At 39.9% G+C, this 576716-nt stretch overlaps 7 protein-coding genes and 1 long non-coding RNA gene across 9 annotated transcripts; 3 read left to right on the forward strand and 5 right to left on the reverse strand.

Moving 5' to 3' along the window:
* The first annotated feature begins 40653 nt into the window (after positions 1-40653).
* Positions 40654-42804, forward strand: LOC127396040 (PHD finger protein 7-like). The gene is made up of 8 exons (XM_051643590.1): positions 40654-40793; positions 40915-41053; positions 41138-41239; positions 41520-41644; positions 41714-41876; positions 41962-42097; positions 42183-42399; positions 42552-42804. The coding sequence occupies exons 1-8, from the start codon at positions 40654-40656 to the stop codon at positions 42802-42804; spliced, it is 1275 nt and encodes a 424-aa protein (XP_051499550.1).
* Positions 42805-124569: 81765 nt separating this feature from the next.
* Positions 124570-136975, reverse strand: CETN3 (centrin 3). The gene is made up of 5 exons (XM_051642569.1): positions 136866-136975; positions 133883-134018; positions 131981-132095; positions 129171-129362; positions 124570-125015 (listed from the first exon to the last, which is right to left on the reverse strand). The coding sequence occupies exons 1-5, from the start codon at positions 136880-136882 to the stop codon at positions 124972-124974; spliced, it is 504 nt and encodes a 167-aa protein (XP_051498529.1). The 5' UTR covers positions 136883-136975; the 3' UTR covers positions 124570-124971.
* Positions 136976-144141: 7166 nt separating this feature from the next.
* Positions 144142-151208, reverse strand: MBLAC2 (metallo-beta-lactamase domain containing 2). Its single transcript, XM_051642566.1, has 2 exons — positions 150743-151208; positions 144142-147744 (listed from the first exon to the last, which is right to left on the reverse strand). The coding sequence occupies exons 1-2, from the start codon at positions 151203-151205 to the stop codon at positions 147359-147361; spliced, it is 849 nt and encodes a 282-aa protein (XP_051498526.1). The 5' UTR covers positions 151206-151208; the 3' UTR covers positions 144142-147358.
* POLR3G (RNA polymerase III subunit G) lies at positions 151125-166791 on the forward strand. Of its 2 annotated transcripts, none has more exons than XM_051642567.1 (9): positions 151125-151174; positions 151615-151758; positions 153939-154067; positions 156165-156294; positions 160128-160190; positions 160930-160980; positions 164146-164213; positions 165045-165173; positions 165656-166791. In XM_051642567.1, the coding sequence occupies exons 3-9, from the start codon at positions 153948-153950 to the stop codon at positions 165740-165742; spliced, it is 648 nt and encodes a 215-aa protein (XP_051498527.1). In that variant the 5' UTR covers positions 151125-151174; positions 151615-151758; positions 153939-153947; the 3' UTR covers positions 165743-166791. The 2 variants fall into 2 exon arrangements, with proteins under 2 accessions (XP_051498527.1, XP_051498528.1); XM_051642568.1 differs by lacking the exon at positions 151125-151174 and adding an exon at positions 151341-151366.
* Positions 166792-166841: 50 nt separating this feature from the next.
* LYSMD3 (LysM domain containing 3) lies at positions 166842-174829 on the reverse strand. Its single transcript, XM_051642565.1, has 2 exons — positions 174422-174829; positions 166842-172423 (listed from the first exon to the last, which is right to left on the reverse strand). Exons 1-2 carry the CDS (start codon positions 174677-174679, stop codon positions 171830-171832), a joined length of 852 nt encoding a protein of 283 aa, XP_051498525.1. The 5' UTR covers positions 174680-174829; the 3' UTR covers positions 166842-171829.
* A 14803-nt stretch (positions 174830-189632) lies between these two features.
* ADGRV1 (adhesion G protein-coupled receptor V1) lies at positions 189633-468185 on the forward strand. The gene is made up of 90 exons (XM_051642551.1): positions 189633-189660; positions 201418-201602; positions 203342-203491; positions 203985-204080; positions 205184-205288; positions 206599-206712; positions 209361-209926; positions 211221-211491; positions 212293-212622; positions 215816-215992; positions 217078-217301; positions 225331-225457; positions 225558-225743; positions 226647-226827; positions 227409-227572; positions 228259-228382; positions 228724-228990; positions 232446-232572; positions 234506-234723; positions 235874-236617; positions 238491-238864; positions 240722-240898; positions 242628-242808; positions 243489-243691; positions 244302-244431; positions 245510-245590; positions 246886-247025; positions 247448-248057; positions 248987-249202; positions 250421-250636; positions 251763-252007; positions 252220-252401; positions 253106-253917; positions 255217-255426; positions 258234-258364; positions 258643-258742; positions 259790-259969; positions 261524-261684; positions 262237-262330; positions 264925-265003; positions 265624-265762; positions 266302-266443; positions 266873-267135; positions 268889-269064; positions 269748-269872; positions 271362-271528; positions 271611-271754; positions 272218-272325; positions 272784-273036; positions 273664-273810; positions 274016-274238; positions 274722-274926; positions 275927-276073; positions 279841-280096; positions 281663-281865; positions 282537-282710; positions 283075-283257; positions 284000-284179; positions 284812-284976; positions 286279-286396; positions 288787-288910; positions 290076-290214; positions 290353-290538; positions 290893-291125; positions 291614-291762; positions 291862-292063; positions 292653-292872; positions 293996-294235; positions 295015-295164; positions 296010-296483; positions 297241-297384; positions 297771-297942; positions 298820-298955; positions 299897-300744; positions 302550-302667; positions 303540-303711; positions 306321-306563; positions 308963-309370; positions 310275-310459; positions 311996-312245; positions 312425-312564; positions 314225-314385; positions 315687-315787; positions 377585-377701; positions 387456-387634; positions 411555-411712; positions 427838-427959; positions 456951-457142; positions 458811-458988; positions 467700-468185. The coding sequence occupies exons 1-90, from the start codon at positions 189639-189641 to the stop codon at positions 467816-467818; spliced, it is 18678 nt and encodes a 6225-aa protein (XP_051498511.1). The 5' UTR covers positions 189633-189638; the 3' UTR covers positions 467819-468185.
* Positions 386296-428003, reverse strand: LOC127395482 (uncharacterized). Its single transcript, XR_007891814.1, has 4 exons — positions 427912-428003; positions 409792-409928; positions 408786-408913; positions 386296-387050 (listed from the first exon to the last, which is right to left on the reverse strand). It is a non-coding gene; the product is annotated as an uncharacterized LOC127395482 (long non-coding RNA).
* A 69173-nt stretch (positions 468186-537358) lies between the features above and the next one.
* On the reverse strand, positions 537359-551585 carry ARRDC3 (arrestin domain containing 3). The gene is made up of 8 exons (XM_051642835.1): positions 551070-551585; positions 547249-547330; positions 544656-544803; positions 543355-543457; positions 542704-542960; positions 542128-542290; positions 541202-541356; positions 537359-539795 (listed from the first exon to the last, which is right to left on the reverse strand). Exons 1-8 carry the CDS (start codon positions 551347-551349, stop codon positions 539739-539741), a joined length of 1245 nt encoding a protein of 414 aa, XP_051498795.1. The 5' UTR covers positions 551350-551585; the 3' UTR covers positions 537359-539738.
* Positions 551586-576716: the final 25131 nt, after the last annotated feature.

Genomic DNA, 576716 nt, shown 5'->3' on the forward strand with positions numbered 1-576716 from the left:
TCTGCTTCGAATGATGCAGGTCTTAAGTCATTTTTCATTGCCTGACATGGCTTACTACACAAGCCAGCAAACCCAGTTTCTCAAGGGTCATCTCACCTCTGCCGAGGTTGGACCTTCCTGGGTTTTGACTATGGCGACACCCGCAGCCTGCCAGAACCTGCTAATGTTGGCACTGCTCAGCAGCTGCCAGAGATTTAAAATTCCTTATCTTTGTCACATCCCCTTTCAATGATGCCATCAAATCATAGACTCAAGGAAAGGTATGAGCTGGAAGAGACCTTACAGACCATATGATTGTAACACCCTGAAATAACCAGGGACACCTCCCAGCAGCCCAGGCTGCTCCAAGCCCCATCCAACCTGCCCTTCAACACTGCCAGGGATGGGGCAGCCACAGCTTCCCTGGGCAGCCTGGGCCAGGGTCTCACCACCCTCACAGCACAGAATTTCTCCTTCAGATCCCATCTCCATCTCCCCTCTGCCAGCTGGAAACCCTTAAACCCTTCCCCCTGCTCCCATCCCTCCCTGCCCTTGTCCCAAGCCCCTCCCCAGCTTTCCTGGAGCCCCTTCAGGCACTGGAAGGTATCTAAGGTCTCCCTGGAGCCTTCTCTTCTCCAGGCTGAACACCCCAACTCTCCCAGCCTGGCTCCAGCCCTCAGATCATCTTTGTGGCCTCCTCTGAACTTGCTCCAACATCTCCCCTAGAGCACCAGTGTGGTGTCACTCCTTCCAAACCATGTGCTCTAGTCTACTGGAGAAAAAATAGTGGATTTCTACTTTCATTTTGCCAGTTCTGTTTTACAAAAAATATATAGAATGAGCTAGTTTGTTTCTAGACCTCAGTGGTCTGCAGGGCTTTTGATGTCTGAAATGGTTTCAAACTTAAGACCTTTTCCACTTTACACAATTCAGTTTCCAGCTTCCTTAGCCTCTCAAGTTAGACTTTTTTTCTTTGCACAGAGAAAAGTCCTCCTCAGCCGTTCTTTAAAATGTGAGACAAGGATTAGCTGTCAGGATAAAAACCACTGCACTAATCAGTTTACAGAGGTGTAAATTGTTTGTCAGAACACAATGCCAGCAGGGCAATTTTGTTTAACAACAATCCTAACAGCAAGGGTCCCTGGGGCGGAAATAAGTAATCAAGCAACCAGAGAGGGCTGAAATTTTGAGAAAGCAAGGAGCCATCTCTTTCCAGAGCATCTGCAGTGTAATGAGACCTTGCACAAAGCACCAGGAAAGGAACTGGGCTTCTCTTTCTGTGATCCTGAAACCAAGGTTTACGTGATTAATCTTTATTGACAAGAGCAAACTTATTCTTTAACGTGAGAAAGGAAGAACGGGGGGACCAGGTCTTTGCCCAAAGTTTTCAAACATGTCCAGCACAAACTCGGTTGTCCTCAAATTCAACAGTTCTATTGCTAATCATGATGGGATTAAAATAAAATAATCAGAATTAAAGCCAAACCAAACAGCCCTGGAAATCCCACCCTCAGAGTATCGAAGTTAGGCAGAATTTCATCCAATCACTCTTAAGTGTCTTAAGACATTTTAAAGAGATCAGAATCAAGCCATTCCAGTTTTAATGTCTTGGTACTGACATTTTTTTTGTTCCTATGCCCATATGGGGCATGTCCATAAATCCGAAGGAATGCTCAATTCCCTTTGCAAGCTGCTACATTGATAAATCAAAATTTATTGAATAAAAGCTGCCCTCTTTCCATACAAATTTTGCTTTGCTTCTGTCTTCAGACCATCACAGGTCCCATCGTGCTATACAATCAGTCAGCACACCGAAATGATTGAAAGGCAACTCTCAGCTGAACTGCAACAGACCCTTCATTTTTTATTTCTGACTTTCATGTGTGTGAGACAGGGGGAGAGAGAGAGACTATTGAACTTTAAACTTCCTGATAAGCTGTATTGTGGGAAAGTGCCATTTTTAGGTTTACATGAAGGAGCTACCTCTGAGAATGGCCTTTTAGCCTGTGAAAAAACTAGAAACATCCCAGGAAGTCTCCAAAACATTGTAGCACTGTGAGAATTTGTATAAAAATAAACATTGGATTATTTCAGTCCTACTCCCTTGAGAAAATGAGACCAAATTACTCAGAGCTACTAGCATAAACTTGACAGAGGAAGGGAAATTAGCAATTGATGCCAGGGCTTTTTGTTTTGTTTGGGGTTTTTTTTTTCCCCTTCTTTCTAGTGTAAATTAATACTTGGAAGAGGCAGCAAAGGCAGGTTAAGCATGTGAGTGAAATGGGCTCAGAGGTGAGACCAAGCTCTGAAGGAGAGCAAACCAAACCAGAAGGGGTACTGACAAAAGAAGGAGTACTTATAAAAGGTGTAGACTGGAACTCACAGAAAGATGAGAGTTTGGAAAGCATCACTAACAGACACAATCCAAAAGCAGATAAATCCTGGTCTCTAGAGCTCAGGGGATTATTATTTTTTTTTTTTTTTAAGCTTTTTGTCCAGCACTTTTTCTCTGGAGAAATTAAGATGTAAAAGTCACAAGGAATCCAGCAGGGTCCCATGTCACTGCAAAAGCTGTCTTTAAGTCTGGTCAGGAAAGCCTTTCATTTCATGGAAAAAAGTATTCTGATTAATCTGTCTTCCCATCAGGAAGAGCTGAGAATCCTACAGGGTAAGAAAGCCACATTTTATTAATTGTTGCTCTTAGGACTAATAAAGTATGATAAGAGAGAACGTGAGACATTGTGATTTTAATAACTATTGCAAAGTGATTGCTATAAACCAAAAGAAATCTATGTAAAGCAAGGGGAAGGAAGTCAAACATAAGGCTATGTGAAGCTATACTATTAAAAATGCGCTTGTAAGAAAAAAAGAATGAAGACACCTCATCCACAGGGATGTCTCCATAGCTGTGAACTGCTCCCAGGTACTGATCAATTATCTGATGGGGAATGCCCTGCACCCTGAGAGGGTTTGTAGGCACTCAGAGTAGAGCACAAACTTGCATTGTCACCATTTCAGAGCAATGGTTAAAAGCAAAGGCTTCATTAATGGTCTAACAGATGAGACCTGGAATTCTGCTGTCTCTCTCCATAGCTGACATGGCAGCATGGAGACAAGGAAGAGAGCATGATAAGCTAGAAAAGGAGAGAACGTATTCTGCCATCTGTTTTGGCTGACTCTGGAGTCAAGAGTAGGAAAGAGTTAAAAAGCATGAGTTTCTTCAATCCAAATTAGAAAGATAGATTTAGTAGCTGGACTTCTAACAAACTTGCAGTTCCCACCAAGTGCTGTAAGAGGACTGCAGAGCAGTCACCATTACCTACATCTCTTTCTGCAAAAATCATTCCAGGCAATTCAGGAGTGGCAGCAGTCAGGACCTGGCCCTTTGGCTGTCAGATTGGCCATCCAAGGAAGACAAATGTGAGGATCTCCAACAGGAACAAAATGAAGGCAAAGAAGTAGCTTCACAACAGGGAGAAAATCAATACCGTTAGAAGCAGGAAAAAAATATATTATGCATTTTTAACTTCCCTGCCCAATCAAGTTAATAAAACCTCAAAAAAATCACTATGCAACTGTATAATATCTGCAGTGAAAATTCAATATCTACTGCCATTAACAACATAATTAATAACAAATGTCTGTTTAATTACTCTTGCTAAGATTAAAAAGGCCATTATTCTTGTAGCTTGAGAAATTCATTAGCTGGAAAGTCTGTTTAATGCCAAATGCACACCCTTTAAAGGCACAGGGTTTAATACTTGAAGATATTTCTGACATACAGGTATTTGTGTTACTTGAAGAAGCACTACCCAGCTGGGCTGAAATTCATGCTATGACAATCAGCAAGTGCTGTCACATTCAGAAATTCAGATGAAGCTACAGAACTTTTAATAGTCTTTCCTCCAGAACAGCTGAAGATGCAAAGGGACAACGTAGTATTCTCAGAAGTACCTAAACCGCTTAGAACCCTTCATCCATATGAGTGAAAAATAATGCTTCTGAAAAATGGGCTTTGGTAGCTAAATCCCCTGGCAAACTTTGAAAATGCTGCCCCAGAACCTAGTCTATATAGCTTTGCTTTTTCTCGCTATGTGCTGACAGGGTCTTGGATCACCATTTTAAACCCCAACACTGTAGCTTGTGCAATGTGGATCTATCATAACCAAAACCTCACGACACCTAACACTCGTGTGTGCCTTGCTACTGAAGAGAGGAACATATAGCAAATGTGGTAGCTCCTGTTAATGCAGCAGTTTGGTTAATATCCACTTTTTAATGGGACTACACTCTTAACTCATATTCAATCTCCAGAACTGACTGTGGCTGTACAAGCAAGTGCAAACACTGCAATTACCTCCTCTTAAAGCATGAAATGCTGTAATCCTTCCTGTCCAGAGTCCAGGGCAGGCAGAGGAGCTGATCTGTGGCACATTAACAAGGAAAGGTAAACACATTCCCCACCTCTGAGCACTATGGATGGTGCAGAAAGGCTAAAAGAGTCAGAAAGGAAAAATATTGCAGTTCACATTAATTGCAAACAGGGATGCACTCAGCAGTGTAAATCACTCTAAGAGGTAAGAGGCTGCATACAGGAGCAGACCCCAGTACATGTGCCCCTCCAGCTGTCTAACCTCCATATCACACATGTCTTGGAATTGTAGAATGAATAAGGGAAACATACAGAGACAGGAGTAGGACATGGAGCTTTCAAAGAAAGCAATATGCAGTGGCAGTCCAGAAACCGTGTCCTGAGTTGCTTCCACTGCAGTGGGACCAGCAGGGCCAGGGAGGGGATTGTCCCCCTTTGCTCTGCTCTAGGGAAACCCTTCTGGGGCCCACCTCTCTGGTTGCCAACAGAAGGACGTGAAGCTGTTGGAGTGAGCCCAGAGGAGGCCACCAAGATGATCCAAGGGCTGGAGCAGCTCTGCTCTGGAGACAGGCTGGGAGAGTTGGGGTGTTCAGCCTGGAGAAGAGAAGACTCCAGGGAGAACTTAGAGCACCTTCCAGTGCTTAAAGGAGATCCAGGAAAGCTGGGGAGGAACTTTTGAAATGGGCATGGAGTAATAGGACAAGGAGGGAAGGGTTTCAAACTGAAAGAGGGGAGATTCAGATTGGAGATTGGGATGAAAATCTTTGCTGTGAGGGTGGTGAGACACTGGCCCAAACTGGCCAAGGAAGCTCTGGCTGCCCCATCCCTGGAAATGTTCAAGTTCAGATTGGATGAGGCTCAGAGTAACCTGATTTAGTGGGAGGTGTCACTGCCCAGAGCCGGGGCTTGGAACAGATGATCTTTATGTCCCTTGTAACCCAAACCATTCTGTGATTTTATGGTTGCTGTGCATTTTAGAAGAGCTGAATTAAATATCCAGTGTAACACATTGTTAATACTGGGTTGAGGAGCATTAGAAAATATAAAGGTGCATTAGAAATTCTAAAACTGCCAATTTTGTCTCTGAGTTAAGGGCAGTGACTCATTCTCTTTCCTGCATTTCCTCATAAATTGACAACAGTCCCGACTGCCATGATCATTGAAGAGATGGTAGCAAATCATGAAGAGGTAAGCAGCTACTTGGTGCTATACAAGGACAGCAATTTCAGACTGAGTAGTCATGTTCTGAAAATGTTGTAGAATCTTAGATCTGAAGAAGGTCTCTGAATCACCAGCCCCACTTCATAATGACTATTTATTCTGTTGGGTTCTTGAGTAATATTTTTTTTTCTCCTTCTGGTGGAGACAATTCCCAAAAACAGAAGTCTAGCCTTTTCATGTAGATGTTGCTGTTGCTTCAACCTCAAAACCTTTCATGCTGGGGTCACCTCCAATCCATGTCTGTTTGGAGGTAATTCCATTTTTCCTATCATGCTGCCTAGGGAACTCGGCTATAGTGGATCATAGCCAGTTTTCCCTAAAAATAAAACTTTGAACTAATAATACATCACTGATTAGCATTTACTGCCCAGGAATAGTCCTACCATGTGACACACTGGGCACTTTTATATAATGAAAGCAGAATGACTTGAGATTATAAGGAAGTAGGTGTCAGGAGATTCAAGCAGTAATTCTGAAAATATTCAAGTTTGGCTCCCAAATACTCATCTATTTGCCCTGCCCTTATAGGAGGGTTCAAAAGCCTTGTCTTTTCCAGCCACTCTCCAGCAGCATATAAAAACTTCTCCTTCAGCTTGGGCACCAATATATGAACATCTACCACAAAGTCACAAACATTTGTTAAAAGAGCTTTTTATAAGCACTTCTGCTCCATTTCTAGGTCATGCAAGAAGGTACACTAATTCAGTGTCAAGAGTAGTGGTATTGTGGGCTGGTAATTATGTTAATACAGGTAATGATATGTACTTGTATTACAGAAGCTTTTTCCAGAGTTAATTTTACAGCCAAGCAATTGCTTTGCTCTGTTTAGCTTTGTGTTTGGTTAGTGAACGAAGCAAAACAACAACCATCATTTTGGTCAGTCAGGAGAGCTGCATCACAGAAGTAAGATGTTGTCTGTGAAGTGAGGGCATTAATCATTTTTCTTCCAGCTCAGTTTTCTACTGCCTTGCTCCACTTTCTGAGCTTTAATGGCTGGCTTAGAAATGCCATACCCACCCAATTATACCTTGTTTATCTGAGAAATGTTACATCAGAAGTATGAATTGGTCTTGCCAAAGTGGAATGCAGAAAAAAAAAAAAAGATAGGTAGATAGATAGATAGATAGATAGATAGATAGATAGATAGATAGATAGATAGATAGATAGATAGATAGATTAAAAAATCACTATAGGTTAACTGCAGTAATTGACTATTTTCTGAAATATGTGTCTATCCCAGACCAGAGCTGTAAGGAATGCTGGTGTGTTGTTTAAGCCCAAGTGAATGGGTAAGGGAATTCATATGGCCCAGTTTGCCTAAAAACGCATATACTCAGTGTAGTTGTGTGTTTTACTAAGTGAGGAGCTGGAAGCAGAAGTGCTCCTGAGCCATCAGTCAGCCCTCATATCCAAAACAGGAAAGTCAGGTTTCCTAGGCTTCCGTTTTGATTTTTAGAGCTTAAACCCAAATGTGATTAGTAGAAACAAAACCTCACTGCATTTTTGTTAACATCCTCAGCCAACTAACCACTTGAAATATGTGTAAGCATAATATACGAGACATAAAGCTACAAATGAAAAAGTGTTCTATGTGTCTATGATTGCCACATCCTTTTTCTCAGGAGGAGTATAATTACCATATATATACAGCTATCATATGCTCTGGGTTAAATTAAATCATGGTAGAAATACAACCAGTTTAAATGATATTACCCTAGGGGTCAATTTGGCCCATCACATGCTAATTACGTCTCTGAAAATTAATACCTTTTTTTACTTTTAAATTTTTTTTTACAAGGCAAATATTCTTTTCTAAAATTATTTTTATGGAAAACAGGTTTTGTTTGTTTTTTTCAAGAAAATTACATATTTGCAGAGTTCCTGGACTTTTTATGCTGTTACAAGTTACATCTGGTTTTCTCCACTGGTGTTGTCCAAGCCAACTTTAAAGGTAAAGCTAATACACAGCAAGCCAAGGATCTGACTAAATTCTATAAGCCAAGAAGCAGCCAAGCCACAGAGAATATTTAGGCATGAGGTTCCTGCCCACAGCCCAGAGCTGCAATCCCCAGGAATGCACTGTGATTCCTCTGCAACCTTTAAAAGCCCAGAGACAGCTGCTGGTTCCTGGCTGCAGCTTCCTCTGCTGAAGCATTTTTTTCCAGCTTGGTTTCTTCTCGTCCCTGTCAGGTCCAGCCCCAAGCCATGAGCCCTGGGGTAGGATTTTGGTGGCTGCCCCATTCCCCTTCTCCCTGCAGCAGCTCTTCATCACCACCCAACAGCGTTAGGCAGGAGGATGGACAAACTTCCTGAGGCTTGAGCCTCTGCAAACACTTGCTCTTCCTTCTTTGCAAAAATAACCCGTGTCCCACAAGCACCTCTTCTTGCAAAGCCAAATACCTGCCCTGTCAGCTTGGTTTGTTTTTTTGGTGGGTTTGTTTGCTTGTTTGTTTGTTATTACATGGAAAAGTAAGCTGTGTATTTCCATTTCTTGTAAGCTAGGCTGGGAGGAGGAGGTAAACTGGATATGAAGTGTCTAGTTGTCCTCTTGGCTCACTTATTTTTTATATGTTTTCCTCTCTCCCTATGCTTTTCTCTGTAATTTCATTGGCTCTGGTATGTCAGCCTTACAACAGAGTCTGAGCTTGCTAAGCAAAGCTCTAGCCCAAAAATGAGTTCTTCAAGAGCAAAGAGAGTATATATATATATATATGCCTTGCAAGAAGACATATTAACTATGTAAATCTTAATATAGCCTCTGCGTTTATTTGTAGTGATATGGCATGAAAACAACCAGTATCATCATAGCTGCAGGGCAGTATTCATGTGTAAAATCTTACTTTACCCTGTGACAAGAATCCTGGCTAAGGGCAATTGAATATTCAGCATGAAAAATGGGCATGTAACTGAAGGAAAGGCTTCTGCTTCTGTCTCTGCTTGCCATATCTATCTGAATAAGTTTTTTCTGTCTTCTCTTTAGAAGGTAGATCGTGTGCAGGTGGAGCTGGAAGAGCCAATGAAGTGTTTTACTGGGAAAAAGTCCACACCAAAGTAGCAACAAGAACCAACTCATTAAATAAATGGGATGATGTTTGCCAGTCTCATTTGCCTTCTGTAGTCACTTGCATACACTTGTGTGTATGTACATGGATCTTCATATGTCCCTGGGCAATGTGAGCATCTGTAGACATAATGTGGCATTGTATTCTGCTGTCCCATGGAAGATTTAAGCTTCCCACCAAAATGCAATAATTTTTACCAACCTGTCTCCATTTTGTTCTCTACTGCCTTCCCCAGACTACAGAAGATGCAGTTTCCCTGTCTTTTCCACGGGTGTTTCAAAGCCAAGAGGCTCACACAGTCAGCCCAGATGGACAGAGCCAGTCGTTGCCCGTCGTGCCCTGACCCGACAGGACACCACGTGCCGCTTGTGAGCTTTTTCATCCTTCCTGTGTGTCTGCTCTCACTTCACTGTTCCCTTCCTCTCCCTGTTGTTTTCTCAGTACTTCAGCATATGTTTCTGAGTCCCCCATCAAGTGTTTCCATCAAAAGATAGCCTTTCTTTCAATGGGGCTTGCCAGGCAGGGTTGGTGCTTGGATCTGAGGAGGTGAGGAGAAAAATCTCTGCTGCCCAAAGTCCAGGCTGTAGGGTGCCAAAGCCAGAGCTCAGTGCAAATGTTCCTGACAGCTCCAGGTTGGATGGATGGGCAATGGTCCTCAGCCTGAAAAGCAGATGAAAAGAAGCTGTATTCCTGACAGACTCTTAATTTTGGGGAAGCTGTTCCCCTTTCCCAAGCACCTACATCTTCCGTTTAGGAGCCACTTTGTTTTTAACTACCTCCAGGTCCCTAGGAGATCCCATTTTAAACATCTTTCACTTGCAGCTTCCCCTTCTGGTCTTCCCCACACTCCTTAACAGGGCTGTTGCGCAATAATCTGCTTCCAAGTACTGTGTCACAAACTGCAATTATTTACATTAACGTTTTAATAGATTTTCTGCCTCTGACATCTTCTGCCTTTCTAGAAAGAAGGTTGCAGGGCTAGAACAGATAACAAATTTGTTACCCTTTAAAAAAAAAAAAATTTCTTAAATAACTTGCCAATCATGATTACAGAGAAAAAGTAACAGTTGCAGAGCCCTACTATTCACATGTTTTTTATAACTTTTTCACTCACTTGCTTACTGTTCTGTGGTTTGCAGAGTTCTGCTTTCCGCTAGTAGCCTTCTTGGTGGTTATCAATATTGTTTAATTTGAAAAAAAAAAAAAAAAGCCATGTTCTTTGCTTCTCCTTTGTAATTTAAACAAATTGAAAACTAGTTATTCCTAAACAGGACCATCTTTCATTTGAGAAAGCAAGAACCAAAAGATTTTGCCTCAAAGTGGCAGCTCCCTGTTTCGTTAAGACAGATGTGTCTTATTCTCTAGGAAAAAAACAATAGCAAATCTGAAGTCCACACTGTGTAAACATAATTTTTAATGCCATTTTGAGAAATAACTGGTGTAATACAGATGAAGTGAAAACAACTCAGATTTTAGATGCATATTATAAATACGTGTCCCTTTTTTAACATCTTTGTTTTATCCATGTTCCAAATAGCTAGCTTACATTTAAATATTCTTCCTTAAACCAGTTTTTCTTAACATTTTTAAAGATTATTTTAAATAGCATCAATAATTTAAAGTTAAGCCTAAATTTATATGAAACACCTTCTGTGCCTATTGCATTCCAGCCTTTTTTTTTTTTTTTTTTTTTTTTTTTTTTAATTAAGGAGATTCTAGCAGTCATTTCTGACTGCTGTGGCATCTCTCTGCAAATCCTTTCTTCAGCTCTGCTACACTGAGGTTCATTTGTGTCATTCAAATCTTTGCTCTTTAAATATCCTCTTATAAATTTATTATGGCAATACATTCATATCTTTAAGTTTAATCTGAAACTCCGATAACAAGCAGGAGATTGAATAAATGAGTAGAAAGGAGACCAGACAAAAATTAAAATACTGTTCTGTCATTGCCCATATAAACTATTAGGGACACTGACAGGATGGTATTTTAATTTTGTCCTGTTCTCCCTTGCTTCTACCAACTAACTTCACTCTTTCTTCTTCAGCTTGTTACCAAAGCTTCTGATTAAGCCCAGGAACAGGGTCCCATACACAACATGCTCAGCAGGTCTTTAGAAATCAGGAATATGAATGACACCAGGTAAGCATTTCTGTGCTACAACCCAGCAGAAAGGATCTTTTCTTTCATTAATTAGATATCCAAGTGATCCTTGCAGAAAAACTCCCTTATTGCCCAAAAAATGATGAAAATAAACTAGCAGCATTTAATCCAGTCTCTCCACCAGCCCATGATTCACCTTGATATTATGTGATCAATTGCTTGTTGCACAATTCACATTATGATGCTAATGCAAAAATCTATTCATAAGATTCTTCCAGCCCTCTCTCAAACAGTTCAGAAGTGCTTGTGCTGTGCAACTAAGAATCTGAAAGTTGTGGATTTTTTAACACTCAGGTATGACTGTTTTCTCTTTTCTTCAGTTAAAGAAGAAGAAAACATGTCTTTTTTCAGTTTTCTTATTTGTTGAGTATCCAGGTAACAAACTACTTAAAATCAAGCAAACAAAACTTGATAATTGGCCCCCATCCCCATCTGAGCCACAGAAGGATGTAACCATGGTAACGTGTGGTTTAGAGCAGACCATTTCGTGTACCTTTCAGGATTTAAGCTTGTGAGAATCTAACCATTCCTAAGTAGAATTATCACTCCAGGAGCAGTTTGTTATTTATTTTAAAGGATGTTTGAAGCTGGGTCCAGAAATAGTCCTTGACAGTGTATTCAAGTGGGGTGGGGGGTGAAGAAAAAGTGAAGGGGATACAGATGCACATACAGAAAGGGAAACAAAAACAACAAAATAAAAACCCCTGAAGTTCCTCAGTGCCAAGGAACAAATAAGAATGGGCACTGCAAAAGACAATAATTAAGGGTGAGTCAAGCACAGTGGGATGCCAGAGAGCTCTCCTGCAAATGTGTTTTCTTGTGAGTTAAGAAGCCTGGAACAAAGTTAGTCATATCTCAGCCCTAAGGCCCAGCATCTCTTTTCTTGCTGTAGGTTTCTCTCACCAAAATTGTATGTATATGTATCATTGAAGAAGAATTATGTCCATGGAAATAAATGTTTTAAAAAAGAATCAATAAACACAACCAAGTCTGTAGTGTGGCAACCTCTTCTAATTCATGTGGATGCAGGACCTGAGGAAGCTAAGTCAATTTCATACTCTTATGCCTTTTTTCCCCATTACATAAGGTTTTCTGGGTTTCTTTTATATGTGTAATCCAACCATCCTTGTGTGTTTACAGTTAATACCTCTGTAACACTACTGTGTTCATAGAGCTGTGCATATAATTTTGCTTTCTCTCTGCATATCCCTAATTCAATTTTATTTTTTAATGTAATTAAGAGTTGGTTCTTGAAATCCATCCTGCTAGTGTTAGGGGTTTTGTTTTCTTTTTGAAATGGAAGCTACAAACACAACAGATTGTAGCTGTCTCTTTCTACATGAGACAAGTCACGTTGTTTAACCAGAGCCTGATTAGGCAAATCAATTGACACAAGAATGGGTGTTTGCACTGAAGAAGTAAGATGCTGCACAAGGCAATGCTCAGAAATATCTTGACATAGAAATCTAAAGGAGAGATCTGTATTCAGATTTCAAAGGAATCAGATTTGAATCAGAATAGAGAATATTCTGAGTCAGAAGGAAACATATTCCTGATTTCTCACATATTATGCTGTTACTCTCTGCAGCACCTGAAAAGGAAAACACCATTATATATAGGATCCTCTTCAAGAGTGGGTATTCTTTAAGTGGGTAAATTCCAGGTCATCTCCAGGTCTCTAAGGTTGGAGACCACTTGGGTTGCTGGCATGTGACATGGAAAACTACATTGCAGTCCATGTAATACCATAAAGTGGAACTGTACAATAACCAGAGCTGGTGTTATTTACTGGGACCACACACTACTTCCCCTAAATAGAACATGGCATGCCCTTTTATTATTTTTTTTCATTTTTTCTTTTTCATTTTTTCAATTGTTGATAACCCAGGTATCCCATGCATCTTTCTAAAAATAGTATTTATCAGAAAAAAAGGAACAGGGGGGAGGCATTTGCAATATTTAGAGGTGGCCACAGTCAGGTCTGAGTTTTACATGCCTAAAATCAGGATTTACACCTGCAGAAGCAGGTATTCTTCATATATTTCTCTAATTTCAAGGTGAAATCTCAGTTAAGACTGTCTGGTTAGATTATTGTTACTGTGCTCCTACCAGTATTACTGCCACTACTATTGCTGCTGTTACTACTACTATTACTAATACAATTTTTTTCAAGGAATAAGCAGGATTTTATTCATCAGCAAATAAATATTGCTTGCTGTTTAATTTTATCCTTAGAGAATTTTGCATCTTGCATACTTTGATAGAAATATAAGCTCATTAACAGAATATTTTTTAACCAGACCATTATGACTTCATTTTGAATCAAAGCTCATTAAAACAATTATAATCAAATGTTTCATTTTCTTTTTCCCTTGTGAGGAACAGCTGAAAAGGTTATGTTTGTTTTTCTTTATCTGAATCTCTAGGGCTATATAAACAGACTACATGGACTTGTTTGTGCTCCTTTTTCTTTACATTTAAGGTTTTGCTCAGCAGAGTATGTATGAGTGCTGCTCTGGGGGTCATCTGAAAAGAGTTGCACCACAAAGATTTGCAAATCAGACCTCACAAAAATCAGAGGCAAGTTTCATCTTTTGGCCTGTGAAACTTGCCTCACCACCAAACACTGGCCATCTCTTCATGTTGTGTCACTGACAACCCATTGAGGCTGTGCACACTCAGGAAGGGTTTGAAATCTTTGTGTTCTCTTTGCTTTCTCTTGCTCCACTTGCAAGAACGAAGTTGTTGGAGTGAGTCCAGAGGGCTGGAGCAGTTCTGCTAGGGAGACAGGCTGAGAGAGTTGGGGTGTTCAGCTTGGAGAAGAGAAGGCTCCAGGGAGACCTGAGAGCACCTTCCAGTGCCTGAAGGGGCTACAGGAAAGCTGGGGAGGGACTTCGTATAAGGACATGGAGTGACAGGACAAGGGGGAATGGTTTCAAACTGAAATTATTTCCTGTGAAGGTGTTGAGACCCTGGCCCAGGTTGCCCAGAGAAGCTGTGGCTGCCCCATCCCTGGCAGTGTTGAAGGGCAGGTTGGATGGGGCTTGGAGCAACCTGGGCTGGTGGGAGGTGTCCCTGCCCATGCAGGGCGTTGGAATAGATGGTCTTTAAGGTCCCTTCTAATCAAAACCTTTCTGTGACTCTATGCGCTATGCACTGTGAGCAGGAGCAAGGGGTAGGGTGGTGGAGAGGATGAGGTGGAGAAGTTGATCACCTTAATCTGCTCTCTGCCACCCTACAGGATAGACAAAGAAAGCTTCTCTGGGTGTTTTGCTGCTGCACAGCAAAATTACCGTCATGCAGACAGAACAGGGGTTCATCAAATGGATAGTTCATGTTTTGCTGGTCACAGGAATCCTACACAGACTGTTGCATGCCACAGTCACTAAGTATAAACCCCACTGAACTTTAACATTTAAAAATTTCTGCGGTTAATTCTTCAGTGCAGAAAAATATTTCTTTTTCTTCCACACAATCACTGTTGTTAAGCCTGAAATTGTGTTTTCAGAAAAGCATATCTCTATTAAACAGTCTGTAATTCAAAGCAAAAATGACCAGCTCCAATTAAGAGAAAATAAATCTGTACTCAAAACCTAGCAAATCTGTGTAACAATAAATTTAGAATGAATGGATTTTACTCTGAAAGAGCTTTGTCTTCTTTATGGAAAATGGTGATTCCTTTTTTCTCTGAAACAGCTAACATGTACCCAGTGTTCGCAAGCCACAAAACCAGCCCTTAGCTCAGTACAACATCACTTACTGTAACATCAAACATTAATTGTCCTTCAGCCATGAGGCTAAAACCTGAAAGCCGAACATGGGCTAACAGCTGAAGGATCCTTCTTCAGGAAGGAAGTATTCCCTGTTTCTGTTGAAAATATGAATCTGCTATCCTCATACAGCAAAATTTCAGGAGTAACCCACTGTAACCTCCATTGTCATGCAAACAATCAGGCAGTACAAGGCAGAAGATGTACAAAGTTGTCTATTGAAAAAGCCATCAGTAACGGAAACTAACACAGAGTCTTTTCTGAATAAATTTGATGTCTAATTTTCAGACAAGAGATAACACAATATAAAAGGCCATATTTTAAAGTAGATAATATCTGAGCACGTTCTAGAAGCAAACTTCTTTATGACTGGTGTGTTTCTGGAAGCCAGGGTTAAGGTAAACTCTCGGATTTATGGGTTGAAGCCATCCACCTGAACATAAGACACAAGATGGCAAAGGGGACAATGGGGTCAGTATTCGCTCAACACCATGAAGGACTGAGTTGTTTAGCCTGCTTTCCCAGACATTTTAGGTATCCTTTTCTTATCTCCCATTCGTGGACCGTTTCCTAGGTTGTGAGGCACTGACAAAACAGTTTAGCTGGAGTCTCACAGCCTGGTGTTTACATAACCTCTGTGCAATAGATGGGAATGGCCTTTCCAAAAAACTTCTGAATTAATATATTTGAGTCACTTAGTCTAAGCATGGATATGCAATTCCAAAATTCCATGCTTAATTTTTAAATGCTCTGTAACTACATTGATAGCCCAAGCAGAATAAGCACAGTATTTATTATTTTAATCTTCTTCTATTTTGTGTTGTGTTTTTTTGCCCCAGTCTCAGCAAGACCAAAGGGTTTCAGAAGCACAGATCATTAATTCATATTCTGGGTCTCCTCTACCATGGAAATAGTAGATCTCCTCTTTCTGGGTCACCTCTATACTTTCCTATAGAGAGACTCTCCACAGGTGAAAAGTAAAAGTCAGGTGGGCAAGCGACACTGATTCAAGTGACAGCACATAAGCATTACAGAATAGTCCACTGTTACAAGCACAACTGATTCCGTAGAGCAATAGCCAAAGCAAGCAGGTGTCAGGAGGGCTGCCCCTCAAATTAACAGAGTTTATTTTGACAATAAAGTTCTTTTCCTCAGACTGTTTCCAAATGCAGACCTCTAAACCAATGGACATTAGATTTATTAAATCAGTTTAGCTTTCAGGGTAAAATTGTCACCCACTTTGTCAGTCATCATTAGTAGGGTGCTAGGACTAAAATTAAAAATTAAAAAAAAAAAAAAAAGAAGAAAGAAAAAAGGAGGATGGGGAATGGAGGAAGATGAAGAAAGAGAAATTTTGAAGTGTCAGCTCTCCTGTTTACACCAGTCCTTTTCTTGGTCCTCTTTCATTAAAAACTTGCTTCCCAGAGACAACAAGGATGTGAGATATGACAGACATCATATTACATGATGGAATATGTGCCTTTTTAGTTGGTTTTTGTTTTTTTTTTTCTTTTTTCAAACTCTTTTAGTTAGGAGAGGCAAGCATGATCCTTGTGTCAAGTCTGGTCAGCATCTGGATCATTTTGCAATGGTCAAAGAGGAGGCTTGTTTCTCCCAGGATAGTGCTGCTCTATCCACTCTTCTCCAGCTCCCACACCATGGCCCCAGTCCTCTCCATCCTTCTCAAAGGCTGCCAAATGCATTCAAGATCCCCTCACCTACAGGAAGGCAAGGTTTTCCCCTTCACAATGAGCTTTGCCCGGAGGATCTGATTTTTCTATAAACCAGCCCAAAGATTTTTAACATATCTTTTGGTTTTATTGTTCCGAATTACTTGTTTTAAGGAAGACAGCAGACTGGAAGGCTGCGACCTACTTGAGGATGCTGAGATCATCTAAAACTGTACAATGCATGCAGCATGGACAAATCCAGACATTCCAAACTCATGAATCAGGCCACATAAGCCATGAGGTAGTCACAAAATAATTATATTTAAAAAAAATAAAAATCCAAAACAAAACCAGAATGTTGGGTTCTCTCCACTGCCTTCTGACTTTGTCATCTTTTAAGGTACACATGAGAATAAATTTTCAAATTTTCCTCATAAAGCATGAGGAAAATATTATCTTTTTAAAATTATTTTTAATTTTTTAAAGGAAAGTTAAATTTGTCAAAATACTGCATAATACAAGGAACTTTGGTGTTTTTTTTAAAAAAAAAGTCAAATATTACCACTCTTCTGATAACATCGCAAGGGCTGGCAACAAAGGAACAACATCTATACATTGAAATAGTCTTTCCCAGGAACTTTAATAAGACTTAGACATTTTTTATTCTAGCTGTGCTTTAATTAAAACCAGTTACTTTCTTTTGTTTGAAATAGCTCAAACAATTCAGCACTTAAAAAAGAAAGGGAAGAAAATAGAAGAAAGAAGCTATCTGGATGGGTTTCTAATAGTGGGTGTAAATCCAGTCATAATCAAGATTTAGTTGTACAAATCATTTCAGTGGGAAAACACAGCCTCCAAAGTGTGTGTTCAATTAAGTATCATACCAAAACTTTGTTATCCTTCTGTTAGACCTGGCTAGTGTCTATGTTCATTGTTAGTCAAACATAACAATATCATAATCATAAATAATTCTTATTCTCATGAAAAGCTGACTCCGGTCTAAACAATTGGGGGTCTGCATTTCCATTGGTACTTATAACTGCCTGAAAGCTAAAGCAACTATATTATTACAGATTTAATCACAGTCAAATATTAGCTTATGAACTCTCTTCTGACTTCACAAGATTGTGCTGCATTTTTTTCTGTTATCTGAAATCTTTAATAATGCATTAGAAGACCAAAATTTCAGAAGAATTTGAGATTTCTTCTTTGGCTTCATCTGCAGTTCTCAATGAGCAATGCATCATCCAAACACATTATAGAAATTAGAGTCTGCATTCCATTATGCATTCAGACATTTATAGCAGAATGATAAACCTGTCTGTACCTCAGGGAGCTGGCTTTATAAATCAAGGCTTCCTGTAAAAAGATTACATTCCTATTTGAAATTATTTGGGTTCTATATCTTCTTTCCACATAATGTTACACAATACATCAGAAAAAGAAAGGAGGATGGAATTGAAGTGGGGAGAAATGATGTTCTATTAGACGCAAAATGTGTTCTTATTTTATTTTGATTTTTTTTTTACAGAAAGCTGACATTCTGGAGTTTCAGATTTAAATGCTTCACTATTCTGGAGCTTATATATAAAAAAAAAACAACACAACAACAACAAACAAACCAAAAAAAAACAAAAAAAACCCAAACAAAAACAAACAAACAAACAAACAAAAATTTATCTCTCAATCTATTTTTGTAACTTATCTGCCTCTGTAGTACCAGAAAACCTCAGAAGTCTTTCACGTATTGATCATCACTGGACTCCTCTGAGGGAGGAAAATACTATTATCACTATTTTAGAGATCAGATGTTAAAGCACAACTCCTCAGCTCTTGCAGGCAAGCTCTATGGGAGCAGGGGGTTGATCCAGTGTCTCCCAAGACCCAGGGAAGAGCAGTGACAGGAGCATCCCTCTCAGCAACCAGGACATGACGGGTTGGGACGCACTCCCTGCAATAGGAAGGCACTTTAAGGGGCATTTTATGGTAGGGGATCCTAGAAGCACCATAACATGATGCCTCCAGATGCCATTCAATCTGTCCCCTGGATAAGATGCTTCCATCAAGCTCATGATTTGAGCTGTTTCAGTAAATGTAATGAGAATTTAGTCTGCTAACATGCTAAGCTTACCCATGTTTCTACTTGGCTTTGTGTAAATCATATGTCAGTAAAGTTGATCATTCTGTCTCTTCCTCAGCAGACCTGAATTTTCACTGAAAAACTATTACAAAATGCATTAAATTGTATCCTGAGCCCATTCAATAATCAAAAGAAAGAGACGGATTTAAGGATGGAGATGCGTAGTAATTTTGGAGGTAAAAGAATGTCCAAATTCACCTGACTTAGTGGTGTAGCACTGGAATGTACACATAAAGTGGCAAACTTTCTCAGTTTTGCTATTTACATGTAAGATGAATTTCAGAGCTTGGAAAAACCCCACCACAAAACAATTAGCTGAACTGAAAAAGTGCTGTTCTCCTAGGTCAAATCATTTAGTCCAATGAAAGGCCTGAAATCCTGTGAAGACAGTTGAGCTGGGTCTTCTGGGTCTTTTAATTCATACCACTAGTGAAACACAAAGTGACTTCAGCAGCTGCACGTTAGCTTAATTTAAGCCACAGTGACTTGTCATCTATGCATTAACTTTATTTTGCTCTCTGATTTGAACAGAGCTCTTTAAGCCTAAAATGCCTCTTGAGAACCACAGGCTCCATCCACCCTAAACTAATTGAAAGGCTCCATGTATCTGAAAACCTCTAAGGGACACTGGTGTGTTCATAAGACACAAGACCCTTGCCTTGAAAAATAAAAACTTTTCACATGTCTAAGTGCAACGATCCTTCCTTGGTTTGTTTATTTGCTTGTTTGTTTGTTGCTGTTGTTTTATTCCTCTCTGGAAATAAAATCTAGTTCCTTGGTTCCACTGTGAAACATCTTTTTCACATTTATATTTTTCTACCTGGGAACAAAGTTTTCATTCACCATCCTTCACCTTCTCAAAACTTGAACCACTGGTTTGTTGTATAACACTGAGATATTCCATGTTAAATGTAAGATATTTACTACTTTACCATTAAAACCTTCTCCAAAAGCTAAGTCTGATGATTTGATTTGACCCAAAAAATTATCCTACATCATTCACTTAATCTGGGATTTAGACTCAGGAAGTCATGGAAGCAAAATCTGCAAGATGAATCCTATTTTGCAATCAATAATCCTTACTCTTTCCTAGTTTGTTACAATTAGAGGTGTAGCACAATATAGATAAGGACTCAGGAAGTTTAACATATACTGTATTGATTCCTTTTTGTGCTTGTTTTTTATTTTATTTTTACATTATAAAATACTCCCAAGAGATGCAAAGAAAGCCTAGGGAGGCCAGACATAGATGCTGTACCAGCACTACAGAGCAAAATAATTCAGCGTATGCAATCTTAAAACCATAACCATTAATCTTTTGATGCAGTGTATCTCTGAGTGAGGACTCATAAAGCACATAATAAAACACATGTAAGCCACAACAATTGAAGTCAAGTCCTGTCTTTTCTCAGCCTTGTAACTTACAACAGCAGAATAAGATCACAGGAACGAGCACAGGGTAAACTCTCAGGGAGCAAATTTATGCTTTTAGTCCTTAAATTCCCTTAACATTTTGAGATTTGCAAGTTGGACTGTGGAACCACCTATTCTATAGTGATGTTGTATTTTGACTGACTGACATTGTCCACTGCCAAGGTGTCAGATAGCTTCATTGTCTAAAAAAAAAAAGAAAGAAAAAAAAAAAGGTAATTGACTGAGTGAAACTCATCAAAGCTGTGCTTGAATTTGGGAAGATTTCAGAATGGGGATAGCCATTATCTGGGATGGGGGCTAGCAAAAAAAAATGCCTTATTTTGTTTCATCTGTCATCAGAGAAATCACCAAAGTATTTTCTCAGAAAAGTTCAAATTAGTCAATTTCTAAGGAATGTAACTGAAGTTTGACAAAGGTTGTCATTTGAATCACATATGTGGCTTAGGCTGCTTCTGGGAAAGAGCACCCAAATTTAGACAAAATCACAACCCTATTTTACAGCTCACAGCTGCAAAGGAAGCTGTTTGAACTGCTGTGCAAAGCTAAGGCAAATAAAATAACAGAAAACAGCCCAGAAAACAGTCTGACTGGGCATCTCTTTGCCCCAAAGTTACAATGGTTTTTCCCCCTTTTTCATGAAGTGGTGATGAGACCCATGCAAAAGAATGTTAAAAAGTAAATTACACTGTTTATACAGAAAAGCTTTACACAAAGAAAAGGGTAAAATATTGAAAAAAGGCAACAAAATATCAGCTATCTCATTGCTAATGACCAATCATCCTAGGCACTTAACGAGGTAGTCACTTTGAAAAGGCTAGGGTGTGATCATATGATTTGAGACTGAATAATAAAGCGTGGGCTTTTTTCTGCTATTTCCTTACTTTCAAGTGCCTCTCTTTGTGATCTTATTAATGTAGCCTCAGTGACAGTTGTGTTGTACTCAAAGAGAGCAAAGGTGATAAGAGCTGGATTTCTGGGAAGATGATGCATTTCATCAGACAAGGTTTGGGGAGGCATGCCTACAAACTGTTTCTCTAATGCTCCTCAACAGGGTTTGCACATGATTCATGTGTGTGTGTACCTAATATACAAATAATATAAGAAGGGTGCAGTTCACGTGTGAGAGAAAAATCCCATTGAACTATAACATTGCCAGATGTTATTTTTCTAGCCGTGTATATGCAGAGAGTAGCTCTCCATTAAATAGCTTGCAAACCTCCTAGTGCTGTTCACTGTACTTGTCATTTCAGGGCCACCAGAAACCAGCCAGAGCAGCAATATGTAGATAACTAGGTCTTACATGTTTGTGTATTTTTAGTAAACACAGTTATTTGGTACCCAGCTGTGCCCCTGTGGCTTTTTCATATTGTTTTTGTTGTTTAAAGATCAAAAAGCACAGGCATATACTGTACATTGTAAAGAAAGGAAATGAGGAGGCAAAACTTAGATAATTTAAAAATCTCTTTGGCACCTCTCCAAAACACAAAATGCAACTCTAGAGATATCCTTGAATATTACATTATGTACCTTGTGCAGAGCCAGGATCTCTGCACTGTTTGGTTTACATTACTCAAACTTCCAAATAGTTAAATTTTCTTAGTATTGGCTTCTGCAATGTCATTATCTTTTGTACCATCAGCTACAAGGGCCTCAAAGAAGCATTTTTTTAACTTTCAAATGTGACTAATGTAACCATATAACTCTAAAAGGCCTTTTGTTTCATGTCTGAATGTGAAGATGTTTTTCTTCTAATCTTTCTTTGACAATAATATGAACTGTTTCACAGACTGTTGAGAATTTTTTCTCAGTGAGAGGTTATTACTGACTTCCCCATTTACTCTGTGGGATCTTAAATCACAGGCAAGTATGTGATAAAGGAAGGAAAAAAAAATGCTTTAGAAATTTGGGAGGTGATTAAGATGTGTAAAGGTAATATTGATGTGAACTCTTCTTAATTTGAACAAAATGGCAGGAGTGAGAAGGTTGCTATATGTAGCGACTGCCAAAACTCTTGAAGTCCTAACCAAGAAGTTGTGCTAGTGGCAAGGTGAGAGCTCAGTGGAGTTAAGCCACATGGATGCAAGAGTTCAATGGGGACTCATAGCAAACACCATAGACTGGAGAGTAGCTGGTTGCAAGTCAGGGAACCTTATGAGATATGCTCATGAGCTTAGCCTAGGGGAGAGGTCATCTTTGCATAGAGTGTCCCAGAAAGGCAAAATCAGATTTGTAAGACAATTTACTATTTTTTGTTTCTACTGTGTACTGACCTAGATTTTTAGAGGAAGAAGTACCTTCTCTCTCTTAATTTCTGGAGGTTTTGTAATGGAAACATTGGCTTGAAATCTTAGGTATCACTTAAACCAAAGAGAACAATAGTTTCATATCTGAGTTCTGGAATTACCCTATGAGAAGCATGTGCATTCAACAGAAATCTGTGGGTTTCACATTCAATCTTCTGTATTTTCTGAGACTCATCTTTTAACCAACTAAGACTAAGAAAGTGAATCTTTCTGCAGCAAAATATCCAAACACTTCTGTGTGTGCTCCATCTGAAGAAAGGCTTCTGGATGTGGGTATACAATGTGCTTGTACTGTCATTTTCATCTTTGTTAGGCCCTAAATAAAGCTTGTGGATATGTGTTGATGTACTTCCACTGAAAATACAGATGCCACAAGTATTACAGACTATCATACATGGATCCTGTATTTGCATTTGCAGATTAAGATTCTTCCCAAGTGAAGTCTCAGAGTAAAAGTGTGCCCTTGAGAAGCACTTGGGGTTCCTGCTGACAACAGAGACCTGAATGCACGCACATCCAAAGGCAAGGTCTGGACCACTGTCACACCACAGGAGAAACTCTGACACTGAAACTATGTTTGTTTAAATTTATCAAAACACTGAGCAAGATATCAAAGTACAGTATGAGCACACTGGGAGCGACGGAGGTGCATGAAATAGGATGTGGAGCAAGAGCTCTGGAGGAAAGATGCAAAGTGACATGTTAGGAAAGCAAACATTTGGCATACATGGGAACAGAGTTTGTCTGGGTAAAGTGAAAAAGCACTCACTCAAAAGTGACTGGAGGATTATGTATAAAGTAGCTTTTGAAATTGAAATGAGAGGGCAGTAACTAAAATCCTAAAATGTAAAGGAAGCTTTTAAGAACCTAAATTCTAGGTGGGTCAAAATAAGTGCTGAGGAGGCTCAGTTGTCTTATTTATTTATTTTATCATTTTTAAAACATAGAGAAGGAAAAGGAATCGAAATTTGTGTTTGTTTAACTACAATGTCTCTAGATACCTCCATGTACAGTATAGACACATCCTAATGGGAGTTATATTTCTTTAGATACCTATCACTTCCTATTAAACTACATAAAGTAAAAAATTCTCATTTTTGCATTTAATTCCATGCAATACAAACTGTCTTACTGATATGTGGAAAATTACATGGAAGATGTATGTGGGTCTTTGTGCATGTCTAATAAAGACTGATGGACAGATGCAGATGCATGGCAACAGATACCTGTTAGAGTGGAAAAAAAAAAAAAAAAAAAAAAAAAAAGTTCTGTCTTACAATAGCACCTGAATAGTATAGGTAAAAAGATATGGCTTTTCTGGAACACCAATGCTGGAAGTTCATTGAGTCTCTTCTCCCCTGCAGATCAGCCCTATGCAGGACAGCTGTGAAGTACTCAGTATTATTATCATTTTCTTCTCAATCCTCTTCCCAGGGAACAAGCATCCACATTCAGAAAAATCTTTATGGCTACCTTCAATGGTCAATCAGGGAAAGCTGCCCTGTTGCTGCCTTCATCTCTGGACTGAGGAGCTCTGGAGTTATGGCTGCACCACCTGCCACCCACCCTGGGCTGGCCCAAGTGTCCCAAGGACACAGCACGAGATCAGCTAGCAACATATATTTATGGTTTTAAGGTTTGGCAGAGGGAAGGCCAAGGCCCTTGGAAAGAGGGCTTCACCTTCACCCACAGCCCTTTGCCTGTTCCCCTCCTCCCCTTCTCTGCTGCCCCACAGCAACGCTGAGTGCAGGCTGCCTTCAAGCAGCCCCAAAGCAGCACTCTGCAGCTTCTTCCACAGCAAAGCACAGCATGGTTTGATTCCCACTTAATTCCAGATGGCAGGAACTGGATCCAGGGTCAGTGATAGTAAAGAAGCTGAGCCCCTGACTGCTATACTTCTCGTTGGGACCAAGTCTCCATGTCCAGTGATGAGGTGGCATCACTCCACACCATACACCTGGGGTAGAGAAGGGGCCTGGTGTCTGCACCATCCACCACATTCACTTGGGAGACACGAGTGACTGTGGTGGTCCTGGCTGAGGGGCATTCAGCCCCATGGCACCTCCCGCCCTCCAGCACACCCATCCAACCTCTGCCCCAAAGGAATAACTGAAATGAAAATGCACTCTACTGACAAAAGTGAAAGAAAAGCCTCAAACTAAAAGGGATCGATTTTTTTTTCTTTGTGAGACATTTTGTTTTCAGACAGAAGTGCCTTTTCAGCTAAACAGACTAAAACATACCTTTTTTTTTTTTTTTCACAGAAATACTATCTCTCAGACAAAGCCTGAAAATAGAAAAATGTTTCTACAAACATTTTCATAGAAAAAATGCCCTCATGAGCTTTGCTGACAACAGTTTCAGTGGATTTACTGCATAACTTCTTTTCATGCAACAATCTCTTTGACCTTACTGCTGAGTGAAGTTTCAAGATCCAACCTTAAAAGTTTCCTTTTGGCCCCATCACAAGGAGTATGCATAGATTGCTTTACTCATACACAGAAAAAAAGTTCACTTTGAAAGACTATTTTTTTCAAATTACTCAGTCCCCATCCCCAAACATCTACATTTAAAGGCTGAAAAACAATAATCTGTTTTAATATAATCTTATGTACTGAAAAAAGGGAAAATATTGTTTCCATCTGTCAATTAAAATGTTCACATGAAGTGAACAGTTACCTTGTAGGTAATTCTCCTTAATCTCATTGCTCAAATAAAGCCCAAGATACTTGCTTGCCTATAGTAAAAGAATTCACAGCCTACTCCGTATGGTAACCTACATAAAATAATAAAAATATTTATTTAGTGCAGAAGGTTTCAGTTAACACTACCCCTATCATACATTTGTTTTAAAGGAGCCTACATGCTCTTTGTAAAGAACAACAGATTTATTATTTTAAGACAACTTTTTATCAGTTATTTGCTAATACAGCACTTCATTTAATGTGCCCCATTTTCTTGAACCACCTTAAACTAAATTGTCTTCCTTTAATCATTTCAGACATTTTAGCAGGCAATCATTTATGTATGTATGTATATATGTATGTATGTATGTTAGCAATTAAGGATACCTTTAATATTAACCTAATCAAGCTCAGCTTCATGGTTAAGTAATCATCACTTTTGCTTCAGTGAGATTTTAGCTTTTATACATTTTCCTTAACATATATACATGCATACATAAAAATAAAATGTAATAAAGGGGAGGAAAAGTTTTCTGTAGTTGGATTTTCTCCTTATTTTCCTAAATGTATTTTCAAACTGTGAAACAAGAAACAACTATACTCACAGTCTGTACTTGAAACTGTATAAGCAAGTTATATTACTTGTTGTCTCAAACCTCCTTTTCACTAACACTTTGTTCCAAATGCTAAATGAAATAATGCATTTTAGGAAGCTGCTGATACCAGCACATTAGTTTCTACAGGAGAAAACCTCCCTGAAATCTAGTTAGACCAACAGAAATTTAAGGGTCAGCAGACGTAGCAGAGTACAACATAAAAATATGTTACCTCCACAGCAGTGAGGACCTGATCTGAGACATCAGCAAGAATACTGAAATTTCCCCTCTGCAGTGATGAGTTGCAGAAAACATCTGCAAAACCCTGCTGGTGCATGCACTGGTGGAGAGAGGTTGACCACTGGTGGGAGAGCTGCTGAGGACCACAGGAAGATCTGTGACATGCAGGATGGTTTTACTGGGAGGGGAAAATAATCTGCAAAAGTTACTGCCAATTGTGGAGTCATAGCCAGATTTCTGATTTGCCTAGTAGACAGGTTTTACTGTGGAGGTGGTTCTTCAGGGTGCTGGACCTGATTATTTTACCTGGAAGGTGGAGAGAACATGGGTGTCCTAGTGCAAAAAGTCCTGCAGGGACTTCTCATTTAATTTCTGTCTCACTGTGAGGTGACAGCAGCCCCCTTCAGTCATGGGATGTAGAGCTCAGACCAGCCTCAATACCCTCCCCAGACACAAGAGCAGCTGTCTGAAGGAAGGTTTATTGGCAAACAACAACTCTGCAATCAGAAGTGTTTCTACAGAAGGGTCATTCCATACATGAAAAAAAAAAAAAAAAGCCCATCCATTTCTTCCTTAAAATAATTAGAGGGCAGAGCAGGGAGCAGAGAGACACTTTAAAAGGACAGAATATTTCATCATATAGACAATCACCTTCCTTTAATGCAATTTAGAAATTTCTGATATTGGACAGATAAATTAGAAAGATAAATTGTTGGTGACAGAGACAGGATCAGAGAGAGTCTAAGGATTGTGTCATTTTTGTTTTATCTCTGTGAACACAGATTTTAATACCTTGTGTTTTATTTCTGCACAAAATGAAGCTAGGTTACCTTTGCCTAGTAGATATAATTGTCTTTTATAAAAGGGAAAAAAATGTATAAATTCTGAGGGAAATGTAATATCTTTTGACATAGTTTTAGACCACCCACATGGCAAGCTAGGGAAGCCAATAATCTTCAGCCAAAATATGTTTAAATCACTGAACAAAGCTTTTGCCTTTTTACACATCTTGTATCATCTAATAAAAACAACATGAGATGCTTGTGAACTATTCAGAATTTCTGAGCCCAGTCTTTTATCCGAACTATGATGCATTTACTAATTTTCCAAATATAAAACCCATTTTCAGTAAAAATATACAATCTAATGCATTCTGAAAACAGGCTCCAATTTAGAAGGGAAAAGAATGTCATCTATATTTAGTGTTGCATATCTTTCCATATCTGATATAAGGTCAAAATCTGCTCTGATGCAAAGGATTGACAAAAGAAAAGAGTGCAAGGGTATATATACTCTTTATTGGAAACAGTTTTTTTAATTTACCTAAAAATCAGAATGACTGTTGACCTGATCCTCACCATACTTAGCACTGATTTCAGAAATTAGTGCTGTAAGAGAAGCCTCACAGCACTTCACAGCACTTAGTTTATGCTTAGGGGTTGAAAAGGGCATGCCCCATGTTAGGTAATTACCATCCACTCCCCTTCATGGCTGGCTTCTAGAAGGGGACATATTAGTAACTTGGGAGGTGAATTCAAGACCTGTTTCCCTCAGACAAGGATCTTTCTCAGCCAAAATCCCCTGAAAGCACTGAGAAAAGGTTACCCTGAATTCAAAGTAGCCTTCCTTTATGGAAAAGCAAGAACATCAGCAACAGAGCTTTAACTTGTGAAACTGAAGATTTTTGCAAAAATAGATGGAAAAAAAACACCTCATTGACAAACTATTTACCCAATAAGCTCTGAATACAGCCCCTTAGTTAGAGCCATGATCAGATGTAGTGCCTTTATCTGCAAGGAGTGGCACTGGCTTCAGCAGAGCCACGTGTCCCTGCATGGCAGAGGGGGTGGGAATTAGATGGTCTTTAAGGTCTCTTCCAACCCAAACCATTCCATGATTCTGTGATATGATTAGTGGAAGAAGCAGTCAGCAGCTCCCTGCAGGTGTGGATTGTAAACCCTAATCTTTTATTTCTCTGCATTGGTTTTTTGGGTATTGTCTATGGAATATTTACACCCTCTAGAGCAGGGAACTACTGGGGTTAAGGAAAGCAACAGTTTCCTCTTTCCCCTGTTTTATTCATGCCATAAGTAATACCGATAGTAGCAAAAATATTGCCAAGATAATGTTCCAATCCTGTACCTGAGGTTATTCTGGAAAATGTTTTTGCTTGCCAGAGCTGTGGCTTTGCATAAGGTAAGGAGCCCTGTGCTCTCTGCACTTTTTCCAGTAACAATGCTTTGATTCAGTCAGCCACCAGCTCAAGTTGAAAACAGTGATTAAGCTTGGCTTAAGTTGTGAGAATCATATCAAATCTCCTTAAGTTCAGACCAAACAGTGGAATGAAAACATATCTTTTCCTTTAATAAAAAAATTACGAGTTTTTTAAATGGAGCTTAGAACAAGTGGTCTGAATTAAGTTTTTGTTGTGACCTCAGGTACTGCTCTTTTACCTTGTGAAGCCTGGGATTTGCAAGTTATTTGGCTAAAATTTCAGTGCAAACTTGAATAAAGTAGATTCTCTAACTCATTTTTTTACACAAGATGGAAAAAAAAAATAAAATAAAATTGTGTGAGGCTGAGTAAAAGGCAGCAGAGAGGAGAGGTACAAGGAGCAGCAGCTGACCTCAAGTGTTTTTTCCTTCTCTTCAGGTTTATTATTTTGACTAGATGATCTTTCAAGGTCTCTTCCAACCCCTAAGATTCTGTGATTCTGTGTGATTCTGTGATTATTTTAGCACAAATGAGAGAATTACTCATATATAAGGAAAATAAATTGTTTGCTAGAACAGCATGTCTATCTGAGATGCGTGTAATTCTGTTTCCTGAACTTCTTCTAATAATGAGAACAGAAGCATCAGGACAAGTCCCGGACACTACTAATGCTGTGCAGGAGTGAGGTATCTGAACCTAACCCAGGTTCAAATGCTTGGTCCAGTGCCAGAAGTACATCTGTCCCTCGTTTGTACAGAAGAGAGCAGACTGCTTCTCCCTGGGTATCCATGCCTGAAATGCCACCTAGGGAGCCTGGCAGTTTCTGGGAGGAGTGACAGCATCCTGCTGAAGATGAGCAGGACCGTGGGATTTGTTTCGTCTCCTGAGGAGCAGCATCCAGCTGTGCACAGGCCATTGCTTCTGCAAGAGGGGATGGAGACCACATGGTGCAAGGGTGGAGGTGGCCCTGCCATGCTGTTGAAGCACTGGAGACAGAGAGCCCAGACACGGGCTTTTCAGGGTGTCCCCTCCCATGAGATAGTCTGCTTGATCTCTCCTGGAGAGACCTGTAAATGAAGGAAAATGTCTAGCTCAAGACATAATTACTTTTTAGGCTGGTCTCTTAGTTTCTCTGCTTCTTCATTCTGTCCTCTCCTGGTATAAGGAGGAGATTTCTTCACTTTGTTTTACCTCTTGTTGAACCAGAGGTTTGATTCATGGTATTCCCAGCAAAATCACTAAATAGCAAGAAATTTACATTTTGATGGGACAGTGACCTTTTTGGTGTTTCCTATCTTCTAATAGTTTTGAAGTATATTAGCAGTGTTTTGACCCTAGCAGTAGAGGCAGCAACACTTCCCATGCGCTGACAAAATCTAGCTCAGCTTAGCTCACGCCTGTGTGATGGAGTTTTGCTGCTAAAGAGACACACAGTGTTTGCAGAAACACAGGCACAAACCTGCAAAGCTCTTCAGCTTCAGCTCTGAACAGTTAAGCATTTTACTGGGGCTACTTGCATTAACCTGATAATGTGCTTAAGTTCTTTGCTGGTCTGAGGCTTTTAGGTATACTCAGGCTTTGGTGCCATTTATGCGTGGGTTGCCTGACAGTGCATGCCTGTTCCCCTGATGTGTAGGGTCATCAGTGTGCAGAAGCCCAACATGGGTCTAATTTTTCATGCCATGTGTGTCCATGGAGAATTGTCCATTCGCAGAGAGTCCAGCATAGCCAGACAGCCCAACAAGTGGCAGGGTGGAGTGGTGACACTGCCACCATGAACCATACACTGGGCCAATTTTCTGGGAGGATCCAGAGGACAACCTTCCCCAGCCATACTTTTATTGGCTTTTCATTCTTCTTATAACCAAAACACATGTCTGTGTGCCTAGAAATCTGCAACAAGGTTCATGCAGATCTATGGAGAGACCAAAGACTGCTTCAAAGCCTGACCAAGTCAAGGGATAAGAGTCTCTTTAATTTCAGCCTACATGAGAATATGCTCATAGGAGTTCTTGGTGAGGGAACGAGCATAATTCTCTCAGGTCAAAAGGAATGTACCTGTCTGCAAAGTAATATCTAATGGTAGAGCTTTTATCATCGAAAACATCCCACCTGATTTCAGTATTTAAGGGCCTGCATCCCAACAGAGGCAAATCCCCAGGTGCAAGAAGTTGATCTAACATAGCAGCAGCTCTTGGAAGTTTAACAATGAGCCATTTGCATAATTTCAATCAAATATCTGCCCCCCACCCCCCCCACCCACCACCCCACCCCCCTCCCTTCACACAGTGTGAGGATCCACAGACTGCCCCTAAATACAGATTCCCCTTTCCCAGCTTCCACCTCTTGTTTTTCAAACAACAAGAGTGAAAATGTTGTGTGTGTTCTTATGAGCGTACAGAGATTTAAAGAATTTCATCAGAATATTGTAGGTTTTTTACCTACTACTTCACAGTTTTAAAAGTGGGACAATGCAACAGTGGAAATGGTAAGGGTTTAGGGTAGAGATCTGTTGAAAAAAGATTTTAATATGGTAAAATCAATCTAAAATCTGTACTAGGCAGGCAAGTGGCAGGGGATAACATGAGCAAAGGGAATAAAAAGAGCTCTGAAGAGCCCATACCAGTTGCTAATACTTAATCTCTTTAAATAATGAATTAGCTGCTCATATCTACTGTCGCTGCTAAGAGAAAGCACTTTCTTTGTGAAGTGAAGTAAAGCTTGAATACCCATGAATTATTCAATATAAAGTGTGCCAGTTAAAATGCCTTGATATTGGAAGTCAAGTGTAAGATTATCTTTTGTCTGTCAGAAAGCACCTCTCCCATGTTACTAAGGCTTGAGGGGGTGGAAAAAGGGGCCAACCAGAGAGCAAACACATCAAGAAAAATAAGGGAGGTATTGTAGTAACATACAGAACCATTTCCACTTACGGAGAGCTTCAGTCACATGCAGGAATTATTCTTTTGGGCTTTTTTCTGTTTATTGTTTCTGTTCTTCTTTGCCTCCATGATGGCTCCATCATCTGTGACTCTGAGGAAATCACTTGTGATGCAGGGATGCTGCTCCAAGTTTTCTTCCAGCAGACAGTATCAGCTATTGATCTGTCAGCCTTTGCTGATGTGGAGAAATACATTTCCTTACTCAGGTTTCTAACAGCTTCCAGAGCTGAATAATGACCTTTCCACTGTATCAGAATGTGTAATCTAGAAGAATGGGCCTTGCAGGAGAGTCTGGCACAGAAAATTACTCCTTCTCAAGAAGGTTTAAGTTATCTAGCCCTGGGGTACCACACGGGCTTCCCAAAGGGCTTGGTAATCACCTTCTATTTTTCATCCTTCTGCTTTTCTGTGTTCCCTCTTCAAACAGTCCATACTTTTGGCAGCACCTTCAGATATCTCAAACATCTATCTTATTTTATGTTATTTTATTTTTATTTCTGTTTTGAATTGATTTTTTTTTTCTGTTTTTTTGTATGATTGCACTTGAGTTCGAAATAACATGAAGCTGCAGTGAAAAGCCAGCCGGTGTTTTGGAGAATAATATTATTATTATTATTATTATTATTATTATTATTATTATTATTATTATTATTATTATTATTATTATTATTATTATTATTTTAATCCCTCTACCTCATCCTTCACCTTCAAATTATCCCAACACTCAGATTCTCTCTACCTGAGTAGTGCCTCTGTGTTGCCTTTTAATGTTATGGGTTCATGGTTTGTGTTTGGTGATAGTTCAGGTTCAGTATGGCAACATTAGCAACTAAGCCACAGACATAGCATCCAAAACATTAGTCAACAAGCTGGACAATCAAAATGGGCTGTATACAGATTAACACTTAAAAATGCCTAATTTAAGCATCTTTATTCTTCATCAACTACCTTGGCAGACAGGATCTGGAAACAGATGTTAATCTGGACAGATCATCATGATACCAAACAGGGACACCATCATAGATGTGACAACCACACTGGGCATCTGTAAGTGGCTTAACTGTAGCCCAGTTTAACACTGAATATCAAGTTGAGATGACTTAGTCATTTCTGGAATACTTCAATTGTCATTGTTGTCCATGATCCAGTTTTTATTGATACTGGCAGAAGAGCTTATCGAAGTTTAAGACCTCTCAGAAATCCAACCTTTGGACTTTGAAGTGAGACTAGAGAAGAGAAAAAAAAAAAAAATTGCCTCTTTGTTATAACAGAGCCATTAATCTCAGATATTTTATGTATTTTCACATTTCTGTTGAAACTCAAAGAACCAAACTTTATAGCCAGAGAAAAACCTTGTAATTATCTTTCCATTTCCCCTGTGCTGCCTATGCATTAATAAAATAATAATTAAAAAAAAAAAAAAGTATTTCCAAATATTTAGTATTTCTATTTTCTCAGCCAACTTTTTGTATATTGGGTGTTATTCAACTTCACTTTTAACATACATTAGTCAAACTTAGCAGAGGTGGACTTGTTCCCTCTTCTTCAGCCCCAAATGTATCCAGTGAAAATAAAATCTGAATCAGTTCATATGCTGAAAGGGAAAAAAAAAAAAAAAAAAAGAAACAAAACTAGATCCCAGAACTTTTTGTCTGGACAAAGGCAGTTGCATGATTACAGAGTTTGAAGGTACTTTATGTCAGAATTTTTTCTTTATGCAGCATCGATATTTAATTAACATAAAGATTCTAGCCATAGCAAGAAGAATCGGAGTTGGAAAAAACAATCACTTTAATTCCCTTGTATTGAAGGGACATAGTTGCGTGATGTCTTTAAAAATATGGCTTGCAATGTCCTCATTCAACAGATTAAGAATATACAACATGTTGCATGACAAATCAAGACACAGTCTTTAGAGTCATTTAAGATTGATGTTTAGCAACAAATGAAAACCATTTACCATTCTCCCCAGAGAAATTTTGGAATGAAAGATTAATTATCCATATTATTGTGAAAGCTAGATCCAGAAAAACTGTCTTGGTTTACATCTTTTGTTCCAGAAATTAATTTAAATGTCTTGAAAAGATTGCTCAGAATTTATATGGTGCCTTTCCTCATTAAAATCCATGGATATAAATTTCACAGTATTTAAAAGTACACAGATTTTAGCAGGGAAAAATTAGAGGCCTGTGGCCTTTTAAATGTCAGGGACCAGATTATGGTCTCAGTTGCATGTATCTAATTCTTGCTGAAATGAATAGAAATCCCACATATACACTGTCTTTCTAACCAGAACCAATTGTTTTTCTGTTTGCACCATTCAGTCTGGGTGAACGAGAAAACACAGGAAACCAGGCATCACAGGGCAATGTCATTCTTCAGTTCTCAAAGCCTGCAACAAACTAGGTCTGATTTCACTCATTTGTGGTTTTACATTGAATTAACAGGCTTTTTATTAGATCTTCCATACTTTTACAACGAGAAGAATCTCCATCATTTCTTTTAATTCACCACTCTCCATGTCTCATTGAACTATTACTATTTTCTGTTTTTTCTTGCTGAATAACGGATTTTCCTTTATTCACTTAAGTGAATGTGCTTTTATGCCTTTAGAAGCACAAGAGCAGAGAACAGGCCTGTGCACACTTGAGTCCATTACCATGATGCTGGGGACAGGGTATAGCTGATTTTGGGTGTGTGGCACTTCTGAAATTTCCTCCCAAAGTGCCTCCAACTTGCGTTACAGATTTTGCTTCCAAGAAGCCCATGATCTATGTGCAGCATGGGGTTTCTTGCTCTGGTTTTGGGGTTGTTGGGGTTTGCTGTTTTGTCGGTTGTTGTGTTGTTGTTGTTTTTTACAAACTGACAACTGTTCCTGACTATTTACGCACCGTGCAATATGTATGTCTGTTAGATAACCTAGATCTTGAGGAATAAAGCCAGATGTCCTCTGCTCAAAAATACCTACACTAATGCTACAACCACCACTATGACTGTTTGTTTATGTAGTAATCAGCTGTTATGCTCCCTTTTTTTATCAGTGCTTGTATTGTTAGGAAAGATGTCTAGAAGAAAGAGAGGAAAACACACAATTTCATTGGGCCACATGCATCTTCGTAGAAAACATATTGAAAAAAGCCCACAATTCTCAAAGTACTGGAGCATTTTTGTCTCTGTTCTACCTGCTAAAAAGTCCAGAGACACTTTTAAGATGCTGTGTGAACACTTAAGGACCCTACTTTACAATGGAAATTTGAAACATGGTGGAAAAGGGGGGAAGGTCATACGTGGAACCAAAACTTAGACTTCTGTTTTTTTCCTTGACACACTTTCTTGACAGGGAAAAAAAGTTAGATAATGGAATATCCACCTATGGCAGTCAAGAGTTGCCCAGATCCATGTCTTAGCTCTGTTGGCTGATCTGGCTGACTGACTAAACTCAATATTGACTCCTGAGCTATAAAGAGAACATTTAGAATAAATCTTTCAACAAGAACAACAACATATATTCAATGGTTCCTCAAACAGATATAACTTGATAATGAGCTATTTGGTTGGAGGAGTACAACATGGGACAAATATGTTCTGCTGCCTCTCTCTAAAAAAACACTTGAACCTTCTTAACCCAGATTCTCTCTTCAAAATACCTTCTAGACATAAAAATCTCAAGAATTGTGTAATTGCTTTGAGGTCTTCTTGTGCTAGCATGGACTCTCAAGACCTGCTGATTATAGAAATGTTCCACTAATCTTTAAAAGTGCTTCTCACAGTTAATGGAGTAACTGTCATACATGCTAGCTTTATGTAGCCCATACCCAAACAAATGGCCATATCTGTAAAGATTGTTCATCTTCAGGAATATATTTGTTTTGCTAACATGCAAGATAGTACTGTCATCTTTTCCATCAATTTATAAATAAATGTAAAGCACCTCAATCTGAGTCTATTTTGGTGTAAGTACAGCAGTTCTTATTCCATTCAGCAAAGATGGGGACATATGAAAAAGAGAGGGGTGGAAAAATGTGACCTGAATTGAGAAAGCTGCCTTCCAGAGTTAGAGCAGAAAAGTGCTGCCCAAAAAAATCTCTCTTCTCTTATTTACACCAGAGTAACTACATTGCTTTCAGTGGAGCTTCATTCACTATTTTAGGGGATTATATCACATACTGACTGAAAGAGTTCAAAATGTTCCTCCTCCTTCCTTCCTGCCTTCCTTTCTTCCTGTCTATCTTCCTATCTATCTTTCTACCTATCTCTCCCCTTCTCCCTCTCTCCCTTTCTTCGTTTCTGCCTTTCAAAACGCAACATATTAAACCAGTAAATCAAGCAGGAGACAGTAAACATGGCCACACCATAAAGTAAATAACAATTTTGGCCAACCAGCTGCTGGCAGGTATAAAATCTGAGACAGCTTGTTAGCCAACTCCTTAGGGCTAACTGCTCTAAAAATCACTTCTTTTCCCTCTTTTTTTTTTTTTTTTTCCTTTTCACAGCACATATCCAATACAGAATCTCTGAGCTAATTATCAGGGCTGGGATTCTCAACTTAATCATCACTATCAATTCCCTGGAGTACAGTGGCATCGAAGAGCTAACCCCTGCCATGCTGAATCACAACCACACAGATGAAGACCCAAAATCCACTGAGATTTTCAACAGAAGAGTCCTGTACGCATATATAATATAAACCTGTACTTCACAATTCAAGTGTAAACTAGGAGACACTAGCTGATGAAATGCAATTAAAAGTTAAAGGATGAATGTTATAGATTATTAGTTTAACAAGGCTTTAGGGAAGAGAGAGTCCATCTGGCTGCTTTGTCTAAAAGCAATTCTACTGTGGGCTATCTGCAAGAATTAACTCATGCCTTGTTCTCCATGAATGAAAAAAGGTGGAAAGATAAATAATCAGTTGACTAAGTAGCTGTAACTTTGCACAGAGCATTCAGATTCTAGTTAAATTAAAAGCAGAGGAGGGTAGACTGTAGAATTATTTCTCTCCATCATCCTCATTAAATTTCATTTCAACAGGGAATGGTGTCACTGCTGCTTTAGTGATCTATTATGAATTCAACCCAATATTCAGCCTGAGTACCCTCTGTATGTTACTGCCTGTACTACAGGTATACAGAACGGCATGCAGGTATATCATGCCAATAAATGGCAGGCTTAATTGTTTTGTAATTCTTTAAATAAATAAATAAATAAATAAATGCATTATTTTGCATGAATAAACACAGATGCTTCTGTTCTCTGCTGGTGTAAATTGAAATTACCCCACTGACACCAGTGGAGGTGTGCTAATTTACACCAGCTGGAAATTTGGCCCAATTATTAAAGGACCTGAGCCATTTGGCAAATGCCCAATAGGCACAATGGAATTGTGCAGTTACCTCTTAGGGCATTTCAGCAGTAAATTACATTTTATACAGAAACTTCAACTATCTGAATGTAAAATCTTCCCAGAGTAACTGGTAAATTAGTTGGTCTGTCAGATGTATGCTATCTGCTACACCACTTGCAGATGTTCAGTACAATGTGAGATTTCCTTGGTGCAACTGCCTGTAACAAGAACATATTTATCACACTTCTAGCTGTCTAACCTTTAACTAACACTGCTCAGATGTAAGGCACTTATTTTCAAGTAATCTAAACTATACTATTATTTTTTATTGAGGTTTGGTGTCATCTGCAGCTTTGGCAGTTTACAACATTATTGTTCATAGTGGAATTTGTGTTCTGCTTCTTTTAAGGCTGCATCTTCTGGAGCTATGAAAATATGCCAGAATATGTGCTTAACTTCTTAAATTATAGATGTCTTTCTAGCATGCCTCAAAAAGGAAATGTCCCAAATGGACATGGAAAATCCAAAACCACTTGTTTAAGAAACTTCCCCCTCAAATTTTCTCTTTCACCTTGCTATACTTACAACAATCTCATCATTTTGGAGCATCTTCCCTATTGTTTGATTTGTTACTTTAGCAGCACTGCAGTAATACAATCTTGTTTTTCATAAAATTATAATAGTAGATACTAAACATCTGCCCAAAAAATCATCGCAGAACCTGGTGAGATTTCAGACTGAGTGGTGCAGCCACAAATGTATTGGAAGGATCACGTACATCTAAATAGATGATCGTGAAACAAATGAAGGTTTAAAGGATGTGAAAGGGACAAAGAAGGTCTGGATTTTATTCTCAATTATGCTACAATCATCCTAGTTCTCATTCTGTTTCCCTTTTTCTGGCCAAAAATATAAGAAAAGCAACATTTCTTCATTGGTGTTAATTTGTCCAGGTTTGGGGAATCCTCCAGAAGAGGGTCAGTCATACTAAGTGTCATAATAACTGTAAGAAATATATAAGAGCTCTATAACCTCAAAAAAACTGTTACTCTGCATGTTTTTAGGACATAAACCTTTAATTCTCATCATTCTCATCATTGTGTAACAAACTTGTCCTCTATTGTTGCTAGAGCAAATTCTGTATCCAGGCAGAGTTCTCCAGCAGTCAGGTTAAACTACAGGAATACTTGGTTAGTAGCTTTTTCACTGCTTGGAAAAATAATAATAATAATAATAATAATAATAATAATAATAATAATAATAATAATAATAATAATAATAATAATAATAATAATAATAACAACAACAACCACAACAGGTTTATTTATTGATTTCAGTATTCAGTGCAGTGTGATGAGCTAACAGCCTGAAGAAAAACTTTGGATAGATTATAGAGATTTTTCTGGTATACTTCTATCTTTCTACCAGCATGGTCCTGTTGTAGTAGAGATGCATTTTATTTTCTTTCATTCCACCTTCTGGAGAATGACCCAATCTCTACTTGCATTTCCCTCAGAAACAACAGAGGAGGGGAAGTGACAGTATTGTTTTCATTCCCTCTTCCTTCCTGGGCATATACAAACAGTTTAGAGGTTTTCTTCCAAATTACCCTTGGACTAGAGGGAATTTGACTTGGCAAATTTTTTTTCTGTTGCATAGTGTTATACCACAGCTAATCAGCAACTAGCAACCATTGTTGAAAGAACTATCTTCCATTGATTATTCTGGCCCAGCCTCAGGCAAACTGTAGTAATAGGAGCCAGCTTCTTTAACAATATAGACCATATTTTGAAATATGTATGTATATTTATATGAAGTCAAACATCTCAGAATGTTCTCAAGTGCTTTTTTTTTCAAGGGCTTCTGAAATTCTGCCTATGAAATTATTCCTACTTTGATAAATTAAGCATCTTCGCAAAAATCAGATCCCTGCTTTCCTGTGGTGGACAATGCTGAATGTGAATGCTTTAATATCTGATTCCTCAATTGTATGGGGAGGTTTCCTGGTGGTGCTGTCACCTGCTCAATTGCATGCACAGGTACTACAGAGCATGAGCTGTCCCTACTCTCATTACTTCATACATATGTCATTGAATTTTGAGAACAGGTTGGTGACGAAGAGGTCTCCTTGAGGGATTCGTATGAGCTTGGAAACAGGCTTATCTCTTTAAACATATCTTCCAACCATGTTATGAATGTAAACTTATATATTTTAATGGATTTTCTAACCAAAATATGATGAACACCCAGATTTTAACACTGGACATCAATGATTTGAGAACTCAAGTTTCTTCGCAGCCTTGGTAAAGAGAGTTCTAGCATACATCTTTTAGCTACCTGTTTCTGAAAACCAATTGCATCTTACAGTAGCCACCTGCTTGAACAATTACCTGCTTTGTTTCCTTCTGAAATATCCAATGGCAGCTCCAGTGACCACCAAGCAAGGAATGACAAAGATTAACATGTGCCCTGCTGAGGCACATTCCCTTTCAGGAAATCCATCTTCAGGTCCTCTGCCCCGAGATGCAGCTGCACCACAGGGCATGGAGCTCTTCTTTGTGCCTGTCACCTCAGGATGTTCAGATACATCACCTTTCCTCACAGCAGGGCACCACGCCAAGGTTTCACAGCTGGGTTTGGGGTAATTTTCCTCTAGCTGTTTTACATGTTTGTAAGGCATCCTTCAAAGCACAAACAGCTCTTGTTTTGCTTTTGTTTTCACAATGGCATGTGCTCACAGTCATCTCTTTTCCTGCAAAGCCCTATTATGTTTTACAACCCTTTGCTGCAGCTTTTCTAAGGATTTCCTCACAAAACCTTGTAGGAACAAGGTTTGAAGGTAGAGATCCACTGCAGACTGCTACTACTTCATTACAACCAGCCCTTGTTGCAAAGGTGTTTAAACTCGGTCACAAAACACATGCCTAGCTCTGATGCATTTGCTTCTTCCCACTTAATTAGCCTTAAGCAAACTAGTAATAGGTATCAAGTAAATCCCCTAACAAGCACAAGGTGATATGTTTGAGAGAGTTCTCTTTGAGCTTTGGTAAGGAGCTGTGGCTTCTTTCAACCCATTTGAGTCTTTGCCATCTCTCAGAACTGCAAAGCAGACTGTGCCAGAGGGTTTAGTTTAAAAAGGAGGGCAGCTTCGAGGCACAGCAGTAGCAAACATGTCCTGGAGGGCCTTGAACTGTCAGAGAAGTGGGAAAGGTTGAGAGCAAGGAACAGGAAATTCTAAGAGCCTGGATCCTGTAAGCAGACAAGGGGTATGCAGGACCTCATGGGACTTCAGGTGGTTCAGAGAATCGCTTAAACTTTTGGCTGTTCACCTGAAACTTGCTTCTGCTGGTATCACTGGCATCATTTCTGTGCTCCCTCGTCTAGCTACAAAATATCATGTTGTTCTTGTAGACATAATTATCTAATTGTTATTTGAATCCTCCTAAACCCTTTCGCTGTTCGTTTAGCAAGTTACCAGTGAGGCTAATGACATCAAGAAAATTGCTCTGAAAGGAGTTGCTTGTGTACTGTGATGTATCATAAATATAGATGAATGCAAAGTAAGATGCTAGGCATAAAATGCAAATGAGCGGGGAATGAGATTCAGTTGTTCACCAGAGATTCAGTGCTTGATGGAGAAGCCTCTGTAGGGCTACCAAGCAAAAAACAGGCTTATGTTTCAACTCCCCAGCTGCTGCTGAGTAGGGACCACAACCTGTCATAGAGCACTAATTGAACAGGATGCTGCTGGAAGGAAATATGTGTCAGTGCCAGTCCCCCAGTGGAAAGCCATAAGGCAGATTCATTGAGGAGCAACACACAAAGAACAGCTTGGGCCAAAAATGTAGCCTTGAATGCAAAAAAAGTCAGGAGGGCAAGCAGCCACAAGAGAGCTCTCCTGTGGCTGAGAGAAGTAAAAGAAGGTTAAAATGCCCCCAAGATTTAAACGGTCTCTGAGAGAAAAGCAGCAGAAAGACCACTGAAGGGGATGAACAGCTGTCTTGAGAGGCAATAACTAGGTACAGAATCACAGGCTCACAGACTCGGCATGGCTGGAAAAGACCGCTAAGATCACTGAGTCCAACTGTCTACCCAGGGGAAAGGAAAAAGAAGATGACAAAACAACAATCCCATAGCCCAGAAAACCAACAGCACAGAACCCCATCCTGAGCAGCACCTTTCAGCTAGCAGTGGCACCCTTGATGGTGGCCCCAATGGACCTGGCCTCAAACTCAGCATGGTTATGTGGGTTCCAAGGGCTCAGCTCCCACCTCAGCACTTCACAACCTCCCCTGTGAGGTGGGAGACAGGTGGCCAAGGGGGTCCCTTCTGGGATGCATAGGGCTGATGTCATAATGTCCATCACATAATGGCCACCTATAATAGGGATGCTGGGCTCAAGTCTGTGTGACCTGGTGAGGTGAGCAGAGAACAGGGGAGGGACGGGGCTAGTGCGGGACTGCTGAGGAAGGAGGGGGACCCCACAGCTCAGGGCTCTGGGCCAGTGCTGCAAGCACACATGCTTCTCCCTCAGATTCACCACGGGAGTTCAGACTTCATTGTTAGCTCCTCAACAAGGAGCCACCCCAGCGCTGCTGGCACCGTGAACTTCCAAACACTCATCGTTGACGTGCACCATGTCCATGAGCATGGAGAAAGGTGAGAGCAAAGTTGTTGCCCCTGCTTGCAGTGCCTCTTCTTCTCCAAGGCCTTCAGCCAGCTAGGAAGGGACATTGCAAGCCACAGGGACAGTCCCACAGGCATGTTTGTTTGCCCCCAGTCTGGCAGAGCTGCTCATTTCTGCCAGCATTTGCTCTCTCCCTCCAGGATGCATGCTCTGTCACCGGGCAGAGGACGACCCAGTTAGGTGTACAAACAGGGTGGAGCACAGAGGCATCGTGGCCCATGCCTTTTGCCTGGTGAGTTTACCCCAGGGGCTCCCTCCAGCTTTCCGACAGGCAGTCCCTGCCATGCTCTCCTCATCTGTCTCCTCTCTTCTGCAGCTTTTTGCCAACGACCTCTATAAGAAGGGGGTCAAGGTATCTAAATGGACAGGATTTCGCACCACAGATATTCAATGGACAATTGAGCAAGCAGCACAGAAGGTAAGAACCTGACAAAACCAGGGAGCTTTGTTCCAGAAGACATACGCAGGAGCTTAGCCCAGACCCCAGGAAAGAAATCCCAGCCCTTCCAACCAGCTCTGGGACAAAAGTCTTACTCCCAGCAGCTCCACAGAGGCTCCAGCACAGGACCCTCCTCCATCAGGCGGATTTGCAGGATGTGACCTCGTAGCAGCCACATCCCGTGCCCTGCCTGGAGGTCTGGAGCTGGCTGTGGAGGTCCTGAGGCTGCCAGCAACGGGGGCTGCTGTGCTCTTTCCAGCACTGCTTCATCTGTGGCGAGAGCGGGGCCTCCATCACCTGCCAAGAGATGGGCTGCGACCGCAGCTTCCACCTGCCCTGTTCTGTCGAGGGTGAATGCATCACCCAGTTCTTCCATCCATACAGGTATTTACCTCCTCTCCCCTGCTCTCCACCACCCATGCAGGGCCCAGCATTCATCCCTTTTTCCTCCAGGTCCTTCTGTTGGGAGCACCGCCCGCAGCAGGCAGTGGAGGCAGACCCAGAGGACACCACCACCTGCCTCATCTGCTTCGATCTTGTGGAGGACAGACAGTCCTACAGAACCCTGGTGTGCCCAGTGTGCAAACATGCCTGGTTCCACAGGGACTGCATCCAGGTAGGAGCCCTTCCCTCACCCCGTGGCATGACAGGTGCTCGGCAGCACCAGGGCCTCACTCAGGCTCCTCTTGTTTCTCCTGCAGGGACAGGCAATGAGTGATGGTTTTATGCGTTTCCAGTGCCCGCTCTGCAGAGATAAAGATCTGTTTCGCCAGGAAATGCACACCATGGGGATCCGAATCCCCAGGAGGTTGTCTTTTTTTAATCCTCAGCTCCCAAGTCTGGAGGGTGCAAGTGCTGTGCCTGTGCCAATGGCTGTCCCGGCAGTCCTGGCCCTCCACTGTCCCCTGAGTCTGGTCTTCAGCTTCACAGAGAACTTGGAAACAGGGCAGTGGGGGAAGAGGAGAGATGCCCTGCGTCTGCCTTAAGCTGGGGCAGCACGGCATCATCAATATTCCTTTCTCCATCAGACTGCCATCATTGGACCTCCAGGCCTTCTCAGAACTGTTTGCAAGGCACAGGCACTGCAATGCCAGTGAGTGCCTTTGCCCAGGAGGCAGGGAGCAGGTGGAGGAAGAGGGGTAAGTTGGCAAAGCTGCACCCCAGGGCTCTGCATGGGATCTCTGCCTCGCCAAGGGCTCAAAGTAGAAGGCTTGAGCACAGGAGCTCTGCTGGACAATCCCATGCTGCTGTCACTTTGTCCTCACAGCCATCAACCCATTTGCTTCCCTAGGCCCTGGCAACTGCTCCTGTGCAGGTCCTGCGCTGCTGAGGGTACCCACAGGTTCTGCTCCAACTTGAGGAACAGCACAACCAGCTGGGAGTGCAACAGCTGTGTTGGCCCAAGCACTGGTAAATGGCAAAGCAAACAAGCGTCCCTGGGCTGGGCAGCGTGCGCCCACGGTGGGCTTGGCAGTCTCTGCCCCAGGATGTCTGGTGGCTTGCTCTGGCCTGTCGTGCCCAAGCCTTGGGGACCATGCTCTTGACCTTCCTGCTTCCCCTTACAGCCTCCAGCATCACCTCAGGGCTCAGGGGCCACATGTCCCAGAGCCAGGTGGCACCAGGGGCCTCCTGCAGCTCTCCTGCACTGGAGGGCAGCAGCCGCTGCAGCCCCCCTGGGCTCATGAGGCTGCGAGACCGCACCCGCTTGCAGCATCAGGCCCCAAATCCATACAGCCGGCCCAGAGGACGCAGGACCTGATGTGTGCCACCACCAAGGGCTGGCCCTGACCCCCTTCCACGTGCACAGTAAAATTGGCTGTTAACCCCTGCACGGTATCTGTGACACAAAGATTTCTGTAGACGTGATTCTACAGCAGCCCAAGGGCATTCCCCGTTCCCCCGTCCTGTTACCCACCCTGATGCTGACAGCTGCTGTACCCACTGAAGGTTTCCTCTATGCGCTATAAGCCAAGAAAATCTTTTTTCACCGAGGTTGCAAGCCCCTGGTATGGAATTCACAGGGTCCAGGAGGGTCAGGGCAGTACCTGTTACTGAGTCCTTGAGTCCCCTCATACGCCCTTGACAGCAAAAATTCACATGTGCTTTATGGGAGAGTAACAAGGGGCCTGGGAAACATCAGTTATCTGAAAGGATCGCCCTCCTCTTAGAGATCAGCAAGTGCCTTTCCAGTGCAGGAAGGAGGAAAGAGTTGGTGGCAGAAGGGCTGCTAAATTTTCTGTCGAAGTTAGGGCAGATATGCTTCTATTGCAGATATGCCAGCTGCCTCCTGCAGCTTCCCTGCACTTGAGGGCAGCAGCTGCTCTAGCCCTTTCCCCAGACCTCCCTCTTTACGGGCTGGCCTTGGCCCACAGTTTGCCCAGGGGAAGTTCACACTCACCCCTGGGATCAGGGGTCTCTGTCCCTGCCCCAGGAAGGTAGCCCAGCCAAGCACAATCGGAAGTGCCACATGTCCATGCACCTGGAACAAAACTTTGTGTTTTGTGATCTTTAAAATTATTGTTAATATCTAGTTTCATTCCAAATTAGAACCAGTGCTCAGATCACTGATGTCTCCCTATTGGACAGCATGAAATACCCAAAGGGACCCTAAATTTCTAAGCCTTCTCTATTTGCCTTGACAAATCTCAGCTGAAGAAATAATCACAGCAGTTATGGGATGACGGGAGTAATTTGAGGTGGTGGAAGACTGCTTGCACCAATGGAGCCTGCCATCTTTGGTCAGATGTAGCTAGCAGTGTCATTCCACAAATCAAGATCTGAAATCTTTTAGTATCTCTCCATGTCTGTATCTCTCCTTGGACATATGGGGCGCTCCACTGTGTTAAAACCTACAGTGCATAGGCCCCAGAGATATGTAAAGGTTTTGAGAGAATTGCACTCCCAAGAATATCTCAGAAGCAGGTGTATACAGCTTAGGTATGAGTTTGCTGTTACAGGATTGCAAAGTCTTTGATCAGCTTCCTCGTTGTCTGAAACTATTTGCATCTCACTTTTTTTTTTTGATACGTTGTGAATTAGCTCCCAGGTGATTAGCACCTGGGACTGAGATCACTTTTGTGGTTTTAGTTCAGAGCATCTGATTATTTGCAGGCAAGATGATAATATGCAGTTCTTCTCCCACTCTTCCTCAAAACACCACCACTAAATGCCTCTGTATCCTCCAAAGCAGGCTGAGCTTTGCAGGGCCAGGCACAAGCCCAACAGCAGCCTGATGAACCCCTCAGCTGAGTCTCAAATGTACAACAGTCTGTGCTCCATTTTTCCACTGGTTCCTGACAGATCCTGGCTTGTACCGAAGTGAAAATAGGAGCACAGCATAAATTAGGGAGATGCGGCAAAAGAGAAAAGCATCCTGGGTTGATAATAGCAGAGAAAGAAATCCTGGGAGCAGCAGTGGGAGCTGTAGAAATGAAAGAGCTCAGAGCCTGGAAAAGATATAGGTGAGATGTGGGGGAAAGGATGTAACATGGGTAATAGGGAGCTTTGCAGGCCCTTTCAGTATATAATCAATACTAACTCAGAGTTTGAAGCAGAGTCAGTATTACTGTTCAGATAAACTGCATCATGATGTCCACTAAGAGAGTCTGATCTTCCTCAATCAGAATTAGTGTAATTCAGATATTTTTTATTCTTACAAACCATCTCTTCATTAATAAGCCTTGTTCTAAAGATGTTCTAGAAGTAGGTCTGCAAACAACTTTCACTAAGGTAAAATTTTGCATTTTGGATGATGTTTTCTGTTCCCTAAAACTTCTTCTGTCAGAAATCTGATAAATTCCTGGAATTTCCTGTATTGCCAGGATACTGGGGCAAGGCCCAGGAAAATAATTTGTGTTCCAGTTATATGGAAATGTATTTTGTTGCTGAATCTTTCGGTTTAGGTGACAGCTCTGTTAACTACTCTATCTGTTTCCTGCAGAGGAATAAAATCAACTCTAAGCCTATTTGAAAGAGGATAGATACAAAGGAAAACTTAGAGGGAAAATATGGAGATTTATTTCTCAAAGTGGCTGCCTTTTCTGAGCTAGCAGCTATTTGAATATGACTGTGGTGCAAGAATCCACTGATGTGATTTAAAAATAAAAAGACTCTAGGAAAATACCAGTGGTTTTCATTATTTCTCCATTGGGAATTTCTGGCTTCGGTAGTAGATTCAGACTTCATTGTTAGCAGCCAAATGTTGAATACTAAACAAAGCATTTCCTCCTAAATTAAATGGAGCTTTTGAATTATGCAGCTTTAATGCTCACTCCTCTGCAGAGAAGAAAGGGTTAACAGCATGAAATATTACCTCTGTGTGAGAGAGGAGGGATTTAATTTCAGAAGGCAAGATCTTACAGCATATCCTGACTCAGACATGCTTTTACTGATTCAGCCATAGCATTCACTTGGAAAGCTTTACATCATGGCCTTGGCAGACTCCCAGGCTTTCCCAATGCAGGCTGCTATTTTTCCTTTAGCTTACCAAAAATAACCATGCATAGATTTAGTGTACTTGGTTTGCTGGTGTTTACAGGCGTGTGAGTGTTGTCAGGATTGCTCTGGGCAGGTCGAGGAAGAATGAGGGAAACATGGGTTTGCTTTGCAGGCGGAGCCACCCACCCTACAGCCTGGGCCTTTTGGGGACCTCCAGGCATCTGACCTGTGCACTTCTCTTACTTGCTGCACTAGCCCCATCATCTGCATGTATGTTCCCATCTTAGGGCCAGCCTTTCTGCCCACTTGTGGTGGTTTGCAAGGGGTTAATGGCTCTCCTCTCCCCATGACTTTCATGGTGCAAAAAAAGAACCTGTGACTTTCTTCAAAGCAAGATGTGCCAAAACTCTGGCATTAAAACACTGAGGAAAAAAACAATAATAATTTAAAAAAAATATATATCAAATCACTTGCTACATGAAGGGCTGAGCATCATGATGTTTCTGTACAGACTTACTGACCTCTTTCTAGGCCCTTTTCCTGCAGCCGGGAGGACAGAGCCTCAGCTGCTATCAGAGCTGTCATGCATTACAGCTCCTGGGCGGATGGAGATGCCTTCTGCTTTGTGCACTGTGATGCAAAGTGACTGACACACCCGGGTGCAGAGCATCTTGGGGTCTGTGTCGCAGACGATTGTGAAGGAAGACCAGCAAGTCACTTAAAACAGGACAGCCTTAATGCTCAGCTGCCAACCCGGGCATCCCCAGCGTGCTCCTTGTCCGGGGGGCACAGCAAACACCAGCACTAGCATGTCATCCACCACCAGACTTCCTACAGCAAGATATCTAAAAGGCAGTGCTTCTGCTAGCATCCAGACTTGCTGTGTAGAGTGCAGCTTCAGAAGGCACACACAGTTGTTCCTTTATTTTAGAAGACAGCTGGAAACAGCAGTGAGCACTCAACAAGGTTTTCCTGAGACAGCTTGTCTAAAACACATCACAGCAAGAGTTACACCAGGTAACAGATTAGCAGGTATTTTTGCTCAAGCTTATCACCAGCCAGCTTCCTTAGCTTCCTAGCATGACTGTGGCAGGTTCTGTGTCCAAGCCCAGGAGCATTGCAACCAACACCTCCACTAGAAGGATGAAAGGATCTGGCAATCTGGCAACATTCAGTCCAAATTATTTCAAGCAAACTCTGAAAATCATCTCAAGGTCTGGAAGACTGGAGAACAGGATGACTGCAAAATGTCACAAGCTGTCATAGCTCACTCTGCTGCTCTTCTTGTTTTATGGGATCACAGAATGGTTTCAGTTGGAAGGGACCTCAAAGATCATCTAGTTCCAATTCCCTTGCCATGGGCAGGGATGCCTCCCACTAGAGAAGGTGAGTCCAAGCCCCATCCAACCTGCCCTTCAACACTTCCAGGGATGGGGCAGCCACAGCTTCTCTGGACAACCTGGCCCAGGGTCTCGCCACCCTCACAGCAAATAATTTCTCCCTCAGATCTCATCTAAATCTTCCCTCTTTCAGCTTCAAACCCTTCCCCTCCTCCTATCACTCCCTGCCCTCGCCAAAAGTCATTCCTCAGCTTTCTTGTAGCCCCTTTAGGTACTGGAAGATGCTCTGAAGGTATCTCTAGAACCTTCTCTTCTCCAGGCTGAACACCCCAACTCTCTCAGCCTGTCATCAAAGCAGAGCTGCTCCAGCTCTCAGGTCATCTCTGTGGCCTCCTCTGGACTCACTCCAACAGCTCCATGTCCTTCTTGTGCTGGGGACCACAGCACTGAACCCAGCACTGCAGGGGGGTCTCACCAGAGCAGAGGGGAAGAATCCTCTTTCTTGACCTGCTGGCCATACTAATTTTGATGCCATCCAGAATGTGTTTGGCTTTCTGGGCTGTTGGTGCACACTGCTGGCTCGTGTTGATCATCTCTACCCAACATCTGTGGTACAAATCCAGAGAGAAAAAAAAGACCGAGTCATTGTGACCATACGTTTTCATGTTTTGTCACCATAGAGTACCTGCTTCTCACTTTTTTAACTCCCACCAGACAAGCATAGTGTCAAGCATTGGTCTAAAAGAGACTTCATCTAGAACCTCACTTGGAGAATGAACCCTGTTGTGATGGCGTAAGTACAAATGCCTCAGTCAGAACTCACCTGAGGAAGGCAAAGATGTTGAGCAGATCTGGGGGCCTTGGAAATAGTTTGCTTTTGCTTGGAAGAAAAGTCTAGCAGGGGAGTTGAGTACCCCATTTAGTGACTGGAGTGTTCTCTGGTTTCATGTCACCCAGAAACAATATGGAGGAAGCTCTCAGTTTTCTATTAATTTACAGAAGAGTTCTCTTCCCAAGTGGACAGAAACATCTGTATATCCTCTTGTGATACCACTTGTCCCTATATTCTTTCAGTAGCATACTCTTCTTCCAACAACGTTCTCTCTTATTTCATCCTCCAACAACTCCTCTGTTTTTTTGTTGTTTGTTTTTTTTTTCTTTTTTCAGGTGTTGCCCTTAAGAGATGGAAAGAACAGGCTACCTGTGAAGCCTGACAAAAATGTTTCTTTTACCTAATTCAGTGTATGGAATGGAAGGCTGTGCACGTGCATTCATATGTACCTAGATACATGCACATATGTGTGTGTGTGTGTGTATTTGGTTTTCAAATGTGCCCTTAAATGCTGACAGTACAAAACCAACAGTTCCATGCAACTCTGGCAAGTTAGAAAGTGTAGGTTGGGCAGCCGGCATCCACTTTAATAACCAAAAATAACTGCTTGGGTCTAAACCAAGCATTTTCTCATCAGTATGCAGCACTAGGGTGTAGGAGGAGGAAAATGAGGAGTGGGAGGATATAAAACAAACAGCGAATTAAAAAAAAAAAAAAAAATGTCAGCTGTGCTCTGGCCTTGCTTTCTGCTTCTCACAGCCCACCCCAAGCAAGGCGGCTGTGGTCTGTGTGCCGGGCCAGCACGCATATGGCCCAGCACATCTGGTGAGCAGTCGCCTGGTTCTGTGCTGCACGTCAGCCAGCAGCATCCACTTTTCTCCAAGCGAGTCCTCTGCCATTGTTGCCGAGTGCTTTATGACTTAACTTCTCCTTTGTAATAGGTTCATTCCTCCAGCCAGCAATTCTGCTGTCACTCTTTCATCTTTGGCGCCCTGCTTGCTACAGCCTTCATCCACACATGGGCACATACAGTCAGATTCTGGGCAATTGCATCAGAGAGGGAGTCAGAGAATCCAATATGAAATGCTAAATACTTTCCCCTCCTAAGGCCATTCTCTTCAAGGCAAACCACATTTATTTAGGTGTGTAACACCAGTTCACAGGCCTGGCTTTGGCATCAAAGTGGAAAACTGTGGCTTCAGTGCTCACAGGTACAACACAAGATATATGTTAATGCATCTTGGCAAGCAGCAATTGCATAAGGAAGTGTAAGAAAGTGGAAGAATTCCCTTTTTCAGACTAGCCTCACTCAGCCAGAAGCAGCACATCTGTCCTTTCCCTCTTTTCTATTGCCCAATGTATTAGGAAGAAACTAGGGACAATTCCCACCTCTCCAAACTTCGTTTGATATAACAGAGTTGGTGGTGGGGAAAAAAGCCATCACACAGAGTGCTTCTTGTCTCCATTCTTCTTTTATTATTTCTGCTTTCCCACTCTGTTAAGACAACAGGGTTTCAGCAAGGCTGAAAGTTGACAGCAGTAGCATGAGGATGGTTCAGATAAAGAGAAGAAAATAGCTAGACAAGCAGATGCTTATCTGTGAGCTGGTCCATGTGTAGGAGAAGAAGAAAGGTTAGGGAAGAAACTGAGCACTGAGGGCTACACCAGACAAAGAACAAAGGCACAGCCATGGAAATACAGCTGTGCACATGGAAGTTGTGATAGACTGGCAAAGTCAAATCGCTTCAGAAGCAAAATTAACTGTGATTACTTGATGCAAGACATCACTCAAACCAATCAAATTGTTATTTTGGGAAATCATAAATTTGTATCCAGAGTCAGTTTGTCACTCATTAAAATCTTATAAGAATGATTAGGAAATGATCTTAATAAGTAAATGTTCTCTTCTTTTTCATTTAATAGCTTAAAATATAAGATGATCTCACCTGGCTCTTACATGACCCCTGACCACCTTGCAGGTAATAATTTTTATTCTCATCCTTGCTGCTAGGATTGGGCTCAGTCTAATTCTTTCTGGCTGAAGCCTCCTTGCCACTGTATTTATCTGGAGGAGGAGTATTGCCCCAGAACTGTACATTCATAACTCATTTATACCAGCTCATCACTCACTTCCCAGGGCTGGGGCAGGGCAATGCTGTGGTGACCATGAAGTATGTGAAGAAAAAAAGGAAGAGAAATCCTTATGGATCATTGTGAAACAAATGAAAGAGATGTAATCCAGACCAGTCTTGTGATTATAAGGTGAATTATTTTAGTGGTTATATGTAATAGATGGAAAACAGTTACTTAGGCCACTTCTACCAGCTTTTTTGTCTGACTTGAAGAGCTGTTCTTGCTAGAAAATTCCCCGCAGGAGAGACTTCACAGATCAGTTCAGTGAGTTTTTATGTGTGCTACAGATCTGTAGACTCAAAATGGGCATCTTATTTTATTTTAAGGAGCTTCTGTGAAATGCATCATTGTTAAGATATGCAGAAGTAGGCACAGTCATTATTAAAGTATTGCTTAAATTACATTTTGAAAGGGGGGGCTTAGGTGCATATAATTTCTTTTGACTACACATGGGCATATTTTGCCCATGAGCATATGTCATAATTCTGAGAAATATTCCTCTCTTTCCAAGAACTGGCCACGTGAAATGATGTACTGAATGTGTATATGAAAGAAACACAAATCATTCTGTATCCTTAAAATTAGAAAGTAAACCATATTGGAGAAACCATAAAACAAATTCTCCAGCAATAAATTAGGAAAATAATAATAATAATTAAAAAAAAAGATAACACCAAAACCACAACGAACAACTGGTTTTAAAAAGAAACTATTCCAAGTGCAAGTTAGAGTAATACAAATACAGCAGTGAATTCACTTTACCTTTAAATTTTACTTTTCCTTACATGGAGCTACAGGCAATTGAAAAGCTGTTGAAATCTGTACTTCTCAAGCCTCCTTTTCAATAGCAGAACTACAGGAAACCCAAGGGATTCAAGTGCCCAACAGGTTAAGAGCAGTTTTATTTAATACATTGTCCTGCTTTGCTGAAAGAGAATTGTGAAATCTTTAAGAGAGCTTTTTGATTTGCTTTCAGCTTATCCTTGCTTCACAGTGCAATTCTTTATTTCTTTATCTAGAAAAAAAAAAATGCCAGTATGACACATTTTCAGAAAGTGACAACATGGTTTAGAAACTGTCAGTACCTAATGAAGCATTTCAGCTCTATTTTATAAGCTGTGATTATCATGATCATTTTACTGATACATATATGGATTTGACATCTGCAGCCCTTTAGCCTTTTAAATAATCTGGTCAGCAAAACTGCTCGCATGTAGGTCAATTTAACCATTTATTTCTAAGTTTTCTTGTCCTTTTTTTTTAAATCTTATGCTCGGGGTATATTTTGCCTCTTCCTTGTAGAAAACAGAGCAGAGAAGACTTGGAAGATATTCAACAAACTCAATTATAAACTCAGAAACTTCTTATTAGTTACTATATTTGCTCAAGGCAATGCATCATATAAGTAGCACTGACAGAAAGTCTCTGACCCAAGAATTAGAGCACAGACCAGAACTATTGCTGCTGCTGCTCTAAGGTTATCAAAATGTTTCGTTAATTTTAACTCTTCTCATATAGATCTTGAGATGACAGGACTAATAACCTGGCTGTAGAGATGGTGAGAAGAGCAAAAGGAAATTAAAAACCCAGGGATTAGGTGCTAGACTGGCACATATCTGGAACCAGCAGTAGCTAATGCCTTTCTCCAGTTTTCAGACCAATTAACTTTGCTACAGTCGGGAAAAAAAACACCTGCTCTGTGTGTCTTTCTGCTTGCCTTTGCAGGGCATTAGCCTATCACATGATTAGCTGGGATTCAGTGGCAGGAGTTCAGTTGTCCTGGAAATGCTGAGTTCAACCAAGCTGATGGGAACCAGCATGGGGAGGAGAATGATGCAGGAGCTGGATGTGCAAACCCAAGACAGCAGCTGTGCAAGGCACAGACACACACCCCACTTGTGCATGAGGGTGCAAAGCAGCACACACATGATACAACTCCATGGCAGGGGGGTTGGAACCAGATAGTCTTTAAGATCCCTTCCAACCCAAACCATTCCATAATGACAGAATAATTTGGGCTGGATGGGACCTCAGATTCAAGATCAGTCAGCATGGGGATTTGTTCACGAAGAGTGGACTCATACTTGCAGATATTCACTGTGGTGACCTGCTTTTTCTTTCCCTGGCAGGCAGCTGATTTGGGTGTGGCATTATGGAAGTGACCACAACACTGAGTCAAGTGTTTAAGTATGTGATTCTTTTTAAGCATGCAGGTGATCCTGGTGAAGTTCAGATGCCTTCAGAACATCCTCAGTCCGATTTGGGCTGAACAGTATTCACTTGACAATTGTGCAGTCTGACACACAGCATGAGTGGACAGTTTGTTATCTTGTTCATAACAGAAATCCTCAAAAATACTGACTGGGCAGAGTCACAGAATGCCAGGTTAGAAGGCACCTCAAGGATCAAGGTCCAACCTTTCTAGGTAAGAAAATGGTTTAGATAAGATGACCCAAAACCTTGTCAAGATGAATCTTAAATTGTCCAGTGTTGGGGAATCCACCACTTCGCTGGGGAGATTACTCGAATGTCCAACTGTTCTCCTAGTGAAAAATTTTCTTCTGATGTCCGGTTGTTCTCTTCTCATGAGTAACTTGCACCTGCCACCCCCTGTCTTTTCTATGTGACTCCTTCTAAAAAAGGAGTCTTGGTAACCATGGTTTAAGTACTGGAGCTTTAAGCACTGGTGGTTGATTACCACTAACATTTTGCTGTTGATGTCAAAGGTCAGAAAGAAAATTACACATTATTTGCCTAATGATTTTATTTTCTTTAGAAAACTAGAGGTTTTACTTTGGAAATGTGCTACTGTGCTCCAGGCTGGGTGGGGATTTGTAACTAAACTTGCTCTTCAACAATTTTGAAAAGCATTTTCCAGAACAAGATTAAAAGCATTCTTTTTAATGTCTGTGATATGGTTTTCAGCTTGGCCTTGCTATTCTAACATTAAATTACTATCTCTTCATAGCAATCTATCTCTCTATTCTTCTCCACTTTGAATTCAAGCAACCAGACACAAGGAGTGCAGAAGACCTTAATCAACTCTAAACCTGGCTGCAGCAGCATAGCAAGAACTGTAAATGATGATTACAGGGTAAATGCCACAGCATTTGGACACCTGTGCTAGACATTCATGCTGTCCATGAAATGCTTTCCTGGACTTACACAGTCCTGATGGCTGGTCTGGCATGACAAGTCAACAAATTCAAGTGAAATTTACTAATTCACATGTGTGTGTCTGTGTGTGTCTATACAGACCTACTTGCACATATAATAAATAAATTCCAGCTAGATTTTAACGTCAATTTGTAGGTAGCTCGGCTTTCTGCAAATGCTGGTTTGTGCCTCTTCCTGGAAACCACCTACAGATAGCCAAGAGCTAAAGAAACCCTGAAAACTGTCATAGCAACATTTCAGATTGCAGTTGGGAAGCCTGTGCAATATTGGTGCCTTGTTTCAAAACTGACATCCAAAAATTCAAGTTTAACATCCAGCACCTGTTCGGTGCTTTTCTGAATCAGAGCCATCCACAATAATAGTCACTTGCCCATACTCTTACTGCACATCCAATTTTTAACCCATGGCTTGCTTTCTCAATAAAAAAAAAAAGAAAAAGAAAATAATAATGAAACCACATTCTCATTATTAATTGCCTCATGAACTTTCCTGAAATAAAATATGTTCGCTCTCTTTCAAATGAAACTGTAGCATAATGTTCATAAAGCAGTACTCACAGATGGGAACCCTTTACCCTTTTCAGTCTTCTTTGTAAACAGATTTTTCCTATAAGAAATTATGAGATGAAATTCATTCCTGGAACAGCAAGTACAACCCTGTGTCAAATCTTGAGGATCTTGTTTTCATTTTCCATTTATTGTACAAATGAAATTATCATGAGTGCCCAGTGAACAACTACTCTGGGTCAGAAGGTCTTCTAAATTATTAACAGTCCTTTGCACCACAAAATTCGCTACTACCCACCACAGTGTAACTGGGGATGTATGATAGATTAGCTGCTAATTAAGGACTAAACTCTCAGCTGAAGCAGTGGTCAAAACACTCTCTTCAAGACAAGCTGGTGTTCTGAATCCAATGTTCACAAACGGGTCTGGGGTTCAAAGTAGCAACACCTTATATTTTCAGGCAGCAGAACCAATGGATGAAGTCAGAAGCTCTAGTGCAAGAGACTGGAATATTGAGTGTTGCGGAAAGTACACATTATACATGTTACCTTGCTTGACAAAATCTCATGAATGTCTCTTTCCCTGTTGTTTCTTCCTAACAATGCTGTGGGTCTATGAGAGCCCTGGACAAGAGTGGTACACTGCTGGCATGCAGCAAACACTCCATGTAGAGCAGCCAGACACCCACTGCCCTCACTGTTACCATCACACCAGCAGCAGAAAGTTGTGGCCATAGCTCTGCTGCTCCAGAGAGGCTCTGACAACTTCCCTGAGGACAGCATCCATTTCCTTCCACCTCCATGTGCACCCAGAACTGCACACCTGGAATTTCATAGAATCACAGAATTGTTCTGGCTGGAAAAGACCTGTAAGATCATTAAGTCTAACCATTAACCTGACTCTACCAACCTAAGTCTACCAAGTCCAGTGTTAAACCATGTCCCTCAACAACATATCTACACATCTTTAAAACACCTTCAGAGGTTGTGATTCAACCACCTCCCTGGGAAGCCTGTTCCAGTGTTTAGCCATTCATTGAAGAAGTTTCTTCTAATATCCAATCAAAATCTCCCCTGGCACAACCTGAGACCATTTCCTCTTGTCCTGTTGCTTGTTAAATGTTTGTTTAAGCTCAGTGTCTGGGACCTGATGTGCTGCCCTGGCCATGTAATGTCCATAACTGTGCCACTGCTTTATGTCTCTGTGATCTTAGCCATCAAATGACCAATGGATTCAGAGTTCAAGATGGTTTATTTTACTTCCTTACTGTTCTGCAAGAAGCAAGGTGGTCTAGTTAAGCTTATAAAGGCTGAATCTCAGAGCTAGTGTGAATCAAGAAACTGTAATCTCTCTCTGCTTTTGATTGTCAGAATTTTCTGTATTCAAAATGCAAGTTTTCTTCCTTGTTTTTAATTTTACTTGGCCCCAGTCATAGAGTCAAGTCATTGACTTTCTGGTTAGCATTTGTCCAGAAGATAAAAAGCGGCCCGCTCTTTCCTTATGGTCGGTTATACATGATGGTCAGCCCAAGAGAGAGCAAACATTCATGAAGGGACTTTGGGCCAGGTCAAGGGAAGCTGGCTGAAAAGGACACAAACACTGGAAAATCCCTTTGGGTTTCTCTGTCCCATCGATTCAGCTGCTCTCAGCTGGACTAGCTTAAAATTAGTGTTCACATTGTTTGTGTCCTCTTCTGTTGGCTGAATGCTTGCAGACAGCAACCCTACAAAGCGTGTGTACTGTCTCTCTTTTTTTGCCCTCTTTTTGTCTCTCAAACAAACCAAAACACAGACACACACACGCACATGCGCGCACACGGACTCACAGCTTGTCAACAGCTTTAGCAAAGTAAAATACAAATGATAATTAGAAACATGTGACCCTAGAAAAGCAGCACAGAAACTAAAAGGTCATCTTTTTTCCAAATGACCTAATTAGAAAAGCCTGGAGTGTTGGCTACAACATAATGGTTTTACACAGCTTTTTAACATAGACTTCCTGTTTTAAAACAACGCAATTTAGTGCTCCTGCAAAAAAATATGAATTGACATTTAATGCCAGCAAAATTAGGCCTCACAACAGCACCTGCCCCAAGCAATCTCCAGCCTGTTAGACCCATCAACAGAGCATTGCAGATTTGCCATCCCATAATGGCCATTGAGAAGCCAGCAGCAGGACTGCTGCCAGCTTACAAGAGAGCCTGAAGAGGCACTCCAGCATCCTGTCTAGCAGGCAGGCACGTGGGGCTCCTGCACATCCCTGCCTGCAACCCCTGCCTGCCCCATCTGGCTGGAACAGCCTCGCCCACACAGGGGAGAAGGGACAATGGAACAAGGGCAGGATGTGGAGGCATGAAGAAATGCAGAAAAAAATGGGAAAAGAAAAGTTGGAGCCAGGGTGCAAGGGAAGGTGTGAAGGGAGATTTCTTGCCTGGAATCATTTTGCCCCCTCCTTGGAAGTGTTGAAGGGCAGGTTGGGTGGGATTTGGAGCAACCTGGTCTAGTGGAAGATGGGCCTCCCTATGAAAGGGGAGTTGAGGTTTAAGGTCCCTTTCAACCCAAACCATTCCATGATTTTTATGATCTCAGAGAGAAGAGCGTGCAGTACAGCTGGGGGATCTGCTGAGTTTAGTTTCACCTCCTCACTTCTCACTCCATGCTCCTGTTTAATAATTTTCTTTGTTCTGGTGAACATGCATGGCATTTACTTCTGCAAAACTATTAATCCCAACTTATTCATCGTTTAGCGAGGCTATATTTAGTTTATGGCTTTTCCCCATAAATCAAACCCTGCTGGCTCCTCTATTCTAAATGGTTTAGTTATGGCATCTATTCCCAAGCTGTAGGGCATGTCCCCACCACAGTGGGAGTGCAGGGGGCTGCAAGATCGGCTCAGGACAGCAGCAAGGGGAGGATGTGAACTGGCTCACAGGCTAGAAACAGAATAACCAGGACACCGTGGGTCTGGCCTGAGCTAATTAGAGAGAGGGACAGAGTTCATGGAGGAAGAAAGAGCTAGAGAAAATAGCTTGGGAAGCACCGAGTTCAGGCCGTACTCTGGATTATTAGAGGCAGCCAAAATAGGTTTCTGTGAATTCAGCTGAAGAGAAGTCCTAGTTTTCACATGGCAGACAGGCTTAATGCTTTGCAGCCATCGTAAAGGTGGGAGGGACATGAAGATTCTGCGTCCATATCCCCAGGGACTCAGAAGTTCTCCACTCGGAATGGTTTCATTGGGAATCGACAGTGTTGCCCATTTCTCAGGCAGACTCCATGTCCCATAGGATTGAGCTGGATGAAGCAGCATGGAAAAATAACATGTACTGTGCATGTAATGTGCTGCTCAACCATTTTTTTCCAAACTTACAAAGGCATGTGATCTTCATTGAAAACTGTACACATGCCAAGTTTAGAGCTTTACATTTAAACTCTATTTGAGAGTTTATAATGAAAAAAAGAAAAAAGAAAAAAAGAATACATTTATTTGGTAAAAAACCTATAATATTTCCCCAGATTCATTATTCTGAAATGGCTGCATGGGTTTTATTCAGCTGTTTATTGTTTTGTTTGCTCTGGTTTGAAAAGAACAAATGTCAAATTTTAGCCTCAAAGGTAATTTGACTATGAAAGCCACTGAAAATAGAGGTTGAAAAAATAAAAGAACTGCAACAATAGTAGTGACAGTACAGTGATATTATCATTGATAATGGCTTCCTCATGGCAATACTCTTAGTCATAGTGGGTATCTCACCCATAATTAGATGGGCATTCAGATATACTCAAAGCTTACAATATACAACCCAGAATGGAATAAAGAAGCATTGAGAAGATACTGTATCATTTCTAATACAAGTTGTGTGAACACTTATGGTTAGAGAGTGGCAATTTGCATCTTCCTTGTATCACACTGGAAACATAGTCATTATCCTCAAGACTCTTCTTTTTTTTTTTTTTTTTTCTCCGGATGTGTCAGGGGTACCAAGTCCCACTGAGGCAGAATCAGGTCCCTGTAAAGCATTCACACCTGCATGGGGCTGTCTGTTGATGTGGGGAGAATCAGGTCACTAAGACGTAACTTGGTTTCAAAGACTGAAAGGTACTAATTTTATATGCCAGTAAATCCATCAGATCACAAGGAGACTGAGGAAATGCTTTTATCTTTAAAATGACAGGCATTAATAACGTTACCAGAATTTCCCTTATGTATAACTTTAATAGTTTCAGGACTCTTCAATACCTGCACAATGTGAAAGCTTCTGGAATATAAAAGGCAGTGTCCCCTTCAGAGTTACTAACATTCCCAGCATGAGTGTGGGAAGATGAAATATGTTCTCAGGAAAAAGAAAAGGTTGGATAGAAGAGAGGAAAAGCCATAAACATTTAAGGAGAAGTATATTATATAGACACTCATACTGACAGCACTGAAGCTGGGTCTGCAAAGACAAGGACCAGCCCTGGAGAGAGGTTGCAGCCACCAATTCAAGCAGGGAAGATTTGTGCTGAATTTCTTCTAGCCAGTGCTCATGAGACATGCCTTTCAAAACAACCATTGCTAGCCAAGTTGCAAGCGCAGAAAGAAATTTACTACCCAATGCAAAGTGAAGTCCACAGCAAGTACTCTGGAAGGCCTGACTCACAAGCTTCAAGTATGATATTCATGAGAAATGTCTTGCCTGTTTACTCAGGGTATCATGGTCTCTGCAACTTCCCTTGTCCTTTCTTATATGAGGAAGCCAATAGCCAGAAAACAGCTGCTTAATCTTAAACAAAAAGTGGATGAATTAAGTACTCTGTTGGGATTGCAGGTCATATTGTAAGAATCTCAGGCTAATGGGATGCCAGTCTTTCCTCCACCTCAGGATAAGAAAAAATGACAAAAGCCATTTATTTTTATGTACATGCCATTAAAGGAGTTCTGCATTGTGTACTTCTGACACACATCTGCTTTGACCACAGGGGTACGTTCACGACCAGAACATGATGAAAATAACCTACCTTTGAGTTGACTCAAGCCTCTCATAATTTCCCAGCAGGGTGGCAACATGCATCTCAGCTGGATGAAGCTGGAATGAGCACATCATGACCTGAAATGGGACAAATTACTCCATGATCAACACCCAGGAAGAAATTCTCCCAATACACATGAGAGTTAACAGGGAGAAAATACCTCATGGGCAGAATATAATGAAGCAATGGGTCACGTAGGTTGAGTGGACATCCTTGCAGTACTTACTGGCTGCCCTGTGTACTGACCATTTATCAACCTGTCTGGGTCATTACCTTTTTGCTCTTTTCTTCCCAAGCTAATGGAGTTCCTGGGAATGGTTCAGTAATGGAGCTCTGCGGGGAGTTAGTGTGCCTGCTTTTTTGTCTTCTCACCTTATTTAATCACCTATCTAATATTGGACTTATATTAGCTCTCTCATATAGGAGCTGAACATTTGCCAAAATAAGGCAGAGCTCAGAGGGTGGGGAAGAGAGATCACAGAAGCAGCAAACCACACAACTTTTTGGTTTTGCACCGTGAATTAGTCACTACTACTCCACACCTGCTTCTCTTTAAAAATCAATGGAAAAAGTATCCCCGTAAAATGATACAGGTGAACCATCAGATTTATTTACTGAAGTTCCTGTAATCTGAACTTCTGTTCTTTAAGATACTTTTCATTAATATCACGTTAGTACAGCACACTGAGATTTTTACAACAGCAGCAGCGATTCATTGCCTTTGTTAAAGGTTATTTGAAAGTGTGTGCAGAGCAGATCTATAGAAAATCTACAGGATATTCCATTTGGTTCATATGATTCAAGCTCACTGCAGACTGTACAGTCACAGCTTCCCATTTCTGTTGGAAATACTACAAGCTATTATATTTTTTTTTATTAGCTATAAAGTGCAGATATGGAAACTGAAGGATACCCAGCTCCCTACACTTCTCACTTCCAGTCGCCCACTCTCTCTTTCTTTCCCTTTCACACACACATTTCATTGATCTGAATTCTACATTTATTTTCATCAGAGCACAGATTTAGTTGATCACAGAAAGCTGATCATTCCAAAGTGGAAAGATTTTTGCTTTGTTTGGCAATGAGAAACATTTTTAACAGGTTTGAGCTTTCAGAGCTTGCATTTCATAAACTAACTGTGTGGCTCGACAGAGGCAGTACGAGCACAAAAGGCAATAGATCATGCACAAGTAGCTCTGTAAAATAAGGTTCTTCTAATACTGATTGGTTATTGCCTCACTATCAGGTTTATGATGTTTCTTAATTCACAGAAATCCTGTTTAGGTATTAATTACTGATTTTCACAGTCTTTTTTTTTTTTTACTTTTGTCCTCAGCAAGCACTGAAGCAGAATACTGGCAGTATCAGCCTGATTATTGACACAAGCTGCAGCATGTATATGGTCTGCACAAGGGACTAGCATGTTTGTGCTGACCTACCAGAACCCCAAAACACTTTCCTTTTACCTCCACATGAAATACCAAGCACCAGCTGTGGCCAGTTAAACCCCAGCTCCTGGGTGGACTCATGCAATCATCCCACTTGTGGCTGACAAAGAAGTAAACGTTGCAAAGGTTATCTGTGCCTCAAAGGCAACACCAGACCCAGGAACTCACATTTTTGAAGCTGTTGCTTGGGGACTGCTGAACATGTATATTATGACTGTAGGAGTGAAGCTCAGAAGCGAGAAACTGAATTCTCACTATGTGATGGGAGGAAAATAATACAGAAGAAAATATTTCAAATTTATTTCTTGTTTCTTTACATAACCACTTCAAATAGCTATATTCCTCAATGGCCAGGAAATCAAACACAGATATAGTTCCCTGAGTGTATAAACTGGCATCCAGAATGTGCAGGAGGCTGAGGGGGAAGAGAGGGCCCCTGTTAGTTCTCCCATGGGGAAATAAATCGGGAAGCCACTCCAGCAGAGCCTGCTGCTGCTGCAGAAAAAGCTGCTTGCAAATCTAGAGCAGGTGAGGATACGGCTCTTCTTCCAACAAGTAAATCTTGCTCCCAGAGAGTATGTTTCCCCTCTGCTCAGGGCTGGGTCCAGTGCTGGGGTCCCCAACACAAGAAGGATGTGGAGCTGTTGGAGCAAGTCCAGAGGAGGCCACAGAGATGATCCAAAGACCATAGCAGCTCTGGAGATAGGCTGAGAGATCTGGGGCTGTTCAGCCTGGAGGAGGCTCCAGGGAGACCTTTAGAACATGTTCCAGTACCTGGAGAGGCTACAGAAAAGCTGGGGCGGGGCTTCTGACAAGGGCATGGAGTGATAGAATGAGGGGACAGGGTTTCAAGCTGAAAGATCAGAGTTTTAGGTTAGCCATTAGGAATAAATTATTTAGTGTGAGGATGGTGAGAAACCAGCCCAGGTTGCCCCATCCCTGGAAGTGTTCAAGTCCAAGTTAGATGGGGCTTGGAGCAACCTGATCTAGTGAAAGGTGCCCCTGCCCATGTAAGGGGCTTGGAACTAGATGATCTTTGAGGTCACATCCAACCCAAACCATTCCACAATTCTGCTTCTGAGTTTTGAGGCTGTTTGGTAGGGTTGTTCCAGGTTTCTCCACCCTTCATGGAGAATGGTAGCAAAATGCTGAGTGGTGGAAAAGCAGACAGCAACATAAAATACAACCCCACAGGCACTCGCGCTGGTCATTAGGAAGTGGCAGCACTGCCCTGAAGTTCCTATTTCCAAAGATTTTATTCCAGCAGCAATAAAATATGCTGCTGCAATCGATCACTGCAGCTACAGCACTTCTGAGAAGTTGCTCCACAGCTTGAAGGAGCCGTGCACATGGTGCGAGGTGAGCAGGAGGCTGTAAACTTGACTTTATCCCAAATTTTTAGGCATATTGAAAGATAATAAGTAACTCATTACACAACATTTGGAGCAGGCAGAGCTGCCTTGCACAGTGGGGGGCAGCAGGACAGTGTGCTACATCTTCTGGAGGTCACAGTAATTACTGAAACAAGAACTCTATTGTTTTAACCTCAGTATAAGACTAAAAGGTAGATAATATACTCCTTATCATCTACAAGGGTCATGATATCTGACATGGGGAGCTGTGGGCAAAAAGAGAGAGAAAATCTTCAGGCCATGGAGCTCAAAAATCAGATTTTCAGGCAGGTGTCTGGAAGCAGAGTCAAGCAGGGCAGTGGTTGGCACAGCAGGTAACAGCATCTACCCAAAATCCCTGCAGCTCACCACAGCAATCTGTGCACCTTGGAGGGTCTTGTGCTGCAGCTGCAATTGATTATCTCTTGTTTGGTCAATGCTGTTACAAAATACATGGTCTAGAATATATGGTTTATCATGGTAGGGTGGGATTAGGCACTGCCGTGAAGGTTTCCCATAGCCTGATTGGGGCTGGCACAATCTCCACAGCAAGGACAGCTCTGAGCTCAGTGACTCTGTGCCCTCAGTCAGAAATGACCCTGTAAACGCACATGGCTCTCAGGCTGGGCACATGGAAGCACATAACCTGTGGAAATGGTGTTTCCATCACCACTTCCAGCACTGCCTTTAGGGCTTTTTGCTGAGGGTAGGGGAGAAACTGAGGTGCTCAGAAGCACTGAGCACCTGCCAGCCTAACTGCCCTTGCAAACACAGGCCAAAGGCAGGATTTTACTATCAGCATTTCCTCTGTAAATCCACACCTGAAATTCTTTCTCAGGGCTTATTCAGTTATATTTCAGGCCAGCCTCTCAACTTCCCTGAGAAGGAGCTGTGGGGACAGGTGTAGAGATTCTGAACGAAGATCTCAACCTTTTCTTTTTGCCTTCTAAATTGTTTCCTTAGTTGTGTCTGGACCAGACATAATTTGGCTAAGACAAATGACAGCTTGAGTGTAACATGCCAGTGAAACATATATGCACGGTTTATGGCTTGTTAATAATAATAATGGTATTGTTGTGAATGTCCTTGGTAGGTGGACAACTTGATTGCAGTGCACCTTTGGAAGGCTCAGACAGAAGCAGAAACTCTTTCAGCAGAAACTTAGGTGTATTGTTTAATGGCATCTCATGTCGAGGATATGACATCACTGTATCTTATTGAAACTGGTAACAATTTACTGATTGTCACTGGGCTTCTGAAAAAACATTTTTTCTTTCCATTAAGTTTGTTTCTTACCTTTCCTCAGACACCAAACTAAATATTCACGTGTTATCAAATTGTTGTTAATTTGGCTTGCTGCTATTTATTTTTTTCTTCAGGTAGACTGTTAAGCCATAATTTTTAGGGTCCTTTTTACATTTGCTACATTTCCTGAGTCTGTTTAATTATGTGGAAGGTTGGATTTTTTAAAAGATAAATAAAAAATTTGTTCCATATCAAACATTTAGAGATTAAGAGCCATACACACAGTGTCTTGTATTTGCAGCTACGCTGAATTGTGTGACTGGAACCAACTGTACACAATATTTTGGCATTTGGGTTTATCAACATTTTTGAAACTGATCTTCAAAATTAAACATTTGGCCAGTCATAAGTACAGTTACACAGTTTGCACAAGTAATTGCAGTATTTCAGTATAAAGACTCAGAGTTCAGTTCTGCTCAGTTCAGCATCACAGGGAAAATCCCATTGATCTTTATGGCAGGAGCAGACTGGGACCATGTGGCCACTGAACTCTGATAACTTGATAAACCTTAATTTTTAAAAGCTGGGCTTCAATTGTCTGATCTCCCCTTACTGACGTGCATGTAAAGTATCCAGAGCTTTCTTCTAATTTGGTTAAACTGCACCATCACCACAAATATCTTCACTACTACTTAATTCTTAAGCTGAACGCCCTTTGAGCTGGGCACAACACAAGCAGAAGCCAATAATGACACACATACAAAAATCTATCGTCTATGTAAATTTTTACTATTCATGTTTTTATTTTCCCCATCCCAGCTTATTTATAGCAGAACTTAAGTCTTCGTGTTCAGCTTACCACTGAGGATAGCTCAGTTTATTATATCAGTTAATTTAATTTTCCAACATTATCTGAAAAATATTCTAGATAATATTCTAGATTTAATTTACACATAAGAAAGCCAGGTATGAAAAATCAAGTTATTCAGGTCTTGTTTGTCTTATTTGAGCAACAGACTGAACTTAAAAGAGGACGTGTAAGTTAAATTCTCAACTGTGCCAGAAATTCTTTGTGTACTCTCGGGAATTAATTTCATTTCTCTCTGAGGCTGCTTCCCATCTTTAAAAACAACATAAGAAAAACCTTTTCCTTTTTCTCTCCCATCTATTTAGATCTTTAATACATCCTTGGCCTCTTGCTGTTTCTAATGATCTTAATACTTCCAGATGCCAACATGATACAAGTAATAAGCACAGGTTTCATATGATTCCCGCTGGGGCAGTATGAAAAAGACTGGGTCTGATGCATTTGTCCAAAGGTCACAAAGGGCTTTTTGGAAATTAGATTATTTAGGAGAAACAGAATAAATAGTATTGCTTTAGGAACATTTGTCAGGTATTCAAACAAAGCCCGTAAATTCTGTATACCTTGGTTTCTCTGTATGTGTCTTATTTTCTCTATATATACAGGGTGGTGAAAAGAAAAAAAGAAAAAAATACCTTCCAAAAGGACTATCAGTAGTGATCCTCTCATGCTCATGAGGGTCTCTCATAATGGAAGTGAGCTCCTTAGAAAAAGCCCACCAAAAACAGAGGCTAATTTTCCCATCACATTCATTTTGCCTTCAGTTATACGATCATGGCCCCTTCCTCCATGATACTTAAACCTGGCTCTAGCTGCAGGAAGGCTTCTCAAAGCTCTTTTACAACTGCAAAATAAGAACCAGAAAATTTAAATCAGAAAGTAAGGAAATACTCTTAGGATGTCAGGAAGCATTAAAAGAGAAGAAATGGGAGACAGATTCACATTAATATGTGTGAGCTCTTAAAGAGGTTTTCTTTTAAAATTCCCCTCCAAAGTGGTAGTCTCTATAATGAGTTGGACTAGCAGGTATGCTATAAATGTAGCAACTACTGTAAAATGCCATAAAAATGATGGGTTAACAATCTAGATGAAAAAATAGTAACAAGTCAAAATAACAGTGATTTGATCTTTCATGTGAATACTCAGTTCAGTCTGTGATGAGAAGTAACATTAATGATGAGAGGATATAACTGTCAAAAAATCTTGGGAAAGAAACTTAATGGAAAGGAAAATATTATTCAGACCCTGATGCTAAGTAATAAGTAAATTATTACCAACTTTGATAAAATTGGACAATTAATATGTAGAAGTGCCATAAAAGCATGTAGAGTCTCTAGCATGCAACATGAGCTGTTGCTTAATAATAGAGGACCTGGTTTAGTCTAAAACTTTCATAAACAACGTCTTTTTATATTGTCCTTTATGTTTGGAAAATTATCCCATTTTTCTTGAGATCTTTTCTTAGGGTGTTAATAACAGAGTAGAGAGTTTTTGAAAAGGCTTTTCAGAGATAATCTTCTCAATTTTTAAGGAGTGACTGCACTTCTCCTTTGATAGCAGCAATTTTACTTTTAACTGCATGTAAGTTGCCCTTGACTATAATGAGGTATATTAAGGATGTAAATATTGCATAGGCACATATATATAAGTGAGTCTGTGGAGCATATGAAGGGTATGTACAGGTTATTCACCGTTATTCAGAATTGCTTATGCTGTTATTCAGATTGAAATGGTAGCTTTGACGCTGTCAGACATTTTTGGAACAGTACAAAGTGGTGGTGTGCAGGCAATGCATCCTGTAGCAAAGCTGGAGCAGACAGCCTTTAAGGACCCTTGCTGTAGACACAGAAACACTAATCCAAGCCATGCCTCACACTCAGCCCTGAAGACAGACCTCACATCTTATCACCCCAGCTGTAAACAGTTTGGGGACATTTAGGAGAGAAAGCAAAAAGCACCCAGATTTGAGCCTTTGTTTGCCCCTTCTTGAGGCACCTACTCTGAGGAGCCTTCAGATACTGTACAAAGGCACTAGCCTCAGGTGAGACTTTATTTAACATGATAATGATGAACATGTTCTTAAATGTTACAGGAAGGATATTTACAACACAAGAACATCTAGTGGGAAAACCTATTCCAGAATAGGTCTGTGCAAGAGGGGATGTTTTCCTTTCTGCAGAAGACTCAGTTTGCTTTCATAGCAAGTCCATGATGCATATCAGGGCTCACCCAGAAACAGGGTTCCTCAGGCAAACTCCTTTGCTTTGCTTTCCTTCATAGAACTGGCTCCAGAAATAAATAATAAATATTTTTCTCCTGTGACCTGGTATGTAGACGGAGCCTGTGGCATTAACCATAAAAGCAATAAGGTGAATTCCAGCTACATCTGATATATGCAGTTACCTAAAACATCTCAAATAGGTTGAATTGGGATGAGACCTGACATTAACCAGCTATTGAGGAGGAAGACCTTCTACATCTAGGAAATTATGCCAAAAATGTGGTGAACAGAAACTAAATAGTAAGTGAGAAGAAGCCAGCACAGAAGCGACATCCTTCTGCTCCCAATGGTTGTAGCTTGGGTCCGTTCAACTTGTTTTTCCTCCCTAAACAAGACCCAGCTAATAAAGCACTATATAATGTATTCAGATTCCTGTGGTAACAGTGGATCTTTCTTTTTTTTTTTTCTTTCTTTCTTTTTTTTTTTTGCGTGACATTTTTTCAAAGTCAGCTTTATGTATATGATCCCAGCCTGCCAAATATCTGCCCCATTTGAAATCTATATCTAGCCTGAAACATTGTGTTTTGCCCTCTGGTTGACCGTCTGCGCCAGTGAAAGACATCCTTGTGAAGAAGTGCCCCTTTGCTCCTGTGGTTACCAATACTGCTCCACACAGTTTCCAAGGGTGATGCTATTATATTGCTCCAGCCACTGTGTGCACCCTATTGAGTAATTTATTGGCCAGGATCCTAACAGAGGAAAGGCCTGTCTAGAATCCTGCTGCATTTTAAAAGGTAGGAATATTGCACTTCATAACAAGCAGCCATTAATGATAACCAACAATATAATTCTTATGGAATTATGCCTTGCATCTGCATCAAATTCCCAAGCATAATAAAAAGTGAACCAAAGAAGTTAACCTTTTCTGTGCCGTGCTTCCTGGAGCGTAATTACAGAATAGTGGAAAGAGCGTGACCCCGCAGCTTTCCAACATTATAATTAGCATTCCCCATACTGAAGCCTATTGTCTGGAGGACAGTTTTGTCTCTCCTCTGTTCTGACTTGTGCAAAATTACACCCCTAGATGCAAGTTCATGGCCCCATCTCAAAGCCAGCCTTTTGTTTTCAGTGTAGTCCCAAAATCAATGGGCTGGCAGGATGTGCAGCATAGACCCACAGGGTCAGTTTGGTGATCATTCACTAGATACATACAGTGCATTGTCAGGATCTATATGAGATAACAATGATTTTCCACTTTTCAAATGTAGCCACATGAGATTAGGGTACTAGGCAGAAAAAAATTCTGGCAACTCTTTATGTCATTCTATTAATGGTGCAGGAGCAGAATCTGTGCCTTTTGCTTGGATAACAGAGCAAAACCTGCTCAAAAATCTTCTCTTCTCATGTATAAATGAAGCTGTGCATTGTACCTCATTAAAACAAACTAAGGTTCCTCATTAACACCCACCAAGAAGTAGTTTGAACGTCAGAATTGGAAGTCTGTATAATTCTGACACAAAAAGTTTTACTGAAGAGAATCTCTGTTTAATTAAGGAGATACTGACAGGTTTTAGCAAAAGATTAACAATCAGAAGTTTAGCATGTTCCTTGACTGAGGTCTGGTGAAATATCATGATCCTTCCTCAGTCTGTTTTTTTCTTAAAAATTTCTGGCTGCGTTAATGAAGGGGGTTGATTTTTATTATTTTTTTTCCACGTTGTGTCTTTCTTATCTCTAAGGGGAACAAAAGGACCTGCACAGGTACAAATATAACTGTGGGGCAAGTTTTCCTAATTTCGGCACAAAAGAAGTTCCCTCATTTTCAAAAGCAAAGCTTGTGTAAAGCTCCAACTGAGCTCAAGTGAAGGAAGTCAGCTAGAAAATGTTTTAGAGACATTCACTGTTTATAAAGCTGTTTTCTCATGGGACCCTGACTGGTTCACCGGGTGAACAACACTGCTAAAAATCAGGCATTTGCTAAAGAACCTAACAAGGGTTTAGGAAAACAAATTAAGACTCCTGTTCTTGTACTAATCTTGTACTAATCTTGTACTGTTCTTGATAATCATGTACTGTGCACAGAGACAGTACATGTAAAAAAGTAGTAAAACCTCTCAACTTGTTTTTATGGTTTTTATTTTTCCTGCAATGGTGGTGCAAGAGAACATAAAATAAAAACGGTTTTCTCAGTCCTTCATTATTCCATTTGCTTTCATAAATTCCCAAGATAAGTAGGAATATTGTAGTCCTGGCAAGAGAGACAAGTGCTGCTAACTGCTCAGATGCACTGGTGTTATGCCCAGCACTGCACAACTTTACACGCGATTCACCTCAGGCTGCCTAGAACAGAAGAAATTCAAGCCTAATCCAGTCTGAGTACTCTGAGTACCCACCAGCTCGATATGTCTTCAATGAACTTTTTGTCCTTAGGAAGATTAAAGAGCTGGAAGTACTGGAAACTGAACTCTACCATTTATGGTAGCAGGGAATTAATGACAACTTTCAACATGATAGTGCTCCAAAGGATGCTGGGGCGATGTGCATCAGGCTGACTTGGTCCAGGGTAGGAGCTTCAGACCGTGCCAGAAACATGGAACATGTCCTTATCACACAGATATAGTACAAATTGGGCTGGAATCAGCCTCATTTTTTTGCCTGGGATTTCCAGGAAGATGTAAGCAGTGTGTTAAAGGTAGAAACCCAGCATCACACTAATGAAGCTTTTCCCTTACGTGGTTTCTTTTGACTCATTTCCCATCTCACTCATAGCCAGAGATGAGTGAAAAATTTGTGGTAAATAATTAACACAAGACATTTTGCCTTTTTTTCCTACTCTGCAACAAAGAGTGTTGTGGGTTTTTTTCAATCAAACTTCTATTCAGATTTATCAAATGGATGCTACACAGCTGTTTGCATTATTTCATGGCTGAACACAAATAGCCCTAAAGGCATATTAGATGATTGACTTCTGAAAGGTGACCTGTGCTGTTTAATTGTATCCAATTAGCCAAGAGTTTTAGCCTTATTTTCTGTACAAAGGATCAGGAACAAGGTGTACAACTTTCCACCTGTCTCCTCCTTTTTTCTTAGACTGGTGCATTACTATTTATTTTAACTCTGCTAGGTACAGTGAAATTAATATTTCTATTTTTTTCTTTTGGTATTTACTCTGAAGAGTGAATCACTCAATGTGCTCTAAAAATTTCCTTATTTTTATTGAAATAAATAATTTATTTTTAGTGTTCTTATACAGCTATCAGCTCTTTTTTTTTTTTTCTTTTTTTTTTTCCATAGGAATGAAGGAGCATGTGGCACACACCACAGTGGCAAATAGCTTTTGTGGCTGGCACTAGGCAAGAACTTTCATTATAAATTTATGGAAAAAAACATTACCAGCTAATTGCAAGAATAATTTCCAAAAATTTGACCTTCATAAAAAATATTTCATTTTCCCCTTGATTTGGAATCCAAGATTTTTCTGAAAGTTTTTTTAATATTCTCTCAGATGTACTTTTGTACAGTAAGACAAGTCAGATTCCTGAATTATTGACAAGAAAGTTAATATTGTGAACTTTTCATAATTGTATAATGAATATGTAAATAGCCTTCGTTCATGAGAATTTTCAGCTATTGTATGCAGAGGTTTTTGAGTCATATAGCTAACCCCTCCCAGATTTGCTCTTTCTGTACAAATGTATTCAAAGAAAATAGTTGATATTAAGTTTGTTTCCATTATTCAGTGCCAACTGAAAAAAAAAAAAAAAAAGACTTTGGAAAAAAAAGAAAAATTGACCTGTTTTTTAGCATCTGAAGTTCCCAGTCCAGTGTAGAAGTTAAATGTCTTTGCTTTTCCACTGTGCAATGCAGAGAATGTGGTGGGAACAAAATAGCAAGGCAACTCAGCTGGAAAATATCTCAGATAGATGAAATATTTGTCAAGCAGTTTTCTCATGTGAATATGCCTCTAGTTGGTATATGCCAGTCACTAGAGCATGGCATTTGTGTTATCTTCTGTCCCAAGGATTTATTTCAAAGGAAAAACTGCTGTGTAAGGCATCAGAGCCGTGAAGACAACAAAGAAATGCAAGTTTGAGAGGAGCTCCATCTTTCATGAGGCTAACAGAAAAAGAGACAAGTTTTAATATCCTTAAAGGTCCCTTTTTCAGATAAGAATTTTATAACAAAGGAACCTTGAGGCAGGTTCCCTTTCTTCTACTCTGTTAGATTCGTATTCATTATTGCCAACAAGGCATCATTTTGCATTTTTTAAAAGATGCAGACATCAAATATGATAGTGCTGAATTTAAAATTAATAACAACCATGATAATATTAAAAAACATGTTTTCCCCAGATGTCCTAGTGTTTCAATAGAATCTTTATGCAGAAAAGGAAACAAGGCACATATAAGTGTTTATCAGCTTTGCAGCTTACAAAACCAATGTCCTGAACAAAGACAGCAACATATCCAGTGGGTGTTATTTGATCAAAAACATTCCACATGTACAAATCAAAGCTAGTGGGAAAAAGAGCTGTATAAAGATGAGATAACAGAGAAAACAGCCACATTAGGAAAGGGTCTCCTATTTAAACAGTTAGGCTTTAAAAAAGGTGAAATGAGAGCTAAGTGAATCCCCCCTTGAGGTTCATGTTCTCACAAATGGGTCTCTGAATTGGGTAAAGATAAATAATGATTCTGTTTTCCAGCATGATGTGGACACTAACCTCTCTGCTGGGCATATTTGAAGGTGTGTGTGAACAAAAAAAAGAAAGAGTTAAGCCCCAAAGCACGTGCAGGCAGCAATTGGATTCAATTAATATTACAATTAATGTTACAAAAGGATATAATATTAACATTATGAACAGAAAGAGCTCTGTGGTACCCTAATGCATAATACCTGCACCATTCTAATTTACTGCTGACCCATATGAAATAAAACCAGCCTGTTACTCATCTCCTGGGTGAGGCAGTAAAACAATGTAAGGGGGGGAGAGGAAGGTGTCTTTGCTACACACTGATGAAATTCCATAGAAAATGTACCCATTTAGTGTCACTTTCCCCTCCAAGATGACTGTACTGGAGATTTTTTCAGCTCTTATTTGTAAGCTAATTGTGTCTCTGACCATAAGGGTTTCATAAATACTTCAATCAGTACTGAAACTGAAGAAGCTGCCTCATTTGCGTGTCCTCTTTGACGCACTTTCATGCTCAAAGTGTGAACTCCTCATAAAGGTTTTCCCATGGGACACATACATATATAGACTCTCTCCCCCCCACGTTTCTGATGATCCAGGGGATATTAAATTATGCTCATGTCCCCTAACCACCATGGAAGCACATTTAGGTATTTTCTTACCTATTTCCCCAAAATATGCAGGTTTTTTGATGGCCTTTTTGCTGCATATTCATTTTTGAGCTTCACATTTTTGAAGGTTTTATAACCAGCAACTTGATCGTGATAAGAAATTGGCAAACTAAAAAAAAATGACTGCTAAATTTACAATAAAAACTAATTATCATTATCACTGAACTTCTGAGTTTGAGGTCTTTAAAATAAAAAGAATGAAAATTCATAATTTTTTGTGTTCAAAATACAAAACAGCATTAGTGCTGGCAAAACCAAGGTAGTTCCCACATTTTGATTGCCAATGTAATCTTCCAGGAGCTGTTTCTAAGTAAAAAAAAAATAAAAAAAATCTCTTGCTGGGAGGATGAAGAGGAAAAATCAATAAATGTGGGAGCTGAAATTAGCCCTGAGTAAATCTTATTCAGTCCTACCTCTTTCATTTGTACAGATTCATTTTACTTTATGATTTCAAAGAGTGATAATTAGTACTCTATTGATGCAGTTGAGAGGAGGAGAATTGCTATTGATACCACTGAATCAAATATACTAGGAAGACCAAAAGTTTTGCATCATCACCAGACTGAATTCATATCCAGGAACTCATGTGCAATAGGAATTACCTGCTTACTTAGAAAAATAGGAAGTGTTGCTATTTAGCAGGATATTATTTGGACATGCAGTATCCCAATCAGCTTCAGAACATAAACTGGTGTAGAACCAAGATGATGGCCAACATTTTGCATTGAGAACTCTGGTGGATGGGGTGCACACCATGCAAGCCAAAGTGTGTCTGAAAACACCTCTTTCCATTTGTAGCCTTCTCTTGAGGAAGTAATCACCATTTTGAAGCACAGTGGCTTGTGTCTTCATCAGCTGTCTGTGAATTACGAGAAGTTATCAGAGGCAGATTAATGCAGTGTGGAATCATGGAGGCATTCCAGCAAAGATGCCACCAACGTAGGACTGGGACACTGAAGGTGAGCAGTAAGTCCATGGGAATGTCTCTTGCATTTGTCTCTGTAGGTAAGCACCAGATGATGGCAAACAGACTCAACCTAAATCATAATTATCAATTACATATCCTAAACCCTCTAGGTGCCTCCTAATGTATGAAATGAACACTGTATCTCCTACAGCTCCTGTGTCCAGAACCTTTAGTTTCGGAGTAAGAAGATGAGTGTGGGAGTGATGGTCACAGATGAGTGTGATGGGTGATGAGTGAGGTCATCTGTGCAGGATGGTGGTGACTTGGACTATCTATAACTCTTTCATTATTGGTTTTTTTGAGGGGTTAAGGGGAAAAAAATAATTTTGAAGTGTTTATTCAGCTCAGAACATACTTGCTTTGCATCTCACTGGCAACTGGGCAGTGTACCTGCAGCCCACCTCACCAGTTATGACTCACTCTCCTGATGACAAATAGGGCAGGAAAAGGCACCAGAAGAGGAAAAAAGAGAGAAAAATGGAGTGGTTATTACTCATCTGAACAGTGAGTGTGTGACAGGGTAAAGGAAGGAGGCAAAACTTTTGGACTTTTATACTTCAGAAATTACTTTGCTTTGCTTGCAGACCATGACACTACAAGCCACCATCCTGTGAACATTTACCCTAGACTCCCAGGAGCAAGGGGCTAATATCTTCCTCAAAAGTTCAGCCCATGACAGTCCCTCCTTTAGCTTTCTCTGATCTGAAGTTGGGCAGGGGTATTTCTTCACAATAACATTAGAAAGATTATGTTTTCTAACATTGTCTCTTACTTGCCTTTGTTCTCTAAGACAACGTAAAGCACGAGTGCCTTGGCATTTTAAAACATAATTTGCAGAGGACCTTATCATTTGAAGTTACCTTCCTTTAGCAGGCAGTGTCTGCTGCCTGTGTCAGATGCCTCATTTGCTGCAGGTAGCATGGGCAGCACAGCCTTCAGCTAAGGTTTCCTAAGCCTCTGCAGTGTAAGACCTTGTTTTCAACTGTTTATAACTCTGCCAAATACAATTGTACTAAACTTTTCACTGTGAAATTTTGTTTTCCTTGCCAGTGATGTCAGACGAGTTGTCTGCTTGCATCTGGAAATCTGAATCATCCCAGTCACCTTTCATAAAAGAACAAAGAAAGCTGAGTTTTGGCAAATGAAAAATATGAAGGAAGCATTATAATTGGCATCTCTTGGATCCCAGAGGCAGCTGTTACCTCCACCTCCTGCAGGTCCTCCCACAGCTGTAACCCCAGCCGACTCGTGTCGAACTTGCCTGGCAGTCAGGGCTGTGATACTCAATAGCTTTGAATCAGTGCTGATGGCTGAGATAAGGCAAACTACATCAAATGCTGGCTATTAGAGGCAGAACTTCTTTTGCCAGGAACATGCCAAACATTGCTGATGCACCTGTTTTATGTTCAGAGTGGGAAGACGGTCAAAAAGGAAGTGGCCAGCTTTAAAAGAGAAGCAGTGCTTTCAGTTTCTGAAAATAGCCCAGATACAGAACTGGGTAATAAGAATATGTTACTGAGCAAATGCATGTTTGAAACGTGCCTGGGTTTATTTTTCCTCATCATACACAAATAGTATCTGCAATGTTTTCAACTCCTAGATTCATTTTCACTGGTCCAGATCTCTCATCTCAAGCTGCCACTGGGAGGGTTAAGGTGCTGCTGGGTGACAGTGGTCAAAGGTTTGTGAGAATGCCTGCAGTGAAATCCATTATATGAATTGATTTGCCCTTTTTTAGTGATTTTCACTGCATTTCTCCCACAAGTATGACAGAGAATGCTAACAGAGATGTTACTGTGTACAAGTTAACATCTCCTGGCATACAGATTTTCTAAATTTGAAGGTGATTTTTCTGGGCAGCATATGCATTTCTTCAGTAGTCAACAGGAATACTGCCTGCAACTGCACTGCAGGCAGGGAAATTATAACAGGTCAGAAACTTGTAGGGGCGTTAGAGAGTAGAGGAAAGTGTTGGTCATTGGTAAAAGAAACCTCCATTAGAACATGAAAGTGAGCAATATCCCAGGATGCCAGGGATGAGGAAAAAAGCATTTGGCATATGATATACCTGCTCTCCTTTGCTGGCTAAATGCAGTTAGATGGTACACAAAAGTGTGTTATAATGAAGTGAACAAAGATTTTTCCACACCTACTAGGGTGGTAACCCTGGAGCTATGAAAGAAAAAAAAAAAAAAAAAAAAGAATCTCTTAGAAACCTCAGAACACTTGTTGGTACTTTAAAGAATTGTACAAGCCAGGAGAAAAGGTTTTTATGTTGACTAGTTGAAAGAGAGAAGAGAACTTACTAAGAAGTATGGTGTGATTTTGGGGGTTTTTTTTCATTTTATTTTTCCCCCCCCTCCTTTTCAGTTTGACCATGAGTCCCTCTAAACAAGACAGCATCTTTGCAACCTGTGAGCTTGGTGATGGGGTATAAAAGAGCATGGAATGTGTGGTGTTCATACTTGAAAAGAAATCTTGATTCACTCCCACAGGCCTATAAAATGTCTGTACCACACAGTAGTACATAACGGCATCACGGTGTTTTGTCTGTAGGTAAATACAGGTCTATAAGGTAAATGTGGCAGTTCCTCTGCCTTACAAAACACAGGTCTTAGAGATGCTTGGTGCTGAGCTCCCAAGCCTGCAGAGCAGGCAGGTTTCTGAACCTCCACACAGCACATGGGAATTGTGCAAGGGAGTGATTGCCAAGGGGAAAGGACAAACCCCCCGGGACAGCCCTTGAATCATTAGAGTTGTTGATCCAGCATACCACTTACAGTGTAATGTCAGAGCTGTGGGACCAGGGGAAGGAGAGGGCTGCTGCTGGTGCTACTCTGCACTGCAGCTTCTGACTTCTGCTGAGAAGTGACTCCCGAGGAGACTAAGGCACGAAAAAAAGTGTTGAATAATTACTTCTTGAAATGTTGGGGCTTTTTTGTTTTTTTCCCTCTGAGTTAAAATCTTATCCAATTTGATATGTTAATAAACATTCATTCCACATATGGAATTTAAAAGCAATATTCTGATTTCAAAAACACACGTGGCATCTGTACATGCTGCATATAGAAAATCAAGTAAATAGCTTTGGAGAAAATGTCTAATTTAGAGCAGAGTCTAGCGTTTAGAGCACCAGGCTTTGTTTAGGACCATCTCCACTCCAGAATTAGCCATCTGAATATTCCTCTAGTGTTCAGGACTAAGGGCCAAGTTTGGGTTTAATTCCCTTTGAGGACGTTGATACTTAAATATTATATATTTATATATATTATATATATATATATTATTTATTTATTATATTTATTATATTTATTTATTATATATTTATATATTTATATATAATATTTATGTTTATATATTTATATATTTAATTTGCTATAGGTACACAAATACATTGTGACACCCAGAAGGCCAGAAGGCTTTTGTCACCATACCTGGCAGTCTGTGCAGTAGGTGCAAGACATATACACCCCAACCAGTTCAAATTGTTAACCCTCAGCATGCATTTTTATTTTTTTATTTTTTCACTAAAAGGATGGATTTACACTTCCAAACGTCTTCTGTGTGCTTGATCTAGCTCATCCACTTGTTCTTTGGTGGATGATGTTTTGCTAAAAAGCTGTGAGCAGCTGTCAGAGATGCAGAGAGCAAGGATTTCAGTGCAGTTCTCCCACTTGCATCCTCCAGTCTGTATCCTCCACTCCGGTGCTTGGCCCTGAACCTTATCTGCTTGTGGTATGCTAACTAGATAGCGGGTATTTCCCATGTCCAGACAGCTGGAAACAACATCTGAAATATCTTAACTGTGCCCTTGAATGAGGCTTTGAACATGGATTTTGCTAACACGGACAACAAGCAATATAATTAATAGGTGTTATGGTTTGGTTTGGTTTTTTTACTGATGTTTGGTTCTTTGATTTCAGGACACTTCTGAGCCTTCTGCAGTTCCTGTTAAGGTGTGAGACCAAATGCAGGCTTGGCTTTCAGGGGTGGTAATCACCTCAGGTAACATCTCTGCCTGGAGCTGAAAGGAATCACACAAAGAACTACATCATCTGTCCCTATACATCAGCCCCATGATATCAACAGGGTAGGGCTGACCCACATTATCTAAGAATCTTTTGCCAAATTCCCCAGGTGTCTAATAACACTGAGAATCTGAGTTCTGGGATGCTCAGGTTTTGACTCAAATTAACCTTTCGCCTGTAGTTTTCTAACTTTAAAATCTGAAGCTCATCTGCACTACTACCTCCATGTCTCACACTATTTCTTTTTTTTCTTTTTTTTTAAGACAGTCATTTGGAAAATAATAAGTTGTCTTTATAGAAATCAGAAACATTAGAAAGATGTTCAGAGAACTCATTGTTGTAGTTAAAATAGAATCATAGTAAAACCAAATATTTTCTCACTTAAAAAAACAGCAACAAGCATGATGATATAAAATCACTGCAAGCATTCTTAACATAAAAGGCTGCAAGAGCCTAGAAAAGTTTTTATCACTTTTGAGAAGCACAGTCTCCTCTAAGCCTTGAGAGACCCCTGAGTGCTGTATAATTTTCCAACAGCCATGGCTAACACAGAAAATTTTCAGGATTAGCTGCCTTCCTTTATAAGCACGTTGTACCCCGTGTGGATCACACCAATGACTTGCTCTGCCATGGCTTCATATGCCAGTGTTCTGAATTATTCACACTCTGCTGTCCGAGTGGCAGAGTTTGCAGAAGTCTTTTAGAAGAAGTAAGAAAAGGGATGTGGTGAGGCTGGGGCAGCAGGGGGTGAGGGACAAGATTTGGACCATGAAAGACACCAGGAGGCACTTGCAGATTCTTGTGTTTTGATGTGGTAAACAATTCCAGCTATTACACAAAAGAACAATCTTTAATAAAGATGATAGCTAGTTAATAGCTACGCAGAGTGCAGTGAAAGGAAAGTGGAGTGGAAAAAGCTGACAGTCTGCCTCAAATTATTTATTTCTGGAAGCTACATTATTTTTTTATTACATCTACGTATAAAATTCTTCACACAGAGCAAGTTTAATCCTCCCAGATCTGTGAACAGTGTTTAGCATCAATATATTACTTCAGAAAACTCCCAAGATACTGCTTGTTGTTTCAACCGGGAAGATTTCTTTTACAATTGCATTGCAATGATGGAATTAGCAGGGTCAGAGGAGGTAGCACGAGAGATGGGAAACAAGCATATGTGACAACCTCCAGGAGACGATTTACATGCACAAAGGAAAATGTTTCCAAAATTAAGAGCCGTGCGAGCTTGACAAGCAAGTATGCAAGTGCAGTCCTTCTGCAAGCTGGGCTGCCTTCAGCAGATGGGCAGCCACCCAGCCAGAAGAGGGGTTTGTTTGCTGGTGGAGGTCAAAAGTTAGGGTCCTATTGGCACTGAGAGAGGGCAGAATTTGGGGCAGCACTTTTCAGGTTGGGGTCACTCTCAACCCCAAATTTTGGTCAATGTCTGTGACAGGAGGAGTTAACAGCTGTAGAAGGAACTGGTGTTAAAGGATGCTGGTGCATGTAACTGCCTCTGACCCTGAGGGGCTTGCAGCCTCCAGCACAGCCTGCAATGCCATGGCTGGTTTTCCCCAGCAGAAGTCAACATGAGTACTTGTGCTCAAAGAGGATTGAAGGTTTAGACTGAAAAAAAAAAAACCCTGCTTTCAGGCAGTCTAATCTCATAGAGTATTACAATGTACAAGGACAGTGAGAGTAGGTGTTCAGTCTGCTGCATCGAAGGCAAGAGCCTATCTCCAGTCTCCCATGCACTGAATTAAAAAAAAAAATCACATGGGGGGAAAAAAAAAAGAAAAAAGAAAAAAGAAAACCAACATCTTTGCTATAGAGACACTTTTAACAAGTATTCCAGAAAGAGCACCAGCTATCAAAAAGGCTGCCAGGACCAGAAGGAGCCATCAATCGAACAAGTTTACATTTCAAAGTTTTTTGAGAACAGTGAAAATGCCTTTACCCTCCTTGATGGGAAAACTGCAGTGATAGAGGAAAGTAGCTATTTGCTGCTTCTTACTGAAATGCATTTCTCTGAAGTGGCCCTTTAACCCTGGGAAGGGTGCTGGAATACATACATATATATATCTATATCTATATATCTACACACACACACATATAAAAAAAAATATATATATATTTATATATATATAAAAGTACCTCTCCTGAGAGTGCTGCTTGGAGCTTCTTTAAGACCATGGAGTGAGCCTTCTCTCTTTTCCCTTTGTATATGCCATTGTTCAGCTCCAGAGCCTCTCTCTGATATTAGGGATGAACTGGTTAAATTTTTAAAACCCTTTCCTGATAGTATTTAAGAGACGGCAGAATGCATCTGTCTAATTTTGACATTTATCAGATAATTCAGTCAGGTTCCCTCATGTGACACAGCTTTGTTCCCTTGAAAAGAACCTGCTGCAAACAAAAGGACAGAGTATATTGTACGGCATCGCTGCTCCCAGATGTTTCAAAATTAAACTACTAAGCCTCCCTGCCCCTGTGAAACCTGGAAGAATACAAAAAATGGAGTGACTCTTAACGAGCTGCATTTTCTGTTTCTGTGCTCCTTATTTCATCTTTGTGCTTGATTTTTCTGAGTCATTTGAAAATGATTAGGCAGCTCAAATAATTGTTTCCTGGGTATATTAGCAGCACTATAATTGTCATGTTTAGAGCTAAAGTTGGTAAAGACTGTAGTCTGCTCTGGAATATTCTAACTTCCAATATACAACAGCTCACGGATAAATATTTTGAAACTTTTATTACTAGTTTCCCTCCCAATTTTTTCTTTGTTTCTTTGACAGGACCCCATGTGGATTCAGTCTGAGGCTGTTCTTCATTACCCAACAGCACTGCCTGAACTCTGGATGGAAAGGTTGTCATCTAGCCCTTGGCCAGCATCTTGCATACATTGGCTGTTGCAGACTCTCCTCTTCTGGGTGGGAAGGGTAAATGATACGCTTTTAGTTCTCTGTAGATGCAGGGAAAAAAAAACAACAAATGCCATCTACATTGATATATAATTTATGTGAGCGCAGTCACAGCCTCAGACTGACTTATTGAAATAAATTATATTTGTTATAATTCATTTTTTTGGGAAAAAAAAAGTTATCAGTTACCATGCCAACACTCTTTGTAAATACCATTGGTTCTCAATGAACTCCTTTTGACCCGCTGGTCTGAGGTTGTTGCTGTGTGATGTACATAATTCTCTCAACACTGGTCCATTACTTCTGCTCAGGGTCGGGGGTCAAGTCTGTAGTGTAAAGTCAAAGACAATTAGCAGCCCTATCAATAACCAGCTGCAGGACTGCAGCTTAAATGATAGAACAGAAAAATCCAAGGAAAGATGAATAAAAAGTGGAGGAACATGCATGTATGTGCTATAGTTTGAGCAGCTGCTGTGGACTATCAACATCATCAGGAGACCTCGGTACATTAGCATAAATTCAAATGACAAATGCACAGTGCTATTCAGAGACTCATTAATTTGCAATGGGTGCAGTACTCATGACATATTAGTGAAAAATTCAAATGTCTTTGTAGCATCGTGAGTTTAGTTGCGCGACCCAAGTTGCTAAAATGAAAACGTGTGCAATTTTTTAGCACTTTATTAAATTATGAAGTGTGATGACTATATCTGTGCATCCTTTCAAGCAGATGAGGTCCAGTGAGCTCCAGCACCAAACTGCATGTTTTGTGTCGAAATCTCCCTGTCAGACACATTCCGAGCAGGAGCAGGCTGCGTGCTGGTGGCTGCAGGATGCAGGCCGAGATCTCCCCCTTCTGGGTGAATCGCATTGCCACCCAGAGAGAAGGAAAAACAGGCTGTCTCATGGCTTGTGCTTTGTTACGCCTGCCTTCTCTACCACTTTAGCCACCGATTTTGTTACGCGTTTAAGGGAGTCAGTGACAGCAGGAATAAAATAAAGCAGTAAGATGATGCATGAGTGCAATGGCTTCCTCTGCCTTTCCCTATTCACTGCCATAGCCTGTGTGAGGATAACTGATGTGTAGGATATGGAAAGCCTTGATTATGAGTATCTTGTCTTAAGCAGTGGCTTTGCTTATCTGCATGAAGAGAGAAAAGATTTGCATTTTTATATGGGGAACAACCTGGCCATAGTGCTCTTTCATATCATTTAGATCAAGCTTGTAATTACAATGTACAATGACCGAAATACACAGCAGTGTTGTTTATTCTTAGGGCCTTGACTCTGCCCTGTGTGTGCAGATCCAATACACTGCTACATCTTTCCAACTTCTATGAGCACTGCAAGCTCCACCTTATATTTCTTCTTCCTCTTGGACCTCAACTATATAATTGCCTGAACCTGAGCTTACATGTTTTTCTGTCCACCTGGCTGTTACATCTACTGTGGGTTTCCCTTACCAGGAAAATATACTGTAAGATAATTGCTAGTACTTTTTTTGAGGAATTAATACCCTAGTTTTAAAGTGCAGGAGCCACAATACCTAGCCAGTAAAAAATAGCTTACATTTTCAAAGGCACTAGTGATTTTAGCTGTATAACGTCCTGCAAAATTTTGAAGCTATGTGATTTTTAAAGGCAGGGGAATCAGCTGCCAGTAGCATGTCCAAAACCATTAGTTGCTTTTGAACATTTGGCTGTCTCTGTAAAACACAATAATATTTTATATATACACCAGTCATTAGGTAGCACAATAATAAGAGCCTTAATAAGGTTTGCAGCATCTCCCAGCATATGTCACGCCTTGGAGTGAAAGGAAAGCCATCTCTCACTCTGGCTTCTCATCTGTGTCATGCCACCTGCCACGTAGGATATGGTATGTCACAGCTAAAGGAAAAAAAAAAAAAAAAAAAAAAAAAAAAAAAAGACTAGAAAAGAAAAGGCTGGCATGCTTTTTGCATCCCTGTGAGGTGTGGCATATTCCTCCAAGCCCCCTGGTATTCGGATAACCATGGTGCTCACCGGGTGACCTGGGCTGCCTGTGAGCTAAGTGCATGTGGAAAGTGCTTTGTCCTCTCTACACAGGGAACAAAAGCAGTCAGCACATCACCTAAATAAGACTATAAATCACTAAAAACTTGTTTAAAGCCATAGTTTCCAAATTGCATGGACAGATTAGGATGCTTGTCCAGCCTGAGCTGCTGCCTCCTCCAAAGGTTTTCCAGGTTGGCATCTATGAAGTGAGACCATAAAAGTTCCCATTAAAGTCACTCAAAGCTTCTTCACACACTAATGTTGTTTATTTTCATTAACCTTGCCAAACCTGGCATGAACCTCCACATCACTTCAAGTATGAGTTGTTGCAGACAATATAAAGGAGCTCAAGAAGGAGAGGGCAAACTTGGTGGCGAGAGAGAGCAGCAGCAAAGGGACAGTAGGGATCAGCTCAAGCCACACCATTCTTTATCTCTCCAGGTTTCAGCCCTGGGAAATGCTAAAAATCTGGAGCACAGTCAAGACTGGACCTACAGCTATTTTAGATACAGAAGGGCAAATGTTCAGCCAGGCAGGCTTCTCCAGGGGATTGCAAGGAAGGAAGAGCAGGGACAAGTGAGCAGAGCCATGCCTCCCTGGCTCCCGCTGATGGCAGAGCACAGCAACCACCCCCTGACTTCCCTTCACCACTGAAAGTCCAGTGTTAAGCAACAGAGACTCAACACAGGCCTGTCAAACATTTCACATACAGAGTCCCTGTCCTGACCAGACCTGATGGAGTAGCTAAAGGTCCCTCTCCAGCAGAGAAAGCCTTTGGGCCTCCAGGACAAGACCGGAGTTAAACAGCACAGTGCCATGGGTGATTGTTGATGGCAGCAGGACCCCAAAGCTTAAATGACAGTCATGCAATCAGAGGAGCCTGTAAATGAATGAATTGCCCATCTCCTCACACCACCCACATCAAAAGTACTGAGCAGGATCTCAATGCAGCTGAGGATTCAGACCATTAGCTAAATGTCACTTCCACTGGCTTCTGTGGAGAGATGAAATTTTGTTTTGCATGTATCACTCAAAAGCCCCATTAAAGCAAACAGGGCTCAGAGGGGCTTTTTTTAAGAAAGCATTCTGTATTCCTTCTGAGGAACATCTTTCCTTCATTAACAGGCAACACTGGACAACAGGGTTTGGTTTAAAATATGATCAATGCCTCATCTCTGCAAACAGTTGCAGAGGTTTCCATATATTTATGACAAATGCACTTCAGGTTTAAGCATCAATATAGAAAGCATTTTGTACCAGACCAAGAACACAGGCAAAAGAAATGCTTAATTGCAAGAAGCTGTTTTCTGTTTTCTCTTCTGCTTTCTGCAGAAGGCAGCATTTTGCTGTTGGTTCAGAAAAGCCCCAATCTATTTTTCTTCTTGTTTTGTTTTGTTTTTACATGAAACCACTCAAAAGACAAGCCCCTACAAACACCTCATTTCCAGGGGAAATGCTGATTTTACTAATGTGTCTCAAGATAAGGTACCTCTTCAGAGATGTTGAGTGTCTGTCTGGCCAGCAACAGGATTTGAATAGGGGAATGACCCATCTTAAATCCTAGAGAATTACTGTTACCTGCAAAAGACTCCCAGCAGAGGGAGTTTGATAAGACAAATTAAAAATTATATTGTCTTTACAAGCTGTTAGATCCAGTGATCTCCACCCAAAAAATGTGGTCAGTGGGAAAATCTCTAGTCTGAGCTACAGCAGTGAAAATCCAGTCTGTCTACTGGCTTCAAAAGTTAAACTTGGTCAAAAGTGGATGGAAAGAAGGAAGTGACAATAATTTTAAGATTATGACACTGTTTATGTTAACATCTTTTTTTTTTTTTTTTTTTTTTTTTGTGCAGAACATGTTTGTATTTCAATTGGCAAAGTATTTACAGTGAGACTAGATATACTCACCACCAAGGGCAATTAATTCAGGGTTATAAAGCTTGTGTTTCAGAACAGGCATGAATAATTCAGTGTTAGGTTGTTTAAGTGTGTTTTGTAAAATAGAGCTGCAGCTTTTGTTTTTCTTGAAAGCTTCTGGAAAAAAAAAAAAAAAACAACACACACACAAAAAAACAACCCACAACAACCTGATTTTTGCTTCTTTTTCTTTTTCTCTTCACCCCTGGGGAGAGCAGTGGCCTTTTGATGTTCCATACTGACCTGCATTCCTTGCTTGTTTCCCACTATCTGGAAGCAAATACCATGCAAAATGGGAGGCTTGCATGAAAGGAGTAAGGAGTGCAGCACTAGCTGTGGATGTCAAAGTCTACCCAACAGGCTATGGTGCTTCAGACTGTTTTAATCACTTCCAGCCTTGCTGGATTGTGAACTTTTACAATGCTGATAAGCAGCAGCACACACACACAGAGAAATGCAGTTCTTGCTTTTGAGTGTGTGACTAACCTGATAAATGACTTTAGGGTGCAGAGGGGAAGGTGTCTGTGCATTCTGTCTCCATCTCTGCTTCAGGCACGTCACATTACCTTCAAGCTACTCCATGGGCTACACATCTAAAGCTTAAAAAACAAGCCTGGGTAACTAATGGCTGATGGCTGAATTTTGCCCAAAACAGTCTTCATCACCTGGACTCAAGAGACAGCAAAAAGGAGGAAAAAAATTATGTATTTATTTATTTATTTACTGCTTTTGCAAGCTGTTTTCATAGTGTAATGCATGTACAAATCTCTGACAATCCCTGTTAGCAGCTGAGATGTGTCAGGGAAGAAGCTGCTACTTCGTTATGGGTCCATCACGTTCTTCAGAACTTTTGTATTTGAAGCCCCTTCTGGAGGAGACTTTTAAATCAAGGAGTAGCAGAAAGCCAGAAACAATATGCCTGTGAGGAGTAAACTGCCTCATTGAAGTGGTCAGGCATGAGTTCAGAAAATGATTGTTCATAATGTAAACCTTGGTTCACCTGGCATCTTGGCAGAGCTTAGGGAACTTTAAGTTCCCACCAAAAATGTTCTTGCACAACAGGATAGGCATGACCAATCATGCCAATCTTGGTAAGTATTGTGTGCTGAAAAACAAAACACCTCAAAGGGCAGATAGCCTTGTTTTTTTCAATTTCTAGCTAAAATCTCTTCACAGGCTGAAACTTTATGGCACTTCTGTGGTGGCTAAGTTGAGCATTCTCAGAGCACACCACTAACCACTAGACAGCTAGCTGGAGATTGTCTCTGTCTCTGTCCCACCACCTCAGCCAGAGAGAGAGCCATGCATGGTACAGATGAAATTATGCATTTTCATACTTCTCAGGCCAAAATCCTTTGTGCAAGTACGCCATGAGGCTCCTGAGAAGGAAGGAGATATTGTGTACACGTCTACTGTCACTCAGACTGTGTCATGCTCACAGGCAACTTGTCCTGGGGGCCTCCACATGAGGGATAACATTTGCTCCCACAAGAGGACAATGATAGAGAAATATTGAGCCTGGAAACAGTATTTTCAAAAGACAGTCTTTCCTGTTTCTGTAAGGAATAAGATAACATGGCAGTAGACACAGCAAGTTCTATACCAGTTTTTCCTCGTGGGAAAAGGATAGATGGGAAAGTCAATATCAAATACTTGCAGTAAGTTGTGTAGCTTATACAGGCTGTCTGCACAGTTATTGTGATTAAAAATTATTATTTAAAGGGAAACAAATGTGTGCCCCAAACCAGCATTTCTCTTCAGAAAAAAAAAAAAAAAAATCTTTAATTGTTACCTCTGTAGTCCTTCTTGTAAGGTTGATTTATGGTTTTCCCCACAGTGACCAATCTCAAACAAATGCTTGGATGCTGTAGAGTATGGCAATGTATAGAAGATTTGTTTTCTTGTTAGCATTTTTTGTTTTTCTTCTTTTGTGCTGCAGTCTGAGAAGGACTGAATGAAATGTCCAGACCTCATGCATCCTAGGATCTTTGGCTTAAAGAGGGATACACCAAGCGCTGGGAGAGTGTGGGAAGGAAACAAATTGACAAACAGCCAATGGGAAACAGAGAAGAAGGCATTTTTACTGCACTATGTTTACAATTTGTACTTTCTCAGATCCTAAAAAATCTGCTGTTTTGCCTACATGTCTGCAAGACATTATAGTTTGACTTGGTAAAAAAAACATGCATGGCAGTTATTAAAGTAATAGCTTCCCTAAGCTAATGTGTACTGACATCCAGGTTCAGAATTGCCTGCAAATTCTGGTGAAAATGAAGACCTAATGAAATTATCTTCAGATTAGTGAACTTGAATGGTGAATTTGCAGTCTGCCACTTCTTACTGCCTTTGTTTCTGCATGACAGTATTTTATCTTCTGAAATAGCACTGAAGATCTCTAATGTGGCAGTGAGCTAACTCAAAAGGGAGGCTGTGCGTGTGTGCGTGTGTGAGTTTGGAAAAGAGCTGTAGTAGTACAAAGCAGCCAGGAAACTGCAGCAGAGGCACTTTGAATTATTCCTGGGTACACGTGGAGAGGGAAAAATAACACTTACAGGACTTCCTCCTTTTTTTCTCCTTGCTTTCCCACTGAGGAGAGGTGCTGGGGGCTGTGGGGGGTACCCTGTTTGCTCCTTGGGGGTCACTGACCAGCTGCATCCATCACTGGTGACATGCAGACAGCTTCAAACAGCAGCATCTTCTCTTTTTCACATTTTGAGCCTTAGTTATTTTTAACTTTTAAGGTCCAAGCCTTAATGGCTACAAAATGCATTCAGGAAACTTAATTTACACCCCTCACACTTCCCAGAAGAGGGATTTGTAAGTGATAAATAAATTATTTATTAGATAAGTTTGAAAATATTGACCCAGGGCTTCCTTAAAGCCCTTTTATTATGTGATAGCTTGTTTTCATCTAAATTACTGTAGCCTGCTCAGCCCTTGTTTCACCAACCACGCCGTTGCCTTGGTTTTCATCATACCTCCTGATTATATTATTTTTTTTTCTGCTGCTGTGTACCTGTCCTTTGTTGTCAAGAAACTCTTCTATGGCTTGCAGTGTGATAGAACTGCTGGAAATTCTGCCTTTTTTTTTTGTTTACTTTTGTCTTCTTTAATGAATCTGAACTCCTAGCCACTTTGCAATACTACCTTTCCAAGTCTGTAAAACATACATGGTGAAAGAAGTCCTGTGAGAAAAAAAACCCTGTATTTGTAATACCTCTGATAACAAATCTGGTACAGAGCTCATGCCAGAGCCAGTATAAGCGTTACAACAATAATTGAGCCACAAAACATAATCAGCCCAAAGTACAGTGCCTTATTAAAGGCTTGGGATATTTATCATTCTTTATAATCCTGTTGCTAGCAGCTGAAGTACTGCAGAAGATACAGAAATTTGTTATTGATTTTTTACCCAAAAAATATTTTGTAAAATAGATTTAAAGAAGGAACTGTATCTTCAATTTAATATAATTACTCAGGTCAATTGCTTGTCAGTCAGTAAGTAAGGATACGTCTAACTCTTAAAGATACTGGGAACTAGATTCTTTTCTTCTTAGGTATCATTTTTGTAAATGCCCCCAGGTGAGCCCATGGTTGTTTAGCCAGAAAGCGAGTATGGGTTTGAACTGTAAACACTTCAGCTCTTTTCATGGATGCTGCCTCTGCCCATGGCCTTACCCTCCATCCCTGTGAATGCAGAAGGGCTTAATGCTTTCACCAAGGGCTTCATCATCACAGATCATCTTTGGTTTTGGACTTGAGGATCATGCTGGTGTCACCAGGCTTTTGGTGGTGGAGTTCTCAGTAGGTGTTTTTTCACTCAGTTGCACTATCCCAGCAGTGTTCAGACCTTCTGCTCAGGTAGATGATGCACCTTCTTTCACTAGATAAAGGTTGGTGAATTTTGTGTTTTCTCACCCAAGGCATAACTAGATTAAGAGCACTTTCAATCTACATAGCCTAGTGCTTCTTGCCAGGGTTTTGCCTGGCCTCAGGAAATGGTCAGATTGGAGATGTCCTTAAGATGTTGCTTGGGCTCAGACTTTGAGTTTCTGTTCTTTCCCATCCCAGAAGCTCACAGTCCTGTGACTGCAGGAGTGGTCAGTTTCATCTTCAGTCACAGCTGAAAGAGGCAACCTAGTCAGATCCAAAGATCAAGAGCAGTTAGGGGGAGCAACTTTCATTTTTAAAAAGGAATTCTAATGCTATGAGTATTTTTTTATACTTTCTCATCCAATTCTTTTTTTTTTGTTTTCTTCAAGATGGCACAAAAATGAGCACCCTGTAAGAGGACTGTATTTCATGCTTTGATGCCAGCTTAAGACCCTTCTTGATAAACAAATGCAGAAGCTAATGAAGATAAAGGTTACATGAAGTTTGTCTTTCGACTTCATACAAAGGCGTTGCCTAAATTGTTTATTTTCTCAAAAATCTCTACTCAGTTGTTCAACAAGCCTCAGTAAGGGATTTTAAACTGGGTGTAAACAGTTTGTTAGTAATTTTGTTCCTCTCTTTTCCTCTTTTTTACAATTTTTCCTTTTTTTCCTCTCTTTTTTTCCCTATTTTTCCTTTTTTTCCCTTTCTTTTATTTTTTTTCCTTTTCTTTTTTTTTTTTTTTCCCCTCACGCATTGTAACTGAGGTGTTTTGCTTCAGAGAAACAGAGAGCACAGAGACACAAAGGTTCCTGAGACTCTTCTCTATTATATAGTGGAATGCATGAATGTTCAAAGCTGCAAAACAGTCTAAAGCGACCTGATTATGCAAATACATTGAACATGTCTTAAAATCTTCTGGAACTATACTGTATTAGCCACACAGTTAAAGAAAAAAAAAAAAATCACCTTGTTTCAGTGTTCACGGTCTTTACTAGTCACAAAAAACCCCATGCTTTTCAAAAGGAGAGAAAGGAAGAGGTTCATGACAAAAGCTTAAATCCAGGTTACAAGCTGGACTGCCAGTTGTCTCATGGGATACAACCCAGTGACAACTGACATTTTGTCCTCTAACCTTACCTCAGCCTTCACACAGTTGTCTGTTCCTCTTGAGCCAGGCAGATCTAAGCTGTCAATTAATGGATAATGTAAGTTTACTTAGATGTCATGTAATGCTGTTATCCATGTGGAAATACATCAAATGTCCTAGTTTGCTCTAAAGGCTACCGGGCTTAGTAAAAATCTTCTCCCATGGGAAGCCTAGGCTTGACAAATGCCTGAGGATTAGTCATAGTCAGCCATCTCTTTGTGATGCAAAATGACATAATCATTGACTTTTTCAAATAGTATTACACTTCTGCTTTCTCCAAATAAAGAAGCCATTCCCAGGTTTGCAAACAGTTTAGACTGAATAAATTTGTTATTGAATAAAGATGTCTTCTTAACTCTCAGGAAGAGAAGAAACACAGTAACTCTGAGACTTGTTTAAATTTTTTATAAATTCAAGGGTCTAAAAACCAATGTTTTCTTCCAGTATTTGTCATGGTTGGTTTTGTATCAGTGCTGCAGCACCAGGTAGTCAATAACTTAGACCATTCTCTCCAAAACCATCCTGGTTGTGCACACAAGCAGAAAAAAGTTTGTACAATGCAGGCTGATATTCTATTGCATTAATTGTGAACTTAATTTATAATATTTATCTTAAAGTAGGAGATCTCTAAATTAAAATTGTATGGTTTAATAGGACCAAAAAATCATTAAAATCCTTATTTTTCCTGAACCCCAACATCCAAAACATATGGAAAAAATTGCCTCTAGGTATTGAAAGTTGTTGCCTTTATCACACTGTGCATCTAAATTCCCAAGGATGATTGATTTAATGAGGTTTGCACATTAAAAATCTTTTTCTCTGTTACAATAGAGGAAATCACAAGAAAGATTAATGCCCTCTGCATGGTGCCACCGAATTAAAATGTCTTTCAAATGTCTTCACTCCAGGAACACTTTGCTATCCAGGCCTGTAGTTAGTAAAGCTTTTCTCAGTGTAAAGAATGTATTAGTCATGGCTGATGATGTTGGTGCTATTACCTAAATACCTGGAATATGCATATATTAGTACAAACTGGGCACTTCAGAAGGCTTTAAAGAAGTGTTCAATTTTTTTTCACGTTGGTATAATGGATTCTGTGTCAGAAGCACACAGGGCTACCCAAAGGTATGACATTCAGTCTTGACACATTTTCCCATTGCTGTGGTGTTATCTGACATGAAACAGAGTAATACACTCCACCATTGCTTCAAAACTTTCTTAGACCCTCAGCAGTATTTTCTTTGCCTGATGTGACAATGTGTCACTGTGGCATCTTCTGCATTAATGTTGTAGGAAAGCCCTTTTTTTCTTATTTCATCTGCTTTTGCAATCATAGAGTATGCTGCTGATCCAAATATTTTCTCTGTATTTGTATGTATATTCAAGCTGCCCTGGAGAGCACTTCAAAGGTAAAGGGACACAGACCAGCCTGAACATACTCTTTTCTATTTAAGAGCAGAGCTTTAATCCATACTGCATATTGAAAAGTCATGGACAAGAGCTTTCCATCATACCCCACTTTCAACAACACACCCTGGAGTAGATGTGGAGAAAGGGTAAAGAAACAAGACTACTGAGGTGGCCTTGAACTGCCTCTGCTGGAGATTATATCCATGATGGATACAGGAAGTGCTATTCTATATGTCCCACCAGAAAACCACTTAATTCACCCCCAGGGTGAATCTGTGTGGGACACAGATGATATAGCTGCAACATGGATGACTGAAGAGTATGTCTCTGTAGGCAGGCAGATAATCAGCCTGGTAATACAAAAGAGTCAGCCCAGCATACTGGCTGTTTATCTTTACGCCTTCCTCAAGAAAAGTATAGGTGCTATCACACTAATTCCTTCTGGAAAAAAGTATTAATCCCATACTTCCTTCAAGGAGTGCATTATATAGAAATATGTCTTTAGTGTTATTATATTGGAAAAATCATAGCTTTATTTAGGCGTGAAGTCAAGGTATGGATGTACTCACAGTGAGGAGAATAAACGAAATACAGGATCACAGAACCCAAGAGAACTCCAGGTTGAAAAATCTCTGTAGTTCTTCAGATCTGACTTTTCCCTGAAAGCAGGGTATTGGGTCAGGATATCCAGTCAAGCCTTCAATATATTGATCAGGTGAGATTCCAGTGCTTCACTGGGTAAAATATCCAATGTTTGAATAGTTTCTTTGTAAAGAATATTTCTAACATCCAGGCAGAATTTTACCTCAAGTAACTTGTGCCTCTTCCCTCATGTCTTGATACTTTGATCCTTATCAAGTAAGGATAACTCATTCTCCATAACCACCTTTAAAGTGTTGGTACACTGTGATTAGATCCCCCTGAACCTTCTGCTCTCCAGGCTGAGCAAACCCAGTTCCTCCAACCTGTCTCCATACATCCAGTTCTCCAACACATTCATTGACCTGGTGGTCTTCCTCTGGATCCTTCTCTCTTGAACCAAAGAGACTAAGTGAATTTTCCAAGGTAAGGCCTAAGAGGTGACAAGTGGAGTGGGATAATCACATTCCCAGTTAGACGGTTGTACTCATGCAGCCTAGGACACAGCTGGCCTTCACTTCTCCAAAATTCCACTTGTGTCCATTTTGCCATCCACAATGTCCTTTCCAGCATTTCCTCAGTAACCAGTCAGTTCCCCCCATTTCTGACCCAGACAGGTGAAGGAGATGCTCATGCAACACTTTGCATGACCATGGCCCTGGGGCTGCACAATGGCCTCAGGTGTATTATAAGGTTTGTTATTGTTATTATTAGGTCTGCTCCTGCAGATCTAACCAAGATGCCAGCAAGAATCACTCTGCCACCATGAAGTCACTCCACATCACATCCACAGAGAAGAGCAAAGGAACTTCCCCAAGGACTTCATGCATGATTACAGTGAAAATGCAAGACAGAGAGAATAAATGCCATCTTGATGTGAGATAGGGAGAATAAAGAGTGAAAACAGACAAAAAAATGGGCAAAAGTAGATATCAGAAGAAGATTCCAAGCTGAATAGTGTTGAAAAGTAAGAAACCAGAAAAGCAGCTTAGCAATTGAGGTGTACTTTCAACAACAAATACAGTTCCTCAAACAGTAAGTGGAAATTGGGTGCACTCTGCCATCTGCTATAACTACTAAAACTCAATCTTTATTTCTAGTTTAGCACTATGTCATGAGTTCCAGCCAGGCAATTTCCCATTATCCTTCATATTCTACAAACATATAGTAAGAGGCAGCACCTGTCATGACAAGCCTTAAATGAACAAGGTAAAAGATAGGAGAAAACATGGAAATTAATCACAGAGAGAGACAAGTTATTATGTGTGGGTTTTTTTTTTTTAAATAATTGAAGTGATTTTGAATTTTTTCACATTTGGTAACAATATCCCATGTGATTGGCCTAATAACAAATGGGAAGCCTGTTGTAGAGCCAGATATTTAGTAAATGTGTTCTGAGTCACCATCTGGAGCCTTCCACAGAGGCTCATGCACCATGAAAGACACTGACCATGAAGCAGAGGTGCAGCATTGCTGCCACATCCCTGACACCTTTTCTTAATATTTTATAATTCTATTTCAGGTAGTTTCTTTTTTAAACAGGGAAGACACTGGTATCAGAGGGATGGGATGGAGAGATACCTGCCATCCCGTTTATTTCATTACTTCTCAGTAGACAAAAATCTTTGAAATAATGGTGTCTGTTTCTCAGATCTGCATTGAAAGAGATAAAAAATTACATTATTGTAAATAAAAACATTTTGAAGAATGCAATAGAAACAAGAGATAAAGCCATAATGTAGGACATTTAGTTACATTTACCTGATAATGTCAATTATGAACATCCAAAAAGAATAAAAACAGAGAAGACTGTTGATGTCAGGCAATAATTTACTCTGCAACCACAAATGGGGAGAATTCTGCCTTTTAAGTATCCTTTTTTTCTGACCAATAGAGAAGGAATATCTGAAGCAGTAACAACAGCAATCATTTTAGTCTGCTCCTTACAGTGATACAGGAATGTCCACCTTTGTGGCTGTTCTACCAGCTCCTTGACCAAGTCAGAACAAACTCATGCACCGGATCACCTGCTTTGTCTGCCTGGGATGGGAGAAAGAAAAGGGCAGTAGGAGCAACCTGTTCATCATGCCTTGCCCCTCTGTGCAAGAGTAATAAACGTGCTGCAGGGCATGTGGTCACCCGAGAAAGGTTAGCAGAGACTGGAGGACATGGAGGTTGGAGGATGGTAACCCAGTGGAACATGGGAGTGGGGAGGAGAGGGAAGGAGGACATGTGAGTGGAAGAGGAGTAGACACAAGATGGGGAGGAGATGGGGTGTTGGTGATGACAAAGGTGCAGGAGTGGGATTTTTTCTCTGCCACAGAGAAGTGACAGAGTCAGAGACTGTGGCCCAGCAGACAATTGACCTTGAGAACTGTGTCGAGTTCTGGGCCCCTCACCTCAAGAGAGATACGTGCTAGAGCAGGTCCAGAGGAGAGCAACGAGGCTGGGGAAGGGACTGGAGGGAAAGTCTTAAGCAGAGAGGATGAAGGAGCTAGGGTTGTTTAGCCTGGAGAAGAGGAGACTCAGGGGAGACCTTATGACTCTCTACAACTACCTGAAGGGAGGCTGTAGTCAAGTGGGTGCCAGGCTCTTCTCCCAGGCAGACCAAGAGTGCCTGGCCTGAAGCTGCACTAGGGGGGGTTTAGGTTGGATATTAGGAAGTACTTCCTCATGGAGAGGGTGGTTAGACATTGGAATGGACTGCCCAAGAAAGTGGTGGAGTCACCATCCCTGGAGGTGTTTAAGGAAAGACTGGATGTGGCACTTAGTGCCATGGTCTGGCTGATGGGGTGGTGTTGGTCACAGGCTGGACTTGATGATCTCAATTGTCCTTTCCAACCTCAATAATTCTGTGACGAACTCAGCCACAGAGACAATGGATTGGCTGCGCACAAGGTCCTTTAATATAATTAAGCTAAATGCAAGAATGTTGCTTGCAGGGGCAGGACAGTGGTGCAGCACCTTTTAGGCCCCACAACATTCAATGCACCCTGAGCCAGCACAGAAACCACCTGTGACCACTCGTGTGAGCCCGGACTGCACTGCTCTGTGCTCATCCTCAGCAAGACCCTTCCCACCACCACCTTTGGGTTACCCATCTTTCCCAGCCCTGCAGAAGGGAGTGATGGAAATAAATAAACCAGCCTGGCACCCAAAGGCAGGATGGGGCAGGCAGGAGGCTGGAACCATCCCTTGAGCAGCCTGAAGCTCCACGTCCTCATTTTCTAACCACAAGAATGGGGTAGGATTTCTTGGGACCCACCTTGGCAACAAGATGTTTGACACGGCCCCTTCTACAAAACCCATTTAAGGAACGAGAGCTCTTTCTTTTCCCCAAAGTCACAAGCCATAATTCCGCTGGTACTTCAATCACTTGAGATTATTTGCCATCCATTCCACCAAAAATGCCCCCCGGTAGTTAGTGGGAAATGTTCCCTTTTCAATCCTAACTTAGATTAAGGGAAATTGGGGTCATGATTCACAAGATGATATTTCAGCTGTATGTTCTATACAGCTGAAATACCTTCTGTTTCCCTGGACGTCTTTATCCTCTCCATCAGCTGGTTGTCATCCTGCCCTTGCACTGCATGTGCATCCATGAAGCCATCTCATTTACCTCATTCTTTCACAAATAATCTCAGCTTTTTTAAAGTTCCATTGATCCAGAAAAAAAAACATAAATCCCACAGTATGTTTTTAAACATACATTTAGTTCATCCCCAGCTGAAATTATTAGAAATTCATAAAATGATAGAGTCCATTTATTGTGGGTGCAACTCGTCAGCACCTGTTGGCTCTGCTCTTCCTCCTCATGCTTCAAACTCACAGAAAGTAATTAAATAAATTCAATTTTTTGCACTTTTTTTTTTACATGTGGAGTATGTCTTTTGCTGTTTCCCACTTAATGCACACTTGCAATCTTTACAAAATGAGACTTTTGGTAACATCTTGCATGTCTATCATATCTGCAGCATCAGATCTCTTATTTGTGTATTTGTGTATTCAATAGTCTCATAAATTCTTTTTTTTTTTTTTTCTTTTTCTATCTGCCTGTCTCACTCCCATTTTTCACCCAACATTTTGTTCCAATCAGTAGATACTAGTCAGCTCTCTAAAAATGGAAAATTGGCTCATCTAAATTAGACTATCAACAAATTTCTCTGTATTTTTACCTTCTCCCTGCCTTATCTGTGTAAAGCCACATCTCAAGCACTTTTTAATTTTCATTTAGTGGGTTCTCAGGCTTTGTGACAGCTCCGCTGTTAGCAACTGCTGTCTCACTTCATGAAAACTCTTTACCAGATGAAGTGCTTCCAAACCAAGGCATGTCAGAACAATGCAACTCATTTTATTGCACTCCTTTCTGGTGGCACCCACAGAGAAGAGCCATTATTGCTTTCCCCATATATCTTCAGTAAGTCCAGAGAGCTTTAGCACAGAAATGGATTTTTTTTCCAACTCTCAATCAGGGAAGGAGCAACTTTGCCTTTTTCCACTCCTAATCCCATGTGTGCTTACAGAGTCACTCTGGCAGAGGCCACAGGAGTGTACACAGCATGTGACAAGCAACGTGCCATGCATGTCTGTTTGTTTGTAGTGATGTTTCCAGCTAGAAAAGTGCTGCCCATCCTATATTTTCCAAACCTGGCTGCGATTTCATCATCTGGTCCAATATTTGGTCCAGACCTGAACTGATCCTTCCTGAGCTGAGGTTAATCTGTGTACACTGGGTAACCAGCACAGTCCTGCAAGGGGCGTGCTACAAGCACTCTGCCCTCTATGGCAGCAGGGAAGTCCCAGGACTCTCAATAATGGGGCAGTTTGGGAAAAGGGAAAGGTTTCCAGTAGTTAGTTGTGGTGCTGGTTTGGTTTGTGAGGTTTTTTGGTAGTGGGGGAAGGGCCCCACCCGTGGCTCCTGTAAGAAGCTGAGAAGCTCTCCCAGCTCCAAAACCAGCCAAGGAGCCACTAGAGGAACAATAGATGCACCTCTGCCATTAATATTTGAAAGAACTAAGAGCTGAGCAGAGCAAGGAGAGGAGGAACAGCTGAGCTGGAGAGGCAGAGCAGCCCATGGTTGATGAGGAAGAAGGGGAAGAAGGGGAAGAAGGGGAAGAAGGTGGCCAAGCAGAAGTTTCCCTGCAACCCATGACAAGATGGCAGCTGTCCCCCTGCATTTGTGGAGGAACATGGTGGAACATTCCCTGAATGTGCCAGGAGGGGTGAACTTGGCCACTGGACTTGGATTTTGTGGCCAGTGGACTATGTGCTGCTGGTGGACTTGGATTATGCAGCTGTGGAAGACCCTGGTACCAGGGGAGTTTGTTCCTAAAGGAGCCCGTGAGTCTGTGGGAAGCCCAGGCTGGAGCAGCTCTGAGCCTGGTGGGAAGGACTCATGAGGGAGAGGTTCGTGGAGGACTTTCTGCCATGGGAGGGACCCCATGGGGAAGCAGGGAAGGACTGTAAGGAATCCTTCTTCCTGAGGAGGAAGGAGCAGCAGGACCCACCAGCCTGTGAACTGACTCTAAACCCCATCCCCGTCCCCCTGTGCTGCTGGGGGGAAGGAGGGAGAGAAACCGGGAACAAAGGGATTTGGGCCCAGGAAGAAGGGAGGGGTGGGGTAACATATGCAAGCCCTGCTCTGGGTGTGTCTGTGTCCTGTGGGTCTTTGATTAGTGTGAAATTAAATTATTGTTTTTTCCCCAGGGTGAGTCTGTTTTTCCCGGGAGCTTAATTGGTGAAGATCCCTCCTCGTCCTTTGTCTCCACCCATGAGCTTCTAGTTGGGGTTTTGTCTTCTCTATCCCAGTGTGTGTGTGTGTGGGAGGGGGGGAAGCTGAGTGAGCAGCCATGGGGCTGGTTCTTTCTTGCCCAAACCATGACAGCTGCTAAATCTATTTCCACGGCTGGAGCTGCCACAGTCTGGAGTGCTGCAGAGGGCTGGTGCAGTGCACGGCACCTCTGCTGGTGGGAGCAGGCGTGGAGCAGCTGTGCCAGGTGCAAAACCTGCTCTGAGAGACATCTGGGCTCCTGTCCCCAGCTGCAGAGGGTCCTGCAACCCAGAGGTCCCACCCTGGGGCTCCACAGGCTGGGGGAGCACAGCTGGGCAGGGGCACAGGAGCCACCTCCCCCACGTCACACCTGGAGCCCTGCCATGGACAGGGAAGGTGTCCGAGCGGATAATGTTGCTGGAGGAGGGACTGTGCAGTCCAGCTGCTCACCACGCTGGGATAGAGCTGCTCGCCTGCAGGATTCTGTTGATGCTGCTGCTCAAAAACCCAAACTTTGGGGAAAAAATGTGAATGCTATATCCTTGTGCTGAAAAATATATCTAACACTCGTGGCAGAGACACTGTTTCAGTTAGGCTACTGATCTTTATCTCTTAATGACCAGAATAACCAAGGGGGAAGCAGTGCTGCTTTCACAACATTTCAATGCATTTAAGGCTACTGTAGTATGTTAACTCAGCATAGCTAATGTGTCCTACAGAGCAAATAGAAAATGGGGTTTGTATGCATCTCCAAGAAAGCACTGGACAGACAGCTTTACCCATTCTGCCTCAACATGAAATATTGTCATGTCTGAACTAATTTCTTTATGACAGTGATCATATCTAGCATCCTGATAAGTGAATATTTGTAAAACTAGCTCTTGCATAGATCCTCGTGAAGATAATAAATTATATTTATCTTTTTCAGAGTTGTTGTATACTTCCTGTCATTTTATCTGTGATGTATCTAGCTACATATTAATGAATCCAACCATGACACTAAACAGCTAAATAAACCATCATATTCAGTGTATGACAAATCTCTTGCTATCTCCTGCATGCTCCCAGTCACAAATCTGCCTTTGTGTTAAACTTTTTGTGTCTGGAAATGCTTCTTCTGAAGATGGATTTTAAAGCCTCCCGAAGTCTGTACTTTCCCATCAACATTGTTATATGATGTAGAGGAGAGGTAGAAATAGGTTAATTCTTCAGTCTGGCTGGAAAACACAGAAGAGAGACCAAACACCTAACTGTAATAGCAATATTATAATAGATTATACTGGATCATCTCTTAAACTGCAAATTTTTTGTTAATTTCACCATTCAAGTTTCCACTTAGCAGAAAATAAGTTCATCAAATAATTCAGAAAGGGGTAATTCCTCAAAGTTACCACAGTTCTGTTTTCATTTTGTCCCTAAACACTTGTCCTTACCCTGAAGCAAGGCCAGACCTCTCAATAGAGATACTTTTCCTGTAGTTAGCTAAGAACTATAAGTTATCTCAACTTTTGAGATATTTAGTTAAGTCCTAAAAAACATTATGGTAAAAAGAGGAAGAGTTTCTCTGCTGGTGGCCTCATATCAAGGCCCAGATTTCTGCTGTAAAGATGAATAGCTGATACCCCAACTAGAAATGCTGCTATGTTAGCAAAAATACGAGGAAGCAGCAACAGCTTTTCTGAGGAAGCAACCCAAAACTTATCAACCTGGTTTGGAGACAGGTTTCCCTATTACTGTTACCTGTATGATGTTTTGTAGGAGGTAGATAACAGGAAAACTCAAAGTGTAGGTAAATACATCTATTTCAAAGTGTCCTGTGGTAAAGGGCAGGCTGTAGGACAGATTAATACAGCTTGGTCCTATCTGCAAGCTGCCAGTAGTCTGTGTTAATGCTCTTTTCCCAGCAGGTGGATATTTCTCATCCACTTAAATTCTGCAAGCCTCACTCTTCCCTTTGTCTTCACTCTGGACCATCCTCAAGGAACATAGAGACAAAACATGAAAATTCAAATTATTCAAGAACCATGACCATGCTGTGTTACATTTTATTGTCCCTGAGTTCTTCTCAAGTGTCTTGCTGCACTGACAGAGACTCAAGCAAATGCTTTTGCCTAATTCTGGGATTTATGCAATCCATACTCAGTGCCCAGCCATCTTCCTTGTTTATGTGAGCTTCTTTTTGGCTGGTTGGGCTGATGCTCGTGTGTATTTCTGCCATGTCTGTTGCACAGCACCAGCTGAAACAGTATGACAAGTGGGGTAATAGTAAGTAGGAATCTACAGTAATTGCTCTGTGTTTCTATTCCCTTGCTGTTGATCCTTTGGCAATTACTTCTATGCCACTGCCAAACAAATGACATATTAATGCCACTATCCATTAAAATAGCAAGCAACAAGCTTCAGAGTTTAGCATGTTGTCAGTTTCACTTGGAAATGAGAACTATGAATTTCTTGTAATTAAATAAAAACGGAAAATAATAATAATAATAAAAAAACCAAACCCTTTGGCTTCTGTTTGTCATAATCTGCAGACACTCTGGAAGAATCTCATCAAATTACACTATTTTCATTGAAGAGTGGCACTGTACAGGAGTCAGTGAGAAATGTTATGAAACTTCATTATATTTCTCAGAGAAAGTCTAGGCCTGTGATATGCAAGCAGGGGACATTAGTATTTTTTTAGTACAAGAAGAGGACAGAGAGAAGACCAGACAGCTTACTGTGATTTATGTGTGATCTCTATGGCACAATCTTATTATGGTGTCTGAGCCTCTCACAGGATTAAATATATTCTCACAACGCTTTCCTCAGCTCAGTTTTGGACACAGGTTTTATAAAGCTTAATCCCCAAACAGTTCCTAACAGTCCAGAAGTGGCTGTAGGTTCATTCCAGAAGACAAGGCTGTGCTGGCAGCAGCAGAGCCTGACAAAGCTCGAGTCTCTGCCCTGAGCACAGACCTAACTGCTTATAGCTCAGAGGTGGCCTCAACAGGGGAAATATAACCCTTTAGGATAAGAAAATCACTTTGTAGTGGGTATTTTCAGCATCTTCAGTGGTCATCAGAAGGGATGGGTCAGTTGCACTGGTTAGAAAAAATAACAATCTGAAAACTCAGTGAGGTTTGACAGAGTAACTACCTTTTTAAGAACTTTTTTCTTTTTTTTTTTCTTTTTTTTTTTTAACATCTGAAATGTTGTGGCTCATTTTGAAAGTAGAAATTTTAAAAGGATCTAAGAATAGTTGTTTCCAACCAGAAGCAGTCACTACTAGACATCTCCTGAGATCTGGGTGGAAAATTTCTAAGTCTCTTGATGTTCTTTTTTATCAAAGCTTCATTGTCTGAGTGGTGACTGCAAAATTCGTATCTGTCCAGATTTTGCATAAGTAGGCTCAAAGGGTTGATAGTCTCTGCCAATAGGCACCTGTACACTCAGACACTAAATCTGCAAGCACAGGTGTAAATTCTGGGCATGGTTTATGTAGGTGGAAATGATCCCTTCCATCACCAGTGCACCTTCCCATTACAACACACTCCTGTAAAGAATGACTGAGTCTCACAAAGTCAGGAGATCCTCCTGGGCCCATCACCAGGTCCTCTTGGTGAAAGTCACACAAAAACTGGTGGGTAAAGAAGGTTTCCTCACTGCTTCCCAAGGCACAGCCTTTCCAGGCTCACATTTATTCCAAAGGGACAAAACAGCAGTTTGTCAGGTTTTCTTTCAGACCAGTTTGAAAATCAAGTCATGGTAATACATGCAAAATAATACGGGGGGGGGGTGGGGGGGTGGGGAAGGAAAAAAAAAAAAGAGCTGAGGCTAATTTACCTCCATATAAGAAACTTCAGAGATGGATGATTCTCTTTTGGGCCCTTAGGTCCATCAGGTGTCTGGATTTAACACTGAATACCACTGAATTGATTAGAACTGAACCTGCAGGAGGGATGGTCATGGAAACTACCTCCTGGGTATCTCACTGGGGCTTGTCTGTGCTGCACATCTTGGCAGCTCTTGCAGGGTGGGTATTATTTGGGGAAGGTTTTCCTATTCTCAGTCTGCCCAGCTGCTCTTTGGGATAGAGGAGGGCATTTAAATTTTCCCTAAAGCTTGCAGCAGAAAACTAGAGTTATCTCCATGCAACCGAAGCTCCTGGTCACTGAAAGCAGAAATGTTAATTCCCTCCTCCCAAGCCATTCACTGCAATGATACTTGGGAAAACATTAAAGCCTGGGTGCAATCCCTCAGTTGTTCACATTAAAAAACACACACTTATTTTATTACACTTACATTATTTTAAAATGTAAATATAACAACTCATAATAACAGAGCTTTATCTTTCTCTGTAGTTAAGAAAATAAATTGTGAGGGAGAAAAGCAGAGCCCTTCTCCCACCTCCTTTTTCCACACAAACCAAGAGACCGAGGCTGAGCCAAGGAAACTGGAAGATGTCCGAAAGATATTTTAAGGCTAAAGGAACAGTCAGCTAGTAATGCAACCAGTATTAGCAAAACCACTGATACAACAATAATTTATAGAAAAATCATGGGTTGTATAATCTTCCAAAAGCTTCCTTTGAGTGGAAAGCAAAGACTCTTCAGTGAAAACTTGCACTCTTTTCAAGGGTGGATACCTCAAGGCAGGGTTCAAAGGATTTTCTTCATGGGTTTTTGTTGGCTTTTTTTTTTTTTTTTGGTGGTGTTTTCTCAATATATAATTTTATAATGATGTAACTTGCATCTCTGTAAATTATATTGCATGTGTCAGAATCAAATGCTCCCAAAATACTCTCAAAAGGCACTAAGTATATTTCATACATTCCTTACTAACTCTATGTTATAAAGTAATTGATACACAGCCCACAAAACATCTAAAAATACTCCTTCTGCTCAAGAGATGCCTGCAATTTCTTCTGCTGTGCATAGCTGCAGACCACAGAAACCAATTTGAAAATCCAGTTAGGGTAACATTCAGGAAGTTACAGAGAGAAAACAACTTTTCACAACCTGAGTATTTGTTTTGTTTTATACTGAACTGCCAGCATGTTCACAGAACTCAGGGACAGAACAAATTTACAGTACATCTTTTCCTAATGAAAGATATTTTTCCACAGTTCTTGACAGTATTGGTTTTCTACAGTTAATATTGTATAAATCTAAATAAAAAAGGAGATACAATTATAGCTAAATTGCTATTGTGGATGTTTGTTTATTTCAAGCTGTGTGTAATCTATCCAGCAATATTAACAATATTTCTAAAATGAGTAGGCCTCCATAATTTATTTTCTGAGGGTGCACAGGGTATTGGGGTTTTTTATTATTTTTCCCTCCCTTACAATAGTAGAAGCTGTTGGTTGTCCATCCCAATCCACAAATATCAAAAAATATCAAAAAAGGGGCCAGTATAATGGGGTTCATGAAGGCTTAAAATGCAGTATTTGTATCTTCCATCAGACCTTGACCTCAGATTTGTTTCCTTAACCCATGGAAGAAAGGTGGGGAGCATCTCCTGCTGCAAGTGTGGGGGCAACTGTACCCTGCAGAAGCAGGAGGTGGGAAGGAGCCACATGTGCCCAATGGGGAGAGCAACACAGGTGGGTACAACTCTTTCAGGCACCTGCAACTGTCTATTTACTTCATCATGGTGCTAGAGGACAGTGGGAGCACAACATGCATAGGCTTATTATTGCTCTTGTGCTCCAGGACCACCATCACTCCAGAACAGCACAGAATCACAGCATCACAGAATCTTAGGGGTCGGAAGGAACCTGGAAAGACCATCCAGTCCAACCCCCCTGCCAGAGCAGGATCACCCAGAGCACATTACACACACAGGAACATGTCCAGGTACGTTTAAATGCCTCCAGAGAAGGAGACTCCACAACCTCTCTGGGCAGCCTGTCCCAGGGCTCTGTCACTCTCACAGGAAGAAGCTTTTTCTGATGTTTACGTGGAACCTCCTCTGTTCCAGTTTGCACCCATTGCCCCTTGTCCTATCACTGGACATCACTGAACAAAGCCTGGCTCTGTCCTCCTGACACTGCCCTGAATGTATTTGTAACCATGGATGAGGTTGCCCCTCAGTCTCCTCTTCTCCAAGCTCAAGAGACCCAGCTCCCTCAGCCTTTCCTCATCAGGGAGATGTTCCACTCCCTTCAGCATCTTGGTGGCTCTGTGCTGGACTCTTTCAAGCAGTTCGGTATCAAAGGACGAAGGAAACAACTGCAGTTGTTACTTCCATAGCAGCATTATTGGCAGGGTTATGGATCATAAAAGTGTAAAGGAACAGAATGAAATAATATCTTCTCAAAAAATAAAATTTAAAAAAAAGAAAAACAAATAAAAGAAAAAAAATAAAAGAAAGGAAAAAAAAAAAAGGAAAAAGGGATGCACAGTGATGTGGGATTGCTAAATAGCTTTCACACCAAAATCATGCCAATCATTGTTACTGGACCAGGCTTTATATAATGTACTGTTTAACTATTTGCTAGCCCTCAGTGTGCTGAACAGCCCACAGAAAACTGTGCCCTTCTGCAGAAGCTGACAGGGAGGCAAGATGCTGTTTGTGGATATGAAGCTACTCAGCTCTCCAGCCTGCTGTATTTTACACTCTTTCATCCTTCTCTTGCCCTTCTCCCACCCCACCCCATCCTTCAGCATGAGGTGGGTGCTGGCCTCTTCTGCCTGGTGACCAGCAATGGGGCAAGAGGGAATGGGGTCAAGCTGTGCCAGGGCTGGTTCAGATTGGATATTAGGAAGAATTTATTCACAGCAAGAGTGGTGAGGCCTTGGAACAGGCTGTCCAGGGAGGTGGTGGAGGAATAGTCCCTGGTGGCATTAAAAAAATGGGGGGACATGGTGTTTCAGGAGATGGCTTAGTGGTCACAGGGGTGTAAGGCAGACAGTTAAGCTTGAAGATCTTGAAGGTCTTTTCCAATCTTGATGATTCTGATTCTGTGATTCTATGAATATCATTTATGAGAGGTTCCTGCATTTGGTTCTTAATGATTTGACACTAACACAGAGATTTAGTCGAGTTCAGGAGCATTCACTCATTTGCCCACATTAAAAAATTGTTACCAGTGCCAAAACAGATCAGAAACAGGATCCAAAAATCATTCGTCCAACAAGTCATCATGTGTTTACGGGTGTGTTGCAGATGGGGTGCAACCACTTGTGGGGGTGGAGAGCTTGTGGGGCTAAGCCTGGGAAGGTGAGGAGGGATGAGGGAGCATCATGTGCCAGCAGGTGGAAATCATAGAACCATAGAATGGTTAAGGTTGGAAGGGACCTTAAAGACCATAAAGTTCCAGCCTCCCTGAAATGAGCAGGGACACCTCCCACCAGACCAGGCTGCACAAGCCTCATCCAACCTGGCCTTGAACACCTTCAGGAATGGGGCAGCCACAACCTCCCCAGGCAACCTATTCCAGCACTTTCCTATTCTCATGGTGAATAATTTCTTCCTGATATCTGACCTAAATCTCCTCTCTTTTAGTTTAAAACCATCACCCTTTGTCCTATCACTGCCCTCTCTGGTGAAAAGTCCCTCCCCAGCTTTCCTGGAGCCCCTTCAGGCACTGGAAGGAGCTGTAAGGTCTCCCTAGAACCTTCTCTTCTCCAGGCTGAACAGCCCCAACTCTCTCAGCCTGTCTTCATAGCAGAGGTGCTCCAACCCTCTGATCATCTTCATAGCTCTCCTCTGGAGCTCCATGAACGGGACATAGCACAGCAGAGCAGAAGGACTGAATCCCCTCCCTGGCCCTGCTTGGCCACACTTCTTTTGATGCAGCCCAGGACACAACAGGCTCTCTGGGCTCCAGCCTTCACTGGGGGCTCAAGTCCAGCTTCTCATCTGCTACCACCCCCAAGTCCTTCTCCTCAGGACTGCTCTGCTCTCCAGCCACTCTCCCCCCAGCCTGTATTTGTGCCTGGGGTTGTGCTGACCCAGGTGCAGGACCCTGCACTTGGCCTTGCTGAGCTTCATGAGGTTGGCACTGGCCCACCTCTCCAGCCTGTCAAGGTCCCTCTGGATGGCATCCCTCCCCACCCCATTACATCCCATTCCTGTCCTATGTTCCTTGGGAATACCAACTTCAGGAATGATCTGGACTTTCAACATCCCTAAAAGTGATGATGGCCAGGTAGAAAATTCAGTGCTTTACAAAGCTTTTTTCAGGCTATGTGTAGCCACCGTTAGTGGGATTTTAGGGGCACCAATGCAGCAGTAAATCACAGGAGGTAGGAGTGTGGACTCCCATTCTGTTTGTGTCCTTATGTGCTGGGAATTTCATTTTATTTTTTTATTTTCTCCTCAAGTTGCTCCTTAAAACCTGCTTTTTTTGGGAGCTGATGCCACCCTGCCCATGACAGATGCTGCCCCATCCTGGCCCAGTGAGTGAAAATCACAAATCCACTGATATTTGCTGTCCTGCCCAAGGACGGAGCTCCACCAAACCACACACAGGGAGAGCCACTGGCAGCAAACAACACAGCCTTCTGCCTTCACCCCTCCCAAACCACCAAGCAATGGGAGGAGGCTCATGGCTGCATGTCCAAGCCTTTGTTCCCAGTAAAAGAAAATGTGTCTTCTCATCTTGTGGAGCAACATAAAAAGACAAATTGTCTACATTTTTACCTTCCAGTGATAGCTTTCTGAACCTTTGCTAAGAAATCTCTGAGGTTAAGAGAAACACACAGCTACTCTCTGCACAGAGAGACTTAAGGACCCTCTGTCCCACACAGACACTTTTTTCTTTTTAATTATTGTGAGAAATTACTCAGTTTGGGGGGTTGCACCCAGGACAGATACCCACATGAACTGGCAGGAAGAAGATGGTGTAATTTAGGAGGTCAGCTGTCTGCAGCAAGCTGGCATTGGCTAGCTGTGTGGGGTGACCAAGGAATCTTAAATAAAGTGGAAAAATACTTTGTAGTTGTCATTCTAGTTTTCTGTTTGCTTGAAAATAAGGGTGTTTTTTAAAAAAAAAAAATTACTCAGAAACTTACAAAAAATGCAGCTGCTGTGCAGCAGAGAGTAAAAACTATAAAAGAATAGAAAGGAGAAAAAAGAAAACCATTAACTTTAAGTAAATTGATGAAGTCCTGTAATTTAAGCCCTGATTAAATATTTAAGGTCATATTGAAGGGAAACACAAGGAACATCTCGAGACAAGATGCTGTAAAACCATTGTGCAAATGGACAGGCACAACCGCTTGTCCAGAGAGGCTTTGGTATGTATTATTTTGAGAAAACACTTTTGCAGGTCAATTTCAGATGGTGTTCTGCATTTTGTTTAGAAGGCCAAGGTTAAGAGGATGCTGCCAAATAACCTTTCTTGGAAATGAGCTACCGGATTGAAAAAGAGGGTTATGGATGGGCATCTCCAGGAGGTGCTACAGCACAGCTACTGACCATGGAGAGTAACAAACATAGAAGCACAGAACTACAGGCAAGGGGTTAGAACAAGCAAATCCAGTAGATCTTCTCAGCACAAGACACTTCTCTTATTTCTGCTTCCCATGGAACCTCCCCAGGTGAATTTGTACTCAGGAAAAAAAAAAGGTTTTCCCTAAACTTTTGCATTTTTTAAGCAGAGAGCTCTCCACCAGCTAGAGGCATGAAACAACAATGTCTCCTTCCCATGTTCTCCTTGGTTGGCCTCACCAGTCACCAGCACACCTCCTGATCTGGCTCCACATGAGCCAGCTTTCCTACAAAGGCATTTACAGAGGTGAAGGATCTCAGGAAGAGAAGGGAGGTACTTTAATGGTCTGAACCATTACCCACTGGTTCAGACACCTACCCTTATTGTTTCAGGCTGCTCAGCCTGATCCTACCAAAATGACATAACAGGGTCTAATCTTTTTTGTTTGTTTGTTTTTTGTTTTTGTTTTGTGAGAACTGTCCAGAGCAGGCTATCTGAACTGTTTGAAATGAACAGCAATCTTATAGTATCTATTAAAGGCCCAGTATCACTCTTTGACAGGTTCACCAGTAGAAATGCAGCCTGGGTATGGCTGTCTCAGAGGTAAATGGCATCAGAGACAATCACCAGAGGTGGACATATCCCTAAATGACCTGGCAGTCCAACCTGTGAAATTTCTGTGGAAAACCTGACAAGCAAGAGCAAAGGAACAAACTAAACAAACCAACAGCTGAAATCTGAGAATTTTCTCCAATTTTTTCCTTTCTGAAACTTTCTGAAACTTCCATTTTAATATTAGCTGCTTTCAAGCTGTAGTTACCTTAAGTTTCTGAGGTTATTTTGACTGCTGAACAGGTATCTTTTTAATTTAAAAAAAGAAAAAAAAGTAAAACTGATTTAGCCCAACAATTTCAAAACCTTATGTAAAAAGAATTTCTCCAATAAAATGTAACAAAAAGAGATAATTTTCAGAAAATTGTTTTGGTGTAGAAGCACTGATTTAAACAGCTTCTACACTCACCTTACAGAAAAGAAAAATAAGAAAATCCTCAGTGAACTCTCTTCTGGTCTCCATCAACTATATCAGGTGTATTGTATATTGCATTTATGAGGCTTCCCCATATCTGCATGGAGTTCCTTTCCACCTTGGGTTTTGGATGCCAACTAAAGATCATCCTGGGGTGATAATTATATCTGTGCTATTGCTGTGGACTACCCAGGATATAACAGGTAGGCTAAAGGCTCCCACGGACATTTTTTCAGATCTACATAATCACCCATAACTAAGTGTAACAAGCAAACTTCAGAAGTGAGGAAACCAAATGGACTGATACATGTTTCAGACAGAACAACACAGTAAGTCCATCGTTTAAGGTTTTATAACTTCAGTGCTTAGACACCTGTAGGAGACTTCAAATCTAAGTGTTAAAATCTTCAGATTTAAAAAAAAAAAAAAAAATTCCTCCACTTAATGCCTCCCTTCTTTCCCTCTGGATCCTCAGAAACACAAAGTGTTTCTGCCGTAACTTAAAAACATTTATTTGTAAAATAAGAGTAAAAAAATTAGAAGATATTTCACATACATTTGGGTAAAACTGGAAAACCTTTTATTACCAATCAAGTTACCATTTATTATGGATAAGCATATTTAGCTTTTGCAGCTCTTTTGCTCATGACAGTGTTTTTTTCCTTTCCCTTCCACCATTTAACTTTTTCTCTGTGACATTGCACATCAGTGCCCACCTTTATCTTCAGCATCTGTTTCCTATAAGTCTCCTCTCTTCTTTCCTGTCTTGTCCTAGATTATCAGATCCAGACCCAGGCTTGAGTAATCCTAGTAGATTTTTTAATTTATAAGCCAATATAAATACACACACACACACATATATATTCAACAAAAAAAGAAAATATATGTATGTATGTGTACAAATATATGTGTATATACATGTATAACAAGTATTATATGGATACATAATAAGTATATCAAACATATACACCCAGTTCAAAAGGTGCAACAAATGATACACAGACAAATGAAAACTCCAAGATTAAGGAAATATATTGACATAGATCAGACAATACAAGTAGTCTCAGAATACCACATTAATGAAATCCATACAGAAAATGTGATGTGGCCCAAAGGCCAGAGAAAGACCCACATGAACTTTTTTTCCATTGATATCAGGTCCTTCCCAATGTTTCAGCAGGCACTGAAGTAAGGTGGTCTAGCAGTGAGATGAAGAGCTTTTCAGAGCAGTTAGTCTCACAGCACGAGCTGCTCTGTATGTAAAATCACTGAGTTTATAATACATTCCTAATCTGCACATCTGACTGGCTCAGTAGACCTAAGTGCTCTATAATAAGATTGCCTGTAAGTGCACATATAAATACATAGGCTAAAAATGCTCCAAGTAGACCATGACACAATAAACTTAACTGCTGTGTTATGGGACAAAGTGTCAAGAATTCCTGTTTTAATAACCACTTGATTACCTACTTACTCAATCTGGTTAATGTTATGTGTTTTATGGTAGGGACCATTGGGTAAATACATAATTAAAGAATCCCTGAAATATTCATTCCAGGGATTTTTTCTGAAAAAAAAAAAAAAGAAAATAACAAGAGAAATGTAACTGAACTGGCAGAGGCAACACAACTATGAAGGGCTACACTCAAAAAAACAGTCAAAGTGATATTTTGGGAGACAAAGGCCAAAAAAATCAAAATTGTGGCTGAAATAACAATACTGATACACAAGTTGTTGTCCTGAAAATAAAGAAAACAAAATAAATAAGGAGAGAAGGAGAGAGAGAGGGGGAATGAGCTGTTGGTGTTATGCTAGAAATGTTAGAAAGTCAGCCGGGATTTTTAAGCTTAGTTCTAAATGTCCTGATTTATGTCAATTTAAATACGGTATGCTCTGTATTTATTAAAATATTAATTTATATTTCCTACTGCAGTACCAAGTGGCTCTATTAATCCACACAAGATATTTCAATTACATCTCTGTTGTGAGGCACATGGAATGGTGCACCATTATCTGCTTTCCTGCCTGCTCCTCAGCAACACCACAGTGGGACCAACACAGTCACTTTGCTTCAGCTTCACACGCTGATTCAGTGATAGAATAAAGTACTTCACAGATTAGCTTAGTCTGCAGCCCTTAAAGGTCAGGATTTATTGTAATGTAAATCACAAAGCAATTTTATCTTGACAGAGATTACATACTGTTACAATATTTCTCGCTGAATCTAGTCATGCGTTTGCTTTTTCTTTGCAACTGCTGTGCAAAATTGGACTTTAGCCCAGAAAAGGAAAAGGGATGGCAGACTGTTTGGTTTTTCAGCAACAACTTAATTTCTCTTCAGATTTTTCAGCACTTCAAAAGAAAGGTATTTTTTAAATAAAATTAAAAAAAAATAATTAAAAAAAAATTTAAAACCCCACACATAAAACACAACACGAAATCCTGTCCATAAGTACAAGCAAACCTTGCAGAATGAAAAAGTACTTTGCAGTAGGTGTTAGGCAGGACATCACCAAGTTACCCTGCAGTATAGCAGATATTTAACTCTCCTTAGCTGGAACCCAGTGATCTCGTTGCACAATGCTGAAGGGGCATCCTGTAATGTAATTCTAAATGCACTTAAAAATATATAATAATAATAAATTTTACGTTTGTTTCCTAACTAAGACTGCAATGGTAGAGAGCCAGTGCTCAAGCATCTGCTCCCCTCTCAGGTGATGTGCCTTTGGCTGCATAGTGCTGGGGCTGCAGGGCACCATCCCCTTCACAAGGGCTACATCAACTATTTTTTATCATGTTTGTTGACAAAAGTTCTGTCTGTCAGTGCATTACGTAGCTGCAATATTAATAACCTTGGTAACTTGCACTCATCTTCAGAGCAGCACCAGAAGCAACCAGAGGTGGGCTCTCTATGCATGTTCCAGCAAAGACCCCAGGGTTGTCTCAGGTACCTCCAGTTAACCTCAACCTGCACATTCCCAAGAATTAGACTGCCATGGTTCAAATCCATCAGGGATTTGAAGGGCTCAGCCTTACAGGATGAGCACAGCTGGTAGCACTGGAAGGATGCTGGGAGAAGGATGCTGCTCTGTTTGAATGGCTCCTTTAACACAGCCTGGCCTTAGCTTAGCAACGAGACAAGTTAACTACCTCCTTCATTTGAAAGCCGTGCTGCTTTCCCACTCTTTCTTTCAAAGGTTAGCAGTTTGGGGGCAAACCAGCCATTTCAGTGAACTCCCTGTTGTGTGGAAAACAGAAGGGAGGAGGACAGGAAAACACAATGCAGGGTGGAGAGGCTTGGAGGAAGGCGGCAGCATTTTTATAGCCCTGCACACCGCAGCCCTGGATTGATGTGGTGACTTGATAAAATGTTGAGTTGCGCAACCGCTCCCACAGATGTGCGATTAATCTCAGGCCCTTGAACGTCGCTAGACTTGCTGACCTCAGACTGAGCTTTCAGTGAGGATAAACAAGTCGTTGTGCCAGTGTACAAAATCAAGTCTGGAATTTGAAAAGTCATTAAGACAATAAACATGATGCTAAGTTTACAGATTCACTTCTCCAAGCGAATTCACACTTTAGGCTATATTAAGAAAGCTCTCTTTTTCAGTCAAAAATGCAGAGCTGCATATAAACATACAGTTGTACAACTGCTGTGCATATTTTATATTTAGATTAAATGGCAAGTTAGTAGGTGCTGATGTATACTCTGGATGTTTGGGGATTTTTTCGCTGAATTCCCACCCGTTACGTTTGTTTTTCTTTCATAAGCTAGGATTTTAAAACGCAAATATAGCAAAGAGGTAAAATTCATCACACACTTCTGGACTGAGCTCTGGAGCTGAGTGAGAATGCTAATTAGTATTCACAAAGCTTGTTTCTAATAAGCAGGAAAAGCAGGTGTTCATGGAAAACAGCAAATTTTAAGTATTTTTAAAGTTTATGAAACCTTGTATTTATTTCAGAATGCAGTTAACGACAACTGAAATGAGGGATTCTAGAGGCATATTAATTAGTGCGTCAGAATATGAACTAAGAGTAGGAAACTGACAGACACCAGGAAAAGTTTACCAAAAAATAGTAAGAACTTGCAATAATCATCATTGTGTTTGTATTAGGGTTTTGGCCTGAGTAAACAGTTCTGTTGACCTGGCTAGTTTGGATTTAGATGTATTGTTTATTTACATACTTTGTAAGCTACAAAAACAAACAAACAAACAAACAAAAAATGAAATAAATCTTCCACATGAGTTTGAGACCACTCTTTTGGCACCAACTCAGTTCTAAGCCAAAGAGAATGCATTTTAATCAATTTCAGAACATACAAGTTTCTTTCGGTCCCTCCAGAGCAAAGATTCCTTAGTTTATTAATTTTAGCATCATTGCCCTTCCAAGTAAATACTTCTTTCCAAAGCTGAAAAGAAAAACAGCCTTAGAAACAGCCACCAGATTCCTGGGTTTTCGAAAGCACACATTTTACAGAGTACAATCAAAGCAGGTTAACAGCATATTTAGGTAACTTTGATTTTTAGATCTGCCAATGCAAATAAATAATAAACTTTCAAATAGCTACCACATGCACATTTTTAGGTGGCCATTCAGCAATCAGAAGCAACAAGAAATTAAATGCCACTAGCTTGTGCTGAATTAAAACGAGGTCATATATTATTATTGTGGTATTATAACTCATTTATTCTTTCATATCTAGTATTCTTATTGATCACACATCTTCAGAGCAGCCTAAAAACACTTTCCACAGTTAGTTAGTAGTTCATACTAGATTGCACACATTTAAGCATGTGTCCTAACACAAACCAGCATGGTGTGCTCAGTGCAGCACCAGGAACTCACTGCCAAATGTTTGCAGGAGGATCCCATGGAGGGCCCGTAAAACTACTGCAAAAAAACCCACAGAGAACCCTCAGACCCTCTCCACCACTCCCTGGGGCTGCAGCAGGAGGAACAACAGCTCTGTTGCTCTTCATGCACCTGAAGAAGATGGACCACAAGAAAGATGTGGACCTGTAGGAACGTGTCCAGAAAAGGGCCACAAAAATGACCCGATGTCTGGAGCAGCTGTCTGATGAGGACAGGCTGAGGGAGCTGGAGTGTTCAGTCTGAAGAAGAGAAGGCTCCAGGGGGACCTCATAGTGGCCTTCCAGTACCCGAAGGGGACCTACAGGAAAGCTGGGGAGGGTCTTTTTACAGGGGCTTGCAGTGAGAAGACAAGGGCTAATGGTTGTAAGCTGAAAAAAGAGAGATTTAGGTTAGAGATCAGACATAAATTCTTCAGTGTGAAGGTGGTGAGAGCCTGGCCCAGGTTGCCCAGGGAAGCTGTGGCTGCCCCATCCCTGGCAGTGTTGAAGGGCAGGTTGGATGGGGCTTGGAGCAACCTGGGCTGGTGGGAGGTGTCCCTGCCCATGCAGGGGGGTTGGAACTCAATGACCTTTAAGGTCCCTTCCCACTCCAAACTTTCTGTGATTCTGTAAAGAAGCAAGGTTACAGGTACCAGCTTAATCAATGCAGCTGAACTTTTAATTAGCATGACACGAGGTTTCAACAGACAAATTTCAAGCAGGTGCAAAGATACAGTAATTTCAAATGTCAACATCCCTTCTGTCACTGAAGCCCCTGTGCCAAATATGGGTGTTTCCATAACAAAAGATGCAGAAGGAACGTGAGTTTGCACCTTACCTGGCTAAATCCACTCTAAAAAGTTGTGAGAGCACTGGGGTACCAGGCTGCACAACAGCTGAGGTCTGCTGGATCCCACCGGTGCAAATCTCATCCCTCTAGCTGCTCCAGTGCCACTTTTTGGGCCAGGCCTCCGGATAGATCCAGCATTGCAGGACCAGAGGAATTAGAAGTATTTAATTCCCACCTTTTCCATGTTTCTGCCATCCATTGAGTTTCATCTCAATGAAGTTTAGGGCAAATTCCTGCCTTCCACACCCACATTTGACACTATTATTTGTGTGGGAGGCACACAGGCTAGCATGGATCAGCCAACATTGGGTTCATCACTTCATGGCACTTTGTATCAACAGGGGTGAAGTGGAGGCAAATTTTTCCCTCAGCCATACCACAACCTCACCAAATTGCTCACAGTTTAATTATTTTTATGCCCTTTTTTAAACTCACGTGAACAATAAATTCACAGCAAAAGAAAAATACCTGGAAGTCTGGCACATGTAGAATATCAAAATTCCTGCACAGGATGAAGGTAATGATTGCAAAAGCAACTACATGATTTGGGAAGTTAAAGTGTCTTCCAAGGGGCATGCAGGTGCTTATTTTCCAATGGTAGCAGAGGAATTTGAAAGTCCATTAGGTTCAAGGGTCAAGCCCCTGGTGACTGAGATGCCCACCTCCTGTGGCTCACTGAGGAAATCAAGCCCAAGATCCATTAGTTACTCTGATGTGATCTGAATATTTCATCCCAAAGCTCTGCACAATGTGTCAAAAAGGGCCTTTGAAAGGAACCAAATAAGCACTTTGCTGAAACCGTTTTTTTAAATGGTCAAACAGCACAATTGCTCATCAGTATTTTATACATGGGGAGAAAATTTTACTTAAGTAAATGCAATTCAAGATAAATTTTCACTCATTTGAGCATATCTAAATAAAGAGTTCTCTTTGTTAAAAGAAGTTACTGCATCTTATTCTCATCACACTTTGGAGAAGAATTTTAAATATTCAATGTGTGAAATAACAAGAATAAAGCTTTGCGTTATTTCTGGGAAGAAGCATGGTTACCAGTAGCATTAGAAGCACTATTAAAACAACTTCACTTTAGGCAGTAAGTAGTAATTTTGATTGCTTTTTATTTTGGCATCCCCCATAAAAGTGCTGTCCCCAGTTTTTTAGAGCTTGGTGCCTAATTCATCTCAACACAAAACAGCAGAAAAGTAAACACAAGGATAGGACCACGTCAGGGGCCGAGGATGAGGAAGAAAGGTGTGACACCACCCAATGAAGGGATCATGGATCAAAAAATGTTGCGTGCAGAAATCTCCAGACTGTTTTATTGCCCATAATTTCTCTGCCTCCTCTCTCCTAATCTACCTAAGCAAGGTGAGTGTGGTCATGGGGCTAAAAGGGGGGCCAGGGGCTGCCACAGACCCTGCTCCTGGAGCATCCCAGAGCCAGGAGGAAAGCAGGGCTGTGTAATGTGCAGCACAGCCAGAACAAGCCCAGCACTGGGGAGATGTGGGCACAGGAGATTTTGCAAGCAGCCTTTTGAAAAGCAGGGCACAGAGTTGCAAAGCCCAGGGTGAAGGAGGGTGCATACCTGAGGCGAGAAATAATTAGGACATGGATTAATTATTTGGTTGTCTGGAAAGCAGAACAGATGTATCCCCCAACTGCTGAATAAAAGAAAATAAAATTACTAGAAAACCTTTGAAGAAGCCTGTATTTTCTTAGTGAATTCTGAACATGACAAGTAATTATATCTTTCTTCTGTCCATTTTTATATCAGAATACAGCTGCAAGGTGACCCAACCTAGAAACATGAGCTTTCTGGATACACAAGCTGCTCAGCTTTTATTTGTGCTGCATCAAAGCTGCACCTTAGCTGCCAAAATGCCATTATATGGGTGGAAGAGGCCCACAGGTTTTTAAGGTGTGTGTACACACTCAGAAAGTGAAAAGATTCTGGAATAAAAATTCCACCTGACATTTGATTATGCTGGTTTGTGTTTTGTAACTTCAGCTTCCACTTTTTAGTCGAAACAATGGGTCCCCCTAGTGGGTAAAAGCTTGAGGAATCTTGTCCTAGAGAGTTCAGTCTTCCCCATGCTATGTATCACATTTGATTACCAAGGGGAAGCTGCCCACCTGTAGAAATGTGAGCACAGAAAGGTATGGTTCAGTTTTGTTCAACTTCTTTAACGCATAAAGCACAGCTGAAGTGATATATACTCCTACTGAGCTGTTTCATTAAGCAACCAAGTCACAAAGCATCTCGGTGCATCCCTAACGTGGCACAGAAACTGCACCTCGTACACATCTAGGTTTTACCAAAAAAAATAATATAAACCAGTTTTCCTGTTAGGGCTGCGGTGGATAGGGTGTAATCAATTTTTTTAGAAAGAATTGTGTAGGAAAGACAAAAAATACTAACTTTCTTTTTCTTTTTTAATACAAAAATGAGTCACAATAGCACTTTTCCAAGTCATGATATTCAGTGTTTCACAAAGTAATGAATTAGATGTTGTTAGCACTGCAACTGTTTTTATAAATGTGTCAGCCATTATAAGCAGATATAATTATTTCAGTCACACAACTCCAGACATCAGTACCTATTTTATTATATGTAGAAGTCTCAGGTCAGATAGTGGGATTTATGTTTTGCTCTGTCAAAATGCCAAGGAATCATCTGACTTGCAGTGGGGACTGAAGAACTGACTTCTTTAATACATCTTTTAAACTTGAATAGAATTAGTCCTCAGCACTGAGCAATTCTGCAGAAAAGGGAGGGCCACAAACGATATACCTAAAGCTGTCAGAGAGGTTTGCTTTTTTTTCCTTTTAATGCCTTTTTATCAGAGGGCTGATTAACTAGCATTTTTTACTAATTGAGTTTTACTTTGCTTCTTTGCCGGTGATTGTTTTTTAATATGCACAGCAATCACAAATACCATGCAGATATTTTATCTCTTCCCTTTTTGCTTTCCTTGGCACAGTACATTACTGTGTGATTTCAACCTGCATTATGGTGCCTCTAACTTTCATTAAATGAGAGAGCACTAGCTGGTTGTGGGTTTTTTCTCCATCGCAACTGGATTAAAACAGATCTAATAATTATATGAGCTTGCACAGCTCCGTTTTCAATAGGTAACTGCTTCCTAAGACATTTCTCTCTTATCCTACATTTACAGTTGAGACAGTTGCTGTGTTGAACCCTGGTGCCTCCAGGAGAGGGCTAGGGAGGGCTCCTTCCAACACCTTAGAAAGCCCTCAAGCAAGAAAACGTTACAGAACTTGGTGTAAATTGTTGCAAGTTTCTGCCAACACAAATTGTGCAAATACTATTCACACCAATAAAACAGGCTTTATTGTGAGTTAAACGGCATTATCCCCTAAAACCAAAACCAAAAACCCACATCAACATGAAACCCCCCTCCAACCCTTTCAGAAGTTCATGCTATGAAAGTATAATAAAATGAGGCATTCATAATTAAGTTCTGCAATAAAGAGTTCATCCAAGTGTTATAACAAGAATTTCTGCAAAATATCCTAGGTAATCTTATTTACAAAGTGTTATCTAGCTACCCAGCTGGAAATGGACTTCTATCAGCAAAATACTCCTTTCCTAAGACCATTTATTCCTTTAGGAGGAAAATTTTAAAGAAATTATTCATTTTCATTTAAGTATTTATTTATTTATTTGGAATTCCTTTACATATTCCTTTATAAGTAGTTTTTAAAATAGTAACAGCTAAAAAGTGGCAAATACAGCCTCCACTGGCTGAACATTCATATGTCATTCCAAAAAGACCTACATATGGAAAGTTCCCACTTCCTATATATTCTGAGAGCTATCACTTCTGGCTGCCAGTAATTGCCAACATGTTCGGTTTGCTTAGCAACAGTTTTACAGTAGATTAACCACTTGCACTGTCATAAAAGTAAGATATTTGCAGATTCTCCAGAAGTTTATGATGTTTCTACTGACTTTCTGTTAATGTGTATGACATCTTAGTGGCACTATCCAAATGGATTTGTCCAGATTTTCCTTCAGTATGCCTTAGGAAAGGTAGAAGTACTCAAAACACTGACCTCTTTTTCTCCTCTCTGGAGTCATTTTTCTTTTGTTACTCAAGGATGAGAACATTCTCAGCATCCCTACAGACTTACTTCAGTGGCAATTATCGCTCTGCAAGAGCACTACAGAAAATGGCTTCTGCAGAAGTTTTGCTTGTGCCAGCCACTATCTGCTACAAACTCTTGACCTAATGGGAAAGTCAAAGAAATCTGCAACAGCTCCCACTTCAGATAAGGTCGTGAGCACAGCAAGGCAAATTGCAGTCACATCCTTTACCTGCTTAACAGTAGCAGCCAGTTTGACAAAAGGAAGTAAAGGCTTGTTTATGTGAGCGGTGCATCCACCAAATGTGAGTGGATTAAAAAAACCAAGTATGTGAGAGGTTATGAGCAGCCACAAGCATTCCACAGGGCAACAGGACTTAGTGCCAACTGTCCTTATCCTCTGCTCCAGTGCAATTTGTGATAAAAATCTCTGATAACAAAATTTACTAAGCTGTGACATCCCAGAGCTACATGTAGCCTGTAAGACCGCCCAGGACAGAAGATCAAAAGTTGAAGGATTTCTACACACAGCTTCATGCCAGAATCACCACCACACACAAACTCCTACCACACCAGTCTAAAGTGTCTTGTGGAGCTGCAGCCACAGTGATAGGGAAGATACACCCATGAGCTACACAATGAACCTGAGGAGAGCCCAGGGGCAGAGAGATCCTTGTGGACACAGATGTCCTCCTCCCCTTTGGGCTACCATTCCTCTTGCACAGGCTTGTGGCTCAGCACAGACCCTTTGTCCCTCTTCTCCGAGCTCAAGGCCAGCTGGGTCTCTTTCCAGTGCCTCTCTGCTCATTCATCCCTTTGCAAACTGCCTGTATTCCCTGTGCTTCATTGCCAGCCAAGTTGTTGTGGTTTTCCTTTTCCTCTTTGCTGAGTTCCAAGGGCATGGTTAAGCAGGGCTCTGCTGCATGTGGCGAAGATGGCCACGTCACCAAAGTGCTTCAGGGGTGTTTCTGAACTCAGGCAGAGACTCCACATCATGAGGCATATGTAACCTTTTCAGGACAACTGTGCCACGGAAACTTTCCCATGAAGAAACACAAACACAAAATGTTTGACATCACAAACTTCATACTGAAAAGACTGCTCTAAAATAAGCCAGCAGTAACATTTGCTAGACACTTCAACTTGCTATTTTAACCTGTTCAGATGTTCTAAATTTCCTGAAACTTACATACAATTAATTAGGGAAGTGGTGGACTAGTTGGCACAGTTAAGCTGTTACTGCAGACTCTTTAAAGGGAAGCTCCACTGGATTTTAGTGCAATGGATTATAACATTCCCTGAGCTGCCATTTCTGGACTCCCACCAGACATCACTGCCCTCCATAGCAGAGGTGAGAGAGCAGCACTTGTCCTAGGTACTGCAGATTTTTGACACTAACCCACCTTTGCAAGTCTAGAAATAAAGCACACACACATCCACAGTGCACCCTTTAAACACATAATGATGACTGTTGAACCTTGATACTACTATGTAATATACAAGATTTGAATGTGCCACCAAGTTACTCTCTTCCTTCTCCCTTATCAAAGAATGCAAGCTATGACATACCAAGGTGACTACCAAAAAGCACAGGGATAGGTGTGAGTCCTATGAAACACACAGGGTTGATGCTGAGGCCAACCAGACTGTTGAAAGTTCAGAGTGTAGATCTTACAAGGCTGTGGACTACAAACTATCACAGTTACTGTCAGCCAGTAAATACCAAGAGAAAAACAAAACAAAACAAAATTTGAACACTCCCTGTACAAGGAACAGAAAAAAGCCAGCAACTCAGGATTGGTGTATCCCTGAGAGCAAAAAATCAGGCAAGGGGAGCCAGAGACCTGCACAGTTGATCCGGAAGCTTCTGAAAAAGTTCAAGCACAAGAAGGAAGTTTACAGTAGATGGAAGAAGGGACTGACCACTTGGGAAGATGACAAGAATGCTGTCAGAGTAGGCAGGGTTAAAACCAGAAACACCAAGGCCTTGTTGGAATTAAACTTGGCAAGAGAGGTCAAGACCAACAAGAAGGGTTTCTTTAAGTATACTGAATGCAAAAAGGAAAACTAGAGAGAATGTGAGCCTGCCATTGAATGAGGCAGGTGTCATGGTGACATAGGATGCAGAGAAGGGGGAGATACTGAAGGCCTCTTCATCATAGAATGGTTTGCATTAGAAGGAACCTTAAAGACCATCCAGTCCCAACCCCCCTGCATGGGCAGGGACACCTCCCACCAGACCAGGTTGTTCCAAGCCCCATCCAACCTGCCCTTCAACACTGCCAGGGATGGGGCAGCCACAGCCTCCCTGGGCAACCTGGGTCAATGTCTTACCACCCTCATTGTGGGTGTCCATGGGTTCTGATGGGATACACCCACAGGTGCTGAAAGAGCTGGCATAAATTGTTGCTGGGCCACTCTCCATCATCTTTGAAAGTTCCTGGAGAACAGGCAAGGTGCCTGAGGACTGGAGGACAGCCATTGTCACTCCAGTCTTCAAAAAGGACAAGGAGGAAGACCCAGGAAACTACAGGCCAGTCAACCTCACCTCCATCCCTGGAAAGATAACAGCTCACTCTAGGCATCATCATGTCAAAGCATGTGGAGGAAAAGAAGGCTATCAGAAGGCAACATGGATTCACAAAGGGCCAGTCATGTCTGACTCATCAGATAGCCTTCTACAATGGCATGACTGGATGGATAAATGAGGGGAGGCCAGTCGATGTGGTCTACCTTGACTTCAGCAAGGCTTTTGACACCATCTCCCACAGCATCATCACAGGCAAGCTTAGGAAGCGTGGATTAGATGAATGGACAGTGTGGTGGGTTGAAAACTGGCTGAAAGAGTTCCAAGGGTTGTGATTAGTCTAGTTGGAGGTCTGTAACAAGTAAGTGGTGTTCCACCAGCGTCAGTACTGGGTTCAATATATCCATCAATGACCTGGACAAAGGGATGGAGTGCACCCTTAGCAAGTTTGCTGATGACACCAAATTGGGAGGGGTGGCTGACACACCAGAAGGCTGTGTTGCCATCCAGCATGACTTGGACATGCTGGATGAGCTGGAGAGCTCAGCAGAGAGTTTAGCAAAGGCAATTGTAAAGTGTTGCATATGGGGAGGAACAGCCACTTGGATCAGTACGGGTTGGGGCTGACCTGCTGTGGAAAAAGTCTTGGGAATCCTGGTGGACAACAGGCTGACCATGAGCCAGCAATGTGCCCTTGTGACCAAGATGGCCAATGCCATTGTGGGGGGCAATAAGAAGAGTATGGCCAGCAGGTCAAGAGAAGCTATCCTGCCCCTCTACTCTGGCCTGGTGAGGCCACATCTGGAATACTGCATCCAGTTCTGGGCTCCCTGGAACACAGGGAGCAGCTGGACAGGATACAGCAAAGAGCTACATTTTTTGATGACTACTAAGGGACCTTTTCAGCTATGACTTTCACTGCCTGCATAAAATAAAAAAGACCCTGAAAGAGTTTACATAAGAAATTAGAAGTAAAAACAGAAACTACTTAAATGGAAAACAGCCATACTGTTCCCAGAAAATGCTTTTTAAGAGCATTTCTTAGGCTCAGTCCCATAACATGGAATAATTTGTCCTAAATATTTACCTGCCAAGATAGCAAAATACTGCTTGAAAGTTGGGGGTTTTGGGGTTTTTTTGGGGTTTTCGGTTTGTGTTTATGTCTTTGTTGTTGTTTTTTATGTAAGTTTAACATTGTATGTGGGGTTTTTGCTATTGGATTCTAAAGCATTTGACTTACTTGTAAGAAGTTTGCTGCATTTCAGGGCCCTGGGATGGCTGGTTAGGGGTTCTGGAGCACAAGTACTGTTTGCCTCCACCTCTGTTGCAAGAAAGGATGAAGTGATAAAGGAATCTGCAGATCAATGCATGGCTACATGAGTGGTGCCATAGGCAGGGCTTTAGGATTTTCAATCACAGGCTGCTAAATGAGACACCTGGCCTACTGGTGGCAGGTGGGATGCACCTGTCCTAGAGGGGCAAAAGGCTTTTGGGGCAGGAGTTAGTGGGGCTCATTGACAGGGCTTTAAACTAGTTATGAAGGAGGAAGGGGAGATAACTGGGCCTGTCAGGGACAAGCCCAAGAGAAACATGCCAGGGCTTGAAGGCTGGTGGACTAGGGTGGATTCTCACTCTATTGCTTCATTTGACAGAAAGGATAGATGTTTAGAAATCGTGGAAGTACTTGAGAAGGCTCTGGTAGGAAATGGGGCCCACAGCAGACAAAAGATGTTGGAATCATTAACTTATCTGAAGTGCATCTATACCAATGCACCCAGTATGAACAGCAAACAGGGAGCTTGAAGTCATGATACACCAGGAAAACTGTGACACAGTGGCCGTCACAGGAATATGGTGGGATGCATCACACAACTGGAGTGCCACAAACAATGGCTACAAGCTATTCAGGAGGGATAGAAAGGGATGGAGAGGGGGTGGAGTGGCCCTATATGTTAGCAAATGCTATGAGAGCTTGGAAATCAAGTGTAGTCATGACGAGGTTGAGAGTGTTTGGATTAGGTTAAAGGCCAATAAAGCTGGTATCACTGTGGGAGTCTGCTATAGACCTCCCAGCCAAAGCAGAGAGGGGGGTGAAGCTTTCTATAAGCAGTTGGGAGAAATCTCCCAGTCACTTGCTGTTGTTCTTATGGGGGACTTTAACCTCCCAGACATCTGCTGGGAATACAACACAGCAGAGAGGAAACATTCCAAGAGGTTCCTGGAATGTGAGGAAGATAACTTCCTCACACAGCTGGTAAGTGAGCTGACCAGGGAGGGTGCCCTCCTGGAGCTGCTTCTTGTGAACAGGGAAGATCTTGTGGGGGAAGTAAAAGTTGGAGGCCATCTAGGGCACAGTGATCATGAAATGATTGAGTTTTTGATTCTTGCAGAAACAAGGAGAGGGGTTAGTAAAACTGCCACCTTAGACTTCTGGAGGGCAAACTCTGACCTGCTCAGAAGACTGATTGACAAAGTCCCTTGGAAGGCTGCCTTGAAGGATAAAGGAGTCCAGGAAGGCTGGACATACTTCAAGAAAGAAGTTTTAAAGGCACAGGAGCAGGTTGTCCCTGTGTGCCAAAAAAAAACAGTAAGCAGGGTAGGAGACCAGCCTGGCTAAATACGGACCTTTGACTGGACCTCAAGAACAAAAAGAGAGTCTATGACCTTTGGGAGAGGGAACAGGTCACTCATGAGGTCTATAAAGATGAAGTGCAGGGTGAAAATCAGGAGAGCCAAAGCACAGCTAGAGCTCAAGCTAGCTACAGCTGTTGGGGATATTAAAAAATGTTTCTATAAGTTCATTAACAGCAAAAGGAGGAATAGGGAAAATCTCCATCCTTTATTGGATGCAAAAGGAATCTTAGTAACAAAGGATGAGGAAAAGGCTGAGGTGCTCAACACCTACCTTGCCTCGGTCTTTAGCAGTGGAACCAGCTGTTCCATGGATACACAGCCACATGAGCTAGGAGACAGGGAGGGGATGCAGAATGAGGTCATCACGATTAACAAGGAAGTGGTCAGAGACCTGCTACACCACTTAGACACACACAAGTCCATGGGACCGGATGGGCTACATCCAAGGGTGCTGAAGGAGTTGGCAGACGTGATCACCAGGCCACTTTCCATTACTTACCTGAAGTCCTGGCTAACTGGGGAGGTCCCAATGGACTGGAGAGTAGCCAATGTAACACCCATCTATAAGAAAGGCAGAAAGGAGGATCCAGGAAACTACAGACCTGTCAGTCTGACCTCAGTACCAGGGAAGGTCATGGAGCAGATCATCTTGAGTGTTACTAGAAGACACAGAGGACAACCAGGGGATCAGGCCCAGTCAGCACAGGTTTATGAAAGGCAGGTCCTGCCTGATGAACCTGATCTCCTTTTACAACCTGATGACCTGACTATTGGACGAGGGAAAGGCTGTGGATATTGTCTATCTGGACCTCCAAAAAGCATTTGACATGGTTCTCACAGAACTCTCATAAAAACCTGGCAGCTCATGGCCTGGATGAGCACATGATCTGTTGGATCAAGCCCTGGCTGGAGAGTTGGGCCCAAAGAGTGGTGGTCAATGGAGTCCAGTCCAGCTGGGGCTGGTCACAAGTGGTGCTCCTCAGGGCTCAGTGTTGGGACCATTTCTGTTTAACATCTGTATTGATGATCTTGATAAGGACACAGAGTGTATTTTCAGTGAGTTTGCAGATGACACCATAGATTGGATCGTTGGGCTAATGTTAATGGTCTGGGCTTCAACAAGGCCAAGTGTTGGCTCCTGCACTTGGGCCACAACAACCCCAGGCAACACTCCAGGCCTGGGGAAGTGTGGCTGGAAAGTGTCTGGCAGGAAAGGACCTGGGGGTTCTCATTGACAAGTGGCTGAATATGAGCCAGCAGAGTTCCCAGGTGGCCAAAAAAGCCAATGACATCCTGGCTTGTATCAGAAATAGTGTGACCAGCAGAAGTAGAGAGGTGATTGTCCCCCTGTCCTCAGCACTGGTGAGGCCACACCTTGAGTGATGTGTCCAGCTTGGAGCACCTCAATTCAAGAGAGATATCGAGGTGCTGGAGGGAGGACAGAGGAGAGCAACGGAGCTGGTGAAGGGCCTAGAGAACAAATCTTATGAAGAATGCTTGAAGGAGCTGGGAATGTCTAGTTTGAGGAAGAGGAGGCTGAGGGGAGACCTCATCAGTCTCTACAACTACCTGAAAGGTCATTGTAGAGAGGTTGGTGCTGGTCTCTTCTAACAGGTAATCAGTGACAGAACAAGAGGGAAGGGCTTCAAGCTGCAACAGGACAGGTTTACACTGGACATTAGGAATAAATTTTTCACAGCAAGAGTGGTCAGACACTGGAACAGGCTGCCCAGGGAGGTGGTTGAGTCACCATCCCTGGATGTGTTCAAGGGTCATTTGGATGTGGTGTTGGTGGATGTGGTTTAGGGGAGAACTTTGTAGAGTAGGGATGGTGGTTGGACTTGGTGATCCCAAGGGGCTTTTCCAACCTGAACAGTTCTATGATTCTATGATTTGCTCTCAAGCAAGATCTTCTCTTGCATGGTAGAATACTTCAACTGTTTAACTTTTCCCTTCTCACAGCTATTATAATGAAATTAATAAAAAATAATATATGTCCATATTATGTACAGAAGAATTTCCCCCATAAACACCCATCTTCATCCTGCAAATATTTCATGCTTTTGAGCAAGAACCTGCTTATAAAATCCACCTCTTGGTTTAGCAGAGAGGAATTTTTACTCAAATGTTAAGGCTGAGACATTAACTGAGCACTAAGACTACAAATTCCAGGCAAATACCAATTACTTATTAATTCCCATAAATTTCATATTAATTTTATCCATACCATTTTTTTCCATGTTATATTTACATACCTAATTTTGAAAACAAAATAAAACTGAAAATACCTCAACAGGAAAAAAAAAAAAAAAGTCCTTTCCTAGCAAAGGCTGTTTGAAATTCATGTCCTTGAATGACAGTGATCCAGCACAGAAATCCCAGTTGAAGACCATGTACCCCAGTGTGGTTCCACGTGAGGTGTCTGCTCATACCTGAGCCACTTGTGGTCATTTTTAATTGATGTAACTTTCTGTATGAATGGACTAGTATTGATGGCTTAATAGAGAGCAAGACAGGATTTCACAGGTAAGAATGTTACAATAGACACTCAAAAAAGAATATGATGATGACCTATCTTGTCTCCAATAAACACCAAGCTCTGATTGTGTGTGAAGGGAAACACTGTTCATAACTCCAGGATTACTGATGCTAAAAAACAGCTGACAATAAGGATGAACAGAGGATTAGCCAAGATTTAGAGTTACGTTTTGATACACAGGGAGAATGGCATTTAAAAAGCAAACACAAATACTCGGGAAATCTGGAAGATCAACAGACAATAACTCTTCTGGAAGACACCTGGTAAACTAGAAATATACCCAGTCTCTTTGACTACTTTGTAAGTTCATTTCCTGTGATGCTTTTCTTCTAACTAGATGCTGCAGGAAGGGCATCTACTCATCACCAACAGTTGTCACTGTCTTCACACCCTCCAGAGCTGTAGATACTGAAGAGAGAGCTGCTGGATGACATCTGGATTATTTGAGCATGTTTCATACAGTTTATCATTGTGGATAGCTGCATGCCCTCTGCTGTCACACAGGCTAATACAGAGTTAACAAACTGTATCTTTGAGGATGCAAATGGTGCTAATTTAATGTTGATATTCATCTAGAACAGAGGAAGTACAAACCTATAAAAGAAAGAAGGTATTTTTCCTGAAAGATTTTACATTACAGTCCAGTTCAGATTAAACTACAAAAATAAGACTTTCAAGTAGCAATAGTAAAGAATATTTTATTAAAATGGAAGTTTGTCAAACCTTATGTATCAAAACTAAGGCCACAGCTAATGCTAACACAGTCAACCTCAAAAGGTTCTTATGATATAATTTAGAAATCCTATACAAAGCTATTTTACAAATGAGTACTCAAACATCCTGAAATGCAGCATTACTTACTTGTCCTAAAATGCTATAGCAATTATTCTAGTGATAATATTTAATGATAGAAAGTACTGAGCTACCAGTGCATAAAACCTGTCTTTAGTTTGGTCCTGTGAAGAAAATATTTTTCTGCATCACTCCAGCTACAAAAATGAATGGAAGTACAAAACATTGCAATGGAAGCTGCCAGTGATTCTTCCCTTTTGCGCAGAGTCAATTTCATTTCTTCTGATGCTAAATATCTCCAGTCATAATAGCAATAAACTCATCTTGATTGACTACAGGAAAATAGGAAAAAGACAAAATCGTTAGACAAACAGCAAACATTTGTAAACCATAAAAGAGAGTATATCTGTGCTCTACTTTTTAATTAAAGACCTTCCAGTTAGTATTCTTTGTCTGAACCATTACTAATGATCTTTTTGCTTCTAGAACAGAGATCTTGCACTCTTTTTTTTTCATGAAAAAGGAAGTCGGAATGCAAGATTGATTGTGTAGAATATTTAAGCCATAACCTAGCTCACCTAAACAAGATTTTATTTCTAATTACATAAGTAAAAATATTCTAAAAGTAAAACAAGGTAGAAAAAGGCACTGAGAAAAGTATGAAAAAATTGATTCAGATATTTATGTCCAACACTCCCCACCCAAACCATCGCATTACTCCTCTCTCAAACCTGTAACACCTGCTGAGTACAAAATGAATTCTAAGATCATTTTATTAATGATTCCATAAAGCAGGCAGAATTAAAATGGACTTTTGACAAGCTTCTCCCCATCTGAACTTTCTTCATTCTTCAGCTATAATTAACAGAAATTTTACACAAATGTACTTGAAGAAATTAAGTCATAATAATAAACTAATTAGCAGTCATTAATTATTTTGCTGCACTTATACCTGAGCTATTGACCTTGCTCATATGTTAAAACAGAGCCACTGTAAAAGTTAACCAATGAACACGTTCACTCTGCAACTAATTACTGTAGTGGGGAATGATAAGAATAAGTAAGTGGTATGGAAAAGACCAGACATTCTCTCAGACAACTATCAGTCACAGACAACATACCCAAGCTATTTCTAAACAAATTGAACTACAAGGTATGAGCTACATTTACAGCTAGAAGAAAATTAAATCCAATTGTGTTGAAGAATAAAGAAATAAACCTGCCCTACTGTGATACATCTAAAAAATATTAAACAAGTAGAATTAGCTCCAAAATATCAGTCCATCATACAGATACATCATGTTCTACTACACATAAACCCTCTATTGCCTGTATGAGTCTAAAAACCATTTCCACAGCTTTATCACAGTAACAGCACAATAACAGCACAAACATCCTTTCTAAAATACTCGTGTTTAAAATGTCTTTGTTAAACATGATGCAAATTGGAAATACAATATTAAATTGCAAAAAAAAAAAAGTATAATATTCAAATACACTGCAAAGAGAGGCATAGTTACAATTCCCAGTAACCAGTTCATTCCAGTTAATCCTCCTCAGACTAGAGGAGGATAGATCCTCAGATAAGCACAATAAAATTACAAGCAATCATATCGTCTTTCCCAGGGTCAGATTTCCCTCAATTCCATGACACAAATGATCATAAAAGAATGAACTAATAACACAGCTAATATGAAGAAAATGTTGACTTGGCCTCTGGAGATTTAAAGGAGCACATTATTTCAGTGGAAGTTGGTTCTTTTCCCAAGTGTGTGCCAAAATCTGTGACTAAAGACTGGATCAGGTTTCCTACAGAAGCATCCACACTAGATGACAAAAACTGCAGGAACTGACAGCATGGAGCTCCTAAAAATTCTCATACCCTGAGAGAGAAGCAATTCTCAAGGCCAGAAATAAGAAAATAAGACTATTTACCTTTCTAAGGCAGACAGAAATATGTCGAAAATACTTTTTTCTTCTACAGAAACTTAAGTGCAGTGTACCAGTACAGATAACTGGTCTTGATGGAAACACAGACCTTATTTCACTAGGAGCAAAACAATCTCTCAATTTTAAGAAGGATGTTAAGTCACAAGTATCACTTAAAAATGCTACCACCTAATAGTTCCTCACTATTTTTCTTGCCAAGAAAAGGAGAATTAGATGACAGCAAGATTTTACTACATGACCCAGTTGTTTAAAAGTTAAATGGAACAGTGATTCACAGGATTATTTGCTTTTTCAAAATGAATATTGAAAAGCTAGAAACAGCACTGGTTTTCTTTCAAGAACAGAAAACACACAGAACCTTAGGGATAAACAGCACCACATACAAACATTGTGTTGTAAACCTTCCATATCCAGTATCATGCTTGACTGCTCTAAAAAAAGAATGAACTGATGAATGAATAAGAGGAAACTGAGAGCTAAGAGCCACCCACTCTTAGCTGATCAGTTTGAATTTAAAAATGTAGCACTGACCCAAAATATGACTCAGCAACCCTCCTGAAAGGAGCTAATGGTCTGCATTCAATTTGTAGCGACCAAATAGGCTGTGACAGAAAACCATCCATGATTCTGACACCTCAGTTGGCAACTCCAGCAAAGCAACTCAGAACAAAGTGCCCTTGCAGGTGACTTCCACTCTCATCTCTACAGCTGCACACTCAAAACAGAATAAAAAAAGTAAAATTCATAATAAGAAAAAAGTAAATCCAGCAAGGAAGTGTCCTTACAACTCTTCCTGTTACAGAAAAACAAGCTCAAAATTAAACTATCTACCTAGACTAGCCACCAACCTAATAGACTGAGAAAAAGGCACCATTCTTTGTCTGTCATACAGCTACTGAAAAGGAAGCAAATAGGCATCCTATCATTTACTGCAATTCACTGCTGCAATCCTGTGCCACTGTGCCTGAAAACACGATTTGCAGCTTTCTCAATACTGACCTGCTACAATTATCCCTAAGAAACTGAAAAACACACAGCTCCAGGAAAATCTGAACAAGCAGTGGGACAACTCAGGGACATAAGGAGAAAGAAACATAACAGACATCTAAGTGAACAGCTTTATCCTGGCTTAGCTCCCTTAAACATCTTACCAACGGGATCAGGTTCTGCTGGTACAAGAAATGAGTGGGAAAACTCATCTGGGAGTGTGAAGGAACATAAGAATTATGCAATATGGATTTATTAAGGAACCACAACCTCAGATCATGAAAAGACATCAGAAAACAACAGCTCCAAAAGGAAAGAAATCACACCCTTTTCTCAACACTAACTTTAGTAGTAACAGTGTCAACATTAACACTCTCCTGACAGTTGAATCACTGACCTTTCACTATCTTTGTCTCCAGACACAGTATTTCCACTACTACAACAGCAGAAAAAGTTTGCGTTTCCACACCATTGACCATGCTCAAAATGCCCTGCTCTTCCTCTTGAAAGAAAAGGGCTTTCTTCAGGACTTAAGCACTTGTACTCCCAAGTGAGGAATAACATCTACCTCAAATACCATAGAGGGGCGGAGTGTCTGTCACAAGGCTGACAACACCACATTCTTTTTTTCCACTACTGGTGAGAGTTTGGAGTACAACAGGTGCTGTGGTTCACAAGCAGAAATACTACTGTAGATGGAAAAGCTGATGAACTGCTAGTGAAATCTCAGACACGAGTCACTATCCTGAAAGAAAAACCCTGAAGTAGGTTTCAATGACTGTGAAAAATGCAGGTTTTATATATCAGGGTCCATATAAATGGACCCTGAAATTCAGGTATCAAGGTTTCTGGTGTAAACATACGGGTGCTTTTGTTAATGAAAAAACCCCAACTTCAGTGCTCATGAAGATTTAATAAACAGAGTATGAAACTGAATTTGTCAATTCGTTCTCTAACTAGCTAATAAATCCTTTTGCAGCCCCTGTGGACCTTGCCAGTTGACTGCAGACATTTTTCACGCTATGTTCCTCAGAACTCCTAAGTTCAGAAGTACCTTACAGACCCATCCAAGCTGATCCTGCATAGACTTACCAGGGTACATCCAAGATGACTTCATAGCTTAATACTCCATATCTGACTAACATGTTGCAATCTGTACAATGACACATTATCACTTTAATAAATATTGACTAGACAACTAAAAGTGTTTCTCTTTGAACTTTAATCCCTTTACCGATTTATAAGAAAACAAAGACGTAATGTTGGCACATGAATCTCCCACATACCAGTTCAACTACTCTCACCCTGAACTACGCTTTCACTGATTTTTAAGAGACATTGGCTGAATAAGAGGTAGTGGTGGCAAATCAAGATGTGTTTCCAGGACTAGTAGCTGTCAACAATTTCCATTATGTGCAAGCTAAATTAAGTTTGAGCTGTAAGTTATTTACAAGGCACCCAAACTGGACACTTTCACACCAAGACCACATCTAAAAAGGGGAAAAAAAACAAAGAACAGATTATATGGAGTTTTGTTTGCTCACACATACTTTCTCCATCTCCATCTTTATCAAATTCTTCAATCATAGCCCGTAGTTCCTCATCAGACATATTTTCACCTAGTTCTCTAGCAACCCGACGCAGATTTCTCAGACTTATTTTACCAGAGTCGTCATCATCAAACAATTTGAACGCCTTGAGTATTTCTTCTTGTGGGTCTCTGTCCAATATCCAGTCTGTCACTATAAGAAGGACACAAGTTACACTAAACAATTCTGAAGAGTAAAGTTGGAATAACCTTAGTAGACTAAGACAACATGAAGAACACAAACTTCCGATTTCACACATTTTTTCATTTTTATATACTTCACTTCAATGTGCATATTTGGCTGTTACCTGACCTCTCCTTCTTACCTCTTTTCCCAAGCTGAGTTTCTCTTTGGGACAAACCTGCTGCAATGGAAAGCTCCATGGTAATTCAGACAGAGTCATGTCTTCAACACACTTTTCAATGGGAACTAAAAGTATTCACATGCCTTTCTTCTTCCAAAACTACCTTTCAGAAAAAACATCAGCTCTAACAGATGAAGACATGAATTTTTTTTTGTTTTGACCAAGATGGAATTTTGACTTGGACAGAACACTGAAACACTAAGCAATGAGAAATATTCACATGGAACCTCTCTTTTACATACAAAACCACACTAACAAAAAAATAAAAAAAAACCCCTAAGCCCAGGGGTCATGGAAAGGACACTGCTAGGCATTGAAAGATCTTAATTCTGAAATGATTCATTAGGCTTTATTATTCCTTTTATCACAACAATTAGTCAATTTCTGCAACAGAAAAGGCAAACTTGCCATATAAAATATTTTTCTAGTAATTATTTCAGATATTCCAGGAACCAGCCATAAAGATCTTCACATCTTTGTACCTTCTAATCTTGTATTGCAGGTTTTGCTATTTATGACTTTCATCAAGTCATTAAAAGCACATCAATCCTGTTTGTGCACAGAGAAGCACTTAGCATCTGCTGCTGTCTGCAAATGGAATGCCTGCTCTGGCTTAGCAAACTTGACAGGAAAAAATTTAGATTGAAGCTCACGTGTAAGCTCACTACAGCAATGAAGTTTATATGCCTACATAAATCCTGCAGATTTATGCTAGATTTAAATATTTTCATTTAAAACAACTACGCTGCATGACAGTATTACATCATTTGGAAAAGTTCTGCCTTTTGTGGAAAAAGAGAACTGCAATACGAGCTGAAGAATAATGAGAACAGTAGGTCTCTAAATACTAAAGGTAACATAATTGTGCCAAACAAGACAAAATGTCATTGTATCTTTATAGATTTCAGATCGCCATCACAACACTCAAAACCATAAATAACATTAAATGAGTAAAAATTATGTCTCAAGAACTGCTCTGCTATATTCAGTAGTTCTTCACAATTAAAGCTTCTATAACCTATTTTCTCTAACTCCCTCATCCTCCTGCTAGAAGTGGTATCTTGTTTAATTCCATGTCAAGGTCATATTGTCTCACAGCAGCACTCAAATCTGATCCAGGTTTTGGGACAGGTCTGATTACCTTCAGAGTATACATTGTGCTTGTTAAAGAATTTTCCTAGCTTCTCACAGCATTTACTGACTGCCCATATTGACAGCCAGGACAGAACCACTGAACACTGACAGGACTAAAAATCAGAAATTGCTAAAGAATTACACTGTAATTACAGTATATTCAATTATAAAATATTACAGCATAATTATGCAAATATATTGTTATTGCTATTCAATAAATACTCTCACTTTATTTATTTTCTTAAAATTAAATCAGGACTGATCATATAGATTTCCCCACAGGCTTTATTTTTTTATTCTTTCCTGACTTATAATTTGCCTTATCCTGGAATACAACTATAGAATTATTATCTGTCATTAACCAGACTTTGTCCAATCGTAATGTGTTAAATCAGTAAAATCTGCCACTTTTCAATCAATAACTGTTTTGCCACATTAAGTAAACTGTTATTTGTAGCCAAGAGCAAATACATGTATACTGTACTGGTTTGTTTTGTTGCTGGTTTTTGTGGGATATTTTTGGTTGGTTTTTTCATGAACTGGAGTAATGAAACAGAGATATAAAGTTATACATGCAGAAATCCTGCACAGTTTTGTTGTGGTTTTTTTTTAATAAAAATTGTATGCAAAAGTATAAAAAATGCGTTACAATAAAAACATCTCCAAAGAAACCTAATCTTTAAAAGTTGTGTGCAGATTACTACATACTCAAAGTATGTTGAACTGCACAACACACAACCTTCAGATGAAAGAAACAGCCTAATGAAATTTCACTGTTTTTATCAACAGCTGAAAATCCTTCAAGTACAATATTCAGCATCTGCTTCTACTTCTCTTATCTTTGATATATATAAAGTCTGCATTCAGTTTACAGTTTGTCTGTGGATACACCTTCTCCCATGAAATTCAAGGCCAAATACCCTTTACACAGCAGGAAGGAGAATTGTACAAAATCCTTAAACAACACATGAATGTCTGTATTTTAAGTTAGCACTTATTCCTTAAAGTTTGAAAAAAACTATGACTGTGTATACTCAATTTCCTTTCATACTGCAGCAATCATTTATCTGTACACATCAAAGTGAGTGTTCAGAATACAAAGATTTGTTTTTTCTCCACTATTAACTTTTATTAAGAAACATATGAAATTAAGTCTACGATTTTTATTTCTTAATAGTACTAGGCAACTGAAAAAGTACATGAACTACTGCTTCTAAACTGTAGCCACTATCATACACTAAATTTCTCTAAAGGTGCACAATCAAAAACATACCAACTTCATTAAAATCTTCAAAGGTGATCTTGCCCGTTGCTTCTCGATCATAATCTTTAAGTATTTTCAGTACATCAGCTTTTTTCACATCAAAACCCAAGGCTCTCATTGCCACCTTTTGGAATAAAATGGAAGTGCAACCATATATGAAGATTAAAACACAGTATTTAACGGATTTCTTTTTATTTTCAGTAATTACCTTCTTGTTCAAGAGAGAAGGTGGACATTAGTGGCTTAGCATCAATAATAAATGAAATCAATAAAAGCTAAAATACCTTGGATATCAAAATCACCTAAAATTACTACTAGCAAATGGAACATCAAGTTACAGTGAAAAAAATAGCCTTTGAATTTTCAGGTATTTTACAAACCAGACTAAACGCTTCTTAGGACAGGGAGATTGATTTTTCCTCACTTCTAAAAACATTTTAAATACTGAACCTTTTTCAAAGATAAAACATAAAATCATTATTCCCATTATTCTTTTTAAGGATTCATACTAAGCGTGTATACGTTCTCAGGTTTACAAATCCTCTTAGAAGGGCCTTCACTGTTTTTCCAGTGAACAACATAAACCAACCCATTTTTTATGTTTCCACTGGGCTAAGAGTGCAAGTTTAGTTTCCTATTTCAGTTAGCAATTTCTCAGCACACACTACCTTGACTTCCTCCAAGCTGATGAACATACATGTAAATAGAAGTCAAAAACCACAATCCTATTGGATGTAGCCATCCAAAAACCTGCTATATGCTGATTGTAAGGAGAAGGAGATAGATCTTTTCTTTATAGATTTGTGTTCTTCCATTGTATTATCTTCAGGGCCACAATATCTAATGACACAGCTAAAAAAACAGCTTTGCAAAAAATCATGACAGATGGGAATTCAAAGCAATACCATAAGCATATTAACAGTCCTGAACCTGTTGCCCTAGCCCTATCCTACTGACTGTGGTTTCCAGCAAAGATAAAATACCTAAACTCTGAAATAAACAGAATGGAACTGCTTTGCCTAAGACCTTCCTGTAACAGCAATTAAGGTAAAACTAAGACATTTTTTTCCTCCTCCTTTGATCTTCTTGGTAGAGCTAGAACATGGAGTAAGCAGGTTGGATTAGACGTTCCTTCCCAAAAGGATCTCGCCCAATATGTGACGGAAACACCAGCCTCTCCAAAGCTACTTTTTTATTCTTGATGCAGCTTAATTAGAATAAAAAAATAATTAAAGATTTTTTTTAAAGATACCTTCATGAACATCATTACTACTTCCAGGGACTGCCAAATGGGAAGATCAACTGTGAAAGACAGCCATGCTAACCTCTATCTGCCAAAAGCTATCAACAGGTGAACCTTCATTGTGAATAGAAACTAGGGAGCCTCCTGTAAGCATTGTAAACAGCATACCTCCCTCCTACAAACCAGACCTCCCTCCCACAATCCATAGGCTCCCTGATGGAAAATTTAAGTGGGTAAACTCTGGCTTCTAGTCAGCAGCTTTAAAAGTTTGGTTTGTATCTCTTGCCTAAGCATCTGAAAACTGTGGATCTTCACAATACCAAGCTTTAGATTACACAGACTTTTAAAAAGAACCCAACAGCTTTTCAAGAGCTTTTCCCACCTAGTCACCTGTCCAAGCTAAACCCTGGGGAGCATTTGGACAAGTATTATGAAGGATGCTGCAGCAATCCACTTTACTGTGTCAAGTACTTTATGTGAAAAGAAAAGTTCATTCTTACACCCATCCAATATTTCTTCCCCACCCTCCCAAATATCCTCAGTCCTTTAGTCACGCAAGTGATCCTAAACATGGACCATTTTTTAAAGACACGGCCAACATCTTAAAAACTCACTAAGAAACATATATTATCTGCCATAAAATTGCTTAAATTAAAAAACCTTTTTACCTTTAGTTCATGGTAATTTATTGCTCTATCTTTGTCTGTATCAAACAACTCAAAGGCATCTTTAATTTCTTGCTTCTGCTCCTCAGTCAGTTCTCTTCTTCTCTTCTTTTTAGTTTTGTCTACGGAAAGCTCATTCCTATATGAGAAGAATGAAATTAAGTGTCACTGACTTCTACCGGGAAGATACCACTGCAGATAACATTTTCCACCTGTAAGAAACTCACCATCCTTATCCAATCTTTTCCCAGCTTGTCCTTCCAGGTTAAAATGACACTTGAAATAGACAATTCCCTTGTGAAAGCTGACTGATACCTCCACTCTCCCACACAAACTAAAATCAGCACAGGTGTTTTCATCCACAAATAGCAACAAAAGGAGAACAGAAAAACTACCAGTTATTAAAAAAAAAAAAATAAAATGTTGAGGTTACAAACTAGATTAGCAGTTGAAATTATTCAACTCCTGAAACCGCTTCATTTCTAAACTGTAGATTAGAAGAAGGAGTTCCGAGATAGACAGGCCACTGGAGGCTTAACCAGGCCAGACAACTGGTTCTCAGCCTACTGAAGTGCGCGTTAGGTGCCAGAAATAGGCTTTGTTGCCAGAAGCAGTTCTTAGATAAATAACATTTAGGGATTTATTATTTTTTTTTTAATCCTTTAGGATACACACACTGTTCTAAAGAGTTTTCACTCAGGTTTTGCAATATACAGAAGAGACTAGCCCCTCAAATCAGCAAATCTGGCTCAAAGACAGCCTGCTTTTTGTTGGCTGGTCTAGAAATAAGATTTTCATGTAACAGACAGAAAATGCATGATTCATATATTGGGAACAACAACTGAAAAAAAAAAAAAAAACAAAAAAAAATTAAAAGGATGGCACTGATAAGATGCTTTGGACCAAGCTAGTAAAGCGTGAATTTTGCTGTAATTGTGCTTTATTCACATGAATGAGATTGACTGCTGTATCCACAGTAATTGCTTGGAAAATGTCCACCTCAGAGCAAGAGCTCTTAAAGAAAGAAAAATAAAATAGTACATTTGAGGTAACAGGTGATACCAACTAAGGCTGTTTCAGTGCTCCAGGCACACTCTTGGAAGAAGTGGGCATGTGCAAAGCTCAGCAGCACTCTGTGCTGAGCATGGCTAATTGCAATGGTAAATCCCTTCCATTCTGCCATGAAAAAGCCACACCAGCTGTACTGTGTTCAGCCTTGGACACCCTAGTAAGAGATGCAAAGGACACAGGTAAGGTTTAAGCCAGACTACTGTGCTTGGTGGCTGCAGCATCTGGTGCACGGGGGACTGAGGGAGCTGTTTGTTCAGAAACAGAGTGGGGAAAGGCTAAGGAGAGATCTAAGTACTGTCCTTCACCATCTGTAGCTTTATTCTATAGAAGACAGCAACAGGTTTCCCTCAGAGGAGCACAGTGCAAGGGCAAGAGACAACAGCTACAAAACCCAAGAAAAGAAATGGCAGCTGGATTTAAGGGGAAACATTTTTCCCAGTGTGAGTAGTTATGTGCTGAATCCGCTGCACCAGGAGGCTCAGGATTCTCCATCGCCCCAAATTTCTGGAACCCAGCTGGAAAAGGTGCTCAGCAACCTCATTCTGTTTTGAGTGGGACCTGCTCTGAGCTGCAAGTTGGACTAGATGACTTTCAGAAGGCTAACCTAACATTACATAATTTAGGTTCTGCACTCACGGAAAGGCTTCTTACATTCATCTGTTTATTTGCACCAGAGAGAAAACTGCATAATCTAAAACTCATAAAAATCACTGATGAGAGAACAGAGTAGTGTTTTTCAAGGATATTTATTTCCCATATCTCCTGCAACGTGCTCCTTTTTCTTCTCCTTTGATAAGGATTCACTAATTTTAACCAATACCAAAGATAAACACACAGCTGAGATTTAGCTTTCAACAACCCCTGAAGTTATACCAGTAAAAAAATCGAAATATAGCCAGGCAAAGTGCAAGCTGGACCTGCTTCAGACAGCAACATCCTCAAAGTGTGAGAAGTCCTTAGCAGACCAATTGGGACAGCATGATTTCAACATAGGCTTTGGATTACTACAGCTTTTGGAAGGACTAAAATAACTCTGAGCTGGCTACGTAATTATGACTGGCAAAGCAGCTCAGATCCAGAGAGCACACATTTTGTGAGCTGTGGTGATGAAATCCATTTAGAAGCCTGAAAGCAGATTAACACAGAACTGTTCTGGAAGAAGGATCTAGCTACTCAAGTGTTTACTTAGTAATTAGCACAAAAGAATTTTTTTCAAAAAACACAGCAATACTTAAATGCAAGGAGTTTAGTGCCATTTGTTCTGCAACCACTTTTACTACAGTAAGAGCAAAGTTCTCAGACCTAGCAATCAAGGATCATATATGCCATGTAAGCATATTAATTATGCATGAAGACAAGAATTTGGCACGTAGGGAATTCATCAGCCTGGCCTCTTTATAAACAAAAACAGCTACCGAATGTGAACCAAAACCAAAACACAACAGCCCAACTTAACGCCTATTAAAAGGCTTTTTGAAGGTGCATTGCTCCAGACGATCCAGCAGGGAACCTCTCAAAGCCTGACGCGACTGGCCCTACCTTCCCTCGGTGGACAGACGCCTGACCCCTTAGCCGCCCACCTCTAAGGGGATCAGACACGACCAGCTGGAGCTTGCGGCAGACCTTCACCGGCGCCTATCAGCGCCCAGGCCCCACCTCTCACCCCGCTTCCCAACAGCATCTCCCCGGGACGTTACCGCGGCCGGCGCCCACCTGAGGGGCACAGCCGAGGCTCTGAGGGGACACCCAGGCCCTGAGGGGCACAGCCAAGGGCCCTGAGGGGACACACAGGCCCTGAGGGGCACAGCCAGGGGCCCTGAGGGGCACAGCCAGGGGCGGCACCCCCCCAAGCAGACCCACCCCCGCCCCCAGGGCCCGAAGGGGGTGAGGAGGACACCGCCCGGCTCCTACCGACCTCAGCACCAGGCTCATGCTGCCGGGCCGCGGCAGCCCGGGCCGCTCCGGACCCAGCGCCTGCCCCTCCGCGCGGCCCCGCCGCTCTCCCTTCGCCTTGGCAACGCGCCCCGGCGCCTGCGCCCGCCAACCCGCCACCGCCTCGTCCCGGCGCCGCCTTCTGATTGGACAACGGCGAAGATCTTCCCGCCCCCGAGCTCGGAGCGCTCTCTTATTTGCTGAAGAGCTGCCACTCAAGTCCTCGCGGAGGCGGGGGCGGGGCTTGCTGGGGTGTGGGGGCGGGGGGAGTGAAGCGCCGTTACCCAGAATGCTGCGCGGTGCGGGCGGTGGCGGGTCGGGGATGGCGGGAGGTGGTTGTGCCGGTGGTTGTTGTGCCTGGTGTTGTTGGTGTTGGTTTGGTTGTTGTGCCGGTTGTTGTGCTCTCGCACGGCTGGCCGGCCCCCGAGAGCGCCTCGGGGCGGTTGTGCCGCTTCTGCTTGCCCGGCTGTGGCAGAAGGGTCCCTGGGACGGCGCCGTCTCCCGTCGGAGAGGCCTGGGGGGTGGTTTGCGGGAGGGGCCTGCGTGAGGCGCCTTTCCCGCCGTCGGGAATCGGGGAGCGGGGCCGTGCAGCAGCTGGCGGCACGCCGGGGTGTTGGCAGTGCTTTGGAGAAGTGGGGTTTTCTTTGTCTGCCAGCTGGGGGTTTGATGCTTGCTGTGCACCTTCGGGACAGGGCCTGGGAGCTGTGTATAGGAGCTCGGAAACCTGAGGGGAGGTGTGATTTATCAGCGTCTTCTTGCGGTATGTACGGACATGCAGACACGGTAGCTTTGCAGCTAAAATTATTGGCAGGTTTGACCCTCAAATCTGTGTGGTGAGATCTTCAATGAGAGGTTTTTCATATCACTCCTTTCTGTTTGCATATGACTGCAAGGAGATGCCTTCATTTGAGCAGTTGTAGGTTTGGTTTCAAATTGATTCCTTCCCAAGTTTGAAGCAAGAGAGTTGGGTACAGGTCAGCAACACGGGTCCTGCTGGTGCTGGCTTATTGACCAGACTGTGTGGGCTGGCCTGGAACTGGAGTCATCACTGCATTTGTCTGGCAGTCACTGGGCTGCTGACAGGTCCGGTTACAGTCACCATCTCTGCACTCCCTGGGGAGGCTGCTGTCTCTCCTTATGCAAATGACACGTCAGCCCCCATCACAACGTTTTACTCAGATTCCTTGATGAAAGTATTTTATATTAGTGGCACAACGGCTTGTGCTGGGTGCCTCTGAAGAGGGACCCCAAAGAAGGAAATTCCTGGGCATTACACCATTACAATCTTAAGTCCCCCATCCCTCATGCAATAATTTGGACCACCAGTAATGTCCCTAAAGCAGGTTGCATCACCTGGTCTGCAGGAAGCCAGTCTACACACAGAGTAGAGATGCTTGCTTTAATAACCCAGTTCTGCACAGAAAAGGGAGCGGGGTGGTATTCCACAAAGCTGGCTCAGTTTCCCTGAAATACAAGTGCTACTTCTATATCCAAAAACGTGAGAAAGAACTGTATCTCTAGCATGATTTTGTCAGTGGCACACACGATTGGTCAACTAATCCCTGGCTTCCATTTAAAGTGACAATGCTCAAGGAGTTTAATCACACATGCTCAAAGAGTAAGGAAGGGGCTTGTTAGCAGAGGTCCCTCTAGCCTGTGGGTGGGTATTTTAGTATGCTAATGCCTCGTTAATACAATAATGGTATGCTAATACAGTGATTCCAATTACTCAGTGTTTTTCCCCCCAGCACTCAAGGCTATACTCAAGCTGCGGGCAGTGCTCCTTTCCATCTCTTTCATCTATCCTGCAGGTGTCTTACAGGCCTGTCTCAAGGCTGGGCTGTTGACTATTCAGACCTGTTTTTCCCTAATTGGAATCTGTTTTTGTCTAATTCTTACTGTTTCACTGCTATGTAAGCTTTATGATTATTCTGTGTATTGCTTTTGTTCACTTTTATATGATTTTTTTCCCCAAAAATTTTACTTATTTCAATTAATGAAAGACATCAGTAATGTTGAGGTCTGAGGTCTTCCTGCTGTTTTGTTAGTTTTATTTGCTGTTGTGGAGAACAGTCTGTCTTCTCCCCTCAGCAGTTGCTAAGTGGTCCTGTTATACAATAGCATGTCCTCTTAGGTCTGTTTCAGCTAATTCTATAGTTTGCTGTTCAGCTTGTCATAATATGCATGTTACAGTTCTTGTGCCACAATCTACAGGCTTTGCCAATCTAGCTATTATTAGTGTTTAAGCTGCTAGCTCATCTCTACAACTCTGCCTATTTTACAGTTGACCTTGTTTTCCAGGTTGCCCTCCCTCAGTGACGAGCCCTGTCCTTGCAGGTAGACTCATTCCTGATATGGAATGACCCTCTTGGTCATGCTTCCTGGAATTGGAGATCCGTGTTCAGGTTTCTGTTTCTAAACTTAGCAGATGAACTAGAAAATTGCCTCCTGTAATGAGCCACAAACCCGATGGTCATGATGGAAGTCTCATGGCTCTTTCCTTATTGGAAGAATTTCATTGAGGGGAATCAAGGGGTTGTGCGTGGCATTCGCCTCTTGCAGAGGAGCAGTCATACATATTTTAGAGTGAAAAACTGGGAGAATGCCCCTCACCATGCCCACAGGTTTAGACAGACACCAATTCTTAAAATTCTCTAATTAAACGGTTTATTAAAGGGATTTGCCACAATTTAAAGGAAGGAGGTTCAAGAAAGATACCTTACTAGTCAAGGGAAATATCAATAATTAAGCACACTTAACACTAAATACAATGTATACACCTGAATCATTATATAAAGCTAAAGGCAGAGGGGGAGGAGGAGGAGCCCCACGCAATTTTCCCCTTGTGGGAGTTGCAGTGTGCATGCAATCTTGATGAGACTGCCTATGGGGGATGTATGAAACTTGCCACCTTACTCTTTTCCAGAGATGATTGGTCGTTTGATAAGTGCACAGGTGGCTTTTCCCTCTGCACAGGTTTGGAATTACGTGCTGGATGGGAGAGCCACGCTGCAGCCAGCGACAGGGGACAGTGGCCTCCCTGTGAGACCAGCAGCTCTCGGCAGCAGTGGAAGGAACCAGCAGGTAACCAGCAGAGCTCCAACAAGAGGGTCAACAAAGTTCCCCACACACCACAGCAATAGCCTCAGGCAGCAAGGTCCAGTGGCCACACAGTATGTGTCCAGTGAAAAGCCTCCAGCCAGATCTCCAGCAAGGCACCAGCACAACACAAACTTTCAGAGATGATCAGCAGCTCCTGGGCTTCAGCAGCTCCAGCAGGCAGTCTCTTTATAATTCTCAGGGGCTGGTTCCATGTGTCTGTAGTTCTTTATTATCCCCACCAGTCAGGTAAGGGCTTTTGCCCACCTTAATGCTTTGTCCCTGGGCAGCATTGCAAGTTTCCCACCTCCTCTGCTGTCCATCACGCTGAGGCCTTGTCCCTGCAGTTTTATTCTTCAAGGGCAGCAGGCAGGGGCTAGGGACTAGAGGCAGACATTTTAAGTTCATGAGGCCTGCTGATAATGAAAGACATAGTCCCTTTGTGGGGGAAAGGAGGTGCAGTTCCCCACAACTCCTTACCTCCAAGGCCAATGAGCTTGCTATGACTCCAATGTGAAGAGATGCATGGCCGACTAAGCACTTTCCTCTAGGATTTAATTAGCTATAGGGAACTGAGGGAGTGTGGGCTGGATGAGTGGACAGTGAGGTGGATTGAGAGCTGTCTGTGTGACAGAACTCAGAGGGTTGTGATTAGCAGTGCAGGGTTGAGTTGGAGGCATATAACTGGTGGTGTCCCCCAGGGATCAATATTCGGTCTGGCCTTGTTCAACAGTGTTCATGAGTGACCTGGATGAAGGGTCAGAGTGTGTCCTCAGGCCTGTGTGCCATCCAGCATGACCTGGAGAGGCTGGAGAACTGGGCAGAGAAGAACCTAAGGAGGTTCAAAAAGGGCAAGTGTAGGGTCCTGCACCTGAGGAGGAAGTACAACATGCACCAGTATAGGTTAGGGGTGGACCAGCTGGAAAGTAGTTCTGAGGAGAAGGATCGAGGACTCCTGGTAGACAGTAAATTATCCATGAGCCAGGAATGTTCCTTTGTGGCCAAGAGGGGCAACAGAGTCCTGGGGTATGTAAGGAAGAGTGTGGCCAGTAGGTGGAGAGAGGTCATTCTCCCCCTCTACTCTGCTCTAGTGAGGCCACATCTGGAATTCTGTATCCAGTTCTGGGCTCCCCAGTTCAAGAGAGATGGAACTACTGAAGATAGTCCACTGAAGGGTGACAGAGATGACTTGGAGACTAGAACATCTCTCTGATGAGGAAAGGTGGAGAGATCTGGGACTCTGTAGCCTGGAGAAGACGAGGCTGAGGGGAGACCTTGTTAATGCCTGGAAGTGTCTAAAGGGTGGGTGCAAGGAGAATGGAGCCAGACTCTGTTCAGTAGTTCCCAGTGACAGAACAGGGGGCAATGGGCACAAGCTGGAATATGGGAAGTTCCATTTAAATTGAGGGAAACCTTATTTACTATGAGGGTGACAGAGCACTGGGAGAGGCTGCCCAGGGAGGTTGTGGAGTCCCCTTCTCTGGAGATTCTGAAGAACCCCTTGGATGCAGTCCTGGGGAATCACAGAATCAAATAATTTTTTGTGTTGGAAGGGACCTTAAAAATCATCAAGTTCTGACCCTCCTGCCATGGGCAGGGACACCTTCCACTAGAACAGGCTGCTCAGAGCCCCATCCAACCTGCCCTTGAACATCTCCAGGAATGGAGTGCCCACAACATCTCTGGGCAGCCTGTTCCAGTGTCTCACCACCCTTACACTGAAGAATTTACACCTGATGTAAATCTCTCTTCTTTCAGTTTACAACCACTAGCCCTTGTCCTCTCACTGCAAGCCCCTGTAAAAAGACCCTCCCCAGCTTTCCTGTAGGTCCTTCAGGTACTGGAACACCTCTAGGAGGTTCCCCCTGGAGCCTTCTCTTCTTCAGCCTGAACACTCCCAGCTCCCTCAGCCTGTCCTCATCAGAGAGCTGCTCCAGCGCTCAGGTCATTTTCGTGGCCCTTCTCTGGACACATTCCGAGAGGTCCACATCTTTCTTGTGCTGGGAGCACCAGAGCTGGACGCATCCCTCTGGATGGCATCCTGTCTCTCTGGCATATTGACTGCACCACCCAGCTTGGTGTCATCAGCAGATTTGCTGAGCATGCTCTCAGTGCCATTGTCAATATCATTAATGAAGATCTTAAACATTGGTCCCAGCACTGACCCCTGAGGGACACCACTTGTCACTGTTTTTCTACTTTCTACTGGGTTTCTTGTGCTCCAGAGCCAGTGCTCCACAGATGGCAGATTTCAGATACTGTGAAGGAAAAGAGGCCATTGCTTAGTGACAAAGAGGGGAAAAAAAGGTGGGGGAATTCCTAGGGAGGCATAGACAGAAGTCTGTGAATGTGTGAGCAGAGGATTTGGGATGAAGGAAAAAGGTAGTAACAGGTCAGAAAACTGAGGCAGTTGAGGGACCAGAAAAAGTGATGGAAAACAGGACAAAGTAGGGGCAGACTGCTGAGAAACTCCAGTTCTAAGCAAACATTGTATTGCTCTGCATGAAGATGGTGCACAGTGACCTCAGGATGGTCTTTCTCAGCCCACTATTTCTTACTTGTCTGCAAGGAAGTGCAATAAAGCATTTGATTTCTCACCTGCAAAGCAAACTTGTCTCATTTGCTGAATGCCAAAGAAAAATGTTCATTCTTGTTGTTAGGGCAATTTACTGTATCAAATCTCATGTCAAATGTGATGGATTTTCACAGTACATGTAACAAACTTCCCCCAGCTTGCTGGCAAATGCATTTATTGAGAAAGGAGTAGTGACAGCAATGCGTTTGGCTGACACACCTCAGTTTCCTAGTGCTCCTGCTTCAAACACTGGGGCAGAACAAGAGGTGAAATGCTTGTAACTGGGGTACCAAAATCCTTTTGTTCTGTGGTGAGACACTGCCACCAACTCTTGATGTGCATCTGAACTTACAACTGACCCCAGAGGGCAGAGGAAGGCTTTGCACACCCATCTTCATCAGACCCAGAATTGAAGTTGCCACGTTATATAAACTGCAATCCCTGGTGTCTTTTTTGTTCCCAGGAGTGCAGTATCACTGATAAAACACACAGTTGTGCAGCACTTTCAAGTGATGACACCCAGTCAGCTGCCTTAGTTCCGATGGTTCAGTTGTATGATAAAAACCTCCTCCTCTGCATCCCCAAAGAGAAAATAGAAACAAGGTCGGGAGAGGGACCCCAATAACCTGATCTAGGAAGTGGAGGCTCCCAGTTAGCTGCTCCCAAGCCATTTTTTTATTTAGATAAAACCAACATTGTAATATTTTAATTATTTTCATTTAATTGCCTTATTTGCCTCTTAATGACTTAGAATTCATTCCTCCTAAATTCATCGTTTCTGCCTGCATTTGCCTTCAAATTGTCCTTATCACCTAATAAAATGCAGAAGAAGCTAAACTAGTTTTGAAAATAAGAGCTGAAAATAAGGTGCACTTGTGCTAATTTGCAGAGATTGACTTGAAGACTGCACCTTGGCCCTGAACTCCTAGGAGGAAAACATATGCAGCTCATTAACTACCACAGATCGCTGCAGCTCAGTTATCAGTTGTCTGGAAGGAAGCATATCTTCATCTTCAAACAAACAGGTGCATTTCACCTTCTTCATTTATTCTTGGCTTTACATAGGCACAGTTATTGTCTGCTGGTTTCCATGACAGCAGCTGCTTTTGTTATTTATAGGCTAATTAATCATCAGGAAACTCCTACAGTTTATCAGTGTATCAGAAACGAGACACCAAGTATGTGAGGCATTAACTCAGGCTCCAGGTATGTGCTGAAGAGAAGCTCTGTGACCATTATAATTTCAAGTACAGTGAACAGCTCTCATTAGCCACTGCCTTGTGTGGAAATAATCTACATCACCACAAACTGAAACTGACCCCCAAATGTGCATTCATCACATCTATGTTTTCTGTGCACAAATCCTGTTGAAAACCTGATTTGTGTTATATTGTGGGGTTTTTTTTAAGTAGTACTCATGGTTTTATACAATCTTTACAGCATCTGTCTGTGATTTGTAAACACTTCTCATGCATTCCCTTGCTCAAAAGCATAAAAAACACTGCTAGCAGCTTCTAAAGGTTTTACACTCCATTTAGAATGGAAAAATGCTTCTTTCAAAAAAATACCTAGAAATTATGACTGAACTCCATAGGATTATAACATTTTTTTATTATTATTATCCATGGTAAAATTATTTATGTGTAAACTGTTGTTACCATCACAAGAGTCTTGACAGACTAGAGCAAAAATCCCCATCTGATCTTGTCAATTCTCCAGGCTACTAAAAACTACATTTAGATTTTACAAACATAACAACACAGTTCTAAATGCCAAAAATGTTGCAATATTTAAACTTAGCATGTATGTTTTAAATACTTAATCCAAATAGTGTTAAAGGGACACTGTCAAACTCTTATGAGTAAAACTTGGTAATTCTTAACAAAAATAGTCAGAGACAGTTCTTTATACTTAAGACAGCATTTACCTAGTAGTGAATTTCTTGTAATACAAAAATAACTTTGAGAGCCTCAAAAAGTACTTTCAGTTGGATTATAGCAGCAATTTGCTCACATGCCCCATCTGGGGCTGTGTTCACATAAAGTTCACTTCTGAGCTAGGAAAATATCCCCTTAAGATTTTGGACAAGGAAAAAAAACAACATAACAACAGGCAATTGCTGTTATCTATACATACTTAATGGAATTAAGCATGGGTTAATAGGGCATTTTGACAGTGATCAAGACACTTAAAGATCTTGTAGCTGGTAATGAGCACAGATTTATACAAAGGAATATCTTTCCTTTTGAATTGACATGCCTGTAAGCCTTCCCTTTTTAAGAGCTCAGGCTTTACAGTACAGTAAAATTTGGCTACAGGATCAGTAATACTGGATCAAAACCCCACACTGACAGTAGTGTAACACAAAATGCTAAATCAGTGTGATCTCACTCTAATGAACACTTGCAAAACATTGGCAACTGGCATAGGTATTGGCATGCTTTGTGACAGAAGAGGTCTCTCTGTCCATGTTATTGCACAGGCTTTTCACCAGTGCTCCTACAACCCTCACAGAAACAGAGTAAGACTGCTACTGGCTTTATGCCACAGATGGCTAATTTGAAGAAATTAATTGACTGTTGGGGTCATCTGTGACACCCATCATGGCTTCATCTGGGTAGCTGGTGTAAGCTCCTGTGCTATGTATTTCTTCAGGCATTCTGACCTTCCCTCTTGCCACCTCAGATCTGTGATTGTCCACTGTGAACCTCTGGCTACCAAAATCAGAGTCTGGACTGCTAAGTAAATACCAGCATGCATGAGCAAGCTGAAAAGAAAAAACAACACTATAGAGTTTGTTCTGGGCCTCTTCACTGAATGGCTTTTTTGCATCCCAGGCTAAGCTTTTGTATTTCTTCCTCTGGCCAAATGAGGCCAAGATAAACTCTTAGCTGAATTTCTGACAGAAGTCTTCCTACAGATTAAAAGCTCTTCACATAACAGACTGACATACTTGTATTCCTCCAAAAAAGGGACTATGATGCAAGTGATCAGTCTTTCCAATGCTGCGTTGCTACATCTCTCCTGCCCACTGACAATTTTGCTTCAGCTTGGAGATAGGCACTGCTAACAAGAACTAGGCACATCACAACCTGTACAAATCCTGGTGAAGAATATATTCAAATAGGAAAGGCAGGAGTGTAGTGGTCAGTGAGAGGAGAAAAACCATCATAATGTATTTTCTTTCATAATTTCTGGACAGAGATGCTTTTATTTTGCACCTGTTTTGTTTTTTTTAATCAGAATTCATACCTATTAAGAAGGCTATAAATTTCCACTCCCCCACGCCTTAGGCAGAACCCAAACTGTGGGCTCTCTTTCTGTTGGGTATGATGATGAGGGGTGGGGGGACAAATGCAAACAAATAAGGTTCAACTCTACTAAAACTTTGAAAAAAAAACATTTGCACTCTTCTTAGGAAAGTATAAATACAAAAATAACATCAGACAGTGTCCTTTTAAAAAAAGTTACATATATATACTGTTAGAATTATTACACTTTAACCATTTCAACAGCTTTTAAATATCACACATTCAATTTTCATAAGCAAGTTACAATCTCATTTAGCATTTCTCAATGTATTAAACTTTTTTTTGGAACAGACTGAAATGCAATGCACTTTTCATAAAAAACATACACACTAAACACTTCATAAGCAAACAGTAAACAGTTCAAGTTACATTCACTTTGGGGTAACAAGCATACTGGTTGTTTAATGCAGCACTTGCAGCAGGGCAAGTTCATGTTAAAGCTTCTATCCTTGCCCTACCACAGCTGAGTTACAACCCAGTCACATAGAAATACTCTTCAACACAAATAAAACTAAGTTTGTCATAGTCCAGTTCTCTCAAATTTACAGAGCAACACACTCTGTAAACAATTTTTATGAGTTCATCAGAAAAAAAAAACCAAACACATCAAGCAAGGCCTTCAATCCACTTTGTACAAAGTAGTCTAACATATGGATTCATTAGTTAACAAATTCTGCAATTCCTAACTGGCAGGCCTGTAAGCAAAGCAGCTCCCTAGCCGATGGTGAGAGTGCTCATTCCTGCTCCTCTGTCATGGGGCAAGCAACCCCTGCACCTCACCAGGAAGTGTGGAAGCCCCCAGCAACCTATCTGGTGTTAGTTCCCCATCAAAAGCTTTTTGGTTAAGCTGATGTACCTACACACCTTCCATCCTGGAAGCCTGGTCTGTAGCATTTCCATATGTTAGTGAATTCTAAAGAAACTGCCAGGCAACTACTCTGCAAAGCTGCAGGTGGTGACTGGTGCAGCAGACACTGAGCTTCAGGTGAGAAAGGCTGCAGAATGGCCCTTACCTCTCTCTGCCCACTGAATCCTGCACAGGTGCTGCTCTTGCTTTGACCTAATGGTGTTGCTCCCAGCACACACCAGGTCTTAGGACGAGCTGTGTGAGGCCCAAACCTGAGCAGGAGCTGAATGAAAACTCACAAACCTAGTGCTACATCAACAGGTTTCAGGCATGAATGCAAAACCTCTCATTTTTGGCATATACACATCTGTCAGGATGAACACCAAACCAAAACAATGTATTACAATCACAATACATGTGCAAACATGCTCTGGAAAAAAAAAAAAAGTTAGCTTTGGCTAAAGCTATTAGCTTCTGAACTTTTTATAAAAATAGGAATAAAGTAGGCAAAAATAGGGAGAATGCTTGCAGCAGATCTATACCAATTTGCCACCTTCACTAATGCACACTGCCTTTCTTTGTATCAACACTTTCACAAGCCATGTGGGTTCTCAGCAGGGAATGGGTCACACAAAGTGCAGCCACTAAGAAGTGACCCTGGGATTGGTGATACGGAGTGCTATGCTCGCAATGGATCTCATGGCACAAGTAGAAACCTTGTGACAAAATCCAGCTTGTGCAATGTAGTTGGAAGCTAACCGATACAGCCTTTCTGCCCCAAATATGTTGAAGTGCCCAGGCAGGACCTTCTCCACGAGGCCTCTGTCCACTAGCTCCATGAGGCGCTGGCAGCTTGCAACGTAGTCAGTGATCTTGCTGTAGGGAAGCCAGTCAATCATGGATCCGTCGTACACCACGTCTCCGCTGAACAGAATCTTCCGGTCTTTGTCATGTAAGCAAATACTGCCCCTTGAATGACCAGGCATGTGCATGACAGTAAGGTCTCGGTCTCCAAGGCTGATCACATCCCCTGCAAGCAAAGGTGTTACAGGAAAACACATTTATCATGTGTATTAAACACCACAAAAGGAGTGTGACCTCCCTATACTGAGAACTGTACGTACTGTATGTCCACAGCAATGGCCAAGAGACATTCATTTTCCTGGTGAGTGCCAAAAAGACACCCAAAAGATCCACCTGACATTATTTTCTTTTCCAATCATATCAACAGAGAGCAAAGGCTGTATTAGCTGAAACTGCTCCCACCCTAATAAACTAAACCATGTGAAAAGAAAGGTGATAGAGAAAAAGAGGAAACAAACAAAACACACATAAGCTGGGTCTCCTTTGAAAGTCTGCGAGTACTTAACAATTTATTACCATTTTACCCTCAATTTATTTGCCTAGAATTGCACAGCTGTTACTTCTGAAGGGCAAAGAATCACAACATGAATTGCTGGAGGAGAACCAAGACTGGTCTCCATATACTGTCATCTCACTCATTCAGATCTATTAAAACAGAACTCCCTTAACCTAAGTTCTTTCTTTTTGCCAGATTAAATATGAATACCTTTTCACTGTACTAGCCACTGGACTGCAACTTTGAGCAGAAAGTCAATCTAGGGATGGAGAACAGGCCAAATAACTCTGCTAATTATAAACGTGCAAAACTCATTAATTTACAGGTGGTAAATATGTAAACTTTAGGGCTACACAGGGAAAGAAGACCAACATATAAGCAGCTTTCTCAGCTTAACAACTGTATTAAACAGTTCTAAAAGAAGTAACATCCAGACCATCACAAAATGAGACTTAAAACTGTAATATGCATTTCAAGTTCCAAGAACACAAGAAAGCTACCAAAGCTTGACTGTATTAGAAATACAGAAGTTACAGATGAGACTTACACCAGAGACAGGCATGCTATGAATTTACAAAAAATTCAGCAAGCCCAGAGGTACTTAACTCTTGAAAGGCACATCTTCTGTGACAGGACCTTTGGTACTGAAAAGGACTGTTGAAAATGCTAGAAGAGCATTCAGAAATCACTGAAGAGCTAACTGTACTATACACAAAATGGGAGCAGATCCCTAAGTTTGCAAAAGCAGCCAGTTTCAAAATTAGCAGAAAGAATTTTTAGCCAAATTCTCTTTCAGGGAGAGAAATTTAAAGAAGAAATGTATAGAATTTAAGAAAAAAAAAAATAAGAAAGGACTGGGACAGCAGAAGGAAACTCTGAGCCTTGAGAAAACACAAGTGCCTTAGAAAGCAGTAAATGTTAAGGCACAATGCAAGTAAATGCAATTTTAGCTAGAAAAGCCAAAATTAAAAGTGCTGGGAAGATCTGTTAAGACTAAGGTAATGCAAAAATAAAACTCAATGAATGAAGCAGACAATGTACAAGTAAATGTTGCAGCTTTGGATTGTAACAGAATACAGCCTGTCTCATATCCTGTGTTACCAGCCTTCCTGGATAACCTCACCCAATGACCCAAGAGCAATGACCCAAGCACTGAGGTGACAATGCCATTTCCATGCAGTATGTCTTAAAAATGGCTATCTTAGAATATGATCTTGCTTTGACAGCAAGTGTGCTTGTTCTTTTACAAATTATTTTAACAATTCATCCCTTTTAAAGAAAAAAAGAGTAACAATTTAAACTTCTCGATTGACTATAGTTAAATGTCACATCAGATCTTCTGTGAAGTCTTCAGTAAATTCAGTTCTGCTTTTCCAAGAACCTTTGTGGGACAGTCTCATGGAGACTAGAAGGGATTAAGTCCCCTGCAAAAGGTGTCACCTGTCTGACAGCCAGCCACCCCATAACTCCTGCTCCACCACACTGCAGTTAGCTTGTTTGTTGCCAAAATAACCTACTCATTGTTACCTATGAGAGATTAAATGGAGTTTCTCAATATGTAACAAGCCACTTTTCTCTATCTGTAACAAGCCACTTTAAGTGTCACAGTTACATAAATTCTGTAAAGCAAAATCCTTATTCTTCACAGTATGTATTTCAATAAATTGCTTTGTTCTTTACACTGCTGTGCCTTGAGAAGTTATAAATAATAAGGGCCACCAGATGCCAGAACTGATTGTCATGGTGCCATACTGTTAAGAAGCCTAAGGCTAAACCTGGGGTGCTCAATTAGTCACTCACATTACTCTTGAGTGATTCTCATTCTACGGAAAAAAAAATCCTGCATCAACATGCAAACAGATTAGGCAAGCACATGCTATTTTACGCCTCTTTCTCTGTCCCTGTCAATATTTTCATAACTAGCAGAGACAAGAATTTAACCCACTGCATCTCTTTTTCGTCTCATGCTGAGGACTGCAGATGGCTCATAGATTCTGCAAAGTGGGTTGCAGAGACCGAGTGTAAGTGAAAAAACACCGATTTAACTACTGCCCTACATAAATGTATTACATGCATTTATTATCATAGAACCCTTAAGGCTGGAAGGGAGCTCAAAGATCCACCAAATTCCAACCCCCCTGCCACGAGCAGGGAACCCTACCGCTAGACCAGGCTGCACAAAACCACGTCCAACCACGTATTTATATTATATGTATTTATTATATACATGTATCACCCTATATAGATGTAACGCCTACAAGGGGTAACGGCTTTAAACTGGAAGAGGGCAGATTTAGGTTAAACATGAGGAGGGAATTCTGTGCTGTGAGGGGGGTGAGACACCAGAACAGGTTGCCCAGAGAAGCTGTGGCTGCCCCATCCCTGGCAGTGTTGAAGGGCAGGTTGGATGGGGCTTGGAGGAGCCTGTTCTGGTGGGAGGTGTCCCTGCCCATGCAGGGGGGTTGGAAATAGATGGGTCTTTTAAGGTCCCTTTCAACCCAAACCAGCCTCGCGGTTCTACGACGGAGCCGCACGAGCGCCGAGTCGCTCCCACCACCCCGAGACTCGACAAGTAAACAAGTAATAACAAAAATAAAACAATCATAATAAATGACTTCAGCGGAGACACACGAAACGCCCGCGAACACGCGCGCTGGGGAGGCCTTACCCTCCTGCAGCAGGCGGGTGGGCCGCACGGGCGGGACGCGGAACTGCCGGGCCCGCCAGCCGGGCCGCGGCGGCCGCGCCACCTCCCGCTCCCACAGCCAGGTCACCGCCTCGTAGTTGTCCCCCCGCAGCAGGGCGGCCGCCTCGGCGCTGTGCACCGCCACCTCCTCGAAGTGCTGCAGCCCGCCCGAGTGGTCGAAGTGGACGTGGGTCGCCACGGCCAGCAGCGGCCGCGGCCCCGCCGCCTCCTCCTCCTCCTCGTCCGCCGCCGGCGCCAGCAGCCCCGCGGCCCGCAGGTAGTCGGGCAGGCTGCGCAGCCCCAGCCCCGCGTCGATAACCACGTCTCGCTGCGAGCCCCTCACCAGCCAAATGTTGGCCCGGTTGCCCGAGTCGTAGAACCGCTCTTGGATCCAGAAGATCCCACCGCCCAAAGGTTTATGCGCGAACCACTCCAACGCCGACATGGCGCCGGCTCCGGACCCTTCTCCCGCCCACCCGCCCCTCACGGCCCCGGGCCCGGCCCACTGCGGCAGCCGCGGGCGGAGCGCGGTGAGAGAGCGGGGTGGGCGCGGGGGAACCCCGAGGGAGCCCCGGGGGAGCCCCGAGGGAGCCCCGGGAGCTGCGGGTACCGGCGGCTGCGTGAGAGGCGGGGGGGGGGGGGGGGGGTAGCCCGCGTCTTCTGTCGTGACAGGGCGCGGGGGAGACGGCCGGGATGGTGAGGGGATTTTGTGAGGGGGGAGGAACTCTGGATCCGGGGGTGGCGGTGCGGAAAGGGCAGGGGGATGGAGCGGGGAGAGGCGAGAGGGGGAGCCGAGCGGGTGGAGCCTCCCACGGCCGTCGTGACCGGTTGTCTGTTGCCTCCGGGGGCGTCAGGTGAGGACAGGAAAAAAAGCCACGAAAACAAACAGCACCACCAAACCGCAGACTTTCAGTATTTAGATTTCATCCCTCCGGCTGTGGCTGTGTCTGGAAATCAAGGATCGGAACGCAATCGAGAGGGGTTTTCCTGAGGAAAAGGTATGATAAGGAGGACCCCGGGTCTGCCTCCCGCCCGCCCCTCACTGACTGCCCGGGCAGCACCGCGCTTAGCTTGGAAGGACTTGGAAAATCTCTTTGGTAGAGTGCCTGACGCAGACAATGCTCACAATCACGAAAACCTGCCCCTGTGCTCCATGAAGCGTCCCTCGTGGCAGCCAGAGCACGGGTTGTGGTAGCTTTGTCGTGCTTGGTAACTCAAGTTGCGCATCTGAGCTGTTCCCCTCACGGGTTCTCCGGTCCTCGGGCGCTGTCCGGTGTAGGATGTGCTTGAAAATACAAACAAATCACAAGCCTCAGTGAAACTGCAGGGTTGAAATACTGCTGGTTTTAAGGCTTCTTATTTCTCATCAGTCTGATGCGCCCTTGCAAGAGAATCTTACCAATCACTCATTTAAAAGCACCATTTTAAAACCAGACTTTTATATTAACTATATTTAGTGCAGTGTGCTTCTCCTTGTTGGCTGGATATCTCCCTTAACTCTGTTTTTTGTTGGTTTCTTCTGTGGTTGGTTCACTTTTTTCACACCTAGATAACAGAATTGCTAATGTTTGGGGCTTTACTGTATCTTTTGTCTCCATTCTGCCAGGCACACATCTTGCTTTTCATCTTGTTTTCAACTGAGTTTGTACTTTCTTCTTTTTTTTTTTTTCCTTTTTTAAATTTCTAGTTAATTAAATGCTCAGACTTAGCTTTTGCTTTGTTGTCTTTCTTTAAATGATTTATTTAGGTCTCTGTGCTTATTTTTAGACAGTTTTCTGTGCTGCTGAGTGATGTGGAAATACATCATGTGATTTTGTTTTGCCTAAGAAGAGCTTATTCCTCTTGAAAATAATGACTATACTTGCATCAACCTGCTTTTTTACTGGCATTTAATAAAAAGGCCATTGCCTCAATTTGAGGGAATCTTAAAAGATCTTAATATTAAGTATGCAATTCTTTGCTCCTAATACTAATTCTGTCTTAGGTGCCTTGTTAATTTAAGCAAGGTTATGAGAATCTGTAGGTATTGTGCTGTTTCCTATTTCCTCTTTGAACTTACCTTGCCCACACACCAACAGTGGGAATAGTTGTGAGGGTGCAGGTACAAGAGTCAGTCTGGAAAGATTCTTACTAAGTGCAACATGGTAATATTGGAATTAATGGTAAACAGCATGTGAGATTTCTGAGCTGGGGCCTTGAATTTATCTGTACATGGTCTTGAGAAAGGAACAGTAGTAGCACGTTATTTCTCTTGGGTCCCATTTCTTGACTTCTTCCCCTGGAAAAAAAAATATCTGCCTCATGTTTTGCTTTCTCTGCCAGCTCATGGGTTTTACAGTCTTGAGATGGAGGTTAGCATAACAGTGAAGGTGGTGAGTTGTGACTGTAAATGTAGTTCTGCAGGCTGTTCTTCTTTTATATCCTTGGTGAAATCATGCTCTCAGGCACATGGTGTGATTCTAGAGATGTCCTACACAAGGGACAGGAGTTGGACTTGGTGATCCTGATGGGTCCCTTCCAACTCAGCATCTTCTGTGATTCTATGATTCTACAAAATATTTAAGTTAGAAACAAGCTGCTTTTATCAGCAGTTCACTTGTGGATGTGCTGTAGTGGAGCTGAGAGAGCTTTTGGGAATAAAAGCCCTAGATGGTTTTACCTTGAACCTCTTTGCATTTGGCTCTGTATCAGTTCCCAAAACTAGGTAAAGGGGAACAAAAAAATCTGAAGGGTGAAAAAGCCATGAGTGACAAACTTTTTTTGGGGAAAAGTTCTGAGACTGCACAATGTATTCACAGAAAGGTCAGGGTCCCTGAACTTAAAAAAAAAAATAATAATTTATTTAAAAAAAATCTTTTGTTGTTTCTGCTGCTTCTACCCTGATTGATCTCAAGTCAGTGTATCCAAGGTTTAGAAGAAGAAAGTGTAAAATTCCGAGGTTAGGAGGTCATTTTGGGCACAGAGAGGTGGCTAGAAGAAAGGAAGGAATGGAGTTGATTTAGGCATTTGCCAAATGTTTAGTATTTATTTATCTGTTAAAATCAGCTTGCTATTTAAATTTATTGTCGAGATTGGTTTTAAAATTAATCTTTTCTAGACATTAATTTTATAAGTAATACATACATTCATTTGATAAATGTAGTGAAAATAACTCTTTAAAAATCTGTAATATTTTCAGTACCTCCAGATGGCCGGGTCAGGCAGAGGAAGAGGACGAGCTGCATTTACCTTCAATGTTGAGGCTATTGGCTTTGATAAAGGTGCAGCTCTCCCTGATGTCGTGTGTAAGCCTCCACCACCATTTCCTGTAAGTACTGCAGGTATCTGACAACACACTCTGTGTTTAGGTAATGGAATTAAATACATTAACAGCTTTAAGCACTTTAGGCCAATTTTGAAGCATATAATGTAAATAATTGATTTTCTTATTATTGCTTCCTACGCCTTTGCTAACCCCTTTGCTTCGCACCCCATATTTAACTAGATCGCGTGCAAGATGTTGGTTCATTAAAGTGCCCATAATTACTTGGTTTTCCAGACATTACAGTGACAGAAACCCTGGATATCTGCATTTGTTTGAAATGAAGTTGCACTAGTCTTTGAAGCTCTGAATTTGCTGATTTGCTGATTGCTCTGGATTTGCTGATTTTATAAATCTACTGTTGATGCAAACATAAACGATATTGGAAGATTGTCTTGTCTCTCAGTAGGCAAAATTTGAAAATAATTAAAAACAACTGAATGATATTTTATGCAACAAAGGAAACTTAATTGCATTTGGCATTCGGAATATATTTTAAAATTAAAGAGAAAGAAAGAGCCTTTTCTGGCTCCGTTTCGCTGTGCAGGGAAACTTGGATGATTTTGAGATGGAAGAGTAGTCTTAAAATGTAGCAGTTTTATGCAAGAAAACTTCCCAGTTACATCACAGTTTGGTCAAGGTGCATGAAGTTTTTCTTAATCTCACATGTTATGATACAGAATGTGCAAGTTTGGCATGTAATTGTTGCTACACCAAATTTTCTCTGAATCCTACTTTGACACAAGGTTTTGACTCACTGAACCAGATATTATGTATCCTCTTAGTCTACCTCTAACTAAGTTGAGTAATTTCATTGATACCAAGCCATCTGTAATTGCTCCTAGAGTGAATATTGCAGTCTGTTAGACCTAGGTGATCTGTAAGGTCCCTTCCAACCCAAATCGTTCTGTGAACTCTGTGTGGTCTACAGCTTCTGCAGTTACAGTCAGCAGTGAATCAGCCTTGTAGGAGAATTATTAGCCCCAGTGTATCTAATGTTTACCATGGAGAAATAAAGATGCTTTCTTCTTGACAGGGAAAAAAGTTTCAGAACTAGGTTAAACTTTTCAGGGGAAATCTAGTGTCATTCAAATAAACCATAGTTAACCCAGGGGCATAACTAGTATCAATGCAAATTTCAGGAGTTAGATTTAATGACTGAGCAGTGACCAAAAGTATATTGCAGTTGTTGACTGACTTAGACTGAAATTAGTTTAAGCAGTGAATTATTGCCATTATTTCTAATTGGCATTTTTTGAGTTCTTGTGCATTTCCTGTAAGTGCAATTGGAAACCCAGTTAAGGAGCATCAGCTTACTAACAGCAACATTAGTAATTTAAAATGTTGGACAGCTAATACAGCTGGAAGAAATAAACTCCTTTCATGATCCAGCTCTGGGACTTGTCATAGCACTTTGTGCTTTGCAACCTGCCACCCAGGTATTGATTGTGCACCATCAGGTGAGAGAAACAACATCTATTCTATAATTATCTCTCCGGCTCTAGTTTTCTGTTTGTTTTTAAAACTGATTTTGCTTATTTATCTTTCCCAATTTCAAAGATTCATTATTCAAACAACCTCCCCAAAAAAGAAAAAAAAAATCCAAACCTTTACTATTAATTTAAATTCAGTTGACAGAAACTGAATTGTGTGAGGGCCTGTGTGCTACCTGATTATATGACAACACAACCTGTGTTGTGGGAAGGGTGTCCATGTTTCTCAGAGTAATCATATTAGTGTAGTCCATGTTTCTCAGAGTAATCATATTAGTGTAGTTAAAATACTGTTTTAGAAGAGGTCAAGGCCAGTGCTGCTCTGAAGAGAGAAGCAGTAGTTTCTGACTAAGTTAGGCTAGTGTGAAAAACTGATTTTGGCAATTAGCAGCTTAACATGACTATGAATCACTATTTCACAGTGTTAATACCTTTTCTGCCTTGATTTCTTGATATATTTTTGCAGAAAGATACAGTGAAGCCATAAAAGGTATAAATTGAATTGCAAGCATAGTTATGCATGTTGGAATGCAATATAGTTGCAAAGTAGCATAATGCATAGTTTTGATGTATGTTAAGACCTTATAAATAATAAACATAATTTGTACAGAGTACAGACAATAAGCCAGTGCCTCTGAAAACAGGAGAAGATGAAGATTATATGTTGGCCTTAAAACAAGACTTTAGAGGAACTATGAAAAGAATGCCGTATTTTTTGGCAGTAGAAGAAGAGCGTGAAGGTTTGTTTGTGTGCTTTTTATTTCTAACTTCTGTAGTTATTACTCCCTGAAGGATGATGTAGTGAAATGCATGTGTTGAAGATGTATTTCGTGCTGATAGTGAGGAATAAAAATTGGCAGCTTAAGATAGTCTGAAATTCTTCTGCTTTACTGAAACTGTATGTCACACCTACAAGTGCTGTAACTGGAAAGCAACTACTGTGTGAAAAAGAGAGGTATCAAGTATCTGTTTCATTTGTTATACAGCAAGAAACACTTAGACCAGCTGTGAAATACTTTCAGTTATATTCTAACTAATACAATAAGCATTTCCACTTGTTAAAATACCCTTGAAATTTTGCAATGGAGCAAAGAAATCGGTAGTAAATGCTAGTGTTGAAATGCAGCTTCCCTTTTAATTGTGTAAAGACATACTTAAAATAATCAATGTTATATTTAATAGCTGGCCATTCTGAAAGGTACTAATTTTTTTCTTTCCCCTAAATCCATTAAGGAAAATCAGTAAGTATTACTGAAAAGTCACCTGAAATATAAAGATTGAGATGAGGATAAGTGATTTACTGAGGCTTGCAGCAGAAGCAAAGCTGCATTAGAAGCCAAAGCTTGATCTTAATCTACTTGATCTAAGAATGGCTTTTGCTTATATGTCATTAAAAATTAATCAGTTTGCTATTGTTTGATAACAATACATGCTCTGCTATAGTTGACATACAGTCACACATCAGTATACTGTTAAAATCCATGCTTCCTGGTCAGAAAACTTACATAGTGGGAGAGAAGGAAAGGGGAGCAGGGTAGAAAGATTTTAATGCCTGTTTCCCTATCTGTGGGGGTATTGTAAATCTAGCAGTCCCAGGAGGTTATTGCTGTGAGGAGTGCTGCTTTGTGTTTTGGATTTTTGCCTTGTTCTATCATCCTCCTGAGTGCTTGTTCTGAATGGTATGAATGGCAAGTGCTGATAACATAACATGGAAGATACTCTGTGTGTAAGACCTGAGGCCCAGGCAGTGCAGTATGCAGTTGCTGAAAAGCCTTATAAAAATGCCCAACAAATCCAGAGTGGCCAAACACTGGATAATCTTTTCCATAGTGTTTTGTGCAGATTTTGAGTCATGAGAGCTGACTGGAACTTAAAAATGTGAGCTTTCATTTCTCCCCCAAAACCATCAGAATACCTTCTGACTGAACAGTCATGATGTTGACACTGTACAGGTACATAGTCCAGTCACCCTGGATTTTTTGGTAATTTTTCTTCATGGGCTAGTGGTGAATTGTAGCTGGTTTTGAGACTGCATTCTTTTTTTCCATTAGGCTTTTAATGTAACCGTGATTAACACACCTTACGGGTTGTTCACATGTACTGAGGTGCTGTTTAAAATGGAGGAGGGCTCAGCAATGTGGGGAGTGAACACACTGCCAGCCAGGTGGGGTGGCTCACAAGAGGAAGAATATTCCCTCTGACCTGCAGCTGGGGTCCAGCAGTCACTAAGATGCAGCAGGAAGCTGTAGTGCACACAAGCACAGCCCAGGGTGGACCCTGACAGTGCAGCCAGATAAAACCATTGTTATGAGACTAGAACAGGTCTGATCTTCATTTCTAGGTCCCTTTATGATGGTAAAAGAATTCCAAATTACTCTTTTATTGCATTTCCTCTTTCCCTCTTCTGAGTAAACAAATTTCAATCTCCTTGGATTTTCATCTCACTAGAGGCTTGCCTTGCTCTTGATCTTTGTCAGGATTGAAGTTGTCTGTTTCCATTTGAGGCACGAAAGGGGATGCAATGACTGAGAGCTGCTCAGGGTTATTTCCAAGGAACTAACTAACATATTCCCATTGTGTTTCAATGAGAACATACTCCTTCTCTTTTTCATCTCTGCCTCATGTGATCATTTTTACAATTCACCTCAAAATCATCTTTGTTTCTGCAGCCTGCTTTTTGAGGTGATCTCTTTCTGTTGCTGAATATGTTTCTTAATAGAAGTAGTAGCTTTGAAGGCTGTTTCTCTACAAAAACTGACTTTTGCAGGGAATGCCACTCAAATGTTGCTTCAGATGTTCTCATCCCCCCAAGGGTAAGCGGGGGTAACTTTTTACTGAACCTTTAGTTGTGTAAAAATGCCTCATCTGAGTGGTGGGGTGTAATTACATCAGTGGTGGTCTGCAGCTTAAAAAGCTTGCTTTCATCTCAGTCACAGTACGCAGTTGTGCCTGGGACTGCATTATGTGGCAGAAGTAGCCTAGCTTTCAGAAAATTGTTTGCTTCCCCCAAGGTAGATTATTTTTAACTGATCTTTTCTGTTATCTGGTTTACAGCCCTTTTCTCCCTTTTATTTCATGAAAACATCTGGTAGGAATAAGAGAGAGACAGGAGGGGGACTGTGGGCAGGAACTTTTAAAATTGGCTTTGCTTCAAGAGCAAATGGATTGTTGTAAACCCTCAGAACAACAGCTGTGAGCCAAATAGTCTTTTGAAGTGTGAGAAGGGAAACATTTTAATTAGTTAGGATATAGCTATCTGCCTTTTCTTTCATTATTCAGGTAGTAAATGAAAGCCACATCTAATACTAGCTGACAATTTTGATGCATTAGTGTGCCATACAGAATAGGTCTTCATCATTCATTTTGAGACTCATTTTGAATAAGTAGCAGGCTTCTTATGTATTGAGTTCTCTGCTTTCCTCTCTGCATAAGCTATGAATCATTCATATTTTTCCTGTAGGTGTATCTGCTGTGACTGGGTAACTGTCACCTTGGCAGTGGGTTGGAATTAATTCATTAGCAGTGAGTGGTGAGGCAGTCCATTGTATTTTTTTACTGATGGTATCAGCAATTAGTTCTTCAGTGAAGAGCCTGGAGCTGAAATCAAAATGACTGGTTTCTTTCCCTCTCTGTGCTGACAGTTTCCGACAGCATCTGTGACAGCCACCTACATTAATTGCCCCTTTAGACAGTGTCATTATAAATGCAAGCTGCTGTGTCACAGTTTTAAGTAGGTTTCTGCTCACCCTCCTCATAACTAAGTTTAAAATTGATCTTCATTTTTGGTATCTTCCTTCTCCCTTTTCTCTGGTGAGTATGAAAGAAGCTTTTTACTGTAAAGGTGACAGCCTGACTTTGTTGCAATTTTCTGTACAATACACACAAAAATTATCCCTGTTTGTGTAATGAGTTATTAGTGCCATCAGAATGAGTAATTTTGCCACTGGAAATGGTGATTTAGTAAGAAAAAATGGGACAGATATAAAAATACTTAAGTATTCTTACTGCTTTTGTCATCAGAGATTGTTCAAGGAGGCTCTTTTGCAGAATAAATTGATGTAGTTATAACTGCTGATCAGTCTCAGACATGGCCTTTGGAGACCTGAGAACTCTAGATTATGCTTCATGGTTAGCACAGTGGTGATAAATGTCACTGACTGGTTTTGTAGCAAAAGCTTGACTGTGAAATTGTTGAAGAGTAGAAGATCTGGTGTTCATTTGATCTTTCAGCATTATTTCTGTGACTTTACTGGCAGTTTACGTTATCATGCTTTCCAAGGATAGAAGTATAAATTACAATAATTTTGGAGGGTTTGTTTTGGGGTTTTTTTTTTGGAGAGGGAGAGGTCTGAGCAAATTATTAAACCTGTCTATGTTCCTGAGAACTGCTCAAAGTGGTAACATTAAACTGTTTTTTTTAGGAGTTTGACAAAAGTACAAAGAGTATAAAAAAGGGTTAAATGAGGGAGAAAAAATACACTGTATGTTCAGTGACAGGAAAATATCAAGGACTGTGTCTGGATTTCCTTTTTAATTAATTGAATCCAATAATTCTTTGTGTCCTTCTCTGTAGCAATTGAGAGGTACAGTAAAAAGTACCAGGACAGTGAAAAGGAGTATGCAGCATGGACTCCAGGTAATACCCTAGACTATCAAAGGCTAATTCTTTATTAACCTGTGAAATGTTCCACTCATTTAAATGTTTGATTGATTATTTTTCAAGCAGTAAAAAAGTATGCAAATCCTTACTAAGTCATATATTCCTTTTTGAGGGTTATCCCCTTTTCATGTTTTCAGGTCAAGGCAAAGTACTGTTTTGTCCAAAAAGAAAAAAATAAAAGAAACAAGTCTGCTTTTATTTATTTACTCAATTGAAACGACTGATTTGCAGAAAAAAAATGCAAGCTTTATCTCTCACTCCAGCACTCCTTCCACCTTACTTGCCACACAGATCCCAGTTTTAAACTGGGAACAAACATTGGTGTTACTAAAAATAACCCAACCTGATGTCTCAGTCATATGTAGTTGGATTTTATAACACTAAACTTCCACAATCATGGACCTACTTAGCTCACTGCTGCCAACTTAATTATAGAAAGTAAATTGAAAAGCATGTGGGCCACTGAAAGGGCTGAACTTTGCCTCTCAGGGGAAGATGCCAGTTGTCATTAAGGGGGTGAAATGCCAATCCTCACTCAGATTCCTTAATTTAAAGTACAGCTAGAATTCCATAAAACTGTTTTGTGCTAAAATACTTAACAAATGCATGTAAATAAGATCAAGCACAAGGACCTCTCCTTTTCCTTGGTGGGTGGCAAGGGGAGGATTACTGCTGTAAATCATCATTTATTTAGATTAAGCTATTTTCTGTACAGATTGGAGAAGACTCCCAAGAGAGATGAAGCCAAAGAAAAAGACCAAAAAAGGTAGAATATATATTTTTAAGAAGCCTTTAGTACACACTAATTGAGTGATAGAAGACATACTGGAGTGGCTTAGGGGGGAAAAAAATCATAGAAATGTTAATTAGTCTGAATAATCAGGGCTTTTGGCAGAGTTTTTCTTACTGATTTTGTAGTCTGCCTGTCTTCTGTGGTTTTTACTTTGCTTTTGTAAGTTTTTTAACTTACTGAAACAGATTTATCTTCCTTTCCTGCCTTTCTGATGTACCATCTTGACATGTGAGATATCAGTGAAAGATTAAAAAAAAAACAACACAAAACTTTTCGGTTTGCAAGTTTGTATCTTTAGTCAGCACCCACCCTTCTTGTGTACCCTGAACACCTGCCTGTTCAGATTTCCCCTATAGTTTGGATTTCTTAATTATCTTGTTTATGGTTTGGTTGACTTTTGCATTTTTTAAGCCTTTTAGGTATAGTTCATTGTAGGTTATTTTCTACTTTCTCTGGGTTTACTTTTTTTGTTTATTTTCAGCTTCCTTCTGCAGAATTGTGAACCAGATCCTTCAACAGCAGTTAGAACTGGTATTGGTTGTTCTTACAGGAAAAGATAACTTTCTTATTAAACAGCATCATCCATGTATTTGTTTTTCCAAGTGTCTTCTAGTATGCATGATTGTTATTTTAAGTTGTTTGTGCAAGTCTGTTGCTCTGTTGGTGTTAAATAACAAGTTGCCCTTCTGTATCTAGAGGTCTGAATTGTTTACTTTTGTGTTCTCTTTGTCCAAGTCCTTCATGTGTCATTTTTCAGTGCAAGGGTAAAACAGAAAAATAAAAGTGAATGTGCAGGAGTCATGTAGGCTGGCTGAGCTGGAAGCTTTGTTCCTTTTAAGAGCATCACTGAGAAGCATGGTACTAAATGTAGACTGCAAGACTCAACTAAGAATTAAATTCTTACTTACAAAATCTCTGAAGAAGAAACCAGTGCACACCTGCTTTCTTTTTTCTTTTTCAAAAGAAGAAACTGCATAAGGTTTTATAAGCCTGTATGCAATAACTACCTCTCCAAGATCCAATGAAATAATACACCCTGATTTATTATTCCTTGTTACAATAATATTGTGATTATTATTAACACAGAGAGAATCAGTGCTCACTGTGGGGGATTGTTTTTCTTGCTTTTGTGCCATTTTCTCTGTTTGCTCTTAAAGGTACATTTTCTTACAGGGTTGTGATGGTAAAGATCAGCTGACCTTTGGAATTGGATTGGATAAAAAAAATTAAGTTCTTGTAAAAGCAAAAATCATGCCATTTACATGTACAGGGACCACCCCATTTTTACACACCTCTCCCTCCCCTTTCTGGTTTACCCAAATGTTTGAATCTGAAGACCTGACTACCTGCCTTCTTGCTGACAAAACTGGGTGGAATTCCACATCTCTCCCACACTTGTCCTGGGCTGGGGACCACAGTATCCTTGATACCAGTAGTGCAAAGCCAAAAAAACAAACCCCATTGATAGGGTTCATCTCTTGTAGGCCAGCTGTATAATGTGAATATAGCACTCTGATGTGTGCATTGAGGCCCGAGTACTGTGACAATAGGTACTTGGAAATACTAGGTTGCATTCCATTGCATCTCTAAGCTACTGGGGTGCAAGGAGCTATTTTGCTTGAAGTTCTACTAATGGAGGGTCACTGTCTGTAGTTTTATTATAAGCTTCAGAGATGCCTAGCATTTAAGGAAACATCTTGCATTCCTGTTTTGACTTCCAGGCTGTGTGTTTTATAGGCATTATCTCTAAAAGCCTGCAGGGGTTTGTGCAGAGGTGATAATTTTGAATTGCACTTTCCACTTGCTCTCCTTAAAAGCCTACTTGATTCTAGATGTGTCTGCTCTGACACTGCTCATGTTATTACAGAGCTGCTTGACTCCCCTCAGTTCTGTGCAGTGCTTTTGTCACATAAATCTTTCCTAGGCAAAATGCTAAAATGAACAGAATGTTGTTCATGACAATGAACAACAATGACAAAAATTGCTTTTGGCAAAATACAGTTGTCTTCTTAGCAGCTCTTAGTGTTCTGCTTCCTTAAGTATTAGGCCAGATAAAAACATAGGGTCACTGTCTGCTCTAGAAAGAAAGGAGATCCCTTCCATCAATGCACGCAGTTTTTCTTTCAGATACCACATAGTGCAGCCTGGTATAAAAACGGTGCAGGTTGCATGAGCTAGCTTGCCTGGAGCTGCCTGCTCCATCAGAAGCTGTGTAGCCACAGCAGTATGGCCCTTACATGGGCAGTTCTACCCTGCTGATGAGCCCATCTCTGTTAGGTACAGCCCTGCATTCCCAGTTCTATGTCATCATGCTGAAACAGCAGTGAAAGTCAAATTCCATTGTGGAAATGGGATGTCTCACAGCTCTCTAAATACTTCAGTATCTCTCACTCTGGAACTCTTTGGTTGTCCTCATATACTGGTCAAACTGCACTCCTGGAGTTGGGGGCAACCTTGGCTAAGTGTGTTGCAATTCAGGTGGCTCTTACTGTGTGTGAGGAATGCTATTTTTGACTTTCACTCCACCATATAGTTAAGTAGCATAAGGAGGTTGGATTTTAGGAAGTAACTTGGCAAAAAAGATTATGTTCATGAATCAAAGAACTAGGTGGAAATTCTGTGGACTCATTAGATGAGAGCCAGCTGTGGTCCAAAAGCCATCTAGCTGCACGAACCATGCCTACTGTTTTGGAGTTAATAAACTACTGTCTGCCTTTTTTAATTTATCTGAAGCACCCAGCTGTCATTAATGTGTTGCATAAATTAGGAACACTAATGAGTTTTTCTCTTTTCAACATGATGAAAAATAAAAAATTGAGATTTTGTTCTAGCTTCTTAAAATCCTGTGAATATGTAGGTGGAAAGTATTTTGTAAAGCTGAATGTCATACTTTGGCCAAACCTGTGGTCAACTCTGTTCAAAGTGAGTTTCAGACTGACCCTGTAGGCATCACTTGGATAAATTGGGCCTTTATAGCTCCATGAATGATGTAATTCAAAGTCTAAGATTACTTTTATACCGACAGTATAGGATTTCCATAGCATTCTTAAGATGTAAGCTCTTAAGAGCAAGTAAAAGAAAATAATTTGTCTTTTTCCATATTAAAAAAAATAATAGTGATGTATTTTATTTCTGCAGGTGCAAAACCAAAAAAGGCAAAAAGCTCTGAGCCTAAAAGTAATCTGGATGTGTTGAAAAAAATTGAGGTAAGAGTTACATAACTGTTTCTAAATTGTACAGTAGAAATTGCTGAAGGGAAATGAAACCTTTAGTTTGTTTTTTCGATACAAATGGAATAACCAGAGCTTTTTCTGGCTTTTGCTGTTTTACTCTGACCCATTGTTGTGCAGTGTGGTAGCACAACGGAGAGGGTAAGGATGGAGACTGGCTGTGGGGAAGCTGTTTTCTTTCCTCCTATGTGACTCTGAGCACAATGACCAGTTTTTCTTCACTGGGTAGCAATGTAGTCTGATTGTGAACAGCAGAGCTACTATTAGAGTTTAATGAAGGAGGAACTGGTGCCAGAGCTTTGAAATCCATTGCTGTTTCACCAATCTACTGACACTGGAAATGAAACAGGAATACGAGAGGGAAGAAACATACAGGGAGAGAAGAGTTTAGAAGAAGCATGATCTGGGTTGTGGAGGCAACTACCTGCTGTGGGGCAGCAGGAAGCTGAGAGGGAGAACAGCCTTGTATTTTTTCTATTGGTGATCCATCAGTTATTTGGTACATTAATATATAGAGTTCCTGGTATTGCTTTATCAAGGATGACATGGCCTTCTACTGTCTAACAGCTGATGGTAAAGAGAAATCATCATCTCAATTTATTTCAGAAGACATAGTTTTTAGACTTCAAGTCTGAGGGTTAATGCTTCATCAAGTAAGTTCTTAGGAAGTTCTGCTTTACATCACTTAAGGTGTTGACAAAACACATTTGCATTGTTATGCTAGTTGTCTTGCAGCACATCTTGGTAGTGTGAAGGATATGCTGTAACATGGGATTACCTGGGATTGTAAAGATTTCCCTGTGACAGGAGTTGGAAAAGAAGGATGATGAAGAAGAAAAATCTGAAGATGAGAAAGACAAAACAAATGACAAAGAAGATGAAGATGATGAAGAAGCAGAAGAACCAGAGGAATATGACGAAGAGGAGCATGAAGAGGTATCATGTTAGTTTTCCTACTTAGAAAAAGTTAGATCCCACTCCTGGAGCAGGGTGTTGGCTGTCAGCCGAAGAAATGTCCCTAGCTTCTCTGACACTGAGGGGGAGTTGTAGTGAGAGGCGTTACTGCTTTGGGTTTTTTTGTTGCACAACATTGTGTTGTACTTCAGTAGGTGTTTTAGACTGGTTACTCCCAAAAAGCTCTGGAAAAAAGTGTTGCAAGCAGGAATTGTGCCCTGCCACTATCAATATATACAGTGATTCATCACTAAACCAGTGATGCCTCTCCTTTCATAGACATCAGAAGTTCATGACAATATTTTGTGCTTTTTCTTTCCCAAGAAATAAGAAAAAAACTCATACTGCTGTTTCAAAACAGTGGTGCCCAAGTGCAGCTTAGAACATGTTTTTTTCAAAAATTGTCTCCTCCACAGATGCAGTGATAGGGTTTGTTTGGTTTTGTTTTTTTTCCTTTTGTTTAGGAAAATGACTACATTTCTTCATATTTTGAAGATGGGGATGACTTTGGTGCTGGCAGTGATGACAACATGGATGAAGCAACATACTAACTGCTGTTGCTAGGTGGTGCACTGCTCAAGCCTTACACTACTTGAAGTAGAACTCCTGAGGTAGGCTGGTGATCAACAAAACTCATGCTTTAGCCCTATTGGTTTTAAGCATGCTCTCCAAACACACATTGAACAAGTTTCAGTTGCACTATGCTGTGAAACAGGATGTGGGATCCTGTGTTTTGTTCCTTTGCCAAACGTTCTGCAGACATGAGCCTTTTTAAGGGTCTCTGGAATGCTGACTCATTGAATAAGCTATATGCCATTGTATTGCCTCTGCACAGAAAAAGAAGGTATGCATTTTAATCAAAATTGTGCCTAAGCATTTGCACTAGTCAGTTCTATGCTTTAGCAGTCTAATCTTGAAAATAATAGTGAAATTCTTGATGACTGCAGGAAAAAAAGAGATCCGGCCTTTGTGGACATAAGCTGCTTGTACTTGACAACTGAGTTCTCTGCAGGAATTTATGTAACTTTTGAATCCAGGTGACTGAAAATAAGTGACCACTCAGCACTTTAATACAAGTTGGCCTGAAAGAAGCTTAATAGTATGGATAAGCAACATAATGAGAATATTTTGAAAAGCTATTATTCTGGTTGAAAGAACTTACTTTTAGTATTTTGGTAAGAAGAGACTGTAATATTTAATGTGTTACATTACCTTTATGAATCAGTGTAAGTAATAATTAAGGGTAATTTAATTTACAAAGAATATATGGCAGAATTTAAGGCTGAAATTACGGAATCCTGGTTTTTACCAGTAGCACACAGATTACTGATAAGAATTTCCAGTTCTTTGCCTCAGTTTCCCTGCCTCTTACGGGGGTACTAACTTTCCTACCTCATAGAGCTGTTAAGTGAGATGGCAGATGGTAGCTACCTGTGTAATTATGAATGCATTTATTTACTTTTCTACAGAACAAACAAGGCAGAAATTTAAAAGACAGCAAATCAATTAAAAAAACCCCACATAACAAACAAACAAAACACCAAAAAAACAACCTGAAGAGGTAGGAAGAGAATACCATGAAGTATTTTGATGCATGAGGTTTAATTAGGAAAAAAAATAAAGAATTATGAGAATACCAAAACCAAAATGTTTAGAAACATTAACTTTATTTGAGAACCAACAGCTGAAGTGTAGCAAACTTACTCCTAAACTTGAGGAAATAACGGAGCATTCTCTGTGTCCTGCTGTTCTTTGATGACACAAAATATTGGTGTTACGACATTGCTGCTGATCATCACCATATTTTGGTGGGTTTTTTTTTACTTTTGTAAAACATCATGTTCCTGATACCTAGTGCTGTTATCAGGTCTAATGAAAGAACAGTTTTAAAATAAAATCAATTATTTTATTTGCAAAAGAAAGTACAGAAGTTTTCCTTGCAAGTTTGGCATTTTGTCAGGCAGTACTTTACCTCACTGCTGACGTGCAAACAGTACTACATTATTCCATGAACTTCTGTGTGCAGTAAGAATTTGTTCATTAAGGTGTAGCTTTCAAGTATTCTGATAAAATACATATCAGATGTAAAGGAAATTACACTGAAATGCTACGCAGGTCACACCTCAGAGGCATACTAGTTTTATTTTGAGAGGTTCATACCTTTACAAATCATGTTTAATAAACTTCCTGCTGCATTGCATAGGAAATGTATTCTGTCTGATAATTTTATTTGAACATCACACATGCCAGCAGTTACTTCTTGAACAGTGGTGCTTATTATTTCTTGGATGTGATACACAAAACAGAAGATGTGAACAAGGCAAGGGTGTTGGAAATGATATATGCTTGCCCCAAGCACAGCTAGTCTCCTCTTCTATGAGCTGTTATCCTCCATGCAAGATAAACAGTGAGACTCCTTGTCTCTCACTCAAGGAATGCAAATAGATGGCTTTAACCAAAGACAGAACTAGAGAATTAACACTGGAAAAGCATTACTGCCCGAGTTACAATTTGGTCACAAGCTGTGGCTTGCCCGACCAGGTACAATGCCTTATTGTATAGCAGATACTAATTCCTGGGGTTCAGGGACTTGTTCGTCACATTGCCAATGGGAGAGACAACAGCCTCCCTGCTGTGCTGTTGAGGCATATTATTCTGGCAGAAATCAGGTCTTTTTGAGACCTTTAAAAGGTGAACTATGGTCACCTCTGTCCTCCTGAGGGAACTACAGAGTCTTAGGATGGACCCTCTAGGACTAGTTTGACAATGGCCAGCAAGGCCAGCGCTTATAAACATGCAGAGTTCTGCTTGTGCTGTCCCACAGGCACAACACTTGCAGCTGCTTTTACAAGCTGATTTTCCAATTGCTTAGTACTTATTACAGAACTATAATGCTGACAGAATTAAGATGGTTCTTTGGGTCTCAGCACACTTTGGGTTTGGGCAGACATATTCAGATCCTATGTGAAAAGCAGTGGAAGAGCACTGCTACTTCCTACAAAAAGGCACTGTTTTCATTGGGTAGGGAGATCACCATCTAAGAACTTCACTAATCCCCACCTCGGTTTTTTATGCCTATTTCTTAATCCTTATTTCACAGAACTAAGAAGTTCTCAGAACTTTATGTAGAAAAGATCCAAGTCCTACAAGGCATGCAGAGGATAAACAAGGTGAATGAATGCTGTATGAAGCTACTGCCAACTCAGTAACTTGTTGGCCAGGGGGGTTTGTTTTAGATTTATACATATAAACTAGCCGGAACAAATACAAGTAGTAGCCTCCTGTAATAAATGATGCAAAGTACATAGAGCTGAGAACACATTATATGCACCACTTTCACTGCAGTCTAAAATAAAATCTTTATTTTATGTATATTATGTTCTTCTAAAAGCAGAGGAACAAAAGTACTTAAAATAAGACTTGTGTCCTCATTCAGAATTATTTTACAGTTGTATTTCCAGCCTTTATAAAATAGTTATACAAAGACTATTTGTGACAAAATACTCCAAAATATAGCAGATTTAAAGAATTTACATTTTACATGATCCAACAGTGCAATATGCACCTAAATTTAAAATCAACTTCCTGATCAACAATGTGTTGTAATTAATCTAAAATATTATTTACCGCTCTGTTGTGGTGGTGTTTTTAACAAGTCAGTTTCTAAAAGACTAACACATGTTAACTTAAATCAGATTTAAGTTCCATACAGAGCAGTAACCCTGTTTGTGCAGGGCTGACATGTGATGATGCATTGCTAGTTGTGTTGTACTTTAGAAAAAAAAAAAAACAGTAAAGATCCCTGCATCCTGCACAAAGCCAGTACCAGGAATGCTACAATCTTTGTAAAAGAACCTCCTGTATCTTCTGATAAAATTAACTCTCTAAATTTAAAATGTAATTTATGAAATATCCCACATACAGACATGCCAGGCTCTAGATGAGTGTAGTATTGGTTCAATGCAACAGCCTCCCCTTTGTGTTTTTCTAACGACTGCTTATCATCATGTAAAAAGAAAGGCTCATCACACTTAACTTGGTGACAGGATGTCACAGGCCTTCCACATGGAAAAGCTCAAAGCCTGAGATATGCCAGAGAACTACTCAGTGGTATCACCACAAGGATGAAAAGCAACAGTTAACCACCCACCTGTTTACTCCTAGTCAACAGGATATTGATCTTCCTAAGTCCAACCATAACTGAAGTTAAGTTTGCTTCTGTACTGATAACATTATAATACCCAGCAGTTTAGAGACTTAAAGTAAATTACACTTATGTTGCATCATCACAATAGCTAATTTCAAGTTCTTTATCCTTACATTTCTTACAGAATTATCAATGTATTAAAAATGCTGAGGTTTCCAACAGAATGAAAGGGAAAGAAGCAAACCAGCAAATAAGGTTGCAGCACAGAACTGACACATTACATACCGAGTTTTAGTCCTAAATAGAAAATGTTTGTCTTAACATGCCAAAGCCCTATATTCTGGACTAAAGCAAGTCATCTTTTAAAGTTTTAGCCATGGAAGCTGTATCATGTTAGCCAGTATAAATTCTCCTGCAATGCTGTTCTTACAGCCTTACCCAGAACTGGTACTTCAGTACTCAAGCTTGTATTATTGGCATATTTTTTTTTAATGGAAAGAATTACTATTTTAAAAGCTCTCTGAAAACAAGCATTATGTGAAACATGAAGTTAATGCCTGTTTGCAATCCCTCATGATGATTACGATGAGTAACTCACATTATCTCCACAAATACCACTTTGGTCAAAGGGTTCAGGAGTCATAGATCATAGTTCACAGATCCAACTGCACAGCATTTCCCTTCAAGCTTTGGCCTGCTTCAATCTCAATACAATACACTCAAAGGTATCCAGTCAATGCTCACAGAATGCCAGTGAAGAGTATCTGCCTGACTTCTTGGGGCAACAGGTCCAATATTGCCCCAAGAACAGACAAAGCACAAGTCTTTCATTCCAAAATTTAAGTTGATAAAGGACTTTGGAATACCTCCAACAGTTAGGAAACATTGACTATCAGAGTGTTTTTTTATACTGTATATACTTATGCAAGCCACCCAAAGGGAAGTCCTATTCAAGTCAGGTATCTTGGGCTTTGGTAACAAATGGTACTTTGAACAGAGCAATAGAGATCTTATTCCAGAAGGCAAATAAAACAAAAAAAAATATATAGGCAGCATCTGTTTTTATTTTAAAAATATTCTCAGTATGTAAGTACCTCCCTTTTTTCTGCTGCAAGAGTCCAGGGTGGGTTGGTTTTTTGGTTGTTTTTTTTTGCTTATGTTGTAGGATTTTCAGCTAGGGAAGAGGAGAAAAGCAAGATTGTTCATCAAACTCCAAGTGAAATGTTCAAGAACAGAGTGGCCGAGGAATATACTACCATGTAAAGAACAAGTGTGAAGCTGCAGCTGGTCTATTTTGCTGCAATTTAAATTTCTTGACAGCAGTCAGTAAATCTCATTTGAACTTTTTTGAAATCTCCTAGAAAACTTAAGTGTTCAGCGTTCATGGGCAGATCATTAGCGTACCTGGTACCCATGTAGCTGCTGTCTTCAGAATCAGTTGGTACTGAACTCAGATTAACTGGAGAGGGGAAAAAACCTCTCCAGGTGACAAAGACAAGTGAAGCAGTCACACCAAGGTGCCATACATCTGCAGTTCTTTTGTTTTATACACAGCTGACCAGATGAGAATCATAGAATCACAGAATGGTTTGGGTTGGAGGAACCTTTAAGATTTTCCAGTCCCATCTGCCATGGGCAGGGACACCTCCCACCAGCCCAGGTTGCTCCAAGCCCCATCCAACCTGCCCTTCAACACTGCCAGGGATGGGGCAGCCACAGCTTCCCTGGGCAACCTGTTCCAGAAGTGCAGTCCAGTCAGTAGGATACCATGGAAGGATGTGAATTTTCAACAAGACCCTCAGCTGCACTGTGTTGAAGCATGGTATCACAGAGATAGAAAACAAACTATCCTACTGCTTATATTGAGAAGTACTGAAGAATAGGCTGACCACAGGCACAAGATTTGAAGATTCCAGCTTATATAAAAGACACTTTTAAAATAGAACTTCAAAGTGGTAATTAATTATGGAATGACAGGGTGTATTTTTAAAAAATCTAACTTTATAAGAAAGAAACTGAGAACACAGTTTTAAGTGATAACTGTAAACCTCATATTAAAATGTCAAGTGTACTATATGCATTCTATAAATACCTCAGGTTGCTTAAAAATTAGGTATCCCCAAATGCCCATTTTAGGGCTGTAAATCATACAGTGAGACTTCATGTGTTAGTTCAAACTACATTTTTTCACCTCATCATTAATTAAAAAACATATGCCTATGAAAATAGAAAAAAAGTGCAAAGCTTCACCTTAACTTACATCCCAATCTTCCATTAAAGTCACCTGTCTCAGGTATATTCAGAGATTACATGGTCCACAGAAATACCCATGGACTGGAACACTGTCCACACAAGCAAGTCACATCTCAGTACACATTTCCTCTGCACTCCAGATGCATTTTGCATTCTGTGGTTTCTTCTTTATCTAACACTACGTTATGTCTGTTATTCATAACAGCTGCCTGAGATTTTCTTGTTAAGGCTGAAGGTCTCATTGATTATCAACATTTACAATATTTGCTGCATTTACTCCATTTTCTATTTGTTTCTGATGTGACGCTGCCGTGACAAACAAATGGGAAGATTCCATTGTAGAATGGTGACTGACATCTGCCTTCACCAGAACTTCGTAATACAGGAGATAAAAAACAGGAGTTACAATGCCAATAATCAACATAATCACTACAGCTGTCCACCATCCTATGCCCCAATCTGCTCCGTAGTAAGGATCCTTGCTTTTCTTGGTTTTACCATCAGTTTCAAAACAGATCTGTTGGGCTGCTAAGGCAGAAACAACTTCATTAAGATTCTCTCTCTTGGTGTCATTGCACTTCACTATTTCTTCTATATCTCGGTCCATTTCTTTTAAGAAGTTGCCAACGGTCTCATGAGCAGAGAATGTGTCAGAAGCTGATGATTCCTGTGCTTCTAGGGAGCAGTGAGCAGGCCGGAGGATGGGTCTTCCTTTTGGGGACACATGTGTTTCTGTCAGTACACTGAACTTTTTCACTGGAATTTTTACAGACCTCAGGGCAAAAAAGTCTTGATCGTTGATAAGATTGTTAACTCTCTTGATATCTGCAACCTAAAACCAAAACCAACAGTTTAAATATCAAAGCCCCAGTGAACCAGAACTTGTTAATAAAGAGTACTACATCCTTGAGAAACCCAATTCTTACTTAATAAAACAAAGGCAGGGCCTTTGTTTTGCCCCCCCCCTTTTTTTTTTAAACCAATACCCATTCAAACAGTATGAAGTGAGAAAAGGTCAAGGACCAAATCTGAACAATGTAAAATAAACAAGGTAATTACAAGGTAACAAACCTCCTCACTTCAAGTAAGAACACAAAGTCACTTGACGCATATATTCACGTTTATTCATCTGTTGTGGGAAACTAGCTCAGTGAAAGGAAATGGGACTTCACCTCAGTGTTTTCAATTCAAGTAAGTTACTATGAGTTACCAATTAAAAACTGAAAACTTCGAGTAAGGAACATAAAAAACTATGAACTTCCAATTACTCTAGCCACAGCTGTGGTTTGTATCCTCTTTCTGCTTCCAGGGGCTAAGGCAGAAAGCAATCATAAAACTGTAATCTTCCCTCAAGTTAGCACTCTCTTCCTCCAAATGAGTTTCATTTTGCTTTCAAGAAGTTCTTTTAAGTCTAACTTAAATACTCCACAGGGACTTAAGTACCTTTGGAAAATCTGTGGCTGCATTCGGAGACAGTAAGTCGTTCAACATGGAAGATGCAGCCACAAACCTCACCATCATGCAATACGTAAAAGTCAGTACCTCGTTGCAACACTTCTTGCACACGAAAATTACGCCTCGTTTTAAGCTGCACCTGAGTGCAGATCCTTCCTGTCTTCACTGGGAAGACATTTACTTCAGGAGAAGTTTAAGACACAAAACAAGGCAGTCAAGAGACCCTGGTTGCTGTGGCTGCTCCACTTAGGACACAGATGTGGCCACAAAAATCTTGGGAGTGATCTGTGTGCCTGCTTCCTGCACTAACCCTGTAGTGTGAAAGTGTTTCACCTCCTGTGACAGTGAGCAGATGAGCATAGAAGACTGCCAAATGCAGCACCTACCCCAGTGATCAGTGAATTTTCATTAATTTCAAGACAGAAAGCAACCCAGTTACTGCTTATGTCTTACATGAGGCCTGCTCAAAACACCTAATTGCCATGGTATCTGAAGCCAAGACCGAGGTTAATGAGGCTAAGGTCTGTCATGATTATTAAATAGTTATGTCAAGACTTTGGCATCTAAGCTCACGACAGGTGGCCTCTGATTTTGTTTCTGCCTGAGGAATTAGATGACAGCAAGACTTCTGTTAACGTGTATTTTGAATCTGACTAAATTTGATCTCTGGAAAACCACACAGTTAGCAGTCGAGTCCACCAACACACATGACTGATGTCCTGTTAACACGGGATACATGCAAAGGCTAGCATCAACCAGACAGAAGCCTCTGTCTCCATCAGTACTGGCCAGGCAAAACTACTAGGTAGGAAATACATTCACAAACCTAATTTAAGAACTCTTGGAAGAAATGGTGAGGTCTGAGCACCAGAGGGAACACTCGGGGTGAGTGGACAAAGATCTCCAAAGGGTACAACATGCTTGTGCCGATGAATGTTAAGGCAACTTAGAAAACTTAAAAGGGAACTACAACCAGGGTTTTCTTCTCCTGGCTTAACAACATGAGGGCTCCACACAAACCCTGCAGGCGGTTCAGCAACACCCTCCCCATCGCCGACAGCAATGCTCTGAAACTTACTGCAACACTCCGAGGGACAGCGCCACAAGCGCCATCGCTTTCATTTCTCACGTTGACCCCAGCGCCAAGAGAAGCAGCGCACAGAAACCGCAACTCCTACACGCTCCGCGCTGTTCCACCAACGCTGCTGCTGCTTTTTTTTTTTTGGTCTCCGCTTCTCGAGAGCACGGCGCTCCCGAGGGGCTGCCTGCCGAACAGCCGCGTCCAGCCGGCCGGGCGAGGAACCAGAGCGGCCCTCCGGCTCGTCCCGACACCCGGGGGAAGAAGAGAAGCCCGGGCAAGCCCCCCAGGACTCACCGAGCAGCAGTACTGAAGTGCAATGGCGTTCAGCGTGTCCCCTTCCTGGATGTCCTTCGTCAGCAGGACGATATCATCCAGCCTGTCCCTCGACGCGCTTCTCCGCACCTTCTCCCTGCCCCGCGGCCGCAGCTCCGTCACCTCGCCCTCCTCCTCCGGCCCCTCGCCCTCCGGCCCCGCCACGCTCACCAAGGGGTACAGGTGACCGCCGACGGCCGGCTGCGCCGCGCCCGCAGCCTGCAGGCCTCTGCCGGCCATGCTCCGCGGGACGGGCCGCGGCAGCGGCGGCAGCGCCCTCCGCGGGGATCCCGCGCAGTCACCGCTCCCTCCCGGGCACGGCCCGGCCCGGCCCCGCTCCTCCCCGGGCCGCGGCCCTACCTGCCGCCGCGCCTCATGGCCCCGCAATGGCGCCCGCGCCGCCACGTCCGCAGCGCGGCCCCGCCCCGCGCCCGCCCCGCGCTGCTCCCGCTGCTCCCGCCCCGCGCTGCTCCCGCCCGGCGCCAGCCCGGCGCTGCTCCCGCCCGGCGCTGCTCCCGCACTGCTCCCGTCCCGCACTGCTCCCGTCCCGCACTGCTCCCGCGCTGCTCCCGCCCGGCGCTGCTCCCGCACTGCTCCCGCGCTGCTCCCGCCCCGCTCCCGCCCCGCACTGCTCCTGCACTGCTCCCGCTGCTCCCGCCCCGCGCTGCTCCCGCACTGCTCCCGCCCCGCACTGCTCCCGCTGCTCCCGCCCTGCTCCCGCCCCGCACTGCTCCCGCCCTGCTCCCGCTGCTCCCGCACTGCTCCCGCCCCGCACTGCTCCCGCGCTGCTCCCGCACTGCTCCCGCCCCGCACTGCTCCCGCGCTGCTCCCGCACTGCTCCCGCCCCGCACTGCTCCCGCCCCGCACTGCTCCCGCGCTGCTCCCGCACTGCTCCCGCGCTGCTCCCGCCCCGCACTGCTCCCGCCCGGCGCTGCTCCCGCCCGGCGCTGCTCCCGCACTGCTCCCGCTGCTCCCGCCCCGCGCTGCTCCCGCACTGCTCCCGCCCCGCACTGCTCCCGCACTGCTCCCGCCCCGCACTGCTCCCGCGCTTTCCCCGCACTGCTCCCGCTGCTCCCGCACTGCTCCCGCCCCGCACTGCTCCCGCACTGCTCCCGCCCCGCACTGCTCCCGCCGCGCACTGCTCCCGCCCGGCGCTGCTCCCGCCCGGCACTCTTAGGCGGGAGGGCCTTCCCCCGGGGGGGTCGTTCTGAGGTGTCCTCTGGTTTCGTCCCTTCTCCGGCGCCTACATCGTGTTGGTCTGTCTGGTTTCCGCGGCCGGTTTTCAACAGCGAGGAAACTCTGGTTCCTGGAGTTTGTGCCCTGTTTACAGGCAAAGGGCCTGGGGACTGCTCAGGTGGACGCCAATCTGCATAACCATAAAAGGGATGCTGGAGCCTTGCTCATTGTTTAAGGCATCAGAACAGGCCTTAAAGATCACCTAGATCCATCCCCCTGCATGGGCAGGGACACCTCCCACCAGCCCAGGCTGCTCCAAGCCCCATCCAACCTGCCCTTCAACACTGCCAGGGATGGGGCAGCCACAGCTTCCCTGGGCAGCCTGGGCCAGGGTCTCACCACCCTCACAGCCCAGAATTTCTCCCTCACATCTCATCTCCATCTCCTCTCTCCCAGCTGGAAACCCTTCCCCCTGCTCCCATCCCTCCCTGCCCTTGTCCCAAGCCCCTCCCCAGCTTTCCTGGAGCCCCTTCAGGCACTGGAAGGTGCTCTCGGGTCTCCCTGGAGCCTTCTCTTCTCCAGGCTGGACACCCCAGCTCCCCCAGCCTGGTGGCACAGGGGGGTGTCGAGGAGAGGTGACATCCTGAGAGTGGGTGGGCCTGTGGAGTTCCACCTGTTCTGTCAGGTTTGCGTTTTAGTACATCATTTCTTCCTCACCCTGTTCCTGGAGGAAAGGAGTTTGCTCACACACGAAGCTGTGGGCCAGGGAGGTAATTCTGCTAGAAGCCCTTTTTGCCTTTGGGGGTTCACAGCTTCTCTCCAAAGGCTGTATGCTGTTCAGCCCTGCTCAGGCTCCTACTGTGTTGCTGCCCACCCAGATGTTGCCACCCGCCCAGATGTTGTCAGGCATCTGCTTGTTATCCCTCCGTGCCTTTCCTCCATCTTCAGGACTAGTACTGCAGCAATGCAGGTGTTCACCCCATGCTGGTGTATTTTTTTTCACAAGAGAGAAAAACCCTGTAGTTATTTCAACTTTCCTTCAGGGTAATTTTCACTATTAAAAGAACTGTCAGCAGCTATTGCAGTTGCTGAGGCTATAGTCAGTAATAGGAAGACTTCCTGGTCCTACCAGTAAATTTAATCTACTCTGAGTTTCTTTTGACACAGCCTGAGAAGGAAGTTTTTATTACAGCAGTAACAAGTACAGTTTCTTACAAAAGCTGACAGCTCTAAGGGTAGGCTGCTTGTGTTGCTTAAGACAAATGTGATTGCAAGCCTCAACAGATTAAATCTAATCTTAAAAAAAAAAAAGTAATTTTAAGTAATGGGAGCTTTTGTTTTGGAGCTTTGCTATATGATGTTTTCAGACTTTCCTGAACAACCAGAGTGGTTAGAAATGTATTTGGTATTGACAAAGGCAGAATTCTACTGTGACTTTAGTTTTGAAAGCTAAATTACTTCAGTCTAAAAACATAAACTTAAGAGCTAATTATTTTGTAGCTTTGTTGAGCTACACTTCTCACCCACAGACATGGAAGGTTGAAGCTGCATTTTCAGGCACTGTAAAATAAGCTGTCAAGGTATAGTATCTTCTTGTGTCTCAGCTTGATTTGGAAAGTAAATACATGTATTTCAGTATCTGCCTTAAAGTAGCGTATTATTGTTGATGAGGGATGGATTGGGTAAAATTAGAGTATTCCTATGGCTGTCTAGGTACTCCCTAGACAAACAGCATCAACAAGAAAAGCAGTAGATTATAGCATAGATGTTCTGTCCAGAGTGTAGAAGTTCTATGTTGTAAGTTGGAGAAGGTTTGCATGAAAAAATGCAAGTATTCTCAAGTGCAGAAGTCAGCAGTAAGCATGAAGTATGAGCTGGCCATTAGGCAGGTCTGATTGCTGTGCTTTGTGGAGAAGCATGGAACAGTACTAATGTGTAAACAGGATTTCCTTCCAGCAGGAAGCTGGGCACAGTTAATAGAAGCTAATATTTAGACACTCTTTTCTTCATTTATTAAAATATTTCTGTAGATGCCAAGAGTAATTAGAATTTCTTAAGACCAAATTTTCTTACATGGCAGGAGACTATTTCTAAATTATTTAGGAGCCTAAATAGGGGTATTTTCTTTTCTTGAGAGTATTTAATAGCATCTTCCCAATCCAAGCCTGCTCAGGAGTAAGCCTTCTATTTTTATCATGGGTCAGATGCACAGCTTGTGCTAATTAACATTGCTGAAGGCCTTAGATGCAGCCTTACTTAGAAACTGCCATTCGACAAAGGTGATCTTAGATTGTCAGATTATACAACAAATGTGTGAACATACTCTTGGGGGTCCCAGGATGTATGAGTGTGGTTTTGAGGATGACAAAATGGAAGTAGGTTAACTCTTCCACCAACTGTATTTTCAGCAAGAGCTGTATTGAAGGTAAAACTGAATTAATTTGCCATAAACCCTCAGTTTTCTCTTGGGATCTCTAGTTGACAAAAAGTTGTTACAACTTAGTGAGTGAGAATTCCTGCTATTAGGAAGTGTCATGCCACATCTGGCAAAGGGTATCTTAAGGACCAACCAGTTTTGTTTTGGTTTTTAAAAGGAAGCTTTCAGTAATAGAAGTGAAACAACCCTAGTTGTCTGTGGCTGGGAAACTGATGACTCAGACGCTATTCATGCTGTTGAAAGACTGTTTTATGAGACCCGTCAGAGCTGTGGGTGGACCTGGAGGGGCTTCATACACACTGATGCCTGCAGCAATGTCTGATGATTATTGTCCCTTCATACACCACTACTGGCATATCCTTTTGGAGGTTTTCTTTAATCTTGGGGTGGGGAGGCTGCAGAAAAGGTCGTGGCAGGGAATTTCAACATTTCTTTTATCTAAGGAGGTGTACCATCAGGTCAAAAAAGAACTGCTGAAGCAGCACTTTGCCTTAGAGGGGAGAAGAAAGTATTGGAGTTTGCTTTGACCCTGCTACACCCCTGTGTGTAACCATTTGTAACGAGTGACATTTTCCCATCAATAACAAAAGGGTATATTCCAAACTTGATGAACAAGACTGTAGCTGCATAGCTCCCATGAATGCTAATGGGAATACAGCCTTTCTCTGTCCCCTTGTAAGTTACTTTGCATATCCTAATAGTGCATTCTCAGTGAGCGACAGGGTCAGTGTTAACCACTCCCTGGCATTCCAAGAGCAACTGCAGGGATCTCTACCACATTCCCGTTGGTCATGTCATAACTAGTTTGGCTTGATCAGAGCTAGGAAGTTAAGTATATACACAGGAATATTAAGTTCTGAAGGAATTAATAGAAAGCAACTGTAAAGAAGATGTTCGGTTGAGTGATATGATTTGCCATCTTTAATTTAAAAAAATTATATTCTTTTCATCTAGAAATTGCATGCATGTCATGTGACACTACTGATTTTGTAAGGCTTTAAGTCATTCTGTGCTTCAGGACCACAGGGCTGGATTTACATTTAGATAGCTAGTGCCAAGTATCTGAATCTATGTTTTAATTACTTGAATGACATAATAAGCTATGACTCATTTAAAGACTCACACCGAAATAAATACCCAGCCTTTGTCTGTGTTGACTTCCCTGCCCAGTACTTGGGGATGGTGCTAAAATAATGGGAAATAGTCATGTCAAGGTACATCTGCAGCTCAAACTGTGTCCAAATAAAGTCTGAAGTTCTTTAGCAGCATCTGACTGGAAGATGAGTAAGGTGCAGCCAGAGAAGCTATCTAAGAATTATGAAAGTATGCAGGAAGCAAATAATGCTGAATCTGCAGAGAGGTCTGATCAGAAATGGAAAAATTTGCATGTATAAACTTAGTTATAAGTATTATAATCTGGGCCTCGATTGTCAAAATTAGCAGAAATCCTTTTTAGTTAATAAGGTTCAACAGTTTCACTGTAGAATGGGTTAAAGATAACCACAGAAATTAACTGTTTAGTATTGTTACAGTTTTAACAATAATAAATTAAAATTTGTCTTTGGATAGAGACTGTTCAAGTTTATTTTTTCATGTATCTGCTGCTTCCCTTTGGTTACTTTTTTGTTAATTTAATTTAAATTTAATGTCTGTTCGTAATAGAAATGTGCTGTGTACCTTCCATAACACAGCCAGTAGGGTGCATTTGTTGTTTGATATTTAGTTGTCAAAAATCTTTAAAGAACTGCATATTTGCTTCTGATTTGCATTTTGCTTAGCTTAGTTGCGATATCCTGTGAACAAGAAAATCTACCAGTTGCAGTAAAGACAGCATGCAGAGTGGAGTGCAGTCTGTTGAAAATTTATTTCAAATTATTTGCAGACAGATTTTGCAGTAAGATTCTTAATTCCTACTTGTAGACCTGTATTGAAAAATAGGAGTTTCTGAAGTGTGATAACTGATGTGATTATTTTTTTTTTTTTTATAATATTGTTCTAGATCCCTTCCAATTTTAGCTCAATGAATCTGTAGTGAAGTTCAGAAATATCTGTTACTTCTTGACATGTTTTCCGTTCTTTCGGTGCTCAGATTGCTTTTTCTCTGAGGGAACTTTTGCACTGCAATCAAGTCATTCCTTCATTTATTAAAACAAATTAAACATTCAGAGACTGTTAACTTTTGCTCTCTGCTTTCACTAGCTCTTGGTTTTTTGGGAGTTTGATTTGTTTGCTTCCTCTGACGGTTTCAGCGTTGTTTTTAAAATGTGGACACCAGAAATTTATGCAGTTGCAAATATTCACCCCATTAGTGCCACATGCAAATGTAGATGATGATCCAGCCACAGCTCCTTGTCACTGATGTACCACTGATGCATCTGAAGATCACACTAACTCTGTTTTATCCCAGTCACAGTATCACCTTGGAGACTTTCAGGGAGCTGCTTCTCTGCCAGAGTTTTCTTCAGATGAAAATGATCAGAAGACCATTTGCAAGGTACAACCTGTATTTTGGTTTTGAAGGTATTCAGTATGGTTAACGTGACTTGTTTTAATGGAACCTGGTGAGCCATTTCCCTGCAATACTTTCATTTCCTTCATGCTAAAACTGACATCATAAACGTGCAGTTGTGATTTTTGTACTTACAGGGAGAGAGTGTTAAGGAGCATCAGATCTATTTGTAACCCATGTTAAATCACCTAATACAAGTATTTGTGCTTGTTGATAATGAGATGTTGTATTTTATTCATAATCTTTTACTGGAGAATGCTTTTTTGAGATCTACCAGCTAGTTTTTAATCCGTTTTACAGCATTGCAGTGCTTCCTAGCATTGCACTATGTCTTCACCATATGGTAATGTGATTAAAAAGTATCTCCTACAGCTATTCAGTTCTGTTATACCAGTGCAATTACTGTCACTGAAGTTTGTGATTTTTCAGAAATAGACCAAATTGCACTATTTGTATAAGCTCACGTATTTAACCCATTCTTTTATTTTACTTCCTTGTAAGTGAAATCCCACACCAACCTGTACATTATTTTGGCTAGGTTTGCTGTCAGGCTGCAATTACAGTCTAAACTTCCTTTTATAACTTTGGTATTGACTGTTAACAGACATTTGAAATACAGTTACTAAGCTTGCCATTGTCTTAGCAATTCAGTGTTTTTCTTTTATATGCTGTAATCTTTTATAGTTTATACAGTGTAATTTAAAAATGTCTGCTCTCTAGTCCCCCTTTCCATGACCTGTATACTGATTTATTTTTTAAGTTGTTTCTGATTGAGTTCTTATAATACTATTGCACCAAGATACACGCTTATTCAATTTTATTTTTTTTTCTTGATAGTAGTATACTGGCATTTTGTCATGGTAGTGAACTCTCCATTCTGGAAATGAAAAGCTTAAGGATTTTGACAGTTTTCTCCCCATGGGAAGGAGCTGTACGTTACATGGTACCTTTTAAGCCCTGAGGTCTCAGCTGTGGCAGAAGCTTTCTTTGACATCCTCGGTGCTGGTATTTTGCCCTTACTGGTGGCACAGCTAGGCAGGTATGGTTGCATCTTCACCATTACAGCCTTTTCCTTATCTTACAAGCTCAGCAGTATGCAAGTTTTTACTGTGGATGTATTCTGGATTGGAAAACTGCTGCCTACAGCTGCAACTGAGGAAAGCTTTCACTGGCAAACAGTCCTTTGATGTCATTCCACTGAGTGGGAAAGTGCCCTTGAGCAGACCCCAACACACCCGTGCGGTCCTGTCAACTCTGCAGCCTCTTGTTCCACCCTTCTTCTGTGCTTCCCATGTGAAGAGAGGCCTGTAGCAAGAGAGGGAGTTCTCTGGAGTATCATCCTTTGTTTTAAGCTCCTGATGGCTGCAATAGTGGGCTGTGCTGGGCAGCTTTCACAAAAGAGAGAGGGAATAGTAGAAGTGGGAGCGGGAGCAGGGAGACTATCTCATAGCAAAAGGTCTGATTCAGAGCCTTGAAAAGCTTTACTATATGAGCAGGTATAGCATTTTCAGCCTGATAGACTGATAAATATTTGAACTGTGTACTGAAAGTGCCTCTCTCTATATATATGTGTATATATGTATATATATAAATAAAATAAAATAAATATACTTTATGTATTAATATATACTTCAATATATATAAAGGTATAATTACAAATATCCAGTGTATGACATAAATAAGGGAATTATCTAATAGGCACAGAAACTCTTTGACGGGTGCATTTTCATGAATTTTAAAACAGACTCCCTCCACCCTTTTTTTTACAACTTTTGTTTTTCTATTGGATTCAGCTTCTATACAGAACAGCAGAATGTGTCAGAAACCTTTAAGTTCTTTCAATGAGTATCAGGCATGTTAATGCAAATACATCAGGAGTAATCCCTCCATGAGGAGAGACAGTAACATAGCCCACAGGACACCAGAAAAGTGTTTGAAAGGTATGGATATGCCTACTGTGACAAAATGTATTTGATGGGAAGCAACAAGGAATTTGTTTTATTAGTTTTCCTCCTCCCTCAAGTAATAAATCTTAAAATCTTCAATATTGATTCAATGAAATGAATGGCTGAATCATTCTGGAGAGGCTCTGACAAGTGGACAAATGCTTCCATGGTTACATTGTGCTATGCAGGATGGTTACTGGGCTTTGTTGATTTCCTCCCTCTGCCATTGAAGTAAAATAACAAACCACAGGGAAGCACCACACATGGTGGGCAGAAAGTGGAAACAACTTTAAGAGATCAAGCTAGCTGATCTTATGCAGATTTTAAACACTATGGATTTTACTTATTTATACTGTCTACCCTAAACAGCCACTTTGGTACTTGATCCTTTATCACTTTCTCATGGAACATTTTTATATCTTGTCTGAAACACCTCTCACTTTTGATTTGCAATGCCATAAATTAAAAGGCTATGCAAAAGCATATTTCATAGTACTGTTACATGGGTTATGTTTTCCTAGGAATATTTTATATGAAGAGATATTACTGCATCAGTGCAGGCCTCTGGAGTGCCTAGATAATGAGTAACAAACCATATATACAACTTTTATATGCAATTGTTTTAGAGTGCCTTGCAGTCTAACATAATTAAGTGGTTTGATTTTCCATCTCCTTGCATCCAATGTACTCAAATTTCAGATGCCACGGGGAGGAGGAAGAGACTAAACATGTTACTTCATAGATGTCACATTTTAAAAAATAATAAAAACTACTGACATACAGTTTCTTCATTAGCTTAAAAATGTTGCAGACCAAACATTACATTAAGAGAAGGAAATCTTGAAGGTCTTAGGTTTTGTTCAGGACAAAGTATAAGTGAAACTGAGAAGAATTGTATAAAGAGTTGTTGCCTCTTCTTCCCTTGCAGACCAGCTCTGAAAAGAGCACATCTTACCCTCTGTATTAGCAGCTGTTAGGGCTTTTATTTTTCCTCTACGTGCCTGACAGTCCCCAGAGTCACCATCTGAGTGTTTCAATACTAAAATATTCCAGTGCCCCTTTGTAGACAATTTTACAGCAAGGATGGATGCCAAGATTCCCCACAGCCAAGAAAATAAATTCATAAACATGGAAGATAATTACTTCTGAGACAGAAGTTTTGGCTTTACAGCTTTCCATTGGAATCTGACATTTGTTGTGGGTACTTAATTTCCCTTCCACTCAGGTAATATCTCTTTGATCTCAAGAGGAAAAAGTAAGCAACAAACGTGTAAACACATCAATGTGTCTCTCAAAGAATTTCAGAAAAGAGTCAACTTTTAAGTTGAAAAACAGAAGTTATTTGTGTTTCCAAGTAGCTTTTTTCTCTCATTTGAAAGGAAGCAGTCAAAACACGTATAAGTGAATTGGGAAAGAAAATTAATTAGTATGCAGCAGCTGGAACCCTTCTACTTATATCAGTCTGAAATACTTTCCAAGGACTTTGAAATTAAGAGCAGTCTAGCTCCAAGAGATTCTGAAGAGTTACTTAAATTTTTATTATGTTTTGCCTTCAGAAAAAATTCACTTTTGAAAGTGTGATTTTGAGTTTACAGTCTAGTGCTTGACATGCTCTGAAGTTGTGTGTTGTGATGGATGGTTTATGAGAAAGCTTCTAATTTGCTGCAGACTATCTACATTGTCAGTGACATGCTGCAAATGAGGAGCTGGACAAACTTGGTGGGAAGAAACAAGACTACAACTTTATTTAGTAACAATAACTGCGCAAGAGGAGCAGGCAGCCAAATTCTTGCCAGATTCTCATCTTGCTGCTTCTCCGTGTGACCTACAAGCCTGTAAGCATCCACAGTTCTTTGAAAGGAGCCACTGAACATTGTAAGACCAAACCATCTCTGCAGAGATGGCATTCCTTTTGTGTCATTATAATGACACAAAATGACAAAAATTGTGTCAGAATTGCATGCTGCAGCTTGGTCAACCAAATCTGAGATGCAGGAAGTTGAAACAGAAGTTATTTTCTTATCAATTTGTTAGTTTTTTTATACTTGAACTTATTTAAATTAACATTTTCTAGAAGAGGTCTCATTATTTGAGAGGGTCTTGTCAAACGTGTAGCTGAGTTCAGTAATAAAGAAGTTTATGACTGTATGAATAGCATTTCTGCTGTAATGTGAGTTAAAATACAGCAACCTCCCATGAGCAGGTATCAGGGCACATTTACTTTTTTTCCTGAGAATCGGAATAGTTAAATTCTTTCACTAAAAAGCTCTTTTAAAATTTTTACATCAGCATTCTTTATCAGCATATAAATAAGTAGGTGTACCATTAAAGACATAAACAAATTAATGTTTTTCCATCGAAAAAGAGCACAGTCTGCTTGGAAATTCTAATTTTTCAGTTTCTTAAATCCTGAACATCTGTGAAAAACAGACGATCAAAACCTGAATTTATCTGCACACATCTGCACAGCCACCAGTCCAGCATAGACCACTGGGCATAATACTCAAATTTTGTCATACAGTCTTTCAGATTATTTTTTGTCTAGTTTGTGTTCTTGTCTTGCATGTCTCTGTGTATTAATCAGGAAACTATAAAGTAAAATCAAGATTTTAGTATTAAAGCATTTCCAGCCTATCAGGAAAAAAAAAGAAGTGCAAGTAAAGAGGCAGCAGGTGATACCTGGCAGTGGTTGTGCATCTCTTCAGTCTGGGGTAGCTGGAGAGGAGTCTCCAGAGAGCACAGCTGGTTGATGACAGGAAGGTGTTGAGAAACCTTATTTCATGTTTTGAAGAGCAGGCAGCACAAGCTTGTTCATGAGGTTCTATGGGATAGTGGTCAGAAGCCTGAGGTGAGCTCAGTCAGGCTCTGAGGTGAGCACACCGCTGGTATGAGTCCTGGTCAGTTCTGTCCTGTTCCAAAGCTTTCAATGTAGTTACCTGAAGACTGTGCTACCAAAGTCCTGTTCTGAAGTTCTGACTGCTGGTTTTTTCAACCTTGCCAGTTCCCCAGTGCGAATCACATTGAGAAGAAGTAATAAGAAAGAACCCTGGGAATGCACCTTAGACACCAGCCAAGCAAACAGTTACCTATATGGAATCAAGTCTAGAACTGTAGCTGCACAGGGGAGGATAAAAGTGCTTGTGATGGTCCAGAATAAAAATGGTCTGTCTTGCAGAAATGCTTACCACCAGGGACTGTTGTTCAAAGAATATCCATTTTGAAAAAAAAAATAAATCAGCAAAACCTAGTTATTTTTTTGTTAAGAAAGTAATCTGCTACTGGTTGATTACTCTGTGAAGAGAGGAGCAAGACCAGCCTCAGTATTCTGCTTGTACACTACAACAAAGTCTAATTGTTCTTAGTTATTTGTCAGGAGTTGTCTGATGTCTTTTAATTAAGAATTGATCTATGGAAGAGCTGTGCCTATGCTTCATATTCCTCATTCTGAGTAGCTGAGATCTGCTCCAGCTGAAGTACCAAAGAAGGTGATAAATAGAGCAATATGGGAATCTGTTCAGGACCAAAATGTCAAAATTCTCCAAATCTCCTGGGTTTCTTGCATCCAACTAAGTGCTTAGCCCAGAATTTTGAAGCTTGGATGCCACAGATGAAAACAAATTTCAATTATAGTGGCATTTATGGATATTCAGAAAATGTTATTATCAGCATTTATTTTTTATTTCTAACAGTCCTAGATTAAGCTTGCAATTCCTGTGCTTGAAAACCAAATGGCCTTCAAAAACCACAAATCTTCTGAAGCTTTTTTTTTTATTCTTGCTCCTTGAAGTCCTGCTTTCCTTCTCAGGTATTTGTTTCTTTTTCTAACTCCCTCTTCTTTGGTCTTTCCTTTCAGATGATGCCAACAAAAGGAAAAGGCAAGATTTCAAAACAAACAAACTGGGGTCCATTGATTCTATTGCTGCTGCTTTCAATATTGGTTTACTTGCAGCAGAGCCATTTTTAGCTTGCAGAGTTGTAATGAATTCAAAACAAATTAAATCCAAACAAACAAAGAATTGTTGGGTGTACTTAGTACACCTTATTTACTGCTCTTATTGAAAAGAGAAGTTAAGGCTGACCTGAAGGCATAGTTCTGTGCAATGCCAGATCTATTGTATGTCCAATACCAGACCTGATTGTTTATCCAGGGCATTTGTAAGGGGTGGGAGTGCTGTGTGGGCAGCCTGCTGAGTTCTTAAAAGTGCTATGGAATGCCCTGTGTCAATCACCAACAAACTTCTAGCTGGTTGAGGACCACCACTGACAAAATCCCATGGGAGCTCTGTCATCATCCTATGTTACAAGGGGAATCACAGATCCCTGGAGTGGTATGCTGAGAATGAAAGACAGCAACTGGGAAATCCTCAGGGATTGAGAGAAAACATGGTCTACTGTGTGTTAAGTGGGAGTGATAGAAGCTACAGTCACTTTGGATCTGAATGCAGTTTTGTTGAAGTACCCCATGAAAGTGGCCACGTGTATGAGTGAGCCCAAGTGTGAGTTTTCAGACTCTTGCTTCATTTTCTAGTTCAGTAATTAGCAATGTTTAATGTGCTCAGGTCTGCTCTAATTGAGAACTAATCACTATTAAGGTAGCTGCTCTGATATTGAGCTGCTTGGTAGCTGTTGGTGGGAGCCAAGCTTCCCACAGAAACTGGATGACGAAAGGACTACATGAAGTAATGTATGTAAGCTGAAACAACCATAGAATAAAGGATAAAAATAAACTTACACCTCAGTATCCTTTCCACCTGTTGATCCAGGGAAGAAAAGCAGTATGGGATCTAGACTGTGAGGCTGAGATAGGAAAATAGTAATGGTGTGGTTACTGTCTTTTCAGTATAGAGTTACTGGAACTGGATCGTGGGAATAATGTATAATAAAGTACTGATCAAAAAATATATTTGTAAATAAACTCAGGTGGACTGCTATGAGAAGTGATTGGATATATAACACATTATCATACACATATACCTGAATTCCTTTTAAGGGCACAGCCTAGCTTTTTTAGAAGAGAAAACTACATCACTACAATGTTGGGTGAATAATTCAGTAGAATGTTTCCTTCACTCTTAAGAACTAGAATTTATTCTGATTATTAATGTCTATTTTGCCTCTTCATGTTAGATCATCCATGCCTTTGTATGTTATACTGCAGATTTTTATTTATTGACGTTCATTTTCTCTGTAGTTCTATAGAGAGTAAATCCAGAGATTCATCTTAGCAGTAGCCTAATGTCATTATCCAAAAGTTAGGTGGTAGTCTAGGGTAGTAATTTGGTCTCTCTGTTTAGTCAGAGGGGTGAAATAAGCAGCACTTGGAGGCAGTTCATCCCATCCTACTATGTGATTAGGTGGAAATTGATGGCTTGTGTTAGGTTGAATGCTTTCTACTTTGAAGCACCCCTTTTGATTTTATAAGCAAAATGTTTCCTGAGGTCTTTGAGCCTTTTGCTGACTGATTTTTGAAAACTTTCATAATTCTCTAGCATCTTCTTTGTCTTCTCCTGTTTGTTTACGTATTTCCTGAACCGTGAACACAATGTAGTGACCAGGCTAATGCCATCAAAAGGCATAGAGTAATATCAATCCTGTGGGGTTTTTTTTTTGGGGGAGGGCTAATACTTCTGTGCTGTATTTGTTATTTCTATATGCAAAGATTGTATTAGCCTTAGAAGAACCAGTACTTCTGTCTGTCATTTCTGTTACTGTGGTTGCTTTTTCCATATGCTTCAAATAAATTAAAATCAAAGCAGCTCATTGTGAAATGCATAGCTTCTCAGTAAATTATAGCACAGGTTAAAATAGTTATTCAGGGCAGAATCCTGTTTTGTGCTTAGCATTTTCCTCCTCCCTTTCTGTAAATACACTGTATGTGAAATAACATTGTGTTAATATCTCAAATTTGTTAAATTTGGATTTATTTCTAAATACTTATATGCTAATGTATTAAAGCAGGCATTTACAATGGATTCTGTGTATTTAATACTAATAAGCAACATGGGCTTTTAAAAAATGCCTCTGTCAAGTTTCACATTAGATGCATGTTAGTTGTTACTTTGCTTTTGCACCAAGTTGTGTCAGAGACATGACTTTTTAAGGTACTTTGGTAATGAAAAAAAAAAGCCAAAATCCAGAAAGCTCTAATTGCCTGATATGTGGTTGTGCACTGTTGTAAATTAGGAATGTATCTGGAGTTGGATTTCCTCGGAGTTGGAATCAATGTTTTAAAAAAAAAAAATGCTGAAAGAATGGTTTCAATTTGTACAAGAGATGCAGGGAGTGAGGACATGTTAAGGGATCTAACTGGATTTGGCTAGATGAGATTGTGCTCTTGCTGCTAAGTTCATTTGCAACAGCATTTCTACTTACTAAGACCTAGTAGCTATCCAACATTCTGGAAGTACAGTGAAGATGATGGGGGACTAAGTGAAATTCCATAAAAATTCTGGATTTTCTATGTTTTGAGGCTTAGATGCATCAGCGTTTATTGACTAAGTAGGAATTTTGACACTTGTTTACCAATAAATGGGAGAGTTAGGGAATTTGGGGGCTAACACTTGCAAGATCTGAGTGCTGCTTTTGTGCCTTTCTATCTCTGCCATGGCTCAGGAATTTCTTGGAATTATGATGTCCATAAAATGTGCATTAGATATTAGTCAGAGAAGGTACTAAGTCCAGAATGCTTGATATAGGATTCAGAATTGTTCCTCCCTGCCCAGTCCTGAATAGCTGTGAATTAAGATGGGCTGCATGTCCTAGTGCAGCCGAGGACTTGAATCCAAAATCTGTCATAATCCAGTAATAGAACTTGCCAGTTTAGCTGCCTCCAATAATAAAACTGAGCAGTCCTAGGTAAGAGGAAGAGCTGCTGAGGCATGACTGGAAAGGACTGGCTTTATCTTAACTGCAGCAATGTCGGGGCAAATTGCTGGGGTCTGAAAAAAATGTTGTCCTCTCCCATCCCACCCCCTTTTTTATCTCCACAGCAGTGGGAAGGCAGCAGGAGTCAGGAGAGGGAGGAGAGTGCTGGACGCTGCGCGGAGGAGAGGGAGGAGTAGGAGAGGGGGAATGCATAATGCGTGAGTGACAGAGAGTGTGCAGGCGGCTGGCTGAGTCCAGAAGACACGGATGTCCATGTCCCCGGGTCTAGGTAGGTTTCTTGTCTCTCTCTTTGAGGTGGTAGTTGCTTTGGAAGCATCCTGCATCAGCTGCAGAGATGTTAAGTCACTGTCCAGCTTGGAAGGTGCTGCCAGTAGCACCTGTTGCGGCAGGGAGAAGGTTGAAGCAGCCACAGCCAGCGAGCAGGGTGGCTCAGCCCTGAGTGGACTGGGAGAGCCTGATAAGGTTTCTGTTGTTCCAGCAGCTCCTCTTTCTGCTCTGCAGAGCAGGGCAGGTGGAGACAATAGTCTTTCCAATGGAAAATTCTGTTCTTGGGGGATCATATCAGGATGAAAAGCAGTCTGAAGCATCCTGGCTGGCAGTTTTTAACTCTCAAAAAGGCACAAAAGATTAAATTCACTGTTTGGATTAGGGGGAAATAAAAGAAGTGGAGGAGCTGTGTGTGCATTGTGTATTACAAAGGGGAATGAGTTAAAAGTAAGAATTAATTTTTCAAGTTATCATCTGACAAGGAATGAGTTTGTAGCATGTTCAGAATTAAAATACGACAAGTAAGTGATTACAAGTGGAAATACTGCTTGTGCTTCTTGCTTTGGATATGCTAATTTTGTATAAGACATTGCATAATTCACTCTGGCTAGCCTAGATAAAGTTAAGATCAAATGTATATGGAACTGCTTGCCAAACATCAGTCATTGTTTTTAAAGGAGCCTATAATTGCTCTATAGTGCAGACATGAAATAACATGTGATTTTAAAAAATCTTGTTCATTATAAAGAAGCTGAAAGTGGTTTTTCTTTCCCTGATAATACTTTGCACACATCTTTTAGAACAAGTATTTCAGTTAAATACTAAGAATTTTGAGAATCTGCCATGAGGGCAGTTTAATAACTGAAGGTAGAATGTGATATATTTAGTCTGTCCCTTAAGCCTGAAACATGTTTCTCCTGCTGAATGAATTCAGTGTTTCCATGTGGAAAGGAGAAGCAGATTCATAAGGAAGCAAAATAATTTCTGGCATATTAGGCTTAGAATTGAAATGGCCAAATATTTGATAATGGAAAAATTAATGTATTTCAAGGGAGCATAATTCTTAGTCTCTAATTTGTTACTACTAATATGTATGTTGCTATTGATTTCTAATAAACAGTTTTGTGCTTTACTAGCTTTCTGATTGATTTTTGTGTTTTAATTGCTTTACATGAAGAAATCAATGGTATTTACTAAATTTGCATCTGAGTGAACTAATTAACATTGATAATGGGAGCACACACTTATTAGCTTGTAATTGTGGTCTGTGTCCTGATCACGTGTAAATCAATGGGAAAAATTATATTTGCTTTTGTGAGAATTAGTGTTGAGCAGTTTATTTGTGCTGTCAGTGTTTTTAAGGCTGAAAAATAATACTGGATGAGTTTTAAAGAACTCGTACTAGTGAATGAGCTTGAGCCTTAGGCATTCAAACCTACAGTGCAATACTTCTGTTGGAAATTGTTGGGAGCTTCATTGGAATTAGATTTTCAGAATTTGGTCTAAATCTTAATCTGATATTAAAACCTTTAATATGCATGGAATGTTGTTTTTTTTTTTAAATTTATTGTCTTCCAGGGTTTTTTGTTTTCTTTTGGAATTCAATTAAAAAACCCATTAAAAACAGAGTGCTTAAGTCTGAAAATGCTTAAATGCATCTTTTACTTGAAAGATGAATATGATGACTGAGGCAGAACTATTGGAAGAGCTATGAAAGCACATACTTTTAATGTGTAGGACTAGAGAAGAGTACCACAGGGGGACTGTAAGGACCTCAGTCATGGGGTTAAAAAAAATTTATGGCAATTTGGGAGAAATATTGATGATTTACAAATCACCTTTGATATTTTTACATTAGTACCATAATTATTCAGAATTACAACGTGGTAAGGATGAGGTGGGTATTAAATATTGTCTTTTAAAAACTTTAGTACTAGAATGTTTCACTGAAAACTTGATGGAAATGTATGTCCTTGCATCACACTTAAAAGAAAGGGAGAACTAAAATTTGTCTCATCTGCTTCTGAAGTTTTTCATCCTAACAGTAAACTGTATGTCAAGCTCCTGCTATTATATGAGATAGCATATCTGATGCAATCTAGCTCCATTTTGTAGCTGGATAGCCCTGCTCTCTGATTTTTTACTGTCTTGGCCAACCTCTTCCAGTATGTTCTTGGTACTGGGTCAATTTAGCTGTTAGTTAATTTAGTTAGTTAAGTTAATTTAAAAATGTAAGTAGGAGAAAGAAAATAAAATGAATAGGCTGAAATTCTTTGCTTAGGGAGTATTAGGCCTTGACCTCCTAAAGATATAATAATGCACATAACTGTTTTTACATGTGTAATTCTATTGATTGGTTTTACTAATTTGTAGAAATTGTGCTTGCATTTCAGCTGTACAAAACTGGCTGGTTCAGGTGTAGTCACTGTTGTGTACAGAAGTGAATACCACACTTTTCCTCACTAGAAGTAAGCATACATAGTATCTGAATACTTCTTAAAATGCTATAGAACATCTGCATAGTAAAATCAAAGCTTACAGAACCATGTTCTGTTAAGTTCCAGTAATTCAAGAATTGTGTCTATCTGATAGGCACTATATTACTATTTCCTGGAAAAGAAGAAAAAAAAAAAAAGATTGACAGGAAGAATCAATGTTAGAAGCCACTTATTTTATTCCAGGTGGACCCACTGTGATATTTTTTACTCTGAAAATACAGAATCACAAATGATGCTATTTCAGCAAATCCTCCCTTTCCTAAATCACACCTTGAGTGAATAAATATTTTCAGGATTGAGTTTACTCTGTGCATGAAAACTTGTGGCTGTTTGCAGAAAGAATTTGGAAACTGAAAGTTCTGAATTATGCTTGAAATATGAAAAGCATTTTTTCATAGATTGGCTTATGACTATTTGCTATAAAACTAGCTAAAGTTGTTTCATTTCCTTTTACTGAGATAATTTGTAAATTCACTCCAAGGTTGATACTAAGATAAAGTTGTACTCACTTAAACAGGCTTATTTGGCAGGATGAACTTTTCTGGCAAAATTAAACAACAGAGAAGATGCTTTCCACATTCATGACAGCTTCTGTGTTTGTGGATTTTTTAGCAAGTTGAAGATAGAATTTCCTCTAGAATGTTGTAACGATATTTTTTATATACAATGAGATTTTTGTCTGGTTATTTCTTTTGTATCTAATATAGATTTATTAGTTAGAGTACAGTGATGATTCTCCTTTTCAGATGGCAAAAGAAACTTCCTCCTCCTCCTCAGTCACTTATTCTGGACTGGTCCAAAATGTTATTGCTCAGAACTGTTTCAAGCTTTGCTTCATTAAGGATTTAACATGGCCTTAATTCAGCCATCTGTTAAGGGTTTGGCAGGCCAACAGATCCGAGGTATTTATTGGTCAGAGCTTTAGAAATTTCCCACATTTTTAAAGGTTAGGAAAAGAGCTACCTTTATGAATAGATTTTGAATAATTCTAAGCAAGACAATAGTTCAGAAGTGGGGTAAAAAATGCATGTCATTCTGTGAAGCACAGGGTCCCCTGTCTGCCTTTAGCTTTGCTGAAAGGCAATTAGCATTTCAACCAGCCAATTTGGTTACATGCAATGAAGTACTTGGGTTTGTAATTTGCTGCTCTCGGCTTGGTGCTGTTGAGAACTAGCTCTGTGTAATCCTCTCAAAGTACCTTTCTTTCCAGCATAGTTATTGTTGCTGGTCTTAAATAACTAATCAACACAGAGATTTCCTTGTCTTGAACTACAGGGTGCCTTAGAAGAAAGAAAAGAAATACCCAGTTAATAAGGGAATGATTATAATTATTAAATAGTGATTATTAAATTGTGACATAGGTTAAAAGGTTTAGAAAGCCAAAGAAAGCACAATACGTGATAAAGGCAGTGTAAGAAGTCTTTGAAGCTAAACAAATTTTGCTTGGGGTGTTCTCTTCCCCACATAAATACTTGTTTGTTTTTTTTAAAACTGAATTCCCCAGACTTAAGAGATTAGTTCACAGTATAGATTAGACTGAGGGCCCCATGCTAATCATCTCTAAAATGATACAAATGTATTTTACTTGTACAGAAAAGAGTCTTTGGAGGCGTTTTGTAAATACAGATCTATAATAAGAGCCATATTTTTTGCTGCATCTCAATAATAAATGAATACATTTAACTGTAGAAATGAAGGGGGTTTTTGATATATGTTTTAAAATTAATGTATATACTTGATACAAATTTTCATGTTTAATAATTTGCTTTTATGAACTCAAGAATAACTCACTGACCCAATTGTTCTAATAATTAGATGGCATATTAAGATTCTGTTTGGTGCATACCTGCATATTAATTTGTAAGAATCCACTGTGGATAGCAAGAATTCTTCTGTCAGTATGCATCAAAGAATGCAATCTACTCCCCACCATGAGGCTGTAATTTACTGTTCCATACCTTAAAGATTTATTTTGTCCTGCAAGATTATTATGTGTGAAGCTGTACTGCAGAACAGGTTGCTGTATTTTTGGTTTTAAGTATGAGGAAATTAACCATTATACTGCAGAAGCCCATAATTACTTTATCTGATATATACTCTTCATTCAGGCCACAGTACCTAATTCAGGACTTGCACTAGGTATTTGAAGCTACAGTAGTTTTGTCCTCAGCTCACATGTTCTAAAAATCCATTAAGTAAAGGTATGGAGGACAAGAGAGAAACCCCCACAGCAGAGGTACAAATGGAAATTGTTGTGAAACTTGAGAACTTTACTGAAGTAGAATAAACAGGTGTTCTTCGTGGAAGCTTGCAGACCTTCTTCAGCTGGATTTCTGGTTCCACAGCCTTATGCTGTGTCAGACTGAGTTGTGCAGTTACTTTTACAATAAGTGTGAGCTGGGAGGTGGTTTTTTTTGCAAGAAACTGCTTGAGAGAGAGTATGAGTGCTTGTAGTGTCTCAATCCCTACTTGGAGCAAAATGCCTGGGTAAAAAGCTAGACCCTGATTCTGGAAAATCCTGTATATTAGTGAAAAGGTGTCTGCTGTTTTCATTAGAAGTATGTAGGTTGAAAAGGATTTCCATTGTGGAGGTGAAAACTGGATTTACCTCTCGCTTAAACCTATACTACATGCTAAGTGAAACTGTTCCAAAACCATATGTTATTTTTACAGGATATAGTTAGAACTCTATGTGGATGAATTCTTGTCAATTGCATGACATGATTTAGAAGTTCTGCAGGTGAAATTAGTGGTGCTTTTTTGGTACAAATTAGGGTAATTGAGATTCCAACTGGCGTATTTGTTAACCTAGTTATTTAGGAGATTTCAGCCAGTTTATTTACAATAGACTCTGATCTTCATTCTAAATCCAAAGTAACCTTAATAACTTGTTTAATAAGTCATTTGACTGGAGGTACTCTGGGTAAAAATAATCTGGGTCTTAGAGCTACTCAAAATTATTGTCTGGTTCTCTGTTTGACTAGCAAATTATAAGGTAACTGCAAGTGTTTGTAGAAGAGGTTTGTGTTCTCTCTGCTTGCTGTTAGCAAACACAAGTAGAGGATTCATCACTGCTCAGTTATTCCCTGCTCAGAATGAGAAAAAACAGCAGGCTGCTACCTCAAAAAGCCTTTAGCATTACCTGTTTTAAGAGATAAAACTTGCTTCTCCAGTGGTGGTTATATGATTAGAACTTAAAATTTAAGGATATAGTTTAGATCCACTCAGATTCTTCTGAGAAGGTTGCCAGAACACTTACAAGGGGTATTCTGAGTTTGTTACACTTTTTACCTCTCAGTGAGCTCTAATAACAGGATGAGATTATTTGAATTTCTCATCAGGGCTGTGTCTTGGCCTTGGCTTGCAGGTTTATCACTCCCAGTATTGGTTCCTGGCTGTGAGGATAGATTGCCTTTCTCACTAGTAAATATAAATACAATGGCAGGCACCTTAAGAATCTTTTCTTCCTTAGGATAAGATGTTCATGTTGAAGGGTGGGTGTCTTTTTCAAGGGAATATAATTGAATGAGCAAGAATTTTCATGTGGATATGTTCAGCTTACATTAAATTGGCCATTCCCAGTGATACATATGGTCATAGATAATAAGATACTTATTTTTTTTAATATTGCAAGCAAATTGAAAGCAAGACAGTCAGGAGGCTCACTGACTGACTGTCAGTGTCATTAATCTCAAGGACAGAGCAACCATTTTAGCAGCCCAGGTTGTGCTGTGGTTCTGTTCTGTCACAGGAGCAATAGTGAGCAGGTATGTAAACAGCTGACCCCAAAAACTCCAGGACAGTGAAAGCTGATCAAGGGATTTTCAGCACTTCAGTCTGCATTTGTGCTTTGGCTAGCACTTTCCAATGTTAGTAACACAAAGAGGGAAGATAGACAGGTGCCTGGAATGTCTTTGTAGTAAAGAGGAAGACAGCAAACCCTTGAGAAGAATTGGAAGTGAAGGCATCCAAGTGATGCTGAATAACGTGGTAACCCGAGATATGAATACAGGCTGGGGGAGGTCGCACTTGAGAGCAGCCCTGTGGAAAAGGACCTGGGGATACCAGTGGATCAAAAGCTGGACATGAGCCACCAATGTGCAATTGCAGCCCAGAAGGCCAACTCTATCCTGGGCTGTATCAAAAGAAGTGGGGCCAGCAGATGGAGAGAGGTGATTCTGCCCCTCTACTCTGCCCTGGTGAGATCTCACCTAGAACACGGTGTCCAGCTCTGGTGCCCCCAGCAAAAGAAAGATGTGGACCTCTTGGAATGTGTCTAGAGAAGGGCCACAAAAATGACCCAAGGGCTGGAGCAGCTCTCTGATGAGGACAGGCTGAGGGAGCTGGGGGTGTTCAGGCTGAAGAAGAGAAGGCTCCAGGGGGACCTCATAGTGGCCTTCCAGTACCTGAAGGGGGCCTACAGGAAAGCTGGGGAGGGTCTTTTTACAGGGGCTTGCAGTGAGAGGATGAGTGCTCGTGGTTGTAAGCTGAAAGAAGAGAGATTTAAGTTAGAGATCAGACATAAATTCTTCAGTGTGAAGGTGGTGAGACACTGGAACAGGCTGCCCAGAGATGTTGTGGGGGCTCCATCCCTGGAGGTGTTGCAGGCCAGGTTGGATGGGGCTCTGAGCAGCCTGTTCTGGTGGGAGGTGTCCCTGCCCATGCAGGGAGGTTGGAACTCGATGATCTTTAAGGTCCCTTCCAACTCCAAAAATTCTGTGATTCTGTGATGCCGTAATGTGCATGGAAATTGGTGAGACAGACTCTTGCCCCAGTAGCTGCAGTTCTTAGTGCAGTCCCGGGGTGCAGACAAAGCAGTACTGGACGTGACTTTCTGTAATTCTTGTTCTTTGTGCACCTTAAAGCAGGTTGAAGGCAAAAAAGTAGGGGTATAGAAAGATATTGTTTTGAAATAGTACCTTTGGAAAACTGTATTTTTGGGTCTCTCTTAATGGAAGAGAGACTTAATTATCCCACATCTACAACAGCTAACAGAACAGGCTTGGGTAATACCCACTATGCAAATGCTAAGCCTTGTGGACAGAGCTCTGGTGTCCTCCTATGTGTGAACTGTGGGAACCTTGAGGGGAAGAAAGCCCCAGTCTGAAATAAAATATTTCTCTCTTAATGTAGGATCATGACAATACAGGAAGGAGAAATTTAGCAAATGCAAGTTTTTGTAATTCCTGCTACTTTTCTAGGTTATTCTCCAATTATGTTGTAAATTGCAGGGGTTTCCTGAAAATACGCTGCAGGTTTTCAATATGTTTCTGCAACAGGTGCAGCATGGGCAATGACCTTGAGAAACTTCTTGCTCTGTGCTGTTCCTGTGTAGTACAGAGGATCTCTTTACATATGAAAGAGCACACGTATCTCTCCCCCATTGAATTCAGCCAAAGATGCTGCTGGGTGCTGACATCTCTGCTGTGAATAGACTTCTCTGTGGCAACCATTGATAGCTGTAATGCTGTACTCAATGGATAGTACTAGGCATGCCAGTTTTTGAGTGTTCTACTTGGCTGGGTATTTGTAATCACTGGGACTAGACAGGGACAGGCAGTGAAAAATGCACTAGGCTTTACTCTTTCTCTGCTGCCTTGTGTCCCTTGTCTTGAGAACTGTGTGAAGATGTGCCATGGTAATCGAGCTGTAGCTGCTGGATGGGAGAGGTGCTGCTTCAGCACACCTGCTTGTTTCTTCTCCCCTGCAAATCTGAGGTACAGGATATGTAATCCCTCATTCCATCTGCTGCTTAGTTGGTGAACTCTCCTTTCTCTTACAATTCTCCATTCTTTATCTGGCATTTTACACTCATTTAATTTCAGATTTAGAATCTTTCACAGGCCTTTTATTTCACTTCTTGATGTCTCCATGTGCCACTAGGCTGTATTCCTCACGTGATTTGTGATGCTACTCTGGAAATTACTGTGTAGAATCAGAATATGCTCTGCTGGGTTCTGCAATAGGATTCTGTGTTTTAGGGGGGAAACACAAATGTGCTTCAGAAAGTGTCATAAAATACAGACTTGAAGATGTTAGTTAGGGATCATGGATTGGAATTCTGACTTAGATTTCTGTACTTTTTAAAATTATTATTATATAGTTGAATAATGTGGTTTTTAGACTTTTAAGGTTCTTTAATACCAGTGAAATGTCCAGATAATTCTTCAGAGATACTCTCTTTTAGTTATGATGCCAGAAACTCTCAATAAAGCCCCCTTAAAAACATAGTCTAGTCCTAAGTATGTAGCTGTTGCTTTAAACTACCATTGATACTACAAATAATTATTTGAAATGGCTTTGGTCAGAACACAGTAGCAGAATAGTTGGTCCATTGACTTCTACATACTTTGAAGATGTATGAAAATTAAAATTAAACTCACCAGTGAAATACTGGGGTGAGGGACGTGGGGAAGAGTTTAATCCTGCAAAGACTTCTGCTCAACTTTGTGCAATGCAGTTAATGCAGAACTAATTGTGTTCCTCTATAAATTTATGAAGGAATTTGGTGTATTAAGTGAGTTCATATTAAAAAAAATAACATTCTGTGACCTATAATGTCTTTTCAGCTAATTGAATACATTTGTTCTGCATTCTGTAAGTCTTGATTTATGTTATTTTTACTATGTTACATGACTTTTTAGAAATAATAATGATTTTCAAAGTTGATTTTATGTCAACAGAGTAAAAACTACTTTTGGCAGACTGTGCAAAGTAAATCTTAGTACAAATAATGTAACAAGGAAGAATACACACCAGCTAAATAATTGATGGTGTGATTGTGAAACTTCTCTTGTTCCACAGAAGTAATCCTATAGTTTTAGAATGCTCTCTAGTAGAAGTAATAGAATTCAAGTAACTCTAAACTTCGTAATCTTGCCCTCAAGGATCATGTTTTCAGTATTATTTACTAGAAGCATGTACCGTGGGAAGATATTTGCGAAGTCTATGACAAGGTAACAGCTGAAGCTAAAAGGTCAACAAATTCCTCAGTTTAGTATGGATGATGCCAGCAACTGCAGACAGTGTAATTGTCTCAGAGTTTACAAAGGTTAGACAACTGTTCTCTTCCCAGCTTGAAGGTTTGTATTTTTCAGAGCAGTTCCATATAAAACCAACCAAAACATCTTTCACGTTAAAACAGTCAACTTTGAAAAGGCTGACTACTTTAAATCCCAGGGATTTTATATATGTATATTTTATCTTTGCTTCCCACTGTAAGCTTTTTCTGCACTAGAATTACTCAATAGATAGATATGTAGGAAACAAGCATTGTTCCTGAAAGACTGCGGGACATGGATCTCTTTAATGACTGTGTTCATGGTAATTAAAGTTTGTAGCAATGTGAAGTTCTGCAGCAACATTATTTTACTGTGTGACATTTTGCCAGAAATAAGAGAACACTTTTCAAATAGGTTGTAAAATGAATAGTTGTTTTCATAGGGAAAATGGTTAGCCCTAATTCTTTGCACTTCCTTCCATTGCTTGCCTCTTCCCTCTCTGATTTTCAGTAGAGCCAGGCAAATTTTTATTACAAGTAATTAAAATAATCTCATTTTGTCATCTCAACACTCTTTGCTTGTAGAGATTCTGAGAGACAATCATCGTTTTCCCGACTGTACTTAAAGTTATTTAATGTGTCACACCTGTGGATAATTTTTCTTCTTTAACTTGCCCAATAGCAGTTTATTTCAAGTCCTCACAATGTAAAGTTGACCCTTGCCTAGACAGAATTTATTGTAAGATGAATAAGGGTCTTGAAGTCTTTCTGAATCTATTTAATTTTAGTGTCTGAAGGCTGTCTCATTCTCTGTTCAGTGCAAGTGTAAAGCTACCTGACTCTGTACATAAACCACTCAGAATCTGCACTGGACCTCAGTGTATTCCAGTTACAAATTTGACACACACTTTTCTAGAATATGTTGAAATATACTGAGCATTTTATTTTCTGCTTCAGTGACCATTTCTGACTGAATATCCATTCACTATCACTTACAAATAATGGAAACGTGCTTTGAAAGCATGGCTGAGCTCAAGTATTATTGATATGCAAATATTAATGTAAGGTCTGCATACTTTATGCATCCATCATTGATCAGATTTGTCTGATAAGTATAGCACTTAGAAGCATAGTTTTAAGCAAAGTAACGTTTTATTTGTATGTCTAATTACACAAATATTGTTTGTATCTTTTGCAGAGAAAATTCAAGTAGTAGCATTATAAAGTAGTGACTACAGATTAAAAGAAACTTGCTGAAAGAACTAATGACATTAAAGATCCATGCTGTAACATTTTTTGGTGTCCAGAGCAGAACTCTGTTCTCTTGATTTGTTAAAAAATTGCTGAGATCCTTATGACAGAAATCTGCTCCATCCAGCATCGATAGTCTTGGTTCTGGTCAGCACTGTACAATATGAGACTCTACAAACATAACACCTGTTTCCAGTTTGTTGTCCCATTTTAAAAATGCACCTTTCACATTATCAGCACCTGATGACTTCATTGGAACTTAAAGCTGTATTTTACATTCCATGACTGGGCTCTCGTGTAAGAGAAATAAACCACCTTAGCATTAAATTGCTTATCCTAACAGAAGAGAAAACTTGACATTGTGCAAGACCAAATAAAAATAATTATCTGGGTGTAGGGAGGTTACAATGGCATTAAAATGTGCCACAGTGATTCTCTGTAACTAGAAAACAGGAAAGCATCATGGGATAAGAGGAGCAATGAAAAAAATCTCTAGGAAATATGCAAATATTTAAAAACATTTCATGGTCCATAAGATGTCAGAAGATGGTCTGTGAGATGAAAGCAGATATCCAACCCTTCATCCTTCCTGCCAATTCATATTTGTTTCTAAAGAGAATCAAGAGAGCAAAGAAACTGAAAATGGAACTGTTAGCCTTTAAGATAATTTTTTGTTACTTGGAAATTACAACTATCGTGGCAACATCTTTGTTTTTTCTTAAAATAAGTTACTTATTCCTCCACTTGAAAAAAAGTTGGTAAATACTGCATAGAAAATCACTGGATGAAAATTATGAAAATAGAATTAAATTTAGATGATAATTACGTTATCTGACTTCATTATAGTTGAGACCTGTGTGTGTTTTAATCTCATTTCTGATGCTTACAAGATAATCACAGTGTTTGGAGACTTGAGATGGGTTGGCTGGATTGGTGAGGTTGACCGAAAATTTTTTTATATACTTTAGATTCACAATTTATTTTTTATTACTCTTTTATTTTTCCATAGGGATGCCCTCTTCTTCTTTATTAGTTTATTTGCTTTCAGTATTGCTCATTCACTGCACATCTGGAGAAACAGAAGTGAAGTTCAGTGGACAGACAGAATTTGTAGTTAATGAAACAAGTACAACTGTTATACGTCTCGTAATTGAGAGGACTGGGAAGCCTGCAAACGTTACAGCTATTGTGTCGGTAAGGAACTATGCCAGTTATATTCTCAGTAGATATTAGTACCTTTCTGAAGTTTTGAATGTTGCCTGTGTTTTTTTTCAAGCCACTGAAAGGGAGGGCAGTGATTCACTTGGAAAAAGCAACACCCAATGTCTGTAACTGAGTAGGCATTGGCTGGTTGCTGGTTATACCAATGGTATAAATGTTCCTCCAGGAGCCAGCTCCTGCTGCTCAGGTGGAAGTCCAAGCTGATGTGCTTATTTGATTTTGACTGTGTTCATATTGAAAAATGTGGATATTTAACAATTTTTGCTTTTCCAGTTTATTTTAGAACGTGCAATTTAATAGCTACTCTCCTGTTTGAGTCAGATTCCTGTATGATTTTTAAAAATTGCATTGTTCATTGGGAGATCAGAGTTAGTATTCTTACATTATTTCCTTTATTTCCTATCTGTTATTAACTGTGATCTTGATTGTTTTCCCTTTAAAAGTTGACACATCTTAGGGTGAGCAATACTGTATGTGTATGGAGTAAGATTCTATGTGGTATGAGAAGAATATGAGAACACATCAGTTTAGCAGAGAAGATGTACTTCTCATTAATTTCTGTAGCCTGAAGTCAAAAGAAAATACCTGTGTTCCTGCACAATATTTTACTGTCCTGCAACTAAAAATGAAAAATACGTGTCAGAAATTACAAGGAATAAAAATTGATCTGTAGGGATTTTGCACTTAATAAAGTGGAAAACATCTAAGGAGAAATCCTTGAGAAACTAAGATTCAGTGTAACAAGCAGAGTTTCCTTATCAGGGACCTGAAATTCCAAATTTTGTTTCTAAAATGAATATTTTGAGCAGCTCTCTTTGAAAGATGTTTACAGCCTGTTTTGTAAGAGATTTTGGTAAGCCTGTGGTTGGCTCAGATACTTAAATTCAGTTGCCTGTATGTCCAATGATAGATGAGAGGCACAAAATACTTTCCACACTTTATTTCCTCTTCACTGAACTTCTAATTTCACTGTTCTCAAATGAGTGATATATTTTTTCACAATGGTTCATCAAACATTTAGCGCCTGTTAATGTGGTAGTTTCAGGGGTGGCAGCCATGCTGTTTCAGTTGCTTCTCCCCATTTAGTTTCAGCTTCAACCTGTAAACTTTTCCCTTAGTCTCAACATTAGTGCCTTTGTAATCTCTCCTCTAACTACCTTACTTAAGTAGAATCAGGGGATTTCCTTTTGTTGCCCGAAATGACAGCAGGGCTGTTGGTTATAGGATTCCTCTTGCCAACTCTAGCAATTAAAATGTTAATCTGAGGTGAGTGCCTGGGCTCTAGAATGAGAAAGAAAGGCAGAGGGCAGTTACATCTTCAGGTAACTTTAGTTCAGGTAGGCTATTATGAGGTGTACAGAGCTGTGCTATGAATAGCTTTTCCATTAAAAAATCTGGTCGTATGGTGCATTATGCAAGAGATACCCAGTTGTGTGGAAGGAAGTCATAAAGTTTTGAATGAAGCATCATTTTTTTTTTTATTTTATTTTTATTGTTGTTTCCCCCCTTCTACTTACTCAGCATGGGTACAGGGGGCTATTATCAATACCTTCTGTCCAGAAATTAACTGTATGACAGCAGGGGAAATTGCAGGAAGGATTCTGTGCAAAGGAGTGTGGGTTTTGTCTGTCCAATGAATCCAGAATCATATTATAGAAGTCAGTGGGGGAAGAAGGAGGTGGCATTCAAATTCAGTTATGTATTTATTGCAGATTGATGGAGAAGACACAGGTGACTTTTTTGACACATATGCAGCTGCATTTATACCTGATACAGAAACAAACCGAACAGTGTATATATCTGTCTGTGATGATGACCTTCCAGAGGCCGATGAGACATTCACATTTTACTTGACATTGGCAGTAAGTATCAGTTGTTCAATTTAAGTGCACGTTACAGTGGGTGAGCTGACAGCAATGAATGGTGTTCCAGAGGTTTTTAGAGTAGTCATGCTGCTGATGAGTCTGCATGCTAATAGGTAAAGAAATAAAATTTGGAGACTAGCCAGGATGGTGCCAACTGCTTTTTATAATATTTTTCCATTCCTGTGGACATTTGAAGGTGTAGTAGAGCCCAGAAGCGTTAGACTATCAAGGGATTTTCAGCTTTTCCTGTTTTCCTACGTAGAGAATACCTGGAAGATAGGTGGAAGTGCCAAAAGAGAGAGATCTACTTCCAGTCCTTTGGAAAGAATGAGTAAATGAGACTTCCACTGTAATATATAATAAAGACATACAGTTTGTCATAGGCATGAGCTTGTCATAGGCATAATACTTATTTTTAAAAGACAGTAAAATAAAACTGTGTGGGTTTTGCCATCATATCTAATGTCTTATTTTGTTTTGTTAATTTTAGAAACCATCTGCAACGATAAAGCTTGGCTCACCCAAATCTGTCACTGTAACAATCTTGTCAAATGACAATGCCTTCGGAATAATTTCTTTTAACATGGTATGGCTTTTTATATGGTATATGTGAAAATTTTAGAAATCATAATGGTAAAATTTTCAAAGATGCTGGTTAGTTGTTCAACTGAATCCCTTGAAAAGTGTTTCTGACTTACGTCTTGAAAACATCTCTAGAGGTAATTCTCACATGTGTATGTAATTCATACATATATACAACTTTCATACTTCTGTATGCTTTTGGGTGTTGAGACATAATCTGAGGCGCTCACACTTGGATGAATGCCGATGTTGCTTGTCTTAAATATAAAACTTCTAAAGAGTTGTTCAGCCTCAGTGCCCTTCCTCTATAAGTCAAGATGTTAGTACAGTGTGGAATAAGGAAATAATAATACCATAGGAAAGTTAATTATACGATTTGGAAATCTTGAGAATAGATACATTTTTGCATCTTCAGGGAGCAATTTTACACTTGGCTCACCAGGTGAGAGAACAGTATCATGACACAAGCACTGTATAACACCTTCTGTGATAAGGCATTGGTGTGCATGTCTCCTGCAGTGTGAAGGACACTTGCAATAGTACAGAGGTTGTGTTAATGAAAAGAGAAGCTGTACCTTATTGCCAGTGTTATGGCAATGTAATTTTTGTAAAGGACTTTTCTGAAGAAGCACAGGGACATGAGACATTCCTAGCACCACAGTACTGAGCCATGCTGCTCTCTGAATTGGTATAATGCTCTGAAATATTTCATCTACAACAGTTTGATAGAAGGAGTCCGTTTATTGTCACATCTAATAAATGACCTTTTTATGGAAAAAAACCCTTATTTTTAACGAGATTAGGAGCTCCTATAAATACCAGTGCTAATATGTCAGTGCTTTGTGTGAAGCAACGATGTTAATTTACAAAACAAACCCCACCCTGCTTGCATAGTTTATGGTATTTTTATTTTTTTAAAATGAAATCTTTCATGCTTTTAATTAGCTGAACTAATTGGTTGCTAGGAAATGTATGTCATTGTTGGAGTGGTTTGGAGATGGGATTAACTTGTCTGTGGGAGTTTGGTATTTCTATGGCAACAGTTTCTTCCTTCTGCTGTGATACTTGATCTGTGCCTGATTGCCTGTCCCTTTTCTTCCTCATTAGTCTGCCTTAATCACAGTGAATGAGCCCAGGGGCAGAAATGAATCTGTACCTCTCACTCTGATTAGGGAGAGGGGAACCTATGGGATGGTCACCGTAACTTTTGAGGTGAGTTTATTAAAAAGGTTTCTTACCTCAGTCTGTTGGATGAAACTGTGAGGCCATAACTGTAACTTATCAAAGTGTTTATAAAAGTGAAAGAAGGGAAATATATCTATATCTACATTTGTTAAATCTGCTTCATAAAATGGAAAGATATCACGTGTCAATGGAAAAGACTGTAATTATCTGACTGCTTGATTTGAGGATAAATGAAGATATTTTAGAAAAAACTGAGTATTCTCTGTCATTTAGGAAGATATTTGAGGCAGCCTTGGTATGGTAGGTATTACTAGAAAACAATTTTTATTAATCATGTAAGTAATGTTTTACTTAATGTTTCTTCAAATTTGATCTATATTTTACAAAGAAGCATCTGAAGTCTGTAAGACTGCAGTTTGAGTTCCCAGACATTAAACCATTCATATTGAACATTTAGACTGTTATTTATGTGTTTGATTGGAATGTGATAGTCATTGCCTTTATTGTTGTGGGGCTTTTTTCATTTGTTTGTTTTTTCATATCTAGCTCAAATTGTGTTCCATACTTTAAAATTATATACAAATACTTTCATATGGTTATTTCATTGTCAGATGTCTGGTTTTATATGTCATCAAGGGTGCAATCCAGACCTGTAAAAATCCAAAAAGATTTGTACTGAATTTAATTGTATACTATATATAGCACCTATAGGTAAAGCACAGAGGGAGATTCTCTGTGTAATTTATTGCAGATCTCTTTGTTTTATGGTCAAATAAATTTTACTACCTGCACAATCAATCATGTCCATCCCACAGAGTAGTTTATATACATATATGTTGACAAAAAATGAACAAGATTTTCTAAAAAAATAATAAAATACAATAATAATTTTGCCTCCAAGTGGCTTCTTGGTCTTTACTATTAAATGTAACATCCTTAATAACAGGTGTCAAGATAGACAGAACAAAAAAACAATACTTATTATTTTTGTCTTGAAACTTATAATTAAATGCTCGTGATTTAAATTAAATTAGAATGCAAATCTTTTCTGTTACAGGGAAGAGTCAATTTTGAATCAGTAGATACCAGAGTCCCCATATGCCTTCATGGAAGTAGTTTTTTTTCTTTTTCTGGTGACATACAGTTTCTTCAGAGGGGGTACTCTAATTTACTCCATCTGCTAAAAACAAGCAGATTTTCACAACTGAATGTGTGTGCCTATAAGCAGGAGATGACTGAATAGACAATCATTAGCTATGCATGGCACACACTGTATAGTGATTATTATTGTCTTCCTGCTTTATATATTTCTTATTGTAAAAGTCAGTTATTTGCAGATAGAAAATGGGCCAGATCCAGCTGAAGAAGACTTAAGTCCAGCTAGGGGAAATATTACATTTACCCCTGGGACATCAATGCTGATTTATAATTTAACAGTGCTTGATGATCAGGTAAGAACAAACTGATTTTGTTTTAGTGTGGTTGTGTATAATTATACCTGCAGAGACTTAGAGTACTCTAAATTACAAAAATGCTTGTTTTAAATGAGGTTAAAAGTGCTTCTGTGTAATAAAGTGGTGTTAAGTTTTGGCTCTATGAGCTCTCATTTTACTCCTTCTAATTCTACTTCTGTAATTCTCATAATTGAATATTTTTAGTTTCTGAACACGTCCTGGCAGTTCTGACTAGATCTGTTAGGTGCTACTGCAATAAACGTATAAATAATCTAGAAAGCATTGCACTTTTTTTTCCAGATGTAATCCTGGGGTCCTTGTTGTGTGGCCAAGGATAACGTTCTTGAACTAGATCTGTGTTTATCTATTAGTCTATCATTTCAATATTTAACTTTTCTTTATTTCTTTTTAAATATGCTCTGCTTTTCCTTAAGAATCTGCCTTGCAAGTTCAGGTTATGCTTGCATAATGAGCTCAGACTCTCCTTTTTTGTGTTTGTAATTTTTTTAGTGCAGAACAACTTAAGGAGAAAATTATCAAGAAAAAATTAATAACAAAAATTGCCTGTCTCAGAATTCAACTTTAAAGTCATTTTTTGCAGATTGCTGTTAGTTAAGAAAATGTGGTTTTCCACATCTATACTAATATTTTTAAGGCTGAGAGACTAGGTCAGACTGGTGTGTAGAACTGTCTTTTAGATTAGATGTAGTGTTTTTGTGACTAAAACATAGAAATAAATAATAAGGGGTTTTTTTTGGAGGATCAATTTTTTTGTTCCTCTGAGAAATGCTGTCAAAGTTCTGTTTCTTAAAGTCTGATCTGTACGTGTGGGACTAGTCCACTCAGTGAAAGTGACATACAGAGGTATACACAAAAGACTGATTTTGTGTAAAAAACCTTTATTGATGATGACGATGGTAGAATTCACAAGAATCCAGCATTGCCCTCAGAACTTAGTTTGAGCTTTAGTATCTGAAGTTAGGAATAGCAATCAAACATTTCTGAATTGGGTAGCAATTTTCCTGCAGAAATTAGGGAACTGAAATTCTGATCTTCACAGCACTATATTTATGGTGATTTTATGCATACACTTTCTGTTTTAGTGAGGAATGATGGAAACTTTGTTAAGAGAAAATGAAAGAGACCAGGCAGCCCTTGAAATCCTTTATATTGTTGTCTTTGGAATTTGATTGACTGGGTTTTTTTTATTCATCAATCATGATGCCATTAGATCCCCAGAATGTCTCATCTATATGAGACATTAAGATGTAAACTAGAACAAGACACATTGACTGTCTCTTAGATGTCTCTTAGATTTCTGCAGTGGAAGATGGTGTATTAATTAGTTAACTAAACAAAATGTAAGTTAGCATCTATTCTAATTAGGTAAAATAACTGTGTTGTAGCTCAGTATTGAGACAAATGACTGAGGACTTCCAGATCTCATGTTGACAAAAAACCTGCATCAGTCAACAACATTATGCGAGTTTAAGTGCCACAAACAAAAAAAGGGACAGAATTGGCATCGGCTATAAAGGCACTTGCATGCCCACACTCTTAGCCCTCAAAAAGGATCTGAGGGTGGCCAATTAACAAATGAGCATGAAAAAGAAAAAATATTGGACAGCAGGGTTTTCAGACCTTTCTTAGCTCGGGAAACAAAAGTGCAAGAAAAGAATTTGTCCACTTTATAATAGACTATTAAAATTAAAAAAAGGTAAGTAATTTTGTCCAGGAATTCCTCTCAGAAGCAAAAATAGTAGTTTCCAGGAGTCCCGAGCAAGGATGAAATATGAAGATCATGAACAGTTTTAAAATATTTACTTTTTACCCATAGGTATTAATCAAATAATAATATTTTTCCATTAAATAGGATTATCACATCAAGATTTAAGGAATAAAGTGTAGTAATATAAAGCAAAAATCTCATCTTTTTGTTCTGTAATTTTCAGTTTATAAGCCATTCTTTATTGTCTGCTGCATCAGATACTGGAAAATGGAACAGCTAGAACTAAAATGTAGTTTAAGGAGTCACCATGTAGAAATACCAAAGCTCTAGTAATTGTTGGTCACCAGAAAACACTTTCTCATATCTGTGAGGGAAATCTTCCCTTGGGATGTGGGTGTGACTGACTGGAGGAAGTTTTCCTTCTCCAGTTGTATAGGTACGGATGGGCCAAGGCAGGTTGGTCCATAAGTTGCCCCTGTATTGTCTCAGGCATTTACAGAGGTTAATATCAACATCACAAAACTGAGATTTAAATCTTAGTAACTGAAAGAAACATTTACTTCCAAATACAGGTGGCTTCCAAAAGTAGAGTTTTGATCACCTCAGTCTCAAGTTGGAAAGATCCAAATTTTTCTGCTTCTTACCTAGTTTTTGTTTTGCTTTTGTTTTGCTTGACATCCTTTTTCATATTGCCAGAACACAGAAGTATGTTTTAGAAAATGGAAACATTTCATTTTGGGAAGGGATTTTCAGCCAAAATTGAAAGGAGGATGTCTCTCCTGTTTGTTTTAATATGGAAAGAGCTGTCAAGTTTGTTTTATTTCCCTTTTCTGCAAAGTATATAAAACATATTTCTCAGTATTCTACATGTATTTGAAATGTGACTTACACCCAGTTGCTAATATTATTTTTCCAGGTACCTGAAAATGATGAATTGTTTGTTGTTCATCTGAAGAGTGTGGAGGGAGGGGCTGAAATCAACAACACGAAAAATTCTGTTCAGATCATTATTAAGAAAAATGACAGTCCTGTACATTTTGTTCAGAGTGCTTATATGGTGCCTGAGGAAGATGATGTGATAAAAATTCAAGTGGTTCGTGGTAAGGATGTCAGTGGAAAATTAATTGGACCTGATGAGCATGAAGTCTCTGTCAGTTACGCCATCATAACTGGGGATACAACAGCACACGCACAGCTTAATGTAGACTTCCTAGATCTACAGCCAAATACAACTATTGTTTTCCCACCCCTAGTTCATGAATTGTATTTGAAATTTAAGATCCTTGATGATGCCATACCAGAAATTGCTGAGACCTTTCAGATTATGCTTCTTAAGGACACTTTGCAGGGAGATGCTGTTCTGGTTAGTCCTTCTGTTGTTCATGTCACCATCCAACCGAATGATAAACCCTATGGAGTCCTATCAATCAACAGTATCCTGTTTGTTCAGACTGTTACCATTGATGAAGACCAAATTTCAAGGTACTGAAGAACCTGAAATTTAGTATCTAGTCAGTATTTAGTATCTAGTATCTACTAATTGTAAAAGCACTACCGAATATAATAATGTAGTCATCTCTTTGCATGTTTTTCTTATCAACTGTGTCTACAACAGTTTCAAGAAAGTGGGAGTGTCTAATGATGCAGGAAGTATTTTAGTATTTAAGAAATGTATGGAAAAACTGTAAATATTTAATCACATTATCAGAATACCGAAAAGCCCCAAATCTCAAGGCAGGATTAATGAAGTCATGATGCTGAAATACACCACTTCATACAAGTGGGAATCATAGAATTGTAGAATCAAATAGATTTATGGCTTTCTTTCCTGGTAAATCTTTGTAGTTGCTATATATCAAATAAATCTCTGGTTTAATTTTAAAAAAATAAAATAATTAAAAAAAAATTAAGCATCTCCCATGAAATATTTAACCTTAAACATAAAAGAGGTTAACTATGTGTAATTGTACAGAGAGATTAAAATCAAAGCTCCCTGCAAATTTTACAGGCAGGACTGCTACACAATATTGACAGTCTTCATATAAATGTCTGTTGCTAGCTACTGATGCTAGTTCGTTTCCAGAAAAATGGGTAATGGTTCAAGCTATCATACTAAGAACAATATGGAAAGAGTATTTTATAGTGTGTGGAGTCCAGTGTTTCAGTATTGCTCTTTCTTTCTTACACACAACAAATATATCTTGCTGCTTGAATTTTTCTGAGTTGTGGTTCCTGGATTTTTTATTGTAGTCATGTGCTTATGAGACACAGTAAACATGATATTTCCAATATCATAAATATTGTTAACTTAATATTTCAGTATAGAGGCAAATAGTTAATTCTTAATAATTATTTAAATGTTTGTGGCTGACAGCTGTATTTTGATACAGTTTATATGATGTAGAAATGGTGTAGAAGTATTATGTAAATGGTGTAGAAAGTAAACAGTAAAAAGTTTGCTGAAATTTGGCCTATATTTCTTGAGAGAAATGTAAAACATGACAAGTCTCCATTTTTGTCAGTATCTTTCTTGCTGTGAACAAATTAAGTTCTAACAAATACATTTAGACACATTACAGAGGATAAGCACTCTAGGAAAAGTTTTACATATCTGTCATGATTTCACAAATTTTTAAGTCCTGAGTCAAAGATCAGTTTCAACAGATAAGGGTTTTCCCACTGAAGTCAGTGTGAATCTTCCACAGAGTTGAAATAAGCAAGCCAATGTTAATAATAATTTCACATTGAGGGTTTTTATTTTCATTCAAAACCGTAGGTTTGAAGGGATCACAATTGTCAGAAATGGTGGAACACATGGAAATGTTTCTGTTACCTGGGTTATAATCCGAAATAGCAGTGATCCCTCACCTGTGACTGCAGACCTCATTCCAGCGACCGGGGAGATATGTTTTCATCAAGGACAGATGCTGGTGACACTGCCTCTGAACATTATTGATGATGACATACCAGAAGAAGCAGAGCCCTATCTTCTGAAACTCTTACCTGATACTATACAGGGAGGTGCAGAAGTCAGTGAACCATCTGAGGTAAGTTTACTTTTAGTATTCTTTTGGTGGATGTAATAATAGGTAATAATTAGGGGCTTTATGAGTTTCGATAACGTTGATTGACTGGCTAAACTGGATGAACAGCTTGGGCTTGAATATAAATCAAGCAAATTAATCCTGAGTATAATCTTAGTATATAGAGCCATATCCAAAGTATTTGGCTTAGTGTAATATACAAAGCCAGACCTTTTTAATATGGTAGCATTCAGTTTAGATTATTCACAACATATGTAGCATTGCATAAATGCTTGCTTAAGGAAGGCAGGAAAGTTATTTTCACTTGCTCGTTTGCTCTCTTAATGATTATTGGAATGTTTTGCACAGGGTAACAGATTCAAGAGGAGGGCTTGATGATTGAGACTGTAACCTCTGAACTTTTAAGTAAAGGGTGGCTAGCATTGCTGGCAGTTATGTGACTCAAGTCCCTACTGTGTTTTTCTTAAAAATGGTTAGAATTGACTTGGTGAATGAAATTAATTTTGTTCACAAACTGAAACATTTTTAAATTACCTGCTTTAGCTGCTGAGACAAAAAATCAGTTATTCTGAGCTCATTCTGGCACATGGATGATACATGGTGAGAAAGCTGCCAATGTCAGTGTTGTGCTGCCTATGTACAAAGGACACTTTGTGGCTGTCAATCTGATTTCCTCCTTGAGTGCCAATTCACTATGGAGAAAAATGTACAGTGACAGTCAGGACATGTTTCTACAAAAGCATGAGAACTGTGGTACAGGGTCACTGTAGCACAGAGTAAGTGATGCTGTTTTCTGTTTTGCAGCTTCTGTTTTACATTCAGGACAGTGATGATGTCTATGGCCTAATAAAATTTTATCCTTTGGAGGATCAGAAGATTGAAAGTAAACCAACGGGACGCTTTTTATCCTTGAGTTTTGCAAGGGAAGGAGGAGCAGTTGGAGATGTGCATCTGGTTTATACTGCGCTGTATATTCCAGCTGGAGCTCTGGATCCTGGAAGAGCGAAAGATGGCATTCTAAATATGTCTAGAAGAAGCATTCTTATGTTTCCAGAAGGAAAAACACAAGATAATTTAAATATACCAATAAGAAATGATGCATTTCTTCAAAATGGTGCTCATTTCCTTGTACAGGTATCTCAGTTGTGCTTTGCAGTGTTTTTTTAGTACTTAATTCAGTAGTGGCTCCCTCACACCTTCCCTCTTAATTTAATTAGAACAAACTTATATGTTGAGGGAAGAAAAAAAAAAGATAAAAAAAAAAAAAGAGAAAGGTATTAGTTCCATAGCAAAGAAAACTTGTTTAGTGACAGCTTCCAGAAATATGGCATAAAGGGCTCTATTCCTAATAATTATTTACTAACTACACAGTTTTTTAAAAAAATAGACTTTTATAACAGGATTCAGGTATAATAATGGAATTTAACAAAAGATCAATGTTGGAGAAGGCAGTGACTTTTTGAGGTATGTTTCTTTGTCTACCTCTTGGCTTTCAGTTTTACAAAATCGAGGTTCTTGAATCGAAAAAGCATGACAAAAGGTCAGAAATTACATGTAAGAAAATATAAATTAAAAATAGTCTAAAAATGTATTATTATTCATTTTTGTATTAGTTTGGTGGGGGAACCTAAAAAAGTTTTTTTTTCCAGTTTTCTTTCTGTCATATTCCTTGCTGCCCTTTAGGGTTTTTCCTCTTTTTTTGTCTGTCTGCATTTGTAAGAAGGGAACTCCTGTCATTGCTAATCAAAACATGCTAGAATAAAATCACTAAAATTGTGGTTTTGGCAGAGAACTGGATTTTTAGCAAAAATACTTAAAGAAAGAATTTCCACTTTCCAATGAGAGCCTTCCTTTTTTACTGTTTGCTTACATTTTAGCAAGCTGTTGTTCAGATATGCTTCTGTGGAAGATTCTAGGCATTGTCACTGGTATTATGATTATTTTTCATCTGCAATTTAAGACTCTACCATAATCTGTGCTTCCTGTGATTAACTCTGGTCATCTGGGATGAAGAGCTCAGGTAGTGATCCTGATACACAAAGACAGGGATGACGTGGCACATCCAAAGCCCAACTCAGAGAGGCATTTCTTAGTGCCCTTAAATTTTATAATTTTATGTCCTATGTCTTTAGTGATTTCAAATATATTAATGTTAAATCCATAGAATTAAAATCTGACATGCTTGTCTTTAACTTGCAGTGTACAAAAGACATTTTAATTACTTCTGGCACCTTGAAATAATTTCTTCCCTCCACCTCCTCACATGCTCTTAAGAAAGAAAAAATACTGACAGAATTACATTCTTATTTTACTAGTATGCAATTTTTGGCACTCAGATAGGGAATTGTGTTCTGGAATACTAAATGGGTTAGTATGTTTAGCATCTGCAGAAGATCTGAAATCTCTGATTCCAAGGCCCTCGTAAATGATGCATTATAAATAGCATTTCAGGGTGGACTGTGGGCAAGAAACATGCAATAAGTATTTCAGAACCCAGGCAGTTTGTCCAGCTTTTAAAACTGCGGATTCCAAGGAGGTGGGGCGGGGGGTGGGGTGCAGAAGGGGTGAATGTTCTGTGCTTTCTCCATGAACCATAAGAAATCTTTTTGTTTGAATAAACAAAATCAGAGCGGCTTTCCAGCCCAGAAAATTCATTTAGAAACTCATAGAGAAGGAAGAAAAATGCTCCTATTTATCACTATGACAATCCTTCTACATTGTGATTGACCAATAATCTCAGTGAACATGTTTAGAATGAGAAGATTGTAGAGTTTGTACTAGGCACAATAAAGGTTCAGCTTAGGAATCAGGGGAGGAGGAATGGAGGAGGAAATGAAGCTTAAACACAACTAGAGAATGGAGAGAGGAACTGGAAAAGTAAGATTAACATTCTTCAGTGACATCTTTAATTAAACAGCCTGCTGTAGTCTGAGGTGCAGTTTTTTGGTGCAGTCGGGAAGAGATTAATTTAATAAACTACTCGTCATTGTTATTCAATTCACACTGTATTCCTTTTTTCCTTGTGAGCTGATCTGCTTTAAAAGCAAACACTGAATTAAAAAGAAGTTTCATGTTCCTCATTAATTTAGCCTCAAAGTTACTCTCTATCATCAGAAGCATTCAACAAAGTGACTTGTTTTAGTGTAGCATTTCAGAAACTTTACTGAGCTTTTAATTGCAGGATCAGGGCCCACTCTAAAAGAAAGCTTAGAAAATGTGATACAAGTAGTCCCACCACTGTTCCTCAGACTCAATAGCTGGTGTGGTTAATTATCAATTACTGAATACAGCATTTGTAACACAGTTCCATCTATAAGATGTGCACGAATATTTATATTTTTTTTTATGTTATTAAAGCAGTGATATGGCCCAAGTATTGATACAGATTGGTTTTAAGAATTGAAGGGCTTTTAAACTCATCAGATGAAACAGTCATCCATAGTCTCCTTATCAGTTTCAATCAGGCCACTTGCCCCACCTCTGATGAAACCTTACTGTATGATAACATCTGGTAACTCCAAGCAAAAGATTTCCTTGTGCAAGTTAGAGGTGGTTGTCTTTGGGGGTTCCTGTCCCAGTGAAATGTTTGCAGAAGTAAATGCAAATCAGTTATGGAAACATGTATTGTAGTGATGCATGAAGAGAGAATCATGTGGTATAAATTATATTGGAAATAAGTATTTTAGCAGGCAATCCTGCTCGCCTTACTGTATCAGTACTGCTGTGGGTTTTAGTGAGTGTAAGTCCCATTCAAAGAAAAGGTAAATATTTTTCTGTTCCTTCTTAGAAATATGGTAATACAAGAGGACACTACCTGCTATATTGATTTTCACCTTGGGATGCAATTCTAATGTATTAGTTGTTATAAACAGAGAAGTCCTTAAAGCTTATGAGAGAGGAAAGAACATTGGATTGTTCTTTGGCTTCATCACAGGCTGTAATTTATTGTGGTTCCAATGACTTCAGCAGATTTTTATCAATGTGTGGCACTAAAAATGAAGTTGGAGCCACTTGTCAAATCAATATTGTTATTCATAGGTCTAGTATTGAATTGGCCAATCTAGATGGTTCTTCTCCTTCTGCATACACAAGCATGACTTGTCTACACAGCAAGGAGGGATACCATTCCACTGGCAAAGCTCAGTGGTATCCACTTAATTTCTTTAACACATCTACTTACACATTTTTGTAACAGCAGTGTTGCCAGTAAGAGAAATTTGTTCCCTGCAAATGAATCTCACTCTGAAATATCAGAATCGTTCTGACTTGGTACTAAGGCTTCTATTTTTTTAAATTATTATTATTTCTTTTTTTTATTTACTTACAGCTGGAAAAAGTTGAGCTGGTGAATAGAATTCCTCTGATCCCACCTCTAAGTCCTAGATTAGGTGAGATTCGAAATATTTCTCTCAGGATTACTCCAGATATTGCAAATGGAGAAATAGGCTTTACTAGCAATCTTCCAATTATTCTTTCTGAGCCAGAAGATTCTTCTGCTACAGTGGTAAGTAAAACTTTTTCTGTTGTCCCTTACAATGGAAAATTTAGTTGGAGAAATGCTATATTCAGCATATGAAAGTTGATGTGAAGAAAATCCTTCCTCTAAGTTCTGCCTGATCTCAAATATTCCCTTGCTTTTTTTAAAAAAGAAAACACACAAAAAAAAACCCTACCAAAAACCCCACACAAATAAAGAAAAAAAAAAAAAAGACAAAAAAAATGCTTGAAAAAAAAGGCCTGAAATAATGTGTTAGTCATAATCAGAAAAATGAGGTTGATCTCGGCTTTTTCTGTAAGCATACAAAACCAATTGTTCCTTGATGCTCATGTAGGACATGCTCATGCAGCAGACAGTTTTAATCTCTCACCAACTGCAAAGTTGCTATGTAAAGTAGGACTGATACCAGCCTGAGCTTTCATGGAAATATCTGTGCATCCTAACAGTTGACTGACTTATATGAGAACATGTTTTTTTGGCTCACTGGGCACGTTTTCAAAAAATTGTGCTTTTTTGGTTTCTGAGAACACAAAGAAGCATTTTCAAAAGCATTACCATCCATATGTGTCCCTTAGTCTTGACCGGAGAAACTTTATTTAATTTTTTTTTCATACATTTTCACTTTTTCCCCTGGCTGTCTTCACTGAAATCTTCCTACAAATCTTGAATCAGATAACTTGTTTCTCATTGTCAGATTAAAACTTCATCAGTATAAGCAGAGTACAGCTTAGACTGTACTGTAAGAACCATAAACTACCATAAAATGATGGTAGTTATACTGAAAATCTATGCTGTGTCTTGAAGGTTTGGCCACTAATGAAACCCATCACGCAAAGTTTTTTGTGTTTATGGATGCTTAGTGATTTGTGATCTAATAATCTGTCATCTCCTAAGTGTGTAAGTGAGCAAGAGTTAAAAGGATTTAGTATATATAGCATATATTTTTACTGATACACCATCTTTGATTTCATATCATATACACAGGTGTGAGTAAAAAACTAAACATTTTGAGGATCATTAGTAATTTGTGAAGGGGGATATGTTTTTTTGTTCTAGTTTTACAAGTCAGAACAGATTTACGTGTTTCGTAGGTTCCAATTGCATTGCATCGAGATGGGACTGATGGCCAAGCCACTGTGTTTTGGAGTTTGAAACCCTCTGGGGTCAATCAGAAGGCAGTAACACATGATGATATAAGTCCTTTTAATGGCTCCGTTGTTTTCTTATCGGGGGAAAGTGAAACTACAATCAACATTACTGTTAAAGCTGATGATGTACCAGAGATGAACGAAACTGTGTTGTTAACTTTGGACAGGTATTGAACCCTAATCTCACTTCATACGTATCAGTTGTAATAGTCAGTTTAAATACAACAAATCAGCACAATATTAATTAGTAGGTACTGCCTGTATTTTTTTCATAAGTGCCTGAAGACACAGTAGGCTCTTGGATCAGCCTGTGTTATGGATCCTTCTTTGAGTGAAGATCAGTGCAAAAAAACCATGTTGTATTGGTTATCTAGTGCCTTAACTTTATTTATATTTTGATGGAATTAATGTATGCTATTTAAAAAGTCCTTTCAGCTTTGATCTTTTGTGATAGCTCTTAGTTATATATCTTTCTAGAAAAAATATTTAGTGAGGTAATTGGGAAACCTATAGTAAAGAGTAGAAAGCAATGCATAACTGTGTTTATGTCAGAAAAAGGTTTATAGCTAGGCTGCTGAAGAATTAGATCAGCTTTTTATTATTTTGATCTGCAATTCCAGTATTGCTTGCTCTTGCTAATTAGATGCTCATCACAACCCCTGGCTGGTCTTTGTGTTACAAAGAGTACTGTGGTGTTTCTGCAGCACGGTGTTGTTCAAGACAAAAACAAATGGAGACTATTGTGAACAGTTGCTTTCCAGGTTCATCCCAAGGAGTTCATTAGTGTGCACAAAGAGGGAAGCTAAGATGAGAAATTATGATGGAAGTTGTGAAGAAGTCATGTAAGGTGGCCAAAACATGGGAGTGGAAGGGCAGGAAACGAGTATGTAGATGGAGGAAGTGGATGGTGTAAATGGTCAACTTTTTAAGTTCTGACAGCTCTGGAGGCGTGTGTAACTACAGCTTTCTGCCACTTAATCTGAGTAGAAGCCCTAGGCTGTGCCTTGAAAATGCAGTGGAGATTGAACTGGCAGCTGAACAAATGTAACCACTGTTCTGCTTTTACTAGGTGTAGTGGGAGTAGCAGGTTCTGCTGATTGTGAGGTGGCTGGTAAAAACTGTGCCAGCAGTAAGCAGTTTTCCCACACTTGACAAGGTCAGAGAGTGAAGTGAGGAACAGGTGGTCTGCCCTGGAAAAATAAGTAAGCAAGGAGGGCATAAAATCTGAACTTTTCTGTAGACCTGTATAGAGTCCCTCAAGGCTTCGAGTGAAATTTGGCAACTTTAACATAAGCAGAAGCCAAGAATGAAATGACTGCAAAGATCATCCTTTCAGTGCTGGAGATGACTCTACAAATCAGGGTTGGAGAATACTGGCAGGGTTGTGTGTGTAAGCTTGTGGTATTGCTTTCTACATAGTTTGTATTTTCTGGAGGAACAGAAGATTTCAGTTTCCAAGGCTGGCAGCCAACACCTCACAGCAGTAGTGAATTAGCATGAAGACAAAGATGCAGTGTGCTGTGGATGTGCTTGTACTGTTCTGTAAATTGTACCATAAGTCAGTAGGAAAATAGGGTCTGTGAGAACTGTAGACATAGAAATACATTCATAAGCATTCTATTTATTGCAATTAGTGGTAGCATGGATAAAATAATAAAAATAATTAGTTCTAACACGGATGTATTATTTGCAATTCAGTGATGTTGTTAGGGCAGTTCACATTTTAAATGAGCTTTGATTACATCCACAGCTGTAAAAGAAACTGTCCAAGCCATTAAAAAGAGTATTTTCTTTCTTTGTTCTATGGTCTTTGTCTGTGGGCTGTAGATATTAAAAATAACTCTAAAATACATCCACAAAATGGAGGCTAATGTGTATCATGAAGAATGTGGTTCCAAAGAAGACAGAAGAGAACAATCCTGTACCTGCTGAAGCTTCTTCATGTTTTCTTTTTTTTAGGAGCAGCTTCAGGTTGAATGTGTGCCCATATCTGAATAGGTCTAAATTGAGACCAAACATAAATAAAGCCAGATGTCTGTAGTGAAAGCTTGGTCTTCTTGATGAATGTAGGTGGAACAGGCAATTTAAACTGTGTGTATGCTTTGTGAAAACATATATAAGTGCTAGGGTTGTTCATTTTACCTGGTACGCTCAAATGGAAGCCAGTTTTACAAAAATCTGATTGTGGTTTTTGCTTTCTGCACAAGGTGTTCTCCTGCTGGCCAGTGTCACCTCCTCAGTGAGGTGCAGGTACACAGCTGTTGGTCTGGCAGCTGGGACAAGCAGAGGGCCAGGGCCCCACATGGGTTGTGTTTGCACTCTTAAGTGAGTGGTGGTGAGGGTGAGAACGGGTGGACTTTGAGATCTGTGAACAGCAGTATACTGATGAATTCATTTTAATTTGTGAAAGTGATAATCTATGAACAGAAAACTAAACAGTCCTTATACTGATTTTTTTTTATTATTTTTTTTTTTCTGAGTCATCACTCGTAGACTTTAGGATGCTGGAACAGATTAATGTACATATGTTATGAGCTAGATCTCATTTATTTTATATAATACAGCAAAATTGAAGCAATGTGATGAGGGGATTTTTTAGTTCTATTAATTTATTCAGTGTAATACAGATTTCCACAGAAGGAAGTTCTGTCTCTAGCAGATTTAGAAAACAGATTTTTTAAGAAGTGCAAATGCAAACCCTGAGTTTGGCAGTTTCAACATGAAATGTCTGGTACTTTTTTAACATCTTTGTGTTAAACGGATTACTTTGTGTCAAAAAGTTAGCAAGTCATAGAAGATCCATCTAAAGCACTGCATATTGTCTATGGTCCTTAATACAGGGCTTAAGTTTATATGCTGTGGGTTGCTGTCTGTCCTGGCATACACAGAAACACTAATAGACTGTGTGGGGTTGAGTTGGGATTTTCTCCTAACTTGGGGATTTCCTATGGCTAGTGTCTGTTTCAGAGCCACATCTATCAAGTAATTTTTCTGTTCAGTATGTGTGATGCTATAGGAATTACCTCTTTCAGTGTAAAACATTGGCTTTTTCTTTAGGATTTTGGTCAGATGTTTTCTTGATCGCGGAAAAGTTATTTGAAAATCGTAGAAGAATGTTTAAATTAGTTCTCCTGGACACCAACTGCTAGCTCTTATTACTTTCCAAAATAATAATGCCGTATATCTCCTGCTACGAATAACAAAAATTTAAAAAGCCTCCAATATAAAACAATCTCTGGATTAAACCTGGTGAGAAGGTGTTCACTCTGATGAGAAGGACTGTGGAATTTATAATGTGGCAAATCCTACTTTAATACTGCTCTTTAAAGCTTGGTCCTGCCATTAAATAACTAGATAATCCTGAAAAAAATTGGCAAAGGGGCAAACACTTGCTGCAAACCTTGGAATAAAATTGAGGAACATTCCATAAACAATCTGAATTCACTTTTTCTGGGATACTCTGATATGAATTATGGTTGTTTAGAAAGTGTGTTTTGCATAGTAACAGCAATACACACTTACAGTAACAATTCAGTTTCTCGGGTGCCTTTTAAAACATTCACTTTCTGCGAGTTTCCAACATTTCATCCAAAGCTACAAAATCTGTGCACACTGCATCCCTTAATTTATTTTTTTTTCCAGTGCTATTTATTTCATAGTAACATTGAAATATCCATATAGTTTCTAATACTGTCTGTTTAAAAAAGTGCAAGAAACATTTGAATCCTTCTCTTACTTGTCCTAATTACTATGTAGTTCTTGCTAAATAATAATTTATGGGTTTTTTATATGAAATTTAAAGAAATAATGAGGAGAAAGAAAGGCAAGTGGCTTTCCTAGTGAGAGGGATCTCCTTGCTCCTCCTGGTGAAGTGCTCTCTCAATTAGCTGGAGCTGCGTGGCTAAAGAGCTGTGTACAAGGAGCTGTTTTAGCTTTCATCATTACTTCTGAAAGCCCTCACCATGGCAAGCCATATGTTTCGGAAGTTCTGAATAGCTGTTTTGGTTTCATTTCCACACTGCTGCTATAGGAATCACCAATGAGATGGTGTCACATGCCACAAAAAGTGAAGCAGGACTAACTGGACCCTGTGCACTCCCTGGCAGTCTGGACATCTTTACTGTGTGATCAAAGGACTTTCCATGAACTGCATGTTGTCCTTGGTTGTTGTCAGGGAATGTAGCAGGAGCTGATGGCTGGTGGCCTAGGGACTGTGTGATGGTTTATAGCCAGTCTGGTAATATGGCTGGTTGGGCAGGGACCCATCTCACCCACCCTGGTGAGGTGGTCTAAATATTCACTCTTCTAGTTTACACCGTCCCCCCTTTGCCTTATCTTTGCAAACTAAAAAGTTTGTCCCCGTCTTTCCTATAGGCCCCCTTTAAGTATTGAAAGGCCAAAGACATCAGGTGGGGTCATGGTGGTGGTTCAGGTCCATCCAGGAACACATGTCAGGTTTAGGCCAGGTGATCGTCACTCTGCTCAGGCTCAGCCCAGCAATCACCAAGTAGGTCCAAAGCAGGGACACAAATCCAAGGTTGTGCCAGGAGGTCTCCTACTGGGCTCTGATTCAACGATGTCACAAGAATTTATGCATAGGCATGAGAAATCCTATCATGTACACCATTTGTTGCTCATATACCAGCAGCTCAGAGCTAGAAGCTTAAGCCTAGGTGCTTCTCTTCCATTTTTTGCGTAGGCTGTTTTATGCCTTTTATTAGTAGTGACCAACATGCACTCTGTCAGAACAGTGATAGCAATCTAGCCAGTCATGCAGAGAAACATGGTCAGATCAATCAATCAAGCAATAAGTGTGTGACATGATCCTGGTGTTGAAAATGGGACTTGGGTGGAGAAACCTCCTGAACAATGATTTTCTTTAGCACTGGATGGTCTGAACCTGACTATCTGCTTTCTGAGCTGCCAGTTCTCTAGATTCTGTTCTGACTTGCACTGTGACTGCTTAAAAGTAATTAAGTATTGCCAGTTTTCTCAGTTCTTTCAAAGAACACCTAGAGATGCTCAAGATGCACACCTTGTGGTACTTGTGACTGTTTCATTTCTGCAGCTCTGCCATGATGTGTCAAACCACAATATTAGTTTCTAGTGCTACTCATCAGTTCGTCTTAACAGGCTTTTTTTGTCTGACCTGTGTTTGGTCTCATGCAGTGTAACTTCTCAAAGCTGAAAGAGATTTTATGTCTGACATGCCCTTTCACTTTCTGATGAATTATTAAGCCTTAACTATTTAGGCTTGTACCAACATATCAAAAACTCACTTGACACAGTGGTTCATTTGTATTCTGTGTTGTAAATTGTATTACCAACAGCTTAGCAATGTAATTAAATTTTAGTATTACCAACTGTGGAATTTTCTCCTTGATCTTTCATCGTAATAATACTTTGATGATTTTGGAACACTGTTGCATGTGTTTCTGAAGGAGCGGAGAGTGTCTCAATGTATAATATTTAAAATCCAGACTCATTAGAAATCAAAGAGAAATTTCTATTAACTCTGATCTCCTAGTTAAGAATGTCTCTGCATGTGTATTTTCTTTATTTTCTCAAACTTTTGAGTGAACTTATCTCTCTTGAATTCTGATGAGTTCTTTTTGACATTAGTGAAAGTCAGAATTTCACTTCGTAAATGACGTTGTAATCTCTTTATTTTGAGACAGGTTTTATGTTTTATACATATTTATTTTAGATTAAAAAAGCAAAAATACATGATTGCCATTTCAGAATAATATTGCCCTTTCTTGATGTGGTATTTTTTTATAAGTGCTTGGCCAAAATGGAACAAATTAAGAGATAAAAAAATACTCTTTTCTTATTTTTCTGGTTTTGCTTCCTATAGTTTTATATTGGTATTTTACTTTGGTAAGCTGGTTAATTAAAAAATGGTAAAATATAAAGTTTGATGGGATTTTGTACCAAAGTGGGATTTCTTTGTGTCATAGCTGTCATAGCTCCCACTGTGCTCATCTGTTTTTATCGCTGCCTTGGCAGATAGATGAAATAACGTATCATGGAGGAAAGTAGATCTGGTTTCTTTAAATGAAGGGCTGTCTATAATTCTGGGCTGCTGGTGCAGTGGTTGGCAGTAATTGAACTCTTGGAGGAGTGCTTTGTGGGGTGTAGCATGAATGGGTCTTGACATGCTGAATTGGTCATGGGGTCATTTCTCCCATGTGGGAGCTTCCCACTTGCTGACATTCATCAACAGGAAAGTGCCAAGCAAGTTGGGTTCCCATAAAATGAACATTATAAGCATTTGGAAAAGAGAAAGAAAGCTTTGTGCTGTTTGGATTTATTATTATTATTATTATTATTATTATTATTATTATTATTATTATTATTAATTATTATTATTCTTTTCTAAGATTAGCACCATTGAAATTCTAGCAAGTGGCACTTTCATTCCTTCCCCCATCCCCCTTCTTGCTTTCTTTCTTTCTCTGTTGACAGGGTAGAGACAGAAAGGTTTGTCGTGTACTTTGGGTAAGTGCAGTGAACTGTGGTTTGTTTTCAGTGAATCAATGCTTTGTTTAACAAGTGATTGGTTTGGACAGAACCCGTCTTTATCATTTCTTTTCCTCTCAGGAATCACATATTCTGCATCTCCTCAGACAATGCATGCTTGCCCTTTGGTGTTTAATTTGATGGCATGGAGCTCTGGTTTGAAGACGTTTCTTTATGTAGGATCTGAGAATGATGAAAGTTATGAATGCATGGCTCAGTGTTTGATATTTGAGCTTTTGATGCAATAATCAATGAGTTGTTTTAAACTGCCAGAAAGACAATTTGCCCCTACTAAATGACTGCCCTCCTGGCATTACAGAGAAGAATTTCTGTGTGGTCAAAGACGAATAGATATCTTGGTTTTGAGTAATCTACGTTTAGTTTCTGTTAACACAAGCTATCCTGTCTGCTGACATATTTTTTTTAATGTGTAGTAAACATGATATGTTACTCTTTTAAATAGATATTTCCCGTTTTACATCTTATATCCTCACTGCAGATGTGGATATAAGATACAGTGCTCTTTATTTTTTTAAGTGTTGGCATTCCAGTTGTTTATGGAGTGTTTGTGGAAGCAGTTCTGGGACTGATTTCAAATATTGTATACAGTAAATTAGTTTTCATTCTACATGAAATAGTATTACATGAAGCCTGGGTTGTAGTATAGTGAAACCATAAAAACATTTACAGTGTGTTGGACCAAGAGTTCATTGAAATTTTCTTCCAGGAAACATGGAAGGTACACAGGAATCTAAACACTTAAATCACCATGTAATAAGTCATATCTAAACTGTTAGTTTGAAGGTGCATTCTTTATGTATCCTCTAGTAATAGTTTTTCTGGGATTTTTAATGTAATAAACTCAAAACAATGTCATTGAAATTGACCATATCTGAGGAAATGGATGCAAGAAATATGCAAGGTTTCCTTCTCTTGTCAGATATGGCTCATTCAGGTCCAGGATTAAGACCAAGATGGTGTAGCAGTAGCCTAGGGAGAGAAATACTCCATCAAGAGGAGCTCTCTTTCATCTTTTCTGCACTGTTTTCATAGTAGGATTTTAGGCAGCAGGTTTGTGAGCAAACGAGGAGAAAGGGAATGAATCTGAGCTACTGAGAGTAGGTCCAACACTTATTAGAGCCAGACTGGTATCCTACATGTGGTGTCCACATCTTATGGAAGGCAGCTTAACACACACAAGAGGATCAAATTACAGTATTGAGGGGCATGTATCTTCCTATTAGAAGCAATGCTAAATTTTCCAGAAGAGGATACAAATGTGTAGTTTTCAATGTAATTTCCATTGTTTAAGTGATTTTGGATTATTCCTTATATTTTGATCATAACACAAAATAATACTTAATGGAACTCTTAACTTTTTACTGCACAATTCTGTATCTTTTCCTGTGTGTTGTGTGCATGTGTGACTAAAAAAACCCACAATCATCAAATAAAAAACCTAATTAGAAAGCTAAGTTAAGTCAGAAGCAAGTTTTTTCTACAAATGGATAAAACATACAGGTGCCTCTTTCTTAATTTATTTTATTCTTTGCAGGTAATTGTTTAAATAGTTTATTAATAAAATTAATCAGTATTCTGATGTCCTTCACACAGTGATGAATTTACTTGCTAAACAGAATTGTCGCTCAAAAAAACCTTGCCTTCCTTAACCAGGGTCAGTGTGGAAAATCAAATACTGAAATCCGGATTTACTACTCGTGAAATTACTATTTTGGAAAATGACGATCCTGGAGGAGTCTTTGAATTTTCTCCCTCTTCCAGAGGCCCCTTCAATATCAAGGTAGCCACCTGAGTAATTTCTTTTAATCATTATGGACAACTGAATTTAGGCAGAGTGCTAGAAAAAAGCTGAGTTTTCTTTTTCTTTGTTTTTTTTGCAGGAAGGGGAATCTGTCGAACTGCAGATCATCCGCAGTCGAGGAAGTCTCGTCAGGCAGTTTCTACGCTACACTGTAGAACCAAGAGACAATAATGAGTTTTATGGAAGCACAGGAATCCTGGAGTTTAAGCCTGGTGAAAGAGAGATCAGACTTACTCTTCTGACAAGGATGGATGGCATTCCAGAGGTAAAAACTATGATTTTTCTTTCTTCAAATTGTGTTCACAAGCATGTTAGTTTGTTACTTATTAAAATATGTAGAGAGTGGAACAAGTGTGTAGTGGCTTTTCTCTGGAGTGTCTTCCCAGCCTCCAAACTGTATATATCTGGATAAATGGAAGGTGTCTTTGGGTTTAGTTATCCTCAGTGGGTTGTTTGGGGTTTTTTTTCAGTGAATTTAAGCAGTTCCACTTTGAATCCATGTAAGTTTTGGGCACCCATGACATTCTGTTGTATAAAGTGCCATTGATTATTTGAACTCTATGGGAAGAACCACTTCCTTTTTGTTCTCTTTCTAGTTTCACTCAGTGGTCCCCTAAACTAATCTAAACTAATACTGGCCATATAAATACATAGATGCAACACTTGTTTTAATGTTCCTTGAAGCATTACCTGTGAGCTTTTTTCAAGAAATACATGAAGTACAAAGTCCCATTAGGTTAGTAAAACAAGCTGATGCATTTTTTTTTTTTTTCCCAGTTTGCTGTCAATGGTTTGAAAATCTTTGCTTTCCCTGTTACAAAGCCAGAAACATTAATAAATCTTATGGAAAACACCACTTACTTTTCAGGGAGAATTACAAATATATTAGTACTCATGAACTGATGCAATTCTAAGTTAAGTTCACAAAGTAAATCCTTGCCTATAATGCTACTAGATATTTAGAGAAGATGGTCCTATCAGAGACAGAAATCTCTAATTATTTCTTTGTTCTGGTGGCAATGTACAAACACACTGTGCATGTGGAACGTGAGTGAGATTTCCTTTTTGTTCAAATTGTTACACATTTCTGCTGTGGATGTTGGCCTTGTTTGTTTTGGATGTGAATACTGACTATGAATTTTCTTCTGACTATGTTTCACTGTTACAGCTGGATGAGATGTATTCTGTGGTACTCAGTGGCTACAGTGAAATGCCAGGCAAGATGGGGAATGCAACAAGGGTCAATATAACCATTTTGAAGAATGATGATCCACATGGTGTGATTGAGTTTCTACCTGATGAACTATCAGTAACAATAAAGGAAAGTAAAGGAGAAATCATCTACGCTGGTAATTATTTTTTTATTAGTTACAGCTTTATCTTTTGTCTGCCCCTACAAGGCTTTTTTTCCCCATTTCACCTGATTAGGACAATGTCTGACTCAAGTCTCCATTCAGGAGTTTCCAGGGTGGCACAGTTCCAGCAAGACAAGCAGTAAAGACTCAAGTTGAGGAGGATGGGCCTGGAAAGCCAAAGGGATCAATCCAGTAAAAAAATGGTTAGAGAATATGCCAGACAGGGGGGACAGAGTATTGATGTGTGTGCAAAGTACAACCTGAAGGTAATAGGTGTTTGTGGAGCATGAAGAATAGGGTGCTATGTGAGAGAAGAACAGAGCTAAATCTTCATGTGGATGACTTCAATTTATCTGTTTCTATTCAGGTATTTTACAGGAAAAAAAAATAAAATACAAATTTTAGCAAGTTTTAACTGCTTTAGTGGTATATTTTTTTTATTTCCTTTAGTCCTCTCACATAGTTTTGCAAGAAGTTAAATTGATTTTTCTTTCTTTTAGCCTTACTGACCTTTTTCTTTTTGACTTGTTCTATTCTGAAGATGCACACTGACTGTGTATGTTGGTTCTTTTTAGCTTCTTACAGAGTGTTAAGAAACCAGGGAAGCTATGGAAATGTTACTGTGTCTTGGGTTGTTGACCCAGCATGTACCAATGACATCTATCCAGAACAAGGGATTATTTTCTTTGATCATCTGGAGTTTTCAAAAAATATCACCATTTACTCACTGCCGGATGAGGTAAATATGTTTAAAGTGTGTTTTGTGAGTATTTGGGACAGAGTCAGTTCTAAATCATTACCATTTAAGGAAAAAGAAGAAATGTCTGTTTCTAGAAGCCTGATAAAGATTTGTAGGAAAAATCAAAATACTTGGGTAAAACTGAGATTACTTTAGCAAATAATAAAACAATTTGAGAAGCTTGCATAAAAAAACAATCAATCAAACAAAAAAAGTTAGGAAAAATCCTCCACTAAACAAAAAAAGTTAGAAAATAAGTGTAGTTGAATGTGGTTTTATTATAGAAAAATTAATTTGAATACAACATTTGTTTGATAGCAGGAATCCTAATTTCTGTTTTTAATGCTGAAACACTTGAAGCAATATAAGAAAGAATGAGAATAATCAATAGTAAATAAATAAAGCTCTACAAATAGATTACATGTATCAGAAGTAGGAAACTGCAAGATAACTTTTGGGTCATCTGTACCACAGTAAAGATGAGGGAACTTATTTACAAGGATTTTAAACTGATGATTGTTTCCATGTAATAGCATGAACTGTCATTTTTCATCCCTCCTGGCAAACTTAAGGGTCAGTATATGAAAAACAACACTCAGAAAACTGCCTTTTTAAACTACCTCAGCTTTTCGTTTTCATTTCTTCACTGTTTTGTATGCAAGGAATTAATTTTATAATACTTTCAGGTACCTGAAGAGATGGAACTCTTCATCATCAGCTTATTCAATGCTACAGGTGGAGCCAGGCTGGGCAATATAACCAGTGCAATTTTGAAAATTTCAAGGAATGATGATCCCATTTACTTTTCAGGTTAGATATTAGTGTTTTAAAATGTAGGCTACATATACTATGCCAAGGAGAATTTGACAGACCAGATAATGGAGAAATCCTAATCCCAGTGGAGCTACTATAAAAAACAATAATGTTTTGTTGGGTTGAATTTGTATTTGTTTAACCATTCTCTTCGTTGATGCTGGGGTTGGCTAGGTGGCTAAGCACAAAATTCTCTTGTACCCACAAATATTTCCATGCCTTTTATCACATATACCTTCTGCTTCACTGGAGAGGAGAATCCTCTTGGGGAGAAAATAGGCCATGTGCAAGGAGCTCAAGCCTGAACCCCAGTGGATTTGTTGCTTCTGTGTTTTCAGATCCTCTGACAGTGAGTGTTGAAGAAGGGAGTGTGGCAAACTTTACTGTGCTACGGAATGGATCTGCTGATGTTGCTGTGTCTGTCCAGTATGTCACTGTTGATGGAGATGCAACTGCTGGAGGGGGAGACTTTGTTCCCAGTGGAAAGAGCAGCTTCATTTTGTTCGATGTTGGAGAGAGAGAGCAGAGTTTATCTGTATATATTAACGATGATGATATCCCTGAAACTGATGAAATGTTTTATATCTTCCTTTTCAATTCTACAGGTAAATGTAATGATTTTTATGTATGTTTAGTAACTCGCCTATTTAGTTTTTTTCTTTGGCTTCAGTTTTTTTGTCACCTTGGACTTACCATAGAGCAGTATATAAATGTGTTTGGATTTTCGTCATTGATGTTTGTGATTGTAGTTAATGGGACAGAATCTAGTTGGAGGTCTGTGACTAGTAGAGTCCCTCAGGGGTCGGTGCTGGGACTCGTACTATTCAATGTTTTCATCAGGGACCTGGATGAGGGAACAGCCCTCAGCAAGTTTGCTGGTGACACCAAACTGGGAGGAGTGACTGACACACCAGAAGGCTGTGCTGCCATTCAGACAGACCTAGACAGGCTGGAGAGTTGGGCAGAGAGAAACTTGATGAAATTCAACAAGGGCAAGTGTAGAGTCTTGCATTTGGGGAAGAACAACCCCAGGTAGCAGTCAGTACAGGTTGGAGGTTGACCTGCTGGAGAGCAGTGTAGGAGAAAGAGACCTGGGGGTCCTGGTGGACAGGAGGATGACCATGAGCCAGCAATGTGCCCTTGTGGCCAAGAAGGCCAATGGCATCCTGGGGTGCATTAGAAAGGGGGTGGTTAGTCGGTCAAGGGAGGTTCTCCTCCCCCTCTATTCTGCCTTGGTGAGACCACATCTGGAATATTGTGTCCAGTTCTGGGCCTCTCAGTTCAGGAAGGACAGGGAACTGCTTGAAAGAGTCCAGCACAGAGACAAAAAGATGTTAAGGGAGTGGAACATCTCCCTGATGAGGGAAGGCTGAGGGAGCTGGGTCTCTTGAGCTTGGAGAAGAGCAGACTGAGGGGCGACCTCATCCATGGTTAGAAGCACGTTAAGGGCCGTGTCAGGAGGATGGAGCCAGGCTTTGTTCAGTGATGTCCAGTGATAGGACAAGGGGCAGTGGGTGCAAACTGGAGCATAGGAGGTTCCACGTAAACATCAGAAAAACCTTCTTTCCTGTGAGAGTGACAGAGCCCTGGGACAGGCTGCCCAGAGAGGCTGTGGAGTCTCCTTCTCTGGAGACATTCAAACCCCCCTGGACACGTTCCTGTGTGATGTGCTCTGGGTGACCCTGCTCTGGCAGGGGGGTTGGGCTGGATGATCTTTCCAGGTCCCTTCCAACCCCTAGGATTATGTGATTCTGTGATTTTTTTTCTTGAGTTGTTTAACTGGAAACAAAAATCAAATGATACAGCTGAAACCTTTCCTGCAAAGGCAATTGCAGTGAAAGTCTCTTTCAAATGTTAATGTTCCAAATTAGATGGGATTTTGACTTGACCACAGAAACACAAGGCCAAAGACTGTTAGTACTGCAGCAGCCTTAGGGAAATAAGGATTCTTTTAGATTTTTTGTCATGCTCCAGTATATACAACACAACTGCCTGATTTTTGTCAAATCAAACAGAATGGCATTATTTTAAAGGAAAAGCATTTAAATTGGTCTCTGTTTTATTTCAGTAGTAGTGCAATGTATGCATACATTTTCTTCAGACTGACATAATTTCACAAGGCTTAATCTACAGAAAAATGTATGTTACAAATTACCCAATGTACCACCAGTAAGAGTGGGTTTATTATCTTAGAAATAACATTGTCTTTCTTCCTTTTTTTTTTTTTTCCAAAAAAAAAAAAAAAAAAGAGAAGTTATCACTTAACAGGAAATTATACAAAATTATTCAGCATATTTCTGTTTTTAAACAGACATCTTCTGGAATAAACCATAACTGCTATGTAATTTTGATTAAAAAATAGAAGTTAAATGTAAGAAATAGGTAAATTATCCTGGGCTTTCCCTGCTTATTAAAAGCTGTTCCCACCCCTAGCCCTGCCAAAACCCAAGGTGTAATGGGAGAGTCATCTACAATTGTATCCACAAATTTTAATGATTTACTGTCCTTCAGATGTTACTATTCTGTAGCTGAGGTAACAACACGCTGTGAATGTACTGCATATCTTTGCAATGCAAACAAAAACTGAAAATAATAAGCCATCAAAACAATTACTGAGACTTGAGGGGCCATAATTTAATAACACAAAGGAAAACCATCACAATTAATCATGAGACTATACCTTTACTTTAGGTTGTGTGGCAGGTTCATGAAGTAAAATACCTTCCACAGATTCAATTCAAGATGAGGAATCATTAGATTTCTTAATTTCAACATGCATGCTAAGGATCTTAGGCTACAAGTGATCTAATCTTCACAGTCAGTGAGACTGAGGGGGCTTCAGGTGACAGAAAGTGGCTGTTCTATGAATCGCCCACAAGGCTTTGTTGATCTTGAGCTGCATCTGCCCTAGAGATCAGTAGCAGGCAGCCATAGAGTTACAGGGGATTTTTTTGTAATTATTTGAGTATAAAATAGCTTATGAGTTTCCAGAGGTCAGCTGACGTTGACTCTGGTACCCAGATCTCCTACAGAGCATCGATCCTGTGGAAATGATTGGACAAAGTAATTCTTTTCCCTTCTTAATTTTTCTCTTTAGTGATCTCTTTCTACTTTACTAACTATCTACTGGAAACATATGATGGCTTTCCTCCTGGCACACTTGTCCTACAAGAACAGGTAGCTGCAGGCTGCATTTGCCTCTAAAACAAGGATCATACAATTGTGCAGCCTCATTAGAATCACTAAGAATACAGAATATTTATATATACATTTCTGAAAGAAAAAATATTTTAATTTTTTTTCTGTGATCTGTTGCATATAATTTGCCTTGATTGTTACATCCCTTTTGATAATTACATTGGATTGTTGTACCTCAGAGAAAATACAGATAGAGGTATATAATGTTAAAGCAGTAAACACATTGCTTACTTTGGAACAAAAGCTAATGTACACTCTTAAGTAGGGTGAGAAATGGGATGAGGTGGACACGTAATGTACAGCTGTGGATATAGGATGAGTGTTAGAATGTCCCTACAGTGCTAATAAACACACCAAAATCCTCCTAGTTTCCACTCTACTTCACAGGTATCTTACATTTTTTTCCTTTCAGGTAGGCAGTGATACGGGTAAAAATAAACACTTAGGCTTTGTTTGTAACTTGTGTTTAGTTTAAGTGCAGTATTTTTATTCTAGGTCTAAAGAAGAGTTGAGATCCATGAATAACATAGCTTTTTCTTTTGACTTGACCAATTGATCAAACATGAAATACCTCTCATACAACCCGTTCTGCTCAGAATCACATCTGTCCTAGTCATGTCACATATATTTGTTTCTGCATATCTTATGTATTGCTCTCTGCATGAGATGCTACTTAAGTGTTTTTGGTCTGATATGTCTGTTACTGAACAGCTTAAATACTGGTTTTCTGGGATTATTTTATCATTGTTCATTTCTTTGTTTGCAAAAAAAAGCAGTAGGTATGAGAGAGAAACACCTTCAGCTTGAGAGTTACCTCCCTTTCTGATTCCAGTTTTGATAAATTTAATCAATCTTTTTTTAGGGGATACTGTTATCTTTAAGGCTGGAGTGGCTACAGTTATTATTAAAGCAAATGATGATCCTAATGGAATTTTCTCCTTGGAACCTTTAGAGAAGCTAGTAGAAGAAGGCAAAAGTAATAATTTTTTGTAAGTAACTTTCAAATAATACTCTTATACTTTTAAAAAAATTATGTAGGTGATCCGTTATGGTTAGCACTTTGACCTAATTCAATTCAGGTTTGCAATGATAAAAAATGTACTAAAGAAAAGTAGCTTTATCAAATTTTGGATTTGATTATTTGTAAACATATCGAAACTGTTACATTATCAAGTATACGGTGCGTATTAAAATGTGTAGAGAAATTAATGTTAAGTGTAAATAAATATGACTGCAACATTGTTGCTTTGTTAAAGTCTCAGTAGACTTTAGAATCATAGAATGTCTTGGGTTGGAAGGGGCCTCTAAAGGTCATCTAGTCCAACCCCCCTACAATAAGCAGGGACATCTCCAACTAGACCAGATTGCTCAGAGCCCCATCAAGCCTGACCTTGAATGTCTCCACGGATGGGACCCCCACCACCTTTCTAGGCAACCTGCTCCAGGGCTCCACCACCCTCATATTAAAGAACTTTTTCCTAATGTCCAACGTAATCTACCCTTTTCTAGCTTAAAACCATCACCCCTTGTCCTGTCATTACACGCCTTAGTGAACAGCTCTTCCCCAGCCTTCTTATAGGCCCCTTTCAGGTATTGGAAGGTCACTATGAGGTCCCGCTGGAGTCTTCTCTTCTACAGACTGAGCAGTTTTTAGATACAGAAGAATCTAGGTGATTGAGCAGAATATAGCCTGGACTAATAGAGAAGTAAAGGATCTTTTAAAAATACAGCTATATACAACTATGGGATTGTTTGCACCCTGCCTTGAAGCCTTCCCCTACAAACAACTGATACTACTGTATTCTTTCTATTAGTTTGTTTTACTTTGTTTACATGTTAATTACAGATGGAATTCTATACTGCAAGTTCAGGAGTGACAGTCTCGTAGACTGAAAACTGGGATAGAGTGCCCTGGTTAATGACACAAAGGAAAAACATTTGGAAACAGAAACAACATAATTGTGTTGCTGTGCCCAGACTAGCTTTGCTGAACTATTTTTTCAGCCTGATGTTATCTATTTGTACACCCTTTTATTTTACCATGCAAACAGAAGCACATTTTTTTAATGTAAAACACACTGTGTTAATAAAAGCAGTATATGCTTTAGGCTTTATTTATAATACCTTTTGGAAATGGGCAAAATTATGTTACCAGATAGCTTACTACATTCTTAGTCTGATTTCTGAAGGACACAGAACATAACCTAAATTTCATACCAGCATAAAAAAACAGTTTAAAGCAGCTTGATGGTTAAAGGGAGAAATGTTTGTGGTTAAATATAGATGATGGATGGAGACAGGCTCTTCTCAGTAGTTCCCAGTGTCAGAATGAGGGGCGATGGGTACAAGTTGGAACATAGAAAATTCCATTTAAATATGAGGAAGAGCTTCTTTACAGTGAGGGTGATGGAGCACTGGGACAGGCTGCCCAGGGAGGCTGTGGAATCTCCATCTCTGGATCAAAACCTGCCTGGATACAGTCCTGTGTAAAGTGCCCTAGGTGAGAGAGTCTAGAGGTCCCTTCCAACTCCAGCAATTCTATGATTCTGTGATTCTTCTCCAAGGGTGGCCAACTATAACCATTTTTAATATTAAGTTGATGAACTATTAGAAATTTGTTTTTATTATTCACACAATAGAATTGCAAAACAAACTGATGTGTAGCTCAACAGTACTGCTTTGCATGGACCTGCATTGATTAGGTTTTTTTCTAAGATATCTGTGGTCTAACTGGAAGTAGAATTATGCTGTGAAGTTGTGGGCCTTCAAAGAGGATTATATTACTGTTCATGTTGTATTTATTCATCATGGTTCTTTAGAATTTTTCACAGGAAGGAAGATTAGTGTCACCATGTCTTCCCATGCTGTTCAATGCTGATGCTTACCTGCCAGGATGTTAACTTTTTCTGTATCACTGAACAGGGTTTTGAGGCGTAGAGGACACTTTGGCAACGTGTCATTGACTTGGCAGCTCTTTGATAATGACTCTGCTCTGAGGCCAGGAGAGGAGTTCTATGAAACTTATGGGACTGTGTTCTTTGTGGATGGTGAAGGATCAAAGCCAATAACACTCCATGCTATTTCGGATGGAATTCCTGAATTCAATGAATTTTACACTCTAAAGTTGGTGAATGTTTCAGGTATTGTCTTTCATATCACCATTCCCTTCATATCTGGTAGAACAGAATTATGTTTAATCAATCAAAAAGAAACCAACCCTGGTAAGAGCTTTGCTTTGTATCATGTCTCAATATCCTGCACTATTCTGGTAATGTTTTCGGGTTTGGTTTTCATTTAGTCTTAATTTAGGTATATGAACACAGTTATTCAGTTCCTGAATTACTGTTACATGTTTTGATGATGTGACCTTTGAAAAGGATGCTTCTTGATTATTTCAGAGATGTTTTATCTTCAATGTAGTTGAAGATAAAAAGAAGCTGTTGAAGGCTATGCATGTCTACCATAATGGAGATGGGTTAATTTGTTTGCTTTTTTCTAGAATAGGTGAAATACTTAGTTACCACTTCATTTTACTTAAATTGCAACTGCTATGGGCCTGCTGCTCAGCAGGGTTCCAAGTGTCCTGGGCTCATTCCACCTCAGTACTATTTATAGCTTTCTGTACCCAGATACAACTGAAAATTATGTGTTGACCTTTCCTGTAAGTGAAATCCATATGTGTATACAGAAGATTTCTTACTTATAATAGGTAGAATACGGCACACTTTTAACATGGAAGCTCTACATTCACATTGTGATCTTTGTATAGTGAATTCTTACTGTGCAGAAATACATGAATAATGGCAGGAATTGGCAGCAATTCAAACACACAGCTGGCTTCTAGCTTTGCAAGGTATCTCTGCTTCTGCTTCAGGTGCAACGGGCCAAATGTTACCATTCTCTATTCATGTAAATCCTGGAGTAATGAGAAATTAACTTGGCCCATATTTGTCAAATTAATCAAAGATAACCTATCTCACTGACTAATTCAGAAAAGCTAGAGCTAGTCTTCTTTTATCTGAAAGAACAAATTGTGTATTTTGCAGTTGAAAAATAACATACTACTTTGTTTTCCCTAGAAATTGTCACTGTACTGTTTTAAAAACAATACAGTTAAATTATGTTATCATTAAATCAGAGCATTTTGCTGAGTTCAGAGGCTCTTTAAAGAAGATTTAAGCCTTTCTACAAACTGATTTTATTAAAGAAGCTTTGAGTACCCAGTACCTTTTTTCAAATTGTATTGTTTGAAACCAGCCATTAACTTTTGTTCTATTTTTTTTGGTATAGGTGGGTCTCCTGGTCCTGGTGGTCAGTTATCTGAAACAAGCCTTGCTGTAACTGTGATGATCCCATTCAATGATGACCCTTTTGGAGTCTTTGTTATAGATCCAGAGAGCCAGGACCGAGAGATAGCGGAAGATGTTATTTCTGAGGATGATCTTTCCTATATTACAGACTTCACCATCTGGAGACAACAAGGCACCTTTGGTGTTGTGCGTTTAGGTTGGGAAATACTGTCTAGTACCTTCCAAGATGGACTACCACCAGTGATAGACTTTTTGTTGCTGGGATCATTTCCAAGTTCCATACAATCTCAGCCTCACATGAGGCGCCATCACAGTGGAACAGATGCTTTGTATTTCAGTGGGAAAGAGGATGCATTTGGGATTATTGGTCCAGAATACCCCTACCATGGAAATACTGCAGTAACCAATTTTACATTTTCAGCATGGTTAATTCCTAACATCAGTACTGATGGCTATATAGTTGAAAAGGATGATGATAATTGGACCTTATATTACGGCGTGAAAATCCAAACAAACAATTCTCATATTTCTGTAGTGCTTCATTATACTGCTTTAGGATCCAATATGACATATATGGCTCAAGTGTCAGTCCTGAAATATCTGGATGAAAACACCTGGCTTCACCTTCTGATTACTCTGGATGAAAGTATAATTGAATTTTACCTGGATGGAGTTCCAGTTCTGGGAGGAATGAAGAGCCTTAAAGGAGAAGCAATTGCTGATGGTGAGCCAATAGCCTGCAGTATTTTTATCTTATTTTATGAAAATTAAAGCTGCAAAAGTTAAAAAAAAATCATAACTGTAACAGATCTTGGACTGAAATAATTTGAAATTAAATTAATATTTTATAATTACATTTATATGTGGGTGGTTATCATATATACATATTTACATGTTTGCAATTAATCATTTCTATAAGATGTGCAGCAGTGCAGCTGAGAAAGGACTTTTTTCCTTAGTTTCTGAAACAAAATGCAATAATTATTTACTTTCTAGTTGTGTATTATATTACAATTAAGCCAGTATCTTGTCACTTGTATAATTGTTCAGGGTGTAGATTTACTTAAGTAGATATTTAGGTGGTATATGAAAATTAAGCCTGTAAGTTTAATAATGTTCCAAGAAACATTAATATCTGTACTTCAGCTTATCTAACTGAATAGTCCTAGGTGTGATTCTAGTCATTGGTAAACATTATAAACATTCCCTTTGAACAAGCATAGAAGTGACCAGAGAAATATCAGAACAATATCTTTATACAGTCGGATATTGCATGTTCAGAATACATTTATATTTACTCTTTCTTTTGCAGTGCTTTTTTTTTTTTTTTTTTTCTTTTTTCTTGGAGATCATCTCCATCCTTTTTCCTTTCATTCTCTTGGCTTCAGTTGCACATCTTATCTTTGGTGGGGATAAACAGTGAATGATTGTCAGATTCTTAAATACAATCTCCTTTTCTGTAATCAAAAAAGGAGAATTAAAAAACATGCAGTGATGTTAAATGCATATGCATCTACATACTTGTATGTACCCAAACCTACATGTTGCAGACTGAGAAGAGAGGAGACTTAATTAATTGTATAGTGTAGTGTTTTCTTTATGCCTGTAAATTTCCAGTGGTTGAAGCCTGAGAAATAAGTTTGCCTTCTGTAACAAAGCAGTGCTTCTGCAATTAGTATTTTCCATCAGATTTGCACAACTGTAGCTGAGAAAGGATTTTTCTTGCCCTCGGTTTCTAAAACGGTGATGTGTGAAACGCAGTAATTGCTTTTGTTGCTAGACTGATATATCTGAGTTAGTGGTGGCACAGGCTCTGTCTGGAGATACTGCAGGTATAAGGTAAGGATTTAATCCCTCTGCATTTGGTGTTGGATACTGCACAGTGATAGGCACAGCAGCCCATTTTTTCTCACCACCTTCCATGTGGTGTCCTGGGACCATTATCTCTTGCTGTGGTTGGTTGTCTCCAGAGCTGACACTCATGTGTATGTGAGTATGTTCAAGACCACAGTTTCTTCCAAAATTAGGGAAACAGCTGGGCAGAAAAGATATCTATGTGTGATCCTATCCTATGATTTGCTGAGTAGGATAATTGTTTGAAGACAGAGAAATATTAATGCTATTGCAAAAAGCATTTGGAATTTGGTGTGCATTTCTGAATTCCACATTCCCAGTGCATTAGGGGGAAAGCATGTCCAGAGGGATAACACAGTGATGGTTTCTTCAGAAAGGACCCCTCTCCTAGCAGAGAGAGACAAAAGCTGAGGGGGGTTGCAGTTGTGCTCTGCAAATCCCTAATGCAGAGACAGACTTTTCCAAGCCTCATTAGAATATGGGATGATGACAATGTGCTGGTAGAGCCAGTAGAATGAAAAACCTGAAGAATCTAGGATGGAATTGTTTGACCTGTGATGATCTACCTATAGCACTAGAGATGAGGCTCGAAGAACCTCCTGGCATGTTTCAAGGGCAACATGATTCCTAATCCGGGGATAATAAAGTTTAACACTGGCTTTTAAAAATTGCACCTATTCTACTGCAATTTTAATACTTTGAAGAAATAGACTAACGTAAGGAAAACTGTACTTCCTTCTCAGGTCCAGGAATAGTGAGAATTGGAGCAGGAATCAATGGCAGCAGCAGGTACACGGGACTAATGCAGGATGTAAGGCTTTATGAGCGCAAATTGACACGAGCAGAGATCTATGAACTCCATGCAACTCCTGCGAAGAATGATGTCCACCCTGTTTCTGGGTATTTGGAGTATCGGCAAGGAGAGACCAATAAATCATTCATTGTGTCTGCAAAGGATGACAAAGAGGAAGAGGGAGAGGAGTTATTCATCCTAAAGCTCATTTCTGTGCGTGGTGGGGCTCGAATTTCACAAGAAAATACCACAGCAAGATTAAGAATACAGAAAAGTGATAATGCTAATGGTTTATTTGGCTTCACTGGAGCATGTATTCCTGAGGTAAGGGGTTCATAAGGAAAATTACAGTTTAAGTTTTGGACACAGAAAAATTAAGGACAAGATCAACTGACCTGCAGAGAGCCTTGATTTCATATTGTTAGTATTTGTTGTTAAACAAAGTTTTCCTAGAATATGGAAATATGTAAGTTCTGTTAATACAACCTCAGTCTCACTGGCCTTTTCAATATAATTTTCAAAAATCCCCCTCAATTATTCCTTCTAAGAGCATTGATTTTACTACATAAACTGAAAACTAAGGCTTAAATTTTTCTAGAACATTTTTTCCACTACTTCTGTCATATCTGAGAGTGGGTTATCAATTAAAATATTATTTCACTTTCTATTTTTGAGAATGGATTATTACAAAGACTTTTATTTTCTTTTTCCTGTGTTAAATGATGTATTTGAAGGAATTTTACTACAGGTCATGCAATGACAAGATGTGATGTATTTTTCCACAATAGGTTGCTGTCACAAGTGATAAGGCAAAAGTGGCAAATGTTTGGTCTGAATTTAGTTGATATTGGTTGTGAGTTTCCTTTGTTTTTAAACATTAAGTTGTTCTTTGAGGGTAGCCAGCATTTATGCAATATAAACTTGCAACTTCTTGAGGGAAGATTGAAATAACCATTATTCAGTTTTACTTCTTTAATCGATTATGAGAGATGAGACGTTACCTTTTTCTATTGACATGGGATTATTTTTTAAAACAAATTACATAATTGTCTGGAATTTGGGAACTTTCATGGCCTTTAAATTGCATTATTTCTAACTGGAGTGTTTACGAAGTACTTCAGAGTATCTTCCCTGAGTGATCCTGGTTTTCAGTTTGGTTCAGTTTGCTCTCCATGTGCCTACCATATGCTTTGATAATGGATTCCTTCAGTTTCAAATGCCACTGATAATGCTGCGGTGCCACAGATCATCAACCAACCATGAAGCAAGATTAAAAATTTATATGGCATGTTAATTGGTTTGCACTTATCTTAGGCCCATTTCACTGGGGAAGTATTAGAGCTCTCAGTGATAATGCAGATATACAAACATTGCTTTATCAGTATTTTAATAGCTTTGTGTGCATATCTGTCTGCTAGGCAGCTAGAAGGCACATACAGTATCTGCACTGTTATACAGCAACTTTGAAGTTTATCCAGTACTTAAGATGGTTTTATCCTTTCTGGCAGTTTAAAAATAAAATTATTTTCTATTTTAGTTATGTGATCATAATTTTCTTAAATATATGATCAGTATCAATGCTTATTTTGTTCCAAATATGTGGAATTATTGCCATTGAAGTAATGAACTCTGTGAAGATATAATTATAAAGAGGACTGCAGCACAGACAATTTGTCAAAGTTTTTCCTGAATGATCATACTATCATTTAATTTTAATGTGTGGTTTTTTTTCTATGGTGTTTCTAGTTAGGAAAAGGTGAAATCCAAATATTTCTTTAAATTACTGCTGATGAAAATTAAACTGAGTAACATTAATGTAAAACAATCATTTCAGCTGCTTTTGAAGTGTACATTTCAAGCATATTGATTTTCTCTTTGATATTCAGTTTGGGGGAAGAGATTGTGTCCAAGACAAGAGTGTACAGTTACTGGCTTACCTTTATAGTCCTCAAGAAGATATTAAAAGCTATTGCAAATTCCTCTAAGATACGTCTGACCACTATCAAGTTCAGTTTCAGCTTCATAACCTTCCAAAAGTGCTGAAAGTAACATGGTAGCATTTTTTATCTTTTTTTTTTTAACCTGAGGATTTGGCACGTGTTAGAGAATTCTGTGTTTTGCATTTATTGCTTTCGCTGACTTTGACTATAACCAACTTTTCCATTTCTTGCTTTCTTCCAGGCTGCTGATGAGGGTTCCACTATCTCTTGTGTCGTGGAGCGTACGAGGGGAGCCCTAGATTATGTGTATATAAATTACATTATCTCACAGGTTGATTCCACTGGCATTAATTACTCTGTTACCGATTTCTCTAACAGCAGTGGCACTATCACATTTCTTCCTTGGCAGAGATCAGAGGTAAACCCTACCTTCCTATTAACTATTCATCCTGCCCTTTGCAAACCTGCTGGAAAATACCTTCTGAGGATGCTTGGCTGGTTTTCATACTAGAGAGTTTCCTTCACATGGCTTTTGTTATATTTTGCAGGGTTTTCTGCATTCCTGACAACTAAAAATTGATGTGATAGATGCTTATAGATCTGTGTGTATCTTGGTTCAGGGGTAACCATATGTATGTGTATGTTTGACTGCACATAATACACAAATTTAAATATATGTATATATTAGATTTATTGATATCTGTATGTATACTTGAATTGCAGATGGTACTGGGCTGAAATAATAGATCCAGATACTTTTGAAATTGGAAAATGACCAGGTTTTAATCTGAGTTTTGCAACTCAGATTTCTCTCCACATCAGTCAAACAGGCAGCAGTAAAGTTCACTGCAGTAATGAGATGTCTTGCAATGGCTGTTGGCCACATTCTGTCCCTTCTGTTTAATTGGTTTCTATGAATTCAATCCTGACCTGCAGCACAGGAATTTAACAGTTATTTGAAGAAGAGCTCGGTGACCACAATGCTGTAAAACCTTAATGTGTGTTTTCTGTTAGTGTTTGTAAAATGGAAAGGATTAATTGTTAGTAGAAAATGCTGTCTTTGGTTTCATTTTTATTACTCTGCTGAAGTCAGTATTGTCTGACTGAAACCCACTGGCACCATTTGAGGGGATCCCAGTGGCTCCACTAGAACTGTGGGTCTGGTCTCAGTTAAACAATGTAAGTGATTAGAGCTTGGCAAAACCTAGTGATATCTGAAAATAGTTTGTTCATGTCACTGTTCATTCAGCTTTAATTTTCCATTGAATCATATTACTGGATTGCATACAGTCATACAGAGCAACAAGTTCCAGAGCTTTTCCATTCTGGCAGCGTGGATGAGGCTTGCCTTGTTCTGTCTAGTGTCAGTAAAAGATTGATTATACTCTCTTGCTGCACTGCTTTGGGGTCCAATTTATTGTCTAAAAATGCAGGACTTAATAGGCATGGCCTTAAGTAACAGACTGGGAGCAGTTGCTCATCAGGTGAGGTATCCAGAGACTTTAAATTGATGTTTATAAACTACTCACTCCCATGCCTCTAAATGGCATCCACTACTTAAATCTTTTTTTCTGTTTGTTTGTTTAATTGTATCACAATATATAGAAAGCTGGAATTGTCTGAAGTTAGTTTCTCAGCTTGTGCAGAGTACGTTTTGTTAATTAATAGTATGATCTGCAGTGTCAAGTGTCAGGGGGCATTAAAAGCTTGCTTTACTTGCTTTCTAAATTGGATTAATCACCATAATGTGGCCTCAGAAACATAGTTACTTCAAGATTTTGAAATCTGTCATATATTTTGTTTTTAATACATGTAATGTAAGATTTGCTTGTGCTAAGGTAGACAATAAATAATTGCTTGCTTGATTATGTGTTTATGTAACCTGGAGCCCTTAGGAAAATATGCCTTCCATCTCTGGTAGCTTATCAAGGTTTTTTGGAATGCATATTCTAAACCTAAAATATTATCCTAGAAGTTAGGTTACATTACATGGAGAGCAAAAATGTTGTCTACATTACTTTCAGAACTACACAGCAGATACAGATAACTGAGCAATCAAATAATTTGATGATTTAAGCAAGGTTATGAAACTCAGAAGGGTTGTATGTTGCATAGTTTGACTTCTCCATGATTTGGTCCTTCTCTAGGTCTTAAATTTGCATGTTATTGATGATGACATTCCGGAGCTAAATGAGTATTTCCGTGTGACATTAGTCTCTGCAGTGTCTGGAGATGGAAAACTAGGTTCAACTCCTACCAGTGGAGCAAGTATAGATCCAGAAAAGGAAACTACTGATATCAGCATCAAAGCCAGTGACCACCCATATGGTAACAGTGATTAAGATAATACATTGCAAATGTATCTTGTTGCAAATAATAGTATAGTTCCAGCTCAACAGATAGAAGCTTTGCTTAGCCTTGGTAGTTGAGGAAGCAATGCCAAGTATTTCACTTTATCTAACTTGAGGTTAGTTCATAATTTTTATACAAGAGTGAATGCTGAGTTACCTCTTCTTGAGAATATTACCAAAAAAGCACCATGGCTGCCCTGACCAACAGGTGATGGTTACTTCTCAGAGCAAAAAAAGGCTGCAGATAGTTGGTTAATCTTGTGTGAGTTTTTCTCAGGTGAGAGTTCCTGAAAAAGAGAAACATTTCTGCATGCTTATTATACCATTTATACCAAAGGCAATTACCCAAGGCTATGACATATTGAGAGACATTTTGAGAAGCACTGGATTAATTTTTGTGCTGTGACTTTATCAAGACTGGCATGGGTATCAGTCAGAGAGGGGAGGGTACACAGCACATCCCTAAAAACAGCACCGTTGAGTCCTAAGGGGCATATTGATAACTGAGTTTTAGTGTCAGAAATGTTAAATGTAAATATTATAAATGTTTTGGGTTTGTGTTTTGGTTGTGTTTTGTTGTGTTTTTTTTTTTCATTTTATTAAAACACTTTAAATTTGGTGTGAAAGACCATGTAAATCTTGCTTCTTGTCTGCCAGGTCTGCTACAGTTCTCAGTGGGGCCACCTCCTCAGCCAGGTGATGAAATGATTCTGCCAGCCTCTGCTGTTCCCCATGTTACTATTAAAGAAGAAGCTGGACACGTCAGATTACTGGTAGTTCGTGCCCAAGGACTTCTTGGAACAGTTGTGGTGGAATACAGAACTGTGCCCCTTACAGCTTTCAGTCCGAAAGACTATCAGGTATGGCCATTACCAAGGTGTGTTATTATTTTAGAATTTCATTGGAGTTAACTTGTCCTGGAGGTAGGCTTCAGTTTGCATATTTCAACCCAGTTAAGATTCTTTTCATAGAAACACTTTATTTTATATGGTAATGTGATAAATAAATGTGTAAAAATTTATATAATGATGTGACTTTTACCTCTTTTCTGTATAGAGTATCTTGTTTCCTAGGAAAAGCCTCTAGTTTTGATTGTTTTTTAAAGACAATTGTCAGTGCAGAGAGAAGGGATATTTTCTATTGTTGCTTAATGTATCAAGCTTTGTATGAGCACTCAGGTGCATGTACAGATTAAGATTATGTTTGTACATGCTGGCATTTGTACTTTTTCAACAAAATAGCATGCAAACATCTGTGTTTGCTTGTCTTATATTTGTGTGGGAAAATACAGATTATCATAATTCTGTGAATTTAGATGCCTTTTTCTCTTAACAAAGATTCAGCAGATTTTTTATAAAGCTTGAGTGAATTAAAGTAGATGTTTCAGCAAAAAAATAAGGTTCTGTTTTCTTTTCCATATGGATGAAACACTAGACTTGAACAAAAATGTGAAGAACTTTCCTATTGCAGGCTGTTGTGGGCACTCTGGAATTTCAGCCAGGAGAAAGATACAAGTATGTTACTGTAAACATCACTGATAATTCTATTCCTGAATTAGAAAAAACTTTTAAAGTGGAGCTGTTGAATCCAGAGGGAGGAGGTAAGAGACACATCAATGCATTGGTTGTATTTTCATGATCTCTACTCATGCATTAAAATCTTATCTTTTGTAGGTGTACTATTTCCATGTTATTTCTAAAGTCAAAAAAACACACCCACATCCCCCAGACAGCTGTAATTTTTCTTAGGAAAGAACTGTTCTTCACATCCTTTGTTAATAATTGCTGGGAACTACCAGAGCCCAAAGAATGTGTATTATTACCGTGCATTAGGGTGTTTAAAGGTAATTGCTGCTTTCCGTATTACATAATTTCAGCACTGGTAATGAAAATTAAAATAATATAAAAAGTATCTTATTTTTTTCCAGTATTTATAAGATATTTAAGGCTAAACAGCTGAAGTTATTTTTTTTATCTGCCACTTGAATGATCTTAAAGGTCTTTCCCAATCAATATGATTCTATGACTCTATGAAAGCAGATGAATTGTGATACACTGGCTGATGACATTCAGTTTTATTATAGCAGTAGGAGACTGAGGCTGTTGAGAGGCCCAACGAGCTTGGCTGAGCTAGAGAGGTAGCTGGTAGCTCTGTGGAAGAATAAGAAAAACACTGCAAGGAAATAAATTCTAGTGTGAGATGTTAGATGGCAAGCATCAGCGCTCCTGCCACATAAAACCACTTAGGCCTTAAAGAATTTGTTTCCACTGAAGAATATTTTTAAGCAAGATTATAAACTTGGTTGGGTTTTTTTGTTGGTTTTTTTTGTTTTTCATTCACATTTCCAGTTTCTCCATGACAGACCTCATTTAGAAGTAAGAAAGGGAAAATACAAAGAGGGAAAGAAAGAAAAGAGAAAACAGAAGTGTATGTTTTTTATTTTTTCTGACCTCCCATTGCTAGTTCTAATGTCATAAATTAAATAAGAGGTGGCATAAACAATACTTTTTCTGGCTTTTTACCAGCAATCCTGTATTCTGTCATATTCAAAATTGATGCCTTTCTAAAATACTTCCCTCTCTTTTTGTGTTGTCCACAAATATTTGAATTACTTTCTGCTTTCTCTTTATTTCTAAATGTATATATGTGTATATATCTGTATGTCTGTCATCTTAAAGTTGCTGAGCTCTTTAGAAATGATGGCAGTGGTAGTGGTGATGGGAACATGGATTTCTTCCTTCAAACTGTCCATCAACATGGTAAGCATTTTCAATTAATACTGGTTTTTTATTGCTAACTGTAATATCCCTCAAAAATTACTATACTGATACAACCTGTTGTAGTGTACTTTACTTGTCGTTAAGGGTTATTAATATAATCTTTTTTAATTTAGGCAAAATCTCAATAGCAGTCAGTGCTTACTGCAACACAGAAAATAACAGTTTATATACCATCAAACCTATATTGTTGTAAAATGCAAGAGAGTAATTCCAGACATAGAGTTGCAGAATTAGTTGTGTTTGAAAATTGTTAAGTTTTCTGGGGAGCAATAAGCAAAGACACTTTTAAAATTGAAGATAATTTAAAAATTACCTGTTTGCATGCTTTGATATGTGCTTTATGTTATTTTCATTCTCTAGGTGTCAGTAAAACTCTTAATTATAAGCTGTGTTTGATTTTTTAAATGAATTATTTGATTGTTTTTCATTTCTTTTCTTTAAGTTTGTATTTGTGCCGTGACATACATTAAACAAAGATAATTGAATGCTGAGAAGAAAAAAAAAAAAAAACCCTAAATGCAGAGATAACATAAAATTGGAAGGAAAACTCTGATCATATAGGACTTAAAATTGAACCCTACAGACCTGAAAATATTAAATAAGCATCCATTATGCAAACAGAGTAATTTATTCCCCACAACAGCCTGATTTTCAATTTATTTGTAAAGGCAAATTATTTCAGTGTGAATCTGAGAGTAAATCTGTGGTTTAGCCACTTTTTGGAGCTTCCTGGGATTTTAAGTGCTGTTTCCCTTTTCCTTGTTCCTAGAAATTGTTTTCTTAAATGCTGTGCTCTTTCTCTCTCTAAGCAGCAAGCTATCTCACCCAAGACAATCTTTTAATAGTAGAGTTTACAAGACTTGGTTTTCAGTTTGTTTTTCGTTCCAGCTTATGTTAGGATGAGACCTGCTTTCATTCAGTCTGTCTGCTTTCACTCATCCTAAATTCTGCTCTGTTTTGATCCATTAAACATGTAGCTTTATTTCTTCTCCTCCCTTAAAATATCCATATTTATTATAATTCTTGTCCCGTAGAAAGGCTGCCAGGACCGCATTGTGGAAAGTCAGTCCCTTATCCGTGTGAATATTTATCATGAATTAAAAAAAAAAAACAAAGACAAACCAGCATGGATACTCCCATCACTCTTTCCTTTGTATTTTATTTATTTATTTGTTTGTTTGTTTGTTTATTTATTTTATTTCCTTAGCTGTTTTCTTTCGTGAAAGAAAAGAAACTAGAAAAAAAATAACTATTTTGGAACTTGCACTTAACAGCTAGCTTGGGAATTGCATCCCACGTCCTTGTGACTATCGAGGCTTCTGATGATGCCCATGGTGTGTTTGAGTTCAGTACTGAGTCACTCTGGGTAAATGGAACTGAACCTGAAGATGGAGACAGCAATATTGTGCTGCAGGTTAGAAAGCTTCAAGTCTCATATTACTGTGCAGTCTTCTTCTGTCTCTTTTTTTACTGACTGGTCTGCAGTGTTTTTACCTTAAGTCTGTAGACTTTACAACTTTATCGTGCACATCTCTTTTGCTGTTTCATACTGAGTTTTCTGGTGTGTATCATTCAGCTTGAAGCTAAAACTATGCAATAATAGCATCTGAGGGTTTAAGTTATTTCTCTTTACATTTGGAGTGCTACTATCTTAAAATAACTCTTATGATACAACAAATACTGTAAAGCTGAGATAATAAAGATTGCACTGTTTTTAAAAACAGAAATTTATTTTTAACCCACCATGTCAATGTCTTTTCTTAATTCCGTCTCATACTTTTATGTTTTTCCTTCTCATAGAACAGAAATAGGCAGATCTTTATATTTTTCACTTAGGTTTTAAGAACGCATGGGGCCTTGTCTCAGGTGACGCTGCACTGGATCATAGTCTGTGATCTTGCCAAAGACTTGATCTCTACAGATGGGAATGTAACATTTGATGTTGGCCAAGCAAGAGCAAATATTACAGTAGAGGTTTCTCCTGATGAAGTTCCTGAATTGGATAAGGTGTTTTCAGTTGTGATCACTAATGTCTCCAGTGGTCGTCTTGGAAATCATACTAATGCAACATTAACTATTTTAGCTAGTGATGATCCGTATGGAGTCTTCATCTTTTCTGAGAGAAACAGACCAATAAGAGTTGAGGAAGAAACAAAAAACATCTCACTGACAATAGTAAGGCGTGGTGGCCTCCTTGGTGCAGTGATGGTAACATACAGAACTATGGGCGATGACGAAAAGTCACCTTTTCTTCCACCTGATGTTGTTAGAGCAACAGAGGGAAAAGATTATATACCCGTTACAGGATACGTGATCTTTGCAGCCAATGAAAGTGAGACCACAATATCTTTGCCTGTTTTGGATGATGATGATCCTGAGAGGTCAGAATCTGTTTTTGTGGAGCTAAGCAGTATTGTTTTGATTGAGAAAGTGCAGGATCGGCCAAGTAAGTATCTTACATATGTAAAAAACTACAATTTCAATATGAAAGCTAGTGCTTACATTTAATAGGGTAAAAATGTAACAAGTTAAATGATAAACTTTTTACTTCTTCTCAACTTTATATAGTTAATAAATGTCTGAGTTATCTGCCTTATATGCTGTTGGGTTGTATTTCCTTTAGCACAGTATTTTGTCAGGGATGGGTGAACATGCCTTGATCCCTTTTGCATCACCTTATTCAAGGTCTTTCAGGCCAATAATGTTACTGTATTGGCTTTGTGCACTAATGCATCTTAATCTAGTGTGTCTCTGAAGTTCAGTATTAGGAAATAACTAAGTTAGTTTTGCTTATTGAAAGCCAAAAAAATATTTTAAACATACAGTGTAGAATTACAGCCACATGTTGCTTTTTTAATATGTTTGCTTCATCCATAGTTCAGATAAATTCCGGGCATTACAGGCTGATTTATGCTTCAGAGCTTCTCAGCATGTCTGACTGCTGCCCTTGCCTCCCATTAATCTTGACATTAAGGGAAACTTCAAATAAAATTCTGCTGAGAGATCGAAATCTTAATTATATTTCTTCATAGCAAGAGCAAAATGAAATTCCTCTGACCTGTGTCAGTCTTATTACTGGCCTTATGGACAAATATGTGAATAACCAAATTCTTTCACAGTGCCTAGTGTCTTCAAAAACTTTTGACATTTATGCTCCACAGCAGGGTAGAGTAATGTTATTAAAAATAGGGATTTTTCTGCCATAATATAATTAAAACACCAAAACTCTATTGTAGTAGTTATATTTTGTCCAATTCTGAAGAAGATAAAGAAGTGAGAACTGAGCACTAAACTCCCATGTATGTCTAGGAACTCTATAGCCATAAATATCAACTGTTTCTGCCACCTCCTCACTAAGTTTTCTTTATGTTTCAGTTGAAAATTCTCCTCGACTTGGATTAGTGGGTGAGACAATAGCTCATGTAATTATCAATGCCAATGATGATGCTTTTGGAACACTTCAGCTTTCAGCTTCAACTGTGCGAGTTGCTGAAAATTTTGTTGGACCAATCATTAATGTGACCAGAACGGGGGGGATATTTGCTGATGTTTCTGTGAAATTTAAAGCTATGCCAATAACTGCCACAGCTGGTAAGAAACCAGAATGCCAGAAGGGTGTAGTAGTCTATGTTAAGATGGAAAAAGTATCCTGTATGCTTTGAGCAGTCAAAGCAAACAGGTGTTACTGAATGTGTTGTTGTATAACAAGTACAAAAAAAAAAGTAGTGAGACATTTCCTGATGCTGCTTAGCAAATAGGAATACAAACCCTGTGGGAGAGACCCTGCATCAGCTTTTATAAAGCTCTGAAACATCATCACTGAAGAATCTAGCAAGAGAAATGAGTAAAAGAACTAGAGTGGTTGATTCCCTGGTAACCCACAGCCTCTTAAAAAACAGAAAAGAAATAAAAAATATTATAGTGCTATATGTTGCTACTATCTAGCCCTGTGTACATGTTTAAGCCCACCACGCATTGTTTGGGTGAGCTTATTGGAGAGGATGTGAGAGTTGGAGACTCAGTGGTAAAGCAGACAAAAACCAATGAAAACCAAGGAAGACCCTAAAAAATGGTAGGTTAAGTTCTCAGGTTGGTCCCTTCCATAGAGAAGGAACATAAAAAGAACTAACTTAAAAAGTGTGCAGGGTCAAAACCACTTAGTTATAAATCAAATCCACCATATTTCAGTTGTGTCCACAATTGAACAGGTGGATGTACATGCTCTGGGAACTGGTATTGTACTTTCCTTTTTATGTCACAGACTTTATAAATAATTGTATAGCTAGATTGATGTCAGATTATGCTTTGAATTAGTTTTGGAAGCAGTCATTATCTACAGTATCACACTTGTTAATCTAGACTTTCTGCCAGAGTTCAGGTCCACACAAAAAAATGTGCCCTGTGCTAAAACCTACTTTGACAAAGTTACTTCTGTTCACTTTTATCTCTTGAAAAGCCAGCAAGCAATTAGAAATCAAAGACAGAAATGTCTTGGTAGTGTGACCTTGTCAATGGAAGACAACAATGGACCTTTTGTAGCTACCACTTGGCCTAACAGTGCAAACTGTGTTGTGGTGAAGCCAAGTTTTATTTTAATACATCCAGATAGCTAAAGCCAATGGGAAATTAAAAAGCCTGTGTTGTATGAGTCTGAAGATAATGAAAAAAAAAACCACCCTGTAGAAGCAGGGAGGAATCCATATGCAAGCAAAAAGAAAATTATTGGTGGTGATGTTCAGTACACTGAACCATAATGTACTCATATTCTGTGTTTTTTATTGTTTTGATTTTTTTTGCCTACAAATCTAGGCGAGGACTACAGTGTAGCCTCATCAGATGTTGTCTTACTAGAAGGAGAAACAAGTAAAGCTGTGCCAATTTATATAATTAATGATATCAGTCCTGAAGTTGAGGAGTCATTTTATGTTCAGCTGCTGAATCAAACAACAGGAGGAGCCTTGCTTGGATCTTTGACTAAAGCAATCATAATCATTGAGGCTTCAGATGACCCCTTTGGATCCTTCGGTAAATTAGTCTTATTTGCGTGTTTTCTCTCTTTTGTAAGGTTTTTATTGCAGATTTGTGGGTGAGCTGTTAGGGGGCAACAGAGTAAGAGGAATCCTGGATTAATACAGTAAAGGAAAAAATAAGGTGAACTAAATAAAAACATGTAATTAAAGAGTAAGGGTGCTTTAATAGAACAAAAGTATTATTTAGTAATTTGATACAGCAAGATTTTGAAATCTCTCTCCCAGTAGAGATAGATGCATTTCAGTTTAGTTTTTATTTTTTTAATCTAAGTGATGCATTTCTGTGTAGTTTTAAGCCAAAATCTGCATTTTACTGTCTTTTGCTTAAATACTTTTATATCTTTGTTTCACTAGATAAATCAGCCAAAGCAGATTTTAAAATCTGGGGAAACAGAAAAATATAAAAAGAAGCTAAAGTACATTCCTTTATTTTCTGTCAAGTGTTTTAGTTTTTCTTCTGCCCGCTATTATCAATAACATGAATAGTGTACACTTTCCAAAATCAGTTTCATTAGATGTTTGGTTTTGTGGGTATTTTTTCCTGTATTTTCCTTTTACTTAAGCTCAGACTCTTTGGTGCCCCATTTAATTAATCTTGTTCAATTTTATCACTAGAAGAAGACAAAGGGAAGAAAGAAAAAAATGTAAAAAATAAATATTCCCAGATGGGTAATTAATTAACTTAATTCTTAAAACCTAAAAGTTGAATACAGGAAAAGTTGAATACACATACTTGAAACTATTTTAGATGGAATGTGTTGACTTATTTCTTCAGTAAGTAACATGAAAGCTGCCAAAGAGTTTCCTTGCTGGGATTACTTATGAAATTATCTTCCAAGAGCTTAGAAATAGCTCATGGTTAGCCTTGAGCATTTGGTATCTTGAGATAAACTTTCTGGATGAGGGCTTAATTTTCATGCTAATTTCATTTGTAGATGAAAATGTTAATAGTGAACATTACTTTGAAACTTAAAACTGCTCAAAAGTGATTCACCTGTGCAAGTAAAAGCAATCAAGGGAAATAAAACTTTGTGCTTCAGGAGCTGATATATTTACTTCCAGTTCCATGGTTAATGAAATACACAGAATTGTAGAACGGATCTCTCTGTGCTGTACTTCAGGTTTTCAGATAACGGAGTTCACTGTGGAGGAGCCTGAGTTTGGATCAGTAACTGTAAATCTGCCAATAATCCGCAGTGCTGGGACACTGGGTAATGTCACTGTTCAGTGGGTTGCTACCATAGATGGACATCCTGCTGACGCCGACCTGCGGGTCGCCTTGGGTAATATAAGTTTTGCCCCTGGGGAAGCCATTCACATGTTGCTGTTGGAAATCTTGGCTGATGATGTCCCAGAAATAGAAGAAGTAAGTAAAGCTGTTTTGTCTGTCTTGAGCTGTATTATAGTTTTAACTTGTTGTAGCAACGTGTGCAAAGAAAGACAAGGAATGTTCTGGGAGGAAAGTGCAAGTAGTTCAGATTTTAGTTTGCTTGTGATTATTTTTAGAAATAACAAAAATTGTTTAGCTGCATTATTTCTTTTTCTTTTTCTTTTTCTTTTTTTTTTTTTCTTTTTGAGATTGTCCGTGTAGAATTAACTCAGGCCTCCAATGGTGGTGCTATTGGGGTAGATGGCGTGGCAAATATTATAATACCTGCCAATGATAATCCTTATGGCACAGTTTTCTTTCATCAATCCTTGTATCGAATTCAGGAGCCACTAGAAAGAAATTTACTTGCAAATGTAACAGTCAGGCGAAGGTTTGTATAATGTTTGCTTTATTTATATAAATTTATTTATTTTTTTCTTGGTGATAATTTCAAATGTCATGCTCCTCTTTTATAAGTCCTTGCATTAATTTCTTGATCTGCCAGTTCAACACATTTTTTTTTAAGTAGTTTTTCCTTCTTAGAAACGTACATAAAGTACTTAAATATAACATACATTGTGACTTGCAATGTAAACCTAATGTACACAGCACACTTGAAGTTTCATTTTCCTTTTTAATCATCAAACCACAGCAGTCTGCTTCTGTGATTTGAGCTGGAGGACCAAATGAGTCAACCCTTGTGGGATGGAAACAAGAACAGGAAAACAGGTTAATTCATGTGATACGATTTCCTGTGGACCCCTAGGAGGGAAGACTGGGCAGCATGAGCATTTTATTAATTGCCAGCCCTAAGAAAGCTAAGTTAATTCCTAGAAAAAAAAATGTTTGCAAATACACGTTCTTAACAGACTGCTTTCCAAGGTCTAAATGATCAAAGGTGTTATCCACAAAAAATTACAACTCACTTATTCTGGTGCTAGCTTCAAGGGAATCTACTTTAATTAGCTATTTTTGAACTTTTTAACAGTTTATAAAGGGCCAATTTTGTTTACATTTATTCTTAACCCAGAAACATACAGAATATTAGACATACTCCATCAGCTAACATGGCTTCTCTATTTTAATGTCTTTTAGTGGGGGAAAGTTTGGTCAGCTGCAGATATTTTACAGCACTTCAGAGACTGATGTGGTAGCTCTTGCCATTGAGCAAGGTCAGGATATCCTGGCCTGTTTCGAGCCTCCTGTGCAAGGAATTCCCAGCCAGCCATCCAAGACCAGAGTGAACGTGTCAGCAGCGAGTGACCCCCTGTATGCCTGTGCAACTCAGTGCCTAAAAGAACAAGTGTGTTCAGCCTTTACATTTTCCAGTGCCTCTGAGATTCCTCTCTGCCTTTGGCTGACGTCAGAGATCAGCCCATTAACCAACACTTCAGGATTCTGGACCTACAAGAAAAACATCACTAGTGCATCTGCTCTCTTCAGCACACAAGCCATCGCGGGTAGCGACTATGAGTCTATTACCAGTCAGTGGGCAGTAATGCAGGAAGGGGAAGAGTTTGCAAATCTCACAGTTACCATACTCCCTGACAGTCTGCCAGAGTTGGATGAGAAGTTCACTGTCTCCCTTCTGAGAGTTGAACTAATGAACATCTCAGCCAGCTTAAAAAACCAACCAACTATAGGGCAGCCAAATACTTCCACGGTGATCATAATGATGAATGGAGATGCGTTTGGAGTGTTTAAGTTCTACAGCATAAATCCCAATGCAACAGAGGAAGGTCTGTATCTTGAAGTGGAAGAACGTCCTCAGACCAATGTGCAGCTAATGATACACAGGACAGAAGGCAGCCTGGGGCAGGTGGCAGTGGAATGGCGTGTGGTTGGTGGAACTGCTACCCCAAATGTGGATTTTGTAGGTGTTGGTGAGATTCTGGTGTTTGCTGAAGGTGAGGCAAGGTTTTACACTAGCTTCTGTTTTCTAAAACTAAAGAATAGCAAAAAGAATCTGACTTGTACTCAGTGCTCTGGATGTCTTACTGTTAGGATAAACCTCCCGGAATGCTCAGGATACATATTCAAAATAAGATAGTTAATCAGCATATAGCTAAAAAAAACCCAATAATAATAATAAAAAACCCAAGTATCTAAGTTTGTTTTTTTAAAAAGAAATATTCCAGTGTGCATTATAAAGGTTTCCTTTTCACCAAACATATAAGGAATAATGAGGCTGAATATAGTTGTTATATCAAGGCTAATGAAAATGAGAAACAGGCCTAACTGTTTTTTTGTTAATCTTCAGTCAGTACTGTACTAATTTTTTCATGACTTCTCTTTTTAGATTCTCAGATTGCATTGATTTCATAACAGAACAGTATATTAAAAAAAAGTTACAAATGGGATTAATAAGTCAGTGGCAGGCACTATTTAAGTACCATGCACCATGACAGATATATATTTTCAAAGCCTGAGCTGGTTGAACAGTTATTTTAAAGGCAAGGTATGGGAGTGTAGTAAAGATTCTAGTGTGCTAGCTAGCTTTTAAGTCAGCTGAGCTCAAAGGAAGGGTTGCTAGCAGTGATTCTGAGGCTGACATGTAGTTCCATTAGTGATTATAAGGTTAGTAACAACTGTCTTCAAAATATCTTGATGGACAATGAAATAAGAATCGTGTGTATTCTGTGAACTCATTTCCATCATAAAGCACAGGTTATGCACATGGACTGAGCAAAAGAATTGTGTTGTAAATTGTAACTGCTTACAAAGCCTGGTAATTGATCATGTTTGACATTTACATTATCATTCTTTGGTAGTTCAGAAGACAACACAATGACAGCCCATTTTAATGCGTTCCTTGGCCTAGTAAATGTACTGATATTGAGTGGACATACTCGTGTATATGCTATATGTATTTATAAATCAGAGAATTTATGCACTTGGAAACCTTTTTGCAAGAATGATATTCCCCTTTTGTAAGTTAAAGATTCTAGACATCCAGGAATTATATCTCCATGGTTCATTTCTACTTGATATATTTAATAATTTGAAAATTACTTTTGCATGATCTAACTTTTTAATAGTAATTAAATAAAACTTTGTAATGACATTCAGTAACTTCCAGACAGGTAAATATGTAAATATGCTTCATGTCCTTTTTAAGTATTTCCTACAAAAGGAGGTGATTAAGTCTTTTTAAAAGGTGATTTTGATTTGCACACATAAGTATGTATATATTCTTCTCCTTCTAGGGGAAACAAAAAAGGTGGTCACACTGACCATTTTAGATGATCCAGAGCCAGAGGATAATGAAAGCATCATAATCAGCCTGGTTCATGCTGAAGGTGGGAGTAGAATTCTGCCCAGTTTTGACACCGTCACAGTGATTATTCTGGCAAGTGACAATGTGGCAGGAGTTATTAGCTTCCAGACAGCCTCAAGATCTGTTATTGGTCGTGAAGGTGGGTTCTTTGCATTGACCACTCTCAGTTTAACATTAGCTTCCATCTCTGTGCGTTCTGTTGATAACCAGTGATTGTATCACTCCTCAGAGAATACCAGTAAGCAGAGAATAACTGCATACTTGGCATGTTTTTCTTTGAATGTTTAACTCTTTCAAGCATAGCACTTACAGGAAATCCATGGATAGGATGGGTACACAATTTCCAAAACCATATTAAATATCAACATCTGTGGTTTCCTTTTTTCTGAAGACCATGCCTTGCTTCTATTGATACTGCATTTCAAACACCCTTTTATCATTTCTTATCCCATTGATTTATACCATAGTCCAGAACTGTGTACAACTCCCATCATACACAACTACTAGCAGTCATAAACAAACCTTATCTACCAGTGACTTAAAACTGACTTTAAATCTTCTCAAAAATATTCCCACAGAAAGATTAGAATAATATCATCCCTCTTTCTGACTCCATGACCTGCTGTTTTGTTCTGTTTATTCCGGTTGTAAGGCAGCTAATTTAGGAATGTAGCAAAACTTGCTGTCATCACTCAGTCATGGCATTTCAGAAAGAACAATAGATGTGGACCCAAGGTTTCTACTAGTACTTTAAAGGAGCATTTTCCATGTTTGATCTCAGGGTTGATGCAGTTTTGCATAGGAAAATGACAGTAGTAATGGTGGTTGCTTTGGGCAGCCTTTGCTGGTGTCTCAGTGTATAGCAGAATCCTGTTTCTCTGATATAGAAACTGATGGGCAGGGAAAATTAACAAACAAGAAATTTGCTATCCAGGAATGTGTGCATTGCATTTTCTTCTCCACCAGATGTGTTCTGTTTTGGTTTTTGTTGTTTGTTTTTGCTTTGTGGGGTTTTTCTCCCCCAAGAAATGAAACAATATCATAACCTTTCAGGTTTTATCTAGATATACTTTATGTTAATTCTGAGCTGGTGTGTGCCCAGTTTTTGTCTTTATTCCTTGGCATTAACAGTTCTGATCTACCTGCCAAGTCAGCTGCAATCTGGGAGGCTAAGTGCTTGTAATGAGCACAAAGAATTAATACAAACTGTTTCACTCCTGCAGGTTACAATGACCCTGAATACTTTTCAATGGTTAAATATTACTCATAACATTGTGACAAATGCTGGCTGTTTGGAGCTGAAATACTGTGCTGTTTTTGGAAGTTGCTTGATTCCAGTTCCTCCAACTTGTGAAAAATAGTGCTTTTTCTTACAGCAGGAAATAAACAAGACTAACTCCCTTTTACAAAAAACAAAACAATCCAAAACACAACACAACAAAAAAAACAAAAGGATGAGTGAAGGTCTTTAAAATATTTCAGTGTTGGTATTTAATTTTCAATGTAAAGTTTTTTTTTTGTTCAGAGAACAAAATTTATCAGACATAAATCCAAGTATTATTCGATTTTATGTTTGTTGTTTTATTGAACAATTTCTCTCTCAAAAAAAATGTTTTCTTTTCAAGCTGTGAATATTGTTTCTCACCTTGCTGAGGGCAAGGTTAGCATTTCAGTACAGGCAGAAGCATGCAACAGTTGTGTGGCTATGGCTGTGGTAAAGTAAAATGCATTGCAGTAGCTTGAAATAAGGAAGAAGAGGAGGATGGCTGAAGCCCTGTTTTTCTCCCTGATAAATGAGGAAATCAAAAGATATGGTTAGCATGGTTAAATACTAAAAATCTTCAAACAAAATAGTAAAATTAGCCTAATATGAGTAGACATTTTTGGAAATCAATTCATACTTGTAGTATTATTTCTTTCTGGATAAGGATACCAAAGGTTTTGGTAAAGCTGAACAAGAAACATAGGTCAGTAATTAACTAATGAGGGTCAGTAATTATGATGAATTTTACTACCAGTTTCTTCTTGATGTTTGGATTACAGTGTAACAGGCTTGTGCATCATAAAGCATTTTGTCCCAGTCTTCAGTGAAAATACAATATTGCACAATGCTTTCTTAAAACAAGCTTTGTCTAAATTGTTCATTCTGCAAGGGTACCAAAGTAACCACTTTTCTGTTAAATATGTGTTTGTTTGCAGTGAGGTGCAAAATTTTCAAATAGTAGGGTTGCCAGTTGGCTTAAATATTATACATGTGAAAAACATGATAATTACTTCTTATAGATGCACTTTTCCAATGGATACTGATTATCCCAAAAATCATAATAATTTTTAAATATTAATTATTGAATATGTTTTGTTTTCGTTGTAAATACTTTGACAATTAGAAATTATTAAATATTCACATTTCCTGGATGTTTTAATTTCTAACTCTGATGATGTTTCTAAGTTCAAACTCACATAAATGAAACTTACAGGTAATTATGATCTTTTTCTGTGTGCACTGTGTAATGTCACAAGTCACTGCAAATACTAGGAGAACTGTGTATTCCTTGCCAGTTAGCTATTATTTGTGTTATAGCTGGCTGATACACCATTTACTGTTTTGTGTAGTTCACAGACAGGTATTGCTCTTCTCTTTGTGCATGTTTTGATGGGCATTTACATTTTAAGTATCCATCTGTACCATGTTTCCTCATATCTTGATAGTTCTTTCCAAAACTGACCTAAAACTAGAAAAACCTGGGAAGAAAGAGATTAGGTTTGAGTTTTGTGTTTCAGGATTAAAAAGAAATGTGTTGTATCACTACTGTGAAGCTCACTAGTAAAATATTTGTCTTTCAGAAAAACTATTTTGAGTGTGATGCATGTTTTTTCTTCTCATTTTTATAATTTATATGTAGGAGAGGGAACCTCACAATGCTGTGTCTTATCCTTCGTTCCTAGGGGAACAACTGCAATTCCATGTTGTGAGAACAGCCCCAGGACTAGGAAATGTTACTGTTGAATGGAAGATAGTTGGGCATAATGTAAAACAAAATTTTGAACAGTATTCTGGAATACTCTTTTTTCCTCAGGTAAGTCCACAAGCAAAGCTAATGGCTACAGGAGAATATTGTAATTAGAACTGAGCTGACAAAACTGAGCTGAGTTGCCTTTTATAGCAGTCTTTGTCTGTTGATCTGTTTATTTTCTTGCTCCTTTACTCCTTCAGTTCCAAACTGGAGGGGGTTTATAGTTTATAGCGTTTTAACTTTAGATTTCTTAAAGGTGTTGTTCAAAATGCATATGGTGCAGTGGTATCACTGGTATTTTACACAATAATGACAAATTAATTTATCAATAAAATAAATAGGAGACATTGAATACAACATTGTATGTTCACTTGCTGGACGACCATATTCCTGAAGAAAAAGAAGAATACCAGATCATCCTATACAACATCAAAACAGAAGGTAATATAGAACTATAGCCAGCTATATCTTAAAACTCCCATTTTGTATTGTAATGTTTTCATATGAATTAATCCTTTTTGGAAGTGTAGGACTAAGCATACTGCAACTTGTGCAAACTAGACAAAATTAACTCCCATTCTATTGAAACAGGCCTTGTTCTTGTGATTATATGTGCACATCTATATCTATGAATCCCACATTGTCTTTGCTTTTTCCTGAATTGGTTTTGAACCTGATTCAACTCTGCCTGTTAGATTTGGTGGTTATTTGCTTTCCTTTAAAAATACAAACTTGAGCTCACTAACATGCTGTGGATACAGTTGCTATGAAATAACTGGGTATTTTTATGTTTTGAAGCAATCTTGTCATGCCACAAGCTGACATTTCAGTTGGTCTGTAAATGCAAAGAGGTCAGATTATTTAATTCCTGTCATTCAAATTATAATGACAAAAGAAGCATGAAACTGCATCCCTTCTGAAATACCCTTTGTTAAACTGAACTCAGTGTCTAAATACCAAACTTACTTGACATGGATTGTGTTGCTGCTAAGTGCCTTACCAACTTGCCAGAATCATTTGCTGACTATTGTAATCCGTCAGGACAAGCACAAATTGAACACAGTAATAATTATCCATCAAGGCAACATTTGGAAAAATGAATGATTTCTTAATTGAATGATTACAAAGTTTAATATAATTTTAACTTTTGGATTTAATTCCTGGAAAAGTTTTCACTTTCCTTTTAAAATCGAGGAAGTTTAGGGAAGTTGATATTCAGCACTGGTCCCTTAAGTTTTCTCATTTCTTGATAAGTTCTTTGTGACTCCATATTTATTGTTCATAAAATTCCTGTTGTGTTTGTTATAGCACGTAAAAACATATATACATTCCATACCATCCATAAAGTTCAATGAGCACATAATACATTTGGTTTTATTTATTTTGCACTATTACTGACTGTCATTTGGATACAATAATAGCAGTAATGTAAGAGAAAAGCAAGATGCATAACACATAATTCACTGTATTCCATTAATTCTTTTGCAGGAGTTTCTCCTTCAGGGGCTGCTGTTTTGGATAGTCAAGGGTATGAAGCTGTTCTGACAGTAGAAGCTAGTGATGAACCACATGGAGTCTTGAATTTTGCTTCCCCTTCCAGAGTTGTTTTAACTCCAGAGGAAAACAAAACAGTTCAGCTTTTTGTCAACAGAGAATTTGGATCTCTCGGTTTGTATAATAACCCCAAGAAAAAAATGAAGTTCAGTTTTGGTAATCATTAGGTAAATGAAAGCCATAACAGAGAGGCCAGAAATTTTGAAAAATCTTGGATGCAGTTGGCATTTTGAGAACTCCTACACTTCTCACTGCAGGCTTAGAAGCTGGGTCTTTTTTAAAGCTGGAACTGTAGCACTGATTTCCACAGCAATGAGTCCAGGAGCTGAATGTAACTAGTTGGCTATTAGGGTTTCTGACTTCATGCCTAATGTACATGTCTCACAGTGCTAGCCTCTGCAGAAGAAATAAAAAACATACTAGAGAACAGGCTTCTTTGGAATGATCATTCCCACAGATTTCCTCTGTCTTCCTCTTTTCTCTTTCTTCCTCTTCCAGAACTTGGCAGCTTAGGAATGTCCCATGGGGAAAATTGCATTCAGACCACTAATACCAGTTTATATCTCTTCTTAGGATTTCTTACTCCTTTTAAAAGCAATTTTTATTTTAACATCTATAAAATTAAGTAATACTTAATTCCCAAATTCAGTAATTTGCTGTAAGCAAAAATATGTTCTTTTGTTTGTTTTCTGACAATTTCAATTTATATTATGAGATAGCAATCATTTCCTGTTTACCTTTGTAGACTATATTAAAACCTCAGTGATAATTGCTCTTAGTTTCTTCTGCTAGATCTGTTTTGAAGTGAACTGTCCAGTTACAGCAAATATTCAAGATCTAGACATGCCACAGATTTCCAGAGGCATTTTAATGACATTTCTGCATTTTCCCATGTCTCTTTTAATATCAATCAGTATCTATTTTACTTTTGGAACTCTACTCAGGAAACTAATGCTTTAAAGTAAGTATCTATAGTAAACATATGCAGGCCTATTTAATTAAAACCCACCATTATTTATTAAAACTAAGATTCTTTTATACCTTATATTTTATTTCGTACAGACTAGCTTTGAATTTTATCTGTCATTTTATCTCCAGCATCAATCTCTTTAAATTTAAAACTGGTGGGTTAGTGAGACATGGCTTTATGATAAAAGAATTGTCTAACTTTTTCCCTTGGTAATATTTATGAGTGTGACCCCTAATTTTTACTTTTTAGACAAGTCATTGTTGATCTGCCTTGGAAGTAGAGAAGATTTATTAAGCTGTATTTACCAGCACTCTCTCTCAACCCTTTCTTTGATGTCATTCCTGAAACATTCCACTTCCCTTGGCACCAAACCAGATGTTAATAATAGATTAAATGTTCCAAGTAGTACTTCAGCAGTGTAATATTTTTGGTCCACGGCACCTCAGATATCTGAATACATTTGTTCCTAATGCTTTTTGAGTCCTGTGATGTGTAGACAAATCACCACAGGCTGGACTGAAAGGACATTGAAATGATAAGAAAGGTCCATTGACTCCAGATGAATCTTTCAATCCTTCTGTTTCTAGTTAAAAGCTTTTAATTTTTGGATAAGCATTTGATCTTTTTTCTTTGTCTATTGCAGCTAGTATTACATAAAAATTGAAAAAAAAATATTTTTTTTGTCACAAATTAAACAGGTGCTATCAATATTACATATGCCACAGTTCCAGGGCTCACTGTAAGTAATCAGACAGAAGAGACCTTGGCTGAACCAGGAGCTGATTATGTTGCTGTCTCTGGCTCACTGATTTTGGAAGAAGGAGAAACATCAGCTGCCATAAATGTTACTATTCTAGAGGTAAACTCTAAACCCTTTTGTTGTATACTGACCTGTATGACATCAGAGGAGGAATATTTTGGAACCTAAAGCTTGCAACCTATATATTACTTGAAGCTGTCATTTGAAAATATGTTTTTTTTAACTCAATGTTAAAATCAGAGAAGGAAAAAAAATAACAGAAAGCACCTCTATCTATGCATAAATGAAATTTAGCTGTCTCATTAAGATTTTACTATCTGATATTCAGAACACTGGTAATTAATTTCTTGCTACATGCTCTTACTTTCTCAGTGGTTGAGATTTATGCCTATAAAATTGGGCAGAAATTTACTCACAAGGATAGTTTAGTGTCACCAAAGAGCCTTATTCATTAAATGTAGTGTCTTACTTCATAATTCATTAAAGATAATCAGTTTTATACCAAATAAAGTCTTGCATGAAAATTAAAAATAACTTAATTCTAGTGTTATTATAATATTGGAGACTTCTAGTCTGTTACTTTTTTGTGACTTCTGTGACAGTTTCTTAAAGGAAAATTTAAATAGGATATACTGAATATATGTTTTGCAGGATGATGTACCAGAGGTGCAAGAATTCTTCTTGGTTAATTTAACTTCAGTGGAACTCATCATGAACCATTCAGCTGCATCCCCACCTAGGCTGGGTAAAACAACTTATACAGAATTATCTTTGGTTTTCCTTCTATGTGAATCATGTGCAGATTATATTACTCCAGCATATTATCATTATTCCACTTGCTAACTATGCTAATGTGAGACAGGGCATTCTGAAAGAAACACTGTAGAATATGAAACATACTCCTAATACACTTGCTTCTTACTTTTGTTAAGCTTTTTTAAAAATTACAAGGGAATTGTCATAGAAGAGTTAGTAGTTAGCAGCTGCAGAGTACAATTATGTGAAAAATTTTATTGCCAAGTCTTAATCTGATTTCCATTTGCAGAGTACATAATAGAAACAAAAATGTAAATAAATTACTTTATCTAATTGCTTTGTTCACAATTTTAAAAATCTTTTTATTACCCTTTTTCATATTTAGTTTTCAGAGTCATGTCCTATGGTTTCCCTGGTCTTCTAGTAAACTTCATTTATCACTTACTTAGCTCCTTATTCTACTTTTGAATTCTGAGGCATAGCTGCCATTTCCTTTATGGGCAGTTGGATTATCCTGTGGTACTGGGGACTAAATACATTGATTATTTCTAACGTCTTCCTTGATTCTTTTCCCTTTTCTTTGCATGCCTATAGAAGTGACTGAGTTAATTCGTTACAGATTGAAAGGTAACTTGCAAGACTCATTGCTGATTTGTAGAGACTGAGCTGTAATTACTTGTGTCTAAAACATTGAAAGAGTAACATACACATACAAAGGATTCTTCTGAACCAGGCTGTGCAGAGTGCTGTGCAGTCCCAACATCTGTTGTCAGGGGTTGGCAGTCTCCTTGAATCCTGACCATTCAACCCTGCTGTGATACCTGCATTGGGTTTGATGTGCTTAGGGTGAGCATATGATAGTTTTAAACCATGAGACATGAAATTTGTTCTCGTTATGTCACTACATATTCTGTTATCAGAGTACTTTCTGATCTTGTTTTCCCTCTTGGTGTATTTTGGTTTGCTATGAGTGACAGTTTAACTCTTTGTTAGTGCATCTGTTCAAGGATTTTTTGCTATCCCGTGCCCCGTACAAGATAGTTGAAGTATTTCTAGGAGGTGTCCAATATCAAAAGAGATGGATGTTCTGCACGTGATCGAGGCTTGTGCAGTCAATCCTACACGTCTGGTACATACTGCATGTGCTGTTCCTGTCATGGCCATGTACATGCAATATGTGGAGTAAGTCTGGCATGTCTGTGATGTAGCATCAAACACAATGAGCTTAAGTGACCTCTATTTCTGATCTGAGGCTTCACTGATAAGGAGCAGGAACTGCATAAAGACACTTCTGTTATTTTCTGCGTGACAGAGCCTGACTCAAATGCAACAGTGCAAAGAACGAAAAGAAAGAAGAGAAAATCATCAACAGCTGAGAGTGATAAAAGAAAAAGAAATAAACTTAATGGCTAGAAGAAAGAACTAGGCTGGGGAAGAGAGCAGGAGGGCATCAGGGGAAGGGTTGGGTACCAGACATCAAATACGAGGTCTGATGTTGAAAGCAGAATATTACAGATCCTGGGTGAACTGGTCTGACTACAACATGATGGGAGAAAATACAAGTTAGGAGTGAAGCTGAAAGGTCTGTCATTGCTGAATTTTGTGTAAAGGTTTTGCAGAGACTGCTGATCTTCTCTATCTCATAGTGACAAGTTTAGATCTATGGCAATTACCTTTTACTTTTATTCAGTTATATCTGAATTGATAGAAGTCTTTCCTATGGATTTAAATAAAGAACATTTACTACAGATTCAGTGGATTCAGTTTGGTTGTAGAAATTGTCATGCTTTTAAAAATTTCTTTCTAAGTCTTATTAAGAGCAATTTGAAGTAAATTAAGGTAGTCATGTGGTGCTGTTGTCTGAAAAGATTAAGTAACTGGTTTCGTAGAAGAATCAAGTTCTAACTGTCATGTTTTGGTCCCTGAAACTGGTGGGCATTTCTGTTAGTCAGTATTTTCACAGTACAATAACATAAAAATAATCTTCCAGAGTTATTTTGAAGATACATAGGTCTTTAGCTAGCAGTAGAATTTTAAAGTACATAAACAGCCTACAAAGAAATCAATAATTCTGCCTTTGTGGCAGAATCTTCGGTGTATGCCAGTAAGGTTTATGATCAGGCACTGAAACTTGAGTAGGGTATTCAATACTGGATCATTTATTATTCTTTCTTAATAATTTTCCCTCCCATTTTTAGAATGCAGAATGTTGAATGCCACCAAAATAAACACTCACAATGAAGATAAATTAAGATCCTATGACAGGTCTTGCTTTTTCTGTGCTGTGTTTTGCTTTCTAAATTTTTCTTCTTAGTCTTTTTTGTATGCACTATTAAATGTAACAGTGGTAATTGAAGCCATAGTTTTGCAGTTCTAATAGTAAAGAAGTAAGGACAGATTTTATTTGAGCTTTTGCAATTATCTTGCCCTCTACCATTTTCTCCTCAGCATTTTGGAAAGAGAAAATTATGTATTTGATCTACAAAATTATTAGAAATTTATGAAATGCTTCAGTTGTTCTTCAAAATAATGAAAATTGACTTCACTGTTCTTTCATTTTTATCCTTCTTTTTTCTATTTTAGATGTGGAAGGTTTAGCTTCTCAAATTATTATTGATGCTAATGATGGAATAAGTGGAGTAATTGAATGGGAAAATACCAAGTAAGTCCTGTCTCCTTGAAAAACTCATTGTGTCAGTTAGTGACTGGAGTTGTTCAATTATTTTCATGTCAGTTAACAGTAAAACTCCTGTTAAAAATAAGACCAGACCTTTGGGATGGCAAAGCATCACTCCAGTCAGTATAGATTCAAAGTGTAGGGTAATTCACACACTGGAAACCAACATTTACAGTATGACTACTCCAAATCTTTTGCTACTGGGTATCTGCTTTCACTGCTGCCCTTTTATATTGTCACTCCTCCAGCCTCCATCAAGTGTTCCAGCCACTGCATCCATGTAAGCATGCACATTGGCATCTCCAGGACCTTTTTCTCTGGCTGATTTCCAGCAGCTAGGAAGAAGGCATCCATGAACACAGACAGGCTTAATCTGCCACTAGGAAGCAGGAAAATAACCACCACAACATCCTATAGCTTAATTCCATTTAGATCAGAAACAAAGGTAAAAAGGTTGGTTTAGACAATTGTAATGATATTGATACTGTAAAGATGCCTTTTCCTTACAAAGCAGATTTGAACTGGAAATGTAACAGCTATCTACTACCTTGTTTGAAAGAACATGCTCAGTGAGCACTGAGAATTTTTCTTGCTTTTTATGTCAGGTTTGAAGTCAATGAATCTCATGGGAATCTGACAATAGTGGCATACAGAAACAGAGGATCATATGGTGACGTGTCTGTGTTTTTTTATGCCCAAAATTTGGAGGCACAGCTGGGTTTGGATTTTAATGTGACCTCAAGGGTAAGAAGTAAATTCTAAATCTAGTACTTTTCATTCCTTCAGCTTCCTCAAAAGGGCACCTTATTGTTTATTCTGCAGAATGATCACCAGAGCAGATAGATTTTTCAACTTGTTACAATTGCTCTGGTCATCTGAATAGAACGAGATAAAATCAACTATCTTATTTTACTGAAATATTTTTCAATATAAGATTCATTGTAAACTTTCAAACATTTATCTCAAATACAATTTCAATTACATGTCAAATCTCAAATACAAAGACAAGAGCATGTATTATTTCACATAAAAAAATGTTTCAAATTTTTTATAACAGAAGTTTCAAAGTAAATTGCTCTGGCTTGTCCTCATTCTGCAATGTGCTGGACCTTTTTACTTCTGTTTCAATCAACTTGTAAAAGACATAGAGATTACAGCTCTTCTTGCCTCATCTTCCTTCCTAATTAAGACAAGTCTGTTTACCTTAGTTGAAAAATTCTGTGCATTTTAACACCTTTATGTGCTTCATGCTTCATTCCATGCTTTCTGTGTTTCAATGATAGACTCTCTTTTTTGCTGATGGAGAAAAGAGTAAATCTGTTGTTGTTACGATTTTTGATGATGATATCCCTGAAGGTGATGAGAAGTTCCAGTTAATTTTAACAAACCCCTCTCTGGGGCTGGAATTAGGGGAGAACACAACAGGTAAATCTCGGCTTTGGTTTCCCTATTCTTTGGAATTGTGAGGTAGTCGTAGTTTCATTCTTCTGAATAATCATATTTTAGAAAACACCACTGCCCTGGTAATCTAGATGTTTGTATTCCTTTGGAAAGTTCATCAACATCCCTGTGAAGTCTATGCAACTAGCAAGGTATTATGTAAAAAAAGGAATAAAAAAGTGCAAAAGCAAGCTTTTTATTGAGCATGTCTAGATTATTCCTGACTAGAAATCTTTCTAGATAAAGTGAAACAATTAAATATTCTCTTCAGCTACTATCATGGACATAAAGGCATTAAGTTTACACTAAAGGAAGAATGGATTTTTTATGTACATGTACTTTGTTTTTATGTATGTGGAATTATATTTTTACTGTGTTTATTAAAGAATATTTCCATTATTTATTTCTCAAAAGCCACCATTACTATACTTGCCAATGATGATGGCCATGGAGTTTTGTCATTCAATAACAGTGATCACTTCTTCCTAAGGGAGCAAACGGCTCTCCATTTGATGGAAAGTGTTGCAGTATTAAATATTATTAGAGAACCTCCTCAGGGGATTTTTGGCACCGTGACTGTTCAGTATCTTGTAAGTGAAATTAACTCTTCAGAGCCATCAGTGGATTTGACCCCTTCTCAAGGATATATTGTGCTGGAAGAGGGAGTCAGATTCAAGGTAATATGAATGTTATTAACGAAGAAGTGAGCAAAGATTTTTTGAAATTGTTGAAAAGATTTCAGAATTGTCTGGTTTGTTTTCTTGTATTTCTTTCTTATGTTTTCCTTCATTCTCATAGCAGATTGAGTTATGGGTGTGGGAGTCCATAAAAGTTAAAAGTGCTCTTCTGTAGATATTTGTCTCTTGGCAACAGTTGAGATAAATTAAAAACAGTATAATGGGTATATAATGTTCATGTATGCATAAGAAAGTTTATTTTGTATGTATTCAGCATGTAGCTGAAAAAAAAAAAAAAAAAGTTGTAATATAGTGATAATTTACAAGTGTAAATGGTTAAGGTTGAAGTAAAATTCCTATTCTGTAATGTGGTATTTCAGCTGGTCTGAACTGAACAGGGAATGTTGCAACAAATACAGAAAGAGAGTAATAGAATAATAGAATCATAGAATGCCAGGTTGGAAGGGACGTCAAGGATCATCTTGTCCAACCTTTCTAGGTACTACTATAGTTTATATCAGGTGGCTCAGCATCCTCTCAAGTTGAGACTTAAAGCTGTCCAATGTGGGGGAATCCATCACTTCCCTTGGAGGACTATTCCAATGTTTGACTGTCCTCATGGGGAAAAATTTACAGCTCTCAGGGTTTTAGGAATAGAGAATGACTGATTATTCTGGGATTATTAAGCTCACAGCCTCTGTACTGTCCCCACAAGAAAGTCTCCTAGAAAGTGAGCTACCTTAGGTTTGTGAAATCCTGACACTTCTGAACTGTAATAGAAGTTTGATTATTTTATTGTATTTTATTTTGTCAGTGAAGCTAGGGTCAGTAACAAGTTACTATGTTGTGGCTGCTGGGATAGAATCTGAGACAAACCTTTCTGGAAACACTGGTTTTCATTTCCCAAACCTCAAATGCAGTTGGAACCTCAGTGCTGGCCAGTCTAGCAGATCTGTGGGAATTCAAACACTTCAAAACAGTATCTAAATATGGTTTATTATGGCAGTAAACAGGGATCTAAAAGGCTGTAAGCTCAAGTTTGGTTCTAGATCCATCATAGTTTTTTTTTTCTCTAGCAAAGCTATGTCTATCTTTGTAACTTTCACCTGTTTGGGTAGTGGCAAGGATGACAGTGAGCCCCAACTGATGGTGAAAACACCTGCCTCTGCTACCTTGAGAGGAACCTACTCTCATCCACGGTGGTGCAGCAGAGGGAAAGATGCATCAAGAAGAGAGGGCATATTTCATATCTCCCTCTATTCTTGTCTTTTTTTCCTTCCTTCTTCCCAGCACCAGTTGTGGAATTACCCTGTTGCCCTGAGCTAGTTTAGTTGCCAACTAAAGTAAATTAAAACCAACTTGACTGAGCTGTGTTACCAGGTAGCTCTACATGAACTGTGAATTACTAAGGAATGTGTGGAATAAGTAGAGAACCAAAATTAGAAAAAGGGATCAAAAACTGTATCATTGAGAGTGTTTTAGCATGAGAGGATAAAACAAGAGAAGAGGGCGAGGGGGAAAGTGGATATGATCGCCTTGGAGTTGTACTAGTGGAGGTCACCAGACAGATGACTTTAGAACCTCAGCCTGAACCTTGCTTGCCTCACGTCTCCCTTTTCAAGAGCTGCTGTCTTCCTGCTCTGCTATCCTGAAGAGAACAGTGAAAGAGCAGAAGCAGCAGCATAGTCTGATAGGGGTGTGTAATCATTAGCTGTCCAGTCTCAACAACTTTCTGTGGTTGTTTTCTTGTCAGACACTCCATATTTCGGCAATACTGGATGAAGAACCAGAAATGGATGAGCACTTTATTGTCACCCTGTTCAACCCAACTGGAGGAGCCAGACTGGGCACAAGAGTGCAAACCATGATTACAGTATTACAGAACCAGGCTCCACTAGGGCTTTTCAGCATCCATCCAGCTACAAATAGGTACTAAACATGGATTTCATTTAAAGGTGGTTTTTCATATTCTATAAAGATGGTATCTCTCTACAATGTTGGGTCTGATGATTAAAGACATTCAGCAATCAAATTATAAAACATTTTTAATTTTGAAAAGCACACGGTTTGTCAAATACTGTTGCTGCTATACAAAACAAGAGAAAAACACTTAAAAGGGATTATTCAGCATTAGAAATGTCCATTTCTCTGTGAATTTTTTCATAAAACAGTACTTCATTAATCCCTAAACATTCAAGTAATAGCAATCCATGTTAAGAGCTCCAAACCTCCAATCAGTGCCCAGGCAGTCATACATTTTAATTATTTTTTTATTTTTCTTAAGCTTGTATATACTTTCACTTACAGCTGTTTTTCAGAAGTAAATGAAGCACATTTTTCAAAATCATTTAGCTTAATCTCTACAGAGCTGGTGTTTTACATTTCAGGCTGCTTTAAGATGAATTTCCTATGATTTTGCCAAGGCTGTGTGGTAAGAAACATTGGACAACCTTAATTAATAAAATTATCAGACTTTTGGATAGCAAAAACTGTTATTAAAATTTTGTTTCTGTTGCATGTGCTCCACTGGAAATGTAGTGTAAGAATCTAGCATGTTTGCTATAAAAATAATGGGGTTTTTTTTAATATATTTTCACAATCCTCACATTTAGGACAAATTTCCTCATAGTGGAAGAAGCCAACACTACAGTTTATTTGAAGGTTTCACGGAGTAATGGTCTCAACGTGTCTGTGAGTGTTGAGTGGGAGACATTGTCGGACACTGCCTTTGGCATCAGTACGTTGACTTTATTCAGACTTGATCACATTAATTCATATTTTTCTGAGTATGTCAAAATCCATTTGATAAAAGAGAAAAGCTGCTTAAGAGTGACCTTGTCATCAGCCACTTCTGCCAGAGCTTCAATAATCTGTATTTCGCTCCTCACTGCTTATATATGACCATTATCAACAATAGACTTTTGTTTAATAAAATCTGTTCTTTACTACTTTTACCTTTGGATTTTTCTAACACAGTAGAAGAGACACACTTCACTTGAATGTGACATTCAGAAAAAATCCCACCACTTATTTTCTATCATTTGCCTGCTGAGAGACATTGTGGATGTCTCAGGCTGTAATTTCATGAACATTTTAATCTGGTCCAGGTTAGCAACTGCCACTGAAGGAAGCCATAGAATCATAGAATCATTAAAGTTGGAAGGGACCTCAAAGATCACCAAGCTCCAACACCCAATGAGCAGGGAACCCCAGCACTAGACCAGGTTGCACAAAACCTGGTTGCACCACCCTTAGAGTGAAGAATTTCTTCCTAATATCTAACCTAAATCTCCCCTCTCTCAGTTTAAAGCCATTACCCCTTGTCCTATCACTATCTTCTCTGATGAAAAGCCCCTCCCCAGCTTTCCTGGAGCCCCTTCAGGCACTGGAAGGTGCTCTAAGGTCTCCCTGGAGCCTTCTGTTCTCCAGGCTGAACAGCCCCAACTCTCTCAGCCTGTCTTCATAGCAGAGCTGCTCCAGGCCTTTGATCATCTTGGTGGCCCTTCTCTGGACCCTTTCCAACAGGTCTGTATCTTTCTTGTGCTGAGGGCACCAGAAGTGTACACAGTATTCCAGGTGTGGCTTCACCAGAGCAGACCATTCTTCCACCTTTGCTCACTTGTTTCCATTCCATGCTAAGCATTTTTTTGTCCCAGTACTGATATGTATATAGCTGCTCACTAATCCATATTGAAAATAACAAGGAAAAAAAGTCCTGATACTGAACACGGATGAGTACCCTCTTGGGCTCAGCAGCTTCTCTAACCCATGTGTGGGATTGGGAGTGTTGCTCTTGGAATTTACTTCTGACAATGCAGTGCTTTTTTCCTGTAAGCCAGTGTAAGAATCTTAGTGCCATGACTGCATGTTGTGATGAGGGGCGGGAGGAGGACAAACACATACATTTTGTGGTTTCCTTGTCACTTTTTTTGCTACTTGCTATCTAGCTCATTTTCTCAGTATTTAAGTTCCAAACTGAATCAGTCTGAATCAGACTCAAATTGCCCGTGCATATTCCATATGCAATTGTAATAAATGAGTAAGACATTTATTGTTTAACACTCATTATATCTTCATTATATCTTTATATATTTGGGTGCATTTTCATACACTTACACCAACTATTTAGAGACAACTTCAGCATTTCCGATCCCAGTTTTTTGGCAAGTAAATAATGAAAATGCTATTGAAAAAGACCTGAAGTATTTTCTTTTTCTGTATTGCAGGGGGTAGTATCAGTGTCCTGTCTGTCTTGCAAAGTTTTGTGGAGGAGTCAGCATCTAGCTGGTGTTTCTTTACATCAGGAGAAATCCTGTATGGTGTTCTGTTACGTACCCCTCCTGCTACATTTTCTACTGTCTACCAGTGGAAAGGAACTTTTGTTCCTGTTGAGGTAAATGTTTTCTTGCAAATGCCAACCATACTCTTCATTAAAGAATGTAAGTCTCAATTTTAATATTTACTCCTTCTCCCAGAATTTCATTATCTGGAATCCTAAGAGCTGTGTGTCTTTCCAAATTGGTGCCTCTCCCTACCTGGTGATCAGCCATGGAGGAGATGATCAGGGAGCTTCCAACAGCAGTGTGTATGCATTCGTGCTTGGGCGCAGACTGTTGAAGGTAAAACTGTTTTACCTATAAAATTATAAAGTAATGGTGTTGGAAAGAACCTCAGTGGGCCCTCCAGTCAAGCCATGTTTTAGAAAAAAGCTCTCTGTGCTTTTGGGGCCCTAGCACTGAGCATGACTTCGGTGATGCAAGTTGGTTGTCTGCTGTGGTTTTGTATTAATATTTTGGGGATGGGAGAAATGACCTCTGAGAAGTGGGAATAGAAACTGTAGAGCAATCAAGCCATAGAAAATTTTCTGGAAAAATGTAAGATAAATTCTATTAAATTTGTAAATTATCCTCATATATATACAGACATATTTTTAAAATTGTAAAATTACTTATGTGAAATTTTGTATAATTTAAATATAGATTTCTATGTAATTCTGCACTTAAAAAAACTCCTTGTATATAGGTATAAACTTGTCATCTAAAGTGACTTCCAAACACCACTTCTGTCATCTTTCCCTCACAGTTACAGACTATCTCTATTTTGGATACCAGACATGTGAAACATTTTACTGTGGATGAAGAAGACTATTTAATCTTCGTGAGTCACACAGCTGGTTTCAGTTCCATCCAGGTTAGAATACACTGGTCTTCCCTGACTTTGATGTTGGTAGTTTGATTAGTTTTGAGTTTGAAATATGAAGGGATAATTAAAAAAAAAAAAAGTAAAAAAAAAAGTATCTATTTCTAAAATTTACTTACATTTCTATTATGGGTTTATAAGACTTAAAATTCTAGATTGGTTTAAATGTAGCGATACATTAACATGTCATTTATATTTGGTTTGATTTTAGCATTAGTGTTTTTTCTGTTTTCAAGTCTAGCATGTTAAACCAGTAAGAACAGAAATAACTTCTAAACATAAACATATTCACTTGCAGAACGGACACAGCTGCTTGCATAGTGTTCTTCTACCTTAACATCTAAGAAATAAGGAATTCACTTCAATCTAAGTCTTTTGTGACACTTAATATCTTGTCTTTTGCTGCTAATTATGAATATGTAATGAAAAAACATTTCATATTTCCACAGATTTTCCAGTGGAATAAAGATCTTTTTGTGCTGCATCACCAGCTTCCACTTTACAAAGCTCTGAACATAGCCTTGTTTCCTAGAGGAGGTGTTATCTACCTGCTAGTTTCTTTGTCAAATACCAGCCAAAACATGCTCTTGTACCAGTGGTCGAATAATGAGTTTAGGAATCTTCACCAATTACCAGCAAAAGAAGTAAAACATATGGAGACCTGGACTTCTGGATCTGATATCTATTTAATTATTGCAAAAGGTATTTAGCAGAAGAAAAACACTGTAAGTATATGCTTAGCAAAGAAGTCTGGGGTGAAGGCATTTAGGTAGAAATTAAATCATTACTGGGCAGTGACAATTTAGTGATAAGCATTTTATCAAAGTAATCTCTGTCTTGTCCCTCAGAAAATATTCAGATACTTATTCTCAGATGCTTATTAAACTAATGAAATATTTTCCCAATAGCTATTCATCTAGCTGATGATTCCACCCTTTCTAAGCCTTTCTGAGCTTTGTGATATCAGTGATAATTGTTCAGCAAAGTGCACGTGTTGGGTTTTTTTACAAGAGTGATGTTTTAGGCATTGTTTTGTGACTGCATCCTTCTGCCTACTGAGAAGTTTATCTTGCAATAAGGTTTCTTTGTAATTGGCTGTTGTCTGCTGGGCATCATAGTGTTCTTATATGTAAATGTGTGGAGAAAAACCCTTAAATTAGGTCAGTGGATTAATCATCCCAAGGAAGACTGTCATACTATGGAGCTATGCACAACAAAACAAAGTAAAATATCATAATTGGTCTCACTTTGTACTTAAAGCTGCCAAACTCTGACTTTTGAATGGCCACCAGTGTGTGATTTAATTGACAGGCTGCAAAATAATCTAAGTTTTGTCATTTTGCTCCTTTGTAGAATCTGGAAATTCTTCTGAAATCTTCATCTGGGAGACAGGGCAATCTACCTTTAGACACTTCCAGACTCTTCCAGTCTGTGCTGCAAGAAACGTCCACGTTTTCATACCTCCTTCAGGTTTAGGTAAGACTTAAACTATAATATTTGTTCAAATCCTAGTTTATAAAGCTGGAATTGCAGAATTATATGTGCTTATTTTTTGATATTATTCATCAGACTTTAAAAGTTACTATTATTGTTTTGCTACGAAGGGCGTTTCCAGCATTAGAAGGAGAACTTTTAAATATATCATCACATATTTCTTTTTTCTCCTCCTTTCTCATTGCAGTTCACATCCTGCTATCTGGTAAGGACACAACAGCACTATATTCTTGGAACTCGGAAGGGAACCAGTTCTCTGTAATGCTGGAAGCCCCGTATGTGGATCATATCACCTCAACTATTGCAAGGTCTCTGAATACCAGCAAGAGCCTGATTGCTCTGTCTGTAGGGTCCAACTCCCAGATTTATGAGCTGACCACTATCTCCAACCAGTCAGATTTTGTACCTAGGTAGGTTTTTTTTGTTTTATGTAACTCTCTGACAGCTCTTGCATTTCTTTTTCTGTGATACTGTCTTTGTTACAGTGGAGATCTTTATGTGCTTCTGTGTGTAGTGTGCTTATTGACACAAAGGACAATTTTTCGGAGGTAGGTTTAAGATAACCTGAAGCCAAACAGCCTCATAACAAGGTTTAAAGCATGGCAATACAGGACTTGCAGTTGTGACTTGATTTATTTAAAGCTTTTATTTAGGATAAATTAAAATGCTTTCATAAAAAATAAATTAATTAATTACTTTATGACTTATTATAATTTAAAACAAAACAAAACTCACAAAATAGCAACCACCTTTAAACCTCAGTTACTTCCTCAGGAATATAAGCAGTAATTCCAGCTTCAAAAATTCTTGGTGAATTTACAGCAATGCTTTCAAAGTTGACTAATCAGCTTTCCTCACTTTATAATTATTTGATGTGTGTGTTTTTATGCTAGTTCAGGTGAATTGATATTTGAGCCTGGGGACATGGAAGCTGTGATAGCAGTCAATATCCTGGATGACATCATTCCAGAGGAGGAAGAATGCTTCAAAGTGTGGCTGAAAAACCCTAAGGGAGGTGCAGAGATTGGTGTTAATGGCTTTGTTAACATAATCATTCCTCCCAATGACAATGCCTACGGAGTCATTGCATTTGCTCAGGTAAAAGTTTTAATGTAGATCATTAAAATAAGTATATACAATTTCTGAATAATGGAACAAAGACATGCCAAAACAGTAAAATGAAGCATATGACAGGATTTTTTTTGAAAGGTTTTATGGGAAGCTGAGTTAGACGTTTCTTTTAATATTCAGCATTGCTATGTGTTTTTACAGAACATAAGGGGATAGGAAATCTGTTCCACTGTCTGTCCCTATTGTGAGATATTTATAATACCCTTACAATTAGATTAACACATTAGTTTATCAGCTTGGTTTTGCAACAGCCTAAAAATTCAGTTTTCACATGGCACGTATGATATCATCATAGAGATGCTGCTGGTTGATTAATCAAGGGCATCAAGTAAACAAATCTGAAGATCCTTTTTCCCTGAAAAAGATACTAATTGGGTTATATCAGTTTGCAAGAACAAAATTTCTTTGGGGGAAAAAAAAAAAATCAGACTGAAGGTATTATTTGGAGTGTTTAATTCTTAAATAATCAAATGCTTCTACCTAGACAGGGATGTGGTAAATGCATACTGATGGTACAAAACACAGAAGAGTCATTACTGAAATGAAACATTCATCTGGAGTTGTGTGGGGAGGGTGAATAACAGTCAAGTTACAGCAGTAAAAGTATGTCTTTCTTGAAGGTCCGCTCGTTTGTCACCTGCTTCATAGGATTTGGACATAAAATACTGAACTGAAAAAACCCCAAACACACAACTACAAATCCAAACATAAAACATTGGTTTTTTTTTTCCTTGGGATAAAGAGGCCCGATATTTTAAATTCTTACATCAATGAAACGTGGGAGCATTGATTACCTCTAAAAATTAAGACTTATAAATTTAATCAATGAGCATATATTTAGCTACTAAATAGTTGATTAATGTATCGGTCATCAATGTCACTGGTCCCTGTTGAATACTGAGATCCCAAAATAAACTTATATTGGTAAGAAAATCATGTTGTGGTTCTGCTACTTTATGTTTTCCAGAGCTCTTTATTTAAGCAAGTTGAAGAAATGGAACAGGACAGCTTAATCACCTTGAATATTGAACGTCTAATAGGAACATACGGACGAGTCACCGTGGAGTGGATCGCTAATGGGAGCATAAGTGATGTCTTTCCAGCTTCAGGAATGGTACGTAAAAACATCACTGATATTAGGGAAGCACTGGCTCTATTGTCTCAGATAAAATGTGCAGATGTACTGAGGAAGAGGGGTAGTGCATGCTAGATTGCCCCATTTTGTTTGCTAAGTGCTGCTTCCTGGCCCTTTCTTGTGATTTAGGAGTTTGCACCTCTGCCTGGTGCATAATTCCACAGTATCATTCTTGCTCTTCTAGAACCAGACACTGCAATGTTGTTCAGGCAGTAGAAACCTGTATCTGTAGTATCCTGTTCCCATCTTCCTTTCTTCCTGCTGTGAGGTCCAGCTACTGTGTCAAATCATTTGCATAGGTGGGAATCTGAGAGGGTTTGGTTTTTGCCCTGACCTTGTCGATACAACTGAGGCCTTCAGTGGCCCAGGAGAATACCACAAATCCCAGGTGGTTTTTTTTTTTTTTCTGTTTCCGAGTTTGTTTGGATTTCCAACCGTGTTAAAATCGTGTTTCCTGCTGCCCAGAGCTCTTGGTATGCCTTGGGAGCGACAGATGACAGATTCTTTAAGGCAAGGGCCTCCACCTGGTGGCCATCTATAGAAGACACAGAGCTCTTCATGCTTTGAGGTTGTAGAGCTGTAGCACGAGTGGCAGTTGAGGGGAGAAAGGGCCAAAAGTAAATTTGACACGTGGAAATGTCTCGAATATGACAAACAATTTAGACACAAATAAAAAGGTGAGAAGTAAAGGAGGGCAAAACAATCATACTGCAGTTACTGAAGTACTCCATGACCATTCCAGATGGATGCTACTTAATTTCTCTGAGTACATCTTCGTGTAGGAAGAGACAGAAAGGTAAAGGGAAGGTTTAATGTTGTTTACCGGAAATTGTTGTGTATCCTTCACCTCAGGTGTAGCCTTAGCTACAGCTTCTTGTCAAGAGAGACCTAATCAGCCCTTTGAATTTAAAAATAAAAAGTATATAAATAGACACAGCATTTCTCAATAATTTTATCTGAACAAAAATCAACAAAACTCTTGACTGGACATCTCTTAGTTGATGGGGGCAAGTAGTGGACGTCATAGCTGGATTTCTCCAGCTTTCAGTATGGTTCCCCACAGCCTCCTCCTAGAGAAACTGATGTGTTGATGTCTAGACAAGTGGTCCATGTGATGTTTACTGTTGACAGGCCGCAGCCAGAAGGTCGTGGTAAATAGTGTTTTTTCCACCTGGCAACCTGAGATGAGTGAGGACCCTCAGGGATCAATGTTGGGCCCAACACTGTGTAATACAGTCATAGAGTGATAGAACTGGATTGGAAGGGACCTTAAGATCAGTTAGTTCCAACCAGCCCTGCATTGTCACGGACACCTTCCACTATACCATGTTGCTTAAAGTCCTAGTCCATCTCTCCTTGAACACTTCCAGGAGTGAGCCTTCCACAGCTTCTCTGGGCAACCTGTTCCAGTGTGTCACCACCCTCACAGTGAAGAATTTCTTCCTAATGTCTAATGTAAATCTCCCCTCTTCCAGTTTAAAACCATAACACCTTGTCCGATTGCTACAAGCCCCCAGCTTTCCTGTAGCCCCTTAAGGTACTGGAAGGCCACTATGAGGTCCCTTCAGAGCCTTCTCTTCTCCAGGCTGAACAGCCCCAACTCTCTCAGCCTGTCTTCCTAGCAGAGTGTTATGAAGGTGCTCCAGCCCTCAGATCATCTTTGTGGCTCTTCTCTGGATGTTCTCCATGAGCTCCATGTCCTTCTTTTGTTGGGGGCTCCAGAAATGGACACAGGAGTCCGGGTGGGATCTCATGAGAGTGGAACAGAGGAGGGGAACCACCTCCCTTGAGCTGCTGACCATGCTTCTTTTGATGCAGCCCAGGACACAGTTGGTTTTCTGGGCTGCCAATGTGCATTGTTGGCCCATGTTCCAGTATGTTCATAAGTGATCTGGATGTTGGAATCAAGTGCATCCTAATGAAGCCTGCAGATGACATCAAGTTGAGAGGGCAATTGGACACTCCAGAAGGGAGAGCCACCCTCCAGAAAGACCTGGATAGGCTGTAAGGCTGGGCTAGCAAGAACCTTATGAAGTTCAACGTGGTCAAATGTAACGTCTTACATTTGGGAAAACATAACCCAGGAGTGCAGCACAAGCTGGGATCTACCATGCTGGGGAGCAGCTCTGTGGAAAGGGACCTGGAGGTCCTGGTGGACAAGAAGCTCAAGATGAATGAGCAGTGTGCTGCAGCAGCAGCAAAGAAATCCAACAGGATGCTGGGTTGCATCAACAAGGGCATCACCAGCAGAGAGAAGGAACTCCTTACGCCACTCTGCTCAGTACCTGTCAGGCCACACCTGGAACACCCTGTTCTGGTCCCCACTGTATAAAATTATGTGGACAGGCCGGAGAGGGTCCAGGGAAGGCCCATGAAGATATCAAAGGACTGGGCAGCCTGTTGTGTGGGGAAAGGCTGGGAGAACTGGGTTTGTTCAGCCTAGAGAAAAGAAGGCTCAGAGAAAACCTCATCACCGTGTTCCAACTGTGGCTGCAAAGAAGATTGAGACTCTCTTTTGATACGGAGTCTGTGGTGGTTTGGGTCCAACACGACAACAAAGGAACAGCCCCATGGCCGCTCACCAAACTCCCCACACACACACTCTGGGATGAGGGGACAAAGCTTATGGCTTGAGGCAAAGGACAAGGAGGGTTCTTCACCAATTTAAGATCCCGGGCAAAACAGACTCCACTTGGGGAAAAAATAACTTAATTTCACACTAATCAAAGACCCACAGGACACAGACACACCCAGAGCAGGGCTTGCATATGTTACCCCACCCCTCCCTTCTTCCTGGGCCCAAATCCCTTTGTTCCCGGTTTCTCTCCCTCCTTCCCCCCAGCGGCACAGGGGGACGGGGATGGGGTTTAGAGTCAGTTCACAGGCTGGTGGGTCCTGCTGCTCCTTCCTCCTCTGGAAGAAGGATTCCTTACAATCCTTCCCTGCTTCCCCATGGGGCCCCTCCCATAGGAGAGAGTCCTCCACCAACCTCTCCTTCATGAGTCCTTCCCACCAGGCTCAGAGCTGCTCCAGCCTGGGCTTCCCACAGAGGCACGGGCTGCTCAGGGAACAAAGTCCCCTGGCTCCGGGGTCTTCCACAGCTGCATAATCATAGTCCACAGGCAGCAAATCCTCTGGCCACAAAATCCAAGTCCAGTGGCCAAGTTCACCCCTCCTTGTGCCGTCAGGGAATGTTCCACCTCTTTCCTCCAGAAGTGCATGGGAACAGCTGCCATCTCGCCATGGGTTGTAGGGAAAACTTCTGCTTGGCCACCTTCTTCTCTTTCTTCCTTACCAACCACCAGCACTCCCATCTTCCTGCCCAGCTCTTCTGCCCCAAGTGCCTCTCTGCTTAGGTGTTATCTCACTTCTTTCGTATGTGAATTGCTGAGACACATCTATTGTCCCTCTAATGGCTCCTTGGCTGGTTTGGAGCAGCTTCTCAGCTTCTTACCGGAGCCACTCCTGGGGCCCTTCCCCTGCTACCAAAAAACCCACCAAACCAAACCAGAACAGAGTCACATAGAAAAGACAAGGGGTAGTGGGCACAACTTACTCCTGGGAAAGTTCCAATTGAAAACAAGAGGAAAACTTGTCACAATTCTATGATTGTTGAGATATATATGTGTGTGTCTGTGCATGTATTTATTTTTCAATTGCTAGAGTTGTACAACATAAAACAGTTTGTATGAGAGGACTGAGAAGAAGTTTGACTCTTTTTTTCCCCTCTCCCTCTAAAACATTAGGTTACATTTTCAGAAGGTCAGGCCCTGTCCACCATCACCCTGACAATTCTTGCTGACAGTGTTGCAGAGCTGGCAGAGACTGTGGAAATCACACTCACCCATGTGACCACTGTGGGTGTTCAGGACCCCACAAAAGGAGCTGTCATCGATCCCAAAAGGGCAAGAGCTGTTCTTACCATTTTGCCTAGTGACTCTCCACACGGTGTCATTGGGTGGCACACTGAGTCTCTCTTTGTTAAAGTCACAGAGCCAGAAGGTAAGTCTGTTTCTTGATTCTTAGCAAGCATTGTTGAAGCTAAAACACTGGTTATGTAGACACAAAATATACATAATACATATCGTATTTTAATATGCATGCATATTAGCATTTCTCTATTAAAAATTTATAGCAGAAGTATCTAAAATATGTAACTATGCTATTTCATTACATACCTTTCAGGCTGTATTTCACATTGCACATATCAACATTATCTAGTCTTTTTTTTTTAGGGGGTAAATTATTAAAATCTTGGTGTGCTCTGTTGCAAATCAGTAGTACACAAAATCATTCTCTTTACATAAAAAGCCAACCTTGCCCGTTTATTGTTAATGTGTTACTTAAAATACTTTATGTAGAATTGGGTCAAAAAGGGAAGTGTTTTATTCTGTGAGATAGGGGAAGGAAGGAAACAGAGCAAGAGAGAATTGCATTTCAGGAGAACTGAACTAGGGTTTTTTTACCTGCCAGTGCATGTTTGATTGGGTTCTGTCAGTTTTTCTTCCAGGCACCAAGTGAAATTGTGAAGTTGGGCAGAGGAGGACTGCCCAACTGGTTGGTGCTTTTCCAGCAGCTGCCTGGTGGGCTATTCAAAACCCCAGCTGAAGTTTCCTGGCAGTGTAATGTTCTGTCCATATAAAGAAATGACATTTATGAAAAATACATTTTCCATCAGATTATTGCTGCAGATAAAACCTCTTTGCCAGTTCTGTGTTACAGTGAATCAGTTTCCCCTTTTTTAGCACCTGAAGGTTCTTTGAAGGGATTCTGTTGGTTCCTTACATACACACATTATCAGCATTTATACTTTAAAGTTAGAATTCAAGGTATGTTCCTTGATTTCATTTGTTGCAGCTTTTTATCCAGTATTTAAATGTTTTATCATTAATTAATTACATACAGGTGTTATGAGGCAGTATCTAGTTAATACAAGTAACAGAAACTAGTCTGAAGTCCAAAGCCCATTGATTTTTATCTCTTTCTATTTCTCCAGTCATAAACCCAGCACTTTTAGCGAAGTAGTGTGTTTGGTGTTTTATTGGGGAAAAAATGCAAATCTGCTTTCCCAAAAAGGGTTCCAAGCCTGACTGATAAAAGTGTCTCATTTTCTTCAACACTAGAGTTAAGGAAATGTAAAATTTACAGCCAGAGTGACTGCCACTGATGCTGCATTCTGTGTTAGAATCAGTAGTGATGTCCTTGGCATGTAAAGGCCAGGCAAAGTAGGGAGTTTTGAAGGAAAACTGAATTAAAATGTCAGTGTTGAACTAACAGTTTGTGTCGTAAGCATTTAAAACTGTAAATACCCCATTTTTTATTCTACCTCTAGGAAGTTTTAAAATGCTTTCCAGCTGTACATGCTGTATGTTGTGTGTGTTCACACCACTTGTGTGTGCTCATTTCCCTGAGTTACTGAATTATCCAGGTATTGCTGTGTGGCTAAGCAGAGTTGAAGTCAATACTAGTAAGCAGCTCTGGTACAAATACATGAGCTGAAAATCAAGCAGGACAAGGGTTAAAGCAATCAGACCTTGATTTTTCCCCCCCTCTTTCTTATAGGGCAAGTGAATGCAACTACTTTTAGTTTACAAATTGTTCGAGAGCAGGGGTTTGCTGGAGGCATTGCAATTCACCTGAGCACTGCACCTAACTTTGAACTCCCCCTCTCCAACCAAGCAACAGAGAATGAGGATTATATACTGGAAAAGAAGACAATCGTTATGGCAGAGGGTGCAACAGTAACTTCTGTCACAGTCACTGTTTTGCCAGTGAGTAGTCTAACAGCATCTTTAGCTAATAATGTCTTTTCAGGAAAGGTGACTTGGCATTCTAGAAATGGCTCAGGTGGTGTTTTTGCCTCGTCAGATGGTTGTATATTATTAAGAACTGCAGCCATCTCTTTCAAAAGAGCTCGAGTGCTCCTCACTGGGAATGAACTACAGTCTTTGTTTTGTTTTAATCCTAAAATTAACACCTAATGATGACAAAAGAAAAACAAATATTTTACTTTTAAAGTACTTGTTTTCTTTTATATACCTCTTAATACATTTTTCTGTAGTTCACAAAATGTGTCGGGTTTTTTTTCACCAAATACATACATTATTGAAATCTATTCAGAATGGAGTTGTTGCTTTTCCATTTTTGGCTTGGTTTGTATAATCCAGCCACCTTTCTTACAGATAAGAGAAGCAAGTGGCAGGCAGCAGTAGTTCCCACCATTCCTACAGATATGGAATCTGACTGCTAACTTCAGTTTCTAAAACTCAGGAAAGGTTCTCTCTTTCTCTTTTCATATGGGGTGAAGCAAGATTTTGGTCATATGGTCCCAAGTGATGGAAATTTTTGAACAGTAAGCAATCTACAAGTAGTCAGCTTTCTGGATGTATTATAACTTACAGTGGTTTATTAAAATTGTGACATTATTATTTTTTTTTTTCAGGACAATACTCCAGAATTACAAGAAGGATTTATTATCAATATTACTGATGTGAAACTGGTTGATTCTTCCACTGGAGGTCACCCAATTGTGAAGAGACTTGGGTCAGAAATAGCTGAAATAACAATTGAGGAAAATGATGATGCCAGAGGAATATTTAGTTTCAATGTTACAAAGGTAAGTAAGTCTGAATGAAAAATAGGAGAGTCATGGTTTTCAGAGAACTTTTCATAGGTTTTAAGACACCAAATTGTTCTGCATACATAGGCCAGATAAACAATTACTTCTTAGAAAGTTCTTCACAGTTAATAGATTTATTAGAGAGCTGGAAGTGCTAAAACTGGTGTCATAGAATATTCTGAAAGGGAGTTTAGGAGGTCATCTAATCAAGAGTTTTGCAAGGTTAATGCTTCATTCAGAGCAATTTACAAGTGATCATGTATTTCTTCTTTTATTCCTACCTGCAAGACAATATGCAAAAAAGAAATTAAAAATAAAGTAAGTTCCCATGACACTCAGCAGTTTGTTGTTGAATTTACAGGATATAACTGGAGCTGTTTCTGGTTATGAGCTACCACCACCACAGAATATACTGAAACTTCCAGTTGTTCGACAAGCTGGGAGGTTTGGGTCAGCAACTCTGTATTGGGAAGCCATTCCTTCAACTGCTAGCTTGGAAGACTTCACACCATCATTTGGAAACCTCACATTTGCAGAAGGGCAGGTGTGTGCTTGCTGAAAATTTAACTGTCTCTGGATTACCAGTTTAAGAGTTTCTTCTGTTTTCTTCCAGCAGAATTTGCATCTTTGCATTGGAAAACATTTTGTTTATGGCCTTATGTATGTGATTGATGCTCCTTCATTCAGGCCTTTAACTTGGAAAAACAGAATATCCACAAGGACTGACTAGATAGGGTTGTATACCCTTAGTACCTCTCCTAGTGAAGACATAACTTCTAATAATAAGGCCTGTTACACTGAAAATTTGTAAAATAAACTGTCTTCTCTATAAATTCTTAGGATAAGCCTATATTTTTTCTTAGATTTATTCTACATATAGTTTTAAATTTCATGCTGCCCCTGATAACACACAAGGAGGTTTGATTTCAAGTGAACAGAACTGATCTTTGGCGAATAGAATGGTGTACTTTGTGAGCAGAATTCTGGCTGATGAAATGTTGTCTGTCTGTATATTCTGATGAGTACCAAATCAGAGCAGTCTGCTGATTTTAACATGGAAGATTTACATTAAGTGAAAAACCATTCTTAACATTTTGTTGTCTTGTTATAAACATACAAATACAGAAAGAAATAAACACAACTGAACAATAAGTGTTTATCTACTATTGTAAAAAAAAAAAAAATCAATATTTTAAATTTTAGATTAAAAAAAAAAAGACAATGTTATTAATGAAACTTGCTGCTCTCTTTTTCCTTATTTATTTATTTATTAACAATTTCTGCAGGCAACAGGAGAAATAGAAATCACAATCACAGATGACAGTGAAGTTGAATTCCTCGAGATATTCCAGATTGCCCTGGTGAGGGTAACTGGTGGTGCAAGACTTGGGGATGACACCCTGGTAACTGTCACTATTCCACCAAATGATTCTCCTGTTGGAGTATTTGGGTTTGAAGAAAAGAAAGTGAGTTTACTTTGGATTGCACTCTTTTCTGCTAGAGCTGGATAGTGAGTTTGTGTCACTAACACATAGCTGATTTTTAGTAAGCCCTCGTTGCAGTAGAAGACATGATTCCTTCATTAAAAAGCATTGCCTTTATTTAGCTGTGTAGGATGATAATAACTAGCAAAATGCTGCTCCACAGATGTAGATTTCTGCATGACTGAATCAGTTTAATTCAGAATACTAGCAATTCAGGACATCCCAGGCAGGATTTTTGTTGATCTGGTTAATATTAACATGAGTTTGTAATAATCTGTATTACTGAAAGTAAAGTTGGAAAAGAAATTGCAAAATGTACCTCATCTTAGTTCTTGTCACTGAACGGTTCTCTGCTCTCCATTTTTCTGGTGCTGTGCCTGCTTGTGATTCATTGTAATTGTTTTGAATCACAGGGCATACAGAAATAACATGAGTGACTAATCTTTGCTTAGCAGAATTCAACACATTCCCTTCCTGTTGTTTTTCACTCTTGTCCTTGTTTTGCATTGTCACTGATAATATTTTTGTGGTGTTTGGTTTTTTTTTAATCTCCTGCCAACATCAATGCCTCTTGCTGCAGCCTTTCCTACTTCCTTCTTCTCTTCCTTCACCAGGTAACTGTGAAGGAACCTCAGACTCCTGGTGACTCTGCTGCAGTTGTGTTGCTCACTGTGAGTCGGAGTCCAGGAGGACAAGGAGCAGTTGAAGTGTTATGGATTGTTGAGGAAGCAGCCAGATATGATCTGACCCCTCTGAACGGTACCCTGCACTTCAATGAGGTATTTCTGATACTGCAATAAATTATTTACTATTAGAGGTATAAATACTTTTGTCTTCTTACGTGTGTTTGCATGGTTGTTGTGTGTTTGTAGAAGTGGGGGGTTACTAAGTATTAAAACACAAGGAAAAGAGCAGTTTGAACTGATGGGAATAGCAGTTTTTTCAGAGAAGGAAAGCTGACATGCTTCTTTTTTAAGGCAGCATAATGTAATTATCAGGAAGATAGGCTCTTTTTTTTTTTTTTTTTTTTTTTCCAATTAAAAAAGCGGAACAAAAATATCCTGAATGTGAAGAATTACTACAGGCACATTATTCCATTTCAGTATGACAACAGAAAGAGAAAATTAATATTGAAAGGATGAGGATAAATAAATTTGAAAAATTTGCAGATTTAAAAAAATAGATAGTAAGACATACTAGTGCCTTTCAAACGGGATAATTATTTGATTTATGTTTCATGGCAAGTTAAGTCTCTGAAGTAGGAGCCTAAGTATTGGATGCTGTCAAGTTATTGCTGTTATCTTAATAATGGTCTTTTACTATCTACCTAAAGTATTTAATGAAGAAAAGTGTTGTAATCTATTCTGCCTGTACACTGCTATTTTGCATTAAATAATAGGCATACTGGTTGTTTCTTTTACTTTTAATCATGTGGAAAAGAGCTTTTTTTGTAAGACCACCGGTATTTGGCAAAGTTTTGATACAATTTTGCTACAATTTCTCTATTGGCAGTCCTAGATACTGTTTTTTCTTCCTTCTTACACATGCATGCATGGAAGAATACTAGTATGTGTGTAGGTGTACTGAAGTTATACAATGTGTACCTCCTTTTTTTCCTATAGTCTTATTTTAAGATACTGCCCACTGAGAAAAATGTGGATTGGACAGGAATTTGCTATGACGTAATATATCTAATCTTAACAAAATTAATCTTTAGAATATAAGTATCCCATTGCATATGCACTTTCTGATGGAAAATATTTTGCATAGAAGGTTTCCTCTAAGTTGAAAGCTTCTATATGAATTTAAAAGTAATTTCAATTGATCTTCAGTTTAAAATAGCCAGGGTATTTTTGGGGTGGCATACGATGTCTGAGAGGCATTTTTTAACTGTTCATTAATCTGTGAGAATATATTTAAACTGAATCAGAAATGTTTCTCATACTTAAAAAGATTACATATTTTATCAAGTATATGCATGGTTAATATGTGCTTAAATATATAAATATATTTATTATATATCTTTTATTTAGTTTCACCTAATGTGTGTATATATATCTTCTGGTCTTTACATGATGCAGACTGAATCCCAGAAGATGATTGTTTTACATGCTATACAGGATGGTCTACTGGAGGGGAATGAAAGCTTTACCATTCAGCTAGTCTCTACTGGTGATGCTGAGATATCCCCTGTAAATGGTAAAAAGTTAATTGATTTAATTCTGTTTTGAGGCATTTCATATAAGAATTCTAGTGAGTCTGTTCACATTATTTTATCCTGCAGTCTCCATATATTTTGTGTGCAGCTAGTTGGTAGCAGTTCTGACTGTCATTTTCCCTAAGTCATTTCTTTGTCTGCAGAAATCAAGGAGAATTATAGAGCATAGTTTTTAATTTTGCATTAGTTCTTGGTCTGTACTTTTTTTTTTTTTTCAGATAGCTAACATTGTCTCTAAAGTAAAGGAGAACAAAAAGAGCTTATTTAAATATATCAGCAGTAAAAGGAAGAATAGGGAAAATGCGGGCCCCCTGCTGAATCAGGTGGGAGCACTGGTAACAGAGGATGCAGAGAAGGCAGAGTTACTTAATGCCTTCTTTGCTTCAGTCTTTACTAAGACCAGCCCTTATAAGCTTCAAGAGCCTGGATATAGGAGAGGAAGCCTGGAGGAGGGAAGATTTTCCACTAGTCAGTGAAGAGTGGGACAGAGATCAGTTATGTAAATTGAATGTGCACAAGTCCATGGGCCCCAATGAGATGCACCCAAGAGTGTTGAGAGAGCTGGCTGATGTTATTGCCCTACCACTCTCCATAATTTTTGAAATATCATGGCAAACAGGAGAAGTGCCTGAGGACTGGAGGAAGGCAAGTGTCATTCCAGTCTTCAAAAAGGGCAAGAAGGAAGATCTAGGAAATTATAGACCAGTCAGCCTCACCTCCATTCCTGGAAAGATGATGGAGTGGCTCATTTTGGAGGTCATCTCTAAGCACATGGAAAAGAAGGTTATCAGGAGTAGCCAGCATGGATTTACCAATGGGAAATCATGCTTGACTAATCTGATAGCCTTCTATGATGTTGTGACTGAATTTAAGGATAGATGCAGGGAGACCAGTGGATGTGTCTACCTTGACCTTAGCAAGGCTTTTGACACAGTCTCCCATAGTATCCTTGTGAGCAAGCTCAGAATATGCGGGATGAAAAAATGGATAGTGAGAAGGATTAAGAACTGGCTATGCAATAGAGCCCAAAGAGTGGTGGTCAATGGTGCAGTCCTGCTGGAGACCTGTAGCTAGTGGAGTCCCCCAGGGATCAGTGCTGGGTCCAGTCCTGTTCAACATCTTTATCAATGACCTTGATGACAGGACAGAGTATCTTCTCAGCAAGTTTGCTGATGATGCAAAGCTGGGAGGATTGGCTGATCCACCTGAAGGCTGTGCAGCCATTCAGCAAGATTTGGACAGGCTGGAGAGCTGGGCAAAGAGGAACCTAATGAGATTCAACAAGAGCAAAAGTGGAGTCCTGCACCTGGGAAGGAACAACAAAATGCACCAGTACAGGCCAGAAGGTGACCTGCTAGAGAGCAGTTCCGTGGAGAAGGACCTTGGAGTCCTGGTAGACAACAAGTTATCCATGGGACAACAATGTGCCCTTGTGGTCAAAAAGGCCAATGGTATCTTGGGGTGCATTAGGAGGAGTGTGTCCAGCAGACTGAGGGAGGTTCCCTCCCCCTTTACTCAGCCCTGGTGAGACCTCACTTGGAGTGTTGTGTCTGGTTCTGGGCTCTCCACTTCAACAGGGACAGGGATCTACTTGAGAGGGTCCAGGGAAGGCTACGAGTATGATTAAGGGACTGGAACATCTGCCTGATGAGGAAAGGCTGAGAGACCTGGGCTTTTCAGTCTACAGGGGAGAAGACTGATGGGGGATCTAATTAATGTCTATAAATACATGAGGGCAGGACATCAGGAAGGCAGGGACAACCTCTTTTCACTTGTGTGCTGTGATTGGACGAGGGGCAATGGACTCGAATTTGAACATAGGAAGTTCCACCTTAACATGAGGAAGAACCACTTTCCTGTGAGGGTGACAGAGCCCTGGGACAGGCTGCCCAGAGAGGTTGTGGAGTCTCCTTCTCTAGAGACTTTCAAGACCTGTCTGGATGCCTTTCTGAGTGATCTGCCCTAGTTGTGTGTGGTTTTTTGGTCCTGCTCTGGCAGTGGGTTGGACTCTGTGATCTTCAGAGGTCACTTCCAACCCCTGATCTTCTGTGATTCTGTAAAGAATTCTTAAACAAAAAGAATCAAAAAGCAAAACCAGGTTCAGACATCTAGGAACCATAGATTGTTTTCATTTGTAAGAGAAGGGTACAGAGAGGTCACCTAGTTGAAAATCCTGGTCAAGGAACAAGAGACTTCACAATTAGATCAGGTTACTGAATGCCTTGTGCACTAAAATTCTGAGTATTTCCAAGGCTGGGGATTCCAAGGTCTCTCTGGGAAGCTGGTGCTTAACCACTCATGTCACAAAATTTACAGAAGTTATCTCATTAGTTAGTTTTTCTTTACCATAAGAAGCTTTTTCTCTTCATAGGTGTTGCAACCATCATTATTGTGGGAGATGAAGGAGCTTCTGGGGTTGTTGAGATAGCCCATTCATCCAAGCATGTTCTGATTGGAGAACCTTCAGGGAAGTATAATGGAACTGCTCTTATTAGGTGGGTACCTCACTCATTTTTCCATAAGAAGGACAACAGCTCAGTTTCAAAAGTTGTCAGGCTCCATATTTGGCAAGAATTTCTTCAATTCTGGATTTCATTATCACTTCTAAAATAAGAAATATTTTTAAAATTAGATGCTTTTTTTTTAAAAGAAGGGCAGAATATACTATGTATGTGTTTCTTCAGTATTACTGGGGAGCTCCAAATATTCCTTTCAGTCTTCAAACTACAACTTCCATGCATTAAAGGGAAGAAGATTCTAATTAAAAAAGAAGGGAGAAGAGAATCAATGACATTTGAAGACACTTTGTGCTTTTCAGGATTCAGTTCAGGATTGGTGTCTGAACTGTATTTCACTACCTTGCTATGATGTCTAGCATAACTAAAGTGACAACTGGATTTTTAGTTGAAACAAGATGCAATTATTTCACTGCATTCAGTCAACTAAAAATGAGATGAAGAAATGCAGATGTTACCATACCCTTTGGGGAGTACTGGAAAAAAGGATGACGACACCTTCCCATGATGAAACAGAAAATATAAGCAACAGGACAGCTTCTCATGCTGCCCTGAGAAACCCAAAAGATACAGTGATGCTTTGTGCAGAAGTAGTTATAGGTCATGTAGTAGATCATGTTAGGTATAGACGGATTTTTGCCATGACTTAACTCACCAAGGCTAATGTCATGAGTACAATTAGGCTCTAAGTATTTAGACTGGCAGCAGACAGAACATTTCTCAACTGACCTTGTAGTAGTACTCTAGTATCCTTCTGCCTTAAAATTAGATTTTCTCTCCAAAACAAAATTACTCTTATGTCCCATTTCCATTTCTGCATATCTGTCTCTGGAAAAGCAGAATAAAGTGAAGGCAGCTCTACCTTTGGGCTGTAGGTACAGAGCAACTTTAAAGACCTCTCAGTTAAAGTACAGCTCAAGATGTCACCCAATGCAGGGAAATAAAACAGAACTGCAGAAATATTATTGCTCTTAAGAATAAATTGTGAAGCTCTTAATAATGACTTAATGCATTAAAACTCAGTCTTCATAGTGCTGAGGACATTTCTTTCATGCACAGTAATATAATACACTGTCTGTCTCTGGATTGGAAACAAAATATTAAAAGTAGGAAATAAAACCTGTGTTTATGTTCTTGTCTGCAGCCTGATACGTGGCCCAGGGATTTTTGGAGAGATCAAAGTACATTGGAATATAACACCTCCCCATCACACAGAATTCATTGAGACATCAGGGACCCTGACAATGCGAGACAAGCAGTCTGCAGCAGTTGTTTTGATACAGGTATATGAAAGGTTTTATACCAGGAGCTACTTCAAGCACTTCCTTTTATTTAGGTAGCCTCTTGGTTAGAAATTAGTGACACCTCTCTCCCTGGAAATGGTTTAAATCCTTTTAGCTTTCATTGATTCTTCTCCCCAGGCTGTAGATGACAACCATCCTGAGGAGAAGCATTACTACTTGTTTCAGCTAACAGGAATCAGCGATGGAGCACTCATAAATGAATCTAGCAGCACAGCAAATATTACCATGGCCGCCAGTGATTTTCCTTATGGAGAGTTTTCATTTTCACGGGAACTGTTGTTGGCAACAGAAGAAGAAAAATGGGTACAAGATTAAAATTCCTTCTTATATGGAATATTGATATCAATACTGTTGCTAGATATATTATTAACTTGAGGAAAATTAAAAATAAATAAATAAATAGAATATAAATCAAATCTTTATACTACATTTTCCTTAACACAGCCTCCAGAATGGCTGTCTGAGGCTTCTGGACTTTATTAATACCCTGAGAAAGAAGGCTGTCTCTTAAGTTACACACATTTGGTGCTTAGTAAAGCAAATAGTTGTTACTTGACAGAATAATTGAGAAGATATCTTTACAATAGTCTCCTAAAGACAACTGTAGGAGAAAAAAAAAAATGCCATTTTTTAAAGAAAATATCCTCTTTGCCTCAGGTTAACATCACTGTTGTGCGCTCCTGGGGATCCTATGGCAAAGTGCGTCTTTGCTTTCAGATAATAAATGGGACTGCAGAGGAGGGTATTGATTTCACTCCCACAGTAAATGACTTGCTGTTTGAACCACATGAGGAGAGTAAAATTATTTTGATTGAAATTCACGATGATGACTTTCCTGAAGGTCCTGAAGACTTTTCAGTGGTGATTACCGAAGTGGAACTCCAAGGAAGGTAAAAAGAAAATTACCAGTTGATTATTCACAAGTAGAAGAGCAAACTATGTTTGGAGTATGACTACTGACATAAAGTCACTACTGTATTTCAGCTGTTTTCCTGTAAAATTTCATAAGACAGCTGTAATAGGAATCACAATAGAAATTTGATGCAGGGAAATACCATTTTTTTAACATGAGTATAAAGATTTTGTTCATTACAATTTATTAAAGCTATAAGTCAATACGTTATAGACAAGTTGTCAAGTTGCATCAAATTCAAGTAAGAAGATAAAATGAGAAAGAAGAAACAAAAGATACACATTTCTGTAAATAGACTACTCTTTTTGCATATATATAGTTTGAGAAACTGTAACCAAGAGGAGGTCATCAGTGATAACTGTCAGAAAACAACATTATTTGTGGCAATTGACAAATTGCCATCCGTGCATCTTAATACTTTCACAAGAATTTTTAATGTAACTTTTTTTTTAATGTTCTTGCAAGTGGATTTGACTTTACTGTGAAAGAAAATGGTCTACAGATAGATCAACCTCCAATAATAGGAAATGTTTCCATGGTACGAGTCACTATAGCAAAAAGTGACAATGCAGAAGGCATCATAGAATTTGATCCACAGTATATCTTTATAGAAGGTAAGTTTACACAGACATTTACTGTGGTGTAGAAGATAAGTCTGTGGCTATGGCATGGATTTTGAAATAAAACAACATTTTTCTCCTCTATCCTTGCAGTGGAAGAGGATGCTGGATTAATCACAATTCCTGTTGTCAGAAAGCGTGGAACTTATGGCTATGTAACGGCTGATTTTCTCTCTTGGAGTATTTCTGCCCTTCCTGATGGTGTTGACTATGTCATCCATAATGACTCTGTCATTTTTGATCATGGCCAGAACCAGACTTTCATTTATATCTCTATTATAGATGATGAAGAAAGGTAATTGGTTTTTCAGATATTTATTGTCTGATTTACTTCTGAGAAGTCCTTTTTTATCATGTACATTATACCTGTGTGTGGAATTGGAGTTGACAACCAATTTTTTTCAGTGCTGAAAAATCACCTAAATACAAAGGGGGAAAAAAAAAAAAAAAAGCTATTAGCAGAATTTTGTACTCCCTGTTAAGTTTTATGCAAACAAATACATTTTTTAAAAATAAGTTGTCAGAGATCTGGGGTGCTAATACTAGTGCTGTGACTAATAGAATATTTTTTCATTTAAAAAAAAAATAAAGAACATGAGTGGAAAACAGAACATTGTTTTTATTTCAGTCATCACTATTCTATACAAGTGGGAGGAGTCTTCTGCTGTGTCCTTACAGAGATGACTTGTGTATGCCTTTAAATAGATCCAGTTGGTTTCGTAATTGAATAACTAAGTATAGGGGTTTTTTTGTTGTTTTTTTTTTGTTTGTTTGTTTGTTTTTTTTGTTTTTTTTGTTTGTTTGTTTGTTTTGGTGTTTTTTTTTTGTTTTTTTTTTTTTTTTGTCTCTGATACCTCACATTCTCTTTTTCTTTCTCTGTGCAGTGAGTTTGCAGAGCAGTTTGAAATCCGGCTGACAGGAGCCACTGGTGGAGCAGTCCTTGGGCTCCACCTAGTGAGCCAGGTCACTATTGCCAAGAGTGACTCCCCCCAGGGCATCGTCCGATTTCTCAACCAGAGTCGAATTGTTCTTCCCAACCCTGATACACCCATGGCAGTGTCCCTGGTGCTGGAGAGGACTGGAAGATTGCTAGGGGAGACAGAGGTAGGTCCTGGTTGTCAAAGACTGAATGCTTTCCTGTGACAAGGTCAAAAAAACGGTGTTTTCCTTCAAGAGCTTCTTTATGACTGATTTCTAATAGTTGTGTCTTTTCATTAGGAGTGAGTGAGGTTGCAGTGTAATAGAAAATGTTACTCTTCTAAATCTTCTCTTTCTCCTCCTGCTTGCTTTGTTTTCTTACCTTCAGGTGTACTTTGCTCTGAACTAGCTCCTAATCCCATTAAAAATATGGCTAATTTCATGTACTACCTTCAGATTAATTAAATTAAATTCAGTTTAGTACTTCCTAAAGCTGGTAATTTTTATTTTTTTTTTTCAGTGAATTATTTACTCTGAGTTTTCTAGAGGTTTTTTTTAGTCTATACAGACCACTGACGAAGTGAGGTATAAATATGAACCAAGGTAGGCCTTTCACAGTATTGGCAAAGGACTGGAAGATTGTCATTAAAGATGATGAGCTCTTCCTCCCTCCATACAAAAACTGCCTGAGTCTTTTTTGACTTTTTCTAGAAGTCATTTGAGAAAACCAGAAAAAAGTAAAACGGCCAAAACAAAAATTTTGAAGTCTGAATATAGCCTACTTAAAAGTAATCCAGTTTGGGGAAAATTTTGTACATATTCTAGCTTTTAATCAGTATGAATCATTATTATTTATAAATTGCACTCTTACAAAAATATTTGTCATTTTCTCTCTTGACATCAGATGACACATGGAATAGTTTCTGTTTGGGGAATTTTGCAAAACAAATAAGGAAAGGGAGAGAATTAGAAACTGGCTTGTGTGTTTCCTGCTGTGTGCTAAAGATACATCAATATCTCTTCTAGAACTAATGTCTAGAATTTCATAAAATGGTATTGTGGCTGACACTTCAAAATTTGTGTTTTTAATATCTCATTTTTATTTTTTTTTTACCCGAAGGATTATATATTTTTCGACATAGAATTCATAATGAATATTTTGTATTCTGTATTAACAGCAAAGATTTAATCATAGCTAGTTACCAGCCACAAGAAGTTTTGTGTCACTTGTGGTACTCTGTGATTCCTCCCCCTGGGAAGCTATGATAATGCATCACCATTCTAAATCTAAAACTGGTGTCTTCCACAGATTAACTGGGACATTTTGGGACCCAATTCGGAAGAGGTTTTGTCTCCCTTGAATAGTGACATTGGTGACCCTGTGAATGGATCATTCCATTTTGGAGAAGGAGAAGGAGGTCTGAGAACTATTGATCTAGAAATCTATCCTCATGAAGAAGTTGAAGTTCAGGAGGTCTTCATTATTAGACTGAACCTCATAAAAGGTGAAACAGAAATAGATCCTAAGGCAAGCAGCATTGCACTAATAGTAAGTCTGGACTGCTTTTCTTTCTTCTGAGGTCATTGTCAATGGTATTTATCCTGCAAAGCTTTTAAAAATTAATAATTATTGCATGGTTTGCATTTATTTATTTATTTATTGTTCCTTGTACTACTTTAGGTGCCCTCTTTGCAGCTTTACTTCTGAAAACAAAATCGGTGTTGTCAGTATCTTCTGTCTTCTGGGATATCTTCTCCAAGTCCTTTCAAAATTACTTTAGTATCTGAAATGTGTTTGGACCATTTAGAATCGGGAAGTTGTTTAAAGCTGAATGAAGCTCAACTCAGTGACCAGAATCCTTGTCCCTGTGTGAATTTGTTTACATACAATGCATTTGTCAGTCTATGCCTGAAAACTTTCTGTATTTATTGGCAGCATCGTGTGTTGACACCTGTCCCATTTAGGTCCTACTTAAACTTATTCGTGTATCACAGTAGGATCTTCTCACACAAGAGCAAGTTACCCACAGATTACATGTAACAAACAGTCTTACTCTGTGTGCATCTGTGTGTTCATATGTGTATGTGCACACATGGTCTTGATATCACGCTGGTCTCAATACCTTGATGGTCCTGTCTGATGGGTTGGTTTCTTTTCATCTCTCAGTGTCAGTCCTAGCTACTAATGTGCTGTTGAATCTTCTTAAGAGGAAAAGACTGATATGTGCCCTGCAGCATCTAGCAAGAAAAACCTCAGGGACACGGACAGTAATACAACTTACTCCACATTTCTGATTTTTTTAATTTGTTCATTTACTTTTTTTACAGATACAGAAATTTGGTGATCCCAATGGAATTGTGCAATTTGCTCCTGAATCGTTAACTGAGAGTAACTATTCAGAACCCTCAGCAGTGGAAGGGCCACGAAGTATTACACTGTTTGTCCGACGAGTTCAAGGCACTTTGGGAAACATAACGGTATCTTCACTCTGTTCTTAATAAACAGCATAGTCTGAAATAATCCTCAGTATCCATGTATAGAGGAATACTTTTCCCTGTGCATTTCACATGCTTGTTTCTCAAATTCATTTTTGAAACGTTGCCTTTTAGACTGAATTTCGCAAGGGCTTACCCCTTGTACTTGTGGTTTGAAGACTCAGACTCAGTTTCCTCTGGTCAGGAATAAAAAAGAAAAACAGTTCCACTGTGCTTCCATCTCTTTATGCCTCTTCCCTTATGCTTTTGATGGGAGAACAGAACAGAGCATACTGACATAGTGAGCTTTCTTTGAGATCATCACAATTTAGGTTTTTTTCAGGCATACTTCAAGGTAAGAAACAGTATTTTGAACCATCACTCACATTGTTTTTTGCATTTTTACATTTTACACCATTTTAACCATTATTGATTTAATATTTTCCTTTTTTTTTTTTTTTTTTTAATCAACTAATAAATTAATCTGTTGTGTTCAATGAGAACTCTCTGCTCCTTTTGGATGTGAGAAATCTTGGAAAGAAGAAAAACAGCAAGGATGTCTTGGTGTAAAAATAGAATATATTTATTTCTTTTAATTGTTCAGAGATTCCATATAGTTTAAAATAAATCTTCTGAAGATATACAAAAGAAATCTTTAAATTCATAGTACTGTTGGAGGAACAGCACACCCTCCTTTTCTGAGATAGACAGTCTGTGTGCCTCTTCCTAATGCATAGCTAAACCAATTTCTATTTTACCTACTTGAAACCAATCTGTTCCATATCCTATCAATACTGAATAGTATCTCATTCTCTAGGTAATTTTACTTTCTTTTTAACTCCTTTCAGGTGTACTGGGAAATACATAGTGAATCTGACATCACAGGTGACTTTCTTAGGACAGAGGGTTCTGTTGTCATTCCTGACCAGCAAAGTACAGCTGAGATCATGATCTACCTTTTACCTGATGATGTTCCAGAACTGGATGAAAACTATGTGGTGCAGTTGATTTCAGTAGAAGGTGGAGCAGATTTAGACCCGGAGAAAAGGATTTCAAAGATTAATGTTTTTGCAAATGATGATCCCCATGGAATGTTTGCCCTGTACTCTGATCAGCAGTCGGTGTCAGTGGAGACAAACCTGGATCGTTACATTCAGATTAATGTAACTCGGCATGCTGGGGCATTTGGAGAAGTGATCATTGAATACCATATCTTGTCCCATCATGAAGAAGTGCTAATTGCACCCGAGAATGAGGTGGGATACCTCACAGTAAAAGATGGTGCCAGCTTTGGAGTTAAAAGAGTGCCAATAAGCAGCCAGGTCTGTGTTAATTCCTTTTAATTCTTACAATATGTATTGTTTCCATTTGTGTTCATCACAGTACAAATGTGGTGGAATAAGATACAACACACTCAATAGTATCCCCAGAAAAGACAATAATCGTATTATGAATCGTATTATTTTTGAAATAAAAATGTGTTTAAATATAATATTTTCAGATAATAATTGCAAAATCATTGCTATGCATGTGTTCAGATACTCAATTTTTACTTTCTGTCATTTACTGTCAGTTCAACATTTCATTATTATATGTATGCCAATATTTTTCAAATTTCAAATTTTTTGGCTGGTAAGTGGTGATCTGTTAGTGCTGAGTCACGAAGCATCAGATGAGTTTATCTTTAGTTCTCTGTGTTCCCTAGTTGTTTGTTAGTATTACTACAGTCTTACATTTACACTTATATCCTTTTACATCCATTTTACATCATTTTAATCCTAAGAATTAAAGTAACACTGAGGCTTACTGTGTTAGATACAATTTAACAAGACAGCAATGGTTTCTCTACAAATTCACATTCCAGCAAACTGCTAGTAAATCACATTGCCAATGTTAACGTTTTAGCTGTATTTTGAGAAACATAATCAAGGAAACACTTTTCTTGAATATACTACTTTTTATACGTAAGCAGAGCAAAATATGCAAATTGTTCTGCTACCTAATTCTTTATACTGGTGGATATAATGTTTTTAGTGGGATTAAATTTCTACCTTTTTATTTAAATTCTCTCTCTCACAGGCGTTTCTTTTACTGGGCTTGAATTTTACTCTGGAACTGACTAATGTGAGCCTGGTTAGTGGAAGTGCCAAGGATGTGCCTAAAATTTTAGGAAAAGCAAAGTCAGCTGTTCTGCTTATTCCTGAGGAAGCTGCCAATTCACAGGTCAGTAGAGTGGCTACAGTGGAACATTTCTACCACAGATGGAAGGTGTATATATATAGTACTATAGTTCTTGCCTGTGAGCATTCAGGGCAGGTTGTTTTATTTTAAACAACAGACACAGAATGCTATTCTGTGCTTTCAGTACTGAGATGTCAATCATACTGGTTCCTTTACGCTGAGATCTAATTCTTTAAAACCTCAAATTTACAAGTATTTACAAGTATTGCTAAAGAGTTGAGAAGGAAGTATATATATATATACATACAAACATATATACACCCATAATTATTGTAAAATGCCTATTTTACAGAATACACTAAAGTTCATAAATGTAATTTCCCATTTTTGTTCCATTTTCTATAAGAAAATCTGTTATGATTCCACAGGTTGGCTTTGAATCTGTGATTTTACGACTTACAGACATTGTAGCAGGGACAGGTGAGGCTGTCATAACCAGAAAAGGAGTTTATGGCTCTGTAATAGTTAGCTGGATTTCAGGATACCCACCAGACCTAATCACTGACTTTGAGCAGCCAGGCAATCTTACTCCTCCATTTGGTAAGTTCTTGTCTGAGAAAACAGCTGCCTTTTAATTATTTGTACCTTTTCACACTTCCTCTGTTGATGAAGAGTCCTTAGAATGAAGTTTTATGGTCTAATTTTTATCTGGAAGGTATATGTTTATTTTATGAGCAAAAAAAGAACCAAGACTCATAGGTACATATCTGGGAGGTAAGCACAATGCTATGCTCCTGAAGGACAATTTTAATGAATCTTAGAATCTTAGAATGTCTTGGGTTGGAAGGGGCCTCTAAAGGTCATCTAGTCCAACCCCCCTACAATAAGCAGGGACATCTCCAACTAGACCAGATTGCTCAGAGCCCCATCAGGCCTGACCTTGAATGTCTCCACGGATGGGACCCCCACCACCTTTCTAGGCAACCTGCTCCAGGGCTCCACCACCCTTATATTAAAGAACTTTTTCCTAATGTCCAACATAATCTACCCTTTTCTAGCTTAAAACCATCACCCCTTGTCCTGTCATTACATGCCTTAGTGAACAGCTCTTCCCCAGCCTTCTTATAGGCCCCTTTCAGGTATTGGAAGGTCACTATGAGGTCCTCCTGGAGTCTTCTCTTCTACAGGCTGAACACCCCCAACTTCCTCAGCCTGTCTTCATCAGAGAGGGGCTCCAGCCCTCTGATCATTTTCACAGCCCTTTTCTTGATATGTTCCAACAGGTCCATGTCCCTTTTTGCTTTGGGGGCCCCAGAGCTGGACACATATAGGAAAGGCCTTATAAAGCAGATTTCTTGCTCCTTCATGCAGTGGGATTGTGATTGCAGTCCCTATCTCAGCACATTCCCAGGCAAGGAGAGGGTTCCTGTTCAGTGCTTTTGACTCGTGCTCTCTCTCACTCTCTCTTTTCCTTCAGGGACTGTTGCATTTTCCTCTGGTGAGCAACGTAAAGTCATTTCATTTCAGGCAACTCCAAGCCTAAATAAACACGAGTCATTTGCCATCACTTTAGCAGCAGTGCACAGCAATGTGTCTGGTGGGGCACGCCTGAGGTAAGGAAGTTTCTTGTGCTTTTTAGTTTCACAGGTGCTGTAAGAATTATGACCTGTGTACAGGCACACACCTTTTACAAATCCCTATTAAATTATAGCTAGCTACCAGGTTGTGGTGCCTCTGATAACTTTTTACATCTTGTCTCAGGTGGAAACAAGTATCAGTACTGCAGATCTGACCTGATCAGAACTGAGGCTTTTCTCCAGTTGTGGTCTGTTTCATATCACTGGGGTTTAAGATGCCTAGAATTTGTCTGTGATGGTGGAGACAGTTCAGAAAATGAAGAATCAAGAGCCAGGAAGCTGCAGAATGAAAACAGCTGTAGCAGGTTTCATTAGTGTCCCTAAAAATCTATATTTAGAAGATCTCAGACAACAAACATTATTTAAAATAAATAAAATTAACCAAGAAATTCCACGAAAATATCTAATTTATATTTTAAAATTGTGGTGTTTTTTTTTTAAAAAAACCAAATACATTACATTTAATCTCATTTTCAAGCTAAAATGTTATCTGTTCTTCAAACTATTTTCATTCTACCTTACTCATTGATAGCTAAAAGTGGTATAAAAAGAATGGAGATAGAGTAACACTGCATTGACTTCACCATATTACAATTACACTGGCAAAACTGAAGGAGGTAGGAATGAACTGATGGCTAAACTCCTAAGACTGCCCCCTTCTCCTAGGTTTGTCTGTCCTGGTGTCCTCAGAACACCTGTTTGTGATCTCAGTTAAATACCCTGAGTATACTAGAATGACCTTTCGTAGGAAAGTTCATACTATAAAAAAACATTTCTTCCCTGTACTGTTTACACGTGGTTTTAATCCACTTCCTTACAGCCATCATTGATTTTTCACTGAAAGATGTCATTCTTCAAGGTTTTACTTTTCATACTTCATATTTCCTCTCTCAATTTTAATACCTTTTCTGTTTCAGATCAGGATTTACAACAGCTGAAATAGAGCCAGTGGGGATCTTTCAGTTTGCTCCTAACTCAAGATCTGTTTCAGTTGAAGAAGATGTTCAGGCAGTCACATTACATGTCCAAAGATTGTTTGGTTTTCAAAGTAATCTCACTAAACTGAGGTATCAGACCATTCCAGGAAGTGCCAAACCACTAGAAGACTTCATACCCATCTACAATGGAGAGCTTCTGTTTTTACATTTTCAAACACACGCTGTGATAGAAATATCAATAATTGATGACACTCTGCCTGAAATGGAGGAATTTTTTTTTGTAAATTTGACTGCTGTGGAAATTTTAGATGTTCAACCTCTGGATCCTGCCTGGACACCACGACTGAATCCATCTTTCAGTGTTGCAACAGTTAATATCTTGGCTAATGATATTCTTAATGGAATACTAAGTTTGGGGCCAGAGTTTATTTATGTTGAAGAAGATACAAACAGCAGTACCCCCAACACAGTGACACTTCATATCAGAAGGACAAAGGGTTTTACTGGTGATATTAAAGTAACTGTTAAAACTTTTGGAGGATTGAGTGCACAGAGTGGAGTACATTCATATCCTTTTGGAAACATTTATGGAAAATCAAACTTCACATGGGCAACAGAAGGAGAAGATTTTGAGGAACAGGCAGTCACTCTGACTTTGCTGGATGGAGAAAGAGAAAGCAAGGTGTCCATAAAAATTCTGGATGACGATGAGCCTGAGGGGCAGGAGTTGTTTCATGTTTTCCTCTCAGATCCTGAATGTGGAGCTCAGATTGTGGAAGGAAAGGATGAATATGGATTTGCTGCTTTTGCAACAGTTATTATTGAAGGTAATTTTTTTTTCCCCCTCAGAAAATTAAGAAATACATTTAGATTAAATAACAGTAAATAACTGTATGTTCTCATAGCAATTTTAATATAAGAATTGGAATTATATTTGATAATAAGCAGGTTATTCTATTCCCAAACCTTGGGTTTTCCAGATCAGAGGAAGTGCCTAAAGCGTGAAGCCCACCATGCATCCCTTAGCAACGTAGCTCAAAATACATTTATAGATGCTGCTTATCACAGTTCTTGTCCTGTTTTACTTGATGAAGGGAAGAGGCTGAGAGTGAGTGTTTTCTTGCAGGTGTTGTAGCATTGCAGGCTTTTTTGTTTTCTTTGCTGTCTTGTCACTTTTGAATTGTATGGGGCTTGTATCAAAAAAAGCCTCAGATTCTGTGTTTTGATATTGCTCAGTTCATATCTGCAGTGTCATCATCCTCTGCCTCTGGGGATGGGTTTGCACAGACATCAGAGAAGAGTTTTTCTTTCAATCACTGCGTGCCACTGTGAGAAAGTGGTGTCAGAATCCCGGTTTCTGTTAGCTTTTAGCTATCTATCAGACCTACCAACTGAGTAACAACCAAATTGAACCACAGTATAGATTAAGTTTTAGAAACAGTAATATAAAACACCTGTTCCCTTCATGTGTACCATCTCTAGAACTCACCATGCAAGTAACCAGCTGCCTGTATGTGCAAGTTAACAGAAGCAGTCTGTTCATGTGCACAAGCTGGGATGTGAACTTGTGCTGGATCCCACCCAAGTGTGTTAACATGTTCTAGTTGTACCCTGAGTACAGTGAGTACATAAAGTAAGATAAGGAAACAACTTACATTATGGAAAAGGGTGAAAACACATATCTGCATGAACTATCTAGATTAAGAAAAAAAAAAGACATGCAGATTAAATATATGTGCATGTGCATAAGCAAACACACATTCTCTGTTAATCTGCAGGATATTTATTGGCATTTAAGATGCACTGTGTCACAACTAGATTGCCTTCCCAGTTGCAGAGTGAAACCCTCACTACCTGCAAAAGATAAATCCTTTAGAAGAAAGTTTTAATGAGAGAATGTGGAGACTTTAGTTTTCCCTCATTAAACCTGTTTTGTTTTGTTTTTTTACTCCATTCCTGTTATGCTGCAGTTTTCCCTGCAGTATTTTGCAGCTCTCTTGTTCCACATACTGAGTTAAAGATGCGGGAGAAAAGCAGATGTTACAGCTCCAGAAAAAAACAACATTTTGGGTGGGAAGAATAAGAAAGCTGTCCCTGGAAACCCATCTTTAACCCATAAACAACTATGTCCATCTAGGGGCACACTGAGGCCCATTTCTCTTTAGGTGTATTACCTGAGTTATGGTAAACATAAAATAATACAGCTGAAGGAATATCTCCTAAGGGCATTAAAAGCAAGGTTTTGGACACTTCTAAAATACTGTAGCATATAGTGCCTTGAAGTGAAGGGACACAGAATTCAGTCAGCTTACTGAATGTTGCTGAAAATACAAGCTTTGATGTGTAGATGGTGCCAGTACTCTCATAAGGAATTTACTTTAAAAAATACTTAATCTACTGGTTAAAATAAAATTTAGAAATGCCAACATTTGAACTTCTAAATAAGTGTGGAGGATAAAATAATAATAGAAACATTAAAAGAAATTTTCTTGACACGCCCCCAAGTGGTACCTTGCACCATGCTTTTGATACCTATTTTTATTTTTTTTAGCAGTTATGCACATTTAAATAATAATTTTATTCTCAGCTTTACTGTCATGCTAACTGCTTTCATGGACTGTTTCCTGTACAGGAAGTGATCTCCAGAATGGCATTTTGGGATTCATTCCAGAAGTACAAAGTGGTCTTGTACTTGATGAAGACTCAGAAAACAGAGAGGTGCTGCTGACTGTTACAAGGCAACCAAACAGGTGCAGGCAACAGCTGATTCAGCTGCCCTTCCCACATGCTGTAATATGCTGTGTTGAATCCCGGAAGCTGCTGCTAGTGGAAGAGGTTATCAGAGAAGCTTTACAATAAATCTTTGCCTTTTAGCTCCTTTGATAACTTTCCAGAATTTGGCACACAGGCTTTTAAGTTGTGAATGTGATTAGGTCTGTCTTGTTACAAAGCAGGAATGGAAAAAAACCAAGTATTTCCCAACTTACACTGTAAGGCAACAAGTGTGAAAGTTTTGCTGAAGGTATTTGCACTGCTAAAGGTGTAATCAAATTTTAATTTCCTTGTGTAATATTATGTGGGCATGAATACTAAAGTGAACAATTAAGTAGGTACCTGAGTGTCAGTATTATGCTGATCTCTTCACTCTCATCACAAAGATGATAGGTTTTTTTTCTAATTAGTACATGTATATGTTGCACATTTATGTGTGCTTTAAACAAATATGCTCAGATACTCTGAAGTTCCTTAAATTTAGAAGAAAGACAAATTCTGCCTAGCTTTCCAGGCAAATGGTTACTATAATATTAAGGAAAGTACTTAAGCATATCTCTGTCTTCCAAGCACCAGTGTTTCTTATTCAGCTAATCCCATTATTTCTGAAACAAAAATTGAGAAGAATCTAGCTGCCTCTAATTGCTTTATTGTCTTGCTGAGTTACATTTTGGTAATCTAAATGGATTCTAGAGGAAAGAATTTAAATGAAAATATATAATTTTTCATCTTAAAGAAGTTTGTTCCATGGTGATAAGTTTTGAATAATAAAACGTCTGTTACCTTTGTGGTTTATGTTTCCTAAAGTAATCTCCTTCAAGACATGTATCCTCTTTTGATTTGCTTATAGGGCTTTTGAAGATGTGAAGGTCTTTTGGCGTGTGACCTTTAATAAAACAGCTGTTGTCCTTCTGAAGGATGGCATGAACTTGGAGAATGAACTTGTATCTGCACGGGGAGCCACTACCTGCATGGCAGGGCAAACAAAGTGCAATATCTCCATTGAAATAAAACCTGATAATGTGAGTAATTATTGCTTGTTTCGGTGCAGCACTGTAGTGTTGGATTGCAGTTTATCAAGCTGAAAAAAGCTCTCTGATCCAGAGGAACTGATGTGTAGAACACAGTTTGAAGATTGTAACTTGACATCTGCTTGGTTCCTCTGCAAACATGTTTATTTACAGGCTTATGCTGCCTCCATTGTGACTGGTAAAAATTTGGAAAGGAGGTGAGTATTAGGAGAGTAAATGGCAGATCTCTGATTTTTACAGAGCAGTAAGAAAAAATGAATGGTGTGATTTCAGTGACATGCATATTCATATACTGAACTCTTCTCCTTCACACAGTAAATTCTAGATCTAGTAAAGCACTTCTTAAGTTGGTTTATGGAAAGCAGATCCTGTAAGTAATAACGGCAAAAAGCTTTTATTGCAAGTCTGCATAATTTTACGTGCCTAAATCTAGCACAATGATCTGTGAAAACTCTACTCAGTTGTAAAGCTGCATAAGAATCTCTGAGTGTCTAAAAATCTGTCACTGTGCACATCCAGTGTGTGAGTAGCTGAGTTCAGTTCAGCAGCCATCATCCACTAAAGCCATTTGGCATTTGTCAGTTGGGTGTGTCTAAGCCTAAGTGCCTTGAGAGGCCCAGCTGGCACTCAAGAATGCAGAAGGTATTGATTTAACACAAAGCACAACATTCAGTCATTTTTATTGAAAAGAGAAAGAAAAACTATTTTTGTGTGAACACCTAGTGGTGAGAGCAGCCCCTGAAGAAAGGAAGCATTAATGTTTGTCATACTTTAAGAGAGGAGAGTTTGAAACTTTCCAAGAAATTATCCTACCAGTCAGCCTAGTAGCAAAGCTGAGGTCTAGGGAATGGGAAAGGAGAATATTACAAGGGTTCTAAGGTTTTTCTGACTACATTCTGGTAAATAATGCAAGATGTAGGATGTGGGAAATAGTGTTTTCCCAGCGGGGAGCAGGGTGCATTCCCTTACTTCAGTAAGAGGGCCATTTTCCTCTTTAGCTTTCAAATATTATTTTTAAATTACTGAACCAATGATTAAAATATACATATGAGGGAGGCACAGGCTGCCTCGCTGAGTAAACTGGGAGTTTGAACCTGTGTAGTCCAAAAGAGTGATATAATTAATTAATGACAGCAGTGGCAGCTGCAGACATATGCAGTTGTACCACATGAAGCATGAGCGTGTGCCACACTAACAGGTGCTAATGGAAAGATAAAGTTCTCTATGGCATTCCAGTAAATTTATGCCTGTCATCAATTAGTTAAGATTAATCAATTTTAAGATTTACTTAACAACAGCTCAATTAAAATATATGCTATATGTCCCCCAAATACTTTCAAATTCTTCTTCCATAAGATAGTTTATAAATTAGTAACAAATACATTATGAGACGATGAAGTAATACATAAATTCAATAAATATTTAACATTTTTATGGTATATGGTATGACATATTCCAGATTTTGAAAGTTTTACTTAGTCATTTGTACTGACTTCATTAGCTAAGAGGTGAATCCTGCTTTCCTAGGATTAAAGTAGGATTAAAAAAAATCCAGACCTGAAACAAAAAGCTATGTTTACTAATTTAAAAATTGTCTACAATGATAATATTTATTTCTTTTTGTGATGCTGTTGTCTTGTAAACAACTACTTTTTTGTTAGTTTGCTGCTTCATGAATGCATGTAATAGGTTCAGATGAAATCTTTCCAGTTAGTTCTAGTATTTCAGTAATCAGATGTCTATTTCTAAACATGGTATGTCTGTATTGTAGATACAAAATCCAAGATAGGCCAATGTGTCATGTTGAAATTTAATATTGTTACTGTATTTTCATTGAACAAGCATTTAGTTTTTAGAATTGACTAATTCTTTGACATATGAACACTAAAAGTCAATAGCCTTTATTTCAGGACTGACAAGGTTTTCTGTAAACCTCACAGAAGTCTACCAGATGGTATCTTCAGGCTGTGAGGTTTTGGATAAATTCAGTTAAGCATTCAAATCTAGTGAGATTTGCTTGAAAAAAAAATATATAAACATGTTATTATATAGACACTAAAGCTTTACTTAAATTTTTTTTCAAAACTTCTCCAGAGTTCAGTACTCAAATCCAGCCAATATTAATTGCAGTTTCAAAACTGCATTTGGACCTCTCTGTATTTTTTCCACTGGTAAATAAATGTGTACATGGCTTTTTGTTAGGTAACAATAAAGTGAAAAAGCAAATTCCTTACCAAAAAAAAGTACAGCTTTCTGACTCCTTAATTTGGAAAACTGAGCTTTTTAAGAATTTACCATTGGGTTCTTTCAGCAAATTAACAGCCACAATACATGTAGTACATCAATAGCCAGTTTATTGCAGTGAAGTTCCAAGGACAAAAACTCAGATGGCATTATTGCACATGACAGAGTGGTGCCTGCTGCAAAATTATGATTTTTAGATATAACTCATTCTACTTACTAGACATTTCAAGAACATGCTTGTGGTAAGTGTTGGTACAAGAAATCCATTAAGCATGGAAAGAATGTATACATTTTTTTTAAAGCTGAAAGTAATTAGTAGGTCTTCTAATGATATGAAAACCATCCCTCATTTACAGGTACCTGAATTTGAAACATATTTTTTTGTTGAGCTTTATGCTGTGAGCACAGGAGCTGCTCTGAACAGCAGTGCCAGATTTGCCTTTATAACAGTCCTTGAAAGTGATGCTCCTCATGGTTTGGTGTATTTCGCTGTGGGATCTCGTTTTGCTGTGGCTTATAAGAAGACAACTTTAATCAGCCTGCAAGTGCTTAGAGATTCTAGTACATCAGCAACCACAATGGTCAGCTACAGCATGCAGGTAAGACTTATATTATTACTTTTAATATTCAACTTATTTTTTGTTAAATCATTGTTCATTCTCTAAAATAAATGTCACGGTAATTAGCATTTTTTCAGGAAATAACCAAACATTTGCTGGGCCCATGTGATCCAACTTCCTTGGTTTTCCATTAGTAAAAAGGACCTTGTTTTCATTACATTGCCAAGAATGATTTTGTTTGTAGTAACTTCCAGTGGCCTCCAAGACCATAGTTGGCATTAAATACATTTCTTTCTTAGTCGTAAGGTTCTTATGAGCCTCCAGTTTATAAGGCTTCTTTCTCTGATGCTAAGTTTTATCACAATGGGTACAACTATCAGTATTCTGACACTAAGAAGCTGGCTTTTCTGGGTCACAAGTAAGGTCACAGGGCACACTTAGGAAAAGAGAAGGAGTACTTTAATAAAATTTGATGCCATCTTCCTGAAGTGCTAAACTTGAAAATTGTTATTCTGATAGAAAATCTCGTGCTTTTAAGGAAATTTTACCATCCCCATTAAGTTTCGTTATGCTTGCAGCTGTAACACCAGACTCTTCTCTTGACCCTTTTGTCTTTAAATGAGTACCTCATTATTATTGACAGATGGTGAAGATTCTCTTCTAGCATAAGTAACACAGCTGAAAAACATGATTCCTTCCACTACCTTGTAGCTGTGACTCCAATATCGTGGCTCAGGCTGCAAGAGGGATTCCTCTAAGTTTGTACTGGAATAGTGCTTAGCCTGACCTACTCTGAATATGTGGGATTTTATAACTAAAAGCATTTTTTCAGGGGAAGTCATTATAACAAATCCTTATGTCTCTAGCATATTCCCATCCCCCTTTATAATAACAGGGTTTGCATTCTGTTGTTACATTACATACATACCTGTTTTCTCTGCACAGGATTACATGGTGTTTCTGTGCATTTATTATGTAGTAGCTGGCCAGTGTTTTAGTTAGATTGTGTGGTAACAAATTTTCATATTCTTTCCAGCCAAGAGTTTATCATTTAGCTGTTAAGTGGATAAGAAATTGCTACTGTCCAGTGTATACTCAGGCTAAAATATAGGGGCAGTTCCTTATCTGTTTGTATTTCTTATATAGCAAGCATTCTTTGGACATTATTAGGTTGAGGGTGCATGGCCAAGTACTAAAGTATTGGCACTACTGGAACCTGTAAAATAAGAGGTCACAGCAGACAGGAAGCATGAGTCACTAGCTGGAAACAGATGTTTATCTCACTTCTAGAAAGGTTTCTTAAACTTTATTCTTGTCAGTAATGCTTTTATTACCATTTATTTCCCTGTTTCCTAATAATCTACTGCAAGGGATAAACAAAACACAGCCTCTCACAGAAACCTGCACAGATGTTTGATCCTGTTCTTCAGCGATTTTTAATAGATACACGCTGCATTGTTTTCCAGGTTCTCCTGTGCACTCCAAAACAATGTTTTATTTTGTTTTTCCTTAAGTAAACTCTCATAATTAATGTTTTTAAAAGGATTCTAGTATTTCACAAATAAAAGTTCTTGTTTCTTACGGTAGGAGACTTTAAGAGTCAGTATACAATCTGTACTTATTAAACTAATAGATACTGTAGAAAAATCATACATTTGAGTAACAGCCTAGAATATTAGTTTTTACTTAAGGAAAGTTTATTACATTACCAGATTTAGTATCAAGGTTATGGCAACTGACAAAAAGAGCAAGAATATGAAGAATGAAAAAGTATCTGCAAACCTCAAGGAAGCTAAAAATAATGCTACATCCCAGGGAAGCGAGGCCATATAGCGTTCCTAGATAAGTTCATCTGTCTGTTCTGCATGTGTATTCCATAGTGTTTGCCTTGCCTTTGGACCTAAGTGGATTGTTCTTTTAAGTATTAATACTGAGACTGAAATTACTTTGGGCGCAGCTTTCCAAAGCCTTTGCTTTGCTTCAGTGTTTATGTACCTGTGATGCCTCTCTGTCCTGTGAACTGAGGGACTTCATGCTGCAGAGAAAAACTTACACCAACCCCTCTGGAATTCACCTTACAGATGTACTAAGATTTCTGTAATACCTGTTCACTCAGAACATGTATTCACTCGGAATTCACACAGAAAAGCTTTGTGATTTTTTGTTTTGGAAAAGAAAGGGTGGGGTCCTGTTTATTATTGATGATAATATGTAATTCCTCCCCTAGGTTGTCACTGACTACAAGTGACAAATTGCTATTTCAGGGAGATATTTCATTTAATGCAATTGTCATATCATTCTTAACTGCATTTTAAAAGAGTACTTTTTTTACATAATAAAGCTTTACCTATTTAAAATACATGCCTTCTACAGCAGCAGGTTTTGAACAATTGTGTCTATCATAGTGCTACCTAAAGCTCTTTCTGGTTTGTTTTAAGGAGCTACAAAAACCTGAACCTATTGGTCGGACCTTCATATCTCCAGCTGTGGCAGGACAAGATTTTGCCAGATCTGAAGGTTTATTGACTTTAGAACCTGGACAGAGAAATACCTTTCTGGATGTGACCCTGACTCCAAAGACAGCATCTTTAAACCCATTTCCAAAACGTTTCCAGGTTGTACTTTCTAATCCCACAGGGGGAGCCAGAGTAGATGACTTCTATGGTATTGCTAACGTCACCATTGTCTCAGATTTGGACTCCTTGCCAGTTTGGGGGCTGATTGATCAACTGCAGCAGCCTCTTGATGACACCATTTTACACAGAGTCCTCCAGAATCTGAATGTCAAAGTGGCTACAGAAACAACAGAAGAACAGCTCACTGCTGTGATGCATATAATAGATAAGGTAAACCATCCCTGCACTTCCTTGAATGACCAATGACTTTATTAAGAGTATAATAACACCTAGGCCTGTGAAAACACCAAGGTTGGCATCCACAGCAGTGACTCAGGTGCAAAACTGCAAAGGTAAAAATAGACATTTTGAAGTCCCACAATGAAGGAACAAGTTTGTCTACCACTAGTTAGGCTGAGGACATGAAATAAAAAAAAATAAAATAGGTTGAAATGAGCGACCAGTATTAATTTTGCATATGTACTTATAGCTCAAGATTTCCTGCTGTGCCAAATTTTCCCTTTGGTGCCATACTTTCAGCTTTATAAAAATCCTACTAGAGCTAGCTGGAGTCTGCTGTGCTCTTAACCAGGCATGCAGCTTGCCTTTTTTCCTGCAGTAACTTTGGGAATCAGCTGGGCAGGGTAGCTCATAATTTCAGAATGGCACTTCAGTTTTATGAAAACTCTAGAACTAGTTTTATGGCTTTTTCATTCTTCTGGACCTGTGGAGTAATGCACAGGAGCTGGAAAATATTTAAATACATAGACACATAGCAGTATAACTATTAATAATCAACAGTTCTTTTGTGATTGTTGCCATTTTGATACAGAAAACAGAGAAAAAATGGTAAAAAATTCTAAGAACTTAAAAATCTTTTAATTGTGAAAGAATGAATAACTCCACATGGTTTCTTTAATAATCAAATCCCTATTTATAAACATGTATTGATGTGGTTTTGAGATAGACTGTGTCTCACACTTTGGCAGCAATGATCAGAAGGTGGAGAAGAATATTCTGAGCTTTCAGAATGGACGTTGGGATAAAAAATGGAGGTCTTGCTAAACTGTTCAACACCAGGAAATGTTACAAACAGAATTCTGTGCATAACATTATTTTCTTCTCTTCTCATTAGGTTACAGATGTAGGTGAAAAACAGTTGCTCACTGATAAAAGTAGAAGTCTTTTCTATGAGATACTCTGTGCTCTGGCTAGCCCAAAACGTGAGGACACACGAGGATACAGCCTGCTGGCTGAAGTGACTGAGAAGTTTGCTTTTTCCCTGTTGACTGGAATAATGTGTGGATCATCAGGAGAAAGGTTAGTAAACTTGAATTCATACATTTTGGAAACACGTGACAATTTGCTGATATAGTCAACATCTAAATGATGTTTTTAGAAAAGGGACTGTTTTCTCTAACATGTTGCTGCCATGAAAATATCTTGCACTCTGGCCTGCAGGAGAGGTAGGGAGGGACTTTTACAAGGGCTTGTAGTGAGAGGTCAAGGTGTAGTGGATTAAAACTGGAAGAAGAGAGATTTAGGTGAGACATTAGGAAGAAATTCTTTAGTGTGAGGGTGGTGAGACCCTGGCCCAGGTTGCCCAGAGAAGCTGTGGCTGCCCCATCCCTGGCAGTGCTGAAGGGCAGGTTGGATGGGGCTTGGAGCAACCTGGGCTGGTGGGAGGTGTCCCTGCCCATGGCAGGGTGTTGGAACTGGATGATCTTTAAGTTACCTTCCAACCCAAACCATTCTATGATATGAACCTTAGAAAGCACAATAGTGGCACTAGGAGCTGATGTCACAGATCACTAGGTAGACTGATACAGGGTAGCCATGGGAGTAGGAGTAAGAAAATCTGGGATGTATTAATTCACCTTTAGCTCAAATACCTGGAAAATGATTCATTGATCTTACTAAGAAAATAATATGTAATTATATGATGGAGAGCTACGTTCTAAGACTCAGACCAGAGTAGGTACCCCAGAATTTCTACTGGCATTTTGTAATTTCTGTGTGTTTGGTTTTAGTCACTTGAACATTATTGAAAAAAAATCTAAAAGCTTGTAGTTGTTACATGTAGTGTCAAATTGCTGGTTTTGTCTGCAAGTGCATATACTACCCTGTGGTCAGGCTAATGGGCACGGGAAAAAGGTGTCTGCAGAAATAGATGACACTCTTTTATGAAACAGATGGTTTTTAACAGTGGATTTTTTCCTACTGTGAATCTATTAAACAATGGGTAGTTGAATTTAGAAAAACATTTCCTTTTTTCCCCTCAGACAACCAGAATGGTTTTGATTTTTATCTCAACTCATGTTGGGGATGTAACTTCTCTTGACATTTCTTAAGTTGTAGGGGGTATGAAGTTCATCTCAGCCAAAAGACATAAATATCAACACTATCCTGAACACCATCCAGAACTTGAAAGTTCAAATTCTCTATTGCAAGGTTTTTTTTGCCTTATCTATTGTGAAAAAGAGGTAAAGAGGTAAAGACCTCTCCTTCTTGAAAACTCATCTCTACATTGAGATATAAAGATGAGTATTATGGTAAAATAGTTTACTATGGAGAGGAATTTTGGTTGCAGATTATAGCGAGCAAAAAACAGAGGAAATGGAGAAGCTGAAATACATAATAATTCAGCCCTGCTTTTAAGTTGTTGGTTTTTTTTTCTTGATTCCTTCTTTCTTTTTTTTATTGTTTTTTTTTCCACAAAACAGAAACTGTTCAATGTCATAAAGCCTAAAAATTGAGGATTAAAGTATTAATTACGTATATTATTTAGAGTAATTGTGTGAAGAATAGCGAAGCTCAGTTCCACTTACCAGCACTATTGCTTTTCTGTTTCAACAGAGGTAAAAATATCCTTGACACCTGCCCATACATTGCAATAATGGCTCACAACTGGTTTCCTCAACAAATCAATGGACACAGATTTGATGGAAAAGATGGGGATTCTATTCAAGTACCTGAACGTTTACTAGAGGTCTCTGTTGTATTATCACCTCCTCAAGAAGAGGACTGTGAATCTGTGCAGTTCACAGAATACAGCAGTCAGCAGTGGTTCCTCACTGGAGACAAAGAGCTTGCCCTGAAGAACAAGGTTGGAAGAGAAAGCAATTTATTTCTTCAATAAATTAATTTAATTTCAGTATTGCTCAAAACATCTTAAATGTATTTAAAAGAATGTGAACATTTTTTGTGTGTGTCTCAGCTTAAAAAGAGCACTGACTGTTGAATTTTCAGGCTAGGTTTGTATTTACCTTTTACGTCTTGTTTCAGGTTTTTTCTATGAGTTTGAAGGGTCGGAGTTCGCGGCCTTTGAAAGATAACAATGAAGTAATTTATAGAATTCATGCTGCTGGAAGTCGGATTGTTCAACAGAAGTCTCTGTGTCTCCTCTGGAATCAGGCTGCTGAAAGGTTATTTTATTAATCTGTTTAGTTTTCCAATTTCGACCATGAACCTGTGTATTTGTCTAAGATGTGATAACTCTGAGTAGATAATTTGCAAGTAAAAAATCAATCCATTTCCTATCTGTCATTTTTCCTTAATTTTTTTCTGGCATTTGTGCCAGCACACAAAACTTTTCATATGATAAAAGATGTAGTTATTCTAGCTCAGACGTTTCTAAAACTTCTACTGTTGACTGTTTTCACCAAAACAGCATTTAGATTATGTAGCAATGTGTTAGGCAATGCTGGCAAGCCATAAATCCCAGACTTACATCACTTCATTAATTTTAATGACTTGGTACTCTTTACAGTTGTTACCAGACAATACTTCATGGCCATTCTTTAAAAAGTAATAAATTAAACCTGCACCTCTGGTTATTACTTCAGGTCACTGGCTCAAAATATTCCTAATACACAGACCCTTATTCACTGGGTCTGTGAAAGACACTGTGTGAGTGAAACAGTTAAACCTGTTAAGGTTAGGGTTTTATCTAGACAAATATTCTGTCTCCAATAGTAGCTAAAAGTAAATGACCAGGAATGAGTAAGATCAGGACAAGCACGGATAGTAGTTTGCCTAATACTATACACTCCACTGACTCTACGAGCTGAATGATTTTGTGTATTTCATCCCCAAAAGGGTTTGTCTGTCACAAACCTGTCTGGTCTGTCCCTGCACCAACCAGAATTTTAGCACATCTTTTGGCAATGATCTGTATAGGGCTATTACCTTTTAACAGAAAGCCATCTCCTGTAGTTTTGTTTGTTTTTCTAGTACTGTTGCTACTACCTTAAGTTGATGTCTCCTGGGTTTTAGAAACTATGGTGACCTCCTGATCATTTTCCATTCTTGTTGCTACACATATTAAGGAGTTTTCTGTGTGAGCTCTTCGATGGCCCATTATTAGATTAGCCTGTGTATTTCCTATTTACACAGTATAAATGAATTTGGAGACAATTATCTTCTGTATCCTGCTGAGATCTTGTTGGTTTAGACATTATTTTATTAGACTGACTGGATTACATCAGTCTGTTGTTGATATAAACTACCTCTCTTCAGAAAAGAGACACAGCAAATTTACCTGCAAGCTCTCTTTTTATCTAGACACTGTAACACAGAGCAGATGTGATTTCCACTAGAAATAGCTTAGGATGTCACCTGTAGTATCCTTTTTCAAAATCAGTTCAGCAATACTGAAAGAAAACAAAACATGAATTTTAGTTTCAAAACAGCACTTTGTTTTATAGCAGTGTTAAATTAAGTGTTCTTCATAAAGGGGTAAGGTATTGTGCAAGTAGCAAACTATTTGGAAAGTCAGGCAGAGCTGTAAATCTTGCAGAAGTTTTACTAACACAGCCACAGAAATTCTCTATTGGTGGGGAAACAAAGTTAATTATAATATATTTGCATTTTTAAATAACTAAAGTAAAAAATAATCTGTAAACAATATTTTAATTTAATAAAAGCGTGCTATTCTAAGAACTGCACTGGAAAGATTGCACAAAACACCTATGCAATACTTAAGAAAACTTGGTATTTCAGAGATACAAGAACAATTTTCAAGCCTGCTTACCATGTAAATGACACAAGTCCATTCCCAACTTTGTGCATCTTTTTGTTTTGCAGCTGGCTGTCTGACAGTGGGTTCTGCAAAGTGGTTGATGACACCTCAGACTATGTGGAATGCTCTTGTTCTCATATGTCCATTTATGCAGTTTATGCCCAAACAGATAACTTGTCTTCATACAATGAGGCTTTTTTCTCTTCTGGATTCATCTGCATTTCAGGTCAGTTGATTTAAGCCAATATGTTGTAGAAGCTGAAGCTAAGAGAAATATTTTGTTGAACTGGAAGCAATAAAGACCTACAGATATTTGTTCAGCACTAGGTGTTTACTGTAGTCTTGTGTCATAAGAATGTATGTTAAAAAGTAGGACTCTTCAGCCTGGTTAAGGGTTTGCTTTGAATACAACTGAAATGCCTTTTAGCCTCTTAGGTTGTCAAAGGTGTTTCTTTAAATGATTATACATATTTAGATCTAGTGATGAACAAATTGCTTTAGACTTAAGAGCTAAAAGGATATTCTGTATTTCTCTAAATTCTCCATCTATGTATGGAGCATTAAAAAAAATAATAGAGTGGAATAGAATATTATTATTTCTGATTACTTTTTTAAATCAAGATAGTTGTATAAATATAATTGGGTAATTGTGGAAAGATTTAGAAATAGTTATTTCTGGAATTATTTATTTCATTCATATAGTACAAATATTTGGTTTTAAGCAGCCATTCTGTCTCAAGAAGAATAAAAGATCTGCTCTAGGTAACCAATCTTTGCCCTTCCTGTGATGTGGAAGTGCACAAACAATTAAGTCTACATGAGCTTCAGAAGTCTTTTCCTCAGTGGCTCAGCTTTCCCAGGGTCCTTCTTCCAAAAACTACTTCCTGATAGACAAAGGGCACTTTTACATTTCTGTTCTGCTCATTTTCACATGGAAATAGTGACCAGAAAAGTGGTGTTACTGTTTCCCAGTACTGCTAGAATACATTTCTGTGCTGAACATGGATGAAAGGGAGACTGGTACTTAAGCTGTCTTCTAAAGCAATACTACCCAGCTGGAGGCAATTTTTTAATCTGTTTGTTTCTAAAAGGATTTTTGGATGCGGTAATATGAACACTGAAGACTTACTTTTGCTGTATATTTATCACCTATATCATGCAGAAATTAAAACAAAACAAAACAAAACAAAAACACCACAACAAAAAAAACAACAAAACTGCAAAAATGACTGTGGGCTGTGTAACCCATGAATGGCTTACATTATGCAATTATTTTCTCTCCCAAGCCTATGAAAAAGTTACATTGATGTTAGCATTTCAGTAATAAATTCATGTGTGATCCCAGTGTGAACCAGAGTGAACATAAAATTTTGTTGGAAATTTATTTTTATTATATTATTATTATTATTATTATTATTATTATTATTATTATTATTATTATTATTATTATTATATTATTATTATTATTATTATTATTATTATTATTATATTATTATCTTGATGATTTTTTTTTTTTTTTCTGTGTAGGTTTCACTTTGGCTATTATCTCCCACCTTTTCTGCACCAGGTGTGCAATGTTTGCAGCTAAACTTCTCACTCACATGATGGTTGCTTGTTTGGGTACTCAGGTAAGGAAAAAAGGATGAAATAAATCTTTATTTTCCTTTTCTTCACTTCCATGACTGAGTCTGAACTGACCTCCTTTACTTTTCCACACTGTAAATGTTTTCAGAAAATGTTTAAATTTCAACACATCATACTTATAATTAATCCAATATCGATATCCTATGATGTGAATTCAATTGAAATTAAATGTTTTCTGAAAATATTTAGAGAAAACCTGTGTCTTGTGTAGCCATGTGAGAAGATAGTCCTGTATGTGGAATAATAAGTGGTTTTATGATTGCATATATAATTGAGATGTAAGATATCCATCATTAACATAATTATTTATTAAATAGCCTAATGTCAGTAATGATAAATTCTGTGCAAAATGTTTATTTTGAACAGTATATGCTGAAAGCTCTCTTGCACTTGAGTATTTGTAGGAAGGTATAGCTACAAAAAAGTGAAATTAAAAAAGATAATAAGCTGTAGAAAGTCTTCCTAGTTCAAATGGTAGGTAATAGAATGTCAGCAAACTGAAGTAGCATATAAAAACAGACTATGTCTCTCTGTCCTATAAAATATTATAACTTCCTCTGCTTTGGTACCTCTGGTGAAATCGAAAGCTGTGAATAGCCACAAGTATTTTAAAATTACTTTATGGAAATATTCCTTTAAAATGATATTTTCTACATATTTTTAATGCTATAAAGATGATGTAAACACAAATTTAAATATAAGCTCAAGGCTGGGATGCTGAGAGAATATAAGCTTATTACTCAGAGTAATGTGTGATACATAAAGGAAGGGCACTGTAGATAATCAAATCAGCCCCACGTTACGTGTAAAATTTTAGTAACTCACATCTCTCTAAGACAACCTTTTGTACTCTGTTGTGGTTGGTGTATCATTTTGTTCATGTTACTTCACGTACAGTTCTTTCTTGTACAGTGTGGTACACTGGCAATGTCTGTCACACAGCTGGACTTTAAATAGAAGGAGCTGAAAAGGTCCTAACAGCACTTGTAGGGATCAGTGGATACCAGCCTTCATCTTGCATCTTAGAGTGTAAAAGATTCTGGAAATCTCAGTTCTTTATTTTTGAAACACATTCTTAATGTGTCTTAATAGTTCTGTGTAGTTACACAGGAAGCTAGTTCGTTGCAGGGACCTTTGATGTGCGTAGTTACTAATGTACAAATGTGCAGACTTCATTTGGGACACAGAGGTAAGGGCTTGCATATGGTAAAGTGTCAAAATTAGAGAAACCAAGACTACTGTGAGCTTTACAGCACGTTTCATAGTCTTACAATAGATTGTGCAAGAGCTTCCGCTGCTTTTCCCTTGTACTTAACGTTGAGTTGTCTGTGGTCCCAGAATTATTCTATATTTTGCATGTAATGGAACTACACTTACCCATGTTGCAGTCTTTCTGTCTCCAATACTTTTCCATTTCATTGGCAATATATTGTACTTCTAGTACAGAGAAGCTTGTGTCTTTTTACACTGTGTTTTGTTTTTCAGAGAAGTCTTTTGTTTTTTCTCTATGAGGGCTCCTTACCAGGTATTTCAAACTCATTAAAAGATCTTAATTTAAACACAGAAGCACAGAGAATGATTGAGGTAGGAAGGGACCTCTGGAATTTATTTTGTCCTACTCCCTCTGCTCAAGTATGGACACATAGAGCTAGTGCTCATGACCATGTCCTGCTGGCTTTTTAGGATTCCTAAAGATGGAGACTCCACAGCCTCCTTGGGCAACCTGTGCTTAGTCACTCTCATAATGAATGAGTTTCCTAGTACTCAGGTGAAGCTTCCTGAGCCTCAGTTTGTGCTCATTGCCTCTGGCTCTGTCACTGGGTGCCACTGAAAGAGCCTGGCACCATCCTATGGGCACCCTCCCTATAGTTATTTACATACATTAACAAGTTCCCCCTTGATCCTTCTGTTCTCCAGGGTGAACAGTCCCAGCTCCCTCTCTTAGGAGAGACACTCCATCCCATCATCATGTTGTATGTCAATGTCAATGTATGTGGATCCACCAGTATATCCATGTCCCAGTCATACTGGGGAGCCCTGAACTCAACACATCTCTGCAGGTGTGGCCTTACAAGTGCTTAGCAGATGGGAATCACAGAATCACAGAATCGTCATGGTTGGAAAAGACCTCTAAGATCACTGAGTCCAACCATCTACCCAGGAGGAAGCAAACAAACAAACCAAACAACAGCACAATAACGCCAACCATGCCCACTGGAGCATGTCCTTAAGTGCCACGTCTACATGTTTTTTGAATACCTCGAGGGATAGTGACTCCACCTCCTCCCTGGGCAGCCCATTCCAGTGTCTGACTACTCTTTTGGTAAAGAAATTCTACCATCAGTGTTCTTTGCAGCAAGGGCACATTGCTGGCTCATAATCAACTTGGTGTCTGTCAGCATGTCCAGGATCTTTTCTGCAAAAAGGTGGCCTCCAGGGTATCTTGGTGCATTCATTCAAGGAAAGTTAGTGTGGCTCTTTTGGTACTGATAACCTAGTTATTATAAATCTATTGGATGCCTTTAGTCCTATTGAGGAGTATTGGCTGGAAGTCACCTCTGAAAACTTTCCTGTTTAAATTCCTGCTCAGAGCAAACCCAGCTTAGATCAGGTTGCTCAGGACTCTGTCCATTTCAAGTCCAAGCACCTTCAGCAGTGGAGATCCCACAGGTTCTCTGGGCAACCTGCTCTGATGTTTGACTACCAATTGTGAAAAGTATCTCCCAGTACTTAGTTTAAATTTCATGTGTTGCGAATTGTCTCCATTATCTCTCATGCTGTCAGTATACACTTGCAAGAGGTGTTTGGATCCACACTCTAAAACAGCTGCAGGTCTTTTGTATATTGTGTGCTTTAGACCCCTAAATGTCTTGGTTGATGTTGACTGAACTTATTCCTGTGTGTCAGTCTCCTTCCAGTAGTGGAGATCCTGCCTGTATCCAGGTATGGTCACACAAATGTTGGATAGAAGGCAACAATCACTTCTCTTTACCTTTTGCTGATAGAAGTCGAACAACAATACTAGGCTGCTTTGCAACAAGGCATATGGCTTACAAATGGTCAGGTTGACATCCACTGGAGCCCCAAGTCGTCTTCTGCAGGTCTGCTGTCTTGCCACAGCCTGTGCTGTTACATGGTGTTACTCTCTCAGCATCTTGTAGAACTTTGCCTTTGTTGAGCTTTGTCAGAAGTTAGCCCCTTTTTCCAGCCTGCTGAGTTTCTTGTAAGCAACAGCCTTACAAATCACCTGCATACAGTTTTTTGTGTCCTTCTCAAACTTCCAGCAAGTCCCTCTGTCCTATTATCTATGCCCAGATGCTTTAAGTAGTATCAGCCACTGTGTCCCAACTCCTGAGGAGTGCTGCTAGTTACCAGGCTTCAGATGGACTTAATACTGTTCATCACAAGCTTTCCAGCCTCATGGTGCAGGAAGTTTTCTGCTGACACCATAATCCATCTAACCAAAGCATGTCTTGACATTTTAATGATAGTATCATGAATAACACAGAAACCATGTCAAAGACCTTGCTAAAGGTAAGAAAAAGAACATTGGCTGCCCTTGCCTGAGCCTTTCATCTCCTTATGGAAGGAGAGTGAGTTAGTCACTCATGATTTTCCCTTCATAAATCTACAGTGGTTGTTCCCAGTTGTCCTCCTACTCCTGCCCAAGGTACAGCTTCCAGTAGGATTTACTCTGTAACTGCCCTGGGCACTATGGTCAGGATGGTTGGTGTGTAGTACAGAGGTCTTTTTTCCAGGAATTTAATGATTCATTTCTATGTCTAAAAGTCAGTCAGAAAGAAGGACAAATGAAAATAAATTGATGCCTCACCTGCACAAGAAGCGTCTTTAAACATGGTGTTAACGGATTGTTCTCATAATGCTCTATAGCTGAGGTGAAGACTTGAGGCCCAACTCTTATTTTCTAAAGTCCTTAAAACCCCACAATAAGTCACATGTTAAATAATATCCCAAACAAGAATTTGTACTTTAAGGCATTATTTCTGTGACCTGCCTCAGTTCCCAGTTTTGGTCTAGTTATTCTGCAAGATACCCTTAATATTCTTCGAGTTAGTTAGCTGAACTAGTAGTTAGTGAGCTTAATTATTTCTGAAGGAACCCTGACCATGATTCCAGCTCTCAGCAAGCTGCTAAACTGCTGTTCCTCCCTTCTCAGGCCAGTGCTGCAGCTGCTTTTCTGTAAAATCAGCATCACGCTGCCACACACTCACCTTCCAAAGGATCTATAGTGAAAGCAGGCAAAGCTATGGGAAATACTTCACCTGGATTGCATACTCAGTGGAAATTCAGTTTTCATGACAATAGTCTAAGTCAACTTATCTCCAAAATACGAAGAACCGAAACAAAGGCATTTTTAAAGTTTGACCTGCATGGGAAATATAAAAAATATAAAATATAAAATAAAGAGTTGCTGCATTTTTTTTTGTTAAATGTGGCTTTATTATTATATTATCCACACACCACTGTTCACTTTTCATACAGTGATGTGCAAGTGTACTGTCAGTAGTGGGCCTAGTAGTTCTTATCTGCTAACAATCCAGAGTTTCCAACAGAAACTCTGTTGTAATCTCATAGGTTTCTTCTCAAGGCTGGGCAGGAGCAAGGAGAAGGAGATGGGAAAGGCTGGAGATCAGCTCAGGTGGAGACTGGTGGCCCATGGTTGAGCTTAAATAGGGCTGCTGGGCCTTGGAGCAGAGGGTGAAGGTGGAGACTCCAGTTGAGACTGGTCATTAAGGTTTATTAGTGCACACAATGCCCTGATGTAGAGGCAGCTCATTTTTATATTTATTGCTAGTAAGAATTTTAAGCACAAAGGGAGAGTTTCAATTACTTTGTTTTTCAATCTTTAGTTCTCAACATTCATTCTACTTATGAGAAGGAAAAAAAAAAAAAAGGCCACAACAACAAAACAGCTATCTAAGGTATGTACTTCATGGGTGGAGGAAAGTGGGAATTGTTAATGCAGGAACATACTACAGAAGGTAACAGACTAAGAAAGGATTTTCTCCTAATAGAGAAGAGCATAAAAATGCCGTTATTGCCTTTCCTTCTTCATGTACAAAAGTAGGACTGAGAAGTCAGATGCCTCTGGCTTCTGGAATACTTCACTCAGTTCTAGCTGGTGAAGGACTTCTGAAGTAAGGAAGTTAACTTTAGCTTGGACCCACAGGGTCTTCTGTCTGCTTGCTGGTTTTTTGTTTAAATACACTGCATTTACACTTACATGTGACTGATCTGTGCAGAAGAATTCTTGGTAACTGTTCCATGTGGTGTGTAAATACAGTAATTTAGTTTAATTACTATTTAGATCCGTTCTAAGTTGTTATTCATCCTCAACCCCTAAAATCCATGGCTGTCCTGATCTCTTTTGCTTTCACCATGCAATTATTCTGCAAGTTTAGAACAAGATTTTGAAAGAGGATTTTAGCAGGGTAGCTGCTTAACCATTTAGCTAGCTTAGAGAGGAAGTAAAGACAGTTTGGCAGCCGCTGTTGAAGAAAATAAAGTGGCATTAAGGCAGAATGAAAAGAGAAGAGACATGTTTGACAAGAGTGAACTAAACCACTGTGCTAGCTGTTCTGAACAGCTGAAGGGCAGTCTTTGTACAATTACTTGTGTTACGATATTCTGGCATATGTTCTGCCCAGATAGAACTAGCCTGATAGGGAAGGCTAAATTTAACAGAAAACTCTAAATAGAAGATGTTTGTAGAGCTATACCCACCTAAAGTATTTGCAGAATATAAGTATGATTAAATATTTACAATACAATTAAATGTTTTGTGGTTCTGCTAACAACCGGCTCTGTACGAGAAGACTTATTTAAGACAGGTTTAATTGGAAATTTACTACGTGAAAATCAGCACTAAATAATTGCTAGTTAAAGTACAAGCAAAATGTTAGCCAGTAATAGATGCTGCATTTGTACCTAATAGGTACAGGTTAGGTTTCAAACCACTTAGAGAATAAAGGAAGCTGATGTTTCTTTGTCCAGTTATATTTTTACCAGAAAAAAACACACTAAGAAGCTTTTCTGGTTATTTCCACTAATATACACACATATATAATGTAATTAAATTTTTTCTCTAGTATCTGCGCTGGCTGTTTATTAGGCTTGTAGTATTTTTTTAATTATTATTATTCTTTTTTAATTGCTACCGGTGCACCGATTACTGTGACCTGCAGATGGCAGTCAAACCTTTTTCAGCACATTGCTGCCAAATTTGCTCTTCCAAGGCTGTTCCTGCGTTGTTAATAATTCGTTATTCTGACAGTGATGGGGAATGGTGACTCACGGTGTTCAACCTTCAGTTCATTCTCGGTGTGTCCAGAGCTTCCAGCATTAATGGAGCATTTGTAAAGCATTCAAGAATGGGTGTTTTACCAAGCATTTGGTGTAACTCCTTGGGTAGACATAAAAGGCTAGATTTATTTTTTTTTCCTCTCCATTCTGATATGTATGAGAAGAATCATGGTGTCTCTGGCAAACACTATTTCTTGAATAATTAGTTAGTAATTTTGTTTGTTTGTTTGACTAGCATGTTACAAGTTCATGCAGCAATACCTTAAAGGCACAGGGGAAAAAAAGTATTTGGTTGAGATTATTCAGTTGTGGAGTAAATTTAGGTGAATCAATAAAATTCACCTTCTCAAAAAACTCTAAAAATAGATTACAATCTTAATAGGAAGCATGGCTTATGGCTCCTGTGTTTTTGCCTGGGAATTCCCAGGCAGAAATACATGAATAAGCACTTTGTAGGTGGCTTGTACATGTATACTCAGCTTCATGCATCTTGTCCACAGTAAATTTCACTGTAGATGCAAAGGCCATTTCTTCAGCACCTGCTGAGTTTTGCAAGTAACATGAACATGTACTAAGTTCTCCATTTAGATTTTTGTTTGTGCATTGCTGAGCTGCTTTGTGGAGAGCTATTTGTCTGGAAAATTTGAACATTCCCATCCTGTTTAGAACAACAATTGTGCACAAATGGCCTGCTATTCTTCTGGCTACTAGTGAAAAATTAAAAGTGTAACAGTCAAATAGAAGCAAAGGCAGAGAGGGAAAGGTGTATTCTTTTTTAGTCAAACACTAAGTGTATATTTCCCAATTTAACCTGTCCTCAAGCTATACCAGCACTTAGCATCATAATGCACCATTATAATACCTGTAATAATTGCCAAGCTTGAAAGCCAAAATCATCCTGCTATTGACTTTGACAGAAATGCCTGATGAAGAATTACACTTACTGTGTTTAAGTGTTTGAAAGCTGTGCTTTATTCAACCTGAGCAGAAATACAAACATACATGTCAGTTATGTTTTGAAAGAAGAAATTGTGCAATCAATCCTAGTTTAAAAAAAAAAAAAAAAAAAAAAAAAAAAAAAAAGCTAAACTTTTGTTTGAAGATTATAAACTGCAGCCCTGGTAGCACTGTTGTTTTATTATTTGGACTTACTCAGATTTGGAGGAAGACAGATAACAAAATTCTGCCAGAGCTAAGATAAATGTTAAAGATGTGATGAAATCACCAAGGGGTGATGCAGAAGCAGGGTATTTATGATGCTGGCTGCCACTGTATGAAAGTGAAACTCTTGCATTAACTGCGAAATGTTGCTTCTGCTGTATTGTCTTTAACCTTTCTCTCCCAAGCTAGGGGAATTTTCACTTTCTCCCATACATAATCAAAACCCAAAATAAATTGTCATAGATAACCTGGATAGGGAGAGTTTGCAAAGCATATTCCAAAGTGAGGTGGGTAAAGCAATCCTCTGTGCCATCCACCACAGGGGCAGCTTGTGCCTTCATGTCAAGTCAGGTTTCCCTTTATGATAAGTCTGTGCGTTTTGGTCTGCTGAGGGGAGATACTAATTACAAGGCTGTTTCTGAACAGGCCTGGTACAGAGATTCCCTAAGCTCCGTGTCCATATGGAATAGGAAACTCTTATGCAACAGGAAACAACAAATATTTTTGTGCATTACTATACAGTTCAAGCCTGGGGTGAGGCAGTTTGCTTTATAAAACCTAGTTGTCTTTGAGGATAACTAGGCCTGAGATTTCCTTGCTCTGATTTCCTCACTGTAACCTGACAGCAGTAAAGGATGCTGAATGTGGTACCATCAGCCTGTCATGAAGCTGAGCAACTCATAAGATTTGCAAGCGCACAGTGGAAATAATCCTTGGAAGTCCTGTTTACATTACTTCCACAGAGATTGGTGTCACCCTTGAGTCAGTGTTAAACTTCAGCTCATATCACATGATCGACTTAGTTGATCACATACAAGGATGATAATTATGTTTTTCCAGCAATCTGGTCTGTATTTACAATTCATTTTTACTTTGTAGTAGAAGAGTAGCAAAATTAGTTTAAATTGCTGCATTTCTGTTAAAATTAGAATTCTGTGCAGCTTAGCAAGTGAAGATGCTTCTTTGGATGCCAGAAGGGACAGATGCATCAATAAGAATATTTATGTGGGTAAGCTGCTTTCCTCAGTTCCTTACGTGATATTTATATGATCACAGTAAACAGACATTTGTCTCTTTACAATAACAGTCACACTGTTCCAGGGTATGGGATGTACATTCTCTAGTCCTGCTGATAACATTTTCCAGTAGTAACATGTAGTGATTTAAAGGAGTATTTTGCTCCTTTTTGCAAAGAATTAGCACCTAAGCCTTTTCTCCCAGTGACTCTATTAGTAGGTTTCATATTGAATTTGTTAATTACGTATGAACTGATTTCAGTCAGTCCCACCAAGCTGGAGCACAGTGTTCATGCAGCTTCCTTCAGGACCAGTTTCAACCTAGTAATAAGTAGAACTATTCAGGGATTAGTTTACATAAAAGACAATTTCACAGTAGAGTAATGTAAATTGAATGCTTTTATAGCAGAGCAATACAGTTTTATGATCAGTAAGGCTCTGAGGGGCCATCTCCGTTATGTTGTTACTACTTCAGAGTCCGCAATACACAAGAAGAATCAGTCAAAGATGGAGGTAATCAGGGATTTGGAGTAGAAGAAATAATCATTTATCTCAAGATGTCAGTGACTTCATAAGCTGTATTGATCACAAATATATATATATACATACACACATTTTAAATAATATATATATAATGAGTGATAGATGAGTTACATGAAGTCCTTTAGAATCTGAGGCTCAAGAAACCCTTACCTGAAGCAGTAGGGCACAAACTCATTGGAACAGGTATTACACAGAATATAACAGTGAGGATGGACTGTTACCATAAAACAACTAGCAGTTTGTTACCCAGATCACCTAAATGTCTTGTGAGGAAGTGGGAAGGGTATAGCTTACCCATGGGAACCTTATTGTAACACCTGTCCCTTTTTTCCAGTAGGGAGAGTAATTTTGGAGTTCTTGGCCCAAGTCTGCAAAGTGGGGAGAACATCAGATGACAAATTGCTGTGGCTCTGGGAAGCTCGATATAAGCATGAGGCCATCTGCAGATGCTTAGAGCTAAAGCTGTGGAAAAGTAAAATGCAGGTCAGATGCTAAGAAAGTGGATCCTTAAGGTCCCAGACTAGGGAGTGTGGAGGTGTAGAAGCAGCTGAAATATCTCTGAAAAGAGGGCAAGAGGAAGTGCACTAGTAGTCATGGGTAAGTGATGGAGCATGTAAGAAATGCATCTGAGATATATATAAAAAAAATAATAATTATATTACATTTTTTAATCAACCAACACATGATTTTGGTCCCTCTATGATGACTTCAGAAGTTGGACTAGATGATCTTTCAGGGTCCCTTCCAGCTCAAACTGTTCAAACTTATTGCACAGCAGTACCCATAAATTTCTGTTTTTGTTATTTGTAGAGATAATGTCACTTTACCACCCTTGTTCACTTTTCTGGTGTTGAGTCACCATGTACTGTTAATGCACAGGCTGCTCATATCTTCTTATAGATTATCTCCTAGTGTTTGCCAAAACTCAGATACATGAGCAATGCCATAACATATGTTAGAATGCTGCTACATTATCTCTCACCTCCTGTCCTCACTGCAAACAGTCAAATGTTCTGTTTATCACTTTAATGTATGAGAGTATGAGATTTCTATCATCTTCTGATGCCTTCCAGCTCTTTTTTCATTATACACTATTTTTCCCAACATCACAAACAGTTTGGGACCACACACGGAGAGGAAGAGATAGCAACATTCCCAAGTTGCCTTTATTGCTTTTCTCTGTATCTTATTGTGAAGCAGGTTATACTGCTCTCTCTCTGCTTCATGTTTTTTGTTGTAATTTTTTCACCTCATTCCCATTTTCTGCCTCTTTGCTTCCTCTGTTTTTTCCACTCATGAGTACCATTCTGCTTTAAGAAAAACAGATATTTATTACTTCTCCTAATTAGCAAATCTCCTGTTGCTCTTTTTTCTGCTAAAGGCTTTCATGAACAATAGTGCCTCAACAGTTTTCCTTTATAGCTAATTAAAATTTACTAACCATTGAATGTTTTTACACCTTTTTTTTACTCCATGACTGCCACTTTATTTGCTCAGTTCCATTTGCAATAATATGTGCAGAAAATATATATATAATTTTTAAAGGGTCTTTAGTTTCTAGTTTTGGCAGTTTTCTCATTACTTACATCTTCATATGTTCCAGGCAACTAATGTTGCCTACACAGTAGATTAACAAGTCCTTTTCAAAACTTAATTGGATTAGTTATTGATATAAATGAAACCAGAGCCATAGCTTGCCAGATTCATATGGCAAGTACAGTTTCAAGTGTATTGAGGTCCTGATTGCATTGGAAAATAACTGAGTAAGATTTCCATAAATACCAGCTTACTAATTATTACAGTTAACTATCATTAAATGCACATGTATAATTTTCGGTAGTTTAATCAGCAGGTTGTAGCAGAAGTTCATATACTGGTGGATGTGATTTTGTTCACATAATAATTTTTTCCTGTTGTGTAGAAAGTGCCCTTTGAAAATGGCATTAAGCGGATTTATAAGAATCAAACAAAGAGGTCATAACACAAAGACAAGGGAGTCTTTTCATTTCAGTTATTCTTTTATTGTCCCATGTATGTCATGACAGTATTTTGTGTTAAATTAAATATAATCTGAAACAAAGACACTAATACAAAAAGTAGATCTGAGTAGACTCTGAAGAATCTCCATGAAAACCATAAATGCTGGGAATAATGGTGAATAATAAGTGAAATAAATAATGAAGACTTTGGGTTGTATATTAGCTGGAGGGAGAAACAAGGAACACATAAAGTATATTTTTATGTGCAGAAAAGTATAAACTGATTGTGTTCAGTCATGAAAGAGGCTTAAAAACCATAATGGTTGATGTTAGACTATGCTATGTTTCCATATTTCCATTTTATTTGGAATATTTTTTGTATAAACAATTTGGAAATTCAAGCAGTCTTAGAAGAGAATCAAGGCCATGTGATAGGAAAAGCAAATCTAGAATAGGAAACTGATTACCAAGGACAACATAGAGTGAATGACCACTGCACCTAGAAGGGCCTCCAATAACAAAACTGCAAAGTGCATAACCAGATCATGGATGACTAGATCATGTCACCTAATGCAAAACATTGCAGAAAGCAGCTTAAACCCACAGAGGTGCTATTTTGATGGGAAGCCAGTCACTGATGAGACATCATATATCATGTTCTGCTTGTTTTTTTCCAAATTACTAGCTAGGCAGAACTCATGGCTGGTGGACAACCATTCCTTCAGAGAAAATGAAGGAATCAGAAAATTCCAAATATTTATATATATATATATACATATAAATAAGATACACAGTTAAAAGAGGCACACAGTTACTGCTGCTTGTTACTTCTAAAGTATTTTTAAAATATTGCAACTTGTGCTTGAGTATCATCTGTGATCTAGGTACAGAAGTGCACTTCTGTTAGAGAGAATTACATGAACATTTTCAAAAGGTCTCCATGGGAGATAAAAGACTGAGCTCTATAAGAAAATCTATCCTCACATTAAATCATGCTCTCTAATTGGTGCAGATCTTTGCAGTCTCATACCTTGGAGCAGAGTTTTGGGTAGATGGGTGGTTAATGTGTTCTTAACTCTCCTCTTAACAATTGCCAAGTCATTAATTCATCCTGATACATGGAGCCCTACCCTTGACCTGGCAAAGGTTAAACTGATGTTCATATATTCATTTTAAATTCTGTATAAATGTGTACCTTGCCTTCTGCTTTACTCAGACCAATATATGGCAGTAATACTTGCAGCTCATTACTAACTTTTAGCTGAGATCAGACATGATGGCAACTAATCACTTCAGGATAATTAATAGTTCAGGTGTTTCAGGTTCCCAACTTTGAAGAACAAAACCTTTCAGGGTTTATTTGATAGTAATTGTTATCTGTTGTTAAAATATGTATTGTTAACATCAGACTGGTTTCTTAAAGCCTCAAGTAAAGGTGGTTTCACTGGAAAAGAAATGGAATAGACGCAGATAAGGAAGTTGGATGAAATGGCATTCACCGTGTGATTAGTAAGTCTGAAGCACTAGATCTTCAGTCAGTTTTAACATCCCGCAGCAGTCTGTGACACTCATCCACATGCAGAGAGCCGTAGTACCTTTCACAGCATTTGCTGATGCTTTAGGTCTTTCAGGCTTAGTTTTTTTTATGTTTATGGTTCATTTTTGGGGGCTGAAACACAATATATCAGTTTGCCAGTAAGCAGTCTACCCAAAGGCGTGTGTCATTCTCACCCCTAGCTCTCACAACAGCAGGTGTCCTTACTGAGCTTCACTACAGGGAAAAACATCTAAAGAAACTTCGAAAATGCTGAGATGCATATATGTTCTTAGTAAGCCTGATAAATATAATATTCCAGTAGGTAATCTGTTTAGCAAAGGAAAAAATAAGCAATGTTTTTCTAACCTTTGAAATTACTGACATGTTATCTATACTTTGTTATAATAGTCTACAGAATTCTGTTATCATTTAGCTATATATAACAACATTCATCCCCTTTTCAAAATTAACTGCCTCATTAGTTAACAGTTTTACAAAACTGGAAACTTATTTTTGTAAAGCAAAAACATATTAAGCTGACCTTTTATTTTTCATTTGTTGATCATCTGCTTCATTAGTCCAGTTATATACATGTTGCTCACTTGTAGCTTCATTAGTTTATGAAGTGCTGCACTATTTGTGATGCTTATAATGTGCTAAACATTACCAGCAGAAATTTCAAGAAAATAACTCACCTGAGGAATCTTCAGTGTATATAATGCACTTTGGCTTTAGCTCTAGCAGATGTCTTCCTGCCTGAAGTTTCCTGAATATTGCCCTTTCAGACTATTTTAAGTTGCTGAGGTTTGTTTGTTGACATTTATGTATATATATTAAAGATGACTCCAACTTTGGAGGTCACCACTTGCCATCAGTGATGAAAATTGTAAGCATTATATCTTCACTTGGCATATTTCATAATCCTCCACAATTTAGTCTTAAATTGACCACAAGAAGTTGCAGTGGTGCTGTCCTAACATGCAATGAATGATCTGAGTAATCCTACTTAGTTCTGTTACTTAGGCAATCTGGCATATCAGACATCCATATACAAATACTGAGGGAACACCAAATTACAGAAATCAATGCTTTGTAAGACTTAATTTGGCACCATCCCAACACTTGAGCTACTATACAGGTAAAGCATTTAAGAGATAGTGACTAGCTATAGTCACTAGCTTTTAACCAGGGTCCAACATTTTGCTTTTGAAATCTCAGTTGAATTTACTATATTTACTGTATTATGGAGAGAGAAGCATGATTTTTAAATACATTTGCAGTTCTGTAGAGTAAAATAAATTGGTTGAGTCCCTGTGATTGAATTTTCAACATTTCCAGTCTAAAACAAAGGGAGTGGGACATATTATCAACTCAGGCTTGAAATTCTGCTTTCTAATATTGTTTCATACCCTCTTGTCAAGACTCTGAACTAAGCATTGTAGATTATTTTCATCAAATGAAAGAAAAAAAAAAATAATGAGGTTAGAATAGCCTCTTGTTTGAGAATGACAAACTAATATGCTAGCAAATTATGAACTGTCATTTGTTCACAAATAAAATGTGTTTTCCTAAGATAGAATGAGATAGATGGATTAACTGTGGTACATGCCCAAAAATAAGTATTTCCTAGGTGACATTGTTGAACATAATTTTTAACATGGACAGTGCTTTCTAAGTTCCTATGAGAGACAGCAGTAGCCTCAGTCTAACTGTGTGGTGAGTTCAGTGGCATAATTGCCCACTCTTTTTTTACCATGACCCAGCAGAATAATAGCAGTTGCTGCACTCTGAGATTGTACAGGATTTCTAAAACTACTTCTGTTTCTAAATTCCCTGTTTGGGTTTATTTTTGCTTGTTTATTTTTACATATCTTTTTGGAATTGTTTTGCTGCTAAAAAGGATGTAGATGTAATAAGCTTTATGTCATGCAATTCTAAGATATGTTTAGTGTTGTCATATCCATGATTAATCTCAGTGCCGAGCTCTGGTTTGGTAACTTTCAGTCAGATGGAGTTGAGTATTTACCCTGAACTGACTGTATAATTACAGGAGTAGCCTAAGGGGTAGGTCCTGCCCTGAAATGTTTGGTCTTTAAAATATTTTGAGAATGATAAAATGGAAAATATATTTAACAAGAGGAGTGAAAAAGTTACTGTCCCACTGAAAAGATGAGCGATATGTAAAGAGCAAGTGGATTTTATCCATCCTACAGTGGTTGATCAACTTTGACTGGCCCATTTAATTATTGGGGTATTTTTTTCTATGTGATATTAACATGTTTTGTCCACCCCCAACCATTTGGAGTGTAAATATTGACTGTCAAGTGTTTCTCTAAAAGGTCCATCGTTGTTGGTAGTATGTATGCAGTCCTGAGGAATGTGATCTAGGGGATCCTGCTTTAGAGTTGGGGGGGGGGTTGGACTGGATGATCTCTAGAGATCCCTTCCAACTCTGACAATTCCTTGATTCCATGATATCCTAGATCACACTGGAACATTTTGCTGGTCAGTGGGGAATTTTTCATGTTCTTTTCTGAATGAGATTTTTTCTTTCATTATTTAAGAGCTGTGTCTTTAGGGAAATACTAGGATAATGTATGACTTGCAGTTGCCCCTATTTTTACTTTAACTGCTAAAATATCCCTCCTAACTTTAATAGGTCTGGAGCCAAGTCCTCCAACCTCTCATTGGAGTAGCTTAAAGACTAAGTGTGCTTTTAATATATCCTTCTGCTTTTACTGGAATTTTAGCAACTCTGGAAATCTTTTTTAAAAAAATTAAAAAGTATTGTAAATATACTTTATCATTTGAAAAATAATTACGTCCTCTGTCTTCACAGTTAACAGATCTTTCCTCAAGGTATTTAAGTTTCTTTTTAAGCCTAAGGAAAGTGCTTGCTATACTTTATTTTAGGTTTTGGAGGAGATGTTGGGGTTTTGGGGTGATTTGGTTTTTTTGTGTGCGTGTTTAGTTTTGGGTTGTGGTTTTTTTTCCTGTTTGTTTTGGTGTTTTCTTTGGCAGACTTCCTTATGTTGGCATAGTTCATCAATGTAGCACTCAGAATCAAAATCCGCTTTGGGAATGGGGAGCTTTTTCTCCCGTGTGTTGAAATTCTCATAAATGTTGGCCCTGTCTATTTTGTTATTCCTGTTTTCACACTTCTGTAAGAAATGATGAAAGGTGTAACTCCATATGTTTTTTTTGTCAGTGGGCCACTTGTTCTATTTCTGTGGTTTTTCTAGTGTTTGTACCAACCACAAATCTGTCCATGAAAGTTTCTTCTATCATATAGTTCTTCAGCTCAGTGCTTAGTAATATTCGAGGTGACTTAACCAAAGCTCTGAAAAAAGTGCTAGTTTGGACCAAATACAGCTGCTGAGTGGGCATACATCCTAGTGTAAATTAACTGGTCATTAATAGACAAACCACAGAACATTATCACAGAATAATTAGGAGGACTTCTAGAGATCATGTCACTCAATTACTTGCTGAAAGCTTCCTGTGCAACTGAAAGAATGTACTGAGGACTGTGTAGTTTGTATTTCTTTCAGAGCAAACAAGTTTATACTTAGAAGTGGCTTTCTTCCTGCACTTTGAGTGGTTTTGGATGGATTTGGAATTTAAAATGGGATTTAGAGAGTTTTTTCTTTATGTAGTTCAGATTGTGCCAAACTATAAATCAGAAGATTCCCATTGAAATTGATCATAGTTTGAAGAGTCTAAATGTTCTAAATAATCTAAATAATTCAATGTTCTAAATAGTCTAAATAATTCCAACTACCATTTACGTTTCAAAATGCTACATGTAGTGATTCCAATTGCAGGTGTAAGTTACAGAATCACAGCATGACAAAATCATGATAATTGGAAAGGACATCTGAGATCACTAAGTCCAACCATTAACACTCACCAAAAAAATCCCAACCCCAAATAAGCACAAACAACCACACACACTCCATCAGAAAACACCAACTAAGAAAAAGCAAACCCTACAACTTCAGCCACTGAAGCATGCCCTGAAGTGCCACATCTACATCCACCTCCGTAGGCAGCCTGTTCTAGTGCCTGACCACTCTTTCAGTAAATAAATTCTTCTTAATATCCAATCTGAACCTCCCCTGGTGCAACTTCAGGCCATTTCCTCTGGGCCTGTCATTATTTACTTGGAAGTTAAGATACTTCTGATGGTTTATGTCTGCAGATCATATTGTTGCCTGCCAATTTTTAGAACACACAATTATTTTATTAATTTCAGTGGTTCCAATGCAGGTGTTTTATTGTGTGATAAGTAATTATCGGTGACATCAAACACTTTTGAGGGCAAACAAGTGAAAAGAAATGATCATGTGCTTTACACATTGTGTTGAAGTTATTAACAGGATCAAGGATATCAACAGAAAAGATTTTAAGTTAAGCTTTTTTCAGTGATGACCAGTGATAGGACAAGGAGTAATGGATACAAATTGGAGCATAGGAGGTTTAAGGTGAATATCAGAAAAAATTTTTTTACTGTGAGAGTGACAGAGCCCTGGGACAGGCTGCCCAGAGAGGTTGTGGAGTCTTCTTCACTGGAGACATTCAAAACCCGCCTGGACACCTTCCTGTGTGATGTGCTCTAGGTGACCTTGCTCTGGCAGGGGGGTTGGACTAGATGATCTTTCGAGGTCCCTTCCAACCGCTAGGATTCTAGGATTCTATGATTCTATGATTTCTGATAAATTAAGCTGTGTAGAGGAGAACTGAAGCTTCTGTTAGAACTGGCCACTCCTGAGCCAAATGGGAAGTAGACTCCAAAGAGTTTTTTGAGAAACTAGAAGAAAAATTATGCAATCCATCCCTGTATCTCAGTCATGTTTGACTTACAGTTGACTTCAGTCTGGATGTGACTGCCAAGTTATACCTGTTACATGCTGCTGAGTCTGTAGGTTTCACCTTTCTGTTCAGCTTCTTTGTCTTCTGGTCACAGAGGCAGAAACCATAATTTTCTCTTGTAGATCTTTGTCATAAACAATGGCCAAAAGTTATTAGCATGGTTAATAATAAAATATTAGTTGAGAACAAAGTTGATTTTCCCATAATTAAATACTAATGTCATCACTGAAAAGGTCTACCTCCTTGAAGAACTGGACTAACAAGATTGTAACCTAAGTTAGCATAGAATATCTGTCCTGTGTTTTCCAGGTATTTTTGTTGGACAGAGATGGAGCTGCATGAGCATGTCCCAGAAGTTTTACCTTTTCATCAGCTGCTTCAGCTGATGCCAGGGCTGTTCACAAAGGCTGAGTTCAGTTCAGTGAGCTTAACTTTCCCATACTCCCTTCATGCTGTGAGGACATCATCCTCAGTGTCAGAGCAGGCGAGTTAGACTCCTGCTTTGAGTGGCTTTGTGGGGAAGACTCTCTCTCTCTCTCTTGTCTGTACTGGGATTATATTCCCCAGGTTGAATTTTGCCTTTGTGAGTGAGTTTTTCCACTTCTTTTTAGTGATGTCTTTGTCCTGCTAGTATCAAAACAGAGCAGAACCTAGTCAGCATTTGGAGTGGCAAAGAATGCACACAGAAATGAGTCACAAAGTTGTCCCACAATAAATTCATAAATACAGAATATGGGTGATGTATTTTTGGTGGCTTCTAAAAATTTTTAAGAAAACTACACAGAGAGAAGGACATCAAAGGGAAACTTCAGTGCTTATTTCTGCATAGGTGGTTAAATAAGTAGTCTGACTATATTTGTAATTAGACATTGAAAGATGATCTTGGATCAGTAATTTACATCTTATATAATAAATTGTGGGGTAGGACATCAGAAATTTCAAATTATAAGAATGATCTTTAGTAAAAATGGACTTGACACATTTGTTCTTCTTAGTTGTCCAGTTTGTCATTGCTGAATCATTATTTAATTTCAGGAGAAATGTCAATTGAGAAATATTTCAAATTAAGTTTTTGTGTTGTTTTTTTTTTCAAAATTGTTGCTCTAAAAAATGTGTGTTTATAATTATAAAAGTAACTCCTTTCCCTTGACTGAACAAAGTGAAATATTAGTTTTGGTTAGTTTGACATCCATCTGTTTATCTAAGTGGCATCATAGTGTCCAATCTATGACTTTTTTTTAAAGACTTGAATGATGAACTCTTAATTTTATCAACCGATTGAAAACAATATATGAAGCTGCATATAATAAACTGTTCAAGACATATGTGAAAGCAAATACATATGTGGTAAAAACTCTTTGTATGTTTTGCCTTTGAGGTGATAATTGCTGTGAAGTTTTATATGATACCATCCTGACTGAGTCACCTGGCCAAGTTGCAGGCATTCCCAAGACAGCACAAGCACAATAGTATTTTTATAACCCTACCTGAAATAATGACAGATAGGCAGTGTGGGCTTATTTTTATTTTTTTTTACATAACAGAAATTAAATAGTTGGGCTGCAGTTCCCGGAAAAGTTGCTCTCACTCATTATTTCTGGCTTACTTATGTTTAAAAAATAATAACAACTAAGAATAAGACACTATTCAGTAACTTGTATTGCCGGAAATGATGACAGTGTTAAATAGATTTTCTTTCTGTAAAGAGGTCCAATTACTCCATTATTAATGATATTATTTAAGTACTCATTAAATGTGACATTATTTAATGGGTTCATGTTAGTTTAAAACCTTCATTAAAGGATTACGGTGGGGGGTTTTGTAATCTTGTATTTTTCCATCCATCCAGTCTTGTATTTCCTACTGTCCCTTTGAATTTGGAAACTTTTATATTAGACAGTGACTCTGGCAACTTAGGCCTTTAAAGAAGGGGAAGATTATGTAGTTTTCAGGTGATCAAAGAAACTGGAAGCCATTAAGCTTAACTGGTTTCCATTGTTCTCCTTGACATTATTTTATTATGTTATATTGATGTTTATTTGTTCTGTGGGCCTTAGTATCTGGTGACAATTTCCTGTCTTGGTACGAGTGTCCCTTGGTACTGAGCTTCACAGGTGACCTGTGGCAGAAGCAGATACAATCCCAATGTCAAGAACAGGGCTGCCAGGTACTTCTGTATTTGATTTTGAATTAATCTTTTTCACTGTGTAGTTAATACAGAAGGCAGAATTAATGTACAGTTGGCATTGCTGGTGTTCCCTTGATGTTGGACAACCAGTATGTTAATATCCTAGGTCTGCAGAAAAAAAAAAAAAAAAAAAAAAAAAAAAGTCATGTCTAACACTGTTAAATGTTATAATTTTTTATAGTTAGTTGTAATCATCCTAATTATACCTTGAGACAGATTGGTAAGGATGCTTTTACTGAAATATCGTTGCCAAAACAGAGAAAATGTTCCCTCCTTTGGTAATTTTTTCTGAATTATGACAATTGAGAAGTAGTTTTCATCTGACCCAAGTTTTGTATTTCCAAAGAGAGGGGTTCTATCAGTAAACAGTAATCATTTTCTGTCACACTTACTGTAATTTAGTCTTTAAGTATGCTCATTTATTTCATCAGGCCTGCTGAGAATAAGTGTCTCAAGTTGGGAGGATCTCATTCTAGAATCTGTTTGAGAAATGGGAAAATCTAATTGCAGTGCAATAACATTGCATCTTGAATTAAGGACATTTTGTGTATTGAATATAAGCTTATTATTATAACTTTTCTATAACAGCATTAGGAAATGTGGAACCTGCTGGTTGTGCCTTCCTGTTTTTTGTCCAATTTATTCCTGAAATCTCACCTGTTCAGCAGTTTCTGGTTGTTTCTTATTTTTGCAATGCCAGTAGTTTTCAAAGTATTTCAAGTGTATTCCAAGATCAATTTCTATTGAATCAATGTAATTTCCTACTAATTATAAGATTCTAATTAAATATAGTTACTTAGCCCCTTGTAGGCCCTCCAGGTTCTGGAGGGACAGACCATTTTCCTCTGAATTATCCTACAGTGATTCAAAGTGCAGAGAGCAGAATATCCCCATTATGCCAGAAAATGTGTTTTATAAGTAAACAGTAAGTTTTCTTCCACAATAGTTACTGGAATTTTCCTTGTTTTTCTTCCTTAAATCTTGGTCACCTGCTGCCTAACAGTGGCTCGTATCATGCTTGTGCTCATTACAGCCATCTCTCCATCCTCTCCCACTTCCCACCCCTGGCTTCATTGAAGTGCTGTAGTCGCTTGATTTCTGCCTTCTTCCTTCAGCAGTCTCTCTTTCCAAGCCAACTTCACTCCTTCAGTGATCATTACCGTCCATGACCTCTTCATATTTAGCCCTTAGCTCTGACTGAATGCTGGATGCTGTAATTTAACTTTCTGCTGCTGTAACTCCTGTTACTCCACACCCTAATCCCAACATAAACTTGGATTTAGCTAAACTAGTTAGTTCTGTTATCTCCTTTTTTATTTAGCCCTTGTTAACTTCAAAGATGGTCACGAGTTGTTACCATGCCCTGTACTCTAATTCTTCTATGTTTTGGGGCTTGCAATGTGCTCAGTTACAAATGCCTCCTCTCTCGTGGTGAAATTGAGAAACTTGTCTTCTCCTTTCCCATGAAACATCACAGCAGGATGTGATTCAGGTCCAAAACAACTTCATTCCATGGTAAACAAGCCTCCTTTCAATTGTCCCATTGGTCTGCTGTAATTATGTAGATGAACGTGGCGTGCATGGTTCAGGCATGTTTTGAATACCTAATAAGCTCTGAAGAGAGAACATCAGGACTACATGAAGCTTAAATTGAGACACTGAAGCCAGCAGAAGTAGGGTAAGAGGGTGATATTTGGAGGAGACCTGAAGAGTTGCAAATTTGAAATTGATAAGCAGTAGCAGCTTGGAAAGAGAGGATAAGTGAACCTCCCCATAAATTATCTATATTTAAGTGATTTCTCTTTTTGGAAATTTTTCCTTCTTGACTATTGCACTTCTTGAAGGAAAACCATGAGAGAATTAAATATTTTTTAACAGAATTTTTTTGACATTCAGTTCTATTTTAGAAGCTGTAAAGTTAAATATAAGAACTGGGCCATGTCAAGGTTATTTTTATACTTGATACTCAGAATTAAGTATAACACAATACTGTGTTTTCTCTTATTTTAATAACATGCTTGTTTTTGATTGTGAACCATGCAGAAGTTTGAAAAACTTGAACATGCTGATTTTGTTAATTTAATTTTCAATTAACCAGATATGATGCTGGTTACCTAAATAAGATCATTGTACATCATTCCAGCTGATGATGATTAAACAGTATCTTTTTTATATCAACTGAATAGGTACATAAACCTTGCTTCAAAAATAGGTACAAATAGAATATTTAATCTAAACCTTCAACTCTGTCTAAGGTGTATCAAGACATTTCATGTAAAGCAAGTCCTCACCCCTAATTTCTGAGCTGCATTTGCTTTAGTCCTTTTTTCGGTTTTATGGAATTGAATTTTGTTGGTTTATTTGATGGAGTAATCACTCTTCCACCTAGAGTTTCATGGAACATAAGCAGATGTTACTTCAGCCTTTTGAAAGGCTGGTTGGTGGAGCTGCGTTCCTAAACCTGCACAGGAGGCCCTCTGTGCCCTGCATTACAATGCAGTGAAATGCAGAGAGCTCCAAGTTACCACTAACTGAGCCTGGTTTAGACTTGCAAACTGGGCAGCTACGTTAGTGTAGCATTCAACTCAACCCTACTAGTTCTATCCAGAGGCAAGGCTTATTTGTTCACCTAGCCCTGATGCAACTGTTCTTCCAAGTACCACGTTGTGTTTGTACACCCTCCAGTGCCACTTTGCTGGGATGTAGCTGGTTAGGCTGTTTATATTGTCAAGGAACCATATGCTAGACACCTTTGCAGGTGGGCATGTGTCATTAATGCACATTGACTCAATTTTTAACATTCAGGTTAGCAGTGTGATGCAGTGTGTGCATTTCTTCTTGATCCTATCTGCTTGTATTTTTTACCTGTTCTACACTGGCCTCCACTTTTCAGTTTCGTTGTCTGCAGAAGCACCCCAAACTTGTTTTTCTATTGGTATCAAAAATAGGATACTATAAGTTACAGATTGGACAATTTAATACTTAGGAGGGCTTTAATGCCCTCTCTTAAGTAAATAATACCTTTCTGCAGTATATTTTATAACATTCAAATATGAAGACAGCTTGGACAGAAATAAATAGAACATATACTCAAGATATTGTCCATGTTAGGAATTCATCATGCCTAAACTGTTCAGTGAGGTTTCTACTCAGAGCTACTTCTTAATTTCATATACAATCAGATAGAAAAAGGTATATCTATATGTATATATGGTATTCTTGTCTTCAGGTGTTTTTACAAAGCAAAGAGTTTTGACTGAGATAATCTATAAAAATATTTTTGTGTGTATGTTTGTTTAGCTCAAATGAGAGCCATACTTCCAATGTGCTTTTTGCTGTCTGTTGATTTTCTTTTCAGTGCTCTGCACTGGGTGTGGTCAAGATGAAGTCAGTTTTCTTGGTAATAGCCTCCATATTGCAGTGTTGATAACAGGGACGTTTCATACCATATAATATGGTATAACCATAGTATTTAGAAATAAAAAGTGAGTTTTCCCACTTCTGCCTTTACGATTCTCTCACCCATCTCACTGGGCAGGGGAGTGAGCAGGTGGCTGTGCAGTGCTTACCTGCTGGCTAGGGTCAGCCCAACCACATACACCTTGAGCTGCTGGCAGCCTGGGAATGCTTCAGTACCTCCCCCCCAGGGCAATTTCAAAAATAAAATATAGCAACTAAGAATTAGAAAGGAAATCATAACTTGGCGCTACTTTTAATAAATGCTTTTAAAAAACTTCATGCGCTGCAGCAAATGTAAAGTTTAATTGTGTCGTGGTTCTTTGTCTCCCTCCTGCCTGGCTCGCCAATAATGTCGTGGTTTGGGCCCAACACAACAACCAAGGAACAGCCCCATGGCCACTCACTCAGCTCCCCACACACACTCTGGGATGAGGAGGACAAAGCTCATGGGTTGAGACAAAGGACAAGTAGGGTTCTTCACTCATTAGGGTCCTGGGCAAAACAGACTCGACTTGGGGAAAAAAACAATAATTTAATTTCCCACTAATCAAACACCCACAGGACACAGACACACCCAGAGCAGGGCTTGCATATGTCACCCCACCCCTCCCTTCTTCCTGGGCCCAAATCCCTTTGTTCCCGGTTTCTCTCCCTCCTTCCCCCCAGTGGCACAGGGGGACAGGGGATGGGGTTCAGAGTCAGTTCACAGGCTGGTGGGTCCTGCTGCTCCTTCCTCCTCAGGAGAAGGATTCCTTACAGTCCTTCCCTGCTTCCCCATGGGGTCCCTCCCATGGGACAGAGTCCTCCACCAACCTCTCCTTCATGAGTCCTTCCCACCAGGCTCAGAGCTGCTCCAGCCTGGGCTTCCCACAGAGTCACAGGCTGCTCAGGGAACAAACTCCCCCGACCTGGGGTCTTCCAACACTGCGTAATCAGAGTCCACAGGCAGCAGATCCTCTGGACACAAAATCCAAGTCCGGTGGCCAAGTTCACCCCTCCTGGTGCCTTCAGGGAATGTTCCACCACATTCCTCCATGAGTGCAGGGGGACAGCTGCCATCTTGCTATGGGTTGCAGGGAAAACTTCTGCCTGGGCACCTTCTTCCCCTTCTTCCTCACCAACCACCAGTGCGATCATCCTCCTGCTCAGCTCTTCTCCCCTCTTCTGCCCTCCCCATTTTTCCTTCAAATGGCTCTTTGGCTGGGTTTTCGGGCAGGGGCAGCTTCTCAGCTTCTTACCCGAGCCACTCCTGGGGCCCTTCCCCTGCCACCAAACCAGAACAACTTGATTTTCCGTATTTATAAATACTTTCCTCATTATTTTCACATGATGTAGCTGAAATCTAAGGAGGAAAGTATTTTCAGGGTTTTTTTTTTATTTTTCTAATTTTCGATTTTCCACCATCTTTCAGCTGATATTTAGGTTGAATTAAAAGTAGTTTTTAGGAAGGAGGGAAGCATCATAGTAAGCTTTTCTTTCTAAGCACGCCACTATAACTGCACTTGAATAAATTTTTACTTTCAAATGCCAAGATCTGGGCTATTTGGCTAAATCTCCATCTACAATATCTTATTGAGGGTGGTGAAACAGCAGAACATGTTGCCCAGGGAAGCTGTGGCTGCCCCATCCCTGGCAGTGTTGAAGGGCAGGTTGGATGGGGCTTGGAGCAGCCTGGAATGGTGGGAGGTGTCCCTGCCCAGGTAGAGGGGTTGGGACTGGGTGGTCTTCTAGGCTCCTTCCAACCCAAACCATTCTATTACTCTATTAAATACTGCATGAACAGGAATTGGTCCTAAGCAACTACTGCTAACTGAATAAGAATTATCTCCTTGGTATCAAGTATATTACATTTCCTTTCTAGAAGTAAATAGTCTTCTGAGTAAAATGTTAATGAAAGCTGTGAATGTGTATTATGTATGTGATAAATGTTCTGACTAATGTTTCAAATGCCTAGAAAAAAGGACCAAAGATAATACTACTAAATTTATTCATATTATAATTATGGTTGAATACTATATGTATCAGTGAAAAAATTTACCCAAATATCATTTTATTGAAATAAGTTCAACAAAATTTTCTTACCAGATTTTTGGCCATCTGCTTTTGGACATGTACATTGCAATGTCCAGAAATTTATTTTCTGCTTCAATAACGAAATTTGTAATTTATCAGTAAAGGCCACCCACTCCTTTTACTCTTTATATTTCTGAAATTTCAAGGACTACTATAATTTGTTTGGCCCTGTCACTATTTCAAACTTCCTCTGCCCCATTAAATCTCTTCCCTTAATCTCACCTAATTTTGCCCTAAGGACCAGCAATGAAGGGGGTTCTTTTTATATTTCAAGGATATCACAGCTTTTTATTTTTTTTTATTTTTCCTCTTCACTAGTATTTTAACCTTTATTTTGTCTTCTTTTAGTGGACATTACAGTGATATTTTTCCTTCTCATATTCCTCAGGCAATTCTTATTTGATAGCAAATGTCACAAAATTATATTTTATTTTATTTTTTTTGGTTATTTAGTACTAGATGGTAGAAAAAAAAAAAATCTGCATCCTGTATTGCAGACTTGTTTGTCAAAACATGGAATAGCAAAAATACCAAACATGATATCTCATATGCAGATTTTTCTCATTACTTCTGTACACTGCAAATAATTCTACAAATACTTAATAAACATAGGCTTAAAATGAAAATAATATTTTTAGAATAGAAAACTTGAGTTATTTCTGACCAAGGTTATATAGAAAAAGAGAGAGGGAAAGAGACTAAGCTTGGCTCTATTTAACATTATTAAAAAATTGAAAGGCAAACCTGGAAAACCTAAAATGAATCCTGTGCAGTTTAAGCAGAGCCTTGTTAGCTAAAGTGTCCCTGAGGAATAAATGAGAATGGCTCAACAGGCAGCTGCTTCTGTTGAAGATTTCTCATGCTTTTCCTCTCACTTGCGCTTTGAAAGCACTTCAGATTAGGTTAATCCTAATCTGGAATGTGATTGGTTTTAATCTCCTTTTTTCCTTTTCAGAAAAAAAAAAAAAGTTTGTTTTTTTTTTTTAAATGAATTCTACATAAAAGTGCGACCTTTTAATGACTGCTTGTGACTGACAGGTGTCAAAAAGCTTAGAAATTACCCAGGTTTGCCTGATAGTGTGTTATCAGCTGTTAATTCTGCCAGAGAATTTTAAGTGGATATTCCTGACTCTGCATGTGTATTGTTACTAGTGTATGAGGCTGTTAGGAGGGGTTCTTTGGTGTTGGATAAGATAGCACACATTTTAGAAGAAGATTAGCAGAAGGTTAGCTTGAAAAGAAAGTTTGTAGTGCACTGCAACATGCTTTGTTAAGATAACAAAATGGATGAGTGATACACAAAATTGTTTTATTCTTAACAGGATGTGCTGGGAATCGGGTTTAAAGAGAACCTACAAATATTTTTAGGTTGTTTTTTCTTTTTTATATATATTTTATTTTTTAGAATTTTTTATATTTATATCTTAATTACTCTTTTCAGATTCAAACTTTTTCTGAGTTTTTCATGTGCTGCTGAGACCTGATTTTTACTCTTTGTTTTCTTTTTTCATAAACTTCAAACATAGATGCCTGAGTCTTGACATCTCCCATCTTGTCTTCTTATGATTCAGTTCTTCTTTCCTTAAAAAAACAATAACAAAAAATAAAAAGAACAACAGCAACAAAAAAACACCAACAAAACACACAACCCAAGGTGTGCCAGCTTCAATAAATGAGAGGTAATAAGGCTCAGTGTGCATGTGCCAGTGAGCCTGCAAATAAAATCTGCCACACCCTAGACCTCAAGCAGTATTCATCAGCCAACACCACTAGGATTTAGCATACCAGCTCCTGTTTATTCAAACTGTTGCAGCATGAGCTAATATTTCAGCCATGTTTGCCATAGACAGAACGTGCCAGTTCTCACCTTATCTCCTGTTCCCTTCCAAGTACTGCTGTTGTAGAAGGACTTTGCATTCCTTGGCTTTTATCAAACAAGTTTTGGCTCTGAGGAAAGCACAGTGCCAAGGATGCTTATGTTCCAGGGCTGTAATTACAACTGATGCTTGTTTGATTTCTCTTTCCTCTTCCCTGTGTGCCTGTCAATGAACAGGTTCATCATCATAATCTCTTGATTCGGTCACAGCCTTGTCAAACAGCAGTACAGAGTGACCTTGGCAGGACAGCATCAGACTGGCTCACAAGGTTTTTCATTGTTCTCTCTTAGCAATAAATATTTTATACGTAGTATCCATGCTGCAAAAGTGTGTAATAACACCTGCATATGACACTCCATTCGTTTCTCCCAGATCTATTAATCTGGATTTAACTTTTCGAAACCAAATAGAGGTTGTGGGCTAATACATCCACAGTGTGACCTTTTAAAAAGCAGGAGAACTTAGAGCATTTGTCCAAGCAAAGATTTCTGGGTGTTGTTGACAGTCAGCTACAGTTTCCTAAGAGTGAAACTTTAATATGGAGATACAGTCCCACATAAACTACACACCCAAACACGAAATGTTTCAGCATGCCCCGTTCTCAACCTGAATAAAGATGGTTCATTTCATCTTGGGACCTGACTACCAGGCTATAGGCTAGTCTGGGTGGGAGGCTCCTTCCACTTCACCTTCTGATGCTCTGCCAGCTCAAAAAAATGTATCAGAATTCCTTAGGTCAAAAAGAGGGAACAAGAGGGAGCATGACTCTGCGGCTAAATGATGGGGCGCCTGTTTAGAAGAGGGGAGATCCCAGTTCTGATTTCTGCTCTAAAGGCTGCACAAGAGCCTTATGTTGGAGAGTTACTGGAGTTCAGAGATGTGGGTCAGCCTCCCACACAAACCTGCAGGTTGAGGAAGGCTTGAAAGCCAAGCTTTTCCACTTCTCAGGTGGAACTTTGAACCTAAAGAAGGGCATTGTTACCATCTAAACCATCTGGTGCCATCCCAGCAACTCTGAACTGCAATCCTACCTTCTGAGCAGAGACAAGTTTTTGTGAAGGTTTCTCCCGTGTTCCCTGTTGATGGGGAATGTTGTGATCAAAATGCTGGGGGCTGTGAAGTATGTTCATGGGAGACTGTGGCAGTGATGGGTCCAAGACTCACCCCATGATGGCCTTGTAGACACCAAAACATGTTCTTATTGTCTATTGGCTGTGCACCATGGAGAACTCTTTGTAGCATGTTGGGTTGCAGCTACCTCTCTGACAGAGGTCAAACTCCAGGTTCAAAGCAGGAAGCCAGTACAAGATCCAGCCAGTTGCAGAGCCAGAAGGTCTCCCCTCAGCCTCCTGGTCTCCAGGCTGGACACCCCCAGCTCCCTCAGCTGCTCCTGCTCAGACTTGTGCTCCAGCCCCTTCCCCAGCTCCCTTGCCCTTCCCTGGACATGCTCCAGCCACTCAGTCTTCCTGGAGTGAGGGGCCCAAAATTGACCCCAGGATTTGAGGTGTGACCTCATCAGTGCCCAGCACAGGAAGACGATCCCTGCCCTGGTCCTAGTGCTGATACAAGCCAGGATGCTGGTGGCCTTCTTGGCCACCTGGGCACACACTGGCTCATATTTAGGTATCAGCTAACGCCCAAAAGCTTTCTTCTGCTGGGCATTTTCCAGCCACTCTTCTCCAAGCCTGGAGCATTGCAGGGAGTTACTGTGTCCCAAGTGCAGGACTTGGCACTTGGCCTTGGCCTGGGCCCATTGATCCAGCCTGTCCAGGTCCCTCTGCAGAATCCTCAGGCAGATCAACACTCTCATCCAATTTGGTATCATCTGCAAACTTGCTGAAGGGGCACTTGATCCCCACGTCCAGATCATTGATAATGATGTTAAACAGAACTGGCCCCAGCTCTGAGCCCTGGGGAACACCACAGGTCACCAGCTGGATTGAGCTCCATTCACCACAAGTCTTTGGGCCCAGACATCCAGCTGCTTTTTAACCCAGGAGGGGATACACCTATCCAAGCCATTAGGAGCCAGTCTGTCAAGGAGAATGCTGTAGGAAAGTGTGTCAAAGGCTTTAGAAAATCTATGCGGACAACATCCACAGTCTTTCCCTCATCTACTTAGCAGGTCACCTCATCATAGGAAGAGATTAGGTTCATCAGACAGGACCTGCCTTTTATGAACCCATGCTTACTGGGCCTGATGACCTGGTTGTCCTGCATGTGCTCTGTGATGACACTCTAGATGCTCTGCTACATAAACTTCCCTGGCACCTAGGTCAGAAATGCACCTGTGTTTCCCCAGATCCTCCTTCCCACCCTTCTTGTAGGTGGGAAGGTCACATTTGCTTATCTCCAGTCAACTGGGACCTCTCCAGTTAGCCAAGACTGCTGATAGATGATGGAAAGTGGCTTACTGAGAACTTCTGCCAGCACCCTCAGTACCTTTGGGTGGATCCCACAGATGTGTGTGTCTAAGTGGTGCAGCAGGTCACTAACCATCTCCTCTTGGATTGTGGGGGCCTCATTATGCTCCCTGATCCCTGTATTCCAGGCCAGGGGGCTAGGTAACCAGTGAACAACTGGTCCTACTACTGAAAACTGAGGCAAAGAAGACATTAAGTGCCTCAGCCTTCTCATCTTTCATCACTATGTTTTGTGGCAATGACCCTGAGAACAATACCATTTGTGGAACATAGGACCTGCTAGTTAACAGCCTGAAGAGGGAAGTCCATGTGTCAAGAATTCTTTCCATAAAACAAAGGCAAGGTAGTGATTGAGATTTTTTTTTTTTTCCTGATGCATAAGTAGCATTTATATTGCATTTGGTGACTCAGAAATGTCACCTTCCTCATTGGTGATCTTACCCTTTTTAAGTTGTCTTATTGGCAGGCTCATGCATGTTGACACTTAATATTGCCTGGGTATCAATGATCAACCTTCAGTTTGATTTCTCTCTTTGAGCAGGGTATCTTCTGGTTTCTCTGTCTTAATCATTAATATCTAAGGCATCAGAAGACTCTTTATGTGTGGGCTTCACAAATTATCTTCCTATTACTGTTTTTCACCCTTAGTTTTAGTTCTAGGTCATGTCTTCCTTCAACAGGTTTATAAGAGGCTTGTTTTGTGTTTTTTTTTTTCTGAGATACTCTTAATTTACATAAGACAACAACAAAATTTACACAGGACAACATCAAAAACACTACCATTATTATGGAAATGAGAATTATCTCAATCACTTTACACTTTATTAATTATGAAGGCTTTTTACTTTCTTAAATGATGAATGCAAAACTTTGTCTGAGTAGGGTTTGGTCAGCAACTAAACAACTAAGGCATTAGACTGTGGTTAATACGTTCTGCTTCTTATATCTTCAAAGCCCAGCTCTGCAATTTTTAAAAATTTCTTCAACATATATTGTAGTCCCTTGTCAAAACAAGCCCTTTACAGAGATTGCCTGGCAAATATTACTTTGTTGTAATTTACCACATTGCTTGCCAAATGGCTGCATTCTGTGACTTAAGCTATAAAAACCAGAGCATAAGAGTGCACTGCCAGCAGTCAGTTGGCTGTCATTTTAGAGAAACCATGAACAAGCATGATCCTTAAAACTGTATGTGCCACAGTGAGTGGAAACATGCCATTTTCCAGTGGGTGGTTTTGTGTGGATTTTTAATATAAGGCAAATATTCAAAGTATTAGAAGAAAATTCACAATATCATTTCAGTGTAGATGTCATGAATATTTTTTATTGTAGATAACTGCAAACTCAGGCAAACCAAACCGCTTTCACCTTTTGTCACTGAGTCCTTTCTTCAATTAATTGACATTGTCAAAGCTTAAAAAAAGTCCCACTTTAAAAAATTTATATTCTACCATTTATTACTAAGACAATAATCAGATTTATATATGAAGCATATAACCTGGAACTTACTGTAAAATCTTCCATCTCCTTGTCATGCATTCCTAGGTTATGACCAGGTGTTTTCTTTGTAACATTTTAAAGATCCATTCATTAATTTATATCCAAAATCCTTCAAATGCACTCTGGTATTTTCCTTGTTTCCTGGAGCTCATCAGATTGAATCCTGTCTATTCAAGGTTGTCTTGCAAAAATTTATTTCTTTATACCATGACACGTAAGTGACACAAAAGTAACTTGAGATGCTCCTCTGAGTCTCAAGGAGCCCACATTTCTCTCCTGAGTTTTCAGGACCAACATTATGCAGACCTAGTCCTCCATATATTATTTTTTTCTTCTTTTTATGTATGTCTTTCACCTTCTGTTCCATGAGCAATGTCTCCTCTCATTTCCTTTCCTTTGCTTACAGATTCTCATATGCAAGGATGATGATAATTAGACAATTTTTTGTTTCAAATTAGGCATGATATTGGGGTATGACCATAGAATCAGAAAATAATTTGCATTGGAAGGGACCTCTCAAGGTCATTGGAGGAAAAAACTCAGACCATACAAAACATTTACCTATTTGTGTTTATTTTTTTTAGTAAAAGAGAGCACACAAAATAGTTACTGAGCTAGCTAAACTACTAGAGAATGGACAGAGGAACAGAAAACAGAAAAAGGGATTGATTGAGGTAAAAAAACCCTTCAATTCTAGTTCTAGATATTGAAAAATAAGCCCTATTCATGCCTGTAATTAAAAACGAATAAACAAAACCAAAACAAACTAGCAACAAAACAGCCACAGCTTAACTCCTTAAAGTAGAATGTCCAAGCACAGTCAAATTGTAGGGAAATTGAGAGATTGGAACAAAAGTTGAAGTTTGAATGCAAAAAGTATCTTAACAATAAAATTTACTGCTTGTAGTTAAATTAAAAAATAAAGGTTAACTGTTAAAATGCTAGCAACTTACTTATTATCAAGTTTCTTACTAGTCCTAGAACATTAATTATAAATTCTAAAGGATTCTATAATCTTAATGATGAAAATTAGTTAACGTTAAGTTTACTAATAAAGAGACACTGAAAGAGTTGATATCTCTCACCCTTTCCAGGCCATACCTGGGCTGATTTTGGGTTTGAATCCCAGACTGGTTTGGGTTGAAGTCACCTTAAAGATCACCTAGATCATACCCCTCTGCATGGGCAGGGACACCTCCCACCATTCCAGGTTGCTCCAAGCCCCATCCAACCTGCCCTTCAACACTGCCAGGGATGGGGCAGCCACAGCTTCCCTGGGCAACCTGGGCCAGGCTCTCACCACCCTCACAGGAAAGACTTTCTTCCTAGTATCTAATGTAAATTCATTTTATAGGGCAGGATTTTTTGCTATTTGCAGGAAGAGAGAACATGCAAATATGAACATGAAACATGAGAGAACATGAAACAAATTGTGTTAGCAAAAAAAAGAAATAAAAATATTTTGAAATGCCATCCCAGAGTGTTCAAAGTTGTTTGAAGACAGCCTCCTAAAGTTTCTGCTTCTGGCAGCTAGTTTCTAAATCTCCTGGACACTTTGCTGTAATTATGAATGTGGTTATCTGAACACAGGACACATTTATCCCTGCTGCTACTCTGAATTTTTCCTTGCCCTGCACTGTGCTTACAAGCAACCTGTCTTGTACACTCTGATCTAGAGAACAGCCAAACTTTAGGCTAGCTTCTCGCTTTCAGAGTGAGGAAGGATCTGTATAGGACTATCATACCCTCTTTGTTCAATAGAGGACACACCCTCCATTTTCCTGACAATAGGTAGCAATGAGCTGATTAGATTTATCAAGTGTTCTTGAGAAAAACATAAATATGGTGGTTTCATTATTTCTTGATGTGTTAGTTGGTTTTGCTTGAGACTGAAAGTAGAATATGCTTCTGTTTTCTTTCTGAAAACTTTAAATACCCAAGAAAAGCATGACATTTTTTTTGTGATTCTAAGATGGCAGGAACTTGTCAAAAAGGGTAGCAAGATTTGCTTCCTGAAATCTGTATTTAATTGAAGAAGTGAAACCTTTCCTTTGTATGCATCTCCCAAGCTTATAAAAAAGAGGAGATGTAGATCCATCAATACAAATATTTCAGATAACTGAAATTCTTAAGAAAATTTCACTTCAGGTATAAAAATTACTGTAAGACATTTTCAATCCTGATAATGTTGAAACTGAATGGTGCCCATGCTTTTCCAGGTAATTTTGCAGTTTCTCAAAGCAGATTTTGTACAAACGGGTACACTTTTTTGATAGAGAGAGTTTCAGAATCTATGGCACTCCAGTCCTGCAAATCAATAGCTGTTGGCATACCATAATGTCTAGCTTTCTGTATAGTTACACTCCAGCTGTATATATCTAAGTAGCAATACCAAGATGATCCATTAATGTGTTACAGGGGGGCTTAAAAAGCTGACTCAGCATGATTATGTCTACCCCCTCTCATTTTGATGACACCTACAGATAGCTGATAGTGAAAATTAGAGCAGACTTGGAAAAGTCAGCTAAAAATCATTCTCTGCAGTCTCCCACAGCAACAGAGAGCTCTCATAAAGCCCTTCCAGTCTATGAAATGCCATTTACGAGCTGGGAAGCCAAGATGCACCATGATGTTCACAGGTAGATCCAAGGTGTTCCTTGGAACACTCTAGCTGTTTGATTAAATCACCTTTCTGACTTTTTTTCTTCCCCTCCCCCCCCCCCCCCCCCGTGGCCAAAGCAATGTAAAGAAGCAGTTTACTGATACCTGTATGTGTGATAGTCTTGCTTGACAGAAGGTCACTTTCAAGACTGCTGCACTTGATGTTGTTTCAAAAGCATTATAATGAAATTCTACACTACTGTAGTCCTAGCAGAATTGTTGGAATCTGTTTGAAACAGGAAGTTTCCGTGCTGGAAGTATTGACGTGCAGCAGATGGCTGGCCACTGTGAGACTGGACCATATGCAAGAAATTACTAGCAATATCACTGCAACTTTTCTCCTTTAGCACAAAGGTACAATCCCATATGTTTCGCTTAAGTGATTGCTACAATATTATATTGAAAAATATAAGGACAGTAAATACACATAAACATATTCATGTCAAATAGATAAAGCAGTGAAGGCCAGTTTAAGCTCTTCATGCTCATGCTGGTAAGGTATTAGTCATGCAGATTTTGCTACTGAAGCCAATGACATGACTCACATAGGGGAATGAGACTGAAAATCTGGCCCTTCAGATTCTTGACTTCAGAAAAACATTACACTCATGCACTGAAACAATTGTAATGTCACTGTGGCAGCTTACCTTTGAAAGATTAATGTGAAACACTGCAAAAGGCTGAATCATTATCTGACCAGATTAATTTTAAAGCAAAGAGTTTGTAATTATTTAAAAGAAAGAGTTTAAAGGTAAGTTAAAATTTAAAAGAGTTCTTTAAAGCAGAGAGTTGCTCATTAGAGCCCCCAAAATAACTGCCACTTATTCTTTTATATTTTGCTCCCCTTGTACTGCCTTTCTACCTTATAGCAACATAGGTTGTATTTGGGCTAAGTCTTTTTTTTGAGAAATGTTTTTCAGTGACCATCATACAACTGACATGTACAGCTTAAGCCTCTCCCCATCATAAAGGTTAAGTTATTCTACTCTGCATAGAGTCTTTTGTAACTCAGTTTATTCACCTGAGATGAATTAGTGCCATTTATTGAGAAAAAACAAGATGTTTGTGCCTTTGTTTCCTGTGACCTAGTTGAGCATCCTAACTACTTGGTTATTAAATATTCCACAGCAAGGATTAATTTGTCTTTGAATAAGTTTGGTTTTTTTTCTTTCCAGCTATAGCTTGAGTGTTCATTTCTGATTAAATATCTTGCTGATGGAAAATCCCTGTATGTGGAATTTTACAAGAGTGGAGGTGATTATAATTAGTGCTCTGTTTCTCCAATCAGAAATAGTAAATTGAGGATTAGATGTGATAATTTTGGCGACAGTGGTAGACAGAAGTACTAAACTGTTGACAGCAGTATGTTTCAGTTTGTTTTTCTCTAATGAGCAAAGCCTGTTCTTTTTTGGAAAGATGCACTTCTATACTACAAAGGAGGTGATACATTGTTGTGGTGATGGTGGTTTGCAGTTGTGAACCCAGTTTGAACTATCCTACATGGAAAAAAAATTGCTATCTTTGTTTTCTGAGTTATGTGCCCTTAAAGTGGTACACTTTGGGGTCAACTGACAGTAGGGAAATGCAGTCTGTGTGGTAGACTAAATGTAGTCTATCCAACTCCTTTTATAACGTTCTCTTGTTAAATATTCTGATTATATTTTTCTTGTAAACGTGGTGGGCCCTTTTGATGTACCTTAATAGGTCTAAGTCCAGAGTCTTAGATTTCTGGATTATTTGCTAGGAAGAATCCAATGGAGACTACAAGGATGATGAAGGGACTGGAACACCTGTCATACGAGGAAAGGCTGAGAGACCTGGGCCTGTGTAGTCTTGAGAAAAGAAGACTAAGAGGGGACCTTATCAATGCCTATAAATATCTGAAGGGTGGGTGTCAAGAATGGGCCAGTCTCTTTTCAGTGGTGCCTTGTGATAGGACGAGGGGAAATGGCACCAAGTGACAAGAGAGGAAGTTCCACCTCAACGTGAGGAAAAACTTCTTTCCTGTGAGAGTGACAGAGCCCTGGGACAGGCTGCCCAGAGAAGCTGTGGAGTCTCCTTCTCTGGAGACCTTCAAGACCCATCTGGACACGTTTCTGTGTGACCTGTCCAGGGTGGTCCTCCTGCAGCAGGGAGGCTAGACTTGGTGATCTTCAGAGGTTCCCTCCAATCCTTGTGATTCTAGGATTCTATGATTATGTAGAGCTGGCAAGAATTTTTGCTCATGCTTGGGCAAAATGAAGCAAGGATCTGCAAACAAAACTCAAGTGTGTCCAGGCTGCCATCACTACTAAGGGTGTTCTCTGATAGAGTTGAGAATGTGAAATATGCCTGTTACTGGGCCTTTTCACAAACAAAGCCAAGTACCATCAGGACATGGTCCTTTTGCACAACAGGAATGCTTTTGCTCCTTAGGAAAGAAGTTACCTAATCTTGGAGTGGGTCAAACAAACAGCCAGTTTAGAGGCTAATCTTTTTGTAATGCTTTCACTGCAAACACTCTAGAAAGAAATAAAAATGGGGCATGGAGTAAGTTTTGTAGCCAGGAATAGTTCTGTTTTCAAAGGGACAAGCAAAAATTATTAAAAAGAGCATCTTAGGTAATCATTCAAGGGCAGAGAGGTTATAAGTTGTGCATTGGCTTTATTACCTTTTTTTTTCATTCTCAGTAAACGTAGGTATGTGCCAGCATCTCCAGACCCAAACATTCTTGGTCAGCAATCATGTGCTGAGTGCACGGGCAAGTTACCTTTGTGTCTTTCCAGAGTTCAAGCTGAGGTCTACTTTGTGTTCCCTCTTATTGTGTTTCCTGGGAAACAGAAACAGTGTAGAATAATAGCAGTTTACTAAACAGCTGGGAATATTGTGTTTGATGGCAAAGAACATTGTGTGCCCATGATGATATTTTTCCTTGGCTTTCTATAAGCATAAATCAGGGTTTTTCTTACGAAATTCAAATAGCAAATCATAACTCTTTCTGGTGGAAGTCAGGAGAAATGTAGGAAATGTTTTTCACAAAGCACATGCAGAATCTCATTTTGGTTTCTCTTGCAAGAAAATCATAGAATCATAGCATCATTATGGTTGAAGGGGATCTTGAAGATCTTCAAGTGCAACCATAATACCATCAGTCATTCCTGTGTAGTTTGGAGATGCTGCCTTACCTGTACCTCCTGGCTTATGTTCCCAAAAGCAATTTAAAGAAAATACTAAAAAAAATATAAAGGGCAACAATAAATAGGAAGAAAATTGTACTTTCCTGCTTTATTCACACAAACAAGGAGAACTGAATGGATTTTCAACTTTTGTTTTGTTTAAATTTACCAAGGTAATTTAAAAGAATTAAGTGCTTTGAGTTGTAACACACTTCTTTTTTCAATTAAATTTTGGTCATGCTTACAGTGCTTGCATAACTTTGGAAGAGAATACAAATTTGGTGTTTTTTCACAATGTTAAAACTGTGAAACAACAGTAAGAAGGAGGAGGAGTATCCTCCATAAGCTGCATAAACTCTATCTATACTAGGGAAAAAAATCTGCATGTGTTAGACATTTATTCAGGATTGGTATGACCATAGAAACCCGCAGTGAAAATCAGTTATTTTTGAAGCAATGAGATAGATATTCATGGCAATGGAATAGCAAAGTCAGATGAGGATGAAGTATGTGAATGTTTTCTTGGAAGAGAAAGTCTTTCTGTGAGTCAGCCTGGTGGAGAAAGAGAGGAATTATCGAGACATGGGGAGAAGCAGGAGACAGCAGTTAGCAGCTTTGGCTGTCATAATGGACATAACTGGATAGTAAATTAAGTTTTGCTTAGAACCTCTTGGTCCCTCAATCCAAGATAGAGTACCATAGGTTTTCAGGCTGAGGAGCTCCTGCTCACTGTGCCCTTTCCTGTGGAGCAATTAGAATCTGCATGCTCAACAGGATTCACCCATGTAAACAACTATTAGGGCACAACAGCTTGTGTGTCAGATGTATTGCCCTTGAATAACATTCTGCAGAAGAACATAGATTTATTTTCTCCAGAAGACTTTTCTAGCTTAAGAGCAGGATGTTCTGGAAGAATTTCAGCTAACCATTTTCTCATTAGTAGTTGATGTTCTCCCAAAATAGAAATACTGTCCTCAAAATTTTAATTTCATCTAAAATTTCCAATGGGTAGAAGAATTTTGTTTTATTGATCCAGACCAGCTACTGGAAATCTAGAGCTAGTGAACTCTGTAGGAAATATCTTTGTGGAAAGATCTCAGATGTTTACCTGTTACACTTAGATCATGTACTAAAAGAGCATGTAAGGTGCTTTACTGCAAAGAAAAATGTAAAAATATTCAACATCCCTGCTGTACAGAGTGCAGAGAATCTAATGGCAATGAAACAAGACAAATATGCTTGAGCCTTCCAGAGTGCTCAGCAAGGGGCATCCATAAGGTAGGGACACCAATGACAACAACACTCCAGCCACCAAAATGTGTCACTTCTTCTCTACCTTCTCTCTGAAATCCTTTCCTTGTAGTGTGGGATACTTCCTTCTGCTTCCTCCTCCCTCTCAATCCCTACTCTACTGTACAGCTTCAAAATGGATGAATGGAGAAATAAGTAGTTCCAGAAGTGTACAGGGAATTCCTGGGATTAGGTTAATTCAACACATCTTCCACAAGTGAAACTTTCTACAAGTAGCCTCTGCTTACATTTAACATTACCTGCTCATACAGGCCATGACATTAATAGCTTCTTGTTGATGTTGCTGTGTCAACACCTTTGGCAGTGATGTCTGGGGACTATAGTAAAGACAGTCAGAATTCCTTTAGGAAAAAAATTGTCATATATGTTGGCATAAAAAGTTTCAGCCAGCTGGGTGTCTCCTGAGTCAAATAATATGACAAAGCTAAGCTTGGCAGATGAAAGCCTCCCAGTGTGAAGGGGCCCTGATGTCTTCTCATTGCTATGGTAGGAAAAACAGAAGTGAAAACACCACTAGCAAATACTACGCTAAGTCTTTTTATAGGCTGATGTTTCAAGTGGTGTCAGTAGAGCTGTAAATTGTAAGCTTCTGGCACAGGGTGTAACATTCCATAAAAAGAGGGTTTTTTTTTTTCCACAGAACCAGATTTAATGTTTAATAACAAACAGTGTGAGTGTAGCCCAGTGAACTTTAACACATCAAGGACAGTGTTCTCAAATAAAGTGGCCTGCAAAGGTGACAGAGTTCAGTTCTGGTCTTGCAGACCTTTGAAGTTAGTTTGTTTAATTTGGGGCAAGTTTATATACATGAAAGAGAATTGTATATTTTGGCTTTGGAACCTAGATTGCTGTTTAACCACCATTCATAATTATGGTATTACTTATTAATCTCTAGCGTTAGGTCAGTAGAGATCTGAAATGCAGCTGCATGGCTCAAGCATGCCAACTTCTGTCTTGCTCTTTCAAGTGACAGATGGTTTTAAAAATACGCACAGCAACAGCATGTAATACTTTTGTGTCTTTTTTTCACAGCCCATTGCAAAGTGCTTAAAAAAATACTTGAAATCTTTGTGTTGTAGATGGAGACAGTGGGAGGCAGAGAAGCATCCTTACTCTCCTGTGTGTCCTCATATTAGGACAGGGCAGAGCCAGAATTCAAACCCACGTCCCTTCAGCCCCAGCACAGTGCTCTGTTTACTCCAACCTAAAAAGAATCACAAGCGTATTCTCAGTAAAACCCCCTATATTTTATCTGCCAATTCTATAAACCCATTTCATTCTTGAGACAATAACCCAAGTGAAGATCTACACTGCATTCTGAGTTGCTGTTCCAGAAATATAGTCCCTTAGCTATCAGGATATGTATATATATATATTTAATATTCCACTCTGAGGAGGCATTTATACCTTAAAGAGCTTCCCTTTTAAAACAGCACAAATTTCCTGTTGAATTTTCTGGTAAAAAGCAGTTCCACTGCCTGAGTGCAACTTGCTGGAATTCAAGTCTGTGAAGGGTTATTTGGGGTCAGTATCTGGACAAGCAGTATTCTTCCTGTCTGTTTTTAAATTGATGCTATATTTTCATGATTAGGGTAAGATGTTAATATTAAAACTAAGTTCCTTATATAACAGTAACCACTTTTAAATTTAACATAGGTAAAGGTAAATATATTTACTATTTTTATGTGTCTCAAAATAGTTTACTTGAAAGTGTTTAAAATTCTGCCTGTCTGCAGAGCCCTCTCTTATTTCTTGTGCTTTTTCCTAGATTTTTCCATGGTAGATAGGATGCTAAATTCTTACCACAGAGCAGATACTTTGTAATTTTCCATGTGCTACTTAGAAGTTTATGTGAGAGCTGAATTAATCACTTATACAGTTCCCCCTCATAATGTTTTTTATCTGTTAAGTTACTGATTGACCATGGTAAGTAAAAAGTTCTTAAACTATTGATGATGCCTCTATAAATTAACAATATCATTAACCTCCACTCAAACAATGAATTATTTTTCTGAAAAATCTCTCCCTTGAGAAAGGGGTTGAAACCATCAAGTCAGAAAGGTTCTTCCTATAGTAGACCTTGCAGTGCTAAAAATATCCTGTGGTTACATAAAAATATCTCCTTTTGTTTCAACATATAAATTTGCAAAGAATGAAGTGAGTGGCTGAACACCTTAGGGAGCTATAAACAATTATACTGAAGCCAGAAGCCTCAATCCTTTTTCCGCAGGAAGGGAGACTTTTCCTCTTTGTTAGCAGCTGGAGCAGAATCACTCAAGATTGTTTCCAGTGGTTCCACTGGTAGCTTTCCCATTACCCAGACAAGGAAAAAGAGGTAAATAGGGAAGGAGGACAAGATTTTTGAGGAGCAATATTTTTTCTCACAAACAGAATTTCGCAGGTAGTCTCTCATTTTTCTGCTGTTTGAGCTGGAATGAAAAAACCTCCCTCAAAACACAAACCACTTCAGTAGGTTTATGTATCTCAAGAACTAACCATATTTTCAACTTCATAATGAAGCTCTGAGGTAGCTCATGAGTGGAACAGACATAGTCTCCTGTCTCAAGCAAATTAGGATATTAGAGTGCATGAAACAATGAAAAGAATGTTCAGATTACCCTGAAGAAGATTTCTCCATGTGAACTCCACATATAACCACTAGAAACTGAATGCTTGGTTAAAAAAAAAAGAAAGAAAAAAAAAAAAGAGAGAACATTTATCATTTACTCATATGAAAGCAGGGATGAAATGCTGAACATTTACTACTTAAGACTTATTTTCAGGTCTCACAGTACCACAGAGGTCAAAACTGAGTAGTTTGTGGTCTCTGACACACCAAACAACTCTGTTCTTCAGTGAGTGGTGATCATTTCTCACCTGCGATAGAAAGAACTGGTCGGGGGGAGGATCTGCTCTTTATATCATCTTGTGCAGAAGGCAGTGGCCCTGTGGGTCATGTTTTGTAAATCTTTAACAAAAAGACACATTTACAGCCATAGTGTTATTTATAAACTGATACTTCCATGCTGTCTTGTCTGGAATTTCAGGAATTTCATGCATAGCTGAATTTGTAGGTGGGATGAACTCTTGTCTGGCAGTAATGACACCGGTTGTGGTTACCATTTCACTTCCCAGTTTGATACCTCTATCCAGTACATATGAGGAAAATGTCTCTGCACCAGGGGAGGGAAGTTTCTTTTACTGTGATGCTGTCATGTTCAGGCAGAAAAATCACAAGTTTTGTCTAACAGTGCATTGTACTTGTAAGAGTGATTGCTTTGAAAGTCACACTTACTAAAGGATAGATACTAGCCATCTAATACTAAAATTGTCAGCACTGATATGCCCATGATCTCATACCGATTTCTCACATATTCAATTGCAATAATATTTTTCTGGCACTTGATCTATTTCTTTTAATGCAACATTCATTTTAGTTTCATCATTGGGAGAAACAGAAAACAGTGCAGTAGAACACACACTTCTTCCTACGGGTATACTTCAGATATTTGAGTTTATACCAATCACCTATAAACTGCATTCTCAAACCTCTTTGTGTATGAATAAATTTCCATCTGTTGCTGACAGCTAGTCATCTTTTCTACCCACAGCACCACCTGCTGAGACCCAATGCCTGCTCTTGTAAAAAGTGCTGTTTCCTAGCAGTCAGTGATCTTCTCACTTCCACCTTCTTGCAAATGGTGCCAAACTCCTTTGTAATTGGTCTCAGTAAATTTTCCTTGCCCTAAATCACAAAATAAATGGATATTAAAATTCAAAAGGAAAGAAAAGGAACATTCTCATTAAAAGCATGTATTTGTATGGTGGTGTTTGTGACAGATTTATGACAGCATCTCAAAACTGACAAACCAGCATGCAGCTGTGAACTAATTCTCTGTAGTGACACAAATGATATGAAAAACATTTAAACATGCTGTCTGGATAAAGCTGCTAATATTGCTTCTATACTTAAAGTTTAAAATACATTTAATTATACAGCTGTCTGATAATCTGACAGAAATATTTTAAGACAAGTGGAGAATATTTTAGTTTGGCTGATACCTGGTAGCTCATTCCCACAGAAAGCACTGATGATTCTCAAATAAAAATACCTTCAACCTTTACACAGGAAGACTGGCAGGTCTCTGGGGAACACAGGTGCCAAGTGCAGACTCACTGCTGCAATCAGCATGGGCATGTTTATACTTAGCTGTCCTGCAACATTATTCTGTCACTGTGAACAAACACATTGGGAATTAAATCTTAGCATATTACTCAAATAATAATTAATTAATAACACTTTGGAATGGCAAAGAAGGTCTGTTATGTTGGTTTTTTTAAACTAAGTTGCAGCACAGTTCTGAACCCTCTGTCACATTGCAAATGCTTTTTCTCTTAGGCAATAGTCAATTTAACAATAAACTCTGTTCTGGGTTAATTTAGACATGAACAGTAACTGTCACAACTTCAAAATATTAACTCTTCACATGCAATGGTACTTCTTCTGATTACAGTCATAGTTTTTAAGGGATAGGTAACCTTTTTTTGTGTGTGTGGTTCCTCAGAACATGAATAACATGAATTTCATTGTGTCATTTGAAGTTGCTTCTGGCTTCTTTCTTTGTAGCCTCTTCCTGTCTTTCCAGAAGGTAGTTTTAGTCTTCATGTATCATACTTCCATCCCTGAAGAGAATTTTACTGAAATATTTTTATTTTTAGGCTGGATATGAGGAAGAAAAGAAATTGAGACCTTTAAGTCAGGAAAAGTTGTGGGGGGAAATGGGTAGACAAGGGGAAGCCAAAGAAAACTACTTTCCAAGTGAGCTTCCCCTATGACTCATGCCTGTCTTAATTCCTTTGTTAGGGTCAGTCAGTTCAGGCCTACAAGAAAGACATTCTAGGAGAATAAAAGAAATGGAAACTTGTATGATTGCTCTTGGATCATGGAGTTTGAGATTTCATTTTGCAGCAATATCCTAACACGAGTGCGAACTAAGGATATGTTCTTCTCCATGTTTTGTGGCTTGCAAACCTCTTTGGAGATGTCAGTTCACAAACTGGTTATGTCAGCCCTGTGCAAAGGACATCAGCAACCTCTGTTTCAAAGGTGTGTCTCGTAGACACAACACTTGAGCCTAGAAAGAGCTGGCCTTGAAGAAAATAGGTGTGCTTCAAAGATTTTCTCATCCTGAGGTGTATAAACCGTGGCTTTTCCTCTCCACCCATGATCTAATTCAGACTTCCTAAAAAATGCTGCAGTGCAAACTCCAAACTTAACACTCCTCTGATCCTCTGCATCTTCATTTTATCCTTAACATTTTTCCTCATTACTTTTCCTCTCCCCCACCTCTGTGCCAGACATCTCATCCTGCATCATTTAGACAGGGGCCAAAGCAAACACCAGAATAGGTTTTGCTCCATGTTTTCTGCCATGTTGTTAAAATGTAACAAAGAACAAAAGCCACTTTGAGTAAAGGTAGATATTTGCAAGTAAGAGAATAAGAGAATATAAATTATCTTAGAAAAGAGAGTAAGGAATTTTATGAGATTGACCATAACATAATAGAAGTTTGCAAGTTTCTACATTTCTGGAACAGAGATGGAGATTAGTGTAATAAAAATACAATAAAAATAAAGATTCAGAGACAAAAATGAACACAGGACAACTTCCAATATATTTAGAAAAATGTACTGATTTTCACCTCATTTTTATGGCAGCACTGTTGAACTGCTTAATTCTGCAGGAAATAAAACATACTACTCTGTCAAATAGTAGCATATGCCATCAAAGGTAATGAACAGTTGCTTGGTCTTTACTTAGCTGATAATAATACATTCAGAATTGCTGTTTATTTTCACATACTACCATCAGAATATTACATAAGTGATTTTCATTTAAAAGTTAATTCCTGAGGGGTGTGGGTTTTTTTGAATCCTAGTTTTCTATTTCCTGTTCAAAGCAAATGTTCTTTAATTTGGTTTTAAAGATATTTGGTGCAAGGCAGGGATTTTGAGAGCAGAGCAGTGCTGTTTACCCATGGTCTTGGTTAGAGGGGTATGAGTTGATACTGCTGGTAAAAGGCTAAGTTTGGGACCTTTGTCAAGACTGCTGTTGACATCCACCTTTTCAGAAAAAAAAAAAAGAAAAGAAAAAAAAAAGATAAAAGAAGTTACAAAAAATAGCCAAAGTAGATTTTAGTATGAAGAACAGGTCACTTTTAAAGTGTGCAGCTGAAAAAAAACAACAACCCTTTTTATTCCCAGAAAGGCCTCCTGTATTTTCAGCATAGGAATTCCAGTGTTGATAAGCATAAAAGGGCACAGAAGTAAAGTAAATCATATTAACTGCTGCATTTCTTGGGAGGTGCTTGCTGGCAGTCTCCCTCCATATCTGTTTAATTTAGACAGTGACAAAACCACGAGAACACATGTGATGATGGGGGATTTCCACTTAATAAACTGACTTTCGTTTTCACACTGAGCAGAGGTGCCCACTGAGAGGCAGCATCTACCAGCACTCCAACCTCCATCCTCAGAGGACTGACTCCTTAAAATTAATTCATCTGGAGTTTGTTTTTTTGATTATTTTTTTTTTTACCTGTTTTGTGTGGACTTTTTTTGACTATTATTTTACCTAGGGAGGGAATGAAAGGGTGTCCTGTATTGCAGTCTCTAAAACGCTGTGAATACATGCTCTATCTTGAGCAGTCACATCAATGTCAGCAATATGCTGCAGATTCCAGGTAATGAAGCATTAAGTAAATGAGTTTGATACTGTGCAGAGGAAAAAGTATTAACAAAAATTTGGGGATCATTTGTTTGGTGTATACACTAATTTTTCTAGCCTTAGAGTTTTACATTTACACTCAAGACATAAAAAGGTGGTAAGACATAGGAAAATAATATTTTATATATATATATACATAAATTTATACTTTGTAATAAGAAATGGTTGAAATTGCTAATGATGTGGAGCGAAAAGTAGAACTTAAGTTTTTCACTTACACTCACACTGTTTCCAGAAAAGGTTCTGAGCTTGACTGTTGGTTGCGTACAAATCAGAAGCAGAGAAGAATCTGCAGTGAGGGATCTGGGTCTTTGTAGGAAAGGTTCAGCCTAGCACAGGCTGCACACCTCGGGTTTTGATTCATTTGCCTGATTCTGTATTTTCATGCTGCACGCTTAAATCCAGTCAGATAAAAAGTGGAGATATACATGTTCCTAAGGATATGCTAAATTATACCATGATTCATGTAGCCAAACTGCTGCAGCTGCAGTTTGCTTAGAACAAAATCTGTAGTATCTCTTCTTAGCCCAGCTAGCACAGTTGGATAAACTAGGTAAGTATTATATTATGTGAGCATTTTTAGTGATGAACTGAAGAAGGGACTGGTGACCCTCAGCTTCTAGGTTTTTCACTAATTCGCTGGCTTGCACAGATACAACTCACCAAATGGCTCTGCCTCTCCTTAAATGTTGCCAGTGTCTCCTGAAGGAGCCATCATGACAGCCTGCAATTGCTGGAAAATTTTAGAAGAACCCTGCTTTTTTTGCCCGATTTTTTTTTTTCCCCCTGAACTCCCATCTGAGTGGCTGTGCAATGCAAAAATCAATGAATACATCAATAAAGCATATGGACCTAATCTTACCCAGTGACATTTTATTCATTGGGCCTTGGAGAGCACTGTCCTTTCCTGGCAGACAAAAGTATACACTTCTTGAGCTTCAAGCTGGACTCAGGCCAGCTCTGAACAAAAACTGTTTAGCTGCAGTTAAGAGTTGCTTTGTGTTCAAACTAATGTGGGACTCAGCCTCTCAGCAAGACTTATTTTCTCAAGTACTACACGGAGTTAGCCAAACTGTACAGCTTCTGATCTGGAGCTAGCTCGTATTCAGCTGACTGAAAGCGTTAAGGCAGATGAAATCACATCTGTGGGCAGGACACAATACAAATTAAAGCTGACCTTATGCAACATGGCTTGTGGCCATTGCATGGCAGGTCTGTCCTCCCTGTGCTGGGGGTCTGGGGGACACGGGTCTGACCGGTTTGCAGACACAGCATCTGGGGACGGGCAGAAGAATGGGAAGGGGCAGAGAGGGAGAGAGAAGGAAGGTACCTGCACAGGTGAGGTTAACTAAGGAAGTAAAGGAATTTCAGTAGTTTTCTTTGAAAAGACAAGATTCAGTTTTGCTTTGCTGTTGAGAAGCAATTGCAGGCAGGTTCATCCATCAAAGTAGACATGATGTGGCGTGGAATCAGCGCAAGTTGGGAGTTCAGAAGTTGTTTCACTGATAGTAATTGACTACATGAACATATTAAGAAGAAACAGAAAAGCAAAACATGCAGTGGTGAGGTAATTTCAGTTAATAAATTAATGTGCATAAGCTACTTTATGTACATTTGACCTTCTAGTGTTGATTAATTTAACACGTGGGAGGGGGCTGAGGAGAGCATTTGCTATTATTAGTATAGTCGAGCATTGGAAGCTTTTGAAGCACTTGGTCACAGCAAAAACATCCCTGTTTCTGTAGGAACAACCAAAATGTTGAGACTAAATACAGAAACGATCTCTAAAAGGAGGCAGGTTTGAGAAGTGTGGCTGTTTAAGACAAACAATCTTTGTATTTGACTTGTGTTGCAATAAAAGATAAGGAGGATAATACCATGTTCCTAGGGGGGGAAAGGCTTTAGAAAAAGTGCTTTTGTTCACATCTTGAGTGTAAATGTGGTGATTAGTTTTAAAACTATTAGTTAAGCAGGGAGGGTGTTGGCTTTCGTGTATATGCACCCATACACAAAGCCATTCTGCCTGGCCTGTTTTCCTTGCATATGTGATTTAAGCCTCTGCGCTTCAAAGCAGACTTGCAGAACTCTTGTTTTCTGTCTCGGCTTGAGACTATTCATCGTTTGGGGATTGCTAAACGTAAACATCTCTGGGTTTTAGGGAGACAGAGCTGCAGTCACCTCAGGGAAGGAATGTAAACCGGACTAGGCAGCTATCAGCTCACAAGTATCTCTTTAAAGAGCTTAGATCTGAAGTTCTTTGACTCTGTCCTACCAAGAGAAAATCGGTCTCTGTGCTGAGTGGCCGGAGCATATCCAGTGTTTGAAACAACCCCAGAAGTAAAAAGAGTTATTGATATATTATTCACAAATATTTCTTTCTCTCACTCTGAATGCTGTATCCAAGTTTTTATTTCAAGAGAATTCTCCAGTGCACTGCATTAAACAGCGTATGTTCTGCAAAGTCATAGAAGATTTTCTATTCTTGCAGCTTGTTTTGTTAGTCAACTATTGGTATATAGAATGAGCTGGATATCAGTTTTACTACCACAAAAAAAAAAAAAAAAAAGGCATTATTATTTAGGAGAAACCTTCCTTACTGTTCTAGAAGGTACAGCAGAAGACATTAAATTTGAGCCTAAAAATTCCACAGCATCTTTACCACTTGAGAAATACCTTCATGTCTAAAAGCAATTTTTGTGCAAGGGTGTTCATTTGGAAATGAGTTTGAAATGTTTCCAGTTGTTTTTTTTTTCTGGTTTCAGTCTAACACAATGCAACAGAAGATGTTTGTAGCATTACTGCCGTGTTAGGAATGGGCTTTGTTTTTCTTACAAGGTAGGGCCAGTGGATCATGTAATTAGAATTACCAAATGCAGTTTTAATGGATTAAATGTAAGTGGCTGGGGGATAGTGCTGCTACACGACTACTGCAGGAAGAATTTATAAATAACTAACTTTGCAACAAAAATAAACATATTTGAAGTCTTTGCACTAAGAAAGGCTGACATTTAGCCTTTGGACATGAGCTTTTAATCAGAAGGTGTCCTGCAATCGCTGGCAAGTAACAGGTTAATCAGAGGAACTGCCGAGAGCCAGGGTGATGCTGCTGGGGCTGGGAACAAAACCCCAGGAGAGAAGGTTCTGGGGATGGGGACACACTTGCTGGAAGAGGCATCTTATCCCCATCTGGCAGAACATCCCCACTTGGAACCCACTACTGAACCCACCAGAGATATTCACAGTGTGTGAAGGCCAGAAGTTAAATCTTTTTGAATAAAAAAAAAAAATAAAATACTTCAGAAGAATTGAATTATTTTCAATTAATCATGTAACAGCTTTGTATCAGGGAGGTGTTTGGGAAAAAAAAAAGTAAAAAAAAAAAAAAGTCTGGGCTCCAATCCAGCTGGATGTTAGCACGAATCTGGTTTCCCTGAAGTTGTCTTGGCTGCTCCATGCAGTCTTTCTTACATGCAGTGTTGTATCTCTACAACCAGGTGACAGCCACAGCTGGAACCTCCGTGTTGCTGCCCAGCAAGTAGAAAAGTCTTGATGCTGCTCACAGCTGATGTAAATAGTGATCTCTCTCTAGGTGGTCTCCTATGACCAGCCAAGTTGAACTGGCAGTCCCAGGAAAGCTATGCCAAGACCCATTTGTACCTGCCCACCCCCCTGAAGGTGGATCCTTGCAATGTAAGGGCCATATAATTTGGAAGTGGGATATGACAGGACTGGAGTCTAAATTTTCTTTTTAAAATATAATCCTACAACTTGAGGGTGTAGAAATAGACCCAAATCACAATTTCAGCTTTACTCTGATGTAAAAGTGTGGGGGGGGTTTTGTCATTGAGCTGAGAGCTCAAAAGTTTCTCTGTCACTGTGAAGTTGCTTCATTCGTACCTGTACGAGGCTTTGAGAAATTCATGCAGAAGCCCTAAGTTCTGGCTCTTTTTCCACATGCCTTTTTCCCTGAGTGATTTGCAGAACTGATAAAGATTTTTTTTTAGTTTGTCCCACACCTGTTTGCAGTCCAGGCATAGAAAAGCCTTTTTCCTTTCTTTTCCTTAAAGTATCCTTTAAGCCCAGCTTTTCTGACTGAATGCTGATAATTCCTTGAGTGCAGGATCTATTTGGCGTGTTCCCTGCTACATTTAGACTGGAACCTAAACATGGTTCTTCTAGTTCTCAGAGTTCCCCAACTCATTTATTGCAGTAAGCCTTCTTTTTAGCTGGTTACTTCCAGCTAGAAAGTCATCCCCTATTTTACTTCAGACCCTTTGTCATGGGTGGCCTGTTCCACATCTGCACAGCTGACTCAAACGTTGTGGGAATAAACTTACCACTTTGCACTTAAATTTAGCATGAGACATGCCTTCAGTAGCCACATCTAGATCATTATCATCATCAGGGCAAGGAAATTAAGTATTTCAACACAGGAGGACTTTAAAAGCAGCTTGGTGTGCATGTATCACCTTCAGAGAAAGTGCTGGATGCTGAAGTGCATTATCAACCTGTCACGACTTAATATGCACTTTTTGAGGGATGACAGAGTCAGTCTCCTGCCCCTGTGCTCTTCTCCTCTGCCTCATGACATCAGGAAACTACGAGTTGTTTCTTGTCCTTGTGTCCCACCAGCTGTATCTGCAACTCCAACCTAGTCCACAGGTTCCCTGGAAAATTAGTTTCTAGTGAGTGCATTTCTGTTCCTGTTGAAGTGCCAGAGCAGGAGTGTTTGGAATGTTTTTTCTGTTTTCAGTAAAAGCCCAGGGATGCAGTTTGAAGACTTTTGGACTGAGGGAATCCATACAAAGTCAATTTAGAAAGCAAACTACATTTCTGTTTCTGTTAGTCTGAATAAAAGGACAGGCCTTCTCAGCTTAATGAACTGTTTCATAAATGTGCATCAGAAATTTGAAGCTGATAAATGTAATAAACAAAATAGTGCCCAAAGCATGGAATATGTTTGAGTGTTTCATTCCCAAAGTCTCTGGTACTAGTTTACCAAACTAATGTTTAAAATTGTGAGAATTAAGGCAAAAAACATGCAAAAAGCAGCTGACTTAAAGACAACACAGAACTGTGTGTTCAAATTCTTCTAGTATTTGACAGGAGATCCTGACTATGAAAAAGGAGTTAGACCATAGAAGCCTATGTAGTCCAGCCTTGGACATGTCTGTCTAATTTACTAGACAAAATACTGATAGTAGTTATTTTATAAATATGAAAATCTATGTCTACATTACTGTTTTGATAGAAGTCATTTTAATCACAACTTGAGGTAATTTTAAAGATTTAGTCTTGAATCACTTTTTATTTTTAGGAATGTTTGGTTCTGACTGCTATGTGCAAGCCTGCTTACTTGAGACAAATAAATTAATATATATTCTGAATTCTCCTTATATGTGAGAAACTACTATAGAAAGCATTATATTCTCTAGAGCTCAACAGAACCTCTAGTCATTAAATATCAAATTAGTGAAGTAGGCATTATAGAATAATATTTCAGGCTAGTTTCATAAGCAGATACTTTATTCCAGCATAAATATCAGATTATTTTGAATAATTTCTTTTGCATGAAGACAATATGAACAACAGCTACTTTAGGAATAAGTGACTTTCTCTGTAACTCGTTTTCACTAGCTGGCAAGCACCACAGAGGACAAATTATAGCTAGATAAGGAAGTTTCCATGTTTGAGTTTGAAAAAACAATTCCATCTGTGCCCCTGAACAAAGTCCATGGCAGGAGAATACAACTTCTAGATTCTATTAATACCTGAACTTCACGCTGGAACTTATTTTACAATGCTGTTTGTGTACTAAAAGTTGTACATAATGCCTAATCTATGTTACTGCTTTAGGTTAGTCACAGTTCTAGGATCTGGATCTTTTTTGGCATACTTTTTCTTTGTCTGTTTTAAATCTAAGTTGTTGCTCAGAGCACTAGTGACCCAGTTCCTTCCCCCGCTTGTTTACAGATGAGGTGAGTCTGTACAGAAAAGATAAACTATGACTACTAAGAGATTATTTAATAACATTTAATAATCTATGTCAGCTGTCATGCTCGGCATGGTTTTATGATAGGTGTCTGAAAATTCCTGTCTTTGAGTAGAATAATTTTAAATCTTTGCCACTTGTTACAGACCATGTTAGCTATTAATTCACATTGATTGTTGTGGGTTCAAAAAGTGAATTCCATGAACACAACAAAATCCAGAGGTTTTGTGTTCCATTTTCGTGAGGAAGGGAAACCTTCTTCTTCTGCTCTGTAATAATGAAGCCTGTTGCACAGAGAAAGCAGCAGTTAAAGATACCAGGATAGCAATCACTGAACTGATCATTCTTTAGGCCATATTTTGACATTTAGGAGGAATCTGGATTGAAGATTGCCATAAATATTTAAATAAGACCAACATTTCTTGAATACCATAGTTTACAAATAATAGTAGAACTGGGGAACTTCTTTTTTAGCCCTTTTTGAAGGCTGCTTTGGTTTAAGTAAATTTCTTTTTATGTCTTTAAAGCTTCTGGTAAAATTTGAACTGCTTCAATTAAATACTCATTCATATCACATCAGATTTCATCTTAAAGTAGCTCTTCCAACCAATAAATGAAAACAGATCCCACAGGCTTGTGAAAGTCTTGCTTTTTATTCATAAGCCTCTGGTTTTTCATGAGACTGTAGAGAACATCCACTCTGCCAGCTGTGTTTCTGGTGAAAATCATGACCATTTACCATCACCAGCCTTCTACTAGAGTTTGAATTTTTGGTGTACCTGCTTTTTGAGCTGTTTACACTGCCAGTAGTTGTGACTCAGTTTACCATTATCAGTTTAACTAGGAGGTCTTTGCCTAACCTAGTGCATTTTCATAGAATCACAGAATCTCTTAGGTTGGAAAAGACCTTCAAGATGTTCCAGTCCAACCATTAACCCTACTCTCCCAAGTCCAGCACTGAGTCATATCCCCAAGCACCTCATCTAGACAACTTCTAAACACATCCAGACATGGTGACTCAACCACCTCCCTGGATAGCCTGTTCCAATGTCTGACAACCCTTTCCATGAAAAAACTCTTCCTAATGTCTAGTCTAAACCTCCTCTGGTGCAACTTGAGGCCATTTCCTCTTGTTCTATCACCAATTACTTGTGAGAAGACTGAAGAGCAAAAGGAAAAGCTTTTCTGGATGATCTCCAGACCAGTGTAGGGGAACTAATCTCTAGACAGAGCTTTGCTCCTGAAGCATAATCAAGCCAGATGTGTCTGTAATTACATCTTGTCTATTTCTTTTTAAAAAAGATAGATAACTAATTATTCTTCACAGCTTGCATGGGAGGCCCCTGCTACCATACTTAAAATATTAAGCAATGGGGCACCCTGATTGCATCCTGAATCCAATTTTTGGCAAGTTGGCCCTACCCTGTGTTGTAATTCTTGCAGGAAGGAAATCTCCTGTGAGAATGCAGGTGGAAAGAGAGCTACAGATTACTCCACCCAGGATCTAGGCTCTGGGAAGTGGTTTTATCTTTCTCATCTTCAGGTGACGTTGAGACAAGAACAGAAAGAACAGCTGCAGATGGAAAGGGCCTACAATGATCGTCTAGGCCAACTGCCTGATCACTTCAGGGCTGACCAGTAGTTAAAGCATATTTTTAAGGGCATTGTCCAAATGGCTCTTGAACACTGGCAGGCTCAGGGCATAGGCTCTTTATAACTATTTGCATAAAGCATCAGGAGTTAACAGATTTGTTTCCCTTCCAGTAACCCTTGCAACAACACATATTGCTGACCCTGGAGAGGGTCCTAAATTCAGTTTAAAGGTAATAAATGATCCTGCTGTCAAATTTGTGTGCACTTATTGCAGGAAACTTAAACCTGAACTTTTAAGAAAACACTATATCCAGAAATAGAGGAAGGGCAAAGTCACACTGTTAACATTTTCCAAATAGACCTCCTAAGTGTGTATAGACCCCACTTGAGAAGCTTCTAGATCCAATTGACCTGTCTTGGCAGATCTGCTCATGGTCTAATCTGAACTTCTAGATAGAAAATACGAGGCAGATTCTACCATATAAAGCATCCATCAGAATGTCGTGTTTTCGACCTGCCAAATCAGCATATTCAGACTGCCCTGAGCTGTGTCTGGGTACTTGAAACTGGAAAGCCTGTAGATACAATTTTGATGGTTTTAAAAAGAGGCTTTTTCACCTTCTATTGGTATTGTTACAGCAAAAAGGGTGTGTTATTGAGGAGCTTGCAGTAGGACTCAGGAGGTCTGGCTTGTGTTCTGTAACGAGTGACAAAGCAACGTGCATCTTTGTCCCAGATCTAAATGGAAATGATGATAGGAACTGTCTTTATAGGGTACTATGCCACATATATTGCTCTGAATTGTATATGAAAATAAATGGGTTGGGACGTGCTGAAAGCCTGTTAGTCCTTATTTTTTATCATTTACAGGAAAAGATAAAACTAAAGTATAACTTCTTCATGAGTATCACTCAACACATTCTTTGTAAGAGACAGCATGACTGGAACAGAGACGAAAATGTGTTAGAAGAGACCTGGCATTTGGGTACTTGTGTCAGGCTTGTTTTGAGAAGGGTGTGATCCATCCCAGCCTTCCCCTGCAGCTGACTTTTGCTTCAGAGCCAGCTGTGAGCTGCTGTGCTGCTCTCCACGGTGTCTCGGCCCTCCACCCTGCACGCACAGATCACCTCCCAGCTGGCTCAGGGAAGCTAAAAAAGTCCCTGAGCACAAAAACGGGAAGCAAATTGGTCAGGGACTGAAGCCAGCATGAAACCAACTGCCATCCTGCTCAGCTGGGGGAAGGGAATGAGTAACATATGGCTGCGGATGTCTAATCACTACTTAAAATGGTTGCCACTTCTGCTGCTGCTTAGTAAAGTGTAAACATCTTTACACAAGAGCTCCATGGGTCACTTTTGTAAACATACTATCAGTATTTCAAGTGATGTTATTTTAGTTGGCTGTTTGGTTTTTCTTAAAGTGCCAGTTTGCAGTGATATATAATCAACACACTCTCAGCAAATAGTTCATAAACACAAAATTATCTCTAAAATACATAGTGCATGCAATATATACAGTAAGGTGTACAGCTTTGGTGCTGCTGTTCATTAAGTACTCTTTTTTCCTTGTTTAGTATGTGTTCACTCAACTGCAGCCAAAAATAAAGCTAAACCCACATGTATTGTTTTTTCTGGTGTCAGTTATAAAGCATCCCTCTCTGAATTATGGTAATTTCTGAAACAATTTAGAGACCAGCAACATCATTTAGCATCCATGTAAATTCACCAAAGAACTTCAGCTGCTTAATTTAGCATCACTAATGCAGCATAAATATGAAATGACAAGTTTTTGAACTTTTCTATGGATCCAGGTAAACACTTTGATTTGAATCTTCTAAATTGCAGAACCTCTCTGCTCTGAAACATGCTGTGTGTTACTTTTTCCAGGATGAGTGACTTTGAATTTTTGTCAGTGTCCATAAATCTCTGCCATTTTTTGTACATCCTTTGTTGGTATTTCTTCCCTAGCATTTAATACCAGAAACACAAGAACATTTCACTTAAAAAAGTGGTGTCCTGACCTACTGAGCAGTAGCAAAAAGTATGATTCATATGCACTGTTATTGAGCAGTGTCCCTGTGTTCAAGGAGGGAACCCCTTTTTTTTACCTATATGAAGTAAATTCAAAGCAGAAGACAGCAGTTTGGTGAGGACATGGAAGTTTTAATGTGTTTACTTTCCTATGTCATTGTTCATTATAACTAAGTCCAACAAAGGGAGCACCACTGTAAATTATGCCTTTGACACCAGTCCTCTTTTAAGATTGGGTTATTATAATGGCAGATAGGATGTGGTTGGGGTCTTTGTTTTGTTTTAAGTTTTAATAGAAATAGATGTAAACAAGATCTATAAGGATGACAGCGATTTCTTCTATGGAATTATTCAAGCATAAATTTCAGATTATTTTAAATTATTCAAAGAAAATAAAAAAAACTCAAAAAGAGAAAAAAATGTTTAATTTTAAAAGAAATGACATTACCACTGTTAATATACATTTCTGAAAATCATATAAGAAGAAATTTCTGTCTAGAATACCATGTCTAAAGCTTCTTGAGTTCTTACTGTGACACAGGAATCAGCAAAAATTACAAAAATGTGACTTAATGGGACATGTTCTTCACTGACACATTGCAGGATGTTCTAGATGAGTCAGCTTCTTGGTCTGCAGGTCCTCCTGGTGAAGAACGATCTTTTTCTCAGCTCCAGGAGGCAGGGATTCTTCCTGCTTGTTGAGAAAATGATACTGTTTTGAGCAGATGTGGCTGGACGTGTTTGTGCACACGCTTCCAGAGTTAGGTGTTTTTTATTCTGCTGCTTGGTGCTTTTATATCTGCTCAGGTTAGCCTTCTCCTCAGCCTTTTCTCTAGAGCTTTCTTTGTTCTTCACTCAGCACAACATGCTGCCTTTTCAGGGAAATACTACTCTCAGATTTATTCTACCCCTGTGAAAGCATTTTATGTCATTCTTAAAATTACAAATGAAGTTTTGATTATACTTTACTGCTTTATTATTTTTACTTTTACCCTTCCTTTTACTTATTACTTAGGGGTTTTAACTTAACATTCACAGTGTCAATGCTGAAAGTTGCTGCTTCCTAGTCTTTTTGAAGGAATTGTGTAGCTAATATTGCGTCAGACACATGTTTTTGTAAAATAAATTTTTCAGTATTTACTGCTTTGTCAGGCTGAAAAATTGGGACAGAAACTTAAGACAGACTGGTTTAAGTTGAGGTGAACATGTTAAATCAATTACCTATGGATTTCAACAGAAACTGAGTGTTGCATATCACAGAATCATAGGATGGTTTGGGTTGGAAGGGACCTTAAAGATCATCTAGTTCCAATCCCCCTGTCATGGGCAGGGACACATGTCACCAGCTCAGGTTGCTCCAAGCCCTATCCAACCTGCCCATGAACACTTCCCAGGATGGGGCAGCCACAGCTTTTCTGGGTCCATGTCTCACCATCCTCACACTACAGAATTTCTTCCTAATGTCTAACCTAAATCTACTGTCTTCCAGCTTAAAACATTACCCCTCATCCTGTCACTACGCTCTCTTTTAATAAGTCCCTCCCCAGCTTTCCTGTAGGTCTCCTTCAGTAAGGTAAAAAGTAGTGCATAGTAAAAAAAAAATAAAAGGAAAAATAATATATAGTAAAATAAAATAAAATAAAATAAAATAAAATAAAATAAAATAAAATAAAATTAAATTAAATTAAATTAAATTAAATTAAATTAAATTAAATTAAATTAAATAATCTTGGCAACTGGCAATTAATTCAGCCTCAGAAGCAAGCAGGGTAGAAAAAAGGTCTATCAAAAGATATAGTGATAAATGAAGCAGAGAATAAGACTCCTGTGTGTTTGCACTTAGATCATGCCAGACTAGTCTTTGATGAGATAAATGCAGTAAAATACATGATATGTCACTTAATCTTAGGGGTTGAAAGGGAGCTGGAAAGATCATCCAGTCCAACCGCCCTGCCAGAGCAGGGTCACCCAGAGCACATCACACAGGAACGTGTCCAGATGGGTTTAAATGTCTCCAGAGAAGGAGACTCCACAGCTTCTCTGGGCAGCCTGGCCCAGGGCTCTGTCACTCTCACAGGAAAGAAGCTTTTTCTGATGTTTATGTGGAACTTCTATGCTCCAGTTTGCACCCACTGCCCCTTGTCCTATCACTGGACATCACTGAACAAAGCCTGGCTCCATCCTCCTGACATTCGCCCTTAACATATTTGTAACCATGGATGAGGTTGCCCCTCAGTGTCCTCTTCTCCAGGCTCAAGAGACCCAGCTCCCTCAGCCTTCCCTCATCAGGGAGATGTTCCACTCCCTTCAGCATCTTTGTGGCTCTGCGCTGGACTCTTTCAAGCCCCAAGGAGGAGAAATCCGGTTTAACCTGAGGGCCTTCCAAAAGAAGAAAATATAGGTATAAACTGACTGTGAAAACATGCTGACTGGAAGCTACAAGGTGGCTCTTAGCCAGAGGAGTGATGTTCTGAGAGAGCCAGCTGCTTGGAAAGAGCAGTTCAAAAATACTCTTCATGCAGGAGCATACAGTTTTGTAAATGATCTGGTTTTATTAATTTATAATTCGGTGTTGATTGCTTAGGTTGAATATCCAGGTGCTAATTTCCTTCAAGTAATTGCTAGGTAATTGTTTTAGATTTACAAAGGAATTGCTGTATGCTTTGATTAATTAGCTGAGTAAATGACTACTGAATGGGAACCCTGTCAAAGGGTGGGTTTTTTTTTGCTCTTTTTTGCTCTTTTTGCTCTCTAACAGAAGTGCATCCATTTATCATATGTATTTAATTTTTTTACTTTTATTTTTTCAAGGGGAACGTTGTGGGTGATACACTGTCACTGTAATTTTGAATGTGGCACAGAACTATCACACACAAATTAACAGAAGTAGCAGCCTGCTGTTAGAGCGATGGAAGTCAGTTGATACCCCTTAGTTAAATCATCTTGAGTCAATACAGATCACCTTTACAAGTACCAGGCAGAAGCACTATGTTATAGTCTTGGCATAGAACCAAATGGCAGGTCACAAAGGTTGTTTGAAGAGGGGTATTTAAAGTCATACAATCTCTCTAAAAAGAGCTATGAACAACTGGCATCAAAAGGAACAAATCCAGTTGTTTTTTTTTTTAATGTTCAAAGAGGGAACAACTTCTTCCAATACATGGTAGTTATTTTGCTTCTTTAAGTAATATGTTCATTACTATGAAAGATTGGCACTAGACTTAAAAAATGAGCATAGTAGAGAAGACATGAGGCAGTTAGGTCTAAGAAACAATTTATTCAGAAGGTGCTTTTTTCTACATTCCCCTAGCCACCTCAGATGTTATGGGGGAAAGGTCTGTGCTACAGGAAGGGACCTTTAAGATCATCTAGATCCACACCCCTGCATGGGCAGGGACACCTCCCACTAAATCAGGTTGCTAAGAGCCCCATCCAAAACTTCCAGGTATGGGACAGCCACAACTCATGGGTCAAACTGTTCCAGAGTCTCACAACCCTCACAGAAAAGAATTTCTTCCTAAAATCTAATCTGAATCTCCCCTCTTCCAGTTTTAATCCATTCCCCCTTGTCCTCTCACTGCAAGACCTTGTAGTTCTTCCAAGACTTGATGTTCTTCAACAAGAAACTGCAGAGGGCAGTTAAGAGGTGCAGGGGCAGGCTGTCCCCATGAGTTGAGAAAAGAGCAGTTGGGGAAGACAACTGGCCTGGCTGAAGAGGGAGCTCTTGCAGGAGCTCAGGAACAAAAGGAGAGCCTACCACCTTTGGAGAAAGGGGCAGGCAACTCAAGAAGAGTAGAGGGATCGAGCTAGATCATACAGAGAGAACATCAGAAAGGGAAACACAACTAGAACTCAACCTGGCCACTGCTGTGAGGAATAACAAAAAAGCTTTTTACAAATACATTAACAGCAAAAAAAGACAGCCAAGGAGAATGTCCACCCTCTGTTGGATGCTGTCAAGGATGAGGAGAGGGCTGAGTTCCTGAACGGCTTCTTGCCTCAGACTGTAATAGCCAGACCCATTATCCTTGGGATATTCAACCTCCTGATACGGATGGAGAGCAACAACAACTGCCCATCATCCAGGAGGAAGCAGTTAATGACCTGTTATGCCACCTGCACACTCACAAGTCTCTGGGGCTGGATGGGATTCACCCACGAGTGCTGAGGGAGCTGGCAGAGGAGCTTGCCAAGACACTCTCCATCACCTACCAGCAGTCGTGGTTAAGAGAGAAGCACCAGATGATTGGAGGCCTAACAACGTGACACGGGTCTACAAGAAGGGCCAAGAGGAGGATCCAGGGAGCTACAGGCCTGACCTCAGTACTTGGGAAGATGATGGAGCTGTTCATCTTGGGTGTGCTCACATGGCAAGTGCAGGATCATGGTGAGATCAGGTCCAGCCAGCATTTATTCATGAAAGGCAGGTCCTGCTTGACCAACTTGATCTCCTTCTCTGACCAGGCGACCTGCCTCCTGGATGAGGGGAGGGCTGTGGACGTTGTCTACCTGGACTTCAGTTAGGCCTTTGACAGTAGGAAGAGCAAAGAGATCTCTACAGGCTAGACCTTTGGGCTGAGGTCAAGGGGATGAGGTTTAACAAGACCAAGCACTGGGTCCTGCACTTTGGTGGCAATAACCCCAGGCAAAGCTCCAGGCTTGGGGAAGAGTGGCTGGAAAGCAGCCCTGTGGAAAAGGAGCTGGGAGAACTGGTGGATGGCCAGCTGAACATGAGCCAGCAGTGTGCCTGGGTGGCAAAGAAGGCCAAGTGCATCCTGGCCTGCGTCAGGAATAGGTGACCAGCAGGAGTAGGGAAGTGATCGTGTCCCTGGTGAAGCCACAGCCTGAGTTCTGTCTTCAGTTCTGGGCACCACAGTACTAGAAAACATTGAGGTCCTGGAGCTCGTCCAGAGAAGAGCAACGAGGCTGGTGAGGGGTTTGGAGGGCATGACAGGAGGTTATAGAGAGGCCGGTGTTGGTCTCTTCTCCCAAGTAACCAGCGATAGGACAGGAGGAAATGGGTTTAGGTTGTGCCAGGGGAGGTTTAGGTTGGATATTAGGGAAAATTTCTTTACTGAAAGAGTGGTGAGGCATTAGAACAGGCTGCCCAGGGAGATGGTGGAGCTTCCATCCCTGGAGGTGTTGAAAAAGCATTTAGATGTGGCATTTCAGGACATAGCTTAGTGGTTGTAGTAGTTGGATTCCATTTGGACTCAATGACCTTAAAGGTCTCTTCCAACCTTAGTGATTTTATGATTCTATGAAAAAGTCCCTCCCTGGCTTTCCAGGTATATGTGTTTCTTTGCCTCTTTTATCTTCTTATCCTTTTTTCTCTAAAACACTCTAATGCCACTAATCATAGTGAATTCTTAGCTGAGTGATTACTTCAGCATACTGCTGTCTTACTTCTTCAGTGAAAGTCCATATCCATTTTTTAGATATATATTCATTTTTTGAATTAAAAAAACTCCATATTGTCAGGGCTGCAAAACTCTGGACACAGAAGTACACTTATCTTGTAGTGTGCGAAAAAAACAGTAGAAGGCTAGAAATGATAGTGTATTCAATTACAGACACAGAATGCTTTCAAAGCATCATTCAGTCCAGAGGGTGCTAAAAACATTCTTCCAGGACTGGATCAGGACTGCTTTTGTGTTTTCATCCCTTTGTCTCTGGTCTGACAGTCTGTCACTGACATATACACAAGCCTTCAGTAAAGCCTTATTACCCAGATGGAAGTTGTAGTGTGCTTATTATAAGCAGAAGCATTTACTGAAGTTTTAGGAAAAGTACTGCTGGAGCTGTTTGAGCTAGCTGGGGCTACAGAGTTGTTTACACAAACAGTTCTTATGTTTATCCCCACTGGTAGGCAGTTATTGCACACATATTCCAGTTGTGTTTAACCCACTCCAGACAAGGGCATTTGTTTTAGTAGCATGAGAATCTGGCAAATAGCAATCTGTGTTACACTGTGTGTTAACCTCTTAATAACTGCATGGTTGTGTGGCCAGGGTTAGCTTCCAGTTCTCAGCAGAAGACTGGTGAACCCCACATAAAATGCTAAAAGTGGATTTTTTTCCTTTAGATAATGAAATGCACCTCATAATTGCTTTTAGTCCAGTTGCTGGCCAGTGGATCATTCTTGTTCTTCCATTTCACAGTGAAACAACATTATGACAATATTATGTATATCTATATAACATTATCTATGTACAGAACCTGCCTTCATAGGGACATTTTTGTAGTAAAGAGACTATGTAAGAGTTATCCAATACCATACATGCATTTTTCTTTTAAATAGAATTACCAGATATATGCCAAATCACTAGTATATTTTAACTTCCTTCCCCAGCCCATATCCTGATTTTATATGCATAAAATCAGTCTGCACAATCTACCAGTTGCTGTTACTAACAAGTCAATGGGCTGTTGGTCAAAATGGTGGTATTACTCGTAAAGAAATAGAAAAATTAGCAGTTACTGCAAGTGTTCAGTAGGTAAATTGAGTCTGTCTTTATGTGAACACTTTAATTCTTTAGTGAAATCTGCTTGTAAAATTGTTCCCTCTGTAAAGTAATTCAAAGAAGCTAGAACTAAAAGTGTCTGGGTTCTGTTTTAATTTTAAAAGCTATGTTGAAATTGTTTAGCAGCATTCATTGCATTCACGGTTGGAATACCTATGTTACTTAGACAATGAATTAGCTGCTAGACACAGTCCTTTGACATTTGGCATATTTGTGGAAAAAAACCCAGCAACTTGTTGCTCTTAGGCAACAGAAGAAATGCTTACTCCCTTTTCTCCAGTATTGCTACCTTATGTGATGGGGTATGATATTGCTACAGGTCTGGCAGCCTGAGGACACTAAATACCTCTTGAGACTGTTTGTTTAGTTTTTAAAATTTCTGGCCTCACTGAAACCAGAAGATAATGTTTCTTTTTTATTTTATGGAGCAAAATCTCCACCCTCAGTTACAAAACTGGTGTCTAATATTGCATGGCTGTTATCCTGCGGAACAATATTAAACAATAAATATTAAGTCTCCCTATAGTCTTTTCAGATATGGATGTAATGGATACTAGATTGTCTGCAAAAAGTTTAAAGCTAATTTTGTGACTGACAGTGATAAAACATCCCTTCTTTTGGGTGAATATTTCCAAGGTATTTCACCTGAGTCTGTGGAATGGTAATTGAGTGTATGTTTTACTTCCAAATGGAAGATATATTTTTTCCCCCTCATTATTATTATTAAATCAGCTTTGTTTAATTCCAATACACATGTATTCATTTTTTCTCTGCAGATTTCATTTCTGGCCTCTGCTTACATGAGCCAACATCTCTCAGAGGAAAGTTGCTCTGCCCTTGCATCTGTTACCCATTATCTTTATCTCTGCCAGTTCAGCTGGATGCTTATTCAGGTTGGTCTCTCAGTCTTTTTCACCCCTTCCCCAAAACTTCTGTAAAAGTATCTGATACATAAGACTGTGTTTCCATTATATTGTGGTATATGTATCTCTGCAATTCCGTGCTGCTAGAGAGGGAAAACATTAGATGGTCTTTATTAAACCTAGAGTGTTGCAGCTCTAAGGGTAAATACTCAAACTCCATAAAGACTGTTTCCACTAATAGTCATTTCAGCTGTGCAAGAATTTCCAAGTCTCACTTCATCCTGTAGAATTTACTGTTTCAAAACACTGAAAACTATTTTTATTAGAGTTCATAGCTTTTCTGAGCATCTCTTATTTGTCTTTTGAAAAAGTCTCTTTCAGCTGAAATACAAGTGTAAAGTACACTGTAATTTTTGGAGTTGGTAGCATTTCAGTCATTAGACTTGCATAATATGGCAAACATGCCTTCGTAGCTCTGCATTAAAATAAGGAGTGTATGCATTCATAAATATTGCTAGAGTTTTCATAGAATTTTAGCATTGTTTACATTGGAAAAGACCTTTAAGATCACCAAGTCCATCCACTCACCGAGCACTGCCAAGGCCACCAGTGCCCCTCAGCACCATCTCCAGGGCTTAGAAACCCCTCCAGGGATGGGGACTCCACCCCTGCCCTGAGCAGCCTGGGCCAGGGCCTGACAACCCTTTCCAGGAAGAAATTGTTCCCAAGATCCAATCTAAACCTCCCCTAGGCAACCTGAGGCCATTTCCTCTTGTCCTGTTGCTTGTTCCTGGGGAGAAGAGCCCAACGCCCCTGGCCACAACCTCCTCTCAGGCAGTTGCAGAGCCAGAAGGTCTCCCCTCAGCCTCCTTTGCTCCAGGCTGGACACCCCCAGCTCCCTCAAATGCTCTTTTGACACATTATAGAACAGTAAATGGTGTGAAAACCAATTGAATTAATGTGGGAGACTATGAAAAATCAAATTTGCTATGGAAAATTACCAGCTGTGAGTTAGTCAAAATAACAAGCTGTGAGGCTATTTGGAAAATACATTGCCATGCCCTGATCTAGAAATGCATATTTAGAACTATTACATGAATCATGCCATTTACTTGTCTGTTATTTTGACATAGTTTATCCATATCACATTTATTACAGCTTACAGCTTTATAAATGCAGCTCCACACATTACCTCAGAGTACAAATCCTCCATGATGCAGGTTGTCAGACCACATCAAAAACTGCAGATTAGGCTATATCTAAATGCAACTTTCTCAGTGACAATCATATAGTATCTGGCACTTTCCTGGGATTATGTCAGGCTCACTTTCATTTTCAGCAGCCTCTCTAACAGCTCCACTGTGCTGGTTGGTTTTAGCAAGCTACACGTACATGGTCTGTCATGTGCACTGCTGGTGCAACTGCTTGTAAAAATGGAGTGGAGGCATATAAACTGCTCTGTCTTTAGTGGTAATGATGCTCTTTTTAGTCTTGTTGTTTTTTCCTGAATTTATACAGTTCACAATCTACTTCTCTCCACTAGGTGTGACTTTCTACTGTCTCAGTACAGAAATTTTTTTGCTGTACTTCTCCTTCACCTGTCTTGGCTTATGAGTTTCTCTTAGGTTACCTAACCTAAATTATTTCATGAAGTGTAAATCAAAGCTGCTCATTCACTTCATTCCTTAGTCACTTTAGGTCTCCTGAATACTTACTATTTTGAGCAGACAAAGTAATACTTTTAAGTTGACATTTTACTGGAATACCTCATGTTTTGACTGCCCTGTGTTTGTTAGTGCTTTATCTTCCCATCCTACAGGAGGTACTTTACATCCAGTTGCGAAAGGATTCCCATTTCAAGTGCTTCCTCTTAGCAGGATTAATCACATAATGACCAAAAAAAAACCTGGTATGGCTGTCAACAGTTGGTCCTTTTTATGGCTGCAGTTGAAATTCAGTGTTATTTTTGTTGAAGTAGACTTTAGCCAGGTCCTAATAACTTCTATTTCCCACTGCATGTAGTGGAGCCTCAGGCTTGTGTAAGTCATGAAGACTTTTCATTCAAATATGAGGGGACAAGGGTGCTTAAGAGCCTCCTTTAGAGCCTGCCGAGTGATGAGCTGACAAGAGCTGCCAGGGATAAAACTCACATTGAAGGGGATTGCCCCTTTTTGTAGGTGCAGGTCTTCAGATGTCAGGAATTCCTGAAGTTTGAAAAACCAAAAGAAAAAAAAATAAAATAAAAAAAAATCTGAAACATAGATCAACTCAGTCCTCAGCTACAACTTCCATCTCTGGACTGAGAATAGGTCCTGAAATTATATTTCTTATTGCAGTGAGGAAGCCATGCTAGGGCACGCCAGGAGTGCTGGGGACATCTCTGTGCTTGAATTGGTCTCCACGACAGTATTATCAAAGCTTGTGGATCCAAGGGAAAACCAGGCTGATTTGAGAAGTCCAGTTGCTTCTGCTGTCTAAATAGCAGATTTAAATGACTGAAAAATTAATGTTCATATTTCTCAGCATGATATACCTAATCCACATTACTTGATTTGGAAGGCAGAATTAATAATGTATTTATACTTAAACACTTTAATTTATACTTAAAATTAAATACTTCTGTCTGGGAAACAGCAAAAATATGCAAACAGACTCTGGGCTGCCTACAGATATGTGCAGATACATGGAACTGAAACATCCAGACAATTCAGCCAATTTTGTGGTCAAATGGTGGTGGAGCAACTTTTGCAGGCAACAAAAGTCTACAGGAAAACACAAATTTAACAGCACAGTTGGGTCTGTACAGATTCAATTCTGTAGTCCAGATCAAAGATCTACTTTCTAGACTCTGGGACAACTTCCTTACCTTTTTGTCCTAATCTTTCCATCTTCTGCATATTGTTAGGTAGAGAAATTATACCTAGCATTTTATAATATTTTAATAGTGGGTACAACAAAATATGTAGCTTTATATTTTAATTATTTTTCCATTTTTAGCTTATTGCATTTGTCAGCTCACATTTGATAACACTATTTGTACTATACGCGTAGCTACTATCCACATGCTGCCTGAAATGCAGGAATGGAAAGGACCTCAGGGAGCACCTGGTCCATTTTCAGAGTCAAAACAAAGGAGACATCAAATCATCCTTGCTTGTCTGATTGTCCCTGTCCCTTCATATTGCATTACCTTGTTTCTTGGCTTTTATAGGGATGTTTTTGTAAGTTGTATAATGCTGATAACATTCCCAGTTTTTATAAGGATGAGACTTTCTTGACTGCAGAGGGAAAGGAGTAAGCAAGGTGCAAATGGCTCTTTTTGCCCAAAGAATGAGCTTAGCCTGAAATTCTTGCCTTATACTGATGTCTGAAATTCAGAAGGCTTTATCTTGACATATGTCCCCACATTCAAATGCATATTAATACAGCATGACCCTGTACTTTCAAATGCAATCTGCACTTTTATCTTAGGAGCACACACTAAGGATGTCTTTCTGTATTCAGTTGTTCTGCCCATGTAAATATGTAGTATGACAAATATTTATGAGGAAAAATAATTTTATTTTACAAAAAAAAAAAGTTAAAACCTGTCGTTGGAAGAAAATAAATAAAATCATAGAGGTCTCAGTTGCCAATTCTGACATAGAGAAAAATTGTGTGAAAAGATGAAGGTGAACTCTTTGTACCTTTTTGAGCCCTTGCTACCGTGGAGTAAATCACCAATGAAAGTGGCAGTCCAATAAACAAGCTAGAGTGAATGTCATGAGCTTGCTGTCATCCATAGCTGAATCCTCCTGCACCTTAAACGTTCTGTACATTTATTGCAGACTTGTAAGACAAGTACTTGCAATAAGTACAATGCTTATTTTTATCAATTATTTATGGGCTGATGAACAGCTTTGAAAAAGGAATTATATGAAATCAAGCAACCATTCTGAAAAATCAAAGATGTGACCATTCTTAAACAGAAAGAGGAAGGGAAAAATTCTCCCACTCAGTTGGGAAATACTGTTTGAAGTAAATGTAGCTAATATTTACTGGATATGCACAGATTATCAGGAATGATAAATCAAAAGCGACTCTGTTTTGGGAAAGTAATTTCAATTAATTGCCTCATTATAAAAGAAAAAAAAGTGTTACTGAACATCACATTGTCTGATTAGAGTGTTATTTGAATTCATAATTGTTTTGCACTCTCCGTCAGAACAATCACAACTTGTACACATGTTCTTCTACCTGAGCAGCTGGGAAATGGACTGTATGTTTTATTCTTCCATAGGAGTGGTTACTGTTGCAGCATGGCAACAGGAAAAGATTTGCTAAAATTAGCTCCACTATTTGTATTTCATTGATTACATTTTGGAACATCAAAGGGGGTTGAAGACAAGAATTTACAATTATCAAGATTGAAATGTCACTGAACAGGAAATGGTGAACTATACAAACTCCCTTGCATCTTTGCAGCAGCACTCATGTTATTATTCTTCTGTGATAAATGAGGTGAGATAGGTAAATATGGCTAAACAAACACAGAGCAAGGACATGAGGTACTATTTCTTAGAAAGCAATTTCAGTCGGATGATTGAGAACAAAATTCACCAGATTGTCAGATTTAGTAGAACCAACAACCCCTGAGCATAATGGCATAAATCAGTTAAAGGATTTTGCTTTCTGGAAATTCTCACAGTGAAACACAGCCTAGTCCAGAATAAGAGGGCATATAATTTAAATACTTTTATTGGCATAAAGTGACAAACAGAATCTTGAATGGATTCTCAACCCCATGCAAAAGTTAAGGAAGAAAAGGAGAAACAGTAAGTAGGGAAAATCTTTTCACACATTGTGGATTTTTTTTCCCTAAATACCATTTTCATAGACCCATAGAATGGTTAAGGTTGGAAGGGACCTTAAAGACCATCAGGTTCCAATCCCCCTGCTATGAGCAGGCACACCTCCCACCAGACCAGGCTGCACAAGCCCCATCCAACCTGCCCTTGAACACCTCCAGGGATGGGGCAGCCACAACCTCCCTGGGCAACCTGGGCCAGTGCCTTCCTACCCTCATAGGGAAGAATTTCTTCCTGATATCTAACCTAAATCTCCCCTCTTTAGTTCAAAACCATTATCCCTTGTCGTATCACTGCCGTCTCTGATGAAAAGCCCCTCCCCAGCTTTCCTGGAGCCCCTTCAGGCACTGGAAGGTGCTCTAAGGTCTCCCTGGAGCCTTCTCTTCTCCAGGCTGAACACCCCAACTCTCCCAGCCTGTCTTCACAGCAGAGCTGCTCCAGCCCTTGGATCACCTTTGTGGCCCTTCTCTGGACCCCATCCAACAGCTCCATGTCTCTCCTGTCCTGAGGGCTCCAGAGCTGGACACAGCACTCCAGGTGGGGTCTGACCAGAGCAGAGCAGAGGGACAGAATCCACTCCCTGGCCCTGCTGGCCACACTTCTTTTGATGCAGCCCAGGACACAACAGGCTCTCTGGGCTCCAGCACTCACTGGCAGCTCATGTCAAGCTTCTCATCTGCTACCACCCCAAGTCCATCTACTCAGTCATTCTCCCCCCAGCCTGTATTTGTGCCTGAGGTTGTGCTGACCCAGGTGCAGGACCCTGCACTTGGCCTTGTTGAGCTTCATGAGGTTGGCACTGGCCCACCTCTCCAGCCTGTCATGGTCTCTCTGGATGGCATCCCTTCCCTCTAGTGTGTCAGCTGCTCCACACAGCTTGGTATTGGCAGCAAACTGCTGAGGATACACTCAATCCCACTGTCCCTGTCTCCAGCTAAGCTGTTAAACAGCACTGGTCCCAATACTGACCCCTGAGGAACATCACTTGTCACTTGCCTCCACCTGGACTCTGAACCATTGACCACAACTCTCTGGGTGTGCCCATCCAGCCAATTACTGATCCACTGAGTGGTCCATCTGTCAAATCCACGCCTTGTCAGTTTGGAGACCAGGATGTCATGTGGGATAGTGTCAAATGCCTTGCACAAATCCAGGTAGATGGCATCAGTTGCTCTGCCACCATCCACCATCTCTGTAGCCTTGTTGTAGAAGGCCACCAGATTGGTCAGGCATGACTTGCCCTTAGTGAAGCCATGTTGCTGTCACCAACCACCTCTTTATTTTCCATGTGCTTTAGCAGACTTTCCAGGAGGATCTGCTCCATGACCTTGCCAGGCACAGGCGTGAGACTGACCAGCCTGTAGTTCCCTGGGTCTTCCTTTTTCCCCTTTCAAAAAACAGGGGCTATGTTCCTTTTTTTCCAATCAGCAGGAACCTCACCAGGCTGCCATGACCTCTCAAATATGATGGACAGAGGCTTAGCAACTGCACCCACCAGCTCCCTCAGGACCCTGGGATGGCCCCCATCAGGTCCCATAGACTTGTGCACTTTCAGGTCCTTTAGGTGGTCACAAACGTGTTCTTCTCCTACAGTGGGGAGTGCTTCATTCTCCTAGTCCCTGCTTCCACCTGCTGTGGCCTTTGTGATGAGGATTTATGAGAGAAGACTGATGCAAAGAAGCCCTGGAGAACCTCAGCCTTAATATCTTGCGTGCCTAGGTCTCCTGTTTCCTTCAGGAGCAGGCCTACATTTTCCTTGGTTGTCTTTTTATCCACAACATGCCTATAGAAGCTTTTCTTAATGCTCTCTCATTAATATCCCTGGAGAGATTTAATTTTAGCAGGGATTTGGCTCTCCTAACCTGATCCCTAGCTGCTTGGACAACCTCTCTGTAATCCTCACAGCGTACTTTCCCTACCTTCCACCCTTTGGATGCTTCCTTCTTAAGTCTGAGCTTTTCTAAGAGCTGCTTACTCAGACACACCAGCCTCCTGGAGTTTTTACCTGACTTTCTCCTAGTTGGAATGCAATGCACTTGGGCCTGGAGAAGATGATCCTTAAATATCAGCCAGCCTTTACGGGCCCCTCTTCCCTCCAGGATGTTATCCCATTATATTCTCTTGAGCAGATCCCTGAAGAGGCTGAAATCTGCCCTCCTGAAGTCAAGGATAGAAGCTTACTGTGATCCCTCCTTGCTGCCCTAAGGATCTTGAACTCCACCATTTCATGGTTGCTATAACCAAAGCCGCCCTTGAGCTTAACATCTCTCACTAGCCTTTCTGTCAGTGAGAACAAGGTCCAGCATAGCTTCCTCAATTACTTGGAAAAGGAAGTTGTCATCAACACACTCTAGGAACCTCTTGGATAGTTTGTGCTTTGCAGAGTTGTCCGCCAACATGTATCAGGGTGGTTGAATTCCCCCATGAGGACCATGGCTTGTGAACATGAAGCTGCTCCTAGATGTCTGTAGAGTGCCTTGTCTATACTGTCCTCCTGGTCAGGCAGCCTGTAGAGAGCCCTGCTGTAATGTCATCTGACCCTCCCTTCTCCTTAATCTTAACCCATAAACTCACTGTTGGCTCCTCATCCATCACCAGGGAGAGCTCCATGCACTCCAGCTGGTCTTTGACATAGAGGGCAACACCCCCACCTCGTCTCCCCTGCCTTCCTTCCTAAAGAGCTTGCAACCCTCCATTCTGATGCTCCAATCATAGGAGCCATCCCACCAGGTCTCTGTGATGCCAATAAAGTCAGGCATGCACACATCTCCAACTCCTCCTGTTTATTCCCCATGCTCTGTGCATTTGCATGTGTTTTCTTCCTGTGATTATCCAACAATCTAATGAATAGTTTTTCTGTGTTATCTCAATATGCACAGGACAGTTCCAATTATATGGTAGGACTTTTGTGTGTTCTTTTAAGAAAACAAACTTGGCCTTTGTTTACAATCACCCAATGAAAACAAAAAAGACGATAATAATTACTATATAATTCATATAATTATGTACACTGGACGTATGTATAAAATGCCTTTCTCTAAGGGATAATTTAAAATGCTTACTAAAAAACCAAGATGCTAGTGTACGCAGTGTGCTTTATGATTCATAATAAGAAAATACTGTATATTCATGCTTTATAAATCACAGAAAAAAGGTAAATATAATTCGTTGATGAGACCTACATAAGGAATTCATAAACCACTAAGTACATGATTGTGAACATGCAGTCTGTCTGAGCAAACTGATAGACAAACCCTTGGCTGAGAGGAATCTGCAAAATTTCACAACCACAAAGAACCATTTTGCAATTGTCTTGTCGCTGTGTGTGGTTTTTACCTGTCCTAACAACAGACAGCTGCAAATTAAACAGATAAATCAACATTATTGTTAGAAATTCCTGTGTAGGCAATGGAGAGAATTGAGTGTGGGTGGGTAAGAATCAATGAATGCATGAAGATGTCTGACCCCTCTCCTTTGGCTGCCAATACAGGATAGAGGCACAGGCTTGAATTGAATGCCCTTTATAAAGAAAAACAAAATGAATCCTTTGTTCACCCCATATAAACAGACAGGAATCATTATGTAACATGCAGAGCTGTAGCTGGTATATGTGTGAAGTGGAAGAAATGAGGAAATATTTTGAAAGACATGTTTATAGTGGATAGTTTAGGTTTACATGATTAGAAAGTATTAACAAGTGCGTAGATTTGCATAATAAAAAGCTCAGCACATGGAAAGTGTTTCTTCTGTTAACCTCTTAAAGAAAATGCAAAGATCCAAGCAAAGCTCTAAGTGTTTTATTTTACTTGAAGGATTTCCTTACTCATACTACCAGCTTTTTCAAGAGATTTCCACTATTCCACTTCTTTTTTATTCGTATATTGATTCAAAGTCTTAGTTGTGCCTTTTGATGATGAGCTGATCATAAGAAGACGCAGATTGTTGTGGAGATGCATACAAAGTTGCATTCACTTATTTTCATTTTTTTTCCTCAAACTGTTATACAAACACTACAGAGAATCACAGAACTATTGAAGTTGCAAGGGCATCTAGAGACTCTCTAGTCCAACACCCTGGCTCAAGCAGGGTCGGTTGCCCAGGACTATGTTCAGTTAGGTTTTGGTTATATTTAATGACAGAGACTCCATAACTTCTCTAGACAGCTTGGCCCAGTGTTTGGACACCTCCACAGTAAAAAAAAAAAATCTTTATCATGTGTTCAGATGAAATTTCATCTCTATTAATTTGTGCCATTGCATCTTGTCCTGACATTGGGAACTACTGAGAAGTGTTTGGCTGCCTCTTTGACACTCCCATCAGTTACTTATACACATGGATAAGATCCCCCTGAGCCTGCTTTTCTCCAGGCTGAATAATCCCAACTCTCTCAGCCTCTCCTCACAGGAGAGATGCTTCAGTCAACATATGATCTTTGTGGCCTCTGCTGTATTGCTTTACTCCATTTCTTTGTTGCATTGTTGAGCCCAGAACTGGACCACAGTCAGAACTGTTGAAGGAGGTCAGTGCATTTCCTGTAAGAAGATACATAGAGCTGAACAACAGTATAAAAATACTCAATAGATATTATTTAGCAATATTACATGTCAGTCTTTTCTTTGAAGGTTTGGAAATCCAAAGGAAAGCTACTTTTGCACTGCAAAAAAACAGTGCTTTTACTGAACAAGGTGTCCCTTTGTCTCTGATAGTCTAATTCCAAATCTAACAGTTATATACATAAGCATACTTCTTTTATCATCAGTCTCTTTTGATTACTTTAGAGAATAAAATGAGAACAAAATATTTATGTTGAGAAATGTTTATATATACACATATGTTGGGACAGGAATATGCTGTATTATGACTTTCAGAGTGATTTTTGTGGGGGATAGCTAGTCATCCACTAAGTCTACTGGTGAATATTCTGCATTATTTTTCAGGCTGTTAATTTCTGGTACGTCCTGGTGATGAATGATGAACACACAGAGAGACGCTATCTCCTTTACTTCCTTTTGAGTTGGGGGCTTCCAGCTTTTGTTGTGATCCTACTTTTAATTATCCTGAGAGGAATCTACCATCACAGCACAGCACAGATTTATGGCCTGGTCTACAATGATCTGTAAGTTTTCCTTTTAAAGAACTGTGAGCTAGCTATTGTACTCTCTACATTGTTTTATGTTTAATTTGCTTGTATGTAGAGAAGAGGATATGCTTACAGCCAAATGCAGCAAGGGGCAGGGAGATTTCTCATTTGGTGGAGATGAAGTAAGTATTTCACCTGTATTCCCATGCAGTTGGGCTTTGCTCCAGTTTCTCCACAGTTCCATCCTGGGATGGCATCAGCAGAGCCAGCTTGAGCATGTCTGCTATATGAGTAAATTATCTATTATTTTCTGAGACTCTGCAGTTCCAGGGTAAAGGATAGAAATGGCTACTGCTGCAAAAGTGAGCAGAAAAGCATTAATTTTTTTTCCATTTCATTCCTGTGTTTGAAAAAACAAGCCTTAACCTCCCCATCTCTTAGATTATTTTATATATTCTCTTCTAAACAGTGTTACTACATTAACATGTCAAATATATTTCTTGAAGTGTTTCTCTTGGAATATTGAATATGATACGTTCCAAACTGTTCCCAGATCAAGCGTTGTTGTAACGCCAATAATCAACACTGCTCCTTCAAAGCTATATACAACCTCAGAAAGCCATCCTAATTAAAGGAATACACCTTCATAGAACTTGAGACATTAAGTGGACTGATACATAGATGAGTATTTTTTGTTCTTCTTCCCTATCTCTTTTGCACTGGCTCCTTTTCTGGCAAAGCTAATCTATGATAATAGCTGTTCTAGGATATGAGACCATTATGCTCATTCACTTTGTTTCATAATTGCATATTTCATTTGCAGGAAACAGTAAACATGAAATGTTTAAAAAAACCCACAAAAAACAACAGCAAACAAACAAAAAACCCAAAACAATAGAAGAATGTACCAATTCTTTTGATGAAAACTTTAGAGAGTGCTTGCAGAGTAGGCAGGAGAATATCCATCTGTCTTTAATAAAAGAGGAAGGTAGAGTGTGACTCATTCCATTAAAACTGAGCAAAATTCAGCACACTGATTTAGGTCTAAATGAGCCACAATGGGTGCTACAAACTGTCTACCCATGTTAGCCAAGGTTTAGTCCTACCAACTCTCAACTCAGAAGAGTATCTGAGGTCCACAGTAGCAGACCATTTCTGACACCCATGCTGCATCAGGGAGTGCTGCATAGCTCCATACCATCTCATACTCATAGCTATTTCTCCATGGAACATGGTCATCAAGAGTATTGTATTTTTCTTCATGGTGAAATGCTTCTCTGTGTATAGGAAGCATAAGAAATATGTGTAGCACAGTGAAGGCTTCTTTTTGCCATCAGACAGTGGGCTGGTGGTATCATGCAGTGAATCCCTGTTTCAGTTGTTTGGGGTTTTTTATGTCTCATTCTTTCAAAAACAAGGAAAATCCCTACATTCTGATAAAATTAAATAGAATTACTCACTCCAACTCATTTGCCCAAAATAAATATAAAACTTTTCCAGCATATTAATAAAGGGCACACATGTCAGAAATCATCCCAATTTTAGTGAGTGTGCAGCGTATTCCAGCTCAGTCATTGTGAACACTGTTTAGGAGATACCTGCAAGGATTTTCATATATCACATTGATGCTAATTCCTAATTTGAAGAGCTCTTTAAAAGTTGCTCTTATTTATACAAAAAGGATGTTCAAAGCTAGAATGTAGGGAAGAGGACAGATTGAACTACATCACTGTTCATTTTTTCCAAACCAGGATGTAGTAGTGGAAACAATAAGATGGTGATTTCCCAAGTCAAGGTCATTACATGCTAACTTCAGAATCATCCTCAGAAATAGTTTGAGAACAATGGTGTGCTCCTAAGGAGCTCATTTCATGTGAGAGCTGGAAGACTGGTTGAAGTTATAAAAGCGGTGAAAACTCTTAGCTGTCTCCTGACTGATCATTCCTTCAGACAACTCATTTTTGCATTACTGTGGTGTCCGACCAGCTGTTTTGTTCCTAACCAGAATGCTGCAGGCACAATTAATAGCCAAAAGGATGGCTGTGCTGAAAGAACTTCATTTTATAGTTCTACTCAACAACAAAAAAATAATATTTGGACCACATTGCACTTTTTGTGCTTCAGAAATGTTATTACTGAGTCTTCCTTCAGATATGAAAAAATTCTGTACACAAATGCATATATTTTGTACAGTAACTCCCACAACATGTCACAGTGTAAAGATAACAGACTGCTATGGTGAAAACAGTAATACACATATTGGTGATTATTTTCATAATTAGTGGAGTATATATATGGTGTGAACAGTGCACTCTTAGGCATTATGTGAATTTATTGTGATATTGGTAAATTTGTCTGTATCAGTGCCACCAACTAGTGTAATTTTCTTCAGATTGTAGCTTAATGATGTGTGACAGATCTAACAGCCAAGAAAGGGCTCTTCCACTCCTCCCTTTTCTAATTCCCCTATTGCTCAGCTGGAGAGGTGAAAGCTGTTTGAACAGGATCAGAAAAAATTGCTGATGAAAGCCATATCAGCATAACTTCAATGAAAGGTAATGAGATGGGCATTTGCGTAGGGCAGGTATGGATGGAGGAAGAGTGGTCTGTTTGGGTGCCTGAGAAGAAGAATGTGAAGGTGCTATGAATACCTAATACAGTATCTTTACTAAGGAAAATAATAACATTTGATGCCCTCCTAAAAACATGCATTAGTTTTCATACCTTCTTTTCAAAAAGAATAACTGTTTCAGATGCAGGTGTGTGTAACTGCACCTGTGCTTAATTTCTGTCTGTAGAATCTACTGGCTCAATCATGTCATGAAACTTCAAAGTAGGGCCATGCTCTGTGTGCAGCTGAGTTGTAGAAGGCGCTTGGATAAGCATTTGTCATCTATCCTGTTTTTCACTTTTCATGTTATGGTAAAAATTTGACATGGACCTTTGTCAATATTTTAAATGAAATATGTCTCTAAAATTCAAGTATATTGTCTACTGTGTTCTGCAGTAATCTCGGTCTAAAATGTAAATCCTTGCTTGAGAATGACCATGATGGCTGAAGCATTAGTGGGTTTTAGTTATAAGAAGCAGGTGTCAGCTCCTTTCAGCTGACTAATATCTGAAATCTGAGTTAAGCTCTGAACCGGATTGCTTAAGATCAGTCTAAAAAAGTATGCTGCCCGTCTGTTTTTCTGAGGGTTTATGTCATACAGTTTTCTAACAACTGTTCAGATTTGTTGCAATCTCCTAAAATAACCTTTGTCTAAAATATAAGGACATATAAAAGATAAGGATATAAATTCTACTGTTTAGGTGCATGCTGTTCTAAAAATGTATTACCTTTTGTCATTTCTTATTGCATGTCACCATGACTGTGTTGTGGCATAAGTAGAGACCTCAGGACAACCTTTCTCTTCCATTTACTTTGTGGTTTGTTTGTTTGTTTGTTTTGTTGTTGTTTTTCTTTCTTATCTACCATCTGATTTTCTCTTTCAGGATTATAAACCAAATCCATAATCTGTCTTTCTTTACAGGAATTCTTCATGTTCTTGCATAATTTTAATGCCTTTCTCCTTCTGAGTATAATTTTTCTTGCTGAATAAGAAGAATTTATGAGCAGATGAGTTCACAAGAAGACAAGTGTTCAGCTTAAAATCTAATTCTAAAGCTCACTGTGGTTCCTAGTCCTCAGACAGTTCAGCATTTGCTGTTTTCCCGGTTCTGTCCATGTGTCTTTCGAGGGATTGCTTCACAGGGGGTTTACAGGCTGCAAAAAGTTCTTCTGGAAACTAAGGCATGTATAGAAATGAAACCACAGTGTGGTGAAGGACTTGCCGCTAGCAACAGTTGAGTCACGTTTTATAGCGGAAGCTGCGTTTGGGTTCATGACACATTATAACTCTTTTGCCCTTACAAAACAAAAAAACAAGCAAAAGAACTTCTCAAATCTGCATCTGCAACCCTAAAATAGCTTTCTAATTTCTCATTTACCTGTGAAAATTTAATTGTCCACACTTGCACGCAAGTAATATTTTTTGTATCTTTTGAAGTCAGTGGAGCCACACCCTTTTTCATGGTTTTCCCTTAACTGTTCCTGTGATCACAGGCCAGAATTACGTAATTACAAGCATCAGGTTTTGGTCACAAACGTGATTATAAACGTTAATTATGCTACATGCACTGGACTGGTACCCAAGAGATTGTCCAGAGGTATAATAGACGTTGGGGGAAGAAAAAAACGCTACTCCAGAATTGGCCAGAACCACAGGTCAGTGGAGCTTGAACTTTTACCTCAAGTGGTTTGAAAACTCTTACCTACATTAGCATTAAAGTATGTTGTTTGTTTTTTTAAATAAACTTGAGAAGTACTCTTGTTGTAGCTTTAAGCTTTGAATCTGATTAGACCTTCTTCTTGAAAATGAACTCCCCTAAGAAGGCCAAAAGACTGTTCTTATTGACTAAAATGAGTAACCTTTGAAATGGGGAAAACTGGAAGTGATTAGACATGACAGAATACAAATTTTAAAGTTTATAAACAAATATCTTCCTGCCCACTGTGTCCTTTTAAAAGCTGATCAAGCTGGTTTTCAAGCAGAGCTTTAGTCGAGATTTAGCCTGGCTTTTTAAATTGAATCAAACTATAAAGTAAATGTTCCTAGAACGTTTATTTTTCTCAGTCATTTCTGAGACCTGGCTCTCTGCTCCTTGCACTTTCAAGAGCTTTTTCTTCTGACAATCCCTCCAGTTTTCCTAAGTGCCTCTTTTATAGCAAGATCATTTTACTGCCCAAGGAAAGTATGATCTCCCCTCTACATCAGGAGGTGCCACTGGATTAATTAATCTTCCTCTTCAAAAATCCCTGGTGGCAAACTGAGCACAGAAGGACCATGTGTACCATTATAATACTTAAAAATTATAGAAGTATCCTTGTATTTGGTTTCAATGGTAGTGATGTGATAATATCTCACAGCAGCAAAAAACCTAAGCTAAATTTAATCGCAAATATATCTTCTGTCTATGAGAAATAATGGTGGAATATTGTCCAGCAAAATTCCTTTACAGAAAAAACCCTACACTTCCATCTCATGTACAGTCTAACCCAAGGCAGAGATTTTTCCATCAAAGTAACTGATTGTGTGACTGTGCAGCCACATCCAGGGAATGGGAGAACACCAGGCTACAGAAAGCTGGAAATTATGAACTTTTTTCTGTGACTAAGAGTTATGACTTTTCCTGTTACTCACACTGCAGTTTCTCTGAATCAAGCTCTTACACATGAGCACACCATGGGGCACAAATTAGCATCTAGGAGCTGTGACCAACACTATTTGGAAAAGAAACTTCACAGGAAATGCATTCCAGTACCAGGTGGAATAGCAATGGTTCCAAGGAACTTCATCTATACTCACATGAAAGGGAATCAGACCTGAATTTCAGACACAAAAAGAAGTGCAGATGCTGTCTGAATGCTCAGTTTCCTTGAGCGAGTCATGCCCTGCTGGGTTATAACCCAAACTAGTGATAAAGTAGAAGCATGGAGATGACTCATGCTCTGAGATAATAAGTCTTAATGGTTGAGGTTTTTAACACCTGTATGAGAGCTGCACAATGCACAAAAATAGAGATAGTCTGCACCACCAAAGATACCCCATCTGGTGAAGCACAAATGCTAGCAGGGTTCACATCACCTGAGAGTGCTGTGAAGAAGTGGAAGGCTTGAAAGAATAATAGTATCACAGTCACAGACTAGTTTAGGTTGGAAGGGACCTTAAAGATCATCTAGTTCGAACCCCCCTGCATGGGCAGGGACACCTCCCACTAGACCAGGTTGCTCCAAGCCCCATCCAACCCGCCCTTCAATGCTTCCACGGATGAGGCAACCACAGCTTCCCTGGGCAACCTGTTCCAGTGTCTCACCACCTCCACAGGAAACAATTTCTTCCTAATATCTCATCTAGATCTCCCCTCTTTCAGTCTAATTTTATTCCCCCTAATCCTGCGTTTACATGCCCTTGTAAAAAGTCCCTTTCTGGCTTTCCTGCATGAACCTGTAAACGATTATGCCCTGCTTGTATATTTGGTGTTCCACAGAGTGCATAAACATCCAGCATGATGAGAAATGTTTGCTTTAAAGTCTTGCCAGGACTGGAAGTTTGAGTAATATCACCAGAGATTTCTTAAGTAAATAAGTTTTAACTCATAAAGAGAGGTGGGAGGATGGGGACAGCCTAGGCTCTGGGCTCAGCCTGAACCAAAATGTAAGATATAATAATTTGTGATGTGTTGTCTAAGTACTTCTCCAAGGTTCATTTATTTTGATGTTATTGTAAGGATAAAATCTTCTTGAAGCACTTTTCCAGACACTACTTTTAGTTAAGTTTTATTTCAAGGCTACAGCCCCTGCAACTTGTAACTATTTACTGGCTGCACTTACAAAGAGGAATCAGTAAACCTTAATTATTTGTTGACAATAAAGTTGTGCTTTCCCTCTAACCAAACACCTGCCAGACTGGTGCTCTGACAACCCAGTCAGACAAAATACTGGACCTGCTTGGGTCTCACAAAATTGCATGACTCTTACACTGCTGGCACGTGTTCTGGGCACAGATCCCTGGTGTGCTGTTCCCTGGAATGGAGACCCCTCCCTTCTTAAACCCAGGGACTTTTACAACTATGAATAACAAATTTTTTTTTTTAGCTTAAGTGAGCTAATTTCTACCCAAGTATTCTGTTAAAGATTCATATATCCGCTTTCCCCTGTTACTTCAAAACTGCTGAATTTAGTCTTGAATCTTACAACAATGTGCTTGAAACACTAGACTTTTACAGGCAGGAATAGCTAAGAAAATAGCTAAGAATAGCCAGAAAAAGCATTCAGGATTTTAGTTGAACTGTCAAATATGCTAAGAGAAAGAAGTTTGTATGACAAATGGATGTGGAATTCCCAGCCCTTAATGCTTTATACTCTGAGTAGACTTGGAAGTGTCCTCTCCCTCCAGCTTGTGTTTTATGTTATCCCAATTTTCCCACTTCCTTTCTCCTCAGTTTGCTGGCAAGTCACCTTGGATTTTGAAGCTTTTGCAAACTGCTGTTGCTATAGCTCAACTCAGAATGATGCTTAAACATCTGGATGTGAGGCTGAATGATTCTTAAACCACTCAGCTGAAGCATTGGGTGGAAAAAAGCCTGCATGGTTCTGTGATTTTTCACTGGCTTTTTGTCACCATTCCCTGTTTTGCCCTTCTCAGCACAATAAATTAGCCCATGCTGAGCTCTGTGCTACTGCAGGAAGATGTTTCTGGTGAACCAGAGCTACTTGTGTTATATCTACACTGCACCGCAATATAGACTTTACATATATATATATATATATATATATTTATACACATACTGGTTAAGTTACCATACTCCCCTGACCTTTTGCAACAGTTAAGAGAATACAAAGCTTGGCCTTCTTATATTCTGTACTTGTGCTTTATTTTCTAAACTCCACCATTATTTCCAATGAATCGGCCTAATGTGCTACCCACTGCCTAGGATTATTTAAAAATATATCACTGCTAAGTGTGATGGCTTTAATTACCTTTTCTGTATCCCTCATTACCAACATATGTTTTCAGCGGAGGAAAATAGTTGGGGGCAGGGGCAGGGGGTTGAGTGCTTTTTATATCTTGGCAAATATTTACTGTTAATGTTAAGCAAATGTTAGCACATCAGAAACAGACATAATCAGTGTGTTGTGCTTTTAAAGCATTAAAATAAAGACAAATTCTGGCTGATTTGAGTGATGGAATTTTGAAAAGTCCATAGAGAAAAATTGTTTTTAAGGTAAAACTCAGAACCACTGTTAAATTCTGACAAATCAAGGTAGTTTTAAAGGGTTGCAAGGTTAGGTTGTTATAGGTGAAAGTTGCACCCACAAATAGCTTTGGTGTTTGATCCTTCAAACTGGTTCAGATGAAGGGATTTTTGTGCCCAAGCAAAACTCCAGAGATTTATTACCTGTGTCGTACTATGGCAAAAGTAACAGACCACATCTGCAGGATGGAGGCTTCCCTTCCTGCCACTGACAGCTTTTAAAAGCTTCATATTTCCTTTCAGGTTGTGTGAGAAATTAGCAAGACAGTCCCTCCTACTGTAGGACCTTTAATTAGCAGAATACCACCTACTGCTACTAAAAAAGCTCATTCTCAGTTTATCTGTCTTCCAACAGTTTAGGAAAGCCTTCATCTGATATGCAGGAAATGCTAAAATAAGCGATAGAGAGATCAATACCAGCAACTCTCTCTGGCTATTTAATTGGCACTGACATGCTGTTTATAATAAGTATATATATATATACAACATCTTGTATTTGATCTTCCTGAAAAGAGCAGAAAAATATAAGGTTTGTGTTTTATTTTTAACTTCACCGCAGGCCTGTTCTGCAGTAGGTCAGGTTTGTGCTGCCGTTTTAATGGTGTGAAGCCCATGGACATTGATTGTATCTAGGGCAGTCAGCTGTGTTTTGGAAGGCAAACTCTTGTCTGCACTATCTAACATCACCAGTAATTAAAGCTGTGTCTCACAGAACTGTGCTGAGGTACATCAGAGAAAAAGGAATGCAGCTTTGCAGATTCTATTAATAGCATTAATTTTTATATAACTTATACAGGTCCAGTATGCCTAATAGAGAGGCTGCAACATTAAATCATGGAATAGTTTGGGTTGCAAAGGACCTTTAAGATCACCTAGATCCAACCCCCTGCATGGGCTGGGACACCTCCCACCAGACCAGGTTGCTCCAAGCCCCATCCAACCTGCCCTTCAACACTGCCAGGGATGGGGCAGCCACAGCTTCCCTGGGCAACCTGGGCCAGGCTCTCACCACCCTCAGAGTGAAGAATTTCTTCCTAATGTCTCCCCTCCTAAATCTCCCCTCCTCCAGTTTGAAACCATTCCCCTTTGTCCCATCCCTCCTGCCCTTGTCCCAAGCCCCTCCCCAGCTTTCCTGGAGCCCCTTCAGGCACTGGAAGGTGCTCTAAGGTCTCCCTGGAGCCTTCTCTTCTCCAGGCTGAACACCCCAACTCTCCCAGCGTGTCTTCAGAGCAGAGCTGCTCCAGCTCTCAGATCATCTTTGGGGCCTCCTCTGAACTCTCTCTAACAGCTCTATGTCCCTCTTAACAATGGGGGCTCCAGAGCTGCACACAGTACTCCAGGTGGGGTCTCACGAGGGCTGAGTAAAGGGGCAAAATCTTCTCCCTTGACTTGCTGGCCACAGTTCTTCTGATGCAGCAAAGGACATGGTTGGTTTCTGGGCTCCAGCACATGGTGCAGGCTCATGCTGAGCTTCTCATCCACCATCACCCCCAAGTCCTTCTCCTCAGGGCTGCTCTCAGTCCATTGTCCAATTCCAGCCTGTATTTGTGCTTGGGATTGGCCTGACCCAGGTGCAGGACCTTGCACTTGGTTACAACAGAAGCAGTTGTAGTGCATGCTTCTCCTGTGCTTTTATTATGTTACAACAAAGCATGCAGATTAAAAAAGTGTACATAGTAAACACAGTTTTGAAGGAGGAAAAAAACTTTTGCACGACATTTTGTTATTCTTCATGCCAAAGGGCAAGACTGTGGACACAAGCCTTATTTATGTTTGGCAGTTTGCATATGGAAACATCTCCTTTTTCAGCAAGATTTAAATTAAAATCCTTAGTTTAAAGAGTTGGTAGAAAAAATAACCTAATTAGGAGTGTCTGCCCTAAAGCTAGTACAAAAGAAACATTTTCTTGGATGTCAGAAAGTGTAACAAATACTAAATTGTAAATAAAACAAACAAAAAAAAACCCCAAAAAACCCCCAAAGAACAAAAAAACAACCACAAAAAAACCCACAAAAAAACAAACAAACAACAACAAAAAAACAAAAAACAAAAAACACACACAAAATAACCATCAGAATAGATCATTGTTTTAAAGTTATTAACAATGGCTGATATACATGATAAGGAAGCCTTAGATATAAACAGAAGTAAGATAATTAACTGAAATCAGGCACACAACTCCTTATATAATTTTCAAATTGCAGTGTTAGCAAGAACCCTGCACTAAAAGATTTCAATCAGGTTTGTACCAGCTTATTTTCCTGGTCAAATGCTGAAGGCTATAAGTCTACTGGGACTGCTGGGATGTTCTGGCTGGGGACTGCAGAGCTTCCAGTGCCTTGGAAGCCTAAACTGCAGTAATACAGTGTTTCTGCTAGGTCACTGCTGCTTCTCCTTTGGTAACTGGTGCTTCCTTAGTATTTACTTTCATGTGAAGGAAAGAAAATAGACAAAAAAAGTAGGTATAAAATTTTTCATAGAAATTTCCAGAGAATGGTGTAATGGGAAGCCTGAAACACAAATAGGCCATATTCTAAAACAACAACAGATGACATTTTGGGTATTTTGTTATAGAAAAGCATTACTTAGGCATTATATTTTTCCTCTTTTCCCAACTGTTTAGCTCTACAGGAAAAAACAACAGTAGGGAAAAACAAGGAATTCAGTTTTTTTGCTTTCTTATGCAATAGGTCTGGTTTATTGACAAGCCTGTTGTTGCACACACTGACTCAGACTGAATCTTCTGAAGATACTGTTCTCTGATGTTTCAAAACAGCATCTTGGCACTTCTGCATTCTTTGTTCATGGTGGACTGGATTTCCACCCCGTGTTTGGTATCACTGGCAGTTACGCTGAGTACCTCCATTAGTAAATATGGTGCTACTCATCATGTATTTTGACATGAGTAAAAGTGCGAGGGTCAGATTCCTAGCAGCAATTGCCCCTGATGTGGATTTGTCTTTCAGAAAATAGTTGTGACTATCTGTCTAAACACAAAGAAGAATGTGCAAACCTTGGCTTAATTTTGGGCAATTTTAAGTTCTGCTGCTTTCTGAGTTTACTTTTCTTAGCCAAACTGGTCCAACTATGTTTTCATTACCTTTTTTCCTCCTTCTTTTCCTCTTCTCCTCACTCTCTTTCTTCTTCCTTTTGCTGCATAAAGAAACTAAACAAAAACTAAATAATGCCAACAGGTTAACTGCCACATTATCACTCTATAAAACCTGTAAAAACTGCTATTAAACTTTTTGTGTCTAATTTGAAACTTGCATTGAGCAAAAAAGTAATTTCCCTGTGTTGAATTATATACAAAATTAATGAAATGGGCACCTGAGCTGATCTACATGAGATTTTAAACTGTTTTAAATTCATCCAACAAACACAGCTTTCATTTTTGTTCATACCAAGCAATATCCACAGAAGCAAGAGATTTCTTGACGTGTTCATTTTCCCATCATCCCAAGTACATGCCAAGTACATCAGGCCAAGTACAGCACCAAATTAAAGGGGGTCAGTCCATCTCTGTTGTGCTTTCGGGAGCAGAATTTGATTGCAGAAGTGTCAAAATGTACTTGCACAAGTGGTTGAGTTGTTTTGCAGCTGTACTGGACTCTCTGGAGCAGCTTTTATGGTTCAGAGATGTGCTTGCTTTGACGCATTAACAGATTATATTCTGTGTTTCAGAAAAAATCCCCTATTTCCTTTTGAGGAAAAGTGGTTAAGCAAAAGCAAAAGTAACAACATGGTATAATCTTTGAGCAGCAGCTCTAGGGAAATAAATTGACTCTTAAATATATTTTCCAAAATAATTCCACAGATATATGCAACCTTTCTCAAACAACTCTTGCTGAAATTATAGGGTGAAAAGTGTTTTTTCCCTGATTTGTGTTCTTCCACCCCATCTTTTAGGTACATAGTACAAATTGAACCACTGATCATTTTAACTTTGGGCATCAAAATGTATGTAGTTGTCACCATGGAACGAGACCACATCTAAATATAGGATAACCTGTGAAACAGGTGGTGGAACATCATGGCCATGGGCTCATGAAAAACTTCCCCAACATACAGAGAGTAAGATTCCATCATGGAATGCTTTGGGTTGGAAGGGACCACCCAACCCCCTGCCATGGGCAGGGACACCTCCCACCAGACCAGGTTGCTCCAAGCCCCATCCAACCTGCCCTTGAACACTTCCAGGGATGGGGCAGCCACAGCTTCTCTGGGCAACCTGGGCCAGGTTCTCACCACCCTCACAGCAAAGAATTTCCTCTTAAGAGCTCATCTATATCTCCCCTCTTTCAGTTTAAAACCATTTCCCCCTAATCCTATCGTTACATGCCTTTGTCAAAAGTCCCTCCCCAGCCTTGCTGTAGCCCTTTCAGGTCCTGGATGTGCAGGAAATGTAAAATGAACTTGTAGCTCCAAAAACAGAGGTATTTTTGGGCCAGAGTTGCAGTGTTTGCACAGGGGCTGTTCCACATCTTTTCTCAGTGCCCCATCTGACCCGGGGAGTTGCGCTGGCTTTGGTGGGTGCAGCTGCAAGCAAGCAGCTTATCTCCAGGTCCTGTTTCTGAAGCATGCTGAGGCTAACAGAGCACAGCCCTGAAAAACCTCATTAATAAACAGCTGGTGGAGCTGGTAGTGCTCAGCTGTTTGTCAGGCGGCTGTTTGTCAGCCTGGGGATCAGGGGGATGCCCCCCAGGAACGGCAGATGCAGCTCTCTGGATACAGGGGAAGGGGGTGCCAGCTTACTGTTCTGCAGGCTCACAAAGTTAGGATTTTCAGACTGCTTTGGTGAGAAAAAAAAAAAAAACCACACAACAAAAAACACCCCCCCCCAAAAAAAAAAACACCAACAAAACCCAACAACCCAGAACTTCCTCCAGAGCAGCAACGCTGCGAGTTTCCGCTCTGCGCTGTGTCCTGCACACGCTGTACCCAGAGCTGCGACTGTTTGCAAAACAGGAGGGGGAGGGAGGTGGAAGAAGAAGAAAAAACCACCCTGAAAACCCCAAACAAACAGAACTCTACATCTTGCAAGGGCTTCTGTTAATATCCAGAGCTGGAGATTCTCTGGCTGAGTTATTTGGCGACGAGAATGTAGACAAGGCTTTAAAAAAATAGTATCAGTAATATCAGGAAGGGTTGCTAGTGGTTCACTTATCAGCAAGAACATTTATTTGTATTAGTCTTCTTTCCTTATCAGTAACAGCACCAACAGGAGCTTATGTTAGAAGTTCAGCACACGCTGTATTGTTTAAATTAAAAAAGAGAGATAAATCCTCATAGATGCTGGTGCATTTTGTTATGTTTCTAATTTGTTTTACTTGAAATTTTCTTAGCTTTCCTAAATGTCTTCTCTTACTGGTAGGAAATTACTTACTTTTAGCAGATTTACTTTGTAAATTACATAAAGTATAAGGTTTTTAATTATTTTTTTTTCAGAGCTAGCAGCCACAGGAACTGACATTTAAATAGCTTCAGATACATGTCATGCAGGGAGAATTGTAATATTTACAACTGTTCTGTCTGTCATCTTAAATTTCAGATGTGCTTTACACATAACAGATCATTCTTTAGGACTGGAACCCACTAAGATTAGAAAAATTTTGCTTTTTAAAATATAACTTCAGCAGAGTGCCAGTTCTTAAGAGACTCCTGTAATCATCATGCACCCTCTAATTTCAGTGCAATCGGTATTTAGGACCAAATTGCTTGCATTTAGGACCCAATTCTCACAGCTGCCTGCATTTTTTTATGGAAAGGAATAGGTAAAATATTTCCAGTAAGGGCATGTACATGTGTAAATACCACTTTAAAATCATGAATTGTCTAGTTAGAAATTTCCGGAGTCTAATGAATACATTTCCAAGATTTTTTTCCTAGTAAAGCCAGAATTTGAACTGTTTTAAAATGCTGTACTGCAACTCATTTCAAGAAAATCAGAGCTCGGATTAAAATTTGATACAGTCCAGGTAATTGGCCAACATGGGTTGAGTTTGCAGTTTGTTGGCAAGTCCTTAAGAAAAAAAAAATAATAATAATAAAGTGGCAGGGATTTTCCAAAGAATGTGGGAGAACTGGTGGGCAACCACATCCTGCCAAGGTGATGTGGGCCATGTCATGCCTGATTGAAAGCTGCAGCAACACTCTTTGACTCAGTTATAAACTAGTGAGCCTTCACTTTACTATAATGCCCTTTTTTTGGAGCTACCTGTTGCAAATATAAATCAGATAGTTTTCTCCTGGTTATTTTGAGCTACTCTCATGTTGCAGAGCAGGGAAAAAAAAATAAATCTATTTCCTGAGAGGTACTAAAAGAAACCCTTACATTATTGGAGAGTCATCAAAATACAAAGCCATGCCACATTTCCCTTGGCCTCAGCTGCTTGAAGAACCTCTTTGATCTGCCAAATGTAATTTAGAGGACCCTGGGGTGGCTGTGATTTATGCTGACCAGCATGAAATTCTTCTTCCCTGCTCAGTTCTGTAGAAACATCAGCCTAGTTGGAGAGAACATCCTTCTCAGTGTGTTCTTTCTGAAGCACTGAATCATGAAAGGGGACATAGAATCACAGACTGGTTTGGAAGGGACCTTAAAGATCATCTAGATCCAACTCCCTGCATGGGCAGGGACACCTCCCACCAGCCCAGGCTGTTCCAAGCCCCATTTAATCTGCCCTTCAACACTGCCAGGGATGAGGCAGCCACAGCTTCTCTGGGCAACCTGGGCCAGGGTCTCACCACCCTCACAACAAAGAATTTCCTCCTCATGTCCAACCTGAATCTCCCCACTTCCAGTTTTAATATATGTTGTGTATTCCTGAGTCCTGACGCCACTGTGCTCTGCCTCCATTGTTGGATGGACCCAAGCTATGTCACTCTTTTTAAAACTTGCTGTGGGCCCAAGGTTATAATGGACACTGAGCTGTTAGAAATGCAGAGTGCATCTGAGCATTCATACTCAGCTTCAGCTGCCATGGCCTTTTCAGTCTTATTTTTATCAAGGCATCCATGGCCTTGTGTAGCCAGATTTATTTTAATCAAAGCATGTTTCCACACTTACTGCTGATGGATGCATAGCATGTAGAAAAACAATGTTATTATCACAAATATTAGCATTATCATAATTATGTAATAATTATGTATATTTTAAATAATGGAAACAGGCCATTTTCTTATTACTTTTTTAAATTTTAACTACTACAATTTGACTGTCACAGTATGAACTTAGTGAAATGAATCAGTGTTTCAATATACTTTATTAGCTGATTTTATTTTACATGTAAACACTGTAATAAGAAGGTAATGAGGTAGATTTTCCTAATCATCACTTTCATGATCATTTCTGTAGAATTTTGATCTTATCACTGTAAGTCAAGACAAAGGAAAAAAACATATTGCAGTTTTTAGGACCAACCTGAAATACTGTAAAGAGGCTTGTATCCACCATCACCCAGAATTAGTAATTTCACGGTGACTCCTAGAATTGAGGAGGTTACTGCTTGGCATTTATGAAAATGTTTTAAATTACAAGCTGACACCTCAAAATCCAAACATTCACGCCAAATCCCAAGGTTCCAGAGACTCATTGATACCTGGCCCAAAGGTTAGGTGACACAGACTGGTTCTCACTCACATTTATCAGAACTCTCTGCAGCAGCCACTACAGAGCACTTGGTTCTGTCTCTGCTCTCTTCTCTGAACAGAGTCTTTGTTGTATTGAAACATATTGCTTTGTGTATTTTTATTTATTTTTTTCAGTTCAGAGCATTTGAAACAATGTGAGAGCTGGACTGAGAGCAACCAGGGGAGTATTTTTATAGCAATGAAACTAAGGGTATGTGTGGTGTGCCCTCACAGGTGGCACATGGGCACTTTTGAGAGCCTGGGTCTGGCTGAGATAAAGTTAACTTTCCCCAAGGCAGCCCTCACCATTCTGTGCTGTATATTGGTGTCTGGAAAGGCCTTGATAACACACCAATGTTGTGGCTGCTGCTGAGCAGTATCAAAGCTGTCTCTCCAACTTTACCCCATCACCACGGAAAGGAGGAGGGGGCATTTGTATTTATGATGTTTATCCTCCAGAGCAACTGCTAAATCTCCTGCTGGTGGGAATTAGAGAGAAGCAGAGAATACATCTTTTGTTTTCCTTTGCTTTCACACCCAGCTCTAGTGTTTCCTGTATTAAACTGCCTCTATTTTGACATCCTTTCTGCCTTATTTTCTCCCCCCACCCCAACCTGCTGAGGAGGAAAGTGATGGAGTGGCTTGGTGGGCACTTGGTGTCCAGCCAGGGTCAACCCACCACAGAGCCCTAAGGCCTGGAGTAGGGTTGGAATAGCATTGATAGGCTGCAGAGGATGGAGGGGGTCAAATCCAATGTAGTGATTTTTTTTACTCACTTTACCTCTGCCTGAACTTTGTTTTGAAAATACCTAACTGGAGCAATGCAAAACAGGAATTTTGGATGGTAAGAGGATCCATGCTTGACTACAGATCCCTAGATCTTCATTTGCCAGTGTGGGTGTCCCCCACATGTCACATTCCCATAGAGAATGGGAATTTTTCCCTAAATCCTTGTTTCTCCTTTTCACTTACTTGAGCAGACATACTGTGCCAGTAATGGACCAACACATGTAAATGAATCCTAGAGACAGAGAGACCTGATAGCCTAAGCAATCATCTATCCTGGCAGCTGTAATCCCTTATATTGGACTCTTTTTATCTGACACTGGCATCCTCAAAAGCCATTTAAAAATTATTTTACATCATTATTTTGTTTTTCTGCACTGCGAGTTGGTATTGTAATCTTTATGGCATATGCTTAATACATAATAAGTATAGGTTATAGAAGTATTACTCAATACTATCACTTGCATGCCAATTTATTACTCAAAGCACACCTGAAACCAAGGATTGCTTTCTGAAGGCTTAGGAAAAAAAAGATGTTTGGGTTTCAAGCAAGTCTTTGCTGATAGGTTTCTCTAGAATTTTCTTGTTTGTGTCTTATGCATGTTTTTAGAGAGAGATTGTCTAACCAGTAGCAGGGTACAAGCCTTAACAGCAGTGAAAGTTAACTTTTTGGTAGATGTTCCTTTGGGTAATGGATAAAGTAGACACTGGATTGTTAGACTGGAGCTATATGTGTGGTTTTCATCCTTGGGCATTGGAAAGATTACTTTTCCTTTTATGCAGTTTGGATTGTGCAGTATTTTAGTTGATTATGGATATAAATTAACTTGCTTATCATCAGAGGCATTGGCTGGCAGCATCCTTGTAAAATACCAAGTAAGATGTAGGTAAAATACATGACAGGTATGTTCTCTGGATCTGTGCAGGTATCCTGTGCAGGTATCTTATAGTTTTTCAGTTATTGATAAGGAAAGGGAAGAAAATGGTAATGGGAGAAAGGAAAGGCAAGGTGAGTCAAGGGAAAAAAGGAGTAGAATTAAGGAAACACAGTAGAAAAAAAAGGAAATCTCACCTGATCTTCTGTTTCCTGTTTTGGGCTTGACTCTGTGGATTGCCTAGGAAATGTTTAGCAAGTGTTGACCAGAAGAGAAAACTTTATTTACCTTAGAACTGAACTTCAGGGGCTTCATTGAAAAGAATAGTTCAAGCACAGAAACAAAACTGCCTTACAAGCTGCTTTACAAGTTTCATTGTAAGGCATGAGCTTTAGGTGTTTTAATATTGTGGTTTTTTTCCCCCAAGCATTAATTCTCAACTTGAAAGTACCTTGCTAGTTGGAGTCTAGATCCTCTTTTAGGGTACCTAACCCTGATCCTTGTGGATCTGCTTCATGCAGCTAATCCCTTCTGTGACTACCCTGGTAGCCATCAGCCAGTCTTGGTATAGTTTGAGCCCCTCACTTTGTGTTTTCCAACAAGAAAAATTTAGTACAGTGGGGAGAAGTTGTTCTGCTTTTGCTTTTTGCCTATTTGTAGATTGGCAGTTCCTTTGCCTACTGGTAGTTTGGCAATAGGTGTCCATTCTCTTTAGGAAAACAAACTAACAAACAAAAATCCCCAAACAAAACAAAAACAAACAAAAAACCCCTCAAACCAAAACAAATACAAACATTCTTTCTTAATGTTTTTGGAGTGGAACACATGTATGAGAGCTCTGGTTGCCTTCACAGCTCTACTGTGGACTTTCTTCAGTCAATTCATGTGTTTGAAATGTGCCAAAACCAGACACAGCTTGCCACTGGTGTTTTTGTAATGATGACTAGAGCAGAACGGTTACTTCAATACGTGTTGCAGCATATCCTGCTGTTCATACATCCAAGTATGACATTGACTTCTTTAGAACAGGATAAAGTTACAATTCATGTTCTGCTTAATATGATTCACAGTAATTTCCAGATCATTTTCTGCAGAATTAATAACTGGCCAGTGAGTGTGGCAGATGTGTAGTAGGTTTTACATTTGCTTTCCTTTTATTGCATCCTGCTGTGTGATTCAAATAGTGTCAAAAGTTTCCAAGTGCATTTATAAAACAAACCTGTAGCCTCATGAAACAATGAAATCAAGTTTGTCTGATTTTGTCTCAGCCTGGAGAAGAGAAGGCTCTAGGGCAGACCTCATAGAGGCCTTCCAATATCTGAAAGGGCTACAGGAAACCTGGGAAGGGAATTTTTAAAAAGGGCTTGTAGTGAGAAGGCAAAGGCTAATGGATTAAAAGTGAAAGAGGGGAGATTCAGGTTAGACATTAGGAGGAAATTCTTTACTGTGAGAGTGTTGAGACCCTGGCCCAGGTTGCCCAGAGAAGCTGTGGCTGCCCCATCCCTGGAAGTGTGCAAGGCTGGGTTGGATGAGGCTTGGAGCAGCCTGGAACGGTGGGAGGTGTCCCTGCCCATGCAGGTGGGGTGGAACTAGATGATCTTTAAGGTCCCTTCCAACCCAAACCATTCAATGATTCTATGATTCTAGGACTCTATGATTTTACTGCATGCAGTTTTAAAGTAAGTGAGAATTAATTTTGCTTTGCTTTAAAATGCTCTGCTTGAAAGCTCAGTGGTTTATGTGCCATTGATTCATTGCATTGATTCATGGTACATGGCCATGTGGATAAAAAATCAGCAATCCTGAATTGTGTGTGAAGTGTCCATGGATGAGGGCCTCTAGCTTGGTTTTAAGGGAAATTAAACACTACAGCATGACCTGGAAGCTTACTGTTTTGGGTTCTTGTCTCAATGCCACAAGGTGCAAAGCTACTTAATATAAAGAGCAGCAGTATTCCAAAACAAGCAGAAAGCTGGAAGGGACCAGAACAAGCAGCAGAACCTTACTTCACTAGAGGTAGTCCCACACTGGAGCAATTTGTCAGCTGGAAGGAACACAGAGCAGAGAACTGAGTTTATTGGTGATTCTGATATGAAATGCAAGAAGAGATCAGATCTTCTCAGAGGGTTATACATAACAACCATGTCAAATTAAAAGACTAAAGCTTCTGCCTATTAAAAACCTATAATGTTTTCAAAGGCGAGTTCATTATTAAGCTGTTAAGCTGCCAGAAACACCCGAAGCAGATAATAAATATCATAAACTAGGATGATTTCATAAATGAAAGACATTTTAGCTTTGGTATGTTGCTTAGATACAAGTTGTACATAACTTGCTGCAGATAATTTGTCAGATTAGCAACTTTTTAGCAAGTAATTATTTGAAAAAATAAAATGCTTACATTGTGTGGCCTGCTCTGCACTTACTAGGAAATTGTTGAGCATATTCTAAGAAGAAATATGAAGTGCTAATTCAAAGGTAATGTAGCCTTCCTCCATAACAAAGCCAGGATCTGGAACAGAGCAGTTGTTTGTTAAGAAAGCCCAGAGTGTGTTAATATCTAGTAGCACACGTAGATCATAACCCAACTTCCCTATTTTCATTTTTTAGCCTGTGAAGAATTTCCTGAGTAAGCATGAATAAGTCATTCAGGTTTTGCCTTTTGTTCAGTTATTTTAGGTACACAGATTTCTTTCTCTAAATGGAGGTAACGAAATACAAATATAAGTGTAAATTCACATGTCTGACCTTTGCTTTTTACTTTGCTGATGTAACATGTGCAAGATGAGCAAACTCGCATGGTGCCACGATTCCCTGTTCTCCGTGCCAGGCTCCCTGCCAACCAGCTGTGCCTTAAAGCAAGGGAGAAGCTCAAGAGTTGATGAGCTTTCTACCCAGGAGTAAATAATGATAATGAAAATTAAAATAAACTAAAAACATTTTTTAAAAGGAATAACAATAGTAATAATACTAATAGCTTAGGTCTGAGACTGCAGAGAAACTCCCATGACAAGTCAAAAAGTTGGCTGCCTGCTGACAAAACTAAATGAGAACACCATGTATCTGATAATACCACACAAGAACAAAGACATTTCTAGTTTTCTGTCAATTTTTCATAGATTCAGGATGCATTTGAAGGAGATTGCCCTTAGGATTCAAGATATGGCAATAACGGAATTAAACTGTCTTTAAAACACTGAGCTGTTTTAAATCTTTCTTGCTTACAAGGGAAAAAAAATATGTCAGTTCTTTCACTGAATATCTTGCTGATTTTTTTTAATAGTCCTTATTTCCTTAGCAATGTTGCTTGGATATGTTTGGGGTTTTTTTTAATTTTTCCTTTTTTTCCTTTTTTTTTTTTTTTTTTTTTTTTTTAATGTAATTGTGCTAACAAATAGTTCCAGTATACATCTTGGGTCTTTTCTCTATTTCCTTTAAAAGTATTTAGAAAAGCAAAAGAGGGTCTTTCGTATCTTGTGCAGCTGGAATACCTGTCCAGATTTTCGGGAATATTACAGTTAAGAGATCACAGGAGACTTTACAAAGACTGTTAAGGGGTCAGATAAGCATGCTTCACTCCTTGAGAGGAAAGCAAGCCTTGCAAACCCTTTTCATCAGTTAGAAGGGCTTTTCTTCTGTAGAACAGTTGTGTTCTGGAACGCCAGCCTCTTGATGTTTTGAGACATTTTTTGCTCTAATCCCACCCTAATGCTAGGAATGTGAGATACACAGTAGTTCCATGTGACAAATCTGTCATGGTAATGGAATAACAAACATGTGTCCCTAATGTCAAGTACAATAAATATTTTCATTTTGTCCATATAATGATGTATCACATGATTTCCAGCATAAAATATACCTTTCAATATATGTCTTCACTTTACTGTAAGTGAATAAAACTTTGAAGGAAGTAGTGGTCATCACTGAGTAGCTCACCATTGCTTTCAAATAAAAAATCCAAACTAAGCTTTGTAGGTTAATACAGCTTTGTGTGTTTCTCATCTACATAACTTCTTAGTCTTTTTTAGAGCAAGTACCTTAGGGTGTTAGCAGAAGTGATCCATTTCTGTGGGTTTTCATTTCTGTGCAGCTTTCATTAATGTAAAGAAATGTTCACAGAAAACTTGCCAGACATTCAGATAGTTTTTTAAGGGTATACATGACTCTGAAATACAAAAATACAAAAATGTATTAAATTTTTTAAATTGCATATTTCTGAACATAGATATGATTTTATAGAAGACTATGATTGTGCTATGATTCTTGGCTTCAATATAATCATTAAAAGCAGCATAGCTTATGGCAACATGCCTTTCTGTCTTCATGCTGATTGGGCCAATTCAAGAATACATTTGGGGAACAAAACTAACTTTCATAACTAAGAAATATTAAAAATTGAAAGGATGAAGGGGATCAGATTTTGCATCCAGGAAACAACCATGTTGACAGCAGCTCGAGGGAGGTGATCCTTCCTCTGCTCAGCAATCATAAAGTCACACCTGGTGACCTGAGTCCAGTTCTGGGCTTCTCAGTACAAAAGAGACATGGACAGACTGTACAAAGTCCAACAAAGGGCCACCAACATGAGTTGATGCCCTGCCAAGCGAATGGAGAGTCTCTCCTGGGAGGTGAGGGTGAGAGGGTTGGGACTGTTCAGCCTGGAGAAGAGGAGGCTCAGGGTGATCTTTTTAATGTGTATAGATACCTGTAGGGAGGGTGCAAGGATCATGGAGCCAGGTTCTTTTCAGCGGTGCCCAGTGACAGGACAAGAGGCCACGGGCACACACTGAAACACAGGAGACTCCATCTGAACATGAGGAAACACTTTTTCATTGTGAGGGTGAACAAGCACTGGTATAGGTTGCCCAAAGAGTTCATGGAGTCTCCATCCTTAAAGATGGAGAAAACCCATCTAGACACAGTCCTGGGAAACCAGCTGTAAATGGCTGGGACAGAATGACCTCCTTTCTACTTCAACCATTCTGTGAAACAAAAATCTTTAATTGCAAAAGAGAGTTCCCACCTTCCCTGTTGCTTACTTACTTGGTCAATGATGTTATCAGGCAGAATCTCAGCTTGGTGTTTGACTGAGCCTGTACCTTCTGAAGACAGTTGTAGAAGGTATCTAGATTCTACTGGACCTGATTTTGCGATTTCACTGAGTGCACTCAACTGATGATCTGGAAGAGTTAACATAAAGAAAATCCTGACTTGCTGGACAGAAGGCACATGTCCACCTAAGCAAACCCAGAAGTTACTCCAGACACTAACAGTGAAACGTGTACCCATGCTCCTCTCAGATACCAGCCTTGTCTCTAAGCTTATTTAGCAGAGCTGACCTGACAAGGAGAAGGGCTGGGTAAGTTACACCCTCTTGGTATGGACAGCAGTGACCACATATTCTCTAGACATACTGACTCCCAAGTTGTCCCTTGGGCTGCTCCGTTGTGCGTCATCTCTAGGGTAGGTCAGTGACTGTAAAGCACATACTGATCTCCAGGGAGTTCACAGGGCTCTCATGCGATCAAGAGCCCTCGTTAATGATCATCTCCATGTCCTTCAAGTCTTGGTTTTACATGCGTAGTTTGACTCTTTTTCAGGAATAACTCGTTCCTGTTACATCTTTGCAAGTGATTACAGCTTTAATAAATGGAAAGGGTAAGGAGAGACAGGACAATTAAAAAAAAAAAAAAAAAAGGGGGTGGGGGGAGGGAGTGAGCATTTGGCTTCAGTGTGCAAATGACATATAATTTCCAGCAACTTGAGGAGAAATACTTATCTTGCCTTTAAGACTTGTTCATTTATTTTAAAAAATATGTTTCTCAAAATTTAATTTGCAGTTTCAGGAGCTAAGTATAGCTAAGTATATTACATAATGCCCTTTTAGACTCTGGTGACTAAGAGTGATCACATTAAATGAATATAGCATGCACAGAGTTTGTAAAATAAAATTTTTCCATTTGCAACAGTTTAAAACTGTCCAACATTGCTTAAGCACTTTTAAGGTGCAAATGTTATATTCCTTAAGATTTGATAAGGAGATAAGAACCAACTGAACCAAATGTATCCTGTCAAGGTTGCTCTGGGAACAGAGTTAAAGAATATGTGGTTTGCAAAGTGTATCCTTCAAAAACATTTGGTTTTGAAGTTTTTGAATCATAGAATCATCAAATGTGTAGGGTTGGAAGGGAACTTTAAAGGTCAACTAGCCCAACCCCCCTGCAGTGTGCAGGGACCTTTCTAACTAGATCAGGTTGCTCAGAGCATCTTCAAACCTAACCTTGAATGGGACCTCCACCACCTCTCTGAGCAACCTGTGCCAGTGCCTCACCACCCTTGTTGTAAATAACTTCTTCCTTATGTCTAATCTAAATCTATCCTGCTCTAATTTAAGACTGTTGCCCCTCATCCTGTCACTGCACACCCTTGTCCCAAGTCCCTCCCCAGCTTTCCTGGAGCCCTTTCAGGCACTGGAAGGTGCTCTGAAGTCTCCCTGGAACCTTCCCCTCTCCCGGCTAACCCCCCCCAACTCTCTCAGCCTGTCTTCCTAGTAGAGGTGCTCCAGCTCTCTGATCATTTTTGTGGCCCTTCTCTGGACTCATTCCAACAGGTCCATATCCCTCTTATGTTGAGGGCTCCAGAGCTGGACACGGTACTCCAGCTGGGGTCTTACGAAAGCCGAGTAGAAGGGAAGAATCCCCTCGCTTGACCTGCTGACCACAATTTCACTCATACCAGTTCAAGGTGTCTCTTATGTTTATCAACAGCAGGCTTTTTTTTCCATTTTTATTTTTTTTTTTCATCAGGTGCTTCATCCCAAATGCCTACGCTGCCCTCTTCACTGCTGCTCTGGTGCCATTAATGTGCTTGGTCGTGGTTTTTGTGGTGTTCATCCACGCCTACCAGGTGACCCCACAGTGGAAAGCCTACGACGATATTTTCAGAGGAAGGACAAATGCTGCAGGTATGATCTGTGGGGTAACAGGTTGGACTTTTGAACGGTACAGACTGTTCTTTCCAGCTCAGAGAACCCCCCTAGAAACCACAGTTCAGTAGATAACCTACACATGTGTTTAAGTTTAAGCATGCTAGTGGTCCCTTTGAAGTCTGTGAAAGTACTTTAGTGATGAAAGTTATAAAGATGCTTAACTGTCTGAGGAGGATGAAAATGTGCTAAGCCTAAAACAAGAAATTAGTATCAGTGGTTATGACTGGTCTAGTAAAAGGAAGAGTAATAAAGCACAGAACTATCCTGCTTCGAGCACCAGTTTTGGCTGGGGGTACCAGCAGCCCTGTCCCAGGAAGGGCTTGGCCTGCCCAGGAGCAGGGATTATCCTCTGCTCAGCCTCAGGTGATGGGCAAAGCTCCTGGCCCTTGTGTTCTGTGGTATATACTGGGTGCATGCTGGAGTGTTTGGAGTTAATGCTTCTGCTTTGAAATGTCCTGGTGCTACCCACAGCTGAAACGTGCTTGGAAGAACAGATCTGCAAAACAGGAAGTATCGGTCGGTCTCCTCTGTCAGAACAATTTTGAGTACAGTAATGTTCCCAAAATAAAGTTGCAGCACTTGAGAACAATACCATAAGAACAGGACACTCTGTGGGAAGCTTATAATATTTCTTTTGTTTTCATGGTGTTTTTGGAAAAAAGATTTGAGTTTTATAAACAAGTGCAAATCTGCAGATTTTAATGAAAGTATGTCTATTTTCTCCCTGACTACATGAAGGCAGTTAGATTTTATAAACTTGTGAAAGATTCTTCAATAGTTTTACCCAATTCATTAAATAAGTATTATCTAAATGAAAGGGATAGGGGATCATTAAAAAATTACATTGAGTAGTCCAGTGGTTGTAACTATTCAGATTTATGAAGAGTAGCTGTCTTGTACAAATGCTTAATTTGCAGTGAGAATTGTATTATGACATGAAGGATTATGTATTTTTTTTTTTACATTTGGATTATAGAAATATATTCCTTTTATGAGAAACTGAAAATAAATATTACATATTTATTATCTGGATATTTCTTCAAAAACTAATTTCTTCCTTAGTGAAGCCAGCTTGACTGAGAGCTCTATGATTTTGGATGAGGTCTGATAAACATAGCTTGGAAGTATGATACTTAAGGCTGTAGTTACTCTTTACTCTTTAATTTATTTATGTTATAAAAGGGACTGCCTGGAGGAATCACATAGGTGGCTCTTTATTCAGTCTTGAATAATACAGTTTATTTATTTGTAAGTACTTTTTTTTTTTTTGGTATTGCTGAGGATGGAGATTCCATATTCATATATTGAAGATTAAGGCTTGTCTCAGAGGAGTTGAACAAAAATTTTAAAAACCCTGACTGTTGAAATAATACTATAAATAAAGTCAGCATGCAAAATGGCAGAAAGTACTAATAGGAGTTATATGTACATGACATAAAGACATGAACTAGTAGGGTGGAAACAAAACTTTGTTTAATTTAACATCAGATCCAGGCTGTTTTCTTTCTCCAGCAGAGTCCAGAAAGTGTTTTGGAGAATGCTGGGGTCTCAGAAGAAAAGGAAAAAAAAACAACACAACAAAACGAGAAGAGAAGCATTCAGTAAAATGTCAATAGTCACTATTTTTTTTTTTTTTTTCCAGTGTAGGTTGTTACTTTTACTACTTGTGCACCTGCAGAGCAAGCTGGCATTTTGCTATCATAGGGCTTTTGCAGGCGCAAATAAAAGTACCTCGTGCAGTGTGTGTGGCAGCACATTGGAGAGAGGCCATTTTAGAAAAGAAAAGAGCTGCCTGCTGAGGTTTATGGTGCCTGGGCTAGTGTGAAGGCTCTCTGTGTAGCTGTGTTTAGAGTGTAAGCTTCCAGAAAGAAAAGCTGGTGGTTTCTGTAGTTTGTAACATTGCCTATAGCGTGTTACTAACTGTTAACTAAAGGCCTCTGACTTTTTGACTGAATATTCAGCTCCTGAAATTAGTGATGATGATAGTATACTTACATTATTTTTAATGTGTTACGGTTATATTGTGCTTTTAAGTCAGCTTGCAGTGATAAGACCTATTACCACTTCTAAATTTTGAATCTTACCATATGACCCACTCTTTGGAGAAGTTCACTCCATTGACTCCATGTTCTTAGAAACTCAGTGGGACATGCTCCTGCTTCTGTGCTGTTATTGCAACCACCTCAGAGGATGCTGCAGGAAACAACACTTTTCATAACAGCAAAGTTGTCAGCATGGTGGTAGTTTGCCTCTGCAGCAGAGTGAGAGTCTTGGATCACACCCCTACCCATACCACATTCTGGCTTTGGTGCATCTTACAAGATTCTATGGGGTAGGGAAGTCTGTCTCCTTAAGTTGCACAGCCACACATTATTTTCCTGTTCTGTTATGACAGTGAACTTGCCAGGGTTTTTTTCTGTTTCCTCCAAAACCAGGGAAAAGGTGGAGCTACCAAGCAACAGTTGCCCATGTGTCTTACTCTAGCTTGTCTCTGGTTGTCATCCTCACACTGATTTACTGCCAGTTCAGTCACCGACAACAATGAATTCCTACACCAAAAAGCCTTTCCCAGTCTCCAGCCTGAGGTTTGGTACCCAAACTTCTCCACTTTGAACAGTGCAGTAAATGATGGAAACAATATGTAATTGCTGCTTTGGAAACTGTCTGCTCTCCATTAGTTACCCTTTCTAGAAAGAGAATAAAATTCAACATGAATGTCACTGTAAATGATTCTGACATATCAAGTGTGGAGAGCTGTATACATGGACAAAACCATTTTAAAAGACACTTCTACTTGATATGTTGATATATGGCACTTTTTCCTTTGTGCAATACACTTTGATCTCTGAATTTTAAATAAACAGGTGTCCATAATCAGACAACTATTTGCATGTGAATATTTGAACTAGTACTGCTTGTTCACTTTCTGGGAGTCATTTAGTTAGAAGGCACTTAAAATTGCAGTGTGATATACATGACCTCATGTGGACTCTGCAATACTCCTACAGTAGTGTACAGAACAAAGTTAATTATTTTGGTCATTTCGTAGACTCTAGGAAAAGCCTCTTGACTGTTGCTGGTAATTCTGAAGTTCTATATTTCTGATCTCTGCCTGAGGAAGTCTATTACCAACTTTAATAGAAATTTAATAGGAACAGAAGCAGTAAAGTTTCTTTTAATTTGTCATGTATACTGGAGCATTCTCAAATAAATAGAATATGTGGGTGGCTAAATTAAAAATCTGAGTCAAATTTTTTCAAACTCTCTTTTCTCCTATTGTTGGAATACTCTGGATTTTACCTTGCAAAGAAGGTTCATTTTGATCTATCCAGAATCACAGAATCATGGAATGGTTTGGGTTGGAGCGGTCCCTTAGAGGTCACCTAGTCCAACCCTCCTGCCATGGGCAGGGGCATCTTCCACTAGATCACGTTGCTTAAAGCCCCAGCCAACATGGCCTTGAAGACTACTGAAGGTGTGATGTCCACAACTTCTCTGAACAACCTATTATCCTATCTTAAATAATTTTAAGTTTTCTTTCTTTATCCATTCTAATTCTTTCATCTTTCAGTTTGAATCCATTGCTTCTTGTCCTGTCACTACAGGCCCTGGTAAAAAGTCTTTCTCTGTTTTTTCATAAACTCTCATACCAAAAGGCTGCACTAAGGTCTCCAGGGAGCCTTCTTCAGGCTGAACAACACAGTTATCTCAGCCTGTCGTCATAGGAGAGGAGCTCCAGCCTTCTGTTCACTTTTTGGCCTCTTCTAGACCTCCTGTGACAGATCCATGTTCTACATGTGCAAGGGACCCCAGAACTGGATGCAGTACACCAGGTGGGGTCTCACCAGAGTGAAGTAGGGAGGCAGAATCCACTCCCTGGCCCTGCTGGCCATGCTGCTTTTGATGCAGCCCAGGACACACTTGGTTTCTGGGCTGAGTGCACATTGCCAGCTCATGTCCAGCTTTTCATCTGCTGGTATCCCCAGGTGATCCTCTTCCAGGCTGTTCTCAATCCCTTCATCTCCCATTCTGTACTGCTACTGGTGAGTACCGCATCCTGAGTGCAGGACCATCTAGTTGCCCTTTTGAACTTCACGAGGTTCATGTGGGTCCACTTCTCAAGCCTGTCATGGTGCTTGTGGAGGGCATCCTGTCCCTCAAGCATGTCAACCACACCACGCAACTTGGTGCCATCTGCAAACTTGCTGAGTGTGCACTCAGTCTCACTGTCAATGTCATGAATAAAAATACTGAACCATTCTGGTCCTTGTATAGACCCCTGAAGGACATCACTTGTTAGTGATCATTGAGCTGTCCACTGCAGTTCTTTGGACATGGCCATCTAGCCAATTCCTTAACCATCAAGTAGTCTATCCATCAAAGCCATATCTCTCCATTTTAGAGACAAAGATGTTGTGTAGGACCATGTCAAAGGTCCTAGAGAAGTTAAGATAGATGACATCAGTTGCTCTTCCCTTATCTACCATGCAGTCGCTCCTATATGAAGGACCACCAGATTATTCTTCTATAGCTATTAGAATAAATTCTATCTGCTGCAGCAAAAGATCTTCCTGAACTTAGTTAGCAGTACTGTGTTTTATGATTTTGTTATCTGTAGGATCATAGTTTGTTATTTGCCTGTGCTAAAACTGAATCCCACTTATTTTTTGTTACTAAGAGCAGAACAACAGTGCTGGGTTTCACCACACGTATCTAAGAAAGATTTGCCCCTTGGTAACTGCAAAGAGGATCTCTTCGTACACAATTTGTTAGAAAACTCTAGGATATAACTGGGGGGGGGAGGGGTCCATATATTTATACAGAGGTATTAATTTATTACTTCTGCCTCCCTTTCTGCCATGTATATATTCTTTCTATTCCTTTACATTTATCCTGGGTGCTCCTGAGTAAAGTCACATCTCACATACCCTGTTCTGGTATTTTCCAGGCTTTCAAGAATAGGTTATGGCCTAAGGACAGCTGGCCCAGCAAAATTCTGTTTTTAGTAATTGTGGTCTATTCATTTGGCTGTGATCTGTGATCTTCCCAGAAAGTTTATTATACTCTTTTCTTATGCCTGGGATATCACTGTAAAAGAACATTATTAAAACAAGGTTGTAGCGGAGAATAAACACAAATAAATAGAATTTGCCAAATCCTAATTTGTGCAATATGCACAATTCTGATTGCTCTCTCTGGAACACCAAATGTGTGAGGTTGCCCTCTCACATTCTTTTTTGCTGCTCCAGAACTGCCCTGTTACTAGTCGTGTTGTTTTACATGGTGATTGATATATATGGCTGAGGTAAGTGGATTTTGCTTAACAGTAGAAGACTAGAAGAAAGGGCAATGGGATTTCCAAGAATTAATTTTCTCCTAGAGCAGGCAGCTCTTCGTCCTCAAAAGTAAGTGTGCAAAAATAGTGTGAAAGCTGATTTACAAAGAATGTCAACTCTACCCCTAGATAACTCTTTCAAAAATGTGCACTGAGTTTGCTAGAAAAGAGACTCCAGTTTGAACTGGTCCAGTTTGCCAGCTGTTCAGCAAACATATTCTTTTTACTAATTACTCTGCTGTATATAGAAACCAACTTCTCAAAAGTTAGCCTTGATGGGAGCCAAGTCAGAAGCGTGCATTGGATAAACAGCCTCTGGGTGAACTAATATTTAAGTTTGCAATAAGAAAGACTGCTTTTGAAGGAAATCAGGTGGTATAAAGCAGGATGGTTGTGCTTGGCTGAAATAACAGGAGGTTGAAGTAGGCATATATAAGAGATGATTGTTTTTGCTGGGACAGTCCTAATATGCAAATACAGAAATTTGGGATGAGTAAGACAGCAATCCAATACATGTAATTTTATTTTCCAACTATTTTCTAGCCTTTCATAATTCCAAAAAAATAATATTAAAATATAACAGAAGAGAATGCAATTGAAAAATCACCTGTATTTTTAAAATGATAATACCTTTGTGACCTCCATTTATTGAACAACATGCAGTGGCATAATTTTCATGCCCTACATATAAATATGCAGTGGAACATACCTGATTCAGATATCATCACTGTGTATGTGCCAGAATTAATTTAAAGATTAAAACTGCATGTTGCCAAAATACAACTTCATGAAGAATGTCTCAGATATTTAGCTGTAAAATTTAACTACCTTCTTGCATGTTCCTTCATATAGGTTTCTGATCATGGCAGAACATGTTGGATGGTCCTACCATCTGATCTTCTCAGTAAACAAATAAGCCAAACAAAAATGCAAGTGCAGGACATTCCAACCATGCTTCTGTGCTAAGGACACGGGTTTTGATTCTAAGTGAGAATGTGTATCTGAACCTGTAGTTACATGTCTTCCTTATCCTGGGAGCTATATTCCAAAATCTTTATCTTGAGTTATAAGATACATATCATGTACCAAAGAGAACTGAAGAAACAGTAATTGCAGGAGTGCTTTCATCTTGAGATTACAACATGCATCTAGAAATGAAGAACTAGATGTTGGCTACCTCTGAACTAAGAGTTATTATGTACATTCACAGTGTTCATCACAGTCAAATGTTGGATATATGATTTTAGTCTTCATAGTGCTCCAAGGACTTTTTTGTAATTAGGAGAAAAACAAATCTTAGCCTCCAAGATTTTTACAAATACAGTTAAGACAAAATGCACAAGTATAACTGCAAGCTGAAATAAAGAACTGAAATCTGAATAAGATAAAAACTTAAGTGCATCACCTGTATTGTTTGCACTGTGCTTCACATGCCCAAATTAGCTTTCTTCCTTTAAAGAAAACTGCAGAAGCAAGTTAATTTGCATGATTTATGCCAGTGCAGTTGTGAATTTAGCACTCATTAAATATTTTGAATAATAATTCTAAAAAATTTTATTATATGGAGATAGGTAGATTAAATTTTTTCCTTCTCTTTTGATTTGCTGTTGTTCTGGGATTTGCCATGTTCCCTGCACAAGAATAATAGCATAAGCTATAATAAGATTCTTTGTCTTTCATTTGATTATACAATGAACTGTCTTCAGGATGTATGAGAAGGTTTGCTGAAAAATAAATTTAGCAGGAAGGTTAGAGAGCAAATCATCTATGATTTTGCAGTAGTGATGTAGGTTTTTTTGCTTAATGAGAGGCGTGCTTCTCCTTTAGGAGATATTCTGTAATTTCACACTCTTCATTGCCACAAGAAAGCAGATTAAAAAATATAAATATATCAAAAATAATATTTTAAACAAGTTTGCTGCTTCCTATTTTCACAACTGTTGATGAACAGTTTTGCCCAATTGGATTTCATGGACACATACCTACCAGCTTTCGATTCTTCAGTATCAGCTGCTGTTAAATTCTGCACATCTTTAACATTCCCAATCTGGAATCTGAGGTTTTGGCATGAGTCACTGATTGCATAGTGGTGGCATTTTCTCCTTTGAACTGTTATGAAGAAATCTGTTAGCTTCTTTATTTTGGCCACAAAATCCTGTTACCAAACTCCTCTCCTACAGCAGTTATCAAAAGCAATTAAAAATGGAGCCAGCAGGATTTGGAACATTGTTATTCAAGTTTATTTAAAAACTTTTTTTTTTTTTTTGCCTTTTCATAGTTCTGTTGCTAAGTTTAACCCATGACTTCTTAAGCAATAGTCTGTATATGTTTTACTAGTTTAGGTCTCTTACAACTCAGTGAAATTCTGTGAAGCAATGTGTTCTCCCTAATCATCTAGGAAAAAATGTTTGTAAAGATCATTCAGGTTTTGCAGTAGGTCTTCATGTCTAGCCAAGAACAATTTAAAGCAATTAAAGTTGTATTATCAGTTTAACAACCTAAGGGAAGACACATAGTAAATATTTACAGGTAAACTCAGAAGATCATTAGAGATGTATTATTTAATTGCTTCTTTTATTGGCTTTCCTATTTTTAGAAAACAGTTAAACACTTCAGGCAATAGAAGAAGACATAATATGGGCCAGCACAGTGGTGAGAATACAAACAGTTGAATACCTCACAAAAGCATAGTGCATTCTTTATTTTCCATCATTAAATCATCTAAATATTTGCTGTAAAGACCTTCTCAACCTGGTACTTCAGAAGTTTAATATTACTTAATAATTTCCAGTTTTATGCATTTCTGTTTGATTTAACATTTTTTCACTGCTCAGACTCCTTGTTCTGGAGAATTATATCTGTCATATCAGGTATGGAAGGAATGAAGAAAACCTTCACATAGCCTACCTGACAGTTTTGCAATGAAGCTGGATGAAAAGATACAGTTAAGGAGTAGTTCTATCTCTACAGACAGAAGAAACATAAAATTGGCATGTTCAGAATGTGACATTTATTTTTACTTGAACTATGTGTCTATTCTAGGTAGAATATATTATCTTCTGAAATATATAATCTAAATAAAAATGAAAAGTTAGGGTTTTTTCCGGGTACCAATTCCAAAATCATCATCAAAACCCACCTGCTAGACTGAATGGGGTATTCTGAAGGGACTAATGCTGGTGTCCTGAAGAGAGTTCCAGTGCTGGAAATCCATGAAAGCACTTTTTTGTTTTTCTGGTTCATTTCAGCTACTTTTCTTCATAATGCTAGAGATTTTTTCCAGAGCAATGATCTGATCATTGTTTCATAGGGCTTATGACTTCCTTCTGCTTTGATGACTTTGTTCAAGTATGTTGTTAGTTCATTCACAGAGTAGGTTTTTCCTCTGCCCAAGTGCTCATAAATGGTTCCCCCTAACTGTGATGTGTAAAATATATAGTAAGAAGACATTTTTTAAGAACCTCTTTCTATGCACTGTGGGCAGTTGTTGACTGTGGAGGATTTCCATTGCTGCTTCCCTCCCTGGAAAAATCGGTTGTGGCAGACACCAACAAATTACTCTTTCATCATCAATAGGAACTACACAGGGAGAAGAGAGGCTAGCCATGTGAACTGTCCCATCATCAGGTGAAATTACAATGACATATATGAATCCACCTCAATCTTCAACTTGCCATTAGGTGAACCATCAAAGGTATGGCAGTGTGTTGCAATGGGGAGCACTGCCAGGCTCCTTTTTGTCTTCTTGCTCCTCTTCTTGCAGCTGCTTCCAACTTTTTCTTCTTCATTCCTCCTCATCCTTGCAGCCTTTCTGTCAGGTGCAGGGGAAGAGGTTGGCAGATGTCACCTACTCATGCTTTCCAAGATAGGTGTACCCCATGTACCTGTATGAAGGGAGTTGCACTGGAAAGTTATTTCTCCCTTACTCTTTCTTTCTATAGTGTCCAAACCAGCACTACTCAACTGGCAGAATCTATCCCAGTAACCAGCTATGAATAAATTTTAGGCAGTTCCATTATATAGTGTAAATTTTTTTCAGTTCTTTGAGACACAGAGTTGTGACAAGCATTGCAGTTCCCACTGCAGAGGCTGCCATGGTCATAAACTTCACTGTGGACTGAAGGTGCTGCAAGCTGCTTAGGTTGCACTAGGTGTAGGTATAGACACATGAGCCTCATCATCAGATTATTTCTCTGCATAGGCAAGTACAGATGTCTAATAGCACAGCAGAAGATGAACTTAAAAATATCACCCTAGTCTTTGTGAGTTTTTTTTTCAGAAATATAAAATTTAATCATAGGATTCATAGAATCACTAAGGTTGGAAGAGACCTTTAAGGTCATTGAGTCCAACCATAATCCAACTACTACAACCACTAAGCTATGTCCTGAAATGCCACATCTAAATACTTCTTCAACACCTCCAGGGATGGAAGCTCCACCATCTCCCTGGGCAGCCTGTTCTAATGCCTCACCACTCTTTCAGTAAAGAAATTTTCCCTAATATCCAACCTAAACCTCCCCTGGCACAACCTAAACCCATTTCCTCCTGTCCTATCGCTGGTTACTTGGGAGAAGGGACCAACACCGGCCTCTCTATAACCTCCTTTCAGGGAGTAGAGCAATTAACTCTCCCCTGAGCCTTCTCTTCTCCAGACTAAACAACCCCAGTTCCCTGAAGGGTCTCCTTGTACAACATGCCCTCCCAACCCCTCACCAGCCTCGCTGCTCTTCTCTGGACGAGCTCCAGGACCTCAATGTTTTCTAGTACTGTGGCGCCCAGAACTGAAGACAGAACTCAGGCTGTGGCTTCACCAGGGACGCGATCACTTCCCTACTCCTGCTGGTCACCTATTCCTGACGCAGGCCAGGATGCACTTGGCCTTCTTTGCCACCCAGGCACACTGCTGGCTCATGTTCAGCTGGCCATCCACCAGTTCTCCCAGCTCCTTTTCCACAGGGCTGCTTTCCAGCCACTCTTCCCCAAGCCTGGAGCTTTGCCTGGGGTTATTGCCACCAAAGTGCAGGACCCAGTGCTTGGTCTTGTTAAACCTCATCCCCTTGACCTCAGCCCAAAGGTCTAGCCTGTAGAGATCTCTTTGCTCTTCCTACTGTCAAAGGCCTAACTGAAGTCCAGGTAGACAACGTCCACAGCCCTCCCCTCATCCAGGAGGCGGGTCACCTGGCCAGAGAAGGAGATCAAGTTGGTCAAGCAGGACCTGCCTTTCATGAATAAATGCTGGCTGGACCTGATCTCACCATGATCCTGCACTTGCCATGTGAGCACACCCAAGATGAACCGCTCCATCATCTTCCCAAGTACTGAGGTCAGGCCTGTAGCTCCCTGGATCCTCCTTTTGGCCCTTCTTGTAGACCCGTGTCACGTTGTTAGGCCTCCAATCATCTGGTGCTTCTCTCTTAACCACGACTGCTGGTAGGTGATGGAGAGTGTCTTGGCAAGCTCCTCTGCCAGCTCCCTCAGCACTCGTGGGTGAATCCCATCCAGCCCCAGAGACTTGTGAGTGTGCAGGTGGCATAACAGGTCATTAACTGCTTCCTCCTGGATGATGGGCAGTTCTTGTTGCTCTCCATCCGTATCAGGAGGTTGAATATCCCAAGGATAATGGGTCTGGCTATTACAGTCTGAGGCAAAGAAGCGGTTCAGGAACTCAGCCCTCTCCTCATCCTTGACAGCATCCAACAGAGGGTGGACATTCTCCTTGGCTGTCTTTTTGCTGTTAATGTATTTGTAAAAAGCTTTTTTGTTATTCCTCACAGCAGTGGCCAGGTTGAGTTCTAGTTGTGTTTGCCTTTCTGATGTTCTCTCTGTATGATCTAGCTAGATCCCTCTACTCTTCCTGAGTTGCCTGCCCCTTTCTCCAAAGGTGGTAGGCTCTCCTTTTGTTCCTGAGCTCCTGCAAGAGCTCCCTCTTCAGCCAGGCCAGTTGTCTTCCCCAACTGCTCTTTTCTCAACTCATGGGGACAGCCTGCCCCTGCGCCTCTAACACTTTATTCTTGAAGAACATCCAGCCTTCCTGGGCTTCTTTACCCCTCAGGATTGTCTCCTAATGGACAGTCCCTTGTGTGTTTGTTTTATTACAAGTTTAAAACCACTTTAGGTGAAAGCATAGCTGTTTGGAAATGATCTGGGTTTTTTTTGTTTCCTTCTATTTCTTGTTCTTGCTTCTGCTATAAGGAAACCAAATTACGAATGCAAGGTTGACAGGTGTTTCAGCTATGAAATTTGGCCTTTTTTTACCTGAATCTTATGATATTCCTGTGGATTTCCTTGCCACTGGATATTCTGGGTTATCAAAGTTCACCATAATTAGTTCAAGATGAGTTTGTGAAAGAAAAGTCCTCTGAAGATGACTAAGTAGAAGGAAACTGTCTGGTTCAGTAAGCTCATGAGTTGTAATACCAGAATTGCTGGTAGGAGTATCACATCTGGAACAGCATTTTGGGCCTTTGTTGGAGACAAGGCCAGATAAACTTTTGTTCATACCCAGTACAGCTCCTTTTAGGTTCCCACTGAGTTGAGTCCTGTCTTTTGAATTCTCACCAGCATTATTTTTATGTAAATCACTGGACAAAATCTTGTGTTTACATTGAAGACTGCAGGAAAAATACAGTTTTAGTAAAAACCCATAAAAACAGATTACTGTGCACTGCAACTCTCAAAGCAGTGGGCATTGCAGAAAAAACCTCTTTTCTCAGCAATCGTGAAGAAGTGAGAAAAAACAGGCACATTTAGTTGTTTGCTGAATTGAATGTATGTAATTTCACCTGGTCAAAAACAAAGCTGGACTCTGGCAAGTTTTCAGCCTCTAAACTTCTGCTGAAGCTGCATTTACCTGTCTTGAGTCACCAACTATGCCAATATTTCTTAAGCTTGTAGTTCAGGGATAAGGGAGGATATTTCAAGTAGAGGCATGAATTGGCAGGGTGGTGATATATACATACATACATACATATATACATATGTGTGTGTGTATATATATATATATATATATATATATATACATATATATACCTAAGGATTGTGTGGAATGACTGTTCCAAGCAATAAAAAAAGGCTGTGATAATGGTGTAAAAAAAGCCTGACAGTTGGCTGCTCCACAGCTTTTATCCACTGAGGTTTTCTTAGGTAGTCTAAAGGCAAGTGCTTGCACTTGGATTTGGAGTAAAATCCTTGTCAGTGAAGGTTCACCTACCCAGAAATACCTTTTGAGTTTGTTTGAGAGGGGGCTATTGGTTTTCTTTCCATCTGAAGGAAATTACAGATAATGAGACTGTCTGGTTTTGGTTCATTTCAAGCCTATTTATTGGCATCCTTTTCCTTTATGCAGGGATGCTTTTACAAACTTAAAAGACATCATTGCTGATTTTCTGATATGCTTATTCTAGTAATTCAGATTTTGTTTGATTAAATACAGCAAATTGCCTGATCAAAATGAGCGGAGAGAATTCAAACAGCTGAAACTAAATGCTGCCAAAGTTTCAGCCCTGTACTAACCTTTTACAATACTGGTAATGAAGCAATTGTTACTGACAAATATAAAAGCAGAATTGTACACTGTACAAATATTCATCATCTCCTAAAGAAGTAGGTATCTTCAGACTGTCTTTATTGTTAAAATGGGTATGTAAATTGACATTTGTACTGAGTAGCATTTATTACAGAAACTCTTATAAAAATGTTACTCAATGTACACTCCATAGAAATCTTCTTAGCTTCAGTGAGCCTGATTCTAGTTTTACCTGTGGTGATTTTTTTTTCTAGTGAAATGGCACTGAATTTATCAAATTTTCCCTCACACACACTTGAAGATAATTGTCAGATCACTGTACATTAAAAATATATGATCTAGATATCATATTGCACCATTTCCTTCAGCTTTATGGGCACAGCTATTTCAGTGATCTGTGGTTTCAACAATCTAGAGGTGCTTAGTTATGATTAATATTGTGGTTATTTTTTCCTTAGGTGATATTTATACACAAAAAGCAGAAAACATGGTGTGAATTTTTGGCATGTTTACTGCCAGTAGTTTGTGTGTCCACAATTTACTTTCTTCTCTGGCCTGGCCCTCACCCGCATTGAGCTATATTGCAAAGTAATATGAAAGCCAAGTAATTATTCAACTTCAGGAGATAATTCTCTTCATTAATCACTTTGGTCTATGTGCAGCATTTAGAACTGTATGCATTAGTGGTCATTAGTTGCTAGTCCATTATTTCAGTTGAATTTGAGATTCAAACAGAAAGATGATAACCATTCCATTAGTATCTGTGCACAAAAATATAATTGCTTTCTCTGCAGATAATTATGGAATTTACCTTTAGAAATACCTTTACAAAGAGCAACATTATATATATATATGCATATATATATATATATATTCTTATTTTTTTATTTTGGTAAATTTTGTTATTATAAGCTAAAAAACTTTGAGGTTGCCAGTTCTTTGCTGTGTTTTTTGTTTGTTTGTTTTTTGTTTGTTTGGGGTTTTTTGTGATCATTGTTAAGTACACATCTAATAAGTGTTTGGATTCATTAGTGTATACAACATAGAAGAAAGATAAATACTTAATGCCTTACTTCTTACTATAATACCTAGTGCTTTGGAGGGCTTTGCATTTTTAACTACTGTAAAAGCATTGTGAGGTTGGCCATGTATATAAGTAGCTGTTATAGAAAAGTTTGCTTCAATATCTGTCAAGGGCACAAATTTTCCATTTTGCTCAAGGGACTTTGAGATAGGTCCTTTGTGTGCAAGAGATAGTAGAGCCTTAAGAGTGCCAAGTGAGAAATACTTTGTATTTCCATTATTTTCCTTTGACTGAATCGAGTTCCTCCCAGACAAATAACAGAGGCACATACCTTTAATCATCTTTCCCTGATGCTGCTCTGAAAAATACCCATGTATTATTAGTGTTATGTTCAGAACTCTCAGATCTTTAAATAAATTTTGGCCAGACCTCATTTCACCATGGGAGAAGTGATTCAGGTGAACTTTAACAGGCATCAGTTGTCATTTGAGACAAGCAAGGTTATAAAATCTGGCCTCCGGCTTTCTTTTCATAAGGAATGGGTATTCCTAAGGTCCTGTGTTATATGTACTGATCATATACGGATCTTTTAGATCTCCTGTGACATTAAATACATTAATCTAACACCATTCTAAGGCACCAGTACCCAGACAAGATGCTTCCTCAAGTCCTGCTTGAGGTCCCTAGCTGCCTGAGGGCTCACAGCATGCTCCCATCCACTGAGAGCAGCTGCCAGTCCTGTGTGCAGAGAAACAGGACTATTTACAAGGGGCTAAACTGGAGAGGATTTATGGCATGTCCTCAGACATAAGTGGCAGAACAGGAGTAACTTAATGATGATTAGAGCTGAGCTTTCAAACACCTTTGCTTAGGGAATCTCATTTTCCTAGTGCTGTAATGCCAGTTTTTACATATAACACAGTATCTCATTGCAATTCACTAAGAAAATAGACATCTTTGTTGAATGTAATGTCATGCTGCCAAGCAGCAGCTGCAGAACAGCCCAGGCTGAGGTTTACATCCCAGGTATTGCTGAGCACGATTAGGCTTTGGTAAGGGAAACCTGAGGAACGCAATACCTGTTTGCTTCATGTAATTTCCCTGTTTATAAAAATACACACACGCATTTCTGCCAAAACAATAGTTAAAACCCTGAAGCAACTTCTGCCTGCCTTGCTGGGAGGTGGCCTTGACTCTGGCCATTGCCTGCGTTCAGAAGGCACTATTTGTATAGTATTAACAAAATGCCTGACATGCTCCCAAATTGCTCTTTCTAGAACTATGCCTGTCAAAAGCAGGTCCCTGCTCTTTGCTGATGCAGCATGACTGATGTGGAGAGGTGCAATGCCTGGCCAAGCACCTCTGCCTCTGCCCTTTGCAGACCTGGGCAAACATGGACTTTGAATTCTGCCAGGAGCACGGTCAACACGGGGGGGCAGAGTGGTGTATGGCAGCAGGGGTGGGGTGAAGCCTGCTCCTGCTTTCCTCTTCACAAACTTTCTCCACACAGACATCTCCCAGCCAATATTCCTTAAAACTTTTATGCCGTAAATACTCCTGGGAATATAAAGTGCAGCTGTATGTGCCTGCTTAAGGACAGATCCTGCACCTATGTTTGAAGGTGAATGACGTTCAGTGGTGCAGAATCTGTCTTTGGGGGGCTCCTCAACTGAGTGGAAGTTGCCACTTCAAGCTTATAGAGTGAGATGCCTCCTCATGTCCAGCTTGCAGAGAAGGTAACAACAAACCAGAGAATAAGCTATTTATACAATTTCTATGTAAGTCCAGACATTGCCAGAGCCACAGTAATTTTTTTGTGCTGATAATGCTTTTTTACTCTTCCCTTTCCCCTCAAGTCTCCTCCCAAAATTTTCAGGGCTTGCCAACAGCTCTCCCATGCTTCCCCCAAGGTCAGCATGTTTTCTGGTGCTGTCTGTGCTCTTCCCACCTACAAAGTACCCACACCTGATTTGCTGAGCTCAGCTGTGTCCCCCCTCCGGCCTCTCCATCCCTCAGCCTCACAGCTGGCCATGCCCATCATTGGGTCTGCTGACCCCAGGGGTGTCCCAAAAGCCCTGAAACCCCTGCCTGGATGTGGCAGGTGAACTCCAAGGTTGGCCAGAGATGGTGAGCCTAGGTCCTGCATCAGTAATGCTTTAAAAAGTGTTTTCCCCAGAGCACGCTGGCTGAAATGCTGTGTTCGTGGTTTTTCAGAGATCCCCTTGGTCTTGTACCTCTTCGCCCTGATTTCTGTCACCTGGCTGTGGGGAGGACTGCACATGGCTTACCGGCACCTCTGGATGTTAGTCTTTTTCATCATCTTCAACAGCCTGCAGGTAAGAGCTGGTGCCTTTTCCTCCTGTCCTCTCATAGTGCCAGGGGTCATCTCCGCTGCTTGGCATGTCAGCCTCACTGGCTGAAAAGCACCCAGGAACACTGTGACATGATGGGTGGGGGGCTTAGTTAATTATTCTGTTTATTTCTGAAATTAACATACAGAATGCATATTAAAGCAAGGGATGCATTGTTTTGAATTAATTTGATAGCTAATATGCTGGGAGCAAAAATTGCTTGCTTCTCTATGCAATATCTTACTGATATAATTATATCAGTAAAACTGAAATATCTGCAGCTTTTGCAAAACCACTATTTCAATTTTCTGTATCTGTTGACTCTAATAAACAACAAACAAACAAAACAACAAACCAACAAAAAACTAAACTAAAGCAAATCCACAGTTTTAAAAGTATATAACCATAAAATTGAATATTTTTTTCCATTATGAGAGATGAGCCTTGAGGCTTAGCTTTTCTCATACAGTGTACATATTGGCATACAAAGATCTTTTCACAAAAAAAATTAAAAATCAAATGGACACTAGCTGTTCATTATTAGTTCTAAGAAATGCAAATAGCCCTTTGCAAAATTTTACCTAATTCAATGCAATAATGCTCATCTTGGAATTATTTTTTACAGAATAAGGGGCAGTGTATTATGAATGGAAAAATGCCTCTGATGTCTGAAAACATCAGAATTATGGGGAATTAAAATAAATATTTATATGAAAATCTATCATGTGCAAATTCCTCTGCCATTTTTTAACAGAAATATCTGTGTCACCATGAATTATTTTCTAATGTTAATCAACTCATCAAACAAAAAGTCATTTATAAGGTGCATTTTCACAAAACAGATTCAATTTATATTTTAATTCAAAACGTGGGAGGTTCCTTAAGCAGCAAAGTAAATATTTTCAAAACGTACATCACAGACATATTTATAATTTTTTTTAATTGAGGAAAAAATTAGCATATTCTCCTTAGAATACATTTGATTAGTCAGTATATGTTGTCATATAACTATGCCATATATATGGGCATATATTGGCTTAGATTATGTTTGGGGTTTTGGCATTTTAGGGTTTGGTTTTGTTTTTCTGTGAATAGATTTGCTCTAATAATTGCCTGTGGCATAGACATAAAATTGCTTTTTTGCACTGAGACTGTCACAGCCCTGCAGGACTGAAAATCACAACAAATATACATATATTTTATATATCCTGCCTTACGGTCTTTCTACAAAGAATTATTACTAGGAACCAGTCTGGGTTTGTGTTACATAGATCTATCTCAGATACAAATTTTTTGAAAGGGTAATTCATTATAATTGAGATTTTATGGCAGAGGTAAAACAGTGCCAGAGAACTATAATATGCATCAATATTTGCTTTAAAATAAAGCTATGTTATTGCCAGTGGATATTTAGAGAGGAGAGGTATGAATACTCTGTGAAATTTGTCATTCTTGGCCAAAATGTTGATCCTTCTGTGTAACTTTCGTAGTCTGCTTTGCATTGCTCAAAATTTCCTTTAATTCAAGTGAAGTTCAAAGCCACAGCCAAATAACTGTTATTTGAATAAGTGTCGCCAGGTTCAAGACACCAATTGATGCAATAAGATCAAGAAGTCAAACAGGATGTTGAACGCCAGTTAAGTAAAACTCGAGGCCCACAAGGCCTGTGTGGGATTTATTGCACTAGTGATCCAATATGATAGCAGGTTATGCAGAAAACACAGATATAAAAGCATGCCTAGCATAAAGTTTAAATCATGACTGCTATTAGAGATGCACCACTGCATGACTCCAGTGTTAGGATGGTGTTTAGGTCCAGCTAGAAGTGAGATGATACCAGAAATATTAGTTTTTCAAAACCTAGATGAAGTTTTCAGTTGGTTAAATTTAATGGTCTTTATGTAGTTTTGTTTCCATTCATGCACTCTAAAACCTTTGCACTTTAGGAAGTGTGTTTTATTTATTTATTTATTTATTTATTGGCTATTTTTTGATTGTTGAGTCATCTTTTGTCAGCATTGCTTGTCCATACAAAAAGTATACACAGTAAGACATGCACGGGTAGTACATGACTCTTGTGTGCTTCTGCTGGAACTTTTTTGTGGGTATTACAATGTCAGAAATATTTCTTTGGCTTTTCTAACTTCATGCAACTGAAGGAATGCATAGTTCTGTATATATTGCCCTGATACTCAAGGACCTGACATAAATAACTCCTAGTTTTACTATGCTCATCTGTACCCAGTAGCAGTGTGGGATCATTCACAAAGCTCAAATAACCTCTGTTGGCAGGTGCATTTCTCATCTTTCAGAAGCATGTCCCTAGTTTCACCTCCACCCTCCATTAGACAGCTGGGAAATAGATATTCAGAAACTGATCTTCCACATCAAAAGGAGAAATCAATTAGTTTTTGTATTCCTAGCTCTAGAGAATTCATAAAACTTCAAATCTAAAACTGATTCTTTTATTGAAAGAAGATGCAAAAATATCAAATGTCTGATCTCTTCCTGGTTAATATTCTGAATTAAAACATGCAAGTCTGGAGCTCCAACTCAAACAAGGGTAAATAAAAACTTTTCCTTCCACCTATGAAGAGCTCAAGAACTTCACACTTCACATTTTAAAAGCATTTTTTATCCTTTGCTGTAATTTTCAGATATAAAATTATGTGAAATTACAATATCCACTACCTTTTATTAATAGAGGTTAGAAACTACTTTTTAAAATCTAAAATTACAAAGTATTTCAAAGGAAAAGAAACCTTTCCAGTGCTTGCTACCCTGAGAACAGTAAAAAAAAACTGAGTTGCTCTTTCACAGTATTACAGTTTTTATGTTTGCTTGTTTGTTTTAATAGGTGATTGTCTTCAGTGCTTTGTAAACCTCTACAATAAAAACAGTTAAACATTTCCTGGAACACCCCCACATTTTAAATAACTGCCCCACATATATTGTTCTCCTGTTTTAAAGTTACCATTTATCTAATAAGGAAACAGAATCACTTTGTGATGCAGGTGACCAGACATGCATCATGAAATGAAAAGAAGGGAAGGAACAAGGTGAAGAGTCAGAAAATTTCCTTGATCTGTTCTTCTCATGAAATAACCAGATATGCCAAATTGCCTTAAAACTTCTAGAAAATGTCAGTATGCAAACTGTGTAGAAGGAAATTATATATTACAAATACTGAATAAACAAAGGTTTTGCTGTAAGCAGGTATAGCATCTAAAGCTTTTGCAGACCACACTACCTCCAGAGAGGGGCTTGTCTCAAGAGGTTCTGGAGGACAAGGTTCATCCAAGACATGGATTAACGTGAAGCGTCCTTTGAAGCTTTAATCTCAGCCTGACTGTTAGGGTATGTGAAAGGAAAATAGGACTTAACAGTGGATAAGACATTTGAAGAATGATTTTGAGAGGAACTAGCTGTCTTTTATTGCATTCTGTCAGCATCCCATTCACTCCTATTAAGTCTTTATCAGCTCTAAGAATTGATAATGATTGTTAAAATGAGGCCATTTTTTCTGCAGTAGTAGGTTGTTTTACCATTTATTGGTGGGCATTTCTGTTACACAACGTGCCCTGTTGCAGTTGGAAAGCAATTTGGTGTTCATTAAGAGCTCTGCCCCAACAGACACAAGAACGTGCTGTAGTTTATGAGAAACAGAGACCTGCTTCCCTGCTGCTCAGGAGCCACAGACTGTGTAACAAAGCAGAACATGGCCCATTAAAATGTGTTGGATATACAAATGGATTCAACTCAGGAGACTGGAAGGGCACTGCATGTTATCCAATTTAGTGGCTGAATCTTATGACACACATTTCCTTGGAAATGCACTTGATAGAAAACTCATCTACTAGGGACAAATTATTTCTCAGCACTTCCTGGGGAAAACAAGCTTATAGTAGGAGCTATTGCAGGGCACGGAGGGGAAAGCTAGTCCTTTTTGCTGTAACTTCACAAATAAACATGCAAAATACTCTGGGCTGTGTGTGTTGGGGGGGGAACAATAGCTGATTATAGCTGAAATAACAAGTAATTTTAGGAAAGTATCAAAGGAAGAGGCTAAGAAGCATTTCCAGCTTATCTGATGTTTTGAGTTCCTGAGTTCCTCCTGATTATCCTACCTAGGCAGCATCTGTGTTGCAGAAACATACCCCATGCTCTCATGTGGAATGCCTTTGCTCCTCATATTTTCACTTGCAAAGCTGAGAGGAATATTTAGCTCTTTTGTTTACACACAGTTGCCTTCGTGAATTTGTTCGCAAGATATTTGTTGCCATCAGGAGTGAAAGAATAAGCTGCTGTTTTATGTGCTTTTCTCTAAAGGTCAGGATTTCACAAGCTGTTTTGCATGCACTGTACTGGTATAAACAGCTGCTGTGTTTTTTGTGCGATCAGGGGGCATTTCTATCTCTTACATCACCAGAGGTGTATTTGCCATTCGACGGATCCAAAGTTCAGGGCGGTGGGTGGATCTCTTCCCATTGTTTGCAGAGGGGTTGGGTTGAGGCTTCAGCCTGGTCTCAGACTCTTCTTGTACTTTCTCAACTGTAATCTCAAATATTTTCTTCTTCTATACTTCCACCAAAATGTGCTGTACACCACAGCCCTCTATTTTGAAATGTAGGTGGTATCTACACTTCAAACTATATTCAATAATCTATAGCTACCCCTGCCATGGTTTCCTGTACCTTGTGCTAAGCCCCACCAAGCCCTAGCCCCAGCAATAAATTAATTAATTTTCTTAATAAGCCATTTTTAGTCAAAACATTGCTTTTATGAAATACTGAAATGTTACCCATAAACAGTGTAAAAACTTCATTTTTCAGCAATTTTGAATCAGGCAAGAAGCAATCAAAACTGGCAGGTATCCTGTTATTAAGCACAGTATTCAAAAGGATCTCATTTTAGCTGTTGAAGATAAGGGTAAAATCTTTTCCTGTTCTGTATGAGCACACCAGGATGACACATGCCCACATAATGACCAACAGTGTTACATGTAAAATATTCCCAAGAAACACAGAAAAAAATCTGGAAGTAGGAGTTAACTGCTGCTTTTGCAAATCACGCAAAATGGGTGACTTGCCCAATATGTCAGTTTTTAAAGTCAACTTATTCGTAGTGGTTTACAGCAAGAGAAAATTTAGGAGTTTAGGTACAAATACTTGAAAAGTCCACAGTACCTTTCACAAGGTATATAGATGTACAGAAGTGAGTGAACATATGCACACCTAAACCTGGCTTTGGCTGAAGTAAGCATGATTCACTGAACTTCATTAACTAAAATAGCAGAAACAGACCAGAACAGGAAAAATGGCTAGGTCAAGTAGCAAAGGAGATGAAATACCAAAGAAAACTAGTAGGTAGGGTGGCAAAAAAAAAAAAAAAAAAAAAAAAAAAAAGAGTTAGGGAACATCAGGAAATAAGTGTAGCAGGATAAAGCAATATACTACAATTTTAGAAGAAAAAAAAAAGTTAAAGAATAAAGCATACTGAGAAAGCAAGAAGAGAACAAAGAGATACAGTTAGTTTTGTACTTGCATTATATTAGTGCAGTAAAGAAAATAAACAAAAGCATATGGTTTATAAAGCTCATGCCAGCACCAGTTGCAAATGAAAGATAGGTTTTTATCCTAGAACATACTGTTTAACTCTGGACAGAGTCAGGGGACACTGAGAAGGCCAGGGCTATAAATAAGTTCACTTCCTGTTTCTTATGGCATCTTCCTAAAGCGTCTCCCCTGATGAGTCAGAAATGGACTAGATGATCCCATACAGCAGTTCTGATGATCAAAGCCACACAAAAACAAACAGAATCAAGGACTAGACAAACATGAGATGTAATTAAACCTAGCAAGCTGCCAAAGGCTGCTGAAGGATTCTGCAAAAAAGGCAAAAAAGTGATTCTTCACTGCAAATAAGCCTAGCAAAAGGCAATGAAGTCATCATAGTATTGCCAGGATAAGGCAAAATACAAACAAAATATAAAGAAAAGCACATAAGCCTGTTAAAGAAGAAATAGTACGGTCCATACTGTAACCCTTTTTATTTGGTATCTGTAACAAATCACCTGCCTTTTTATTTTACATTGATGTCAGTCTCTTTATGTCACTGTAAATAAAACTTTTTCAATGACTCAACTAAAATATAAGTATCTCAGTATAATCACAATGTGGAGTCAATCTTTCTTTTGCTCTTAAATGCAGACTGCTAAACTCTGTACAGTTATTTTAAGACCATTAACTGATGGTCATAGGATTCAGAAGTGGAGAGTGTGTCTTTTAAGTCCTGAAAATAACGAGTTTCTGTATAATTGGCTGAAGTACTTAATGCCTTTTAAAAATTACCATTTTTATTTTTTTATTCCTCACTGTTCTTCACCAGCAAAGCCTGCTGCCTTCACTGGAAGCATTTGAGAAGGAGGGAGGCACACAGCAGGGGAAAAACAACATGAGGACTGCTTAGGGGAGGTGTAATACTCAGATCCATGTGGCTGAAAGGGATTAATCCAAAAGTAGTCAAAGAGCTGGTGTTGTTGTTGTGAGCCTGCTTTTGAAAAATTATGGCAACTGAGGGTAATTGCGAAGGAAAGGGAAAATATAATATTATTCTTAAATTTAGGAAGGCAGAGTATAACCTCAGGAGACTTGTGGTTTACATTAACTTGAAGTGGAATTACTGTTGGAAATTAGGCAAAACACCAGAAGGAATCTGGCCAACAGACTGAGTGACCATGCTTGTCTAGTCAGGGCTAGTGAAGCCCCACTTGGAATACTTTCGGGCCTCCAGTTACAAAGTGTGTGGACACACTGATGAAGGTCCAAGGGAGGGCTACCATGGTGGTCAGAGGCCTGAAGCCTCTGTCCTGTGAAGAGTGGCTAAGAGTGGCTAAATAAGCTGGGCTTATTTAGTCAGGTGAGGAGGACAACTAAGGAAAATGTAATAGCAGTAGGTAGAAAGATGATGATGCCATGCTCTTGCCCTCTACTATCTTGATAGTGCAATGTGATAACAAGGGCATGTGGACACAAACCTGTGGTTTGGCAGGTTTTCAAATTGAAAATTAGGAAAAAAAAAAAATCACTGGGAGGAAATACAGTAACTGTAACAGAGAGGTTTAGGATCTTCATTGCTGTGTGTTTTTAAGGCTCAGCTAGACATAACCATCCTGACCTCATCAGTGCACTGACCCTCTGAGTGGAGTAAATGACCTCCAGAGGTCCCATCCAGGCAGGTTTCCTGTGACTCTTATCAACTGAGTTATGGGAAGCTCTGTTCTCAATGCAGGGGTTGTGGTAGATAGCAGCAGCAGACACAAGGCCCTGAGGTCATGAGTTTTTAGAAAATCACCAAATATCACAGAACTAATGAAAAAACTGAAAGGCCTGGAAATTATATAAACAGGAAAGTTTAAGTAAAACATTATCCATCTTTAGGACTGACTTTGGAGCAGCGAATTAAAATTCTCGTGTTTCAGCACTGCAGAGTGTACTCTGTGCACACGTATCTTCATGCTGAACATCATTACAATATCAAGGCTGATCTGAGTGTTTCTGTGAAATAAATGCATGTAAAGTTTTAATAGCTTGTAGGAAAAGAACTTTTCCTCCACCCACACATTTCCCTCTATATTGTACAAGCCTGATGTTTCACCAGTATGAAAATACTGTTTTCTTCTTTTCTTCATAATGAATACAGATGTGATCTTCTTTGGGGGCTTGTAAAACTCATGTTAAAAAAAAAAAAATAATAAAAAAATCATTCTCTTATTTTGTATACAACTTCAGTGGCTTCCAGGCAACCACTGTAGAAAGTGTAAATGGCATTACTGCTTTTATCTCTCATAGTTTCATTATTACTCAGCATATTCATGATGTGAAATTCTAGCAGAGACCATGATAAACAAAAATTTCTTTCTGAAATAACACCAAAATAAAAGGAATTCATTAAAGACTCACTTCACTGCCATTTTTTGTGAAGTACTATAGGCAACATACAGCCCCTCTTTGTATTTTATTTTATCCTTACAATATAATACATGTTAAATAGATAACACTGTAGGAAATCATTTAGAGTTTTGGAATGTCATCCTAGCTGATGAGTGTTAAAGAAATATGAGTTGAAGGACCACCATCCAGGCTTAATTTATAGAGTGACTTGTTGAATTAGCAACAGAACAAAACAGAAGACGTTACTAAAACTGTATACAAGACTGGGAAAAAGAAAATCCAGTAATTTAAGCATATGCTTCTTATAGAATAATGCATGAAGGAACTTCTGTTGTGTGAGTAAAACTGTTATTACATACAACTAGTGTCAGCTAAGCAGGAGTTCTGAACTTTTAAAAAATTAAACCACTTAGTAAAGTTTATCATCTGGTAAAATTCTCCTGGATTGTGTGTGTGATAGAGTTAAAATAAACTTGAAGACATTAGTGAGACCAGCTCTTGGCAGCTTTTTCTTACAGGACTTTAAAAAAACAAACAAACAAATAAACAAACAACCTCTTACATTAATCTACATGCAGAGAAACTGCAAATGCTTATTTTCCAGTGAGGACAGAGCAGTTCCCCAAGTGCAAATGACAATGTTTTTGCCAGCCTAGGGAATTTTTAATCAGAAATTATCCCAAGCTAGGACAGAGTTAGCTTAAAATAAAATGTTTTATGGAATCTTTTTAGAAGTCCTTCTTCTAAAGAAGTGTTCTTGTGAGCCATAACAGGTTGTATTAGGACTAAAAGGGAGGTAGTTTACCAAAAGAAACAATTACTTTTGGAAACAATGACTGTATATACATATAAACATATAAATGTGTATATATATATATACACAATATATATATACACAAAATAAAATGGATTGGTTGTGAACAAAGGTACTAACAGTGAAAGAATTTCTGCTGTAGGTTGATAAGCTATATATAACTGAAAAGTACAAACAGATGGATGTATTGCTTTATCTCAGGACAAATGCTAATCACCAGTTTGAGAGAGGCAAATGTGATGCTAATTTTGTGCCCAACAGCAATAGGAATGCCAAAGTAAAAGGTATTGGTGTTTCATTATTTGGGGCCCTGTGGATATTTCTGAAGCCATTGGTCCAAGAGATGGATACTGTATATGGTAGGAGTGGAAAACAAGTATTCCTGGTGATCAGGGATTTGCAAATCTTATTTCAGAAGCCTGAGAATATTTCTCATGTCAGCAATCGTTTCTTGTCTGTGTGCGTACTGGCCTTATTCCAGCAGCTGTATAATCACACTAGTGCTGTGCTGCACACAAAGCAATTTATCCTGTCTCTCCTCAGGCATTTTTTAGAGACTTCAGTCCTTTTTCAGAGTTGGCCCTAACTCAGAACAACTGTTTGAGTTCCAACATCTTGGCCCTGCTCAGGAGGCAAGGTGGTGTCGGGGCATAAAGAAGGCATTGAGCATCATGTTCAAAGTTAAATACCCTTTGACTGCATCTGCTAGCACAGGGGTCTGCCAGCTGCCACTTGTATGGGCAAAGAGTTAAACATCTCAGAAACCTGTTCAGAAACACTGAGTGTGGCTGTGATCTCATACCACTAAGTTCTTTGAGATTTTTCAGTATTTCCTTCAATTAACAAAAAGACCATGAATTTAAGGAACATGTTAACTGTACTGTCAGACATTCATTCCAAGGTCAATTTGTTTGAAAGTTTTTGAGTGTAATGTTGCCAATGTTTTCTTTCCGTGCTGAATTTTTGTGATGGATTTTTTTTCTCCAAAGGGGAACATGTCAACAGTTAAATGTGAGATCTGAATACAACCACTTAGTAGCAACTCTCTCAGGAAGCTTTCCAATGCATGTGAGGACTGCAAATCATTTGTGTCTGGAAAGAGTTGAGCAACTGTGAAACTGGAGCTAACCACAGTTGGATGAAAATTGCTAAATTATGTTTGCTATATTTTGAGCAAAATGTCAAGTGTTGCTCTTTTGCCTTTGCCTTGACAAAGATCAATTGGATTAAAAAAAGCACCAAATCAACTTGTACTGTCAGCTGATTATTTGTTTAAATCTTCAGATCTCTTGTTTTGCTGCTACAACAGGGTCATGGAAAGTTTTAGTGACAAAGATATGTTAGATTCTCAGTTGCAAAACTGAGAACCACACTGGTATTTTTTCTTTGTTCTTTGTATGTCTTCTTAAAGGAGAGAGAGGATTTAGTTTTGAAGGGGTATCATCTTCTTTTCTGTGTGTGTGTGTGAGTAAATAAAATACATGGTGTACTGCAGACTTCTTGATGTCATAGTGCTTAAAAAATGTGCAGCAGGGAAGCAGGCTGAAAATTGTAAGACTTAATCCTAAATTATGCTCACATACCCTCAGTACCCAGTAGAGGATGTTGAAAGTTTAGTATTTTTTATGCCCCAGGACCCTCCAGAATTAATATTTTGAGTTTCAGGAAAGAGAATATCGGCATTTTAATAGGCCAAGTGATTAATTTCTGAGTGAAGGGGAGCCAGCAGCTCTTGTAGGACCTTCTTATTATTCCTGACTTCTGAAAGGTGTCAGTACAACAATGATTCTCATCATGAAGACTCCTGCTTTGCTGAAAAGCTTTGTTGTTTTCACAGGAGTTTCTGAGTAACCTCCTATTATTAGCAAAATAGGCCAACCTATGCAACAGAAATTTTTACTTCCTAAAAAGAGTATGCTCTTATAGTTCTATTTCCAATTCTGTGATTTCATTTTCATCAGTGAACAAAAACGGGTTAGTTACACTCCCCATCTCTAAGCAGCTAAATTAGTGCACTGGTTTCCAAAGGCTTTTTATGTAGTCAATAAAGAAATGTGATTCCACAGGATGCTTCACCAGACAGGTGTGAGGTTCCTGCTTTCTCACTGCTTTCAGATAGTATAAAATTTCAGTATTTAGGCTATTTATAGTGTAAAGCTTTATTAAATAGAAATGTCGTTGTGTTAAAAGAAAAAAAAAGTGAACACAATTAATAGTCATCTTAGAAGCTGATTACTTTCAAGTTGTCTTTTAGTGATAAAGAATGCTTTGTCCTTTCCTTATTACAGTATTTTTTTTTGCTGTTGAACATCTTGAGAAATAAGCTTAGTTTAGAACCATCTGCTTGAACTGGGTACCTATATACTTGTCTGCCAGTAAATGCTATTGGACCAGCAATTATTTATTAGGCTGAAAAATTATGTTTACCTATTAATATTGGTGCTCTGATGCTCATGAGTGGGCCACACTTCCATTGTGCTGGATGCTGTACAAGCAGAGAGCATTAAGATGACCTGTGCTAGCACTCATTCAAATATTTCTTTACCTATCTCAGCTTCTTTTTTTCGTTTTTGTTCAGAAATAGGTAAACTCAGAAGGAGAAACAAATCATTTGTATCCACATTTCTGCAGGGGCTTCACTTTACGCATAAGTAATCAACAGTGTTGATTCCCTTCATGTAGGCAACAGTAGTATAGGATGTAGTGAGGCCATGGAGTCGTGAAGAGGGTCTTGGACCACTTGAAGTTTTTCTCAAGAATTAGTATAGAAATAGTCTAAAAAGTAATTTATCCAAGATCGAGCCATGTGTGGTAATTTTTTTTTTATTATCCCAGTCCTTTGAAAAATAATGTAACTGTCCTCTAGGATCCATGAAAACCAACTGAGAAAGTATCTTTAGGGTAGTGTTTACAAAATTATAGAAATTTAAATAAGAAAATTTTTTATATTTTTGCCTCTCAGCAGATTTATTTATAGAAAAATACAGATCTCATCTGGTGTATTTGAATTTGTAGAAATTTGAAAATGTCGAAAATACCTAACTTGAGAAATACAGGAATTTCATTAATGTAATATAAATTTTAATTCATGTATTGTAAAGAAATTTCAAAGCTCTCACAAGTAGTCATATTCTGCTTGTGAAAATTATCACAATAGAATACAGTGATATAGTATATGAAAAACTGAGAATAAATTACCAGTCTCTTATCCTGTGTTGCCTCAAGTGCTTTATTTTTCAAAAGGATTGTATTTTCTAAATGAAAGCCAAATTTAGTTCTACTATTTCATTAAAACCCAGTAACAGTAGAGAGCAGAAGGAGCTGTGGGATGCATGATTTTCAGCATAACCTAAATAAAGACCCTCCTCTTCCTAGAAACTTTTACTTTTGGATTGCTTCAGATTGCCACCCTACTTTCCATTGACAGAGGCCATTAGCAGAAACTGTTTAGTCATTTTGCTAACATGGCCTGGCTTAGTTTGTAAAAATGATTTGTCACAGCTAAAGTGCCAAGCATTGACTGAAAGAAAATAATTTAGTAATTAACACTAAGTGTTGTCTAATTTACTTGCCTGGAAACTTCTCCTTATACAGTACTAGTACAAACAATGCAAAAATAAATAAACACCAGGATCCTAGTTATAGCTTTCTTCCTAGGATGTGATTTCTGTGTAGGACTTGTATAGACTGAGCCATCTAGTGCATTTATATGTATATATATATACACACATATATATATGGATGTATATATATATATATATATATATATAGCTTTTTCACCTACAAACCTAAGTTGTACTGTGTACTGCATCTTAACAAAAATTTGTTTGAGTAGGAGTTAAATGGTTTGGTCTTTTTTTATATATAAAAAAGAATTATTCATCATGTCAGTCCTCAAAGGCTTTGTGAGGAGGATGGAACAGTCTTGAAGTTTGTGGTTGAGATGTGTTTTGTAGGATACTTCATCCTATCCCACTGAGCTATCTCATGGCCAGCACTGCTAAGCCAGAGGATCAGAAGTTAATTTCATAGGCCTACGACTTTACTGCTGTCTTCATTGCTATCCCTTGCTGACCCCAGGAAGGTAACTGGGTAAAAATAATCCCAGCAAAAAAACCCAGTGTCTAAGGTTACTGTATCCTCTCCTCCTAAACAGTGAAATTAAACTTGTATCATGTCATTTAGGTTCCTTTAATTAGCCAGTTGGATAAAACCTCGACTTCAGTGACCTAGCAAGTACATAGAAAAGCAGTCTTTTCATTGACAGTGGAACCTTCCTTTTGTCACATTCCACAAATACTAAAAAAGGTGTGAGGATATTTGCTCAGTTTCTTTAAATAAATAAAAAAACCCCAACAAGTCAGTGCATCCTTAAGACATGAGGACTGGAATTTAGTGCTGCTACTTGAAATGCATTTGCTATGTGATATGACACAGTTAATCCTAAACGGACATAAAGCCTGTCTGCTTTGGAGCCAAGGGTAATGTAACTGTCAGCAGAGATACAGAGCCAGGGAGTGGAGTGATAGGGGAGGAAAATCTCCCAAGCTTGGGCTCAGTGCTGGTTACTCTGCCACACTGCTCTTGACCTGCCTCCTACATATCGTAAGATGATGTGAGGGCTGGAGCAGCTCTGCTCTGGAGACAGGCTGGGAGAGTTGGGGTGTTCAGCCTGGAGAAGAGAAGGCTCCAGGGAGACCTTAGAGCACCTTCCAATGCCTGAAGGGGCTCCAGGAAAGCTGGGGAGGGATTTTTGACAAGGGCAGGGATTGAGAGGCAAGGGGAAATGGATCAAAACTGGAAGAGGGGACATTCAGGTTAGACATTAGGAGGAAATTCTTTCCTGTGAGACCCTGACCCAGGTTGCCCAGACCAGTGGCTCCCTGGCAGTATTCAAGGCCAAGTTGGATGGGACCCTCAGAAACCTGATCCAGTGGGAAGTTTTCCTGCCATTGCAGGGGGGTTATAACTAGATGATCTTTAAGGTCCCTTCCAACCTAAACTATTCTGTAATTCTATGATTTGATGATATCTCTGCTCAGAGGATGACTCCAGGTACCCTCCTTCTTAGCAGTCTTTGGATTGGTCATCTGGTTGAATCATGTTTTGTGTAGTTTAATTAATTTATTTTTTTTAATTAAAACTTCACTTTCATATGTGTGATTAAGACAAAATCAGTTAATGTTCAACAGGTTGGAGTATAGTAGTCACAACAGCCATGACACAAATATTGCACTTCCTAATATCTACAAAACATTATAGTCATGTCTATGCCTAATATTAATGATTTATTAACCCTTTAGGAAATATGCATAAATAGAATATTGGAACAGATTCTTCCAATTATCTCTGAACTAATAGCAATTAATTATTACACCTGCTAGGAGTCCTTTTGCCAAGCATAAAAGTGCTTTACATGGATGACATTCTTGTATAGGCCAATGTATTACGGACCATTTTATGGCTTTTTGACTAGCAATTTGTCTTCTTTTTGTGCTTATACTGGATTTTATTTTAGCATTTTCTTTGCATACCAAAATTGAAGTGCTGTATGTGTGATACTCATATGTGAGATGAAATCACAATCTCTAATTCCTTGTCTGTTCCTTTCAGCATGGTTTGGAAAGATTGGTACTACTAGTACTCTTTCTCATTTTCCTGCTCAGTTCCTTTCAAATCAAGAAATCCAGTTTAGCTTCCATTCCATTTCTGCAGCAAAGGCAACATGTCACTGAAGTATGACACAAAGTAAAAGTATTCTTTTGCTTTAATTCATATTGTATTCATAACTATGATCTTCACTGTATATTTATACTTCTAAATGAAGGTAAAAAACCCATCTTACCATCTTTGCCACAAATTTTACATCTACTAATGTAATTTTAGCTCTAGTCTTACATCTAGTATTTCATTACATAGGAAGTTTAACTTAAGGCTATCAGTGCAGTTACAAGTAACTGGATGTATGTACTTAGAGTGGTTCTATAACTGAATTTAGAGGCAGGCCCCTGTGGAGCAGAGTTCACTAAGAGCTAACATAGAAGCTCATCTGTATCTTAAAACTTGCCTTATTCACTGACTATTCAAAGAACAGTTGGGCTGATAGAAAGTGTTGTGCCTGTGCCTTATTTATCTATATTAAATATCATATATAAATATATTTGTAAATAGATAGTTATAAGTATATGGTTATAAATAGTTATGGGCAAACATAGTTTTTAGTTTTTTAATTACCCAGAAAATACATATATTATCTCTTAGCACAGAAACCTCTTTAACAAAACGCTCATAGACAGTTCATAGCTTTGAAAGACTCCTAAGGAAAAGCATGGAGAGACAGTGAGGCAGAAGGTGTGTGTGGAGACAAGAGGCTATGGGTTTCCACTAAGAGCACTCAAACTGGCTTGGCCAGTTTTAGGAGTGTCATACATTATATTACACTGAACTGAAGTTTCCTGAGTGAGCCTGTGGCAAGAACCACCATCCTGGTGGTGGTGGTGGTGGAGAAACTGTGCTTAATGAAGGAGCAGAGAAAGCAGAAGCACACTCAGGTTGTAACTGGTTCCCCTGTCCTGGCTGGAATGGGATGGTGAACATAGAATCATAGAATGGTTAGAGTTGGAAGGGACCTTATAGTTCCAATCCCCCTGCATGGGCAAGGACACCTCCCACCAGCCCAGGCTGCTCCAAGCCCCATCCAACCTGCCCTTCAACACTGCCAGGGATGGGGCAGCCACAGCTTCCCTGGGCAACCTGGGCCAGGGTCTCACCACCCTCACACTGAAGAATTTACACCTGATCTCTAACCTAAATCTCTCTTCTTTCAGCTTACAACCATTACCCCTCATCCTCTCACTGCAAGCCCCTGTAAAAAGACCCTCCCCAGCTTTCCTGCAGGTCCCCTTCGGGTACTGGAAGGCCACTATGAGGTCCCCCTGGAGCCTTCTCTTCTTCAGACTGAACACCCCCAGCTCCCTCAGCCTGTCCTCATCAGACAGCTACTCCAGCCCTCGGGTCATTTTTGTGGCCCTTCTCTAGACACATTCCAACAGGTCCACATCTTTCTTGTGCTGGGGGCACCGGAGCTGGACACAGTGTTCTAGGTGAGGTCTCACCCTATGGACTTCTACATTCATTGAATTATATGAAACGTTATAAATGTTAATGGTGTGAATAAATATTGCCACAGCAGGCAGCGAGACCTCCAATACTTACAGGCTTTATGTTTGAGCTGTTTAGCATAATATTGCTTCAAAATAATAGAATCCACCTGCTAGGTGAAGTTTCCCCATCTCACTTCAGAATTTCTTTCCAGTTCTTTCAGGAGATTGCTTTTACTTCACATCAGGCTTTTCATGACTTGTTTTATTATCCTATCTCTTCTGCTAACTTCTGCAAGGAGCCAAAATGTTGCTACAAGCACCTGAACATGCATGGTCTGGAGATGGAAGCCTAATTAGGTCAGGGTTCCTAATCCAGTCTGATCCATAAGTACCTCCAGGCTGGTGGAGCTCAGTTCCACATGCTCATCCTGCTCTGCAGGCAGAGCCAGTGTTGCCAGTGGTTGTGCAGGCATGGAAGAAACAGGATGGAAGTCTTTCTCCCAGCACTTCCTCCAGGAAGGGTGATGGCAGAACTGGTGGCTGCTCTCCTGCAACTGGGGAAGGGAAGGTGCGAAGGAGAAAAAGACAACAAGCACTGGAGTTGAAAAAGTAGTGAAGGGCTTCTTCCAGTCATCCATTCTTGCCTTAGATTGGATATTAGAAGAAACTTCTTCACTGAAAGGGTAATTAAACACTGGAACAGGCTGCCCAGGGAGGTGGTGGAATCGCCATCCCTGGAGGTGTGTAAAAGCTGTGTAGATGTGGTGCTGAGGGACACAGTTTAGCACTGGACTTAGTAGAGTTGTGTTAATGGGCGGATTCAATTACCTTAAGGGTCTTTTCCAACCAGAACAGTTCTGTGGTTCTGTGATCTTGTGTACTCTCTTCTTGGCACACCGTGCAGCTCCGGAGCTGGCAGCTGTCTGTGTTTGCTTTGCATTGGACTTCGCCATGCAGCCAAGACAGCCCTGTCAAACACTTTGGGTGGTTTTGCAATGAGAAAACATGATACTGCAGAGCCAGCAGTTATTGCCATACAAGGGTTGCTGGGAAAGAGTTGACAGCCATCTGTAGCCCTCACACAATGAGGGATACCTCAAAAGAACATACATTTCATATAGGAATAGATAGGAAAAGCTAAGCTAAAATAAAGCCCAAACCGACAGCTGAGAAGCTTATTGCTCTGAAAGTCCATCCTTCAACAGCTCCTGTCATTTTTTCCTCTGAAGAAATGCTCCACAGATAGCAGGAATGGGTCACAGAGCAGGTCATATCCAAATTTTTCTCTTTAGTGATGCAAGCATATCTTAGGTCACTTCTGACATCAATCCATTGGAGAGAATTTCCAAGAGAGAAAGTAACTTCTTGTTTTCCAAAGAAGAACCAACAGTTTGATATGTGCTTACACTCTCTGTTGCTGACTGTGGGGAGGGCTACATTCCTGCAAAGTTCTCCTTTGGTATTGCACTGGTATGTGTTGGCATACAATTCAGGGGTATTTTAAACAAAAGTATAGGAAAATAACTAAATACTGCAAGGCCATTACTCTTCCAAGTGTTGTTCTTGTCTCAGAAGGACTGAGTGGTCCCTGTTTAGAGCCAGCCAAAGGAATTGCCTCAATCTTAGTTTCATTCCCTTTTTGTTCTCTGTAATTGCCCACTGCACCCACACCCCCACAGCTTAGCAGTGTTATTTCTGTCTATTTCAAAAGCCATGATACAAATTCTTGCGCCAATTATTTTTCCATTTATAAAAAAGAAGTTGTAACCCACAAATGCAAATTCTAGAAAGCTTTAGAGCTACCATTGCTAAAAAAAAAAACAAACAAACTTTAATACAAAAGTTTTTCATATATCATATCCATATTTATTGTGAGTTTGTTTTTAATTTTGCTTTGAGTAACATTCCCTGTATAAAGAGGTCTTGTTCACTCCTGAGATACCTTTATTTGTCCAGAGCTTTTTCTCCTTACACAGACTGGGGGCAAGGATGGGGGAAGTAAAATCAGCTCATTATTTCAAGCCAGGAAGTTAATTATTTCAATGACAGAGCCAAATATATTATTATACCTCCACCTACTCTTGTTCACCTACTCATCAGATATGAAAGGACAGCTAGTCCTTGTCCTCATTCTTGCCCACGTTTCCCTTTTTTTGAGGTGCATCCCTAACCAAAAAGAGTGTTAACTTCCTGCTTTATAAATAAGACTTGCCTTCTGCTGTCTCTGAAGCTGTGGAAAGGCAGTAAATATCTACAGTAATTTTCATTAAGATCAAGAGGTATAGGGAGTGTAAACTGCTGACAGTTTCCTATGAATATAATTTAATAGCAAAGTCTGCTAAACAAGACCTCTACTTCTGAGGCAATCAGAGCTGTCTGGCAAAAATAATTACTTCTTGTAGTAACTTGCACATCTGTTATTCTGGACATTGAAATTCATTTTAAGTTACATGCTGGGGTCAGTTTTAACTAAGAGGAGGTGGAAGATGGTGTGGCTGTAGCTCTGTAACTGGCTGCAGCATCCCCCAAAGGTTTTCCCAATACTCAGGAAACACTGGAGTACACAAACTCCTTATTCCCACCAGTCTTGCCCTAAAACATCCAAGCTGCAGGTATGGAAAATAATTGTATCAGTAATCCACAACTCTTGGCTTCCCTCCAAGCCAGAGTTTCTTGAACGTTTGTTGCATTTATGGATTCTGAAGTTGCATCACTTGGTTACAGCTTTAATCTGTTATGGCACTGCAGTGAAATGCTGCTAAAACAAATGGTCTGTCCATTTTCTTGGTTAGATACTGCAGAGTAACAAGAATTAAGCTAGGCATAAGAAAGACTATGATGTGGAAAGAATCAATTAAAGAGGAAAAAAAAATGTCATAGCCATAACTCCTAGTCTCTACTTAACTCTTCATATTGAGATTGTCTATAATAGCAAGAAAAAGTTCAACAATAAACACAAAATTAGCTTCTCTCTTCTGACCCTTCATGTCTGTCACTGCTGACTTTCAATTCCCTGTTTATTTTAACCCTGTGTATTTATCATTAGTATACATAAGTAGAAATTTCTCCTCTAACAACTGATAATAGGAATTATAATAATAATAATAAAGATAATAATTTGCTGCAGGAGTAGCACTTTCTTTGACTTTCTGGGTCAAAATATGGGCAAAATTGACTTGTATTCAGTGATGGCTTCTGTGGTCCCCAAAGGCAGATTGTTCAATTTCTAGCTTCTCTCTTGAGTGTTGTTTTCCTATGCTGGCTTTCAGCTTGCCTTCAGATATAACTAGAGAGTTAACTGCTCTAACACTGTTAGGGAAACTCTTGACCTAGGGGCAGAGGTGACAAGGGCTTTTTCATGCACCATTTCTGGTCTGTATGAGAGAGAAGTGGAAGCAGCAGTAGGCTTAGACTGTAAGATGTGAGCTGAAATGTAGGGTTATGTATGTTTACCTTGGAAAACAAGTCTAAGAGTAAATGTTTGCAAAATTTTGTAAAGCATATGTGCAAATTTGTGACCTCTCATATTCCTAAGTCTTTGCAGTCAATTCAGTTGAAAAATACATGAGGAAAAACCTTAAAGCTTCTTGTCTTCCTGGGTGTGTTTTTGTTTTAGTGGTTGGGTTCACCAGTGGACAAATAGTCTGGTTTTCATCAGTATGAGATCTGGCTGCTTTCTGCTACCAGAGTGGTCCTCCACAGAGGATAAAACACAAGAAGAAACTCATGCAAAGAGGACCTCTTAGTGATGCTGTCCCTGATTCCCATTGCCAGTGCAGGGGAAAAAGAAAAAAAATAATAAGGGGGGAAAAGCCATGGGCTGAGAAATGGGGCAGAGATGGGGAAGGGCACAATGGGGGAAAAAAGTCTGCTTTATCAGCTCTTGGCTGTTCTCAGCCTCCTGCAACCATGTGTGCTTGGTATGATTGACTGAACCTCACAGAGCTCAGCAAGGAGGGGCTGTAGCCAGGACTGTGGAGGTGAATTGCAAGGTTCTGCTGCATGCTAACTCTCCCATGTTTGCCCCACACAGATCATGCCTATCCACTTGTGTGTACCTTTAGGTCTTTGACTTGGTGCTTGTTTCTGCTTCAGCTAGATTGAAACACAAAAGTAGGGCTATCTTGATGTTTTCAGAGTGACTACATTGGAAGGAAGTAACAGAGTCTGATTTTAGCCCAATCTGCACATCTGGCAAATTTGGCTAAGCATCTGCATTTTCAGTGCATCTTCAAGCTCGTCCTGGTTTGAGCTCAAACCAGGACAAAGCTGAACACCTCTCTTCTAACATTTGTATCTGTGCTTTTTTAAAAAAAAAACAACAACAAAAGCCTTTTTCACCACTTGCAGGGCTGAAATTGTTGGTACAAATGGCTCTTGTGTGGGAGTAGCTGCAAGTGTGCTGAGAGCTACCCAAAATATTTTTAGTGAATTCTGCGTATCCAAGCAAATCTGCTTTTTAAAGATTTGCCAAAGTTTGTGAACCTTCCAGGTAAACCTGAGCCAAGTTTAGAGTAAGTCTGAGATGAATGCAGTGTGCCAGAAATGAATTTATGGCTTTGGCTTTGGCTTTGGGTAGAAACTGCAAGATTCAGCATGGTCTTGGCATAGCTGGCTCTGCATAAAGAGAAACTTGGCAGTTTGGACTAAGTTTCAGGTGTTACGTGAATGTTAGGAAAATGTATTCATAAACTGAAAGCACAGTATTTACAGAGTATACCCATAACCTTTTTCATCTGTGGAATTATAACATTACCAAAAAACTGTATCTTACTGCAAACCTGTAAATATATTCTTAATTTAAGGACAGGTATAAGAATTATTTCTTTTATTCATTGAATTTGTTATGGTGGCTTCTGTGCATGTATCTGAATGTGGGGGCAGCTGGCTGGTTCATTGAGTGGTGTTATGGTGTTGCCTACCAAGACAATAAGAGTCTTGCAGTCCTCAGTTACACTTACTGTTCTCTTTTGCTTTTGATGTAAATTCTTAGAACTTTGGCTGTAACTGACACAGATCTTTTCCTACAGAGCAAAAGGGGGAGTAAATAACTGAGGACACAATGTACGGAAAAGTGTTAAAGTCTTTCCAATAGAAACTGTGATAAGAGAAACTATATGATATGATAAAAGGATCATAACAGCTTCATCAAAACTGGTGCTTAACAGTGAATTAATAGTAAAACTCTTGATACACAGCAGGTCCAAGGTCGACTTATTAAGTGTAATCACAAGTTGGCAGGGTTGCACTGTTCAGGAGATGGCTTTTCCTACAGTTACTTTGAATGCTAAGGAAAAAAAGTTAGATTTGAACAGAAAGAATTGATTTACATTTTAAATATTAATATTTCTGGAGAGCTATGAGTGGCATATGTTAAGTGATGGCTTGGGATGAAGTATCATGTGACTAAGATGATACTTCTGTCATGATGACACCAATAAAAGATCTCCAAGCAAGAAAAATACAGTTGTAGAAGGTACAGAAAAATAAAATGTACATTTAAGTCTGCTTTTTGATATCTAGACATGGAAAAAATGCTGCATCTGCAATGTATTATAAATATTTTAGAAAACAACGAAACTTGCAGAGGTAAATAGAAAATTATACAAGTTTCATGTGTGTCATCTTGTTAGCCTTATTAATGCTATTGAGAGTATGAATATTCAGTTCCATGGCTAATTTTCTGCCAAAAATGGTTATGAAAGACAATAATGTTAAATATGTATCATTGATTGTACAATGGCCCTCATTATAATTTCCTGAATATGATTCCTTTAACACTGTGAGTCATTTTTTGCTATGTAGATACTGGCTTCTTGAGCATGGCAAAACATACAAATTACCTGGATTAATCAGACCAGTAATATTCCCAAAAGGAGTAGGCACTTGTTATGTAAATCAGTGTTAATCCACAGCAGGCTTTGACTGGCCAGTGACAGAAAACTGTGTTAGAAAAGAGAAGTCAGTAAATCAGTGAAATCCCCAGGGAAGTTCACAAGAAGTCAGCTAAGGCATTAAGGTGCACCAGCATCAGCACCTATGGCCAGGATAGACAAGCTGACCATTACACTAACAACCAAAGGACTTTCTAGGGCTGACTGCCAAGAGTAAATTATTGTAGTACAGACACAGAGTGTGATTAAGTCTCACCCTGATAAGATTAAAAAAAAATTAAAATTAAACTAACCAGAGCATAAACCAGCATGCAGAAATTCCTCCACACTGAGTGCAGACATCTAGTCTCAAAAGTTGGTCTGAGTCAAGACACCTGTTTGTGTGATTTCTTTTTTATTTTACCACGGGGCACCAAAAAAATGTGTAATTTTAAAAATTATAGTGATATTGTAGCCATGGTAATCTAAGGTTCAGAATTATCCAGTTCCAGACACAGAGGTCTTCTTGTGGTCTAGCACAGGGTACCTTCTTTCTTCATAAGCCTTAATTTCCCTTGCAATATTGTCTCTTGAAAAAACACCTTTAGTGATGTAGTCACATGATGATAGTTAGCAAATAAAATTTTCCAAATTGAAGAAAGAATCCAAGGTGTGCTTCTGTAGAGCGCACTGAATTTTTGTTAGTGCTGATACATACCCTGAAACAGGTTGAGGAACTCCTCAAATGGAGTGTTGAAATTACTTGTCTTTACCAAAAGTCTTGCAAAGACACCTAAGTTTTCTAAATAGAAACACTACTCCTCTAAAATAGATGACATTATCTGAATTCACTTCCACTTTGCAATTTCAGAGTAAAGTATGTCACGCATGGATTAAAGTACTTGTGTAAGAAGTGTGATGCATATTTGATTTATATATATATATATATATATATATATATATCTCGTGTCTTGGTGTGTTTGTGTTTATTGGAGCAATAAAAGTCCTTTGTCTTAGAAGACCAATTTAAAATTATGGGATACAGTAGGCATCTTGATTTTCTCTCAGAGTGTAAAAAGGAGATGATGAAGAGGATGAAGATGATGGCCTGCAGTCTGTGTTGTAATTTCTTATTAATACTAGCAGAGCTATATAAGTTCCCAACTTTAGACATATCTAGTGTCAGAACAGGGAGTTGGACCATGCAGAATTACAGGATAAAGAGACAGGGAGATTACAATTGTCAAATGTGCATTTAAGTCTTTCTGTGGATCAGTCCTCCAGGTTTGCATGTGGTCTTATGAAGTGTAAAATAAATTCTGTCCTTTCACTGACAGCTGTAGAAGTTTGTGCTTAATTTACAAGCTTCCTGCAACTGTCACTCCACAGAATAGATCAATCAAGCTGTTAAATATGGGAATCTCCCTCATGCCCATGCATACACAAAACTCCCACAGTTTATAAAATGTACCATAAAAAAAAATCTCCTTTATCCTCCTAGAGAGAACTTCCCACATTCTCTTTGGGCAACTTGCTCCAGTGTGTAATTACCCTCACATTAAATATGGCTTCCTTATATCCAGTTGGAGCCTCCCCTGTTTCAAATTAGAACTAGTATCTCTCATTCTCCTGCCAAGCCCCTCTGTCTTCTTGGTAACCAGCTCTTGTGTTCTGGAAAGCTAAGAGCAATTAATGTCTATCAATTACCCTCTGAGTCTTCTTCATGCCAAAAAGCCCGGTTACTTCAGCCTGTCCTCGCAGGACATGTGCTTGAGCCCATGACCATCTTGGTGGCCCTCCACTGGACTTGCTCAAGTTCTGACCCATCTGGACAACAATGTCCTTACCTGGGTACCAGAGTGCTGTGGGAGACCATGCTGAAAGCCTTGCAAAACTCAAAGCAGATGTAATCCACCACTTTCCCCTTGTCCACTGGACCAATAACAGAAGGCAATCAGGGTTGGTCAAGTGTCTGTAGCAAATCCTAAAGAAGGTTGCTGAAGTATCTGGCATAACCTAGAGCACCACTGAGGCTGTTCCCACCTCACTGGCTGAAAAAGTCCCAGAGGACCTCTTTGCATATAAGCTTTGCCTCAGAGAGTGATAGCTGTGGTTTTCCTGTGTATTTTTTTCCCTGACATAACACTGCAAAAAGCAGAGGCACAGACCAGCTTGCTGAGGTGAGGAAAGAAAAGCTTAATTGTCATCCATCAACACATATCAGTCAAATAACCAGCAGCCTTTACTGACAATATTTTTAAAACATTTTTTTCAGGCAGCCAGTGAGTCTGAGAACTGTAAGTTGCTTCTCTGTGCTCCCACCTTCAGGACAGCCTAATTGCCTGCAGTAGTTCCCACCTTCCTCCGCAGGAGAAGCGTTAGCAACACTTTGCCTTATCTTTTACTGTGACGTTGTGTTAATACCACTATCATACTGTAACCATAAATGACAAGAGGTTAAGTTTTTTATAAGTAGCCTGGTGTGCCCAGTGCACAGACGTTATGTAAAATTGCAATTAAATCCTCCAGATTCCTAGTTCTGTAACTTACTTGTTCAGTCTACTCTTCCACAGAGCCCAGGTCAAACTCTCAGGTTAGCAACCAGTCACTTCTCTCTTAGACCAAATGGTTTCTTTTGGCTTCCCCGTAACATGCCTGTGGGCTGAGGAGAAGAGTTCTGAATTTGTATGCCACAGTGGAGGATTTGGTACGAGGCTGAGGTTTTGGGTTTTGTGGTTTTGGGGTTAAGTTGGGGTTTTTCTATGAAATCTTCCTAAGAATACAAAATTATCATCTACTACATTTTTAAAAGCTATATCATTGCCTGTGTTACTAATGTCCGTGCCCAAGCCTATCTTCTTTCAGATACATACTCTTTGGAGTTTAGGTTTCTTCTCTGAACATCCTGTAAGTCTGGTAGACCTTCAACAGAGCTCAGCTGTCCTCTGCATTACATACTTGGTCCCACTAGCAGGGACGATGTCTGTGTGTCTCTGAAATAATAAAGTGATGATAACTTGGCCAAAGTTGTTTCTGTGATAACCACAGTGAATCATATGTTACAATGCAAACAGCCTTATCTTCATTGTACTTTAAGACTGTATTTACAGTTTTAAAGGTTGAAGTGAAAAATAACCTAATGAGTGTCAAAAGAATGGTGAAGGACAATTCAGTTCTCAGACTGGTGCTTTTGAAAAAATGCACTGAGACTGTGAAAGCTGTGGTTGCACTGACATGTCTGCATCCTGCCCTTGGTTTTTCACAGTCAACAGCCTTGTAGCTGCTGGTGCAAAAATAAGCACAGATCAATATGACTTGATCCATGGTGTCATCGTGTGTATGGTCACTGGAATTCACTGTTGTTTGGGCAAGATCATTTGCTTTGTTTGATTTCCCAAAAATCAGTTGCAGAGGCTTCTAAGAGAGACTCAGAGTAGTGAGAATAAGACCACAAAACCTTTTTTATACTTCAAGCAAAACCACAGTGATGGCACACAGAAACTCACCTCTACAGAGTCTAGCTTCTTGAGACTCTAGATTTGGATAGGTATATGGGCCAAAGAAATTTCCACCTTCCTCCTTCTGTGGCCAGCACATGGGAGGGAAGGGATGCCATCCAGAAGGGCCTTGACAGGCTTGAGACGTGGGCCTGTGCAAACCACATGATGTTCAACAAGGCCAAGTGCAAGGTCCTGGGTCAGGGCAATCCCAAGCACAGCTGCAGGCAGGGAGGAGAATGGACTGAGACCAGCCTGAGGAGAGGGACCTGGGGATGTTGGGTTATGAGAAGCTCCCCAAGACCCAGCCATGTGCTCAGAGCCCAGAACCCACCCATGTCCTGGGCTGCATCCCCAGCAGCGTGAGCAGGGCCAGGGAGGGGACTGTCCCCTCTGCTCTGCTCTGCTGAGACCCCCTTGCAGGGCTGGGGCCAGGCTGGGATCCCCGACACAGGTAGGACATGGACCTGTTGGAGAGAGGCCAGAGGAGGCCCCGGAGATGATGGGAGGGCTGGAGCAGCTCTGAGAGAGTTGGGGCTGTTCAGCCTGAAGAAGAGAAGGCTCTGGGGAGACCTGACAGCTCCTTCCAGTGCCTGAAGGGGCTACAGGAAACCTGGGGAGAGACTTTTGACAAGGACAGGAAGGGGACAAGGGATAATGGCTTTAAGCTGAAAGGGGAAAGATTTAGATGAGAACTTAGGCAGAAATCCATTCCTGTGAGGGTGATGAGACTCTGGCCCAGGTTGCCCAGGGAAGCTGTGGCTGCCCCATCCTGGCAGTGTTGAAGGGCAGGTTGGATGGGGCTTGGAGCAACCTGGGCTGGTGGGAGGTGTCCCTGCCCATGCAGGGGGGGTGGATCTAGGTGATTTTTAAAGTCCCTTCCAACCCAAACCATTCTGTGAATTTTCCAGCTAAACAAGAAATCTTCTACCCAGCAATACAGTTCCTTTATAAACATATTATTTACTTAGGAGTGATGGGTTTTGTTTGGTGTAAACTTCTGTTTATAAGATATTGCCATAATATTCTAGAAGACTGGGAGAAGTAAAACTCAACTTTTTTGTTCCTGTTTTCTAACTCAGCCTGTGCCTCCTCCTGTCCTCAGGCAGATAACCTCCCCAAGTCAATGTGCTGATTATGGCAGTACCCAGAGGAGCTGTAGTGGAATCACAGAATTGTCAGAGTTGGAAGGTACCTCTAGAGATCCTCAGGTCCAACCCCCTCCTGAAGCAGGATTGCCTGGAGCACATTACTCAGGTCTTCATCCAAGAGGGTCTTGACTATCTCCAGATATCTCTAGGTATCTGTCTCATCACCTGTATCCATCAATACATGGGGGTTATCTGAAGTTCCTTGAGATGAGAAGGGCTGAATCAGGAGTGGCACAGGAGGTGATGCATCTCAGGGCTGCTGCTGCCAAGGACAAGGCTCTGCATCTCTGGACAACAGAGCGGCAGCAAGGATGCTTTAGGTGTCAAAATGCCTTTCCTTGGTTCTGGTAGAACAACAGTTCTTCAGAATCAGCACTATCCAAACACACTGAGAGTTAAATCAGAACATCAGGCTGAGTTAAGGAGATAATGATGGCAATTTATCCCATGTTTATTTGTTTCAGAAGGGTGAGTATCCACACTTAGGGCAGAAAAAGAGTGACATAGCATGGGCTTTGCATACCAATGTCTTCTGTCCCTGCCATTCTGAAAGACAGGGTTGTGCAGCACTTTCAGCTAATGGGTTTTCTTGAAAAGTACAAAACCCCTTGAATCATGTGTTCATCTTTTGTGGCTAGGTCCTCAGAGACTGAAATGCCTGAGGCTGCTCTGAATTCAGTGTCATCACTGTTATCTGTTCTTGGGGGTTTTATGCTTTTCATATCCATTAAACAACTTAAATTCAAAGAAATCCATTTGCTGGTCCCATTATATTTGACCTACATCCAGGGTCCTTGGATTTGTTTATCAAATGAAAGGACATTTTGGTTCCTTCTTAGTGTCTCTTAAGTGCAATGTGTTTACGTCACATTTTCGGAATGTACTTACTTAGATGTATCAAAAAGGACTTTCCTCTGTTAACTGCTCTGGGCCTCATGGCAAAAAACCCCAATAATCTGGAAAAATGGGAATTTTTTTTCTGAAAACAGTTGGTTTTAACACACTTTTTTTTCTAGTTTTGTTTGCTAGTTTGCTGTTAAAAACAAAACAAAACGTACAGATGGAGCTGTATGGCTGTAAAGTATCTATATGAGGCCACTTCCAGTGTTGGACCAGCTGAGACTGAAATCCCAGTGAATCCCATGAACTTCTGTGTGTCACTTTGGACCACAGTGTTTCATCATATAGTTTTATCATTAGAATTTATTGATTTGTGTATCATGAAGTGCTGCTGCCTGCTTTATAGGGATGGAGATTAACATTTGCAGTCTTCATATATTTTCAAAATTCCTTCCAAATATAATGGGATGAAACCCCCTACTATTTATAATCCCAGTTACTACTTTAATGCCAGTGGGTACCTGTCCAACAAATTGTTCTGTTTAGTACAATTGATTTCAGGGGTTTAGAGGACAATGTAAAATACAAAAAACCCAACGGTGTGTTGTTTTTTTTTTTCTATTGCAACAGTTGGGAAGAAGCTATGGATGGGTAGATTTAGGTTGGACATTTGGAAAAAGTTCTTTCATACGAGGGTGGTGGAGCCCTGGAACAGGGTGGCTAGAGAGGTGGTGGAGGCCCCATCCCTGGAGAGACTAAGGTCAGGCTTGATGGGGCTCTAAGCAATCTGGTCTAGTTGGAGATGACCCTGCTTATTGTAGGGGGTTTGGACTGGTTGACTTTTAGAAGTCCCTTCCAACCCAAGACATCCTATTATTGTATTCTGTGAATCCAGAAGTCTTCTTCCTGTACTCTTTTAGTTAACATCTTCTTTCATAATTATTGATCAGGTTGATTTATTCTTCAAAATGGATTGCTTTCCCTCAGTTTTAGTGCAGCTTGGAAATTAGAGAAAGTCAGATTTCATATTCAGAAGTTGAATAATTGGATTTTTTTGCAAACAAAAGACATGTTTATAATACTTTTTTTTGGCTAAGTCTAAAGGTCAAAATTAACAAGTTTTAAAGAAGACCTGCAGAGACATACAGTAGAGCCTTTGTAGTAATCCAAAATGAAAGGCAGTGCTGAATGAGTGGATATGACAGAGGCTCTAATTTATAGTTACAACTTGGTGTCTGTGACGGCAGCGGCACAGTTTGCATGAGATTGAAACTGGGGCAAGAATGCAAAGAGCCAGCAGGTCAGCAAGGAAATAAAGAATTGTGGCTAGGGGCCAGCTGCCAAATCCTATTGTGAAGGCAACCCTTAACCACATTTTCACTATTGTGACAACTGTGAAACTCGAGTCAGTTTTGTTTCTGTTGGGATCTTGGCTTTGCTTTGCAACTGGGTGCATTCGACCAGATAATCATTTTCAATGACTTTGTTGGGGTGGGGGTGTTGTATGTGTGTGTGTTTAGCTGCAGGCCTCAGGATATGAACTTACTTTTGACTTCGAGGTCTCTGATGAGCAGTGACATCATCTCATATTTTCCATAGAAGCTGGCTGCTTCACTTTGAGGCACTGAGTGCTGCTGATGTTAGGGAAGGCATTTGCTGCAGCGTGTAGGACCTTGCCACAGCTGCTTTCAAACTCTGATCTAAGCTCCCTCACTTCAATATGTTCTTTTTCTCTCTCTGTTTCAGGGTCTTTATGTCTTTGTGGTGTATTTCATCCTGCACAACCAACTTTGCTGCCCTGTGAAAGCAAGTTATACTGTAGACATGAATGGGCACACCACTCCTGGGTCGGCTTTCTTCACGCATGGCAGTGGTCTGCCAGCTGCAGGTGGAGAGATCAGCAAGTCCACTCAGAACCTCATCAGTGCTATGGAAGAGGTAACAGTGCTCTATAATCATTACTTTGCACACTGAAAATGTACCTGGAGATTTAAGTGGCAGCACTGAACTATATTACACAGGAATGAGATGCTAATTATGATAGGGTGGGCTTTGGGGAGGGGGGGATTTTTTTTTTAACCATAAAACTAGTTCTCTTTAGCTATTGTGATTTTCTTGGAGCTTACAATTCCCTAGTAACATCCTATCTGGAGAATTTCCCCTTTCCTACTTGAATCTTTGGTTTGTAACAGAAGATCACTGTAGTGTTATCTACAGCAAGTGATGAGAAATCAAAATATGAAGTTGATTCTTTCAGCTTGCTGCAGGTCTTAGACTAATTTTAATTCTTTAATTTTCCAAAACCAAGATGTAAGAGTAAGAGTAAGAGTAAGAGTAAGAGTAAGAGTAAGAGTAGAGTAGAGTAGAGTAGAATAGAATAGAATAGAATAGAATAGAATAGAATAGAATAGAATAGAATAGAATAGAATAGAATAGAATAGAATAGAATTGAATAGAATTGAATTAGAAATGTAGAGGAATATTATTTTCAACCTCTTTGTTGCTGGAACTGGAATGCTGCTAGTATCAATTTTGACTACCTGTAGTAAACCAAGGTGACGTTTACTGATAAGGATACTTGCCTTTTCATAGAGCTAGTTGAACCTTTTCCAGCTAAACAGTTTTTCCAGGAAAAACACTGATTTAATGGGATTTAATTATTTCAAGGGAACATGTCAGTTCTAATAATATTTTTTTTACAACCAAGCTGCTCACCTGGTAGCTGTTTTGCCCGTTTCTCTACCTGCTCTGCTGTAGGTTTGTCTGGATTTTTAAACTCCTGGAGGACCACTACATTTATTCAACTTCTCAGTGTCTCACTTAAGGTGGTGCCTGACTCCCTGTGGACTGGACAGCACAACTTCTTAGCCCCACATGGCAAGGTTTTGTGTTCCTGAGCTCCTAAACAGTGGATGAGCAATAAATCAAGAACATACACTTTTATTGTCCTAAAATATATACATATTTTTAGTTCAGTATTTTAGCATTTCATCACATTTAAGGATTTTTCAAAGCCACCTCTTTTCTCATGAACTGAAATTCTGATTTTTCTGTGCAGCTCTACCTTAAACTAGTGACAAATGAACTTCATGACTGTGTAACACCACCAGAACATTCAGGACTGGCAAATTACTGTGAAATCTTGTATTGTTAAACACAGGAAGCAGTGGGTTGCCAACTGTAGATCATATAATGGAAAACAATAATGATTAGTGACTACAGAAGGGAGGAGGAGGGTCCAGCAGAGGAAGGGGCAGTGGTAAGAGAGGAGTGACCTGAAACCTTTCAGTGCTTTAATTTAAAGTTCTCCATATCAGCGGCTAATGTTCAGAAACAGCAATATTTTTTCAACTTTTTGAGATTTCTAGGACAGGCATCATAAACACAAGGGTTAATGACTCATAATCGACATATATATACATATATAAATAAACTTTATTTATTTATTTATTTACTTACTTATTTTTAAGAAAGGCAACCTGATTCAACATAGAAGTGAAAGAATAGCTGGTTCAAAAATTCTCTGTAGTTCTGGTTATAGTTTCCAGCATTTATATTACAGTTTATAGTGATTACTGCACTTCTCTGTCTTTTTAAACATTGCAGGTGCCTGCTGACTGGGAGAGAGCATCCTTGCAGCCTGCTAGTCAAGCTAGTGCTGCCTTTAAGCAGAGCCCACAAAATGGCAATGTTTTCCACCCTTCTGGAGGATTTAGTACCAGCTCGCTGGTTGCTGATGAGGAGTCACAGGAGTTTGATGACCTAATATTTGCTTTGAAGACTGGTGAGTGACTCTTCACCTTGCTCCTTGAAGGTTATGTTGTTCTTCACCCCAATATTCTCACCATTCCATGAGATCCAGTTAACAAGATCTGTTAATATAGTCTGATTGCCAGTGAAAATCTGAAGTTGTTTAGCCTTGAACTGCTGTTCCATGAAGGACATTGTGCAGGATGTGTAAAGTAACAGATAAGTCTGCAAAAATATGTTTTAAGTCATGACAATAAGGAGACCTACAGAAAGTAGCAGCAGGTTGGAGTCTGACATTTTTTCACAACAGTTTAAGTGGCTAACTTGCTGCTTCTGGACAGGGCTGTCTTGTCTTCTTGTACTTTCTTTTTCTAATTGATGTATAAATTACATACAATCCATATATTTGTGCTGTAAGTCAGCATAACTTGATAAATATTAATTCTCCCAATAAGTGTAAGACAAAATATTTATACAAAATACATTTTTGGACCTGGAAAACAGTGTACTCTAGAAAGATATATTAGGTAGACTTCTGCCCAAAGACAGAGACAGCTGTGATGAGATCAACATGCTGCTGGAGGACAGAAGCAGGGGAGGCCACTCTAGGTGTCCACACTAACTACACCAGAAAAAAACCAAAACATTTATAATCAGGTTCCCCTCAACAACCTCTGAGTTCAAGCCTTCAAATTCCCAGGCTTTGCCCTTATGTATTGTTTTTCTGCCAGTTAGCCAGACGTGGCCACAGCCAGAAGAAATAAAGTGAAACCTGATTTTAAAATAGGTCAACATGGGAACATCTGATAACACAACCATGAAGGCAAAGGAACACCAGGCCTGGCAGATGCTAACCCAAGCCCACCTCCTGTAGGCACCAGGAGAAATACAAATGGACTAGCTTGGCAGTGGGAGGTCACCTGTATGACCTTTGGGAACACCATTGAGCCTTGCAAGAGACATTAGCAGGTTAAGTGCTTTGGCACTGAGAATTTCAGGAGTTTGTTTCCTTCAGTGACACTAAGGAAAATGGTCGGACTGGTTGGAAGACTAGGAATGCTGCTAATGAAGGCATAGTTTTAGTCAGTATATTAATAAGACTTTATGTCTTATCCAATTAGAGTTGGAGAAAACTCTTCTAGTTATGAAGATAATTGGATTATGAATATCTGGCCTAGTGCTAAGAAATACAAATTTTTAAGAAGATGGTCACAAAATATGTACTGTACCTATTAATTTCTCAGACATTTTACAGACTATCTGTACTTTGCTATGCAGTTAAAAATTCTGCACGACTTTCAAATCTAGGTGCATAAACTTACAGTTGCAAATTTTACTTTTTAACTGAGGGTAGCTTTTATTTTTTTACTCCTTTCTGAATATTTTGAAGGAAACCAGATACTTCATAGACAGATAATAAGAAACAAAGCCATTCACATCTAACACTCCCACCTTCCCACAGTGTTTACTGCTTAAGCAGCTCAGCTGACATCAGTTGGCCTACTTTCTGCAGTAGACTCTACCCACTGTGAAGTCTGTCTTAAATCATGAAGAACAATCTGGACAACAGCAATAGTTGAAACTCATGGTTAATATAATTTACCACAACTTTAGCATTTAATGATTTTTTAATAAATCTTTAAGCTCCATCCTTAGTTAATTCATTTTTCAGTCCTTCTAAAGGAAGCAGGTTTAGAACAAGCTTTTTATTGTTTTGCCTAAATTTATTATTGCCTTCTTTATTAAGATTTTATTATAGTTTTTCTTATGAGCCTTTTGTATTAATGTGATTTGAAGCAGAGACCTCAGGCCACAGTTGGAAATAAATATTTTTGTTTGCTTTACTGATTCGAACTAGTACCTGACCATTTTGCCCTAATGCTTAGTTGTGTGCCCAGACTGTGTCCCCAGAAATATTACAGGGGAAAAACAAGATGATTTCTAAGCCAAAGCAGTTGTCCCATCTGGTTCCAGCCACACACACATCTGAACAAGCCAAACCAAAGAGGTGGTGTTGAGGTTAGAGTAGCTTTAACCACCACAGTAAATGTTTTTAAGCTATTGCCTTAGATACAAGCTGCAGCTCAAGACATACCTTTTTAGACAAACAAAAAAACCCATGAGCTTTTCTGGAACTAACAATTGTATCCATTTAAATGTGTTCATCCAGACCTACTGTCCAGTCCAGTTCAGTACATGGCCAAGGAGTCACGGTGCTTCCAATGGGATGAGGGAAGGAACAAAGTGGAAGCGATAAAAAGGAAGATGAGGTGGTGGGAGTTGGGCTTCTCCTTTGTTTGGCATTACAGGTTCATGCTGCAAAAAGATTCACTGTGCTTGTGGCCTGGCAGGAATTTTATTATACAATTAAGCTAGCAAGTGCTGAAAGGAGCCTATCTCCTGGTCTCTCCTGACAGCACATTTCTTCTTCCTCTCTTACATCATTGCTCATACTCACACGAAACCACAACTCAGGCCAGAGACTTCTCTGCTCCCTCTTCCTCTTCCTCTCCTTCCTTTCCCCGTCTGTCTCCCTCGCCCCTTGCCACTGCACATCAGTTTGATGCCCTTTGAGCACCAGTCCCGTGTCCAAAGAAGCAATGGTCATCAGCAACTGGAAGACCAGCACCTCTTCTCTACATAAACTAAAACATATAGGCAGCTGAGATGCCTTTGATTGCTGCCTTTCTCTTGTCTGTCATTTGCTCTAAATAGTGATTATCAGACCTTTTTAGACTAGGTTTTAATTCAGTAGGCTGAGAACTCAAGCAGACAAGCCCTTGGAGAACAGAGTAAAGGTGATTTGCACCACATTAGCTGTTTTTATCACTCCTAAACTCAAGGTATGGCTTTTGGGTATAGAGGAAGAATAGAAATTCTTGCTTTGCTATTGATCAAGCTTTACCTCTGATAAGCAGAAGCAACTATTATCTATCTCTCCCTAAAACTGTTGATCTATAACCAAACGCAGCCTTATCTGTTCTAAAACATTAGCTCCCACTCTGAAGGCTGGCTGAGGATCAGCACTGATTAGCAGAGGAATATGCAAAAGTGTCTCAGTGCCTCTGCACTTGACCTGTCCTTCCTGCTTATGTAGTTTGGAGCTGTCTGAGGGTTGATTTTAATTTATGCTCACTGCCTGTAGCCCCAAGGATTAACCTGGCAGCCACAGTGAGAATGGGAGAATAATTACTGCAAAGCTAAAATCTCATTCCTGTCCTCTTTGGCCACTCTCAGCAGCAGAAATAAAGGATGACTGAGAAAAGAAAAGAAAAGAAAAGAAAAGAAAAGAAAAGAAAAGAAAAGAAAAGAAAAGAAAAGAAAAGAAAAGAAAAGAAAAGAAAAGAAAAGAAAAGAAAAGAAAAGAAAAGAAAAGAAAAGAAAAGAAAAGAAAAGAAAAGAGAAAAGAACCACAAAAAAACCCCCACACCAACCAACCAACCAAAGAAACACCACCAAAAAACAATAAACCAACCAATCAAAACCAGAAACAACAACAACAAAAAAGAAACAGCCCCACCACAGCACAACTTTATTATTTAATTTGCAACAGTATAGTGATCTGCATTTTGCAGTGCAGCTCCACAAATAAATGTTTTGGCACACTTGGCCTCATTGCCAAAGAAAAGTGTTGTAGAACTATGCACTTAGCCCTTGGTCCCATAATCATTAATGGTGGGCCAAATTACAGATTAACTTGAAATACAGACTGGGTCAGATGAAGGCACAGAACTGCGTTTCTAGCAAATTAGGTACACAGCAGTGTACTCTCTTAGCCAGCTTTTGTGCCAGCTTTATGCAAGCTTTGCATCATATGGCCATAGAATTATTTTGCTTGATACAAGAAATCCAAAAGCTGGACTTTTACATCATAAAGCCATGGCCTCTTCCTGCTTTCCATCAAATATGTTAATGTCCATACAGAAATACATAGTTAGGATTCACTATGCTCAGTGTATCAACTCATACTGTGGGAATCTTTTGGAAGGCCCACCAGCTCCAAGGCAGTTTGTGTGAAGGAAATTATGAAACGATTATGGTAGGAGAAAATAATTTAGGGACATGTCCTGCCTCTTGATGTGCGCCAAAAACTTTTTTTTCCCTAATGTTTATGAATTTGGCTTAAATGATCTGTGTATTAGATTTATTTTATGGCTTTAAAATTAATCAAAGGCTTAGCTTCTACGGAGAAGGACAATTGTTTACTAGCAATTTATTGATAATTGCACTAATTAACTTTAGAAGTGTTGTCATTTTGGACTAGATCTCATTTTGCCTCTGATTTCTTTCATAAGCTTTATATTGATGGGCAGTTTAATAAGACCATTGCCTTGCAGATTGTCACAGAGTGGTATGTTACTGTCACTGAGGCTAAAGTCCAGTGTACCAGAATTCCCTATGAACTTCTATATTGGTTAAGGCTGACGAATTAAAAAGGGAACCAAGAGAATAAAAGTAGATGAAATCTGTCCCAAAGCAGCAAATTGTCCATCAGCTTTGCTCTAAAGCATAAACACCATAAATGCAAGATTGCTTCACTTGAAGCAATCTGAGCTTCCACCTACTGTCCCATTCCTACTAATGTTCATGTCCTGCCCCTTCTGTGATGCACTAAACTTGAGCAGTTTCTTCCTTTAGGTGAGATATGAATGCAAAACACAGCAAAGCCTTTGAGAGAGACCCAAACCCCTCCAGTGCTGACCAGTGACCCACCCCTGTAGGAAGCTGTTTACAAAGACATTTATAGGTTAGAACAGAAATTATCAGCCTAGCACATGGTACTTTTCAAGTATATACTGGACAGTATGGAGGATATTGCTACTTCCACATCTGAGTGTATTTTTGCTCTTAATAGATGCATGTGAGCGAAATCCTAAACAAGTAGTCTACATGGAGAATATCTGGAAAAATGTACTGTACAAGTTAAAAATCCCATGCAAATGCAGCAATTAACAGTAACCATGCTATGTAAACTAACTCATCATTTTCAATCTAATACAGCTAGGGTTTTAAATCAGGGTTTAATAAGTATTTTTTTAAACCTTAGCGTTACCATTTAAGGTGCCTGGTTTAATAATTAAGCATCTCATGTTGGGTGTCCTGAACTAGAGGAAACATTTGAAATTTCTAATTCTGAAAAGTGTTCAATGCACCATCCTGGAAACTGTCACAGAGCAGGTAAACTGCATATTGTGGCAAAGTGGCAGATTCATGCTTTGCCTTATCAACCTATATAAGTTCTGTTCTCAAGTGTTCACTTCACAGGAAACAAAAAGGAAGGAAGGGTGGCCAGTTTGCACATTAATTTGGCTTCTCATTTGTGATTGCTCACAAATATGCTACCTGCATAATATCCAGCATTTTTAGTTCAACCTGAAGTTTATTCATAGAAATCTGGATGTCTGTTAGTGTAATTTCTGCAAAGTCAAAACCCTGAAAGAAGAATTAAAGTTGGTTCATGTAGCTTATTCATTTCTAATGTGTCTTATACATAGAATATAAATGATGATTGATTCAGAAAGCAAGATGGAAGCAGTTGGGAGACAAAAAGCCTCTGCAGAGGTATAAGTACAGTAATTACAAAACAAACACCATCTCCCCTAAAATATTTTAGTGAAAGTTTGAGATCTATCTGAGCAAGCAGATGGTAACAGCGGGCGTTCCAGGGCTCGCGTTGCCGAAATCCGTCACCAGTAGATGTCACTGGAGGGATCTCTATGGGCTTGCAAAGCCGGCTGTGACTGCTCAGTCTCTGGCTAGTCCTTAGATACAAAAAGAGAGGCCTCATTTTCCTGCGCCTTTTTTGCCCTTAAAATAGTTTCTACACAAATTGGCGAAAAAGTAATGCTCCTCGTTGTATACCCACCATCCAGCTCTAGGGGAGTGCGTGCTTATTTGGATCTGGTTGAGTTTAAATTCTGCCCTAATCTGAGAACAAGCCGGACCTATGAACTCTGTGAAACTCCATCGTGTAAACAGTCCTACCCTTCCCAGTCTGCCAACTGTTTGGTAAGCTGGTATCCTGGTTACATTTCAGCTCTCACTCCTAAAAAGGATCAGCTCTTGCAAAGTTTGTCTTTACATTAGAAGCAGAACAAAGGCCCTTGTGAACCCAAAGTAGCACACTTCAGTCTCTGGTTTACCCAGTTCCTGATAACCTCTGTGACAACAATAAAAATCTCTTCTTCCTTTGCAGAAACCATGTATATATAAGAGATTTAATAATATATGTAGTATTATACCATATTAGACCAGTATCTGATATTTTAATAGTGACTAGAGGAAGATTATTTAAGAAACCCCATGCTTAATAATTTAAGTATAGCTACCAGTAAGACAAATATTTTGCTAGTCCAAAAAGTCAGCATCCACCTTAAAATCTGCACCCGGGATGACAATATTTGCATAATATGATTTTAAACATTTTCAAGATTACGTTTTTTCCCTTTTTGAAATGTTTTCACTCTTCAGCCTTAATTATTGTTTTGAGTGAATTCCGGTGTTAATGATGCTACATAAGAAGTATTGTTTTGTTTCTCCAGTCAAGGTATTGTATTTACTTCAAGGTTACTACCTTGTCCTTCCATCCCCAAATGGGAAATACAGCAATATGATTTATCGTCTCTATTGCACTCATGTTTTCTTTCTAAAACAAACAGTTTTAGAGATGATAAGAAAAAAAACAACACAAATAACTTGCTTATGCAATTGCTGTTTTTCCCAGGACTTTCAAGCAGCTTTCAATTATTAGGACCATGATTCAATGAAAATGTTAAATATGCATATAAATTTAAATCAATAAGTACAGCTTAATCATCTTGAGCACACTTACAAAAAAGTATTTTAATGATTTAGGGCCTAATCTTCTTGTCCTTATTATTGTATCTCTGGGTGTTGATGGATTTTTACTCCTGTTATACTGTGATGGTAATTGTTTGTCTCTGAAGAGCTTTGGTCATACAGACCCAAGAACAGGACTCATCTAGTAGGTGTCAGTGAGTTCACTCTGCAACCCAAATACCAAAACCAGGTGTAAAAATTATTATGGTAAATACATCCCTCCTTTTCACCTGGATGCAGTAGGGCTGGGTTCAGACAGCACTGCACCCATGTTTGGCCTCTATCAGGACTTCTTCCAGACCTGTGCAGGAAAGCCTGCCAAGTCCTGCAGGTTCTTCTGCTCAGGTTCCCTCAACCAAGCTCTATATTTGAGACTGTAGCTTGGCTTCCCACAGCAAAGGAGCATCCCCCTGCTGCCCCCTTTTCCATACTTCTTTTCTACTTGGGGTGTGGTGGAACAGGTTGCCCAGAGAGGTGGCAGAGGCCCCATCCATGGAGACATTCAAAGTCAGGCTTGACAAGGCTCTGATTAACCTGATCTAGTTAAAAAGGTCCCTGTATGCTGCAGGGGGGTTGGACTAGATGGCCTTAAAGGTACCTTCCAACCCCACACATTCTATGATCCTATGAAAAGAAGGATGCTATGGAAAAACTGTGTGAAAGTGGAACAATAGGGGGCGTAGGAAATGAGGAGGAAACTCCAAAAATCTAAATGACCCTTGTCTTGTCTTTTGCCAAACAAGCCCAAGCCTGGAATGTCAGCTAAGGCAGAAATAAGAGATGCACTCTACAACTAATAGAAACTCCTGAAAATGTGGAGGTTTTTTGTCTGAAAATGCAAATCAGTGTCCCTGTTTGAGGCTTTTTGATCCAAATGCCATTCCTTTGCAACTCCCTTGAACTGTGTGTAGTTACAGATCTACTTCTGCCCAAAATTAATAACTTCCCTAGTTATTTTGTAAGTAACATTGCTGTAAGACCATGCCTGAAATTAGTCTGTCTTGAAATCACCATGCCTAATTTCACTGATTTGTAGTTCTCAGCAAATTTAAAGTCTAGACTCCCTAAACCTGAGCAAGACCTGTATGTTTTTTTAGGATTTGCTCTACAACTCAAAGAGAGGAGCTAAAAACACACTGAAGTTTAGAGTTACAACTGATATTCCATGAGAAATTGGTCTGATTGGTGGAGGATTATGTATCTTCACACTAATCAACTCAAATCTCTCCTGCAAAGAAGCCCCAAACCCCTCGAAAACAGCAAGGAAACAACAAGCTAGCAGAACTCTTATGCCGAAAGGACAGAGAAGGTGTCTTGCTGAGGTCTCTTCCAGACATGTTTTGGAAGTTTCCATGGGCCAAAGTCTAGTATTCTCTCACAGTAGAAGAAAAACACAATACACCAGCTTGTGCCAAATGTGGGTTTAAAGAAATATTTAGTCAGCATTTTTTCTCATGTTGAAATTACAATCCTATTAAAACAGCTGGAATTATAGTTTAACAGGGAAATGATATCATTAAAAATCAATTCTTCATGAAGAAGTCCTTGGATATACCAGACTGTAGCAGCCAGACCATGAACCCTGCCTAGGCTGGACCTTGGTTTATGCTCTTGTGATTTCAAGGCAACCTCTGAATGTCTATTGTACGTTTTACTGAGACAAATAGACTGACAGTGGAATTATGAAAAAGCCTATTTGGATGGTAGGAAGCTACGTCAGATAGTGTTACAGTCTGTGGATTTGGGATTGTACACCAGTAAGAGGAAACTTGCCACATGGTTGTGGGGCAGGGAGGCATTTTAATAACCAGGATAAAGCAGAGCAGGACACGATGCCACCATTTCTGTGCTGGGATTTCATTCTCATGGATTCTTTTTGATTGTTTGTTTGCTTTGCTGTTCCAGGTGCCGGTCTCAGCGTCAGCGACAATGAATCTTGTCATGGCAGCCAGGATGGTGGCAGCATGGCTAACTCCCAGATCGTAGAGCTTAGAAGAATACCCATAGCAGACACTCACCTCTAACTCCATGTCTTGCTTGGATTTTGTTGGGGTTTTTTGGTTTTGTTTTGTTTTTTTTTTTTTTTAATTCAAGCCTCAGTATTTTTATATTTGTACTTTGTTTTGCACTAAAACACTCTATGAAACTGTGTAGTAGAATGCTGTGAGCTTTACTGAATGTTTAACAAGGAACGTTTGCTTGAGGTTTTGTATATCAGAAAATAAACTGTAAATTTTTTACAGTGGCTGAGCATCAATACATACAATGGCAATTGGCCTAGATCTGTATCTTGTAGCTAGATGACATACTTAATGAACTGTAGCTTTTTTAATTAACCTGTACGTGTAACAATGATTAATAAAAACCATAGAGTATGTTTGATACAAACAAGTCTGTTATTTCTACTTGCTGTATATGGGGCTGGAAGGTGATGCAGACACCCTATCAGACACAAAAGCTTTTTAATTACACAGTTGCTCTAGTTTCCTAAGCTGTACTCTTCTCATTTGTTTTTCAGTACCCAAATCTTTACCATTTCAAATAAAGACACAGTGTTGAACCAAAGAGCTTGAAATTTAAATTGTGACATGATAAAAATATGCCATGATCTCAAACAAAGAGAGGGAAGAAGAGATGAAGAAGAGGGAAACCACTGGCAGCTGCATGCTGTTGACTGCATTACCTTGCTGGTTTCATAATGTTAAACTCTCAATCTTCTCACAGTCAGAAATAAGGGGGAAATTCCAAAGAGCCAAATTTTCTGTTAATCTCTGTGGGTGCTACACAGGTATCCCTGTTCTGACTGAAGGGTTTGAATGTTACATTACAAACAGGGTTAGTTCAGTGATCGGGAGTCATAAATGAGCAAGAAAAGTTTCTCCATTTAGAAAAAAAAAATTTGAAAGGAAGCATTTCAGAACTGAGGCAGGCTGATCTTGTAGGAATCATTAACTCTGCTTCTGCAAAGACACTCTGGAAGAGAAACACATGGAAGCAGGAGACCAAGGGAATTTTCCTCTGAACACTTCCGAGCATAGGATAGAAATGGAATAAATGAGAATGCAAGTTTTTCATACCTTCTTCAGGAACTTGCCTAAAGGCTTAGTGCTGGGCAAGCTCTGAGCAACAGTCTCTCCCTTTAAAAGAAAACCTTTCTTCTGGAAATCTTTCTGTGATTTTTGCTATAGCGATAAACAAATTTTACTGTATCTAACTACTTATTGAGCTAAAAAAAGCCCTCAACCAAACAAACCCCACTTGTGTTATATATGGTAGAGCTGCACGTATTACAGTCATCACTCATATCTGAAGCAAGCATAGTCTTTAAGGTTTAATGCAAAAGCCTTCACAGACACGGGAAAATATTTCTAGTCAGAAAAGCCCTTAAACAAGTGCTACTTGAGTACACATTTGAACTGAGGGGAAATGAGAGCATAGCTGTGTTTAATTAATTTAGTACATGTTCTGCTGCATCAAGTCTTAAATTTCTGACTCCCATGAATTTTTTTGACTCTGTTTATGCTGATCGTGCTATGGAGCGAACAGGGACAAGTCATTGTGGTCAATGGTGAAACATACTAGGGAAGGTGGAAATGAGCATTGATTACTGTGGTCAACATACAGAAGCACAGGGCAACCAGGGAGACCAATGCTTCTGTGCAGAAAGGGAAACCTTTTGCATCTGAAGCATGGTGGCCAACTTTTTGCAAGAGTGAACCACTGACATATTTTGTAATTCACTTTTCTGCCCCTACCTGCTGAAGAGGGACCTTCTGGGTGCTTGAAAGGACTGCAAGTGTGAGAAAAATAAGTGCTTCTGTCTAGAGATAAAATTAGTTTTGGACACTTTGCAATATAGTAGTTTCATTTTCTACACAGGAAACCTTACTCTTCAAGAGTTGTTTGTTTGCTTTTAAATTTTATTTCATTCCATTCTTCCTTAATCAACTGAGATGAGCATTGTCCATTGTTGATACTTCTCATCTACCCACTGCAGCCCTAACGTGAAGCCTGGCTTTGCAGAATGATTGCAACACTTGCTCCATTGCAAGAGAGTCAGGACTGGAACAGATGTTTCATTACTCGCAGTACATGCTACTACATGCTGTGAGAAAGCTTATAAAAGAAGGATGTTTGTTTGATTTTGACTCACCACCATAAATGTTAATCCTTTGTGTCACTTCAACTTGTTGCACAACTGGCCTGGTTAGGGATTTACTATGAATGCATCAGCATTTTCAGAGAAGATCAGTAGACTGAAGTCCTCTGTCAGCATTTTTGGAGTTTTAAGTCTCTAGGAGGTGCTCACATGGTTTAAGATCATGAGATGGATTTTGTTACTGTTCTAGAATTAATTTCTTTTTAAGAAAATATTATGTCTGTAGGAAAATCATTGTTTTAAAAGCATGGGTCTCTCAACTCCTTTTTCCTGTTCCTTGAGCAGGCAAAGACTGAGACAGGAGTAAGGCAGCTGTGTGCCCTGACTCAATGTGCTTGACAGCCACACCTGGGCAGGAGAACTTTCCCAGTTGGCTTGACTTAACCTGACGAGACAAAAAGCCTCCTGCAGCACCCTGATCTCAGGTGCTATTTAAAATGTGATGAAGAGTAAACATGTATTTGTTTCTATGAGATGAATGAATTCACAGCTATATAGCTTTCAAATCAAATGTTACCATGGGGCCTGCCATGCTAATTTGACTAGCTCCTTCAACTCTTTGCTTTATTCCTGTATAGTGAAGTACCCCAGGACATTCTCTGCCTTTGCTCTCTTCCGTATAAAAGGAGCCATCATTTCCACACAAGAGGCCATTTTCTGTGTTTTGAAGGGTAGAAGGAGCTGTGGTTAATATGGATGTAACATGGTTTGATGTGTGAAGGAGACAACTTTTCCACGCAAGCTTCACCTAAATCTACTTGAATATGTAAGTAGATCAGATGAATTAATGGATGTGTTTGAGGAATTTTTCACAATTCAAACACTAACATAAGTAAATTCACTTTTTTTGAAAGATGGCTGAATACATTTCAACAGACATGTTTCTGTTCAACAGACATCTTTCAGGGGAAGTTTTAGAGGAAGCCAGTGTGGAAATTTCACTTTTCTTGGTACATACCCAAAATAAGTAAATTTGTGTCAAGGCCTTGAACACAAATATTCAATTGTTTGTTTGCTTGTTTAATTGACAGCCTGAATATCATAGATTCATAGAATCATGGAATGGTTTGGGTTGGAAGGGACCTTAAAGATCATCTACTTCCAGCCCCCCTGCATGGGCAGGGACACCTCCCACCAGCCCAGGCTGCTCCAAGCCCCATCCAACCTGCCCTTCAACACTGCCAGGGATGGGGCAGCCACAGCTTCCCTGGGCAACTTGTTCTAGTGTCTGGGCTGCCAGCACATGGTGCTGGCTGATGTTGAGCTTCTCATCAACCAACAGCCCCAAGTCCTTTTCCTCAGGGCTGTTTTTGATCCATTCTCTATCCAGCCTATCACTGTCCTTGGGATTGCCCCAACCCAAGTGCAGGACCTTGCACTTGGCCTCTGTCTCTACCATGCTAATGCTTAGTACTCCAATAACCTACATCTAAAGTCATCATCCTGCTGAGAAGTGCACAGTGAAAGCTGTGATCTGCAAAGGATTAAACTGTGTTGAGAGCTTTACAACAACAAAGTGCCTTATGTGCTCAACATGAAATTATGTTAAATTGAGAGATCATGCAGAGAGGTTTGGCTAGAAAATTGCTTAAGTTCAAGCACATCCTGCTTTCAGATACATTTCCCTATAGCTCAGCCTATACTGTGGACCTCGAGTTACTGTTGCATATTCTGCTTCACCAGCATGGGTATAAATCAGAAAGGAATCAGAATGTGTGCCCAGTTGGCTGGCAACAGAATTTTCACCTGTGTTACTTTTACCAACAGTAACATGGATCGAAAGTAGCACATGCAAGTTTGGGCTCATCTGCTCAATGCAACACTATTCTGTTAGCTTTTAGAAACAAATAATTATTTCCATTTTCATGTAATGGTTCGCAATTATCTTCTATGCAATAAATACACAGAAATACTTACAATGTAATACTCAAGCATTAATGAACAAAATGCCTGGGATCAATGATGTGCTGAAACTGAGAATACAGATATGTAAACAGGCCAACATGGTAGCCTAAAACCCTAAGAATGGCTTTATTTGGCTGGTTGGGTTTTAACTCAGTCAAATTTGCATTCATGGCAGGGAGACCATTTTCACACACACAAAAAAGCAAGATTTGAAGAAAATTGCAAATACCTTTTTGGGTTCTTACTGCATTTCAGTATTTGTTTGCTTTCTCTGATGCGGCATTTCTCTGGTCCTGCCGTCCTGCTCAGCATTCCCAGGAAGGTGAATGCTTCACTATTCCTGGAGGAGGTGGTTTTACTCAAAGTACTATTTTGCCAATAGCTTGTACTACAGACTGCCAGAAGGACTTTCCTGGATATCTAAAAAAGAGATGCATTCTGGGAACTGCGAGCAGAAAGCTTGAGAGCATAGAATTAATAACCCTGATGCCACTCCCTGTCCAATATGTACAGTTTGGAGATTACCTGAGGAACATCTCATAACAATGGCTGGTGTGAAAAGTTCAGGGAAGGGTTTTTACTGAATCTGTCAGGATTTTCCTCAGCTCAGCAGGTCAGCTTTGAAGATGGTGTGGTCACTCCTGTGCTGTAGCACTGCTGACCTGAGTGTACAGTGATTTTAACCATAGGTGCTCTGACTTCCCAAATCTGTCCTATTCAGTATGGCTCTACTCTTCACGTGGAGCATCTGGCATGTCTTTTGAAGGTTCAAAGCATGTGTGAAGCACAAGAACGTGTCACTGTGTTCATATATACAGGAATAAGTATGGGATATAAGAATTTAATATCATAAAAGTAAATTCAGTTTCAATCTGGAAAATAAAAAACTGCAGTCCAGGTTATGAAACAGGTTTCCTTGGAAACTTCTTGGCTCCTGCTTTGCAATTCCTGAACCGAAGTAAAGCGTGTGATTTCCCAGTTTCCTAACTGGAAAGAGGCACACATCCAGGCACAGTTGCCAAGAGAGGTGCAAGAAAAGGGGATGCCTGAAATCTCCTTTTGCTCTCAGCCTCCCTCAGGGTTACACCACCTGCAGCCCCTCTATGCAAGCCCCACCTCGATGCCACTGCATTGTGTCTGTCTGCTCCCCACAGCGGGAAAGCAGAGAAACAAGGACAAAGATTTTTCCCATCTGGAAAGGACAGGTCAGATTTCTGCTCCACTTGCATGCAGGACCATTTCTTTTTGCTTTGGAAGAACAATGTGTCCTGGAGATTGGGTCAGGGCAGGAGGAAAAAGACAGACAAACAAACAGTGATCTTGCTCGAAATCCTTGTTGAGTCCTGATAAAGGCAGAGAGTGAGTTGTTCCTCACCAAGTGTGTGCCCAATGTGGTCCTTCCTAAAAGATGATAACACCATCAGCCCCACCACCTCTGCTGCAGCACACATGGCTGCACCAACAACTCAAACAGGGCTTGTTCTCTGGTGCTTCAGTCTCAAAATGAGCCCTGTTTGCAACTGTTCTCCATGAAGTAGATATTCTTTGCAGTGCTTACTGCTGCAGAATTCTAAAAGTACCCCACCAACTTGCTTTCTCCTGCTGAAGGAATGATCCCTGGTCTCCTGCTTATCCAGCACCTCAGTCACTGCTGTGGCCCAACATTCATTTGCAAAAAGACTCTTTATTCATTTCATCCCTCTAATACCATTTGCCTCAACAGCAAGTAGGCTTGGGGTTCCTCTTCCTCAGCCAGGCCTTTTGTAAGGACATAACATCAAGTACAAATCTTCTGTTTTTTTGTCTTATAAGAAGAAATTTGTTTCCTTCTAAATTCCTTCATGTTCAGGAATTACCACATTTTATACCTTCTGCTGGATATGGTCCTAAGGAGTCACATCCTACTCCAGCAGAAAACACTTCAGACCATCCTCAGAGTTGAGCATATACCTACTTAGGCTATTTGGATGGCAAAATCAGGGGTTAATGTGTCTTCGCCCATGTGAATCTTGTACCCAGATATTGTATGTTATATATTTAATTAAGCTGGAATAGTTATTTTAACTGGAACTTTCTGCAGGTTTTGGGATATACATGTTCCCTTATGGTATCTCTTGATTTTTCATACCCAGCATTGAGGCACAGCTGTGCAAAAGGAGTGGAAATTCTGCTGTCTGATCATTAGAGTAGGCTCAAGGTTTAAGAGGTGAGTTTGAATTTGGGGGGGCCTGCAGAGAGCCTGAAACCCTGCCTTTGTTTTTCAGCAAACCCTGCCCTTGTTTGTTCTGATTAGCTCCTACTAATATAAAAAACGTGAGGTCTCTATAGATCCTGGCATCCCTTATGTGTGCTCTAGGCAGTTCCTTGGAAGGGTACAAAAGAAAGTACTTCTGGCATGCAAAAAAAAACCCAGCAGCAGAGCACAAGCAAAGAGGAAAAACTGCTGAGAGTCTCCTTGCCTTCATTTTTTCATGGTTGCCATCACCCAGTTGCTTCCCACTGTTTCCATATGCCTGATGCTCTGCCTTCTGATGAGCACTGCACACCGACTCAGAGCACCTAAGCCAAGCACTGTGACTCTCCTCCAAGGACCATGTGCCTACAGGTTTTAGGTTCTGCCATCTTGAGAGTCAGATAGAATAAGAATTATGTTTCTTTACCTAGCTATGGCACTTTAGGGAATTAAGACTGTACCAATTCCCTGTAAGGATTAACAATGCACTTTGTGGACAGTTCACAACTACAACTGCAAAGCAGGTACTGTGTGTATGTGTGTCTGGTGCCCTTTAAAGCAAGGGCGAGGTCAGCTCTGTGGTCTGTCAGAGGACTGACCTTGGATTAGAGTTCAGTGACTGGAATGTGGGTGTACTGTTCAAATGTAGCACCTATAAGGGTAGCTTGCTGTCCCTCTTGCCATCAGTGAGCAAATGCTGATGAGATCCAAAGGGCTTTCTACCTCTACAGGTGGCTGTAAACTTTTCCCACAAAGTCAGTCTGAAAAGTATTAGCATCCCTTATGAATTTTGGGGATGAAAAAGATGCAATTATATCCTTTCACTTCTGGGCTCCCCAGAACAAGAGAGAGAGGGAGAGAATCCAATGAAGGGCTGCCAAGATGATTAAGGGTCTGGAGCATCTCTGTGGTTGGACTTGATGATCCTAAAAGTCTTTTCCAAACTAAATCATTCCTATTATTCCTATGATCCAGTGCTGGCAGAACACATCTTTTGCACATTTAGAAGACCTCTAATCCTGGTCCTTAGTGGCCTGGGGCTGACTTGGGGCAGCAGTGTAGACCACTGCTGTTTGAGCAGCTGGGAAGCAGCCTGCCCACCTTAAAAAACAGGCTCTGATGTGGAGTGCAGAGCACGAACAGCAGGGCAAATGCCAGGCAGTTTCTAGCAAGCCTTCTGACTTGCAAATGGAATGGCTCATTACAAACATTGGGAGATTAATATTAAAGATAATCCTCTGAGCATGGAAAAGAATCCTGCGTAGCCTCAGGAGATGGACAGCTAAATCCTCGGAGCCAGTATACACAGTTACACCATCCAACCCTGGGGACACAGACCTTGTTTTTGATAGCAGCATGCTCTAGAGGAGAAAGTAAATGGAAAAACAATATAATCTTGCTTTCCTAACCCAGAAAAGGAGCCTTGAATGTTCATGAAAACAATCTTTTATTGCAAAGGAAACAGAAGTCGAGATTTTTCTGCTCCTTGTCAAACTGAGGGTAACAAGATTTTAAAATGTTGCAGCTTTCTGAAGCTGTGTGAATTAGAAAAGAGAGTGTGCATTTCTACTGATGTCCTCTCTTGTTATGTTCAAATAATCTTAGAAATACTGCTAGGTTTTTTGTTATCTTGTTGGGTTTTTTTGCAGAAGTACTAGCCAACAAGAGGCAGTGTTAACATCTCGATCATAAAACACAAAGTCAGTGCCTGTAGACCACAAGTGCTCAGAATTCATTAGTTCTGACTAATTTAACTGCTTGTTACTTATTTTAATCTGATATCTGCTCTAGAAGGAAAATTGTTGTGTTGAAACTAATTAAAGCCCTTATTTTTTGTCTTACAGGAGTTTTATATTAGAGGTGGCAATACATGTTTTGCTCAAAATTAGGTCCATTATTCCTAGTGTTCCTGAGGGAGAGGGAAATAAATGCATCTTTAATTCCTTGTACTGGAGAGAAAGCTTCTGTATTGTGATGTGAATAGCTTGGTATTTTATGGATTAAACTTAAATAAATAAGACCTTAAGCAAATAACACTTCTTGGATTTGGGAGGAGAGGTTTGAAAGTGAGGTGTTTGCATGTGTACATTTCTATAGAAAGAATTCAGAGGGCAGGAAAGGATGGGGGATGTTTAATCCTATTAAGCATGAAAGAATAGTGCCTTCCTGGTAAGACCCAGTCTAGGCCAAAACTGAAAACATGGACAACAAATCAGAGACAGTGGGTGTCATTGTCTTAGCCTGATTATGAGCAACTGCATGATTTTGCCTGGGGTGACTGTTTTCATTTGCACTGGCAGGGCACAGTTGGCACTGAGTGCCCTACATCTTCTCAAGGTCAGATCCTGATCCAGTCACTCTCAGACAGTGTTTCTTAACATCAGGTTTCACAGGCTGGAGTTTGTATTTTGTGTTCACAGGCATGAAAGCCTGGTTTTAATTGCAAGGCAGACACAGGTGGCAGACAAGACACAGGAACTTCATGCTGGTGATTGCCCACCCACTGTCCCATGCACCATCCCCTCATCAATACCTTAATGCATTGGCAATGCCTTTTGGCTTTCCATTGCAGAAACCAGAGTGTACCTGAAGCTATTGCTCTCATTTCTAGCTAGGACTTTATGAATGTGAAGTTCTCCATCCACTCCCCACGTACTCTAGATGAGCACAGAGCAGAAGTGCCCCACTGGGAGGTATTTACACACAGCAGAGACAAAATATTTTGCTTCTGTCACCTCCTTTGCCTAGAGTCTTGCTTCCCCCTTCTGCCACAGTGGCAGCCTTGGGTGATCCACAGATGATGACTCAGATCTTCCAGCTCTCCCAGTCCTTGGGTATTTGGGACCATGCCATAGAGGTGATCTGCTTCCAGAGGACTATTGCTGGCATCCAGATTGTAGGTCTAGGTGGAACAGACATAAAACATTGCAGTGCCTGTGCTTCAGGTGTTTTGAGGATGGAGATCTTGAAGAACTAGTTGCAGCTGACCAAACGCCCCTTTATGTCTTCAGTGTGTGCAGTCTCATAGATCATGCAAGTCCTAGCTACGTTCTGGAAGAAAAGCAGTTCATTGTCTAGACCTTCAGGACATATGTATAACTAGCATGTTAGGAAAGAGCTTTGGAAATTAGTCTGGCACAAGGTAAAAGAGAGGGAGAGGACATGGGAACCTCCAGACCTGGGCTCCTGAGATCCAACAGACAAGGAAGACAGAACAGGTGGCTTGCTGGTGTCCTGGGATCTTTCCAGGTCTCAGCTTTAGTCCATACCAAGGCTACCAGAAGCCTTCACTGAATTGCACAATGGGGATGACCTGAGCCCAGGGCAGCCCAACCCACATTCCAGGATCAGCAAAATCTGATCTGGCTTCCTTGTAAGCAGGACCTAGAAAGTGTGAAGCTACCTTACCTTTTCTCACCCAGGTTACATGTTCAATAAAGGTGGTTAAAAGCCTTGTATCCCAGGCTCATCCCTGGCCATGTCTCAGGCCATATAAATTGTTCCGTTTAATTCTGAGAGGTTGTTTCCGGATGTTTTTTTGTTTCTGGTTTGAAATTTAACTGGTTTCCAGGGACACCACAAGGTCTGGAGACATCCATGTTTCTCATTGTGTTTCAGGCTGTCACATTTGGGGCAGAAAGTCTGTCTGTGACCACAAAGTTTCTGGTTTCACTCTTTTCTCTTCCTTTGTTTTTCTAGAGGACAGCCTGCTCGGGTTGTCTCAGGTGATGGCACTTTCTTTCCATTGAAGAATTGCGTTTTCATAGAATCATGGAATGGTTTGGATGTGAAGGGACCTTAAAGATCACCTAGTACCAGTCCACCTGCATGGGCAGGGACACCTCCCACCAGACCAGGCTGCTCCAAGCCCCATCCAACCTGCCCTTCAACACTGCCAGGGATGGGGCAGCCACAGCTTCCCTGGGCAGTCTGGGCCAGGGTCTCGCCACCCTCACAGCACAGAATTTCTCCTTCAGATCCCATCTCCATCTCCCCTCTTCCAGCTGGAAACCCTTCACCCTCATCCCATCCCTCCCTGCCCTTGTCCCAAGCCCCTCCCCAGCTTTCCTGGAGCCCCTTCAGGCACTGGAAGGTGCTCTCAGGTCTCCCTGGAGCCTTCTCTTCTCCAGGCTGAACACCCCAACTGTCTCAACCTGGCTCCAGAGCAGAGCTGCTCCAGCCCTCAGATCAACTTGGTGGTCTCCTGTGCACTTGCTGCAGGAGCTCCATGTTGGGGGCTCCAGAACTGGATCCAGCAGTGCTGGTTTGTCTACCAAGAAGGCATGTAGGCTCTATGATACACGCTGGGTGATTGGTGCACAGCACAAGTCAGAGCTGGGCAGCCTGAGTGTTGCAAGGGGCTGTGGTGGTGAATGGTGAGACAGAGCCTGCTCCTTGCCTGCTATAGAAAGGACACTTGGTTTGATGAATTCAGACTTCAGCTTCTTCCAGGAACAGCACTGAAAAGTTCCCAAAAAGTTAAGGTTTTGCCTTATTCAGGCAAGAGTTCCAGGGTACCAGTGCAGTCAGTTTGAATAAAAATGGTGAAAATTATTAATAATACAAAACTACTGTTATGTATTATTAATAATGCCAAAGCAAGTGTAGTGTTGCTTATTGGAAATAAAAATGTGAAGGTTTTACTGCGCATCAAGAAGCTGAAAAGATACAACAAATATACACATATTATTGTGTCTGATTAAATGTCTCTCGATGTAGTGCTCTCTTTCCTACGACCAGTAAACTCTGGAATGCCTGACCTTGATTAAAAACAAACACACTTCTCAATGTTAAAGGAAGAGGAAAGGAAATGTTACAGATAACACTCTAAGCTCCTTTTGTTTTGTTTTGTTTTGCTCGTGGTTGTGTCTCCTTTTGTTTTTCTTCCTTTTGTACATAACCGCATCATTGTTGAAGTAAGCACTGAACACTTCTGCACTTCACCCTACACAAATACAGGGTCTTCAACATCATCTAAAGATCTAGGTCACATTTTTGATTATACATTTACAATCATATTTGACTGGACTTTGGGATTGAATAGGAAGGGAGAGGTTATCATGCACATGCCTTTGACAGAAAGCGAATGCTTTTTTTTCCCCATGGAAAGCAGCCTGAATATTCAATCATGATTTTGCAAAGCAAACAGCCCAAAAGAACTTGGCTTGTGCCTTCCATATGTATCCAATGGGATTTAGTCAGAATTAGCTGCGTATACAGGCACGCCATGTGACACTTGGTTGCAGTTTCCATTTGGCTGCAGATTTTTCACTTGGAACCAGTGTCCAGTGTGCAGGGAAGGTTCATGGTGCCATGGGGGCTTGATGATGGTGATGCTGAGGAGCAAGACAGCTTGACAGTCCTTTATGCCAACCTGCTGCAGGACAGCGAGACTCGTCCAGGATTTCAGTAGAGTAGTGCTCTGCTCTCCTGCTCTTCTCTGCTCAAATGCTTCTCCTTAAGGATTATATTGAGACCAGATGCCTGCTGAACAGGGAGTTGTTCACACCAACTTCCTGTGACCCAGGAAAGCCACTACAAGTGACGAACAGCTGTAGAAATGGGATATAGTGGTCTTTCCAGAAACATGGAATCCACTTCTTTGCAGTCTCAGTCATCTCAGAATCACAGATTGGTTTGGCTTGGAAGGAGAATTTCAAGGCCACCTAGTCCAAGTCCCTGGCAGTGAGCATGAACTTCTTCAACCAGATCAGGTTGCTCAGAACCCCACCCAACATGACCTGGAATGTTTCCAGGGGGCATCTACCACCTTTCTGAGCAGTCCCCATGTTCATTATAAAAAGTTTTTGAGATAAATTTGTGTAAAGCATAGCATGAAATTTAGGATATTGTGCATGCTAGGAGATGTATGATTAAAGGTTTAAATGTTAGTCTGAAATCGGTAAATTAAAGTGATTAGGACAGGTTCTTTTCCCCCCAGTTAAAATATTGATAATGCCACATGATGAATTCTTAAACTGGAAAAAAATAACCAACATCTGCTAAGTCCACACTGAAATAAAAATAATGAAATTTCCTACCTGTCTCAGTTAGTCTTTCCAAGACACCCATCACTCTAGTAATTGATTCCTTGTTTCTCAAACTGTACTAGCCACTGCCAAATAAAATATAAGCATTTAATCATGTTAAATTAGAGCTACAATAATATTAGTCACTCCCTAATCGCCTTTTTTAAGCCACAAGGAAAGTAAAGACTTGCGAAGAAGACTGTTACCCTTCCACAGTATAAATCAATACATGATAATTGTACTGTGTACCTTGAACTCTTTTCTACCACAGTGTGGAAAGCAAACAGCAGGAGGCCAGAGGCTGGCTAAGTAATTTAAACAATTTGTAAACTATAATTCAAGGGATAAGTTAGGCCTGTTCATTAGTAAATCATTCATAATCTCCAAAGTATTCAGATGCACACGATTTCAGTAAAATATACTAAGTGGAGCAATCTGATAATGTGGCTGCTGCCATCAGGGCCATAAAAGACTATGGTCTTTTCAACTGTTTCTGTTAATGTTTGAACATAAATTGCTGAACACATGCAAGAAATTAATTAATCAGTTGCAACCATTCCACCAAAGCTAGATGTGCCATAAATTATGGCTAGCCAGAAGTCCTTTCTTTCTAACCACTAATTGCTGATATTTTCATAATTATTACCAAACTCCTGTTTCTGAAGCCACCACAGACATGGCACAGAGCTCTTTTTTCCCTCTTCTTTGCTCTAAATTATCTGCTTTCTGGCAGTGTTTCTTCACTGCTTTACTCTCATTTTATTAACAGTCAGTGGTGGGAAATCCCCAGCACTGGACTCCTAAAGCTGTATCTGTGCTGGGGATATTTAGAACAGGGCAAGGCACATTCTCCAGAATGAGAGTCCTGGTTGGGTTAGAAAGGGTTTAGAAGGACAAGGATTAGAAGGAATTTTTATGTGATCCTCAAAACACCAGCTGAACCCTTCGAATTTCCACCTCCTTTCCTGGAATGGTTCAAGTGCTGTCTTTGTAGGTGCCCTAAGGTGCTCTCTGAGATAACTCAGGATCTTGGTATGTGTGCAATGCTGAAAAATAAAGAGGATTTCCAAATCCTGAGGGACCTTCACAGGCTGGAGAGGTGGGCCCATGCCAAACTCATGAAGTTCAACAAGGCCAAATGCAAGGTCCTGCACCTGGGCTGCAGCAATCCCAAGCACAGTTACAGGTAGAGAAGAGAATGGACTGAGAGCAGTCTGAGGAGAGGGACTTGAGAGTATAGAGTGATGAGAAGCTCACCATAAGCAGGCAAGGTGAGCTGGCAGCCCAGATATAACCCTGTCCCAGGCTGCAACCTCAGCAGCGTGACCAGCAGGGCCAGGGAGATGACTGTTCCCCTCCGCTCCACTCTGGTGAGACCCCCTGCAGGGCTGGATCCAGTTCTGGAGCTCCCAACATGGAGCTCCTGGAGCAAGTGCACAGGAGACCACCGAGTTGATCTGAGGGCTGGAGCAGCTCTGCTCTGGAGCCAGGCTGTGAGAGTTGGGGTGTTCAGCCTGGAGAAGAGAAGGCTCCAGGGAGACCTGAGAGCAGCTTCCAGTGCCTGAAGGGGCTCCAGGAAAGCTGGGGAGGGGCTTGGGACAAGGGCAGGGAGTGATAGGACCAGGGGTTATGGTTTTAAACTGAAAATGGGGAGATTTAGCTTAGCCATTAGGAAGAAATTCTTCACTATGACAGTGGTCAGACACTGGAACATGTTGCCCAGGGAAGCTGTGGCTGCCCCATCCCTGGCAGTGTTGAAGGGCAGGTTGGATGGGGCTTGGAGCAGCTTGGGCTGGTGGGAGGTGTCTCTGCCCATGCAGGGAGTTTGGAACTAGATGATCTTTAAGGTTCCTTCTAACTCAAAGTATTCCACGATTCTATGAAGTCCACCACTAAACCATGTCCCTAAGTGATCTGTGTACATGACTTTTAAATATCTCCAATGATGCTGATTTCACTACTGCCCTGGGCAGCCTGTTCCAGGGTCTTACAACCATTTCAGTGCTGAAATTTTTCTAATATTGAAGCTAAACCTCCCCTGGTGCAACTTGAGGCTGTTTCCTCTTGTCCTGTCACTTGTTCCTTGGGAGAAGAGACCAACCCCCCTGGCTCCAACCTCCTCTCAGGCAGCTGCAGAGCCAGCAGGTCTCCCCTCAGCCTCCTTGTCTCCAGGCTGGACACCCCCAGCTCCCTCAAATGCTCCTGCTTAGACTTGTGCTCCAGCCCTTTCCCCAGCTCCCTTGACCTTCTCTGGACACTCTCCAGCCCCTCAATGTCCTTGTCCTGAGGGGCCCAGAAATGGCCCTAGGATTCAAAGTGTGTCCTCAGCACTGGTGAGTATAAAGGCGTTAGGATAATCTAATTATTCTGAATACCTTAGTTAGCATGACAACTAAACCTCCAGTGGTGAGGAAACAGATTATCCAGAGCTGACAACCAAATGAAGTTTCTCCCACCCTTGAGAAGTCAACCCTGATGGAATGCCATATTACTAAGTGAGGCTGTAGGAGAAATGAAAGGGGCAGTTTAAGCCCTGGACGTGTGTGAACAAACATCAGCGTTTATCAAATGCAGCAGAAAAGCTGACACAGTGGCTGAGATGTGGCCAGACTGTGTTTGTGTAAACACCATGGCTGGTGCTCCACGGAGACTGGCATGCCAGCCCTGGGAAACTCCAAGCTGAGAGTGAAGCACTTAAAATGAGGAAGTGCGTAAAAGAGAAACAGAAATACTTTCCAGGAATGCTTATATTGTTTAGACATTTCAAGGAAAGAAAAAAACAAACCAAACAACAAAGCAAATGCAAACCACAGGGAAGAATAACAAAAATATATCTGGAAAAAAAAATTGTTTCAGAGCATTGTTTATTGAGTGCTTCCTTACTGTTCTAATTATCAACATGATGTACTGTACTTGTAAGTAAAAGATAAAGATTAAATCCTCACTGAAGGAAGAAAAACTCTGATCTTCTAGAAAGGAACAGTCTGAAGGGAAAGTGATTGGCTAGATTTTATTTTTAAAATTGTTAATATTTATCAGGTTTAGTGAATATTTAAATTATTTTATTTTTCCTGATGACTCACTGGGTCAAGACAAGCTTATGTGCTAAATTATTATTTTTTAGTCACTATTCACTTTTCCATTAGTAATAGCAGGATATGTTCTACTTCTCTGGTGATAATTTCCTTTTCTAATGTATTCAGACCCTTTTAGAAAAACACTTGGGGTGCGGAGTGTTCAATTTCATATTAGCAGCCCAAATGGTCCAGTCAACTCTTGCTAATCTTATCAACATTCCCTGACACCTAGAAACAGCACCTATCTATAAACCTTGTTAGACTTTACCTGACTTTGGTGTCAGAGAATGTGCCTGTGAGCAGTTTCCATCTCGTTTTTTACACTGGGACTAGAAATGCCATAAGCTGATGTGATGGCAATAGAGGAGCTGTTGCAATTGCAGGTTCATCCTTGCATTTCAAACCGCAGAAGGCTGCAGGCAGGAGCCTGAACAAATGCACACTGTGCAATAAAGCTCTCAAAGCACATAAAGACAGGAGAGAGCAAAAGTACAGTTTACCTAGGGAGTTCCAGAAATGGGGCTTATGCAAACTGCCTGTTGGACAAACACCTCCAAAGTGTGGGTGTTCAACAAGATTTTCCTAGTCCTCCAAGGGAAAATTGGGCAGTGGCCTTCACCTTGACCTGGCACAAGCCCAGCTGCCCTCCTGCAGCCACAGCCCAGCCCCAGGTATCTGTCTGTCAAAGAGGAGTGTCCACCTCAGGAAAACTCCCAGTTTAGTTGTGTTCATACTTCTGGATGTCTGTGCAAATCATAGAATCACAAAGTAGTTTGGGTTGGAAGAGACACTAAAGATCACCTAGTACCAATCTTTCTGCCATGGGCAGGGACACCTCCCACCAGCCCAGGCTGCTCCAAGCCCCATCCAACCTGCCCTTCGACACTGCCAGGGATGGGGCAGCCACAGCTTCCCTGGGCAACCTGGGCCAGGGTCTCCCCACCCTCAGAGCACAGAATTTCTTCCTAATGTCCAACCTAAATCCCCCTCGTCCAGTTTAAAGCCATTACCTCTCATCCTATCACTCCATGCCCTTGTCAAAAGTCCCTCCTCAGATTTCTTGTAGGCCTTTTCTGGCCAGCAAAAGCTGCAAGGGTGAAATGACCTCTCAGTGTGCCCACAGGATGCTTGATAACTTCACAATAGCTCTGATTAGAGAAGCAGGGAGTGAAGTTTTGGGGGTCCAGGATGTTAAAGCAGCTTAGTAATAATCAAATATTCACCTGTCTGTGTGTGTGTGTGCATACCAAAAAACTTTGAGCCTATCACATGCTTATTAACATTAGCAGATGATTTTAAATATTTTCACTAAAAATTTAAGTTTCAGAGTGAAAAGGAGATCTATCCCTGCCTCTGAAGACAGAAAGAAGGCTGTCTCAGAGGGGCAGATGTCATGTGCAGCTCCATCCCAGTACATTTTTTCTGGTTGTATTTGGAATTTAGCAACATCCTGCTTTGGGAATTTGCAGTAAATAGGAGATGTCACTGTATTTATGTAAGAAGGTGGCTGTTGGAGATGTATGGTCTGAAGAAGAGTTTTTGCAAGCTAGAAAACAGTAAAATATGAGCCTGGAGCACAATATTCATAGAAGAAATGAAGCTTAAAAAAAGCATATGTAGCCAGCTTTCTTGGCCAGAGCCTAGAGTGAATCAGATTTATTTTTTTCCTTTAAAGGGGCAGCAGATTTTCCTCATTTTTCCAGCATCAGACTGGACAGCAAAAATCCAAGATTAAATAAAAATAAAAATAAAAAAAATAAATGAAAAGAAGGCCTAGCTATAGGTGAACCTCCTTTTTTCTTCAGGTAGTTGGCTTGTTTATTTTTCCTGTAGAAAAAAAGTATCAATTGCTTTAACTTCACCAGCTGGACATGGTGGAATAGAACACCTCCCAGATGAAGGTATCATGTGAGGAATAACATTTAATTTCCCTAGAGCTAGAAATGGAAATGTGACTGTTGTTTGGGACCTTGAGACAGCTCAGATTCACTGGAGGAAGACATCTGGAGAATTCAAATTTAAAAAGTAAGTCCAAATAAATATGACACTATGACTAATGTCAAACTTTGTTCCTTGCAATTTAACCTCCTGCTACGAGTATCATGGAGGAAGTTATTGATGTCTAGTCTTGTAGTGGGTTTGATCTAAAATAAGTACAGTAGAAGGATTCAGACTGGTTGAGTTTAAGATGTTCCTGCTTATTGTAGAAGGGTTGGACTAGATGACCTGTAAAAGTCCCTTCCAACCCAAACAATTCTATGATTCTGCCTTTGCTTCTTGTTGATTTATTTGATTCTTGCTTTAAATAAGGCAAATAAAGAAAAATTCGGCTTATTTAAGGATTCCTTGCTTGGTTTCATCCCCACACTGTCCCATACTTTGTGTTTACCTGAACATATTAATGGATACTAAATGAGTACACAATGACTATGTTCTTCTTAGCCTTGGACAGCTGTGTCACAGTGCGTATGGGAGGCTTTTACTACAGCAAAATTCTTCTTACTGTCTGATACCTGTGTAGGAACAGTTATGGCTCCAGTTATACTAACTTACACCCACCTATTCATTTTTAGAATAACTTAACTGAAATCTTTATTAGTGATTATTCACATATAGATAGATATAGATATATATAAAAAAAATCCAGTGTGTGTATAAATGCATATATTTACATATATATACAAAAAGTGACATTGCTTCCTAGCTTTGGTAAATCCGTTGGGCACATACTGCTCACCCTTTCATCACATGCTACATTTTATTTCTGTATGTTTCTAAATTAAAATATTGTATTGCCTTTTAAAAAATAATCCAGGCGCTAGGAATAAAATTTGCAGGTTATTTCAAATCTCAGTATGCAGGTTTGGTTTTTTGTTTGGTTGGTTTTGGTTTTTTTTTTAAAGATAATTGCTATTTTGAAATCTTCCAAGAATCATTTTTGTGATTGAAAAAACATAATAGTTATTAAGAAATCTTCCCAATAACTGTTTTTCTGATTGCAGGAGTTTCGCTCACTGCCCACTAGGCAATAATCACTCAGTCAACCATAAAGCCATTAATAAGCAAATTAAATAAGCTACTCTTAGTGTATCTCCTTTTTTCTTTAATTTTGGCAAATTAGATGTACAACTCTTAGTTGTATTGAATATCTTAATTTGCAAGGCTAACTGAACACACATTTAATACATTAATATATGGTAGTAGTAGATCCTGAAGCAGTAGGACATCACTTACTATGTGCTGCAGGAGTGCAGCACTTTGACTTTACAGCTGACTGAGTAAACTAATGTGCCAGAATTCAGGGCCTGGTCTGAGCCAGCAGAACAGTTTTGCTAATGACTTAAATAGGAGCAAAGTCTAACTTGAAGGTGGTTAGTCCAGAATTGCAGATAAACTTCACACTGGAGCTGGCCAAATGATAGCAAAGTTGGTTCACTAGTCTTTAAATGGCTGAAAGAGCCTTTCATTTTGCTACTAAATGCATGGAGCTCATTTGTTGTCCATCTGCATCCAGGCTACTAAATATTTATTTTTTTTATCCAACTGAAAGCTTTATTACTTGCAAAAAAAACCCCACAAATAATGTGCTAGTATCAGTGTGTTTATGAATTTAAAATGGATTAATATTTTATTTAACAGTTGCACTCCCAAAAGTAACAAGTCAAGGTAAACTGTTGATGAGCAATCCTTAGATTAAAATGTGTTTGCATTTGGTGAGCACATACGAATTAACGCACGCTCGTGTAGATAGACAGGTCAGTTAATGAACAACCTCCTAGAAATGGACCTCTGCTCATGCCTCCTCCTAGGCCAGTGACTGCTTCAACCATCTTTGTCATTTAACAGGGAAAGTGCTTCTTCCAGAACAAAGATTTACTCCCTAACAACTAGACCTCTACATTTAAAAGGTTCCTACCAAATATGCTGTGAATGAAGCCAGGGTTTTGTTTTCTCCCTTCACACTCTTGCTTAGCTTTGTACACTCATTAATTATCAGACCCAAGCTGAACGTGTCAGAAGCAGTTTCATTTTGTACCATAAGCACTTGCTGAGTCAATTGTGACATGGTTTTAGATACAGCCTCCCAGGGCATTCAGTGTTTGTTCTGCTGAAGACCGGAGAGACTGCTGTAGCTGTTTAGTGTACCATGGAGGAGAAGGAAGAGCTGACAGCTTCCTTCTCCTTTGGCTATGTGAGCAACACTTGTAATGGAGTTCCTGGAAGAGGGAAGGAAAAGGGTTTGGGAAATATGTTACAGAGTATCTGAAAAGAAATAGGAAAGACAACCTATGAGGCAGTACTGTTTTCAGGAAATGGCTCAGGTGGCAAAACCAAATTATAACAGGTTAGCCCTTCACTGAAACAAACAAACAAACAAAAAATGAAAAGGGAAAATTCAGAGCCCACAGGCAGCCTGAGAGGTTGAACAAAACCAGAGGGAGAATTTTGCTATGGAAGTGCTCTGCCAAATATTTCAGGCTTGTAGAGATAGCAGCGGGTTTGCATTAAGTAGCTCTTCTTGACCTTTCTCTCTAGAACCCTAACTCTGCTAGACGGAAAATTTTCACCCTTGTGTCTGTACACCTGCCCACCCAAATCCTCACCCCTGAGCATGGTTTCTGTGAGGTGCCAACGTGCACAGTGTGCACAGAGTGACTGCACAAGGCATGTGTCAGGAGCAGACAGGGCGTGTTATGCTGTTGAACACGGTATGTCTGAGGTGTTTGCAGAGGAAGCAGTTTGTAATTAACCCGTAACTTTATTTCTTTCAAAACCCCATGCTCCTTTTTTAATCACAGGCTGAGGAGACTAGCACCCTGTGGCTGTGCTCTAGCATCGTATCTTCAGCTCTTGCTAGTTCTTGGGATTATTGCTTTCTGCTGTTTCAAAACAATCTTGAAGATCTGTGTAAGGCAACACTCTTAGCTATAATGCCTTCCAAACCATTCCATGAGAAGTGTATTATGTGTCCCCTGCATGCTTGTGCAATGGCAGTGCACGTCACCTTGGAATAAGTCTGTATAGGAACCTGTATGAGAGAACATCTCCGATAGCAACAGCAACACAGCCAAACTCCACATTTCAGTATGATCTGGAAGGTTTTTCCATGTTGCTCAGTGATCTGTAGACTCTCAGTGGCATTCAGTGGATAACTCTTGGCATCTGGAGGTGTCTGCTCTATGGTAATTCAGTCGTAATGTCATGCAAGAGTGCCTTAAGTATGCTAATATTCCTTGCCAAGCCATTATGTCTGTTCCAAGGTCCTTGTAAGAGCTGGTGGCAGTGCCCTCAACTGCAGCATGAGCACTTGGGCTTTTATTGATGCTTTTATTCTTTCAGCTGGAAAAGATGAACCTGAAAAAGTCTGGCCTCTGCTTGGTGCAAACTCATCATGGCTGAACATAAACTCCTGCTGACTCTTTTCTACTTCTTGGACTCCAAGAGTGCATAGGTCATGTCACACTATACTTTTTTTGGCTGTCAGCCTTTACATTTGCCATCCTGCTGAAGGAAATCTTCATGCATTGGCCATGGATAAGAAGCTGAAATAATTTGACTAAAGCATGTACTCTTTCTGGGCCAGATGTAAAAATATGGTTATCTATCTATCTATCTATCTATCTATCTATCTATCTATCTATCTATCTATCTATCTATCATCTATTTTTCCCCCCTGAAATCTGTACTGCAGGAATGCAGTCATACTCTTGAGACTGTCCCTTCCTACCTCCTGCAGCCAAGGTTCCATATCTATGGCCTCATCACACTGCAGAAAGGCTGCTAGTGAGAGATTTGCTCTCTGAAGTTTCCCCTCGGCTGTGCTAGTTTCAGGAGAAAGCTGTAAGGATAATTCCTGACAGGATTAGAGTCCTGCCAGCCACACACCACGGCAAAAGTTCGACCTGCACAGGATTAGGTGACTCAAAACAGCAATCTGCAACAATGTGGGTTTAAGCTTCACGGCGTCATGGAGTTTTGCAAAACAATGTCTCTGGCAGGGTGGGAATAAAAGAAGAAACAGCAGCAAAGCAGTGTCCTCTGAGGCAAAGCTGTGTGACCAGTGTGAAAAATGCAGAGGTAGGTTGGCTAGGGCAGTGATACCCAACTGCATTTTGAATTGCAGCTCCTAGGACTTAAGAGAAGCTGGCAGCTCACACCGGCAACTTTCAGAGACTGAGGGTACGATTTCACAAGAAGATTTAACACTTTTCTTGAGGAGGAGGCGGGGAGATGGGGAACTTCCTTACAAAATATGCATCTACCAGTTTTTTATTCTTGCTGCTTTAAAAGCCTGAGAAAATGACTGGTTTTGAGTACTCTGTGAGGTTTGCTGAAGAGTGTGAATTTGTTGAAATAGTCAGTACCTTGTCACTTCCCAATGAGCTTGTAATGGCACAATTGCTTTCCTGTTTCTTTGCATCGATTGTCTTCACCTCACTGGTTTCTACTGTGAAACAGATAACACATATAAAGCCTTCAGTGACTTCAGAGCAGGTTTCTGTATTTAAATATATCCTCTGATGCTGTCTTCCACTGTGCTGTAGGCAAGAGGCAGCTGAGCAGGAGGAGTCCTTGTTCACACAGACTCTCTTTTGGGACTTTTGTGTTCAGGAAAACCTTGAATTCCATTTCGTAGCAGGAAGCACTGCTTAGTTCCACACAGTTGTGTCTACACACCAGGATCATTGCTAGGTATCAGCCAGATGCATTGGCCAAACAAACAGCCAGTCCTCTCTGCATATCCCTTTGATTGGGTATCAACGTCATTAAAACCTTTGCTTTCTGTGCAAGGACATCATCTTATGTCCTTCCCATATTTTCCATGTTTGTTTTAATTTTTTTTCCCAAACAGTGAGGGGTTTTGTTTGCTATTTCTAGCTCAGAAGAGTCTTCAGTGAAGCCACAGTACCATGACAGAGATCAGCACAGACCAAGGCTTACAGGGTTTAGCAATGAGTACGGGTCTTAAATCAGTAGACTAATATTAAACTGAAATTTCTTATCATTTTCCACCTCAAACAGGACTTTGCCACAGAATCATAAAATGCTTTAGGGCCTTAAAGTTAATTAATTGATATAAAATCTTTTATCTTTTCATTTATATATATATACACACACATATGTGTTTATATATACATATATATATATATATATATGAACACATTTATGCTTTGATTTAGAGCTAGATTTTGCTATGGAATCCCACACTTTAACAGCAACTGCATATGAAAAACCAACTTTCAAATTTAGTGCTCTGTAAGCCAGCTTTTTGAAACAAGCCTCAACTCCATTTTAACTTTTTAAGAATAAACAAACGTAAAAGGCAACAATTTTCTTTCAGAAACACAAAACAGCAGGAGCTAAATTTTGTTCTCAGTTATTATGGTGTTCTGCTGAAATAACAGTGAAGTCATGTTGCATTTTTCCCAGCCTGGAGAGTAAAATTTGTCCCCAGGAGCTTGGAAAATGCCTACTTCTTCCAAACTACTAAAACTGTCAGTGTGGTTTTTATTTTTGTTTTGATTTGGTTTTTTGAGACCAGGGGAGGAGATCGGGGAAGGAAAGAATGGATTCATCTGGAATGGCCCATAGAAAATATGCAGTGACCAAACCTGTTTAGACTTTATTTAAATAGTTTAAATAGATGGCAACTCTCTTCTTAATCAACAATATGAAATTATTATCAACAATAAAACATTCTTGTAAGTGTCTGCCAACCCCCCCCCATCTCAGCCAGTGAGTTTTATTTGCAGCTTACAACAGGAATTTATTTATTTTTCAAAATGCCTGCTATAATAGCCCTCTCTCTGCCGGCATTTGCTGAGCATGGGATAGTCCCTGTCTGAAACTATTCCCAGCATGGATGAGCCAGGAAGGTTATTAACCCTTTAGTTTGATCACCAGAGTGGCAGCCTGCTCTAGGGAGTTAGAGTGTGCTCTCCCAAATGATTAATGAATAAACCTCTGGAAAACTTAATCAGGAGGAGATGGCACACATTTGATACACCAGGTTATTTTAGCACTTTCTTTAATTTGGCTGCCTAAATTATTTTGATGGAAATTAAGTGGCAACCATATCATGTCGTGCTGCTCCACATGAAATGTCTTTTGTTATTTTCTGTTGTGAGCCATATTTCTGTCCCTGAATTCCGCTCCATATCATGCAGATTAAATACTTCAGAAATGCCAAAAATCAAAGAATCACAGAATGGTTTGGGCTGGAAGGGACCTTAAAGATCACCTGGATCCAATCCCCTGCTGTGGGCACGGACACCTCCCACCAGCCCAGGCTGCTCCAAGCCCCATCCAACCTGCCCTTCAACACTGCCAGGGATGGGGCAGCCACAGCTTCTCTGGGCAACCTGAGCCAGTGTTTCATCACCCTCATAGTCAAGAATTTCTTCCTAATGTTTAACATAAATTTCCCCTTGTCCAGTTTTAATCCGTTACCTCCTGCCCTTTTATTACAAGCCCTTGTTCAAAACCCCTGCCCAGGTTTCCTGGAGCCCCTTCAGGTACCTGAAGGCTGCTATGAGGTATCCCCAGAGCCTTCTCTTCTGCAGGCTGAACAACCCCAACACTCTCAGCCTGTCTTCATACCAGAGGTTCTCCAGCCCTCTTCATGGCCTCCTCTGGACTTGCTCCATGAGCGTCATGTCCTTCTTATGTTGGGAGCTCCAGATCTGGACAATCGAAGTGTGGTCTCACAAGAGCTGAGTAAAGAGGGAGAATCACCCCCCTGGCCCTGCTGGCCACACTTCTTTTGATGCAGCCCAGGACATGGTTGATTTCTGGAAAGCACACACATGTGGCTCATGTTGAGCTTCTCATTCGCCGTCACCCCCAAGTCTTTCTCCTCTGGATTGTTCTCAATCCGTTCTCCTCCCAACCTGTGCTTGGAATTGCACCAACCAAGGTGCAGAAACTTGCACTTGGCCTTGTTGAACTTCATGAAGTTGGCATGGGCCCACCTTTCCAGCCTATCAAGGTCCCTCTGGATGGATGCCTTCCCTCTAGCAAATCAACCTCACCACACAGTTTGGTGTCATCAGCAAACTTGCTGAGGGTGCACTCAGTGCCAGTGTCCATGTCACCAACAAAGATGTTAAACAGCACCACTCCCAGTACTGACTCCTGGGGAACACCACTCATCACTGGTCTCCATCTTGACACTGAGCTGTTAATCAACACTCTTTGAGTGTGACCATCCAGCCAGTTCCTTACCCAACGAGTGCTCCATCCATTGAATCCATATTGTTCCAGTTCAGATACCAGGATGTCCTGCGGGACAGTGTTGAAGGCTTTGCACAGGTCCAGGTAGATGACATCAGTTGCTCTTCCTTTGTCCACTGATCATGAACCCATTGTAGGAGGCCACCCAATTAGTCAGGCAGGATTTGCCCTTGGTGAAGCCATGTTGACTGTTACCAGTTACCCGTTTGTTTTCCATGTGCCTTAGCAGAGACTTCGGGAGGATCTGCTCCAATATCTTGCCAGGCAGAGAGGTGAGACTGACTGGCTTATAATTCCCTGGGTCTTCTTTTCTTCCATTTTTGAAAACAGAGGTTATTTTTCCCCTTTTCCAGTCAGTGGGAATTTCTCCAGACTGCCAAGATTTTTCAAATATGATAGACAGATGCTTTGCAACTTCATCAGCCAGTTCCTTCAGGAGCCACGGATAAAACCCATCAGGTCCCATGGATTTGTGCACCTTCAAGTCCTTCAGGTGGTGTCAAACCTGCTTTTCTCCTGCAGTGGGGGGGATTTTACTTTTTCTGGTCCCAGACGAGAGCCTTTGTTGGTGAAGACTGAGGCAAAGTAGTCATTGAGCACCCCAATCTTCACTATGTCCTGCATGGCCAGCTCTCTAGTTTCCTTCTGAAGTGGACTCATCTTTTTCCTCATCTTCTTCTTGTTGCTAACATACCTGTAGAAACCTTTCTTGTTGTCCTTAACATCCCTGGCCAGATGCAATTCTATCTGTGCTTTAGCCTTCCTTTCCTGATCCTTTGCTTCTCTGACAGCTTGTCTGTACTCCCCCCAGGACGCCTGGCTTTGCTTCCAATCTCTGTATATCTTGTTTTTACATTTACCTGTGTCCAGAAGCTACTTGCCCATCCACACAGGCCTCTTGGCACCCCTGTCTGCCTTCCTCTTTGTTGGGACACATAGCTCCTGGGCAAGGAGAAGGTGATCCTTGAATATGGACCAGCTTTCCTGAGCTCCCCTGTCCTTCAGGGCTTTTTCCCACTGTATCCTGCCAGTCAGATCCTTGAAGAGACCAAAATCTGCTCTCTTGAAATCAAGGGTAGTGAGATTGCTTTGCTCCTTCCTCGCTGCCTTAAGGATCCTGAATGTTAATCTTAGATTTTATGAAACATTTAAAGTAGAAGTCTGAATATATGGTGAATGGTATCTGACAAATTTATGTTCAAACTTTTTTCATTAATCTTCTAAAACACTTTGGGGTTTATTTATTATTTTTTAAAATAATGTAATCAGTTGAGGCTATTCTACTGCCAGCTTTATTACTTTTCCAGAGAGAGTCCACCCCATCAGACTTTAAGATGAAACTCACAAAGAGCTGAAGTTGCTGGGATACAAAGATGCATCAGTCTGCTCCAATGCCTGAAAATGTATTCACACAAGTCCCACTGCTGACTAGGACCACTGCTGCTAAATGTAAGTGGAAACAGAATCCATTTTTCTGTCTCTGTTTTTGGTGTACCATGGAAAAGAATCTTTTTCCAAGTAAGAGATTCTCTGTCTCTATAATCCTCATAGAAGACAGAGACAATTATTTTATGAAGTGCCTGAATTATCCAATCCTGTGTAAGTATCCTTATTTTATTTTCAGGCTGTAAAACACCTGAGATATTGTAAGGAAGATTATCAATTCAATCAAATTCCTGTAACTTTTATCTGAAAAGACCTTCATATACCTCTTATTGGTCAGGGACAGCTTTATTACTTCCAGTTTTCTGATAAATGGCAGATTATTTGCAGGTTCAAAGATGACTTTAACTCTTCTGACAGATTTTGTTTCTAGAACCTGTCATGATTTCCCTTCATGGGCATTTTCCTTCAGAGGATTGAGTTCTTCCTCAGTAAATTGCTGATGACACAATCTGGGAGGGAGTGTTGATCTGCCTGAGGGGAGGAAGGCTCTACAGAGGGATCTGGACCTGCTGGATCAATAGGCCAAGGCCAGTTACATGAGATTCAACAAGGCCAAGTGTCAGGCCCCGTGCTTTGGTCACAACAACACCCTGCAATGCTCCAGGTTTGGGGAAGAGTGCCTGGAAAGTTCCCAGTGGAAAAGGACCTGGGGGTGTTGATTGACAGCAGCTGAATATGAGCCAGCCTGTGCCCAGGTGGTCAAGAAGGCCACCAGCATCCTGGCTTGTGTCACCACTGGTGTGGCCAGCCAGATTTGGGCCCCTCATGACAAGAAGGATATTGAGGGGCTGGAGTGTGTCCAGAGAAGGGCAACAGAGCTGGGGAAGAGTCTTGAGAACAAATCCTGAGAGGAGAGGCTGAGGCAACTGAGGTTGTTTAGTTTGGAGAAGAGGAGGCTGAGGGGAGACCTCATTGCTCTCTACAACTCCCTGAGAGGAGGCGATAGGGAGGTGGGTGTTGGCCTCTTCTCCCAAGTGAATAACAATAGGACTGGAAGAAATGTCCTGAAATTGTGCCAGGGGAGGTTTAGATTAGATACCAGGTAGAATTTATTTACCAAAAGAGTAGTCAGGCACTGGAACAGGCTGTCCAGGGAGATGGTGGAGCCACCATCCCTGGAGGTATTCAAAAAACATGTAGACAGGGAACTTCAGGACATGCTCTAGTGGGCATGGTGGTTTTTTTCTGGGTTCACAGTTGGACTCCATGATCTTAGAGGTCTTTTCCAACTGTGACAATTCTGTGGTTCCCTTGGAGGATTAAAACACCTTCAGGTCACCATGAAGCTGATGAGGGTTGTAAGGTCTCTGTGCCTTGAAGATGATCAGGCCACTCCTGTTCTCCAACTAGACTTTGCTGACTTTGAATAACAAAGCTTAACATCAAAAATCAATACATTAAAGACTAAATCTACAAAAGCTTTGCAATCATGCAATGTTAAACAAACTTGAGGCAAACAAGCATGTGTGGTATTCAAATTTCCATTAGTCACTTAGAGTGGAAAAACTGACGTGACTGACAATTAGTGGGATGGGACATTTAGCTTATTTAACCAAGAAACCACAGCACAGCATTAGGCTCCTTAGTTAAAACAAATGTCTCATTACAAAGGTACTTTAATACTTCTTGTGTTTGCATAAGACCAGTCATCATTCAGGTACTGAAAAGCTAAAAATTAAGTAAATGTGGACAAAAAGTAGGTCCTACCCCTCCTCTTCAAGGTTTCCTCACTTTTGGCAAGCCTATACAGCACTGGAGGTTAATTATGAGCTAATACCTTCTTGAACTGTCTATTTAAGAAATGCAAAAAAGAACAGTGAGCATCTCCCTGCTGCTTCAGCACAGGAGTTTTCTTTCTTTTTCTTCCTGAGAAGAATGATTTGCTGCTTCCCAAATTATGAGTCAAAATATCTGTTTTTGCCTTTCTGCACTCTGGCTTTGTTGCCAGCATTTGGGAAACCAGTGTCAGCATGTACCTTGTGCAAGCAGGGCTCAAAGGCCAGTGTCTTTTGAACTGCAGCAAAGTCTTTATCTTTTTTTCTTTGTTCTTTTTTCTTTTTTTTTTTTTTGTGTGTGGGAAGACTGTACAGAAATTAGAGTTAGGGTCAATGTTTTACACCTACAAATGTTTTTTTGTAGAAGTGCATCAGAGAATGCAAGTGCTGGTTAGAAAATATAATTTTAGATAGTTCTCTCCCTATGCTCTGCACCAAAGAAATGGTGACTGTAGTTGACGTAAGATTGCACAACTTTTGTTTTCAAAAAGCTGCTAAGCAATAAACCCTGATAAGTTCTGCTCCCTGTAATAGTATGCCATGGCTTTTCTTAACTAGGTTTTTTTTTCACCATTTTACAGACATCCTATCCTTGCACCAGCTAGGATCAGGTTAGTGCCATCCTCTGAGCCATGGATGGGTGGAACATATTAAAATAGGTGCTTTTCCAGATGCAGTTATGTCCTGCTTCGTGCTCTTTTCTTCTTGGCTCTGCTGCTGGACAAAGAACAGCCCATATAGGAGATGTATGTTTCACCAAGAAGCCAGACATGTTTAGATTGAAGGTGAGGGATCAAGATAAAGAACATTCTGATCCTGTGGAATTTTATCAAGGAAGGTGACTAACACTGTTGGAGTTTGCTGTATTTGAGCCCAAGAGCTGTTCACCACCCTTTACCAGGATGGTGGCACGATGGTGTTTTTGGACACTGCCCATAAGCAACAGGCATGAGAACTCCTTCAGACACCTGGAGTTTATTTAACACCAGCTGCTTCTCTGCATTGATGCTCTGTCTCCAAGGAGAAACCTCCTCTGGGAGACATATGCTGGTGATTTCTGGGTGAAGTGGACCCTCCTGTCTGTACTCAGGGCTGAGAGCAGGCTGTTGGAGAGGAGGCCTCTTATCCGCAAAACTCAAACAGCCAGGTGCAACCCCGCTGCTCTTGTGGCATGGCTGACACCACCTCCTAGGCTGATGGGCCTCTTCCTTAGCTTCTTTACAAATCATAGGAGTCCTCTTCCAGCAATTGACAGCCAGGAACTTGTTTTTGGAACAGTAAACTTGGCAGACAACCCCTGTGGAATAACATGAAGCTGGCCACTTCTGGTGCACAGGTAGCTTTCTTTTCTCAAAAGCACTTGGTGTAACTGAGGAAGATAGGACAAGCTTCCATTGCAAACAAAATCAAAGTGTCCTGTTTTCTGCCAGTGTGCACTGCATTCATTTGGCTTTGAAAAGGAACACCTGGAATCCTGGAAGGGCTCTTGTGAGGTTCTGAGGTCTAGAGCAAACTTGCTACATGCCTGGCTCAAGGAGTTGGGGCTGAAAGCCAATTCTAAGAAGAGCACTGTCCTTCATTTACAGGTGTGAGAGCAAAAGCAGTTAATTATGATACTTTCTCCATCAAACTCCTCTGCTCAAAAGTAGAGGATGGTGATTGTCCAATGCTGTAGGAAGACCAGGGCCAAATGAAATGGTGTTTCTTTCAATTCTTAAATTCCCTCCGCTGAATTGAGGGAAAATGTATTATAACATAATCCATTTTGTGTACCAAAAAGAGACACTTACTATATTGTGATGCAGTTGATAAATTTTGACACCCCCCCCAAAAAAAAAAATCTGGCTGATAGGTTTTTTTCTTGTTTTGGCTTATGGGTTTTGGATTTGTTTGCTATTTTTACATAAATCAATGACTCAACATAACTAGTATGTGTTGGCCAATGCCCTCATATTACATCTGAAATAAAGAGCAGAGTTAATTGCCCATCTCCAGCAGTAGAATGTGCCAATTATCTGCCAAACAGTTTGCACAGTTGAATGACTCCAAGTCATTTTGCTGACATCCTGCAAATAGGTGTTTGCGCAACAGCCCTTCGAACATAAATAAAATCAAGAAACATGATGAAATTACATGCTGTCCCTCAAAGGTGGTGACTTTTTGTTCTTTTCCTTTTTTTAAAGACTACATGGTGATGATTCCGTTTAAGAGTGGAGTAAGTTCTGAGTGCAGCTGTTTTTTTCTCTCCTGCCAGCTTTTGTATGTTGACTTCTACCAGTCTTTGCACCACCTGTCAGATCAGTTTGGAGAGGCCCTTGTCTCTCCTTCAAGAGGACCACTGTTTATTTTCTGTGCAGTGATGTGATCCTTCCTCTCTTATCTCCTCTTCCTCCTACAACACTTACTCCTGCTAGCAGCTGGCTTAGGTTTACTGTAGTTGGATTAGGTTTGCCCATTCAGCATCATTTGAGAACACCAAATTCCTGATTTGTTATATGCACTGTTATTATATGGAGAGCTGGTTTCCTTCTCAACCAAACCATTTCTCTCAGTCTTGTGGAAATCGGGCTCCTCATTGATGTGGAAAGTCTGGGTAGGCAGAGCTGATGTGAGAACACAGCTGGAAAATAGTCATTATAGTGGAGACAGACTGAACAGAGGAAAAAATTACTTGGAGAATTGGAGATTTATTTCACTTGGTTGTATTAGAAAGCTTCAGAGGAACAAAGTCTTCCCTCGTGCAAAATATTTTATGCTTCCTTCTCACTGGTTCCAGTGAAATTAATTTTGTATAAAATTATCTTCCCAGGTCTGTGAGTGAAGGTAGGAGCTGGCATATTGCCACATGAAAAAAAACTCCAGTGTTGTCTCATTGAACCCTTGATTAACTCCTTGCAGTCTGTTGAAGGAAGAGTTTTGAATGGGGTGATACTGGGCAGAGGATGGGAGCAGCTATCATCTCTGGCCTTAAATGTCATCAAACAGTATCAGTCACCCTAGACTCCTCTTCTGTAGGAAGTGGTCACCCTGTTTTTATTTTATTCCTGTTCCTTCTCATGAGGAACCCTGCATGGATTCCAAACAGTTAAAATACTTGTACAATTACCTAATACAAACTGCTTCTTGAGAAAGTGTGAGGAGTTGGCTTATTATCTTCCACACCACCACCCCAAGCTTCTTAAAAAAGCAGACTGGGGCAGGGATGTGACATTCTTACAATGTTTATCCATTTACATGAACTGTATGGCCACAAGTGTCCAAAAGAAAGATGGACAATCTGCCTAGCCAAGGTACAAAGAAAGTGAGATTTTCTCAGTGGCTATGACAGTGGGCTTTGACTATATGGCTACGACTGAGTGACACAGGGAAAATGGGTGGCTTTAGACAGAGAAGGCAGGCAGCTCCAGTGTGGACCACAGTGGTGTGTAATGCACTCACCAGCAGCCTTGTATTGAAGGACGTGGTCCCTCCTGAGAGAAGATCATCTCTAGTGCAGCTCAGGTGAAGCTGAAGGATCCTGAAATTCATGGCAGCATTCCCTCTGAACTCTGTGGGGGACATCTTGATATCTCTGTGGTGTTTGCAGATATTCTTGAAAGCACATATGGGATGGGCATAATGATGGAAGGCTAAAAAAAAAAAAAAGAAAAAAAAGGAAAAATTTGCTATCTACTTTATTTAATTTTTGAAGAGGAAGAAAAGGGATCAATGGCAAACTGTCTTGTAGCTTACTAGAAATTTTTGCAGAAACTCTGGACAAATAAATAGAGTTTACAAGTATCTAGAAGAAAACAAGGAACTGGGAAACAGCCAACACAGATTTGTCAAGAACAAATAATATCTAACCAATTTAGTTTCCACCTTTGAAAGTAAGGTTGGCTTTCTTAACAGATAGGAACAGCAGATATTACACATCCTGCTTTTAGTACAAAATTGTTGTATTGTTTAAGCTGACACTTTTTTGGTGAGCAGACATGGTCAGCTGTATTTGGTGATGGCTTGGGGCAATACTAGTTGGAAAGCTATCCTCAGAATTCAGTGGCTTAAAGTCAGTGAATGTGACCTGCATGTGGCACTCGTCAATACTTTAATGATTGGATGATGAAATGAAAGTCTAGTCATTAAATCTGGAGGTAACAATAAGCTGGAAGAGAATGATAATGTGCAGACAGGCCTAGCCTTAAAATTGGTTTTGATATGTTGGTGAACACAAGTCAACAAGGACAAGTGCAGGGCACTGCATCTCAGCAGGAATCATCACCTTCACCAACGCAGAATGAAAAGCAACCAAGTTCACAACATTTTTGTAAAAAGGAACCCAGGAATGATTGTGGTCTACAGGTTGGATGAGTCAACAGTGCTTTTTGGGTGAGAAAATTTTGGGTGAGAAAGATTTCACTCTTCTGGGAGTAAAATCAGAAGATAGTCTGTGAGAAAAAGGTGAAACAATCTTTTTCATCACTTAGTGTTGCAAGGTTTCCATGGCACTGCTGTGTTTTAGACACAGTGCATGAAGATAAAATAATTTGGAGAGAATCAAGTAAGTAGCAACCTGGTCAAAGATCTGAAACAAAAGATTTCCAAAGGGAAGATAAAAATTGTTTACATGCTTACCTAGCCAAGAGGAAGTAAGCCATCTAATACATTAAAAAGTTGCAAAAGCCAAAGACAGTCTGTTCTCCTGTACAGATGATAAACACATCATAAAGCAGTAAGTTTAACTCACAAAAAGGCAGTTTTGATTACTAGGTAGTTTTTCCTCCAGGATAAGGAAGTACTGTGCAGGAAAGCTGTGGAGCGCTGATGTCATGTTGTAGTTGTGAAGAACAGGTTTGGCAAATGTTGTTCAGGAATGACATGTGATTAAACCTGCTTCAGCCAGAAGGATGGAAGATGCCCTCATCAGGTTTCTTCGTATCTTCTAGTCTGTGACTTTGACCAGCAGTAACGAAAATTTTAACTAAAAGTTCAAACTGACTTGCAATCCTCACTGCAGGGATGTAGGGCAGGTAGAGTACAACTGGAGAAGCCTGTAAAAGTAGCCTTGATTTTAGGCAAGATTGTGCTCTTCTAAACATTTCCTTTTCTGCTCTTAGACATAATATACATTTGATCTCTTTTTGTGATTTTCAGGCTGACCCTATATCCCCAAACAGGGGTGTTCAGTTGGCAGTCAAAACTCAAATGGACATGCTGAATTATATGTGTGCAGCAGAATGAAATATTGTGATTTGGATGTCAAAGTACACACAGCTCTTGAATTAAGCACTGACAGAGTAGCATGGGCAGCCTTTTAATGTAGCAGTTGCCCTTTTTAAAAATAGAAAGTTTTGTTTTAACAGTATGTGATAAATAAATAGCCCTTAATTTATCCCGGAATTGTTTACTTTAGATCAATCATCCATATGCAGATTATTCAATGACATATTTCAGTATCTTGGTGGCAAGACCTTTTTCAGTTATTGAATTGTATCTCTTTGTCTTTCAGAGCACAAACAATGAGAATGGAAACTTGCTTAAGCTGTAATTATAAACATCACTATTTTCTGCTCTTTACTCATCTCCCTAATAATTCTGAGTATTTGCTGTCTCTGCAGATGAACGGATAAATATGCACTAGTTTCACTGGAAAGCAAGAGGATTTTGCTGTTCATATCTGCATATATTTCTCTCAAGGAAATCTTTCCATAACAAGCTAATGAGCAACTTACCAGATTTTTCTTCATATAGAGAAAGTTTGTATGTATGAAAATGAAAACAATACTGAAAAAACCACCATAGAGAATGCAAACAATGTGACTGTAAAAGCTGACATTACAAGGATTCTGCTTTCATTTAGTTTTATCTTCATTGCCCATAAAAAGCCATGGAAATTTGACATTCATACTTCTTATTAGCAGGGCAAGTTGTCTGCACTTCTTTCCTAAAGAATTAAGGGTCAAAACTGAGAAAAAAACCATTATCTTCTGAAATGCATATAATGCAAAAATCTTGGCAGATAGAAGAAGTCACTAGTAGAGAACCAAGGTGAAGGAAAATCTTTGTGTGCAAATGTGTTTAAAAATTAAAAAAATAAACCCACTTCATGAGTTGATCTGAAGTAGAATAGATCTAAAGAATTCAAGAAAACCATTACCACTGGTAAACCTGCATCTCATGACTCTGATTTCCAGCCTTTCTGCCTTGGCCAGATGGACAGATGAAGTTACATAAAAACTTTCCCTCTACAATAAATTAACATGAGAGACTTTTATCTTTATAGAATACGGGATATTTTGGAATATTCATTTTGCTTTGCCGCATTTTTTAAGACTTTGCACATCTATGTCTTTCAGTTTGTAATGCCATGGTATCAAGACAGATGAAAAACTGATGTTTCTAGCAATTTTTCTTTCAAGCGCGTTGTATGACATGCTAGTATTACAATATGAATATATTTCAATGTAATTACAATACATAAAATATAACTGAGATTGTCAGAAAAAAATTAAATTTGTTTCAGCATTCTTCTAGGAAGCTGCAGCACCTACACTGTCCACTTGAAATCACTGTGCTATACTCTGAGGGGAGGATGAAGCTTATCTAATTTTGCCAAAATAAATTATTTGGTGAGATCAGGATTATTATTTTTACCCTGCCATTCTTTGCCAGAAAATGCTGAAAATATTTGTGAGGAAACTTTTGTAGTTAACAATTAAAAACCTGAAAGAATGCCAACATATTCTTCCCTGACTTGTGTTGATGTCTCTTAACCAGAAAGCTCTGGAAACAGTTTGGTGAAGCTGCTTTTCCCACTTCTTTGCACCAGTTTTATTTTGCAAAGTAATTGTATTTAATCAATCAATCAATCACTTTAAGAATTCAGATTGTATACACAAAATTATTGTGATTTACACAAGATATGCTGTCTTTTGTTTGCTTTCCAGCATGCTTCCTTACCTGTAAGAACTAATGTCTACATTTGTTTTCATGCTTACAGAAGCACTAATAAAAATATTTTAAAAACATTGTTCTGAGATATCACTTTATTTCAGGAATGGAAGATTTTTTAATTTAAAATCCAAAGAAATTGTGATTACACTGGACTTGTTTACAAAAATGGTACCTTCATAGTGCTGCAACCTGGGATTTTCACTGAGTTAATGACATCAGTTCTTCTGCTCACTTAATCTTACTGGCACAAAACTGTTCATATACACAAACCTGCAGCATGAGGGCAGCTCTCTTTCCTTCCCTAAAGTAGCTATAGACATTTGCATTACAAACATAAATACATAGTCCTTCTTGCCTCCAGCTGAGCTCTTAAATCCACTGGCATTTTGAGCTTTAAAGCTTAATTACTCACTCTGCAAGCAAACATTCTGTTATTAATATAAATTTGCTTTTCATCAGTGAGTATAATCAGACTTAAAATGCATAACTTTAGTTTTTTTCCCCTTTGAAGATGCCCACACAGCTGTGGACATCCGTCCCCTCTCCCATCCCATTGCATCCACACCACTGTCCCAAGCAATGTGTCAGGGTTAGAGCAGCCACTGGATTATGTCACCAGGGAAGAAGGGTCCACCTCATCTGCAAGGAGAGCTGCTGCTCTTGCATGCTCTCTAGAAAAGATTAATTCAGTGCTGTGAAATCAAAACGTGTTGAGAGACTGTTCCCAGGCAAACAGCTGCTGTGTTAGATTTTCATCATCGAGGGACTGATGAGATTTACTTTGGGCTGCCTTTTTTTCCATTGGCACAGTGCCCCAATGATAAGCAATCCTGTCTTTCTGCTAGTTACATTTTAACCTACCTGTTGGTTTTCTTATTTGAGAAGTTAAATGGAGTAGACTTTGGGGGAAGGTCTGAAGTAACTGCACTACGACTTCAAAGGCACTTTTGCTGTTCAACACCCAATCCTCTGATGGCTGTAACACTTTAATGCATGTAATTGACTTATTTAATGGAGATAAATTAATTAACAGATGTTCTGGGTACTCTACTGACTTAAAGAGGACTCTTTCTGCAGATTCATAAATGCATGGTGGAACTCAGCAGTTTCCCTGTAAGCCAGAGCTGGGATCCTGACTCTGGCTGTATTAGCTGGCACTGGCAAACTATTTTTAGACCCTCAGCTATTTAGGTAATTGAAGCTTTTCCCACTTTCAGCTAATGCACTCTGTTGTATAACTTGCTGGCAACCAGCTTGGTGCAAGGGACAGAGCTGCAGGAGGCCCTGCAGTGTGTGGGGAGAGTTAAAGAGACACTCCAGGTTTGGGGATTTACCTGCTGTCAAAACAAAGAACTATAGTAAATGCATGTGTAGATGGAGGGTTCATTAAGTAGCTCTGAAAGAACTGGAGCACTGGATCATGTTTACTTACAAGGCTGAAAATGCAGTAGTGTTATTAGTTTTCTGTGTACAGTGTGTTAGAAGCATGCTCAGCAGTGCCAGCCCAGGAATACACAAGAAGCTAGAGAGGACCACTCCCATCTCTGAGAGAGAATGGAATCATTTCAGCAAGCCATCACCTCCGAGAAAGGGCCAGGTCCAAAAGAGGAGCTGGATGCTTCCCAACATTTCCATACTCTAACCTTGCTGGCCTTCAAATTTCCAGCTTGAATGCGAGACATGTGTAAGAGACACCAGGTAGGTCTGAAGTGCTTGGCACCTCAACCTGTAATTTAGTGCTCCTCTTTATGGATGGCCCAAGGAACATGATCCAGCAGGCTTCAAACAACATAAGGCTATAAAACACAAAAATTTTAAGAATTTTTGCTAAATGCATTGAATTATATGAGTATGCTATGCACATCTTCACTTGTCTGATTGTCATAGCCTTTAACTCCCACAGTGTCCCTTCACCTCTCTTAACTCATAATCTCACTCAGTCTGCTCTCTCTTTTTCACAAAAACAAAATATTTGAGTAGAACAGAACGTTGAGTCATAAAGGTTGCTTCAAAAAACTGAAATGGTTTAGCAATCTAAGTGGCAAGGTTAGCTTTACTCTTGAAAGCTTAAACAACTCACTTGAAATGAAGGAATGGTTGACATAATTCTTCCTCTGGCAGCTTATATCCAAAACAGTAATATTTTTGCATGGCATTTGGGGTTGTGGGTAATGTGGGTCATGTGGAAGGCAAAGCTCACATTTCTTAGAATTTCATTAAGGTTATTGATAAAACTGATAATTAAAATTACATGCCATATTCACCTCTCCTTCTGTCCCTGAAAAATACTTGGCCAAAATTGACTAATTTAGAATCCAAAGGCTTCAATATTCCACAGAGATGTGGGTAGTAATTCAGTAATTCAGGAGGAAAATACTTTTATTTTTTTTTTCAATACTTTGAGAGGCAGTTAGAATTAGATGCTCCCTAATGGACTACTCAGTATGTTTCAGGCAAAAGATCCTCTTATAATATTCAGTTTAGACCATATACATCCCCAGCTTTGAAGTAAAAGCTAAGAATACAAACTCAAATATATAACACCTCCCTTGCAAAACAAAGTCAAGGCTGTCCCTGCAATGGCCTGCACAAATCTTTCTTCACTTAAAATCTCATCAGTTTTGAAATGAGGATGTAAAGGGGAATATATGAATCTGGACACAATCCAGTGTTTTTCCTGATCTCTATTACTTGTTGTCCTTCAGTAATATTCTTCCAAGAAGCATATCATGCAATTTAGAAGGAAAAAAAAAAAAAAAAAAAGTACAGAACATCTGTCCAAATTCTGTGATTTTCAGAAAAAGAAACACCCAGATGTGGCAAGCCTAACTCTGGATGGACAGAAATGCAGTAGCAGATAATGCGCTTTTAGAAGTGGGATTTAGACCACAAATTTTGTAATTCAGTGCTTTACATCTCGGGAAGAAAGTGGAAAGGAGCAACACTGAATCCTATAGAGAAAGATACCTTGGAGAAATGCAGATCATGAGACAAAAGTCTTGCAAGATCATTTGTTACACCAGTAGTGCCAAAATGTTGCCACTGTCTAAAGACATTCTGCATAAAAGAAGTTTTGCGGAAGATGTCATTTAAAAAGAACAAATTAAATTGCAAATTATGTAGATCCATGACACCTTGTAAACTGATGTTTCTTAGCTGAAACAATGAAAGACAAAAAATACTCTGTAAAACTTGCAGTTTCTCACTTTGCTAAAAGAAAATATGCAGATCCTTAAATACAATTATTTTAATTCATAATTTGCTTTTATTGAAGAACAATAACAAACTTTAGCACAAAATATTTGGGTTTTGACTCAGAGCTGAAATGCAGGAACTCTGTCAGCACAGTTTGATTATTTTATTTTATTTTATTTTATCTATTTTATTTTATTTTATTGTGGGGTTTTTTTTCCCCTTTAGGGGTTTCAGTGTACTTCACAGTGATGAGGACCCCTCTTCAGCAAAACCATCCTGGGTTCCATGCTGCTTGGACCCCATGGGCAGAGATTAGGAAGGACTATCAACTCTGCCACAGCCCGAGGGCAGGAAAACACCTTTGCCCTGCCCCAATGATGCCACCCTGGGGAGCTGTGACTCCAATCCTTCCTGTATTGTTTCTTCATGGTGGTTAATTTCTACTGCACAGGCTTGCCTCCCACCCTCCCCTGTGCCAACACATCCCACGTGGGCTGTTGAAATCATCCTGTAAAGAGGAGAGACCAAGAGGGCAGCTTCTCCTCAGGGTACCCTGAGGCAACACCAGGAGATTTGTGCAACTACTGCCTCCCTCATACTTTTTCCATGAGCTACCGAGACTTGTCTGTAGCTTTTTAGTTGTTTTTCTATGGTTTGGGGATTTATTTATTTTTTTCCTTCTCTGAGTATCTATTTTATAATGAAGGTCACGTGAGTCCAAAAAAACAACAATAAAAGATGTATTTTCCCAGTATGTAGTTTCCCAGTAGTGATGACTTCTGGCAATGAGTTTCATATGTCCTAATCTGAAACAAAGGCAGCACAGGAAGAGAGGGTGACTCAGTCTGAGTCCCAGAAAGTAAACACTGTCTAACCAGTCTTATCTGGTTTTTAGGAGCTCGAATGAGGCATTTTCCTGGGCCTGGATCTCTTTCGTGTGGGGTTACGTGCTAGGGACAGAAGCAGTTTGTGAGATCAGAAAATGTGTTGCGAAATGCTCTTCAGAGAAAAGACTGGGGAGATATAGATGTGCTTCCCCTTAAGGAAATGGCTGTATGTTAGCTAGCTTGGATGCTTTGTTTTCTCCTAAACATGCTCCCCAGCACTTTTTAGGGTGGTGTGGGGAAGAGGGGGAATGAGAGTTTTATTGGGAAGGAAGTTTAGGGTGCTGCTCACCCACTGTCCTAGTCAGTCCAAGTCACCTGCCTGGCAAAGCCACCTTGCTTATGGAGGAAGTCCTGCTTCTCCTGGAGCCTACAAACCTCCCAGTTGCCCAACAGTTCTTTCTTGGGTGCTGCCATTTCCAGAGGTGTCATCACGGTCACTTCTTCACTGAGGGACATCAGGACCTCACATTCATCTGAGCTCCTCAGTTGAAGCCATGCACTGGGAAGGTGAATGCTTCACACATGCAGCTTTGTGGAGCATGTCCCCCTCCTCCTAACAGCCCAGTGTAGAGAGATGATCTCCCATCAGATGACCCTCTATCTGTACTTCATCTGGAGGCCTGTGAAGCTGAGAGAACTGAAGGTGTATGCCAGCTTCTAACAGCGGCTTCATCTTGGGTGTCAGTCTCTTTTTCCAAGTAGCAAGTGATAGAACAAGAGGAAACAGCCTCAGGTCGTGCCAGGGGAGGTTTAGACTGGGTATCAGGAACAATTACTTTCCCAAAAGGGTTGTCAGGGCCTGGCACAGGCTGCCCAGGGCAGTGGTGGAGTCCCCATCCATGGAGGGATTTAAAAGCTTTGTAGATGTGGTGCTGAGGGGACATGGTTAGTGTTAAGTTAATGGTTGGACTTGTTGATATTAAATGTCTTTTACAACCTACATGATACTATGACTCCATGATCTGCTGGTGGTGGAGGGATGGCTGTGGAAAAACAAGTGCTGGCTATGGTTCTTTCTGAATGCTCTTGGAAGTTCTTGGAAGAATGGATGCACCTCCTTTGCCTGCTCAACTCTTCTGTTCCTCCTCCTTCATGAGTCCTTCAGATCATACATCTTCCCGGAGAAGCAGGTGGAGTAAGAGTAAATGACTCCCCGTCCAGCACTGAAACAATGACCCCAGAAGAATGTGGCTGCCTGAACGCGAACCAGTGCTGTGATTATATTTTAATAACACACTGACAGGACCTTTGGATGAGTTGTCCTTCCAATCACCCCAGGAAGATGTTGGCAGTCAGTGTTTTGTTCAGCACTTCTCAAACGTGTGTTGGAAGACACTGTGGTGTTAACTTCATTTCACAGATGGAGAAATCACCAAATGAGAAATCAAGTAACTTCTAACACGGTTAAAAGGGAAGTGCAGAGCCAGGAACTGTGGGCAGCTTTATCTGTCCCAGCATCTCAGGCCAGCATTCTCCAGGCATCAACATTTCCATAGCAGCTAAGCATTTAGCACCTACACTTGAGGATTTTCAGCCATTCTTAAGGCAGTATCTTCCCAGATTAAGAAACTGAGCTCCTAACAAACATCTTGCTAAATTCTGTGCAAGTTATGTAAAAGTCTAGAAGTAACTTGCTCGATCAATGTTCCCTTATCATGTTCAGGGAAGCACTGGAGGTATTTCAGAAATGAGAACACCAGAAATGTCATCTACTTAGATAGCAATCTGAGGTGAACAAGTGAAACTCAGTTATCAACCTGAAATGTCCTTTGTTTCATTTTGCCACCCAGTGCCAGCAGCTTGTGCCAAGTGCCGACCTGATTTGCGTCACCACTAAGGTGATTTTGCCCTGACACTAATTTTGTGAAGTGTAGCAAAGATAAACTTATAACTCTGAGAATTGCAGGGGGGTGGGAGGATGAAGAGAAGCAGACATGACAGTTTTTTATTTTTAATTTTCTTTTTTTTTTTTCTGTAGTAAAGATCAATGGAGATGCTGGAGGCTGAGTGGGCTACTTGTCCATTACATTTTGGCTGGTGTGAATGTATGGGCATGTCAGCTATTCTAATAAATCTTAAATAATAACAATAACAAAACAATAAATAAATAGGTTAAAATAATTAATGATTGTTATAATAATAACAATAAATAATAATCAGAAGAGGAAAGAGACAGAGAAGGAGAAGGAGGAGAAGGTGGAGAAGAAGGAGAAGGAGAAGAAGAAGGAGAAGGAGAAGGAGAAGAAGGAGGAGAAGAAGGAGGAGGAGAAGAAGGAGAAGGAGAAGGTGGAGAAGGAGAAGAAGAAGAAGAAGGAGGAGAAGGAGAAGAAGGAGAAGGAGAAGAAGCAAAAGAAGGAGAGTAAGAACAATAAGAAAAATAAAAGTAACAACAGCAAACAGTAACTGCAGTAATACTAGTTTAACAATAATAATAATAAAATAATGAACTAATAACATAATGTATAATAATGAACCAATAAAATAATTAAATAGTAAAGTAGTAAAGTAATAAAATAATGTAATCACCTAACAATTAAAAACTAAAGTAATAGCCAAATAATAAAATGTGAAATAATGAGGTGATAAATAAGGAAATGATAAAGAAGTGAAATCATTAAATAGTACAGTAATGGACGAAAGAAATAATAACACGACAAAATTACGAAGATATAACAAAATACGAAGGGTTAAAATATAAAATAAAGTATGAAATGATGAATGAAGAGTGGGGGATGGAGGGGACGGGACGCTGAGTCACCCCCGCCCGCCCCTCCCGCCGCAGCCGCCCCAGCATCCCGCCGCTGTAGCGCAGCTTCTCCGCACGCCGCGGAGCGGGGCGGAAGATATTCGCAAAGCAACGCGTCTCCTCCTGCTCCCGGCGCTGCCTCAAAGTCAAGCCCACCCATAACGACGAACACCCAACAAACCGAACAGCCGGACAGAAGGAAAACAAACCTAACGCTGCCCACACCCCCCCACCCCCCACGCCGTAATAAAAAACTTCGCGCTGCTGCGGGCGCTGCTGCTCTGCTGGTTTTTAGCCATTCTTGGGTTTGAATGGGGTTTTTTTGGGGGAAGAATTTAACTCCCGGTAAAAGCCAGCACGGTGCTGTCAGCAGTGCCTGATGCTGACTTCAAGGAAGAACCTGGTGGAGTTTCTGTGGGCTGCAGACACCATCAAACCAGACCCCCTTCTCTGCCTTCCCCCCAGCACGCACTAATTATTTACATGCAGGATTTTTGCTTGGTGTCTCAAGCATACCCTGACGTTTAGAATAGGCTTATTTGCAATATCAGCCCAACTCCCTTTGGCTGAATTTGGGGACGTTCCCGGCTCTGCCACCAGTTTCGTGTCCAGTGCTGCTTCCCTGCCTCGCAATTCCCTTTCTCACGGTACAACCAGCTGCGGCTGGTTATCACTGGCTGCAGCAGCACAGTCGGAGATGGGGGCTTGTCCGATGTGTGTCACTCGTGTGTCAGGAGGTGAACACGTTCCTGCAAAACTGCTGAGTCTCCTACGGCTGTGCCTGGAAACACTTCGTGAACTTCAGCTCCACGTAGTGCAGAAAATCTCCGGTAAAAGCTGGTGGCCTTCCAGTCTCCCATGGGTGGGGCTGTTCTTGAGCCCCACTGTTCAGCATATCCCTAATTCTCTTAATTACTTGTGTCACCAAGGACAATAAACTCCAGACTCTCTGATTGCCCTTGATTGCCTTGTTTGTGCTGTGTCAGATATGCCTGGTGTTAACCTGTGAGACATGTGGAAAGATAGATGCAAAATTAGTGTGGTGCAGGCTGACACTCATTTTTATCTCAGCTGTCTGCCGTCTTTTTTATTATTTTTTTTATTATTATTTTTGTTAGGGAAAAGGGGTTCTAAAAATATCAGGTATTTCAAACGTCTTCATTTTTCTGTACCCAGACTGAAGCAAATGATTTCTGGAAAGTGATATATCGATACCTGGAATGAGGTTCCTTTGAGGTAAGCAAATGCAAACTAGTGGTTTTGGGTTTGTTTGGGGGGTTTTTTTTGGAGGGGGGGGGAGTGGTAAGGAAATTATTGTACAACTTTTTTGAACTAAAAAAAATTAACTTTTTTAGACTGATGCTGAAAAAAAAAGAATTGTAAAGTCAGGGTATTCAATTTCTCTCCAACTTTTTAAAAAAATTAGGCTGGTTTTAGTATTTTTAAAGGTGCATTGGAAATGACCACTTGGCCTTTTTATTTTTTGTCTTAAAAATCTCTCTGTTTTCAAAAAAATGCATTTCAGATGCATTTCATCAAAACTGATACTATTCAGTGAGTTTTCTCTGCAGATGAGTTTTAATCTGCCTCAGCAATGTATCAAATGTTCTTTGATGTTCAAAGTCGGTGACTCCTGACTCCTTAATTGTTGGGCTTTTCTCTTATCTCCAACCAGGAATGTAGCCTTCCTTCAAGGTCTAATCATCCTTTTAGGTCTAGATGGCCCCTGCTTGTCTGTCCTTGCCTTTGTCCTTCTAGCTGAAATCGTTCCCCGTGGACTTCACTGCCCAACTCCATCTGTTGAGATTGCAGATATGGTGGGTACATCTTCTGAAATCCAACTTGAGTGATGAGGAAAGAGTTTATCAGCAGAAATGCTGATGAACTTGCCACATAGCCTTGAGACAAGATTGGTTTCAAGGGGAGGGGAAGGAGGGAAACAAAGACTGTTCTAAAGACCAGCAAGGAGGCTGGTAAATGCATCCTGCTTACCTGGTGATGACTTGGACAGAGAAGACTGCAGGCCATAACTGAAGTAGAGTGATAGTAGATAGCCTAAATGGGAGGGGTTTATGGCCTGAACGACATGAAGTCACCATAGACTCTGGCAGGAATGAGAAAAGAAACAGTGTGAGGGAGCTTTTGGGTTGTCTTGTTTTATCCTTTGGGTTTCTTGCCATATAAAAACCTGTCCAAGCTCCGAATAGGTATTGAGAAGGAGTCAGTTCTCAAGCTGGGACCTGGTAGAGCTGGTGACTTCTCCTGAGCAGCTGTAGGACACCCATGCAGCACTAACATCAGTGGCTGCAGCTCGTCTGGAGGAGCAGACAGGCCGAGTTCTCGCTGTCTTTCCCTTTGATTCAGCAGCTGGAAGCAGGAGAGCCCAGCACACTGTGACCTGGTTTTTTTGCACTGTCCTTCAGGAACTTGACAGCGGTCCAAAAAGCATTCCTCAGATCACAGGCTGTTGACACAGTACCTCAATATGAACCGTGAGCAGGCTGGATTCGTTCTATATTTACTGCCCCTGGCAGCCGCCAGGAAAGGGGGCTGTGCTTGGAGCCATTTCGAGCATGCTTGGAGCTCGTGAGCCCCAGAAAGCCAATGTTACACAACAAATTGGGTGGCACATAACTGGGCTTAGGGTATCTCCAGGCAATGCCCTCTGAGCTGACCTGCTGAGCATTAGCTCTTGCCTCTCCTGCCAGTGAGTGAGCTACACTGGCAGAAAACTGGTGTTTTGGTTTTTTTTTTTTTTTTCTTCTGGTGCTTGGTTTTCTGCCAGTTTTAACTCCACAAGCTGCCTTACTGTAAGGCCAGCTGAGCACCACTGCCAGCACGAGGGAAACTGAGTCAGATGGTTCAGTGCAAAGAAGTGCAAGACTCATCACTGTCTTACCATGCCCGTAGAAACAAGGAGGAACAGGAAAACTACAGAGTAGAGAAACCTGGTAGACAGAGGCTGAGAAGAAAATTTATTTAAATGTCTTTCAGCAGCACCCACAGAACATCCCTTTTATGAAGATAGAAAGGATATAATTAGAGTGAATGCTTTTATTCTTTAAAAAGGAATGTAAGATTTCAAATCTCTGAAGAGAAAAAAAAAAAAAAAAAAGCTGACAATGGCTTTTTCTGGTGTGTTTCTTTCTTTTTATACTCTCCAATAGTCTGTGGTAACATTATGCTTACCTAAGAAGCTAAAATCCCCAGAAGTAAGCATTTGAAAATGGGCTCAGATTCAAATGGTGTGTAAGCTTGCATGTGCACACAAGCTGTATAGCTGTACATTCATAGGTGCAATTTCCTTATCTTCATCAGTGAACTCTTTGAGTACAGAAGATTGAGGGTGGTTTCTCTTCTTCTCTGACTTTCCTTCAGTTAGCTGGAAAAAAAAATAAATCTCTTACTCATGCTGAAGTGTATTTTGCATGGGCTTATGATGGTTTTAACTCCCAGCCTCAGTTTCCAAGCTAAACTAGGCTAGAAAACAAAGGGAAGCAGAACAATGGCCTGAACGTGTATGGCGCCTTCAGTCGTGTGTTATGTGTCCCTGGAAAGGAGAGGGGGATAATTCTTATGAAAGTTTTCCAGTGCATATCAAATGGAAAATAGAGCCCAGAAAATAAATACTCAAGATTTCTGAAAGTGATTCAACCATTTTTTTTCCCCCTCTATTCTCTAGTAAGCTAACTTTATTATCTGAGACCTCAGACTGTTTCAAATGAAAAACGACAATTGCTTCAGAATCCTTCAGGGTTCACCTTCATCTGAAAGGTTAATTTTTATTCTCTTTTAAGGCACTGATTAAATTTTAAATCTCTGGACTCTTGCATTTAAAGGCAGGAATTCTGCTGTTGCACATTTGCTGGCAAGGACAGGCATGGGAAAGGAGTGCTCATTGAGAGTAAATCATCCTCTCACAGGGTAAATAAGCTAAGAATATTGCAGAGGTGCTGTGCTGCATTGCTGTGGTTGCACATCTGTACCATATGAGGCCCATCACCCACTTTCACTGCAATACTTTAAAAGTTTAAAAAAACACTGCCTCTGAAGAAACAGGAGTGCTTTGCAGAAATAGAAACTTATCTTGTGCAAACCCCTTCTGAGCAGAACTTTTGAGCAGTGTTGGTGGGTCAGCAGTTTGAGGTCAGCAGTAGCTTGCATAAAGCAAAACTCATAAACATGCCGGTGAGTCAAACTCATTTCCTTGACTAACAGGAATAGGATTTCATAAACATAGCAATCACTTTGTGCTCTCCCAACTGACTGTGAACTGCCTTCTCCAGTTTGTGCAGCACAGAAAAAGGAGGGGAAGGCAGCTGTTTCCAGCAGCTTGTTTTTTTGGAAAGACCATTAGAAAAGAGCTTCTTTCAGAAAACATGATACAGGACTTGGGGTTGCAGGGGGGGGTCCTTATAGCAGAGCTTGATAATACTGCCTCATTTCTGACCTGCTCTGTGTTGAACCAGTGCATTCTCTTCCATGTTTACTCCATGTGTTACGTAGTCACAGCTTTATGTACTTTCTTAATGTATTTATATAATTAACTTCTGTTAAAAAAAAATAAATAATAGAAGAGTCCATGGGCAAAACCAAATCTAATTAAGACCCCAGTCCCATAAATTACCTGTGAGGCAGCTAGGACCTTCAAATCCTCTTTACTTCATTGGGAATTCAAATAGATCAGGTTTGTAGGAAGGTTAAGACCTCAGTAGTTCAGGTCTTTTACATTTTAAATTCAGAGTACTGTTTTGCTCTGTGTTTTGTTGGTCTTTTTTTTTTTTTTTTACAAATATTGAGTTTCAGCTGATCAAATAGAAAATATATTCTGTATTCAGTTACAATGTAACTCCAAAGCTTATATTTTAAAATATTTTCTTACACAAAAAGCTGACAATCTCTTTAGCCCTATTCATTAACATTCTGCCTTTGGTCCTCGTTGCAGCTGCATTCACACTGTGAATACACTTCCATGGATGTTTCATGCCTGCAGTCATGCAAGAGGCTTGGGTGTGGGTCAGGGAATGCAAATAAAATGCTGAGGCCTGAAGGCTGGTCCACAGTTGCCTATTGTGGGATGCTGCTTTCACACCCCCCCTTCAGATCTCAGGCTGGGGCAGGGTCTGCAAAAGCAGTTCCTCCGTTGCTCTGCAGCCTTGAGAGCATCCCTCTTCTTTGTCATCAGTGATCCCCTCTTAAATCTTTCATCATGTTGACACTAAGCAAGTGTTGAAACATCACAATGTACTACTAAGCCTTTTTGTAGGGGAGACTGGTAAATAAACCATAAGTCATGAAGGTGGGAGATGTCTCCCTGTCTCCCTGACTTACCTTCCTCTTGTTTCTCAAAGGGATTTAGTTTTGCTGGAAGGGCAGGGCCCCATGCAGGTGCTTTGCTTTTTGGGAAGGCTTCAGCCTGGCATTTCCCCTTTCTCTGGGCTGTGGTGTCATGGGGGCTCCCACCCTTGCCACCTCTCTGCTTTGTGCAGGCAAAGGTAGGGATGTACCTTGCTGCTGGTTCATCTCTGGAGCAGAGCGATGGTGGACTTCCTCCTCCTCCATTTCAATGAGCTGGTGGCAGGACCTGATGGAGAAGGTCTTCAGTCATCCCAGTACAGTGAAATCTGTCCACCACCCATAATAAATGCCTCTTACACTACTCTGCTATCCCACTACCCAGGCAGTGTTCATGCTGTCAAGGGTTTGGAGCATGCACTAGTCTTTAGAAATTAAGAGTGGTTGGTTGACACTAATTTTGTCCAGTGTAATTAGACACCAGCGTTCTCCAATGTTGTCAGAGGGGAGAAAGAGTTTCTTCTGCTAGATTTGTGTTATAATTCACCAAAAAGTGTACCAAATGGAAACTTCTTTTTGAAGGAAATTATACCATTCTGTCAGAATCCTGTGCAATAAAGTCTAAATTACATGCACAGAAGGGCTAAATGTTGCTATTTCTACAGGACCAACTCTTGGTAAATATGATGATGGCTTCTTATGTTCCTCTGTCTTCCCCTCCTAGCCTCCCTGTGTGCCACCCGCTTCTTCCCCTGAATTCCTGGGACAAATCTTACATTTTTTGCCAAACATTTAATCTGCATTTTTCACTTGCTCAATGGCAAGGCTGTCTCTTTGTCCTTCCTCTCCACCACTCCAAGATTTTTATATATTTCTCTACTCATGTGTGCCCTTTTTCCCCTGTTCTCTTGTACCTTTATGCCTCTTGTTGCCCTGCACCACTTCACTCCCTGCTTTCTCATCCCCCTCCTGCAGGATGTGATTCCTTTCAGAAGTGTATTAGAAAGCTGACAGAGCTGAAACGGAACAACTTCCTTGGAAAAAAGTCAAAGATTGTTAAGAGTTTGATGAGTTTGGATGATCACATTCCAGTAGACTCATGTCTCCACCCTGCTGCGTTTCTGCTTTTCCCAGCGACAGCAATAGAGTTTTGCCCTCTTTATTTTCCCTGGAACTTCAGAACCAATCGAGTACATGTGACGTTCGTAAGCCGTTGTGTAACATCCACATGGAGCAATATCTTCAAGACCTTGCAAGCTCAGTCAGCTATACCAAAAAGTTGGCCTGGGTAAGGTAACTTTTTCAGTTGGGGGTATGCCCTGAAGATGTGGCAGCATCTTTCATCCTCGGGGTTGAAGGGGCTGAGTGGGAGAAGAGAGAGAGTCCATGGGGGGAACAGGTTTCCTATAGACACGAAGTCATGAACAAGCAAAAAAATACAAAACAAAAAAAATCAGACTCTAAAATTTTGGAAGTCTGATGACTTCTCACCAGTTGTTTTTTTATAGCCATGCCTTTGTCTTAAGTGAAAACAAACTGTGGAAGTGAAAAGTAATTAAAAAATGGAGTGGCTGGTATGAATATTTGCACACCACTTTGCTATATTGCAATTATTTTAGCTAGAAAATGTAATGGCTGCAAGTATTTTGGGAATACATTTGGCAGAGAAAGTTGGAATGGAAACACAATAAAGTTAATATTCCTATTGACACAGAGTTATGCTGAAGTTGTAGATAAAATCTTTTTTTGCACCCAGTATGTGTAATACCATGTTATCATCTAGGATAGATCTGAGAAACATCTGGGCTCCTCCATGGAAGCAGAGAGCTAAAACAATGTGCACCACTGCTGAAATCAGACACACAGTGAGTTAAATGTTTAACCTCACAGCCCAAGAGATATCCTTGGCATCAGGTAGTAAATGCAAGGTCTGGAGCAATAACTTGTGGAGCCATGGGAGGGAGAAACATTAGAAACTGCTGCTGACAAGCAAGTGGCTAATTCATCTCAGAAACATGAGGAGCCCTGTTTAGACCTGAAGGGAAAATTTAAAAAGCATTGTAAATGAAGTGCTGGTTTAACTTAACAGGATCAGGCAGAAATGAGTGACATGCAGTAGCTTATACTTAATATATAGATTATTCGTATATATTCCTTGAGCAGGAATTCATGATAGTGCTGGGAGCTTAACAAAAACTTTGCTGCTAAGGATACTCCTATAGTAGATACTGAACTCTATCTCAGGCAGCCCAGTACTCACTTGTACATTAGGCTTTCCACATCTGTTTTATATCCAGTTTATGTCAACAGTAATTGAAAGCTGTTACCATCTGGGTTTTGGGTGGGCTACATGGAATGAGTTATCATGAAATAAGTAAATTCTAGTATGAGTTAAATATCATTCTAAGTCCTCTGGTGATTTGTGGGAACTAAGGAGAGAAGCCAAAGAGCCCTGACTTGTACAGACCTTGAAATAAAGGATCCAAATTGTGTTGAAAGCAAGAAAAGAATGTCATCTTCAGTCTGGAGAATGATGGTTTAAGGTATAGGACCTTCTTTGTGGTGGTATTTGGTTATTTCACAGAAACTGTGATTAAGTATCTACGTATCCATTTAACAAAATCTGTAATCAGTGTTCATTTGTTTATTTGTTTTTTCCCATATCTGGTGCAAAATCTGTGTAAACCCTAGCAATTCTACATTTATAAGCAAGAAACTGCTAAACAAATGAAAGAACTGTAACAGATGTTAAGGTCTTCACTCAGGGGAAGCCTGATGCAAATTCACTCTAGGGGACTAAATTCAGTAACTGGACTGCCTAACAACTTAGATACCCTGTTTGTGCTGTGGTATCTGCTAGTTCTTTCTCTTTAAAAATATTACTTATTTATCAATGAAATTTCCATATTGCAAAACAAAGGCATTCCTTGTTACATTCTTAGCTTCTATACAAATGAAAAAAACCTCACTGTGTGCATCTTGGCATAAAAATTCTAGTGTTACACCAGTATGTACTTCCGATACAGACAGACCAAAAGCTTGTTTGTATAACCCAGTCCTGCTGTTGGATAAATTAATGGGATTTTGCTACTGGCAATGCTAAGGGCTGGTTATAGACTACAGGAGCAGCTGTCAAAGGAAGAGTTTCAGTATATATAAGTAAAAGTAGCCATGTAGCTGTACAAAACTGACTGAGGAGAATGAGACTTGATTTGGAACGTCTAGAGGTCCCTTCCAGTCTGTATTATTCCATATTTCAGTAACTGTTTACAGTTCGTTACTGGAGAACTTCCACTTTGATACTTTAATGCCTTTTGTTTAAGCGATGCCCTCTAAACTGATTAAATCTGATTTATATTTGAACCTTGGTATCTTTTTTATTTTCTGAATAGATAGTAGTTTTAGGATTGGGGAATAATGAATGACATGAGCAATGGTAAAAAGGTCTGCCTAACATATTTATCTTTGGTTCCTTGGTGGAACTGATACTCACATTGATAGTTCAGGTTCCTTAGTTCAAACCTTCCTGTACCTTCATACCACTCTGTGAAAAATTCTGTTTCTTTGAGGGTCCGTGTCTCATACAGAGACCAATAAAGGCAGCAGGACATTTGATTAAATAGCTGCCAAAAATAAGTAAACAGAAGATTCAACAACTATGCAAATGTTAATAATCAGAAACATCCACACCTGTTTCATCCTTGTAGTGGTATTTCCTGTCACAACTTCATTACATCATATGAGAAATTTGGCCTAAAGAAGCAACATGTGGGGCTGTAGCTCATTTTTATATTGTGGGACTCAGAGTTTTGTGTTTGGGTGTCCAGAAATGTGGTCATTCCCCCTTAGCAGCAGCCCCTGGAGCTGTGGGGCTTCATTCACATGGGACAAGGGTAGGTAGAGCATCCATGATGTATGTTACATCCTTCAAACACATCCATCCTCTCTCCAGTCTCAGCCGTGAGATGGGAGCTTTCCTTCACCTTCATTCACCCATTGGTCATGGATCTGATGTGCTCTCCAGCTATTTTTGTTTCAAAACGAATATGGAAGAATGTCAAATAGAAGAAACCTGCTGAGAAAACACAGAAGCATGATTAATGTCATGCTGTTAAGATGGCTGATGTCCCATCTTTCTTTCTTTGTGCATGTGCACAGATTTGAGAGCTGAAGAAAGACAATAGCTTCTTCCTTGGCTGTAAGTGCCCTTTTCTTTATTCTTGCCCTAGTTCTTGTTGGGTTTATCATCCTCACTAAGACAGGGGAGGTAGGAGTTTAGACTCAGTAGACTTTTGCTCTTCTGTTGGTTGGAAATTACAGTGCTGGTTGTTTGGATGTTGGAGTTAATATCTCTACCAAGGATAAACACAGGATGAAAGCAAGTGGAGAGCAGCTGGCAGAGACTCAACAGACTCCTCCACCCTATCCCTTCAGAGAATATTTTCTTAGGCCCTGTAACTCAATTCTCAGTAATGTTAAGTTCAATTTGAGATGGATATAGAAGTACGTGGTACATACTTTTTGAAGTCAAAGCAAACATTGAAGAACAAATTGTGAAATTTCGTTTGGCAGCAGGAGGTTGCATCATTGGCTTTCCCCTCAGCCTCGGGAGGTTTCATAACATCTGAAGACATCATCATGAGTGTGAGAAAGTTGACATTTAAGAAAGAGTCTAAGAATGGGAAAAAAATTTAACCATTAAATGTCAAGGATGTGAAGGGATTGCACCAGTGATCACAGGCTGCTTAAGAAGTAATGGTGATGCACAAGACAGCCCCGATATATTCCCCATGTGGGGTAGCACACATTCCCACATTTCAAGACTTCGGAGCTCATGCTTCCTGGGCTCTTACCTGATGTCCTTGGAGGGCTACCCACAAGGATAAGATTGAAGACATAGATGATCTAGGATGTGAAATTGGGATAGTTCTCTTCCTGAGTTCAAAATGTGCGTTTATTACATTGAATTTCATCTGCCATTTTGTTGCTCAGTAATGTAATATCAGGAGGTTCTCCTGTAGAACTTCATAGCTGTCTTAATTTTGACTTCCAAATAGTTTTGTGCTTTCAGAGGCTGCTGTCATATCATCACTGATTCTGTTATCTAAATTGCTTCTGGATATGTTGAACAACACAGATCTTGCTGATATCTTTTTCTTATCATAAAAAATCCGTTTATTCCCTAGGTGTAAATTCCATTTGCCAATGTTTTTGAATATGACATACAACACACTTTTCTACCTTTTTTAATTTTTTTTTTCCCATGTACATTTGTGTATGTATCTGTATGTATAGACATGTATATGTGTATATATGTGTGCATATAAGCATACCTATTTCAGGGAGAATTATCTTAATTTTCCTGATTGACAGTTTATTTTGTTGCTGTTTGAGGAAAGAGCAGCAATAACTCTTATTATAAAGTCTGTATGTCCAGAAAATTACCAGCTAATGCTGATAACAAATAAAAATACAGTATAGCTGAATTTGGCTGTGAAATTGTATACTTCTGGATTACCAGTACTGTAATATGAAGCATGTTTATCTTAGTTTGTGTGATGTTTGGCTGGGGAGTGGCATCTTTTTGCCAATGTTTTTTCTTGTATTGTCTTTAGAAAACTCACACAGTTTTTGAATTTGCTTCGAAGCAGACCTGACAGAGCACAGGAACCAGCAGATCTCCCTCTCACGAGACTCTGGTATGTTTTGAAAAGGCTGTCTAACTGAGGTTACATGCTGCAAAAAACATTGCTTAATTTTATCATTAACAAGAATTCAAGAGGCAAAACAAATTAACAGAACATTGATGTGACTGACTTGAGCACCTGCTGTCCATTTATGCAGATGTGCAGCCTCTCATGTAGGGTTTTTTTCCCTTTTTTTTTTTTTTCACAATATAAGTTTTATTTGGGATGAAGAAAGCAAAATCAGGAAAACTGGCCTCTTCTCCATGACTTTCAGTAATAAATCTCATGTAAAAATTAAGGCATTTCCTGCACACCTCAGACCCTCAGCAGATGTGCTTCATTGAGACAGTCTCAGACTCACATTTTTCTTGCATGGTAGTTTTCCATTAATGAGATGAGAAGATCCGTTCAAGATAGTTCTTGTAAACATCTGTGCTTAGATTGACAGTACCTCTGAAATTATCACAATTTGACTAAGGCTCCAGAATTTTTATATGTCATACAAAAGCATTCAACTGTGTTTTAAGTGTGTTCTTTGTTAGTGAAAAGTGAACTGAATAAATGAAGGATAAAAGAAACTTTCTGTATGAGTAACTCATTTAGCCAACACACTTCTCTGTTTCTAAAGAATGCCCTTTACCATGCATTTTTTCCTAAAGATTTAAACAGAAGTTGCTTCATGTACGTGAATAACCTAATTGACTGCAGCGTGACTACTCACATATGTTGCATGAAGGCATATGTTTATGTGCAGTCAGGGCTGGGGAATGTAAATGGTGTCATGTATGGCCTTGTCCTTTCCATTAATTTACTCATTTTCTTCTGGCAGTGTTGTTCTCAGCTGGATCTCAAAGGCTGGGACTTGTCTCTCCTCTGGAAGCCCACTAGAGGAAAGAAGATTGGTGCAGGATGTAGCCTGGTGATTCATTCACTAGATGCTATCTCCTGTCTGAGTAACGACTGAATCACAGCAGATGCCAAGGGTGGAAAAGACTGCTTGTCATAAAAAGCTGCAGCTATTTTTAGTGCTATCCTTATATCCTGGTCAATATTCCCTCTTTGTAAGACTTTCTAAGATATGTCATACCCTCGAACTGCATTGGTAGGGCTGGAGGTAGAATTGGTGTGTTGTGCCACTCCTGTCAGCTACCACAGATAGCAATCACTGATTCATGCTGAAGCCTATCTTAACTGAAACAAACTGACCTCTCAAAATCTGCAGATGTGTGTCTAAACCCTAAACTCAAGAGCAGGTTTTCTGTGAGAGGACAGATGTCCTTGTGAGCCTGGCCAGAGCTGACAAAGGAATTGTTGATGAGTTTGTGCAATAATGCCCCACTATTAGTGTGTAGATTTTACATACTTTTGGGCACCTATTCCTCTTGAGGGAGAATTTCCTCTCAAGAGAGCTGTTTGATATCCATTGAGTGGATATTTTGAAAGACAAAGTAAGACTTCATGTAGTTGGTTGTTTGTTTATTTGCAGTTTGTTGTTGGTTTATGTGTTTGTTTGTTGGAGGGGTTTGAGTGTTTTTGTTTGTTTTGCTGGTTTTGTTGTTGTTCTTTTGTACACCCTAACTTCCTTACACACAGGGTAATGTATCCTAGAAAATTTTTAACTAAACCTGCTGGTACTGCCTGGGGCAAATGGATAGTCCCAGTACCACAGCAGGGGAGAGGAAACAGAGTTATGGTCATTTAGGTAAACTTAGTAGGTGAAGCTTTATAGAAAGTAATGAGCTGGAGACAACTGTATGACCTATTTTTTTCCAAGGTAAAGAAAACTTTCTCCTCCCCTTTTCCCTGTATTGTTTCTACTGTTTTCTTAAATGACCAAATTTTTCCCATTTGCTGAGTAGCACAGAAGTAAACTAGCTTGTGGTTAATTCACTTCCCCTCTTGTATATTGGGTTAATTAATGGTATAGTTTGTAATCCTGAGAATGGCACTGACTAATTCATTGGACACTAATGACGTGTTCATTTAAGTTGCCAACCTAGAGGTAGTGCCAAATCCTGGTGCTGTGGCTGAGATTTTATTCTGCCCTGCAATTAGTATCTTCATGAGGGTTTTTCATTAATAGAGGTGACATGAAAATTGAAAGCTGGTTGTCTGCTAAACCGGTAATAGGAAGAGGGAGAAAAAATCTGAGGCCACTTTTCTATCCGTGTTGCACGAGATCCTTCCTTCATCTTCTCACTTTCAGTGTTTCACACTAAGCTCCATGCACTCATCTCTTCTTCCCTTACCATGGGACTGGACCCAAAATCAATTAATCGTCTCATTTGTTCCACACCTTTTCTTTGTTTGGTGGTTGCACATTGATCTCTTGTTGCAAATATAATCCCCCCTGCCACGTCCGTGTGACTCAGAATAAGATGGAGAGAGAGGGACAGAGCAGAAAAAAACAACAGGCTTAAGGTTGGGAGCTATATTGGAGTTGTCAGTGAATGTCCTGGCTGTTTTTGGCTTGCTTTAGAATGAAGGGAGTTATGAAATTGTGAATCCCATGGAGACCTTTACAAAAATGAGTGTCTGCTTTTGCATTTAGGTTTTCCTCTAAAAGAAAAATTGTACTGTGGAGGTTATAAAATGGGCTAAGCTTTATTTTCCTAAGAGATAAGGGATTTTATTGCTTATCAGGTTATTTATGACATAAGTGAAGACAAACAGAAGGATTAAAGGAAAGATAACATTTGTTCTAAATACCCAAGGGAATATATTCACAAATAGGGAGTTTAATAAGTGCCAAGCTGATTATTTTCCCCATATACCTGCCCAGGAGTGGAGTTAGAGGATCATTAGGATATGAAAGTATGGCCAGCGTATGCTAGACAATATTTTTGCCCATTATCTGAGAAAATTAATGCCAATTAATAGAATCAATTAAATATCTTGCACAAGTTACACAGTCTTAATGATGAACTCATGATGGGGTTAAATTCTGAATTATTTTTTCCCATTTGCATCCCCTGAATTCATACAAGAACATGTTTTTGCTAGGCGGGGACAGGGCAGTCAAGTTGGGGACATGAAGGTCAAAACCGAACCAAAACAAAACCTCCTCTCCTCTCCTCTCCTCTCCTCTCCTCTCCTCTCCTCTCCTCTCCTCTCCTCTCCTCTCCTCTCCTTCCGAATTTATTTATTTATTTATTTATTTATTTATTTATTTATTTATTTATTTTAGTTTGTTTAACTTTCAGTTTTTAGTTTTTCTCCTGAAACAAGGTGGATATAAACTTGCTTGACAAAACCCCATGGCTCCCAAGGGACCAGAGGTTTTGTGGAAGCACCCAAAGGCGCAGGATAAAATCCCACCCCTGGGCACCTCTTTCTTGAAAAGGAAGAATAAACACCTAGCAGGAGTCCCCAGGGCTGGGTTAACTCTACATCTGCCGAGGTGAAGTCTTGTCTGATGCAGCCCATTGGTCCTCCCTCTTCATCCCTTTAGTTTCCTTCCCACCTTTCTTCCCAGAACCCTGTTTTAACAGGTGAGAGGGTCAAACCCAATCTCACAACTGGGGATTGAGAACAAACTACAGTGAAAATGTGTTTCTTATCCAAGAAAGCTTTTAGAAAGAATCCTGACCTTGAAAACAAAATGTTTGCAGATTAACTTAAAAATGGGCACATGGACGACTGAGAAAAGAGTGGTGTGTCCTGTTGGTGGTGGTACAACATGAGGGTTTGAGTACCATTTGAAGGAAAGGTGAACTTGCTCCACACCACCAGCTAATCACAGAACTCTTCTAGTTGGAAACAGACTTTTAAGATCATCAGGTTCAACCACTGAATAATGAGTGGTAGGGGGAATAAATCTTCTTACAGAAAGTTGGTATTTTCCTAGGCAGGAAGACTTCCTTCAGGAATAACTGGGGCCTCATACGAAAGAGACACAGCTGGTGGGTGACCCTGCTTTGGGCAACTACAGTGGCATTGTCCTCAGGTGCTTGCTGAAGGATGCTGACAACTGACCAAGCTGATGTGGAATGAAGACTGACATAATTTTGTCTACTACTTAAGACTCCGTTAACACTGCTGAGGGCTCCAGCCCTGGTGTTTCATGTGTCTCTCTCGCACATGGCCAGCCTTAAGGGCAGTTGAAAGAGAAAGGCAGTCACAGGTTAGGGAAGGAAAAAAAATTAAATGTAAAATGTTTGCTACTTGCCAGCAATGTTTTCCTGAGGAAAACAACAACAGTGAGGCATATTCCTTTTGGGTTTTATTGGGAAATGAAGTTAGCAGCAAAAGGTGACAAAATGCAGTCTAGGAAAATAAGGCTGATTCAGCGTTTTAAATGTCTCATTCCCTTTTTCACTTTTCTTTCTGTTATTCCACATAGCTGTTGTTGAATATTTTTTCTAAGCAGCATGCTGTTATTGTTATTTGTGCAGAAATTCACACTTTGTTCTTCTTTTAGTATTTCGTGGTTCTTGTGTGTAACATAAAATAACCAACATTGCCAACTCTGGCCATTGAAAAGAAATTACAAGAGGATTTTCTTAAAAGGAGTAAGCTTGAAGTTGCTGTGTGTGCATGTGTCTGGTATTGTAAGTATCAGGTTTTTAATGTCAGAATTCACTCAATTTTGTTTTCAAATCTTCCTCAACGATGTATTACCAATTTTTATTTTATTTTATTTTATTTTAATGGAGATTCTCCTGTTATCAACTGAATTGTGGCATGAGGTCTATCAAGCTCAGATACAACTGAAACAATAAAATTAAAACTCAGAATGGTGTTCTATGCTCTGGTAACAATATAGCAGTTGAAATTAAAGCTTTTCTATTTTGCTTTTGAGGTTTGGGTTGTTTAATTTTTTTTCAGTTGTTTAGGGTTTTGATGGTTTTTTTAAAAGTAAAGTGTCGATAGTATAATGTGTATCTGCCTCATGTCATTACATCTAGGACAAAAAAAAAAAAAAAAGTAAAAAAACCCCCTAACTTTCAGGTTTGAATTAATTTATTCTGCTGTATGTGTGCAAAGAACCCTCTGCCTCAGAGCCCGGCCTGCAGCCCGTGCTGTCTGCCTGGCCATGTCTGGAGCACTGACTTACCCTCCTGGCACTTGACTAAGAGTTATGGCAACTAAATATTTCTGGTTTTTCCTCCCAGCAGTGGAATAAGTTTGTGATGTGTCCCTTGCTGCTGATCTTTGAGGATGGATTAATGGATTCATCGCCTTGTGCTTAGTGTAGGTTTAATACCAACATAGTGCGTGCGGTGCCCTGTTGCAGTCCCAGTGGATGTGTCCTGCTGCTTCTCTGTAAAACAAATAAATAAATAATGGAGCCTACGAAAGAGGAGTTTTTGCTTCATGAAAATGACGCTGTCAAGGGTTTTTAGGTGTTGTTGGTCTGTGCCCCCCTTCCCTTTTCCTGCTGGGGTTTTTGAGAAGTTGCGAGAAGTCCAGTCTTGTGTGCTACCCCAGAGGATTGCCATCAACAGCTGCTCCCCGTCACCCGGGCAGCGCAGGGGATGTCAGGGCTGACTGAGATGACTCAGAGAGAACAAAAAAAAAAACACAACCAAACAAAAAAAAAACCCAACCAAAAAACGAGCCGGGGAGGGAGGGGGAGGAGGAGAAGCCAGGCATTGGTTTCCAAAAACATGACTCAGCTTCTGTTAAGTAAGCCCTCTGCTCAAGCACGTCTTGTCAACTCATTACACTGCACGTTTAATGGGGTATTTCGCGTTTCTTTGCAGGCTTGTCTGCTCTGATTTCCTGATTACAGCGGGCTAGGAACAAAACTCGTTAGAAGAGCATGAGAGCTGGAGCCGGGCTGCCGGGGCAGCTCTTTGTCAGAGACAGTTTTGTAGGGTTTAGCTGTCCAGCCATTCTGCTCTTTAACAACAAACACGGTCATTTCATTCAGGCAGCAGTTGTATGTTCTGGTATGCACTCACCAACTGTCTTCCTGCTCCTACATTCAAATAATTTTCCAAGCCTGAATGCTTCACAAATCAAAAATAGGCATGTGCCATTTACAAGGCCTTTCATTTTGAATACACTTTTTTCCCCCCCCTTTTTTTTTCCTATGTGCTTCCTTATTTCTAAATTTACCCTAACAAAATAATTAATTTAATAACTCTAGCTCTCAAAAGCTTTTCAAATACATGGATTGAGTGTGTGTGAAGAAAACAGAAAAGAGAAAATCGATGCATTTTATGTGCAGATTTGTCTTGAGGTTTATGGCACAAAACTTAGCAAATACATGCTGTACTTTTGGGCAGCAGATAATAATATAAAGGGACATATGAATCTGTTGAGTTTACCTCCAAAATCTCCCTTACTTTATTTTACACATACCATATATGCAGTTGGAAATAGTTAATACCTATAAGAAACTCTTCAACAATGGACTAATCAGTCAATTCCGTTCTCAGGGTCTATTTGAATGACACACACGTATCTGAAAACAGGAAACTAGGAAAATTTCATGTGCAGTCACGTAACCTGGGTTCTGAATCCAATGTTCTACCAGATTAGCTTCAATGGATAGCTTAAAAAATTTAGTTGTATATAAAATAAAGTGTAAAACAAATTTTTTGTAAGGGAATAAATTTTAGTTTTAAGCCACCAGAGGTTTGTTTATTGTAGTAATGAATAGGGGCAGAAGGAAACACATTTTATATATGAAAAGCAGATTGCTAGTGACTTTTTTGTTTGCTTGTTTGAAAAACATCTTTTTTTTTTTTTTTTTTTTTAATCTGAAAATGAAATCTGTCTTAGATTCTTTTTTTTCCTGTCAAGTTACTTGATTTAGTCTTTTAGACAAGAATAGCTGGAATGTGTTGCTGATTATAGCAATTGCCTAGTCCTCCTTTACTTAAAAAGAAGCACATGGACTTGAAAAACTGTAATGAAGGAAATAATTTGGGTAGCTCTCCCTGGCAGAGAATCCCTTCCCTTCTCTTTACAGAAAGTGCTGCTTGTGTGTTTTATGATTCACTCGCATGAAACTTCATTCAAATCCAAAATTATCCGAGGCTTCACTTAACACTCTCTAGTCATCCAGTAACATGTGGGAGATGGAAGGTATGTGGAATATATTGCTATTTAAAGTTTCTAAGCCTGCTTAGCTTTCAAAGTTTGAAGACTCTGCCGAGAACATAGTGGAAAAAATACATGAAGGTTGGAAAGTCGTCGTCAAAATACTTCATATGTTATTATAAGGACTGTAAAACAAGATCACTAAGGTGGTGTTCAAATACAGTCTCCCGCATACTAAGGGTTTTATGGCATATGAATTCCTCTGGATTCACGAAAAAACACATGCTTAAGGACTGTAATTTGTAAAAATGATCCAGCTAAACTTTTGGTGGGTGTTTGACCTAACATATAGCAGTTAGACAGGATAGTGACATTTAAACTGTACAGCTGACTATAAGGGTTGCTTATAAACCCATGGGTCACCAGGAGCAAATTCAGAGAGCAAATTAGAGATTTTATCCTATGCTTATTTGCATATCTTTATTTACCCCAGTACACGCTGAATATTCTTAGTACTAAAAAAAAGGCTTTCTTAAGCAAATATTTTTGTTGAAAAGGAGGTTTCCAATGGATAACATAAATATTGAGTAGTTCTTAAAGCTTTCACTCCAAGGATGAACAAAAGGAGAAGGCAGGCACCAATATGGTTATATTAAATGGAAGTCCACAACTGTAGTTTATATGAGGTTGAAAAAGTGAAGTTTATTAGGTTGTAAGGCTTAACCATAGTTAACCTTTCCTGGTGCAGTTACAAGTTTTCAGGATATTCACCTTGTGCTTTGAGATGTCTCTGTCTCACAGTCACACTGTTTATGGCTCAGAAGAGAAAGGCAGCAAAATGATGTATAAATCTAAGAGTGTCGTAAGCTGTAAGATTTAGTTGTTGTAACTTGGTCTGTGGCCGCTGCTTTAGGTAAATCACCATGTGTTCACAGCACTTGGAGAGACCAGGTTTCATGAACACGGGGCATGCAGGACACTTGCTTTCCTTCCTGTGGCACACTGACATTCCTAGACCAGCAACGAGTGTTTCAGTGCACAGCACCATCACAGGGACACTAGTAAATGTAATTTCAGATAATGAAATCCTCCTTGCTGCCCATGGCTTAGCTGCATTAAACAACACATTTTTCTTTATCCAAGTGCTGGGCTGGCAGTGGCGGACACCGCTGCTGTCCTTCCAGCGTGACAGGACAAATAACTCATCGGTGAGAACATCGGTTACTTTAGAGAGCAATGGAAATTAGAGTAGTGTCTGTTAGGAGACAATGTGGGTATCAGAAAACTCAGCACAGGCTGGCTGGCAAGACCACCAGCTTCCTGGAACACATGGTGACTTAAAACAGAAGTCCACAATATGGTATATTTTTTTCAGTAATTGTTTTGTTTGTTTTGCTACAAAGAAAACAAACCCTTATGGTGTTACCTAACACATTACTAATGAATTAGAGAAGTTTTCTGAACCTGGCAGAACATGTGCAAAATGAATCATGTGCCCAAAGACATAACCTATGTGGGGTCAGCCTGGGACGTATTAGATAGGTCACAGAAAGTGAAGAGCAGTTGTGGGCATGCTGGGTGCACCATGCTGGTTCTTTGACACCAGCAAGTCTGATGGAGCATTCAGCAGTTTTGGTTGCAGAATTCTCAGGTTTGGGCCAATCAAATAATGAAATGAAACACAAGATTGTGCAAGTAAATTTCCCATTAGTAAGTTGCATAAGCTAGGCTGTATCTTAATTTTATTGTATGCTTGCTTTGTAGGATGCTGCATTCCTTTTGGTTCAGAAGTCATAGTTTAAATTTCATTACCTTCATTCATACACATATTTAAACCATTTCCTCTTTTTATTCTATGGAACTGATGTTCTGAAAGCTGATGCCATGTTTCACAGAATCACAGAATCTTAGGGGCAGGAGGGGACCTGGAAAGACCATCCAGTCCAACCCCCCTGCCAGAGCAGGGTCACCCAGAGCACATCACACAGGAACGTGTCCAGATGGGTTTGAATGTCTCCAGTGAAGGAGACTCCACAGCCTCTCTGGGCAGCCTGTTCCAGGGCTCTGTCACTCTCACAGGAAAGAAGCTTTTTCTGATGTTTACGTGGAACCCCCTATGTTCCAGTTTGCACCCACTGTCCCTTGTCCTATCAGTGGACATCACTGAAAAAAGGCTGGCTTTTTAGATTGATTGTTCTTAGTCATTTGAGAGAGGTCCCTTCTTAGAACCCTTCAATTAAAAATCAGCAGTTTTTGAAATAATGGTTTGATGAACTGAAATAAAGAAATGTCATTCTTCCTTTAAATTAAACAACTGCCTGAAATAACATTTCTGATTAAAAAACATTATATTTATCCTTCTCTATGTCCTGCTCACTAGCATATGAGTCAAAAGTCACCAGCAGAATGTCATCATTGCCAGATTCTGCATCTGGATCTTTAATTTATTTGACAGACATGCAACATCCAAAATATCTAGGCATATAGCCAGTGACTGTTCAGATGTTGGTGCAGGGAAACACATGATGTTCTTCAGAGATCAGTGTCCAGTCATTCCCCCAGAGCTTCCTTTTTCTGGTTGTCTTGGTTTGTGTTAATCCTGTGTGTTTTGTGTGAAGCACACCTCTATCAGTTTTATTCCACAGAAATAAAGATGGTTGGGGAAGCTGAGAATATGTATACTGTTTTTTATTTTTCATTTTTCTGCAGGTTTAGAAATACTGTAGTCATGAATCAGAGCTAGAAGAAACTAAGTGAAGAGCCAAAAGTAAATCAAGTCAGTTATCTACAAGAAAATCAATAGAATGGAGGAAACTTTAGCTTTTTAACTCAGTAAACAAAGTCAGTCATCCTACTTCTGATGATCATTCTTGCTTCTTCCATGCACTGTGTTTACAGAATATGAAGAAGAAAGAATTAAAAAAAAAACTAGCTAGCTGTATGCACCTTTATAACTTAATTTAGAAGCAAAGTGTGCACTCATAAAAGTAATTGTGCAGAACTGGCCTTGTCATAATCTGTGTAAGCACACAAGATTTTTGTTTCTTTAATAAGACCGGTTGCTTACTTGCTATTTATTTAAATAATTGCAACCATCTTCTTCCCCCACCCTTGCTTTTTCCTTTTGCAGAGAAAGAGCTCATAGAAATAAGTAGTGTCAGCTGTGAATTCTGGAGGCAAAGCCAAGAGTATGAAGCCCATGCAAGTGTGGACAGATCTGACCCTGCCGGGGAATGCAGTGACATGGTCCCTTTCCCTTGGACAGGACGAGGGGAGTGGTGTCAGAAGCACCTTTTACAGAAGTTGTATGTGGAGCCAAGGGACTGATTTTCTCTGCAGCTGCTGCCCTGAGTCAGCCAGCCCTTGCCAAGGATGAGGGGGCACTTTTGCTGTCCCCCCCCACTCCGAGGTGACAAGGTCTGGAGCCTGTCAGCAAGACATGCTGTTCCCGTAGCCTGTTTTCCCGGAGGTGGGAATGAGCTCCATTTGCAAATCCTGCACCTTGCCTGGTTTGCTGCACTGTCTTGTGTTCAGCATTGCTGAGGGATGGGGGACTGAGCTGAAAGCAGAGAGATGCCATTCACTGCCTCTGAGCAAATGAAGCAGACAGCACCGTGATCAGGTTCCTTGCTAGGTCACATTGGCTGTGCTCATGGCACATGTTGCTGCCACTGACAAATCCCACCATTTTTATTTTTTTCAACAAGCTGCATTAGTTTAAGGGTTGTTTTCTTCTTTTGGTTGGTTAGTTGGATTTTTTTTGGTGGTGTTTGTTTTTGTTTGTTTTGCTTTGGGTGTTTTTGTTTGTTTGTTTGTTTGTTTTTCCATTTTACTCTTCAACAGGGTTGTAGCAACATTCACCCTAAGGCTTCTTGGGGGCCCGGATTAAAATTTACAAATGTGAAACTTTTTAAAGGTCACCAGAGCACTTGCTCCTCCTGTCAACAACTTGCCTTGCAGAGGGGTGGGAGAAAAGCATTTGGTTCAGTTCCTGGGTGCGATACAGAGCACCCAGGAATAATCCTGTAACAGTGTTGTGAAACCCCTTATTAAAACTGTCACCATATTTAGAGAGATCTATGGGCTGCAGAAACAGAACATCTTCTTATAAGGTTGGAAAATACAACAGTGTGTCCAAGTCCAAAACGTCCTTGTCTGAACTCGCACGATCTCTGTTTTGTGTAACCAGTCAACAGACTTCTGGATCACATAAATCCTCCTCTGCTGCTTGCTGGGTGTGTGTGTGTGTTTGGGGTGCACACTCGTGGTACCTCCCTGGACACATGCAGGTGATGGAGGTGATGCAGGCTGACAGGGAATTTGCTCCATCAGAGGTTTCCTGAAGGGAGCTCACTGCGTTCAGCGAGGGACTTGCCTGTTGCAATGCAGTTACAAAGTGCGTATTGCACTACTGAGCAAAAGATACCCCTCTGTTCTCCTGGGGTGAGATGTCTGGCTTCTCCCTCAGTAGCTGCTTGGATGCTCAGGATAGAGGGGCCAGTCTCTACTGCAACATTTGGGTCTCTTCCTTCCCCCCTTCACTGCTCTTCACTTGTAACAATAGCAACTTTTCTTCTTCCCCTTCAGAGCTTCTCAGAGTGAGCCAGGGGGAAAGAAATTACTTGCTGGAGTATTTTTTATTTATCAACTAGTTGCCAAGAGAGTAAGGTTCAGCACAGCAGAGTTTGCCTTTTGCAGCAGCAAATAAATGGAAGCAATGTGCTGCTTGTGCTCTGTTTCAACCCTAGGCACGCCCTTAAGTGTATTTTTTCTTCTTTCTTCTAGTAGTGCCAGAAGCCGAGTTAGTATTAGGACATACAAAATCATGGAAGAGTACCAAATATATGCCAAATAAATTAATGTATTATAAAATGACTTTATAATTGCATCTGGTAAGCAAAAGGGTCAGGACAAGTGTAGGATAATATAGCCTTCATTAGAACAGGGTTTCCATATGTTAGCTACAGGAAAATTATAAGCCATTTAAAGCTTAATTTAGGGTTTTTCTTGGGGGGAAGGAGCAAGTGTGAGACAATGGTAGGATGTGTTATCTCACACGTAGAAAGATATGAGTTCACTGCAGTGTACTCCAGTATCGGTTGCCCCTGTTTTTAACCTTTGATGAATTCACCTTCCATCTTAACATAGTCCCCATATTGCAACTGCCTATTTACTAGGTCATACTGTGAATAAAAAAGTAAGTTTTATACTAGGAGGAATTCACAAGGCTTCCATCTAATCACTAGTGCTGGTGCTTTTCAATGAAAAGATGGTTCTGGGGAGATATATAGTGGCTTTTCAAGTGTATTTTGGGAAGGCTTTTCAGGTCAAAAAGGGATTTTTCCTTGAGGAAATCCAGCTGTGTAAAGGGGCTTTATTGGTGGCACAGGATGTAAGAGCAAATACAAGCACAAAAAAGAAATAGGATGTTTTGAAGCAATAAAAAGTTTGAATAAAATACAGGAAAGGGAAGACAGAGAATGGATTATGAGAATATGGTTACCTCCTCTGAATTACTCTGAATTATATGGGAAAAAGAGGGGGAAATCAGAAAGAAAAGTAAGTGCAGTCTTGTGGTTTAAAAGTTAATTAAAACTACATTGTTCTAGTTCTGCCCAGGCCAGGTATTGTTTTGTCTGGGAGGCTAGCTTTATGTGGTACAACTGATTAATCACTTGATTGCTTTAGAGGTGTGCAACTCTGTCACAATAAACGGTGTTTGATGCACTAAAAAAATAATGGGCAGCAGTAAAACTGTCTCTCCTGTCTTAGCTTGTTACAAGATAGGTAAGCAGACCGTTTAGTTTAATTTATGGGAGGCAATTAAATAGCTGTAAAACACTGACACAGGTTTCTCTTTGTTTATACCACATATTTAATACTGAAATGATTTTTGAAATCAGAGCTGAAGGTGTTCTGGTGATATAATCTCTTAGCAATCCTAACCAGGAAAAACGGGCCATTCACAGAAGGAACACACCAGCATTGACAGAGTTAAGTGATTTAGGGTGGGCCCCCAAATGAGGGTGTAAATACTAAGAAGTCATTTGTTTATCAGATGTCATTACCTAGTGAATACACCTTATACAGAGCTACGAACAACAGAGGGATTTATTAAATCCTGTTTCTTAGCTGATGGGCAAAGGTGACAGGTTTGCCTTTAGTGTAGCTATGACGATCTCTAGTTGGAAGCTTCACTTGGATTCTAGGCAGGCCAGTGACATCAAGGCCTTGCTGAGATCTGGGCAATTGTATTAATTTTCATACAAAAGTAAATGATAATTGGGTTTGGAATAATTTTTTCCCCTCCTCCTGTGTTGCCTCTGTGTATTTAGCTGAAAACAAAAGTGTCGTTATCTCCTTTGAGGGAGACTGAATAGCATCACACTTACCTGTTCCTTGTAGAAGTAATAGTTATTAAGCCAAAAAACAGCTAGTGGCCTCCCCATCCTCAAGCATTTGGTGGAGCGTTGGTGTGTCAAGGGCACGCTTTAGCCCAGCAAGACTGGAGATGGAAAGCAGGAGTCCCTTGGGAGTGATGAACAGGAGTGATGGGCACCACTGGGCATTTGGATGTTCCCTCCAGTGTTCCCAGCTGGAAATGATGGAGGGAACTGCTTGTGGTAGACTGGATGCACCTTCTTAGAGAGAGATTTTGTCTTTTGTTGTGGAAGACATCAGTCTCCACTGCTGGAGTGGCACAGAATTAACATGTAGTGCTAGGCTTTGCACTTTGATATTACTCCCTGGATGGGCTTTTTTTGTTTGCTTGTTTTTTAATAGTATAGTCCTACCCATTAAAAACACATCTCCTGAATTACTCAATTTTTATGTTATATTTTAAGCTCTCACCTTCTTTGCTCCAGGTTCTTGTCTTTCATGCCAGTAAGACAAACATTTATTTTAGCAAGCTGCCTGCAGCAAACTCAAAACACAGTGTCCTTCTGAACTGTGAATCTTCCCTGTTGCAAGCTGGATTAGATGAAAGGTACACTGTTCAACTCAGATTTCGTGGCAACACTTGGACTCTGCTCAGAAGCTACTGCTCTGTCCTAATGTCCCATACGTCAGGAGATAGGGAGATCCAGCTCTAAAAATAGCATGCTGTAGCTAGGTGGGGAAGTTCCAAGAGTGAATGATTGCTGGGAGAAAAAATAGGTTACTTTTCTCCTGCTCCCATGATATGGAGGTCAGGTGGAACATGTCTGATCATGTGCCTTTGCAAGCATCTTTCACTAAATAAAAAACAAAACTAGGAGCTGAAATCCACAGTAATGGTGATGCAGTGCAAGTGGGATCTCCTCAAGTCTCTGTGGACCTCTGAAGGGGGGCTCTGCTCAAAATCCATGACATGAGGGAAGTCTGGACTCTGCATCCCCAGGAGCAGCTGTCCTCCTGCATCACTAGCATACTGAGAATTTACATTGGGCATCTCTGTAGAGTTGGCCATCACCACACACCTCAAGTCACAGGAGCTGGTTCCCAGCATCCACCTGGGCAGAGGTGTTGGCTGGATGCCCAGCTTCATGTGCTGCTTCTGGGGACTCTTCTTTGCTTTCTGCAGATGGGCTTCATGCTTGTGGCCATGCTGTGGAAAGCTAGAGCAGCCAGTTTGTGGCCAGTCTGTAAAACTTTGTCACCTCTTCTCCCTGCTGACATGTGATAGGACCAGAGAGAATGGATGTAATCTGTGCCAGGCAAGGTTTAGGCTTGGTATTAGGAAGCACTTCTTCACTGAAAGGGTTGTCAAGCATTGGAATAGTTTGCCCAGGTAAGTGCTGGAGTCACTATCTCTGGAGGCATTTAAATGGCATGTGGACCTGGTGCTTAGGGGCATGGTTTAGTGTCCATGCTTTAGTGTTAGCTCTAAGACTGGACTGGATGATCTTGGGGGTCTCTTCCAACCAAATACATTCTGTGATTCCTTTCTGTAAAACACAGAAAGGCTGAAATCTAGAAAGTGATTAAAAAGAGCTAGGTAATGTTTTGGCTAGGTAGTTGCCAGAAAAGGCATCCATCAATTCAGCAACATTGCCTTGCATCTCTCAGAAGTTTTAGTGCCCAAGTGTTTTAACTTGCTGCCCTTCTATACATTTTTACAGGCAGCTGAGAGGGAAGAGCAATTAATTTCACATTGAGTTGTAGCACAGATTATGTGCACACAGGTATTCTAATAATCAGAAATAAGAAACACTTGCATTAAAAAAATCAGATCTCAAAAAGTAAAACTTTGGTAACAAAACTTTATAATAATATTAAAAATAAAGCTCAACTGAAATTGTTAAGTAGAGGTGCTGGTCTAAAAATGTGAGATTTCAAGAAAATGTTGCTCAGGAATGCTGGAGTGTGTGTTCCTTTAATAACGCTGGTGCTAATTTAAATTCTAATAATGCCACATAGCATTGGAAACTTGTTTTTGGTTGGGTTGTTTTGGTATTATTAAAAAAAAAATAAATGTCACTCTGCTATAGAGTTCCAAGTAGATGAACAGAATCATGGAATGATTTGGGTTGGAAGGGACCTTAAAGATCATCTGCCACGGGCAGGGACACCTCCCACCAGCCCAGGTTGCTCCAAGCCCCATCCAACCTGCCCCTCAACACTGCCAGGGATGGGGCAGCCACAGCTTCCCAGATACATTTCTTACTGAACCGGGGTACAAATTATTAACTGTGTTGTTAGTAGGGGAAAATAATCCCTACAAGGTCTGCCTGGCTTCTCCATCAGCAGTTACAAACTCAACATCGAGCTGAAACTGTTTCACAGAGGTAGGGTGTACTGTTTGTGTTGGGTATGGAGCTGTACGCACACTGGGGTTGTCTATGAGTGGCTGCACTGCTAACCCGAGGGTGCAACACTGTGGGAACGCCGTGAGCCCCCTGTATCCCAAAGGCCAGAAGAAAGGAACAGGACACGCTGGCTGCCCAAGCCCCTGGCTGCTCGCCTGCTGAACCTTCACTTAGGTCAAACATTGTCCTGACGGAGGCTCAGCTGCGTGTGGCATGCGGAAGCAAGATGCCGTGACCGGGCCTGGCTGCTGGCACGCCAGGGAGCTGCACGGGTACCCAGAGCTCCACCACAGCGGCCACCTTCACACCAGTTCACACAGGACCTTCCAAGAGCACAGCAAAGGGCACCTACTCCATCCAACACTCCCAAGTCGCAGCTGCAACCACATCTCTGAAATAATTCCTCCTCCATTTCCTCCAAAATGCCTGTTGCCCCCTACCTGACCCCCAGCCCTACGTGGTGGAACGGAAGCCTAGAACTAGGGTCACTACATCTGCAGTGACACTGTGACAGTGTCCTGGAAAGGCACACATATCCAGACAGTTACTGGCACTTTCCAAGGTTGGAAACTGTCATTTCCCATCTGGGACCTGGCTGCAAGCAGTCACTGGTGTAAATAAAAGGGGCCAAGGGTGCTGAAGCAGGACTTTGTGGTACTCAGTAGTATAGTTCTAGGAACAGTTTTTCCCCTCTCTAGTTTGTGACATGTAGTCTTTGTGTTCCTGCACCAAGTTCTTGTATTATGTGACCCTCAGTTATTTTATACATAAACAGATTCTGGAAGACATACTTGCATCATAAATTATGAATTATAACTTACTGAAAACATTGTAAAGCTTTTTCTTTTTTTTTTTTTACAAAAGTTTATTTTCCACAAGGAAGAGCCATAGGAAAAATTGTTTTCCACATACTGTTTTCTTGAAACAAGAGTCTACAAGGACATATTCAGCACCAAAACTAAAAACAAAAAAGTACAAACAGCCATAGAATATAATCTATAAAGCAAACATTTAATATTGCACTTTGTTTCTCTATAATGTTTGGATTTTACTTACTTTTTCCTAATTCAGATCAGAATTCTCTATCAAATACTGGGCTACAACTGTGAACCTCATGTTTTAGAACGCTGAGAATTGACCAATATTTGTGGAAGAGTAATGCCTCTGAACAACTAACGACATAATTTAAACTGAAAAGCCTTTATTTGATAAGGTTATAGAATTTTTCACTCTAATCACAAAGGCTGTGATGCTGTGTCAATTACTACAGTATCGGTCAATCCTGCTTCATATGCAATTTTTTATTAAATTGTGATAAGTACTTTAATGCTATGTATAACAGCAATTGTTCCCTAGTCTGTTAAAGTAACAAAAAAGGAAAAAAAAAGTAAAACCACCAAATGCCCTTTTATGCCAACAATCCCATCAGCTTTTATAATTGTCTGGTTGGAGAGGGTAGAGGGAAGGGACATTCACAAAATTGGCCTAGTAACATCAAGTCATCACCCAATTTCCTTCTTGTCCAATATTCTTGCTCAAAGCCCAAGCCTTTTAACTGAATCACTTAAAACGCGACTCATTTTATCACCCTGTTGTCATTTTTGAAACATGAATTATCACTCATGTTCTCATAAAGGCCACTTATGGAAAAGCCCATTTTGTCGCATTTATGAAGCCTTAAAAACAAGGCAGAGGTTTTTATGAATGAGCACCTGGCAAGGAACACCAGCCTCCCCTCTCCTGCTCCCTTCTGAGCTGTTTTATTGCACAAGGAGATAGACACTTGATGGATTACATCTTGATTTGTTTAAGTAGTCAACACCAGAAGCGTGTCCCTTTGCTAGCAGACTGTGTTACACAATTTCTGAAAAGGAAAGTTGACTTTTGCTGTAAGTCTCTAGCATGTCAGTGCTGGTATTTCTGTTAGCACATCTAACAGCTCCATTGCATTCTTCTTTGTTGGGGCACACTCAACGGCAACTGCTCTTCCTGTGAAATTTCTTGCATACTGACTCAATGTATGGTAAACACTTGTTCTGAAGCTCTTGAGAGTACCCCAGAAGATGCCAACACTGGAGCAATTCCAGCTAACTGGTATCTCAGTAGGACTGGTAATGCTGATCTTGCCCAGTTTAATTATACTTGTAATTTTACTATTTTTATAGTATCATAAACCCTGAAGATAATACAAAGTGCACAAACTGAGCTCTTTAGCATAGTCCAAGCTTTTCCTACAGTTTGAAATATACTTTTTACTAGAGACTCATTACATATAGAATGTTTGGTGAAAAGGTTAACTATATATAAAAATAAATGTACTTTCCCTTCCCATCCCTACTACTTGGGATATTAATCTGTCTATGAATCCTGCACAGGGTATGACTATTTCCTTTTAAAATTCTTTGAGGCTGAGCTGGTGTCTGCTGGTGCCACTTTCATTTGTGCCTTTTTCTCTCTTTTCTTTTAAAGCTTCACAACTTGAACATCTTTTTTTCTTATAATGTAGAAATAGCAATGGGAATGAGGGTGGGTTTTCTAACTTTTGTGTATGTCCCTATTCCAGATCCCCCTCTCAAGTAAAGAACAAAAAACACAAACACAAAACAAAACAAAAAAAAAGAAGTAACTCAACAGTGCAACGTAACAAAACAAATAGCATTCCAACAGTTTGGCAAGTGATGAGTTCACCTGAGATTAAGTGATTTTAGGCAGTCTGTAACAAAATGCTGCTTTGCGTTAATAGTAGAAAGGCAACAAATTCTTAAAAAGAAATCAAGAAGGTATACAATCTTGATGAAGTCTATTAGTTTCTTTCTATTAATTGTCCACCCCCACCCCATCCCCACATCTGTTGCTTATCTACTACAGTAGGCTGCAAAACATACAGCAAGAAGGATTGGCTTGAAGGCATTTGATGTTTGTAAATAAATCCACAATAGGATCCAAGCTGAAGAGGTGATACATGATCAGCCTACTAGGACAATTCTGAGCATGTGCATATGCAGGTAAAGTCCAGGCTACATTAAATTAAAAAAAAAAAAAAAAAAGAAAAGTCAGTGCATTTGTCAAAGTCTGTTGCTGCTGTTTTTTTTTTTGTCAAAGCTTTCTTTTGCTCCTTATTGTGCGGACCACAAAGAATAGGGGGGGGTAACAACAGTCCAGCATAAATGAGAAAAAAAGCTGTAGTGACACTGAACCGCACAACATAAGCAATGAACATGTGCAAATTTCCCAATCATGAGGAAGCCATCCCCTTTCTTACAATGTGGTTTGAGTGTTTTGACACACATGACTGTAGGTTAGTAAGGCTGCTCCTAGTATGTGCCAGTATTTAAGTGGGGGAAGAAAAAAAAAAACCTCAGGTCTTCAAGCATGTGGAGCAGTCCTACAATGTTACTGTAGGCTTCAAAGCATGATCACAGGTTGTTTTCATTATTTCACCATACAGGCAAGAGCAAAACCACTTCCTTTGAAAGCATGTCTCTCCACTATGATGCCTTGACCTTCAACATGGCAGGTGTGATTCAAAACCCAAGTCAAGTCAGCTTCTTATGGATTCCTTCAACGAGAGGGGCAAGATGGTCTGTCATCTGTGGGCTGATCTGGGTTTGGATCAATCTAACAAAAGAGGAAAGAAAAAAAAAAAACCAAGGCATTTTTAGAGTCAAATGCTAGAAATAAATCAATTCAAACAAAACTCCCACCAAAACTGTCAAGTTTAAAACAGGCATAGTGATGAATGACATTCCCAATCCAAAGGTTACCCAAGTAACTGAACCACCTCTAGTCAATCCAACAAAAATTTGAATGAAAAATCAGTTACAAGTACAGCAGAAAATCTTAAAACTACAGGTTGTTGGTAATTTAAGAGTAAGCACAAAGAATTAAAACCAAAAAATCTGCTTTAGTAGAACAAATATTTTGAATTATTTACTGTACACAAAAAAGACAAACTTGACTCATCACTAAAAAAACTTTGTTATTTCAGAAGACATTTCGCTTCAAAAGACAAAATAATCAGTCAACAGTCATTCTACTTCTAATTTACAAGTAATTAATCCTCAAAATGCCCCATAAAATGTCTTCAGATTGTGATCCACACCTTATCTGATTCCTATCTGCAAGAGGACAAAGGGGAAAAACTTGCTAACTTAGTTCTCCAAGACTATGTAGGAATAATAGTCCCAAGTGTACAGAATATAGTTTAATCAACATTCTCACCAGTTTAATTTACGTGACCATTTTTGAGGAAAAAAAAGGCTTCTAAGCCTTTAGGTACCCAAAATGAAAAGGATTTGAGTGGTATTCTAGGGTTAAGCTATAGAGGAGTCAGAGAAGTCTCCAGGACCCAAGATTCATGTCCCTCTCTTCCCACTCATCAACACATTAAGTACTTCAAGAGAAGGAGACCAAAAAATCAACTGTGATTGAACTCAAGCAAGATTTATCCAAAGGACATTCTTTCACTTCTGTCCTCACACCACTGCTTTTTCCTCAAAAATATGAACATGGAAAGCCTCTGAAGTTATGCTATGGTTAAGTGTCTCTCACAGAACCAAAAATGCAGCCAGAAATATTGGAAAACTGTATTTATGGAAACTTAAATTGGAAAGAATACCTTTGGTAAATCTCTACATGGAACTTCTGAAAGCCCTACAGACACAAACCAAACCATACAGAGCAGTATTAGAAAGAACTAGAGCTGAAAAACATTAGCTTCTTGTGCATCTATAAACCCAAAATGTTCGGTGTCAACCAGTGCAATGCATTCTGTATGTAATGCCAGGCTTTAATGAAGTTGCTAAGAGGGTACACAATAGTTTGGATGTTCCCACAATGTATTAGAATTGTTAAGAATCCTGAAAACTCTCGATGCAAGACACCTGCACTTTCCTATACAAGTTGTCTTATCCCATATTCATTATTTTGATGCTTTCTCCTCCTTTTAGAAGGGAAAAAATCATCCTACATTCATTCCCCAAGACAGAAAAACAGTGAATTGTCATACTGTTTGAGATACCTACTTCTGAATACAGGGGTGGAGGCAGAAAACGGAACTCCTGGATGTATGCAAACAGTGGTCCTGGAAGTGCCCTCTCAAAGTCATCACAAGCACCTATGGGTGCAAGGCTGGACTGTCTCTGTTCCTCCGTGACAACTTCTGCATAGCTCGGAGGTGCTGCAGGGAGAAGGCACACGCAGTTCGAACAACAAGTTCTTATGCATGTCAGAACATATAACATGGTAAATATTAAACTTCTGTCATTGTAAAATGCACTAGCAAGTAGGTAAACGACTTCAGTGAATTTTTTTAATAGTTGTTGAACTATTGAATAGGAGGGTATGCTGTTTCATTTTACATAAAGATTATGCTCAAACCCAAGAACAGGCTGACCACTGCTTATTACCTCACTTCATTTAAACTGACTTTCTGTACAGGTAGGAATGGCAGAACATGGCATGTCTCTGGACTCCCAAGAAACCGAAGTCTGGGATTTGTGCATAAAACAAGCAGTGTTTATCAGACACGTAAAAGAGTTTCTCCTTTGAAAACATAAGTTTCCCATTTAAATTAACTATGTCTCTTCACAGGGCCATGGTTACTAAAGCTGGTAAAGGACACCATAAACTGCTATTATGGCAGTTCCTTATGCTATTATAACCTATAACCAAGGATGCCACTGGGATACCAGAGGCAGAATTGGTTCTGCACAGGTATGATGGCATCCTGCACTTTAACTTTTTGCCTGCTTCCAAGCAGCTGGATTTCACTCCTTCTCCTTGATAGGGGAAGGCAGGGAGGGAACTCTTCTTCTGCAGAGGACAGGCAGGTGGCAAGGAAACATCCACTTTATTACAAATTTGTGTCTGTTCACACAACATCAAAGAATAAAGCAGACAAAAATAAAAACATTAGCTATGTTGACTTGCACTTGAATTGTCAAGTTACCTTCTGGTCTTTCAGGCAGTGTCAGACCAAGCCAATTCATGTTCATGCTACACTGGCTGCTCACACTTGATGTTCTGCTACCAAATGGGTGTAGAGGAATGGTACCAATGACCAGTGGTAAATTAAGGAATAAATCCATGGCACCTGGAATATCAACATATACCTGAAAAAGAACAAAAGAGGTGTATCATTGAAATGCATGTTCGTATGAGCACTTTGTAAGTGTATAACTTAAGTTCTCTGGCCATGGAATTTTCCATAAGGAACTTAAGTTTCTTATTGTCTGTTTTAGGACCAGTGCTCCTGAAGAGACAAATAGCTCAGGATCCTTAACTGAACCCTCACATGGAAGTATCACCTACTCATACCACATTTGCTTAAGCTGGCACATCTTAAACTGGTTTAAGAACATGCATGATATAAACTAAACTTATTTACAGAGCCCCAGTCAGGATGTTAATACTAAGATGCGTATTTCTTTTGTAACTAGTTAGCACAGAATAATGCTTTGTTAGCACTTTGCAAGGAACAGTGGAAACTACTCATGCCCCAGTGAGACAGATCATCCCAACATACCATCAGTGAATACTCCACACGGATGATACTACAGTCAAGGATTGAAGGGGAAACAGGTGGAATTTTCAACTGTTTGCCATTCCAGGTTTCTGTTTTGCCAGATGACACAGATTCGCCACGCAGGTTGGCAACAAGCTGTTTGACTTCCTTCATTTTCCCTTTGGCATAAAATGCCTGTGTTTGGTAAATGGCTGCCTTTGGCACCACCACACGGGAAGAGCAGTTCTCAATCTCAGCAAAGATCTGAATTGATTCACCTGAAATAAAACAATTTCATGTTCTCTTTGTATTCACAAGGCAGCTTAACCAAATTGCCTCATTCTGTGTACTGTTATAATGCAGTGAATGCTGCTAGCAATGCTCTACCTTGAAAAACATCCACTGCTGCTAACAGGAATATAATCACTAACAGCTAATCTAAGAGAACAACACAGATATCGAATAGAAGCAGTTATCTATTAACAATCCAGAGACACAGCTAGTATTGATTAGTAAAATTAAGTCATTAGGAAAATACAGAGAAGACTGCTGAATGCAGACTTAGGTGGTATGAATAGTTTAAACATTGTGTTTATATAAAAGCAGAAAAGTACAAACTGTCTTTTTAAAAGGGAAGGAAAAACATTTCCTTTAATTACTTCTGTTACGTACCTGGGGTGTAGCCCTTCCTTTCAATTTTGGCACTTAAGGATATTGGGCCTGAGGTACAAAACCAACAACAGAGAGTCTTTTCTTTTGTGCCTGCTTGGGGTGACTGCAAGAAAAGAACAACATTACCCATTAAATTAAGAGTTTCATTCATCTCTCCACCTAATCAACACGCAATGATTGTCCTGATGTACTTATGTGTTTTGATAAACATTGTTAGCTTTGCTTAGACAAAAATCTCAAGCAATTGTAATAGTACTATGCACATACAAGGTTTATTCTAATTGCTCAGTAACACTACTTTTTTCTGCTACATTATCATAGTATAGTCACACTTATAAATACTGTATAACTAAGGAAAAAGCTTTACAGCCTACCATGTCACAACAGACTGTTGGCAGAGCTTTTAATTTATCAGTAAACTAGAACATCTTTCCAGCAGATTGTATTTCAGAAACAGTAACTAAGCTGAAGTACTGTAACCTTGACTCCTGCTGTTTCCTCTGTTTTAGAACGATCCCACTTCATCTCTATTAAACAGATTTTGTTATTTTACATTATATCAGGATTTAGGACTTGATCCAAAGCCCGTTAAAGTCAAATGACAGTCCTTTGATTTTAATGGAATTTGTGCAAGGCCAAAGTCTCTTTCCAAGTCTGATTTTTCACACATACACACATGAAACCTGTTTCAATGGACTTTGAGGGTTTTTTTCCGCCCCTCTATAGATCAGAATTTGAGGAAGAGGAGGAAAAAAAGTAGAGGAATTTTCGGCCGGATTTGAATCAAATCCTCATTGAAAGCAGTTGTGATACTGAAATTATTTTAATGAAATAGCATTTAAGAAAAACATTATACAGAATTGTGATAATTTCTCCCCATTGGCAGAAAACTATCCATATGGAAATTATCAATTATGCACAACAGTACATTTTTTACTTTGCATTTTTAAGTTAGCAGTCTCTCACTGTGATGTTCTTTTGAAGTTCTGTTCCTTCCACAGATTATTCTTTACTCAAAGAGGAACAGTTCTCAAAATTCTTGTTTGCGATGTATCACAGTTTTGTATTATCAATTTAAATCAACAAAGAAATTTTACACATATTAGAAGTGAAGCAACTCCAAGTACAAGAAAACATAGCTTTCAAAGTTAACAAGAGTTGCTGAACTGGTATGAAGGTCAGCTGTAACTAAAGCAGTGAGTAAATATTAAATAAAATTAGATGTGGACATTTGTTTCAGTTATTATACTTCATTATTTTTATGCCAGAAATAAAAAATGAGTAATTCTGTCAATTCTTACCAGTAATGAAGGAGTGTTGATATCTATATGTTCAAAGACTGTAAATTCCTTCTTTAATTTTACTGGTAGAAACCAAGGCCTATGCAATTCGGCTTTCACCCAATAGCGCACACTGCCATGTCTGCCTTCGAATGAGGTAGCAAGTGGTCTGTGCAGGACACAAAGGTCAAAACTGAGTAAAGTCCTTCTGTCTAATCATGACACAATTGATCAGATCAGGGATTAGTATGCAGAACTGCGTTTTTAAATGCACTGGAGTATTGAATGCAGCACAACTTATGTGCAAAGTTTCCATATCTCGGAAAAAAAATAATTGGGAATAAAGATGGGAGAAAAAATCATCTCCAATTCATCCTACTGGAGTTTTGCAAGGATTTTAAGAATCAATTAAAGAATTGTACTAGAAAATGCCAGGAGAGCACACATCTCCTTTAAACTTAAGAGGCCACTTTTGCATCTAGAGTAAGGCATGCCACTTTGGGACCAAATTAAGACTACCAACTTAAAATTAGCAATTAGTATCCACCATTTGTTCTGAACAGCCTATGTTGTAAATAATTTTCTATGGTTTATTTGGCTGGTATCTCACTGTTATGTTAGTTTTAGCTGTAGCTCAGCTCTTTTGTAGTTTAAGGAGAGCAAATATTTCAATTTAGAGTTCTGAAGAGAGGCTATTTTCAGCACCTTCTAATCTTCCTCTACTCTGATGAGACGAGCTTTAACCTATTGTACATGGATGTATATATATAAACATACATGTACATAAAATCATCAAGCCTATTCTGAGCTTTGACAGATGGGCAAGTTCCTTTTTTGGGAGCTGGAGGAAAAACTGTGGAAATGATCTCCAAACCTTTCAGTATCACCTTTCTTTTCTGCAACATCGTAAAATGAAAAATAAATCATCTTTATATTCCAGTTATCTCCAGTTAACAGTAGTTTTTGATAACATTTTTCCTTATTTTGGGGCAAGTTTTTTTTAATATACAGTATTTTGAATACGCTGCAATACATAAATCAATCACCAATTATTTGCAAAGCTTCCATATCTTTCATAGGGAACAGTATTAGCTGTGCTAGTACTTTGATGGAAAGATTATTTCAGATAAAGGTTTGAATTTTCTATTTGCACATCTGAAATGTGCATTTTTTTCCCCCCAATAATCCTAATTAAAGGATTTGCTAATCCAATTTCCATGTTTCACTCTGCCCCATACTCTTTAGGGCAGAAATCAGCAAGGCCAGTGTGTGTCTTCTTTCTTTCCACTGTTGTTCGGTAGCTTAAATCCATTTTGGAAGTATTCTAGGGACACAAAATAACAATTAAGTAGGCAGTGTCAAATTTCAGGCTTTTGATACCAGCCTTTGTGCTTTCAGTATTACAAACAGCTGGTTTCACAGTTATTCATACAGGCCACTTAAAAAGAACCTGTGTTTTGACCAATACTTGTATACTTTGCTGGCTACCTGCTTCACTTCAAAGTAAGTTCATGTATAACCATTTTTTTCATATTTAAATTCCCCTTCCAACTTGAGAGGTTAGTATTAACCTTAATTTTGTAGTTGCCATGCTCAGAGAAAGCTAAATTGCCTTCAACAATCTCCAGGCATACAGGTCATCTTCCCTTTTACAGAAGATCTACTCTGAAGTCCTTTGCTGTTACCTTTGAAACTGACCTGTACATCATCTGCAGGTTTCCTTAAAACCAGCATCTCTAATAAAGAGATGGTTTATTAGCTTTAGTATTAGGTACTGAGCTGTTTCACACACTGCCAAATGTTTCCAACCTTAATGACTGCATTGCTTGCCTTCTGCAGCAAAAGGCTCCTTTTTCCATCCATGTCAAGACTCCCTCTGTTCCTGCATGTTTAATTTTATTGCAACTTGATTTTTTGGTGTTATTTCCACGTTGGTAACTCCTCTATGTGTAAATCCTCCATTCACCATATATATCTTACACTTTTCAGACTTGGGGAGTGGGGGAACAATCTTTTATCTTCAACACATCTGCTCTCACTCTTGCTTAATTTTTGCTTTCTAAGAGAAGTGTAATTAGGTACTATAACTATTCCTACTTCTTCCACCCACCCCTCTTATTTCCATCCAGGCTTTCTTTGTAAAGGCCTGCCTGGATACATATATCTTATTTAAATGAGAACAAGATCCACTTTTGTTCAAGTGTCACTAGACTTGCTACATCTGTTCCAGTCTGAGCCCGAACAATTCAGCTGTGATCTTATCTCTCCTTCTGCTGGTCTGGATCATTCCAGTAAACTCTTCAGTTAGGTTAGAAGGTATCTTAGCCACTCTGCAGTGCTCCACTGAGGGTTCAAACTCCTTTCCCTTCCCTTTGGAAGGGGTAAAATACTGCAAGACCTAGTAAGTCAGTCTGACCTGGTCAAAAGAAAGTGAGCAACTGGGTGTGTATCAGTTTAAAAGCAACCTCTTCAGTTTAATGAGATTATGTCCTCTGCTGCATGTCTGCAGCACAATTCCTACTACCATTGAAAAGGTTTCCCCTCCACCCACAGCAGGAGTTTTGCTCAGGAGGGCAGGCCAGGCAGGCCCTGGGGGCTGCATGCAGGCACTTACGTCTGTGGAAGCTCGAAGCTGAATGCATATTCATGCCTTCCCGAGTGGATGGTGTGAAGGCCTTCTTCTGAATTGTCATCATCTAGGAGAGAAGAACAACAATATGCTATTCCACCTGCACACATTTTATACATTACTTGGGCTTCTCTTTCAGAATAAAAGGCATTTACACACTTGCTACAGCACTTGAGAACACCGTGTCCCAGAAACAAGGGTCTCTGGCCCACTCACGTACTAACTGCTGGATGACTGGACAAATTCTACCTACTTGAAAGCAGGCAAGATTGCCAGATTCACCTTATAGAGAGAAGCAGAATTTAATTTGCTTTAATTTATAATCCCACATCTCAACACTGCACAATTGCAAGTGCTGCCATTTCAAGGCCTGCTTGCAAGATCCATAATGGAAATAATGCTTTCCACTGTGATTCCTAGTTAAAAATGAAACAGAGATGACTCTTTAGCAGCATTAAGCAACCTGCACACGGTCTACTGTGCAAGATTAACTTTAGTAACTCAGCTTCCTTTTATCTTCTGCCTGGCAACAGTGTCCAGAAATTAATCACCAAAAAAAGAAAAGGGAAGAAAAAAAGGGTGCACAAGCACCACCTGGAAAGTACCAGACAAATTCAGGGACACAGAGAAAGGCAAGCTGTCCTGTTAATACCATCTAGAGCTAAACTACTTCTTTTTTACAGGTTAACTCTCTTTTGCTCACACAGCAAGACCCAGGTACTTGATAGTTCCACCAAGAAAGCCAACCTTTGCTCATGGTCATGATTTCTTGCACACTTTCAAACGCTGCAATGTATCTATGGTTTATTCTGGTGTAATTACCCTAAAACCGTGAAAAACGCTGACTCCGTCAAAATAGAAAGTTGAGAGAAAAATAACTTGAGCATCTTGCCCAAATAAAAAGGGCTGGAGTAATAAAAGGGGATACAGTGAGACAATGCAAAAGGCAATCGTTTTACTTAATGGTCTACAGCATTAATGCAGGATTTTAAGTTCTCATTGTCCTACAGAAACCATACGCTCCTCTTGCCGTAATGCACTGTAAACCCTGAAAATATTAAAAAAAAAAAAAACCACCACATGGAAACCGAAGGAAAAAAAGCCCCCAACAACAACAAACTACAGGCACAAATGAAGTAAAGTGTCCAGGGAAAGGCACCGAAAGGCCGAGACAACGCGTGTCGGCGCGAGGTGGGGTTTTTTAACGTGTTTTATGTTGTGTTCTTTTTGGTTTTTCGTTTGTTTTTTTTTTTTAAGGGAGGGGGGAGCGCTGCTTTTGGTGGCGGCTCTGCCTCCCGGCAGGGCCATCTCCTCCTCACAGACACGTTCTCTTTCCACCCCCCCCCACCCCTTTTCTGCCAGCTCAGCAGTCCCCGCCGAGCCGGAGCTGTGGTAAACAAGTGCTGAGCTGTCAATCAGGGGCCAGGCTGGAGCAGGAGCCGACCGGCCTAAACCGGTGCGAGCGGATCCCCAGCCAGCCGCTCATATACATACGAGTATACGTTACACCCGCCGCATTCGCTCAGCAGCCCCGCTCCCCGCCGGCTGAGGGAGGGACGAGAGGGGAGAAGGGAGGGAAGGCGGGGCTCTGCCCGCCCCCCCCGGCCGAGACCCCTCAGGGGACATTCCCGGGGAAAAGGGGGGAGGGGGGGGGTGGTTGGGGGAAGATGAGGACGTGACTTGCCTCAGGGCGTCCCGCTCGCCCTCAGAAAGGGGCTCCCCATCCGCAGCGCCTCGGGGAGGGGGGGGCATCCCCTCCCTGGCCTCGGCCCGGCTGGAGAGCACGGGAACCTGCTCCCTCACCCCCTGTCCCTCCGAAAGGGGCTTCCCTCCCCCCCCCCACCATGCCAGCTCCTCAGGGGGAGCGTCTCCTCCGCAGCGGAATCTTCTCCCTTCACCCCCGCGGCCGCTCAGAAAGGGGCTTCGCCCACTCGCCAGCGCCCGAGGGAGCGTCCCCCTCCGGCCCACGCCGGCTGCGGGCAGGGGAACCTGCTCGCCCGCCCCCGCGGCCAGAGCCCCCCCCCGACCAATCAGCGGCTGGCATCGCCCTAGCAACAGCCCAACAAACCCCCGGCCGACCAATCAGGGGGCGCGGCCCGGGCCGCCGGCTGCGGGGGAGCGCGGCCCGGGGCAAGTCATTGAAACTCGGCGGCCGCTCCGGGAAGAGCAGGGGCGGCGCGACCCAGTCCCCCCAGGGCACCCCGCACATTTCCCCCCCTTGCCCCGCGCTCGCTGAACACGCGTCCCCTTCCCCCCCCGCCACGAGAAGCTCGCCGCTGCCTGCAGCCCTGTCACCCGCAGCTGCGTGAAGTCCCGAGCCAGTGGCTTCTCCCCAAGCCGCCCCGTGAAGCGAGCCGTGCACGAGGGAATTCAGTGCAAGAAATAATAAAAAACACCCAGCCGCCCTCTCCCTCCCCCGCAGCGCTACAGCGTCAACGGCAAAGGGCTCCGCTGCGGCCGAAGTTCTTAAAAAACAACAAAAAAACCCACACACATCCAGCGAACCCACCCCATCTTTTATCAAAAGGCGAAATATCCTAAACGGCGCAATAAAGAGGCCGCATGTTAAAGAAAAATGAGAGGGGGGGTGGGAGGGGGGGGGGGCGGCGGGCAGGCAAACGGCACCGAAATTACATAACCGGTTTTTAAAGATTTTATTTTCTGGTGCTGGGGAATTAAGTCATCGCCACCACCTGACGCGTGCGGCCAATCTGCGCGAGGCAGGCGGCGCGCACCCCCCACCCCCCCGGACCGGTCCCAAACAGGATTGAACCGCTTCGAACAAAGGCTGCAAACTTCGGGGGGGGGGGGGGGGGGGGGGGAAGAGAAACCACAAAACCCACCAAAAAAAAAATAATCCCCAACCAAGCAAAACACCAAACCCCACCCTTCATCGACACCCCCAGCCCCGCTGGTTTCTTAACCCCTCATGAGGTGTGTGCTGGGGGGGAGGTGTGGGGTGGGGGGGTACACACACACACACACACACACACACACACACCCCGAGGCGTGGGGACCCCCCCCCCAAAAGGACACAGAGGACAAGGGGGATATGGAAGGGTCTCCCGACTCCCCCAGTTTTGGGAAGGATGCTGGCATTACGCAAAGCCCTCTCCCCTCCTGGTCCCAAATCGGGGGGGGGGGTTTAAGACACATCTGAATATCGGGGTGTTACCCCCCCCCCAAAAAAAAAAAATTAAACAAAAAATAATGTTGGGGACAAGGATATTAAGCCAATTTACCGGGAGAGGGTAAAACACAAAAAAAGAAGATTACACGTGGGGTGGTGGTGATGGCATATGTCAAAATAAGCCACGGGGAATCTTTTATCTGGCAATAAGCAGCCATCCTTTAGAAAATCATCACATTATCAGCCCGAGAAAAGGAGAAGATGTGGCAGAAACTCTTGTTTTTAGGCTTACATTGCATTTTAGGGTGGTTTGTTTTTTTTTTTTTGGAAGGGGGGGTGGGGGGATGCTGCCAGGATAGCCGCTCACGGCCGGCTTGGATTTTTATAGCCCCCCCCAAAGAGAGGGGAAAAACACTTCCAATATTACCGGGAAGAAAAACAACCCATGAAGCGTTTTTAAAAAATAATAATAATAAATAAGGAATCAACGCCTGGGAAGGGCAAGCAGCTCAGCATGGTCCTGATCCCAGGCACTTTGCAGATGCATCCCGGGCTCCCTGCAGGGCTCACGTCCAGTTAAAAAAACAGGGGAAAAAAACGATGCGAAGACACTTCCTTCTCCCCAGCCGACCCCCCCCCCCGCCCCAGAAGGCATGATGAAGAGAAAAAGCCTTACCTCTCTCGTGGCCGATCAGGATGTCCTTATGGTTGAAGTACTCCACCTCTTCGGTGTAGTTCTGTGTGTAGGCAGTGTTGGATCCAGCATTTCTCGACTCAGTCCAGCGCACTTTGGCGTGTCCCCGCGCGTGGATTTTGAGAGATTTCACCCTAATTTCCCCCGTTACTTCTAAATTGACCCTTCCTGAGACTGTGTCCCCGCTGGAGTAGACGGGGACATTGCTGTCATTCAGACAGTCAAAGCTTATTGTCAAACTCTTCACCTTCCCCAGCACCATTTTTTTGTGGTTTTTTTTTTGTTGTTGTTATAGCAAAGTGTAGAAAAATAGACTTAAGAAAACAAAAAAAAAAATTATGAAGGAAACGAAACAAAGCAACGAAAACAACACCACGATAAATCCCCCAAACCCACTCGAGTCAGAAGAGCGATGGTGGCGTAACCTACAGCCGGCTCATGGGGACGGCGGGGAGCCCCGGCCCCAGCCCGGGGGGAGCGCGGAACCGGCGCGGCGCTCTCCCCACAAAGGCGCTGCCGGCCCCGCCGCCGCCCCCGCCTTATAAGGCCTGGGACAAACAAGCCCCGCCGCGCATGCGCCGACCCGCCCAACCACGCCCCTTTCTCCCCATCGCCCCGCCCCTTTCACCCATCGCCCCGCCCTTTTCGCCCCCTCGCCCCGCCCCTTTCGCCCTCTCGCCCCGCCCCCTCCCCCCCCCCCAGCCTCAGCGCATCGTTGTGCCCTGGAGGCCACGGCTTGGGGGGGGGGGGGGGGGAGTTATTTTTGGGCAAAAAAACCCCTACCGGTGCAAGCCAACCGGCCTCACTGCTGCCGAGCAGCAGCCCCCACCTCGCTGTGCACTTTTTTCCCTTCTTCTATTCTACTATTTTTATTATCATGATTGCTATTATTATTTTTACCCGCACCCTTTTTTGTCATTTCTTGGCTAAGCACGCCCAGGGCGGTGATTTGTCTCCACCATGGCTAATTCTTGCTGCTTTCCGCAGTGACTCAAGGTTTTCAGTGAGACGGACCCGTGTGAAGGTGGCAGGTAACCTGCCACAAGCTTTGGAAGTTTGCACTGGAGTTGCACCCGCTGAAAGTTTAGACCACGATTTGTATTTTCATCCAGTTGTAGGTGGCTTTCGATTGGAAGGGACCTTAAGGATCAACCCCCACCTGCCCTGGACAGGGACACTTTCCACTAGACCAGGTTGCTCCAAGCCCCATCCAACCTGGCCCTGAACACTTCCAGGGAGGGGGCAAAGTGTGTGCTTCAGTTTACTGGTTAAATAATTAAAATTAACACAATAATAAAAAATGTAATTAAATAAATAATTAAAAAAATTATTTTCCTTGACCTGACACCTAGTGGAGGTTCTAGTACTTTTTTTATGATCGAAGATGTTCAACTGTGTTAGGACTTTTTATGTTTTTGCACCATCTTGTGGTAAGCCTATACACTCCCTTTGGTGGTGGAATCATTGAAACATTTAGGTTGGAAAAGACTTTTAAGTTCATGGAGTCCCAACTGCAAAAACGTAACTTGTGGTGGAAGCAGGAGTGCTTTATTCCTCCCCTTTGAATGCTTTTCCTGTTGCTCTCATATCTTGAGACGGCAGATGGTCTCAAGTTTATTTGCACGCTTATGCTCTTTTCTGTAGTTTTGAAGAGAATTGTGTCCTTCAGAAGTCATAGAAGCAATAACTTGGTGTTCTGCAGTTGCTGCAGGATGTGTGAAAGCTGGTAGCTAGACAGGATGCAGCTTCCATCCAGGAAGCTCAGGCCACAGTTCCTGTCCTTTCTGTTCTGGATTGGTTCTCACCTCCACCTTTCTCAGGGAAAATCTGCAGGGAAGATGTAAAGCACAGCAGTTGCCTTTTCCAGGAAGCTCAAGAACCAAGTCTTGCTAGCCCAGTGGAATTTTTGTACCTATGTAGCTAAGGAAGGGGACTTTCCTACATAATTGAGATGTGTGCTCATTTATTTTCTGATACATGTGTCACAGTTCAATGCTGGGCTGGCAATTAAAGGAATGACAGATGCTCTCTATTAACCCCTCTCCTCTTCCCCAAAGGAGTTTGGAAAAGAAACTGAAAAGCATTAGTGGAACTATAGGGATTAAAAGGAAAATATTGAAATATATACAAATACCACTGTCGTGACACAAACACCCCCCAAAAGTGCTCAGGTCACCAGCAAGGCTGCAGGACAGGCCCTGGCAAAGTCCAGGACTTGAATCCAAGAGTCAGCAGCAGACGGCAGCTGGATGCAGGAACACAGGGATTCAGGAACACACAGACTGGGATCAAAGGCAGATGAATGGATGGAATCCTCCTATGGCATGGGCTGTGGATGAAGTGAACTTGATCCTAGTGTTCCCTGAGATTTATACTGAGTGTGGCATGTACGGGCTGGCACATTTTTTTTGGTCAGTTTTCATCATCTGTCTGGTCTGCTTCCCCCCAGAGGAGGGTTGCAGGTGTGGCCCCTTCAATCCCGTCTGTTTCCAGAGCATAAGGTGTTTTTCAGACCCAAACAGTGGCCCTGGTTGTGCATACCATTCTCCAGCAGTCACGGCACACAAGGAGTGTTATCAGTCCTAGGAGCAAACAATGACTGAGGAACATGCTGCTAATTTCACCAAGTGCAGCTACTTAGGACTTAGCTGAAAAGTGAAACCACTAGAAAGAAAATTGGTTCTATCCTGGCTCCAACCGGGACATACCTGTGACGTGTTTTGAACACCAATTGCATTTTCCCCTTCCAGGCTTGTTGGAGAAGGATAAAATACTCCCTGAAGCTGCTGTAAAAGCTCCCCATCTGCAGACCTCATGGCACTAACTTGCCTGGCCTCTCACTGGGCTTTCTGCCTCCTCCTGTCCAATCCATTGCTAGACACACACAACTCCAGAGCGCAGCAGCTGCTGCTGCAATGTGGGACGAGCTCCAAGCGTTTCCTGCGAGTGGGCAGTTAGGAAAGTCACACCATTTGTGAGCTGGTGGGTCGTCTTCTCCAACTTTTGGTTTTGACAATTTGCGGTTAGGAGTCCTGACCCTGCGTCACTCCCTGCAGCAGCCAGCTCTTTCCTGTTCCTGAATTGCTGTCTGGAGGAAAAGGCAGTGAATAGTAGTAGCCCTACTTAAGGCATACTGGACATGCTGAGAACACCGCTGGTAAATCTAATTTTCATTGCAACAGTGAGACAGCTGCAATTTGGAGGGACTTTTGAGGGCTGCAGGCATGGTCGAGTCTCTTTGGATGGTCTTCCAAACACACAGCACTGAATCCACTGAAATGAGTGGGACGTTAGGACACCCATGCAATGCAAAATCCCACAGCCTTTGAACCTCCCTAATTTCCATATATTGCTATGCTGCCGTTACTGAGTTACTTACAAAACATCCTGAGTGATCAGATGTGATGATTTGCCTGAAAGTTGACCCAGTTTTCAAGACTAATTCTAAATCACTGGTAAAGCTTGGTGAAAAAAAAAAAAAATCACTTTTATAATCACTCTGCACTAGGTACATATATGCACCCAAAAAATCTGAGATGACATCTGCTCTTTTTTGAAATAATGACTCACCTTTGGCTACTGCCCCAATCAGGAAACGGGTTTTTGTGGTTGTGGTGTTGGGTTTTTTTTTTTGGTGTGTGTGTTGTTGGTTTTTTCTTTCTTAATCTCTATTATCTCTTCCCTAAAACATGGGTCTCCTTCCTGCAGCCCTTCACCTCTGTGTCCTTTGGGTCAGGAGAATAAATTTGGAACAGCATTTCCTGTGTTGCATCCTGTTGGTTATCCTGTTTGCAGCTATAAACTCCCAAATCACAACATTTTGTCACGAACCTGTCAGTATCTGGTATGTTAAAGTCTCAGATTCAGGTAAGGTAAAAAGCTCATTTCTAACAGACAATTTTAGACCTAATGAGTTCAGCGAAGAGCTTTGAGTTCACCTTAACTTCTCCCTGCTGTCTAACCACCTCCTCCTGCCCTGGCTGTCCTGACTTTTCTCAGTCCCTCTCCCACTAGGAGTGTTCATCCTGGAGAAGAGAAGACTCTGGGGAGACCTTAGAGCACCTTCCAGTGCCTGAAAGGGGCTCCAGGAAACCTGGGGAGGGGCTTCTAACAAGGGCTTGAAATGAGAGGACAAGGGGAAATGGATCAAAACTGAACGAGGGGAGATTTAGGTGAGACATTAGGAGGAAATTCTTCACTGTGAGGGTGGGGAGACCCTGGGACAGGCTGCCCAGGGAAGCTGTGGCTGCCCCATCCCTGGCAGTGTTGAAGGGCAGGTTGGATGGGGCTTGGAGCAGCCTGGGCTGGTGGGAGGTGTCCCTGCCCACGCAGGGGGGTTGGATCTAGATGATCTTTAAGGTCCCTTCCCACCCAAACCATTCTGTGATTCTTTCTGGTCCCACACTGCCTTTATTCCATCCACCTTCTCGACCAGTGCACCATTATATACAGTCAGATGCACTTTAAATCCGGGAGCACTCAACAGGCTGGCACGATTTGGTTAAGGGTGTGTGCTGAAGAGTAAACTTTAGATCTACAGTTCTCCAAGTTCTGCAGAATGATGTGAGCCTGTATTCGTGCGTTTCCCACATCCTGCCCAAAGTCAAACATACGCTCAGTCTTTTTTTTTTTTTTTTTTTTTTTTTTTTTTTTAAGAACTTCTTGTACTGTGCTGTTCATTTTATTTTCGCTCTCATAATTTATACGTTTCGGGCCATCTTGTGGCAGACGAGGTGAACAGCCTTTTACCAATCTTTTGCCTGTGCACTCCTGCAAACCTGCCGTTCACCGGGGAAGTCTTGGTGTCAAAATCAGACCTTCTTTCAATAATATAATTCTGCTTTTGTTTGAATGAAGACCGTGCTATGAAGTGTAACTTAAAGAGGTATTTATCAGTTGTTACCAGATGTTTAGGTAACTAGATACTAGTTTTCAGGAGGTTTGTTTTTGTTTTTGTTTTGTTTTTTTTTCATTTTTTTCAAATGAACTGCCCCAGTTAGATATTGAGAATGTTATAGAGCCTGAAATGTGATTTTAAACATTGAATACAAAGATGATAAACTTTTATCATCTTAGATGGACAATAAGCAGCAAAGACGTAGTTTTTACAACAGTTAGAGTCGTTATTATTTGTCAGGTTCTTCCAATAACCTTTCTTAGTTAGGTCTATTACATTATAGACTCCACACAAAGTTTTTTAAAAAATAAGTCCAAATATTTTTTTCCCATTTCGTTGTTGTTTTTTTTTTTTTTTGGCTGAGAAAAACTGAAGGTGATGCTCTGTTATTGGAGTCAGCAGCTGCAAGGAAGATAGCAATATTCTAAAGTGGTAAAGAGTAGACCTCACTTAACAAACCATTTTCTACAACTGGTAGGCTCTGCTTTACATACCTGTGTGGTTTTTTTGTTTGCTTGTTTGTTTGTTTGTTTGTTTGTTTTTGGTTGGTTGGGTTTTTTTGGTAGAAAGAGGAGATAAAAGAAAATATATTCTTGTCTGCTGGGTAATACAGAGTTGTGTTGCCTGAGAATCTTCCCTGGAAACTACTGAATAATTAGTGCTGACTCATCTCAATTTACCTATTCCAGTGTCAATGACTGCACAGTGTCAGTACACTCTGCTCTGCTTCCGAGAGGCTGGCACAATTCAGATCTCAGCTGAGGGGTCTGGACAACCTAGAGAGATAATCCTTTTTGTCACAGGCTGCTGTGCAGGCAGAAGCCCAGTAGAAGGATGTGGAAATGGGCAGAATTTAGGTCACTGAGCCCCACATCAATATTATACAAAAATACTGATGAGCTTTTACCCATGTTTGGAGATTGTTTGCTTGTTTGTTGGTTTTGGTTTGGTTTTCTTTTTAAAATTATTTTTTTTAATTTTGAAATTTGTTAGGTGCCTAGATCTGCACTTCTGTACATGTCTAGAGCTGTCCCAGCCTTGACATGGCAAGTGCATTCGTGCTGAAGACCACTCAAAATCCAGAAATGAGGAAATATTTTGCTACAACACCTACTTCAGAAATGAGGATGCACAGTCAAATGGGCCAGAACTGGAATACTGAACATAGTCTGGAAGGATGTGGTTGTGTTCTGAACTGGGTTTGGTGGTCTCTGTTGCTGCTCCCTCCTCCGCCTCAGGTGTTTCCCCATTCTTCCCTAGAAGCCACTTCATCTGTAGGCTCCTGCCAGCTCCTCCATCTCCTGCCAAAGGGGCTGGCACCGTGATTAAGCTGGGGAGTGTGTCTGAGGCAATCTGGGTCTATTTGGAGCCATTCAGCATCTCAGCAGGGTGCTCCCTCTTCTGAAAGCAGGCTACAAAAATACCTGAGCTGGCTCTGCAGAGAGCAGGCACTGGTTCAGCAGGCCTGGGGCTCCAGGCTTTGGTTCATCCCTCTATTTTCCTTACGTACTCTCTCTGTTATGTTGAAACCAACAATCTGGGGCCCAGGCCCTAGCTGCAGAGCCTCCATCCCTGGCTCAGGCTTGTGGTTATGTATATAAAACACACAAAGACTTATTCCTTGAAAAATATGAGATAGCTGCTGTTCCTCAGTTCTTCTGTTTTTTTTTGGTTTGGTTTGTTGTCGGTTTTTCTGTTTGTTTGTTTGTTTTTTAATGAAAACTTCCTAGAAGGTCTTTGGCAAGGTTATGAAAGAAGATAAGATTATGAAATCCAAATGACCTAGGAGTGATTAAGCTGCAAAATAAAGAAGGTCACAAACCATACTGGAAGCCCAAGGATTCCCATACTGGGAGGCAAAAAGTACATTATGTAGTTTTTCTGATAAGATTTGACCATATCCTGCCAGGGAAAGCAGGACTTGGCTTCATGCTCGGGTTGTCGTGGTAGTAAGGACTGTGCTCCACCATTCTCTCATTGCTACTGCTTTTGCATGTTTTCTTTCCATGTTTATCTCTTCTCAGCAGCAGTTTGCAGAAAAATTTTGTAATAGATGAGGCTGTGAAGTGTCAGAGAATCATAGGATCATGAAATCGTTGGGTGGGAAGGGGTCTTTAAAGACTGCCTAGTCCAATCCCCCTGCAGTGAGCAGGGACATCTTCAACCAGATCAGGTTGATCTCTGAGCAACCCATGCCAGTGTTTCAGCACCCTCATTGTAAAAAATGTCTTCCTTATATCTTGTCTAACTCTCCTCTCTTTCAGTTTAAAACCATCACCCCTTTTCCTGCTGTAACAGGCCCTGCCAAAAGGATTCTTCCTATCTCTCTTTATAGGCCCCCTTTAAGTATTGAAAGGCTGCAGTAAGGTCTCCCTGTCATTGTTTGTTTGTGTGTGTGTGTTTTTGTCACAGGATCAGAATAAAGAATCACTTGAAATATTTTTAAAATATTTAGCCTGGAGCTTTGTAAGAAGGGGACATTTGACACCTGTGTGTTCCCAAATAGAAAGTTACATGCTGTGATTTTATCTCCAGAAATAAGCTGTTAAGCTTTTTGGTAACCAAGAGTCATAGGAGAGGTAATATCTTTCATTAGATTAATTTATTCTCTGGAAAGAGAACAGACTAGCTTTCAGCACACTGACTCTTCCTTAGCTTAGTTTCAGATCTTTAGTAAGACAGTATTTTTAGAAACAAATTGACCCCCAGGCAAGCTGAGTTCTGTTGTAGGCCATCTATTTTACTCCAGCTTTCTCAGCTGAACTAATAAGCGCATCCAACCCGCCTATATGAGCGTGATAAGCATTTCAGTGACAAGAGTGAGGGTTGCCTCTGCTGGGGAAGCCATGCTTCTCTTTATTTCTGGGCCCTGGAGCAAGATGGAAGTAATGCCTCTCTCTGTTATGCGGCTGAGTGCTGTTAAACAGTGAAGATCGTGCACCCCTTGTTGGCTCAGCAGCTCCCCAGGGAGGTGTGCAGAAATTGAATCATGGAATCACAGGCTGTCTTGGGTCAGAAGGGAACTTAAAGATTATCCACTTCCAATCCCCCGGCATGGGCAGAGATGCCTTCCACTAGACCAGGTTGCTCCAAGTTCCATCCAGCCTGGCCTTAAACACTTCCAGGGATAGGGTAGCCACAGTTTTTTTTGGGAAACCTGGGCCAGTGTCTCCTTACCCTCAGAAGAAAGTGTTTCTTCCCAATATTGTATATAAATCTCCCTTCTTTCAGCTTGAAACCATTCCCACTCGCTTGTCACTCCCTGCCCTTGTCAAAACTCTCATCTCAGCTTTCCTGGAGCCCCTTCAGGCACTGGAAGGTGCTCTAAGGTCTCCCTGGAGCCTTCTCTTCTCCAGGCTGAACACCCCAACTCTCCCAGCCTGGCTCCAGAGCAGAGCTGCTCCAGCCTTGGGATCATCTCCATGGCCTCCCCTGGACTCTCTCCAACAGCTCCATGTCCTTCTTGCGTTGGGGACCCCAGCAGTGGACTCAGCCCTGCAAGGGATTCTCAGCAGAGCAGAGCAGAACAGAGAGGACAATTCCCTCCTGGGCCCTGCTGCTCATGCTGCTGGGGATGTAGTCCAGGACACAGGTGGTTTCTGGTCTCCGGCACATGTTGGCCATTCATGTTGAGCTTCTTTTCACCCAACACCCCCAAGTCCTTCTCCTCAGGGCTGTTCTCAGTACATTCTCCACCCAGCTTGTATTTGTGTTTGGAATTGTCTCAACCCAGCTGCAGGACCCCAAGGGAAAAGATTCATTTCCCTGCCACCCCGTCTCAGCAGCTATGTTGCAGTGTCCTCAGGGCATATTTGTGGGCTATCACAGGTAGCTGTGCCTTTAGCGTAACATTGTTAATTAGTCTCCTTCCCAGATCCTTAATTCTCCATACATACAGTGTTTGGCCCTAGCAGAAATGTCTGGATTCAACTCTGAAGCAAGGCATTTAAGTGAAACATGTAGTTACAGTTTTTCTCTGTTTTCCCATGAACCACCAGATTTGGCAATGGCATTTTTCATTGTACTGGACTGTGAGTTACTTGCTCACTTGTAGTGACTCATACTTTTTCAATACCATGCTGGGTGAAGAGTAAAGGTGTGTGATAGTGTGGGGATTTTATTTATTTATTTTTTTTAACCTGACAAATGCCTTCATTAAATGAACAGCACTTTGATCAAGACCCAAGATAATCCAACATTGATCTAGATGTACATGTACACTGAAGCTAGTAGCATTCATTACCTTTTGTTTCCTGTGAGAGTGACACAGCACTGGAACAGGCTGCCCAGAGAGGCTGTGGAGTCTCCTTCTCTGGAGACATTCAAACCCCCCTGGACGCCTTCCTGTGTGATGTGCTCTGGGTGACCCTGCTCTGGCAGGGGGGTTGGGCTGGGTGATCTTTCGAGGTTCCTTCCAACCCTTAGGATTATGTGATTCTGTGATTCTATGATTCTTCTTCACTCCCATTTTTGTCTATGATGACAACATGGTTACTAAGGAATGGAAGAAACTCTTCAGTCTTTGCTTTTACTTAGATTAAACCTTTCTTCCAGATGTCGTTGCATGCGTTTCGCTGAAATCGCTGATACAGAATACAGAACATGGAAGTTACAAAGAAGTGAAATATTATATGATAGCACTTGTAATGACATTCATTTGTTGAGATCAATGCAAGTGATGCAGCCTAAGACTGTTCTTTTTTTTCTCTAAAGTTTCTCTAAAAATTGGTAACCTTATTTGACAGGTAAATTGTTAATGCAGATGTGGTTAAGTGTCTTCCACCAGTTAATCTTGCACCCTGTCAAGACTGCAAAAGAGGAGTCCTTTTCAGCAGGAAGGCAAAACTGTACTGAGGAGAAAATTCAGCTGAAGGAGTTTGAAGGTGGTGCTCTGCCGATATTGTTAATTGTTATTTCATTGGCCTGCTGGGGATGCTTACAATCACCTTCACACTGAACACAGAAGCTGACATACCTCGTGTTTGAAGATCACCAAGAGGACCATCATGTGTAGCACAGTGTTCTGCTCAATTTCTGGCACCTGAGTGGCTAGATCTGAATCACAGGTCTGCTGCCTACTGCCTTGTCACCCAACCTGGGTGAACATTAAAAATAGCCACTGAAGAAGGAAAATAGGTTTTAAGTTTTAATGAGTCATCGTCTTTGCTGAGAAGTTGATTAAGAAAAATTGTCTGTGTTCTGGTGAAGGGACACACAGACCTATTTCTTGGTTTGATTGTTACTGGTGCACAGAAGGAGTCCCAAAAGATATAATGCATCTCTGATAGAGGTGTTGATTTATCCTTCAACAACAGATTAGAAATTTTTGCAACTTCTGTGCTTAAAGAAATCCGTCAAGGAAGGAGCTTGCTACTGCATAACATATGGAGTTGTCAGTAGTTTTTTATCTTTGAAACTGCTATTAATATCTTTTGGGAAAAGAGTCACACAAAAAAGGCAGAACAGCAACATTAAGGGCCTGGAGTGCTGCAGTGCAGGGAAGGATAATGCTGAGCAGCTAAATTATGGAAAACATGACAAATGTTGCTGTCACATATTTTCATTCATTAGGGCCAAACAAGCTTCAGATCTTAAAGCCCAAGCTCCCCTCCAGGGTTTGTCAGTGAGTCTCATGTGGCTTCAGTAAAGTGGTTTAACTAATTAATTTTTTGCAGCAACCTCAGCAGGGATTACCAGGAAGGGCTGAAAAAGGAGAAAATCCCATTTCCCCACTGAGGAAATTAAGGAACACAGAGAATCCTGAATCACCCAACAGTTTAACATCTCCAACTGTTAGAGATGACAAGACACTTCAGTATTTTCCCCACCTTTTTCTTCTCTTTCCTTTTTTTTTCCCCTTTCCTATTGGATAAGGAATGAACTCCCTTAGCTACACTCTGCTGCTACAGAATGAAGAATTAACTGAGCAGAAGATGCAAGTTGCCCAAATTAATGAAGCATTAGCAAAGTGAACAAGCTTGATTAATGTAATATGTAGTCTGAGAGTTCAGCATAATGCCCTTCCCATCAGACAATGTCATTGTTATGAAACTAACCCCAAGCAATAAAGTGCTTAAGAAATGCTCTTTGGAGAAGGTTCTGCTATACACTGGTAAAGTTTATATAAGTCATCTCTCAGTTGCAGAGCTAATAACTGACATTCACCAAGACTGTTTTGTTTTTATCCATGACTCCGTGTAGTATTCTATGAAAATAAAGAATACCTACCATTTTTTTTTTTTGCTTAACTGAGTGAGTCCAAGACATCTCTGGAGTTTTTCTCATCGACCAGTTTAGGTTTTTCTATATTGATGGATTTGTTTTCCTTTTAATCTGAAGTAAACTTCTCATGGACATGTTCGTGTACTCACCAAGAATAGGTTCTTACCTGAGTAAAACCATTAAATAACCAAAATGAGATATGTTTGATGGTATTGCAAGTAATGGGGGAAAACCCCAATTACCTTTAAAGACAAATAAAAGCTCATATGTAATCTGACAATGCATATTAAAATTGTGAAGTTCTTGTGAGTAAAGGAGAGTGGCTAAAACAGGTGATACCACGTGTTGTAGATCCCAGTGTTAGCACTCACTCCGAAAGCATCTAAAATTTCAAAGTAGTGGGAAAAAAACGTTGTAAAGTGGTAGTGATCTCCGTCACAATGATCAGTGTTAGTAGTTCAAGTAAAATTGAGCAAATACTAAAAGGACAACTAAAGAAAAAGAAGAATGAGGATATGGTGGAAACAGAGGTTTCATGTCAGGTGTTTTTTAATTGTGAACGCCACTTGAATGACAGGAGTGGATTTTTTTCTGCATGCCCAAGAGTCCTAAGAAAGGAAAGCAACAATTAAAAGTGATTTTAAACCTCTGGTACAGCCAGAACCGTGCTCATTAGCTGGGTTTCATTGCCATCTGGTGGCCACTTGTGTGTATTTCAGAATATGCTTTCACATTTTGTGTGCTGGTGTTCACATGATTTCGAAAATAAAGCATAAAATCAGCAGCCACAGTGTGGCATGTATTTAGGAGATGCTCTGATATTATTTCATATAATATTTAGGGTCATGGCTTAGTGGTGGACTTGGCAGTGTGAAGTTTATGACTTGGTCATCTTAAAGGTCTTTTTCAACTGAAGTGACTCTATGATTCTTTAATAATATTGTATATAATACTCTATGCTAATGCATAGGAAGTAATTACTATGAGATAACGATACTTGTGACTGAATGCAGACTAAAAGTCCTGTTTTAATTAGTTCTTTTTTGTATGTGGTACAGTGCTACATTTTTCTATATGGGACAGTATTCCTCAAACCCATGTTTGTTTGTTATCCTGCAAGTGCTAATAATAGATGCTATCTGTTAATCTCATTGATGTATTCGTGTGTGTTACTTTACAATTCATACATGGTTGTCTCAGAAATATAAGTTTCAGAGTAAATAAAGGGTTCACCTTGAGATGACACTTGTGTCCTGCCTAGGCAGAAACAAGTGCCACTCTTCCTGTAATGTTAGTGATTTTTTCTTTATGACTTGTTAAAAGCATTCATTAGCATCTTTGCTGTAGTCCACCTCATTTGTGTCCTACATTGATAAGAGAAAATCCTTCACGAACTGTTTAGATCAGCATCCTGATAAGGTTTTGTGTAAATATAATTTAGACATTGAAAGGAAAATATATTCATTTCAACACAAACCCAGAAAAGAAGTTGTGTCAGTCTGAATACATTTCTATGGAGACAAGCCTTTGGATGGAGGTTTATTGCAATACCCAACCTAAAAAGCATGCAAGTATCCTGGAAAAAGAAAGGTAAAGAAAAGATAAGATCCTTTTCAAGGTGGCAAATCTAAATGTAGGTATGTTTTGTATGGTTTTTGTGGTTCCATCTATAGTTCCATCCATCTGCAATGAAGCATATCCGGGTCAGAGGCTTTGACCAGAAGATACAGCACTGGTGATACCATAGGTCTTGCATCTCCAATGCAGCAGGTATGCATGTCTTACCTGAAAAGATTCAAAGCAACTGAGAAAAGCCTTGATTACCCCCAAAAATAATTTTCTCTCTACTTATGTTGCTGATGGATTGCCCATCATCCTGCTTTGGCTTTTGATGCTATTTTTATTGGGCTCTTTTCTCCCGGAACTGACACTGAGGTTATTGTCTGCTAGGTTTCCTTCGTACAGATTCTCACCTTTATTTTTGCTGCTGTCTGCACTTTTTGGTACTTTAAGCCTCATTTGCTATAGTCTTTTTTTGTCCTCTAGACTGCCATCCATGTTTCTTCAGTCTATACTGGGAAAAAAAAAAAAAAAAAGAATCCACTATGTCTGACACTGTTATTAAAGAAATATTTTAAAACTGCAAATTTTGGCATTTTCTAATCATTCATCACCAGAACAAAGAAAAGTCTTGTAACCAGCCTCTTCCTGCTAATTTTTGTTTAAAAATGTATTTCTTCCTATCACACAGAACTACCAGAACATGTGCTCACCCCTTCTCTACCATGAATTTCCTCTTATGCCATCTTATTTTAGTAGTAGACAGGATGTCAAACAGGGCTTCTGCGTTTCTCTGAGTGTTGTGAGCATCTGTGTTTCATAGCCTAGCCTTCTGCCCTGCTATGTTTTACAGAAACGCCAGTGTCTTGTATCTTTCAAGAACAACAGCTTTTCCAAGGCATCCAGCTCAGGTGAGCAGGTGAAGCTGGTGGCAGTTAGGTGCAGGAGCCCGGCCAGGATTGCCTCTGCCAGGCTGATTTCATACGGCCCTACATTCCTCACTATGGCAGCCAGTGAAGTTGATTTGGACCTCAGGACTTCTCTGTGTAGCATGTTGTGGACCTTTTGCACCCTTATGCAATCGCTCCTTGCAGTGCCCAGTTGAACACTTTTGGGCTCTTATCATTTTTACTTTTAGAGTAGGCTGTGGGACTGTTGATGGTCCTGGCTCTTTCACATTTGTACTAAAAACGGTCCCTTTTTAAATGGAAAATACGGAAATGTGCAAAATGCCCTTGCACCTCAGCTCTTACCTGGACTGTGTCTCAGGCAAATGCAGGAGCAGTACTGAGTAGCGGCTCTGCCAGATTTGGGAATTAGGCTCTACATTTCTGTTCCAGATCCTGCTCCAAGGGAGGAGTGAGTGATTGTCGTGAGTCATTAGGAAAGAGAATACAAGGGAGTACTATGAGATAAAAAATTGTCAGAGTAGGTAGGACAAAGTAAACTTTATGTAAAACTTTATATAAATCTTGGAGCTGATGCCTGAAGTGACACATTAGGTTAAAGATAATTAGTCCATCACTGGGTATTGCAGTACATGTAAAGCATGAAGAGTTATTGTGTTTATTTACATGTTGGTCCTTAATAAGAGGGCAAACATGTACCTCATGGCTCCATATTGCAGGTCCATGGTAGCACCTTTTCCCAGCACATCAGGAACTAACCCAGTGCCCTTTTTCATCCTGCTTAGCACCAGGCTGGAGAGTGAGGATTTCATGCTGCTGTAATCTTTGACAGGTCATGCTGCTGCTCAGTGGAAGAGCTGGCACAGCCATGGCCAGTCAGCTGGCAGAGCATTTGTAGGAGCAGTAACACCAGCAGACACACTTGGTACAGAATATTTAAGGCCTTGCTTGCCATTTGTAAGATAGTTTCTTGTAAGTTTCAGTCAGGGGAAGAAATATGTTGATTTAGTCATATTGTTCTCTGTTTACATTCTTGGTGACCATGGGAGTGTTAACTAAGCAAGGAAGGCGCAGGTTTTGAATTTTAAAGCAACAGCGTGGTGAGATGCTTGACACTGATGACCACAGGGAAACTTCCTGATTCCATCATTCATTTGGGGATTAGAAAACATGTGTGGACTGAAAACTCAAAGAGGAATTTTATTAAAACCAGCTGCCTGATGAAGCATTATTGTCCTCACAGGAATGGAGGGTGGCCTGAAGTTAGGTAGGGAGGGGGAGTATGAGATTTAGTTTATGTAAACCCCCTAATTTGTGGTACTTCAAGCCTGAGATTGAAGGAAAAAATCCTTGGAGGTGCTATTAAAGAGATTTCCAGTGCCACTCCTGTTCAGGGAACAGTTTTATTGAGAAACTGTTTTTACTGTTGGTGACAAAACTGTTTACTTCAGGATATCAGTAAAAAGATCATAGCAGGATTAAAAAGGCTTATATAATAATTTCACATAATTGAGCTCTATTTCTAAGATAAGGAATTGTTAAAATATTGTTAGGCAGAAATTCTGCTGCAACTAAAGCAGCTTCTAGTACTTGGCTTCCCAAAGTATCCAAGTATCCAGTATGCTGCAGTGTTATGGAAATCTCCCAATTTACCCAGAAAGCATGAAGTAGAAGCCTCAATAGCAGGTCTTCTCCTAGTGATCTCCAAAACTAAGTAAACTTCTCTGTAGGCATTATATTTTGTGAGCTTTTCTTCTCCCCCCCCCTGCCTTTTCTCCCAAGGCACATTTTTTTCTGGTTTGCCTGCAGAAATAGATACTGGGCAAAAGGCAGTCTGGTCCTTTCTATGCTACTGGCAGTTAGAAATTCTGTTTGTTACAGTAGATGCTCCAGTACCTTTGTCTCATTGCTATTCACTTAATTCTCCAGGGTCATTTTATAAAGATCCAGTTTAGAGAATAAAGTTTAACTTCCAAGTTAAGAAAAATAGGTGTTTGGGGACATCTCAAAGCACTGTGAGTTTCTCAGTGAGACATTCTAGTGAAAAATACATTAATATGAAACAGGAGCCTACAATGTGTACTATTAACCCCAAAATTGTATCAGTTTTTCTAGCCTTCTAGATACGTGAAATGGGCAAGAAATTAGCTCACCACAAATTTGGCAAGCTCTTCCAGGTCCTCACACTGCTGGTCAAGACAAAGAGCAAAAGCCTTGGGTAAAACGTCAAGGGTTGTTTGTTCATTTGTTTGTTTGTTGTGTTTGTTTGTATGGTGCTTCTTTTACCTTTTACTTTAGGAGCTCTAAATGGAACCTGCGTCTCTAACGAAACATGTTTGTAAAGCACCTTGTGTTGCATGGAAGCCACAACAGCAACGTGAAAAGCAAATACTTCCGGTGGGTTGTTGCAGTCTGACTCATTTTTCTCCCTTTTGGAGAAATTTGGTGGGACCGAGGGTCTGCATTCGCCTCTCTTAGAGGAGCGGGCAACTGCAGTGTCGACTTTTAGGATGGGAAAGCAGCCAACCCTCCCCACACCCACAACAAACACAGTTGATGCCGAATTTAAGATTTACCAATTGGAACGGTTTATTTAAGGGATTTAACAGAATTTAGGGAAAGGAGGTTCAGTGAGAGCAAAGAACAGAAAGAGATAACGAAAGAAACTTGGGGTAATACTCTAACAGTTAACGTTTCCCACCCAGCAATACTTGTAAATGAGGGAATTGAGGAGAAGAGAAGGAGATGGAGGATGGGCTTGACGCTGACTTTTCTCCTCAGTGGGGTTGCGAGATGTGTAAGGGTAAGGTAAGAGGGAGAAGGAATTCTCCAGACGGGTCTTTACCCTGCTTCTGACATGGTCAGTTGTCTCAATGGTATTCGCAGCCACTCTGCCTCACCAGCACGACAGGGATGGCAAAGTAGGCCATGACTGACTGTGGTTTATCCCTGACAGCCATGCCTTCTTTTTTCTCCCTCCTTTATCAGTGTACTCTGGCTGTGACAGCAGCACACAATCCCTGTGGCAATCCGCAGACAATGCTCTGGCGGTCCAAAAGCCACCCAAAAAGGAGAAGCAGCAGCAGTAGCCACACGCTGAGATGCAGCCCCACAGCAGCCAGCAAGCAGCTCAAAGGCAAAAGGCAAAAAAGCTCTCCCGGCTGCTTTTTATAGCTCACTTTTGTAGTCCAAAGATTCCAATTGGTTCTTCGCTCTCTTCTCCAAGCTATTATCCAATTAGAGTTCAAAATCTCACTGCAGTCCCTGGGCAGAACAGCAACAGTGTTGTGGTTTTCCCACCACAGAGTCTGTTTCTTCAGCATGGCAGTGAAGTTGTTGTTTAGTCCATGATGGAGGAAAAGGCAGGGAGCACAAGGAGCAGGCATTCCGAGTAGTTTAGATCACTGCTCCATCAGGCAGTCAGTTGCTCCAGAGGGGAGAGGGGTACCAACCCTCACACAGGACCTATAATTCTAGAGAAACGCATTCGTAAAGCAAATCATGTCCTTTGAATGGAATTCACAATACAAAAGTGAACATCTGTTTTTTGAGCAAACTGTTCTAGATTACATCAAAGCCTGCAACCATTTCTAGCTGCCCTTTTAGCCTGATCGTGTCAGTGTTCTGCCTAAATATTTTGTACCATTAAGAATCAGTAACTGCAAAGGACAAAAATATTTTCTGTCCTCTCTGGGGATGTAGTTTTCTGCGTGTTTTTTATGGAACCATTTTGGGAACTGAATTCTCTCCCACTGTGCAAATTCCTTATCCACTTGTCTGGCCAGCTCTCCTTCCTTCTGCTGAATCTTCAGCCAAATATTTTTATATATATGGCTTGTATCGTTTTGGTTTTCTTCTCATCCCTGTTCTGATGGTCTGGCATGATTGTCCAGTTTTTGTAAAATGGGCTTGTAAGTATCACAACAGGAAAAATACCATACAAAAGCAAATTAAATTCTGCCTTGATGTGTCAAGGTTGTCCCTCACTTAATTGTAAGGATGATTTTTAAAAATTATTATTATTTTATTTTAATTTTTTTATGATGTAGTGTAAATTGACCCAGATAAATTTTAATTTCTGACAGCTTTATGTAATGGAGTAGGTCTTTACTAAAAACTGTATTTTTACTACAATTAAGGAAGTGGGTACCTTGCATATTTAAAACTAGTGTCATAGCCTGCTCTGAAATTTATGGTATAGATTGCTGAGTTTTAAATGACCTGCCCCCGAAAGCTAAAACCTCAGTAACAAATTGTACTAGTGTGAAGGAAGCAGCAAGATGTTTGTATTTACGTACCCACATTTATAAGCATTCATGTTTGATGTATGCAAAGCCTTTCTCCCCCTATATTTTGCATTTAGAGTCAGCAGCAGTTGGGTAGCCAGTACCACAAAAGTATATATGGATCCTTCTGAAAACGTGGCCTGAGGACAATGTGTAACTATAGTGCTGCTATTTATGTACCATCAATGGCAAGCTTGGAACAGAAATAATTTAGTTAGGACTCAAATATTTCATATTCCTTCCTACACAAGCTGTTTTCATTAGATTAATTTGCTGCTTCTGTTATGTTATAGGGGTTACTGTATAGTTACTTAGCTTTTCTATTTTATTATTCCTATGCATTTATTGGATTATGGTTCCAGACACTGCGCCTACTGTAGTTTGATTTATATGCACTTCTATGTACTGATACTGAGCCCCATATGAAGGCAATCCCTGAAGCCCTTCTCCTGCAAGGTGCAGGAGCAGGCTGATGTTTGTTTTTCCAACCAAAAGCTCTCTGAACAAGTTGCTCTGTCAATTATGATTTGCTACAACTGCTGATGACACACTTGTGTTGCAAAGATAACTGCTCTTTTGAAATTTAAGAATTTGTCCTGGATTATTTTATAATGTATTAACTAGATATCGACTTAAATATAAAGGTATATTGAGTACACACCATTTTTATCACTATTTATATTCAGTAAAATGCAACATTAGTAACAGAAATTGCCACCTGTGAGCCAGATGAAAGAAAAAGATGAATGCATTTCAAGAAGGTCCCTGGTTAGGGTTTGAACTGATATCCTCCATTGTGCATGGAAAAAACAACATAACAAGCCTTTTAAAAGCAGATAGGAGGTACCACAGGGGCAGGGCTAAGGTAGGCACTGTCATAGAAGAGGAGGCACAAGAGGAATTGCAGCATCAGGTTGCTGCTTGGCCTAATGAGGGTTTTGGATGACACCTGCACAGGCAGGACATTTTTGCATCTCAGAAAATTTAAAAAGGCAGGGAGGAAAGGTGAATGAAACACCTCATTGAGGGGCTGACGCTTCGGTATAGTCTGTAGCAGTAGCATTGGACATGCAGATGGTCAGTGGGGTATGTGTGCATGTCTATGATGCAGAAGGCAGGAAAACAGACCCTGTTGTGTTGTTTGTTTGGTTTTTTTTTTTCCCCCAGGTTATGCTTCTTTCGTGTTAATTAAACCAAAGACTCATCAGGGGAAGAGGCTCTGGTTGTACGCGTATGGCTTAGGGCTGCCAAGTCACAGTAAGACGTGGGAATGGGAGAAGAATACGTGTCTTGATGTATGTGTTATTGTTATTTTACAGCTAACAAAGTTCAATAATTCATTCACCTGCCAGCTTGATTTTCTATTCAATGAATGCTGACATGATTTTCTTCCCTGTTTTCATTCTTTTGACTGTAGTCTTTTCTGTCTAATTTGTCCCCTGGGACACGTTTCTGTCTCTATGTATCTTTCCCACTATAGTATTGTTTTCTGCTTTTGCCATTCACTTTTCTCCTCAGTTTATTCCTGAGGTGGGATCTCCTGTGTGGCTTTTCATCTCTGCAGTCACTCAATTGCTGTATTTTATTTATTATTAATTTTTCTCTTCATCTTTTCCTCTCCCTCCTGTCTCAACACTATAGTCTGTCTCTCTGCCCATTATACCTCTGCTGCCACTCTTCATATTCCCATATGTTGTCACTGATCTAAATAAAAAAAAATTCCTGTGGTGCCCCTGCAGCAGGAGCTGCAATCCTCAATCCTGCGTGTCTGCTGTGGGACTGAGAGACAGACCCTTAGTTAAACCCAGGAGAGCCATCAACTTCCCTGGAAAGACCCAGAACCTCTACAATTTTGAGCTGCCTAAAGCAAGTTAGCAAGGAAGGATCAACATAGGAACGGGTAGGATTTCAGACACATCATACTTATTAAAATGTATTTTATAATTCTGTATATGTGTTTTGAAATCTTATGTGTGTGCTTTGGAAGCACAGCAGAGCTCAGTCTTTGCTTTTACTCAAGATGAGTGTTTTTTCCACCTATATTACAGAAATATTCTGCTTGGAAAAGATCTTCAACTTAACTCTGCCAAATCTGATGATAAACCATATTTCTAAGCACCACGTCCACAGGTCTTTTAAAAAACTCCAGTGATGGTGATTCAACCAGCTCCCTAGGCAGCCTGTCCCAGGGCATGAAAACCCTTTCAGTGAAGAAGTATCTTCTAATATTCAATGTGAACCTCCCCTGACACAACATGAGGCCATTTCTTCTTTTTCTGTCACTTGTTCCTTGGGAGAAGAGACCAACCCCCCTGGCTCCAACCTCCTCTCAGGCAGCTGCAGAGCCAGCAGGTCTCCCCTCAGCCTCCTTTGCTCCAGGCTGGACACCCCCAGCTCCCTCAGCTGCTCCTCCTCACACTTGTGCTCCAGCCCCTTCCCCAGCTCCCTTGCCCTTCTCAGGACAAGCTCCAGCCCCTCGATGTCCTTCTTGTTCTGAGGGGCCCAAAACTGATCCAGTATTTGAGGTGTGACCTCATCAGTGCCCAGCACAGGGGGATGATCCCTGCCCTGCTCCTGCTGGCCACACTGGTGCTGATGCACAGAGAGTGTCTAAACCCTGGGGAGCGGTTCAGGTGTTGAACAGACTGACCTTGCACCACTTCAGGTGTCTAAAAGCCCAATATCTGCTGGTTCTACATGAACCTGGCAGGGAGGCCATGAGACCCTGGAGAAAAGTGTGCCCCTCTAGATGAAACAGGAGAGCCACACACGGACGTGTCACACTGCACAAAAGCTTTATTTCAGTCCCTGTTGTAAAGCTCAGGAGTCCCCTGAGCATGGACAGTTGGCCCAGCCCTGGCTGAGCAGAGCAGGGCTCAGGTGTCTGGAAGCAGGCTCCAAGTTCCAGGCAGCTTCTGATGATGCAGCAGGGTCTCCTCCAGGTTCCAGGCAGCTTCTGGTGCTGCTGCAGCAGGATCTCCTCCACGTTCCAGGCAGCTTCTGATAATGCAGCAGGGTCTCCTCCAGGTTCCAGGTGGCTTCTGGAGCAGCAGCAGGGTCTCCTCCAGGTTCCAGGTGGCTTCTGGAGCAGCAGCAGGGTCTCCTCCAGGTTCCAGGCAGCTTCTGATGCTGCTGCAGCAGATTCTCCTTGAAGATAAAGGGAGCTTCTGATGCTGCTGCAGCAGGGTCTCCTCCACATTCCAGGAAGCTTCTGATGATGCAGCAGGGTCTCCTCCAGGTTCCGGGCAGTTTCTGGAGCAGCAGCAGGGTCTCCTCCAGGTTCCAGGTGGCTTCTGGTGCTGCTGCAGGCTGGTCTCCTACCACTTACAGGCAGCTTCTGGTGGTGCTGCTTCACCTCTAAGGGCTAGTGTTGCTGAGGACTGGAGTGCACAAGGTCCTTGTCCTGAACCCATCTAGGCCTGCAGCTGTGGAAGGCAGGACAGCATCAACAAGCACAGGCAGCAGCCACCCTCACTCACCGTGGACAACCTCTTTGTCAGTGTCCTCGTAGCAAGCAGGAAATGTGGCTGAGTACAAGAGTGTGCCATGGTCTAGTCCTGTCTCTGTGTGTCCTCCAGCTCTGGAAGGGAAAGGAGGACCCACTGCCACCTGTCTTGCCATGGGCAACCCCTAAGCCTTCCTCTTCCCACCTCAGCCCTTGCTCACTCCTCTGCTCGCCTCCAGTCTGGGCTGGCTCACCTCCCAGTCCCTGTAATGTTCTGGTGGGGGTGCCAGGAACCCCCCATGACTCGACATAGCGTCATAGCACCTTGGAATCTTGGAATCTGGGAATCCCAGAATGCGTTGGGTTGGGAGGGACCTTTGAAGGCCATCTAGTCCAACCCTCCTGAAGTGCACAGGAACCTTCTTATCTCGATCAAGTTGCTCAGAGCCCCATCACGCCTGACCCTGAATGGTTCCATGCATGGGGCCTCCACCACCTCTCTGGGCAACCTGTTCCTGTGTCTCACTGCCCTCACAGTAAAGAACTGCTGCCTAATGGCTGTTACAAATCTGCCCAGCTCTAGTTTAAGACCATTGGTCCTTATCCTATCACTCCATGCCCTTGTAAACAGCCCCTTCCCAGCTTTCTTGTAGGCCCCCTTCAGGTAATGGAAGGCCATGATGAGGTCTCCCCAGAGCCTCTTTTCCTCTCTGGCTGAACCACCCACACTGTCTCAGTCTGTCTTCAAAGGAGAGCTTTTGGGCTTTTGTGGCCCTCTTCTCAGCCTCCTCCAAGAAGTCCATGTGTTTCCTGTGTGGAGGGCTGCAGAGCTGGGCACAGTACTCCAGCTGAGGTCTCAGCAGAGTAGAGTATGGGGAAGAATCACCTCTCTTGATCTGTTGACCAAGCTTCTTTTGATGCAGCCCAGGATACCATTGGTCCTCTGGGCTGCAAGTGAGCATTTTCATCTCATGTCCAGCTTGTTGTCAACCAGTACCCCCAAGTCCCTTTCTGCAGGGCTGCCACGTTCAACTTGGCCACCTCCAACATACGGTCACCTCTGCCACAGCCACCCTATCACCAGCACATCACCTGGAGGAGCCAGGGCTGATGGAAGGCCCAAACCTTGGCTGTCCAGGGGAAGAGAGCTGTCCTTCTTCAGCCTTGTTAAACACAGCGTGGTAGACAGACCCCATAACTCTGGCCCCTGGGGAAAACGGCTGACATGGAGAGCCTGCTGCTATGTGTGGGGACAGCCTCTTGCTTGGACCTGTGGTCACTTATGGTCCTTCACCACCCTCACCAACCCCACCTCTTTTGGGTCTCCTCCTTGCTGTCAGGGCCAGGGCACAGCAGAACTGAGCTCAGTGAGATGGTGCAGACAAATAAATCTTAGAACCATAGAATCACTGAGGTTGAAAAAGACGCTGAAGATCATTGAGTCCAACCATGAACATAACAGTGCCAAGGGCACTAATGAACCATGTCCCTCAGCACCACATCTACATGACTTTTAAATCCCTCCAGGGACGGGGACTCCACCAATTTTCTGAACAGCCTGTTCCAGGGCCTGACAAACCTTTCAGGGAAGAAATTGTTCCGAATATCCAACCTAAACCTCCCCTGCTGCAACTTGAGGCTGTTTCCTCTTGTCCTGTCACTTGTTCCTTGGGAGAAGAGACCAACCCCCCTGGCTCCAACCTCCTCTCAGGCAGCTGCAGAGCCAGAAGGTCTCTCCTCAGCCTCCTTGTCTCCAGGATCAACACCCCCAGCTCCCTCAAGTGCTCCTGCTCAGACTTGTGCTCCAGCCCCTTCCCCAGCTCCCTTGCCCTTCTCTGAACACTCTCCAGCCCCTCAGTCTTCCTGGAGTGAGGGGCCCAAACTGACCCTAAGATTCAAGGTGCAGCCTTAACAATTCCAGCACAGGGTATGATCCCTGCCCTGCTCCTGCTGGCTACAGTAGTCTGACACAAGCCAGGATGCTGGTGGTCTTCCTGGCCACCTGGGCACACACTGGCTCATATCCAGCTACTATCAATCAACACCCCCAGATTCTTTTTTTGCTGGGCACTTTCCAGCCACTCCTCCCCAAGCCTGGAGCATGGTCTGGTGTTGGTGTGACCCAACTGCAGGCTCCAGCACTTGACCTTGTGGATCCTCAAACAATTGGCCTTTTCCCTTTGATCTAACCTGCCCAGGTTCCTGTGCAGAACCGTCCTATCCTGAGGCTGTTCAACAGTCCTGCCAAACTTGGTCTCATCTGTAAATTTATTGAAGGTGCACTTGATACCCTCATCTAGGTAACTGATAAAGTTGTTAAACTGAACTGGCCCCAACACCGAACCCTGGGGTCTCATGACCTTTTTACAGTACATGCGCTTGTCTTGGCAGTCTCCTCCTCACCCTAATGTGCTAAAACTTGCAGCTCTCTTCTTGACAGGAACAAGGTTCCATTTACTGGTTAGTATGAGATGTGGGTGCATGTTGCTCTTTTTAATTTAATTTTTTTTTCACACCTGTTTACGAAATAATTAAAAATTTGTTGGGCCAGTGGAGTTAGAAAAAACAATAATGAAGGGAAGGGTATCTGATTTCAGGTCTAGGAACTGCTGAGGTAGTGTATGGATAAGAGTATCATTGGTTTGGATTGGGAAGGAGCATGGTTTCTGACATGAGCAGGCAGGAGAGACCATGTGGCACACTGCATTTACATACATGACTTTTTCCCTTTCCCCAGCCTCCACTCCTTGTGTCAGAATAGCAGGAGTTTCAAAATATAACCCTCAATTCATACATTATGCTTGTGAACAGGCTGCGATACTTAGAGAATCACTCCTCTACTGAGACCTGGATACAAACATGGTGCATAGAGCTTGCATAAAAGAGCTCTGTTCCCCCCACCCCACCTCCTCCTTTTCCTCCTCAAGAAACAAGCGCAGTCATCTGTTCGCAGTCCCTTCATCCATTTCATTACAGACTCAGGTATGTCATTCTTCACCAAGAACAAAGTGTGTGATGAGCATTGATATTCAGGAACCATCTGTGCCACCAGCAAGGGTTCAGCAGAGGGCACCCAAATTACTACAAGTTGGAGTCTTGGTTTCTTTTAAGTAGAACAGGGCAGGTCATATTGATACCAGACACACACACATGCAGTTCCCCACAGGACCAGACAAAGAGCCAAACATTTTAATTATTTACTAAATCAGCAGTTCTTTATCCTCGCCTTAAAGATTTGAGGGGATGTGGGAATGCCCTAGCCAACTGTGCTACAGTCATGTCTCCTATGTTTCTGAGATAAGACCTGTTCAAACCCTCCAAGCAACCTCTCATCCCTTATGGTGAAGGTCAAGGTTGATAAATGTGTCAACGTAGTTGGTCCTCAAGAAGTCTGCTTCAAGGCAGTTAATTTCTTTTAAGCTTTATAAAAACTTGGTACTCACTGTGACAAAGTGCATCATCAGTCTAATTTTTTTAATGGGTTGAAAGTAACAATTAAGATGTGTGGCATTTAAAGACTTGGGGATGTTATAAGCAAAATTTCAGTATATCCTCTGAAGAATTATTCTCATTAAAAGCATTTTTATTCTTACAGTACTGTGCTATAAATGATTTTGAAATATTTATGAAATTAAAGTGAGCAGTTCCTTATCTGTTGGCTGCAGAGTTATGCTGCTGTGTTTCTAGTTGGAGTTTAAAAACAAAGCAGTTGCTAATTGTCCAGTGTCTACCACTGAATCTTTGAAGTGTTGGAGTGTGTAGGGTTTGTTCTTAACATTGTAATTTAAAATGCAGCCTCTTTGACAGGAATCAAGAATACACTTAGTGTATTACAACACTTTCAGTTCAATATTATTCCATGGCCAAAATTTCTAAGGGTTAGGTACTATACACATGAGATTAATCATCCCCTTATGTTGTTCAGGTTGCAATGTGGTATCTCCTGGAGAGTCTGGATCAAACAGATTTAATTATCATTTGTAAATTAGTCAGTTAGCCTTGCAGAGGCTGTCACCAACTTTTTCTTCTAACATTAGCATGAGGGTCCAACAGTTCTCATGGTCCTACTGAAATTATATTCCAATTGTTTCATAATTAACTGCTAGTATTTAATACTAGAAATGAAAGTAGGACCACAAGGTGGTAGCTAAAAATTGCAAAGTAAAAACTCCAGAGAAGCGTAGGTTCTGTAAGTACGTTGTCTATCATTTAATTAACTCTGGATATGAAAATTGCTTCTTTATGAAGCAAAATGGCGGTAACAAGAAGATTTGGAGCAAAAAGCATTAATTTTTCTGAAAGGTTCTAGGT

The sequence above is a fragment of the Apus apus genome, chromosome Z (assembly GCF_020740795.1).
Source record: "Apus apus isolate bApuApu2 chromosome Z, bApuApu2.pri.cur, whole genome shotgun sequence".
In the NCBI taxonomy this organism is placed as follows: Eukaryota; Metazoa; Chordata; class Aves; order Apodiformes; family Apodidae; genus Apus; species Apus apus.

Bases quoted from the DNA above. Each gene is read 5' to 3' on its own strand.
- LOC127396040 (XM_051643590.1), top strand. From the start codon at position 40,654: ATGCTTCTCCCTCAGATTCACCACGGGAGTTCAGACTTCATTGTTAGC. The intron at 40,794-40,914 runs GTGAGAGCAAAG...GTTTGCCCCCAG, and splicing joins GTCCATGAGCATGGAGAAAG to TCTGGCAGAGCTGCTCATTT. The intron at 42,400-42,551 runs GTAAGTTGGCAA...TTGCTTCCCTAG, and splicing joins GAGCAGGTGGAGGAAGAGGG to GCCCTGGCAACTGCTCCTGT.
- CETN3 (XM_051642569.1), bottom strand. The intron at 132,096-133,882 runs GTAAAAAGGTTT...TTATTCCAAAAG, and splicing joins TAAATTACCATGAACTAAAG to GTGGCAATGAGAGCCTTGGG. The intron at 129,363-131,980 runs GTATGTTTTTGA...TCCTTCTTATAG, and splicing joins TGAAGATTTTAATGAAGTTG to TGACAGACTGGATATTGGAC.
- MBLAC2 (XM_051642566.1), bottom strand. From the start codon at position 151,205: ATGTCGGCGTTGGAGTGGTTCGCGCATAAACCTTTGGGCGGTGGGATC. The intron at 147,745-150,742 runs GTAAGGCCTCCC...CTTTGCTTGCAG, and splicing joins CACCCGCCTGCTGCAGGAGG to GGGATGTGATCAGCCTTGGA.
- POLR3G (XM_051642567.1), top strand. From the start codon at position 153,948: ATGGCCGGGTCAGGCAGAGGAAGAGGACGAGCTGCATTTACCTTCAAT. The intron at 164,214-165,044 runs GTAAGAGTTACA...TCCCTGTGACAG, and splicing joins ATGTGTTGAAAAAAATTGAG to GAGTTGGAAAAGAAGGATGA. The intron at 165,174-165,655 runs GTATCATGTTAG...CCTTTTGTTTAG, and splicing joins ACGAAGAGGAGCATGAAGAG to GAAAATGACTACATTTCTTC.
- LYSMD3 (XM_051642565.1), bottom strand. From the start codon at position 174,679: ATGGCCGGCAGAGGCCTGCAGGCTGCGGGCGCGGCGCAGCCGGCCGTC. The intron at 172,424-174,421 runs GTGAGTCCTGGG...TTTTGGTTTTAG, and splicing joins CACTTCAGTACTGCTGCTCG to GTTGCAGATATCAAGAGAGT.
- ADGRV1 (XM_051642551.1), top strand. From the start codon at position 189,639: ATGTCCATGTCCCCGGGTCTAG. The intron at 225,744-226,646 runs GTAAAAACTATG...TCACTGTTACAG, and splicing joins GGATGGATGGCATTCCAGAG to CTGGATGAGATGTATTCTGT. The intron at 290,215-290,352 runs GTATATGAAAGG...TCTTCTCCCCAG, and splicing joins CAGCAGTTGTTTTGATACAG to GCTGTAGATGACAACCATCC.
- ARRDC3 (XM_051642835.1), bottom strand. From the start codon at position 551,349: ATGGTGCTGGGGAAGGTGAAGAGTTTGACAATAAGCTTTGACTGTCTG. The intron at 543,458-544,655 runs GTAAGAATTGAC...CTTTTCTTGCAG, and splicing joins TCAACACTCCTTCATTACTG to TCACCCCAAGCAGGCACAAA. The intron at 541,357-542,127 runs GTAACTTGACAA...TTCTCCCTGCAG, and splicing joins ACTGCCTGAAAGACCAGAAG to CACCTCCGAGCTATGCAGAA.